General features: G+C 44.7%; 127 protein-coding genes across 135 annotated transcripts; 60 read left to right on the forward strand and 67 right to left on the reverse strand.

Annotated features, from left to right (window-relative positions):
- Positions 1-56,486: 56,486 nt before the first annotated feature.
- Positions 56,487-58,083, forward strand: DFL_006224 (uncharacterized protein; the record flags this gene model as incomplete). The annotated part of the gene is made up of 7 exons (XM_067635608.1): positions 56,487-56,644; positions 56,704-56,745; positions 56,803-56,901; positions 56,951-57,299; positions 57,352-57,860; positions 57,912-58,004; positions 58,065-58,083. The coding sequence occupies 7 exons, from the start codon at positions 56,487-56,489 to the stop codon at positions 58,081-58,083; spliced, it is 1,269 nt and encodes a 422-aa protein (XP_067490019.1).
- Positions 58,084-58,500: 417 nt separating this feature from the next.
- On the forward strand, positions 58,501-61,189 carry DFL_006225 (uncharacterized protein; the record flags this gene model as incomplete). Its single annotated transcript, XM_067635609.1, has 6 exons — positions 58,501-58,564; positions 58,630-59,008; positions 59,067-59,166; positions 59,227-60,155; positions 60,236-60,551; positions 60,605-61,189. The coding sequence occupies 6 exons, from the start codon at positions 58,501-58,503 to the stop codon at positions 61,187-61,189; spliced, it is 2,373 nt and encodes a 790-aa protein (XP_067490020.1).
- A 387-nt stretch (positions 61,190-61,576) lies between these two features.
- DFL_006226 (uncharacterized protein) lies at positions 61,577-62,199 on the reverse strand (the record flags this gene model as incomplete). The annotated part of the gene is made up of 4 exons (XM_067635610.1): positions 61,577-61,670; positions 61,745-61,912; positions 61,980-62,086; positions 62,149-62,199. The coding sequence occupies 4 exons, from the start codon at positions 62,197-62,199 to the stop codon at positions 61,577-61,579; spliced, it is 420 nt and encodes a 139-aa protein (XP_067490021.1).
- Positions 62,200-62,593: 394 nt separating this feature from the next.
- On the forward strand, positions 62,594-65,680 carry DFL_006227 (uncharacterized protein; the record flags this gene model as incomplete). The annotated part of the gene is made up of 2 exons (XM_067635611.1): positions 62,594-63,017; positions 63,174-65,680. 2 exons carry the CDS (start codon positions 62,594-62,596, stop codon positions 65,678-65,680), a joined length of 2,931 nt encoding a protein of 976 aa, XP_067490022.1.
- A 451-nt stretch (positions 65,681-66,131) lies between these two features.
- Positions 66,132-70,920, reverse strand: DFL_006228 (uncharacterized protein; the record flags this gene model as incomplete). Its single annotated transcript, XM_067635612.1, has 8 exons — positions 66,132-66,563; positions 66,615-66,827; positions 66,880-67,113; positions 67,179-68,120; positions 68,179-69,149; positions 69,209-69,773; positions 69,832-70,384; positions 70,445-70,920. 8 exons carry the CDS (start codon positions 70,918-70,920, stop codon positions 66,132-66,134), a joined length of 4,386 nt encoding a protein of 1,461 aa, XP_067490023.1.
- Positions 70,921-71,961: 1,041 nt separating this feature from the next.
- DFL_006229 (uncharacterized protein) lies at positions 71,962-74,855 on the forward strand (the record flags this gene model as incomplete). The annotated part of the gene is made up of 11 exons (XM_067635613.1): positions 71,962-72,285; positions 72,360-73,271; positions 73,324-73,391; positions 73,450-73,534; positions 73,600-73,641; positions 73,710-73,747; positions 73,803-74,015; positions 74,072-74,368; positions 74,423-74,635; positions 74,697-74,757; positions 74,823-74,855. The coding sequence occupies 11 exons, from the start codon at positions 71,962-71,964 to the stop codon at positions 74,853-74,855; spliced, it is 2,286 nt and encodes a 761-aa protein (XP_067490024.1).
- Positions 74,856-75,621: 766 nt separating this feature from the next.
- Positions 75,622-78,449, reverse strand: DFL_006230 (uncharacterized protein; the record flags this gene model as incomplete). The annotated part of the gene is made up of 6 exons (XM_067635615.1): positions 75,622-75,977; positions 76,029-77,272; positions 77,328-77,559; positions 77,617-77,822; positions 77,971-78,105; positions 78,436-78,449. The coding sequence occupies 6 exons, from the start codon at positions 78,447-78,449 to the stop codon at positions 75,622-75,624; spliced, it is 2,187 nt and encodes a 728-aa protein (XP_067490025.1).
- Positions 78,450-80,371: 1,922 nt separating this feature from the next.
- On the forward strand, positions 80,372-83,552 carry DFL_006231 (uncharacterized protein; the record flags this gene model as incomplete). Its single annotated transcript, XM_067635616.1, has 16 exons — positions 80,372-80,930; positions 80,997-81,282; positions 81,339-81,352; positions 81,415-81,553; positions 81,623-81,735; positions 81,790-81,917; positions 81,984-82,164; positions 82,246-82,287; positions 82,372-82,489; positions 82,549-82,596; positions 82,656-82,719; positions 82,774-82,869; positions 82,933-83,015; positions 83,072-83,151; positions 83,221-83,324; positions 83,388-83,552. 16 exons carry the CDS (start codon positions 80,372-80,374, stop codon positions 83,550-83,552), a joined length of 2,220 nt encoding a protein of 739 aa, XP_067490026.1.
- Positions 83,553-84,354: 802 nt separating this feature from the next.
- Positions 84,355-88,567, reverse strand: DFL_006232 (uncharacterized protein; the record flags this gene model as incomplete). The annotated part of the gene is made up of 9 exons (XM_067635617.1): positions 84,355-85,284; positions 85,334-85,487; positions 85,556-85,662; positions 85,734-86,498; positions 86,586-87,207; positions 87,300-87,349; positions 87,638-87,686; positions 87,744-87,813; positions 88,507-88,567. 9 exons carry the CDS (start codon positions 88,565-88,567, stop codon positions 84,355-84,357), a joined length of 2,808 nt encoding a protein of 935 aa, XP_067490027.1.
- Positions 88,568-88,927: 360 nt separating this feature from the next.
- DFL_006233 (uncharacterized protein) lies at positions 88,928-90,276 on the forward strand (the record flags this gene model as incomplete). Its single annotated transcript, XM_067635618.1, has 10 exons — positions 88,928-88,994; positions 89,064-89,083; positions 89,159-89,193; positions 89,306-89,319; positions 89,448-89,462; positions 89,550-89,813; positions 89,890-89,895; positions 89,969-90,013; positions 90,106-90,166; positions 90,219-90,276. 10 exons carry the CDS (start codon positions 88,928-88,930, stop codon positions 90,274-90,276), a joined length of 585 nt encoding a protein of 194 aa, XP_067490028.1.
- Positions 90,277-94,554: 4,278 nt separating this feature from the next.
- Positions 94,555-95,673, forward strand: DFL_006234 (uncharacterized protein; the record flags this gene model as incomplete). The annotated part of the gene is made up of 1 exon (XM_067635619.1): positions 94,555-95,673. The coding sequence occupies one exon, from the start codon at positions 94,555-94,557 to the stop codon at positions 95,671-95,673; it is 1,119 nt and encodes a 372-aa protein (XP_067490029.1).
- Positions 95,674-97,932: 2,259 nt separating this feature from the next.
- On the forward strand, positions 97,933-100,002 carry DFL_006235 (uncharacterized protein; the record flags this gene model as incomplete). The annotated part of the gene is made up of 4 exons (XM_067635620.1): positions 97,933-98,160; positions 98,233-98,702; positions 98,767-99,119; positions 99,176-100,002. The coding sequence occupies 4 exons, from the start codon at positions 97,933-97,935 to the stop codon at positions 100,000-100,002; spliced, it is 1,878 nt and encodes a 625-aa protein (XP_067490030.1).
- Positions 100,003-100,368: 366 nt separating this feature from the next.
- On the reverse strand, positions 100,369-100,727 carry DFL_006236 (uncharacterized protein; the record flags this gene model as incomplete). Its single annotated transcript, XM_067635621.1, has 2 exons — positions 100,369-100,484; positions 100,550-100,727. The coding sequence occupies 2 exons, from the start codon at positions 100,725-100,727 to the stop codon at positions 100,369-100,371; spliced, it is 294 nt and encodes a 97-aa protein (XP_067490031.1).
- A 384-nt stretch (positions 100,728-101,111) lies between these two features.
- On the reverse strand, positions 101,112-103,400 carry DFL_006237 (uncharacterized protein; the record flags this gene model as incomplete). Its single annotated transcript, XM_067635622.1, has 3 exons — positions 101,112-101,568; positions 101,629-103,066; positions 103,211-103,400. 3 exons carry the CDS (start codon positions 103,398-103,400, stop codon positions 101,112-101,114), a joined length of 2,085 nt encoding a protein of 694 aa, XP_067490032.1.
- Positions 103,401-103,956: 556 nt separating this feature from the next.
- Positions 103,957-105,572, forward strand: DFL_006238 (uncharacterized protein; the record flags this gene model as incomplete). Its single annotated transcript, XM_067635623.1, has 5 exons — positions 103,957-104,500; positions 104,561-104,729; positions 104,822-105,046; positions 105,120-105,369; positions 105,429-105,572. The coding sequence occupies 5 exons, from the start codon at positions 103,957-103,959 to the stop codon at positions 105,570-105,572; spliced, it is 1,332 nt and encodes a 443-aa protein (XP_067490033.1).
- A 382-nt stretch (positions 105,573-105,954) lies between these two features.
- DFL_006239 (uncharacterized protein) lies at positions 105,955-108,499 on the reverse strand (the record flags this gene model as incomplete). Its single annotated transcript, XM_067635624.1, has 4 exons — positions 105,955-106,077; positions 106,158-107,752; positions 107,812-107,915; positions 107,982-108,499. The coding sequence occupies 4 exons, from the start codon at positions 108,497-108,499 to the stop codon at positions 105,955-105,957; spliced, it is 2,340 nt and encodes a 779-aa protein (XP_067490034.1).
- Positions 108,500-109,381: 882 nt separating this feature from the next.
- On the reverse strand, positions 109,382-109,910 carry DFL_006240 (uncharacterized protein; the record flags this gene model as incomplete). Its single annotated transcript, XM_067635626.1, has 4 exons — positions 109,382-109,401; positions 109,464-109,505; positions 109,598-109,676; positions 109,746-109,910. 4 exons carry the CDS (start codon positions 109,908-109,910, stop codon positions 109,382-109,384), a joined length of 306 nt encoding a protein of 101 aa, XP_067490035.1.
- A 1,020-nt stretch (positions 109,911-110,930) lies between these two features.
- DFL_006241 (uncharacterized protein) lies at positions 110,931-112,772 on the forward strand (the record flags this gene model as incomplete). The annotated part of the gene is made up of 9 exons (XM_067635627.1): positions 110,931-111,076; positions 111,137-111,189; positions 111,264-111,338; positions 111,412-111,467; positions 111,522-111,839; positions 111,912-112,304; positions 112,369-112,492; positions 112,546-112,604; positions 112,656-112,772. 9 exons carry the CDS (start codon positions 110,931-110,933, stop codon positions 112,770-112,772), a joined length of 1,341 nt encoding a protein of 446 aa, XP_067490036.1.
- Positions 112,773-113,156: 384 nt separating this feature from the next.
- DFL_006242 (uncharacterized protein) lies at positions 113,157-114,881 on the reverse strand (the record flags this gene model as incomplete). The annotated part of the gene is made up of 6 exons (XM_067635628.1): positions 113,157-113,429; positions 113,503-113,944; positions 114,012-114,105; positions 114,175-114,572; positions 114,633-114,729; positions 114,803-114,881. 6 exons carry the CDS (start codon positions 114,879-114,881, stop codon positions 113,157-113,159), a joined length of 1,383 nt encoding a protein of 460 aa, XP_067490037.1.
- A 2,004-nt stretch (positions 114,882-116,885) lies between these two features.
- Positions 116,886-117,788, forward strand: DFL_006243 (uncharacterized protein; the record flags this gene model as incomplete). The annotated part of the gene is made up of 3 exons (XM_067635629.1): positions 116,886-116,985; positions 117,052-117,118; positions 117,179-117,788. The coding sequence occupies 3 exons, from the start codon at positions 116,886-116,888 to the stop codon at positions 117,786-117,788; spliced, it is 777 nt and encodes a 258-aa protein (XP_067490038.1).
- A 650-nt stretch (positions 117,789-118,438) lies between these two features.
- On the forward strand, positions 118,439-119,605 carry DFL_006244 (uncharacterized protein; the record flags this gene model as incomplete). The annotated part of the gene is made up of 1 exon (XM_067635630.1): positions 118,439-119,605. One exon carries the CDS (start codon positions 118,439-118,441, stop codon positions 119,603-119,605), a length of 1,167 nt encoding a protein of 388 aa, XP_067490039.1.
- A 47-nt stretch (positions 119,606-119,652) lies between these two features.
- DFL_006245 (uncharacterized protein) lies at positions 119,653-121,363 on the reverse strand (the record flags this gene model as incomplete). Its single annotated transcript, XM_067635631.1, has 4 exons — positions 119,653-120,069; positions 120,129-120,345; positions 120,450-121,091; positions 121,152-121,363. The coding sequence occupies 4 exons, from the start codon at positions 121,361-121,363 to the stop codon at positions 119,653-119,655; spliced, it is 1,488 nt and encodes a 495-aa protein (XP_067490040.1).
- Positions 121,364-121,705: 342 nt separating this feature from the next.
- On the forward strand, positions 121,706-123,293 carry DFL_006246 (uncharacterized protein; the record flags this gene model as incomplete). Its single annotated transcript, XM_067635632.1, has 3 exons — positions 121,706-121,856; positions 121,918-122,856; positions 122,911-123,293. The coding sequence occupies 3 exons, from the start codon at positions 121,706-121,708 to the stop codon at positions 123,291-123,293; spliced, it is 1,473 nt and encodes a 490-aa protein (XP_067490041.1).
- Positions 123,294-123,630: 337 nt separating this feature from the next.
- Positions 123,631-124,386, reverse strand: DFL_006247 (uncharacterized protein; the record flags this gene model as incomplete). The annotated part of the gene is made up of 5 exons (XM_067635633.1): positions 123,631-123,738; positions 123,799-123,830; positions 123,894-124,038; positions 124,120-124,202; positions 124,353-124,386. The coding sequence occupies 5 exons, from the start codon at positions 124,384-124,386 to the stop codon at positions 123,631-123,633; spliced, it is 402 nt and encodes a 133-aa protein (XP_067490042.1).
- A 681-nt stretch (positions 124,387-125,067) lies between these two features.
- DFL_006248 (uncharacterized protein) lies at positions 125,068-127,474 on the reverse strand (the record flags this gene model as incomplete). The annotated part of the gene is made up of 8 exons (XM_067635634.1): positions 125,068-125,260; positions 125,485-125,572; positions 125,677-125,857; positions 125,982-126,024; positions 126,154-126,405; positions 126,734-126,837; positions 127,038-127,044; positions 127,308-127,474. 8 exons carry the CDS (start codon positions 127,472-127,474, stop codon positions 125,068-125,070), a joined length of 1,035 nt encoding a protein of 344 aa, XP_067490043.1.
- A 1,181-nt stretch (positions 127,475-128,655) lies between these two features.
- DFL_006249 (uncharacterized protein) lies at positions 128,656-129,543 on the reverse strand (the record flags this gene model as incomplete). Its single annotated transcript, XM_067635635.1, has 3 exons — positions 128,656-129,181; positions 129,245-129,342; positions 129,451-129,543. 3 exons carry the CDS (start codon positions 129,541-129,543, stop codon positions 128,656-128,658), a joined length of 717 nt encoding a protein of 238 aa, XP_067490044.1.
- A 4,489-nt stretch (positions 129,544-134,032) lies between these two features.
- DFL_006250 (uncharacterized protein) lies at positions 134,033-135,532 on the forward strand (the record flags this gene model as incomplete). The annotated part of the gene is made up of 7 exons (XM_067635637.1): positions 134,033-134,120; positions 134,195-134,206; positions 134,327-134,451; positions 134,553-134,719; positions 134,866-135,311; positions 135,400-135,412; positions 135,502-135,532. 7 exons carry the CDS (start codon positions 134,033-134,035, stop codon positions 135,530-135,532), a joined length of 882 nt encoding a protein of 293 aa, XP_067490045.1.
- A 225-nt stretch (positions 135,533-135,757) lies between these two features.
- On the reverse strand, positions 135,758-137,262 carry DFL_006251 (uncharacterized protein; the record flags this gene model as incomplete). Its single annotated transcript, XM_067635638.1, has 4 exons — positions 135,758-136,004; positions 136,083-136,797; positions 136,920-137,162; positions 137,220-137,262. 4 exons carry the CDS (start codon positions 137,260-137,262, stop codon positions 135,758-135,760), a joined length of 1,248 nt encoding a protein of 415 aa, XP_067490046.1.
- Positions 137,263-137,847: 585 nt separating this feature from the next.
- On the reverse strand, positions 137,848-140,948 carry DFL_006252 (uncharacterized protein; the record flags this gene model as incomplete). The annotated part of the gene is made up of 6 exons (XM_067635639.1): positions 137,848-138,108; positions 138,173-139,500; positions 139,559-139,612; positions 139,688-140,072; positions 140,156-140,262; positions 140,333-140,948. 6 exons carry the CDS (start codon positions 140,946-140,948, stop codon positions 137,848-137,850), a joined length of 2,751 nt encoding a protein of 916 aa, XP_067490047.1.
- A 1,859-nt stretch (positions 140,949-142,807) lies between these two features.
- Positions 142,808-143,485, reverse strand: DFL_006253 (uncharacterized protein; the record flags this gene model as incomplete). The annotated part of the gene is made up of 1 exon (XM_067635640.1): positions 142,808-143,485. One exon carries the CDS (start codon positions 143,483-143,485, stop codon positions 142,808-142,810), a length of 678 nt encoding a protein of 225 aa, XP_067490048.1.
- An 808-nt stretch (positions 143,486-144,293) lies between these two features.
- On the reverse strand, positions 144,294-145,823 carry DFL_006254 (uncharacterized protein; the record flags this gene model as incomplete). Its single annotated transcript, XM_067635641.1, has 7 exons — positions 144,294-144,335; positions 144,400-144,659; positions 144,732-144,876; positions 144,990-145,034; positions 145,094-145,153; positions 145,228-145,453; positions 145,537-145,823. The coding sequence occupies 7 exons, from the start codon at positions 145,821-145,823 to the stop codon at positions 144,294-144,296; spliced, it is 1,065 nt and encodes a 354-aa protein (XP_067490049.1).
- A 3,023-nt stretch (positions 145,824-148,846) lies between these two features.
- Positions 148,847-151,246, reverse strand: DFL_006255 (uncharacterized protein; the record flags this gene model as incomplete). The annotated part of the gene is made up of 5 exons (XM_067635642.1): positions 148,847-148,948; positions 149,045-149,462; positions 149,530-150,648; positions 150,728-150,881; positions 150,946-151,246. 5 exons carry the CDS (start codon positions 151,244-151,246, stop codon positions 148,847-148,849), a joined length of 2,094 nt encoding a protein of 697 aa, XP_067490050.1.
- Positions 151,247-151,756: 510 nt separating this feature from the next.
- Positions 151,757-153,176, reverse strand: DFL_006256 (uncharacterized protein; the record flags this gene model as incomplete). Its single annotated transcript, XM_067635643.1, has 6 exons — positions 151,757-152,100; positions 152,155-152,306; positions 152,366-152,406; positions 152,469-152,758; positions 152,808-152,898; positions 152,970-153,176. The coding sequence occupies 6 exons, from the start codon at positions 153,174-153,176 to the stop codon at positions 151,757-151,759; spliced, it is 1,125 nt and encodes a 374-aa protein (XP_067490051.1).
- Positions 153,177-154,277: 1,101 nt separating this feature from the next.
- On the reverse strand, positions 154,278-156,946 carry DFL_006257 (uncharacterized protein; the record flags this gene model as incomplete). The annotated part of the gene is made up of 4 exons (XM_067635644.1): positions 154,278-154,877; positions 154,939-155,443; positions 155,499-156,010; positions 156,068-156,946. 4 exons carry the CDS (start codon positions 156,944-156,946, stop codon positions 154,278-154,280), a joined length of 2,496 nt encoding a protein of 831 aa, XP_067490052.1.
- Positions 156,947-158,374: 1,428 nt separating this feature from the next.
- On the forward strand, positions 158,375-160,054 carry DFL_006258 (uncharacterized protein; the record flags this gene model as incomplete). The annotated part of the gene is made up of 5 exons (XM_067635645.1): positions 158,375-158,653; positions 158,742-159,208; positions 159,286-159,403; positions 159,457-159,635; positions 159,703-160,054. 5 exons carry the CDS (start codon positions 158,375-158,377, stop codon positions 160,052-160,054), a joined length of 1,395 nt encoding a protein of 464 aa, XP_067490053.1.
- Positions 160,055-160,552: 498 nt separating this feature from the next.
- DFL_006259 (uncharacterized protein) lies at positions 160,553-162,433 on the forward strand (the record flags this gene model as incomplete). The annotated part of the gene is made up of 9 exons (XM_067635646.1): positions 160,553-160,762; positions 160,818-160,824; positions 160,884-160,982; positions 161,123-161,322; positions 161,374-161,568; positions 161,644-161,696; positions 161,762-161,883; positions 161,951-162,050; positions 162,109-162,433. 9 exons carry the CDS (start codon positions 160,553-160,555, stop codon positions 162,431-162,433), a joined length of 1,311 nt encoding a protein of 436 aa, XP_067490054.1.
- A 606-nt stretch (positions 162,434-163,039) lies between these two features.
- Positions 163,040-163,940, forward strand: DFL_006260 (uncharacterized protein; the record flags this gene model as incomplete). Its single annotated transcript, XM_067635648.1, has 4 exons — positions 163,040-163,216; positions 163,304-163,403; positions 163,464-163,786; positions 163,860-163,940. The coding sequence occupies 4 exons, from the start codon at positions 163,040-163,042 to the stop codon at positions 163,938-163,940; spliced, it is 681 nt and encodes a 226-aa protein (XP_067490055.1).
- Positions 163,941-164,528: 588 nt separating this feature from the next.
- Positions 164,529-164,974, reverse strand: DFL_006261 (uncharacterized protein; the record flags this gene model as incomplete). The annotated part of the gene is made up of 2 exons (XM_067635649.1): positions 164,529-164,779; positions 164,830-164,974. 2 exons carry the CDS (start codon positions 164,972-164,974, stop codon positions 164,529-164,531), a joined length of 396 nt encoding a protein of 131 aa, XP_067490056.1.
- A 2,129-nt stretch (positions 164,975-167,103) lies between these two features.
- DFL_006262 (uncharacterized protein) lies at positions 167,104-169,158 on the forward strand (the record flags this gene model as incomplete). Its single annotated transcript, XM_067635650.1, has 2 exons — positions 167,104-168,616; positions 168,677-169,158. The coding sequence occupies 2 exons, from the start codon at positions 167,104-167,106 to the stop codon at positions 169,156-169,158; spliced, it is 1,995 nt and encodes a 664-aa protein (XP_067490057.1).
- A 1,438-nt stretch (positions 169,159-170,596) lies between these two features.
- DFL_006263 (uncharacterized protein) lies at positions 170,597-173,307 on the reverse strand (the record flags this gene model as incomplete). The annotated part of the gene is made up of 7 exons (XM_067635651.1): positions 170,597-170,825; positions 170,885-171,561; positions 171,626-171,886; positions 171,958-172,545; positions 172,606-172,854; positions 172,918-173,051; positions 173,115-173,307. The coding sequence occupies 7 exons, from the start codon at positions 173,305-173,307 to the stop codon at positions 170,597-170,599; spliced, it is 2,331 nt and encodes a 776-aa protein (XP_067490058.1).
- A 6,461-nt stretch (positions 173,308-179,768) lies between these two features.
- On the reverse strand, positions 179,769-181,776 carry DFL_006264 (uncharacterized protein; the record flags this gene model as incomplete). Its single annotated transcript, XM_067635652.1, has 6 exons — positions 179,769-179,895; positions 179,974-180,096; positions 180,192-180,451; positions 180,535-181,096; positions 181,216-181,561; positions 181,656-181,776. 6 exons carry the CDS (start codon positions 181,774-181,776, stop codon positions 179,769-179,771), a joined length of 1,539 nt encoding a protein of 512 aa, XP_067490059.1.
- Positions 181,777-182,095: 319 nt separating this feature from the next.
- DFL_006265 (uncharacterized protein) lies at positions 182,096-182,369 on the reverse strand (the record flags this gene model as incomplete). Its single annotated transcript, XM_067635653.1, has 2 exons — positions 182,096-182,187; positions 182,243-182,369. The coding sequence occupies 2 exons, from the start codon at positions 182,367-182,369 to the stop codon at positions 182,096-182,098; spliced, it is 219 nt and encodes a 72-aa protein (XP_067490060.1).
- Positions 182,370-182,991: 622 nt separating this feature from the next.
- Positions 182,992-185,578, reverse strand: DFL_006266 (uncharacterized protein; the record flags this gene model as incomplete). Its single annotated transcript, XM_067635654.1, has 4 exons — positions 182,992-184,294; positions 184,356-184,546; positions 184,603-185,214; positions 185,282-185,578. 4 exons carry the CDS (start codon positions 185,576-185,578, stop codon positions 182,992-182,994), a joined length of 2,403 nt encoding a protein of 800 aa, XP_067490061.1.
- A 395-nt stretch (positions 185,579-185,973) lies between these two features.
- DFL_006267 (uncharacterized protein) lies at positions 185,974-186,607 on the forward strand (the record flags this gene model as incomplete). Its single annotated transcript, XM_067635655.1, has 4 exons — positions 185,974-186,052; positions 186,120-186,193; positions 186,269-186,341; positions 186,414-186,607. The coding sequence occupies 4 exons, from the start codon at positions 185,974-185,976 to the stop codon at positions 186,605-186,607; spliced, it is 420 nt and encodes a 139-aa protein (XP_067490062.1).
- A 618-nt stretch (positions 186,608-187,225) lies between these two features.
- On the forward strand, positions 187,226-188,280 carry DFL_006268 (uncharacterized protein; the record flags this gene model as incomplete). Its single annotated transcript, XM_067635656.1, has 5 exons — positions 187,226-187,280; positions 187,359-187,416; positions 187,540-187,577; positions 187,655-187,848; positions 187,912-188,280. The coding sequence occupies 5 exons, from the start codon at positions 187,226-187,228 to the stop codon at positions 188,278-188,280; spliced, it is 714 nt and encodes a 237-aa protein (XP_067490063.1).
- A 610-nt stretch (positions 188,281-188,890) lies between these two features.
- On the forward strand, positions 188,891-189,780 carry DFL_006269 (uncharacterized protein; the record flags this gene model as incomplete). The annotated part of the gene is made up of 3 exons (XM_067635657.1): positions 188,891-189,243; positions 189,322-189,384; positions 189,465-189,780. 3 exons carry the CDS (start codon positions 188,891-188,893, stop codon positions 189,778-189,780), a joined length of 732 nt encoding a protein of 243 aa, XP_067490064.1.
- A 1,163-nt stretch (positions 189,781-190,943) lies between these two features.
- DFL_006270 (uncharacterized protein) lies at positions 190,944-192,106 on the reverse strand (the record flags this gene model as incomplete). Its single annotated transcript, XM_067635659.1, has 7 exons — positions 190,944-191,137; positions 191,195-191,247; positions 191,305-191,556; positions 191,616-191,694; positions 191,763-191,779; positions 191,849-191,897; positions 192,055-192,106. The coding sequence occupies 7 exons, from the start codon at positions 192,104-192,106 to the stop codon at positions 190,944-190,946; spliced, it is 696 nt and encodes a 231-aa protein (XP_067490065.1).
- Positions 192,107-193,152: 1,046 nt separating this feature from the next.
- DFL_006271 (uncharacterized protein) lies at positions 193,153-194,369 on the reverse strand (the record flags this gene model as incomplete). Of its 2 annotated transcripts, none has more annotated exons than XM_067635660.1 (6): positions 193,153-193,205; positions 193,270-193,486; positions 193,540-193,654; positions 193,709-193,840; positions 193,909-194,218; positions 194,291-194,369. In XM_067635660.1, 6 exons carry the CDS (start codon positions 194,367-194,369, stop codon positions 193,153-193,155), a joined length of 906 nt encoding a protein of 301 aa, XP_067490066.1. The 2 variants fall into 2 exon arrangements, with proteins under 2 accessions (XP_067490066.1, XP_067490067.1); XM_067635661.1 differs by having other exon boundaries at positions 193,709-193,843.
- Positions 194,370-194,732: 363 nt separating this feature from the next.
- On the forward strand, positions 194,733-196,437 carry DFL_006272 (uncharacterized protein; the record flags this gene model as incomplete). Its single annotated transcript, XM_067635662.1, has 3 exons — positions 194,733-195,321; positions 195,393-196,221; positions 196,278-196,437. 3 exons carry the CDS (start codon positions 194,733-194,735, stop codon positions 196,435-196,437), a joined length of 1,578 nt encoding a protein of 525 aa, XP_067490068.1.
- Positions 196,438-196,935: 498 nt separating this feature from the next.
- DFL_006273 (uncharacterized protein) lies at positions 196,936-199,516 on the reverse strand (the record flags this gene model as incomplete). The annotated part of the gene is made up of 6 exons (XM_067635663.1): positions 196,936-197,102; positions 197,173-198,397; positions 198,449-198,713; positions 198,778-198,913; positions 198,984-199,284; positions 199,352-199,516. The coding sequence occupies 6 exons, from the start codon at positions 199,514-199,516 to the stop codon at positions 196,936-196,938; spliced, it is 2,259 nt and encodes a 752-aa protein (XP_067490069.1).
- An 811-nt stretch (positions 199,517-200,327) lies between these two features.
- Positions 200,328-201,558, forward strand: DFL_006274 (uncharacterized protein; the record flags this gene model as incomplete). Its single annotated transcript, XM_067635664.1, has 2 exons — positions 200,328-201,191; positions 201,247-201,558. 2 exons carry the CDS (start codon positions 200,328-200,330, stop codon positions 201,556-201,558), a joined length of 1,176 nt encoding a protein of 391 aa, XP_067490070.1.
- An 810-nt stretch (positions 201,559-202,368) lies between these two features.
- Positions 202,369-203,310, forward strand: DFL_006275 (uncharacterized protein; the record flags this gene model as incomplete). Its single annotated transcript, XM_067635665.1, has 5 exons — positions 202,369-202,456; positions 202,523-202,573; positions 202,646-202,746; positions 202,830-202,975; positions 203,046-203,310. 5 exons carry the CDS (start codon positions 202,369-202,371, stop codon positions 203,308-203,310), a joined length of 651 nt encoding a protein of 216 aa, XP_067490071.1.
- Positions 203,311-203,527: 217 nt separating this feature from the next.
- Positions 203,528-207,024, forward strand: DFL_006276 (uncharacterized protein; the record flags this gene model as incomplete). 2 transcript variants are annotated; one of them, XM_067635667.1, is made up of 11 exons in its annotated part: positions 203,528-203,635; positions 203,963-204,250; positions 204,316-204,333; positions 204,384-204,408; positions 204,464-204,678; positions 204,738-205,193; positions 205,250-205,538; positions 205,598-205,690; positions 205,734-206,509; positions 206,603-206,716; positions 206,896-207,024. In XM_067635667.1, 11 exons carry the CDS (start codon positions 203,528-203,530, stop codon positions 207,022-207,024), a joined length of 2,511 nt encoding a protein of 836 aa, XP_067490073.1. The 2 variants fall into 2 exon arrangements, with proteins under 2 accessions (XP_067490073.1, XP_067490072.1); XM_067635666.1 differs by having other exon boundaries at positions 205,593-206,509.
- A 2,137-nt stretch (positions 207,025-209,161) lies between these two features.
- DFL_006277 (uncharacterized protein) lies at positions 209,162-210,774 on the forward strand (the record flags this gene model as incomplete). The annotated part of the gene is made up of 5 exons (XM_067635668.1): positions 209,162-209,171; positions 209,369-209,530; positions 209,647-209,806; positions 210,388-210,417; positions 210,741-210,774. 5 exons carry the CDS (start codon positions 209,162-209,164, stop codon positions 210,772-210,774), a joined length of 396 nt encoding a protein of 131 aa, XP_067490074.1.
- Positions 210,775-210,876: 102 nt separating this feature from the next.
- Positions 210,877-211,807, forward strand: DFL_006278 (uncharacterized protein; the record flags this gene model as incomplete). Its single annotated transcript, XM_067635669.1, has 3 exons — positions 210,877-211,315; positions 211,382-211,722; positions 211,787-211,807. 3 exons carry the CDS (start codon positions 210,877-210,879, stop codon positions 211,805-211,807), a joined length of 801 nt encoding a protein of 266 aa, XP_067490075.1.
- Positions 211,808-213,782: 1,975 nt separating this feature from the next.
- On the forward strand, positions 213,783-216,278 carry DFL_006279 (uncharacterized protein; the record flags this gene model as incomplete). Its single annotated transcript, XM_067635670.1, has 11 exons — positions 213,783-213,819; positions 213,882-214,194; positions 214,333-214,727; positions 214,835-214,934; positions 215,030-215,123; positions 215,188-215,382; positions 215,446-215,561; positions 215,642-215,800; positions 215,861-215,955; positions 216,032-216,112; positions 216,187-216,278. 11 exons carry the CDS (start codon positions 213,783-213,785, stop codon positions 216,276-216,278), a joined length of 1,677 nt encoding a protein of 558 aa, XP_067490076.1.
- An 835-nt stretch (positions 216,279-217,113) lies between these two features.
- Positions 217,114-219,980, reverse strand: DFL_006280 (uncharacterized protein; the record flags this gene model as incomplete). The annotated part of the gene is made up of 5 exons (XM_067635672.1): positions 217,114-219,017; positions 219,072-219,573; positions 219,630-219,653; positions 219,720-219,744; positions 219,943-219,980. The coding sequence occupies 5 exons, from the start codon at positions 219,978-219,980 to the stop codon at positions 217,114-217,116; spliced, it is 2,493 nt and encodes an 830-aa protein (XP_067490077.1).
- Positions 219,981-222,218: 2,238 nt separating this feature from the next.
- Positions 222,219-222,739, forward strand: DFL_006281 (uncharacterized protein; the record flags this gene model as incomplete). Its single annotated transcript, XM_067635673.1, has 2 exons — positions 222,219-222,593; positions 222,656-222,739. The coding sequence occupies 2 exons, from the start codon at positions 222,219-222,221 to the stop codon at positions 222,737-222,739; spliced, it is 459 nt and encodes a 152-aa protein (XP_067490078.1).
- Positions 222,740-223,383: 644 nt separating this feature from the next.
- On the reverse strand, positions 223,384-224,749 carry DFL_006282 (uncharacterized protein; the record flags this gene model as incomplete). Its single annotated transcript, XM_067635674.1, has 2 exons — positions 223,384-224,595; positions 224,669-224,749. 2 exons carry the CDS (start codon positions 224,747-224,749, stop codon positions 223,384-223,386), a joined length of 1,293 nt encoding a protein of 430 aa, XP_067490079.1.
- Positions 224,750-225,564: 815 nt separating this feature from the next.
- On the forward strand, positions 225,565-229,265 carry DFL_006283 (uncharacterized protein; the record flags this gene model as incomplete). The annotated part of the gene is made up of 11 exons (XM_067635675.1): positions 225,565-225,597; positions 225,672-225,717; positions 225,927-226,003; positions 226,064-226,160; positions 226,220-226,552; positions 226,613-226,739; positions 226,871-226,909; positions 226,976-227,063; positions 227,123-227,168; positions 227,223-229,173; positions 229,253-229,265. 11 exons carry the CDS (start codon positions 225,565-225,567, stop codon positions 229,263-229,265), a joined length of 2,850 nt encoding a protein of 949 aa, XP_067490080.1.
- Positions 229,266-229,837: 572 nt separating this feature from the next.
- DFL_006284 (uncharacterized protein) lies at positions 229,838-230,343 on the reverse strand (the record flags this gene model as incomplete). The annotated part of the gene is made up of 2 exons (XM_067635676.1): positions 229,838-230,123; positions 230,189-230,343. The coding sequence occupies 2 exons, from the start codon at positions 230,341-230,343 to the stop codon at positions 229,838-229,840; spliced, it is 441 nt and encodes a 146-aa protein (XP_067490081.1).
- Positions 230,344-234,530: 4,187 nt separating this feature from the next.
- DFL_006285 (uncharacterized protein) lies at positions 234,531-236,879 on the reverse strand (the record flags this gene model as incomplete). Of its 2 annotated transcripts, XM_067635678.1 has the most annotated exons (8): positions 234,531-234,614; positions 234,677-234,802; positions 234,868-235,084; positions 235,179-235,301; positions 235,361-235,427; positions 235,487-236,436; positions 236,650-236,679; positions 236,742-236,851. In XM_067635678.1, 8 exons carry the CDS (start codon positions 236,849-236,851, stop codon positions 234,531-234,533), a joined length of 1,707 nt encoding a protein of 568 aa, XP_067490083.1. The 2 variants fall into 2 exon arrangements, with proteins under 2 accessions (XP_067490083.1, XP_067490082.1); XM_067635677.1 differs by lacking the exon at positions 236,650-236,679 and having other exon boundaries at positions 235,487-236,450; positions 236,742-236,879.
- Positions 236,880-237,620: 741 nt separating this feature from the next.
- Positions 237,621-238,811, forward strand: DFL_006286 (uncharacterized protein; the record flags this gene model as incomplete). The annotated part of the gene is made up of 3 exons (XM_067635679.1): positions 237,621-238,045; positions 238,102-238,554; positions 238,697-238,811. The coding sequence occupies 3 exons, from the start codon at positions 237,621-237,623 to the stop codon at positions 238,809-238,811; spliced, it is 993 nt and encodes a 330-aa protein (XP_067490084.1).
- Positions 238,812-240,225: 1,414 nt separating this feature from the next.
- On the reverse strand, positions 240,226-241,853 carry DFL_006287 (uncharacterized protein; the record flags this gene model as incomplete). The annotated part of the gene is made up of 3 exons (XM_067635680.1): positions 240,226-240,818; positions 240,889-241,181; positions 241,390-241,853. 3 exons carry the CDS (start codon positions 241,851-241,853, stop codon positions 240,226-240,228), a joined length of 1,350 nt encoding a protein of 449 aa, XP_067490085.1.
- A 5,322-nt stretch (positions 241,854-247,175) lies between these two features.
- On the reverse strand, positions 247,176-249,917 carry DFL_006288 (uncharacterized protein; the record flags this gene model as incomplete). Its single annotated transcript, XM_067635681.1, has 4 exons — positions 247,176-247,753; positions 247,817-248,467; positions 248,528-248,707; positions 248,777-249,917. The coding sequence occupies 4 exons, from the start codon at positions 249,915-249,917 to the stop codon at positions 247,176-247,178; spliced, it is 2,550 nt and encodes an 849-aa protein (XP_067490086.1).
- Positions 249,918-251,017: 1,100 nt separating this feature from the next.
- On the forward strand, positions 251,018-251,690 carry DFL_006289 (uncharacterized protein; the record flags this gene model as incomplete). Its single annotated transcript, XM_067635682.1, has 3 exons — positions 251,018-251,308; positions 251,370-251,539; positions 251,597-251,690. The coding sequence occupies 3 exons, from the start codon at positions 251,018-251,020 to the stop codon at positions 251,688-251,690; spliced, it is 555 nt and encodes a 184-aa protein (XP_067490087.1).
- Positions 251,691-251,897: 207 nt separating this feature from the next.
- DFL_006290 (uncharacterized protein) lies at positions 251,898-253,434 on the reverse strand (the record flags this gene model as incomplete). Its single annotated transcript, XM_067635684.1, has 4 exons — positions 251,898-252,850; positions 252,925-253,148; positions 253,215-253,315; positions 253,372-253,434. 4 exons carry the CDS (start codon positions 253,432-253,434, stop codon positions 251,898-251,900), a joined length of 1,341 nt encoding a protein of 446 aa, XP_067490088.1.
- A 1,852-nt stretch (positions 253,435-255,286) lies between these two features.
- DFL_006291 (uncharacterized protein) lies at positions 255,287-256,659 on the reverse strand (the record flags this gene model as incomplete). Its single annotated transcript, XM_067635685.1, has 3 exons — positions 255,287-255,386; positions 255,461-256,536; positions 256,612-256,659. 3 exons carry the CDS (start codon positions 256,657-256,659, stop codon positions 255,287-255,289), a joined length of 1,224 nt encoding a protein of 407 aa, XP_067490089.1.
- Positions 256,660-257,924: 1,265 nt separating this feature from the next.
- DFL_006292 (uncharacterized protein) lies at positions 257,925-259,585 on the reverse strand (the record flags this gene model as incomplete). Its single annotated transcript, XM_067635686.1, has 5 exons — positions 257,925-258,047; positions 258,111-258,248; positions 258,303-258,622; positions 258,672-259,279; positions 259,347-259,585. The coding sequence occupies 5 exons, from the start codon at positions 259,583-259,585 to the stop codon at positions 257,925-257,927; spliced, it is 1,428 nt and encodes a 475-aa protein (XP_067490090.1).
- A 429-nt stretch (positions 259,586-260,014) lies between these two features.
- On the reverse strand, positions 260,015-260,615 carry DFL_006293 (uncharacterized protein; the record flags this gene model as incomplete). The annotated part of the gene is made up of 3 exons (XM_067635687.1): positions 260,015-260,108; positions 260,183-260,310; positions 260,379-260,615. 3 exons carry the CDS (start codon positions 260,613-260,615, stop codon positions 260,015-260,017), a joined length of 459 nt encoding a protein of 152 aa, XP_067490091.1.
- A 469-nt stretch (positions 260,616-261,084) lies between these two features.
- On the reverse strand, positions 261,085-264,372 carry DFL_006294 (uncharacterized protein; the record flags this gene model as incomplete). Its single annotated transcript, XM_067635688.1, has 5 exons — positions 261,085-262,084; positions 262,158-262,699; positions 262,774-263,322; positions 263,388-264,097; positions 264,207-264,372. 5 exons carry the CDS (start codon positions 264,370-264,372, stop codon positions 261,085-261,087), a joined length of 2,967 nt encoding a protein of 988 aa, XP_067490092.1.
- Positions 264,373-266,800: 2,428 nt separating this feature from the next.
- DFL_006295 (uncharacterized protein) lies at positions 266,801-269,878 on the reverse strand (the record flags this gene model as incomplete). 2 transcript variants are annotated; one of them, XM_067635690.1, is made up of 2 exons in its annotated part: positions 268,564-268,572; positions 268,637-269,878. In XM_067635690.1, the coding sequence occupies 2 exons, from the start codon at positions 269,876-269,878 to the stop codon at positions 268,564-268,566; spliced, it is 1,251 nt and encodes a 416-aa protein (XP_067490094.1). The 2 variants fall into 2 exon arrangements, with proteins under 2 accessions (XP_067490093.1, XP_067490094.1); XM_067635689.1 differs by having other exon boundaries at positions 266,801-269,878.
- A 3,941-nt stretch (positions 269,879-273,819) lies between these two features.
- DFL_006296 (uncharacterized protein) lies at positions 273,820-274,278 on the forward strand (the record flags this gene model as incomplete). Its single annotated transcript, XM_067635691.1, has 1 exon — positions 273,820-274,278. The coding sequence occupies one exon, from the start codon at positions 273,820-273,822 to the stop codon at positions 274,276-274,278; it is 459 nt and encodes a 152-aa protein (XP_067490095.1).
- A 6,596-nt stretch (positions 274,279-280,874) lies between these two features.
- On the forward strand, positions 280,875-283,027 carry DFL_006297 (uncharacterized protein; the record flags this gene model as incomplete). The annotated part of the gene is made up of 4 exons (XM_067635692.1): positions 280,875-281,017; positions 281,085-282,603; positions 282,826-282,838; positions 282,903-283,027. 4 exons carry the CDS (start codon positions 280,875-280,877, stop codon positions 283,025-283,027), a joined length of 1,800 nt encoding a protein of 599 aa, XP_067490096.1.
- A 1,325-nt stretch (positions 283,028-284,352) lies between these two features.
- Positions 284,353-285,228, reverse strand: DFL_006298 (uncharacterized protein; the record flags this gene model as incomplete). Its single annotated transcript, XM_067635693.1, has 2 exons — positions 284,353-284,933; positions 285,003-285,228. The coding sequence occupies 2 exons, from the start codon at positions 285,226-285,228 to the stop codon at positions 284,353-284,355; spliced, it is 807 nt and encodes a 268-aa protein (XP_067490097.1).
- A 1,996-nt stretch (positions 285,229-287,224) lies between these two features.
- Positions 287,225-289,134, forward strand: DFL_006299 (uncharacterized protein; the record flags this gene model as incomplete). The annotated part of the gene is made up of 4 exons (XM_067635694.1): positions 287,225-287,510; positions 287,560-287,636; positions 287,705-288,436; positions 288,490-289,134. The coding sequence occupies 4 exons, from the start codon at positions 287,225-287,227 to the stop codon at positions 289,132-289,134; spliced, it is 1,740 nt and encodes a 579-aa protein (XP_067490098.1).
- A 203-nt stretch (positions 289,135-289,337) lies between these two features.
- On the reverse strand, positions 289,338-289,817 carry DFL_006300 (uncharacterized protein; the record flags this gene model as incomplete). Its single annotated transcript, XM_067635697.1, has 1 exon — positions 289,338-289,817. One exon carries the CDS (start codon positions 289,815-289,817, stop codon positions 289,338-289,340), a length of 480 nt encoding a protein of 159 aa, XP_067490099.1.
- Positions 289,818-292,097: 2,280 nt separating this feature from the next.
- Positions 292,098-293,036, forward strand: DFL_006301 (uncharacterized protein; the record flags this gene model as incomplete). Its single annotated transcript, XM_067635698.1, has 3 exons — positions 292,098-292,530; positions 292,595-292,682; positions 292,745-293,036. 3 exons carry the CDS (start codon positions 292,098-292,100, stop codon positions 293,034-293,036), a joined length of 813 nt encoding a protein of 270 aa, XP_067490100.1.
- A 1,454-nt stretch (positions 293,037-294,490) lies between these two features.
- On the reverse strand, positions 294,491-295,364 carry DFL_006302 (uncharacterized protein; the record flags this gene model as incomplete). The annotated part of the gene is made up of 3 exons (XM_067635699.1): positions 294,491-294,581; positions 294,650-295,048; positions 295,207-295,364. 3 exons carry the CDS (start codon positions 295,362-295,364, stop codon positions 294,491-294,493), a joined length of 648 nt encoding a protein of 215 aa, XP_067490101.1.
- A 2,127-nt stretch (positions 295,365-297,491) lies between these two features.
- Positions 297,492-302,652, reverse strand: DFL_006303 (uncharacterized protein; the record flags this gene model as incomplete). Of its 2 annotated transcripts, none has more annotated exons than XM_067635700.1 (2): positions 297,492-301,201; positions 302,319-302,652. In XM_067635700.1, 2 exons carry the CDS (start codon positions 302,650-302,652, stop codon positions 297,492-297,494), a joined length of 4,044 nt encoding a protein of 1,347 aa, XP_067490102.1. The 2 variants fall into 2 exon arrangements, with proteins under 2 accessions (XP_067490102.1, XP_067490103.1); XM_067635701.1 differs by having other exon boundaries at positions 297,492-301,204.
- A 6,311-nt stretch (positions 302,653-308,963) lies between these two features.
- On the reverse strand, positions 308,964-309,901 carry DFL_006304 (uncharacterized protein; the record flags this gene model as incomplete). 2 transcript variants are annotated; one of them, XM_067635703.1, is made up of 2 exons in its annotated part: positions 308,964-309,543; positions 309,654-309,901. In XM_067635703.1, 2 exons carry the CDS (start codon positions 309,899-309,901, stop codon positions 308,964-308,966), a joined length of 828 nt encoding a protein of 275 aa, XP_067490105.1. The 2 variants fall into 2 exon arrangements, with proteins under 2 accessions (XP_067490105.1, XP_067490104.1); XM_067635702.1 differs by having other exon boundaries at positions 309,365-309,901.
- Positions 309,902-310,599: 698 nt separating this feature from the next.
- Positions 310,600-314,564, reverse strand: DFL_006305 (uncharacterized protein; the record flags this gene model as incomplete). Its single annotated transcript, XM_067635704.1, has 2 exons — positions 310,600-314,265; positions 314,346-314,564. The coding sequence occupies 2 exons, from the start codon at positions 314,562-314,564 to the stop codon at positions 310,600-310,602; spliced, it is 3,885 nt and encodes a 1,294-aa protein (XP_067490106.1).
- A 1,543-nt stretch (positions 314,565-316,107) lies between these two features.
- On the forward strand, positions 316,108-321,197 carry DFL_006306 (uncharacterized protein; the record flags this gene model as incomplete). Its single annotated transcript, XM_067635705.1, has 6 exons — positions 316,108-318,054; positions 318,104-319,594; positions 319,655-320,115; positions 320,260-320,395; positions 320,518-321,033; positions 321,111-321,197. 6 exons carry the CDS (start codon positions 316,108-316,110, stop codon positions 321,195-321,197), a joined length of 4,638 nt encoding a protein of 1,545 aa, XP_067490107.1.
- A 1,180-nt stretch (positions 321,198-322,377) lies between these two features.
- DFL_006307 (uncharacterized protein) lies at positions 322,378-323,202 on the forward strand (the record flags this gene model as incomplete). The annotated part of the gene is made up of 3 exons (XM_067635706.1): positions 322,378-322,426; positions 322,514-322,618; positions 322,682-323,202. The coding sequence occupies 3 exons, from the start codon at positions 322,378-322,380 to the stop codon at positions 323,200-323,202; spliced, it is 675 nt and encodes a 224-aa protein (XP_067490108.1).
- A 2,955-nt stretch (positions 323,203-326,157) lies between these two features.
- DFL_006308 (uncharacterized protein) lies at positions 326,158-330,754 on the forward strand (the record flags this gene model as incomplete). The annotated part of the gene is made up of 3 exons (XM_067635707.1): positions 326,158-327,231; positions 327,326-327,439; positions 327,521-330,754. 3 exons carry the CDS (start codon positions 326,158-326,160, stop codon positions 330,752-330,754), a joined length of 4,422 nt encoding a protein of 1,473 aa, XP_067490109.1.
- A 417-nt stretch (positions 330,755-331,171) lies between these two features.
- On the forward strand, positions 331,172-331,606 carry DFL_006309 (uncharacterized protein; the record flags this gene model as incomplete). The annotated part of the gene is made up of 1 exon (XM_067635708.1): positions 331,172-331,606. One exon carries the CDS (start codon positions 331,172-331,174, stop codon positions 331,604-331,606), a length of 435 nt encoding a protein of 144 aa, XP_067490110.1.
- A 702-nt stretch (positions 331,607-332,308) lies between these two features.
- On the reverse strand, positions 332,309-333,459 carry DFL_006310 (uncharacterized protein; the record flags this gene model as incomplete). The annotated part of the gene is made up of 2 exons (XM_067635710.1): positions 332,309-333,126; positions 333,189-333,459. 2 exons carry the CDS (start codon positions 333,457-333,459, stop codon positions 332,309-332,311), a joined length of 1,089 nt encoding a protein of 362 aa, XP_067490111.1.
- Positions 333,460-334,364: 905 nt separating this feature from the next.
- On the reverse strand, positions 334,365-334,994 carry DFL_006311 (uncharacterized protein; the record flags this gene model as incomplete). Its single annotated transcript, XM_067635711.1, has 2 exons — positions 334,365-334,505; positions 334,560-334,994. The coding sequence occupies 2 exons, from the start codon at positions 334,992-334,994 to the stop codon at positions 334,365-334,367; spliced, it is 576 nt and encodes a 191-aa protein (XP_067490112.1).
- A 2,129-nt stretch (positions 334,995-337,123) lies between these two features.
- DFL_006312 (uncharacterized protein) lies at positions 337,124-338,131 on the reverse strand (the record flags this gene model as incomplete). The annotated part of the gene is made up of 3 exons (XM_067635712.1): positions 337,124-337,269; positions 337,336-337,846; positions 338,006-338,131. The coding sequence occupies 3 exons, from the start codon at positions 338,129-338,131 to the stop codon at positions 337,124-337,126; spliced, it is 783 nt and encodes a 260-aa protein (XP_067490113.1).
- A 916-nt stretch (positions 338,132-339,047) lies between these two features.
- On the reverse strand, positions 339,048-340,137 carry DFL_006313 (uncharacterized protein; the record flags this gene model as incomplete). Its single annotated transcript, XM_067635713.1, has 3 exons — positions 339,048-339,618; positions 339,689-339,827; positions 339,894-340,137. The coding sequence occupies 3 exons, from the start codon at positions 340,135-340,137 to the stop codon at positions 339,048-339,050; spliced, it is 954 nt and encodes a 317-aa protein (XP_067490114.1).
- A 1,448-nt stretch (positions 340,138-341,585) lies between these two features.
- DFL_006314 (uncharacterized protein) lies at positions 341,586-343,445 on the forward strand (the record flags this gene model as incomplete). The annotated part of the gene is made up of 2 exons (XM_067635714.1): positions 341,586-342,889; positions 342,956-343,445. 2 exons carry the CDS (start codon positions 341,586-341,588, stop codon positions 343,443-343,445), a joined length of 1,794 nt encoding a protein of 597 aa, XP_067490115.1.
- A 496-nt stretch (positions 343,446-343,941) lies between these two features.
- On the reverse strand, positions 343,942-346,101 carry DFL_006315 (uncharacterized protein; the record flags this gene model as incomplete). The annotated part of the gene is made up of 7 exons (XM_067635715.1): positions 343,942-344,167; positions 344,237-344,910; positions 344,985-345,052; positions 345,130-345,156; positions 345,200-345,211; positions 345,778-345,797; positions 346,082-346,101. 7 exons carry the CDS (start codon positions 346,099-346,101, stop codon positions 343,942-343,944), a joined length of 1,047 nt encoding a protein of 348 aa, XP_067490116.1.
- A 951-nt stretch (positions 346,102-347,052) lies between these two features.
- On the forward strand, positions 347,053-348,511 carry DFL_006316 (uncharacterized protein; the record flags this gene model as incomplete). Its single annotated transcript, XM_067635716.1, has 3 exons — positions 347,053-347,617; positions 347,738-347,814; positions 347,897-348,511. 3 exons carry the CDS (start codon positions 347,053-347,055, stop codon positions 348,509-348,511), a joined length of 1,257 nt encoding a protein of 418 aa, XP_067490117.1.
- Positions 348,512-349,179: 668 nt separating this feature from the next.
- Positions 349,180-351,798, forward strand: DFL_006317 (uncharacterized protein; the record flags this gene model as incomplete). Its single annotated transcript, XM_067635717.1, has 1 exon — positions 349,180-351,798. One exon carries the CDS (start codon positions 349,180-349,182, stop codon positions 351,796-351,798), a length of 2,619 nt encoding a protein of 872 aa, XP_067490118.1.
- Positions 351,799-352,216: 418 nt separating this feature from the next.
- On the forward strand, positions 352,217-353,699 carry DFL_006318 (uncharacterized protein; the record flags this gene model as incomplete). The annotated part of the gene is made up of 3 exons (XM_067635718.1): positions 352,217-352,334; positions 352,399-352,522; positions 352,586-353,699. 3 exons carry the CDS (start codon positions 352,217-352,219, stop codon positions 353,697-353,699), a joined length of 1,356 nt encoding a protein of 451 aa, XP_067490119.1.
- A 271-nt stretch (positions 353,700-353,970) lies between these two features.
- On the reverse strand, positions 353,971-355,712 carry DFL_006319 (uncharacterized protein; the record flags this gene model as incomplete). The annotated part of the gene is made up of 5 exons (XM_067635719.1): positions 353,971-354,439; positions 354,497-354,853; positions 354,919-355,060; positions 355,126-355,396; positions 355,491-355,712. The coding sequence occupies 5 exons, from the start codon at positions 355,710-355,712 to the stop codon at positions 353,971-353,973; spliced, it is 1,461 nt and encodes a 486-aa protein (XP_067490120.1).
- A 462-nt stretch (positions 355,713-356,174) lies between these two features.
- DFL_006320 (uncharacterized protein) lies at positions 356,175-356,707 on the forward strand (the record flags this gene model as incomplete). The annotated part of the gene is made up of 2 exons (XM_067635721.1): positions 356,175-356,260; positions 356,335-356,707. 2 exons carry the CDS (start codon positions 356,175-356,177, stop codon positions 356,705-356,707), a joined length of 459 nt encoding a protein of 152 aa, XP_067490121.1.
- A 538-nt stretch (positions 356,708-357,245) lies between these two features.
- DFL_006321 (uncharacterized protein) lies at positions 357,246-359,220 on the reverse strand (the record flags this gene model as incomplete). Its single annotated transcript, XM_067635722.1, has 7 exons — positions 357,246-357,354; positions 357,416-357,537; positions 357,659-357,673; positions 357,744-357,783; positions 357,945-357,981; positions 358,065-358,077; positions 359,095-359,220. The coding sequence occupies 7 exons, from the start codon at positions 359,218-359,220 to the stop codon at positions 357,246-357,248; spliced, it is 462 nt and encodes a 153-aa protein (XP_067490122.1).
- Positions 359,221-359,291: 71 nt separating this feature from the next.
- Positions 359,292-361,488, reverse strand: DFL_006322 (uncharacterized protein; the record flags this gene model as incomplete). The annotated part of the gene is made up of 7 exons (XM_067635723.1): positions 359,292-360,430; positions 360,499-360,786; positions 360,868-360,948; positions 361,019-361,027; positions 361,086-361,130; positions 361,198-361,251; positions 361,485-361,488. The coding sequence occupies 7 exons, from the start codon at positions 361,486-361,488 to the stop codon at positions 359,292-359,294; spliced, it is 1,620 nt and encodes a 539-aa protein (XP_067490123.1).
- Positions 361,489-363,253: 1,765 nt separating this feature from the next.
- Positions 363,254-374,155, forward strand: DFL_006323 (uncharacterized protein; the record flags this gene model as incomplete). 2 transcript variants are annotated; one of them, XM_067635725.1, is made up of 12 exons in its annotated part: positions 363,254-364,467; positions 364,525-368,011; positions 368,070-371,709; positions 371,768-372,198; positions 372,263-372,363; positions 372,422-372,472; positions 373,102-373,178; positions 373,256-373,330; positions 373,493-373,666; positions 373,785-373,866; positions 373,948-374,026; positions 374,126-374,155. In XM_067635725.1, the coding sequence occupies 12 exons, from the start codon at positions 363,254-363,256 to the stop codon at positions 374,153-374,155; spliced, it is 9,441 nt and encodes a 3,146-aa protein (XP_067490125.1). The 2 variants fall into 2 exon arrangements, with proteins under 2 accessions (XP_067490125.1, XP_067490124.1); XM_067635724.1 differs by having other exon boundaries at positions 372,266-372,363.
- A 1,434-nt stretch (positions 374,156-375,589) lies between these two features.
- DFL_006324 (uncharacterized protein) lies at positions 375,590-376,752 on the forward strand (the record flags this gene model as incomplete). The annotated part of the gene is made up of 3 exons (XM_067635726.1): positions 375,590-375,654; positions 375,756-375,835; positions 375,923-376,752. The coding sequence occupies 3 exons, from the start codon at positions 375,590-375,592 to the stop codon at positions 376,750-376,752; spliced, it is 975 nt and encodes a 324-aa protein (XP_067490126.1).
- Positions 376,753-377,612: 860 nt separating this feature from the next.
- Positions 377,613-379,088, forward strand: DFL_006325 (uncharacterized protein; the record flags this gene model as incomplete). 2 transcript variants are annotated; one of them, XM_067635727.1, is made up of 4 exons in its annotated part: positions 377,613-378,408; positions 378,483-378,847; positions 378,902-378,944; positions 379,006-379,088. In XM_067635727.1, 4 exons carry the CDS (start codon positions 377,613-377,615, stop codon positions 379,086-379,088), a joined length of 1,287 nt encoding a protein of 428 aa, XP_067490127.1. The 2 variants fall into 2 exon arrangements, with proteins under 2 accessions (XP_067490127.1, XP_067490128.1); XM_067635728.1 differs by having other exon boundaries at positions 379,019-379,041.
- A 1,764-nt stretch (positions 379,089-380,852) lies between these two features.
- Positions 380,853-382,363, forward strand: DFL_006326 (uncharacterized protein; the record flags this gene model as incomplete). The annotated part of the gene is made up of 5 exons (XM_067635729.1): positions 380,853-380,874; positions 380,981-381,199; positions 381,281-381,503; positions 381,570-382,127; positions 382,183-382,363. The coding sequence occupies 5 exons, from the start codon at positions 380,853-380,855 to the stop codon at positions 382,361-382,363; spliced, it is 1,203 nt and encodes a 400-aa protein (XP_067490129.1).
- A 275-nt stretch (positions 382,364-382,638) lies between these two features.
- On the forward strand, positions 382,639-383,461 carry DFL_006327 (uncharacterized protein; the record flags this gene model as incomplete). Its single annotated transcript, XM_067635730.1, has 2 exons — positions 382,639-383,135; positions 383,206-383,461. 2 exons carry the CDS (start codon positions 382,639-382,641, stop codon positions 383,459-383,461), a joined length of 753 nt encoding a protein of 250 aa, XP_067490130.1.
- A 396-nt stretch (positions 383,462-383,857) lies between these two features.
- On the reverse strand, positions 383,858-385,340 carry DFL_006328 (uncharacterized protein; the record flags this gene model as incomplete). The annotated part of the gene is made up of 3 exons (XM_067635731.1): positions 383,858-384,700; positions 384,768-384,844; positions 384,947-385,340. 3 exons carry the CDS (start codon positions 385,338-385,340, stop codon positions 383,858-383,860), a joined length of 1,314 nt encoding a protein of 437 aa, XP_067490131.1.
- A 364-nt stretch (positions 385,341-385,704) lies between these two features.
- Positions 385,705-386,772, reverse strand: DFL_006329 (uncharacterized protein; the record flags this gene model as incomplete). Its single annotated transcript, XM_067635732.1, has 1 exon — positions 385,705-386,772. One exon carries the CDS (start codon positions 386,770-386,772, stop codon positions 385,705-385,707), a length of 1,068 nt encoding a protein of 355 aa, XP_067490132.1.
- Positions 386,773-387,428: 656 nt separating this feature from the next.
- Positions 387,429-389,449, reverse strand: DFL_006330 (uncharacterized protein; the record flags this gene model as incomplete). Its single annotated transcript, XM_067635734.1, has 5 exons — positions 387,429-387,917; positions 387,979-388,256; positions 388,322-388,741; positions 388,830-389,038; positions 389,106-389,449. 5 exons carry the CDS (start codon positions 389,447-389,449, stop codon positions 387,429-387,431), a joined length of 1,740 nt encoding a protein of 579 aa, XP_067490133.1.
- Positions 389,450-391,084: 1,635 nt separating this feature from the next.
- Positions 391,085-392,785, reverse strand: DFL_006331 (uncharacterized protein; the record flags this gene model as incomplete). Its single annotated transcript, XM_067635735.1, has 2 exons — positions 391,085-392,131; positions 392,192-392,785. 2 exons carry the CDS (start codon positions 392,783-392,785, stop codon positions 391,085-391,087), a joined length of 1,641 nt encoding a protein of 546 aa, XP_067490134.1.
- A 958-nt stretch (positions 392,786-393,743) lies between these two features.
- DFL_006332 (uncharacterized protein) lies at positions 393,744-394,323 on the forward strand (the record flags this gene model as incomplete). The annotated part of the gene is made up of 2 exons (XM_067635736.1): positions 393,744-393,867; positions 394,031-394,323. The coding sequence occupies 2 exons, from the start codon at positions 393,744-393,746 to the stop codon at positions 394,321-394,323; spliced, it is 417 nt and encodes a 138-aa protein (XP_067490135.1).
- A 7,400-nt stretch (positions 394,324-401,723) lies between these two features.
- DFL_006333 (uncharacterized protein) lies at positions 401,724-403,895 on the forward strand (the record flags this gene model as incomplete). The annotated part of the gene is made up of 2 exons (XM_067635737.1): positions 401,724-401,735; positions 401,868-403,895. The coding sequence occupies 2 exons, from the start codon at positions 401,724-401,726 to the stop codon at positions 403,893-403,895; spliced, it is 2,040 nt and encodes a 679-aa protein (XP_067490136.1).
- Positions 403,896-404,834: 939 nt separating this feature from the next.
- Positions 404,835-405,245, forward strand: DFL_006334 (uncharacterized protein; the record flags this gene model as incomplete). Its single annotated transcript, XM_067635738.1, has 1 exon — positions 404,835-405,245. The coding sequence occupies one exon, from the start codon at positions 404,835-404,837 to the stop codon at positions 405,243-405,245; it is 411 nt and encodes a 136-aa protein (XP_067490137.1).
- A 900-nt stretch (positions 405,246-406,145) lies between these two features.
- On the reverse strand, positions 406,146-408,914 carry DFL_006335 (uncharacterized protein; the record flags this gene model as incomplete). Its single annotated transcript, XM_067635739.1, has 1 exon — positions 406,146-408,914. One exon carries the CDS (start codon positions 408,912-408,914, stop codon positions 406,146-406,148), a length of 2,769 nt encoding a protein of 922 aa, XP_067490138.1.
- Positions 408,915-409,594: 680 nt separating this feature from the next.
- Positions 409,595-409,871, forward strand: DFL_006336 (uncharacterized protein; the record flags this gene model as incomplete). The annotated part of the gene is made up of 2 exons (XM_067635740.1): positions 409,595-409,700; positions 409,762-409,871. The coding sequence occupies 2 exons, from the start codon at positions 409,595-409,597 to the stop codon at positions 409,869-409,871; spliced, it is 216 nt and encodes a 71-aa protein (XP_067490139.1).
- A 1,421-nt stretch (positions 409,872-411,292) lies between these two features.
- On the forward strand, positions 411,293-413,423 carry DFL_006337 (uncharacterized protein; the record flags this gene model as incomplete). Its single annotated transcript, XM_067635741.1, has 6 exons — positions 411,293-411,520; positions 411,589-411,638; positions 411,754-411,898; positions 411,966-412,023; positions 412,079-412,749; positions 412,821-413,423. The coding sequence occupies 6 exons, from the start codon at positions 411,293-411,295 to the stop codon at positions 413,421-413,423; spliced, it is 1,755 nt and encodes a 584-aa protein (XP_067490140.1).
- A 1,492-nt stretch (positions 413,424-414,915) lies between these two features.
- On the forward strand, positions 414,916-416,097 carry DFL_006338 (uncharacterized protein; the record flags this gene model as incomplete). The annotated part of the gene is made up of 2 exons (XM_067635742.1): positions 414,916-415,266; positions 415,330-416,097. 2 exons carry the CDS (start codon positions 414,916-414,918, stop codon positions 416,095-416,097), a joined length of 1,119 nt encoding a protein of 372 aa, XP_067490141.1.
- Positions 416,098-416,961: 864 nt separating this feature from the next.
- On the forward strand, positions 416,962-417,486 carry DFL_006339 (uncharacterized protein; the record flags this gene model as incomplete). Its single annotated transcript, XM_067635743.1, has 1 exon — positions 416,962-417,486. The coding sequence occupies one exon, from the start codon at positions 416,962-416,964 to the stop codon at positions 417,484-417,486; it is 525 nt and encodes a 174-aa protein (XP_067490142.1).
- A 5,135-nt stretch (positions 417,487-422,621) lies between these two features.
- Positions 422,622-424,310, reverse strand: DFL_006340 (uncharacterized protein; the record flags this gene model as incomplete). Its single annotated transcript, XM_067635745.1, has 4 exons — positions 422,622-423,266; positions 423,324-423,611; positions 423,674-423,993; positions 424,091-424,310. The coding sequence occupies 4 exons, from the start codon at positions 424,308-424,310 to the stop codon at positions 422,622-422,624; spliced, it is 1,473 nt and encodes a 490-aa protein (XP_067490143.1).
- A 2,110-nt stretch (positions 424,311-426,420) lies between these two features.
- Positions 426,421-428,129, reverse strand: DFL_006341 (uncharacterized protein; the record flags this gene model as incomplete). The annotated part of the gene is made up of 2 exons (XM_067635746.1): positions 426,421-427,274; positions 427,337-428,129. 2 exons carry the CDS (start codon positions 428,127-428,129, stop codon positions 426,421-426,423), a joined length of 1,647 nt encoding a protein of 548 aa, XP_067490144.1.
- Positions 428,130-428,702: 573 nt separating this feature from the next.
- On the forward strand, positions 428,703-430,997 carry DFL_006342 (uncharacterized protein; the record flags this gene model as incomplete). Its single annotated transcript, XM_067635747.1, has 5 exons — positions 428,703-428,829; positions 429,080-429,260; positions 429,485-429,498; positions 429,572-429,961; positions 430,387-430,997. 5 exons carry the CDS (start codon positions 428,703-428,705, stop codon positions 430,995-430,997), a joined length of 1,323 nt encoding a protein of 440 aa, XP_067490145.1.
- Positions 430,998-431,128: 131 nt separating this feature from the next.
- DFL_006343 (uncharacterized protein) lies at positions 431,129-431,995 on the reverse strand (the record flags this gene model as incomplete). Its single annotated transcript, XM_067635748.1, has 1 exon — positions 431,129-431,995. The coding sequence occupies one exon, from the start codon at positions 431,993-431,995 to the stop codon at positions 431,129-431,131; it is 867 nt and encodes a 288-aa protein (XP_067490146.1).
- A 3,145-nt stretch (positions 431,996-435,140) lies between these two features.
- On the forward strand, positions 435,141-436,315 carry DFL_006344 (uncharacterized protein; the record flags this gene model as incomplete). The annotated part of the gene is made up of 4 exons (XM_067635749.1): positions 435,141-435,352; positions 435,440-436,016; positions 436,086-436,215; positions 436,275-436,315. The coding sequence occupies 4 exons, from the start codon at positions 435,141-435,143 to the stop codon at positions 436,313-436,315; spliced, it is 960 nt and encodes a 319-aa protein (XP_067490147.1).
- A 284-nt stretch (positions 436,316-436,599) lies between these two features.
- DFL_006345 (uncharacterized protein) lies at positions 436,600-437,208 on the reverse strand (the record flags this gene model as incomplete). Its single annotated transcript, XM_067635750.1, has 5 exons — positions 436,600-436,722; positions 436,786-436,794; positions 436,864-436,897; positions 436,980-437,118; positions 437,184-437,208. The coding sequence occupies 5 exons, from the start codon at positions 437,206-437,208 to the stop codon at positions 436,600-436,602; spliced, it is 330 nt and encodes a 109-aa protein (XP_067490148.1).
- Positions 437,209-437,370: 162 nt separating this feature from the next.
- On the forward strand, positions 437,371-438,069 carry DFL_006346 (uncharacterized protein; the record flags this gene model as incomplete). Its single annotated transcript, XM_067635751.1, has 1 exon — positions 437,371-438,069. One exon carries the CDS (start codon positions 437,371-437,373, stop codon positions 438,067-438,069), a length of 699 nt encoding a protein of 232 aa, XP_067490149.1.
- A 704-nt stretch (positions 438,070-438,773) lies between these two features.
- Positions 438,774-440,626, reverse strand: DFL_006347 (uncharacterized protein; the record flags this gene model as incomplete). Its single annotated transcript, XM_067635752.1, has 6 exons — positions 438,774-439,339; positions 439,404-439,563; positions 439,633-439,861; positions 439,921-440,275; positions 440,337-440,422; positions 440,502-440,626. 6 exons carry the CDS (start codon positions 440,624-440,626, stop codon positions 438,774-438,776), a joined length of 1,521 nt encoding a protein of 506 aa, XP_067490150.1.
- Positions 440,627-442,578: 1,952 nt separating this feature from the next.
- On the reverse strand, positions 442,579-443,093 carry DFL_006348 (uncharacterized protein; the record flags this gene model as incomplete). Its single annotated transcript, XM_067635753.1, has 2 exons — positions 442,579-442,650; positions 442,716-443,093. 2 exons carry the CDS (start codon positions 443,091-443,093, stop codon positions 442,579-442,581), a joined length of 450 nt encoding a protein of 149 aa, XP_067490151.1.
- Positions 443,094-443,481: 388 nt separating this feature from the next.
- DFL_006349 (uncharacterized protein) lies at positions 443,482-443,901 on the reverse strand (the record flags this gene model as incomplete). Its single annotated transcript, XM_067635754.1, has 1 exon — positions 443,482-443,901. The coding sequence occupies one exon, from the start codon at positions 443,899-443,901 to the stop codon at positions 443,482-443,484; it is 420 nt and encodes a 139-aa protein (XP_067490152.1).
- Positions 443,902-445,584: 1,683 nt separating this feature from the next.
- On the reverse strand, positions 445,585-446,868 carry DFL_006350 (uncharacterized protein; the record flags this gene model as incomplete). The annotated part of the gene is made up of 5 exons (XM_067635756.1): positions 445,585-445,754; positions 445,813-446,425; positions 446,480-446,610; positions 446,728-446,746; positions 446,830-446,868. The coding sequence occupies 5 exons, from the start codon at positions 446,866-446,868 to the stop codon at positions 445,585-445,587; spliced, it is 972 nt and encodes a 323-aa protein (XP_067490153.1).
- Positions 446,869-449,416: the final 2,548 nt, after the last annotated feature.

A 449,416-nucleotide genomic window follows, 5' to 3' on the forward strand; every position in this document is an offset into this window, starting at 1 on the left:
GGGTGGTAATATTTATTGCAAAAAATACACTCTTTGAAATTACAAACAGAATAGATTTAATAGATGACGAAGACTGTCAAATAATTAATATAAAATCAAATAAATTTGAAGAAATCAGAATCTTTAACATCTACAATAAAAAGCAACAAAACACAAAAAATGATGAATATACAATAAAAAAATTATTTAATAAAATAAATCTTTATTGCACCAAAAAAACATTATTAATTGGAGATTTTAATGCTCATCACTCTTTATGGAATTCTGAAATTAAATATAATTTAAGATTAGACAAAATAATAGAGTTGATTAAAAATAATAATTTACAATTAATTAACCAAAATGGTATACCGACTTATTATTATACCAGAAAAGACAAGATGGGATTCTTAATTATAGATTTATTATTTGCAACGATTAATTTAAAAGAGTTAATTAAAAGTTGGAAAATTGATGAGGAAATGAATATAGGATTAGATTATAAAGTTATTTCAATTGAAATAAAATTCAATAATAATTTAGTTGACAATCCACTGTCAACTAATAGATTTAATTGGAATAAAATAGATTGAAATAAATTCGAAAAAGAATTATTAAATTTAGATAAAAATCTAGATGAAAATAATTTATGGATTAATCTTCTTTTCTCTAGCGATAATAGAGAAAGATTAAATTTAGAAAACAATTTAGAAAAGACAACATCTTTGTTTTAAAAAAATATAATTTTGGCAGTAGAGAAATCTACGCCATTATTAAATATTTTATTAAAATTCAAAAACTGGTGGAATGAAAAAATAAATAAAACAAGAAAAGAGATATTGCGACAAAAAAGAAAGTGGAAGCTAAATAAATCGTAAGAAAATTGGAATTTATTTAAAATAAAAAGAAATAAACATTTTAAAAAAATTAGACTTGTAAAAGAAAAATCTTGGGTCGACTTTCTAAAAAATGCAAAAGATAAAGAAATTTTCTTAGCGCTAAATTTTTCTAAACCAAAAAAAATTCAAAAAATGCCAAATTTAAAATTTGAGAATCAAATTGCATCAAATTTTTAAGAAAAGGTAGACTTGTTAAGAAAAGCGTTGTTTCCACCACCTCCAAATTATACAAAAAATGCAAAAACCCAATTTGCAGAAAAAATAATTAATAAAAAATTAATTATTTGGGAGAAAATCAAAAATAGAGAGATAAAAAATGTTATTTTTACATTAAACTCCAAAAAAGCGCTAGGCCCTGATGGAATTAATTTTCTATGCCTAAAAAGAGCCTATAAAATTATACTGGAAAGATTTAATGATTTATTTACAAAATTATTAAATAATGGTTACCACCTAATTTGTTTTAGGAAAGCAATTAGAGTAATTTTACTAAAATTAAACAAACCAGACTACGATATTCCAAAGGCTTACAGAATCATAAGTCTCTTAAATTGTTTAGGAAAAATCTCAGAGAAAATAATAGCAAAAAGAATAGCTTTTATATCAGAAACTAATAGACTCAGAATTCTAAATCTAGAACAAATTGGAGGCAAAAAACAAAGATCTGTAATTGATGCAGCTTTGTCTTTAGTTTATGATATAGAAATAGCAGATTCTACAAAATTAAAAACCTCTGTATTATTTCTAGACGTTAAGGGCGCTTTTGATAATGTTTTAAAAGAAAGATTAATAAATACTTTAAAAGATATGAAATTTCCAAAACAACTAATTTAGTAGATTAATAATTTCATATCAAAAAGATTAATTAAATTGTCTTTTGATGGGCGAATAGAAAAATTAAAATCAGTGGAAACAAGCATACCATAAGGTTCACCAATTTTATTAATTTTATTTTTATTATATTTAACACTATTATTTAATAAGTTGGAATAAAAAATGCCATCTATTAAGAAACCCTCTTATATAAACGATTTGGCGTTAATTTCAACAAATAAAATAATAAAACAAAATATAAAAGAATTAAAAAAAGCTGTAAAAATTGCGTTCGATTGGGCACAAAATAATGCAGTAGCTTTTGATAATATAAAATCAGAACTAATTCATTTCAAAACAAAAAATAATAAAAAAAATGGAGAAATAAATTTGATACTATTAAATGGTACAAAAATCAAACCCACCAAATAATTAAGGTAGCTAGGCATATTTTTTGATGTGGATTTAAATTTTAAAAACTACATAAAAATTAAAACTAGTGCAGCAAATAAAATATTCAATTTTATTAAAGCGCTAGCAAATTCAGAAAAAGGATTAAAAACAAAAGCATTAATATAATTATACAAAAGCTGCGTTTGTTCCGTTTCTGACTATGGATCTGAAATATAGTAGAAAAATCAAAAACAATAAAAAATTTTAAAAGAATTTAGATTAATTTAAAATAAAATATTAAGAAAAATAACAAATGCCTTTAAAACAATTCCAATACATTTATTAGAGGTTGAAGCATCTATTTTACTACCGGAAATAAGATTAAATAGCATATAAAGAAGATATGCTCTAAAATCTCTATATCTTAATAAAAATCATCTAATAAAAATAAGAATCTTAGAATCTTTTTCACCAGAAGCAATCTTTGAAAAAGAAGATGAAAATAAAAATAAAAAATATTTAAATTAATATAAAAATAAAAAAGATAAAGATAAAAAAGATTACATTTCCACATTAGACAATATTTTATCAAAAATTAATTTTTTGATAAACCCATATACTAAAATTGAAGAAATAAGTATTATTTTAGACCCACCATAGATAGAAAATAATATTAATTTTAATATTAATAATATACCTAAAAATTTAGAAGCAGAAAACTACAAAAATAAAAAAGAAAGCTTAAATTTTAAAGAAAATCTCTTAATTTATACAGATGGCTTAATGCTAGAAATAAAAAATAAAAAATCTACAGAAGCTGGAATTTATAGAGAAATAAATAATAAATCTATTTTTAAAATAAATTATAGCTTAGGCAAAAATATGGAAGTGTATGACGCAGAATTAATTGGTTTAAAAGAAGGTTTTATCAAATCTCTTAAATTAATTAATAAAAATAATATAGTAAAAAATATCTATTTTTTCACTGATAATTAAGTTGTAATAAAGAGGTTGGAATCTCTAAAAATTAAGGTAGAATAAGAAATAGCATTAGAAATCTGGGAAATGGCAAGAGAATTAATTTTTAAAAATATTAATTTATTTATAGAATAAATTCTTAAACATTTAAATATTACTAGAAACAAAAAAGTAAACTTTCTAGCAAAAAAAACTATAAAATAAAAACAAAAAAGTCCCTATAAATCTTTTGCCTTTTTAAAAAGGAAAATAAAAGAACAAGATTTAATAGAATAGAAAGAAAAATTTAAAAAACACAAAAATAAAGTTAATTATTATAATTAGCCTAGATTAAAGAGAAATAAAATTTTTACTAAATTTAGTAATAATTTTATTTCTTCTTTAACACAATTAAGAACCGGGCACAGTTATTTCAACAGTTATCTAATTAAAATATCAAAAGCTAGCATTTTAAGCAAAAACTGTGAGGTGGTGTGGTATAGTGGTGTAGTGCTGTACCTGGAAGCGCTGGGTTTTCGTCTTTTACCATGCGTGTAGGTTCGATTCCTGCCACCACCCCCTACAGTTCTGCCTGTTTGTCAGTTTTTATGATTTTTCTGACAAACAGAGCAAAACAGAAAAACAGTTGTCCTACTACACTAGAGCAACTGAATAAAGTGTGTTTAACATCTTTAGACTATTTAAACTTTGTTAAGAGTCGTGCCTTAATACTGTTTGTCTAATCAACACTTCCCTCTTTGAGAGTCGTACCTAGTTGACTTAGAACAATTTGTCAAATAATTCTCAAACAGTAGATCTACTACTATAAAATAAACAGTAGTCTTTGTAAAGGACGTGTGTGGATATATCACAATAATAACAGTACTAATAGTTTTATTACTATAAAATAGATAGTAGTCTCTGTAAAGGACATATATAGGTACATTACAATAATAATAGTATTAATAGTCTTATTATTACTTATATCAAAAAGAGTGCCTTATAATAACACTCTAATAATAGGACTTCTATCTATGGAAGTATAAACTAAATAGATTAATCTAAAAGAGATTTATTTATAGTACGGGGAAATCTAGAAATCTAGAAAATCTATTATAGATTAAGAGATTATAAGATTCTGAAAATAAATAAAAATTCTCTTCGGCATTATACTAAAATTAGTGGATAAAAACGGTCAGACTCACGACATTATTCTCTTATAAAAGAGTAGAAGCCGAGATTGCAAGAGATTAGAAGAAGTCTCAAATTACTATACAAAAATCAAAAAAATATTATAACAGTATTCTTGATGTCTTGTTTAATATGAGGTGCGAAAAATCATGTATTTAGAATAAGTATTCTTCAAACCGCCATAACCGAAAGGTTGCATGCGTGTATGATAAATAAATAAATAAAATAAATAAATTAAAGCGCTAGCAAATTCAGAAAAAGGATTAAAAACAAAAGCATTAATACAATTGTACAAAAGTTGCGTTTGTTCCGTTTCTGACTATGGATCTGAAATATGATGGAAAAATCAAAAACAACAAAAAATTTTAAAAAAATTTAGATTAATTCAAAATAAAATGTTAAGAAAAATAACAGGTGCCTTTAAATCAACTCTAATACATTTATTAGAGGTTGAAGCATCTATTTTACCACCGGAAATAAGATTAAATGGCATACAAAGAAGATATGCCCTAAGATCTTTATATCTTAATAAAAATCATCCAATAAAAATAAGAACCCCAGAATCTTTTCCACCAGAAATAATCTTTAGAAGAGAAAATGAAAATGAAAATAAGAAAAAATATTTAAATTGGTATGAAAATAAAAAAGATAAAGATAAAAAGGATTACATTTCCACATTAGACAATATTTTGTTAAAAATTAATTTTTTGATAAACCCATATACTAAAATTGAGGAAATAAGTATTGTTTTAGACCCACCATAGATAGAAAATAATATTAATTTTAATATTAATAATATACCTAAGGATTTGGAAGCAGAAAACCACAAAAATAAAAAAGAGAGCTTAAATTCTAAAGAAAATCTCTTAATTTATACAGATGGCTTAATGCTAGAAAAAAAAAAATAAAAAATCTACAGAAGCTGGAATTTATAGAGAAATAGATAATAAATCTGTTTTTGAAATAAATTATAGCTTGGGCAAAAATATGGAAGTGTATGACGCAGAATTAATTGACTTAAAGAAAGGTTTTACTAAATTTCTTGAATTAATTAATAAAAATAATATAGTGAAAAATATCTATTTTTTTACTGATAACTAAGCTGCAATAAAGAGGTTGGAATCTCTAAAAATTGGGGCAGGACAAGAAATAGCATCAGAAATCTGGGAAATGGCAGAAGAATTAATTTCTAAAAATATTAATTTATTTATAGAATAGGTTCCTGGACATTCAAATGTCACTGGAAACGAAAAAGCAGACTTTCTAACAAAAGAAGCTGCAAAACAAAAACAAAAAAGTCCCTATAAATCTTTTGCCTTTTTAAAAAGGAAAATAAAAGAAAAAGATTTAATAGAATAGGAAGAAAAATTTAAAAAACACAAAAATAGAATTAATTATTATAATTGGCCTAGATTAAAGAGAAATAAAATTTTTACTAAATTTAGTAATAATTTTATTTCTTCTTTAATACAATTAAGAACCGGGCACGGTTATTTCAACAGTTATCTAGTTAAAATACCAAAAGCTGGCATTTTAAGCAAAAACTGTTTATACAGAAATATATTATAAATACCAAAACATCTAATTATGGAATGTATATTTTATAATTTAGAAAGAAAGGTGTTAAAAAAAGAACTTAAAGACAAAAGACAATTTAATTATAACCATTTATTATTTAATAATAATGGTATTATTTTATTGGAAAAGTTCTTAAATAAAACAAAAATTGCACAAAGAAGCAATAAAAATCCAAAAAACAATTTATTTATAGGATGGGGAAACCTAAAAATCTAAAATAATTAAATATATTAAATATATTTAGTTAAGAGATTATAAAATTCTGGAAATAAATAAAAATAATCTTAGGCATTACACTAAAATTGGTGGATAAAAGCGATCAGATTCACGACATTATTCTTTTCATAAAAAGAAGAAATACGCAAGAGATAAGAAGAAAATCTCAAAATATATAATAAAAATAGAAAAAACAAAAAATAAGACGGTATTTTCCATACTTCATTTATTACATATTTTAGTTTTCAAATAAGGTGCGAAAATCATGTATTCTAATTGTTTCTTCAAACCGCCATAACCGAAAGGTTGCAAGCGTGTATGATTAATAATAATAATAATAATAATACGCCAGAGATAAGAAGAAAATCTCAAAACACATAATAAAAATAGAAAAAACAAAAAATAAGACGGTATTTTCCATACTTCATTTATTACATATTTTAGTTTTCAAATAAGGTGCGAAAATCATGTATTCTAATTGTTTCTTCAAACCGCCATAACCGAAAGGTTGCAAGCGTGTATGATTAATAATAATAATAATAATAATAAAAGAAAATAACACTATTTCACACCCGAGATTTCAACCAATTTTAGCAAATCCCAAAGAAAAACAAAAACAAAAAAATAGAATAAGGGTGTTAGCATTTATTGCAAAAAATATACCCTTTGAAATTACAAACAGAATGGATTTAATAGATGACGAAAACTGTCAAATAATTGATATAAAATCAAGTAAATTTGGAGAAATCAGAATCTTTAATATCTACAACGAAAAACAACAAAACACAAAAAATGGTGAATATACAATAAAAAGATTATTTAATGAAATAAATCTTTATTGCACCAAAAAAACACTATTAATTGGAGATTTTAATGCTCATTACTCTTTATGAAACCCTGAAATTAAATATAATTTAAGATCAGACAAAATAATAGAGTTGATTGAAAATAATAATTTATAATTAATCAACCAAAATGGCATACTGACTTATTATTATGCCAGAAAAGACAAGATGGGATTCTTAATCATAGATTTATCGTTTGCAACGATTAATTTAAAAGATTTAATTAAAAGTTGGAAAATTGACGAGGAAATGGACACAGGATCAGATTATGAAGTTATTTTAATTGAAATAAAATCCAACAATAATAATTTAGTTGATAATCCACTGTCAACTAATAGATTTAATTGGAATAAAATAGATTGGAATAAATTCGAAAAAGAATTATTAAATCTAAACAAAAATTTAGATGAAAATAATTTATGGATCAATCTTCTTTTCTCTAACAATAGAGAAAGATCAAATTTAGAGAATAATTTGGAGAAGGCAACATCTTTATTTCAAAAAAATATAATTTTGGCAGTAGAGAAATCTACGCCATTATTAAATATTTCACCAAAATCTAAAAATTGGTGGAATGAAAAAATAAATGAAACAAGAAAAAAAATGCTGCGATAAAAAAGAAGATGGAAACTAAATAGATCTTAAGAAAATTGGGATTTATTTAAAATAAAAAGAAATAAATATTTTAAAGAAATTAGATTTGCAAAAGAAAAATCTTGGGTCGACTTTCTAGAAAATGCAAAAGATAAAGAAATTTTCTTAGCGTTAAATTTTTCTAAATCAAGGAAAATTCAAAAAATGCTAAATTTAAAATTTGAGAATCAAATTGCATCAAATTTTTAAGAAAAGGTAGATTTGTTAAGAAAAGTGTTGTTTCTACTACTTCTAAATTATATAAAAAACGCAAAAACCCAATTTGCAGAAAAAATAATTAATAAAAAATTAATTATTTGGGAGAAAATTAAAAATAGAGAAATAAAAAACGCTATTTTTATATTAAACTTTAAAAAAGCGCTAGGCTTTGATGGAATTAATTTTCTATGTTTAAAAAGAGCCTATGAAATTATACTGGAAAGATTTAATGATTTATTTATAAAATTATTAAACAATGGTTACCACTCAATTTGTTTTAGAGAAGCAATTGGAGCAATTTTACTAAAACTAAATAAACCGGACTATGATATTCTAAAGGCTTATAGAATTATAAGCCTCTTAAATTGTCTAGGAAAAATCTTAGAGAAAATAATAGTAAAAAGAATAGCGTTCTTATTAGAAATTAATAAAATTCTAAATCCAGAACAAATTGGAGGCAGAAAATAAAGATCTGTAATTAATGCAGCTTTGTCTTTAGTTTATGATATAGAAATAATAAATTCTATAAAATTAAAAACCTCTGTATTATTTCTAGACGTTAAGGGCGCTTTTGATAATGTTTCAAAAGAAAGATTAATAAATACTTTAAAAGATATAAAATTTCCAAAACAACTAATTTGGTGGATTAATAATTTCATGTTAAAAAGATTAATTAAATTATTTTTTGATGGGCGAATAGAAAAATTAAAATCAGTGGAAACAGGTATACTACAAGGTTCACTAATTTCACTAATTTTATTTTTATTATATTTAATATTATTATTTAATGAGTTGGAATAAAAAATGCTATCTATTAAAAAACCCTCTTATATAGATGATTTGGCGTTAGTTTCAATAAATAAAATAATAGAATAAAATATAAAAGAATTAGAAGAAGCTGCAAAAATTGCGTTTGTTTGGGCACAAAATAATGCAGTAGCTTTTGATGATATAAAATCAGAACTAATTTATTTTAAAACAAAAAATAATAAAAATGGAGAAATAAATTTGGTGTTACTAAACGGTACAAAAATTAAACCCACCAAATAATTAAGGTGGCTGGGCATATTTTTTAATATAAATTTAAATTTTAAAAATTACATAAAAATTAAAACTAGTGTAGTAAATAAAATATTTAATTTTATTAAATCGCTAGCAAACTTAGAAAAAGGATTAAAAACAAAAGTATTAATATAATTGTATAAAAGCTGCGTTTATTCCGTTTCTGATTATGGATCTGAAATATGGTGGAAAAATTAAAAATAATAAAAAATTTTGAAAGAATTTAGATTAATTTAAAATAAAATGTTGAGGAAAATAATAGGTGTTTTTAAAATAACTCCAATACATTTATTAGAGGTTGAAGTATCTATTTTACTACTGGAAATAAGATTAAATGGTATATAAAGAAGATATACTTTAAGATCTCTATATCTTAATAAAAATTATCTAATAAAAATAAGAATTCTAGAATCTTTTCCACCAGAAGCAATCTTTGGAAGAGAAGATGAAAATGAAAATAAAAAATATTTAAATTGGTATGAAAATAAAAAAGATGGAGATAAAAAAGATAGAGATAAAAAAGATTATATTTCTACATTAGATAATATTTTGTTAAAAATTAATTTTTTGATAAACCTATATACTAAAATTGAAGAAATAAGTATTGTTTTAGACCTACTATGGGTAGAAAATAATATTAATTTTAATATTAATAGTATACCTAAGGATTTGGAAGCAGAAAACTATAAAAATAAAAAAGAGAGCTTAAATTCTAAAAAAAACTTTTTAATTTATATAGATGGCTTAATACTAGAAATAAAAAATAAAAAATCCACAGAAACTGGAATTTATAGAGAAATAGATAATAAATCTGTTTTTAAAATAAATTATAGCTTAGGTAAAAATATGGAAGTGTATAACGCAAAATTAATTAACTTAAGAGAAAGTTTTATCAAATCTCTTAAATTAATTAATAAAAATAATATAGTGAAAAATATCTATTTTTTTACTAACAACTAAGCTGCAATAAAGAGGTTGGAATCTCTAAAAATTAAGGCAGGACAAGAAATAGCATCAGAAATCTGGGAAATAGCGAAAGAATTAATTTCTAAAAATATTAATTTATTTATAGAATGGGTTTCTGGACATTCAAATGTTACTAGAAACGAAAAAGCAGACTTTCTAGCAAAAAAAGCTGTAAAATAAAAATAAAAAAGTCTCTATAAATCTTTTGCCTTTTTAAAAAGGAAAATAAAAGAACAAGATTTAATAGAATGGGAAGAAAAATTTAAAAAATACAAAAATAAGGTTAATTATTATAATTGACCTAAATTAAAGAGAAATAAAATTTTTACTAAATTTAGTAATAATTTTATTTCTTCTTTAACACAATTAAGAATCGGGCACGGTTATTTCAACAGTTATCTAGTTAAAATACCAAAAGCTAGCATTTTAAGCAAAAACTGTTTATGCAGAAACACACCACAAACACCAAAACATCTAATTATGGAATGTATATTTTATAATTTAGAAAGAAAGGTGTTAAAAAAAGAACTTAAAGACAAAAGACAATTTAATTATAACCATTTATTATTTAATAATAATGGTATTATTTTATTGGAAAAGTTCTTAAATAAAACAAAAATTGCACAAAGCAATAAAAATCCAAAAGACAATTTATTTATAGGATGGGGAAACCTAGAAATCTAAAATAATTAAATATATTTAATTAAGAGATTATAAGGTTCCGGAAATAAATAAAATAGTCTTAGGCATTACACCAAAATTGGTGGATAAAAGCGGTCAGATTCACGACATTGTTCTTTTCATAAAAAGGAGAAATACGCAAGAGATAAGAAGAAAATCTCAAAACACATAATAAAAATATCAAAACAAAAAATAAGACGGCATTTTCCATATTTCATTTATTACATACTTTAGTTTTCAAATAAGGTGCGAAAATCATGTATTCTAATTGTTTCTTCAAACCGCCATAACCGAAAGGTTGCAAGCGTGTATGATTAATAATAATAATAATAGGGACTTTTTTGTTTTTGTTTTGCAGCTTCTTTTGCTAGAAAGTCTGCTTTTTCGTTTCCAGTAACATTTGAATGTCCAGGAACCCATTCTATAAATAAATTAATATTTTTAGAAATTAATTCTCCCGCCATTTCCCAGATTTCTGATGCTATTTCTTGTCCTGCCCCAATTTTTAGAGATTCCAACCTCTTTATTGCAGCTTGGTTATCAGTGAAAAAATAGATATTTTTCACTATATTATTTTTATTAATTAATTCAAGAGATTTGATAAAACCTTCCCTTAAGCCAATTAATTTTGCGTCATACACTTCTATATTTTTGCCCAAGCTATAATTTATTTTAAAAACAGATTTATTATCTCCATAAATTCCAGCTTCTGTGGATTTTTTATTTTTTATTTCTAGTATTGAGCCATCTGTATAAATTAAGAGATTTTCTTTAGAATTTAAGCTCTTTTTTTTATTTTTATGGTTTTCTGCTTCCAAATCCTTAGGTATACTATTAATATTAAAATTAATATTATTTTCTACCCATGGTGGGTCTAAAACAATACTTATTTCCTCAATTTTAGTATATGGGTTTATCAAAAAATTAATTTTTGACAAAATATTGTCTAATGTGGAAATGTAATCTTTTTTATCTCCATCTTTTTTATCCTTTTTTGTAGTTGATGATTATAAAAATCTCGATATTTTTGATTTCTGATTTCTATTTATCGATTTCTGATATTGTTTGTATTTTTGAATATTGTATTTTCGTTTTTCTTGCTCTTTCGATTGATGTACTTTTATTTGGTTTTGGATGCTTCGTTCAAAAGTTATGAGGGGGTCGTTCTGTCCGAAGGTCATAATCTGATTTCATGTAATATCTTTTAACTTATAAATTTATATCTAATCTAAATTATTATACCTTTTTAGTAATAGAGGTAGATCCTTCTTATCGACTATTTTATTATTATAATAGAGTAACTATCTACAAGTAATAAATAGGTACTAATAAGCCTATATTACTACTTTTTAATATTCCTTTATAGGTATATGAGTATACTACCCTAACTTTACAACTGTATATACTAAGTCAGGTCGGCTATCTTATACAATATAATTTAACAAGCTAATTATACTTTAGTAAATTTCGTAATCTTTTTTATTAAATACAAGTTAGGAAGTATTCTTTAATAATCATACATTAAGATCTATAAAGATCTGTCTTAACTTGCTATTAAGCATATTAAAATAATTTAGAATACTTTTATAGTATTTTTCTTGATTTATTTGTAATATTTTAGAAATACGATTCCTTCGTATTTATAGGTTTAAAAATTATTTAGCTTTATCTATATCCTTAATTTCGTATATTTTTATTAAATACGTTTTTATCTGCTATATCATAGTTATATCTTTTAAGAAAATTAGGAAGTTATTAACATATATAACTATAATTATACTTTTATAAAAGTATAAGCATTTATCTACTTTACTTCTTGTCATTTTATATAGAAACTCTTTGTTTATAAGTGTATTATTCAAATCTTCGTTCTACAAGTATAAAACCTGTTTCAGACTATATAATACATCAGGAAAAAAACATGTTTCCATCCTGCCATCCTAGCAGGGGAGTTTCCATCGCGCTCCATCCTGTGCCATCTCAGTATTTTTAAACTATATAATTGGTTTAAAATTCGCTTATTTTTGTTGTGGTTTTTCTTGAACCAATCACATAGCAGAAAAAACCGCGATGGAAACCCCCCTGCTAGGATGGGCAGGATGGAAAAATGTTTTTTTCCTGATGTAACTTTAATAGAAGCAATGCTATAACTCTAGCTAGCGCTTTATAATCTACTAATAAAGTGATAGGTGTTTTTTTCTATAAAGGTAAAGAAGTATTTAGAAACATTATTTTAATATCTAGTTAGTAAATTTTTAAATTTAGAATTATAATAATTACTAGTAAAGCTCGTACGATACGTAAGTTAATAACTAGCGTATATATTTTTATATAATAAATACTATAACGCTATTCATAGCTTTTTATTATTAATTTAGTTTTATATAATATTTTTAAATCTATACGCTTCCTAGTGAAGATCTAGTATATATTTATTGATTTAGTATCGTGCAGTATTTTTAAAAGCGTAGTCTATATCTTGTTATTAGTAAACAATTTTATTTCTTTTTGAATTATAGTTAGCTAACTTTCTTTCTCTTTATTAGCTATAACTTTATTATAAGATTATAGTAAATTAAGATTAATTGAGGTATTTTCTGCGGTTATAAAAATAGTAACCTTAATAGTCTTTACATATTATAAATATCTAACTTTAGAAGATTGAGTAATTATAATATGTAATATATATATCTTCTCTATCTCTCTTAGTCTTTTACTATGTTATAGCGCGGTCTACTTTTCTATTTATTTAACCTTAGTAGTTTTATTGTTGATTATTTCGTTTATAATTATTAAGTTATTTGACTTTTCTTGCTATTAAGCAGGTAAAATATTAACTACTATTATAAAATTTAACTTTCTAGTAAGTTAGTAATATAATACTAATATGTCATTAATTATCATCGTATATTTTTTTAATATTAAGCTTATTCTGTAGCTCTATATTCTATGAATTAGGAAGTATAGGTATTAATAAAGTTGAAGTAACGTATAGCTTTTTCTAGTAGTTGGAATCTAGAAAGTATGCTTTATAACTTTCTTATACAAAAGCAGAGTTATTAACAAATACTATATTTTTAATTATAAAGACGTATTTCTTTAAAATATTCTAAACTTTATACTATTTTAAAGTATGAGTATATTTTAGAAATATGCCTTTTTATACTTTATATTAGTTAAAAATCTTTTTGCGTTTCTCCTTAGGTACTGTAACATATATTAAATAGCTAAATAGGTGTATACGAGTATAATCGATAGGGTTTTTATTAAGTTATTTTTCTGAAAATTTAGGTATTTATTCTTCTTTTTACTTGGGAAGTATTAGCTTGTTACTTATGAAGTAAGTTGTAGATAAAGCTTCTTGCTAGAATACTTTTGATAAGTTAGATTTTATTAGAATTATAATAGTAAGTTTTTATAGTATTTGTATTATTCTTTTAGCTGTATTATTCTACTTGTATATGTATAAGACGAAAGATTTAATTTTGATGTTATATTTTATATAAAAGATTTATACTTCTTCCTATATAAACTCCTTTATATTATTAAGGCGTATAGTTATTACTCTAGATTATTAATCGTATTTATACTTTATTATTGTTATAAATTAAATAAAATATACTCAGTATTCTGAACGACTCGTAAAGAACCTTATTTATTTATAGTAAGTAACCTCGTCTACGATTATAAACATATATCTTATTTGTTAATATAGCTTAGCTGTAGAATTTAAATAACATTTATGTAGTAAAGCTATTATAAATAGCCCTATTATGTTTATATATATATGCTCTAAAAAATGTAACTTCTTAGAAATAGTAAGATCTAAATTTAGACATATATTAGCTTTAAATAAAAGATATAGTTTGTAAGTTAAATTCCCCTATTTTTTAAAAGATATTTTAACTCTAGCTTGAGCTATATTTTTATAAACTGTTTTTTAATTGATATAACTTAGTTTTTTATACTATTTTAATAATTTTATAACTTCGGTTGGGAAGATATGATTTATAGTTATTCGATATATTAATAATGTTATAGCTTCTAAAATAAAAAATCTATTTTATGCCTTTTTAAGCATATAGTATTTACTACTACTTTTTAGTATATAGAGGCCTATTTCTTTATTAAAAATTAATTATACTATAATAAAACTGTTTTTCTTAAAGATATTATTTTAAGGTATAAAATATACGTCTATCTTTTTTTCCTACAGTTTCCTAATAAAATATAAGTTTAGAGTTATCTAAAGTACATATAATATATCGTATACTTTTAGGATAATAATATCAGTTTCTATAATAAAAATTCTATATCTTTAAATAAATATAATTAAATTATTTCTTAATCTTATCTTTCTTTTTATATTAAAAAAAACGTAAGTTTTAGATATAAATAAATCGTAATTTTTATAGATCTAATCGCTTACGCTTAAGTCTATATACTATAATTCTTTAGAAGTATCTTTACAGGCATTTCTTTTAATATTAGCTCTATATACTATTACTATATTACAAAGTTTAGGAATTATAGAATAAAAAGAAACATTCTTCTTAATTTTTTAATTTAAAAGTTTAAATTCTGAATACTTAATAAAGTAACGTTTTTTTAAATGGCTTATACCTCCACAGGTACTGCATAAAGGGTAGGTTATCTTATTCTTTTTCTAAAAAGTTATACCCCCAACATTAGAGCTAGAATCTATGTTTCTTTTAATATTAAAACGAACTTTTTTCTTTATATTACCTTTTTTAATTCTATTATCCTAACTAATCGTGCGTTTAAACTTCTATTTATTTCCCTTATATATTATTAAGCTAGTAGCGTCCGTAGCTAATAGTAGCGTAGACGTAGAAGAGACTTAAGATTTAGTACTCTTCTTTTTTAACTTTTTATATTTATAGGCATTACGCCTATAATAAAATAAAATTATTTACTTAAAAATATGATCTCTTAAATATTTAATTATATATACTGTTTTATTAGTAGTATTCGTCATATAAAACTATATAACTATATAGATGTTGAAGTACTGATTTCTGATTTCGTCTAATACCCCTCTAGTAGTATTAATAAGACTTAACTATAGAAAAGTAGAAGGTAAAATATCGCTTTTTTTTTTCTTATATCTATATAACTGCTTTGAAGTAATGTAAAATAGTTGTATATATGTCGTATTTCTCTAGTTATATAGTAAAAAAGAAAAGATAATTCTTAAGTACGTTTATAGTGTTTTTAATATTAAGCCTGTACCTCTCCTTAAGTAGATTTATTATAGCTTTAGGTGATAAGTTAATGAGGATATTATGTATGTCGTTATGAACCGATTCTTGTATAATACTGCTAGTGAATGATTTAGCTGCTTTGTCTAACAGTTTAGCGTCTGTAACGTTTACTATTTTAGTAGTAGGCCCCAGCTTGTTCCCTGGCATCTTGTGAGGGTCTTGAGGTACTGGCTAGTGGCGCTATAGGGGTATCAGTAATGAACTTTGACAGCTTATAGCCATACTTTATGTACGATTTTAGCATCTGCTTAATTTTATCGAGCCAGATTTGGTAGTTACGGCTATTTGCGGTTAAGGTAAATCTGCTTGAAAAGGTAACAGATGTAGATATTGCGTTTTAAGAGGTATATTATGCAGCGTTGTATTGAGAATTTGAAAAACAAAATAATCTTTGCGATTTTGAGATTACAATCAGTAAAAGTCTGCAGATACTATAGTAAAGTGTGAAAACAGCTGAAGTACGTTGTACTTAATTAGTAGATACTCTTCTTAGGATTAGGAAGTTGTGCTAATAACATATTAAAGGTTCTATAGCTTGTAAGTACGCTGGAAAATATGTAGGTCTGTGTATATATGATTGATGATCGATTGTCTAGATCCCAATACATCGTAGATCCGCCTGTATTTATAGAGCGGTACGTATAGACCCGGCACTACGCCTTATACGGTATACCGCAACAATCAGAAACCAATAAATAGAAATCAGAAATTAAAAATATCGAAATTTTTACAATCATCGACTACAAAAAAGAAGTTTTCTCACTAAAAATCAAATTAAACTAAAATTAATTTAACTTGATAATAGCGGACAATATACCCACCAGTTCATCTCTCAATAAACTAATAATGGTAACTCAGGATTATATCTCGATACTCAAAAACATTAATAAAAAACAACAAAAAAAACAAATCTCAATAGATTTGGATAAAAAAGAATTAAACAGAGAAAATTTAATTCTAAAACTAAAGAGATTAAACAATCTTTTAAAAAAAAGGACAGAAAAAGTAGAAAATAAAAAAATTAAAATAAAAAAACTCGAAAATTCCAAAAAATCCTACGCAAAAATAGCACAGAAATCACAAAATCAATCAATAAGACAAAAACAAAACGAAAACAATCAAAAATCGACAGCTCAACAACAACAACAACAAAAACAAACAATTCCAATTAATCAAAGAAGATTAATTATACCGAGAACGACAACAACCCCACCAATTCAAAAACCAAACGTTTTTAAAAAATAAATAAATCAAGTTCTCTGGTGGTGTGGTATAGTGGTGTAGTGCTGTACCTGGAAGCGCTGGGTTTTCGTCTTTTACCATGCGCGTAGGTTCGATTCCTGCCACCACCCCCTACAGTTCTGCCTGTTTTGTCAGTTTTTATGATTTTTCTGACAAACAGAGCAAAACAGAAAAACAGTTGTCCTACTACACTAGAGCAACTGAATAAGGTGTGTTTGACATCTTTAGACTATTTGAACTTTGTTAAGAGTCGTGCCTTAATACTGTTTGTCTAATCAACACTTCCCTCTTTGAGAGTCGTACCTAGTTGACTTAGAACAATTTGTCAAATAGTTCTCAAACAGTAGATCTACTACTATAAAATAGACAGTAGTCTCTGTAAAGGACGTGTGTGGGTACATCACAATAATAACAGTACTAGTAGTCTTATTACTACTTATATCAAAAAGAGTGCCTTATAATAACACTCTAATAATAGGACTTCTATCTATGGAAGTATAAACTAAATAGACCAATCTAAAAGAGAATTATTTATAGTACGAGGAAATCTAGAAATCTAGAAAATCTATTATAGATTAAGAGATTATAAGATTCCAGAAATAAGTAAAAATTCTCTTCGGCATTACACTAAAATTAGTGGATAAAAACGGTCAGACTCACGACATTATTCTCTCATAAAAGAGTAGAAGCCGAGATTGCAAGAGATTAGAAGAAGTCTCAAACTACTATACAAAAATCAAAAATATTATAACAGTATTCTTCATGTCTTGTTTAATATGAGGTGCGAAAATCATGTATTTAAAATAAGTATTCTTCAAACCGCCATAACCGAAAGGTTGCATGCGTGTATGATAAATAAATAAATAAATAAATCAAGTTCTCTATCAAAAATCTAAAAATCCAGAAATAATAATTTCTAGAATTTCTATAAATCCTAAAAGCAATTTAATACTAATTACACACGAAAACACACAAAAAGAAGAAATCCTCAAATATAAAAAAAATATTTTTAAAAAACTCATCAAAATTAATAAATATATTCAAAAACCAACCAATATTAAAACTTAAAGATTTTTAATTGTTCATAAAGTAAAAATTGAACAATACAAAAATATAAAAAAACTCAAAATAGAAATTAAGACAAACAATGCAATTAAAATTACAAATAAACCAAGATAATTAGTTAGAGAAGAAAAATTAATTAAAAAATTTTTTTTCTTCAATAGTCATTACAACGAAAACAAAAAAAAAAGCAATACACACTCAAAAAAGAAGATATATATTTTTAGGTAAAGAAAAATTGAAAACAGAAAGATATTTAAAACTTTTCAACAACAATAAATGCACAAATTGCCAAAAAACTGGACATTTCGCAATTAAATGCAGAAACAATTCAATTTGTGGCATTTGCGCAAAAAATCACAAAACAATCAATCACATTTGCAACAATTGTCAGGAAACAAAAAAGTCTTGCGAACATATCAAAGCAAAATAATCCAAAACCAAATAAAAGTACATCGATCGAAAGAGCAAGAAAAACGAAAATACAATATCCAAAAATACAAACAATATCAGAAACCGATAAATAAAAATCAGAGATCAAAAATATCGAGATTTTTACGATCTTTTTATTTATTTATTATCATACACGCATGCAACCTTTCGGTTATGGCGGTTTGAAGAATACTTATTCTAAATACATGATTTTTCGCACCTCATATTAAACAAGACATGAAGAATACTGTTATAATATTTTTGATTTTTGTATAATAATTTGAGACTTCTTCTAATCTCTTGCAATTTCGGCTTCTACTCTTTTATGAGAGAATAATGTTGTGAGTCTGACTGTTTTTATCCACTAATTTTAGTGTAATGTTGAAGAGAATTTTTATTTATTTCCGGAATTTTATAATCTTTTAATTTATAATAGATTTTTTAGATTTCTAGATTTCCTTGTATTATAAATAAATCTCTTTTAGATTGGTCTATTTAATTTATACTTCTATAGATAGAAGTCTTATTATTATTATTATTATTATTAATCATACACGCTTGCAACCTTTCGGTTATGGCGGTTTGAAGAAACAATTAGAATACATGATTTTCGCACCTTATTTGAAAACTAAAATATATAATAAATGAAGTATGGAAAATACCGTCTTATTTTTTGTTTTTTCTATTTTTATTATGTATTTTAAGATTTTTTTCTTATCTCTAGCGTATTTCTCCTTTTTATGAAAAAGACAATGTCATAAATCTGACCGTTTTTATCCACCAATTTTGGTATAATACCTAAGACTATTTTTATTTATTTCCGAAACCTTATAATCTCTTAACTAAATATATTTAATATATTTAATTATTTTAGATTTCTAGGTTTTTCTATTCTATAAATAAATTGTCTTTTGGATTTTTATTACTTCTTTGTGCAATTTTTATTTTATTTAAGAACTTTTCCAATAAAATAATACCATTATTATTAAATAATAAATAGTTATAATTAAATTGTTTTTTATCTTTAAGTTCTTTTTTTAACACCTTTCTTTCTAAATTATAAAATATATATTCTATAATTAGATGTTTTGGTGTTTGTGGTGTATTTCTGCATAAACAGTTTTTACTTAAAATACCAGCTTTTGATATTTTAACTAGATAACTATTGAAATAACCGGGTGGTGTGGTATAGTGGTGTAGTGCTGTACCTGGAAGCGCTGGGTTTTCGTCTTTTACCATGCGTGTAGGTTCGATTCCTGCCACCACCCCCTACAGTTCTGCCTGTTTGTCAGTTTTTATGATTTTTCTGACAAACAGAGCAAAACAGAAAAACAGTTGTCCTATTACACTAGAGCAACTAAATAAGGTGTATTTAACATCTTTAAATTATTTAAACTTTGTTAAGAGTCGTGCCTTAATACTGTTTGTCTAATTAACACTTCCCTTTTTGAGAGTCGTACCTAGTTGACTTAAAACAATTTGTCAAATAGTTCTCAAACAGTAGATCTACTACTATAAAATAAACAATAGTCTCTGTAAAGGACGTATATGGGTACATTATAATAATAATAGTATTAGTAGTTCTACTACTATAAAATAGACAGTAGTCTTTGTAAAGGACATGTGTGGGTATATCACAATAATAACAGTACTAGTAGTCTTATTACTACTTATATTAAAAAGAGTGCCTTATAATAATACTCTAATAATAGGACTTCTATCTATGGAAGTATAAACTAAATAGACCAATCTAAAAGAGATTTATTTATAGTATAGGGAAATCTAGAAATTTAGAAAATCTATTATAGATTAAGAGATTATAAGATTCTGGAAATAAATAAAAATTCTCTTCGGTATTATACTAAAATTAGTGGATAAAAATGATTAGACTTACGACATTATTCTCTCATAAAAGAGTAGAAGCCGAGATTGCAAGAGATTAGAAAAAGTCTCAAATTACTATACAAAAATCAAAAAATATTATAACAGTATTCTTCATGTCTTGTTTAATATGAGGTGCGAAAAATCATGTATTTAGAATAAGTATTCTTCAAAACCGCCATAACCGAAAGGTTGCATGCGTGTATGATAAATAAATAAATAAATATTGAAATAACCGTACCCGGTTCTTAATTATGTTAAAGAAGAAATAAAATTATTACTAAATTTAGTAAAAATTTTATTTCTCTTTAATCTAGGCCAATTATAATAATTAACCCTATTTTTGTGTTTTTTAAATTTTTCTTCCCATTCTATTAAATCTTGTTCTTTTATTTTCCTTTTTAAAAAGGCAAAAGATTTATAGGGACTTTTTTGTTTTTATTTTGCAATTTTTTTTACTAAAAAGTCTACTTTTTCGTTTCCAGTAACATTTGAATGTCCAAAAACCTATTCTATAAATAAATTAATATTTTTAGAAATTAATTCTCCCGCCATTTCCCAGATTTCTGATGCTATTTCTTATCCTGCCCCAATTTTTAGAGATTCCAACCTCTTTATTACAGCTTAGTTATCAATAAAAAAATAGATATTTTTCACTATATTATTTTTATTAATTAATTCAAGAGATTTAATAAAACCTTTTCTTAAGTTAATTAATTCTGCGTCATACACTTCTATATTTTTGCCCAAGCTATAATTTATTTCAAAAACAGATTTATTATCTATTTCTTTATAAATTCCAGCTCCTGTGGATTTTTTATTTTTTATTTCTAGCATTAAGCTATTTGTATAAATTAAAAGATTTTCTTTAAAATTTAAACTCTCTTTTTTATTTTTATGGTTTTCTGCTTCTAAATCCTTAGGTATACTATTAATATTAAAATTAATATTATTTTCTACCCATAGTAAGTCTAAAACAATACTTATTTCTTCAATTTTAGTATATGAATTTATCAAAAAATTAATTTTTAACAAAATATTGTCTAATGTAGAAATGTAATCTTTTTTATCTTTATTTTTTTTATTTTCATACCAATTTAAATATTTTTTATTTTCATTTTCATCTTCTCTTCTAAAGATTGCTTCTAGTGGAAAAGATTCTGGAGTTCTTATTTTTATTAGATAATTTTTATTAAGATATAGAGATCTTAGAGCATATCTTCTTTGTATGCCATTTAATCTTATTTCCAGTAATAAAATAGATGCTTCAACCTTTAATAAATGTATTAGAGTTGTTTTAAAGGCACCTATTATTTTTCTCAATATTTTATTTTAAATTAATCTAAATTCTTTCAAAATTTTTTGTTGTTTTTGATTTTTCCACCATATTTCAGATCTATAGTCAGAAACGGAACAAACGCAGCTTTTGTACAATTGTATTAATGCTTTTGTTTTTAATCCTTTTTCTGAATTTGCTAGCGCTTTAATAAAATTGAATATTTTATTTGCTGCACTAGTTTTAATTTTTATATAGTTTTTAAAATTTAAATCCACATCAAAAAATATGCCTAGCCACCTTAATTGTTTGATGGGTTTGATTTTTGTACCGTTTGGTAGTATCAAATTTATTTCTCCATTTTTTTTATTATTTTTTGTTTTGAAATGAATTAGTTCTGATTTTATATCATCAAAAGCTACTGCATTATTTTGTGCCCAATCGAACGCAATTTTTGCAGCTTCTTCTAATTCTTTTATATTTTGTTCTATTATTTTATTTGTTGAAACTAACGCCAAATCGTCTATATAAGAGAGTTTCTTAATAGATGGCATTTTTTATTCCAACTCATTAAATAATAGTGTTAAATATAATAAAAATAAAATTAATAAAATTGGTGAACCTTGTGATATGCCTGTTTCCACTGATTTTAATTTTTTTATTCGCCCATTAAAAGACAATTTAATTAATCTTTTTGATATAAAATTATCAATTCACCAAATTAGTTGTTTTAGAAATTTCATATCTTTTAAAATATTTATTAATCTTTCTTTTAAAACATTATCAAAAGCGCCCTTAACGTCTAGAAATAACACAGAGATTTTTAATTTTATAGAATCTGTTATTTCTATATCATGAATTAAAGACAAAGCTATATCAATTACAGATCTTTGTTTTCTATCTCTAATTTGTTCTGGATTTAGAATTCCGAGTCTATTAATTTTTGATATAAAAGCTATTCTTTTTGCTATTATTTTCTTTGAGATTTTTTCTAGACAATTTAGGAGACTTATGATTCTATAAACCTTTAGAATATCGTAGTCCGGTTTGTTTAATTTTGGTAAAATTATTCCAATTACTTCCCTAAAATAAATTGGGTGGTAACCATTGTTTAATAATTTTATAAATAAATTATTAAATCTTTCCAATATAATTTCATAGGTTCTTTTTAGGCATAGAAAATTAATTCCATCGGAACTTAACGCTTTTTTGGAGTTTAATATAAAAATAACGTTTTTTATCTCTCTATTTTTGATTTTCTCTTAAATAATTAATTTTTTATTAATTATTTTTTCTACAAATTGGGTTTTTGTATTTTTTGTATAATTTGGAGGTGGTGAAAACAGCGCTTTTCTTAATAAGTCTACCTTTTCTTGAAAATTTAATGCAATTTGATTCTCAAATTTTAAATTTGGCATTTTTTAAATTTTCCTTAGTTTAGAAAAATTTAGTGTTAAGAAAATTTCTTTATCTTTTGCATTTTCTAGAAAGTCGACCTAAAATTTTTCTTTTGCAAGTCTAATTTCTTTAAAATATTTATTTCTTTTTGTTTTAAATAAATCTCAATTTTCTTGCGATTTATTTAGCTTCTACCTTCTTTTTTATCGTAACATCTCTTTTCTTATTTCATTTATTTTTTCATTCCACCAGTTTTTAAATTTTAATAAAATATTTAATAATAGCGTAAATTTCTCTACTACCAAAATTATATTTTTTTGAAACAAAGATGTTGCCTTTTCCAAATTATTTTCTAAATTTAATCTTTCTCTGTTGTCGCTAGAGAAAAGAAGATTAATCCATAAATTATTTTCATCTAGATTTTTGTCTAAATTTAATAATTCTTTTTCGAATTTATTCCAATCTATTTTATTCCAATTAAATCTATTAGTTAACAGTAGATTGTCAACTAAATTATTATTAGATTTTATTTCAATTAAAATAACTTCATAATCTGATCCTGTATTCATTTCCTCATCAATTTTCCAACTTTTAATTAACTCTTTTAAATTAATCGTTGCAAATAATAAATCTATAATTAAGAATTCCATCTTGTCTTTTCTAACATAATAATAAGTCGGTATGCTATTTTAGTTAATTAATTATAAATTATTATTTTCAATTAACTCTATTATTTTATCTGATCTTAAATTATATTTAATTTCAGAATTCTATAAAGAGTGATGAGCATTAAAATCTCCAATTAATAATGTTTTTTTAATGCAATAAAGATTTATTTTATTAAATAATCTTTTTATTGTATATTCACCATTTTTTATGTTTTGTTGCTTTTTATTGTAGATGTTAAAGATTCTGATTTCTCTAAATTTATTTGATTTTATATTAATTATTTGACAGTCTTCGTCATCTATTAAATCTATTCTATTTATAATTTCAAAGGGTGTATTTTTTGCAATAAATGTTACCACCCTTATTCTATTTTTTTTATTTTTCTTTAGGATTTGTTAAAATTAATTGAAATTCAGAAAAAAAGGCGACCTTCGGACAGAACGACCCCCTCATAACTTTTGAACGAAGCATCCAAAACCAAATAAAAGTACATCAATCGAAAGAGCAAGAAAAACGAAAATACAATATCCAAAAATACAAACAATATCAGAAACTGATAAATAGAAATTAGAGATCAAAAATATCGAGATTTTTGCGATCGTCGACTATAAAAAAGGGGTTTTCTCGCTAAAAATTAAAACTAAACTAAATTAGTTTAGTTTAATAATAGCGGATAATATACCCACCAATTTATCTTTCGATGAACTAGTAATAGCAACTCAGGACTATATCCCGATACTCAAAAACACTAATAAAAAAAGACAGAAAAGACAAATCTCAATAGATTTAGACGAGGAAGAATTAAACAGAGAAGATTTAATTCTAGAACTAAAGAGATTAAACGATCTTCTGAAAGAAAAGACAGAAGAAGTAGAAAACCTGAAAATTAAAATAAGAGAACTCGAAAATTCCAAAAAATCCTACGCAGAAATAGCACAGAACTCACAAAATCAATCAACAAGACAAAAACAAAACGAAAACAATCAAAAATCGACAGCTCAATAACAAAAACAATAAAAACAAACAATTCTAATTAATCAAAGAAGATTAATTATACCGAGAACGACAACAACTCCACCAATTCAAAAATCAAACGTTTTTAGAGAAAAAATAAATCAAGTTCTCCACCAAAAATCTAAAAATCCAGAAACAATAATTTCTGGAATTTCTATAAATCCTAAAAACAATCTAATACTAATTACATACGAAAACACACAAAAAAAAAAAATTCTTAAATATAAAAAAGACATTTTTAAAGAACTTATTAAAATTAATAAATATATTCAAAAACCAACCAATATTAAAACTTGGGGATTTTTAATTATTCATAGAGTAGAAATTAAACAATATAAAAATATAGAAAAACTCAAAATAGAAATTGAAACAGACAATACAATTAAAATTGCAAATAAACCAAAATAATTAGTTAGAAAAAAAAAATTAATTAAAAAAAATTTTTCTTCAATAGTCATTGCAACTAAAACAAAAGAAGAAGCAATACACACTCAAAAAAGAAGATATATATTTTTAAGTAAAGAAAAATTAAAAACAGAAAGATATTTAAAACTTTTCAACAACAATAAATGCACAAATTACCAAAAAACTAGACATTTCGCAATTAAATACAGAAACAATTCAATTTGTAACATTTGCACAAAAAATCATAAAACAATCAATCACATTTGCAATAATTGCCAGGAAACAAAAAAGTCCTACGAACATATCAAAGCAAAATGTGCAAACTACAATAAAGAACATATAGCAAACGACCCAATATGTTTAAAAAACAAAAAACAACTTAATTCTCAAAATAAATAAAAACAACAAATTAAGAATCATACAGCATAATTGCAAAAGATCAACAAATATAATGCAATCAATGCTAAATTCTGCATTAAATAAAGCAGAATTAATTTTCTTGCAGGAACCATAAGTTTCAAAAGAAAACAACACCATTTCACATCCTAGATTTCAACCAATTTTAACAAATCCCAAAGAAAAACAAAAAAATAGAATAAGGGTAGTAGCATTTATTGCAAAAAATACACCCTTTAAAATTACAAACAGAATAGATTTAATAGATAACGAAAACTGCCAAATAATTAATATAAAATTAATTAAATTTGAAAAAATCAGAATCTTTAACATCTATAATAAAAAGCAACAAAACACAAAAAATGATAAATATACAATAAAAAGATTATTTAATAAAATAAATCTTTATTACACTAAAAAAATATTATTAATTGGAGATTTTAATGCTCATCACTCTTTATAAAACTCTGAAATTAAATATAATTTAAAATCAGACAAAATAATAGAGTTAATTAAAAATAATAATTTACAATTAATTAACTAAAATAGCATACCAACTTATTATTATGCTAGAAAAGACAAGATGAGATCCTTAATTATAGATTTATCATTTACAACGATTAATTTAAAAGATTTAATTAAAAATTAGAAAATTGATGAGGAAATGAATACAGAATCAGATCATAAAGTTATTTCAATTAAAATAAAATCCAATAATAATTTAATTAATAATCCACTGTCAACTAATAAATTTAATTGGAATAAAATAGATTAAAATAAATTCAAAAAAGAATTATTAAATCTAAATAAAAATCTAGATAAAAATAATTTATAAATCAATCTTCTTTTCTCTAGCGACAACAGAGAAAGATTAAATTTAAAAAACAATTTAAAAAAGGCAACATCTTTATTTCAAAAAAATTTAATTTTAATAATAGAGAAATCTACGTTATTATTAAATATTTTATTAAAATCCAAAAATTAATAGAATGAAAAAATAAATGAAACAAGAAAAGAGATGTTGCGACAAAAAAGAAGGTGGAAGCTAAATAAATCGCAAGAAAATTAAGATTTATTTAAAACAAAAAGAAATAAATATTTTAAAAAAATTAGATTTATAAAAGAAAAATCTTGAGTCGACTTTCTAGAAAATATAAAAGATAAAGAAATTTTTTTAGCGCTAAATTTTTCTAAACCAAAAAAAATTCAAAAAATGTTAAATTTAAAATTTGAGAATCAAATTACATTAAATTTTTAAGAAAAGGTAGACTTGTTAAGAAAAGCGCTGTTTCCACCACCTCTAAATTATACAAAAAATGCAAAAACACAATTTATAGAAAAAATAATTAATAAAAATTTAATTATTTGGGAAAAAATCAAAAATAGAGAGATAAAAAACGCTATTTTTACATCAAACTCCAAAAAAGCGCTAGACCCCGATGGAATTAATTTTCTATGCCTAAAAAGAGCCTATGAAATTATATTGGAAAGATTTAATGATTTATTTACAAAATTATTAAACAATGGTTACCACCTAATTTGTTTTAGGGAAGCAATTGGAGTAATTTTACCAAAATTAAACAAACCAGACTATGATATTCCAAAGGCTTATAGAATTATAAGTCTCCTAAATTGTCTAGAAAAAATCTCAGAGAAAATAATAGTAAAAAAAATAGCTTTTATATCAGAAATTAATAAAATTCTAAATTTAGAACAAATTGGAGGTAGAAAATAAAGATCTGTAATTAATGCAGCTTTATCTTTAGTTTATGATATAGAAATAGTAAATTTTATAAAATTAAAAATTTCTGTTTTATTTTTAGATGTTAAAGGGGCTTTTGATAATATTTCAAAAGAAAGATTAATAAATATTTTAAAAAATATAAAATTTCCAAAATAATTAATTTAGTGGATTAATAATTTCATGTTAAAAAGATTAATTAAATTGTCTTTTGATAAACGAATAGAAAAATTAAAACTAGTGGAAATAGGTATACCACAAGGTTTACTAATTTCACTAATTTTATTTTTATTATATTTAACATTATTATTTAATAAGTTGGAACAAAAAATGCCATTTATTAAGAAACCCTCTTATATAGACGATTTGGCGTTAGTTTCAATAAATAAAATAATAGAACAAAATATAAAAGAATTAGAAGAAGCTGCAAAAATTGCGTTTGTTTGGGTACAAAATAATATAGTAGCTTTTGATGATATAAAATCAGAACTAATTCATTTCAAAACAAAAAATAATAAAAATGGAGAAATAAATTTGGTGTTACTAAACGGTACAAAAATTAAACTTACCAAACAATTAAGGTAGTTAGGCATATTTTTTAATGTGGATTTAAATTTTAAAAGCTATATAAAAATTAAAACTAGTGCAGTAAATAAAATATTCAATTTTATTAAAGCGCTAGCAAACTCAGAAAAAGGATTAAAAACAAAAGTATTAATATAATTGTACAAAAGCTATATTTGTTCCGTTTCTGACTATGAATCTGAAATATGGTGGAAAAATCAAAAACAACAAAAAATTTTGAAAGAATTTAGATTAATTTAAAATAAAATGTTGAGGAAAATAACAGGTGCCTTTAAAATAACTCTAATATATTTATTAGAAGTTGAAGCATCTATTTTACTACCAGAAATAAGATTAAATGGTATATAAAGAAGATATACTCTAAGATCTCTATATTTTAATAAAAATCATTTAATAAAAATAAGAATCTCAGAATCTTTTCCACCAGAAGCAATCTTTAGAAGAGAAGATGAAAATAAAAATAAAAAATATTTAAATTAATATAAAAATAAAAAAATAAAGATAAAAAAGATAGAGATAAAAAAGATTACATTTCTATATTAGACAATATTTTGTTAAAAATTAATTTTTTAATAAACTTATATACTAAAATTGAAGAAATAAGTATTGTTTTAGACTTACCATGGGTAAAAAATAATATTAATTTTAATATTAATAATATATTTAAGGATTTGGAAGCAGAAAACTATAAAAATAAAAAAAAGAGCTTAAATTCTAAAGAAAATCTCTTAATTTATATAGATGGCTTAATGCTAGAAATAAAAAATAAAAAATCCACAGAAGCTGGAATTTATGGAGAAATAGATAATAAATCTATTTTTGAAATAAATTATAACTTAGGCAAAAATATGGAAGTGTATGACGCAGAATTAATTGGCTTAAAAGAAGGTTTTATTAAATCTCTTGAATTAATTAATAAAAATAATATAGTGAAAAATATCTATTTTTTTACTGATAACTAAGCTGCAATAAAAAGGTTGGAATCTCTAAAAATTGGGGTAGGATAAGAAATAGCATCAGAAATCTAGGAAATGGCGGGAGAATTAATTTCTAAAAATATTAATTTATTTATAGAATGGGTTCCTGGACATTCAAATGTTACTAGAAACGAAAAAGCAGACTTTCTAGCAAAAGAAGCTGCAAAACAAAAACAAAAAAGTCCCTATAAATCTTTTGCCTTTTTAAAAAGAAAAATAAAAGAAAAAGATTTAATAGAATGGGAAGAAAAATTTAAAAAACACAAAAATAGGGTTAATTATTATAATTGGCCTAGATTAAAGAGAAATAAAATCTTTACTAAATTTAGTAATAATTTTATTTCTTCTTTAATATAATTAAGAACTGGGCACGGTTATTTCAACAGTTATCTAGTTAAAATACCAAAAGCTGGCATTTTAAGCAAAAACTGTTTATGCAGAAACACACCACAAACACCAAAATATCTAATTATGGAATGTATATTTTATAATTTAGAAAGAAAGGTGTTAAAAAAAGAACTTAAAGATAAAAGACAATTTAATTATAACCATTTATTATTTAATAATAATGGTATTATTTTATTGGAAAAGTTCTTAAATAAAATAAAAATTGCACAAAGAAGCAATAAAAATCCAAAAGACAATTTATTTATAGGATGGGGAAACCTAGAAATCTAAAATAATTAAATATATTAAATATATTTGATGAATAGATTATAAGGTTCCGGAAATAAATAAAAATAGTCTTAGGCATTACATTAAAATTGGTGGATAAAAGCGGTCAGATTCACGACATTGTTCTTTTCATAAAAAGGAGAAATACGTAAGAGATAAGAAGAAAATCTCAAAAAATAAATAATAAAAATCTCAAAACAAAAAAATAAAAATGGTATTTTCCATATTTCATTTATTACATACTTTTAGTTTTCAAATGAGGTGCGAAAATCATGTATTCTAATTGTTTCTTCAAACCGCCATAACCGAAAGGTTGCAAGCGTGTATGATTAATAATAATAATAATAAAGCAGCATAACGTAGAACTAGCTTACTTTTATTTATTTATTTATTTATTTATCATACACGCATGCAACCTTTCGGTTATGGCGGTTTGAAGAATACTTATTCTAAATACATGATTTTTCGCACCTCATATTAAACAAGACATGAAGAATACTGTTATAATATTTTTGATTTTTGTATAGTAATTTGAGACTTCTTCTAATCTCTTACAATCTCGGCTTCTACTCTTTTATGAGAGAATAATGTCGTGAGTCTGACCGTTTTTATCCACTAATTTTAGTGTAATGCCGAAGAGAATTTTTACTTATTTCCGGAATCTTATAATCTATAATAGATTTTCTAGATTTCTAGATTTCCCCGTACTATAAATAAATCTCTTTTAGATTGGTCTATTTAGTTTATACTTCCATAGATAGAAGTCCTATTATTAGAGTGTTATTATAAGGCACTCTTTTTGATATAAATAGTAATAAGACTACTAGTACTGTTATTATTGTGATATACCCACACATGTCCTTTACAGAGACTACTGTCTATTTTATAGTAGTAGAACTACTAGTACTGTTATTATTGTGATGTACTCACACACGTCCTTTACAGAGACTACTGTCTATTTTATAGTAGTAGATCTACTGTTTGAGAACTATTTGACAAATTGTTCTAAGTCAACTAGGTACGACTCTCAAAGAGGGAAGTGTTAATTAGACAAACAGTATTAAAGCACGACTCTTAACAAAGTTCAAATAGTCTAAAGATGTCAAACACACCTTATTCAGTTGCTCTAGTGTAGTAGGACAACTGTTTTTCTGTTTTGCTCTGTTTGTCAGAAAAAATCATAAAAACTGACAAACAGGCAGAACTGTAGGGGGTGGTGGCAGGAATCGAACCTACACGCATGGTAAAAGACGAAAACCCAGCGCTTCCAGGTACAGCACTACACCACTATACCACACCACCTAGCTTACTTTTATATGACTCAAATTATATCTTTTTGAAATTATAAAAAAAAGATTGCCAAAGTTAATTTATTAAGCGATATATTACCTGAACCACTATTGCTTTTAGCAGAAGAGCTGTCAGTGGTAACTTTGAGACAACCCGTGTTAATATATAGAATTATCAAGTCGTTATTAAATTAAGCGAGTTTTAATTTTAATTCTTTAATTATTATTCGAGTTTAGAAAATTAGTTAATTAGCGTAACGTTTTATGAGCGAAAACATTATCTTAACAAAAACTACTGTTTAGCTTTGTTAAGTTAATAAAAAAGTGTCCACGATTCGACGCGAGAGACTACGACTTATATTTATTTATTTATTTATTTATCATACACGCATGCAACCTTTCGGTTATGGCGGTTTGAAGAATACTTATTCTAAATACATGATTTTCGCACCTCATATTAAACAAGACATGAAGAATACTGTTATAATATTTTTGATTTTTGTATAATAGTTTTTGAGACTTCTTCTAATCTCTTACAATCTCGGCTTCTACTCTTTTATGAGAGAATAATGTCGTAAGTCTGACTGTTTTTATCTACTAATTTTAGTGTAATGCTGAAGAGAATTTTTACTTATTTCCGGAATCTTATAATCTTTAATCTATAATAGATTTTTTAGATTTCTAGATTTCCCTGTATTATAAATAAATCTCTTTTAGATTGGTCTATTTAGTTTATACTTCTATAGATAGAAGTCCTATTATTAGAGTGTTATTGTAAGGCACTCTTTTTGATATAAGTAGTAATAAGACTACTAATACTGTTATTATTGTGATGTACCCACACATGTCTTTTATAGAGACTACTGTCTATTTTATAGTAGTAGAACTACTAGTACTATTATTATTATGATGTACCCACACACGTCCTTTACAGAGACTACTGTCTATTTTATAGTAGTAGATCTACTGTTTGAGAACTATTTGACAAATTATTCTAAGTCAATTAGGTACGACTCTCAAAGAGAGAAGTGTTGATTAGACAAATAGTATTAAGGTACGACTCTTAACAAAGTTCAAATAGTCTAAAGATGTCAAACACACTTTATTTAGTTGTTTTAGTGTAGTAGGACAACTGTTTTTCTGTTTTACTCTGTTTGTTAGAAAAATCATAAAAACTGACAAAATAGGCAGAACTGTAGGGGGTGGTGGCAGGAATCGAACCTACACGCATGGTAAAAGACGAAAACCCAGCGCTTCCAGGTACAGCACTACACCACTATACCACACCACCGACTACGACTTATAGAAACTCAAATATTAAACAATCAGGAAATTTAAGCAACATGATTTCAAAAAAATACAAAGTTAAATAATATAGAAAGCTCGATATCAAACAAAACAGCACGAGGCGGCACGAAAAGTAGAGGACGAAGACGAGGACAAGGCAAACTAAAAGGCAGTCGTAGTAAAGTAAGAGTTAGCAAGCAAAACGTAAATATTAATAGTAATAATATATAGCTATTTTACGGACGCAGAAGAAAACGAGATAGATTAAAAAGTAACGGTAGAGGTAAAGGAAACAAACTTAAAATTATTATTAATATTAATAACAACGTAAAGTCGAACAATAACGAGACGAGTAGTGACGAGGTAAACAATGTTGAGATAAAAGATATCGATAAAAATAACTCAGATTACATAAATACTTAATATTTTTTAATATAAATAATATTTTATTATTATTATATACTTCTATTATATCGTATCGTGTTATATCATGCTATTTCGTGCCGTTTCACGTCATGTTGTGCCATATCGTGTCTATGGGGGGTCCGGATTTTTGATGGGGTAAATAAAATATGTTGATTTTGCGCCATAACTGGGTGTGCGCGCACACTAGGTGAAATACGTTATACAATAAAAAGATTATTTAATAAAATAAATCTTTATTGCACCAAAAAAACACTATTAATTGGAGATTTTAATGCTCATCACTCTTTATAGAACCCTAAAATTAAATATAATTTAAGATTAGACAAAATAATAGAATTGATTGAAAATAATAATTTACAATTAATCAACTAAAATGGCATACCGATTATTATGCCAGAAAAAACAAGATGGGATCTTCAATTATAGATTTATCGTTTGCAACGATTAATTTAAAAGATTTAATTAAAAATTAGAAAATTGATGAGGAAATAAATACAGAATCAGATTATGAAGTTATTTCAATTAAAATAAAATCCAATAATAATTTAGTTGACAATTCACTGTCAACTAATAGATTTAATTAGAATAAAATAGATTGGAATAAATTCGAAAAAGAATTATTAAATCTAAACAAAAATCTAAATAAAAATAATTTATGGATCAATCTTCTTTTCTCTAACGACAACAGAGAAAGATTAAATTTAGAAAACAATTTGGAAAAGGCAACATCTTTGTTTCAAAAAAATATAATTTTGGTAGTAAAAAAATCTACGCCATTATTAAATATTTCATTAAAATCCAAAAATTGGTGGAATGAAAAAATAAATGAAACAAGAAAAGAGATGTTGCGACAAAAAAGAAGGTGGAAGCTAAATAGATCTCAAGAAAATTGGGATTTATTTAAAACAAAAAGAAATAAACAATCAGATTATGACCTTCGAACAGAACAACCCTCTCATAACTTTTGAACGAAACATCCAAAACCAAATAAAAGTACATCAATCGAAAGAGCAAGAAAAACAAAAATACAATATCCAAAAATACAAACAATATCAGAAATCGATAAATAAAAATCAGAGATCAAAAATATCGAGATTTTTGCGATCATCAACTATAAAAAAAGGGTTTTCTCGCTAAAAATTAAATTAAACTAAAATTAGTTTAGCTTAATAATAACAGATAATATACTCACCAGTTTATCTCTCAATGAACTAGTAATGGCAACTCAAAACTATATCCCGATGCTCAAAAACACCAACAAAAAAAGACAGAAAAGACAAATCTTAATAGATTTGAATAAGAAAGAATTAAACAGAAAAAATTTAATTCTAGAACTAAAGAGATTAAACAATCTTCTAAAAAAAAAGACAAAAGAAGTAAAAAATCTGAAAATTAAAATAAAAGAACTCGAAAATCCAAAAAAATCCTACGCAAAAATAGCACAGAAATCATAATCAATCAACAAAACAAAAATAAAACGAAAATAATCAAAAATCAACAGCTCAACAACAACAACAAAAACAAATAATTCCAATTAATTAAAGAAGATTAAAGAACGACAACAACCCCATTAATTCAAAAACTAAATGTTTTTAGAGAAAAAATAAATCAAGTTCTCTACCAAAAATCTAAAAATTTAGAAATAATAATTTCTGGAATTTCTATAAATCCTAAAAGCAATCTAATGCTAATTACACACGAAAACACACAAAAAGAAGAAATTCTTAAATATAAAGAAAATATTTTTAAAAAACTTATCAAAATTGATAAATATATTCAAAAACCAAAATTGTTTAGGAAAAATCTCAGAGAAAATAATAGCAAAAAGAATAGCTTTTATATCAGAAACTAAAAAAGGCGACCTTCGGACAGAACGACCCCCTCATAACTTTTGAACGAAGCATCCAAAACCAAATAAAAGTACATCAATCGAAAGAGCAAGAAAAACGAAAATACAATATCCAAAAATACAAACAATATCAGAAACCGATAAATAGAAATCAGAGATTAAAAATATCGAGATTTTTACGATCGTCGACTACAAAAAAGGGGTTTTCTTGTTAAAAATTAAAACTAAACTAAATTAGTTTAGTTTAATAATAACAGATAATATACCCACCAGTTCATCTCTCGATGAACTAGTAATAGCAACTCAGGACTATATCCCGATACTCAAAAACACCAACAAAAAAAGACAGAAAAGACAAATCTCAATAAATTTAGACGAGGAAGAATTAAACAGAGAAGATTTAATTCTAAAACTAAAGAGATTAAACGATCTTCTGAAAGAAAAGACAGAAGAAGTAGAAAACTTGAAAATTAAAATAAGAGAACTCGAAAATCCCAAAAAATCCTACGCAGAAATGGCACAGAACTCACAAAATCAATCAACAAGACAAAAACAAAACGAAAACAATCAAAAATCGACAGCTCAACAACAAAAACAACAAAAACAAACAATTCCAATTAATCAAAGAAGATTAATTATACCGAGAACGATAACAACTCCACCAATTCAAAAACCAAACGTTTTTAGAGAAAAAATAAATCAAGTTCTCCACCAAAAATCTAAAAATCCAGAAACAATAATTTCTGGAATTTCTATAAATCCTAAAGACAATCTAATGCTAATTGCACACGAAAACACACAAAAAGAAGAAATTCTCAAATACAAAGAGGACATTTTTGAAGAACTCATTAAAATTGATGAATATATTCAAAAACCAACCAATATTGAAACTTGGGGATTTTTAATTGTTCATAGAGTGGAAATTGAACAATACAAAAATATGGAAAAGCTCAAAATAAAAATTGAGACAGACAATGCAATTAAAAATTGCAAATAAACCAAGATGGTTGATTAGAGAAGAAAAATTAATTAAAAAAAATTTTTCTTCAATAGTCATTGCAACTAAAACAAAAGAAGAAGCAATACATACTCAAAAAAAAGGATATATATTTTTAGGTAGAGAAAAATTAAAAACGGAAAGATATTTAAAACTTTTCAACAACAATAAATACACAAATTGCCAAAAAACTGGATATTTCGCAATTAAATGCAGAAACAATTCAATTTGTGGTATTTACGCAAAAAATTATAAAACAATCAATCACATTTGCAATAATTGTCAGAAAACAAAAAAGTCCTGCGAACATATTAAAGCAAAATGTGCAAACTGCAGTAGAGAACATATAGCAAACGACCCAATATGTTTAAAAAATAAAAAATAACTTAATTCTCAAAATAAATAAAAACAACAAATTGAGAATCATACAGCATAATTGCAGAAGGTCAACAAATATAATATAATCAATGCTAAATTCTGCATTAAATAAAGCAGAATTAATTTTCTTGCAGGAATCATGGGTTTTAAAAGAAAATAACACCATTTCACATCCTGGATTTTAACTAATTTTAACAAATCCCAAAGAAAAACAAAAAAATAGAATAAGGGTGGTAGTATTTATTGCAAAAAATATACCCTTTGAAATTACAAACAGAATAGATTTAATAAATGACGAAGACTGCCAAATAATTGATATAAAATCAATTAAATTTGGAGAAATCAGAATCTTTAACATCTATAATGAAAAGCAACAAAACACAAAAAATGGTGAATATACAATAAAAAGATTATTTAATAAAATAAATCTTTATTGCATTAAAAAAACATTATTAATTGGAGATTTTAATGCTCATCACTCTTTATAAAACTCTGAAATTAAATATAATTTAAGATCAGACAAAATAATAGAGTTAATTGAAAATAATAATTTACAATTAATTAACCAAAATGGCATACCGACTTATTATTATGCTAGAAAAGACAAGATGGGATCCTTAATTATAGATTTATCATTTGCAACGATTAATTTAAAAGATTTAATTAAAAGTTGGAAAATTGATGAGGAAATGAATACAGAATCAGATCATGAAGTTATTTCAATTGAAATAAAATCCAATAATAATTTAGTTGACAATCCACTGTCAACTAATAGATTTAATTGGAATAAAATAGATTGGAATAAATTCGAAAAAGAATTATTAAATCTAGACAAAAATCTAGATGAAAATAATTTATAAATCAATCTTCTTTTCTCTAGCGACAACAGAGAAAGATTAAATTTAGAAAACAATTTGGAAAAGGCAACATCTTTGTTTCAAAAAAATTTAATTTTGGCAGTAGAGAAATCTACGCCATTATTAAATATTTCATCAAAATCCAAAAATTGGTGGAATGAAAAAATAAATGAAACAAGAAAAGAGATGTTGCGACAAAAAAGAAGGTGGAAGCTAAATAGATCGCAAGAAAATTGGGATTTATTTAAAACAAAAAGAAATAAACATTTTAAAGAAATTAGACTTGCAAAAGAAAAATCTTGGGTCGACTTTCTAGAAAATGCAAAAGATAAAGAAATTTTCTTAGCGCTAAATTTTTCTAAACCAAGGAAAATTCAAAAAATGCCAAATTTAAAATTTGAGAATCAAATTGCATCAAATTTTCAAGAAAAGGCAGACTTGTTAAGAAAAGCGCTGTTTCCACCACCTCCAAATTATACAAAAAATGCAAAAACACAATTTGCAGAAAAAATAATTAATAAAAATTTAATTATTTGGGAGAAAATCAAAAATAGAGAGATAAAAAACGCTATTTTTACATCAAACTCCAAAAAAGCGCCAGGCCCCGATGGAATTAATTTTCTATGCCTAAAAAGAGCCTATGAAATTATACCGGAAAGATTTAATGATTTATTTACAAAATTATTAAACAATGGTTACCACCCAATTTGTTTTAGGGAAGCAATTGGAGCAATTTTACCAAAACCAAACAAACCGGACTACGACATTCCAAAGGCTTACAGAATCATAAGTCTCCTAAATTGTCTAGGAAAAATCTCAGAGAAAATAATAGCAAAAAGAATAGCTTTTATATCAGAAACTAATAGAATTCTAAATCCAGAACAAATTGGAGGTAGAAAACAAAGATCTGCAATTGATGCAGCTTTATCTTTAGTTCATGATATAGAAATAGCAAATTCTACAAAATTAAAAACCTCTGTTTTATTTTTAGACGTTAAAGGGGCTTTTGATAATGTTTCAAAAGAAAGATTAATAAATACTTTAAAAGATATGAAATTTCCAAAACAACTAATTTGGTGGATTGATAATTTCATGTCAAAAAGATTAATCAAATTGTCTTTTGATGGGCGAATAGAAAAATTAAAACCAGTGGAAACAGGCATACCACAAGGTTCACCAATTTCACCAATTTTATTTTTATTATATTTAACACCATTATTTAATGAGTTGGAACAAAAAATGCCATCTATTAAGAAACCCTCTTATATAGACGATTTGGCGTTAGTTTCAACAAATAAAATAATAGAACAAAATATAAAAGAATTAGAAGAAGCTGCAAAAATTGCGTTTGTTTGGGCACAAAATAATGCAGTAGCTTTTGATGATATAAAATCAGAACTAATTCATTTCAAAACAAAAAATAATAAAAATGGAGAAATAAATTTGGTGTTACCAAACGGTACAAAAATTAAACCCACCAAACAATTAAGGTGGTTGGGCATATTTTTTGATGTGGATTTAAATTTTAAAAGCCACATAAAAATTAAAACTAGTGCAGCAAATAAAATATTCAATTTTATTAAAGCGCTAGCAAACTCAGAAAAAGGATTAAAAACAAAAGCATTAATACAATTGTACAAAAGCTGCGTTTGTTCCGTTTCTGACTATGGATCTGAAATATGGTGGAAAAATCAAAAACAACAAAAAATTTTGAAAGAATTTAGATTAATTCAAAATAAAATGTTGAGGAAAATAACAGGTGCCTTTAAAACAACTCCAATACATTTATTAGAGGTTGAAGCATCTATTTTACCACCGGAAATAAGATTAAATGGCATACAAAGAAGATATGCTCTATTATTTATTTATTTATTTATCATACACGCATGCAACCTTTCGGTTATGGCGGTTTGAAGAATACTTATTCTAAATACATGATTTTTCGCACCTCATATTAAACAAGACATGAAGAATACTGTTATAATATTTTTGATTTTTGTATAGTAATTTGAGACTTCTTCTAATCTCTTACAATCTCGGCTTTTACTCTTTTATGAGAGAATAATGTCGTGAGTCTGACTGTTTTTATTTACTAATTTTAGTGTAATGCCGAAGAGAATTTTTACTTATTTCCGGAATCTTATAATCTATAATAGATTTTCTAGATTTCTAAATTTCCCCGTATTATAAATAAATCTCTTTTAGATTGGTCTATTTAGTTTATACTTCCATAGATAGAAGTCCTATTATTAGAGTGTTATTATAAGGTATTCTTTTTGATATAAGTAGTAATAAGATTACTAGTATTGTTATTATTGTGATGTACCCACACATGTCCTTTACAGAGACTACTGTCTATTTTATAGTAGTAGAATTACTAGTACTGTTATTATTGTGATGTACTTACATACGTCCTTTACAGAGACTACTGTCTATTTTATAGTAGTAGATCTACTGTTTGAGAACTATTTGATAAATTGTTCTAAGTTAACTAGGTACGACTCTTAAAGAGGGAAGTGTTGATTAGACAAACAGTATTAAGGCATGACTTTTAATAAAGTTCAAATAGTCTAAAGATGTTAAACACATCTTATTTAGTTGTTTTAGTGTAGTAGGACAACTGTTTTTCTGTTTTGCTCTGTTTGTCAGAAAAATTATAAAAACTGATAAACAGGCAGAACTGTAGGGGGTGGTGGCAGGAATCGAACCTACACGCATGGTAAAAGACGAAAACCCAGCGCTTCCAGGTACAGCACTACACCACTATACCACACCACCTAGATATGCTCTAAGATCTCTATATCTTAATAAAAATCATCCAATAAAAATAAGAACCCCAGAATCTTTTCCACCAGAAGCAATCTTTGGAAGAGAAGATGAAAATAAAAATAAAAAATATTTAAATTAGTATGAAAATAAAAAAGATGGAGATAAAAAGATAAAGATAAAAAAGATTATATTTCTATATTAGATAATATTTTGTCAAAAATTAATTTTTTGATAAACCCATATACTAAAATTAAAGAAATAAGTATTGTTTTAGACTTACTATGGGTAGAAAATAATATTAATTTTAATATTAATAGTATACCTAAGGATTTGGAAGCAGAAAACTATAAAAATAAAAAAGAGAGCTTAAATTCTAAAGAAAATCTCTTAATTTATACAGATGGCTCAATGCTAGAAATAAAAAATAAAAAATCCACAGGAGCTGGAATTTATGGAGAAATAGATAATAAATCTGTTTTTGAAATAAATTATAGCTTGGGCAAAAATATGGAAGTGTATGACGCAGAATTAATTGGCTTAAGAGAAGGTTTTATCAAATCTCTTGAATTAATTAATAAAAATAATATAGTGAAAAATATCTATTTTTTTACTGACAACTAAGCTGCAATAAAGAGGTTGGAATCTCTAAAAATTGGGGCAGGATAAGAAATAGCATCAGAAATCTGGGAAATGGCGGGAGAATTAATTTCTAAAAATATTAATTTATTTATAGAATGGGTTCCTGGACATTCAAATGTTACTGGAAACGAAAAAGCAGACTTTCTAGCAAAAGAAGCTGCAAAACAAAAACAAAAAAGTCCCTATAAATCTTTTGCCTTTTTAAAAAGAAAAATAAAAGAAAAAGATTTAATAGAATGGGAAGAAAAATTTAAAAAACACAAAAATAGGGTTAATTATTATAATTGGCCTAGATTAAAGAGAAATAAAATCTTTACTAAATTTAGTAATAATTTTATTTCTTCTTTAACACAATTAAGAACCGGGCACGGTTATTTCAACAATTATCTAATTAAAATACCAAAAGCTGGCATTTTAAGCAAAAACTATTTATGCAGAAACACACCACAAACACCAAAACATCTAATTATGGAATATATATTTTATAATTTAGAAAGAAAAATATTAAAAAAGAACTTAAAGACAAAAGACAATTTAATTATAACCATTTATTATTTAATAATAATGGTATTATTTTATTAGAAAAGTTCTTAAATAAAACAAAAATTGCACAAAGAAGCAATAAAAATCCAAAAGACAATTTATTTATAGAATAGAGAAACCTAGAAATCTAAAATAATTAAATATATTAAATATATTTGATGAATAGATTATAAGGTTCCGGAAATAAATAAAAATAGTCTTAGGCATTACACTAAAATTGGTGGATAAAAGCGGTCAGATTCACGACATTGTTCTTTTCATAAAAAGGAGAAATACGCAAGAGATAAGAAGAAAATCTCAAAAAACAAATAATAAAAATCTCAAAACAAAAAAATAAAAACGGTATTTTCCATATTTCATTTATTACATACTTTTAGTTTTCAAATGAGGTGCGAAAATCATGTATTCTAATTGTTTCTTCAAACCGCCATAACCGAAAGGTTGCAAGCGTGTATGATTAATAATAATAATAATAATAATATTCAAAAACCAACCAATATTGAAACTTGAGAGTTTTTAATTGTTCATGAAGTAGAAATTGAACAATACAAAAATATAGAAAAGCTCAGAATGGAAATTGAGACAATATAATTAAAATTACAAATAAACTAAGATAGTTAGTTAAAGAAGAAAAATTAATTGAAAAAAATTTTTCTTTAATAGTCATTACAACTAAAACAAAAGAAGAAGCAATACACACTTAAAAAAAAAGATATATATTTTTGGGTGGAGAAAAATTGAAAATGGAAAGATATTTAAAACTTTTCGGCAACAATAAATGTATAAATTACCAAAAAACTGGATATTTCGCAATTAAATGCAAAAACAATTTAATTTGTGGCATTTGCGCAAAAAATCACAAAACAATCAATTACATTTGCAACAATTGCCAGGAAATAAAAAAGTCTTGCGAACATATCAAAGCAAAATGTGTAAACTGCAGTGGAGAATATATGGCAAACGACCTAATATGTTTAAAAAATAAAAAACAACTTAATTCTCAAAATGAATAAAAACAACAAATTAAGAATCATACAGCATAATTGCAGAAAGTCAACAAATATAATGTAATCAATACTAAATTCTGTATTAAATAAAGCAGAATTAATTTTCTTGCAGGAATCATAGGTTTTAAAAGAAAACAACATTATTTTACACCCTGGATTTCAATCAATTTTAATAAATCTTAAAGAAAAATAAAAAAATAGAATAAGGGTGGTAGCATTTATTGCGAAAAATATACCCTTTGAAATTATAAACAGAGTAGATTTAATAGATGACGAAGACTGTTAAATAATTGATATAAAATCAATTAAATTTGGGGAAATCAGAATTTTTAACATCTACAACGAAAAGCAATAAAACACAAAAAATGGTGAATATACAATAAAAAGATTATTTAATAAAATAAATCTTTATTGTACTAAAAAAATATTATTAATTGGAGATTTTAATGCTCATCACTTTTTATGGAACTTTGAAATTAAATATAATTTAAGATTAGATAAAATAATAGAGTTGATTGAAAATAATAATTTACAATTAATTAATCAAAATGGTATATCGACTTATTATTATGCTAGAAAAGACAAAATGAGATCTTTAATCATAGATTTATCGTTTACAACGATTAATTTAAAAGATTTAATTAAAAGTTGAAAAATTGATGAGGAAATGGACACAGAATCAAATCATGAAGTTATTTTAATTAAAATAAAATCTAATAATAATAATTTAGTTGATAATCCACTGTCAACTAATAGATTTAATTAGAATAAAATAGATTGGAATAAATTTAAAAAAGAATTATTAAATCTAGATAAAAATCTAGATAAAAATAATTTATAGATTAATCTTCTTTTCTCTAGCGACAATAGAGAAAGATTAAATTTGAAAAATAATTTAGAAAAGGTAACATCTTTATTTCAAAAAAATATAATTTTAATAACAGAGAAATCTATACTATTATTAAATATTTTACTAAAATCCAAAAATTAATAGAATAAAAAAATAAATAAAATAAGAAAAGAAATACTACGACAAAAAAGAAAATAGAAACTAAATAGATCTTAAAAAAATTGGGATTTATTTAAAACAAAAAGAAATAAACATTTTAAAGAAATTAGACTTGTAAAAGAAAAATCTTAGATCGACTTTCTAGAAAATATAAAAGATAAAGAAATTTTTTTAGCGCTAAATTTTTCTAAACCAAGAAAAATTCAAAAAATGCTAAATTTAAAATTTGAGAATTAAATTGTATTAAATTTTCAAAAAAAGGCAGACTTGTTAAGAAAAGCGCTATTTCCACCACCTCCAAATTATACAAAAAATGCAAAAACCTAATTTACAGAAAAATTAATTAATAAAAAATTAATTATTTAGGAGAAAATCAAAAATAAAGAGATAAAAAACGCTATTTTTACATCAAACTCCAAAAAAGTATCAGGCTCCGACGGAATTAATTTTCTATACCTAAAAAGAACCTATAAAATTATACCGAAAAGATTTAATAATTTATTTACAAAATTATTAAACAATAATTACCACCCAATTTGTTTTAGGGAAGCAATTGGAGTAATTTTACCAAAATCAAACAAACTAGACTCTAAAGACTTACAGAATCATAAGTCTCCTAAATTGTTTAGGAAAAATCTCAGAGAAAATAATAGCAAAAAGAATAACTTTTATATTAGAAACTAATAGAATTCTAAATCCAGAACAAATTGAAGGTAGAAAATAAAGATCTGCAATTAATGTAGCTTTATCTTTAGTTCATGTTATAGAAATAGTAAATTCTATAAAATTAAAAACCTCTGTTTTATTTCTAGACGTTAAAGGGGCTTTTGATAATGTTTCAAAAGAAAGATTAATAAATACTTTAAAAGATATGAAATTTCTAAAACAGCTAATTTGGTGGATTGATAATTTTATGTTAAAAAGATTAATTAAATTATCTTTTGATGGGCGAATAGAAAAATTAAAACTAGTGAAAATAGGCATACTATAAGGTTCACCAATTTCACTAATTTTATTTTTATTATATTTAACACTATTATTTAATGAGTTGGAATAAAAAATGCTATCTATTAAGAAACCCTCTTATATAGACGATTTGGCGTTAGTTTCAACAAATAAAATAATAGAACAAAATATAAAAGAATTAGAAAAAGCTGCAAAAATTGCGTTTGTTTGGGCACAAAATAATGCAGTAGCTTTTGATGATATAAAATCAGAACTAATTTATTTTAAAACAAAAAATAATAAAAATGGAGAAATAAATTTGATGCTACTAAATAGTATAAAAATCAAACTCATCAAATAATTAAGATGGCTGGGCATATTTTTTGATGTAGATTTAAATTTTAAAAACTACATAAAAATTAAGACTAGTGCAGCAAATAAAATATTCAATTTTATTAAAGCGCTAGCAAACTCAGAAAAAAGATTAAAAACAAAAGCATTAATACAATTATACAAAAGCTACGTTTGTTCCGTTTCTGACTATGAATCTGAAATATGATAGAAAAATCAAAAACAACAAAAAATTTTAAAAGAATTTAGATTAATTCAAAATAAAATATTGAGAAAAATAACAGGTGCCTTTAAAACAACTCCAATATATTTATTAGAGGTTGAAGCATCTATTTTACTACCGGAAATAAGATTAAATAGCATATAAAGAAGATATGCTCTAAGATCTCTATATCTTAATAAAAACCATCCAATAAAAATAAGAACCCCAGAATCTTTTCCACCAGAAGCAATCTTTAGAAAAGAAAATGAAAATAAAAATAAAAAATATTTAAATTAATATAAAAATAAAAAAGATAAAAATAAAAAAGATTATATTTCCACATTAGATAATATTTTGTTAAAATTAATTTTTTAATAAACCCATATACTAAAATTAAGGAAATAAATATTATTTTAGACCCACCATAGATAGAAAATAATATTAATATTAATATTAATAATATACCTAAAGATTTGGAAGCAGAAAACCATAAAAATAAAAAAAAGAGCTTAAATTCTAAAGAAAATCTCTTAATTTATACAGATGGCTCAATACTAGAAATAAAAATAAAAAATCCACAAAAACTGGAATTTATAAAGAAATAGATAATAAATCTATTTTTAAAATAAATTATAGCTTAAGCAAAAATATGGAAGTATATAACGCAGAATTAATTAGCTTAAAAGAAGATTTTATCAAATCTCTTAAATTAATTAATAAAAATAATATAGTAAAAAATATCTATTTTTTTACTGATAACCAAGCTGCAATAAAGAGATTGGAATCTCTAAAAATTAGGGCAGGACAAGAAATAGCATCAGAAATCTGGGAAATAGCGGGAGAATTAATTTTTAAAAATATTAATTTATTTATAGAATAAGTTCCTGGACATTTAAATATTATTAGAAACGAAAAAGCAGACTTTCTAGTAAAAAAAGCTGCAAAATAAAAACAAAAAAGTTTTTATAAATCTTTTACCTTTTTAAAAAGGAAAATAAAAAAAAGGATTTAATAGAATAGAAAGAAAAATTTAAAAAATATAAAAATAAAGTTAATTATTATAATTGGCCTAGATTAAAGAGAAATAAAATTTTTACTAAATTTAGTAATAATTTTATTTCTTCTTTAACACAATTAAGAACCGGGCACAGTTATTTTAACAGTTATCTAGTTAAAATACCAAAAGCTAGCATTTTAAGCAAAAACTGTTTATGCAGAAACACACCACAAACACCAAAACATCTAATTATGGAATATATATTTTATAATTTAGAAAGAAAAATGTTAAAAAAAGAACTTAAAGACAAAAGACAATTTAATTATAACCATTTATTATTTAATAATAATGGTATTATTTTATTGGAAAAGTTCTTAAATAAAACAAAAATTACACAAAGAAGCAATAAAAATCCAAAAGACAATTTATTTATAGGATGGGGAAACCTAGAAATCTAAAATAATTAAATATATTTAATTAAGAGATTATAAGGTTCCGGAAATAAATAAAAATAATCTTAGGCATTACACCAAAATTAGTAGATAAAAGCGGTCAGATTCACGACATTATTCTTTTCATAAAAAGGAGAAATACGCAAGAGATAAGAAGAAAATCTCAAAACACATAATAAAAATCTCAAAACAAAAAATAAGACGGTATTTTCCATATTTTTATTTATTTATCATACACACATGCAACCTTTCGGTTATGGCGGTTTGAAGAATACTTATTCTAAATACATGATTTTTCGCACCTCATATTAAACAAGACATGAAGAATACTGTTATAATATTTTTTGATTTTTGTATAGTAATTTGAGACTTCTTCTAATCTCTTGCAATCTCGGCTTCTACTCTTTTATAAGAGAATAATGTCGTGAGTCTGACCGTTTTTATCCACTAATTTTAGTGTAATGCCGAAGAGAATTTTTATTTATTTCCGGAATCTTATAATCTATAATAAATTTTCTAAATTTCTAGATTTCCCCGTACTATAAATAAATCTCTTTTAGATTGGTCTATTTAGTTTATACTTCCATAAATAGAAGTCCTATTATTAGAGTGTTATTATAAGGCACTCTTTTTAATATAAGTAGTAATAAGATTACTAATACTGTTATTATTATAATATACCCACACATGTCCTTTACAAAGACTACTGTCTATTTTATAGTAATAGAACTACTAGTACTGTTATTATTGTAATGTACTCACACACGTCCTTTACAGAGACTACTGTCTATTTTATAATAGTAAATCTACTGTTTGAGAACTATTTGACAAATTGTTCTAAGTCAACTAAGTACGACTCTCAAAGAGGGAAGTGTTGATTAGACAAACAGTATTAAGGCACGACTCTTAACAAAGTTCAAATAGTCTAAAGATATCAAACACACTTTATTCAGTTGCTCTAATGTAGTAGGACAACTGTTTTTCTGTTTTGCTCTGTTTGTCAGAAAAATCATAAAAACTGACAAACAAGCAGAACTGTAGGGGGTGGTGGCAGGAATCGAACCTACACGCATGGTAAAAGACGAAAACCCAGCGCTTCCAGGTACAGCACTACACCACTATACCACACCACCTATATATAATAGAAATATATAATAATAATAAAATATCATTTATATTAAAAAATATTAAGTATCTATGTAATCTGAGTTATTTTCATCGACATCTTCTATCTCAACATCGTCTACCTCGTCACCACTCGTCTCGTCACTGTTCGACTCTACATCGCTATTAATATTAACAATAATTTTAGATCTACCTCCTCTACCTCTATCATTACCTCTCGGTCTATCTCGTCCTCTTCCGCGTCCATAAGATAGCTATACATTATTACTATCAACATCTACATTTCGTTCACCAACTCTTATTCCACTATGACTATCTCTCAATCTGCCTCGTCCTCGTCCTCATCCTCTACCTCTCGTACCACCTCATACCATCTCATTCGATATCGAGCTTTCTACATTATTTAATTCTACATCCTTTTAAAACCATACTACTTAAACTTCCTAATCGTTTAATACCTAAGCTTTTATAAGTCGTAGTCTCCCACGTCGAATCGTAGACACTTTTTTATTAACTTAACGAAACTAAACAGTAGTTTTTATTAAAATAATATTTTCGTTTATAAAACGTTGCGCTAATTAACTAATTTTCTAAATTCAAGCAACAATTAAAAAATCAAAATTAGAACTTACTTAGTTTAATAATAATTCGATAATTCTATATACTGATACAAATCGTCTCAAAATTACCACTGACAGCTCTTTTGCTGAAAGCAATAATAGTTCAGGTAATATATCACTTAATAGATTAACTTCAGCAATCTTTTTTTACAGTTTCGAAAAGATATAATTTGGATTATATAAAAATAAACTAGTTCTACATTATACTATTTTAATTAAATCGACATTTATCATATTTTCTCAAGCTTCTGCGAATAACTTAATAAACAATTGCTTATTAAGATTAATTAGACCGTTTCGAAATATATCGTTAATAAATTTCCGATATTATTTAGCATAACGATTTCTATCGGGAAGCGGACCACATCGAGAAGAAGACCAACAAATTTTCATTTTTAAAAATTAATTATAAATTAAATATTACATAAAAAAATTTAAAAAAATTAAACAAGAAAAAAATTACTAAAACGAATAACATATTAAATTTTCAAAAATTTTCATGTAATATTCGAATTAATATTAATTTTTAAACCTCAAAACTGGGCGTTTTTATGAAATGTGTTGTTTACCACATCTCAGCGCCGCGCTGTAATTTAATCTAACCTCTCATCATCATTATCATCATCATCACTGCTATTCTTCTACATAATTACTACCCTCTGTACTATCTTCTACATTATCTTCTGTATTATCTTCTGCACTATCTTCTGCATTATCCTCTGTACTACCCTCCCCAGCGTCCTCCCCAGCATCTTATGTACTATCCCCCCCAGCACCCTTTCGAAGGTGACCTCGAAGATGCCCAGTTTTATTACGGCCCCTACCACACCCTTTACCACGGCCTCTATCATGGTTATTACCACTATTATGGGGACGACTACGGCCTCTTCTAGGCTCCATGCTATTAGATTCTGCACCCCTGGCATCTAATTTAATAGCCTTGTTCTGCTACAGTTTATTAATCTCCTGATTATTTAGAACACGGGCACCAGTAAGCCTCAGTTTACCACGTCTAATTTGTGAAGCTTTCTTGTTAGCAGTATGTAATTAAGTATTAGCCTCTTATAATATAATAGTTTCACTTATAACTCTCTCTGTCGCTCTGCCCAATTAGTGAATACTATTAATGGTTAGTGAACTAAATAAGTGGCCAAATCGTGTAAAAATTTCGGTAACGGCTTTATGAACGGCTTAAAAACGTGCTAATGTTTCTGTGACTAAGTTCAAAATTTTAGTTTAAGCAGCCTTATTATATTATAATTTAAATAGAATCTTCTCTGAATTATATGATACTAATCCCGCTTCTCGCCATGTTGCCTTGATTAAATTCTTCGAAACAGTATTCTCTCTAGTCTCTGCTAATAGCTTAATAAATAGCTGCTTATCGATTTCAGTAATGCCATTACGTAAAGCATTATCCGCAGTATTACTGTATTATTTACTATATACTGTATTGAATCCAACATCTAATAGTTGCAGACGATGTGTACTATGCGCTGATAAACACAAAGCAATAATATTCTTCTGAATATAATAGTTAATGAACTCTGCACTAATATGACTGTCGTGACTATCTAATAGCAGCATGCGCGTGTAGTTGTCGGAAGTTTTTGTCTTTAATTCAAATATCCGTTTTAGCTATTAAACGCCTAAGTCTCTGTCCGTCTACCCATTAAATAAGATTGCGAATAATCAATCCTTTATCGATTAATTAATATTATTAGTATACCAATTAAATTAATAATAGATACCTTTAAAAATAACGAATAGAGGAAAAATAATATCACGCGTGCTAATATATTCGATAATAGTAACTAATTCGCGATTACTATATTGTTTTGAAAACCGACTTTTAAATTTTAATAGAATTATTATTTTTGACAATTAAACGGTGTTTATAATAAATCCTTTTTCATCTATGTTATATAATGTATTTTTTGTAATATTGTACTTTCGTTTAATCTTCATAAATAGTTGATAGAATTTGTTAATAGAAGCTGAATCATCGACTCTTGCTCGAGCGTTATTTAACGCACGTAAGTAAGCAGAACATAGTTCTGCATGTCGTTGCATAAATCTTCTTATCTAACATTCTCTAAGATCTCGATCAGCAAGTTTAGTAGCTATATTGCGTATCATATCTAATCGCAGAGAGAATCCCCAGCTATATAATCAGATAACCTAATATACTAATGTTTTTTTACTCTCTATTGTTATTGCCATTTGTTGTTGATGTACCTTAATTCGATTACTATCTCTACCACTAACCCTCCCTCTTAATGTTGTATATGGTATGCTATGTGCGCGTGCTAATGCGCATATAAATGTAAAGTCTCCTTTTTTGTATGCACGTATTGCCATTCGTATGTTATTTTCAAAGATTGCCTGATCAATTCGGTAGAACGCGTGCCGGGTAGGCCGGTGATGATTTTGAGATCGTCGCGCCATACTGGTGATGCTGGTAGTGCTGGTGATGCTGGTGTCGTAATAGTCGTGTCGTGTCGAGTCGTGTCGTGTCGTGTCGTGTCGTGTTAGTTGTGTCGGTGGTTAAATTGCAGCGCGGCGCTGAGATGTGGTAAACAACACATTTCATAAAAACGCCCAGTTTTGAGGTTTAAAAATTAATATTAATTCGAATATTACATGAAAACTTTTGAAAATTTAATATGTTATTCGTTCTAGTAATTTCTTTCTTGTTTAATTTTTTCAATTTTTTTTATATAATATTTAATTTATAATTAATTTTTAAAAATGAAATTTTGTTGGTCCTCTTCCCGATGTGGTCCGCTTCCCGATAGAAATCGTTATATAGTATTAAACTTAATATCTAACGGCTAAAGACAATACGTATTATAAGATAAGAAATAAAATACTATAATCTGAAATTTTATATATTTATTAATAAATATATAAGAGATATAATTTTTATAACTAGTAGTAACATTTATTATTAATTTATACTAGATTATCTCGTACCGATAGTTATTAATTTAAATACCCGCGTTAGTTATTTTATTACTATATCACTATCTGTTTAGCCTACTAGTGATGTAGTAAATAGTTAGTTCTTGATCTTATCACTAGTTTTAATATATTAATTATATTAATAAAAGCGACCTCGAAAGATTATAAATAAAAATAATATAATACCTCTCGCGTTAATATATTTAATTGATGTTATCAACTCTTAATTATTAAACTGCTTAACAGTTCTATTTTTAATACAATACGATACAAGTACTTTCGACGTTTAAATAATTCTTATAATAAAGCCTTTTTTATCTATATTAAAAAGTCTATTCTTATTAATTTTATACTTTAATTTAATACTTAAAAACAAGTTATAGAACTTTAAAATCGAATCGGAATTATTCACTTTAACACAATTATTATCAAAAACTTATAAATAAGTACTTCGTAATTTTAGATATTATTTTAAAAATTTTGCAATCTAATTCTAACCGATTTTACAATTCGCGAGCTTGTTTGCTATATATTATATTATATCAAGTCGTGGCAAAAACTTCTAATTATAAAAACATAACATTTATTCGATAAGTAACTTCTCTCCTTCTATCGAAATCATCATTTAAAATTAATGCGTCTTTATTAGATTACTAGTATTACTATTATTAATATATTGTCTTAGTGTACTTTCTGTAATCCTGTAAGCAGCCGCAGAAATATGAATTAATTTGAAATAACTCTTTTTTAATACACAAATAGCCATTTAAATCATTTTAGCTCGAGATATATTATCGACTACATAATAGCTTTACTTAAAAGCAACTCATCGAGAATAAAAAACTATTATTAATATCGTAGGATATCAGGGTATATCATAAAATATCAGAACATATTATAAAACGTATCATGTTATATCGAAAGATATAATGTCGAAAAAGAAAGAGGTATTTGCAGTTTTAATAAAATGAAATTTTGATGGGGTAAGCGAGATATATTAATTTTGCGCCATAACTAGGTATGCGCGCACACTAGGTGAAATACGTTACATCACAATAATAACAGTACTAATAGTTCTACTACTATAAAATAGACAGTAGTCTCTGTAAAGGACATATATAAGTACATCACAATAATAACAATACTAATAGTCTTATTACTACTTATATCAAAAAAAGTGCCTTACAATAACATTCTAATAATAGGACTTCTATCTATGGAAGTATAAACTAAATAGACTAATCTAAAAGAGATTTATTTATAGTACGGGGAAATCTAAAAATCTAAAAAATCTATTATAAATTAAGAGATTATAAGATTCCGGAAATAAGTAAAAATTCTCTTCGGCATTACACTAAAATTAGTGGATAAAAACGGTCAGACTTACGATATTATTCTCTCATAAAAGAGTAGAAGCCGAGATTGCAAGAGATTAGAAGAAGTCTCAAACTACTATACAAAAAATCAAAAAATATTATAACAGTATTCTTCATGTCTTGTTTAATATGAGGTGCGAAAATCATGTATTTAGAATAAGTATTCTTCAAACCGCCATAACCGAAAGGTTGCATGCGTGTATGATAAATAAATAAATAAGTAAATTAATTTTGATAAATTCTTTAAAAATTTCTTCTTTTTGTGTATTTTCGTGTGTAATTAATATTAAATTATCTTTAGGATTTATAGAAATTCTAGAAATTATTATTTCTAAATTTTTAGATTTTTAATAAAGAACTTGATTTATTTTTTTTTAAAAAATGTTTGATTTTTGAATTGATAGAATTATTATCGTTTTTAATATAATTAATCTTCTTTGATTAATTAGAATTGTTTGTTTTTGTTGTTGTTGTTATTGTTAAACTGTCGATTTTTGATTGTTTTCGTTTTATTTTTGTCTTGTTAATTAATTTTGTGATTTTTGTGCCATTTCTGCGTAAAATTTTTTAGGATTTTCGAGTTCTCTTATTTTAATTTTCAAATTTTCTATTTCTTCTATTTTTTCTTTTAAAAGATCGTTTAATTTTTTTAGTTCTAGAATTAAATCTTCTCTGTTTAATTCTTCCTCATCTAAATTTATTGAGATTTGTCTTTTTTATCGTTTTTTGTTGATATTTTTGAGCATTAAGATATAATCCTGAGTTACCATTATTAGTTTATTAAAAGATGAACTAATAGGTATATTATCCGCTATTATCAAGCTAAATTAATTTTAGTTTAATTTGATTTTTAGCAAGAAAACCCCTTTTTTATAGTCGACAATTGTAAAAATCTCGATATTTTTAATCTCTGATTTCTATTTATCAGTTTCTGATATTGTTTATATTTTTAGATATTATATTTTCGTTTTTCTTGCTCTTTCGATCGATGTACTTTTATTTAGTTTTGAATATTTCGTTCAAAAGTTATGAGGGGGTCGTTCTGTCCGAAGGTTGTTTTATCCAAAAGTATTAATATAATTGTATAAAGCTATATTTGTTCCGTTTTTGACTATAGATCTGAAATATAGTAGAAAGATCAAAAATAATAAGTATTTTTACAATAACTCTAATATATTTATTAGAGGTTGAAGTATCTATTTTATTATTAAAAATAAGATTAAATAGTATATAAAAAAGATATGCCCTAAAATCTTTATATCTTAATAAAAATTATTTAATAAAAATAAGAATTTTAGAATCTTTTCTACTAGAAATAATCCTTAGAAGAGAAGATAAAAATAAAAATAAATATAAGAAATCGTATAGAGACTAGTCGAGGTATTAAGGTAATACACAAATGTCACAAGGCGAGAATGGTGTACTAGTATGAATATAGATTAATACTTAAATTATTGCTTGGTTTTTAAATACATAACAGCGAACATAACGGTTTAAATAGACAATTGACAAAAAAAATAACAAAGTGAACTGGATAAAAGTTAAGTCTAAACTAGACATTCAGATATACAGAGTATTAAACTGGATAGGAGTTAAGACTATATAGTTTGTTGAACTAAATAGAAGTTAAGTCTGAACTAAATATCCGGATATATAAAGTATTAAACTGGACAGAAGTTAAGTCTATATAAAGTGTTAAACTGGACAGGAATTATTTCTGCATAAGTCGGGAAGTTTATGTAGAGTAAGAATCTAAACAGACTCTATATTGCACTTATTAAAATAATAGCTGTAATCTTGGTTTGCGAGTTTCGAGATTTGAATCTAAATACTTCCTTATTTTAAATCTATAGTTTGTGTTACGTCGTGTAATTTTTCTTCTAACCACAGTATCGCTTGGATGTTTCCTATGATCATTCTGAGGGCTTCTCCGGCCGTCTGGATTTCTGCTTGGAGTTCATTATGCTGCGATTGCTTTGTTACAATAAAAATAAAATATTTAAATTAATATAAAAATAAAAAATATAGAGATAAAAAGGATTATATTTCTATATTAAATAATATTTTATTAAAAATTAATTTTTTGATAAACTTATAACTAATTAAATATTAAATTTAATTAAGAAAGTATAAGCGGAAATAAATAAAATAGTCTTAGGTATTACACTAAAATTAATAAATAAAAACGGTTAGATTTATGATATTGTTCTTTTTATAAAAAGAAAAAATATACAAGGGATAAGAAGAAAATAGAAAAACAACTAATAAAAATAGAAAAAAACAAAAAACAAGACGGTATTTTCCATATTTCATTTATTATATAATTTTAATTTTTAAATGAGGTGCGAAAATCATGCATCAGGAAAAAAACATTTTTCCATCCTGCCCATCCTAGCAGGGGGGTTTCCATCGCGGTTTTTTCTGTTATGTGATTGGTTCAAGAAAAACCACAACAAAAATAAGCGAATTTTAAACCAATTATATAGCTTAAAAATATTGAGATGGTACAGGATGGAGCGCGATAGAAACTCCTCTGCTAAAATAGCAGGATGGAAACATGTTTTTTTCCTGATGTATATTCTATTTGTTTCTTCAAGCCGCCATAACCGAAAGGTTGCAAGCCTGTATGATAAATAATAATAATAATAATAATAAATAGCTTTTCAGAATTATTTTTTATTTTTAGGTTAATTTTAAATTAAATATTAAAGGTTTAAATGCTTTTAAAAAATCCTGAGACGGCAACTCAAAACATCAGGAAAAAAACATATTTCCATCCTGCCATTTTAGCAGGGGAGTTTCCATCGCGCTCCATCCTGTACCATCTCAGTATTTTTAAGCTATATAATTAGTTTAAAATTCGCTTATTTTTATTATGGTTTTTCTTGAACCAATCACATAGCAGAAAAAACCGCGATGGAAACCCCCCTGCTAGGATGGGCAAGATGGAAAAATGTTTTTTTCCTGATGAATACAGGGGTCTGAGAAGGCATGGGACGGCAAAAAACGGCTGGGAAGCTCGCTAAGGCAACTCCATTTGTTTTTGCTGATGAAAATTAAATTAAATAAAAATATAATTTAGAATCTAAATTTAGATTTTAAACAGTTTTGAAGTAAAATTCAAAATTTAAAAAATCAAAAACTAAATGTGGTGCGCCATAACTTTAAACTGGGTGTGCGCGCACACTAGGTGAAATACGTTATATAAAATCTTATTATTGTAATATTATTTAGTTATTTATACAATCAACAGAACTAAATATTATACATTATAACTTATTAAAGACACAACTTAAAATATTATAAACTTGAATAACTTATAAAGAAAGACAATAACGTAATAACCAGCGTCACGGTTATTTGATATTAAGACAAGACAGTAGTCACCTAGTAACCGGTACAGACATACAACATGTATTGAAAGCAAACCTAAACGAAAAACGACAAGCAGCAGCAGCACAAAAACAACAGCCTAAGCGCCGTAGACGTCCACCGAAGCAACCTACATATTTTATACTTGCCACTATTCTTATTAACAATAGTGCGAGATAGAATATATCACCAACCCGTATTAACGACCAGACTGACGCTAGTATCAATTCCAACCCCTTCATAGCCAGTAACAGTGATTTGAGGGCGTCACCTGAAAGCCCTTTAGACAGTGATTAACCCAGTAATTCCCCCCAAAAACCCAGCGCGGCGCTGGGGTTTGGCATTAGTAGTATGTATGAGGTTGTCATAACTTACAACACACGAGTAATCCTTTTAATAATAGATTTAATTACTATAAACTTAGCACAAACACTTTAAATATTAAAATATATTATTAATATTAAAAATAAATATATATGATATCTTACTATTATAATATCACCTAGTTAATGTACTTATAAAATCGGCAGAACTAAACGTTATATATTCCTGCCATAAATCCATCTAGATGGGCCCAATGGAGCCTGATGGAGTTGTATTTTTTTTCTTGATGCTATTACAATAACTAAAATTTAAATAAAATAAAACAAGGCCGCTAAAGCCCTAGAACAAGAGAAAATTGCTCAAGAAGAAGTAAAACAGATTATAAAAAACAAAAAAAAGGCTTTAAAAAGAAAAAAGTTGAGAGCTGAAGAAACTGCAGAACATAAAGCTCAATAAATAGTTCTAACTGCAGAAAAAAAGACTGCAAAAGCTGCCCAGGCTACAGAAGTAAAGACTATAAAAGCTATAAAAGCTGCAGAAATAAAAAAGGCCAAATCTTCGAAATCTACAGCTTCTAAAGCTGTAAATATCAATAATAATCCTGCCCTAGCCCCAGTTTCGAAGCTTATTGTTAGGCAATTCGCCCGGGCTAGTGGCCGGAAGCCTGTCCATACGGCTGGGATCCCCCGGAAGGCCGCTAGTTGGGCCCAGATCGTGTTAAATTAATGCCAAGAATAACAATCTATTTACTTTACAAGCCTTTGTATAAACTTATTCATTCAAAAGAATTATAAGGTATGCTTATTATATTGCGTACCCCCTGGGTATCTACATAGGCTTCATCATAAGAACCTAGACAACACACATTTCCACGCCTATTACAGAACCCCTGCCTTACAGGTTTTAATTGTATGAATGATTCTGACACATTTTGGCCGCCATACCCCGACCCTACCCTTTCTGGCTCCGCCTTAAGAGCGCGAGGCTTGAAACGTGACTTGCATTCGTAAGCCTCAGTCCTGTACTTCGTAGCCTGCCATAATTTTCGTAAGCCCCATTATATGTGTTGTTGCCGAACAGGGCTGGCAATATCACGTTTCCTGACACGCTTATCCAAAGCATACTAAGCACCTGCTACACGACTAATCTCTAAAATCCTCAGCGGAATTTCCGACACAATCAATACCCTTTACTAAACTACCGAACTGCCACTTCTCAGAGCCGTTGACTTTTTGATAATGTCGAGCGCAGCAGTCGGATACCCGTCGAACTCCCATCTTCTAGGGAATAGGAAACAGAAACAGGCACCTTCTTCCTTTAGCGATGCATCAGTATTTGATACGCTTGCTGAAGATAACGAATATGCTACTTTGAAGAAGCTGCAGCGTCACCTGGAGTATGTTTTGATATTTGGCTATTGACGTGGTCCATCGAAACTCTAACTTTCTTTACTAGGTACATTCAACTCCAGGAGGAATACATCAAGGATGAGCAAAGGTACGTCATCCTTTTGATTGCAAGTAGATGCTATAATAACTAGATGGTACAATATAGGAGCCTAAAACGAGAGCTTGTCAGAGCTCAAGAGGAAATTAAGCGTATCCAATCGGTGCCTCTGGTGATAGGACAGTTTATGGAAGCGATAGATCAAAAGTCTGATACCCTTTTCCGTCTTCTCTTCCTCAGTGCTGACATGCCAAAGCACTGGTATTGTGCAAAGCTCCACCGGCTCCAATTATGTTGTCCGAATACTATCGACTCTCGATCGCGAGCTCCTGAAACCATCTTCATCCGTTGCCTTACACCGCCACTCGAATGCCTTGGTCGACATCCTCCCCCCGGAAGCTGACTCATCGATAGCGATGCTTGGGCAGGACGAAAAACCGGATGTCACATATGCGGATGTTGGCGGGTTGGATATGCAGAAACAAGAGATCAGAGAAGCGGTTGAGCTTCCCCTTACACACTTTGATCTTTATAAGCAAATCGGCATTGACCCCCCTCGCGGGGTTCTACTCTATGGCCCTCCAGGGACGGGGAAAACTATGCTTGTGAGTACATCCACATGCACCCCCCTTGGCTGTGGTCTAATATCTTGCATAGGTCAAGGCTGTTGCGAATAGTACAACCGCTAGTTTCATTCGTGTAGTCGGATCCGAATTCGTGCAGAAGTACCTGGGAGAAGGTCCACGCATGGTCCGTGATGTTTTCAGAATGGCAAGAGAGAACTCCCCAGCTATAATTTTCATTGACGAGATCGATGCTATCGCCACGAAACGATTTGATGCACAAACTGGAGCGGATAGAGAAGTCCAGCGTATTCTTCTAGAACTGCTAAACCAGATGGACGGCTTTGACCAAACCGCCAACGTCAAAGTCATAATGGCTACGAATCGCGCCGATACCCTGGATCCGGCTCTCTTGCGTCCCGGGCGTCTCGACAGAAAAATCGAATTTCCCAACCTGAAAGACCGACGTGAACGACGCCTCATCTTTACAACTATCGCGGCAAAAATGTCGCTATCTCCCGAATGCGACCTAGACTCCCTAATAGTGCGAAACGATCCACTCTCAGGCGCTGTAATTGCTGCTATCATGCAGGAGGCGGGACTGTAAGTAGTGTCCGCAACGTTCTACCGTACGGTGGCTAACGGAACTCTTAGCCGGGCGGTTCGCAAAAATCGATACAATATCATACAGGCAGATCTTGATGATGCTTACTCGAGTCAAGTTAAAGGCGGCACTGAAGCGGACAAGTACTATCCCTTTTAAGAGTTTTTGAGTTTTCGGGACACGCCTAGCTAATGTTGCAGTAGGTTCGAATTTTACCGGTAAAAGGCCGACATCCTAATTGCATTGCATCGCACTTTGTATAAGATGGCATTCTTTGGCTGCAACAAGTTTTATGCATCAAAAGATTTTGGTCAGCAGGGCATAGTATCTGGTTCATGCCTCCATGTCCCACGGGAATTTGGTTTATGGTCGAGAGCGTCAGCTGAGCTATAAAAGTTCCGCCTTTGAAGCTAGGACACTAAAATATCTATATTATTCTTGAAGTAGCTAAACAATAGTAAGAATTAAAAGCCATTATACTAGAGGAACTTGCTTCTACGTGCGTGTGGCTGGGTCTTGAATTATGTAAGGTTAGTTGGATGTAGGAGATATGATGAGTACCTAAGTATGTGCTCAGGTAGGTAGGTAGGTACCTAATTAAGTACTTAGTCACGTCTTAGGTACCTAAGTACCTAGATAATGACTGGTGTGTTGGACCTGCCAAGCCTGTGCCTGTGCCTATTGATTGTTCACGCGGTGTCTGGTAAGTACCTACCAAGTCTCGGGGACCAGCTCGAGAACCTCTTCGTTGTTCATAGTATGTACTAGTTCAAGTTATCGACTTCATCACCAACCGATACCCACATATATTGAACCGTTACCAATTTCCTCTTGGGCCGCAAAAACTTGCTGAACCGCCTGCTGCCATGCCTGCGAGTTTGGCTGTTGAAGGTACTAGATTCACCGACAAGCATGGGCGCGAGATCTTGCTTCGAGGCATAAATCTTGCCGCAGATACAAAATTCCCAGCAACGCCAGAGATACCTTCGCATGTTTCCGATAATTTCTTTGACGGTGATAACGTATCGTTCGTTGGTCGACCATTCCCGCTTGACGATGCCGACACACATTTTCGGCGCCTGAGGAACTGGGGATACAACACCCTGAGATACTTGTACACATGGGAAGCGTTGGAGGCGAGAGGGCCGTATGTTCTCCAATATATAATAAAACGATAGACTCAATTTTACTGATTCCTTCCGTAGTGGCATTTATGATGAAGAATACATCAATTTTACCGTTGAGGTTTTGCGGAAGGCCAAGCAGTATGGATTCTACGTGTTTTTAGACCCACACCAGGACGTGGTACGTCAGCCCTTATGGGCCTCGATGGCAGTAAATCATTGGATATTTATGATTCTCTAGTGGTCGCGCTTTTCCGGAGGTTCTGGAGCACCGATGTGGACACTATATGCCGCGGGATTCAACCCGAGATCATTCAATGTTACGGAAGCGGCACTTGTGCACAATACTTACAGAAATCCTGCTGAGTTTCCGAAGATGATATGGGCGACAAACTATACTCGGATGGTCTGCCAGGTTATGTTCACCCTATTCTTTGCGGGTCGTGATTTTGCCCCTAAGGCCATTATCAACGGCCAGAATATCCAGGACTACCTTCAATCCCACTACATCAACGCCACCGTCCATCTCGCTCGAAGAATCAAAGAGGCGGGCGATTTAGAGGATATAACCGTCATTGGGTGGGAGTCCTTTAACGAACCGAACCACGGACTCATCGGGTACCAGGATCTAACTAAGATCCCAGTTGACCAGCAACTGCAAAAGGGCACATCACCAACGGCGTGGCAGGCGATTTTAACGGCTAGCGGTAGGGCATGCGAAATTGAAACTTGGGAACTTGGCTCTATGGGCTCATACCGTACTGGAAAAATTCTCGTGGACCCCAAGGGAACATCAGCGTGGCTTGGTTCAGACTACCCGGATACAGAGTATGGCTGGAAAAGGGACCCGGGGTGGAAACTGGGCGAATGCATCTGGGCCCAGCATGGTGTTTGGGACCTAGCAACGGATGAGCTATTGCGCCCCGACTATTTTAGCAAAACACCAACTGGCCAAGTCATCGATGCTGGAGTGTTCTGTAATACGTACTTTATGGACCACTGGAAACGCTGGGCACATGGCGTTCGGAGCATGCACCAAAGCTCACTATTACTACTCCAACCTCCGGTCTGGGTAATCCCCCCGGTGCTGGACGAAGATACAAAGGGGCTCGGTCGAATAGTTTATGCACCTCATTACTATGATGGACTCACCCTGATGTCGAAAAAATGGTATTTTTTTATTTTTTATTTTTTATTTTTTGTTCTCCACTCCTCCGGGAGATACTTGGGCGATGGCTAACACGTTGCAGGAATAGATTTTTCAACGTCGATGTCCTCGGTGTATTACGGGGTCGGTATTTGTCTCCAGCCTTCGCAGTTAAACTCGGCGAGACGGCTATTAGGAACTCGATGAAGGAACAACTCACCGCGATGAAACAAGAAGGCCTTGATAATATAGGATCAACCCCCTGTTTATTTTCGGAGATTGGGATACCATACGATATGGACGATAAATATGCGTATAAAACTGGTGATTATACGTCACAAACCCGAGCTTCGGATGCCAATCATTTCGCACTAGAAGGGTCACTGGTATCGTATACCTGGTGGAACTATTGCGCTCTCGTGAGTTTTGTTTTCTCGTGATGGCGGTGCTTTTACTTATTGACTGGTGATAGAACAATCATGAATGGGGCGATCAATGGAATGGGGAAGATTTAAGTATCTACGGTAGAGATGATACGGCGCCAGAAAGGGACGATACTGGACGCCCAACCCTGGAACCTTATCATGATAGCCCAGGAGATACGCCCAATACCATCGATTCCAGTTCCATCAAAGGGACACTATCAAATACACCGATGTCAATTGAGCGCTCGTCAACCTCAATTGGCACATCCACAGGGACTAGAGCAGCAGATGCTTTCATCCGGCCAGCTCCTGTCAAGATATCCGGTGTCACCACTGCATACTCTTTCAACTTGGCACAGTCCGTATTCTCATTAACTGTCAATGCAAACGCAACAGCAGAGTTATCACCATCTGAGGTTTTCATCCCCTTATATCATTTCCCCAGGGACAAACTTGATGTGGAAATTTCGGATGGGAGGTGGGCATATGAGGACGAAACTCAGATCCTGAAATGGTGGCACTCAGGCGGCACCCAAACGCTTAAAGCGACTGGTGTCAAGCGTTTCCTACAAACATTTGAAGATGATACCTATTTCGATATGGTTAAAAACGTGGGTTGTGAAATTATGTAGCGTTGGCAGCGTGTTCTTCGGCGAATGCCTTGGCTTGTTTTCTATGAGGTTTGGCGTCGTTGGAATCGTTACCCTCTGAGTGTATTGGTGGCATGATTTCCCTTGTTCTTTCCTGCGTGGGCATTTTTTAGCATCGTTACTTGTCTCGAGGTTTGGACCTTTATTTGTGATTCTAGGAAAGCGGCATAATAAGATTAGTTCTGTTGTGTAGGCCTGGCGCTTGGCTCTATGATTTGGGTCTACTCCTTTGAATTAAAGATATATGTACAGTCCTATAGCGTCTTCGTCTTGAGCAAACGTGATTTTTTAATACTGAGAAGAAGAAGAAGCCAATGGATGTTGAAGCTATTTATTTTCGGAACCGATGGCTTGTGAATCAGGCAAACTTCATCCTTGATTCTCCTCGGCTTCCTTAACAACATGTGGAGGCCGGCCAGCAGTGATTTGAGAGGGAGTCGGTACGAAGGTAGGTCGTACGAATCTGGGGTTGGATAAGAGTACTGTTAAACCTAGGAAATGTGGATTGAGGTCAAGAGGTTCAAGGCGAGCTGGTACCTGTTAGAATTGTAGACACTGCCGAATTTCCAATCCTTCACATCTTGCATCAATAGCTCTTCTCGTCGCTCGCCTGCCCACACTCTTCGAACCATATCTCTATCCTCTTCCGCTTGCATAACGGGCGTTAGGTGAATGCGAGCCCACCGCTTCTCACGGAGCAATTCACTGTGAATAACGGCGTTCGTAAATTAGCCCACTAACACTCCCACTCCAGAGCGACGGAGTCACACACCGCTTCTCTTGATTGCCGTCAATGACTCGGTAGAAGCCCCAAGAGCATATCGCAAGGGTGGCGAAGATGTAAAAGGAGGGGCGAAACCCACGCGGGGGAAGGTTCCGCTGATTGAGCCATGGGTTAGTCAAAGTTCGGCAACCCGGGGAAGATGAGGGTCTGCTCATACCCGGTACTGGATGGGACCATACCCTCCGGTGGGAGGTAAATCTTGGGACATGGCTGGTTGTAATTCGTGAATTGACGATGTCGTTCTTTGTGGTGAGGTCGTCGGAGGAGGTTTGTTTGTTTAGTCGGTTCTCACACCCGAAACCTAGACCTCCCTTGTCGCCAGGACCGATGGACCAACCACATTTCACTTCACTCCCTCGTCGACAAGAATTGAACGTCTCGAATAGGCGCGAAAGAACAGTCCCGTTATTCTGCCTGTGTCACAACGATACTCTAGCGCAATCACATTATTTCTATCCGGCCACGAAGAACCGAAGGGGTCTTGCTGCTTAACAAAGCCTTTGCCTTGGGCGAAACGAACTATCAGACTTGGTCTACGCAAAATCTCCCCCGAAGGAGCCTCGGATCCAGACGCGTCACCCTCCATTGTGACGCCTGTCGACATGGACGCTTCTAATAACATGATGATGCCATCTTCGATGGACCCAATGCAATTCCAACAGAACCAGCAGAACCAGCATATGCAGAATTCTCCTGTCGCCCAACAGTCGCCCCACGCGTCGCTGATGCACAATGGGAATTCTCGACATCCATCGCCGGGATTCCAGGCTCCATCTTATCATGTCAATCCAGTTGTCCCCCTCAAGAGAGCGCGGCCGCGTGAGGATTCCGTCAATATATCGCCACGCCAGACTCCAGGTGTTTTACCAGGTTCTCGCTCTCAAACCCCACAGAGTGGCGTCGGACAGGTCCCCAGCAATCAGGTATATCATCTCTACGGAGCCGGAAACCCAAATGTACCTCAGAGGCCCCTTAGCGCAACCCCCTCTTTTATGCCACAGCTCAGCCAAGGTGCTCCGAATAACGGTACGCTATCACCCATTATGCAAAGCCAAGTTTATAAAACGCCAAATTCGAGTAGCGTTGCTGGTCCTGGCCAGCCCCCTCCGCCTAAGCGGATGGCTACTCAATCCCCGAGTCCGTTCTCACCAGCTAACCAACAGCACATGTTCATACAACAAGGATCACCAACCTCCGAGCACAGCGTTACTCGCAGCGTAACTCCTCATGGGTTCCCTACACAACCGCAACCAAATCCTGGCTTCGCGATGCAAGGCCAGCGTGCTTTCTCTCCTCCGAATGGGATGGGCCAGGCGATGAATATACCCCAGAATTTCCAACCGAATCCGGGGGCCCAGGCGATGTACAATCAGATGCAGAGACAACAGCAGCAAAAATTGATGCAACAATCAGTTCAAATCCAGGGTGGGCAGAATCCAATGATACAACACCATGGAAGGAACATCGCCGTATCGACGTTGCCAGGGTCTCACCCAAATCCGAATGCCAAAATCTCAGGACGGGGTGGCCCTAATCCGGACCAGTTCGCAAGATCCCTGCAAGATTTTATGCAGAAACGAGGCACGCCTATCACAAGCCTCACGGCCCTTCTAGGGGACCGGCAAATACACTTGTTTTCTCTATACCTACTTGTCCAACGATTTGGAGGTCACCGAAGCATCACAGCAACAAATCAATGGGCTTCCATCGCGCAGAGCTTGCAGTTAAGCGTAGAAGCGCATTCCAGTGTTATCGAACAATTGGCTCAAGTATACCAGAACAATTTAGCCCCGTTCGAGGATGCATATCGGAAAAGTACGCAGGCGCAGCATAATGTGCCAATGCATGCGCCAAACGCAAATACGGTCTCACATTTGGGAATGGGAAAACAGCCCCACGGAACATCTCAAAGCCCAACTAAGCAGTCCTCTCAGGAAGCTAACGCGGGCAACTTTCAAACGCCGTCGCCGGGAGCCTTTCAGAATCCAAACGCCCCGTTCCAGGGCGGTTTACCTGGAAGCAAGACTATCCCGTCCGCGGCCACCCACTCGTCATACCCTCCCGCTGTCGTATCGGGCACCGCTTCATTCAATCAAACTCAAACTTCAAACAAGAATCTACCACTCCAACCAGTCCCTGGGGGGCTACTACCCCAACCATCCGATATAGTTCAGTCCGTCGGAACCCCAACTCGGGAAAAACACAATCTCCATTTTAATCCAAAAGTACGCGGACTCGATACTCATGGCGGTGTTGATGTTGCGGTCTTGAGCGGAATTGGGGCAGAAATCGTGCATCTGCGCCCTACCGTCCCAACATTCAACGAATTGGGGATAATCGATGTTCACGCTCTGACTATGAGTTTAAAGTCGGGACTACAGGCAGAGATCAGGTTGGCATTAGATACACTTGTAACAGTGTCAGTTGAGTCGCAATGGTCCTTGTCCCTCAAGAGCTGTGAAGACCTGGTGGAGACTCTCGTAGATGTAGCGGAGTCAGAGGTCTCGCTATTGAGGGAGAATGTTGTGACATTAGACATCGAACCCTTTTTCCCACCATATGAAGAAGTTCTCCGGGGCTGCCGACAAGAAGCCAATACTCTGCTTGCAGTACCGAAAGTTGGGAGCCAGTCTTACGAGTTGGATAGAGCCGCCGATAGGCTCATTGCTATAACGACTATCTTCCGGAACCTGTCATTTTTTGAATCGAATCATGACCCTTTAGCAGAAAGCGGTGTCATAAAATTCGTCGCTAGCATCATTGATATAATATGCCGAACGAAAATGCTTCTCCGGTCGAACAACAATACGCTCGACTTCATGAAGGACATGATAATATTCCTCTCCAACCTTTCGCAATCCATTATTTTACCCGGAAAGCAGGAGGCTCTCGGGCTCTTGCGCTTTATCCTGTCGTTTGCACCTCAACCAGGCCCATATTCCTCGAGAAGAATTCTACCCATGTTCGCGTCTTATCATCCATCGATTCACCGGTATCTACCCCCTGCGGTTGATAGTTTGGCGAAGCTTCTGGTTCGGGATGATCCTAATCGCGGCTACTTTAAAGAGCTTTTTACTTCCGAGCCAGGCACGGAGCGGCCTTGGGATCTGTTAACGCGTTCGTTCGCCCTAGCTATATCGCCTATTCCTGTGGCCGACAACGTGCGTATGATGTTACCTCAGGCGGTTGAAGCCCGAAAACCTTATCTAGAACAGGGGATGCTTGCAGCAGAGATTCTATCTGGGATTGCCGCACAGGAGGATTCTCACCTTGCGCTCTCGTGGTTGTCATCGGAAGATGGCTTTTCTCATAGTCTTGTCCGCTTGGTGTATTTTTTGTGCACCCAACAACAGACCGTCAGACCTATGAATGGTCGAGGGGCGTCATATCAAGACGATGGGCAACCTTTCTCTCGCATCATCCAGCGGGGAGCGACTGTTCTCCGCAACCTTTCTTTGACTTCAACGAATGATTATAATTTCGATGGTTTATTGGGCTCGATTGAATCACTGAACCTCTTGGATACCGAAGCGGATAGCCTTAAGAGCATGTTTCTAGCCGGGATGGCATCCAAGAAGGAAATTTTATTTGGGGCTCTGATGAACCAGAGCGTCGACGCCAAAGCTCTTGGTTATATGTGTGAATTTAGCGGTTTCGCGGGGAACGCAGAGAGTGATGAAGTTTATTAGATGGCATTCCCCCAATAGGTCTGATTGCTCCCTCTTTTTCTTTTTGTTTTTTCGTCGACTTAAACGGACGGATAGGCGCGAGGCGATCCCGTTTCTTATGAAGCTATGTATATTTAAATCTTCGTTATATACTATAATCTATAGCATGAATAACCCCATACCGACAGAACAAGAGGATTCACGTAGACGCTGTCATGTAGCTCACTACTCACCCCTGCTTCGAGGGAAGAAATCCGAAGGAAATGATCAAGCGATACCATTAAACTTAATCCTCTTCCATTCGCACTTAAGTTTCGGCCTCGAAATTAGAATAATTATTTAGCTATGAAGTACTAGAAATATATATATTTGAACATTATGCAGAACGTGTCTTAGTAGGAATATTCCAAATACATCTGATCCCTCCTAGTCTTGTATTGTAGAAGCTTCACGTTGAATCCGATCCTATGCTCTATGTCTTCCTCCACTTTGGTACTCTGAACAACCAGTAAAACAGGATAGCAATAATGGTGTTGAAGACAACATAAACCCACACAATCCCGAAGTCCCTCCACCTCTCCGAAAAATCTGAATTGATACCTACCAAAAATGAGTTCGTTCCATTCATTTGGCAGTACTGGCAGCTCTCCAGACCCGAGGCGAGAGGATCTAAGATATACCCACCAGCCTCGGACAGGTACGGCTCCAAATATTCGCCACAAGTTAACCCTTCCGGTGCCTGGAATTTCTGGTATTCGTTTTCAGCACAATGAACGGGTGCATTTGCCAGCGTCGTGGCCATAAAGCTCGACGTAAAGTACGTGAGAGGATTGACACGATACATAAAAATCCAGAACCCAGGAAGGGTTTTCGGCCCTGACAGAATACCACAGAAGGCGTACATCTTCAGGAAGTTAGCATTGCCGCCATTTCCAAGTTCATAAAGGGTTCTTACCATTATAGACAATGCGTTCGCATTAGCGGAGGCTACTTCCGGATTTTCGATTCCGGAAATCATCATGATTGCAAAGGAGCTAGCGAACATAAATATCACCCAAATCAAAAGAACAACAAGTATTCCCCGTGAATGGACCATATCAGTATATTCCGCATTTCTGTAAAGCCCCATTGGGTAATACCAAACGAAAAAGCATAGTATTCCGATCGCCTGGATCTAGTAAGCATTTATTCGATGTAGTGACGACTTTAGGGTTACCTACGGAGTTCCATGCAAATTCAACTATCAGATTCGAAAGGATAAACGCTTGCCAGCTATAGGTTCTCGATTGTCGCTCTCGGGCTTCGTAGAGCGTTCTCTGGGTGACAAAAACGGGTATTATTTGCAGAACAACGGTAATGATGACGAATATAAAGGCAAAGACACCAAACATTTGATTATTCAGGCCTTGCATTGTATTTTCGCCCATGAAGAACGAAAACCCGATGAGCATAGACTATTGCACCATAAAGAATTAGCATATGTGTCCGAGGTTTTACGGAGAGCCAGAACTTTACGTACGCAACCAACAGCTAGTAATATCTTGGAATATATGTAGGATGGAGTTCTCCAGTACTGCTCAAACACTCTTTTTAGGACCTGAAAGAGCTGGACCATGAAAGGGGCGGCAAACTGTTGGTGACCAGAAACGACTTCATCTGCAACCATTGATGGGTTGTTAACGAGGCTTCTGAGTCTTCTCAGTTCTGCTCTGACCTCATCATATTCCGGGCTTTGCTTCCACACTGACGACCAATCGATCTCCGAATGTGTGCCAGGCGCTGCACCAATAACCTCCAGCATATACTCAGCAGGATTTGCATTGGTTGGGCAAGGCGCACCACCGTTGCGAGCGAAGTAGTCCAGGAGTGTACTCGAGTTCTTCCCTACCTCCCCAAAATACACCGTCTTGCCCCCTTTCGCTAGTAGTAATAGTCTGTCAAATCGTTGGAAAAGCATTGCAGAGGGCTGATGGATAGTGCATAAAATTGCTTGGCCGGATTTCGTTAGCTTTTCCATCAAGTTACAGATTGACCATGAGGTTTGGCTGTCCAATCCGGATGTCGGCTCGTCCAAAAACAACAGTAGTCTTGGTCGTGCAGCGAGTTCTACACCGATCGTCAAGCGTTTTCTCTCTTCGACGTTCAGCCCAGATCCCGGTACTCCAACAACTGCGTCGGCGTAGTGGCCCATGCCCAATAAATCAATAACGTAATCCACATAAGCCATTTTTTCCTCGTAGGAGTAATGCGGAGGTTGTCTTAATAAGGCGCTGAATTTTAGTGCCTCTCGAACTGTCGAGGAATGAAGATGGAGATCTTGCTGCTGTACATAACCTGTTTTTCGCTGAAAAGATTCATCGCGATCACGTCCATCTACGAACATATTTCCGGAAATGACACCGACTGTAGTTCTGCTGGCAAGAACATCCAACAATGTTGTTTTACCAGCTCCGGATACACCCTACATCCTTCAAAGTTAGTGTAAGATGCTCGTTCGATCATCGGGATATTTTCCATACCATCAAAGCCGTCAGCGTCCCGGGCTTGATCCATCCATCAACGTTATCCAGAATGACTCGGGGTTCTCCTTTGATTTGTACTTCATAGCAGACATCCTCCCAATGAAAAATTGAGCTCTGCGTGCTTAGAGGCTGGGCTGTGTCGCTGCTATCGTCATGTTCTTGGTAACGGGAGGGTACTGATTTGCCTGCCTCCTCATCCTCGCGTTCTCTTTTTGCCCTTGCCCTGTGTATTTTACCTCTTTTGAATACTTTAACCTCGCCTCTTGAACGTTCGGATGATACTAGTTCTGATGTAAGGAGGTGGCAAGCCATGAGTCCCACTGTGAAGACGATCAGGATCCCAAAATTACGCCACTTATGATTTTCCTGAAGCCCGAAGGTAGTTTGAATGTAGGCTGTCCCGCTGACGACGTCAAGCCCCGGCAATGAGCCTTTAGATGCACATGTCCTCTGTTCAAGGTTTACAGAATCATACCCTGGGCCGGACGGAATGTATCCAGAACATGAATAGTCCTGGCCGTGGAACTCATTTACCATGGCGCTTTCAAACCCATAACTGATTGGATTCACCCATCTGATCCAGGATGCCCACCCTTTCATGTACTGAACCGGGATCGCGAATCCGGTGTATAGAACGAGGGCGATGATGATAATTGATGACGGAGCCATCGCTTGATCGATAGTTTTCGTCACCGAAGCGAAGAAGCGGAAAAATGTGGATATTGTAAGTGTCATGGTAAAAGATATCAGGAAAAAAAAGAAGAACGCCCCCGCTTCGCGGCGTAGGCCTGTCGTAAAGTACAGAATAACATTTGTTATTAGACCATTAGTGATCTTATAGGGCAGATCCATAATAAAAGACGACAAAGCTTCCGCGCTCGGATGGTAAAGCGCATAACGATTATGTTTCTCGACAATTGTGCGTTTAGCGTACAACGAGATGATTTCGATCAGAGAAGAGAAAGCGTCTAATCTTTCGTCAGCCATCTAAGCATCCCGTATAATAAAGGTGTTAGTATTAGCTTACTTAAAAGGATCATCATGAATAACACTACACCCCGAGGGTAAAGCGAAGTCGTCGTTTGAGGTAAGTTTACGAAGATACTAGCGATTATTAAGGCTTCGAAGATATTTGTCGCCAGCATCGCAATTGGGATCGATGGGTCATTTTTCAATTTCCGGAGCTCCCTCCAGTTACAGAGTTTTACCTGCGATATGTATGATAGGGTATACGGCGAATTCTCGCGTTGATTGTTGGATTTTTCCGCCTTCCTTGATCCAGAAAATTTCAGGAGGTGTTCACCGTTGAAGGGATGTTCGTCATGATAATCGTCTATCTCCTGGATTAACCGTTTGTACTCGCTGCTCTCCCTCCAGCACCTCACAAAGTCATCCGGCGTTCGTGGGGCAGTTGTTTCAAAACCTAGCTTGATCAACCTTTCCGTAGGGCTGGTCATCGAAGTTAAAAAGTCAGGCGTCGTCTGCGACTCCGGGCAATCAAACCCGAGCTTTATGAAGTACGCTCTCGCTTCTGTTGCTTTCCCAAAATAAACTTGTCTGCCCTCATAAAGAACGGTGACTTTATCAAACAACTGAATCGAATGGTAGGCGTTAGTATGTAGAAGTTCACCTTTTGTGGGGAGTTCTTACTTCGTAAGCTGCCTGCGGGGATTGGTAGATAGCCACACAGGCTGTTGATCCGAATACGTCACTCTGAGTTCTCAGTGTTTTGCAAAACTCTACAGCATTAGCTGAGTCCAAGCCTCTCGTGCTATTGTCCCAGCATTGAAGAGGAGCGTAACTAAGGCTTGCCTCAGCAATCGTGACTCTCTTTCTCTCGCCCCCACTGACACCCCTGACAAAATCGTTACCAACCCGTGTATTGATAGTGTGACTGATGCCAAACATTGCCATAATGACATCCCGCAAATGCGTTGCGTATACACTCCGATCGACGCCGCCGGGAATTGTACTGGGGGCACGGGCTAGAGCGGCGAAGTAAAGGGTATCACCTACAGACAGCTGGGGGTAGTGTGCGTCGACTTCAGCTGTATAGATCGCTTCACCCTTAAAAGCCGTTGTCATCTTCTGGGGTGTGATCCCTTGATAGTTTAATAGCGACTCCGGGCTAACTTTAAGGCCATGGGTGTCCCCGGCTATTGTCTTGAGCAAGGTAGAGCACCCAGAACCTGGCGGGCCGAGGCTATATTCGATTAACTTGGTTAGCTATTGGCTTCTACGTATTTAACTGTGTAGGACATACACGCAAAGCATCTCACCAGGGAGCAAAAGTCCGTTCATATCCCGAAGAATATCGATTTTATTTTGACCGTAGCCGAGCAGAGATGGGAGCTTGAACACGGCGTTTCCGACACTGGACTGGTAATCTGTTACCGAACCCATCCCCCAAACATTCAGGTTCTTAAATGCCAAACCGGCAACTCTGGGAGGAACGCCATCGTCTGACTTGTATCTGATGTTGTAGAACGCCTTGGCCCACTCTCTGGCTTTGAAATTGGGACTTTTGGGATCCAGCGGGCCATCCGGGGTCGCAGTAAAAGGCGACTCATGAGAAGCTTGGATCGATCTAATGGTGAAATTTCGGGCAAGCTTGAGAACTTCATTTTCCTCTTGTTGGGTTATATCGTCGTTACTGGCTACGGCGATACCGGGCCCTTCATCGGCATTGCCGAATTGGACCTTTTCGTTGTCCTTCGCACCAGGAGGTGGATTATTCATTGTTGGCGGCTAGGCCTTAGCGGCTCCGCGGCTTGTGCTTGCAACTATCCAAAGATTGCTTCGTTCGATATATATACTTCTTAAGAAATATACAGGTACCTCCCAGTCAATGAAAGACTGGGGCTGAGGATTGGGGTTTATGTCAAATTTGTAATAAGTAAGCAAGTAGGTATTGATTACAGGACTTGTCTACCAGGCCGTTTTATACGAGTGCCATCTCGTTACCCGGAATTTCAAGGACCGAGATGTAGGAACGCGACAAGTTCCAAGATTCTTGGGATGTTTATATTACGGCAGTTGGTACGGATTAATTCTAGTATTTTGATCTGCGATTGGTTGTTTTTCCTGTGATATATTGCCGTGATCGTGTTTAGGTGTGGTAATCTTTAAAGTTTGCCGCGGAGTCCACGGGCAGCCGATTTGCATGGATGTCCGAAGCAGTTTTAGTGTTCCTCACCTGCATTTTCTCACCTAATCAAGAACTTTTCACCTAATTGAGTATTTACCTACTTAAGTAAGTGCTTACTCAATAAGCACTAGTTCTGGTGAGGCTGGCGCAATTGATACCCACATATACTGTGCAGGGGTGTGTATTACCCATGTTCAGCATGTCGACTTGGCTACGGAGTACAGAGGATAGTTACTAGGGATGCCATGCAATGCGCAATGTGTTGATGCAGCTCGACGTCATTCGCCATGACGACAGACTTCTTCTTCTTCTTCCTCTACCGCTTCCTGCGCTGCTACTCAAAATGCGTCGCCGCGTGTTGATAATACGCCATGCCACGGCCCACAGCGAGCATTGTTGACATAATCCCAATATTAAGTACCTGTGCCTAGATTTCTTTCGTGAAACGGACCTCCCCATCTCGATCTAACTCCGTTTCGCGCGTTACACGACCACCACCTTCGAATCGGATGTGCTCTCTGCAGCTCTGGACAAGAGCACCGGAATAGTCATCCTGCGGCTTCGTTGGCACAGGCACATGCGCCCGTGCAATCCCTCTTAGGCAACGCCTACTTAAAAACGGACCTGCCACCATGTTAAGCAAGCTCAAACTTACAAATCTTCGACGGCGGTCTCGCCAAAGCTTAAACGTCGCTTCAGAGATTCCCTTGGCACATTCTGGCGCTCGCGTGCCAGACCCTCATCAGTGGGGATCCGATGATGCTGCAAACGGAGTAACAATAACACCTGGTGGTTCTTCGCCGTCCGTTATGTCGGCTGGCACTGCCTGGAATGATTCAGCCCGGGCGTCGATATCGTCACAACAGTTCGTCCCGCCAGTCCCCCCGAAACCGAATTTGGAGGAACCACCCGGCGAAGATCTAGGGTCTCCGGCGTTAAGACGCCAATCCACATACGTATGTGTCCGAGGAATAGCCTTCAAGCATTCTATAGAGACCATCGTTTGCTAATTTTTCCGGTTGACGACTAGATAAACCCACATATCCCAATCACCCAACCAGCGCAGCCATTCTCACCGAGCGCACCCCGAATACTTTCTATTAGCGATGGCTCGTGGGCCTTCGCCTCCGTATTGTTGGTGTTTGGTCAATGTGGCCCACCCGATCGACCGCAGGACGGAACAGTCATCGTTCATCATCATCACGGGGGTTTCCCGCCCACGTCTTGGCCGGTATCCGATGGATTCTTTCGCGCACTGGTCTACCTCGAGCCCGGTCCCAACAAATTACAATTCGAGTATGCGTCTTCTAGGACAACGCCGTTATCTAAATCGCAAATGACCATCCACATGATGCCGCTAGCTGCCCCACCACTTCACTTGGTAATACTCCTTGGAAAAGACTCGCCGGCTACGTTTGATTGCCCCCCAGACAAAATTAAAACCCAAGGTAACGGGTTGGATACCGCTGTCAAGAAATTTCGTATGGCAGCATATCTTTGGCAAGCATATACCGCAGAAGAAATGGCAAAGAATAAATTCGGGAGACGAACGTTCAGATTTGAGGAAACATGGACTGCGGAGTCGATTTCTCACCGCGATAAAATGCCCAGGATGGTACCTAAGGTCCATGTGCTCCGTTCAGAGAGAACTGTCGCCGAAATTAGAGATCTCGATATTGCGCAGCAAAATTCGAGTGGGAAAAAGACGGGAGAATTGTGGAATATCGCCTATCAAGCTGTAGAAAAGCACTTCGCACCAAAAACTGCCTACGAAAGGAAACACGTTGCCGTTTTAATTCTCGATTCGAAATGGGACCCCGCGTCGAATGTCATTACTGGCCATGCCGCGCTTGGTGGTGGGTCCGGATTCATTCAAATGGGGATATTTGGCAGCCATTCACTTCATACCTGGCCAACATTCATAGAAGATGTTGTTCCTTCCGTAAGTTCACCCACTCGAATGTTCTGGAGGATGTGTAAGCTAATCTTCTAAGTTCACTGACTGCACAAGGACCGATACTAGAATTATTGCTAACGATGCAGGCCAATCTGGTTCCTACTGGTATGCTATTTTTATTTTTAGCGCTTACCGTTGAGGACCCCTGCTTATAGAAAAATAGGGAAGCATGTTGCATCGGTATTGGGGCCTTTCTTCACGAGGTTGGGCATGCTTTTGGATGTCCTCATCAGCCATCCGGTATCATGGTTGGTAAAAAAATATCCATCGAGCTTACAAAGAGGGGGCCGTGGCTCACATTCTTGATCTATAGGTTCGTGACTACATCAGGATCAATAGATCGTTTGTTACGAGGGTATGAGCACACCTACGATTTTCTGATTGTATGTATAATAATGTCTAAACGGGGTATTTATTTTGCAGGAGTCATATTCTACTAGAACCAAGTCTCCCGGGTTACGGTATGTATCAAGGACGAACTTCGATCTAACGCATAAAACTAATGGACAAATGAAGCCTCTGTATGCCTAAAGATGAGTGTCACTGGCACCGACTGGATATATTGAGATTTAGATTCCATCCGTGTTTCAAATCGGCTTCCGACCCCCCTTTCATATTCGAGGGCGACAATCCCCAGGTATATGGCGTAGGGGTCGCTGCCGTCATAGTTTCTTCGACCGGAGCCGCCTGGGTTGAAATATATGTTAATGGGACGTTGCAAAACTACTAGTATGTTGATTCCGCATTTTCTGGGAACGAACGAACGGACGCTGAAGATTTATTAGCGAAGTATTCCCGAAAGTGGAACGTAATCTCACTGTCTCGGTGTCCGACATTCTATCTAAAGTGCCACCCGCCGAAAAATCTAGAAAAATCAAGCTGAGCGTATTCACTATCGGTAACGGAAAATTGGACATCGACGACTTTCTGGAAACCGCACAAAGCTTCGTTAAGCTCTCCGGGGGTGAGAAAGCTTACCAGAGCATGAAACTGGGCCTGGGTGGAGGGGCCCCCAGCGAAGCAATTCTGCCGATTGGAACGAATAGAGTTCTGAATGGTATTCGTGTTTATTCTGGTTCAGCGTATGTTTTGTATCGTCTATAATCCACCGTGCCCCTAACTTACACTGATTTTAGTCTGAATGGTATTGAGTTTATTTTTGACGATAGCTCCTCGTCGATATTTGGAAACCGGGGAGGTTCGTGTTCTGAATTCTTTTTGGATACGAGGAGAGGCGAGTCCCTCCTTGGGTTCTCTGTTAGAAGCGGTTTTTGGGTGGATGGTTGCGATATTCTCACTACCCTTGGTCGCCGTTCGCCCTTTTTTGGAAACTCCAATGGTGGTTCACCGTATGTATAAATCTACTATGATGTATCTCTCGTTTCGTTGGCGGATGCTTACGTGTCGTAGGTATACAATGATACCCCCTAGGGGCTATAGAATCGTTGGCGTATCAGGTACCGTTGGGCAGGTAAGGCACCATTTCTTCCCCCCTCGGTTTGGTTTTGCTGACAATGCTTGGTTTGTCCGAATTAGTGGGTCGATTCATTTGCCATCCTATACATGTGAGTGGCACGGGCTGTTGGGAGTCCGGCAAGGCTACTTGTGCCAACACGATTTTGAGGATCGGTCGACGGAGGGGTTATATTATAGAGTCTCCTCTTTGTCTCTTTGTGTATTATCTGAAGCCTACGCTTCGTAGCAACTCTTCCAATTAGAACTCTGACGGTTTGGCGCGCCAAGGGACTTGCTTTGACTTTGAGAACTTGAAACGAATACCTTCCTCCTTGAACTTGGGAGTATTGTATTCCCGGTTCCGAACACTCTATCTTATCTATACCTTCTTATTCCCCCTTGACTCCACGGTTCTACGAGGGCCTCGCGGTTATGCCAAAGCGTGTCAGGTATTTGCGGGGACTGATTTACAAGGCTAGCATTGGTCGTTTTTCGCCGGAATGGTTCCTCCTAGATAGGCTATAGGCACCGAGCAAGCACCAGAAGGCTAGAATCCCAGGATGTTACATGTATGAGTGTTTAGGATATAGACGGTAACGCTAGCGCGAGTTGATTCCATGAATCGCTAATGAAACGCAGTTGGCACGTGGGGAAACACATAAAACGGGTCCTCGAAGACTTAAATGCGTGACAAAAAAAAATTAAATAAAAAGGAAAGGGGATTATTAGTTCGCCGACACCTTCCCATGAAGTGAACATGGGTACAACGATACCATTCGAATGCAACCTAGGATGGTACAGAAAATGGCGATAAAAAGAAAAGGAGAAAGGAAGGAAAAAAGAAAGAGGGAAAAAGGAAAAAAGGAAGGAGGGAAGGAAATCAGAAACAAAGTCGCATCTCCCAGCCTTTGTCAAACAAATCCTTCGATTCCTCATTCATTTCCGGGGCCCACTCCGTTTGTGGAGGAGAAAGCATGGCATTACTAATATCAAGAAACTGCACTTTCATGTCCTGTCCTTCTTTCATTTCTCGTACAACTTCGTCATCGACAATGCTGTGAAGGCCACGGGCGTCGACCCGGATTACACGACGTATGTGGGTGGGATCTAGCCCACACCTCACGGCTATTTGATTCGTTAAACAAGCTTCTGAACGTTCGCGGAGATACACGGCTTTGTAGTAATGTTGCTCTGCCCCAGAAGACGCCATGGTATTGAGGACATAAACGCACATGACTGCCGTCCGTTAGCTTATACTGCGAACGCGATACAGGAGAGGAGACTTACTAGGCTTCGGCTGGCGATCGGCCGGTGGAACGTAGCTTGAGTCGATGCCTATAGCCTCTATCCAACCGGCGAGTATGCCTGCATCGTTGCTTGTTTTTACTCTTGTTATTTCATTAGGTGCGAAACGTTGGCCGACAGAACGGAAATTTTCGGGATTGTTTTGATCCCCAGACTGGATATCGTGATGGCTTGGAAGAGATGCCGAACTTGGACTCGGAGAAACAAAAGACGAGGCACTAACGCTGCTCATCATACTGGCAGCCGACGGCCGCCTCATCCAGTTTTCATCCAGGCCGTCATGAGATTCACCTGCAAGATGGACCGGATACAGGTCTGGGTCATCTTGCTCTTCACCCCTTAGATATAAAACACTAACGGGGCGTGTACTTGTGAACATATCCTGCAAGGCATTGATTTTCTGATTTATATCATCATCACTAGCTTTGTTTCCGCTGGTGGAGCTCGCAGATGATATGGACCAAGTCCGCTTGTGCTTGACCGCTTTACCAGGTTTCCCACCCTCCAGGTTCGATGATTTGTTGCTGGCCATAGAATCCTTCCTCTTCTTACCACTACCAGGCTCTTCCGAAGCATCCGCCTGTTGCTTAAGCTTGTCCATTGTTTTTTTGACATGAAGTATGTCATTTGCTAGCTTACGCTCCGCCCCATGGTCGCGAAAGAGTTTGACCTTGCAGTAACAGACTTCCGCCTGCGCGTTCGAGGGCTGGGGTAGACCGGAAGCCAGCAATTCAGTTTTTGCACAGAGGCGAACGGGTATACCTTTAACACCTTTGGAATGGCTAAAGTCGGTGGAGAGAAAATTGAAACGGACGGAGACAACAGTTTCAAAGGCACCCGGAGCGGGAGTCCACACAACAGAAAACCCGTCAAAAGAAGCAGTATCAACTTCCATGCGACCACGTTTCTTTTCGTCCTCTCCATTTGTTGACGTACTGACATACTCTACGGCCTGTAGCTTCCCGCCTCGTTGGTGTGCTTCGTTAGTACCCCTTCCTTCCTTCCAAAGTTGCCAGCAGGTAGCTGCTCTTTGCCTTTGTCCCTCATCTTGGAAGGATATTCTAATGAAAGTACGGTATCGGACGCCACCGTTTATGGGGGAAGGGGGTGAGGTGTCAACTATGCTAATTGTATAAGCCTGGCCTTTGTTCAAGTAAGTGACGGGAATTTCGTCGTGATGCCGGATCATCGCGGTTGGGGCGTTCAATGTCACATGGAACCGGAATCTAGACATTCGTTAGTGGGTATATCTCAGCCTCGGGTGGTTTCGACGTAACTTACTGTTCCGCCCCAGGATGTAAGACGCCTTGTCTGGTTTCCAGCACCTGTGGAGCATTAAATACTTGCTTAAACTCGGCTATTTCTTCTTCCCGGCCCGATATCTCCATCGGACTACCCTTTGGCGATGCCGGAGCATCGAAGTTATGAAGTGCATAGTCTTGATGAAGAGATGGGGCTAAAAATGGGTGGTAATTATGAAACTGTTGTGGGTTGATTGCGTGAGAAGTATATGCTTGTGTCGTGTTTAGAAGAGTCCCGTTCGAAGCAGCGGTAATCGGAGGACCGATACCTATGCCTATACTGGGTGTTTGCAGGTCGACATTCGGTTCTGAGAATGGAGGCGGTTGTAGGTTTCCTGGAGTTGGTGTGTAATAACCTGGCGGTTGGTTTGCGAAGGCGGCGAAAGCAGCGGAAGTCGGATCGAGTAAGGACGGTGTGAATCGAAACGGCTCTGCCGCCGCACGTGGCGTAGGATCAAGATCTTCATGCCCGAATCTGCATATATTGACGAAAGTGGTGAGGATACAAGTTAGCACGTGTAAATGCGACTGGTGTTGGTTTTTTTTCTCTCTTGTCGGTGTATGGTTATTGGTTTATGATTATGATTTATTCGATTGTGATTATTATTTCTCATTGGACTAACCTAGCTGGGTTCATATCTAGGTCATGTATTCCATTGGCAGTGGACTGGAGCTGCTCACCAGCCGTACTTGTGACATCTGGAAAAGAGAGGCGAAATTTTTCGAAAAGCTCATCTGGAGGCTTTTGCGAGGATTGCCTATGGTAAATTTAGGGTTAGCATGTAGGCTAGAAGGTACCAAGTAAGAGATAGTTGTATGGGGAAATGGGCTGGATTCGGGTGGCCAAGCAGGTTTTTGGAAGATTCCTTACCCTCCCCTCCCCTCAGTTATGCAGAGGACAGAGGGCCTGGGAAGACTTCTCGGGTAGTTTCTTCCGAATGGGACAGAGAGGAAACGAATGGACGGACGGACGAACAATGCAATTTGACGGAATACAGGAAAATCAGGGCACAGAAAAAGAAAAAGGTGGACCAAACCAGGCGGGGCCGGGCCAGGCAAGGCAAGGCATTTGGAGGACGCTGACATACCTGTTTCGAAACATCACGGATTGAGGGTATTATTAAAGGCTAGGTCCAATCGATTGGGAGTGGCGGATGGAACGATGATTTCCTTGGAAGAGATGGGATCTTGAATCTGGTATCTCGCTTGGTTGTAGGTATGATATGATGTATGGTATGTATGATATGGATGGATGGATGGATGGATGGATGTAGCACCCCCGTCATCCACGACTACGACTTAAAATTGTTTGGGGGACAGGCAATTGTACCACACGGAGACATGCACACATACACACACTCTCATCCACAGGCAGGCGGCGGGGCGGGCAGCGGGTAGCAGGTAGGTAAATCAAGTAACTAGAGTGCTTAAAAGGCAAGTGGGAGGTAGGCACACTGGGGGGGAGGACACCCCACACCCGGCAGGCGGGTAGGTAGGTAGATACTTGATAGGTAAAGAAGTACTTAGGTACTTAAGCAGGGAGGTAGCTGTGCCTTGGAAGGGGGACGCAGGAAGCGGAGGCAGGAGGCAGGAGGGGGCAGGAGGCAGCAGGTGCGAAGTGGGGGGACGTCCCTTGGAAGGGGCACCAGAGGACGAGCGGCAGACAGACAGACGAGCGAGGGAGCGCGAGGGAGAGGGCGGAGAGAGAACAAGGCCGGTTGCACTGGGAAAGGGCCCCGCGTGAACGTGTTGCGCTGCGACGTCGTTCGAGTTCGAATTGGAGTTGGAGTTTGAGTCCCGTTCCTTGATTGTTGGCGTCGATCCCCAGCTAGCAGGCAGGCCAGGCTAAACAGGTTTCCACCGACAAGCTGCGGTTTTTATGCTCGGATCTTGCTTGCTTGCTTGCTTGCTTGCTTGCTTGCTTGCTTGCTTGCAGGTTAGCTTGAGGTCTATCATTCTGTGTGGAAGCTACCTAGGGAGTAGGTATTTATTGGACACCCACTCTTTGAATACTTCACTTCCTTTTTATTTTTTTATTTTTATTTTTATTTTCTTCTTAGATAAAAGCAAGTCAATTCCTTTAATTTATAATGGAATTAATCTTTCTGTATGAAGCATGAAGTAAGTAAGTATAATATGTATATGAGCGTGGGGGATGATCTGGTCAATCTCCCGAGCTAGCTATGATGAATATGGTGGTTTGTGATGATAACGATGGCGGTGATGGTGATGACGGTGATGATATAGGTAGGAGAATTATAAAAAAAAAAACTAGATGAAGTGTCGCGGAAAGGAGAGGGGCAAACGTGAGCTGGTGCTAGCCAGAGCCAATTCTGCTTGTTGGAAGCTATATCTATGGCTATTTTCAACAGCCCACGACAGGCCTAACAGTCCTAAACAACTGCTGTTGGAGTCTACTCTCATGTCCTTTGATTGGATTCGATTCAAGGTTTTCGGACAGGTTCTTGTGGTGACGTCTTCTCGCATGAGTATACCTTTTTTTGGGACCGGCCTTCCCAACTTGATCTTTTGACCATGGCTTGCTACCGATGAAGATGGAAATTAAAAAAAAAAAAAAAAAAGCAGGGAATGCGAACTGACGTCGTTGACCTCCTCATCCTCCCTGGTCTTTGGCCTTGGCCTTGCTAATGGCTTAGAGTGCTTAACCCTTACCCACATAGTCGTCAGCGCGATAGAGAGGACGGGGGATCGGACGGTAGGAGCCAATCGAGAGCCTGGCGCCATCGGCCAAGGTCACACGCCACGGAAATTGTCGATCAGCATCCCAATTTCCCCCCCCCAAAGCTAAAGAAACTCTGAAACCCCCGCTCTCGCTTAGCTTGACCCCCGTTGCTTGCAACACATTCACATCCTTTGATGACTAAACATCGTCTATTCCTCTTTGGGAAATTCATCTCCCCGTTTCAAACGTGATGCGTTTCCTTGATCTAAGTACTTATATCTACTCCAAGCTTCCTTCGAATCAATAGCGAGTACCTATCGGCCTCCTTCCCGTCCCCCACCATGGCTCCAGCTCTCGTCGACGACGCGCAGATGCATGATGCTCCTCCCTTGAACCTCCAACCTACTCCCAATGCAATCGCTGCTTCAGCTAGTCCAGAAGGCGAGCTCCGAGACCCCGCCAACCTACCCACTGACACCGGTGATGTCTTGTCAAATCGCATTGACCATCTAAATATCCAGCCACGATCAGGTTATGCAAAGCTTACCCCTGAACAGTTTCTTCGGCGGCGTGCCAATGCTATTCGCCCTAAAGCTTCAACAGATAGCTACAATCGAGCTCTGCCACGTTCCTCTCTACGCACCGGACTTTGTTACGATGTCCGAATGAGATTCCACGCCACCCTTGATGAAGAAGATGTCCATCCCGAAGACCCTCGCCGTATTCACGTGATATACCAAGCTCTCACATCAGCCGGCTTGACAAAGCTGCCGGAAGACGGAAGCAAACCCGAAAATGAAGATGACCTGATGTTACGAATAAAGGCAAGAGAGGTTACGGAAGAAGAAGTCCTTCTCGTCCATACTCCTGACCATTGGCGGTTCCTCACAACTCTTCCTGGTAAGTCAAGACCTCGAGTCGACATTTGTATCGAGTCTGGGAACTAACTAACAGGCCTCACCTCAGACCTCGATAAAGCATCTCTGCTTGACCTAACTCTGACCGGCGACTCTGTGTTCTATAACAACCAGTCTTTTACATGCGCCAAATTGTCCTGTGGGGGCACCATTGAAACCTGTAAAGCTGTATGGAATGGCCAAGTGAAAAATGCTATTGCGGTTGTCCGCCCTCCTGGTCATCATGCCGAACCCCACAAATCAATGGGGTTTTGCCTCTTTAATAATGTTGCCGTCGCGGCAAGGGTCATTCGGCAGAGCAACCCTGAGTGCAAAAAGATTATGATTCTTGATTGGTATGTGCATCCCAACTTACCGGCGACTACTTTACGCTTACAAGTTTAAATCCTAGGGATGTCCACCATGGTAAAATATATAACCAGGCTACAGGAGACTGCGTATTGTGACTGACCCGGCCCCGCTTCTAGGCAATGGTACGCAAACCGCATTTTACGAAGACAACTCTGTTCTATACGTGTCACTCCACCGATTCGAAGGGGGCACTTTCTACCCTCCCTACCCTGATGGGGATCTCACGTATTGCGGCGAAGGTGATGGGCTTGGCTAGTATGTCCCCAACGGCATACAAGGATGAAAAAAATGCTGGCCTATGATATTGATGAATAAAAACCATAGCAACGTGAATATACCCTGGGCAACTGGTGGTATTCGTGATGCCGACTATATTTATGCATTCCAACGCGTAGTGATGCCAATAGCCTACGAATACCAACCGGATCTGGTCATTAGTAGGTCATCCGTCCCCTATTTTGAAATATTTTCCATGCTAACTTCCTCCCGAGTTTCCGCTGGGTTTGATGCTGCCGCCGGTGATAAAATCGGAGAATGTTTTGTGACACCCGCGGGCTACGCGCATATGACACACATGCTCATGTCCCTCGCAAACGGAAGAATTGCTGTGTGTCTTGAAGTAATCTAATTTCCAGCCCCAGACGCTCATTTCTTCTCTTGCCTGAAGCTAACAACGGTGTTACAGGGTGGCTACAATCTCAGCTCAATCTCGAATTCTGCACTCGCAGTGGCGAGAACCTTGATGGGAGAACCACCCGAGCCATTGCACGATGTTCATGCAAGTCCCAAGGTCGTAGAAGTTGTCAACCAAGTTATTATCCAGCAATCCAAATACTGGAAATGCATGGAATACAAATCCATAAATAGTATGTATTCTACAGCTCCGTCATTTTTGGGATATTCTGGAAGCTCCTAAACGGTGTGGCCGACATGGCTGATAAGGCTAGACCGTCTCTCTGCGAATAAAATTAAGGCGAGGAGGCTTCACGGTAAGAACCTTTCGCTGCCAGATAGAAAGTAGGTTTGAGATGCAGGCTGAGACTAGGCTCACCCTAAAATGCCACCGTCTCTAGACATAATCCGCCAATATCAAGCCCGGGCACTGTTTGATACCCACGGAATGATCCCACTACTTGTAGTACGCCCTAGCCAACTTGTTTCTCCAACGTTCGAAGACCAGATTCTCGCCACGTAAGTTCACTTGGATTCCAATGGGTGGCTTCCTCCATTAATTAAGTATGTAAACGAAGTCCAAATTACGACAAGGCAGACACGTTAATTGTAATTGTCCATGATTCGTGAGTAAACAAGCTTGCTTCGCTCTATACTTACCTAGATTTGCTGAGTCATGCAACAGAGCCGATCTTCTTGGGGTACCAGAACCCGGGAAAGACACCGTCCAGACGCACAATTCCTTCGTGGTAAGTTGCCTGGTAGTTTAACATCCATTCCATTTCCCCTAACAGTTTCGATAGATGGACTCGGCGAAGGCCTTTATCGAGTGGGCAATTACTGAGAATTTCGGAGCAATCGACGTCAATGTTCCAAAATATGTGACACCGAGCGACGAAGTAAACCTATAGTAACCTGTCGGCTAGCCCAAAAGCATACCTTTTAACCTTCTAATCATATAGGAAGGCGGCCAACGAGTCGCGAACAATGGTGTAAACGACGACACAAATACATTAATGCTCCAGCTCTGGGACAACTATATTGAGTACGTACCTGGTGTCTACGTTCTGGTCAAAGATATCGAAGCTGATTATAATATAGTCTTTCCGACGCGGATAAGATCGTGTTCATCGGCATCGGAGAAGGTTGCAGGAATGTCTTGAATTTGATTAGTCTAAGAGGTATGCTGCCGTCTTTTAGCCCTTATTTTGCTTTATGCTTCCTGGCTGACACGGAAACCGGAGGACTAGACTGCGTGAACCGCGCTGTCGCATGCATAAGTTTTATCTCCAGAATGCCGCTCTGTGCTGTTAACGCTACTCGTGACGAGAACATTGGCTATTGGTACCATAAGGTAAACCCCCCTGCTGCGCGCATCCGTAGTTTTTAACGGGTAATTTGACTAATGGGATGACAGCATTCGCGAGTCTATGCTCCCGTGACCCATGATGCCTTCCAAGCCAGGAAGCTCAAATTGAAATACGGAGTCATCGAGGGGATCCCGGAGGATGACCTCGATAGCCTTGTACAAGCAGCCTATCCCCATGCTCTTGCATTTATCAAAAGCAAACTTTCTGGGTGAACATTAGTAGTAATGGGAGGGAATAGGGTGGAGGATTTATGAAAAAAAAGCATTATTTGATAAATTTATATCCACATGCCCCAACTGCTGTGTAGAGTTGCACCTCCGGCTCTGCGTACATTCAGATGATTAGATGGTAATGCTTCTGGACTATCAGTTTATTCTGTGGGTGGTTGGTAGGATCTTCCAATAGATACTCTCGAAACAATCTCTTTGGCCGGAATTTGGGTCACCGAGTCGAAGCCATATGATACAAGGAAGGGGTTGACATTGCATTTCTGTTTAGCCAAATCTGACTGGATAGAAATAAATTGCATGATTGCCGGAGAAAAAAAAAAGGGGGCTGTGAACATGACAAAAAAAAGGGAAATATAACGACCCGGAACAAGTTCATGGAACGCTGATTATTCATTCATTCATTTATTTTTGGACGCATCTACTACTTGTGTAGAGCACCCATAACAAAGGGTGGTCGATGGTCCTAAGCCGCATAGCCCAGCTTCAAAAACAATGGAGGGGGTGGGAGGACGATAATAATAACAAAGAATGATGATGATAAGCCAACAAATACGTGTACAGCTACCCGCTACGCCAGAGAAGTCAGAACTTTTGGAAGAAGGGGGAGGTGATATATGCAATGAAGAGTAATGTGATTAATAGCCTCCAATCTAGAAGCTGAAAACAATAGGTATTGTGAGGAGCGTGGAGTGCTGTGGCTGAGCGCAATATAGAGTGAAACGAACGGCTTTTTTCATGGAGGAAGGGAGAGAAGGAAAGAAGGAAGAGAAACATCAACCTTTCTTTATTGTAACTCGTAGAATAATAGATACGCCACCTTGTCATCCTTTGACGAATTGTTAGCTGCAGTCGTAGCTTTGCCACCGATTTTTGTCGAAAAGTTAACTTCTTTCCAGCCATTCTCTTCGCCGCCTGTTCTCTTGCGAGATTCTGGGTTGTATAGGCCTTCATTTACGACAACATCATTTCCGGCTATTCTCTTGACGACCGTATCATCGATACGGATCCACCCCTCTTGTCTTTTCACATCAACCGTGTAGTGTCCATTTGTGGCGCTCTTCCCGTGGTGGTAAACAACGCTGATGAGCTTGTATCGAGCAGGTTGCGGAGACGACCTACGGGTGGGGCTAAGGGCTTCGCTAGGTATCTCGAGCTCAAGGGGATAGCCTATGCTCTTCCAAATTTTCTGCGTTCCGCCCGTGTTGTTATATTGAAAACGCTTGAGGTGTAGAATGAGTACGGGCGGAAGGCTATCGATGAATGCCTGCTTGGTAGCGGACGCGCTTGCCCCGCGAGCAGATTTGAAATCACCACCCTGGAGCTGTTCGGGGATGCTGATTTGGCGAAGAGCGTCAACAATGCTGTGAACGTTACCACCCTGTATATCAAGTTGTAGAGATTGATATGGCTCTCGCACCACGCTGCTTCGTTGGCCAGAGACTCTTAATTCGTTTCGCATTTGCCCTCCGAAAATCTTCGTAACGGGGGATATTCCACTGATGTGCCCAATGTTGCGCGTGATAGCTGTTTTTTGCTTGTGGCCAACTTCTAGCCAACCGGAATCATCTTCCTGGGATGGTGTGTCGGTATTATTGGGGCGAATCGCGCTTCCCTGGCTCGTTCCCTCTCCATTTTTTACGGCAGCTACGCACTCTTCGTGCAGAACGTCAAGAAAGAAATTGAGAAACTCTTCTGCGTCTTGTTGATGACCACGCTTGAAAATTATTAGAAAGGTATTTCCATAGGGGACAGAACTGGCCTACCCTCATGGAACTAAACCGCTTGAGGCCCCTGACCGCTTCGTAAACGTATTCAGGAACGAACGGGTTTCCGGATAACGTCATATCCGAACCGGAGCTGTCACTCGACGGAAGAAGGCCAGGCGAAACCCGTCGGAACTCACGCAGAAACATGATCCTGTATATTGATATAGTTAGCTGTCTCATGCGGAGAGATCGTTCGATGGAAATAAAGCAAAAACATACATTGCATCGATCAAGGGTGTCTCATTTTTGAAATTGTGCACGACCTTCCTACTGATTGCATCGAGAAAGAGGAAGAAAGGCCCACAAAATAATAGTGCTTGTAATATCTAGCAACATAAGGAAGAGAAAATATTAGTTCCAGACTCAAAAAATGGTTTGGGCAAAATAAATAATTTACCGAGTTCATGAAACACATATTACCGGTGTTGATTAGCCCGCGGGGTTCTATTAAAGGCACGTTCCATCCTGAACCAGAGCTTCTTAGCTGAGGGATATCGAATGCTTGTAAAACTTCAGCTAGCGTGCGCGTCTGCGTATCTCCGAGGCTCCCGGGGGCGATCGATAAACCATTTTGGTTGGTAAGAGCCGAGGGGTTAGGAGTAGTGGACGCTGTCGTAGCTTTAGAACGAACAAGATCTGCCCAGGATTTAGGCGGCAGCGGCAGCGACGGTGGAGGCGGTGGCGGTGGCTGGCCGTCAGCGGTCATCTGTGTTTCATCTCCTTTGGAATCCTCGGGTCTTTCGGTTTCTATAGTAGATTCTAGAGTCCTTTCCAAGTCACTGGGTGCAACGGTGGCATCGGCGCTCTTTCGTGGCCTATGGATCGCTGGTATGAAAGGGATGACTGGAATCGCAGGAGCCGAGAGATTCGCCGATTTCGTGGTTTTATCTATGGAAGACGAGCTAGTGGTGGCAGCTTCCGATTCGGTCACCGTACTTTGTTCATGAGATTCTAATTCTGTAGACGAATTATCCGTTATTTCAGCCGTATAATGTGGTCCGTTGCCTGATGTAGTTTCTGAAGAACCAGGGGCGGCGGAGACGTTGTTCGAATCCGGGGGAATGTTTTGCTGAAGAACAGTATCTGAGAAACTTTTGGCTTTGGTGGCCTTAGGCTTCCTGGAAGGAAACGGTTTGTCGGGAGCTGAGTACCAGGGAAGTTGCTAAAAAAAGGCAAACGAAAAATACAGTCAGAATTTCACGTTGTATGATGGATGAAGAGATATATGGGGGGCCAATTGGGGGACTACCAGAGGATTAAGACAATTATCCGCTCGTTGCGGTAAGATAATCGGAATCATGGGTGAATGGGATACCGATGAAGAAGACGTGATGGGTGTTTCATATTTTGTCTCGCCAGGCTCTTCGATCGCCTCGGCAGACTGAGCCGGGCTCGAAGCTGGGTTCGAAACGACAGTGTCCCGAGGGAGAGAGGCAGGGGACGGGATATCAGGGGGGGGTTGGTGTATTTCCTGCGAAGGGTAATATGGCGGTACGTTTGGTTGCAGATGTGAAGGGCGGTAGAAGGTATTGGGCATGTGGTGAGGGATCATGGGGGGGTATTGGGGGATATAGGAAGCCGGAGTGGATACTATCAAAGGTCGATTAGGTTGGTGGAAATGGGGTGGGCGGTAATCCTGTGCCTGGGAGGGGTGCGGAGGTGGGTGCTGAGAGTACGGAAGAACATGCTGAGGATGTGGTGGATACGACGGTTGGTGCTGATGTTGATGTTGGTGTTGGTGTTGATGTTGATGCTGGTGAGCATGGTGATGATGTGGTGGGGGTCCCATCATCTGCTGTGGGATATAGGGCCCATGAGGGGGCATCTGGGAGTACTGGTGATGATTCATTTTTAAGAGGGGAGGAACGAACCTATAATGTAGATAAACAACGTTAGATTCGAACCGACTGCACCTGATGAAAATGGGTATAATTGGGGATTTGATGTAGACTTGATTGCTTACCTCGCGAAAAAGAGGTACGGAGATTGATATTCTTTTCGCTTCCCAGTTATCTATTCCGGAGAGAACTCGATAACGGACTTCATCACCGCTGCATAACCGTTCCAGGAGAGGATATTGGACTATTATGTGGAGGTCAACGGGAGAGCATTGCTTGCAGCGATGCTGCGGAGACTGGTTGATGATGATGTGGTAGGATGGCAGTGGTGATAACGCTGGTGCTCGAGAGCGCTATGTTGAGAAGACAAGTGAACCCTATAAAACGGAGGACCAAGCCCAAGTTATCCCGACGAATTGAGAGTTGATGAGGCTTCCGGGTATTACAGAAGCAATTGATGGACAATTGAAACGATGGGGTGGAAGGTAGGTAGGTGGTAGGATATGCGACAGCTGAGATGAAGCGATGTTAGACGGCACGTGGGGTAGGTGAGTACTTAGGTAATGTACTGAAGTATATACTTAGAACCTAAACCGGAGAAGGAGGGTGTTGAGTGGTATGATTGGTACTTGTTAGAGCCTGAAAAGTAGTTGATGATGAGGTTGAAGATGTTCGTGGAGATGATGGTGATAGTTACTTATAATAAGCAGGTGATGGTGATGGTTGTGGATGATGGTTGTAGTTAGCTGGAACTCGGTTGGTTTGTTGGTTGGTAACTAGGTAAGCGTTGCTTGCGGGGTGTGTCTTTTAGGTACCTTGGTACTTGGGTAAAAGGGGACCAAGTTAGGTTACTTGGGCTACTTGCTCAAGTACTCACATGGCGATTTATATTTATATTTTTCTTTATTTTTTATATATTTTTATAGTGCCAAGCCACAACACACTTTTCCCCCTCGATCTTGTTCTTTTATGAGGTAAATATAATATCTGGAGTATCGCTTGTATGTGTGTAGGAACTTGAGTATGTGCATATGTACCTGTACATGTGTATAAAAACAAGTACGGAATAGGTACATGTACATAAGAGCAAGCTAAGTAGGCGCAAGAAGTAGCTGGTGGTAGGGGTGCCGCCTGTTAACGAATTCTTCTCCGCAAAAACGAGCAACGCACACAAAAAAATCTCTGAGTTTGGTGGCCACTCCAAAATTCGAATTCAACCTAACTTCACTCAACTTCACTTCACCTCACCTCTTCTTTCTTACCATTATTATCCCTTCTAATCCAAATTGCTTGAACTCTCCATCTCCACTCATTCTCTGCTCTCCGACATACCTGCGACTACTCCCGGTGGGTCCTTCCTTCGATCTCTTTCAATTGCATTGTCCACCTTCATCTTCACCACCTTCACCACCTTCACCTCGCTATTCTCTCCCTCTCCCTCTCTCCTCCATCACCTCATCCCCTTCCTCCTCCTCCTCCACGTTTCCCTACCCCCTCTACCTACCCCTCGCTTTTGTCGAGTTTCTTCTCACTACTCCCCTCAATCTCTCCACAAACCACCCTAGGTATCATCTACAACCGTCCTTTCACCTACCCAACACGACCTCTTTCTAGCCCTCTCTTTTTTTTTTTTTTTTTTTTTTTACCACCGCTCGTCTGCTAACAATAACGATTATGTTCTTCCTCTCAGATCCCAAGTCAGCGTAATCCAACTTCCACCTATCATCTCTATCCCTCTCTTCACAGGCTCAAAATGGAAGGCGGAGGAAACTCTTATGGTGGCGGCGGAGGCTTTGGCGGCAACCGCTCCTGCTTCAATTGTCCGTTCCCCAACCCCTACCGTTCTATATACACCCATAGCCTCTAACTTGGATGTTTCTTTCTTTTAGGCGGTGGATCTGGTCATCAGGTATATGAGTATTGCTATATTCAAACAACACCACCTATGCATCTCCACTCACGTTACCTTTTAAAACCCATATAGGCTAAGGACTGCCCAAAGAGAGGCAACCCAGTTTGGTAAGTTACTCTGCTGCTTAGAAGGCGTTCTTGTCTTTAACCCCCTTCTCTCTCTTCACTGTGACTGCACCCTGAAAGTTGTCGAGGTTTGACGTAGCTGATGGTGAATTAGCTACAACTGTGGACGTATGTGGCGTAATGTTCTCCCTTGTGTTTGTGCGTCATCCGAAGGATAGCGTGCGGATTGGTATGTAAGGTGTATCAAAGGCTAACTCTCACCCTGGTTTTTCCTTATGCTTTCTCCCGAAATACAGAAGATGGCCACCTCAGTAAGTTGGCACCGAGCGGGGAGCCATACACTCTCTTGATCTGCCCCTTCATCTTATTCATACTTCGTTTTATTAACACATCTCCAGGTCGAGAATGCCAATCGCCCCCTAAGGAGAAATCCTGCTACCGATGCGGACAAACAGGTCACATAAGCCGTGAATGTACCAATGAGTCCTCCGGCAGCTCCTACCCCGGTGGCAACAGTGGCGCTGGTGGTTCTGGTGCCGAATGCTACAAGTGCGGAAAGGTCGGCCACATCGCCCGCAACTGCCAGTCCGGAGACAATGGAGGATACGGCGGAGGGAACAGATATCCCACCGGCCGCGGACAAACTTGCTACTCTTGCGGTGGTATGCTTTCACAATAACATGTCTCCTACCCCCGTTTTGTTGTTCCAACTAATCCCTTCACTCTTTCTGCCTTTAGGATTTGGTAAGCTTCCCGTCGCAGATTTCTGAAACTCAGAGTTGTCGTCAAATCTAACATTCTTGTCCTTAATCTCAAGGTCACATGTCTCGTGACTGCACACAAGGCCAGAAGTGCTACAACTGTAAGTTTGAGTGGAGCCAACAGTCTCCCCCTCCTCATCCTGTTATCTTAAAATATATGTGTGTGTCTAGACCTTGAACTAATTACTCTTAGGCGGCCAAATTGGGCATCTTTCCCGCGACTGTACTAGCGAGCAGGATCGTGTTTGTTACAAGTAAGTTCTCAATGTTTTGTCAAAATCTCCAATCTAAATTAACCCTTGGCAGGTGCAAGAAACCTGGTCATATCATGAGCAGCTGCCCTGAAGCCGATACCAGTGCTTAGATAGACGACGCCGCGACATCTCGAAAATTTTCTTGATTTCTCGAAAGGTTATCATCCTTTGGTCGGAAACAATTTTTCTTTTTTTCTTTACCACACATTACATTCCTTTTTTTTTTTTTTTTTTTTTTTTTGGCTTTGATCAGATATCTGGCTGTAGCGATGGAAGGAGGAGCTCGAGCACAACATGACAAAGCGGCAAATCTGCTTGACATCTTGCCAAAGTTGAGAACTTACTCGTTTCGCATTCCCTACCTTTTATTGGAATGGCGGTACACATACACATACTTCCTCTTCTAATAATCCTATCCACGAACTCTTCCATGGCTCGTACAGCTATGGCAAAATTGCTCGAAAGCAATATTTCATGATTGTTCATCTGATACTGTTAATCTCACATGTGCCCCCCACAAAAATTGTACTATATCTCGCGAAGTTGGAATCTCGATGTGGCACAGGTGATCCGGTACCTCTTTCTCGCAAAAGTTCTAGTGTCCCAAAAGTTGCGCCTTGACTACTTACCTAAGGGGTGGATACAATGACTCTTCACAAAGCACATCGTGATCATCGTATTGTAGAAATCTTGCTCCTGAAGCAGACAGCTTCGTACGTTCTCTGATTATACGTAGTACGGGTGCACTTGCATTATATTACTTGTTCGTGTGCCCGAAATTGCTAAACCAAATCTGTGCGTGTAATCCGAGGCGGCGGTGTGGTGTGTTGGCCTAGGGTTTGGTGTGTGGTATTTCCCGTCAGGTCACATTGGGCTGTTTCTTGGATGATGACCTGGCCCCATGATCCGGGACGCTAGCTCGCTTTGGATTGTGCGCTGTGGGGTAAGAATAGATGGAGCTTCTCAGCAGCAAGTACTTAAGCCTGTAGGTAAGGAGAAGGTTGGTTCCTAGTCCGACTTCGGCGATGTTCTGTCCTGATTATCATCTACTTGAATTCATGAACATAGGTGCGATTACCTGTTTATTGAGGCTGCTGGGCCGGGCGTCGACTGAAGCAGTTTTGGATGCGCATGCAACTTGATCGTGCAGCCCCATTGCAATTAGCCTTGGCCTGGTCGGAGAATATCTAATCTATTTGCTTTCTGTGTCCTCCCGCTGCATCAACCGGGATTGCAATTTCATAACTACCCCCCGAATTTGGAGTCAAGTTCCAAGAGTACAGTGATATCCTGCATCTGGATGCGCATGTATTCAAAGATCAATCAGCTGCACTTGCATTTGCTTCCCGTTGATGCTCCCGCTCCCTGTTCTGTCTCATCCGAGTGCAGGTAGTTGGCAGGGGAGGTATCGATAAGAACCCAAGCAACTAGAAGTGAGGGCCAATTGACACCACGATCACATGCGCATTGGACGGGTTAACCGTGAGGGGTCGAACAGGGGTGGTGAAGCTCCAAGCTGTCGGGGATCCATGTGATCGGACGGTGGTTTTGACCAATATCTAACCAGAGGGCGAGGTCAATGTTGGTGGGGCCCTTGCCATCCACACCTGCACATGTACGTAATTGTCCCACATAAGCCACGAGGCCGGTCAATCGACTTTGGTTCAGAATCCAAAGAGCCTCCAAAAATAGAGGATCCGGGAGGACAATCGTTCCGTTTAGTTTATGCTACATGGGGATACACATTTGCATCGATCGAGTGCGTATTCTGTAATAATATTACGATCTGTCTTAATATCATCCAACGCTTGATGTTTGCCGAAACAAGGCTAGGGTAGCTATTCGTAAGAAGGTATACGCTGACGGGGTTGGAATCTCATTGCTCCGGAGGTCTAGAAACGGACTTTATTTCATACCTAGCTCTCACATAGTACATACTTCCTACTCTCCCACACGGGAAAGGGCGGAATATGCAGACCTCGAATTATTAAGTGCTAAGGATGTTGAGTATGTACATACGTACGCACGCACGTACCTACATACAGGCGGAGAATCGGCACTTGCAGGGTGTGGGAGAACTTTTCATCCGATGTTTTAACTGGATTCCTGATCAGAGGATACTTACATATGTCTAGGTATCAGCGGGCCGACTCCAAACCGACATCCCTGTAAAGCAATTGCATTCCATTGCATTGATCAATTCAACTTCCAGCAGAGTTTGTGAAAACAGCTTGGGAACGATGGAAGAAAATGGTTATCTGATGCACCGCGCTAGACTGCCCGTTCCGTCAGCTGTGATCCGTCTCGACCCGGCAAAGCAGCTCAGCAGTCGAAGCGAAGTCGTTCCATATTCCCAGAGATCTTTCTGAGGATCAAGGCTCCAAGGAATTATGCGTCTGGTGACACACACCTCGTCTGGCCCGCCCCACCATCAGCGTGCATGTTTTTGCTTTTTGGCGCGCAGCTTCCCTGCTTCTGGAGACGGGCAGTGGTCAGGTTGACCACTCTTTCCAGCCCGTCCAGCCAATCAGCGGTCTAGGACATGACCAAAGATAGTAGTTGTCTGCGAATGCATAATATCACCTTTCGCAGCCGGCGGCGCAAACACCATACCCTTTCCTTTTATCTGCCTCCGCCTCCAGCAATTTGGATTTTGGAATCTTCATCTTCTTCCAATTACAAGTCAGGAAATTTACTTGGGTCCATCGGTGCCCTGCAATGGCAGAAGCCAGACCTTCGATTCAAAAAGAGCGACTGCACGGCTTGCAATTGTTGTGTTGAGGAGCAGGTTAACCTCTTCATTCCTCTCGAGTGACGATTGCGACGACCTACATAACGATATCGTCTTGGTGTATCATCATCATATTCTTATTCCTCCTCTATCTATTCCTCCTCACCGTCCTCCCCCTCTTCCTCCCCCTTCTCCTCTTCCCCCTCTGCTTCTTTTCAAGATCCCTCGAATTGAGAACAATAACGAACTGGATTGGATCGGGTGGGGCAAGGTCTCGATATCTTTCGAAAACATTCTCAAGCTGAGCATAGGCCAGACTTTTAAGATCCTGTTATCTGGTAAGTTAGAGTTGCAGAAGCAGTACTTACTTACTTCTGTACTTACTATCATGCGTGTTGGCCCCGCCCTTATCCCCTCCTTTGTTGAATTCATGGGTCCAGGTTGATTCCAACAAAAGGTCGGAGCCTTTCGTCGGATCCTTTGGATTGCATTGATTCTTCTGATAATTATCCTTCCCTTTCAACCTGCGACGGCTGTGGTTTTGCGCCTCATCTGGCTCAGACGTCACCCAGACACAACTTGCCTCGCATGTGACTTTTGTTCCTCACAGAACAGAACTGACTTTTTGGCTCTTTTCCCTAGAAAAAAAAAAGAGAGAGATCCTTTAGGATTGAATTGGCCAATTGAAATATCTCCCGTCGAAGAAAGCCTATCGGGGGCCAAAGTTGTTTGTCGGCATCGTCATCTTGAAACAAGGCTCACGTAGGCCGTGACTCTTAAGCCTAGCCTTCCGCCTGCTCTTTTGTCTATCCAATATCATCCATTCCATTGCATCCACACAATCGAAAGTGCCAGACAAAGAAATAAAAGTAATTAGGCACGCCCGGCATTCCTGAGCCTCTCCAACCTCAGGGTATAATTTTATCTTATTTCATCCTATCCTGTTCATTTTCATTTCTTCTTTCTCTCCTCTCTCTTCTCTCTCACTTTCCTCCCTCTTCTTCTCCACGTGACCCTTTGGAACCACCCGGAAAACGCTGACAAATCCCCTGTTCTTTGCCACACAACACAACACAACACAACGGCAACAAGCTCAACTCCAACAACACACTTCAAACAAGTACAGGGTAAGCGCCTGCTTCGTATCCCGCCTGGCCTGGTTTACGTTAGTGATTATAGTCATCCATTCCTTGTGACTCCATCGCCATCCCTTTCTCTTCTCTCACCCTTCCTCTTCTTCAAGTACTTCCCAGAAAGGAAGCACAAGAAGAAGTGGTTATGCTTACTTGATACTTCTCATTTTTTTGTTCATCTATCCATTATCTGCCTATTTCCTAACCCCGTCCATGGCTCCAGGATCTTCCATCACATAGCCACACTCCCTGTATGACGAATCCTTTCACGCTTCTTATATATCACCTGCTTCCATTACTCCCCTCCTTCTATTCTCCATTATTGCACTTTTACCAATCTGCTGTTTTTGAGAACCCACTTTTGACTCAACACAGGCCCGTGCTGACTCGATCCATTGTTCGCCCTTAGTATTAAAAAGGTCATCAAGTGGAACTTTCAATCAATTCCGTTCTCTCCTACCGCGTTTCGAACTTGTAGCCATTGGTGGGGCCCATACCTCGACGGGTCGTAGTGTTTCCTAGACATGGAATTGGATCCTCCAGCACAGCTTGTTCAAGACAATACAAATACAACCAACCAAATGCCGCAGACTCCGGAACCATCCCCATCCAAGCGACCTGCAATGAGCTTTTCTCCACGACCCGACAGTTCCTCAGGTTTTCCCGAGATAAGGCACAGCGATAAGAAGTCGCTATCTCAAAGCGGGATCCTCTCACCGCCACTTTCTCCACACATCAGCCGTCAGATATCTGAAGTTCCATCCGATCTTGGTCCTTCGATACTTAATAGAGATCCTGTCCTCTACGATGCACCTTCAAATGACGAAAATCAACGCCCATTGTTCGATCTTTCTGAACCTGATCGGGAATCATCGGCATTACCTTTGAAGCCAATTTCTATCAGGATTATAGATGCTTCCACGGCCGAACCCGCAAGGAAGGAACCCACCGTCCCGACATTCAAATCAACGGCATGGCAAGACTGTTTTAGGGACCCTGGGGAATACTTTCGACGTGAGAGGCTGTTTTTGAAGCAACAGATCAACGCTGCAAGGGCCGCGAGGGCCGCAAAGAGTATTAAGTCGGTTGTACATAACATGCCTCCCAAAGCAACCACCCCCGGGCCCAAGCGATCGCACCAGAGATCCCGAAGTTCGGGTTCGGAGATTATGGCTTCCCCGAAAGACAAGGTCCGAATCCACAGAAATGCCGATAACAAAGTGACCAAGCCAAAATTCAGCCGACAATCGAAACCGGTTACAACTACTAGGAAAGATATTCATTTTTCGACAGTCGAGGATGTCACACCCCTAGTAGAACTTCTGCCGGATAACCCGCGCTGTCTGCATGTCGATTGGTCTGGAGCTCCTCTGGATATTTCAAACGATCCAGATCGCCATCTTCTCCACAAGGCAGAACAACATCTTGCTTCGACTCTGAAGCTCTCTTGCGGCCAGTATCTGACACAGAAACGTCTCATATTTCTCGAAAGAGTTACACGACTTCGAGCTGGAAACCAAGTGTTTTCACGAACCCATGCACAACAAGTGTGCCACATTGATGTCAATAAGGCCTCACGTCTATTTGCGGCTTTCGAGAAAGTTGGCTGGCTTTCACCTCAAGCTTTGAAGCAGTATCTTTAGACCGTCTAGATGAGATCCGACCGAGGTTCTCGCTCTTTCCTTTATCTTACTTTTCTCTTTACACTGTTCTCGATATTTCACAGTTTGATGCCATTTACACTCTGATCTTCCTCTCTCCTCTGCTTTTTCGGTTTGATTTGGTCGTTGTTCCCCGAAACTGCCTGATGTTTTGCTTTATGAGCTAGAATGATGCGATAACATACCCTGATGACTAGCATTTTTGGTTACTGAAGTTTTCTGGAGTTTTTAAGGGCAATTTGGGGTCTTCTCTTTTCGTTTTTTATTTACCTGGTTTGTGCTTCGCCGTTTCTCTCCCTCTCCCCCCATTTTATTTTGAGTATTTGGTTTGCCTGTCACACATCGCACGTCTTTCCTGTCCTCTTCGGCGTTCATCTTGCTATCACGGAAGCATTTGGGACCGGTTTTGGATTGGTTTTTGAACCCGATTTTTTATGTTTTATTTTATGTTTTTATTATTTTTTTCCCTCCTTTTTTTCTGGATGTTGGTTTCAAGAATTTGGCGTTACTTCATATGATCTGTCCAGATGTTTCTCGATTTCCTTCCGGCGGCTTCAGGTGTTTCGATTCATACATCGCTCAATTCATGTCATGTTTTGTTTTTTCTATCATTGCTGGGGTTATCGCAGGTCCTTTGCGTTTGGTATTTGGCTGGTTACTGTCTATTTCTCTCTCATGTTCTCTCTAGCCTGGACCTGGCGTTTTAAACAAGTTTTTGGACCTGACCGGTGTCCTGTATGCCCTCCGGATTTGTATGGTTTATTATGGCGTTTTATCCTTCTTTCTCAATCACTCCGCCCTGTTCCGGATTGTTAGAATCATACTGCGTGTATGGTGCCCTGTCAAGTGGTACCTATAATTAATATTACTTTGGGTATAATGCATGAGTATCAATGTTAAATCTCAAGATCTTCCCCGTGTCACAATAATAGATCCAAAGGAGGGAACGCTTCCACGCAGTGTCCGTATCTAGAAGAGCCTGTCCTCCAAAAGCAAAGGACTCATGGTCTGCAACCTGCCTCGTGATAGGCCCAAGCTCGGGAAGTCAGCCGGGTGGTCTGGGTTGAATCGATCCACTGGCAGACAACACCAACACGTAGTCGGTGTATAAAGACCAAGTCAATGTCCCGCAGGACGGGTGTGGAGAGTCAACGTGGAGCCAACTATTGCACTGCACAACGTATCGTACGTATCGTAATCCGGGCAATTTCAAGGAAGGCGGTGATTTTTTTTATATCTTTTTATCTTTATTTTATTTTTCTTCCATCGTGAGCAGCCTCCCATTGTTTCCGCTGACAGCAGAGCAGCTGGCAGCATATCGCACAGCGCACTGTTTGTCTGACCACTCCCTTATAGAGCGGATGACAAGCTTGGCCTATCCTAGCGTATCAGCGATAGAGGGGTAGTTCCTTGCTCGCTACCACAATCCAGGACTGTCGTTTGCCGTTTGGCTGGTGTTTCTCCTCCATTTCGATCTCTCGGTCCACCTGCCATCTTCCTGTACAGCGTAGCCAACCCTCGAGGAACCAATATTATATCACCTACCTAGCATCACCAGAGCCACTTCATCCCCCAGTCATCGCTCAGAGCAGATAGGTTTCGCCGTGATGGCTTAGATGGCTTAGCTTCGAGGACCCCAGTGTACCTAGACCCTCGACTGCCCCAGGAATAAAAAACACCATTAGATGAGTAGATTTTCATATCCTGCCAATTTCCCGGGTTGGCAGCGGGGTATGTCAAGGAGGTCAGAATCCTTTTCACAGCATTACGAGGTGCGAATCGGACAAGCTCCAAGTTAAAAACTTCCTGGTGCATCTTTTCTTTCCTTTGTTAAAAGATCAATTTCAGGACTGACGAATTCCGTCTTGATCGAGGGACTTGCAGGACGTAGAAGAGAGCCAGGTAACCCGCTCTGATGACACGCGAGTCACAACTCCAGAGTCCAAGAGCTCGCGTCGATATCGATATATCGAAGAGCAAAATGGCGGCCTGCTCGTGGTCCCTGTCGAAAATAGGAACGAGTCCGCGCCGGCCGATTGGCCTCCTTTAGACATTCACACTTCATTTCTGACCAGAGATCAGGCCCGGAGATATATCTCCAATGGCGCTCCGGTGTTTGAGGGAACCTGTAGGGAGGTGCCATACCTCAAGGACCAGTTTCACTTTTATGTGGCTCCAACGAATGGATGGGATGACGAGGGCACGGATTGCTACCCTTTCCAAGAGGACTTTTTCAACGACATGAGCGACGCCAATCGTCCACAGGAGTCATTGGACAGGCCTTATATGCGGGATATTTTCGGGCTTTACCCAGGAACTATCACTCTTGCAGGATACGCTGCGGCTTACGGATGCCCGCACGACGGTGGGCCACCATTGAATGGGGGCCGAGTCAAAACCCGCAAACTCAACATGAACTATGTCGTGTCAAGGCTTCGTAAGCTGAAGCACGAGGGTATTGAGGACCGTGTAAGACTACGCAGAACCGAGCACGTGTTTTCCATTCTACGGGAAGTCAACGTTAACATCTGGCTCCGCTAGGACCCAACCCTTCTTTACCACGAATTGTACGCCAACCTCTTATATGACGGGATTACACATGCAGACGACCCTCATAGGTTCGAAATGGGCAGGCAGGTCTATGATCTTATCGACGTACTGGCCCGCCCAGAATGGGTAGATTTCAGCAAGCTCGAAAACCAGATTGTTCCAGAGTTCTTCTATCGGGACGATAGTGCTGGGAATAACAAATTCTTCCACCAACTTCTCTTATCACTTGAACTCTTTCTGCGGATAACATCACGCAGCCCCCTAAACAATTCACCTGGAAAACACCATAGCTGGCCCGTCAAGGTACGCTATGACTTAGTGTTAGCCCAACGGTGGCTTGAAAATGTGGAAATCGAGACTCCGGCATCATCCCATCCTGCCGCACAGTCGACGGTGACATTCCATTTTCAGAACAAGAATAGCCAAGTCGATATACTCAGAAATTTCGGATGGACCCTAAAGTAAGACATTATATTTCATCTCACCCATGAGTACCTGAAACCCCCACTAAATCTTTACGTTCAGATGGCCGAACATGCCTGAAGTCGAGTTCATTCTCTCCGAAGTAGATACGAAAGAAAAAGCGGTCGAAGATCGGAGTGTAAGCTGCATGTCATGGTTTACCGGGCTAATGCTACCCGGGAGAACTATGCCCTGGGTTATGATGAAGACTTTGATTGACTGCGACCCTGACGCGCCTCCATCGATAAAAACGCTCTCGCACCTAACCCCCAATGCAGGATTGCAATGGAGGGGTTCTACATATTGGTCCTGGGAATGTATTGTTGGAAAGGTTCTAGGGGCAGCAAAAGGAGTTAGACAAATATGTGGATGGCTCGGTCCTTTACCAACGAGCCCGGAACTTCACCGCTCTGAAGGTATGTGCTGTAACACACCAATTTACAGATTCGATTTGCTTACGCTACTCCAATAGTTGTTCTGATCAAGCAAGCACGGCCGCTTGGGCACTTAACACCCAGCGACATTCATAGCATGGCAGCTAATAGCGAGGCATTCCCGGAACATGAGCCGAGTATCCATGTCGATGATTTTGACATGCTGGAGCCCGACTTGGAAGATCCAACAGATAATATTAGAATAGAAAGGCTAAACTTCCAACCCGTTACATCCGACTCCCAAACAGTTATGAGAATACTCCCTCCTGGTTCTCAAAAGAACCCCCGACCGCCATCTAGTATCAGCGGTAGGAGTGCAAGCGGACGCAGTACTAGCAGTCGGAGTATAAGCGGCCGTTCGAACTTCAGCATGTACCCCGGTGAACCAACCCTATACGACGCATCGATAACGTTTGCAATCGCCTCCAAATCCTGGCGAGTGTATCTCCGCCACGACACCCCATTCATTGCTGCATATCCTTGCAAAAATGGGCCTCATGTCTTATACAATGCGTACGACTTTCGGGTGGTCCGCCCTGACAAACTTACCGAGATTAAGAATTGGGGAAACAACATTACCGATGATGCGGGGTCCGAAACAGGTAGCGAGATGTACTACAACAACGAAGTCGAAGAGGTGTTAATCATCGAGGCGTTCGGTGTGTGCGACAACGAGGTTTTCGCCCGCGCATGGTGCTCGTACTGGGGACTGGCTGCCATAGTAGCAGATGTGGATAAAACTTGTGTCGCGTGTGCGGTTAGGGAGGCATATGCAGCCTCTGTCAAGGTGGTTATTCTTAACTGCGCACGATCCAACGTCCATAATGAGGTTGAGGATGTCGATAGAACGATCTTGGAGGTATAGAGCCCTACAGAAAAGAAAAAAAGGAAGAAAAGGGGTAAAAAATAATTAAAAAAAACAGCAGCCCTTGAGGCATTACAAGTTCGGTGGGGTTATTGAATTTTTATTTATGTACATTGGGAGGGGTTTTGGTAGACGGCGATAATGCAGGGCGGCGGCGGCGGTTTTCTTATAACGCACCAGAGTTATGTGAAACCGGACAGTGCGACATAGCACATCGGGGCATCAATCGACAAAACTGTATCCTGGTTCCACTCTGTCATGATTTATTTCGTTTTTTTGTTTTGTGAGTTCTTTTAGCCAGCTTTCATAATACTGTCTTTTTAAGTTCTTATCAATAGCTATTCCGGACCCCCATTGAATCCGTGATCAGTTACCACCGAGTTCCTCTTTCTTCCTCAGTATTCGTGAATGCCTATCAAGTTCCTCGACCAAGTCCTTAATTGACAACTTTGAGGACTCCAATTCCATGACCTTGCCGTCCTCTGTAAGAAAGTCTCGTCAGATGTAACCATCTAGTTGAAACGGATATCGGGGTTAGGAGACATACTGAATGTTACTGCGATCTTGGGTAGCTCCTCTGAGGCTCGAGGTAGTAGCTTGGTTTGAATTTTCATTGTGGTTCTTGCATCAGGCGGCAGCATGGAGAGGAAGATCCTGGTGCTCTTTGAAAGCTTCGAGAATGGATTTAAGCTGACCGCTACATTGGAGAGGAACTTGGTGATCATGTTGCATATATGTTCCTGCAGCGGTCAGACTATGCCGTGCTGAGCCGTTTAGTACAGGTTCAGAATTCGACTGCCGCGGTGTCGTTGGGGTTTGAGAGAAATTTTGGTCGTTGGAAATTCCCGATTGGGCAACCTTGAAGACCACCAAATATGCGTTGCGATATGTCTTCCGCGAACGATAGGTGGTACCTGAATATGGTAGAATGTAGGTAGTATAATATAACAATATCGGTGGGTGCTAACAGCCCTGGCTTTCGATGGGGGAGAGCCCGAAATTAGTTACTACGATTACTAGCTATCGAATAAGCTGGCCAATATATACAGCTTCTGATATTGAGGTTTATAATATCCAATTGAGCCTTGCAAATATTCGGCTTTGGTACCTTATCCCAGCCCAGCCCTAGAGTTTTTGACGATAGCCTGGACGGGATCCAGAATTCCGGTTCCGTTGCTACCAAGTCCTGTTCCGGTAGTCCATCCCATTTTTGCAAGCATGTCATAGCCCTTATTCCCCTGGCTAAGCTCTGCTGCTCCTGTTCCTACGATCATTCCGTCTTTATTGTGGGTGGTCCGGTCGCCGCCACCTCCCCCACCTGTGAATTGGCGGCCAGCTTTGCCACGATTGTTTCCAAATTTCCCCCGTGAACCTCGACCACTTGGATTACTGAGAAGGATGTCTATTGCTTCTTCGTCTCCCTCGAAAAGCCTGCTTTGCTTGGTTTTGTAGAGAACGGGGAAACGGTCGTTACCTTTCCCTTGCGATTTACTTTGCATGGAGAAGCTATGAGCCAAGATGTGGATCTGTAGTCGATCTTGCTTCTGCATTGGCGGTAATGAGAGTCTGATAAACGGTCTGGATTAGCAAATGCGTCCCGAGTGCATCATTCGGGGTACAACCGACCTTTCTGCAATCCCACTCATCATGAACTGTTTAATGGATGCTTGAACCTTGCTCATCGTTACCCCACCAGGATAGCCTTTGATATCCATGGACCCAGACTCCGTGGGCATATAAGCACCCAACATGCCGGCCTGCCGCCGAAGATCTCTCTCTTGCTTGCGAATCCTTTTCTTTTCACGATCTGCGTGAATATACTGTTCGAGTTCAATCTGGGTTCGAGCTTCATTGTCATCCAGGTTCATGGTCATAAGTTTGTTTGAAGGTCGCCCGATGTTGGCTTTTCGGGACTTACGGTTGAAAGGGCTAGCTAAACTTGCCCTTTCACGATTCATGATATCGAAACCATCATAGGCATCAGCTAGCTTGGATGCACGTGGGAATTTGCCTTGTTTATTCGGTTTTCCGAGCATCATGTTGACGAGGTTCTCAGCATCAAAGTCCACTTCGTCGTCGTCGTCCACTTCGTCGTCGTCGTCCTCTTCGTCGTCGCCTTCTTCAAATTGCGGTGCCTTGGGGAGTCCTTGGTCGGCATCTTCCTGATCGTCAGATGCTTGGACATCAGAATCTTCGTCGTCCAATCCAGCCTCAAAGTGGTCTATTAGATGTTGAATATCGCGTGTCATATCTGTTCCTTCAAGCCAGAGAGCCTCTTCAAGTGTTGAACCTGCCGGTTTGAAGTGGTATTCTGGCCCAAACCTCCCGTTTCGTTTTCCAATCACGGCGGCGATATTGATATCTACGTGTATCTCGGGCTCATCGCTGTCTAGATCGGATTGTCTTGGGGTTCGCGTCTCTTGGCGGTGGGGCCTTTCGTTTCCTGTATCGATATCGTCTAGATGGTTTCCTAACGGCCGCAAGGAAAATACGTCTCCGATATCCTCACCATTCTCCTCAAGGTTTTGGATGTAGTCGGCGAGTATCTCATCATCATCATCATTCGATTGACGGAAACCTCTTGGTGTTTTCTTAGGGGTTTTCAAGTTTTTTGGTGTCAAGGCTGCTATCGGAGGTGGCTCGGCGGGAACGGTGGGTTGGGCTTTGCACTTTTGTGGCTCTGATTGAGCTCCATTCGGGCGTCGCTGATTCCGAGGGACGAAGACGACTTCTTCCTCGCTAGACGATGACTTATTCTGAGTTTTGGAGTGACTGCCTAAGTCATTTCCGGGAATTAGGTCAATCTTAGGGCTATCGACTGGCTCGAGATGAGATGTTTTGGTGGGGTGTTCGGATGCCGTCAGCGTGGTTTCCAATAGGGGAGGGGGTTGATTGGGGATTGTTGCAGGTAGAACTGTGCTGGATTCGCTGGCAGAGCCACCTGGTTGCTGAGGGCGTACGAATGTTATTCCCAATTGTCGAAGTTTCCTATCATCGTTTCTCCTGTAGTATCGATCCTCGGTGTTTCGAGCTTCTTGTTGCAATGTAAAACCACGATGGCCTCCTAGATTTCCCGCGAAAGGGTATTTCCGTCAATGATTGGTTGTTGGACTTTGAATTCTGGAATGGTGCAAGCGAAGGAGAAATAGGTTATTGTGGACCTGTATGTATAGGTAAGTATACAACGTAGACGGGACAGTTGGTTTACCTGAGGGCCCAGGACCATTGTAGGGATCTAGAGTAAAATCATCGCCTAGGAGGAGATGTCTTTGAGGCTTTCCACGTTTTCCATTGGTGGGTGTGGCTGAGTTTGCATGAGAATGGCGATTTGCGAAACGGTTGTTCGAACCGTGACCCTTGTGGGAAGGGGATGGCCGCGAGGATTTCCGGCGGGGCATGAGGAGGAAGAGGGGGGGGAGGATGAGATGTCGATAGCGTAGTGTAGTGTAGTGAAGAGTAGAAGAGTAGTGTAGATGAGATGGCCTCGAGGTTACAATTAGGTGTGGTGGAGGATACCTAAAGGACTGGTCATCAGCCCACTTCGTCATCCACCACTTCCCCAGACATCCTGACATACTACCTTCGCTGCTTCACCATCACCATCACCTCAACGTTCAACCTTTCCCACGCAACAGCTTGATAACCAAACAGATCTAGATTCAACTTCAACTTCAGCTTCAGATTCAACTGACAATAGGTACCCAGTGAGTGTATGGCTGTGTATGGCTTCAACTGAACTCTAGTTAAGGCTGCTTGGCCTCAGCGGTACCTAAGCTTAGATCTGAGCCGAGCTACCTGTAGCCATCACCGTATTCGCTCTTTATCTCCACCTCCGCCTCCAGGCAATTAATTACACAAGCTTCAAGCTCCCGCTCCAGCAGCCGTCAAACCTTAGCACCATCTTCATCTCAGTTGTCGTTAAGTGCCTCTGGAGAGAAAGAGCCCTTTCGCATGATGAACATCCGAATCGACAAGTTTCAGCGGGTCATACAGTACTTCTGGGATCCGCCCGTCAAGAATGATGAGCCTAAGAGCTCTATTTGGTGTTTAGGTGTCGAATACTCTTTTAGGCCGGGCGAACTCGAGGCCAAGTCTTCCGACGAGTACGATACCGTAAATGCATCGTCCACAGACTCCGTCCCAGTGCTCCTGACTTCACCATCATCTACATCCGCCGACACTATCACACAACATGAGTCAGACTCAGACTCCTCGGAAGCTGCCGTTGAGGTTCAAAAGGATACATCGACACAGATAGATGACGACGGATGGCCTCATTCATTCTTGGACGACTTTGATGCTAAGTTTTGGATGACCTATCGGAGCGCCTTCCCCCCGATTCCGTTATCCACGACCAGCCGGAACATGACACTTGCAACTCGGATCCGAAGTCTTGCCGACCAAGAAGGCTTTACTTCAGATACAGGGTGGGGTTGTATGATAAGGTCAGGCCAATGTATTCTCGCGAATGCCCTATCTCTTCTTAAACTTGGACGAGGTATGTTTCCCTCTACCTGGCTCCCCAACTCAGATCTTTGAGTACTAACACAGTGACAAGATTGGCGTCGTGGGAAATCTCCTCAAGAGGAACGGCGGATCCTGTCCTTGTTCGCGGACGATCCGCGAGCACCTTTCTCCCTACATAACTTCGTCAAATATGGAGAAGCGTCTTGTGGAGTTTATCCGGGGGAATGGTTCGGACCGTCGGCGACGGCACGATGTATACAGTATGTTTCTCACGATTTTTCCCACCACTTCTCTTTCTTTTTTACTTTCCCCTGTCATCGATGTTGATTATCTTGACTCTAACACTCTAAAGGGCACTAGCCGGGCAACATGATGAAGGCTTACACGTCTACATAACCGGCGACGGTGGGGATGTCTACGAGGACGCTTTCCGGAAAATTGCAGTATCGGAAGATGGAGTATTCCGTCCGACTCTTGTCCTCGTCGGGATCAGGTTAGGGATCGAGAGGGTTACTCCTGTGTACTGGGAGGCCCTTAAATCCTCCCTCATGATGTCACAGTCAGTCGGAATTGCTGGGTAGGTGACATGATCTCGCGGCCCCCGCAAGTCAAACCCCAGAGCAGCTAGCTAACCTCCATATGAACATCAGAGGGAGACCGTCGGCATCGCACTACTTTGTCGGAGTCCAAGGGCAATCGCTCTTCTATCTGGATCCTCACAATACCCGACCACTGCTTCCTTATCGAAAGGACTTGGACTATACCGCTGAAGAGGTAGAGCTTTGTCACACTAGAAAACTCCGGAGGCTTCATTTGAGAGAAATGGACCCTAGTATGCTACTGGCCTTTCTAATTAGGGACGATCAGGATTGGCAGGCTTGGAAACAGGGTGTTAAAGAAGTACAGTTGTCCCCCGTAGTTCCCTTTGGTGTATTCGGATTACTAACTTGCAAATACAGGTGCATGGAAAACGTGTTGTTCACGTATCGGACACAACGCCTGGATTAGGGAACCCCCCCGGAATGAGAGAGGATGCCGTTGATGATGTGGAATCATTTGACGATGATTCCGATGCCGAAGACGGGGGACCCGGAAACTCGTAGATGGAAACCTACACATTTAATTGTAATATGCATGCATTAACCATGCTTTGTATACCATCATTCACATTTGGGGCTTGTTCGGTTCGGGGTTCATGGGTCTCAAATTCAAGGATTATTCAGTACAAGATTTTTATTTTGGAGGGGGGAATATGGGCGTTTGGGGAAGCGAGTCAATTGCTGTTCACCACGTGATACGTGAATCGGAAGTCATAAACTTCTTATAGATAGACCGGCTCAGATACGGTTCAAAATACGAATTGCAATCTGTGAGGAAGAGCACTAGAGAAAGTACAAAACTCTCCAAATATGTGCCAACAACTGAAGGGTAAATGATATTCGCTCGAAACAAATGGCTAAACTAACGTTGAGAAATGGCCGGTAATTAACCAATTATATTATATGCCTGGCCTTGTACGACGAGCGGTGAGACGGTATTGCTCGATGGCAGAACCGGCTCTGTCAAATCCTCGATGTAAAAGGACGTTTCGGTGAAGGAAATTTTAAACTAGCCGCGAGCGGGGAGTGCTTGTTAGCAAAATGCCAAAGGCGAAAAACGGGGCAAAATCTAGAATGTTTGCTACTTACCTTGAATAGGAAATTCAATGTTAAGGCAATTATCATAGCGATACAGACAACAATAGGGCCGATCAAACTAATACTGGTGTCGAAGCCTTTCTCACTCCTATCGGTGATGAACTTACTCCGCCTGATATACATCCAATATCCCCACGCTCCAGCAAACACTGAAATCCCGGTGAAGAAGAAACCGATGCCTTGGGCGACGACATTCTTCCGACCAGCGGCATTGTAAAGTGCGAGGGAAAGGGTGGCCAGCAGCACACATATATGTTGCCATTTGATAAAGGTCCTTTGGTTGGCAAGCCAAACTTTAGCTTCGACTTGAAGTGGTCCAGAATCTTTGATATAGGAACTTGGTTTTGTCACACCAGGTGGTAGTTTAACTGAAGACCGGCGTCGGCGCTGCTTCGTGCTTCCCCATCCCAAGCCCCCGATACGAGAAGATGATGGGGAGCCGCTATCCTGTTCCTCGCGGTCTTCAGTAATAGCCGCTTGTTTTGAAGGCTGGGCTATCTCGAGGGTTGGTTTCTTGGGAATTCCTACCGACAGCCGTCGGGGTTTAGAAGACGCCGCGGGGCGCATTGATTCATGGGCAATAGATGCTCGGAAGGGGCTCCCACGGAGGGGCGAAAGGCCCATCGCAAAACTTCCGACGGCGAATTCCTCAGATTTCAGTCGGTTCTGCTCTTGCTGCCAAGCATCCTTGGGGTCTTTTCTGATATCCTTGTCGAGATCCCCTAGCCAGAATGGAAAGCTATTCACATTGTCTTCGAACAATACGGAAACACCATGGACGAACTTGGAAAACCGTGGTGCCTCGTACACCAGATGCGAGGTCATCAAATCGGAAACCCATTCCCTCGAGTGGTCGTTCAAAGAATCGTTGATTTTGATTTCGAGGAGCGCAAAAGGAAACTTTGAAATTTCATCCTTAGGGAGAGAACTGAAGGGATATTCCAACTTTCGGTCATCGATATCGTGTCGATGCCAGTCATCAGCGGGTCGAGTGGGTCTCTGAGAGTTAAGCGCATCCTCTTTGATGAAAACAAGATCAGTATCCAATGATATTCTGATCTCATCATCTCCGGGGATTTGAAAGGCGGCCCTCGTGTAGACTGCACGGAGGATGGGCTGCAAAGAGTTTTCCTTGACGAAAGAATACATATCCCTGGCCGTCTTTTCATATTTACGTGCCTCCTCTTCTGGTTTACGTTCCTTCGTCTTCCGGATTTTTTTCTCGAGTATTTCCTCATCGCCAGAAATGAAACGCTGGATTTCCTTTTCTTTGAGCGAAACCCTCTCTTCGGTTCCAGTCTCCTCGGCTTCTTCAATTGAAGGGACAACCTTCCTCTCTAATGTAACCTCTGGTCTATCCGCAAGCTGGCCATACCATCGTAAGCGGAGAGATGCGGCACTTTCATACCTATCAAGTTTGTGTGTATAAAGATCGAATTGAGAGTTATCGAAGTAGAGCGATGTCAAAGTAGGGTCCTTTCTGTCGGCTTTCGCTACCTTTGAGCTTTGAGGGTTATAGATGAGAACCGGAAGTCGGCGCAGGATGTATGTTTTAACCTCTAATAAATTATCAGGGTGTACCCAGACTACCCCAACTGTCAGATATTTCAAAGCAGTTGTCTCTGAGGGTTTGCTCACGGCTTACATTTATGAGATTCGTATGTTTTCGAGGAGGATTTCGAAGGAAGGGATTTCGATGGTTGTTTGGTTTGGTCATACTGGCCTACGAATGCATAAAGTGCAGAGATCCTGTCCAGGCGCACGTTAGTATACCTATCGGGCTAGGGAGGAGACTTGGATGGCGATACAACGTACCTATACAACAGAGGCGAGTAATCCTCGGAACTGAATGGCAGAGACGAAAGTCGCACCTGAACCAGAGGACGTATCTTATACTGCTTTAACCTGTCGTGCTTCTTGGCAGCCTTTAGACAAGCCGTGAAGTTCAATCGCGCGAATTTATAAAGATCCGCGATTTCCTTGGAGACAGTATCCAGTTCTTGGGTGACGGTGCTTAGGAGCTGTTTGGTGTCTTCATCGACAGCATCTTTGGCCGCGGGTTTCCCCTCAGCATTCTGAGCCAGAGGTTCGAGTTTAGCCTCACAGCTATTCACCCTATCCTTCAATTCGGCACCGAGTTTCGCATGAAAGGCGTTGACTTTTTCAATCTGCACGTTCACCAACTCCTCCACAAAGCTGGACTCATCCTGTTCGGTCCATTGCGTCGGTTCGGGGTCTTTTTCTCGCAACAGCTTTTTTAGTTTGCCATAGTCGATATAATTATCTTTCCATTCCTCCTTCAATGACTTTTTTAAAGTTTCGCCGAATTTCATACCGACTGTGTTTCGATTTTTATCTTATTCGTAATGTTTTGCAAAGTAATCGCGAGAGATGGTGGAAATATGAAAACGTTTGTGGTGGCTGGGGAACAGTGACGAAATAACCGACTCGGGGTGGGAACTGCCGTGGGGGCGTTTATGCACCACTATGTAGTTCTTAACTTGCTGCGTAGGTACTTCTTAAGTACTCCGCGTATGAGTTCACGAGCGTGACAGCCGCTGGTTCTATGATTGGTACAGTCACTGTTGGACGGGATGGCGGTATGAGGTAATGATTTCGAGTATATATTGGCAAAAGAGAGCGAGAATATGTATTACAATAGGAGACGGCTGAAAACCTGAAACTTAACTAGGCAGCGGCGAAGAGGAAGAAAAAAAAAAAAAAAAATCATCAGTTGAAGGGAATGGCTTCTTCATGAATCGGAAATTTTCAGAGCAAAGGCCAATAAAATGGAGACGCAGAGGCATGTGCAAGGTTGGAGCAGGTGGAAATGCAGGTGGTGACATGGTGCCGAACGCTTCGGGCCCCGCAAGTTGCTTTTCCTTGTGGCTGATGTCGCACGAGGCCGGTCCACGGCTACCCTTGCATGGAATATGTTTAACTGAGGAAACTTACAATCGAGGGCCATTCTGAAGAAAGAAAGAGAAAATTTTTTGCACGGCAAATTGCAAATATATCAAGACCGGAATAGAATGCTGTAATATCCAGGAGTATGGAGTATCTCACAGTACAGTTTACTTGAAGTACTTACACTTATTTAAGTACTCACGTAAAGTAGGTAATATAATGTAAGATGTGCCTTAGCTTAGCTTTGTATTTACATGAACGCTCACAGGGAAAAGGGCAGCCATTGATAAAAAGACCCTTGCGCGAGATCATTCCGAATATTGGGGCGCTTGGTTTCAAGTTAGTCAACCTCACTACAACGAAAACGACTGCGCGAAGTGCGAAACTTACGGGTTAACACAGGGCAGGGAAGATTTCTTTCCCACTTGGAGCCTATCAATTGATCGGGAAAGAAAGAATTAGAATCATTACGAAGGGATGATATCAAAAGGCTTCGAGAAGAGGAAAGAAGAAAAGAGACATACCGCCGGGGGCCGTAGGTGGCAGATATGGATCTGGGTGTTTCCACTTTTCCAACTCAGCCTCTGTTTCTGCAATGAGAGCCTGCCGAAATGATATCAGTCACGATACAAACGAGAATATGAAAATAAAATTTTCGGATAAAGGTACAACCTGCAACTGTTTGGGAGCCCTGACATCCTTATTGGCCTCGAAGAGTTGGCGGATAGCGAGTGCCTGCGGTCGCCAGATATCCCGTCTAACGGACCAGTCCAAGCTCGTTTTCAAGGCCCTCCTGTAGAGACTCGGGACTATCCTAATTGGCGTAGAACTAGCCATGGTTGATATGAAGGATGGAAGGGTGGTGGCGGTGGGAGTGGGTGTGTATCGGAGGAGTCGTCCTTGAAGCGGGAGCTATCGAATACGAGCGGTGAGACGGAACAATTTCTCTTACGGACAGTAGGAATGCGAGAGGATATATATAGATCTACACCCTGGTGAGGGTGTTATTGATGGTTGAACGAGCGGTCGCCAGGAATTCGTCGTCGTCGTTGTCGAATTGCGAGACGTCAATTGCTATCCATCGAGAAAGGCGGAAGTGCCTGCCAAGCCCAACACGCCTGACATCTTTTATATCAGGCCGCCTCGCATTGGCTGGTCTGAAAGTCTTTGGCATCAACGCCGAATAAACCTTGACTTTCCTTACTTACCAAAGTACTTACTTACTTGCTAAAGTACTTGCTACTTATGCACATCCCACAGCATGGGATCTCGAAGTAAAGGATCATAATATATATACACATGTAGGTAAGGAGGTATAAGTATACGTAGATACATTACTTACTTAGGTACTTCCTATACGGCATTATATCACGCACTCCCAACTTAATGCCTCAGGGAACGGCTCTTGTCGACAAGTAGTTACATACCTAAGTAAACTTGCTTCGAAGTAAGTATTGAAAAGGAAGTGCTTCCGTTCGGCCATTGTCCTTTGCCCGACTCGGATCGGTTACTCCGTTCAGGGAAAACCTTGGAAAAAACCCACCAACCTGTACCTGTATATAGTCGCACTGTAAAAGAAATCAATCCTCGGTACATACTTGATTACAGTATACTCTCCCAACCTGCGAGTTATTGTCTATCTTAAGGAGTACTTAACTAGGTACTTAGGAAGTCGGTAAGTGTTTGCATTTGCCCAAGCGTGGGCCGTTGCAACGCATTTCTTCGGCTTCAACGTTGCATATATCCTTCCAACTGACCTAACCAAGACGTCAACCCAGACAGACGCTCCTTCAGACGCCATCACATCATCATCACCATCATTATCACCACCACCACCACCTGCTCTCGACTACAGCCATGTCCTCCTCCTCCGCCCTTCGTTCAACCGCGCTGCGGTCAAATCGCCTAGCCTCCCTTTCACACCTACGGACCCCATCTTGTCGGCTGTTCCATGTCAAGGCCCCAGTCACCGGCCTTATCGCCAGACAAACCACCCCTCGCAGGTAAGTAGCTCTTGCCCCCAACGATACAATATTAAACTACCCTGCTAACCATCTAAACAGCTCTCATGTCACCGCCTCTTATCCTCCATCTCTTCAGCAATGGCGTTCTTACGGTACCTATCCGCGTTTTCCGACACACCTTCGTGATGTTCTTCGCCAGATATATCTAATCACCGAACTCCATTAGCCGACTCTATCGTTATCAAGGTCCCGGTCATGGCAGAATCTATATCGGAGGGAACCTTAAAACAATGGTTAAAAGGTTCGCGACATTTCTCAAGGCTTGAGTTACCCGAGGCCGACGGCATTCTAACTAAGGCTGCTTTACGGTATAGAGGTTGGCGACCAGGTCGAGCAGGATGAAGAGATTGCCACCATCGAAACGGACAAGGTACCGCTTCTGCCATGAGCTTACATTCGCCTTCCGATATTAACATTCATCTAGATCGACGTCGCCGTCAATGCCCCGCAAGCTGGTATTCTAAAGGAACTTTTTGTTGAAGCCGACACCACTGTTACCGTTGGTCAAGACCTCGCAAAGCTAGAGCCCGGAGAGGGTGCACCGAAGCCGGCCAAAGAAGAGACGAAGAAGGAAGAACCGACTTCTTCCCCACCTCCAAAAGCCGAGGAATCAAAGCCCGCCGAGAAGGCCCCCGAGCCTAAGAAGGTAGAAGAAAAACCAAAGAAGGCCGAGACACCTGCCCCACCGAGCACTCCCTCGGCCCCCGCCGCCGACGGCATCGGAAACAGAGGAGAACAGAGGGTCAGTATCCCATCCCGTCGCGCCCGCGCTCCCGGCCACCCCCGGGCTAACCCACCGCATTTCATCAAATAGGTCAAAATGAATCGCATGAGGCTCAGGACCGGCGAGAGATTAAAGCAATCCCAAAACACAGCGGCATCCCTGACTACATTCAACGAGGTAGACATGTCCGCCGTGATGGAAATGCGCTCCTTATATAAGAATGCAGTGTTAGAGAAAACAGGTGTCAAGCTAGGATTTGTAAGCTTCTTCACCAAGGCATGCATTCTTGCCATGAAGGATGTACCTGTTGTCAACGCTAGCATCGAGGGTCCAAACGGAGGCGACACCATCGTCTACCGTGACTATGTCGATGTCAGCATAGCCGTTGCGACAGAAAAGGGCCTCGTCACCCCTGTAATTCGGAATGCGGAAACCCTCGATCTCGTCGGCATCGACAAAGCCATCTCGGAACTCGGTGAAAAGGTAACGATCTACATGTTCGGATTCCGTTAATATCCTAGCCCGAGCTCACCCATAGAAATAATAGGCCCGAAGTGGAAAGATTACCCTCGAGGACCTCGCCGGGGGTACATTTACCATTTCGAACGGCGGAGTTTTCGGCAGTTTGATGGGAACTCCCATTATCAATCTGCCACAGAGCGCTGTTCTAGGTAGGCCGCTTCGTACTTTGGTCGTACAGGAAACCCTGCTAACCATACATCAGGTCTCCACGCAACCAAGCAACGCCCGGTTGTGGTTAATGGCAAGATTGAAATCCGACCGGTATGTATTTTTTTCACCCTAGAAAACAAAATAGTATCTAACAATATATAGATGATGTATCTTGCTCTCACATACGATCACCGCCTGCTCGACGGACGTGAAGCGGTTACCTTCCTTGTTAAGGTTAAAGAGTACATCGAGGACCCAAGAAGAATGTTGCTGCCGTAGATTTATGATCTCGATCGCTTGGCAACAAAACGGTCGACTCCGCCGTGAATAAGTCACACTTGAACCTTCCCCAGATAAAAAACTTAACCACTAATCTCCAACTTGCCTCCTGTATTCGTATACTATGAGAATCGTCATCGAGATAACGACGCACACGTCGGTCTCTACGGAAGAATACCGTCAGAAGATGTATCAAAATATCAACCTAGAGTAGCCGCCGTAACGGTGCTTGTTCGCATCGATTATAAGCTTTTACTCAAAGCGTGATGATCATATGAATTGCGTGTTCTATAGATTTGTAAAAAGGATAAGATATTTACACCCCAACCAATACAATAGATTATATACAAGATGTGATGGCCGAAACCCTGCCTATAGCTGAGATCAATTCAAGGTTGGGACGGACCAATCAACCCAGTCAGCCTGGTTGAAATTGAAGTTGCCGTCGGTTCGGAAGACGTTGGTTGTGACCGATTGGTCGAGCAAGAACTTGTTGATGAAAGAATTGAGCTCGGACCCTTGCTGGGCGGCGGGGAAACCACAGTGATCGCCGTGTCCGACCTGCGAGTAGCCCATGTTGCCGGATACGCCCAGGGCTTGGTAGACGAGAGATCCTGCTTTCATGCAGCCGTATGTGCTCAATGCGCCGAGCCATTCCTAGTAGGCGAGCAGCTTCGTTAGCAGACCGCGCAACAGACAGTCTTTCAAGAGCTACGGGATATTTATTTACCATCGAAGTATTCTCAATGACATAGAGTCCACGGGGTGCGACCAAGGCGGCCAAGCTGTGGTGGTCGAATGGAAGGCGGCTGACTTGGTTAACATTGGGATTGAACGCAGTTGAGAACCACACATTCTCCGTAATGATCTGGGAGGCAGTTTGGACATTTTCACCCCGGCTCTTCTGGTAGTCCGAAAGTCTCCAGCAGGCAGAGCCGCCGGATCCCGATTCTTGAGGAATAGTCAAGGCGACCCGGTCATCGAGAGCACCAGCAACGAAGGCCCCTTTGCCGTTTCTAGAGCATCCGGTAACGCCAATTCTTGCAGGGTTGATGTTGGTTGCTGGAGTGATTTCGATTGCGTCGATAATTCGGCTGACGCCCCATGCCCAAGCCGTAAGGGCGCCAGCTGAGTGGCCACTTCCGTAAAGGTTGTAGAACTTTCCTTGGCCCCTACCGTAGACGGTTTGGTTAGCATCCTGAGGTCCATCACTGGCGACTTTCTGCCGATCGACTTTACCTGGATCCGGTATTAACCTGGGCTGCAATATCAGAGATGCTGAAACTGATTTTAGCGACACCGGCAGGAATTGGGATCGAACCACCGTCGTATCCTTTCGTGAAAAATACCAATATTAGCCACGGAACCGAGACAGGTGAACATTAATCTTTGGTTCACTAACCGATGATGGCGGGATATGGTGCCCTTCCGCCAGAAGGTGCTGTAATGGTGACAGAGAAGGAGATCGACTTCCCCTGGTCGGACACGTTGATAGTAAGGGTATTCCCGCTCCACGAAGCTGTGAGAGATTGCGGCTTTCCGGGCTTTGTTCCCAATTCATATTGCTGCAGTGCCGCAGAAATCTCTGCCTGGCGGCACTTGAATTGCGCCTTTGTGGTGGCTTTCTGGCCATTGGCGAATGTAAATGGATCTGGAAGCTTAGAGTTCGACACCAAAGAGATGCTGCCTACTGAACAAGTAGGATTGGTGCCCCCGGGAGTAGTAGTAGAAGCTGTAGTTGTAGCAAAGGTCGTCGACGCCGTAGTCGCACGAGTAGTCGTCGACCTAGTGGTAGTTACTCTATTATAAAACAAGTTAGTTATCCAGCACACCTACTTATCGTTCAGCATCGTGACTTACTGCGAACTAGGTTGACATTGGCTATAGTAATCGTTCAGATACACGCAGGCGCTCCCGGAAGCACACGAACTGCTTCCAGTCCACCCAATACCCCCACCTTTAATTTGTATAAAATCGGTTAGAATTCCAGAAGTGGGTTATCGAGGTAGGTCTACGGATGTATGGCTTACATTGTCCCCATAGAGGAGATTGCGCAAGGGCGGAATTCGCACCAAGCAAGAGGAGCAAAGCTGTCAGCTTTCCAGCCATGGTTGAACCTAATCTATCGAATTTAGATGGGCTGCTAGTCGGATTTCTATGAAGAGGAAGCACGGTAAAGTTGGCCAATTTCTAAATATCTACAGCAGGACGACTGGAATTGCGGATCATTTTATAGTCGCGAATACGGTATCCAACTTCATGAACCAAGGGTTTTTGATAACCCACTATATGATTTCTATTCAATAATCATAAATCGAAATACCTCGTTTTGTGGCCCGGTTCGCCGTCGAATTCAACAGCAAAAACCACAGGATCCATGGCACCGTGTTTAACGACTTCCGCAGTTGTATGCTACGAGGAATTGATTCGACTCCAAATTTGAGATGCATTGTAGAATCGCGGGACGATGAGCCGAAAGCACGGATTCCGTACAATCAGAAATGCTATTCTCAGAGAGCGCGCTAACCCAAGGCCGTGCTCCTATAAGGAGACTTGCATATGCCAAGCAACACAGAATGGGGCAACCCTGTGTTGGATATTGAGAGGTTGAAAATAGCTGACTCGTGATTCCGACTATAGGACGACAAAACGTGTCAGCAGGATATTAGAATATCCCCACTTTGATACATAATACTTTCGATCTAAAGCTTAGATTCTCGAGCATCGGGATGTTACATGCCTGTTGCAATTTGGCTCCGGAGCACGCAGGCTAAATCTCGAATTTAGCCTACAGCATGTCATCCCCAAAAAAGAACACGCCGACATAGGACATGGATACGAGCACGTTTTTTGGCCGGCAGAAAGGGACGATCTTTCGGGGATGGCTATTGGAATTTCCGGATGTTTCCCTATGCGATGTTGCTAAGTTTGCAGTCTCCAGGGATTAGCCAGGCAATATTCAGAAAAGACCGCCTTCGGGTTATAATTATGTTGAGCTGTGTCATCGCCAAAGGCTAAAGTGTAACATTTAGGCATATAGCTCTGTGGATATATCACAGCCTAGAATTCTGGTTCAAAAGCACGGGTATAGCTTCGGACTCGGGTTCGAGGTTTCGCACGGAGGAGTATTAATACATCCTCCTCACACCTAGCCTTGGCGATGGATTATCAGCGGACGAATGGATATGGACGGCTTTCTTTCATTCCACCAATTACAAAGTATCCCCATAGGGCCGAAGGGAGGTTGGACACCCGCTGTTATTCTTCATTCGAAATCAAATTTGCAAAGGGCGGACCAGTAGTCGATATGCATCGCGACAGTATCTGGGCATGTGTTGCATTATCTTGGACAAATACATCAACCTGGATCTAGATCCTACAAATCGCGATAATAGGCCCACGCGGTCCCGGACCGACATTTACATGCCTTCTTACTTAAGTACTTGATATTAGGTATACTTTTATAGGTTGGAATTGAGAGAGCCATTCTTGCTTGCTTGAGGTTAGATCGTTTCTCGAATATCAAGCCGGATTCGATTCAAGATATATGTGTATATACCTAGGTACTTACTTAAATATAAATTTGCTCAAGTGGATACCCGATCGGCGACGCGACAAATACCCGATATCCTACCATTGTAAAAATAAACGAGAAGTAGCTAGTCGACACATATCGGATAGGTGCAGAATGCGGGGAGGCTTCGAAGCCGTGCACGGTGACATAAACCCCGGTCACGAAATGGCTTGGCTGCTTACCAAAGGGAGTAACGGCAAAACAACCAACATTCGTCGATAACATCCAACACCAATATCCCCACGCCACCTGTTGGCTCCTTTGTCTCTATGCGGTCCCAACTAAGATGGATAATTCTGTCACTTTTGGCGTTGGCCTGGATTGCGCTGGTGATTCGCAGCTTCCGACCTACAATCATTCGCGATGCAGGCTACATATTCCGGCCCATTTGGGATACAGCCCCTGAACCATTCGAAAAAATCGTCCATTACAGATTTGACCCGAACGATATACCCACTTCATGCTCCTTACACGGATGGAAGCAATATAAATCAAAATCCGATGACAGGCGGCGCAAGAGAAAAGTCATCGATGTTTTAATGTTCAGCGTCGAGATCGATCTTGCAATCATTCGTCTACGGGAACTTTGGGATATCGTAGACACATTTATCGTCATCGAAGGGAACCGAACATTTACTGGTAAGTTGAGCTTTCTTCGTTTTTGGTTGTTTTTGCCTCGGTGCATGAGGTTGATAAACGCCACAGGCGACTTCAAACCCCTGACATTTGCGGCCAATCGCCATCGATTCGATTTCGCGGAGAGCAAGATCCTGTACGAAGAGACTACAACCCTTCTTGAAAGTCCCCACGATCCATTTGACAATGAGAAAAGGTCCCGTGACCACGCCACCGAACTCATCAAGACGTTGAAGCTGGAGGAATCAGACTTAATCATAATATCTGATGTGGACGAGATTCCTAATCGCAATACTGTCGAATTACTTAAGGCATGTCAAGGATATCCGCAATACCTACATCTCGAAATGAAATCGTACATGTACTCTTTTGAGTTTCCGGCACCTAGACCACAATGGCGCGCCATGGCTGGCCAAATTGGAGCCGATGGAGACATTGAGTACGATCACCGGCGCATGGGCGATGTTTTGTTGGCAAATACCGGAGTGCACTGCAGTTGGTGTTTACGCAGCATCCAGGACTTTCAATTTAAGATGCGGGCTTACTCCCATGCTGATCGGGCAAGCAAATCCGTTCTCGACCCCAATAACATACAGAAGGCAATCTGTGAGGGTTCGAATGTAGAACAAATGCTTCCTGAAGTTTTCACGTTTAGCGACCTGGCAAAGGAGCTAGGCAAGTTGGAAAGGTCTTACGACATGACCACGATACCCAAGGCCGCCGTTGACGGGCGCCAGCAATGGCTGTACCTATTACCCGGGGGTTGCATAAGACAGGATTCGCCGGCAAAGCCCCTCACAGTTTAACCAGGCTTATTACTTTTAAAACCTGATCGGCCGTGTGGATGCAGGCTCTCCTGAACCACTGATGGTATAATAACGCCCCGGCCCACAGGGGTTCTCCTTTACTTGTTTATAAATTCATTTGCGGAGTTAGGTATTGGTGGTCTTGTTCCTAGGCCATTAGCTTATTGGCTAGCCGGTCTTCAAAAGTTTGTTTTAATACTTATTCTCTCTCTCTTTTTTTTTTTTCGTGCTATGATTGTAGTTATAGAACTGATTGCTAGATGTAACAGGAATATGTTTTTTTAATCATGACATACCTTGTGTAGCAATAACTTTTCGAGTAAGATCTCGAACGCCTGCGACAAGCTTAGGCGATTGTAAATCTGGTGACTTGAGAATTGTAACGGTCAGTCCCACGTTTGAATTTCCCCATAAATTTGGGAAATCAAAATAATAATCACATTGTAGGAAAGTGCTTAGTATATTCCGTCATCTCAAAACCTCGATGTAGAGACGAGGCTTGGTTACAAGATTCGATCGTTCGGAGAGAGTAGGTATTGAGTATGCGTTGTGGCTGTTGGGTTTTGTCAACCTAAGTTTCGGCCTCGCAGATCCAACCCGTCGCATAGTACCTTCATTACCGACAGTGAGTCCTTCTTTTTTTTCTCACCATGACGGCTGTCGAATCATCTACAGCGGACCCCATACGAGTAGAAGAGGCCGAGAATACAAACAATGATAGGAAGCGGAAGCGCTCCAACTCTCCGACTGCGGCGCCATCAACAAAACTGACCGAAGTGTCGAGGCAAACTGTGGAATCCCCCACTGCAACAGCAGGAGCTGACGATACGACCGCCCCTTTGTCTAAAAACCAACAGAAGAAACTTCTAAAAAAGCAGAAATGGGAAGAATCCCGGGAATCCCGAAGGGCCCTCCGCCGTGAAAAGATGGCAGCAAAAAGAATCCGTCAACGCGAAGAGCGTGACGCCGCGAAGGCCAACCCTCAGACTGAGAAAATCACGGATTGGCCGAAACTTGGGAAGAAACGCAAGAACAACCGAAAACTTGAACGTAAATCCAAACGGCTTGCCATAAAATGCATTGTGGATTGTTCTTTCGACGATTATATGATGGATAAGGAGGTCGCATCACTCGGGGCACAGGTTTCGAGATGTTATAGTGACAATAGAATCGCAAAATTTTCGATGGATTTATGCGTCACATGCGTCGACAAAAGGCTTCGTTCTCATCTCCATCTTATGCATGGTGATAAATGGAAATCCTGGCGCAAAATTCACGTCACAGACACGGACTATGAAATTACACAGGATGATATCCAGGCGAGAAACATAATTTACCTTTCATCAGATTCAGACGAGACGCTTGAGGCACTCGAAGAAGGGAAAACATATATTGTCGGTGGGATAGTCGATAAAAACAGATACAAGGGGCTTTGCTTCAACAAAGCTGTTAGCCAGGGACTTCGGACCGCAAAACTTCCGATAGGAGAATATATTAAGATGACAGGGCGAATTACGTTAACAACAAACCAGGTTGTGGAGATTATGCTGAGATGGCTGGAACTAAAGGATTGGAAAGCGGCCTTTGAAGCTGTTATTCCGATGAGGAAGAAGAAGAAAGATCCGACCGGAGGTCAGTCTCAAGATGGTGAAGAGGAAGCTGATGGATCTCTTCGCGGCGGTTCGTTCGCTGAAGAAGAAGATGATGACGATGATGACAATGTTGATCTAAATCAACTAGCGAGTCTGGACGATGATAGCGAGTCTAGCGATGATGGAGAAAATACAGACGACGAAGGGGTTTCCATTGACAACTGAACTAAGCGGTATTTAGACACATGCTCTAAATTAAGTCAGATCTCAATCTAAAAATCCATCCCTTCTGTTTTTATCTCCCCAGTTTTTTTGTTAACAGACTTTTCTGCATTCAACAACTTTTGCACGAATCTCGAAAAGAGATCGTGGTAAGGTTTCAAGCTTGTCTTGTCGATATCGGATACCCTAGATATAGAATTATCGCCATCCTCTTCCTTTTTCACCGGGTTCTTCCACTGATCAATCTCCTTCAAGAGTTGCGTTACCGTAGGAACATCATCTGGGTCGAACTCATCAAGTTTGGATATGTCGATTGGGACACATACTTTTCCAGTGCCAGGATGAACTACAAAAGGTGACTTGAGCAAATGGTTCAGGTGCTTAGAAACTTCCGCGTCAAGACGTGGGTACGTGTACTCAAGGATGATATCTTGTTTGTGCTCAAGCAGCACCTTTGGGATGATGGTCTGGGCGAAATAAAGTTAGTTAACGTACACTTCAGATGCTATCGAGGAACGTGGCTTACCTTAGAAGCGCCAGAACCAGCTAGCGCATCAATATCCTTCCATTTCTCACTACTTGGCCGTTCGATTGTCGAATCCCATTTCTCACGAAGCGCTTCGTTAAGCTGGCGGTCCGGCAGGAGCTGCAGAAGCCTTTCGGCCTGCTTTTCAGTTCGAAAAGGGTCTTGGTTTTCAAGAATATTCTGTCTAAAGTCATCTTTGAGGATGTCATGACTTCGTCTGTGTATGCATCGCGGATGATTGTTAGTTAATCGATTTCTTTTTTTGTTTTCTTTCTTTCTTTCGTTTCTAAAATAAAAACCGCTGTGCTAAGATTTCCGTACCTAATATGGGGGTGGAGGGGCCTGTCCAAGTTGACCTTCTTCCCACTTTGGCTGCCACCTTTGACAACCTCGAAGTAGGCGGTAATGGCTCTTCTTTTCCCATCATCTAATTTCCGAGCCTTCTTGTCGCAGACCCATGCGTGCGCACCTCTCCTTCCAGAGTATACCCACATAATGTGCTGAAATCCAAAATCATCACGCAAAGCAACATCAACCACTTTGATTGCCATTGTCACGAACTGCCAGCATTTAATGCAGATTTTAGTTTTGGAGCAACACGTTCGGATCTCATCGTAATCTGTCAAATCGATATCGAAAACTAACTCCTTCTCAATTGGTTTAAACGAGCCCTTCTGTACTTGCTTTCTATCCCTTGGCCTCGCAGAATAGACGGGACCGATTTCGAACCGCGAGGGGTTTAACTTGAGGACATCACGACGTAACGTCTCGAAAGTCGGATAGGACTGGTATCTTAAGTAAGCTTCATTGTGCAATGTGAATGCGAATTCTCGGTGGGCAAAGTCGGTGGAAGGGAGATCAGAATGATTGAGCCAACGGTAAAGCTGTCGCCAAGGGAACAGTCTTGAGTAGAATTGTAGCATGATCTGAGGGTCGGAAGGGTTCGTAGAGAGGATGTCGGAGCTTTGAGAAGAGGAAGGTTAGCTCCCAGAGAAATCTACAAGGCCCACCTCCTGCACATACATCGCCGTCGTATTAGCTTTTCCGCTATTATTCTTATATATATTGGAAGCGTCAACCATCGGTTCATCATCGAGGTCGTCGTCGAACATGTGTTCCAGCTCATCTTTGACGGCGGTCTTTTCATCAGCACCGACAGAATCAACCTGCATAGAGTCAACATCTTGCATAGCATCATCGCCATCATCATCTAGAGTGGTTTTATGGGGAGCCATTTTGTCGAATGTTGGAGGTTAGGTAGTGTCGTTTGATGCCCTATTTAGGGAGCGCGAGCTTGGCTTCGAAGAGTTGAGTTGAGGTTGCATGTTGTCGCGGGCACGCGTGAACAGCCCTGTAAGCCAGACAACCGCGAATTCAATCAGACTTCCGTTTTGGGAAATCACAAACAAAACATCGGCAACTCAAACTACTATGCCAGGCCCACGCGATCGTCGAATATCAACAATAATCCTAATCCAAACATACACAGAAGCATGAGTTCATAACCGCTTCCTCTCTACCACCATCCACCACCGCAACCCTTCACAGACTCACCCCTATTCAAGCGTTATATGACAATGCCAAACCATCCCGATACCGCTGCTAAGGCCGACTCAGATCGCCTGCGCCATTTGAAGCTCAAGATAAAAGCCTGGGAGAAAGATTTCGCAGTCCAGAATGATGGTAAACCCCCATCTAGGCAGGATATTAGTGCGAACCCAAAGATAGGTATGGACATCTCGACTCGAATGCGATTAGCAGAGGCCTGACAACTAACTTGGTGCTACAGCCGCTCGATATTCTGAATACCAGAAACTCAAGAAACAATTAGGACTTGATAATTCGCAAACTGCAAAGTCACAATCCCTTCCGCAGCCTGTCGATAAGCCAACAACTATCACACCCCGGAAACCCTCGTCACGCCCTTCTCAAACGCCCCTCAAGACCCCCTCCAATCCGTTCTTCTTTACCCCTGCAAACCGTCCAGAATTACAGGGCTCCCTTTGCTCACCTAGCGCTAGTGCTGTCCGTCAGTTGAAATGGATGGCAAAAGGATATGTTTCCCCCACACCTCAGAAAAACGGCAAAGTCCTTGGACTTTTCGATAAGCTACCGGGTATGACACCAACACCCCCAAAGCGACCCAGGGAAGCCGAAGATGATACCATCCTGGCGAAGTTGACGGATTCTGCGAAAAAGTCGAAGATCTTCAATAGCCGGAGCTTTGAAGATTCCGACGACGAGGACACTTATGTTCCTCTAGACCCGACGACACCTTCGCGTAAGCGTCGATACGAATTCCAAACGCCCCTGTCGAAAAAGAACAAGGGGAAGAAGTCCGGCGAACTGGACCCATTCTCCACGCCCGCAATTTTTCGCCAGCACAGTATGAACTTCGAGTTAAAGGAGAACGGGAGCCCTTTAACCCCGAAAGTGAAGCAGTTTCTCCCGAACCGGATGATCGGAAAAGTCAAGCCATTGAGTACTCTGGTTAGGGAGTTGAGAGAAATGCAAGAGGAAGAAGATCCCGGGATGGAAGTGCTAAGAGAACTCGAGCGAGGCGAGCTCAATACTACTAATATTACGGATTCGGATAAATCGCAACCTTTAACAATTGCCCCGTGCCCAGAATCAGAGGCACGAATCGGAGAAGGGAAGGCAGAGAACTCACCCAAGCAACCAGTTTACAAGAAGAAAGGTCTCAAGAGACAAACAAAGCGCGTCAAGAGTGAGTTATCGCAATCTTTCCCTCCCTGGTCACAGTGATTAATTTGATTGATAGTTCGTCCTGTACGTGCAACGAGAACCAAATCGAATGTCGAAGAATCATCAAGCTCCGACTCCGAACCCCAAGAACCTACCGACGAAAGCTCGGAACCCCTTGCCCAAACCGCAGGGCCTGAGGTAGAGGCTAGGGACTCGGGCTGTGGAAACTATGATGGAGAACTACAGACGGCTGAGATTTCCGAGGACGAGCTTGCGGCAATCGTCCCAAAGGCTACTTCAACAAAGCCACAAAGAAAGAACAAAGCACCGGTTTCAGAAAAGTCGGCTGCTGCAAACAAGAAGACAACCATTAAAGCGGATAAACATGCCAACTACACAAGAATGAAAATGCACCATAAAGGGAGAGGCTTCAAAGGCCGCGGGAGGGGCAGGAGATAATTATACCGAACCGTTCGAGATGTAGCCCTCAAATAGGAGTGTCCATCGTCTGGAGGGATCGTCCTACTGCCACTGGTGGATATCGTGGGAACATCATGGCCTTTATTGTTTCATTCTCTGGCAATTTAGCGTGGCGTTGCGGCTGTATGAATACACGATAGAGCATATGGTTTAGGAAAAGGTCGGATACCTTTTGTGCTTACCATCCTTTTGGTTAAAATGTAATATAGTTCCAAGGTATCTTTTTTACAACCCAATTCATCCATTTATTATTTATTTTCTTTTTTTTTTTTTAAGAAAAAAAAAAAAAAAAAACCGGAAACACCCATATCATTATTTACATTTTTGACTTGAGTTCCTCATAATAAGCCTTCAACTCTTCCATGTTGGTTTTCTGAGCAGGCCATCCGACCCCAAGCCCTTCAGCCTCATTAGGTTTTGGAATCTTTGTCAGAATGATTAGTGCAAGAGCTTCAGAACACGGGTGTATAGGTTAGAGTTTTACCATGTGCACATGTACATGATCGACTTCTTGATCTATTACGGGCGGGAAATATCAGGACTAGTCCGGGCTATTTATCGAGAGGGTTATAAACTTACGAGCGATCCTTCCGTTATTTTGAAGAATATTGAAATCCTTAACGCCGACTGCCAAAGCTAACTTCTTCGCAACTGGCAACATCTCCGCCAATTCATCATCAGGTACATCAACTAGCTTCTCTCCATGTGTTTTAGGGATGACAAGCTATTGGCCCAAGAAAAATATCGTCAGCAACATATTGAGCATCCGTTGTAGGACTGACAACTACGGCGGGATGACACCTACAGCATGTCCTTTGCTCAGCGGTTGGATGTCGAGAAATGCATAGACCTTCGGGGAGTCGTACAACTTGAACGAAGGAATTTCCCCTAATAGCATTGCGAGGTTTTAGTACCAAGTTTCTCATCCTGTCACATCGAATCGTCGCCCTCATATACTCTCTCTCCACTTTATCGACATCTGAGACCGATGCCGCTCCAACGACAAACCGCCCTAGGCCCTCCCGTAGCCGCACTCACCCTTGATGATCCTGCAGAAGATACACGCGGCCATTGCTTCTGATCTTGGTAGCACAATGAATTGAGGTTTGTGGTTTCAGGCGAAGAGGAAGTATTTCGAAAGGGTGGTGAGGGGACTCGAGGAGGGGTTGTGCAATCGTGGTCGGCTAACTAAGCGCGTAAGCGGACGAACGGGATAGGGGTCCATGACGTCAGTCCTGTCGGCCAATGCCCGACTTTGGTGTAACCATGCATCTGGAATCGTATTATCAGGTAAATGTACGTATACCAGTGACCGCAGTACTAAATATTGTACTTGAGCAAGTACTAGCTGACTAAGGGTAACTGGTATGTAAGCAAGTACTTGGATATCAAGTATACAGTAACGATAAAGCCAATTGATTTACATTTCTTTCGCTTAGTTCGCAGCATGTATCCAAGTAGGGAGCCGCAAACGAGATATATCCCATGTTGATCTTGATGCCTACAAGATAGCAATGTTCGAAACAAACTTTTTGAGTATACTAATCCAAAAACGGCAAGAAGTCGACCCAACCTCCGCTTGGGTTAGGTTTGCAAATATTTAAATCCGGGGAGCTAGGAGGGAGCTGAGATCAGACAGTTTCAATCAAGCATATGGAGTAAGTACTCAAGTATGTACATATATGCCTACAACATGTTAATACATATCTGACAATCAGTACCCAAGTCGGGATTGGTGGAAAGATAAAGAATTTCAGCTCTTCCAAGCCTTCCAGGTAGTCCTACTACCATACACCACTCCTTTCTTCAATAATACCATGTCTTTCCACTCCGGTACGTTCGCGGCGTTGGTGTACCTGGCCGGTTCAACACAAAATCCTGCTCGCTTGCCGTACGCGGGGGTGCCGTCATTCCTTGCTTCAGTTTCAACATACTTCCCAGTGTAACTATGAGTTATTCCGTAATGTTAGCGAGTGCGTTAGCCGCATAGAAACCAAAGTAAGGGGAAGAAGAAGAAGAAAGAAAGGGGATGTTCAAGATTTTCCATGTTTGCTGAAGTCGGGTCCTCAAAATAAGCAATACGAGCATTGCTTCGTTATCTCCCTCTCCACAAACCGGACATACAGAGGGAGGTCAGCAATTAGCAAAACGTTGCTAGGGTGGTTCTTACAATTGGAAGGCCGGCTCGGTACTTGATACGACCAAATTAATGCCGGTAGATGGGTGATACAATTTGATGCACAATTTTTCCTCGGAGCCTAATTATCCCAGCACCGAGGTTGCACATTAGTCCTCCGTTGTTATATTCGCAGGTGGCGACGTTTTCGTTCGAAGCCAAGAAGGGGGGTAAACAGAAGCTTACTTCGCGTATCAATTGGGACACTCGCCACATCAGTAGTCAGTGCGAAGCCATGGTCGATATCTGGCTCGTCGGCCCCAAGTTCAAATGGTACCCCAGACTCTATACCTGGAAACTCCTTGAACCTTCCAGTAGGAATGTCGACTTCGTCGGTTTCAATATTGGTGTTGTCCGGAATTGTCACCTATTTTGGCCGATTCGGACCCACGAAAGAAATACGAACCTAGAGCATCAGCAAACTAGAAATAACAGGGAGTGCAGGTACAAGCAAGGTGTCAGCAAGCCAGATTGATCCGTGGCATATGTACCTGGGTGCCTTCGATTGAACTCTTATCGCCAATGTTGAAGTAACTATCCCACCCGTTTATGTCAGCACTCACTCAGCAAACTAGTATTTGATTGGTTCTCGCATTTTCTTGTCTATTTTACCGATGTGCCAAAATAGACATTGTGAGAATTGATTTTTTAGCTGGCACTTACCTATGATTTGTCAACGAAAGGACAGCCCAGTCTACAGGACTGTCCGCTGCGATCCCGGCTTCATATTCAATCTCTAAGACAGAAACATCTGCCCCATCCTTTGCTTCATTCCTGATGGTATACCGAACCGTCACATCCAAGGACCCTGGAAATTGTTCATCGAGATGTGGGCTCTTGTAAGAATAGACTAGAGTCTCGGACCCATCTAAAGAAGTCTCTTTAACAGGCCCGGTCCAGTGCTTCTTATCCCACCTGAACAAGGGGGAGTGATCGCCTGTTAGTAAGCTCTATCTAAATCTGGGGGTACTGCTGACACTGCATAAAAATATGTATAGTGAAATATGCGTTGTGGGCCAGTAAATGCAACAAAACCGAGGTGTGCGTGCATATGCCTCGGGTCTCATGCAAGGAGGTTCAAGTTCGAGATTCGAGACGTCGAGGGGGTTAAACCCAGGTATCTAACCCGTATCTCCGACAAGAAAGCCAATGAACCCAGGCCGTTCGGGTTTGATGCTAGAGCCGACGGCTTGGCCGCACACGGGAGGGTGTCCTCTGAATATGACTAATATAATACACTTACCCAATGATTCCACCGTGGAGAGTGTTCGTCCCATTATTAACAGGGAGAGGATGCACATCGCCTTCATGAGGAATATCCTTAATTTGCCCGTTCGCCAGACGATTCTAAACTCCCATTGGTACAGTTAGTGACAGGATTTTTCAGACTTATTAATAATAAGATAAGCCAGGCCACAATTGGGCATGCATGTAAGCTTAGTTAAGCAGGATTTTGGCCGCTGTTAAGCCGGTTCAAAGTTTTCTGTCGGACGAGAGGAGTCCCTATCACCGAAAATCCATGCTGAATTCCTAATCAGGTGCCTTACCGCGACTCTGATGCCATCCACCTTTTTGTCAGCGAACCATAACTAGGCAAAGTTGTATGTATGTACTTAAAGTACATGTGATGCTGGGTATTTGGTATACTCCAAAGCCTCGAACATGCTGGGCAATGTAAAATATAAAAGCAAAAAAAAAAGACGGCTTGGGAGCTATAGTGGATAGCTAGAAGTTTCGATTGACAAGCACTTGGTATCTTAACACAATGCAGTGCGTGATGATAGCCGCAAGGGGTTTGAACGCGAGAGCGAGCGTACCTGCCAATAGTTGCTCCAAAGTATGCAGGATTGCTTTTGGCATACTCCGCGGGGTCGTGGAATCCGAGGACAATATTCTTCCCGCCGACCAGCCACTCCTGCACAATGGCACCCTGCGAGATGAATTTGAAGGGACCGCTTGACACGGTTTCGCTAACAGTCGTCATCTTCGAAGCTGTTGTAATATAAGAGGTTTAACAGTTAAATTAATTAACGATGCCGATGTATACCATGCAAGAGGTACTCGGTAAATCACAGATAAACATCAATGCAATGCCGTCCTTTGTTTTCTGAGGTATGAAGATTCTTCTCCTCAGTGTCAAAACTGTTGCTCTGTATTTTATACCCCACAGCAACCTCGACAGACGGGTAATTGAGGGGTATATTATTCCGGCTGGGTAAATCGATCTGTTAAAGGAAAACCTACAACGAGCCAGGTTGATGCTACGAATTACAACACAAAAGGTTTTTGTCCCAAGATCACCAAGGCTATCCATGGCAGGAATTGAGCCCGCTGCCAGCATGCATGAGGTATTCGGTTTGCGAATGCCTTCTATTATGGCCCGCGGGCACAGACTGCGAGGCTAGGGACATACGTATGCGTGTAGGCAGTGGCAGGCTGTGCTGCTTGGAAGCCTTTCGTCTCAGGCCCTCGAGGTCATGGTGGTACGAAATACGAATATCCCAATGCAAACCACTTGTAATTGCAAGGCCCGAAATTGTTAGCCAAATTCGAGGCCCGGAGACGAACAAACCTTCCCCTGCGGAGCATTCCGTATACCGTATACAATAGCATCGGGGAATTACAACCCCACTTGGTTTTCAAGTACCGGCGTGAGATGACAATTAATATTGCATACCCAGCATGCCATCCATTTGCAGAAGAAAGATTACCGTTGAAATTCAGAGTTGATAACTCCATTCCGCTCCATGCATTGCTCTATTATTTCCATTACATTAAGGAATAGAGAAATTTATGACGTTAGATACATTGAACATCCCGTCCATTCCTTGCGAGGAGGTTGAGGGCGAGATAACAAAAGAGAACCAAAATTACAATTCAACTTTGATAAATGTACATGTACAATTAAAGACCATAATCGTCATCTGCCTTGCACCATCCAAACAAGCTCAAAATCCCCCCGAGAACGCCGCTTTAATCCAGATTTTCTTTGCCACAAAACGCCTGCAATGTGAAAAATACAGTTAAAAAAAAAACACTCCATGACCCGCAGAGCCCTCAGGTAGCCGAAAAAGAAGAACGAATCTAACGGGCGCCGATACGATAAATAAGTGGAGATATCCTCATTGGAAGAGGTTAGAAGTTCTGTCCGGTCTGAGCGGTCGTTCAAAGCCAGTCGGTGTCCATCATCAGAGGATCGCTCATGGTGAAAGCCGTATCGAATGACATTGCCGCTTGCGAATATTGGAAATCCGGCATGAGTAAAGACGGTGAAATTGATAGCGGATGTGCACCAGTCTGATCGAAATATGGCAGTTTCGAAGGTTGAGAAAGGTATCGGCCGTCAAAAGTAAAATCTGGTGTCGCTGGGGAACCAGTTCCAATAGTAGAAAGATCCAAAGATGTTCGTGCAGAGGGGACGCTCGAACATTCCGAGGCCTGTCGTTCGCATCGAGGGCTCATGTGATGTTCCTCTTCGAAATGTTCTAAAGCGTCATCGACATACTTTGCTGGCTTAAATGATGATGGCAGTCCTTTAAACGAGTCCAGTCTTCCTAAAACTTCATTCAAAACTATCTTCCCGTCTCGAGGATATAGGCTTGTCGTGTCAATATTGTGTTGGTGGCAATACAGGACTTTGTGTAAAGCTTCGGCGAGGACCTGATTTCTACTCTCAAGAAGCTCGACGTATCTAAAGATTGTATATTAGAATATGGTAAAGTTTTATTCAGACTGAAGCCAGGGAACCACATACCCTTTTGGATAAGTCTTATCTTTCGATCTCTTGCGTTCACTGAATACACAAATTTGATCGTCTGCAATACACCTTTGACAGGGAAGGGCTCCGTCACACTAAATAATTATTTAGTTAAATTAAATTATTTTTTATTTTATTTTATTTTATTATCATTTTATTTTTTTTCAGGAAGCCAGAGAACTGATTGATATAAAGAGGCCTACCTTGGACTTCTTTAAGCGACATCTGTCACAGGCCTTGCCAACTCTCTTTCGGGACGAGGATAACTCAGGAGAATGTTGCCTTGTACTCGACATTATGGCGTATTTAAATATAATTTATAATTAAAAAAAAAAACTGGGTAATGATATATATGTTTAAAGATTCGAGGATGTCCTCGTTAAAATGTTGTTGAGATCAAGTAATTTGATTTGCCTGCTTTGATAAGAGAGTTGATAGCTATAGCAATGCACTGCAATTGCAATCAAGAAGCCGAAGGTATTTTAAGACGGAGTCGGACGAATAGAAAAATTCGGGATCGTAAAGGGGGGAAGGCAAAGTATATATATAAAAGTGGATAAAATATTGAGGGGAGACTGGAGAGGCATAGACTTTTCGGACACCGGATGGATGAGAGAAGCCGGCCACTAGGTTCCTTTTAAAAGCTGGAATCATACAAACTTCTCGCAGGCCTTTCGTTATTTCGTTATATTACATACATACGACTCCTTCATGCCCAAGGCTTACCCTTACACTTGCACACGATACTACCTGGCGCTAATCAAGCTTAGAACTCTGTGTGGGGTGGAAAAGCTGGACAGATGCAGCCAGGGCTGGGTTGTCTCAATCCAACATCTGCACACGAATAATAATCCACGCTACCACTGTGACGGTACAGTAACCTCGACCCGTTGGTCTTTAGCTCGGTCGCTTCTACATCATCGACAACATCATTATTATTCATGGCATCCCCATGTTCCGGCTCCCGAGTTATGACCCCCTGCAGTTGCCCGGTAGGCTTCGAGGGCCCGGGGAACTAAGCTGTCCTAAACCCAAACGATTCCCAGGCTCTTGTGGCCCAATAGTTTGGCTTACGTCCTTGAGAAAACAAACACGATCCCGATATCAACGACGGTGACAATCGGTGTGTCGGCCGGAGATTTTATTTTGCTAGTTTTGGGCGGGTTTGACGACAAGCCGTGGAAGCGCTCCGTTTATTCCCAGCTCAACCCGTAAACTCCGACCCATCCCAACGTCGGGGTGCTCAGGAAGCCCGCTTCCCGTTGGTGTGGACAGGAAAAAGAAACGTCGGAATGCTGATGTAAGTATCAAGGCGGGCTCGTGCGAGCCACAACCTGGGAGAAGAAGGTTTGAAAAAACAAAAACGGAAAATGATATCGAGAGGCTATTGCGACGATATCAATTTTTTTCATTGCAATGCGGGCCCGGCAGAGGAGCTCTACAGATACTTACCGCCATTTGCTCTCGAATAGTGCGCACAATTCTCCCGATATAATCGCTCTTAGCTTTTCAAATTGTCAGCAAACGACAGCCGTCGCTGACATCAATCGCATCCGACGAAGCAGCACCCAGCTCTGATTCTCAATCTCGGTCCAGCCGACAGTAAAATTAACGGTTCGTGACTGCCTGTCACGTCTACCGAATCCCAATCACGTTAATTAGGAACAAAGCTTTGACTCAGCCATGGGATGTTTCGTGTCCATAACGTTAAAGCCCGATCTATGATCGTACAAGCCGACGCCGCGAGGCTTAAAAGCTTGGAGCATAACACCAGCTGCGCATTCACTTGAATTCTTGGGTGTTCAAATTTCAACCCAGCCATCCCGTCGTAATATTATATATTCCGACGGGGACGGTAAATCTTTCTTTCCAGAGGTTATCAATTCCTGAAACGGTTCGTATTCTCATCCACTTCTGCGCCATAAAGAACACGAAAGATTCAGCATCTTATTTCCTCGCATTTTGTTTCCTCGCATTTTGTTTCCTCGCATCTTGTTTCCTCGCATCTTGTTTCCTCGCATCTTGTTTCCTCGCATCGCCATGTCTTCTGCTTACGTACGTATATCTAATTCTACGAGCGGTTGTTCATTAATATTATTTTTGTTATTTATTTTAGAGGGGTTCGCCTTGAATTTCTGGACCCGTGCCAAACAGGCCCATGTCCAGATGCAAAACGTCCCAGATCTGGCCGTGTAGAGACCTCTTCTGAGGCAAGTTTCAGTGAGTCTAGGCCAAATGTGCCGAGTGCCGTCATGGAGTTCAAGGGTTTTAGTTGTGCACCCAATTGCAAGGCCCTTTTATTTCGCTCACCAAAATGTGAACGAGAACGGGACCGAGTTTCCTCTAAAAGCGAACCCGAGAGGCTACCCATTAATCATCAGATGCACCTCGCCCTAGAAGCATTCGTCAGCAGCGTGGCCTGAGGAAGGAAAGGCTTCGGTGTGTTTGCATGTCCGGTCTGGAAGCAAGCTCGGATCTTTATTTACCGAGTCGTCTGGACGGAACATTTTCATTTCCGAGCACCGACATTCCTCCTGGTCTGTTTTCCCTTCTAGCCATCGGGCTTGAGCCTTCAGAAACGTTTTCACGAAGCGCCTTTGTGAAAATTAAGATTAATGATACCGTGGAATGTTTCTGAGCACTTTTCGTGAAAATCTGTGCAAACCTGGGCGAGCATAGGCTTCTTTGCGAGAGGGTGTGTCGACGGACCATTGCCGACTAGGATCAGTGTATCACAACTTCCACCATTGCATGTGCCTGCTTTCGAACTTTGAAGAACAAAGGAACAATCGAAACAGGTTTAAGCGAGCCGAGGGGTGTCTGCCTGCCTGGAAGGTGTCTTCCAGAGAAACATCGATAGAACATGCCATCGCATCGCTGGGATAGCCAGTATGTAAGAAGTATGTAATATTCCACCACCAACGGCCCTTTTAGGAGGGCTGGCCGAATTGATGAATAATCGTCCGAGCCCCAACATCGACTCGAGCTTGAACTCGGTGCATGAGCCTGACAAGCGCGCAGAAACGATCACTACCATTCTCGTGCAAAACGATGCAAGGCAGGGTATGGTGTACTCTGGCCCAGGTCGTTATCTTTCGTTCAGGATGCAGGATTGCGATATTGTCTAACCTCGGAATGCAGGGTGGTGTTAAAACTCTCATATTCTAAATTTGCACCCTCCACAGTTCGGCTCTCTCCGTTGCTGGAAAAATTGGCGCCGTTCTCAAGCTTTTTCAGTGGATAGCTTCGTACGGATATGTCGTCATAGTGCCTCTTAGGCCAGGATCCAAATGGTAGTTCCATTGGTCTAGCTGCCAGGGTCCCGCGCCAGCCGTTTATATCTTCCTCATCAAGCGTGCGAGTGCGAGACATTGTGCCGCCCGACTGCGATTGCCGGCGAGGCCTGAATACCCTTCACAAAACTTCCAGAAACGAGCAGATGCATACGGGCCGAAGGCTCGAGATACCGGTCAGGCGTGATCATGCCCTACCGTGAGCTCTTATGGATGAGATATTTAAGATTGAGCTCCTTGCATTGCTGTTTGACCTAAACCTGTTTCTTACGTAAGCATGTTACATTCTTCAATAACATGCAGACGTCCAGTATTTGAGAATGCTCCCTTTCATTCACGATATCATACATCGCCGGCATCGATGAGGTCTTAAGCCTTCGACAGTCCGAGCGGGGAACGAAAAATATCATGCATACCTAAGTACCTAAGCAGGTACTATAGTACTAAGGACCTGAGGGTGTGAGTCTTGCCTTATCCAAACTCATTTGCATTTAGTATTAATATTCGGCGAACGGGAGATCGAGCTTTGAGACTCGTCTGGAATCCTTCTAGAAGGACCCTGCCGATACACCCGTATGCTCGGTGAGGTCATCGTATGGCTCCTTTCCAACCTCCACCTCGCATTTCCGTCTGTTAGGCCACATGCCGACCGAATGGAGTTTCTTCGAGGTCGCTTGAGATCGTCCGTCTCGGGTGCCACGGAACAGAACCAAGAACTTGAACCCGTTGTGTGTAACCTGCTTCTGACGCTACTTTTGTCTTTCAACCTCGAGTTAAATATATATATATATATATATATTTTTTGGTTTCTTTTGTTGGAGGTAATTCGCTTCTAAACCGCTGTCGATAACCCGGTCCATCGTTCTCAAGGTGCCCCGCCGAGGCTGCCGCTGTGTCCCGAACAGGAACACCGGGCGCATCTGTTCGGTTCCTCTGGGTGGGTCGTGTGGCCCAGGGACTACTGGGTTTTCCTTCGGGGATTTATTTCTCACAAATCCATTGCATCGATGATCTAGGTCCTGATCTTATCACCGACTTTCCCCCAGCTTAGTTCTTTTATATATATATTTTTTAAAAAAAGGTTGGTTAAAACGTGCATATATACATATACAAAGTATGGAGTTGAGAGAATGTAAGTACTCAGGGATAATTTTAAGTTAAGCCAATGCGATATCGGGATTTGAGTGGAGTGTCTCGCCTAAACATTAACTAAGGCGCAAAATCACACAATAGCTTGTCGAGTAATTGAGTTCCTGCACCTGTGACTACTGATAACTCTCCATCTCGCCCTCGCCCTCTCGCCCTCTCCTGATGGTCGGTGCACGCAAGTTCGTACCGTTGACGGCCTAAAGCCCACCTCATTCAAAATCCCGTCATAGACATTGCAACGATATTACGTGTCCGACCTCAGATTATTTTTGATCGAGCTCTCGCCCAACCCGAGTTACCGGACTTCCAAGTCAGAACACAAGATATCGTTCCCAGAATCAAGATGGAGGTAGCACAGGAGGAAGGTTTGATGCGAACGGTGAAGGATCTGTTTGCTGGCGCGATGGGTGGAGTTGCTCAAGTCTTAATAGGTTGCATAAGCATTATTCACTCATCGGGGGGCTAGCTTGTATAACTAATCATTAAATCCACATCATTCGTGCAGGACAACCTTTCGGTACGAGATACACACCCTTTGACATCACACCTCGGTGTTTTACCATGGCATAAAACAGTTTAAAATCGATAAACGAACATGCAGGGCTTATGCGAAATACTCTCGTAGACATAATTAAAGTTCGTTTACAGACAACCTCGCAGTATTCTGGTGCCGTTGACGCCGCCGCCAGCATTTGGAAGAAGGAGGGTCCATTGGCTTTCTACAAGGGGACCCTAACTCCTTTAGTCGGTGTCGGTGCGTGCGTAAGTGATTTTTCCCATCGGAGCTCTAAAATGCCTGTACACACCGTGTGCGCTACCGACTATCCCGGACACCGAGCTCATGAATCTGCCGACCTATATAGGTTAGCATTCAATTCGGTGCCTTCTATCAAGCACAGCGAATTCTAGAACGATACAATAAAGAGAACAATACAGGCCGGAAAGAGCTTACCCTCGGCCAATATTTCCTAGCCGGGGCGTCTGCGGGAATTGCGAACAGCGTAATCTCGGGCCCCATTGAGCACATCAGGTTCGTCAGAGCTCTCTCTATCTCGATACGCCCTCCGTCCTTCATGTGCTGTCGTTGTTTCCAATTTACATAAAACAAAAAGGACGTCATAAGCATGCGCTTTGTTCGATAAGTGAAAGACTAATCCTATGGCGTGAGGTGGAAAGAATTCGTCTTCAAACCCAACCTCACGGAGCAGACCGACTGTACAATGGGCCTCTCGATTGCATACGAAAAATTGTCGCCCAAGACGGGGTTCTAAAGGGTATCTACAGGGGTGAAGCTGTCACTATACTTCGTGAAGCTCAAGCTTACGGCTTATGGTTTCTAACTTTCGAATATCTAATGAATCTTGAAACAAGGGACAAGAAACGCGAGGAGATATCACCCCTCAAGATTGCTATTTATGGTGGTATTGCAGGTGAGGTTCTTTGGCTGGGCAGCTATCCTTTGGACGTCGTAAAATCCAAGATGCAATCAGATAAATTTGGTGCGGAGCAGAAGTACTCTAGCATGCGAGATTGTTTTAAACAAACTTGGCGTGCGGAGGGCATGAGGGGTTTTTGGAAGGGTATCGGGCCCACGTTAGTGCGTGCGATGCCCGTGTCCGCAGGTGAGTTGGCTATCTTTGATATATTTCCTCGGACGTAGGTCCACAAGCGGTTGAAATTGGATTACTAATCCGATGTTTGTGAACATAGGAACATTTGCAGTGTAAGAACACCCTTAAAACCCGATGGCTCTGGCCTTTCAATTCGACGTGTCACAAATGGCTGGATTGCTGACTTATCACTATACCGTAGCGCGGAACTCACCATGCGACTGATCAACTGATACGTCCCGCGTTAGGTAACCTTCCCGCTTTGTGGGGTTCGCCAATTTGCGGTGTCGACATGTCAGGGAGCTCCTCGCAAGTCCATAAACGACGCTTTCCTTTGGATGTTACTCGAAAATATCTTGGCAGTGTCGACATTTCATGTAACCATCACATTTGAATTCAATACGATTCATATGTACATATACATAGTTTACTATTTACTACCTCGGACCATAGGTAGATCATCTGTATGAGATCAACGACTCCCGTTCTAGCTCGCGCTGCCTGGACTCGGAAGCTGCTTGTTCAGCATCCTTGTGGGCCTGGGCTGTCGTCGTAGCTTCCTCCTGGATCCTCTTGGACTCTTCCAGACGCTTCTGTCGTCTCTCGAGTTCCTCCGCACGATCTGCTTCTGCTTCGTACCGGGCTAACCTGCCTTCCTGACCTGCCTTTCCCAAAACTCCTACAATCAATTGGACACTCCGGAGACTAATCAAAGGAAAAGTAAGCGCTAGCTAGGCAGATAAGGAATTAACTTATATAACTCTTGGGTATTTCCAGACTTACCTATCATCATTGGCGGGAATCGGGTATGTCACGCAAGTGGGATCAACATCGGTATCGATGATACCGATAGTCGGAATTCTGTACTGAGCGCACTCTTGCAACATGGTTTTATTTTCCAACGGATTCAAGCAGACAACCAGGTCGGGTCTGACCGCACCGTACCCAAAGGGAAGCTGGACCGTATCCTCGACTTGGAGCTTGTCTATATCCTTCTTACCGGTGGCAGCAAGCTTTTTCTTCAATTGAAGCTTCTGCTGTTCGGTCAATCGAATCTCCTGGTCCAGATGATTGAGTACCCGTAACTTTTGATCGCCGAGAAGTTGGTCTTTATTCGTGATTGTGCCGGGAACCCATCGTTCGGTGACATGGTAACCTTTGGTTCTCTTTGCAGCCTCGACGACGGCTCTTTCCTGACCGTCCCTCGTACCCACAAAGATTATAATTCCTCCATTTTTTGATACACCATGCACGACTTTCGCGGCACGCCGTAGGTGGGCAGCAATCACATCCAATGAAATCAAATGTATGCCTTGGCGAATACCGAAGATGAATCGTTGATTACCAGGGTTCCATAGAGCTGTAGCATGTCCGAGATGTGCACCGGAGGCTAGGAGAAGTTCGAGTGTAATATCCCGAGGAGACGGGGGATTTGTGATCAGCTCGTGGGGTTTGTAGTGGTCTTCAAGGATCCCTCCAATTTGATCCGAAGCATGTTCTAAACCGAGTATATGTCGTATTAGTTATCTAGTGCCTGAAATCTGACAAAAGAGTTAAAGATTGCCCGATCAGAAATCACCGATTGGTCGTTTCGAGTTCTCTATCGAGGGATATCCGTACTTGCCGCCTTTAGGCGTTGGTATTCTTCGAGCTTTGTGAGAGGCCTTCCGGGTGTCTGTGTCTGAGTCTGAGCCTGGGGAATGATAGATGGCCGTGGTGATTCCGAGGCAGCGAGTTTGACTTGTTCCTCGAAGTCGACAATGAGGGGTCCTTTCGGTGTAGCTGGATTGCTGCTACCTGGCGAGATTTCCGTGGATATTGATCGATGCTGGCGCAGACATAATGTGTACCGCGATATAAGTTCTTTGAAGCAAAATGTTAGCAAGATTGTCTTGACAGGACTTACGGATGAGTACTTACTTGAAGATTGTGACGAGCGGGCTACGACCCGCCGTGGTATCATGGTTTCTTTGCCTTCGCCAGCCTTCAGCCACCCATTGAGTCGTTGTTTCTATGAAGTTCGCTTGAAGAAAAAACCAAAAATTCGACGAGCCAAACTCGGCATGCCGACCTCACCTCAACACATTCCGGGTCGGCCCGATCACAGGCTTCGGTAGCAGCTCAGTTCAGAAGGACTTCAGGACCGTCGCACGAGCGATTCTCCACACGAGTAAAGTAAGTTAATTGTCATTTCTATGATCACACCCAATTGAAGAATGAGATATGTACATATTCCCCGATATTTTTACACACTATTAATTTCCCTTCGGGACCCTCTCCGCGAATCGCGCCGCATGTCCTATAGTTATAGCAGGAGCGCCTCTGAAAGTAAAAAATAAAGAAAGAAGAAAGAAAACCATAGGAATGATAAGAATATGTCTGCAGACAGATGGCTGAGACTTTGGCAACCAAGGGAGCACACACATTAAAACAACTATGCTCATAAAAGCGAAGAAAAATAAATAAATAAATAAAACGCCTGACCCCACCGGAACAGCTTGAATTCAGCCCAAGGACCCTGATAAACTAGAAGTGAAATAATATCTCTTCAACGATCAATGAAGGTATCATCTCCTAGACGCTCCGGGGGGTATAACTGCGCCCTGATTTTGCCTTCCCCTGGTGTGGGATGCTCGGACGATGAAGTGTTTTCCTCAGCTGTACTTGTCTGTTCGGCCCCAGAATTGTTGCGGGATGCTGGCCCTTCTGTGGCGGGTGATGGTCCGTCGGGATTACTAGTGTCCATTGGCTGCGACTCCCCGAGATTCGAGTTTGATCCTTGAGTGTTCCTTGGGGAAACTCGCCCAACCTGTACGTATTTTTTTTTGTTAGCATGCTTCATTTTAGCCTGCTGCCTGTCCAGGAGAACATACAAGTTTGGCATATCGAAGGCCGCAGCTGTTGCAAAGATCACGTTTCCCCGACGGCCCCCTCCTCCATTCCGGGGTAGTTTTTGTATGACAATTAGCACAATCTTTTTCCAAGGCATCCGCTCCCTTCTTTCTCTTCCTCCGCTTTTTCATCTGTAAGAGGTCAGCACATTCTTCACTAAGTCGCTTGTTCGTCCTTTGCATTTGCCGTAACTCGAACTGCCAACTGCTGCTTCTCGTTGTTTTCAATTCATCGAATAAATTCTCATCCTCTTCCTTGGCATTCGGGTCATGTGGGGCGCTCGAGTCCTCGGTACTGGCCGATGGGTTCTCGGGTAGACCGGGGAGCGGGGTGCGATCAAGTGGAGACGGCGCCGACACGCCTGACCACGGTGTTGGATTTTGGGGTACGAGGCTTCCTGCGTCGCTGAGAGCCCCCCGTGTGTTACTGCTAGCGGAATGTCTAGAGTGCTTCACCAATTTTGTCTGTGCTATTAGGAAAGTCGGTTTCCTATGCCCTTCCTCGACATCTGGGAAAAAGGTTGTAACAGCTTGTAAGAACTGCCCCCTCCGATTCTGTAACTCGTGCTTCACTGTAACCTTCTTTCCGGTTCGGGTGGAATCCAGAGCCTTATTTACCTCCAGCCGCGAGTCTGGGCGCATCAGGTGCTGCAGGCTGGTACCGATGAGTTCTTCGGGATTTCGGTCGAGGAGCGGCTTTGCGTGACTCGGGACGAAGAGGAACATCCCACTGGTGGATAATTTTGTCCACATCTCATTTTCACCGATTCCGCCATTTGCTTGGACCTCTTTCCAGGGCAGTTTATAAACCGGCCTTTCTCTACCCACCAAGATGATACATTTACGGCCCTTCCCTTGTTCGATGTGCAGCGAACCATGGCTTTCAAACCAAACATAGCCGCTGTATTTCCGGCGGATTCTGAACACAATGTTCACCATAGATCCCGTCGAAGTGTCTTTTAAGTCTCTTGTGACCGGCACGATGTCGCTGGGATGGCAAACGGATGATAATGCGGTTCCAACTAATTCTGATGGCTCGTACTCTAGTACCGACTGTATGGAGGGAGAGCAGTACATGAAGAGCCCCTTGAGGGAGAGCACATGTACCACATCATCCGTGTTTTCCAACAGGATCTTATCCCACAGTCTCCTCGCCATATCCGTGTCGAAATTACCGAGAGATTGCAAGACTCGCGAAACATCCTCCTTACTGATCGTCGTTCCCGGAGCTTGCGCCCTCGACTCTGGTGGTGGTTGCAAGCAGTAACTCGGGGGCTCTCTATGTTGATAGTTGATTTGAATTGTACCATCTATTAAATTAATGATCAATACGGGGATATTCGAAGCTTTGAATAGTTTGATGCTGACCTCTGTTCTTGTTCATGATAGATCCAGGATGATCAACCAAGTCAACCTGAAAACCTAACCCAGCATATTAGTTCCGTAAATAGGAGCGGTTGTGGAAATACCCATCCAAGGCAGAGAAAGGCACCATACCAACGATATACACAATATCATCACTGTCCCAAGAAATCGGAATAGTTGTCAATAAATTCATAAAGGGTTGGCCTCCTTTCCGGTAGTTGATGAGGGAAACTTGAGCTTCGCTCAGGTCGTCACATTGTTGTTTGAGATATCTAACTGATTCCTCGTCGACGTACTTCCGCTTAGCACCTTTCTCGACATCACCAGTAGGAGACTGCAAAAATCGACAGTTTCTTCCGAGAATTTCATGCTTGGTGTATCCGGTAAGGCGCTCGAATGTTGCGCTACAGTAGACAATTGGCATGTCGTATTTTCTAGCGTCGCATACCACAAAAGCGCAAGACATATCGACGGCCCCGATGTTGATCTTCGGGTTTGGTCTTGTAGCGACTCGCATCTTGTGTTCACCAGTGACGTCTCAGCCTCGCTCTTGGGTCATTCGTAAAGTAGCGCCAAATGGCGAAGGATCACATTGCTTACAAGAACTCCGACCATGTCGAATCCACTCGAAGAGTAGACGTTTTCCATTTTTATGTTCATGGTGTTGAATGGTGCGGCTTGGCGGGTATTCTGAGTATTAGGGGGTACTAGAAATGAGGTCGTCAGAACTAGTTCCTTGCATCTGTATTCATTGAGGAAATTCCGCGGGGCACTAACAAGTCTGCACTGCCGGTTCCATACTGTCCGGTATTACTGCTTCGGGCTGTGCAGGTAAAGGCACGACTGCGCTTGTATCCATTGCGTCCACTATGGAGTTGTGTCGACTGGTTATCTGGGGAGGTAGGGCAGGGTCGAAAGCTTGTATTTGGGGAGGCAAGATCAATCCGTCGTTATAGGCGGTCATGTCTAACAGACCCCCAGCGGCATCCGCTTGGGGTGAAATAAACATGGGAGAGTCGAATGTGTTTCCGAGTGGGAGGCCCGTAGTATTTAAAGGTTGAAGGCTAAGATCGAGCCCTGGTTGGGCTTCGGTGAGTCTGGCGTAGTCGACGAAGCCGAGAGAAAACCCTGCCATACTCTGCCTTCGAAGCTCTTGCATTCTTTCCTCCATTATCGCATCTTCGACATCGCCGGGTTGAAGCAGACCAGCTGTCGGACCCAGGCCGTCATCCAAAACGGGACCGATTGTTCCTGCAAGGCCATCCATACTAGTTCCTGCTATGCTCGGATGATGGAGAGCCTGCTGCATGCCATCTGAGCTTTGCATGACCCCCCCTTGAAGATTCTGCGGGAGGAACCCATAAATATCGTCCAAATCGTGATGTTCCATCATGGTTAGTATTTCCCGGTCGAAAGGTTATCCCCACGCCGAAGGGACACAGGATACACGCCGAGAGAGGAGGGGGGACGTAAAAGCACTTGACACGCCGGCAGTTTGAAATATTAACGAGCGAATGGTGGCAGTCGGTTTACAACCTTGATAACATCCTCTCCTTGGGCTCTCCAGTTTCCAGCATGAAGTGAACTATCCGTGGTCTTGAAATTCGTATTACGATCTGGAGAAAACTAGGAAGGATATCCGCCGTGATATGAAGGGTCAAGATCAAGATATTGTAGCGGTCACCCGTAAGGCCCTGCGGTTGGGCCGAGTCGAGGAGCTTAAGATCCGAAGCTAAGAGTCGTCTACGGTTTTGGGTTTCTCTCGAAGTTTCCGATACGCCCTGGGGGAGGATGGTCAACGATTAGCACTTTCCGCTTGTTAATATTGCATGGACCGGTTCTGATTATTTGTGAAATCAGTGGATTTAGCAGTAGTCGATCGAAGCACAAAACTATACTTCCAAGGGAGGACTAGTCTTGGGTTTGAGATGGGAAAAAGGGCCGAGGAAAGGGCATAGCTTCCACGCACGGAGCAGGTTTATCGTGACGCGGTGCTCGATAAGTTGCGGAGGTGGATCAGTGGCAATAACTGGGAGGTATTAATGGGAAACCGTGCGAATTCCGGTGCTTGCTGGATGGGAGTTCTGGTAAATTCGATTGTTCTATTCAAGGGTGCAGCAGCCACCGATACAAACACCCAGGCGACTAACCTCCTTCCCCGCGACACTGGCCGTACGAGACTAAGTAATAGCAGTCGGTAGCAGCATTTCAGGTGGTGGGTGTGGTGACCGGTATATTTGGGCACAGGTGGTAGGTAGGTAAGCAGCTGGCGATGTGGTCAAAGGTTGAGCATGAGGCCGGGGTGAACGGCACAGAGCTGGAAAGGCCCAAAATGCACAGCTAATGTATCCTATTCTATTATGATACAAGGCGGCACAACCTACAAAATCAATCCTTTTTTTAAAGGGGTTCCGACGAAAGTTGATTTCGTTTTTAAGAATGGAGAGGTCGTTTTGAGTATGTAAGAAGTAGTATGTGCGTAGAATCTAAAAGGGTCGAAAGGGAGAGTATATTATTATCAAAACCTCGGCGCCTCAATTATAATTCTCATTCTCATCCGAGCATAACAAGTGAGTATTTTATTACTCTCTCCGTATAAAATAAAAAGTAGGTTCTTCTGATACCAGCCGTGGAGAGCGGTTGAAAAACAGGTTTTCCACAGCACCAGGCTGCGAACTAGCGCTCAACATGGTCAACAGCAAGGGTCACCACTATGATAGGTACTAGCCTAATTCAATGGTTCGACGAGGTAAAGTACATTTTGTTTCGACACGCATGTAAGTTAAGTAAGTACTTCCAAACACGATTTTGGAGGTTATCCCGGAGCCCAAAAAGTCATTTCTAGATGTACCTCGCTTTATTTTGGGACTCAACTTTTGAATTGGGATGTACTGGCTCGCCCAAAAACCCCGCAATAATATATTATGTTGTTCAATTGTAGCATTCAATTGGGAAGAGGTAGACCCTGCTTCATACTTTCCAGACTTTGTATCGAAAAAAGTGTATCAGGATGTGTATCTGATAGCACCTTTCGTCGTCCCTCGACAACCCTCTCCAGGGTATTGATGCCTGCCGTGACTTCGCCCATTTTGTATTTAAATCTAGCATATCTGGCCAGTACTCGGAGCGTGTTGGGATGATCATGACCGTACTTTAACTGCAGGCCGCTTATCGCTATATCGAAGAAGATACTCGCTTGTTCATGTTGACCTTCGACATCGCTATAACAACTCGCGAGGTTGCTTGCGGATTCTAAAGTCGATGGATGAAGATTGCCAAGCTTTTCCTTTTTACCTTCGTATGCCTGTAGGCCATAACGAATGGCGGAGTCGAAATATTATTGACGGTTGCCAGTACCGAAGGGTGTGATCTTTCGAAGGATTTCAGCTTGCCGTTTAGTGAATTTTGATACATTTCCAAAGCTTCATCGTATCTTCCTGTCTTCGTGAGATAGAATCCCATATCATGTTGTATGGCGCAGGTTGATAAGTGAAGGTCTCCGACGAGATGTCTGAACATATCTAGAGCCTGTGTTCCCCAATCTAAAGCTTTCTCGTACTGTCCCTGGGAAAAATATAACGTGGAGACTAGATGTTTAGACGCTGCGACGCTGATATGTGACTTTCCTAGTAGCTTCTCTCGTTCGGCGAACGACAACATTGCCCACTTGAGCGCTTCGTCGTATTTCCCCTGGTAACGATTTGCCCCCAGCTTCTCGAGCTGGAGTCTCAACGTCGTTTTAACGTACCCCTCCGCCTTCCGGTATTCACCTTGAAATACCAATATATCGGCTAGATCCGGCAGCATCGCAAGAGTACTCGAATGCTTTTCACCAAAGAGCCTCTTTTGTAATTCGAGCGCGGACTGTAACAGTCTCAACGCATCATCATAGTGGCCCAATTGAGAACAAGTCCTCCCGAGCTTCAGCATGATCGAACCGAAATGAGGACTTGTCCGAGCACTGTGATAATGTTCGATCTCATGATAGCACTCGAGGGCTTCGTTGTAGAATCCTCTTAGCACCAGCTCGTCGGCCAGAATTTCATTTTTTTCCAACGTAATTTTCTTTTCTTTCCATACGCTTTTGTCGCAGAATTGGCACCTACTTCGGCCAGATACCTAAAAACGGACGAGAAAAGCCTCCAATGCTGATGTACCCCATCGTAGTGCAACCCCTGCACGGCCCAATCTCTTAAAGAAGCCTCCAAAACCATCATATATCCCCCATCAAGATTGTAGATCTTTTTTAATCGATCATACCATCTCAGGCTTGTTGATGACATTAAAAAGGCCTCAACCTTGGATCCGAAAGTGTCGGGCAGCCCTTTGCATTGCGCAACGTGATCGATCCAATGGCAGCTGGCGTATCCCATAAGTGGAAATGTGGTGCCGACAGTAAGATCTTGTGGTTTACAAGCATTGCTTTCGAAGCTTTCGGTACTTTCCAAATCAAAGTAAATTACAAGTGCCGACGTGAGAATCTGATTGAATGATGCTGGATCGATGAAGAAGTCAGACAGAGATAATTTTCCATCGCTTGTCTTAGGTTCTGATTTGCGCAGGCCTTCGGGGCTGGAATGCAGAAACTCTCGTAAAGATATGTGAACTAATTGGACCGTTCCGTCTTTCGATGTTATGAGGAGAGCACCCGCATCCCGCAGGATCATTTCTATCATGGAGTCACCGTGTGCGTCGAGATCCTCCAGTTTTGCTAGTGTATCAACCCCTTGGCTGAGAGCTATCGCGTGGAGAAGCTCGGCTTTGTTGAGCGGTCGCCTAACTGTTGCAGTCCAGAATAAGGCCAACTGAAGTCGCCGGAGAGGGCGGTGATGCAAAGTACTTACACGTTTCTGCAGTGCTTGTCCATATACATCACGAAGATTGGGTGGCGGTTGGGAGAGGATATCAAGTATTTCGTAGGATGCGGCGTTCTCTAGCTCTTCGAGCATCAAATGAGCCCATAGAAAGACCCCGCGATGGTTTTCTTCTAGACTTGTAATGATTGCCGAGTTTTGTGATGACTTGTTCGAAGTGACTGATTTCGTCATCCTCCAGCGAATATAAGATGATATGTCTTGCTCGTTATCGGTAGGACATTTACCACCTAGAAGATTTTGAAGCGTATCGGTAAGACCTTGTCCTTATTAACTTGTAAGATCATACGGGCGAAACCCACCAGAAGCCTGAACCAACCAATGGTTGACAGAGGGAACGTCTCGTAGAAGCAGACGCTGCGGAGGTCGCCGTACGCTTGGCCGAAGTCTTCCTGTAATCGGATTGTCTGAAATGATCCTTCTTGCAGGATATTTAAGAGTTGAGCCCTAGAACCGTGGAATTGGTTGAAGGAACAATACATTCGTCCCATGAGGGATATTGAAGAGCCGTAATGGGGGGTTCCCAGAAAGATTATCCCAAGTGTCATCCTTGAAAATACTCCATAGTGTTCCTTGTTCTGAGGTTCATTTGCCAAAATAAGAGCCTGAGATGAGAATAGAAAATCAGAAAACTGCTGATATATGATCCTAGTGCCTGGCCTACCTGTTTGATCACCAAACCTCCAAAGCTGTGGCCGATGAAGATTATAGGGCGATCCGTCGTCTAAGAATTAACCATCAGTCAAATGATTCTCATCGACTCTGCGAGAAACGAGGGCTGTGCAAGCGGCCTCATACATCATCTTTCGCACGATACTTCTGTAACGACTGGAGTAATTGCAATCCATAGCTCTGGAACGTTTGGACAGGTGAATTGGCCTTCCATTGGGAGCTGTAGTGGAATGATAACACCCTTGAATTGGGGAAGTCGCAAGGCAGACTTTCTCTCAGCCATTCGTGGGATGTCTTTTTGCATTTCCACGCGGAACTGCCATCTGAAGCGAGGCAATTGACGGCGATTAAACTGCGGTAGAGATTGGTGATTAGGATCTTAGGATCGAAACGCTACCGCATCCAAAATATCAAAAGCTGAGGGTAGTTACGCACTCGACCTTTGATTCTGAACGGATGTCAGCCTTGTCGGTCCCGCACAGTGTGTCACGGTCCTGCTCAGTGTCATATAATACTTCGATGGTGGTTTTTAATGGAAGATTTTCCGGCTGCCATAGCAGTAGCTGGAGTAGTGATAATGTTGTTAAAATCAAGGCAATAACCGATATCAAAACTCGGCGCTCGACGATGATGGCGGGTAATCTAAGCCATGCAGCCACCCTCAGATCGAGAACCACATATCTCAAAAACAATCCAATCAACCCCAATTTATATAAGAACATCCTTTGTCGTGAATATAATAAGGGTGCCGGTGGAGATGTATATGGGTAGTAGGCATAGGCCATAGGGGTTTTTACTTAACCATTGGTTCAGGTATGAGTTCGATAGGGGGTTCGAGATGTCTTAATATCCCGCTTGTCCCTTTATCGAAATTCCAGCCTTTCAGGTGTATCTGGGTTTCATCAGTTTGTAGTTTGCGTATGCGTACATATGCATATCTGCGCTATCTCGCGTTGCGCGACTTCGAATATTCCCAGCCTCGAACTCGAGGCTTCCTGTCTGGCGTCTGACTTGGGCGCACGCCGTGAGGATATGTCTCATTCGGGCATCAGCTCTCCTAGGAACCAATGTATACAGTTATTCTCGAATGCCCGACTGCAAGTCGGGGCCTAATTAAATTTAGCATTTCCCCGAAAAACGTCTTCAAATATATTAATTTTGTTAAAAGTTTCCGTGATGTGGTCAGAGAGTGGAAGGAAGGTTTGGTGGGTGTTGATGGAGTTCACGTGTTCTGTTGCATTTTTGAGTTCTTAACGCATCTTGGCATTCTTGTTCCATAAATCGTTTTCCTACTGACATTCTTTTGGATCATCAACCAATTTCCTTTGTTCAACTATCATACACCTATTATATTGTATTATCCTTTCATTTTCTTCTAGTACGCATCGTTATCTTGTCATTTACATATATATATATACTATTCTCAGTCTCTCAGTCTCTTCCGCCTACAGGTTCTGTTCCCAGACATCCTCTCTACGTATGGCTGATGGGGAAGTAGTTTTGCTGCTTGGCTCCCAGAGCCTACCTCACATCCTCACAATAGTTGTAATAACTCGTATTGATTTTAACTTTTTAGCCCGCGTTTAAGTTTTGAAGGAGAGGCTCCCAAAGGGGGCTTGACTGAGAAGCGGGGTATCCTTGCAGTCGGGTTTTCGTGATGCCGAAGGCGCCCTCAAGTCATGAGTTCTCAGCCATGGAAGATAACAAACTGGGGACAAGAGCGGAGAAGTTTCGCTGATACAGAGGAAAGACTATTTGCAATCCCTTTCTATAATGCGATAACGCAAACAGCAGTTCTCGTAAGATGAGGCCCAAGAAGAGGCACGGTATTAGGCAGATTGATACTGCGGTGAGTATCATTATATAGACAGTCCCGCTATCCAACTCGCTATTCGAGGGTACAAATGCGACTAAGTAGCGCTATCTAGACTCTCGTGTGCTAGCAGCACTTGCAGCGCTGCCAAACTAACGGCGACAATAGTAATAACGAATACTAATGGAGAAATCTTGCTTGCGAAATACGCCCCGTATTGGCCATAAACCTTCTGGTGATGCAGACTCCTGAATGCTAACCGTGTCCATAAGTTCAAGCGAATCAACCGAAGTTCGCCATAGTGGTACCGTCGCGAAACAGCCTTGTCCTCGAACCCAGTAAAAATTTGCAAGAATCGTAGCAACTTTGTGTAGTCTTCGTAGGAACCCGAAAACCCTGGTACCCTGATGAGTTTTCTTTCGGATGCAATGTTGAAATCGGATTCGGATTGTATAAGAAAGGTCCAAGACCGCATGAAACCAAGTGCTGTATTGTGTATGTGGGATCGGGAGCCGTCAGAACACAGGTATTCCCTCCAAAATTCGTAACTGAAGAGGTATGCCGGAATCGGTTTTACATAGGTTCGATCGTAGTACCAGACAAGGTGTAACTCTGGATCCTCGGTGATCACAACTTCTCGCCCTTTAACATTCTGAAAATGTAATGGAGATATATGCGAGCCATTCTGCGTCCCAACGAGCCAGGGATATTTGTATAGAGAGTCTAGCTTGGGAGTTAAGAGCTCGCGATTTAGAAGATTATTGACCTCTTGGCGATGGCGAAAGTTTACCAAAGGATGACCAGGTAAGGGTTGAGGTTGATAGATTTGGCTGACGTGTTGAGGCCGACCAGGGTCGAGGCTGTCGTTGAGTTCAAGCCACTTATCAAAAGGCGGATATATACATGGAGATAGGGCATTGAAGTTTAGGATTGACATGGTTTGAATAGAGACAGGTTGCTATAACATTAGTCTTCTGTAGAGTTAATTACCGCAGATTGGAAAGCAATACTTGAAAGTCAAACGAGGCCTGAAGCGGTAGCAAAAACACGAATAGTAAAATCAGAATATGAGCAAACGGACAGCAAGCGTCGCAACGGGAAACTTAAATAATTGATGGTGCGGCTGGGTATACCTGCTGGGACAACGGATATGCATAAACGGTGGAACCGCGACCCTCTAGGCCTCTGCACAAATGTGCGTGTCTTCGAGCGCCTTTCAACAAGGCTAGGAAGGTTTATACCGCTTATGCATACCAGCCATCTACAACTTCCAAGGTTGTTTGGCACGCCTTCTTCATTTTTTTACCCAAGGGTTCTCGGTGACTGTTCTATGAGGCCTTGATATTTCATTCTGTGCGACTCAAAAGAACACGCTCCAACACATAGTCCAAGGAATCACAGGATATCAATATCCAGATATTACCATGGGGGCGGTTTGATTCATATTAACCCGGAACATTATCAGCGAAAAAGCCTAGTTACAGAACTAGTTTATTAGTTATTTCAGACAAGCTATTTCCAACACCAGAATCTTCACAGTTTATCATTGAATCTTCCGTAAAACGAGACAACCAAAACCAATCAATCAATCAAATCTACAAACAGTCAGTTCCCGAGGAGGCAGGTAGGCAGCAACGGTAGCTGTTACAGGCGGGAATTGACTGCCTGCAGGCTTCTTTGATATTGATATATACAAATTGAAATTGTTTATTGCTAAGCTGGTAGTCAGGTGAATGTGTGGCGCAAGACATCATCTCTAGTGTCCAGGCATGAATGCTTAAGTACTCACCTGGGTACTTCTTTCATAGTCCATTTATACACCGTCCGCCTCAACTCGAGTCTTTCATTAGGGGCCTTGACAATGTGTTGCCGCTGAGGTTGGCTGGTTGCGATCCAACGCGTCTATCCCGGCGATCTTCAACACTCAACGCTTCATTTCTCTGTCTCTGTCTGCTTGCGTTTCTTGGTCTTCTCCTTCTCCTTCTCCTTCTCCTCCTTTGCCTTCTTCGCTGCGGTGTGTCTCTCACTTGCCATCTATATAGTACACACACACACACACACACACACACACATTAGCCTCGAAACAATATGAATCTAATCGAATTCGTTGAGGGCCAATTTGATATTTACCTGAATTGCACTCTTCTTAACCTCTGTCGCCTCGGGCTGGCCTTCGCTGGATATCGAAGCACTCGTTATATTGTTCCAGTCATATCGCTTAGTCTTATACATATCCATCTTCCAATTTCTCCACACCGCTCGCCCATACAGGGAATCTCGTAACCTTCGTTCGGAGACTAGTAGTTCTTCTGCAATCCTTTGCCGTTGTAACTTGAGGCCGCTCAACGTGGCCTTAAACAACGTGTCGATTACGTGAGAGCCAACGGGATGCACAGCTAGATCCGCGATTGACCCGGAGAGAAGCCCCACGAACTTGCGCTTGTATGCAATATCTGTAGGATCGATGTCAATGCTCTTCTGAATAGCATGGGACGCCGTGTTGTGCTTGCAAAGTTGTCTGAGACTATCTTCGGGACACGACAGAATTCTAATTGCGGGGTTAGCCGTCATACGAGATCTCTCATGGCGGAATACGTATTGAGCCCTTTTCTTACCTCTCTTTCACCCGTTTCGAACATTCTCCGGGGACTGAAAGTAACGCTTGGACTAGTAGTGATGCATGTAGCTGAGCCGGATTCTTCTTCTGACTCTCTTTCGAATCATCCTCCTCCAGTTCTGGTTTTACTTCCAGCATTCTCAGTAACAGGTTCCGTTCTTCCCCAGAACCTGAACCCCACGTTTTAAACAGAGAATCACAGAAACCATCTGCGCTAAGCCCGCGTTTACTGCAGTTTTCGACCACTGACCGAATCATGGAAACCCGATGATTCTCGAGCAATGAGGGCAATGCCTTCTTGAGCTCTTCTTCAGCGGCTTTGAATTCCGACGTTTCCAACTTGTCCAAAACCTTGATCACCACATAACTGGCGCTTTCTCCCGCCGCCAGGTTTCCTAGTCCATCCTTGAAATACAAGCTGTAAAGTTGATTGAACGTCTTTTTGGGGACACACATCATAACTCTCTCTAACAGGTGAGAACCAATGGTGTCGGAGAGCAGCATTTTGACGAAAGACCTAGTAGCATCCGTGTCCCTCTCTTCGTCCTCGGGTAGTTGTAACAGAAGTTTCCCTACTAGCGACTCTTCGATCTTGGTTTTATATTTTCTCGATCGGCCCAAATCCAATTCTATCAACAACTGCAGGGTTGGGCTTCCCAGTGGGTCTGTCGCAAGATTCCGTATACTCTCGCGATTAATATCTACGGTGATTTTATTGATGATTTTGCTCAAGGCCTCCCTGAAAGACTCCGGCACCGGTCGTGCCTGACCTTCGTGGCCATCCGTCTTCTTCACCGAGGCCGCAATATTCTCCTTTCTTTTGCTGTGAACTATCGATTTATGAGATTGCGAGTCCAGCGGTGCTCCGGAAAGGACGAGGAATAGGGTTCTGAGGACATGTGCGCCGAATGGATCCATGAGCAGACCGTCAATCAGCGGCTCGAGCTCGGCAACAGTGTAGAGAAAGAGGCTTTCGGCAGACACGAATTCTTTATCGTCGCCAGTTGTATTCTCCTTCGCGAGGCTTGTGTATTCCGTCGCTGCAACCGAAGCCGCTACTGTGAAGAGGGCCTCGCAGCAGTGGGACGCAAATCGATGTTCCATGAGATGACCGAAACTATACAATGTTAGCTACTGTCTTGTCTCGTACCTAGACCTGCTCGTAAATGGATATCGGACAACCGGGCATCGCTTACTGTCCACGGAACTTCTGAAACACTACTTTCACACGATCTGGATTCGCCAGAAACAGTAGCTTCTCCAGCAATCGTGAACACCCCTGACTACAAGCCATCTTGAGCTCTTTGTTCTCAGTTTCCTTCATCACATTCTGAAGGAACATATCCCTTTCTAAACATCCAAGCTATCAGCCATCCAGGACGGCGCCCAGAGATCTCAGAACAACCCAACATACCTTCCTCGCTCTTGAAAAAGTTCGCCTCTAGCGTCTCATCTGCTTTCCTGAAATACTCTTGCTCCTGCTCGTCCAACAGACCGAAGAAGGTGGCGCCGGGCGCAATTGACGATTCAAATGGCAATTGATTGCCACCCGTGGACTCCGACTCCCCGGAGACGAATGCCTGCGTAGAAAGCGCAAGACCCTGTGCTGGCCGGCTGGCCCCGCTGCTGCTTGCTGCTTCCTGGCCGTTCGTATCATGATCGAGCTTTTGGCGTTTGGCCTCACGGCGGCCACGTTTTTTCAGTTCTTTCGGCATGGCAGAGGTGAGGCAGCTGTAGGAGAACGTAGGCCGGTGTTCGGAGGTATTATTTTTTGTTTGGTCGACCTAATATCAGTAGACGGTTTTAACAAAGTATAAACTTTTGCTGGATGAATTTCGCGAACTCTTTTTTTTTTTTTTTTCGCTGCTCGTGCTCTCTTTGCTTTTTCTTGGCGTTGTTCAAATACCACGCCGCTAGAGCCAGCAACTCATACTGCACACGCCTGTGATACTTGAGAATATATCGGAGGTTGTCCAATAGTGCGGCAAATCGCAAATTCTATAGGTAAGGGAACATCTCGATTGCGTAGAAATTACACGGTGGCATTCAGCAGAGGCTCAGCCTCCCATTCTCTCAAAAACATCATCATCGCGCGCATAATATCCGTCGGCGGTAATATAACTAGGCTAAGAAAACTCGCAAAATGTCTGACAAAAGAGAGACGTATCGTATATCCAAAGAGAAAAGAGAAAAGGATCGGCCAGAATACCAAATGCCATTTCGCTTTACGACTTCTGCCATAGGCCCTTAGTCGTGGCCGCCTGTGTGGAACTTCCGTGCCACAACCCTGCGGCGGGTTGGTTTACCGGTTTCTCCTTCTTCTGGTTTTCTGGCGCGGAGCTCAAAGCTCCATCCATCATACCGCCTTCACGGAGTTTGTTGATGGCTCTGATGGTGTCTATGGCGGCATGTAGGGTCCTCCTTGCGTTGAAATTCTTGCGGACGGTGGGCAGCAAGTCTGCCTCTTTCTCCGGCTGCTCTTCAATTATGAAGGGGTGCTCCAGAGCGGCATGAGCTGTGGGACGTGCCTTGGGATCAATTGTCAGGCAACGCCTGATAAAATCCTTGGCTAGAATCTGTCGTTAGTATTATATTTGCAGCACACTGCCTAGGAGCGTCATACCGTTGTCTGAGATGTCTTGCCAGTATTGTGCTGGCTCGAATTTGTAATCGGCCTTTAGGATGGCTTGCATCTCCTCCAAGTTCGAATCTCTATCGAACGGTGTGTAACCGCAGAGGAGGAAGTAGGTGATGACGCCAATGGCCCAGATGTCGCTGGTTTGATGATCAGTATGGATCTATCTTACAAGTCCTTCGAACATATTCCCACTCACACTGGTTTTCCATGTCCCGTCTTCTTGAATATTTCAGGTGCCTAGCACCGAGGTTAGCCTTTCGATGTCATCAAGCAGGAACCTAGCACAACAGCGAAAGTACCATATAACCAGGCGTCCCGCATGTCGTCGTCAACACGTGGAATCTTTCTTCATCCATGATTCTGGAAAGTCCAAAGTCCGCGATCAACAGGTCGGCATTATCTTCCGGTGTTCGGAACAGCAGATTCTCGGGTTTCAGATCACGATGGACGATTCCATGGTCGTGCAGGTACGCAACAGCGGAAAGGGTGGCTCGGATGAGGTCAGCAGCATCGGATTCGAAATAAGAACCTTTCCTACAGATCCTATCGAAGAGCTCGCCACCGAGGGCCAAGTCGGTTACCAGGTATACTAGCCCCACGGTTAGATCGGTAGCAGTAGTAGCAGCAGGGCAACGTACGGTTATTCATCGTCTCGAAGTAATCCACGAGAGTTAAGATGTTTTGGTGCCCCATGGACACTTTTTTCAGAACAGCGATCTCATTGCGGACCTGAAAGGTGGTAAAACTTGTAAGCTATGATGAGGCTTTGCTGATATGAACTGAATTCAAGGGGCCCCGACCATGTGCTCTCTCCCGGCCATCAGCTTCTTGTTGATGATCTTGGCCGCATAGTATCTCCCGGTTTCGATATGGACACACTCTCTAACAACAGAGTATGACCCGGATCCCAGTGTTTTCCCGGTCTTGTAGCGACATGCCTGGATAGCCGGTTGTGGTTGCTGTGGCGGTTTTGGGGATTGGGATGCAGATGTGCTTGGCGGCTCCATGACGATGAATATTAAGGTTGTGGCGATGGCGGGATGACTTCTCTAGGGAATGGGGTAGGGGCGCGCAAGCAGCTCTTCAAAAGGCAAGCACCTAGGTATACTAGCGTGACGTTGGGGTTCGGTCCAGGCCTGCAGTCTGCTGTGCGGTGCAGTCTGCGATTATGGTAATATTACCTGATTCGATTATCGCAGGGGCCGCCAGGAGCTTGGTCGTTGGTTGGTTGGTTGGCTGGCTGGCTGACTTCAGTTGGACAGCAAGTCGAGACTGAGGTGTTGGGGCCGGAAGCGCTGCTTAGTCGGAACAAACAATTCCCTCCAACTTTTGCATTTGCGGCTTCGAGCAGCTTGGATGCGAACGGACTCGAGCTACTCGAAGGGCTTTAACTGTTGCTTAAGTACTTGTACCCGAAGCTTAAGACGACATGAATGCATTGAGGTGAGATTGAGCGGGGACGATACATCCATGCATGCAGCCCTGCCGCTTCGAATCAGCGCTCTGCCCTCAGCTTTGCTTGGTACGAAAAGATATTCAGCCATGTGGACCGGTTCGATCCCGTCTTATTGGCCAGCTGCAACATTTTCACCCTCGCTCAGCTGGAGATGCAGTGATCTTTTAGCCACGGATACCTCCCGATTCACCAGTCGGGAGATGACATGGATGTACCAGTACGTACTTGGGTATATGCATACATTCACCGTTGCGTTGGGTTGAAACAGAAGTGATCCCGGTCAAGCGTCATATTCGCCGGACTTTAGTTTACAGATCTATGCCTTATACTCTTCGGAGTAGCCTACTTCAGATAACCGCAGGTTAAATCGTCAAAGCCAATATATATATATATATATATGTTTTCTCAAAGGAACGAAATACGCAGGTGTTCCAGGCCGAAAAACCAAAGGCGGTTGATTCATTTCGCATAATATCCTCATCATCGTGTAAAAGAACTCCACGGCTTATCGTCAATTGTTTTGTCTCGCTTCGGAGCAGGTTTCGAACATAAAAAGAGAGCTAATCAAGGAGAAATCCAACGCAAAAAGAACAGAAGTAAATAAGGGAGGAACGAACGGGCATCCCAAATCCTAACACGCTGTAATGTTCTACTATTTAGGGTATCCACCGGGGACATGGAAGTCGGATATTGTGAAGTTCGAGTTAGTGCGTTGGGTGGGGACGATCAAAGGTTCCCCGTCAGGAGTTTGAAGGTCGCCGTATGACTTTGTGGGCCGTTGCGGTGCCCCTGCCTCCGAGGGTACAAAGGCAGCATCTGTGAGTTTGGCGGGGTTTGTGACATTCGCAGAAGAAACCCCCCTCGGTACAGCTTCCTGTCCACTCGAACCCGGAGCAGATTGCGCAGCCCGATAAAGTTCGTACGCACCGGCACCCGCTACACCTGATGCAGCCTCGGCCTCATAGGCAGCAAGGTTGGGCTGTGCATTGTCCGAAGCAGGTCCTTGGCGGACCGTGGCATCTGCATGCTGGCTCGCGGATAGATCAGGCTGGCCTGTGACGGGGTCAAGTCCGTAAGTCGCGGTGGGCTTCCGCGAAGGGGTTCCCCGAGCCCATGAAGTCGTGCTGTCTCTGCGTTCGAGTATGTCGCTCGGGTCCGTTTGCCGGGACATCTTGCGTTCCACGTCGGGGGAGATGTGTGCTAAAACGGGCTGGAAATTTTCGTCGCCGCGTATGGTTGAAGTGGGTGGGTGCTGTTCGATGGCACCGTTTAGCTAGTGTTCGGAAGAGGTGGCGGGTGGGGGGTTTGGTTACCTGTGCATCATACGAAAATGCAGATGGATTGCGTTGGATTCCTGGCCGCCCAGCCGCGAAGGTATTGAACCGGTGCTCGTCAACCTCACCTCCTAGGCCGGCGGGATAGCTCTCCTGCGGCTGGACGATACCGGGTACGGAATTTAGTGACGGGTTGGAGGCACCACTGGTCGCGGATCTGAGTGAACGCCGGCGTTGAATGTCAATATCGGAAGGGAATCTTCCACCCTCTGGTCGAGGTTCATGAATAGAGGGCTCCGAACCAACTAGTGCACTGCGGTCTGCAGAGTATGGGATTTCATCAGCCTCGTCGTTCTCCAGTCCATTCTCGGAGCTCGAGGAGCCATTTTCTTTCGTTGCTGTGTCCGGAGGGGTATGGTGCTTTTGGTAGGATGCGACGAAGGCGTTTCGCTCGGGCCCGGAGAGTTCAATTAGCTTTTTGATGTTTTCGTAGAAACCCATCATATCTTCGTGCGTCTCCGCACGGAAGACCCAACTGTGGCCGCTGAATATCTCGTCAGCAAGATGTCATGTTAGAAGGAAGGTTCAAAATAACATACCGATGCAGAGCGCCGGTTTGTCGGCCTTTGACGACGAATTTGTGAGAATTCGCACCGGGTTGGGTGTGGCTACCCATGGTACAGTCGGGAAGGTAAAGTGACATCACCGGAGTCATATCGTGATCCCTATCTGGCGTTTTGAATTCGTGAAGATGTGACGGCGATAGAACATACCATCCCGGTGTGTAGGATTTGAGATACTTTGATTTTCGCTCCAGAAGGCCGGCCCTGACTTCAACCGCCGCCGGGTGGTTCCAACCGGGGTACTCCACACCGTCGAAATTTCTAACCGGAATCCGGGGGTCGACGAAATCGGGATCCCGTTCGACAAAGCACGACCACTCGTGGTCGGGTGGCAGATTGATGGTGCGAGTCTGTAGCCTTTCAGCCGTATCCGTAAGGTCCGCACCCTCCATCCTGATGATCTTCATGTAAGAGTCGAAGGCCTTCTGGATCTCCGAAACCACGATACTTTCCAGCTCACGGCCGCTACTCTCGAGGTTTAGATACGCCTGTCTTCAAGCGTTAGCCTCCCACGATCATACCAGGCTTAACAGTTTCCAACTTACGCGGTGGAGATAATTTTCTTCTGCTAATTGTCGTCGGAGTTGCTTGTCAACCGAAAGTTTCACGATGTATGGATCATTCTTGCCAGAGGCCAGGGAGGGATTGGAATCAACGGCAAGCAGGGCATCGGCTAGTTGCGTAACCGCCCTGCGTGTCCCCTCTCTCTCTTTATCCAATGTGTTTTTGAAATCGCCGGACAAACCCTTGATTTCTTTTATTTTCCCCGTCAGGTCGTTCCGTAGGCCGCTCAGCGAACCAATGATCTGGACCTGGATCTGCTTGGCTTGGTCGCTGGCCAGCATGGCAGATTTGTGATGTTCTTTCAGGACGACGTTGGTCTCTAGAATACCTCCGGACCGAAGAAACATTTCAGGTTCAATGGCACTGTTCAACGTGTGGAAAAGCCTACTGGTGGTCTTGGCTTGGGTTTCGTAAGCAACCTGGACATCCTTAAAGTATGCTATGTAGTCTTTCAAGATCCGGCGCCATCCCGAAAACCTGTTGGCCAAAACCTCCGTCGGGTTCCCATGGGAAGGGACAGGCGAGTGAAAGGCGGAATTTGGGTTTTCGCTATCCATTTCTCCAACGGTTGACCTGCGCGACCGAGATCCCGAGCGTTTAAGAGAACTGCTTCTCCTAAACGAATTCCTCTTTTTCAACGTCGAGGGTTGTCTAGAAGGTGGTTCGGAGGTACCGCCTCTTGTGCTGCCGTCCATGGACCTGGCATCGCCTTCGATCGATCTATGACTGTGGGCACCGCCTGTACCGGTAGTATCTGCCGTTCGTGGTCGGTGAGGGGCGTAACCGGATGCCCGTGCGACATCTTGAACGGGAGTTTGAGACCTCGAATGAGGTTGATTGCTCCCACCGTACGCCGACATGGCTGGCGATTGTGTTCCCTCCTAGTTTGGAGGTCCGAAACGGCTATAACCGTGGACTTCAATGGGGTCTGCGACGGAATCAGTCCTGATGGTTTTGGTTGGGGAGATGTGAGAAGGAAAGTTGTGTTGAAGGAGGGCTTTCAGGGAATATTGACCGGGGTGAAAGAAGAGAAACCGGAAATGGAAAAGGGAAAGGGAAGGGGAAAAAAAAAAAAGGGAGAGAGAAGGGGATTGGTGCTACAAATACTTGCTTGGAGAAAAAAGAGACAAGACACTAGTTTACTACCTGGAAGACCGGATCGAGGGAGGATGGAGATGCGGGTTTATGACGAAAGGGAACAGTCTTGATTTCTCCGCAGCCCAGAAGTCTGACACTGTACCCGAATTAGCGGCTGCCAAGACTGCGATTTGGCTGTCTTCTATTTTCCACGGCCGCCGATATGATATATCAGTATGTATTACACCAGCCAGGCCGGGGTTATAAAAGAAAGGAGAATTAGAATCAAGGAGAATGAGAAGACGACGACGACGGCGATGATGATGGCTTTCGTTCGTCCGAAGTACTCTTATCGTCGCTGGTTGGAAGTTAAGACCAAGACTGCTGGGTTACGTCATCCCTGCACTCTTCCCTGCTCGGAAAACCCACACAGCCACAGATGTCTATGCACAGGATGGATGGATGTGGCGTCCGTACTACCAGGATTCACCGCCAGGGTATCCGTGGCGCATGTAGCTGGCATCTGGATCAATTACATTACCGACAGTACGTACCTCATAAGTATACTTGAGTACCCGCCTAGGATCGATAATATAGGGCATACCTAAGTACTCAGCAGTACGTATATACCCATAAGTCTCGAAGGGAGGTTGGATGTGTTGTGATGTTGCACAGAAGACCCCGCCTGGTTCCCCACAACCCAAATAGCCCCCTCGAAGTATTCCAACGTCATCTCAACCCGCCTCCCCATCCTCGAAATCCGGACTTCGGGCTTCGGGCACTTCAGCTCGAGTTCTGCATGCAAGGGATAATGGGAGCTGCTTACTCCTTGGGTACCTAGTCCGATGAATTATTGGTGCTTGACCAGGCCATCCTGTACGTCACGCTCCTGCCACCGCCGCCCGCAGTCACCTGCTGCACCACGCTATAACCACGAGCGGAGATCTTGATTCCCTCGCAATCGCCAGTCCAAAAACTCCCAATTGTTTAACCTCCATACCTCGCAGATTCAAATATTCATCCCTTCGAGCAGTCTCTTTCTCTCTCAACCATCGAATACCGCACTTACGATAACAATCCAATCCACTTCACCTATCTTGAAATTCAAATCAAAACTTCTTTCATTCGTCCAAAATCAACATTAGAAATAATAAGAATAAAAACAGAAAGGAAAACAATAAGGATAAGAAGCTCTACAAGCAGTTTCCATCATGTCGGCTTCTCAACCATCATCCTCTCCCGAGTTCGGGGCCCAAAAGATGTCAAGATCCGCATCCTCCAGCCAAGCTTCTCTTCGTGCGACTCCTCGATCTCCCTCCCGCCAACCATCCCTCTCCCATGCCTCCCTCGTAGATTTACTCACAATCGCTCCCCGTCCGGATATTAACGTCCCGCAGCGAGACTGGCGGACCATCCCGTGCAAAGAACTAGTGGCCGACCAGAAGCTGCATTTCGTTGAGGAGAACAAGCCGATTGAAGAGGCATGTCAGGTACGACATACCGGAGTTTCCTCTCTTGTACCTTCTTTGGCTCTCTCCCAAGTCTTTACGAAACTTACCTGGGTATTTCTTCGGAAAGATGTTAGTTGACTTTGGCATATCCTCTCTGCCCATTAAATCCGAAAACGGAGCAGTCATTGGAACCTTTGATTACAGTGACCTCACCGCTTTCCTTCTGATGGTTCTCGGTGTGTGGAAAGGAGATCCCTCGGATACGGATGGGCATACATTCCAGGATCTCGCCACCAAAGGCCGTTCCGGGGGCGACATTCCCGTCAAGTTGGTCAAGGACCTGGGAAAGAAGGACCCTTTCATGACCGTGTCCGAGACTGAAGGTCTCTCCAAGGTCGTTGAGATCTTGGGTAGCGGTGTTCACAGGGTTGCGGTAGTAAAGGAAGGAACCGATAGCGTCATTGGGATGATCAGCCAGTTGAAGATTCTCGAGTTCTTTTGGTCCAACGCCAAAGCCTTCCCCCCGATCGATCAGGTATTGCCTCTGTCTCTCAGAGAGTTGGACTTTGGTTCTGCGCAGGTCATATCCATCAAGTACGTGCAATGCTTGTTCCCCTTCTCTTTGTTTTATTCGAGAGAGGACTGGGTCTAACGATGTTTCTTTCCGGCAGCGGTGACCAGCGAGTTCTGGAGGCTTTGGAGATGATGAATTCCGAAGGGATTTCCTCTCTGGCTGTCGTGGATTCCAACCATAATGTGGTTGGAAATATTTCCACGACAGACGTCAAGGTTTGTCCTACCACGAACTCCGACGAGTAAGCATCTAACGAGAAAGTCCACAGCACCTTACGAGAACAAGCTCCCTCCCGCTCCTTAAATCTTCCTGTCTCCATTTCCTCTCTGTAATTTTGACAGATAGAGGCTTAAACGACGGCAAGGACTCATATCCGGTGTTCTATGTAAGCCCTCACTCGACTCTGGCACACACCGTCGCGAAAATCATCGCTACGAGAGCCCACAGGTATATAATGACCACCCATTTTCTCTTCGACGATGACTCCGGGCGATTAAGCTCACCCCCGAGATAGGATGTGGCTAGTCGACGCACCAAGCGAAGGCAACAGCGCGCCATCGACACCGACGATACCAGTTGCAACCCCAGCGATACCTCCACCCTCCCTTGCCGCAGCGTCTCCTCTCGCAGCCAGCTTTCCGGCCGCGGCAAGTTTGAGTGTTGCATCCGTACCCGGTGCCCGCTCGGGTGGCCGCCTCATCGGCGTCGTATCCTTGACCGACATTTTGAATTTGATCGGCAGGTCCTCCGGCCTCACTAATTTGGACCCAGGCGAAGCTCGCCGACAGAGAAGGAGAAGCAGTTCTAGCAGCGTTCGAGCCTCTATTGACCTTGGGAGATCATCATTCGACTCGCGTCGTTCGTAGTTTGGTTAGGCAGGGAGGTCTGGTCTCCTTGCGTATTCCGGGCGAACGTTTCCTTGCAAGCGTGCCTTGATAAGTCCTTTTTTATATCTTATGCTTTATATTTGATTTCTTTCTCGTGTCCCTTCTTATGATGCGGTCATAACGGACCAAGCGACAACTGCGAATGTTCCAGCCTTTTCCTTTTGTCCTGCTTCCTTTTTTTTTGCAAATTTGCCCTTTATGGTACTCTTTTCGGGCCGATTCTGGGAAACCTGCGAGTTTGGTAATATTTCAGGAGATCGTCTTTTCTTATCCGGGCCGAGCTGTCTCCCAGTGCTAGGCCCAAGCATATGTAACACCGCACTGTGCGGCGAAAGCAATTGTATTTGTATGCAGATCTGATCTAGTAGCTAAGGAATGGTATATAGCATCTTATGCTTTCGAATTCGACTCCGGACAGCATGATGCAGCTCGGAGCTAGCTGGTGTGGCCGCGAGCACATGCTCGATTGGAGCAAACATGCGAGAGCCATTGGTTAAAAATGGATTCCGCAGGAGCCAGCCAAGCCTGAGAACCAAGCAGGCTCTCAACAACAAATTGGGCAAACATACGATAGACCTTGTCCGTGGCCATCTTGAATCGTCGTGTCTCAGAGCTGCAGTTATCAAACATTCGTGCTCAAGCGGTCGTCTCGAGAAAAGCCAGAGGACGAAGGAGGAAAAAAAAGGGGTGTTTCTGTTCTGTGCCGGGTCGCGGTAGCTAAGCAAAGTCAAGTGGAGTTCAGGTTGAAGGCAGGTCCGAGGACGCCACATATTTCTCTTCAGCTCGAGAACTTACTTAATCCCTCCAGCAGCTCCATCCACCCCATTACTTGTCATTCCCTGGTCCCCATCCCTTCTCTTTCATCATCATCATCACCACAACCGCTACTATTCCGAATCCTCATCTGGTGAGTCTCCAAGCTTGACATATTTCCCACCATCTCGACTTTTTTTTTCTTTTCTTTTCTGTTCATGTGTGAAGCCACCGTTCGAACCATCTCCCCACTTGAATCGAATCTTTTGCTCACAGCTCCATCGACCGATTTAGCACAAAACAAAACCCCCCAGACAGCCACCATGAGCAGCGAAAAGTACGACGACTACAACTTTCCACACACCCATCCCGAGGGCAAAGCACCGGAGGGACATCCCGGCAATGTCACCGAGATCCAGGGTGCCCAGGTCCATCAGCTGAGAGCAAAACTCGAGGCTCAGGGCTACACCGCAAGGCTCGATACGAACACCCTGGTACGCGTATCCTCCGAAAATTTATAAAAGCCATGCTAACGGTCTTTTCAGTTACGGTACCTACGAGCCCGAAAATTCGATGTCGGCTTGGCGGAGGCGATGTTTGTAAAGGCCGAGATCTGGAGGAAAGATAATGACATCTGGGGGAAGGAAACAAATCTTGACGAGATCGTGGCAACCTGGGACTACCCAGAGAAGCCAGAGATCTTCAAGTATTATCCACAATACTACCACAAAACCGACAAGGTATTCGACCTATTTCGCCCCCCCCCCCCAGAACGCCCGATAGAATCTGCGCCCATTGCTGACCGTATACCATAGGATGGACGGCCAGTATATATCGAACAGCTCGGGAAGATCAATTTGACTGCAATGTGTGTACTCCCCGGGTCCCAAGTTTACTCGGGAATAGTGTTGACGCTGCCTCGGCCAACGATAGGGGAAAGATCACCTCCCAAGAACGCATGTTGACCAACCTTGCCGTCGAGTATGAGAGGGTTGCGGATCCTCGTTTACCCGCCTGCTCCAGAAAGGTCGGCAGGCTGTTGGAGACTTGCTGCAGTATGTTACCATCCGTCGTTTTTAGGAATATACACCAGCGGTAGCTAACCACCGGTGCCCCGAATAGCAATCATGGACTTGAAGGGTGTTGGCGTAACAACTATTCCATCCGCGTACGGTTATCTGAAGAAGGCATCCGCTATTTCTCAGGACTGCTACCCTGAAAGGTATACAGACCTCGTCTCACCGATCGAATAACTAGGGAATGCTGAATTTCGATGATAGATTGGGAAAACTCTATATTATAAACGCACCGTGGGGGTTCTCAACCGTGTGGAGTATTATCAGCGGCTGGCTCGACCCCGTCACTGTGCAAAAGATCAAGGTGCTCGGCTCAGGCTACGCATCCAGCCTTCTCGAACAGATACCCGCGGAAAACCTGCCTGTGGAATTCGGAGGAACTTGCAAATGCGAAGGTGGTTGCCAGTTGAGCGACGCCGGGCCGTGGAACGAGCCCGAGCATTTGGGATCATTCTTCAAATCGGGTGCCAATGCCTCGGGTATCAAGCCTGCGGCGGCTGCTGAATCCGCCCTAGAAGTCACCGCTTAGAAGTTCTAGTCCTTTGGAATTTGCGACGAGGGAAGCGGGTTCTCTTGATGACAGAGTTCTAGTTTGTGGATTGATACGGAGTAGGATAATTATAATGTGGTTTAGCGGTTGATCGTTCTTTTTTCTCGGACTTTCCGGTCGCCGAAAAACCCCATTCGCTTTGCCTTTGGCCGTATAGTTCAAACGCATACACATTTTCCATAGTAGAGAGACACCTTAGATCCGTATTTGATATCGCAGGATTGGTGGCGGGGGGAGGCGGGCTTTGCGAGCTAGTATTTTCGATATGCTATCATATATACTACTAATGAATAACCCTCGAGGTCGTTTCCCAATCATCGTATCTACTCTCTTCGCCTGTGCGATGCATTGCATCAAAGATGACCGTGCGAACGAAGCCCAACTCATGGCCGTGTCCGGAATAGCAAGCTGGCTCCTCTGCAGCTTCGGGGGAAGCCAAGCAAAACAAAAACAACACCGGGAACGTTCGAAACCCACTCCAAACCCATCCGACATCTTTTCCCCCATCATCGAACTCTCGAATCTACGCTCTCGAACCGCCACCCTTCCGCGCAAGAAACAAACGGCTCCCCGCCCGTCTCGCAAATGGCAGATGCGGACCACCCGAAAGTCCGTCTCGACACCATTGCCGAGTACAAGACGATACTGAACCGTGTGGAACAACTCTCGCGCGACAAGCTCGCGCAGCATTTCCCGCCTTCTGCGAATTCCAGCGCCAAGGACGATGCTTACAGGAAACGGGTCGAGGAGTTGGTCGCCGAGGTGTGTTTTTCCTACCTAGACTTTGATTCGAACGAAAGGGGAGGGAGGGGAAGCTGACTGGAGATGTTTTTTTTATTCGGCTAGTAGTACGTCCGACGGTTGCTCGACCTTGCGAACCAGAATATTTCGATAAACGGGAACGATATCGGAGATGTCGATTCCGTACTCAGAGCGGAGGAGGAAGACCGTACGTTTCCCCTTCCGTCCGCCGAAACACCAATGGACCTGACGTGAAAATAAAAAATAGAATACGAACCGTACGATGATAAACTCCGAGTCCGCGTCAACGAGCTGATAGCAAAAGTCGGAACCGCTACGGGAGAAGTCGCAAAATTGCGACGAGAGGTACCGAAGAGGGCTGCGGCTGCTTACGAGAAGAAACTCAAAGCGGATATCGACAGGGAGGTCGCATTGGCCGAAGCAGCGTTGGAAGAGGACGAAGGTGCTATGGATATAGACGGGGAAGGAGATGCGGGTGCGATCGATTGGGGGGTCAGACCTCTGGCGAGGCAGGAGGAGGTTGAGAAGGCTTGGGAGGATGCGGTTGGGCTTCTGCTGGTTTTGAAGAAGGTACGAGAGGAGAGGACATTCATCTCCCGGGGGGGTCTGGCTTTATCCGTTTGCTAACACTTGGGATTTCCAGATGGACGGTCCTTTGACGAGAGCCCAGGGAAAAGTCGCCAAAGCCCAGCAGGTTCTGGAGCATATCCAGCAGACAAAGTAACAGCACGGTCTTTCGGTGGCATGGTTTTTCGCATCCAGTATTGTTCACACTCGGTCATCACTTTCTGCAGCGAAGGAGTTCATTCGGATCCTGGCGTCTTGGTCAATGGGTGTATTGTTTTCCAGCAGTATCCTCTTTTTTTTTTTTTTTTTTTTGTAAAATCAGCGTTCAACGGAGAGCAGAGAAAATAGTAGTTTTTAAAAAACGCTATCAGTGGAGTTTGATCAGAAACATTATCCAATCGAGAGGAAACAAAGAAATGAAAGACATCTACAACAATTCCAAAATGTCGCTAAATCGCTGCAAATGATGATGATGGAAGAATAGAAAGAGAGAAAGACCGTAAAGCCCCAGGCATGCTCCTCCTGATTTCCCGCATAAAAAACCCCAATCGTCGTTTAACCCAAAAAAAACCCCAATGCCAAAAACTAGAAGAGAAAAAAAAGACGCCTTGTATCCTCAAAGAAACTTCAAACATAACCCAGAACTCTGTTGATTGTTCCCATTCCTCTTGATTTGATTTCCGCCGTTTCCCAGTCATAATGCGCCGTTAATCCGTCCCACCAATCCGTCCAGCAACCAAATTATTTATCTTCGTCGCTTCTCGCGTTCCTCGTCGATATCCATGAAGCCGTCGTCCTCATCATCCAGGATGATCTCGTGGACGACATCGACACGCTCGCTAAGGGGAGGTATCGTGATATCGGAATGATGAGGCAGGAACATTTCTTGGTTCCAATCGAAACCCTGGCCGGCCTTGACGCAAGTAACGAGCCGGGCCGTTCCGTCACGGGTTCCGAGGTCGAAAACGGTGTGTTCTTGCTTCGACAGAGAGGAGCCTGCGTATTTGATTAGTCATCTTCTTTAGTAGAAGGTTTGGGAGACTTACTCAGAAGTGACTGACGCCGTCGGTGGCCGAAAATGGCAGCAGACGGCGAGTTGGACGAGGAGGACATCTCATCAGATGAACCGGGAGAAGGGGGAGAAGAAGCCTTCTTGGAGGCCTTTTTAGGAATTGGGATGGCAGACGACATTTTGGTAAAAAGGTGATGATATTAAATGTTTAATCCTGGTATTGGATGGGGGGGAGAGAGTGTGTGTATATGTATATATGGGTCGAATGAATGATCAACTGGAACAAGCTGGATCTGAAACGATATTGGAAGGGACACGGTGGAAAGGCGTGTATATAGAATAGTCAGGAATGAAACGAATTGACGTCAGGGTTCACGAGGCGATGTAGCGGAGGAATGGGGGTGGAAGTGGAAGTAGAAGTGGAAGTGGAAGTGGAAAGCGAAATCGTCACGGGGAAGTCACGGAGAATACGTATTATATGATTAGATGGTTGACCAGAGAAGGAGGAGGGGTATATGAAGTTGTGAGATAGTGATGGTGATGATGATGGAAGAGGAGGAAGATGACGAGAAGAGAAAGGAAGGGAAGGGAAGGAGGGGAGGAGGAGGAGGAGGAGGAGGAGGAGGAAGAAGGCACTCGGCGACTTTAAGGGCGAAGTCGGAAGCTTTTGGTTGGCACTGCGCTGTAGGTACTGTAGGTACTGGGACGAGAACAGGACGAGGATCCACCCCAGCGATCTGTGTCATCCATCCCAACAACACACACAGGCTGAGCCTGTCCAAGTCAGCCTGATACAGTAGAGAGTCATCATCATCGTCAACCTCACCGATCTGATAATACCCTTCCCATCTACATACCTGCTCAAGTATACACAAAGTACACTCTTGCTCTACTTACTACTAGACCTACAGGGGATGCTGCCATTGACTCAATCGATCGATCAATCGATGAATCAACCATCCATCCATCCGCCCATCGACCGATGCAAAGCAAGCACCATGAGTGTCGTTTTATAAAAGTACTAGACCAAAATCGAAGCTAAGAAAGCTACACAAAGTCACACCCGAAGCTGCTCAAGTACTCGCTTAGGTACTCACGAGGTATGGAGTACTTGGGTAACTTTAAGTGCACCGCCCTCGGTCACATCAAAACCATGGCGACAGTTTACTTGCCCCCTCCTCCTGACACCCTGCACTAGCATTCACATGCGACTGATGCCACCTACACCTTACCACTCCGCTCTTACCCTGTTAGGCTTCTATTAAGACCCTCTTTTGGGTTTTAAAAGCCATCCTAACCGTTAAAATCCCATAAGCGACAGGCGACGGGACCTCAGATTGGATGCCCAAAAGGCCCATCCGTACCAGGCAACGTCATTGATCGACGATATTGCCTATCGAAGCTTGCTCCCACTAGCCCGAATCTCATCTCGACATTCCAGGAAACTCACCATGCAGAATAATCAGCCGCCACATGGGTTGCATCTGTGAAAACAGCCTGCCAAATGTGGGGTAACAACCACCAACATTGTATTAACACACGACTCGACGTGTGCTTCATGAATGATATCGAATCCACCCTGGAACTGTTAGCTTCCGGGAGGATCGCCTGCCGCACCCAAGCTTTATCGTTACCCATGATATCTTATCTCCAATTGGAACATTCAGCCTCAAATATTTCCCTGTCCCGGGGCCGCCGGCGGAAGGTCGGAGTTGTGCATAGGTCGTATGTGTCTACTGCTCCCATGACCGACCAGTTTACCCTGTCGTGATTCTTCGGCTTCCAGAAGGGTAAGCGGAGGCGCCAGGGTCCACCACGTATATCATTGATCTAAGCTGTCAAGCTGTGCATGTACCATCCCGCACAAACCTCCCATGTCGGAAGGTCCACTCAAGCGCCAAGTCTGTTAAAATCCGGCAGCAAAGACCGCTACTCCGAACTGGCCAGCATCCTGCAACACGCTAGACGGCCGGCAGGAGGGCTCGAATACAGGGGAGCATCCCCTTATCCCTGCTGGTTTCGGTATCGTTGATAATCCCATTCGTCTCGGTTTGCCATCCAGGCAAGCCGGTATGCAACCACAGTGTCATGTTCCAAGCAGCCAGCTCAGCTCGGACGGCACAATGTTGTATATAGTCAGTGCCGCCGCCTCCTTTCCTGAGGGGGGTCGGGTTCAAATTTCCTCGCTTCCTCCAATCCCACCACTCTTTCCTACGTGCTCTGCGTGGCCGTAATCCGTTCGGACGCCTGAAGTACTTCTGCGGGTTACGATTGTTTCCTCGCAGCGAACCCGATGCAAACGGCGAAAATGAAGGGCAAGATGGCCAAGCCGCTGTCGCTCTTCTCGAGTCCTCCCCCTCCCAAAGAGGGGAGATACCATTCCCAGCAATATATGGAAAAGAGGAAAAATTTCGTCTTCAAGCTGATCGCTGGCGCTCTAGCTCTAGCGTTGACTTATGTTATCTACATCTCCACAACGGACCCGAAAACGGCGTCTCGTCACACCGAACGCGCGAAGGCCTTCCTAGGAAAACCTGGCCCCAATGCGATAACGACAGCAGATACGATCGTCCCGGCCGTAACAGTCGAATCGGGGTCCGTTGGCCCCAAGCCGGCCGGCCAAGTTGAGGCCGGCCCGGCTGAAGCCCCCCGTGCCGAAGTTGAAGAAGAGGCCATCGTGATTCAGAAGCCGAAGCAAACGACAACCTACGAAAAGCCAAAGGTTGATGTTGCTGATGACAATAAGCCTGCGGGGAAAGCCCAATATGGGAACAAGCCAAAGGATGAAGACGTGGCTTCCCAGAAATCTAGGAAGCCCCTTTCAAAACCCCGAAACGCTGAGTTCAAAAGAGCACTCGATCGTATCTTCGAACTGCTTCCCGACGAAATGCACGTCCGAGAACTTTTACGCCCAATCGACGGTACCGGAAAGGAAAAGCTTCGGGAAACCGGTCTTCGTGCGAGAGCATTTAAGACTTTCTTCGAGGCATGGGAGAGACTTCATGTGGTCATCGGAGACGACGAAGCATACGTTCGGGACGACATCGTCCAGGAACTTCGCAGGGACAAGTCGATCGAAAACATCGCGCAAACCATCCACCAGTATGAGGCCTATCGTGGCTTTTTGCAGCGATTGGCCACTCTTCTCTTCCCCTATTTCTCCCCATACTTCGCCGACCATATGAGTCTGCATGCCCAGATGTATAAAGGTGGCCGCGGCATCGTTCTCTCCGCGGGTGACGCCCAGGCTCCATTCCTTCTCACCTCCATTCCATCCTTCAGAAAGCTCGGGTGCAATCTACCAATCGAAATCATGTATCTCGGTGACAGCGACCTCAGCGAGGACTACCGGGCCGAACTTGAACAATTCGAAGGTGTCGTCACCCGAGATATCTCCGCCATGGTTAGCGACGATGGCTGGAGGCTTGCCGGGTGGGCAGCAAAGCCGTTTGCCATGCTACTTTCCAGCTTCCGCGAAGTCATGTTCATCGACGCGGATTCCTTGTTCTTCAAGAACCCAGAAATCCTCTTCGAGGACGAGGAGTATAAAAAGTACGGAGCTCTATTCTTCAAGGACAGGATCATCATGCCCGAGAATAAGAAGAGGTGGTTGCAACAAATCATTCCAAAGCCGATTTCTAAGAACGTTCGCCAGACCCGCCTCTGGACCGGCGAGAGCGGACATCAACAGGAATCCGGCGTCGTCGTTGTCGACAAATGGAAGCACTTTGTCGCCATGATGATGGTTACCAGGATGAACGGACCTGACCGTGACGGTAACGAGTCCAGGGGTATCGTCGGTGTCTACGATCTGGTTTATGGTATGTTATTATCGAATGCCCCGTCCGTCGCTTTTTACTGGATACTGATCAAGAAAATAGGTGACAAGGAAACCTTCTGGATAGGATGGGAGCTTGTGGGCGACACCGAATACGTCTTCCACTCGGGCGACGCCGGTATCATGGGAGAACTGAAGGAGCAGCCTCCCAGACCGACTGAAAGTACTAACCCTCCGGCGGAAGGGGAAACACCACTACCCGAAAAGTTCACAATCTGCGCCCCGCAACTCCTCCATCTCGATCGTGATGGCAAGCCCCTCTGGTTCAACGGCTGGATATTGAACAATAAGTTCGAGGAGAGGAAGAAGCAGCGGAAAGCGAACAACTTTCAATTCTATCTCCGAGAAAACCCCAAACCGGATCTGGACACCATCGGAGGGCTGGATCAATGGCAGCTACAGGAGAACAACATCTGCTGCTTGACAACCAATCAAAATTCTCAGTTCAGCTCCGAGGAAGCTAACACCTTGGCCATGATTCTGGATCTGGCATACAAAGCTGGTGCTTACGGTAAGGGTGCATAGAGTTGTCCGTTTTCAAAATGAATGTTTTCGGGATGGGTGATGTTATTTACGGGGACAACCAAAAATTATTACCAAAACGCAGAGCGATCTTGCCGGCGGGCTTCTTTTGTATATATCGTGAGGCTTTACCGCCGGGGTTTCACGCATTCCTGTTTGATCTGGAGTTTTTGGAGCATCGGGTTTGAATTTGGAGAGGCAAAAGAATACGTCCCCGGACCTATATTTATTACTACTATCTTATTCGGAGTATATATATGAAAATATATCCTTTAAACCTTATGCATCGTTTCCCAAACAGAGCGTTGTGTCTTCAGAGTAACATTTCCGGTTAGATGCGTGGTATTTTGGTAAACTTCGCGTTGCCGCCCTCATCTACTCGATGTCGGGGCTGGCACCCGCGAGGTCTTGGGGTATTTGCCGTTTCCCGATCAAAAATTCGTTCATCATCATCTTATTATAATAGGTACCTAGGTAAGTAGATACGCGCCTCCGGAGGTCCTATCGAAGCACAGGACACACGCACACCTCATCTCTCCAAAGCTATAGCTATACAATGCATGTAATGGAGCAATTCAAAGCGAGAACACAATATTATCAAATACCAACAGCAATAACACCGATGCAGCCAAGCCTCCCCCACTGATGCATACAGGGTACTGGACTTTCTAGCTGCCCTTCTCATGAAAAAAAAAAAGTTTTTTGTAAGTAATAAAAAAAAAAAAAAAAAAAGAATATAGGATAAAAAAAAAAGGAAAGTAGAAAACCGACTAAACGAAATGGAGACCCGGATCCTAGCAAATGACAAGAACCAAAAGCCGCACAAAGGAGAAAGAAAAGAAAAAGAAAAGAAAAAGAAAACGAAGACTCGAGCTATGAAGTAGAAGGGCTAATAGTTGCTCAAGTGCTTGATAATGCATAAGGAGGAAAGGCAAACAATGTACCACAAGAGATATTAAAGGTGCATATGGTAATAGCAACAGGGAAATGAAAAGGAACTAGAAAAGACGCGAGGAGAGCAGAGTGGGAGCGTAGGTAACTGCATAGCGAAAGCAATAAACCAAGTTTACAGCCGAGAGATAGTTAAGACGCCGATGGTCAGGAGAAAGGAGTCATGGATATAATCCGAGGTGAGCAATAGCGGTTATCCGCTGCAAGGTTTAGAAGCGTTAAGAGGCACGCTGTCAAACAGTGGGATGATCATCCTCCAGTAAAGAGCGGACCCGATCGATGAAGATGTCGTAGATGGTCGTCAACATTTGCGTTAGGTGGCGAAAACAAAAGAGCTGAAAGAGACAAAAGGGATTATGAAAGGTGTTTGACTGTTAGACGAAAAGTGCTAAATGGGTATCATGAGGGTTTCCCATCGAAGCGGGAACATCCTAGAGGTAAAGGTTTTCGGAAGGACAAAAAAGACAAAAGGAATCGTGATCATCATCGGCTACCACTTTTTCCGCGCAAATCTCTTGTTGAGAAGTGCGAGTACTTTGGGGACGTTGAATTGAACATATTCCAAATCTAGATCCTCTTGGTTGTTCTGTTGCATCTCAAGTAGATCGTCTAACTTGAGGTCTAGTTCGAGTAGTCCGCGGTTTCTTCCTTTGTAATGGAGAGAAATAACGAAAGTTCCAGGCATTGGCGAAGTGATGTTGAAGTAAATATTGGCCCGTCTAAAACGAAGTCAGCTCGTTGTCCACGAAAGTACGGAGAGTCTCGGGATATATCCTACCTATTATCGGGGACATTGCTCTTCTGGATCACACCTTCCTTCTCTAGCTGCTGGTGTGTGAACTTGTAGGGGCCTAGGACTTGCTGCTTCTGTTGTTTTCGGACCTTTCCTTCACTTTGACTTCGAACGTTGTGCAAGTAGGATTTGTAGGTTTCTAGCTGACCGACAAGGTAGGCGTTGTGATCTCGTATGGTTTTATAGACCTCTTCGAGCTTTCCGGTTTCCTGAACGACCTTATCCTTCAAGGAACCCAAATGTACCAACTCTTGTTCGACTTCGTCCCTAAGTAACGAATAATCTTCCTGCTTGCTGAGCACGCCCATCTCTTCAAGCTGGTTGAGAAGCTCCATAGCACGAATGCCCTTTCTAACCATTGCCGCATCCCTCGACGAGGTAGCCGCTAGATCTGCAATCTTATCCAATTTCAACGGCCGTCGGACCGCGAGGGCATTGGATGGGATCGTTCTCATGAGCTGCACGAAAATAGACTTTGCCTCCATAAAAAATACATCCTCATCGGTGATATCAAGGGCGGCTGTGAGGTCATCGATTGGTTGTTCCCATCTGCTGAAGAGAGGCAAAATGACGGCTCGGTTGTCTTTCCTCGGGACTTGATGAGGGGCTGGTCCAAGCTCGTTAAGAAGGATCTTGAGGTGAGGGTGTAGAACATCCTGGCACTGGTTGGTTCGCAGCAACGGTTAGCCCTACAGAATCCAAGAGGCGGTGCTGGATGTCACCTACCAGAGCAGCAGAATGCTTCTCCAACAACGCATGGGTCGCATAGATTTCGTTCAAGGAAATTGTGAGTTCCAAATCCTTCTTCGACAATGCAACATACTGATCCATCTCCAGAGATTCGTAGAAATCCCCAACCTCGCACAAGTCATTCAGGAACTTGTTTATCCTTGTCTTGTTGTGTTGAATAAATGGTGATAGGCTAGCCATGTAAGGCTCTTTCGAATATGATGGTTTGTTTGCAAGGTTTTGGAGCATTTTGGCAATCTAGAGCGAGAGTTAGTCGAATATTACTCTAAAAAGAAAAAAAAAGTACATTTACATCCGGGTATCCTTACGAGTGTCAGAGTTCGCCTTGGATTGTCCGCGGGGGTCCCATCGACCAGCATGTAGGAGCGCGGGGTGACGATCGCTGGGTTGATGAATCTCAAGAAAAAGAAACCACCGATCAAAGTACATATAACCGGGTCCTTAGCATCCGGGTATTTCCTTCGAGTAAGCGATCTAATCTGTTTACAAATCCACCTGATACCGTAAGGTGTCTCGTTGAGGTTGTTGATAATAGTTGTCAAGAATGAGTTTGCGATTTCCATCAACATCGTTAACCTGGGTTCGATGATCTGTTGAACCTGTTCGTTTTGGGCGGCCTCCTCGGCGGTTACACTTTTAGGAAGGTGGGTAGGTAGGGACCCCGTATCCTCCTCGATCTGCTTGATCATTTGCTCGTACACCTTTAGAGGGTTGATTTCCAAGTTCAGGTCCTTGTGTTCGATTAAGGAATTGATCCGATCGGCGAGAACTGTTTTGAGATAGCTTTGACCCGGTCCTCTCCGGGTATATGTTGTCATCATACGGGATACCGGGGTGTTAGCTCTTAATAGCGAGCTATATTCAGGGGTATTCTCAAACTGAGCTGAAAGGACAGACTATAGATAAAAAAATTTGGTTAGAAAGAACGGCAACCAGAATCCGACATTTCGACGTACTTGAAACATGGTAAGAAGCAAATGCTCCTCTCGGCTTTCGTATTGGTTACCGTAGATCGTGAACATGACAGTTTGGAGCAAGGAATCGATTTCAGCCATAGATACTAGTCGGCAGAGAGCTGCGATGTGCCTTGGTTCGGATTGAAGGAGGAACATGAGATTTCCATAATGTTGTGTCTTCTGGTCATTTGGGAACTGTCCTTCTTGAAGTTCTCCGCCTTCTTCGAGATGATTGGCGACTTCGTTTTGCTATCACCAAAAAGCAGTTAGACACCATGGACAGGAGCAAAAATTCGGTACGGGTCCATTTACCTCCTCCAATGCCATGCGATTTTGAATCAGTAAAGCGATCCTAGAATCCAAATATCTGACATCCTTCTCCAACACAAAGTTCTTTTTCGACTGCGAGGATATCTTGGCTTTAAGGTCCCTTAAAACTTTCTGGGCTATATACTCCAATGGTTAGCATTTATGACAAACAGCCGCTATAATTTCGTTTTGTTCCCAACCTTTCGCAAGCTCATCCTCGATTTCAATATCCTTCTCGGCCGCAGACATCGACATGTAAAGAGTTGTTATGGAATAGCGCTTCGACTGGCGGATGGATTTCGGAGGGCCATCGGTGGAAGACATTGTGTTCTGTCGGGTGACGGGTGCAAAGGAAGACGACGAGGACGTCGACGTCCTCGACGGTATAAGCATTGTCGCCATGATTATTGATGGGTAGTATATATCTATATATCCCTCCCCGGGGCTTTAAAAAAAAGGGCGGTTGCACAACTGCTGTGCAATTGAAGATGAAAGAAGCGAAACAGGAATCAAAAATGACGTGAATCAGAATCTATTTTGTGTCGGCTCGCGTCCAACCCAAGCTGCCGACAGGCCCTTGTTTGACGACGGGTGTTTTTTCTGGAGTTGGCCCTGCTGCCAAAGAGGATAAGCTTTCGAAAGGAAAAGGAAGCTCCCTCCCTTCGGGTGGAGCGATGGTGGTTGGAACAGGTAATTCCGTATCAGGAGTCCGATAAGATCTAAGACACAAGTTGAGGTCGTCCCTGAGAGAATTGCAGGCCGTCGCTTGGCTTCGAGGATGACAATGTTAATGCAACCCCGGATGTGTTGATAAGGATGGGGACCTTGGATTCGGAAGCAGGTTCCTTTTATATACTCCGAAAAAAGATTGGATGGAAGAAGCGACCTTTTAAAAGCCTGTTATGATTCCAAGATGGGAGAGAGAGAAGGGGCGTGAGTATATATTTATATTTATATTTATTTTATTTTCTTGCCGCTTCTTCTTCTGCTGCTTCTTCCGCTGCTTCTTCTTCTTCTTCTGCCGCTGCTTCTCGCTCTACGGTAGTGTAGTGCCGTCGCTAGGAAGGGAGTCCTAGTTCCTGTGCGTGTGTGTGCGTGTGTTTGCTGCAGGCTACGATCTAACCGGAGATAAATGACCCGTTGGTGGAGGAGAAAGCCGAGGGGCGAACCAACTAGGTGAAACGGAGAGAAGCCAGCGAGGAGAAGGAGAAGTGGGAGGAGTGGGAGGATGAAGATGATGGGATCTATGGAGGATGAGGAGGGCGTGTGGGAGGATGGCAGGAACGAAGCGAGATTGCTGGCTGGACCTGCTGTTTTCTCTGTGTGGGGCGGATGGTGCAGAGATTCTACCCGCAAGCAATGCCCCCTGCTGCTAGTGATAACTACTTCGGTATTGATAGAGCGACAGAAGGCGGAGAGGCCAGAACCTGTTCTGATGGAACGCTAGGCCGATGCCAGTATCGAGACGCAGGAATATGATCCTACGCTGGTCGGTTACTTATGCTTTATGGTTCAAGTAAGTAAATAAGAAGTAGGTAAATAAACTAGTAGTGGTTGTCCATGGCTTAGTTTCGTCAAGTCAAGTTAACATCTCGATCAAGACTTTTGCATCTGCATTTTGCATTCAAACGCACAGCATGGTCTGGGTCAGAGTTTAGGCTCAATCGCTGCTAGTGCGACTTCCCTCTGTACATACCTTTAGGGCGTCTCTCCGTCTGTCTGTTTATGAGGGGCCAGTAAAATGTCAGTAGGATATTTCGTATACCGAAAGATGGAAATCAAACTAATTGCGGATGGAGAAGAAAGAGACGAGTATATAGCAAGTAATTTCCAGCGAGGCGGTTATACATATATGAGCAAGTTTACACATAACAGCCCGCGTCGTAGGTGTAATGCTAAGGTGGAAGTAATAACAATAACAATAAATAATAAAATAACAAGCAAAATAAAATAATATCAGGGTCAAATACAATTGCAACTGCAATTGCTCGAAAGGTTGTGGTGTTTTTTTGTTGGTGTTCCTTGCAGCGCAGCGGGAATTGTGTTCCCGGATTGGTGAACGGGTTTGGTTTGTGTACCTGTGCCTGGCTTGTGCCTGCCGTATGTATGTCGGTACCCAAGTACTTAGGTACATGTACAGAGTACTTACGATGGAAATACCGTACAATACTTACTTACTGTACGTGCCTGGGCGGAGCAGCGCTGGTGATAAGAGGGAGAGGGAGAGAAAAAGAAAGGAAAGGGGAAGGTGTGCGTGTGAATTCGAAGGGAAAAGGGAAATCTACGGTGGAGAAAGAGGAAAGAAGAAAAACAGACAGTTGCACAATGAAGGAAGAGAGAAAGGGAATCGAAGGGGGGAGTACTTGAGTGCATATGTACACTTACTTTCTATATACCTCAGGATACTTCGGTATATAATATTCTAAGATAAAGCGGGCGCGGGAAAGGGAAAGAACGAGGAAGTCACACAGAAGACCGTCAACGGTCAGAATGGGAAATGGGAATCTTTTGTTTGTCTCCTGATTGAAAAACATGTATTTAATTCGGGCTCAGACTTTATAAATGCAAAGTACTATGTACATGTACCGTACCATCCCTCCCATCCCATCTATCTCATGGCGGTTGTGGTAGCCTTTTGAGCTAGGGGGAGGGTCAGGCCCAGGGTTGTTTTTCTGATTCGATCGCTGGCGACAGGAACGAGACGGATCCTGCTCCAGAATCACTACCCTTCCAACGCCCTTTGACAGTACGTGTAATAATAACAATCCCATCCATGCTAGGACCATTGCAATGTCCAAGCTCCGAAACGACGATATTGTCAATGCCAATTCTTAAAATGCTCTCGGGGGAAACTATTATTGTCACAGCGGGTGCCACAAAGCGAGGGTTGCAGAATCAAAAAAGGGAACGATGCCACAACCGGTCAACAAGCGTACATAGAAGCTAACACTAACTGTGACTAACGGCCAGGTTCTGGAGAGCATTTCCGAACACGTAAATCTCTCAAGATCGAGATCTCAGAACATCAGTGTTATCGACTAAAAGAGATAACTAGTTGGAGATGAGCAAAACATCAGACCACTCTTAATAAGATAGCGCTGGAAGCCTACCTGACTAGCACACTCGAACATGTCACTGCATTGCGCAACAATAGCGTTATAATATAACATGAATGCAAATGGGGATGCAGGAGTCGAGTTAACTCGACCCCAAATGCGAGCTCAGGAAAATACATCACGCTTGCATGGCACCGCACGATGCAAACCCTAATCCCACTGTGGGATAACTCTTTAGGCATTCCCCTCCCTACAAGGACTCGGCCAAGTCTTCGCGATGACTGTCGAACAGCTTCTGATGATGGTGCTCTCTCTATGTAATAGTCGTCGCCAAGTGCTTCCCGGGTTCCGAACATCGATACATCAATTTTCACAAATCCGGTTATACCCTGCTTCTTCTGCGCGAGCTCCAAACTAGTGTTCGATTCTCCAACCACTTTCCTCTCTTCAAATAAGTGACATCGTCCCTTGTCCCTCATGGCCAACGAACCGTCTGCAATTGGCGAAAGGATCCTTGCGAGTGAACGATAGCGTGCAAAAAAGCAGGAACGACGGGCAGACAGGAACGAGAGAAAAATCCAGTCATCTGGTTCGGGTGGGTACCTTGAGTTCTTGGAAACTTTTAAATCCCTCCATCGAGAGAAGGAAAAGGTACCTATACAGGTATCGTCGCGGAATTAATCTTTTCCCACGAGGTACTGGGTACTTTTTGAACACCTGCAGCCAACATCCCAAGCAGACTGGGGCTACCTTGTTCCTGGCTGCATTTGAGATGAGCAGCCCCCTCTTAACGAACGAACGAGCTCAAAACGAACAATTGTCCTGGAGCTGAGAAAAAATCATCGTATCGGAAGGGTCACGGGGGTAGCAAAAAAGCAGAGCTATCCCTGTACGAGGAAAAGCGACCTGAAATGATGTTGTGCAGGATGGTGCGGAGCTATCATGTGACCTTCAGCTCAAAATACAACTCGGTGCAATTTATGATGAGACAATTGGATTTCAGATTGTGTAACTCATTACCTAGATTGAGGGGTCCGAGGATGAGATGATCGGTTGCCCGATTAGTTTAGGGCAGATGCATGACTCCGAAAAGTGACCCATCAAGCCCGTCAATTCTAACCTCAAAATAAAAAAATTACACAACCAAGCATGTAAGGCAACAATGCATCTTCTTGGATATTTATTCCCGGCGTCTTCTTTCTATCCTTCTATCCCAAAGTATCCTAGGTAACCAGCTGATAAAGTCTACATATCCCGCGGGAAAATACCCCTCAGCTCCAGTGCTTTACTACGTCAGAAGCCTCCTACTCGGGCCCAATCTCCTCCTCCAAAATCTCGAACGTCCGACGAAAGACGGCCAATTGACCAGATAGGTAGCACCAAAAACGCCACCGTGGGCGAAAAGGCACCCATTAGCTCTAATTCCAAGGCAGGAAACGGGGACAAGAGATCTAGGTTTCCTTTTGTAGATCGGCTTGGGGGTACAATTGATCTTATTTTGCCGACAAACTGGAATCTGTCATTGCCCAGTTGAGCTCTCAATTAGTGATAGTTACAGGCCCCCAAAGCACCTTGACTATCTGTTGAAAGCTTAAAAATAAAGTCTTAGATCTCGATAATATAAAAATCTAACCATTCGGTTACCCGACATTGATGCTAAATAAGAAACGTCCACGAGAGCTCGCTCTCGGACTTTAAGCATATGGGATTTATTAGCGGTTATTTCATGTTGTAGCTGCAGGAGAGGCCGTGGCTTTTTGCAATTTTGTCCCGCCATTCACAATCCATTCGAGGGAGATATCCTCCTGATGCGATCTTGCCGATATGTTTTGCTATATGCATACTTCATCCTGACGGCTTGCTTTTCCAGATCTTAATTAAGTAACTACCCTCGAACGCCACTATCCGAAGGAAAGTCCATCTAACCAACCAGCTTTTTTTTGTCTTACGGGAAGGAGATGGTGAACTCACGAATATATGAACTGGCAGATGGCCATGAGTTTCATATTTAGCTCGCTACACATGCGATCTTTAAATAGAGCTTCAAGCTTTTATTAGCAACACCAGACTCCTACTATAAAACAACGGTATTAGTCCGTAACGAAGTCAATATGAATTGCTTCTTATCACCTACTTAGATAAGCAGATAGGTCCGAACTCCTTCCCTTTGATGCTCTCGGTTGCTCAAGTGCTACGTTAATCAGCCACCGCCACCGGTCATCCTTTAAACTTTCCTTACCTGCTTTTATATTCGTGCAACTGTGTAAAAGCCGATATGCTCAAAGCTACTACATAATGTCTCAAGCACCTACACCTTATGTTGCCAATACGATCCCCACCGGAAAGCATAAATATACCCCGCCACGCCGCGATAAGTATCCTTATTTGTGTGACCTCGATCCCAATAGAAAGGTACTATACAAAACAAACCAAGCAGCCGAATAAAGAGACGTAAGAAATATAACTATAGGCCAGTCGTTTTTTCGAAACACCTATTCACAGCTCAGTTCGCATGTTTGGTTCAGTCTTGAACTGGGCTGCTTGCTTGCCGCGCAATCCGCTTCGTAATAATAAACCTTTGAAGACCAACTCCAAAATCTCATCCTCGGGGTTATATTGCAGGATCAACAGTGTTGCGTGTTCACTACGTTGCAAGTTGGTTAGTATTTATTTCCAACAGGAAATTCCCAGAAATTCGGTCGGTGGGATGAATGCCTGATATCCAAGTCCCCACGAGTGTCTGGGTGCCTAGAAAAACAAACGGCAGGTACCCGTTAATTACTATACTCCAAATGCGCATGTAGCATGCGAGCGGCTGACACCGTCCGCTTTATTGAGGCTGACCCGAGGGAAGACCCATCTAATGTGTAAGTACTCACGTGCGGCTATACATAGAAGTCACCCGGGTGCCCAGAGATCCAGCCTACAGCGGCTACCATTTAAACCCATAACCACGTTTCCGGCGCACGGCCGGCCGTGGAAGGTATAAGAATTGGTGTAACATCAACGCATGATATAAATACACCTTTTGTGTCTTTTTTGGTCCGACCCATGCACATAGATATTCGCACTTTCCCGTCGGATTCGCTCGCGGCGCTCGAATAGATTATTATCTGACGAATATTTCCCCACCCTTGACGTAACCAGAGCCGTGTGGACCAACTTCCTGCCAAAGGTGGACCTCTTTTCTAGATCCTTTCCCGAACGAATTTAGGTCCCGTGGGGGACTATGCAAGTGCAGGGTGTCACATGTTGGTTCTCACTTTGTAACAAGACGTATGAAGTAGGTAAAGCACAAAATGTTGGTTTGGAGATTGTCGTCTGTTGGTGTTTCGATCCTCCCAAACTGTTTGTTCGAAAGGCCTGAATAATGATGATGATGATGTCATTGGTTTTTATTTCGTTATTAGATCGATACCAAATGATCCTACTAAACAGGATAGGTATCTAGGTACTTAGGTAGGTAGGTAGCCTCCTCCATCATGACAGATTATAAGAAATAAAAAAATACCAAAAAATGCTTTTGGGGGTCAGAATTTGCATGAAAAAAAAAAAAAAAAAAAAAAGGTAGCCGTGGGAATGAATAACACCCAAAACGAAAAGAGTCAATCCCATGCCGTAAGAAAAACATCCCGCTATGTTAGTCTATATGAAAAAAATGCACGCAAGCATGTATGTGCCAATGTCTAATGATAAAGTAAAACGGCCAGAGGCTTCAAACCTCGGAAATCTAAATAAGAAGGTACCGTAACCGCATATCCAACTCAATAACACAACGTCGTAGAGCGTTAATCTCCCCTACGGGAAATTGACCCAATCTGCTACGAATCCAGCGTCGATGTAAGGGGCACGGCACTTATCCATCAAAGTGCAGCGAATTGCATCGATCATTTTATTCCAGTTTGAGTTGCGGTTTCCGACGAACCTAGTGTTAAATAACCAGGGTTAGCTACACAGGCCGGATCCTGTCGTACCAGGGGAGGACAACCGGGGTTACACTTACGTATCACACTCAACCGCCATCCATAATTGCATCATATGCGTAAGCAGCGAGTCGGTTTTGTTATGTGCGAGTGCAAGATTGGCCTGGGGACCCCCATCTACACGTGGGATGTTCGAGTAGTACCTATTTTTTTCCCACGCCAGGTCGCATTGGTTAGGCTGTCGGAGTCATGCAGATGAGCTTCCCAAACGAGGGAGCTACCGAGATCGAATGCTTACCAGGTCCAATCTATGTTTGCAAAACTTCGAACAGGATTTATGAATGGCGTTCTTTTCGCCTCAGCGATTGCGTCTGGGTCTTCGGTGCTCATAAATGCTCGTTTCATGTAGCTCAATGGATTCCGAAGAATAAAACGCTCCGCTGCGACAATATAATCTCGTGTTGAAATTAGGCGTCCCTCTCCCGCTTTGTCGCCATGTCGGATGTGGATTGAGATTGTCGAAGGCGGTAACGGAAACGGAACTTCACGTTGATCGGGCTAGAGCGAACTTTAGTTATCGTTCCCTTTTCTTCTTCCACATTCCGTCCAAAGTATGTATGGGAAATTTGATAAAAACCTACTTTCTCGACATTGCCGCGGTTGGTTTCAACACCCCGATGAAGCGTCTTGTCCAGTCTCAACTCCGTCATCCGTTGTAATGCGGCACGGTTTGGTCGGAGAATATAGCCGTAGAGTTGCGCTCGCCACCAGTATCTCAGAACCGATCCTCCAGGTGACACGCCTGTCCCGTCGAAATACGAGCTGTAGGCCAATTCAACGAAGGGGACAGTATCCCTGACCTTCCCATCCTTAATTTCCGAAGGGTCGATTTCATACACTGAATTTTCTTTTGTCGCATAAGACGCGCAAGATGATAATTGTTCGATAACACACTCCAACGAGGCCTTCGCGCCTACATGTTCGCCACAGCTCTCTTCGACTAACGTGTTCCCAGGGGAGTCTTCTGGGTCTAAAACAAGAATTCTGTTGGTTTGAATTGCCGCGGACATCTCGATGAATACGCGACGAACTATGGCACCGAGTCCATGACGAGGCCATTTGTTCTTGAGAACGTAGAATTTCTTTCCTGTGCAATCCTCGGGATTCTGGTGGTCATAGATGTACCGTTGAACCCATTTTGTCCTGTGTAGATAGTCCAACGCGTTAGTGAGGTCGAGCAAGCTTGTTGGGCATCTCGAGAGATACAAAAAAAAAAAAAAAAAAAAAAAAAAAAAAAGACAGGGTAATTAATCGAAACATACAATGGGGAAAGACCATGGTCATCGAGCGAATCAATGTGATCCTGCCATGAACCAGTCCTATTGATTCCATAAAAGCTTTCGATTTTTTGTAGTCTTTCTGGCCAGTTTTGGGCAGCAGCTCGGAAACCAGGTAATAAGGCCAATTGGTCGTCGGCTAACAGGTTCATCAGGTCCTTTGCGTATGCTCTCGGCGAAGAAGGAGATTTGAACCACGGGTTCGGGTTTTTGTAGCCCAGGGGGAAGTCGGCTTCGATTTGTTCAACATCGAGCTGGTCGGGATCAATTGCTGTTGTGGTTGGTTTGGTAGTTGCTGTGACGGTGACTGTAGCTGTAACTGTGTGAATGTCTGCGTAGTCAGATCAAAATAAAGTTATGGCAGAAGCTGTTAGCTAGGAGTTTCTCGGAAGTGGAATTCGAAGATGGATCTGTAAAGAACGTACCGTTGGACGAATGGATGGGAATAATACCGGAGACTCGGTACGATGATAGAATGAAGAAGAGCAGAGAGAGCAAGACGACGGCGCCAAAGACGACCTTGATGTGGGGGGACTTGGGCCCCATCTTTTAATATATAATTTATATACGAGCCCCACGATGCTCAGTAATCTGGAAGAAGGGTAACGTTGTACCGGGCTTCCGACAAGTCTACGACGCTATGGGAAATATAAAGGATTTCCATATCCATGGCATGGACAGACAGTGAAGAGTGCCAAGTCTGGGACCGATCCGCTTTATGTACCCTGCAACGGTGGACGAAAGGAGAGGCCGGTGGTGGTGGCTACTATATATAACGGACTAGTGGTAGCAGGGCTGAACAGACAGGAGCACTCACTACGTATGGATTGGTACTTAGGTATCAAATGGCAAGTCTCCAACACTTTCAGGAGAATTCGAATAGCATCTGGTAAGTATAACTATAACTAACGGGATCCGGTTTGGATGTTCGCCTCTCCGCTGTCAGCCTGAATTCGCCTACCGATATGTCTGTCAGTAATGACTTCTTGGTCAAGTCGGGAAATATATGCACCTGTCGATGTGAGGCACTGCACAGGCCAGAACAGACCCTGGTCAGGGGTGGGTCCTCCGTTATACAATGACAGGGCCTCGACGGCGGGCCATGCATCTCGAATTCCAATGTAACCATCCCTTCCCATTCGTCAATATATGTAGATGACAGTATGGCCTCGTCGTAATGATGATCGGCATATCACACCGCTCTTGCCTCGGATTGTACATATTCACTCTCAAATTTAATTGTGGGCCATTCCAGTTGACGTCGATGTAAATATCAACATCAATATCTATACCTATACTATCGAATGTTTGTGTTTTAATGTTGATTCTTGTCCAACCTTTTACACGCAGTCCTTCCTTACACAGTACATATTAGGTATTCCCAAGACTTCGACGAAGCTTGGTGTCCACTCTAGAAGACGTCAACCCAATCATGCCTGGTGCTTGCTCAGTATAAGCTTCCTTCTTTCTGCAGGCGTTGGACCCACTTTTCTTCTTGTATTAACCCCCTTTTGGCAGCCATGGGGTTTTCGTGACAGATTTTTCTTTCCCGTTTTAAATTGCCCGAGGCAACTGCGACCGCCACTGCAATCTGTGGAGCTTGGTGCAGCTGTCACTCTTAACATGTATGTATGCATACCAAGCTACTATTATATGCGCGCGCTCTTTGGCTCAAAAAATGATAGGTGCTGGATATATTCTATCCGATGAAGAAATACGTTTTTTTTTTTTTTTTTTTTTTTTTTTCTCGTTATTTTACATTTAGGCTCTCATTGTTGAGCTTTTGCCTTCCTTTTCTCGCCTTCGGGCTCTCATCCCCTTTGGACCCCCATCGTATTTCTTGCTCCCGTCAAACGCTTTACTTTCGCTTTCCTTCTTAGCATTAATTATCGATGGTGCCGATGCGTAATCAAATGCCTGGAACTCCCCTTTCTTTTCGTCATCGTCTCCACCATCCTCCTGAAAATCATCTCCTTGTGCCGATCTGCGTTTCGCTTCTGCCTTCTTGCGCTTCCTTTCTGCTTTCCTAGCGGCTCGCTTGTCTAACTTTGAAAGCTGAACTGTTTCTAGCTCATCTTCCTTGTCAACATCTCCAGATATAACCCCTGCACTGGCACCAACTTGGGAACTTGGTGAGTCTGTATCGGCATCCGATTCATCATCATCATGCTGTGCATCTTCAGCAACATCTTCAAGTTTCCGTTTCCGCCCTCCGCCAAGCTTCTTGATAACAACGATATCCGCCGTCTCTGGCTTCACCCCCCTGTCTTTGATGTAATCTGCACGGCGGATCGGCGGTTGGGTTTCACAGCTGTCAGGGCCTTCGAGAACGGTAGCTGTAAGATCGGGTAGGGGTAGCGCGAGCGAAATGTCGTTCACGCCGGTGACGAGATCCTTAACCTCCCAACGACTGCCACCGAACGTGCCCGCCCAAAACTGTGATTCCTCTGTTTTTGCTCCCGCGTCTCCCGCGCCAAGCATTGGCATGATGCTCAATCCCTCCTCTCCCTCTTTCTTTGCATCTTTAGGCTGTGGGCTCCAATATTTTCCGGCGGTAACCAAGAGATGCTGTACCGAACTGAACGGAACAGGGTTCGCCTTGGCTTCCTTGATCGTGGAAACGAGGTCCGCTAGTTTGGATCTTAGTAACGGGTTATTACTAACCGATAACGCCGCGGCTGCATCGACGGGCATTTGCCTCGCAAAATTCAGCAGGTGATTTTTCGACATTACGAAATGCGGATTATCGTCTTCTTCCCGTGCAACCCTATCACGCCACGCATGCACGGCCTTGAACACGGCAAACTGCTCATCTGTGAAATTGACCGCATTATGTTTCAGAATCGATAGCCAACCGCGAGACCCGCTGCCGTTCACCGAGTCGTAGGGTTCTGCGTCGTAGGTTTTAAGGCATGTTTCCTTAGAGTTGTTTTGCACGGTTTCGATTTTATCTTCCTCCGCGGCGTTGTTTTTCCCTATCAATTCATTCCTCATATTGTCGTAGATGTATAACAAAAAGTGTGTGTCGGATCTCGCGTAGTCAAGCATTTCCTGGGGTAGAGGCCTTGAGGGTTTTCTTTAGTTTTTGGCTGTATTTCTTTCAAATGGATTGGTTAAACTCTGACCTGACTCTCCAATCCGCCAATTGATACGACTTGTCAGCGTCGAAGTTGATATATTTCTTGAGAAGGAAGGCGAGGCTGTGTCCGGTGAATCCCAAACTCCTCGCGGCATCATATGTATCGAAAAGGCCAACCACGTAGACATTTAGATCTCGCTGCAGCCAGATGATATCCATAAAGGCACCGTGGAAAACCTATCGAAATGTTAGAACCCAAGGTGATCGAAACCACCAACCAGAATTTTGCGTACCTTTACGATATTAGGGTTTGCAAAGACCTCGTTCAGGACCTCAAGCTCATCCCTTAACTTTAGTGTATCAATTATCCAGTCCTGGTTGCGCGTGCTAATTTGCATCAGACAGACCAGACCGATATACGACCTAAAATCGTGGTGCTCCAAATCCACTGCTATTTCCTCCGCCTTCAGTAGCTCCTGTACCATTTCTTGCAATAGTTCGGAAGAATCCACAAATATCGCCGAAGTCGACTCGAAAGGCTTGTATTGGATTGGCTCTGCTTCCTTTCGTACCCGATCTGGGAATTTATACTGAGATATTTCCTCCAGATACGGGTGTGGATACTTCTCCCTGCCGTCTACTATCGTCGGGACCAAACTGTCTTCGAGAGGTTTGATCGCATGTGGCTTCTTCTCCAATCGCGGTTTATGAGGACCGGAGTCGAGAGGTGACAATGGTTTTTTGAATTGGAGCTGAGGTTTCGCCATGTGCAAGCTCTTATTGAAAGCCTTTCTCCCTTCAGCCGCCCGCTTCTCCGTCCGGGCCGACTTGTAGTTACTCTGTGCCGCTGTAGTCTGCATGATCCCTCTCTTCACGGTTCCAGTATACTCGTCCATGCACATATCCTATTTCCGAAACAATCGTAAGCTCCTGTCATGGCAGACGACTCGTGCGAACACAGCAATTCCATACCGCTTTCTCTAACAGGAAGTCAACGACTTCTGAGATAACAGACCATCGCGTCTCCACGCTATCCGCATCTTCGAAGTTCTCAAATTTTATATCAGATCCGTCGGTAGCGTTTCGGACCAAATCATTGATCAAGCCTAAAACCTTGGTGTTGGTATTGTCGAGTACGGTGGAAAACTCTGCATCTAAGGACTTGTTGAAGGCGATATCTCCTGAAGATAGAGTCTTCGCCGTCTTGACGAGCTTGACCAAGCCGAGGGAAGCATCCTTTTGGAACGTTGCGAATTCCGTAGGCTCCATGTTTGGCAGTGACAAAGGATGTCGGTCGCAGGTTGTCGGTCAAATAAGTTATCTTTGTCGATTCAAAGGATCGCCGTGATGGGTAAAAGCGGTGGTATTCTCGGAAGGGCCTGTAGGATATGCGCTTGTGCCGTCCGGGAGCATATTTGGTTCGTCTGAGGCCGAATGGTTGGAGTTTGTCGTCGACAAATGACTAATCAGTCGCGAATCGAAGGATGGGTTTCGATGGAGAGGAAAAATTTCGGGGTTGGGTTGAGCCAAGTTTGGCTGCTGCAGCGGACCACCTTCTTGGCTCGGCCCATGTAGAGCAGGCCTGCAAGGCACAATTTCTCTCTTTCTAGCACCCGTTCCACTTAAATTCAACATCACGTCTACTGTATTTTGTCACAGGAAATATGTCTGCAAGTCTGCTGCCGGAGTGTTTGCCGGCGAAGGAGAAGTACGATGCTTGCTTTATAAGATGGTACACCGAGAGTAGGTCCCATCCCCGTACCTTCTATTTCGCTGCTATTTTCACCATACTAATGCAATATCATGATAGAGTTTCTTCGTGGCGAACGAACAGAAGATGAGACGTGCAAAAAGCTGTTCCTGGAGTACTCTCATTGCTTAAAGGTCGGTCGATACCTTTGCTACTGCTACTACTTGCGAATAGTAGGTCACCGACTAACGAGATCGTATACAATATAGAAAGCACTTGATAGCAAAGGGATCAGCAAAATGCTCGACGAGGCTAGGAAGAACGCAGAAGATGGTGATTTAGGTCGGCGAGAGTCATGATAACCCGGGACCCACCAAGAAACGAAGAAAAACCAACCGTCTCCACTCTGACCAGACTCTAAAGTTTCATCCGGGAAATCGACGGAAGCTAAAGATGGCGATGCCTGGGGATCCGGAATGCGACGAGTCAGATGCCTGTACAGTACTCATTGTGCGAGATACGCCGGGACAGAAAAAATAATAATAACTAAGGAGTCACCGGGTATAGGTATGGATGGGCTCGGTGGGGAAGCCCATATGCCCAGATGACACAGACAGAGGTTTATTGCTCCCAAATTGTACGTGTACATACATATATCTCGAGGTTGGTCCGAGGATGGTGGGGCTTATCCGCACATGAAACTGCCCACGATACCCAGCCGACATTCATGATTTGTGGGATGATTGCGGGCATACATACATCCGGCCCTCCGTTGAATTGTAGATAGATAGATACCCAAATACCTAATATATAAGTAGATACTTCATATTCAGATACTCGTTTTATATTATGCCAAAGAAGACTGAGTAAGTATATATATGGCGGTGAATTTGAATTTAAAGCGTGGGGCTGTCGAGGCTGGTATTGGTTGGGAGCGTTTGAATGGTCCTGTGACGTAGAGGCAGATCTGTTTTCTTGGTCCGCATCCACTGCCCTGTACTCATACTAGCCTTCTTGCTTCCTCTACTTCTCCAGATCTCGTCCCTCTTCCTCCTCACCCTCCCCCTCCGCGACTCGTCGAGCTCAGAGAACCTCTCTTATTCGCCGTAGGCACACGACACTATCTATTTTCACCGACTACGGCCTTTTTATCACCAATCTCCGACCCCTGTTCTGTGTACCTGGCCCGGAAAAAAAAAAAAAAAACACCAGCTCAATCTTTATCAATGTCGCGACAGCGTCCCACATCATCCTCATCCTCCGCTGTTACTAGCAACGGAGGTTCGTATATCTATCTCTTTAAAACCATATGTCCAGGGCAGGCGACACGATGCTAATGTTTTGAGTTGTACTTCTTAGGAGCCGACACCAAGATGAAGGAAATAACAAGCGATGACCGCCACTTTTCCATGCTCCGGTACCATCCCAGACTTCCTTGACGTCTCTCGTCCTGTCGCAATGTTACTCATGACGATTTGCTGCTGTTCCTGGATCGCCGAGAGTGGAGTCGCTGACCGTTGTTATGTTCCCGAGCTTATAGACAGCTTCATGCTGCAGACTTTATCACCGAACTAAATGGTATATTGGAACTCCTCGAGGGCAATTGGATGGTCCGCAAAATATGACGAAAATTGGCTGACACGGTGTCCCTGCAGGCTTCTGTGGCATCATGTCGGTCTTCTCCTCGCTGCGGTACTGTCTCGGCGAACCTTCCGACCTAACGAACGTCTGGATCGCTCTCATTTTCATGCCCTTCGGTCTCTTCTTCGACTTCATGGACGGAAGAATCGCTCGGTGGCAGAAGAAATCATCTATGCTTGGCCAAGAGCTCGACTCTCTTGCTGATTTGGTACATTGCAATGCTAGTCCCTTATGCTGAACGGTCAAATCTAACAATCATGCCCCGACTTAGATCTCGTTCGGTGTCGCACCTGCTTCGCTAGCCTTTGCCATCGGATTTCGGAGTTTCCTCGACACTGTTCTATTATCCTTCTTTGTGCTCTGTGGGCTCTCTCGCCTAGCTCGTTTCAATGTTTCCGTCCAATATCTCCCGAAGGATGCATCCGGAAAGTCAAAGTACTTCGAAGGAACACCCTCACCGACATCGCTGGGCTTGATGGCCGTAGCGGCATGGTGGGTTAAGAATGAATGGATTTTAGAGAATTTGCCATTGGGAGCCATTCTAAAAGATACAAATCTAGAATTCCACCCTGCAGTTCTTTTGTTTGTAGCTCACGGCTGCGCTATGGTGAGCAAGAGCCTGAAGGTTCCTAAACCCTAGACGATTTTACAGATCCAAGATCTCTGGTTTCCTACAATCCTTCCCCCCCCCCAACTCCTTTTTTTCTATTCCTTGGGCGACTTGTCAGCCGGTTGTTTCTTCTCTATTGGCCTGGTTTTCATTTTTGTTTTCATTTTTTTTTCCCCTACACCCCCGGATGCACGAGTTTAGCGTACAGGCTTGTATTTTTTGGGCCGACTCCTCTTCAACATGTGCTCTATAGGTGGTGGAATAGTTCTATACAGTCTCATGATTAAAGACTACAATGGGATCATTCGCTTGAAATTCCAACGGTCTGTCAGTGTATGTATGTATGTATGTATGTATGTATGCCGTATGCTATGAACTCATGCGATAAACGTGGTTAAGTATCGACTCTACATTAACGTGCCGATTATGTAATTGTTCAAATGCGAGCGGAATTTTAATTTATTTCGGAAAACGCAGACTTCTTTGGTTTCCCATTATTAATGGCGGTTATTAATCCGAATCCAAGTTGCTTAACCTTCTTCTCCTCATAACCCATCCCAACCTCTCTCCCCGCAACCCCACAACCCCCCAGTTAATTTACCCTCCCCGCTCACCAGATTACCAAACCTCCACGAAAACCATGGCCGAAAAATCCCACTGCCTTTACTGCTTCGACGTCCTCGCTTCTTCGTATTCCAAGAAAACACCCCTCACGCTCACAGAAGTCGAAGCAGCCTACCATGACCTCGAATCCCGTGGTTCATCACTCACAAATGGTAGCAGCAACGGCAGTGGCACGAACGGAGTAATCACTAACGGCGTCTCCGTCAACGGACACTCCTCCTCGTCCACAAATGGGGTATCGCATCCGGAACGGCCGTTATTCGTCACGTGGAATTTGGTAAAGTCTCGAGGGAAGCAACTGCGGGGTTGTATTGGGACTTTTGAGCCGCAGAATTTGGATGATGGGTTGGCTTCGTATGCTCTTACTTCGTATGTTTTAATTCCCTTTTCGATACCACCATCGCTAGGAAGATTCGGGGACTGAATCGCCGAGGTATCTTGTAACAGAGCATTCGATGATACCCGGTTTAACCCGATAGATATCAAGGAACTGTCGTCATTGGAATGCGGGTAACTACTTCCTAAACCACCACCGCTATCTTCATTGCTATTCCCATAAAATTACAAAGTATCCCTGACTATCGCCATAGGGTTTCAATCCTAACCGACTTCGAGCCCGCCTCCCATCCATTCGACTGGACCCTAGGCACCCACGGCCTTCGAATATCATTCACCTACCACGGCCGTCGTCACGGCGCCACTTATCTCCCCGATGTCCCCGTGGAACAAGGTTGGACGCAAGAAGAGACTTTGATCTCCTTGATGAGGAAAGCCGGGTGGGGTGGAAAGTCTTCGGAGTGGCAGAAAGTGAATCTACAAGTGACGAGGTATAAGGGGACAAAATCGAGTGCATCGTATGAAGAGTATAAGGAATTTAAAGAGTTTGTGGAAGCGCAGAGGAAGTAAAAGAAAAAAAACCGGAGATCTTTTAGGGTGCTTTGTTGGGGAGGCGTTAATCGAATGGTCTATTCTTTTTTGGTTTATTATTATTATTATTATTTGGAGGAAATGGCTCAGGAAATCAGGGGAGTGAATCTAGGCGTTTTTGTGAGGATTTAGGAGCAAGGCTTGCATCGGAGGGTATGTAAGAGGGAATCCGGAAAGGATCGGAGGAGCATAGGTAACAATTTCGATCTTGCGTCTACGGAATACCTTGTACAGGTAGGTAGAAACGTTTTTTTGGATATCTCAAATATATCTATCGATATCCTTATATTTTCCGTTCTTTTGTTTCTTCTCTTCCTTTATAGATCTAAGGGGCACATTGTGAGACAGCGTCTTGCAATACGGCTAGATCTAGGGTGAGCATACATTCTACATAAACGGCAATGTTGGGATCGATCTCTCAAGCCTTTATCATTTTTAATTTCGTTATGCTTATCCTTATGCATTTTAGAGGAACCTAGCCCACGCATAGGTTCTCGGATTTCTAGAAATGTACGAATACTCTGCATGTAGAACTCTTGGATTTCTCGAAGAAAAGACAATGCAATTAACACCGCCTTCTCCTAATGTACCGGACAAAAAATCGATATATAGCCTAACAAAAGTAAAAATAAAAAAAAGAGAAAGGAAGAAAAAAAGACCTCCATTCCTTTAAAACGACGACGGTGGTATCAAAAAGATATCAAAAAAAGAGGCAAACAAGATAAAAAAGAAAAGGAAGAGAGGAAAGACGACAAAGAAACGAGAAATGATATAAAAGACTGTAGGGGCTTGGACCTTTTTTGGGGACGGACAAATATACAATGAAAAAGGTAGGTAGATGAGCAACTGACTCGCTCGCAAAAGCGGAATGGTATGATAACGATGACAAGGCCGTTAATTTTTCGGGGTGGGACAAAAGGACTTCGAATGGCCGAGGAGAGGCTGGCAGTTGGCGGTTTGTAGAGAGTAATAAAAATAAGGAAATGATTGCGGGTGTGCGTGTGATGAGATATCCCGTGGATATTGTGATATGAAAGTAGTAAGATAGTGGCCTTGTTACGGGTCACATTGAATGCCGGGGACTTCAAAGTAATGGAGACAACCCGGTTGATAAAATACTGATATGCGGGGAGGGTATTCGTTCACATAATCGTGCAGCAAGAGAGCTTGCTGAAGAATCTTTTCTTCTTCTTGCCGTTTGCATCGCTGGCCTGGCCCTTTTCGTTTTCTTCGATGGTCGTGGGGTAGTTCTGTAAACCGCTTGTTGGAACGTTGGCTTGTCGGGTAGGTGGTGCTGCCTGGCCCTTCCTTGCGGCGACCACCCTGCGGACGATGACTGGGCAGTACATGTTAGTTTCCCGCAGGTCTTTTAGGTAAACCGATGGAAGCTTACGAGCAAACGTTTCTTCGATATTAACCATATTTCTGGCAGATGTCTCCATAAACCTAACCCCCCGGTCAGCAAACCCGTCCCTAGTATAACACACGCTATTTCCAACATACCCGCATCCGTGATCCCTTGCCCAGTTTAACCCTTCGGCACTAGCAACCTGCCTATCATGTGCCAAGTCGACCTTATTCCCTGCTACAAATTTGATCTGTGGTGGTTTATCCGGCGACCGTTCCTCGGATTCCATATCTATCAAGTCATTGAAATAATCGAGTGCGACAAGGGAGTCATGGCTGGTGATGTCGTAGACTAGGAGGAATGCGTCTGCATCTCGTGTATTTGCTGCCGACCATAGACCACGATATCTACAGGTATTAGAAGTTAGCGCTTGTGTATTTAATCTATGGTCCGGGAAGGTTCGCACTCTTCTTGGCCTGCTGTGTCGGTGAGGTGTAGGTGGTATGTCACGCCATCGATAACTCTGGTGACAGAATAGCTGTCCTCTACGCGGTAATGGTATAAAAATGAGCATCCACTATTCGAAATCATACTTTGAGTTCCGTAGTAATACCTATTGTTGGATCGTAGCTAGAAAAAATAATATGACCAATCAGATGATGATTCCCGTAAGCAATATCCCAGGAATAGGGGACCTACTCATGTGTCCATTTACTCCGCACCAACCGTAACGATATCGATGATTTACCTGCAATATAGAAATCAGGTTAGAAATTCCCCAAAACCGCATATGCAAGGCCCCCTTCTTGCCAAGGATTGTCGATAGCGTTCGGTGAACATGAGACATTAGTCACAGACAAGAGTAAGCGTGCAGTTCGGGTGCGTGCGACACTTCGGATCTGTACCTGTTCCACCATCTCCGCAAACGGTGATAGCTATCCTATTATCGTCCTCCATGTGCGGCCGCGCACTCAAGATTGGATGAATTTAGAGAAAATCTGAAGTTTGGTTTTCTAGTGTTCGGTCGTTGTCGCGCGAACGGAGTATTTCTTTGTTTGCGATCTCTGCTATCGCCGTTTTTGGCGACAGTTTTTGTTGGCCTTTGGGGTGGAGAAACGGATGGCGGTACCAAACAGACTGGGACCGGTGGGACGGGTCGAGAAGTTGACCCGCGGGAAGGGCTTGTGGTGGACGTATAAAATATGTACGATGATGAAATTAGGCCGGCGCAGGAAGGGGGAATTGGAATTTTACGGATTCATCTACAGAAACAGAAACAATGGGAAGAATAAGACGGATAGGAGAGTTCGAAGCACGAAAGGAAGAAGAGAGTCCCTGAATTGAAAGGAAAAAATCATGCGATGAAAAACGTTGCTTCCCGCTGATTCGCTACAGAAAACGGTGTCCTGTGCCCTGATTCGTTTCGTGCACTAATCAAAGATAAGATTTCCAGGTTCTTCTCGTCTTTTTTGTGGTGGCGCTTTGCGGCGAACTGGCAAAGGAATTTGTATGTATGGCCAATTTCCTCCCGGCTGCATGGTGGGAACGATGAAACCCGGCAGGAAGCCTCTTCCCTGTAACGGCCGCCTGCCCAAAGTCGTTAAGGGGCTTCCTTCGAAGACACGTTTATTGCCAAAGTATTTCTGCATCGACAAGGGGGTGGAAAATTGGGATTAACTGAAGGTGTGAGACCCCGCTCCAGGAGACGAAAGCCACCTAGCCAGGCGACGGGATCCGATATGTGCTCCGAGGCATGCGCATGCACCTGTACCGACGCTTCGGCTGGTGTGTGTGTGTGTGTGTGTGCGGGTTCGCAGTTAAGCGACGGAAAGACAAACCACGGTTTGATGCATTAGTGGTATTTATATCAACCCAACACTGTCTGCCGTGGTTGGATTCGATGCCCTGGTGAGAGCCTCGAGGCGAATCGCGTGGAAAGACATCGATTACATATGACGCAACGGATCATGGGTTCTCTCATGTTGCAATTGCCAAAGGGCGCTTCAGATATATGACCCCTTGATGATATCAAGACCGAAACCCAGTCGAGAGGAATCTGCCGATAATGGCGAGTTATAGTAATAATAATAATAATAATAATAATCAAGAACGTGCCATACCCTGGTATAGCTCTTCTCTTTGGGATTTCAATCTTCCAAGTTCTTCTTTGGCTTCCTCGATCTTGCGCTGGGCGGCCTTAGGGTCAGGCGGCAGGAGAGTATACGCTTTTACTTGGCCGTTCAGGCTTCGCACATGATCTTGGAGCTCGAGGACCTCGCTTTCCAGCTCAGCCAAATTCTCAACAGTATATCTGGGTGGGTTTCTCCGATATGCATTCTACGAGGTGACCGTTAGTTATCCGTATAAAATTTATATTGGAGGATCCCCACCTGCAGGGATGTTGCCCGGTCTTTATATTCAGCAGACTTCTGTTGCAGGATCTTGACGGTCCGTGTCCACTCTGCAAGTTTGGCTGGGAGATCTTTTGGAGTCTCGTATGCCTCACTATAATACATATTAGCCAGCATCGACAGGAAACCGGACTCCCACCAAGGCTACCTTTGGAACTTGCGAAGAGACTCCTCCGCTTCCTGGATATCGGCAACAAGTGTCTTGAGAGTCTGCTCCTCAGGAAGGATCGAATGCTCAATCTCACATTCTTCCTTTGTAAGATATAATAGGGCCTCCCGGCTTCTAACCCAACATACACTACATTAACTACGAGGAAATCTACATAGGAGGGAAGGATGACGACTCACTGAGATATGTTTCCAAAATCAGCACCGAGCTTGACACTGGCACCAGCTATGGAGTCCAAAGCTTTTCCAGCATCTCGATTCAGGCCTTCTTTAATACGAATGACCTTGTCATCCGGACGCTTTGGTCTGTAGCTACTCAAGATGTTCTGCTTAAACTCCAGCTGCGAGGCTCTTTCCTCGTCGGCAGCTTCATTCGCAGCAGCTAGGGCGGTGAGGGCCCTAAGAGTGTCCGTGTTCCTCTCGAACGGAGGGACCGGTCGCGGATGGTACTTTGCCTGGAGCCATTGGTCGACATAACTCCACTCCTTTGCTGCGGCCGTACGTTAGCAACTTTAATACATATACCGCTGGCTGGGTAGTTGATTGTGGTTTGCATGTATACCTTGATGCTGCTGCTGGCGGGCGAGGGAGGGCGAGAAGACGGCAGAAGTGGCCCAGCCGTCGTTTAGATGCAGGTCCATCGATATCTCACCAACGCGATGCGCATGTTATACTATAAATAGGATATCGAATGAACATATGCAATGAAGCCGATGATAACCTCCTCGATGCACCTAAAATGACGTGGGGCTAAGAATAAGTTAAGGTTGTTCGGGAACGGTTCCATCAGTTCGGTTGGCTCGGCCAGCCCGGCCAGGAACCAAACGGACAAACAGACCGCGGGCGAGCTAATTGCAACTTGGCCACAACCCACCCTTCGATGTGTATAAACTGGCCACTTCCCAAGCTGACCACAAAACCCGAACATCGACCATCGACATCGACATCGGCATCCCTAACATATCCATACCTCTCAAGTGTCCTGCCACCGGCCATCTGCGAAAATGCGCCTGGCACAGTCGAAGCGCACTTATTTGGCTACGGCCTTCGTATGCGTGCTGTACCTCTCTATCCCTGCAGCCGCTGGCGATGTCCCCAAGGACGTCCCTGTCAAGTCGCTCGTCGATTCCGCCAATGTTCTCCTAGCACAGGGCCAATCGAATGATGCCCTGCAGTTCTTTGATGCCGCCATCGAACGGGAACCTTCCAACTACCTTACCATCTTTAAACGAGGTACCGCCTACCTCTCGCTCGGTCGGACAGCTCAAGCCGCTGATGACTTCAACCGAGTTTTGGAGATGAAGCCGGACTTCGAGGCTGCCCTCTTGCAGCGCGCGAAGATGAAACTAAGAGCCGGAGACTGGGCCGGCGCCAGGACGGATTTCAAGTCCTGCCCGAGCGATCGGGAACAGGAATTGGGTGATGTCGATAAGGCGGAGTCCTTTGTCAAGTCTGCCCAATTTGCTTACCAGAAGAAAGATTACCATGCCTGCACAGAAGCAGCTACCGAAGCTATTTCAATTTCACCCGGAATCCTATCTTTGAGAGAGACCCGATACAAGTGTAGACTTGCGAAGGGTGAGGTCCGAGAAGGCAAGTATTACCACGATCCTTTGTTCGTCTGCTAGTTGGTACCGTTGCCCCTGCTAACACGATTATTCTAGCTATTGGCGACCTGGGCCAGATCTCCACCCTCTCCACCGCCCTTACCGAGCCTCACATCCACATTGCAAACCTCTTCTACTACTCCCTTAACGACTTCGACCGAGCTATGGCTCAGATCCGTAAATGCCTACACTTCGACCCGGAATCAAAGCCATGCAAGAAACCCTTCCGTCGACTGAAAGCTTACAACAAGTCCTTGAACAAAGCAATTGAGATGCGCGGTAAACGCCAATTTCTCGGCGCAGCCAAGTTTATTGTTGGAACCGCCGAAGACCCTGGCATCCTTCCCGAAATCAGAGACGACATCAAGACCCTCAGGGAAGAAGGCCTTCTGAACGACAACAGCCCGAACGATCTTATACTCCACCTTGTCGAACTTGTCTGTGAAATATACAGCGAAGGAAACTATGATAAGAAAGCACGGCCTTTCTGTGAGGAAACCCTACAGCTCAACCCTAACTCCATCCCGGCTATAATCAGCAAAGCCAAGCGACTTATCGACGAGGAATTGTTCGAAGAAGCCATTAGGGAGCTGAACCATGCCAAAGATGTGGACGGCCAAAACCAAAACGTTCAAGAGTACCTCCAGAAAGCGCATGTCCTGCTCAAGAGATCGAAGTCGAAGGACTACTACAAGATCCTCGGCGTGGAACGTGATGCGACAGCAAGGCAGATCAAGTCACAGTACAACAAGATGGTTCGACAGTACCATCCTGATAAACTGAAGCTGAGCGGATTGACAAAGGAACAGGCGGAGAGGAAGATGGAAGCGGTTAATGAAGCTTACGAGGTACTCAGAGACGATGAACTACGAGCCAGGTTTGACAAGTACGTATTCAAATATGAACTCACAATTAAAAAGATAAAAGTTAACATTTATACAGCGGCGACGATCCGAACGACCAAACCCAACGAAACCCTTTCCAACAAGGTGGCCCGTTCGGCGGCGGATTCCCCGGCGGACAACCATTCTTCTTCCCCGGTGGCGGTCACGGTTTCCCGGGCGGTGGCGGCGGTGGTTTCAAGTTCCAGTTCCAGCACTGAGAACCCACCGAGCAACCCCTTGTATTCTCTCTTGTGCAGCATTTATGTCTTTCCTAAGAGTCCGCAGTAGAACAAAGGAGGGTTGGCTCGTTGGGTTTCCGAAATGGGGTTTATTGGCGTCAATGCATTAATGCGTGCGGTTTCTTTCTCCGCTGGGGATTGGTTTTTCTTGATTGGCAGTTTAAGGGCGGGAATCGAGTACGGTGCTTTGATTTCCGTGTACATAGAAGCGCCTTGCTATTTTCTTTTTTCCTTTTGGGAAGTTGTATCAATAGAACCCGATGGTACTTTTTCAGAGCTGCGACTTTCCTAGAGGTCTTCCCGTGGGAGATCAATGCGGTTTAACACATTGATGAACACGAATGCAAGTTTACATCCCGAGTAAGACCGATGCGGGAGTTTACCGTACAGCACGAACCGGCGGGAAAGGGAAACGTGGTTGATCAACCAGGGTGATATAAAATCGAAACTTTCTATCTCAACAGGGTTTCTATGTTTCTAAACCTTCAGCGCGTTGGTTTGATCCAACTCCCTCGACTGCTTGAGCGCGGTCAAACGCTTGATCGCATCGTCGACAGGTAAAAGCGCCCCTCTATTCTGGCTTTCCTGGTTATCTCTATCTCTAGCATTGACGGATCTGTTCTTACACTCGTCCGCGCCGACGACTGTACGAGAAAAAAAAAATATATATTAGCCATGAAATCGATAACAAAACGGGATTGCGATTTTACGTACCGAAAGTAAAGTTGTACTGGTGCATCTGTGCCTGCAAGATCTTCTTCTTCATGGTGTTACCGCTGATATCGATATCAACGTAGAACCCAGCATCGTGGAAGATCTTTTGCAGTTCGATCACGTAGTCGTTATTCTGAGGGGTAACGGGCAAGATCAAGATCTGTCTGGGGCTCAGCCAGAATGGCCACTTGCCGGCAAAGTGCTCGGTGAGGATGGCAGTGAATCGCTCAAAGCTGCCGTAGATGGCACGGTGAACCATGACAGGGGTGTCATAAACACCGACATCCTCGCCGTTCTCGTCCTTGGTCGATGGCGCACCGGTGTTGTATCGGAGCTTGAATCTCTGCGGAAGCTGGAAGTCGAGCTGGATGGTAGCACACTGGAATTCACGGCGAAGGGCGTCGGAGATGGTGATATCGATCTTCGGACCGTAGAAGGCACCGTCGCCTGGGTTCAACTCCCACGCGCCACCGCCTTCCGCTGCGAACAGATCCAATGCCTCCTTCAGCTGGCCCTCGGCCTTATCCCAGGTCTCGATTTCTCCCAAATACTTGTCCGGCCTGGTGGACAGGTTCAACTTGAAGGTGAAGCCGAGTTTACCGTAGATGTGCTTCAAAAAGTCGAACAGTCCCATGATCTCATCCTTGACCTGGTCCTTGGTACAGAAGATATGAGTATCGTCCTGCTGGAATCGTCTGACTCTGGTCAAGCCGGTCAACGCACCGGAGGCCTCGTTTCGGTGCAGAACTCCGAAATCAGCCATCCTCCATGGCAGTTCACGGTAACTTCGCTCACGGTGGCCGAAGACGACGCAGTGGCCCGGGCAGTTCATGGGCTTCAATCCGAATTGTTCCTTGTCGACATCCAAGGTGAACATGTCGTCCTTGTAGTTTTCCCAATGTCCGGATGTCTTCCAGAGGCTCGAGTTGTACATGTTGGGGGTGATGACCTCGTCGTACCCACGTTTCCAGTATTCTTCTCGGAGGAAGGCCATGAGGGTATTGTATATCCTAGTCCCATGGGGGAGGAAGAAGGCCGATCCGGGACTGATAGGGTCGAAGAAGAAGAGTTCCTGCTCTTTTCCGATCTTGCGGTGGTCTCGCTTCGCGGCTTCTTCGAGGTACTTCTTGTGCTCATCCATCAACTTCTTGTCGGGGAAACTGACACCGTAGATACGCTGAAGGGTTTCATTGGCGGAATCACCGAGGAAATAGCAGGAGGAGTGCTGGTGTATTTCATCAGTACCGTTGCTTTGTGAGATATGGATTATTCTTACCTTCATAACGGAGAAAGCCTTTATCCTGCTGGTGTTCGGGATGTGAGGTCCGACGCAAAGATCGATCAACGGACCGCATCGGTAGACTGTAGAGCTGGTACCGTCCGGGATCTTGCTAGAGATGAGAACCTGCTTGAACTTGTTGTGCTTGAACATCTCTAGGAGATTCTCCTTGGAGACGACCAGACGTTCGAATGGTTGCTTCTCCTTGATGATCTTGCCTGCGATGGTCTCGAGGGGTTTTACGTCTTCCGGCTTGACGGCCCTATACAAATATCATAAGAACGGCTCTGGGGAATTTGTTCAGCACTGCGGACGTGGCGACTTACTGGCCATCTTCGGCCATGCCCATCTCGTAGAAGAAACCATCGTCGGTTGGAGGTCCCAAGCAAAGATGGCAGCCGAAGTGTCGCTCTGCAGCTTCACCGAGAACGTGCGCACTGGAGTGCCAGAACACCTTCTTGGCTATAAAATCAAAAGGTATCAGTGATCTGTTCGGGATAGCCTTCCGGTAGAAGTGACATGAGATCGTTACCCTCGATATTGTCAAAGTCGAGCAATTCGACAGTACAATCCTTCTCCAAAGGTCGTGGCAAATCCCACAGCACACCATCGACCTTTGAGATAACGGTTTTATCGGCGACGCCCTTGCCGGACTCGATGGCAATTTTTAACGGCGATGTGACCCATGATTCACCGACGAGGGTACGGCCCTCCGGTAGGATGGTGACGGTGATGGGTTCTCGCGGTTGAGCCGCGCATTCTGCATCGTATTCGGCCTTGAGCTTCTCGAATAATTGTATACGATGGTCGATGTAGACCGGAGGAGGGTCCAACTGTTGCGACCGAGTTAGCATGCCTTTATATTTTCCAGTACAATTACCAGTTGCTCGTTCGTATTACCTCCAACGGAACGGCAGGTGCGGCAGGGGCAGCAGGCTTCTTCTTCTGCTTCTCCTTCTTCTCGCCCTTTGGTTTCCCAGCAGCAGCAGGAGCAGAAGACCCTGCAGCGGAGTCACCGATGGTAACATCCTTGACCTTATCGACGACCTCCTTGACGGCGTCCATTGTCAATTGTGATGGTAACGATACTGTTATTCTCTTTGTGTCTTTCTAGCCGGTCGTCCCGGTGCAGATTAAAATATAATAGAATGGACGATGTATTGTAGTGTATGGCAGCGCAGTGAAACGAAAGATGAGTCTGTGGGAAGCCGTGAGTCAAAAGAGGTGTCGGCGCGGAGACCCCCAATAGAAAACGATAAAGATAAATCTGCTGTATTTGGTGGGGCTGCAGTTGAAACCAACGCTTTCTCGGGCCAGGTAACGTTGGATTCCCCGCACTGTAACCAAGAAATAGGCCCAGCAAAGCAAAAGAACATCCCGGCCAGCTGCTCGATGGATGCAAGGAAAACTTGATCCGGTCGCCACAAAGGAACACATTGACTTTGTACATAATAACAGCATCCGGGCATGTCCAAGCGCCAGTTGGGGCAATATTTCGGGTGTCGGGAACTGCGGATGAGGAGGAGCATCCAACGGTTTAGTTTCCATGATCCGGTCTGCAGTCCGCTCCAGTCCAGGCCGCCTGCCCGGATCAGATCAAGAAAACTAAAAACCATACTTGATAAACTACCAATATCTCTCACACACTCTCTCACACCTTTACTCCCTTGTTTCTTCGATATCCACCGTATATATTCCATCCTACTGTACATGCTTCTACTGCGACGAGGATGGGGCCGGTTGGATTCTCAATAAACTAGTACCAGCTATATCGTTACGAAGGACTCTACCAGACGGACGTCATCGATCTCGATATATCCCTACCTTCTACCTCATCCCGCATCAAATCTTCACATTCGCAGCCATCCTTTTTACCATGTCTGCCGACGGTTCAAGTATAAATACCGCCCACCGGACCCAGAGCTCCCCGGCTATCGAGAACGCCATCGATAGGTCCGCCCCAACCTTCACCGCTGCCATCGAAAAAGATGAAACCACCTACTTCGACACCAACCCTCCGCCCCCGGAACTCGAAGAATTCTCCCGAATAGCCGAAGAATTCGTCAACCTGCACTGTTCCCACCAGAGACGAGTTGTACTCGTGACGTCCGGCGGTACCACCGTGCCGTTGGAAAATCAGACCGTCAGATTCATCGACAACTTTTCCGCCGGTACGAGAGGTGCTACCAGCGCTGAGTATTTTCTAGAGGCTGGATATGCTGTTATATTTTTGCACCGGCAGTTCAGTCTGCTTCCATACAGCCGGCATTACAGCCACTCGACCAATTGTTTCCTGGACTTTTTGGCAGAAGCACCGACGGATGGAAGCAGCAGGAATACTATCGTGGCGAGGGATGAATACGCCGCCGAGATGATATCGGTTCTGAGAAAGTACAAGCACGCCAAGAGGGAAAAGCTGCTTCTTCTGCTTCCGTTTACGACCATAACATCTTATTTGTTCCTCTTGAGGGAACTGGCCATGAAGATGAGGCCGCTGGGTGGTAAAGCGTTGTTCTACTTGGCCGCTGCTGTCAGCGATTTCTTCGTTCCGAGGGAAAGGATGGCGGAGCACAAGATTCAAAGCGGCGAGTTTGCCGAAAAGGACGGCGAGATGGAATTTGTCAATCCAGCTGGCCCGGGCTCCGGGAAAAAGTTGATTATCGACTTGGACCCCGTACCGAAGTTCCTGAAGAGGCTGGTGGAGTCGTGGGCTCCGGAGGGCATGATCGTGTCTTTCAAGGTACGCATCGCGCATGATATAGAGGGAAATATTTTGATGCTAACTTTTCGAACAGCTGGAGACAGATCCCAAGCTTTTGATTACAAAGTGCAACATGGCGTTGAAGCGTTATTCTCATCACTTGGTGATAGGTAATCTGCTGCAAACCCGAAAGTACGAGGTAGTATTCGTAGATCAGGAATCCACCACCTGGCTCCGGCTACCGCAGAACACCAAAGGAGAAGCAAACAGTGGTGGGAAGTTCACAGCGAAACGCGATCCGGAAGTCGAGGCCTTGATCGTACCCGAGGTAGTCCGCCGGCATGGGGCCTTGATATGGCATGTTGTGGCGGCCACCCGATCCTCCATCGGAGGCCTGCCCGACTAGTTTTAAGCAAATGAGGTTCTATGATTATATCCCTTTGAGCAACAGCGACAATGATCTTTGGAGATCAAGAGCTTCGTTACGGCCTTAGTCTATTCGCATTTTCGCTGTATGGGTGGTATATAATTTAATTTCCTCGTCGTGTTGGTGTGTATAGATATCGATAGCTAGCTGGCGGAGATTGTATAGCATGTAATGATAATAGATTATCAACAAAAAAAAGAATATTCCCTCGTAATAGCCTAGATACCAAACCTTGTAATACCTTCGATTGGGCTATACAAAGTTTATACCCTTGTATACATGTAATGACTAGCTTGAGTCGCAGGGTCCGGACAGCTAGTGAGCCGATATCGAAATGCCACGTGATCGCATTTTCAAAACTCCAACCGTTCTCAAACTTGGCTCGCTATTCCGAAAGGTCTATCCGGCTGTTCTAAAATCAAGTCATTTGGCAAAGAATTGGTGTTACAATCACGATGAATAGCTTTTGCGATCAAGTTGGCAGTTGTGGGTTCTCAAGTTGTCTTTCTGATTTTGTGTTGAGGATCATGAGATGAGCAGCAAGTTTAGCCGCGATAATCGCTACGAATTGCTTGGCGCCAAATTTTTATTCCACGAATTTTTTTTTTTAGATTTCCAGAAAAACACCAAAGCGAAACCGTACTCTTCATCACGAACGAAAATCCCATTGGCGGGTTCCAAACACACGGATCATTAAAAACGCTCGGCAGTCTACGCTATTCCCGAGCTCGAATCGCAATTCTTGACACTCCGAATTATTAATTTTCTCACAAATCCGACACATCAATCATGAGTTTCAGAGGTGGCAGAGGCGGTCCTCCAAGAGGTGGTCGAGGTGGATTTGGAGGTGGTAGGGGCGGCGGCGGCGGATTCAGAGGTACCGTTGGCTCGATAGCGGACTAAAGATTACGGAACGAGAGCTGACTTTGGTGTCAATCGATAGGTGGGAGGGGTGGTGCTCCTCAATCGTTCGGTCCTCCGGACCAGGTCTTCGGTACGTTCCAACGAACCGCTGCATGTTCCTCAAAGATTGCTAGCAGCCACTGATCCGAGATGATTTATCCAGAGATGGGAACTTTTGTCCATGCTTCCGAGGGCGAGATGGTGTGCGAGTCTACAAATGCAAAGATCCCATTCTTCAATGCGCCAATTTACTTGGAGAACAAGGTACTTTTGTATTCCTGAACCCCCCCGGGTTCTCCGTGTTAGGACATGTGTGTGCGATATCTAACTCGAATTCTTTGGTGCAGTCTGCCGTCGGCAAGGTCGATGAGGTTCTCGGACCGATCAACCAGGTCTACTTTACCATAAAGCCACAAGAGGGAGTCGTCGCGACATCGTTCAAGAAGGGTGATAAGTTCTATATCGGCGGTGACAAGCTACTACCGTTAGACAAGTAAGTCTCGAGACTTCAGGGCATCCATGGACTCGGTAGAGGGGACTTGCTAACAACCAATCGCCGCTAGGTTCCTGCCCAAGCCGAAGCCACCACCAGGTACCGCGAAGCCGAAGGGTGTCTCCAAGAGGGGTGGTGCCGGTGGACGAGGTGGACGTGGTGCACCGAGAGGCGGCACCCGTGGGAGGGGGGCTCCAAGAGGCGGACGGGGTGGAGCCCCAGGAGGCCGTGGTGGATTCGGAGCTCCGAGAGGCGGTGCCGGTGGTCGAGGACGCGGTATCCCGAGAGGTAGAGGAAGTGCGCCAGCAAGAGGTGGCTTCAGAGGACGATTCTAAAGCATTCGATCGTACTGTTCCGCACCTGCGTTTCTTCCACCGGGTCGGCCTGAGGCGCAGCCCACCAGCGCATCACTTGGTCCCGACCTTGGAGGAATACGAGTTCTGCGCATGTTCTGGAGATTTTGGGGTTTTAATGTATGGCGTTCGGGGTCATATTTCCAGTTCTTCCGTCGTTCCTGTGGTTTTATGCAAATTCATTGTACAATACAGAACTATGCTGGTAGAATGTAAACTACAAAATAGTCCACCCATCCGCATCATCTACTCCCCGGAATCCGAATCGGTTTCCCGTGCGGGTCCAGACTTTACCTCTTACTCGAGTGTATGTATAATTCTGCAGAGCTTGACCGGCTGCCATTGGATGAGACCCAACGTCATTTTAATTGGCGTGCGTCAGGCACCTGTGCATCCACCACACCCAATTTTCCGCGGCTTACGCCTGGGAGCTCCCAAATCATAACACCTTTCCAGATACCTCTCCAGACTTCCAAACGCCAGCGTCATCTTCTCCTCCTGACCGACTTCCACTTCCAATTGTGTCCGACCGTATATATACTCCACATAATTTACAACCATCATTCAACCGACATCGCGCAATTATCACCCTATCGGTTCGAATCCGAATCGCCATCCCTTGTGACCCCTGTAGCATACGACAGCCTTCCGTACCCCGCGGCCCACCTCTGGAAATCCCAAACCATTCTTACTACGAAGCTTACTCGAGGCCGACAAGGACACTTTATACATCCGCACGACGGCCATTCGCTTAGCCTGCTCCGAAATCTCAAACCCTCACCCTCCGAATGCGTTCTTTTTGATGCACCCTTCTCTGACACTGACATTTATTGTCTTTGTCGCTGGATACATTACCGCACGGTTTTCACTCGTATCTCGGGCATTTGAATTCCTGGTTTTTGCTTGGGAGAGTGGAGTTTTCGTATGTTTTTTATCGACCTGTCGTGATGGTGATGGTGGATGGGATTATTGACATTCTTTTCATAGGGACGGGTGCTCAGGGGCGTAACCCTGTTAACCTTGTTGTTCATTATAATAATTATTCCTTTGGAAAGAATCGCTGCGAGGGAGACCAGGCTTGTATGTTTCCGATAGACGTATACGGGGAAACGATCGACTGATCAGTATTATTTAGCACTCACGAGCCAGCAGCGGTGGAATATCCGCGAGGGAGCAATTGAGGAGAAGGGGGAGCTTCTAGCGGCGTCGCCAATCATGGATCCCTCGCCGACTTTGATGCGGATATTCTGGCCATGCGGTCTACCGCGGAAGGAGAACTCGGGATTGTTGATCGGCTGGCGGAACTCGGAGTACGATATCTTTGTGGTTGCTCTGCTGAATGCCGATGATGTGAGGACTGTTTTCCCGATCCTCCGATGAATATAATTACTAAACTGGTGAATGGTTAGAGCAAAGCAATCGATCATGCTCTCCGGAACGGTGCCATCTTCAAAAAGCCTGTCGGATCCCTTACGAAGCTCTTCCAAATGAGCAAACGAACCAGACTCCATGTCCTAGGTACGCTAAACGGCCAGCAACCGAAGAGGTTCGAGGCACGCCACATTCACGCCACGCTTACCGAAAGTTGTCCGTATCCCACGATATACTGCCCAAGAGAAACGAATGTTACGGTGCAGGTCATTTTGTTCGATATGCCGTCCCCGTGGCGGATGCAATACATGTCTCTGAAACCTATCTCGCTAGCATTGGATGAAGAAACATCCACGGTTAAAGTGGAAGAGGAGAAGGAAGCTCAGTATGTGAAGCCGCTGCACGGCCGGCTTTCGGACAAGATTAAGCTGCATTCGGTACGCAAACATCGGTTGACGGTGAAGGAGGAGTCGCTGGATGCGATAATCGGACAGGTGGGTGTTATTACATGTCTCGAATTTCAAGCCAATGGGATGCTAACACGGTACAGATCAACTGTTCGTGGGAGATGTCCACCCTGCTTAATGATAATGTCAAGTACCGGATCGGGCGGTCGAGAGGCATGAGCGTTAGCGAACGGGTGGTCGAATCTGCGACGAACCTCGGGGAACGAGCCGTTAACAACCTTTGGGGTCTCGTGCTCCTGGCGTATCCGCTGCTGATACGATGTTTCGTTGCCTTGTTGACTGTCCAAAGGGCTGCCAATGAAGTCGTCCTTCGAATCGTGGAGTGGAGGCTGAAACCGGATTTCGCTGCTCTGAAGGACGTTTCCGCGACGGGTTAGTATGCCCATTGCCTATCGAAGCGCTCGGTTTAATTGCTGACGGGTATAGCGCAGCAGTTGGATATCAGGCTCCAGCAATTATGCTACTGGCCGACCCAGTACAGGAAACTGAGGAAACGGAAAGGAGATCTGGAGAGCGCCAACTCGGTTCATCCCGATTACATTCGGTTTTACAACAGCTTGTGGCTAGTTGCGAACGATGTGATCATCGGAATCGCGCTGGGAACTTTCCTCGTCGAAAACTCCACCGGTGTGGCTGATTGGCTGGACGCCCTTCTGAGAACGTATACGATCGATGGCTTGCACGAGACTATATCATGGCTGCGAGGGAAACCGGCCGGTTTGAAACTCAACAAAGAACTTGCGTTCTTCCTCGGTGACCTCTTCCTATGGGTTGTGGACTACTGGGCAGGGTCGATGGCAAACGTGCGGCCTCATCTGGCTAGGTTGATCTGGGTCATCGGGTTCTCGAGCTTTGCGGGCGCCACGATGCCGATCTCGATATTTTCGGATCTGCTATCGGTTTTGACCCTGCATATTTACTCGTTTTACATTGCCTCGGCGCGGATATATCATTGGCAGCTTACGACCATCATCTCACTGTTTCACCTGTTCCGCGGGAAGAAACGAAATGTGCTACGGAACCGTATCGATTCGTGCGACTACGACATCGACCAATTGCTCGTGGGCACCATTCTATTTACGCTCTTGTTCTTCCTCCTGCCTACCGTGTTAGTGTACTACCTCACATTCGCGGTAGCGAGAATGATCATAATCGGTATCAAGGCCGGATTGGAAACGCTCCTGGCATGCCTAAACCATTTCCCTCTGTTCGCACTGATGTTAAGGACAAAGGATTCGAAGAGGTTGCCTGGCGGGGTACAATTTGAGATGCTAGATGTCGATAAACTGCCTGACGAGGGGAGACCGAAAGGGTGCGAGCATATATCTTATGTTATGCTGAAAGTATGTATACATCCGCGCTGTTGCTCCTTTCGTCGGGGAGATAAAACTCCAACAGGTTTTCTTGCGACAATACTGACACGGATTTCGTAATAGTCGGTTCCTCTATCCTTTAGGGCAATGTTTCGGCAATATTTCCAGTTGGGAGGACGCCTACGGAAACATTATATTTCCCCACGGGTGCTACTGTGCCTTGTTACGGGTCGATTTGTGAGTCGAGCTGTTTTTTCCCTTCCCGATAACATCGTTTGATTTGGGTATCAGAGTGTTATGGCGAGCATGACATCTCTGTTGTGCAACCGTTTTGAAACGAAAGATCATTATGCAGCGCTGTTGGGATGATTTGGCATGGATGCGAGCTAACAAAAGTGTGGCTGGTGTTGACACAGGTTCCGCCTATTCATCGGAGGGATCTGTACTCGCTGCAATACAGCATGTTGCCTGCGGAAAGAGGTAGTATCATGGACGTGTGGGATAATCTGATAGGTCCCCAGCCGCAGAGTGCTCGTCAGCGATAGGCGAGGTTTTTCTCCTGTGGCCTGAGGAAATCCTGTTTTTCCATTCCTTTATGCTTGTACATTCTTTGGTACTTTTAGATGCCTTGCGGGCATAGCCACATCGGGGAGGGATGGGGTTTCAGATATGGTGGTACGTGGATGTACATATTCACCGGCTTTGGGTTAGAGCATGTGAGAAATGGAAAATCAAAAGCCATTGGACCCTTCTTTGGGAATTATTCGACGGCGCTCCTGTAGTGTTAGATGGGAAAGTGAATCGATTTCTTTATGATTAGCTTGGGTGAGAGATGTCTTAACGTTAGCGGCGAGGAGAGAAACGAGCGACCGTCGCTATCGATATCAATGAGGGCGCCGGAGAGCGGTGACGGTATTTGCGTTGGGTGGACGTTTCATAGCGGTTGGACAGGCGTTTAAAGAGCACCGCGGAACGCCTCGTCGGATATATATAAAGGCCTATCCAAAACAGCGGAGGGGGATCGACGGCATTGGCACGTTATGGTAGACGAGATTGAGCTGCTCAACATCGACGTTCGTTTCCGAACGGTTGGTCAACCGGTTGCAAAATGCAAATGCAAAAGGGAAGCAACAAAAGCCAATGCTATGCTCCTCCGTTATCAGAGAAAACAACGGCTTTCGCAGCCACAGATGCCTTGCTATATATCTGAAACCGGGAGCAAAAGTGGATCTGGCCGTTGGTGGAAGGAATAGCATGCCGCATTATTTGATGGGGCTCATCGCTATTGCCAATTCAAACACTCAATTGATCGTGAACATGGGAGTTCAAATCCCAATCCCCAATTTAACCAGGCCGGGCAAAGTTTTGTGTCACTCAGCAATTAATTCCAACGAAGAAATATCTGACAAGAAGCCTGGAAAGAGGGAAGCGCGAGAAGGAGAAGGAGCTGTTGAGGATGCTCCCCCACAGCGAAAGAAGGTAGGAAGGAAGGAAAAAGCACTCGAACCAGTAAAATATGCAGCCAAGGCGGAGCCGTGGCATGGACAAGGATTTGGGGGAAAAAAAGGGGGGGTCGCATCTCAAACACGCGAAATTAAGAGAAATCCTGTTCGAGAGTTCCTTTTAATTGCTTCTTTCTTTCTCAAGCTTGATTTTGTTCGTCCTTTTTTCCTTCCTGTTTTTGTGAGAGATTTTTTCTTCTCGTTAAAGGGCCTGGAACCAGTTGTCGGTGTCATCTCGGCGGGCTTTTTTTTTTTTGCCATAATACAGAGTAATGAGGCGACTGATGCCTCGTTTCCTTCTTTCTTTTTTGTAGCAAGAGATGAGATCGTAGACATCGACGGGTAACCCCTAGATCAATGCATGTTTGTGACGTCGGTGCGCCTATTCTGCGTCACTCGTCTGTGGGGTTCGACCCTCACTGCTTTCGATACACTCTAACAAAAAGGTCTATAGACAGACCCTTATGGTGCTGCGAACTGCGAATCAACTAGTTAATTCTGGTCAACTGATGGTTCTAAAGCATGGCCCTTTACGCATATTAGAAGAGAAACAAAAAAGGACAAGCCACCGTCAGCTTCCCGCCGTTTCCGTTCCATGCATTCGCAATCAGGGCACCGAAGCTTGGTGGGCCCGTGTTCGCTGGGTCGGTGGTTAGTCAGGGCCGGGCACCATAATGTGAAAATGCAATCGCTCATTTCGGTTCGTACGGAGGGCACGGGGCTTTTGAATATGATGCTATATATATGTACATACTCACATATTTAGCTTCGACTGGTCTTCAAGGAAGGAAAGAAGTCCATTAGAATCCGGGTTCTTTTTGACTTTGAGGCTGTGTTACGTTGGTTAGTTAATTAGCAATAACAACTTGGATGTGCTTTTAGGTCTGTAAAGGGTAGGGTGTATAACGTTGATCCATGAATAGAAACGGGGACTAGATGGATTGGATTGGGACCTTTTGTTGGTAAAAGTCAGGGCAGAACAGCATCGTGATCAGGTCACTCTGTTGTATCGACAGCTTGGACTTATGTAAAAAGTCGGCGGCTGCGAGGGGCCGACAATATCGAACTGCGGTGCTACTGTTACCACACACCACTACCGCCAGGTGCTTACAGTCGGTTGGTAGGAGGTAATGCAGGTGGCATATGTTCAAGAGCGAACAAGTCGTAGGAGCAGTACACAATGTGTATATGTAAGAACCAGCATGCAGCGTAGAGTGTTATGTGTATCAAATAGTTGACCTTGCATGCCTCCTGGTACAAAAAAAAAAAGCGGTCAGCAAAGAGGCCACTATCTCTGTAAACACAATCCACGTCGACTGATTGACCCGTATCGGTGCTCTTATCATGATGATAATAAAATAATGTCAGAGGATACTAAGCTTCGTAGTTACATACATAAGTACATATTTCAAAGCCAAATCTAAATCCAAAGCCAAAGCAAGTACGGAAGATATCTGGTCCGTGTATGACCGACCGATTAAGAACGACGTTGATGCTTCCTGTTTGAGCCAAATCAGTCAGAAGCCGGATCATTTCTGCGAGCAAGCAGGTTTGTGTGCCAGCCAATTTCATTTTCCCGGCAGTGGTGCAAGCGCAGTTTCTTTTTTTTCCCTCCTGGTCGTGGCCGACTCAGCAAGGAAGCGGTGGTGCATGGTGGTAAACTAGGGCAGTGGTGGTTAGCAGTTCTCCTTTCCTCTTTCCTTCCAAGCCTTCTCGTCCCGGTCCAAAACTCCCGCTCCTCCTCCAACCTGTCCCATCCTCTCTCGAATCTTCAACCATCACAACCCTCACCACCAGTCGCTCGCTCGAGTTCTTCAACCACAGGGTACAGCTGGCCTACTTCTCTGTTCTTTCCTTACAGACTATCCTTCGCCACATACGGTCCACCACTTTCTTTTGCGTTTGATTTCCCTGGTGTTTTCCTTTTTTTAAATTTTCCCGCTCGTCGTCAGCATATTTTCGGGCCACTCTCTCCTTTTGTCTCTTAACGGAGTTGTTTTTCTTTGTGAGAATTTTCTTAGAAGTAAAAAGAGAGAGAAGAGATTAAGGGTTCAAATCGACAGCCCTCTTCGACGACGATAATTCAAAAACATTGGGGTATTCTGCAAAAGGGGGTTTTAATTGTTTTTTTTTTTAATAACGACAAAAGGGACGAACGAAAATATCTTTGCTTGTAGAGAGGTTGACAGCGATAATTCCAAAGGGCGTTCGAAAACTTGGAGGCGCTCTTGGGAAAACCTATCCGGACGACAAAGATATCAATTCGATCGAGTTCTCGACTTGTAACCTCCGACCTTGAAACAAAGCCGAATCGTCTTTTGCTTCCATCCGACACTTCCGACATTGAATCCGTCGACATTTTTGGGTGGGGAACGTTGAAATTCACTTCACGTGGAGGTTCTTTAGGTTAAAGAACGAAGGGCTTTTGATTGAAAGGTATGCGTTGTCTGTTGGCTCAACTTTTGCTTTGCTGTGTTATTGCTATGCTGGCTGGTTGGCTCTGAGGGGGAGGGAGAGAGGAGCAGGAAGAGCGGGAGCGGGAATAGCACTGGGAGAACAGGCAGGAGGAGAGCATGAGATCGACGAGGGATTAAAGACGATCTCGTTGCGATCACTGCCCAGGTTTCTCGGCTTCAGCTCTTTCCCTCTCACCCTCTCACCCTATCATTCTCTTTCTTACTCAGTAGTTGGCCACAGCGAAACCACTTGTCGATCCAAAATATCGTGATACTAACATGCTCGTGTGAAAAAAACCATAGATCCTTCTTCCCTGCTCACCGTGTAGCATCCTAGTCGCCAATCACACCCCCCTAGCTCGACTCCTTCCTCGACAGCATAAACCGTCGAGGATATCTCCCTCTCGACAATCTCTAATCACATACCTACATATCAATAATGCCTTCACTACTAAGGACAACTCTAGCGACCTTTATGGTCTTCGGAGCCATTGCTCCTGTCTTCGCGGCTGATCCATCAATAGCCTGCTACGATAACCCTGGTGATACCAAGAATTACGGTATCGACACATACCAAACCGCAAACCTCTGTCTTACACAATGTAAGAATAAAAATAAGGCTGTCTATGGTGTCACCAGAGGCTCCACTTGCTACTGTGGTGACTTCTTCCCAGATGACGGGAAATTAGACATGAGCAAGTGTGACGTGTCCTGTCAAGGTTGGCCCGATGAAAAGTGCGGTGGTATTTCGGCTTGGTCATTTGGCATCACCGGAGTCGTTCCCCCAACTAGCTCGAAGACAACGAAATCGTCCTCCACTTCCTCTTCCGAGAGCACCTCTAGCGATGCCCCTTCTATTCAAACAGTTATCAAAACACGTAAGTTTTTTTACAATACAACTTGGTCACTTTAATGCACATCTAATAACTTGGTACTTTCGACAGCCACTGTTACTGCTACCGCTCCCGCCGAGACTGACGGGCAAACAAATAACGGAGGAGGAGAAGGAGGAGGAGGAGGCACAAGCAAGGCCGGTATTGCCGCAGGTGTTGTCGTCGGTGTAATTGCTGTCATCGCAATGGGTGTTGGTGGATTCCTCATTGTTCGACGAAACAGGAGACGACAGGCCGAGGAAGAATACAGAGCCGCCGTCGCAGCAAAGGAGTTCACCGCCTCCATCAGAAAACCACAGGCGGACACCAGACTAGACCCGGTCATGCTCCAGCGAAGAATGAGCGACGGCAGCATTGCGGACAACCAGGACTATTCAAGACGGATATTGAAGGTATGTCCGAACCGGCCCATCAACGATATGCTTCCATGATATATACTAATACTCTCTTCATCAGGTCACAAATCCCGACGCATGACGAACCCATGACGACACTAAAAACAGTTTGTGATTGACGTTCTCTGGTTTGCACATGTGCTACAAACCAAACCTTCTATCCATCCCAACCGGATTTCCTTGTCCGTAGCAACCGAAGGAATAAATGCGGTCAAATATCTGGATACTCTTTTGATGACACATCGGAGCAGTCTTTGTCTCCCGGCCTTTTTTGACACAGCTCGTTTGTTTTGTTGTTGTTTTTTTGTGCATGGCGTATACCCTTTTTTTCAATTCTTTACTTTGTTCACTGTTGGTTTTTTATTTATTTATTTCCTTTACTTTCATTCTACCATCTATTATAACCTTTTCATTCCCTTTGCGAAAATGGATTTGTTCATAAAGCCTTTTCCTTAAAACTACTACTTTAGTGCTTCTTATACATTAGCGGTCTATTTGTTCTCCCCCCAACACCCACACATACACCCCACCCCTTGCCCTCGAAAAACTCCATCGCTATTGTATAATTTCTCCTGTAAATTACCTCGGACTTTCAAAGGCGACTTTTGACATAAAACCAATACTCTTCGCTTCTGTACCCGTAACGATCTCGTCATCCATGTGATGCCTCACACAATGCCACACACTTCCCCGGCGAAGGTACCGATTGGTTCGACACATCTGTCATTATCACGGAGCCCTTATCACAATTTTCACGACCCGGTTTCATCGCTATCGGTATACTGCCTCCTGACCCGGTTTCATCGCTATCGGTATACTACCTCCTGACCCTGTTCGGGATTCGGTACCTCCTTTGGGGACGATAGGAGTGAATCCTTGATAAATTTAAATTATAGGCTTAGACCGTCAGAACCCACTATTATCGGATTCGACCCCAAGCTGATTCCTATACTTTTGAGATATAAACGTATCACTCTACCGAATAACTACCCCTGAACCATTATTGAAAATTTTAAATCTGCTAGCATCCTTCCCTTCAACTTAGCTTAGTTTTTTCGCTGTGGCTTTGAAATCGATCACAGTATCCAAGCCATTCGTTCTTTTGCAATGCATCGAACCAGATTCGGTAGATGCAGGCGCCACTACACCAAAGCGTCGCGTCCTTGCATATCCTCCGACCTGCAGGATACAGACGGGCGTCTCGCATTACATACAGAAGAAAAAGAAAAGAAAGAAAGAAAGAAAAGATCAGCACAGGTTTGATGCGTATGTGTGTGTTTTTTTTTGTTGCGTGGACATTTTCAATTGGTATCTCCGAGAGGCTAGTTTGCCCTCGGTCCCTCTTGCCTCTTTGCCCGTGCCTATCGAGTCCAGAGGATATCCCTAGGTTGGCAGTTCCAAGGTCTTTTGGCAAGAGGCTTTATTGCTGGCCGAGCTCGGGTGCTTTTGCGGGACTATTCCGGTTCAGTTTCTACACGCAGGTCTCGAACTGGTTGACCAAATATTGCGAATGCGGTTCACTTGATGTGGTATATACGAAGATACCACAACAGAATAGGAAACTCGTACAGGGTTCTTCGATTCCCAAGGCTTCCGTACTCGAAAACATCCCAGACCGATGAAATCCTATGCTGCCCTTCGGAAAACTTTCTGTCGTACCATGGTTTAGCCGTCATATCATGCCATGTAAATCTAAAATTTTATATCAATAAAAAAACGTGTACTAGATAAAAACCAGGACGCCATGAGCGTTTAACCGACGTACTTTTTCTTCTTCCTCTGCTTCTTTTACAATTGTTAGTATCGCTGTTACTATTTCTGAAACTGTTATCAGCAGATGAATTCTGCACGAATGGCTCCATTCGCATTCGGCCCCCGGCAAGCGCAAGCGCTTAGCCTTATCCCCGCTTTTGCGACCGTAATACTTCAACTATTTGCGACAACATCTATGGTTGAAGGCGCTTCGGTTACGTATACTTCGATGCTAGAGTACGGGGATATCAAGTACCTTGTTTCTAAAAACGTTGTCGGTACGATCGATGGTACATCGATAGTTTATGGTTCGAACTCCAGTTGGAGTTCCAATCTACAAATGTATGGGACCCCGGATACGGTCATTCCTATAACGATAATAAACCCGGATTTAAATATAACAGCTTCCAATATATCATCAGAATGGCTAAAGGATACAATCGCCTCCATGCTGTCTACGGATGATGTATTTGGGGCCTTCTTCCTAGAAACCGTATTGTTCAGGATACCTGTAAAAATACGTTTGCCGACAGTTCCTAAAGATGGGGTTGAAATGCTGGGAAGTCTCGGTGTAAAGGATCATTCCTTCGCAAGACTTGATGATTCGATACCCAGTGGACCGTATTTCCTTCGCCATGGGAGGATCTACCAGGCGATGAGATTATATCCTGATCCGTATGGTGCGTTCATGTACGGTGTCATACAATCCGAGGATGGGTAAGATATAACTTTCGACTGGCGGTCTACTTGAATACGTATTGCATTCTCCTCCCTCTTACGGATTAGATAGTATACGAGATACCTCACATTCAGCATTCGTGCTTATAGGCATTCGCTGATACTATAGAACTACAGCTTCACCCGCCCCCGAACAGAACTAATCCCCGTCCCCTCCCGACTCTACGCCAACTCCTCCCTACCCCTCTCGTCCAAACGAATAGCGGTAAAGGATATAATCAACCTCAAAAACCTCCCCACCAGTGCTTCGTCCAAAGCCTACGCGCAATACCATGGCCCCTCTGCATCCACAGCAAAGGCGATCCAACATTTAATATCCCTGGGAGCCGTTATCATCGGAAAAACCAAAACCACACAGTTCGCAAACGGTGAGACGGCAAGAGATTGGATTGATTTCCAATGCCCGTTTAACCCCCGCGCTGATGGGTATTTGGATCCTGCGGGGAGTAGCACTGGGAGTGCGGCGGCGATTGCGGGGTATGAGTGGGTCGATTTTGCGGTGGGGACCGATTGTAAGTCTCTCTTCCCCTTTCCCTTAAGTTCCTTTGAACCATATATAGATATACAGATGGATGTATAGAGTTAAATATATGGGCAGGGATGAGGCTGACTTCCATAGCTTGCGGGAGTATTATCTGGCCCGCGGCTTTACAAGGCGTCTTTGGATTGAGACCGACGTTGGGGGTGTCGGAGTTGGAAGGAGTTCTGCCTTATTCGAGGTACGTACGGTTGTGGTTGTTTACCTATACCGATATACGATTTACCTCTGAAAGGAATATCCGAATGGCGAAATATCTAATAATTTTGGGGGTAGTGTAATGGACACCATGGGATTCTTTACTCGGGATATTCGGAACTTTCAACTTTTACAGAAAGCCTGGTATGGCAAGAAGAGCCACCGTAGACAGGTAAATGACCCCGTTACTTCTGATACTACATGCTCGGCTTATCTAAATGGTCTGGTTTACATAGAACCCATCTAAGATAATAGTCCCTAGCGGCGTCCTCGACACCCTCCCTGATTCTAAAAAGTCAGTTATGGTGAAGTTTATAGAAGATGCAAAGACCTCAACCGGACTACCGCGAACCGAACTCGATGTTGATAGGCTATGGAAATCCTCCGGAGTTGCCCCGGGAAATATATCTTATACAGAATATCTATACTCCGTAAACCCCGTCGTGAAGAATATATACAACCGTACCGGATCAATGGATTCTAACGAAAAGTAGACGGTAGCCCACATCCAAATCCACGACTCCTACATCCACGAAAAAGCCTTCTACGACAACTACAAGAAGAAGTTCGGGAAGTATCCATACATCAACCCGATGGTGCTGCACAAATGGTATGGCCAAACATGAAGCCTTAAAACGGGAGATTCTTATACCCGAGCGCTAAAAGATATCGTGGATAAAAAATGTATAGGGAAATTCAGCGCCAAAATATTTCAACGGCGGACTTCGAAGAAGCGATACGCCGAATGGCTATTTTTAAGGGATTCCTCGAATCCCATGTTTTCAACGATGCGGCGGTTATGATGCTGCCAGCCGGTGGGGCGGAGGCAGCGTATAGAGATGAATTGATGTAAGCGGCAACTACGGCTCGACTGTAGTTAATCAAAACTGACAGATAATGAACCAATAGCTCTCCGGAAAACATCGATGCGTATCTCCAAAGCTTTGGGTTCGATAATACATTCTATAGTATCTTGGGAGGGTTACCGAGTGTGGTCGTCCCGGGTAAGAATTATTCCGATTTTATGATTTTACTGGTATACAAAAACATGAACTAATAAAAGATAACTCGAAAATAAAGTCGGCCAACGCCCAATAACATCAAGGGTAACAAAGGAAACAGTCTGGGAGCCCGTTTCTATGATGATCGTTGGACAAGCGGGTAATGATCTTCGTACATACTTACCAAGATCTTCGGAACCGCGAGCACTAATTTATTATTACACAAAACTCTAGGCAGCGAAGCCCAAATAATCGATCTCGTCAGAACGGTACTAAATAAATCTAGAAGGCCGATGGGCGTTCGGGTTGGCGAGAAAGCATTTTAGATGGTTCATATATATATATTTCATTTTCATTTTCATTTTCGGGTTTCGATGGATGCGTAGATCTAAAAGTTCACGGTTCTACACGGTTGACTACGTGTACGAGAGGAGGGTTTGAGATATAAAGCTTCGATTCATTCACCTTGTCGCGTTACTTGCTTGTATGTGTTGATGGGGGTGTTATAATATATGACATGAATGGTAATTGGGGAACATGATAAAAAATCAGTGGGATGGGGGTAAGGGTAGTAACTCGCGAGATATCGTGATCGTATGCGTGCATATACGTCTCAGGGAAATAGGAAAACAAATAAAAGAAACGATAAGGAAGTAAAAGGAAATAAAAGGAAATAAAAGGGAAATAGGAAAGGAAATAATAGAAAATTCGTGCATAAAGCAAATAGGGCGGGGGTTAGGTCATTAGTGTGGGATGTGATAAGTATGTCTGTTGCTAAAAGTTTGGCCCAAAATATTGTAGGAAATCCGAACTGAGAAATGATGATAGATGAGAGAAAAAGAGAAACCAAAACAAACCGTGTGCTTGCTCCAGGTCCCAAGATTCGATAAAATGTCAAAGAGCTTAAGAAATGCCCAAAGGAAATACCCACACAATATGCAGAAGGACTCCGGAAATATAGAAAAGAACCCCCAAGAATTATTTGACGCTTATTCTTCGACTTTTTTTTAACCGCCACACACCTCTCTTTTTTGTTGTCAATAACACTAAGCCATTATTACCCAAAAGGAAATTGTTGGAAAGGATTAAGCATTAAGCCAGTTGTGTTGTTTTTGTTGGATTTTTATATAAGCTTTTTAAGTTTCTGGAATTTAAGGGACGTCAATATTCGCCCTGTAGATTTTGCCAGAGTTGCATATCCAATACATCGCTTTCCTGTAATAATTCTGGCTTGATGAAATCAAACTCTTCGCCGGAAAGTCCAAGGTCGAAGTTACCGTTGAGGGTATTTAAGTTTGAGAGTGAGATATCGTTGTTGATTTCTTTGCTATTTCCGAGGAACGGAAAGGCGTCCGTTGATGCTGTCGCTGCGGCGGATGATGTTTCGAGATCTGGCAAGCCGAGTATTTCTCGGAGATCGACTTCATCGGCGGCAATGGCTGGGGCGGAAAGTCCTTCCCATTCTGGAGTGTTGAAAGCACTTGCATATTTTCTGTGGAGAATCTGGATGTCTGGCGACCCTTCTGGCGTAAAGCTGGTGTCTTTGTCGAATGAGTTCAGTAGCGGATCACAGAATCCAAGAGTATTATCTTGTTTCGGAGCCGTTGTTGTTGTCGGGGAAACTTCGTTTAGTACGTCTTCCGGGGTTGATGGCGCCGAGTATAGCGGAGACGCAGCCGATAGTCCGAAGTCCACGGGCGCAAATTCCGTGAAAGAGTCCATGGAAACGCTGTCGAGTTTCCCTCGCTTGTTGTCATCTTCATATTCCGGTTCTGATGAGGCTTCACGTTTCCGTTTCCCTGTAGCCGGAGGTTGATCTGACGCTATCTCTGGGACTGTTTCCAGTAATCTTAGTGCTGGAGATGTTGGAGTTTCCCATGTGTCGATGTCGTCGCACGCTGAGGGCGATGATGCACCAATGTCGGACCCTGATGATATCGATGCACTTGACCCCGAAGACATACCGCCTTCCGAGGGGCGTTTCATATTTCTTCTTCTCTTCTTCGGGGTTTCGGGTTCTCCTTCAGCACGAATTTTCTTTGGTCGTCCCCTCTTAACCACCTTTTTGACAATACCCTCGAAAGCGCCGATGCACATGCCACGTTGTCTGTGTCTGGTCAGTGCGTCATGTCGGGCGAAGCTGTTGCCGCACTTGCAGGGATAAGGCTTGATGCCGGTGTGGATCTTTGCATGTCGCTTCAAGTCATGTTGCCGAACAAAGCATTTCTTGCAGACCTCGCATCTGAACTGTCGGTCCCCTAGATGAGTTTGAACATGCGACTTGATGTTTTCTTTACGGCCGAACCGCTTTTGGCATTCGGGATATAGGCAAACCCATTTATTGTCGGCAGGCTCTGGCCCCGAGATGTAAGCTGAGATTTCATCGTTAGAAATTCCAGATGCTCGGACAAAGCCTCCTGGGACCCTAGTTTCATCATCCGGATCGTCGAGATATTCCTTTGACTGGGCTGAGTCACCCGAGTCGCCAGTCTGCCCGGATGCTACTGATTGCAAAGCCTGGTGTAACTTGTCGGATGCAAGAACGCTGTCAATAGAATGCATCTGAGGGCTCGATGGACATTCGGGGCTATGCCCGGCGCTTGAACCTGATGGCGAGAAGTAGCTTTCATCATCACCTTCGTCGTCAAAAATTTCTTCCTCTGGGACGGCAATATGTGAGATTGCAGTGGTCGCACGACCCGGCATCGGTGCCATATCAAATGCATTTGTTGTAACCAATGGCGCGGAGTTTGGCGGCGACGGCAAGCTGGAGGTGGAACCCATGTTTACAAAGTACGAGCCCATATTCCTCACGGCTGGGGTGGTATCTACTGAATGTCTTCTCATATGACTCTTGATCTTCTCCACCAGATCATGTGGAGGAGGTATAGATCGAATGTTAGTGGAGAGAGGTGGAAACGGCCTCTTTGCCGGTTTCACCGTAGAACCCGGAGACAAGACGAATTGATTACTGAGGGCTTGCTGAGAGACCTGTCGGGAGAAGGTGGGTGTCTGTTGGGGGAGGATTCCGACGAAAGGGCTTCCCGGGGTGATAGGCATGAAATCTAAGGATTGATTGTTAGTGATAGAATGATGAAGTACAAGTGAAATGGACGTACTCATCCCGTTCAATGCTCTGGGAGTCACGGGTTGATTCAATTGATGGTTGGAAAGATCTTGGGTGTTTGTGATGCCACCAGTTACGTCCTGCAAGAATCCTTGTTGTAAGTTTACCTCAGACATTGACCGTTGTCTAGCACCTAGGTTTTGTGTTACATTTCCCTCTGGTATTCTATTCTCTTGCAAGAAGTTTCCAAATTTTCTACCCATTATCGCAGAATTCGCTGCAGCAGTTGTGTATGACGGTCCGGTCGAGTTCATCAAAAGAGTCGGGTCATCTAGAAAGTTTACAGGTTGGGAGCGATGCTTTCTATGTCTGGAAATTAGGCCGGGTGTCACTGTCGGGTATGGCTGGAACTCTTGAGTATACTGGTGCTTTCTAGGACGAGCCTCGATATTCGATACCCGTCGTCGGTGGGTAAGTGCTGACGGCGGAATGCTAGCGCTGGCCGGACCGGGTTGGAATGTTGCGGTGGCCATTGTGTTCTGAGATTCTTGGTTCTGGGCGGGTAGCATCGTTTGTTTCAGATGAACTTGTTTAAATAGTAGTTAAATACTGTTTTGACATGTAGATTAGGGATCTATGTAAATAAGTGAGGCTTGGTTAGTTATGTTCATGATCCTTGAGGATATGTGTGATGTCTTACCAATGTCAGAACAGTATTCGATATTCTTGGGGAGAGGCAAGTTGAATTCAAAATGATGATAGAACAAAATAGCAAAGAAAGAAAAAAAAAGAGATATTTGGTTGACCAGTGAAGGCAACCAGAATTCTTTGCTAATCAAATTTAAAATATCGAGTATAACTCCGTGTCTTTTCGGGCAAATTCGACGTTCAATGAAGAAGTCGGGGACAATGGAAGGATATACTTGTGTTGGCGGACGTCGATATGTTGTTGGTATTTCATGTGGGATTGGAATTCCCTCAACAACCAGACAGCCAGAAAACTCGCAGTGACGGGAATACGACCAAGTAGCAATTAAGCACTCGGCAATAGACCGTGCAGCAGCGGAGTTTTTTTTTCTTTAATCTTATTTTTTTTTATGTTATTTTAGATTTTATATTAGTTTTTTTTGCTGCAAAAAAGTTTCGCGGGGTTTTGTTTTTTTTGTTGGAAAGTCAAATAGCTAAGGCCTGTTAGTCGATTTCCTGTTTAAAGTCGTCGTCGTCGTCGTCGTTGAATTGGTTAGTCGTCTAGGTCGTGTTGTCTGTGCGGCGGTCTATTAGCGGCTTTTGGATGCGATATCGCGATCTGGGATATGGGATCGAAAGCGCTGCGTGGAGAGGCCGTGGGGAATTGCAATTGGTAAGTTTGATATTGATTGTTTTGGCGACTTGTGAGAGCGAGCGAGAGAGATAATCAATCAATGCAAGGCTCTGTTGAGGATTCTCTCTTTTTCGGGTATCTTGTTTCTTCTAGCGCGCGAGGTGGTAATGTAATGTAATGCTAGGTAGTATCCTTGCGAGGGAAGCCGGTACTCGAAAGTAGTCAACGAAATTGATATCTCGGGGGGACTGTGCGCAGGAGCCGAAGGTCTTGTTTACTTGATCAAGACTCTTGTTTATGGTTGTACACAGTCGAGATAAGTCAAAGTCAAATACATTCGGGCACTTTTTTTTGTTTTTTCGTTTTCTAGGCAGCTCTGCAGGAACGACTGATACAATACACTGTATGTATGGTATGATACCAAGGATAGAAGGGTGATATGATATTGGAAAAAGAGGGAAACGTCAAGACGTCAAAGAGCGCTTGGTCATCTATTCGTAAACGTAAACGTAAATGGAAAGAGCGATTGAGGAAGAGGGAGAGGAGGAGGAGGAGTATTCCCTACTGGGAGGAGGGGTTAGGGAAGAGAAAGGGAATAGTGGGAAGAAGGGAAAAGGAAGGGAAGAGAAGGGAAAAGGAAGAGAAGAGGAAGGGATTGGGATGGGACGGATGCGTCAAGATAATAATAAAGCGAGGAAGCATGGAAGTTTAGTCTAGTTCGCTTTTTACATACATACATACATACATTACTTTGCTTTCTTTCTTTACTTTTACGCTTCTCAAACATGCCGCACTTTCTGAGGCCTCCCGGTCACAGCTGCCTCTATTCGATCGTTTCTTTTCTTTTCTTTTGACGATAATAGTATGATGGGATCTGAGATGTTTGATGTTTGGGTGTTGATACAGCCAAATACCGTGCGACAGGGTGGAACTTCCACCTTGTTGTTGTCGTCAGGGACACGGGGGCAATGCCAATGGCGAATGCGATCGCTTCCTCATCTGCGACTGCGACAACACAAATTATAAGGTATACATCGAAAGTGCAGACATAAATACATCATAATACATGAGGGCGGCACTGCATACTTGGTAACTATGCATGACATTGCAATGTACATTGTGTGTGTCTGTATCTGTATCTGTATCTGGGTCAGAAGTATCGGAAAGAGTGTCAGCGGGCGCCAGCGGAAATATGCACAGCGGTTACCCTGGGCAGTAACCACCACATAGCACTGGAATTCATCTCGCTTTCGCTCCTCACAACGCAGTGTCATCTGGCGAAATGAAACGAAATGAGCCCAGTCCGCCGCACAATGGAGCCTGCAGGTCCACTGGTGGGGCAACTGGCCCTGTCTCATGCCGTGCATACAAACAGACAGGGTGCGGGCGTTGTCATGGCACGCGCTTCCCCAATTTGGGTTCTTGACCATGCTAGTCCAAATCTGTAGTAGGGCTTCTGACAAACCCTCATCTAATCTAATCTAATCTATTTCATCAAAAAGATCTTATCTCCATATGCCCACACACAAATTTGGTTTTTCTGGCCAACACACACCTTTTTGCCAAGCTTAGAGAAATCTCCAAAGAAAAGCTACCCAGGTCAGCAGCCTCCATCAACCTTTCTCCCTTTCCTCTCCCCATCAACCAAAACATCGAAGGTAAGCTACCCCCCTTCACACCACCTCGTACCCCCTCATTTTACCCCTCATATCACATTGTAATATGAGTAGCTTCCATCAATCGTGTTCTTAACTGATCCTGTCCCTCCGTAGACGCAATCTGATTGCTGAGACCGCTTTTGGTTATCTGCTTTTTTCTCACGCCCTTTTTTCCCCCAACATAGATACTCCGCTCGGTGAAAGCGAAGTCCTATTCAAGATGCAAATCTTCGTCAAGACCCTCACGGGCAAGACCATCACCCTCGAGGTCGAATCCTCTGACACTATCGACAATGTCAAGGCCAAGATCCAGGACAAGGAGGGGATCCCCCCAGATCAACAACGTCTCATCTTCGCCGGCAAGCAGCTCGAGGATGGTCGCACTTTGAGCGACTACAACATCCAGAAGGAGTCCACCCTCCACCTGGTCCTCCGTCTGCGTGGTGGTGCCAAGAAGAGAAAGAAGAAGGTTTACACCACCCCAAAGAAGATCAAGCACAAGAGGAAGAAGACCAAGTTGGCCGTCCTCAAGTACTACAAGGTCGACAGCGACGGCAAGATTGAACGTTTGAGGAGAGAGTGCCCCAACGAGACCGTAAGTTTCTATATCAATGTTCGTCGTAATTCGAAAGAAGCAATTGCTAACTGGACCAAAAGTGCGGTGCCGGTGTCTTCATGGCTGCCATGTCCAACCGTCAATACTGCGGTCGTTGCCACCTTACCTACGTCTTCGACTCTTAAGCGTCGCAAACCGCTGCCTCCCTTTGATTCCTTTCCATTCCGACCAAACATTCCTTCCATTTTTTTTATATAACGATAATGCCTTAACGACACATCAAAAGTTTGTTCGACGCTCCTATCCCGACACCTTTCCTCCGACGTTTTCCGCGAATCTTGCTAGGCTAGTGGGGTTAATAGACGACGGCATGGAAAAGGGGTGGTTGTGACGGAAACTCATTGCATGAAGAGGACGTGAGGAGCTCGGGAGGATACAGTTACATATTTTCTCCATTCCTGTATCATATTTTTTCCCCGAGGGACATCAAATGGGAGCTGCCTTGTGATAAAAAAATTCCGCACGAATTCTTCAGTAGCGCCGTAACCTAAAATCGCAGGAATGTGGACATGTGAATATCGTCGACACGTTAGATGCACATGCGTATTTCAATATTTCCTCTCTCTTTTGTGGGAGCAGGCACCCGGGTAAATTTCCCTTCCAGAACTTGTAATTGACGTTCCTCGAAGCTACGAGGCGAGACTAAAATGCGACGTTGGAAATATGGGTATTTGTCAAATCATCACGCTTGGATTTTGCCCGAAAACTCCCCAAAAAAAAATCCACTATCTTACAGATCTTTACTATACATGGCCCAAAAACCGCTATTTTACAAGGCAAATTGAGCAATCTGGCTTGCATTCGCAAGTTCGACCTGGTCGTCTTGGCTCCATTTGATGACCCTTCCCAAGAACAGTCTTACAGCCTTCTCAAGGCTCTCGTCTAGTCCACCTTCCACAGAGCTGCCTTTGCTAAGAATGTCGCCTAGAATGCTCACAAACCCATCGTACACTGCTTTCTTATCTTCGGCTTTCGATCTTGCCTCCCCGAATCTCTTAAACGCGATCTTCAATGCCGCAGGGAATGCCGCATCTGTGACTTGAATTCCTGCTAATGACTCCCTCACATGGCAAAGCAAGGCACCAGCATCGGTCGGATAGGTGGCCATAAGGTGTACATCCACACACGCCAATAGCTTTTTCTGACACGCTAGGTTTCCGAATTTCTCGAAAAGCTTGAAGAATGCAATAGGTAGCGACGAGTCATTCGGTATTGCTTCGATTGCTTCCTCGAACACAATGATCGGAATGACACCTTCTAGCACGTCCTTGTTCGCTTGCTCTGCAAGCTTCTGTTTCAATTTTTCATCCTCTTGAGGAAGGTCGGTTTCCACGTTGAGCTCTGATTCCGTAATCGTCGGCAGGGTAATCTCATCGCCTTCTAGTGTTACGCTGGAATCTTCCTCGATGTCATCAAAATTTAACCCATTGGGATCAGGCGCGTCTCCATTTTCTAGCCCTAGTATCGTAGCAGTCTTCGCCGCTACTTTACCAATGAACACACACTCAAACTTCGCATACTCCACCCACAGTTCCTTCGAAGACCGTCTCGCAAACCGCAATCCCCTTTGCATGTAACTTCGAGCCTCTGCCATATTATCATTGTCATCAACCGCAACCATCGCCGCATAAATCCATAAATCCGGCTTCGTAGGATGTAATCTCAACATGCTATCCAGCACCTTTCGCAGTAACCCGTAAGACTTTTGCGACCTGCAGAATTCGGCGTATGTTTTCCAGAGCTGGACGTCGCCGTGGAATTTACGGGTAGCACGTTGGAAGATGAAGAATATGCGACGAGAACCAAGATGGTTTGAAGCACCCCTCATACGGATACTTAAGCGTTTCATGCGCTTCTGGCGAAGGGCGTCGAGGTTCATTTCGTAGGTTGCGTAGGCAAGGAAGTCGGCAGGTTTGCAGCGGGCGGCGGCAATGCGATGTTCATGGTGCGAACGTTTTCGGGAAATCGATTGGATTTCTTCCTATATATTTTCGGGATTATGTTAATACTTAGGAGCCGATGGCAATTGAAGATGAAAGAAGAAGCGTACAGACTTTGGTAAATATCTTCTTGCGCTCGAGTTCCTGAAGCTCAGGAAGACCCTGTTCAAGGTAGAATCGGGCCTTATCAGCCATGGTTTGTTAGATAGTAATGAATGGTCGCAAATCAAAAATTTGTTTAGTTAAGGTGGAGAGTAAAGAATAAAGTTCCAAAGATGTTTCTGTCGGTCATGTCGAATTCGAAGACCGGCGGTGATAGTGTATCAAGCTAAGAAGTTTTTGAAATTTTGTATGTTCCATGGGACTAGTCTAAAAGAGGAGTGGTCTTGGCATTCAACGGCAGGTCAACACAACAACACGTCGCGAGTGACAAACATGCTATTTCTGGGTCGGATACGGCTATACGAGAACACGAGAGCCAGAGCCTAATCACAAAGACCGAACATGGCGCCAGTATGTTCCATTTCTCACAAGACAAGATCGTATTTTCGGCGTTCTCGGTACGGTTAATATAAATGTCGGCATGTATCAAACAGTTTAGCAATAATATCTTATGTCAAGGCAGCCCTAATCCAATCAAATTGCCAATTTACAATCCATGTTGTTCGACTGTATATACTGTTGAGACCTTCAAGGAGGATATAAACCGGCTTGTTCGCGCTTCCGAGCAGCCAAGCCGCTGACATAAGATTGGTCTGTCTGCAGACCACAGGCAATTTTGTTACGCCAGTTCCGCTTTGTCCCTCGCTTGGTTTTCTCACTCACACTTGAGTACTTATCACGGCCTTCTCTTAAAGTGTAATTGTGGGATGACACCGTCTTCGTCCTAAGCTATTTTGCTCTTGTTTATGGTGTTTTTGTTGCTTTCTCTTCATTCCTGCAGGATTTTTTTTGTTTTCTCCACGTTCGCACACAACCACTTTCTTGGTTATCGGCTTTAGTTGCCTAGCATGAAGGATAAGGAGGGGAGTACACTTGTCTCCGTAAGTTGAAGAAGTCTTGTTTGCTTGGTATCCTGCGCCAGCGTTGCTGATGTCTCTCTTTGCGCGTGTGACAGCTTAACGGGAAATGGATATCATATACACACACTGTGCTCGCTTACTGTACGAAATACGATTCCTCTCAAGCATGACGCCCTGCAGGGTGTCTAGCGTCGTATTTGTTTATCCGGACGCGATTGGGCTAACGCGGCGTCGGTTTCTGCGTAGTGGGGTTTATCAGTGCTTTAATTGTGGGATTGTATGGGAACCCTTCGAGTCACCTCTCGAGCTTACCCGGGCCAGAACCAGCGATTGTTCTTATTATTGTTCAGGGATTGGTGTCGCTAACAGGAACTCGACTTCTGGCAGAAACCTGCACTTCTACAAAATCGTTAAAAACGAACATTATGTGGGTTCTCGCGTGCCATTGTCGTGGGATAAGCCAGATGGTTTAATATTCTATTCTTAGGGCTACCCGCAAGAGTGGTTTCCATCGGTATCGTCTACCATTGGCGATCGATATCCGGAGAGATCGGTATTTCAGATTTGCATCGCCTTGACGTCGGGTTAGTTAGCACTCTGGATAGCATCGGCAAAGGCGAAAACGCTGATATACTTCGAATAGGACCTCGATTCCTGCTAGTTGTGCTATGGTATTACCTCACCGCGAGGCCCGGTGCTTCCCTGCCAAAATTCGTCGCATTCACGGGTGTCGCGCGGACCTTCCTATGCGGAGGATGGGTTTATATCACTTCTACCGATGATCACGATTGGCACGATATTTTTATGATTTCTTACCTAGTCCTGACATTACCATGGACACTTGGGTGCCTCGCTACCTCGCCAGTCAATGCTAAAGCTATCAAGTACCGAAAGATACTTGCTAGTTTGTTTTTTGGTACTCTTGTGCCTTTGATCTACTTCTTCATCCAACATAAAGTCCACAAGGTCGCTGGCGGTATGTTGTTCCGAATTCTCAAGTCTAGTAACGGCACGAGTTCTAACAACGGCGCTTTAGCATACACAATCTATGCCTTCTTCGAATGGTCTTTAATCTTATATGACGTTGGATTTGATGCTGTTACTGCGCTTGACTTTGAAGGCTTTGAACTACGTCTCGTTGATACTAAGGGCCTCCACAAAGGGTATGTGATGTAGATACCTCTGTCCTATCCAGACACCCTATCTCTTTCACAAATATTATGACATTATCAAAGAAAATACATTTTACCAACAAAGAATATACTCTAAAAAGTGAGACGTTGGTGAGATATAGAACCACCCAGTTGGCTGATGTCTATGCCGACGATGCAAAGTAAGCAAGACACCTTTATTATATACTATGTCGATGTTTAGTGGGGTTGTTGACGATTTCGAGTAGGAAAGCAAGGCAGCCGCTCGCTCAAGAGTTTACTGGTGCCTTCTCATGGACAGCTTTGATTGATACTGCCAGTGATGTCTATCTGGGAGTATGTTCACACATTCTCGTACTATGTTTGCAAGGCTCATCCATGCTGACATCTAGCAGTTCGCCTTTTGGTCCATTCTAACCGCCCTCGGGGTTGTGGTTTGGTGTATGTTGCCCTTTAAACTACTCTCGAATGTCTCAGGCTAAGAGCTCTGCATAGACTTCCCGCTATGGCACATGGGTATCTCCGGATATGAGGTCGCTATTCTAGCAACTATATCTCCATACCTTCTCGTTAATAGATCGGTGCGAAGGTTCGTATTCACGAACCTTCACATTGTCTACTCCGCTTCTCTTTTAACCCTCGTTGCCTTCTTTTTCGTTACGCCGGAAATCCGTCTTTTCCTGACAACCACAGGATTATTCTTCGCCTGTCTGGCCTGGGCTGCGAATTTCAGTCTCGAAAGTACGACCAGCAGGATTGATATCAAGACATCGGCCTTTTCCCTCGGCCTTATCATGTCGAGCGTCGCGAAGTTTTCTAATCACACCAACAATCCGATCTGGCCGTTGATGAACTCTGTCAATGGTGGATGGAATAAGATTGGTTTAGCCCTTGCGGTACTTGCCATCATTAGGACTCATTTTAGACGGCCAATTGCGCCAGCTGTTGATACGACAATTTATTCGGGAAAAGATGGCTCCCAATATCTGGCTTCTATCGGGTTTGGTGGGCTCCTGTTCGGCCTCCACTCTCTGCTATCCGATTCTAGCACCATGATCACTTGGGTTTGGGACGGATATCCAGTCAAGGGACCATTGGCTGTTCCTCACGGCGCATACACTATTATCGCGATGGGTGGCGGCTTCCTAATTGGCATTCTTCGACAAGAGCTCGCAACTAGCCCCGCTTTCTATATCATAGGTTGCATTGGGGCCGCCTTTTTACAGTCGTTCCATGGATGGTGGGGTTACTACGGTGCCCTCGTTCTTGCGGTCTACTTGATGGCTATCACACCCTCCTTTATTCAAATGTGCGCTAGATACCCTCCAGGTGCCACTTTCGGCACCGGTTTCATGGTTTACAACCTCCTCGTCCTCGCTCACGTCTGGGTTGTCGCCTACGCTTTCGTTCCAGGCGGCTTCCTTCTTCGAGAAAGGACATGGCTTGTCATGACTATTATGATGGCACTCATCGGCGTTGGTCTCTCGGTAGTCATAGGCACCAAAGCGGGAGGACCGGCTTTTAAATCCCATAGCAGTATCCGAAGACCCTCTCGCTCATACTTCGTCTACTCGCTCGCTTTCCTCGAACTGCTAGCTGTTTCGATCGCCTACCTCCGTTTCCCACACTTGGACTATAAACCATACCACGAGAAAGATAAAGTGGTAACAGCGGGTATCTGGACCGTTCACTTTGCATTGGACAATGATATGTGGTCGTCCGAACGCCGTATGCGAGATTTAATCAAGGAAATGGAACTAGACGTCGTTGGTCTTCTAGAAAGTGATTTACAACGTATTATCATGGGGAACCGTGATATGACACAGTTCCTTGCTGAAGACTTGGGGATGTACGCCGACTTTGGACCAGGTCCGAATAAGCATACTTGGGGAGCTGCACTTCTATCCAAATTCCCGATCGTGAACTCGACGCATCATCTTCTGCCATCACCGGTTGGAGAGTTGGCTCCTGCTATCCTAGCGACGTTGGATATGTACGGTACTATGGTCGACGTCCTTGTTTTCCACAGCGGGCAGGAAGAAGATGTCGAAGATCGGAGATTGCAGAGTGAGGGAATCAGCAAGCTTATGGGTGGCAGCCCTCGACCCTTAATCCTTCTCAGCTACTTGGTTACCAAGCCAAAGGAGGGGAACTATAATACCTATGTAAGCAAGGAGAGCAGGATGAGGGATATCGATTCCACAGACTGGGATCGATGGTGTGAATATATCTTGTATAGAGATTTACACCGTGTAGGATACGCAAGAGTCAGCAGATCGTCGATTACAGATACGGAACTTCAGGTCGGGAAGTTTGTTATCGATGGGAAGCGGTCTTCGGAGATACGGGTTGATGAAGAGGACGTACCGGAGGGATGGAGGTTTCCGGCGCAGTTTAATGGAGATGGTGTTAGGGGCCATAAGTATCACGTTTTTGATGAGCCGAGGTGAGCTCTTCTTTTTTTTTCTTTACACGAAATATGCTACTAGTTTGTAGAGACGCTAACGATGAGGGTGTTCGAATAGATATTTCCGTTAAAATGATAGAAGAGAAGAGAAGTGAGGGATGGAGGCATTAATTCATGGATTCACTTTTTTTTTTTTCAAATAAATCTTAGCTTAGTCTTAATACACTTTATTGAAATTAAAGAAGCGAAAATGTGCGGGTCTCAGATGTTATATTTGTATGTATATTGAACATAAAGCACAAGCAATGGTAATTCGTGGAATTTTTTGGTATATGGATGGACTATAGGCTGGCGCGCGAGACAAATGGACTATGGTAGTCCAACCCCTCCAAGATATTGATATCAATAGCGCTATAATCATTACGATCATGAGCCCAAAGAATCCCTCACTTTCATATATGCTTAGAGTAGGCAACAGACTTCAACCGTCCCCGTTCCTGCATATTTTGCTTTAACCTCCCACTTCGAAAATCATCCCAAAAAGTACATTCTTCTGTATAGCCTTGGGGCTCATTGACAAAAAACCGAAACCGTGCCGGGGAGATATCCGACGCATGGCTTCTGGTAACGGCACAAGTAATCTCCTTCGGTCTCCATAAAGTATTTCTTGATTTCTTTCACCGCAAGGCAAGCCACATCCCGTCTACCACACATAGCCGTAGCCCCAAACGTAGCGTGCGAGAGACTTCACAATCCGATTCCGTGTCTGGAATCCCTGCAATTCGGAAGGGCGGATATCACTCAGCTCTTCCACCATGTCATAACTCTTCATCTTCCCCGCACCATTGAAGAGGACATCCCATCCCAAGTATAAATCGATATCGATATCGGCAACATGGTTTTTCTTGACGTGGGATGTAGTTAGCTCACGGAACTGAAGGAAGATGAGGTACGACAATCCTGCACTATTTGCAAAAGTTTGCACGGCCCTAGGCAACCAATGTCTGTACAATTTTGGTCGAGGGTTGAGTGCGGTTTTGCAAATAAAGCATACTTCTTCAAATACCTCGCGAGGTGTGGCCGGTGGCCCTTGACTCGATATATAGTCTTTGAAGTTTCCTTTCCCAGAATTGTATACCAGGCCCCTTCGCTGGTGGAAGCAGGAACGTAATTGCCAACGTGGCGACCAGTTAACTCGGCTGGCTGCATGACGATACGATAGACATACAGAATGGAACGAAATATCACGGCCTGGGGTTTATGAATCCCGTCTGACAAAAGTTTCGGTAGCAGTTTCCTGGCATCCTCTATTCTTCCGACGTGCCCCAAGCTGAAAATGATACTTCTCCAATCCCAGATCGATATCATTTGCGGATAATTCTCCATCCATTTCCAGATTCTGAAGAAGGAGTCTTGATAATCGGGGTGCCAATGACACGCCAAGTATTCCGGAATTCCGGAACAAATGATGAATGTGGTCTCGTTATCCCGGATATCGGACTCCATATGCTCGGCGAACAATTGAAGTACTCTAGCCGCATTATCGGCCTAGCGTATAGCTTGAGAATAAAAGATAGAGTGGCTGATACATGTCATGTTAATATCAGTTTTAGGGTCTAGTTTGTCAAACAAGGACGCCGCGAGTTCGTGCTTGTGCAAAAAGCTCAAGGCTCGACCGACTAACCCCCAATGGGCTTGTTAGTATGACAAATGACACTTTATCCATAGGGATTTGTTATGGACAGCTTAGGACCCTTTGACATCCATCCTGTGAATAAAGTACGTGTTTCTGAGACAAGATAGCCGTGGTACTCCCTGTTATTGCTTGCAGAAATTTCTTGCGCTGCACGACAGAGACAAGACAGCTTTTGGCTGAAGAAGCGGTCGGCAGGACGGATATTTTTCTGCATAATAGCCTTCATTAACCTGGCAACCTCTTCAAAAATTTCGAAATTAGGTGTCTTGGATATATGTTCCGGGAAATCGTCATCATTAGGGGGAATAGCTCTACGACAAGAGGCGGAGCTGCCGCGCCTCTCGCCCTATTGTAACTAGCTCTTAACTATATTTTTCTGGTGTTAGATCTCCGGCCAGAGGAAAGTTACATTTGTTTCACACCTTCTGAATCCGATATTTACGTGGAATTGTCTCGTCAGCCGTCAAACTAGCGGCATCTCCTAAACGTTCCACCCGGTCGTGTCAAACTAAGAAATGTTGCGCTGCGCTTTTGATAGTTGGGATTACGGCATCCGCATAGTTATGGGTACCTAGGTATATTCATTGGTCCGAAACAAACGTCTAAAGTTGAATAGGCGTGTGTAACACGAGGCTGCTGTGCCACCGGTTTCCGTTTATAGACCTTAGATTTCCAACAAAGCCGATGTGTTGGTGTTGTTACACCCCCCAAATTTCTTAGCACAGCTTCCAGCTACCTATCTAGATGAATAAGTAATTTAATAGATAGTCAAATAATACAGTTAAGAAATAAAATGTGCTGACTCAAAGCCTAACACTGATGATTATTCTAGACCAAAGTACTCGAGGTGCTCGATTTTAAAAAGAATAAAATGCTTCAAACATAGGATCGGCTACCGCCAGCCTTGCCATTATCCTGCGGAAAACCCAATTCTTCTCACACCCAGCAGCCTCTATCGCCTCAAGCTTCTCATGAACCTTTGACTGCAACTCGATCGGTACGTTTGCCGTATAGTCTAAACTCTTCGATCCCGTCATGATTTTCATAACAAGTGCTTTCTGCTCCGGCGACCACTCTCCTTCGGGTTGTCGAGATCTTAGTTAGATCAGACTTTGGAGTCGTTTATCTTTGCTGTGATTCAGAGCGTGGATGAACATAAAAGAATACTCACCCCCGTCAAGATCTGAGAAATCGCCTTTTGCAGTGGAGCACTGTGTATATCTGCTGTATTAGCACGCTAGCGAAAAAGTATCGTAATCCCAACCAACTTTCGCGGTTTTCCGCAACTAGTTCGACCTCAGAATCATTTGCGATACTAAGACGGGGCTCGAGCTTTAGGGAGTACCCTTCGAGAATTCCGAGTTCTTGTATGGTGCAAGAGTTGATACGAATTCCAAGCTGTTAGGGCCGGCACCCTTGAGTTGGTCCATCTCTACCATCGGTTTTAAGAATCTGGAGAATGGTATTCAAGCTGGGTATAGACTTGTGCGGCATGTGTAATTTCGACCTTCGAGCGCGCGATATATCAAGATCCACGAATACAAGGGTCCGCCGAGATAATCATCCTGAAATGAGAATGCCACCAACGCACATCTGCAGCTAGCTGGTTCGAAGATCCTAATTTCCACTTATCAATCGTCGAGATCGGTGGGGCACCACATCTTCCTTCGTGTATCGGTCCGAAGCATTCTTTCTTCCAGAGCATCCACTATAAGAATTTCGCACAGACTTAACCTAGGTTGGCCGTTCTGCCGAGGTCTTTTCTTGCAACATGCAATGTAATCGATATAACCCCAGCTGCAGGCTTATAAACTCCTTTGTTGCACTTTGGAGCAGCTCGCTATCGAAATCCTAAGATTCAAATCCTCTTGGAAGGCTAGTAAAGTAAACTATCGGTTGAGAAACATACCGCAGGTGATATAGTGTTTATACTTTAAGGGAAACACAGGTCTACAGCTTGAAGGCCACTACCGTTCCAAACGGACCGTAAATGGATTCTATTTAACCAAGTACTTGTGGATTCTATCATCGGCTCTGAGTACGAGGCCTATAAATTACATGGAATCTCCCAGGAAAACATTGTTATGCATCTTTTGACAGTTTCCAGTTCTAGCATAATTTAATGAGATCCCGACGTTTGGCCGGGTATGGTAGCAAAAGCCTTTGGTATCATCCTATACATCACCACCAACCACTACGGCCTTGTGTCTCGACTGCATGTTCACCACCACCACCACTATTAATTACTATCCAAAACCCACAAGGCCCCGGCAACGTATTAACCCCCCAAATCAAAATCCCAATAAAACTGAAATTCTGCCTTCCGAGCGGACAAATCCCGCCAACCTCCCCAAGCTGCCTCTCCATCACGATCAACAAAGAACACTGACCCGTCCCACTACTATAAACCGACGCCGCACAATTCATCCTCTTAAAACAACCAGTACAACATTCCAACGAATCCGTCGCAAAATCCGGGTAATCCGGGGAAATACCCCAGCGCTACCGATATCCCGAGGCGGGGTGTAGAAGTCTCGAGTACATTCTTCGGGGACTTTGGTCTAGAGTTGTGGTTTCGGCTCCAGGGAAGACTGTGAAGGCCCCTGAGGTTATATCGGTGAATTTTAGGGTGGCGGAAGCGGTGGCTGTGGTCGCGGTGCAGGGTTTTGTAATTGTGGGGAGAGGGGCGATTTCTAGACAGTCGGCGGGAATGATGATGCCGCGCGACGTGCGATTTCGGTTTCTTCAACCGCCCGTCGGTCGATTACTCGAGCTGGACCCCTACAGATAATAACGTTAGAATCTTCAATTGTTTATATACGTTACAGAAGAATATGAGCCTTACTTTACAATAACCACCGTCGAAGAATACTCTGTAATTGTAATAACCGGGAGGGTAGTTGTCACCGAGGCCTCGCCGTATCGGAAACATCAGTATACATAGTCACCAAAGTCCTAACCGCAGTCACACAGTTCGCTTTCACCTTCGTAGGAACCGTGACAGTATGCGCCGAAGCACCATGCGCGCGCAAATACGACGAACAATACGATTTAGACCGTACGTTCCGTTGAAAAATTGACTTGGCGCATTTTGGAGCTGCAGCGCGGGCCAACAATAGTCGTAACCTGAAAAGCAAGAAGGAAAGGAACGAAGGTCTAGGATTTAAGGCTTCAATGAACCCTTGGCCGTTTTAAATTTCAAGGACCCCATGGCGTGAAGTATGCAAAATGGGATTGGATTGGGAAGTAAGCCATAAAAAATACAACGCTACCCCGAAATGGAGATGCGGTTCGGTCACTCAGCCATTTTGCCACGGATCTTTGAGATCAGATTGGAGAGCAAGCGAGATGCTTGGGCGGCTTGTCAAAGCTTGTCTGCGGCAGGTCCCGCTCCAGATCGGATTTTGGGGATAAAGTCCAAGTGCGTGGGTGGCGTTCGTGCTGTTTTCTACAGAAATCAACAAAGGATTTTGACGGGATTCCGTTATCTACCGGACATACCTCACGTTTTAGAAGAAACTACGGCTTAGCGTGGAGAAGATCACCATAATACCATAATACCATCATGCCCTTCGCTATCGCGAACGAAAAGAAAGAAAAAAATTGAAAAGAAGGCCATGAAAACTTTTATGCTGCCTAGTCTATGTAAATGTAGGCAGCGAATTAATTATGCATCACTAGGAGTGGTCATTATGGAAATTCATTTTGCTCCCGCCTTTTCCTTCTCTTTCCTCTGTAAACTGATATTCCAATTGTACATGCGGCTGGTGTTGACTTCGAGAGTCTACAAGCATCGTTAGCCTTATACAGCCTATCTTTTGATTCAAACAAACGGGGTTAACTTACGGTTATCTGCTGCCTGAGGAAATCGATATCCTCTTCGCAATTGCGAAGGGACTCTTGAGCAGCGGACAGCTTTTGCTTGAGCATGGCGATGGCTTCTTCGTTAGGGTATGCTAACATCACGTTCGCCTGCAATATTATCATTGATTAATGTACTTCCAAACGGATGGTTATGAAAAGTGGAAGGCACGTACACCTAACCAGAGGTATACTTCCGAGGGAGGAGTCACGGAAGCTTTCGCATAGAGAGTGTCGGAGAGTTCGAACATAGTAGAGATTGGTTCTTCATCACCTTTTTTATTCTTGGTGTCTAAGAATTGCACCATTTGAAGAGTCTTTTTGATATCAGGGATCTTGTCCTTCAGGCCGGCCGCCCGGCGGGCATTAGATTCCATCATATATGTGTATTTTCTAAAAAAAAAAAAATCAAATACAATTAGTAAAGCTCTATTAGAAAGACTGAGGAGGAGGAGGAGGAGGAGGAGGAGGAGGAGGTTTCTCATACGCGATCATTTCGCTAAATTTTCGTATGGCAGGCTCGATTTCCTGCTTGCTGGTCACAAAGTCTTCGACGTTTTCGATAAAGGGAGCCTCAGGGATCCCCCTTGGGTTCGCTCTCGTCTCCGCCCTGTCATACTGTCAGTCTCTGGGTTTAAGGGCCTTTACATCTTATCAAGATACACATACATCTTTCCGATCCTTCTTATCTTTTTTTCTCTTGTTCTTCTTGCTACGTGAACTTGGTTCACCGTGGCTGGAGCCGGTAGCTTGCTCTTTATCCGTGCGAGTGCGGCGTTTGTAGCAGCTGCGAACCCGGATGGATTTTGGGGTGTTTGTCGCCTTCTTCGTGTTGGCGGGGCGGTAGTTCTTCGCCTCCAAAGTCGTCGAAGAGAGACCGGTATTGTGGTAATTGAGGGTTTTCCTTCCGGTTTGAGAAAGCTTGGACGCCTCCTTGATCGATGGCTTCGGATGGAGAGGCACCGGAATTATCGGGGTCGGGTGGACTAGAAGGAATCGAGTCGCGAGAGGGAAGGTGGTCGGAAAAATTACGCTTGGGTTTAGGTGATGGTCTACGTTCCGGGGTTGTACTTTCCGTGAGATATATCGGGTCGGACTCGAAGTAACCGTGGACGCGGCTCTTGTTATCGAAATTTACACTAGGCCTTTCTTTAAGAACGGCGTCGACAACGGTAGAAGGGATGCGAGAGATGGTATGGCGCCAGTTTCTTTCAGCTTCGGTGGGTCCCGGTAGTGGGAAATCGCATCTCCTCGGCGGACCGGTTTCCTTGAGAATACTGGGAGGCGTGGGGACTCTAGCAGCACGTTCGGATGCCCTTGGAACGGACTTAACACGCCTAGGGGGAGGCCGAACGTCCTTAGCAGCGTCGAATGCCAAATATTCGGGATCGCCGAATTCGTTGGCGGTATGAGGAGGGGCTGATCTGGAAACTCTTTTTTTTGATCTTGAATGAGCACGAGCACGTTGTCGCAAGGCAGGAACGGGGATAAAATTCCAGAGACTTTGTTGAGCAGGTTGGCGAGGACGAGGAGGGGCCCGTCGACTGTGAGAGTAGATGTCGATGTATTTGTTTAGAGCTCGAGTAGGATGGATGTTAGCGTTGGAGGCGGTGTTTGTGGCGGTGGTGGGGTCGTTCAGGTCAAAATCGTCCCGGTCAGAGTCCACGTCGGTTCCTTCGTCTCCCTCTTCTGGTTGACGGGGTCGGGGAGGAGGGGATCTTAGACGGGGTCTGGGATGACCTTCTCTAAGTTCACTACGCTATTAATCTCAATATCAATACTATGTATCAAATCGAAGGTATTATATTATTAATTGAAGAGGAATATAAGAATAATGAAATTGCCTGATTGGGAAAGGCATGGATCGCTTAAACTCGTTTGACAACTTCAAGACAACAAATTTCCATTTTCTGTAGACTTGTTCTTTCCTCTTTCCTTTCTTCATCATATAGACTTACCTATCCTCATCTGTTGCTGCAATTGGATGTCTAGGAAAGAAAAGTAGGGAAATTAGGGAATCGAGAGGAGAAAAGGAAAAAGGATAGCTTACTCTTGATCTCGACCCGAGGGAGGTCCACCAACGGACACGACCACGATCTTCATCTGCATCGCCATCACCACTTCGGTCGCTCTTCCGCTTCCTACTGCGAGACTTTTCATCTTTATCGTTCTTCTTACTGCCAGCCATCTTCGCAGGGGGTTCGTCGGAATCGGAATCGACTGAGTTGCGAGGGCTCTTTGATGAGTAGCAAGAAGAGGTGAATGAGGAATTGGATGAAGAGCAGGAGAAGGAAGGGCAACAAGAGAGAAGAGGATGTGTGTGTCTACCCATTTTGATCGAATTGGATTGATGATTATTATTTCTTTAATTGTCTATCGTCTGCCGTCTACGTCTTTGTGATTTTCGCCGTTGATGTTTGAACGTATAAGGTGCAGGTAAGGTAGAAGGACATCGAGAGAATTGGGAAATCAATCAGACGACAGCATCTCCTTATATCATCGTATGCATTGCTAAATATAATATTAAGATCCCTTGCTTCCTGCCATCCGAAAAGAGCTGCTTCAATTCATTCAAATTGGACTTTCACCTGCGGACAGGATGCGTCCAAACCCTCGTCGAAGTGCTCAGCATGCCTCAAAACCTAGACAGGACAATTAAGTGACCATTCCAACTTCCCAGAATACTATCCAATAGTAGGTCCTTACGTGACTTATCTCCAATTCATCCGCATCATCGGGTTCTGGTTTTGTGTTTTCCTCGTATGACATTGCACGCATCTTCTACATCACTCCCATATCAGGTGTTTGTTTGCTCGAATTCATTCCTTCCCCGTACCCATTATACACCCCTGCAGCCACGGGATCTCGCAGATAATATTTCTTCAACCGAGAATCTTCCTACGTCCAAACATCCAGATAGATGAACCAGATGACCTCCACCACGACAACGTTCGTGGCAGGGGCGGTGGCGGCTGCACGCGGGAGAACCGTTCGTCAAACTGCCGTTCGAGCATCTACCACCCGTCCGGGTCTTCTCCTCCTACAATCCAAGGCCTTCTACTCTTCTTCCTCGCAACCGGACCCTCGCTATGACAGCCCTATAAACGGTCCTCTATCGACCCTCCCGGCCCATCTGGACCTCCCACCGCCTCGCAAACCCGGTGAAAGCGTCCTTGGCTATTACTTCAAAATAGGGAAGGGCTATCTATCCTTCTACAAGACCGGTCTCAAAAATGCTGCCTGGGTGAATCCTCGTCTTGCCGGTCCCGTTATGGCCCGGTGGAGGGAAGATAGAGGGTATGCCGGCATGGTCCAGAATAAATGGATAACCAGAAGTGATCTCCAACTCCTCAAGTTAGTTTTATTTTTCCCCGTCTTAGTTTGGAGTAGTCAATTGACTGGATTATCAGACGAAACCAACACGACTTCCGCCGCATCCCCTTCTTCGCCGTCCTCTTCACCATCTGCGGCGAATTCACACCCTTCGTAGTAGCCCTGTTCTCCAACATCGTCCCCATAACCTGCCGGATCCCCACTCAAATCCAATCCGACCGTAAAAAACGAGAACAACGAATAAAAGCCTCCTTCGAAGCCTTTCTACCGTCGACGAGCATCAACAGACCCGTGGAAGGGTTGGATAAACTAACCTGGAAGGAAAAGGTTCATTGTTCGACCGTCGTAGGACGTCATTCGGGATTATGGCCTTCCCGGATTTTACCGCTCCCCTTCGGGTTCGTTCTGCATAAGAGGTTAAGTCGGTACGAGGTCTACCTCGCCACGGATGATATGTTGATCGCAAAAGGGGGAGGTGTGATGAAGCTCAGTCCGCCGGAGTTGGAGGTTGCTTGTGTGGATCGTGGCATGTAAGTCTACATTATCACCATCACCCCGTCACCTTTTCCCTCTCTCAATTAGCCGGCTGGCTGGCATGTAGCTGGCTGGCTTTTTAGGCTTCTATGGCTTGGAAGGTTTGCTGACGTATCCATTTTCAATCGATTTTTATAGAAGAGTGCTGGGTAAATCGGAACAACAGCTCAGGGCTGACCTGCAGCGGTGGCTCACAGATAGCAAGAAGGGTGTCACAATATGGGAGAGGTGGCTTGCCCTCCCAACATCATAAACCCCTTCCTTTCCCATAGAACACTCGGGGTGGCTGCATTGCATTGCATACCTGCCCACAGACACACAAATGCCATTGTATATAGACTGTAAATATCATTATAGACCACCTCGCATTGTGTATGTAGAATAGATGTCTTAGACCGCATTGTACAACAGCACATTCGCATCTTTCCTAGCTTCTCATTAAGCTTATAAGACCCGTCCGATCCGAAACAGGCACATACATATCATCACAGTCTTTGTTTCAAGATAGATATAATTTATTTCAACAGATCTCTTCCAATCCTTGTGTGGAAAGAGAATCTCGATTCCATTTCTCCTGTTATTACTTATTAATTACTAACGGGCTGTTAGCTCGGAAGGACCACGATGATGGTGAGCGAGCGAGGACATAAAAAAGGTGGCTAAACAGAATGAAAAAAAAGAGTCGCCCTTGAACGCTTCCCTTTCCTCTTTCCTCTCTCTCGTCTTGTCCCATCGTATGTCCTCCCCCAGCTGCCTCTTCGTATGTATACTACTATTATCTTCCTTCTCTCGCATCCTTCAGGTCCTTAGTTAAAAAATCCTCTTTTTTAACCAATCCCCCACAAACACCATCTAATTATTAGTGATTCACCAAGAATCCCCCAAAAGGTTTAGAGAGAAGCGATGAAAGACAAAGGGAAAAGAAGGAAAACACCAAGCCATTACAAAGGTTCAAGAGTTCAAAATAAACTCTTCTAATCCATCCGACAGAACATCGTCAAAAAAAAAAAAAAAAAGTTGGGTTTGAAAGAAAACACCGTTTCCCATGCATGAAAAGTGAAAGGGCTAAAAAGAACAAAGGGGTTGGGAAACAGGATTAAAGCATTAAAAAAGGTTGGGTCTTGTTTCCTTTCAGGAAAAAAAAAAAAGGTCTCGACTCGCTGCAAAAGGGAGACAACACAAGAAACTCCAATGATGATGAGCCAGAGGGAGCAAAAGGAAATTCGTAAACAGGCAGACGTTAAAAAATGGTGATAGTGGTGTGTTCATGACCCTGACAAGCGGAGACGCCGGAACAGAAACGGGTGTGTATGGTACAGAATAAGGTCGTAACGAGGTTGGTTGGTAGGTGTAAGATAAACGGATGTCATCCGGTGGTAGCTTCGACAGGCCAGTCGGAGACGGGGGAAGGAGGTCGTCATTAAAAGGGGTATCTCCCAACTCGTAAGTCGCGAGCGGTGGGATGGGTGTAACAAATCAAAAAAATGCCGGTTTTCTTTTGTACAAACGAGAGTGATGAATTTGGGTATCTTATAAAAAAAACCTTCGCAAAACAGAAAATGCACGAAGAGTCTAGAAGGGAAAAAAGGTTGTACGTATTAAGGCAACGGTATTGAGTGCTTCTGTAGACACCTTGATAACGTGCAGGGTTGGTGTGGCTGGTGTGATTACCGGAGTTCGAAGTCGGATTCACGATCGGCGAGGGTTTCGCCTTCCCAGAGGGACTGGTTTTCGCTAGCAGGAGACAAACTTCCAGAATTCGACATTCCACCGACAGTCCACTCGTCGCTATCGGAGTGGTACTTCTGGATGTTTGTATCGATGCTACCGAGGAAGTAAGAGTATTGGGACTCGCTCTCGCCGATTTCGACGTAGTCGTAATCCCAGCGCCATCTCTTGTCCATCTGGACACGGGGAAGGAACTTGGCCTTTGCGATATAGAAGAAAACGGCGGATAGGACGCTCCCGGCAATGAGGTCGACGGCATAGTGGTGAGAGAGATAGAGAGTAGCCCACCAGATCCAAACGATCCAGGTAATAAAGACTGGCTTGCCGCGCGGGAAGATGTGTCCAAGGAACAACGCATTCATTGTGGCGACGGCGGCGTGCAATGATGGGAAGGCTCCAAAGACCATAGGAGAGGCAGTGAAAGTGGAGGTATAGAGATCGACACCGAATAGCTTGTCAACTCGTTCCAAACCGGCTGGTGAGCCCTGGATGCCGTAGTTAGCAGGAGCAAGACCATACTTGTTCTCATACCCTACGAGGAAAAAATAAATAAAATTAGCATTTATGAAATGATTTTATGCATTCAAGGGTGGTAGACAAACATGGTGGAGCGTTGGGGAACACGAGCTGGGTCGCGACACCCAAAGCATTCATGTATCCGAATGTTCGCGAGTAAACCGGCAAACTTCCGGGGCCACCGAAAATGAACATGACGGCGGCGGTAATGAACGGGGTGGTAAAGTGCAAGATTCCGTATGGAATCCATGCGAGAATATCAAGGAAAGCATTCTGGTGCTTGGACAGGATATTGCTCAAATTTGCTCCGTATACGATGTTCTCGAGGGCAGGGAGCACGCGAACCCAAATATGGGGTCTCCATTCGGCTGGGATAAACCTGGACGGACGGAAAGGTCGGAGTTAGCAACACATCGCTGGCTTAGGAGAGGTCATATAGTTTTTAGAGTTTGGTAGACGGGTCGAGATCAGGATTTTTGATCCGGAGACCAGTCGATGAAAGGAGCACGGTTCGTCCGAAACAGCAAGACAGTTTGGCGTCATGATTGATTGCAGGAGAAGAAAAGAAAAGGAAAAAGTATACATACTTGCAGGAGTAGAACAAGATAAGATAGGTCAGGACCGGAAGGAGCGGCAAGAAGAACTGTCTCGTGAGAGGGATTGTGAGAGAAGATAGAAGGAGTGTAGCTATCAAAGTCTTCAGAAGAGGACCGGGAACTTCGATGACAGAGAAGCAGAAGAGTCCGACGACGATTATGATGAGGTACTGAGCATCGTAGAACGACCATTGATGCGACCGAAGAGCCTTCAGCGTGTCAGCAGGGTCAATGGAAGTCTGGAGCCGAGCCAAAGATGAAGCTGGTGAGGAGCCACTCCTGAGTGTCGACCTGATCTTTCTCCTGAACCTGTGTGGGATGACAGCACCCATGGGGACCGAAGGCCAGTGAATGGCGAATTTTGGAGAGAATAATGTCGGAGAGGAGGCAGCATCTTTGAAAGATGCAAAGTACTTGGTAGTACTGATAGTACTGCTGCTACTACTGCTGCTCATATTGTCTGGTTGCCCGTCTATTTGTCGTAACGATGTAATTGTGTGAAGCAGTCGTGAGAGAAGAATAGGTGGTGGAGGTGGTGGTTGAGGGTGGATCCGTCGGAAGTTGCGATGAAAAGGAAAAAAGAGACGGCTGTCTGTGATGTAATGCAAGCAGGCCAGCAAACGGCTCGTCGTCAACCACAGACCGATTCTTTCGGTCTTCCTCTTCTCTCTCTCTCTAGTAAGTCTTGTCCAAGCTATCGGTCGCGAGAAGGGAAAGACGAAGAAGGGCGGGTGTGGAGGTGGAGGTGGTGGAAGGAGAAAGGCGGATGGAAGTGAAGTGTGAATGTGAATGAATGGGTGAGTGGAAAGCGAAAGGGAAGGGGCAAGCCAGAAATTTATTTGGATCGGTTGGTTGGACGCCCGGGGTCAGCCAGACACCGCCAAACACCACGTCTTCCCGGGGGCCTTCAGGCGAGCACTCTTCCTCTCAACTCCCGCGCTAGCCCTATCAGATCAGCGACGAGAGCAATTTTGGATACCCTTCAGATCCGGATCCGACTGCTTGTCGATTCGACAATTTTAAATTTTCGATTTCTGAAAGCCCTGGCCGCTGGAAGCTTTTTAAACGAACGATGTGGGAATGTCTATAATATATATATGTGTGTGTTTGAACGTTTGGATGCAAGTAGGATGTATATAGGTATATATATGGTACCGTCTACTAAAAATATAACGGTAATCAGGATCAGTGGGATTTTAAATAACCACTGCTTCTTCCACGGCCAAGCTTCTTAAAAGTGTAAGAAAACATGTACCTATGTACCCAACATAACATCTCCCTCTCGCGCATAACATGACTACGAACGACAGACAATGTACGACGTACGAGGATGGGTCGGTTGGAAACCCAGACTCAAACCGTTTCAAGAAATCCAAATCCCGACCAGTTGGGTGCATTTTGTTCATACATCCATTCATACATGGAGACGGGCAGACGGCTAGTACACTAGTAACGAGCCGTCGACGTCGACGGTTGCATGCACTCCAGGCAAAAACTCTCTTTCAATTACAGAGGATCGAAATGAGGGGAAACATCTTGAATCGTTCTATCCAAGCCGAACGACATCGATGAGCACCTATCTCTTGCGTTGAGGGGAAACTTGAAGCGTCACCTCCTGGGGCTTTGCACGTCAAAGTAAAACCCGAGACCCGAAGCCTCACTAACACCGCTGAGCCCCGCCTTGTTCCCACGAAATGGTCAGAGCATCGGCTCCCGTTGGCTGCTTTTGACGCTGCGGTGCGGGAGAGTCGTAATGCCTGCCAGGTCCGACGCTTGGTACGGCCTGATTCTCTTATTTCTTGCTTCTTTGTAGCCCTGCTTCTCAAGCCGTTTAAGTGTTTGAGATCAATTTCCAGGGCGGCTCCAACTACTTTGACCTGTCAGATTGCTGTCGCGAGGAGAAAGAAAGGCTCACTGTGACGGGATACCTTTCGCAACGTCAGGCAGACTTTGGGAACGAAAAGAAAATACCAATATCTGATATCTGACACAAGAAGGAGTGCATATGGAAGTAGAGAGATGACCGGAGCCTCGCGGCAATGATCGATGCCAAGATATCACCACTGCAGCTAACGCCCAGCCCTCTCTGACCAAGCTTATGCACACGCACTCAACGGGCTAAGCGGCACCGGCTGAGAAACATCGTTTGCTGCTCCGTACTCATCGGCTGCAATGGTTTGAGGAATTTGGCCTTTGGGGAATTACTCAGATATCCTTCGTTCGAGTCCAATGGGTCATTAATATCGTCTGTTTTGCTGTCGTCTGTCTTCTGTTCGCACGACACTGTTCATCTAACGTGCTTCGTCCCGCAGCCAGCCAACCAGATCCCGTCGGCCAGCCTTACCTCCCACGGGTACCTACAAGCTCCCACCTACGCAGCCGCTGGGTGTGATTGGTTGATCATATGCAAGCTAACGACAATTCTCCATCATAAGCACACAAAAAGTACCAACTTCGACTTAAGTTTGCTATTAGCTCCTGGATTGCATATTCTGGTAGCCACGTCTTCTATCTCGGCGCGGGGACGATAGGATCCCAGCCTCGCTACTTTGGAAACTACCGAAATGTGCGTCGACGAATCATAGCCCTCTTACCAGCTGACCGACAATATATGTAGGTGTCCCCCCGGAGCTTAACGGCATATTTTCAACACCCCGGGGGCACTGACCAGCTTGGATGACAAAATGCTCACCCTAAGCATGAGTATTTTTGGAAGGGGGACTAAATAACTACCGTTCACCTCTGTAGTCGAGATACCGTAGCTTATGACATTCGAGCTCTTCGAAAAACTTTGGCTTCATGGGCATCTTTTGAATCGGCCACGACGAAGCGCCATCTCTGCCGCTGCGAAGGGATATATTGTTCCCTCAGCAACAAGCACTTGGCGGCTTCGAAAAAACAGTTTCTTACCCAAAAAGTGCATCGGATCTCGAAAGCTCCGAGACCTGCCTTTGCGTCAAGATGGACACCCCTGCGAGCTAATTTTTTTTTGAAATTTGAAGGGTTTTTGGTTTGCTTGGCCCGACATTATTGCTAAGCAGCCGGCGCCAATGAAGCCTCGAAAATGCGCAATCGAGGGAACTGCCCTCTTTGCTCACGTAACAACTAAAGAATGCGACTCCAAGCAAAAACCCTTACGCACTTCTGGTTCTTGGAATGCTTTACCACCTGTCAGCCCAGGTGGTTTTATTTGATTTGAACGAACTTCAGACCACATCCTGAACACAGGGTTCTCATGAGAAACATGGTGAGGAATTCTATCCCCGATTTGGGAAAGAATATTGTCTGTACGCTGCCAATATCTTGACCTGCGACTATATGTAATCTTGAGTGGGCCGCGCAACCTTCTACATAGCTCCCCAAGATTCAAAGAAAGAAAAATCCAGCAGCCTTTCACGGGCTCCTCCGTGGGAACCGTGGGGACTTTTGCACCTGAGTCGGACCACACTTGCTTTTGAATTTGAACCAGAATATCGTCATTGTTGCATGCCAACCGAGCAAAACCGGCAGGCTAGAGCCTTGGGGCACCAAAGCGTATGAATTGGAGCGATGGTCCGCAAGCTTCCCTGACACGTGCTGGTACGCCTTTGGATCCTCAGACTTTAAGCATCAAGCATCAAGCATCAAGCAAAACTGGGTGACCATCGATATGTACCAAGGCTGCATGCCGAAGATGACTTTGCATTGTTCTAGGTAGTCCCTTGCTAGTCAGCAGAGGGTTTTTGAGTCCGTGATGTCTCCAATTAACGGCCGCTTCAAGACTAGGATCGGACACTCGTAGATACTAAGCCCTGCATAAAACCTGATCAAGTGTTCCGTACGAAATGGCATCACAACGGCCGATAGAACCGACTGATTACCTCAGAACTCATTCAGAAGAATTCGAAACATCGGATGAAATTGAAAAAGAGGAGAAAAAACCTCAAAGGTAATGAAAAGAAATCGGAACCACAAAGTTTTTTTTTCCTTTCTTCTCCTTTTTTTTCGTCCCGCTCCTTCTCCCTTTGGACGCACGTACCAAGAAATCACCAAAGTTCCCTTGGTATCTTGGATCAATCAAGCGAGCTGACAGGCCATTCGGATGCAAACGGCTCCGAAGCATCCGTGACGCTTCCAACTTTGTGAACATTTTTATTCCCCCGAGCTCCGCGTCCGCCTCCGCGTCCGAGTCCGTTCCCTTTGACAATTTGTTACCAACTTTTAACCACGATCCGGGCGGCTTTTAGCGAATAAATCTCCCTTATCCCATGAACGCCATTCATATGGCCTGATCACACACATGGCCCCTTCCAAATCAAAAGAAAATTTTGACGAGAAGAACTTCCAACTAACCGTATACAAACCGTACATTCGTGACTTCAAAGGCCCACAATCTCCTCGGAAAACGTGTATGTAAGCCCGATTATGGATTCCGATCAATTATCCTCCTTGTCTTTAACCCCAAAGGCAATCTTAAAATGCCCCAAATCAGTCGGATACCATTTTATCCGTTCGCCAAGCCCACGTCCCGGAAGACGGCTTGCTTTTTAAGAGAAATTAAAAAACGGAAAAAGGGAATCCCCACTCCCTCTGCCGAAGATCCATCGGTATTTTCTCAGTCGCCTATTCTCACGACGACCGAGCTTCTTTTTTCTTCTTCTTATTGGTGTTTTATGTGGACTAAGCTTTTGGGAAGGGCCGGGAGACACTGTGTCCCTGCACCATGATTACAAATTTTTGAAAGATCAGTGCTCTGTATTACCCCTTCAACACAACTTTTGTACTCTTCACCCCTTTGATGTTGAATTTGTGAGACCTTAGGCTCACACGAGTAGCTTTCCCCAAATGTCGTGTGAGCACCTCATCGAATTTTTGGGCGGTTGTTCCTCAATTGTCGTGAGGGGCAAGACAATGCTGTGATATCAAAAAAAAACTTTCTTGACGGTGGTGTCTTGTGATACCTGCCCGAGAACTGTCACTGCACGTGCGTTGAAGAATTCGACCAAAAAGCTCGTGGATTTTTTTTACTTTATGAGAGCTGGAGCTCGCAAAGCAAGTTTGGAATATGCGCCTTCCCTGTACGTGCATATGCATTACCAAATCTGCAGCTAGGAAATCCAGAGGTCACACCAGGACATTTTAGCTAGCGAGCTCGTGCAGACGTCGAATCGACGGCTGCATTACTCGAATGTAAACTGTTTTTTTTCTCTTTGGCGCACTGTTAACCTACCAGTAGGTATTGTCTGATGAGATTGATAAGTCTTTTTTTTTTTTTTTTTTTTTTTTTTTCTATCGGGTCTGTTCTATGCTTGTGATCAAGGGCGGGGCTTGCCGCCGACAAAATTGAGCTCGTTATAAGTACATATTGTTATTGGACATCAAAGTATAGTGGATTTTGGGCACGAGATGCACCCCGCAAACCATCATCAAAAATAGCTGTAGCTGTGGATTACAAAGACGCACATGGATATCATTAAACAGAATAACGAAAACAAATAAGTTTTTGTATTTTTTTGTTCGGAAGAAAAAGTAGGTGAATCGACACCAGAGAATTTTTATTCTTTGGTTTATTCAGGTGGTCATATCCCATACGGTATAAAAGAAAAAAAACAATCCGAGGCCATTCCGTTGCTCCATCTATTGTATGCTATGTAAAACTGATCAAAACAACATTTGAAGAAAAAAAACTTTTTTTGTACTGGGGGTGGAGTATAGTGGGGCGAGGCTGTTTATAAACAGCGGGAAGATAAGATAAGAAAGAACAAGGACCTGTATGCCAGTCCCGGGGTAATGGGGAACTAACGCCCGGTAGGCCAGTGGCCAGTCAGCTGGTTCATAATATTTTGGACCTGCTGATTCGGCTGTGGCTGTTGCTGGACAGCTCCGTTGTTCCGTGGTGGGTGTGGGTTCAAGCTACCAAGGAGACCAACGAGAGCGGGATTCTGATAATCTATACCGGCAGCCAAGCTACCATATGTCTGCTGCTGCTGCTGCTGGAGCCCGGCGGCTGCCCCGAGCAGCGCCGAGAGATCAGCTGGCTTTTGCAGTTGCTGGGCCGCTTGCATGTAAGGGTTCGAGGGCTGTTGTTGTTGTTGGAGCTGTGCGAGGAGCGTTTGAAGTGTCGCGGGGTCAAGATTCTGCAAAATGCCTGTTAAGCCGGCTTGTGCTAGTTGGGCAGGTTGTGGGTTGTTTATCGGGTATATTGGCTGGTTGGTAGAAACGTAGGCAGAATGAGGCTGACCATGATATGCAGGAGGTTGCTGAGCAGGATAGCTATTCTGAGAGTGCCCATTGTATTGAGGTTGGGGCTGGGGCTGGCTTCCAACAGCTCGACGAACCAGCTCTGCGGCAGAATCGGCTGGTATCATGTCGTATTCTGTATGATGGGGTTAGCCGCGATATCTATACCTATGCAGGATTTATCTCGTCAAGGGCTTACCGTCATATTGGCCAGCGCTACCACTATTGCCTTTGAATATTTGGATGGAGACCTTGCTGGCTTGCTGCGTTGCTCGTGTCAAGAACACAAACGCCTTACAGCCTTGGACCACCTGTTCCTTAATATAACTCTCCAGATTAATACGAGGTGTTATGTGAAGAACGTCCGTCCGTAGTCTTCGGTCTCGAAACGTGCCGTCTACATATTTTATATAGGCAGGATCCAATTCATCAAAGACGACTATCAAGGCATCAATGACCTGGGAAGGTTGAGAAGGTTGAGGACGAGGGCGGTCGAATGAGCTCCTGTGGGGTGGAGACTGGCTTCTATACCGACCCCTCGGAGACCTGGAACGGTCTCGGTTGTAGTCCCGGCCATAATAATCGTCTCGCTCGCGAGCATATTGAGGTCGCGGAGAGGACATTCGGCGTTCACCGACTGGGCGGTACTCGTCACGGCCACGGGCTCCGTTATCTCGGGAATTGCGAGATTCACGGTCTCTGTCACCGTAACCCTGCCCGCGGTAGCTAGAGCCTCTGTTCCTTGGGGACATTGGCTCTTCGGGCGACCTCGACCTACGGTTGGTGCCAACTCTCGCATTGACCTGGTCGCCGCTCCTTGAACCGCGCTGTGGTTTCGAGATCTCAAGGTCTGGTAGACTGTTAGTTTCCAGGACCGGGCGTTAAAGAGGTTTCAGAATTGAAGACTTACGCATCTGACGCCCTCTAAGCGGAGTGCCCTGTTCCTGACGTAGGGCCTTCGTGCAAGAGGAAACATCGAAGAATTGTACAAAACCATACGCTTGCTTGATAGATATCTGCGCTAGCTTCCCATGCTTGGCGAAGATGTGATACACATCGCGCTTATTTACGCGATCAGCTGACAGGTTTCCTGGATACGATATTAGAGGATATTCCACAGATTCGACGCCATCTAAGCAAAAATGATGATGATATTTACCAATAAATAGTCGGGAGCCGACCGGAAACCGGCCCCACTCCCCTTTGGCAACATAGTCGCGCTCTACCGCAAGGAAGCTCTCGTACGCTCTCTCTTCCTCCGGGGAAAACGTGATCTCCCCTTCGTCTGTATCACTAAATGGGACATTCGTAGGATTCTCGGGTAGAGGATGCCTTAGGTTAGTTGGGTGGCTAATGGATACCACCCCTTGGGCGAGTGGGGTTGAATGATGGGAGGATTTTAAGGACTGCAGGGAAGAAGTGGGGGAGAACATCGGCGGAGATGCATTGGCTACGCTCGGTTGGCCGTTGGCCATTACGCCCGCAGACACGTCGATTCGCTGCGCGATATTGGCGTTTTCTACGACAGCTTTTGTTTGGCTAGCCATGCTGGCTAGCAAGGCCTGGAGATTGAGTGATTGAGTGGCTGACACCGGTTCAGACAAGGCATCGTTGTTTCTCATCTCGAGGGAGGAAGGAGGTTCTACGGCGAGTTGAGGAGGGATCGTAGTCATTCCGGTCATAGTCGTGTCAGCAGCATCCAAGCCTAAGCTTATCCCATCAGGGAGAGAGTTCTGCACATTTGTCGACACGGTTTGCTGGGAAGTTAACTCTGGCTGGTACACGGGCTGGCCATTTGAATCCACTCCATTGATAGCGGGGACGGCTGCCGTTGTGGCATCAAGCAAAGTAATGTCACCTGTTGTCTCATTACTGCCCTCCTCGGTAACCCCAGACCCAGCCAGCGATGGGTCGCTTAGAGCAGACCCTATATCGGAAGGGATTTGCTCCTCGTTTGGGATCGTTCGGCTCAGGGCCGGGTCAAGTAAGAGAGGGATTTTGGAAGGTTCGGGGACGTGGAGCGGAACCGGCGATACTGGTGAAAGTTCTTTAGGAACAGATGTAGTGACTGGCTGCTCATCCTCAGATCTGGCACCGGTTTCCGGGACAGGGTTGACGTCGACATTCGGCGTATATGAGGCTTCATCAGAAAGGCCTGTCGCCGGATCTTCAGGCAGGCTGGTCTCATATATTTCAACGGATTCATCTTGATTAGGATCGGTTACCGACTCCTGGGAAACGGGTGAAGCCGATGAGGATATGGGCTCCGTAGAACCTGGCCGTGGTGGTGTGACAGACATCAGGACTTTCAACAATATAGAGTATAATCGGGTGTGTTCAAAGATGAATGGAGGGCGGGAAGGTGGCGATGGCGATGGGGAGGTGGAGGACTGGGATTCAGGGATTAAGGAATCTAGTCCGTAGATTATTTTTACCTTCACGGCCAGAGCAGCAAAGCTAAGTCTCGGGCTGGGTTGTTTGTCTAGAGCTCTGGAAGGTGGGTGGTTTTGCCCTGCAGTGCGTGTATCATCAGAGCTTTGGTTGGTTATTATTGCGATTTTAGCTACAATTTAAGGATCGAAGGGAAGAGACAGCGAGGGAAGGGTATGATCGTGAAAACAGCAGTCGTCCGTTAGAATCGTGTCATAGAATCGTCGGTGAAGGTTGGAGTAGGTGATGTGGCTGAACGGTGTGAGGTTGGGATGTTGGTGAATTGATTGGCTGATCGGCTGATGTTGATGTTGATGTTGTGGCCGGCAGCGTGATTGAGCAGGTTAGGAAGCACTGGTGGAAAGATGGAACTCGCTCCAGCCAACCAGCTCCACACCACGAGCACAGCTCCAAGCGCACAGCTTCACAGGCGAGATTGACGGCGATGAGGCTGTTGAGGCTGTCGAGGAGAGGGAGGGATGCAATGATGTGCGATGAGATGGATGGTTGATGGTTGGTGGATGAGTGGATGTAGCGGTGGAGGCGGAGATGATATGATGTCGTTGTAGAAAAAGAAAAAGAATGGAATCGGCTAGTCCAAACGCATCCCAGCCCGTTCCAGTTCCAGCGCCCACCACACAAGCCGCAACCAGACCGAAGATTTTATATTTATTCGATATTGCATTAGACAATATAACATCGACTATCCTATACTACCGCTCGTGTCGGAGCGAGGCACGGGAACAGGCACAAGTACACGCACAGCTGCTGTGGAACCTCTGGGAAATGTAATCAAAGAAGACCCTCAAAACGATACCCACATCGCTTCGGTTGATTGTATTTCCGTGCCACACAGTCGATATACAGAAAGGGGGGAAAAAAATCCAACAAGATGATAGGGCGGCTAGCATTCCAATCCTTCCGGCCTCAGGTGCTCCAAAGACCATCTGTCCACCTTCAGCTGCTATCAATGAGGGGATTTTCTTCATCTTTCAACCTTCGTTCGTCTTCTCAGCAAGAAAAGGATGATAAATATGATGAAGAAGATCTCGACTGGGCTAGGAGCTGGATCTCGGAGGCTAATGTGAACAAAAAAATCGCTAAACTCCCTCCCAGTATTGGTGTAATAACCTTCTCAAGGTCCTCAGGACCAGGAGGCCAGAACGTCAATAAGGTTAACTCGAAAGCTACGCTTCGAGTGCCCCTTGATAAGTTAGGACTCCATATTCCTCGTGTGTTTTTCGAGGCACTGAAAAGCAAGGTAGGCATCAATCGTCGACGGCCCCTATATCATGGACATCACTAATAGTCTATACTCATAGGGGTCAAAATATCTAACGGACGGAGGGGATATGGTCATTTCCTCTGATTCCTGCCGCAGCCAGTTGACGAATACTAAAGACTGCTGGGCGAAACTCTACCAAGCTGTAATAAATTCAGTTCGAATACCCGGTAAAACAAGCCAAGGACAACGAAAACGTGTGAAGAGACTGTAAGCCATTCTGCGTTTCTATACATAAGGGAATTGATCAATATTGACGCTGGATAGAATGCAGATATCTGACGCAAAAACACGGGACTTGAAGTCCAAACTGTCCAAGAGAAAAGCGGATCGTAGAGGAGGACCCGTTGGGGAATGGTAGGGACAAAGCATTTAAGATCCATATCTCACTTTACAATTCCGCTTGTATGTATATAAATAATCATAGAACAGATGAGGTATCATTTAATAAATCAATATATAGAATACAAAGAAGAATGAAAATGAGGCAAAGGTGAAAGCGTGAAAATGATACTCAAACAGCTTGGCGCAATCGGACAAGATATTGAAGGTTGACAAGTCGTTTCAGTTAGTACAGAGGCTTCGGCACATATACCGGAACTTGGTATCTTCTCAAGATTGTCGTGTTCGTTCTAACAGTGTCATTGGGGAAAGTTGGGGGGTTGATGATTGTGGGAGTGTCCTCAGTAGGAGTGGTAGTGGTCGGAGTGACGTCCTCAATAGAAGTAGTCGTGGTGGTAGGGACATCAGCAGTTGTAGTAGCCACTGAGGTGAGTCTAGTCCTGGTCTTCCTTGTCCTAGTCTTCTTCGTCTTGGTTGTTCTGGTTTTGAAGGTAACGGGTCTGACAGTGGTAGGTCGCACTGGCCTTACAGTGGGCCTTACGGTAAAGCGGGTGCGGGCAGTGGTAGTGGGTCTAGGGTTTCCACCGTTCCCACCGTTGTTCCCACCGTTGTTTCCACCATTATTGCCACCGTTGTTCCCACCATTGTTTCCACCATTATTTCCACCGTTGTTCCCACCATTGTTTCCACCATTATTGCCACCGTTGTTCCCACCATTGTTCCCACCATTGTTGCCTCCGTTGTTTCCTCCGTTATTACCTCCATTGTTTCCACCGTTGTTTCCTCCGTTATTACCACCGGCATTGGGGTCATTGTCACTTGGTGTAGGATCAGGATCAGCGCTATTACCAGCGCCCTTAGCCTTGACCGTAAACCTCTGGCAATCATCCTGGGCACCCCTCTGCGCCACAGGCATGATCACAGGTTGATGGTTGCTTGCGGAAGACATGGTGCAAACACGATAGTTGCCAGCAGGAAGACCGCCGGCGACGTCAGCGGACAAAATATTATCGCCGTCCTGTGGGACGTTGATACCCTTGAAGAAGGCGAAGATTGCGGCTGGTGGTGGTTGGCCGGATGCATCATCGATGAGCTGGACGGTGACGTGAGTGTGGCCGATGATGATACCTAGCTCGGGATCTAATGTTTGGGGGGCAGCGTAGTATGTTTCTTGTGCGTCTGTTGGCAGGTAAATATATTAGTTGGATGCCTCTGTGATATCAAAGTAGATGCATAAAATATATAACACATACTTGTGAAGAACCCGGCCTTCAAGTTATTTGTCCTCAAGCTGATAGTAAAGTCCTCTCCCTCCTCAAGATCGGAATCCGGGTTTGGGAAAAGCAACAATGTAGAAATCATCTTATCAGCTGCTGGAATTTCACCCATGACGATTCCGTTACATGATCCGGTTCTGATTTGGAGACCGTTGGTCAAGACCTTTCCGGTACAAAAGTTGATGAAATTGGAATCGTCACTGCATTATGATTATATATTAGTACATGTGCATGTTTGTTTGATACAATTTCAGAGATTCACTTACGTCGCAGACTCCACTTGACCCGGTGTGATATCGCCGACTTGTCCGGTTTTCGAGCTAGCATCCTGAACATTCGCTGCAAGAAGGATCTTATCTCCAGCCGACTAATATTCGTTAGAATAGGGCCATCTAAAAGACACTATCGATTATAATAGCATACCTGAGCATCAACCCCCCTCAATGCAAGCGCCGAAGCAATAAGAAAGGAAGTAAAACCCTTCATCGTGAAGATAATCCAAATATCAAATCGACTTTACAACCAAAGAATGAAAATCCCCTCTATCAAAGAAGGTAATCTGTTCAAAGAATGAAAATTCCAAAAAAAAATATAAAAAAATAATGGAGATATCAAATCTTTAGAAAAGAACGACCAGCGGCGTGCAAGGGCAATCAATGCGCCTTGACAGGTAAATGATATAAAAACGCAAAGAAAAGAATGACAAGAAGACAAGCTTCAGTTGTTCAAGAATGAAACGATGGATTAGGAAAGGAATGAAAGAACTATTAGGAAGACTACATCGTTATATATTCCCTATTCTCCTGACCTTGATGCATTCGGACTAATCCGGATGCCACACTACTGGGTCCCCAATATCGAGCCCAATGACTTGAAACCAAGCGGTTCATGAGGGGATCGTCAGCGTAGCTTCAACAACAGGTGTGGCCCATGGGAAGGTCAAGTCCGAAGCATCCCTTTTAGAAAACCCAGTCCCTGGCCCTGAGCGGGAAACTTTCGGACGGCAGGTTTAAGAGCGAACGAGTCCGACACAATTGCGACTTCATAGAAAAAGCGTTTCTGTTTGTTTCGAGATCATCAACCCATGACATGAAAAGCTACTAGCTTGTGCAGATATGCCCAAGCTTCATGATAGTTGTGAGGGCATGACAATGGTGGGGCGCTGTTGTAAGGCATCATCGTAATACTCAAAATAGCCTCGTTTTCGGTAGTTCTTTCTCCTGTATGGTGAAATCTTGAAGAAGCCTATGTACACCGTCCGCCAAATTAACCTAGGGTAATCACAATACCAAGATCGATTATAACTCGTGGCTATGAGGGTGTCATCAGAAGTGGAGCGTTTTGCGGCACTCTCAAGGATGCATCCCATGCTTGTTTGCTCGCTAAAGCTACGGAGGAACACGAACTGTTGCGAATTTGTTTTCATGCCTAGAGCTAGAAGCATTCGGTGTCTGGGGTAAATTGAACATCTTAGTCCGGAAGGTCAGGAAAAGGGTGGATAAGGCGCACGTTTATCTGCCTGTCCCTGAGATAGCTGTTGAGGGGTGAAGGGGCTCATTCGGGTTGTGGAGCATGTTGTGTTTCGCTTCGTTTGGAGTTTCGTCTTGGCATTCAGCAACATTACCTAGCCTTGTGTTAGCACCACTGGGGTCTATAACCTAAACCCAACAGTTCCAGCGTCTAGGCAATATAGTTCTCGTGCGAATTACGAGATAGTGGATAGAGACCCTTGATTATAGATCCCAGAGTTCGGTATCCGGAACGTTTTATGTATTTCTAAAACTGTGTTGGATCATTTATTCGACTGGACAAGCCGGATTGAGCATCTTGTTCGTGAAGACTTGCTCCCTAAAGTCGATACCTTCAGTGGGATTTCTTATAATCATCGAGCTCGGACCAAATGCCGGATCAGCAGGAGGCTATTGTTACATATCTTTCTACCAGAGCTTGGTCTGTTGTCAAATAAATGATACTCGCTAAGCAGACTATCTTCGAAGGATCCACTATCGCGGAAATGCGGCACCTACACAGTCCCACATTGCCTTCGGAGTTAGTTCTTGGATGATATCATGGTAGTGTCGGATGAAGAGAATGCGACATTAAAACTAGTTATATTTTATCTAATGATATACTGGTGAATGTAAGATATATACAACGGCAGCTGGCCAATTCCCAAGCGGCCACTTCATGAATTCAAACCTTGCGAAATCAAAAAAAAAGCTTCCAAATCAAACTCCAAATAAAAACGCCAACATGTATGCTGCGAAAAGAACCAAGAAATTGTGCCTTCGAGTATAGTATATATCGCTATATGAATACTCTATTTATACACTAACTATTACTCTACCGTTTTCGAGATTGCGACGCATGTACACGAGGTCCCCGCTGGGTATGATTCTCCAGTCACTTTTGAGCATTGTTGTTGAAGACTAAAGGCTCTGTAAATCGGGAAAGGGGTCATTAGCTTTCAGTTCCAATCAAAATTTGTTGAGCGACAGTCATCAAAACTTACTCTCCAATAGCATAAATATTGTCCTCGACGCCGAACACATACTTCGTGACTCTGTTGGTTCCACAGGATCCACCTTGGGTGAAAGACACCTCGAAAACCCATCCGCTGCCGACTTCGTTAGGATCCGACGTCGTTGGTGGGATCCCGCGAATATTGCTGAAAGTGCTTCCTTGAACATCAACGCTAGAAAGGGTATAGCCGTTTGCGACGCTGCCGTCGATACGAACGACATATGTCGATTCCGCATAGCAGTCAATAACACCGGTACCGCCTAAGTGTTGAGGGTCATTGCATGATCCTCGGTTTTCAGAGTATTTCAATTCGAGTGTTCTTTGGCCAGTCGTAAGTGCGAATGGGGTGTAGGCGCCACCGTTCCCATCGTCGCCATTGCCACCTCTTGTGCCATTACCACGATCAGAACCAAGACTATCGTTATTGTCATTTTTGTCATTATCCTTGTTCTTGCTCGCGAGCACGCCTCCTACGGCGCCACCGATACCGGCCAATATTAAGATTATCAAAACTATTAAGACTATCCAAAATGTCTTCTTCTTCATTCCTAGAATTTTTTTCTCACCATCGCTAGATGGTGGATTATATGCAACAGGCGGTGGGAGAGTTGCACCCGCTCCCCCAACCTTGTCGTAAGGAGCTGTAGTATGTTGATCCGGGACAAGAGTATTTGCATTGCTATAAGGTGTCGGTGGTGGCAGTGGCTGGCTAACTCCATATGTCGGTTGATAATATGATTTTTCCGCCTCAGTGCCCATCGGTGCCTGTCCGTGTTGTGCATTTTGCATTAAGGGTTGATTTTGTCCGGCTGGGTTCGGAGATATGGCGTATCTATCGTAGGAGCCCCCTGGCTGAACTGGTGATATCGTCTGCGCGGATTGAGGGTACGCAGATGGTGGACCAAGTCCTTGTGGTGGCATGACTTCTGGATATGATTCATAGTGGTCTGGGACGGCGCCAGATCGAAAACTCATAGGAGGATTCGACGGGTCCACGATCTGAGGTGCTGAAGAAGGATCATGCTCCATTGCGTTCGAGGTTTCCGTAGGTCTTGCAGATGCAGGCTACGAAGTTTATTTTAGCTATAAGTAATCTGGGGAAATATTGATTAACTGTAACACAAAGAGAGAAGAACTCACAGTTATAGCGCTCCCCGCGTTATTCATTGCTTCGTGGTTTACTTCCATCTTTGGGGATTACTGTATTATTTCGAAACAAGTGCTAAAAAAAAAAAAACCGAGAGAAGTCACTGATGCCCCTTTAGTTAGCTCCTGTATTTATCAATAGGGTTTTGATAGGTGGCCCGCGAAGATGAAGAACCATGAATCAGCCAAGTAACTTACAATCACGGGTACTCTAAATAGGGACTTAGGTATCAAAATCCAAAAAATTATCGAGTAAATATGAACTCTAAAAACACAATACGAAGGGAAGAGCTTAAAACCTTTTCGCAGAAGGGATGTGAAAAGGGTGAACTTGAAGAATCCTCGAAGGGAAACCCGACCCTTTTTGTTTCTTCTGCAGAACAAGAGGCTGAACCTGCGCTAGATCGAAAGAACACCTGCAGCAGCGTTTCATCGCTGTTGTCCACGGGTAATGAGGTTACTTTTGGTTTAGGCAGGCTTAGACGCCCGCTGGCAATGAAAAGTTTCCTATGTTTGGAGCAAGAAAGGCCAGAATGGGTGCATTGGCAGCCAGGAGCTGGGAGCCGTGGAGTCGCAATTTCCTAATGCAGATAGCACTGGAAAAGTTGACTTGTTCGGGGAAAGCTTCTCTGCTGGAAAAGGATTCCAAATCCAACACTCATTTCCCTGCTGCAGTAACCAATCCCTCAGGATTTTGGCCAGCGTTAAAATGACTGCGACCTTTTTCTGATTGGTAGAACTTAACCAGAGTTTGGGGATTCGAATTGCCACAACTGATGCATCTAATATGTTGTCGCTAGGATCTCGAGGCTGCGAGGATTGGTTGGCTTTCACCGGACTGCAGCGGGTAATTCACGGAGGTATCAACACAATTGAAGTTATATTTGCTTTCGCTAAGCAAATTTATCGAATACTCTAGGGAGAAAGTGGGTTTTTTTAGCCCATCGATTTTGTGTAACGCGGGATGCTAGCTAATGCTAACTAAAGCTTAACATTTGTGGAGCAGATTCGAATTGCTTAAAACCAGGATCCGTACTCGTAGTGTAGATCCCCTTGCGTATCAAAGAAAAGAAATGTGTAGAAACTAACCGCCGAGCCAAGGATGGTTAGTTATAACGGGCCTATGGACTTAGGTCAAACGAAATAATTAAAAAGACAGAATAACGAAACCCACTACAAGAAATGATCCAATGCAAGGTAACAATGTGTACTTGTAAAAATATGACCTAAGTAAGGACATGCCTAAACCATTGAATGGTAGTCAGTTTAACTGTCCCATCTTGCAGAAAAAATGCACGCAGTGTGAATTAAACCCACCTATCAGGAAGAAACGTGAAGATAGCACGAGCAAAACCGTCTCTGGGTTTAAAAAAATGCAAAGCGGAGATGGCTCGTGAGACTGAGAGGAATTCGAGTTCGGCAACTTCAGACTACACCGAGTATATTAGCATGTGCACTTCCCTAGGATCAACTAAGGCTTAACAGAGACTTACATCTTGATCGTCTCGGTAGACGTGGCCATCATATATTTGGCTTCCCAGGCAATGGCGATAATGATCGAGGCTCCAAGTTAGATTAACCTCTCTAATGGTAATTGGGCTTCGGCCACGGATACACAGATAGCGGGTAGCCTAAAGACAGGATTAACACGAACCGCGGAAACGAATCGATCAGGGTAAACGTACCCCTTTATCAATATATCCACGAAGAGATTCGGGCTTAACAGGAACGTAGGCACCCCAAGGAAGAATTCTGGACCGCCATTCAACCATTCCGAGCTCTTCATCTTCATATGGGAAGGTAATGAACCCGGATTTCCGCTGGGATAGAAAATCCTGCGCCCCTGCCGGAGTGAGGAAGCCAAGCAGCGCGGCATATGCCTTAGTCAGTTTAATTTCGATGACACGCGTGTTTTTTGTAGGCTCTATGAGATCAAGAACTTGCTTGACCTTGAACCCATAAGGAAGCCCCGCGATAATAACGGAACGGGAAGGCGTGGTGCCACCTAATATCGTCAGCTTTTCTTCGCTGACTATTAGAAAGGCAATTCTTACCGTTATCCTCGGAAGAGCTAACAGCTACTGAGGCTGTGGGCGGTAGATCAGCTGCTTCGACAGCTGCTTCGGCTTTGGCAGTGGCTTCGGCAGACAGTTTTTGGACAACTTCTGGGAGTTGTTGATCCTCTTTTTCAAACTCCAGACTAGTCAGATCAATCGCAACATCCCTGGAAGTCGGAGGAAATGGTTTCCGGGCAGCGGCTAGCGTGGTTCCAGCTTCGGTGGGTTCACTTGGTTTCTTAGTTTCGATGCCGTCGATTACGACTACTAAGACTGGACTTTGACCTAGGCGCCCTTCGCCTTCGGCATTGAGACTAACAGTGGAACCATTCTCGAGAAACCCTCCCTTATTAGTAGTCATGAAGTCATGGTTTTTGCCCAAAACTAGGACCTTATCGAGCTCGATGGAAAGTTTAGCTGTAGCTCGGATTGTGGGAGCTTGTTGAGAGATGCCATCCTTGCTCTCGACAGTACCTCGAACTACACATTCAATGTCGCCTAAGTGGAGGATGAGCTTGGAGTCAGTTTCTTCAATGTGATGCCAATTCTGGCAGGTTCTAGGGGCGGTGTTCGCTTGGGATCCTCCTGTCGATTCTTCGACGGTACTAGAACTAGTAATGTTAGGTTGGTGTCGATATCGATCAAAACAACAGTGAAAATAACAGCTCTTACGTTGGGCCAGGCTGATGAGGCTTAGGGGGTTTGGTATCGAAAGTGTTAGTACTATTAGTACTATTAGCCGAAGGGCTACCGTTGGGCTCAGTTGCGGGGACTGCAGGAGCTGCAAGACGTAGAGCAGCAAGACGCGGGATTGCAGGACGTGGGGCAGACGGAGCAGGGCCAGGTGGTGCTGCCCAGCGTGAGGCACCTAACCCACCAGGAGGGGGCATCGATTCACTCCTAGGAGGCATCTTTACGGTTTCGATAGAGTACTTAAAGGAAGGTTCGTGATAGCGTTCGATTAGTAATGAGAGAAGCTTGGGATTTCCTGATTTGTGGAAGTTAACACGATGGTGAAGGTGGGAAGTTGAAGACAATACTCAAGAAGGGGGGTTGTAAGGAAGGTAAAACACAGTGTGCCTAGGTAGAAGCTCATTATAACACCTACACAATCTCTACCACTGGTCCACCACGGCAAGTCAGGAATCTCTTAACAAACGATCCCCAAACCAATACCGACTACAGATGGTAGGTACCTGATCCCTATGCCGGACTCCTGGGCCAAAACAGTTCACCTATGGACTTATTCTAACACTGACAATAGATATGCACGTCGACGTAGGCACGCAAAGTTGTAAATTACATCTGTTTCCACACAGAGTGAAGCCGTTTCTGATCCATCAATATTTAGCCATGAGGTTTCTGGCGCAGCTATATACACCAGTTTGGCTCAGTGTTGGGTCTGAGTGATAGCAGGCCTTCTCGGCTTCCTGGCTAGATTATGGACACCTTGGAGTCAGCAAGGAAGGATGTTCTGTTCCTAGCCAGGTTGTGCGAGGTTAACTTACGCAGAATGAGCACAATCCTCCAGTGCCTTTATCTGTTTTTTACACTTATAAACCCGCTTTTTATGTGAATACATAGGGAAGCAAATGTCCCAAGCATGAGCTTCTGGTCCGCATAGTTCGTTGACAATCTAGTATGTACATATCCATTGGTAAGCATTAAACAGCCCCGATGCCAGGTGGTGGAGAATTTCCATACTGGGAGATACCCCGCCCCATCGTGTGCATAAACTTGAACATGTCTACGGCTTTCCTGAACTGAGTCCCATTTCCTTAAAGCTGTTGTAACACCCGTCACACCCCACCATGCTATGACCATTCCAACGAAGATGACCCAAACGATAGGCCGTCGTAGCGCACGGAAGATATGGGCTCCGGTTTGGCCCGCGGTAGGGCCATCCGCGAATGGGGTGAAGTTATCAGCCCTCGTCCGCATTGTGGTCTTTGAATTAGAGTGAGAGATACTAAGAACTTTCGATGGAAGCCGAGAAGTGGTGCATGCACGCATGCGTGTCGTGGAACGTGGTCGTGTGGTCCTTGCGGAATCTGGCCAGTGTAACGCGAGACTAGCCAGTGTTGTATTTTGGAAAACAACACTGTTTAAGCTAATAGCAGTCTCGAGACCGGGCTAATAGCTGGTCTGCATGCTTGCTACGATAGAACTACAGTTAAGAATGCACGCTTAGGGTAAAGGGCTATCGATGGGTAGAGCGGCCCTGTTTCTTATGGTAAACGTACAACTTCAACCCTAGGGAAAAATTGCAGATGGCAGCTCATCGTAGTCTGGGGTTCATCAAAGGGTTGTCTTTAACATTTGCTACTGTACATAGGAGTTGAGGAAGAACTGAAGTATAGCTTCGCTAACTTTATATATTATTATATATTACGAAATACATTTACATGATTTACAAGATCTTACTCTCTGGTGGTCCCAAGTAGCTAGGAACCACACCACCCTGGTTAATAACGAACTTCTCAAGCACAACACCCGGCTCGAGAGCCCAGAATTTCAGAGTGTGCTTGCCTGGTGCCACAGTATGGGTGGTCTCGTAAGTCCAAATATTGTTTGCAACAGCAATAAGCCATTCTGGTGGAAGGTTTCCTGGGGAGCTCTCATCGGGGACATATTTAACAACCTTAGGAGTCTCATCGTCAATAGCGATAGCGTATTTAAGAGGTCGTCCGGGGTAGTTGTTCAATCCGGGACCGAAGTAGGCGGTAATATTGGTACCCTTGGCTGGTGAGCTAAAGGTGTAGATATCATACTCCAAAGCGGGGCCGCTTGGGGCACTCTGTGTGCTCGCTGTATTGTCCTTGAGTTGGACACCAGATTTCGTCCGGCCGAAACCCGGAATGACCTCATAGGCAGAATTCTTTCTGGTAGCATGTTCCGCTTCAATGGAGATGTATCCAGAAGATTCTGCGAATCCCTTGAATCCAGAGGAGACAGCAGTCTTGCTAATTGGCAAGTGGATGGATGGCGCGTTGAAGTCTCCGTATGGTGCGGAAGACTCAATATCGATGAAGGCGATATTGTATCCGGCTGGTGCGTTAGCCCAGTCAACGGAAAGCTCAACTCTGATGTCGGTGTTGCTTGTTTGGGATGGGAGAACAGTTCCGGTGGACTGAGAAACCTTGATCCATGGGTTATGTGGCTTGATAGTAAAGTTGAATGGCTCGTTTCCTTTGTTGAAAATTTCGATCCATCGAGACCCGACAGCATCATAAGTATCTAGGACAGGAAGAACGATGGTGTTATTGTTGAAGGCTCCAGCATTGTTGTTATCGTCTCCGGGAATGGAGCCGTTGCTGCCTTCTCCAGCTACACCGAGAGCGCCTGCAAGGGAGTTTTGTGGGAACTGAACGAAAGAGAGCCCGCCAATAGTATTTCGCATGGGCTGTTGCCTAAATTTTGATTGCATCGTAAATTAGGATAAGTTCTATTTAAACTTAGTATCGAAGGACTATGCGTGCTTACCAGTAGTTGTACCCGAAATGGGTCTGATCCAAAAAGTGAATCCACTTCCCGTCAAGAAGCTCATCCCATTCTTTCTGCAAATCGAAGTCTTCTTGGAACCTCTTCTGAACGTAGGAGGTAAGATAATTGGCAGAGTTTCTTCTTTGAGAAGCATATCTTTGGTTTCTAGCGATGTTGATATAAATATCATGGACTATATATCCAGCCTTGGCCTTATGCGAAACAAGTTGGAAAAAGGCTGGCTTATACTCTGCAGGGATCTTGCTGTACAAGGCTTCAGCTCTGTCGGAGAGATCCTTCCACTCGGCAAGGACGGTCTCAGCTTCTCTATAGTTGATAACACTATAGATGCCAGGTTCGAGCAACTCGTACTTTCTCCTGGCAGTCAGGAAGGAGTATCTCTCCAAAAGCCCCGCGATTTCTTTGGCGTATTGTGCTCCGAAGGTCTTGGTTGCGAATTGCTCAAGGTAACCGTTGATACCGATCGATGTGACGGATGTAACGTTATAAGCCAATGCGAACCAGAAGTCAATTGGTGTTTCCTAGTACCGGAAATAATTGTTTTAGTATATCCATCACCGAAGTAGTTCATAATGTTCCCACAGGGAATACTTACAAGAGTCTTCAAATCACCAACGTTGACAATCCAAATTCTATCGGCACCACGATCATAGGACAACTTCATTTGTTGGTAGGTTTGCGCAAGAGAGACAGTGTCGATCCACTTGTAGTCTCGCGGGTCGCCGACGTAGTCGAAGTGGTAGTAAACACCAGCACCACCCTTCCTGCTAGGTTCATCGCCAATTGGTAGGCGGCGAACGTTGCCCCAATTGTCATCGGCCCACAAGAACGTGATGTCTTCAGGGACAGACAATCCTTGTTCGGGGTATCCTTGGACTTCCTTATACAAACACCACATCTGGGGAACAGTATCGACTGGGACATCGAAGACTTCATCAATGATTTGTCGCTGTTCGGCGATAACTCTCTCAAGCAAAGCAATATGGTTAGGGTTGTCGAGAGCAGTGTCACCATTTCCGCGCATGGCCATTGTGATAAGGTTTTCCCAGGGCTTTGCGCGGCGAATAGTTTTATACCAGAAATCAACGATGTTCTTTTCATTGACGGAAAAATCCCAGGTACCGTTTCCGAGAGTGTTCCATTCCTGTAATGTATATATTGTCAGCCTCTTAACATCATAGCAGAGCCATATCCTCGTTTTGGGCTTACCTTAGTGGAGCTGGCCATGGGCTCGGTATGAGAAGCTCCCATAACGATACCGAAATAGTCAGCAGTATACTGGTTCTCCGGGTCATCCACAGCGAACATGGAATTCCAAGTAGTTGGCCAGAAATAGTTGGCTCTGAGTCTCAGCAAGAGCTCAAAGACCTTAGAGTGGAATTCCTTGTTAAATCCGGGTCCATATTTTCCTCGAGGGAACTTAGCATTGACCCAACCAGTCAAGGCAGGCTGCTCGTCGTTCAAGAACAGACCACGATACTTGACAGAAGGTGACTTTTGAACGCGGTCAACATCCAATGCATAGATGTTGGTGCGCTTAACGGTTGGGACATCTGCCCACCAGTACCATGGGGAAACACCGATTTGTTCAGAAATATCATAAGCACCAAAGATCGTACCCCGCTTGTCAGAACCGGCAATAATGAGAGCCTTGTGGATTCCTGGAGCAGTTGCGGGACGGAGGAGAAGTTTAGTAGTGTATGATTCCCATGTCCCGTTTATCTTAGAAACGTCTAGGTCTCCTTTGGCGATAAGACCGTCGATAAAGGCGGACTTGCCGATTGTTCCGATGATAATGGCAAACTGGGTCTTTGGAAGACCCTTTGTTGTATTTTGGACATGGTAGTCGAGGTCCGTTCCAGTCACTCTTCCAAAGTCTGCGGCAAGATCCTTTCCTGCTCTGATGACACCCGGCCAATCTAAATATTAGATATATGAGTTAGCAAAACATTTAGGTCGATTGATTGATCAATTATAACGAAGCCTGGAAGATTGTGGATCGCAGCAATAAATATTTAGTGTACGAACCTCGGCCGTCAAGCACAACGATAGCATTGTCATCGGGCCCAGCTAATTGGATACTTCCTCGAGCGGAAGTAAACCCTATAACTGGAGTCTGCCCAAGTGCATTGACAAGACTACTGCTAACCAAAGCAATGGTCGCCACGCGCACAATATCGAAAAAACGCCCCATGATTCAATTGGCGATTCGAAGAACCACAGTATCTGTCGCGATGTCGCTGAGGAACAGAAGAAACCCTTGCAGAGGGGTCCAGCGATCTCCCCATCTTTTATACTTCCACTGGAAGCTCTCAAAGTACTATGACAACCTATCCGTTGGCCATTCTTGTGTCCATCCTTGGGCCACAACCCTTTTTTCACAAGACCCTAAACCTTGTCAAAAGAATTTTTGTTATTAATTAACTTTTCTCTGTGAGGAGAGAGTTGTGATGTCTCTGCTGGGGTAATAGGATCCGGTTGAATGATGGTTTTTACCCCAGATCATGGAAATCCTGGAGCTAATTTCACAATTGGTGAGCGATCGATGGAGAGCATTGCCTAATCTAGAGAAACGTGCTGAAGCTATTACCATGGTGGACCATGTCAGCGAATGCATTTATCCAGGTTCCGATGATGGAAGTTGCTGCGGATCGAAGGTACGGCTGCTCAATAGCCGTAATTCGTGTATTTATGGGATCTGCGAGTTTATGTTCTCGAAGCTGGCGTGTGCGATTGGCCTACCTATAGCGACTAGGGTTTTCGGGGCTAAATGAAGTACCGGCAGAATTGAAATTCCAGCCGAAAACGCCATGCGGAGAAACTGTAGGCTGGGGGAAACATCAACTGCAAAGCTGCGCATTTTGCGACTTTAAATCTGGAGCCAATGTTCCTGCAGGTCTCGTCATTATCGGAAGGCGCCGCCTCATTGCGAGGAATGAGTTTAGGCACCTGTCAGTCAAGACGTCCAAGAAACTATATATCCAGACTGTGCTAGATTTTCAGGCAAAAAGACCTTTCCAAGATACTTGACTATAAACGCCACTGCAATTATCGACTCGGACAGTATGTAACCGAGCCTGCCTTAACGGCCCCGCGTAGGATTTTGTCATCGTGTTTGGATCGGTGTGTTTGTATTTAGCCGGATATATAACCTAAATTCATAAACCTCAAACGAGACCCGAAGCTTAGTAAAGTCAATGGGAATGTAAAATCTCAGTTGAAGAGAAAGAAGATGGATGGAAGTAGGCAAGTCTGTCGGTCGCTAGGAAATCGTGATTTTAAGGGTTATTCTTCTGTTGCTGCAGCCCCGGGCCCGGCAATTTTGCTAACAGGATTGGTCAATATAATTGGTAGGACTAAGTGAGATATAGGTAGATATGAGGATATATGAAAGGTATTAACACCAGCAAAATGGCAACAACAAGAAAGGGTTTCCCTGACGATGCATAAAGAAGATAGCGAAGGACCCCCAGACCTTCTGGTCGGCTAAAAGCGCGAACATAGTGGGTTTGTATAATGTGCATGGATATTCATCGGGTGCGCCGGATGCACGATGTGGGAATCCAGATTGCTGATCATGCTGCCAAGAGGAAACTTGGCTGAGAATCCGCCTGCGAAATCCCGGATATTATTCCGTCGGGAGATATAAGGTTGAAATCGATGACTGGGAGCTTTGATTTTCGCCAAGGGTAATATTAGGTGTAGACGAACTGGACCAGAACTATTATGCATCGAAGAGGGTAAACCTGCCCCTCTATAGATCTAGTATTCTGTATTATAACTGGTCATAACAAAGGGTACGCTTCATATTAAGTTACAGGATTGTAGTATGTAATGTGACATATAACGTCAAATTTCATGCTTCGCATGTTGCAATTTGATATCGACAAATATTAGGAAATAATAACTGGGCTGAACCTAACTCAATGGGGTCAGGCAAAGGTAAGAGGAAACCTGCAACATGTCAGAAGCCCGCAAGAGTAAAGGCGCAATATTAAACGGTAATAAGAAAAAACAGGACCAGCAAATTTTGGAAAGAAACGAAAAGAGAAGAAAAGCAGATAGGAGAGTGCAATCGGTATAGGGGTATACTGTGATCTACAAATATGTACAAGAGAAGAAGAAGAAAAAAAGATGGAAAAAGACGGGAAGATTACCGTTGCGCCTCCACAAAGACTAGATATAAACCATCGATGACAAGAATTTCGACTCCCTGAAAAAGCACAACGCTATCCCGACCTCCCCATCCGTGGTTAAGACCAAGGTGTATATATAAATATGAAATATCAAACCCAATAAGAAACGCAGTCAGTCCTTTCCCCAAGCCCCAAAGTCCCCGAAAAACAAAAAACATGAACTGACCCTTACCCAATAGAAGAAACAGGAAAATGAAACAAAAAAAGGATGGGCCCAGAACCATGGGTATTCAAAGAAATAGATCTGACGATATTGGGTATTTTGAGGGAATTCCTCTTTGTGATATTTAAAGCATCAATCGAAGAAACAAAAGTGTGGAGAAAGTAAGCCATTCAAACACCTGGTATGCAAACCTTTATCGCATAAAAGTAAAATCAAAAGCCGCTAAAACAAAATAAGAAAAATTAATATACTAGGTACCTTTGTTATTTGCGGAACACTCCGGAGAGCCATCCACCTCTTTCTTTGTGAGTATACGCTTCGTCATCGGAGAAGGACGTCCTGCGCTTGGGGATCTTCTTTTTGGAGATAGGTTTGAGTTCTGATTCATCTGCATAATTGCCAACGCCGAACCCAGCTCCAGTTCCGACTCGTCCTTTCGTTTCAACACCTTTCGCAGTGACCTTGATTTGCATGTTTTTGTGGAAATTCCGCATGTCGCGGCGGTGTTTATTGTACTCGTGTGGTGGCATCGAGTAGCCCCCAACCATAAGATCCTTCCAATAGGTCTTGTCCGGTGGGGGCTCAACTGGCGTCTGTGCCCCACGGAAGCTGATACTAGGTCGGGGAATTTTGAGAGCCAAAGTTGATGGTCGTGTTCGCGGCTGTTCTTGGGCGGATGAACGAAGCTCGCGTTCGAATCGTGGCTCTGGAGGCGGCGTAGGCGGAGATTTCGGGGATTTTGGTACTGGAGGCAACTGCGCGGAGGCGGATCTTGGTAGGGTCATACTCTTTCTCGTTGACTTGGTAGCTGATGGTATCTTAGAAGCAGTGGGAATCTTGGACACGGATGATTGCTTCGAGTGTGAGTGTTTCCGTGGAGTGGGCGTTTCCTTCGGAATCTCCATCCTATCTTCCCTATCCCTATCCCTCTCCTTCTCCTTCTCCTTCTCCTTCTCCTTCTCCTTCTCTCTCTCCTTCCTCCTTTCTCGTTTAGAATGATGTCGTTTATGTTTCCCGGAGCTAGATTTACGTCGTTTATGTTTCGTCGGGATCGGGACAGGTGGCGGGACGTCTGATTCTGAATCAGATACAAGTGCAAATTCGTCGTCGGACCTGTCTAGGGTATCATCCTCGAATTCTGATCTTGCGCTTGAAGAATCCTTAAGAGGAAACGTAAAAGGGGTCACATCGGCGGCTGAACGTTCATCCAGACCCTCTTGGGGAACTGGAGACGGGGTGGCTAACCGAATACGCATTTGAAGTTCCAGCTCCCTATTTCGTGCCCGGAGCTGCTCTATTTCTTCCATGAACTCACGTCTTTCACCAGCTTGAATTTGAAGCAATTCTCGAGTTCGATCCAGCTCATCCGCGAGATTTTCGACTTTGTAGTGGTTAATTTCAGCGTCGTCTTTCATATTGCGGTTGTCTCGAATAAGCTCATCCAGATGGCTTTCCAGCCTAACAACTTCAGCCCGTAGTAACGCATCCTTCTCCCTTAAATCTCGAGTTAAAACATCGATTTCTGATTTCAGCTTCAGATTATCAGCCAATCGGAGTTGCTCTTGCTCCCTGAGCGTGGCAATTTCAGCCTCTAAGGCTGCGGTAAAGTGGGTAACCGGCGGTTCCACAATTTCCGGCAATATAGGAGTCTCAACTGGGGCAAGGGCTTCGATGACCGTCATCGCCTCTTCTAGCTCTTCAGGAATTGTTTCTTCGGTCTCTTCAGTAACGTCTGCCACCTCTTCTTCAGGAATTTCAGGGACAACAGGCTCTAAAATCTCGCGAGTACCAGGGGTCGGGTCGGGCTCGTATGAATCAGTTTGGACACCAATTTCTTTGACCTCCTTGACCTCCTTGACCGCGGGGACCTCCACAATCTCCACAACGGGGGGCGGGGGCGGGAGGGCTTGTAATTCTGCTTTGGCCCGTAATTCTGCTTTGGCTAGTAGTTCTGCATTAGCTTGTAGTTCTGCTTTGGCTTGCTCTTTTGCGGTCTCCGCGGCAGCGAGCGCAACCTCGAGTGTCGTTATAGAATCTTCATGACGAGCATTAGCGACACTAAGCTCCGTGTTCAGCTTCTGAATCTCCAAAACGCAGACGTCCCGTTCTTCTCGTGCGGCGTTGACTTCTTGTTGCAGAATCTCGATTTCTCCTTGCAAATCCGTGCTAAGGGTCACGATATCGTTCTGTAGTTTGGCAACTTTGGCATCATGCTGACGTTCGATCTCGTGGAATACGGCGGTTGCTGTCACAGGAGGAGGCGGTATATCATCTAAATTTGATAATCGACTGTCGGGACGTATGCTTCGAGCAGACATTCGGGATCGAATAGATGCTGCAATTGATGGAGCACGGTGCGAGGCGGCGGATGGAGCTCGGGACCGCCCTCGATATGGACGACCAGATGTGTCTAATCTCAAGGCGAAATCTTTTAGGTTCCGCTTTGAGGAAGAGGCAGCTGAAGCGGTATCGTCGTCAGCTACTATTCGGGGAATTGCTGGAGTTTGTTCTGCTTCGGATTCGTTATCTGCCCGCTCCGTGGAGTCAGAGTCTCCAGAATCGTCGGAGTCGGCATCCGAGTCGTATTCCCCATTCCATTCCAAACCAAGTTCCTGGCCCAAAGATTGCTTGTTTGTCGGCGCATGCGAAGATGTGCTGCTTCGTCGGCTACTCGATCCATAACTGCGCGCACTCTCTGCTATAGAGCTCATGCTAGTCCGGGAGCGTAAATTCTTGATGCTAAAATTGCTATCTAGAGCATCTTTGGCATGAATGAATTTCTCCAGCTGCCCCTCTAGCCAATCTCGCTCTTGCTGGACGGCATCAAGCTCGTTTTCCGTTTCTCGCAGCTTCGCACTCAGATCCAGCCACGATGTCGGTCTTTTCTTGTCCGAATTACCTCCAGAGCTCCCTACTCTGTTACTCGACACGACGTGTAAATGAAGTGCCGAAGCTACCTGCTCCTCCAACTCCGCAACTTTGTCCATGAGCTTTCTCCTCTCATCCTGCTCTCGTATAACATCTCTCTGGACACTTTCATAATCCTTCTCTAAAACCTCTCTCTCTGTTCGTAATCTCGTTATCTCGGCGCCGCTTATTCGTAACTGTCGTCGCAAGGAGTTTATATCTTTCTCCTGGGTTTGCACATGTACCGCATTGTCGTCGAGCTGCGCTTCAAGTTTTTGGATACGATCGTTTAAACGGTTGTTTGTGCCTCGGAGCGTTCCAAGGTTCGACTGTGTCGTATCCAGCTGCGCCTGCAGCGAATCTATTTCCGCGTGCAAGTCATCTGTATTTGAGGAAGTCGACAACCTTCGTGAGCGATGCTGGACAACTGGCATCGCTTCCAACCGGAGTTCGCTCGACTTCACGCGTTGACGACCAATCGACACGCCCCCGCGGCTCCCGAGTTTCGTAATTTTGACGACGGTGAAGTCGGGGACTAGGAAAGCCCCCTAACAGTACTAGACAGAAGTTCGTGAGGACGCCGTCCTCGGAACTATTTACATAAAATAGATAGTCTCCTCTGGGCTTTTCTTTTCTTTTCTTTTTTTTTTGGTTCGTAAATCGCGGGTTTTCTAAAGGAAAGACAGTACCAGCACTCAAACAATAAAACAAAAAAGGAGCGTCTCGTCGTAATAAAAAAATATATCTCAAAAGAATGTTGGTGTTGAAAGTCGTGTTTAATGTTTAAGGGGGAGTATTCCGAGAAGCCCCGCAGAAACCTGGTTTAAATTTGTCGATGGCAACCGGTGACGACGGTTTGCCGAATCTGCACGGTCGTACGTAGTTGGGGCAAAACGTAGTCGGTCCTCAACAACGACTGCCCAACCGTTACTCTGGTGATGGTGATGATGATGGAAGCTGGTGAGGGAAAAGACTGAAGGAGTGGATGGAAAACAAAAGGAATGAGACGTTAGTCATTTGGCTATTTCCTGACACTGCCCATTTTTCTGATTGGGGAAGGAGTTTAGTATTTTTACCTTTCCTGGTTGAGGTGTCCATAAAAGGGTGGATGCGAGATGAAGCGATGCGTGTTTTCCCACTCTTCGGTTTTCCCAGCTGCGCTGCGCTGCACGCTTGATCCGAAAGAGGTTTGGAAAATGTTTATTGCGAGTAATAGGTCTGCTAGTGTCGGGCTTGGCTGCAATATCTTCAAAACGGGGTTAGGAAGTTCCTTTTGATCGAGTTGGCTTCAAGGGATATTGTCGAGGGTTATTCTTTTCCTGGGGATGAGATATTTGCGACTGGGCACGATTGATACTGCGAAATGCTCATATCGATGCCGACAGAAGAAATTTTTTTTTTTCCCGCCGCCGCTCGAATTTCGATGCGCAGGCCACGGGCAGCTCTTCGCTTGTGCGTGCCCTAACTCCAATCTTGATGATGGTCGCCTGACGTACTCTTCCGTCGTACCGTGCTTGTGTCTGTACATGCACTGTCCGCTGGTGGTACCTTCGATCGAACTTCCAAGCCCTTATGGGGCCCATATCCATCTTCCCGTCTGGAAAATGCGCCCGTTGCAGCTACGGTTATGGCCTGTCGACGACCACATTGTGTAATGCAGAGCACATAATTCTTATCGATCCCGCAGCATTGAAAAATTTCTTCCGTAGACAGCATAGCGCTGTTCGCTCCCCTGCTCCCAAGCCTGCTGCTGATTGATTCACGAGATCAATAACGCAGGTTTCTGAAGGTTGCTCGATTTCATTGGAAAACTTTCCCAAGTGACATTCTTGACTTATGCAAGAACATGCAAGAACAGCGAGGTTTGCAGCGATTTGGATCTCAAGAGCTCGACCGACTAAATCATCCCTCCTTCCGCTGTTCGACATATATGAGAATGAAAACCTTCATCTGATCTTGCCCCTCAGTTGTTTCGAGGCGTCGCAACCTCGATCGGTATTCTCAACGCTTTCGGTCGGTTACTGTTGTCATTTCCCGCGGAAATTGAACTGTTCGGATTTCGTGCGAAATGCAATCAATTTCGAATATTTCCCGGGCCGAATTAGGATGAAGGGGATACTCGGAATGAGATATTTTCGTTGTCGGGATATTTCGCAACAAAAGTTTTTCCTGTTCCTATCTCGCGAGCCAATCATCTGCGACTACTAGATCTCGTTTTCCTGCAGTACTGCCCAATTTATGCTTACATGCTGATGAAAGGGTGCGATGATGACCCTGCTGTATGCAGTTAGCCATCAAATTACGCCGGTTATTCGTTGAACAAAATGTATGACAGCTTTCTGGAAACCAATCGTAAGAAACCCTTGAGACCGGACAGGGACCGCTAGGGCCAGACTGCAGCATTCCACAGGGTCTTGCCTACCTTCATTACACAGCACTCCGGATGCTGATTCGGCTTGCTAATCCCGCCATTCGGCAAGCCGAGGATTCCAGAAGCCGACTCTAACAAAGGATCCGGACCACATTCACCAGCCTCATGTCAAGCCACTACCACCTGACTTGCTTTTGCTTGCCGTTGCATTTGTGCTGTGCAGGAAGTAAAAATATCTTCCTAGACATCACGCCAGATAGACGCTACCGAATATTCGAGAAAGTGAATCCGCTCGTCCTACCTACACGCTTGATGACGTCGGTCGCAGTCAGTAAAGGAAATTTTTGTTTTCTACAACGTTCGTTTCCCATAAGGCCGGTATTTGAAGTTAAACGTTTGCAAGACGTTGTGAATTCGAATACACGCCTGGTACACACAAGTCAACCTCTGATCATTGGAGGCATGTCAACAATACATTTGCAAACGGATATCGGATACCGACCATTTGCTTCAGTCTCGGTCTCAGTTTTTTTTTTTTTTTTTTCTACGCAATAGTCCGAGGATTTTTTTTTTACTTTTGCCCAGAATCTTGACTTCAATATTATATCGATATAGGACATGGAGGTATTCCCAAAAGGTTTGCAATCCGCGAGCTTGGCAACAACCAAGGCAAGATAACCTGGCGCAGCTGCATGTTAGATGCTGTATCCTTCCAACTCCGGATAGAATGCAAGCAAATATCTCGTGTCGGTGAATTGTTGGTAGAGTCTTGTGAACAGCGCGAAGAAACAACATAGAAATGTCAGAGCACCCATGCCAAACATGGTTAGACAAGGCCTTAAAAGGTTACAGCGCAGAAACCCTGAATTAAGGCATCTGCCCGTTTTCTCCTCGCGGGAAACATTAATGATAACCTAGCTTCCAAGGGTGTGGAGGGTTCCGACTAGGTGCTGCGACATGGCTTTATTGCTAAGTCGAGTGGAGAAATACATTCCTATGTTGGTGATCTTTTTGATGTTGGATATTGGGCTGACGATACGATATCGCCACATGCAAAGCAAATGCGCCAAAACTTATAGACATTGTCCCTAGCGTGCAGTAGGTTGCATTTGATATTAGTTCTTATGAAAAACAAAAAGAATGGTCTACAGTTACCTAGTGATGACGGAAAACCCGTATCAAGATGTTTGTCAGATTAGTGCCCAATAATTATCAGCCAGGTTAATTACCGTTAATCCACGTCGGTGGTATTCGGCATGGGGAAATGGCTTGATGGCGGGCTCTAGACCGACGGCTTAATGCCTGAAAGAAAGCAGATTGTTCTCACAATGCAATGAACAAGCAACCATAATGCATGCATGTTGTGAAGACTATATGTGAATATCACCGGAAATATCGAGCTCTGCCGCCCGTACGCCAGATATCACCTCACCAAGAAGCTTTGTTTTGGGCAACTAGGTCCATTTCTGATGTCACTTCTCATGATCTCGGGTTACATTCGTTAAAGCATTTCGCCGATTGAGTTCATAGGCTGGAGGCAATGAAAGGAAAACCAAAATGCACTAACCCCTAAATGGCTATAACGGGCTCCCCGCCAAAATTGTTTGTGAGGGTTTCCTCGCTTGTGACGCAAAGAGGAATACTGAACAACGAGAACTCTACTATTTTTATCTTACCCTAATCCTTGTTCGCTCGACAAACCTTGCCTCGAAGTAACCTCACGGATGAATATTCACAGAATCCCGTGAGCATCGCAGCATCGCGATGAAAAATGGTAATGATAGACTAGTTCAGCGTGGGTGCCATAGGGCTCCGAACTGTCTGCTCTCAAGTATATATACTCATTGAATCTGCCGTAAGTCATTTTTTTTTCATCATCATCATCATCATCAGCATTATCTTCTTCACACAACTTCAATACATTCGCTACCTTCAAAACACTCAATATAAAATTCATATTGTATAACTTTCGTTTTTAACGAACACTTCCAAACAATAATCAAAATGTTGTTCCGATTCTTCTACACTCTCCTCCTCTTGGTTGCCTGCGTTTCCGCCAGCCAGTTGAAATACGATGAAAACTACTCCTACGCCAGGAACCTTCCTCTTACCAGCTTTGCTTGCTCCGACGGTGCCAATGGCTTGATCACCAAGTTCCATGGTACCGTTCAAAACCTCAGCCAACTCAGGTCTAAGCTCAAGCCAGGTGTCCAAGTTGCTGCCCACAAGTTCGTTACTGGGTGGAACTCTCCTTCCTGCGGTGCATGCTTCCGCGCTCGCAACCCAAGGACCAACCTTTGGTTCAACTTCATTGCCATCGATGTCGCTAGTGACGGAGTTGAGACTGTTGTCGCTTCCCCAGAGGCCTTCAGCAGTGTCTCCCCAAGCGGTACCACCAGCGAGGGTGTTGTCGAGGTCTACATTACCTACTACCAGGACCAGCCACAGAACTGCTGGCTTTAAATACAACGGGATTCGATCTGAGAGCCCTTTGCTGTGGTGATCTCAAAATCTCAAAAAGCACAATCTTAAATGGTTTATCACGATTCAAAAAGAAACATTCGAACGACGAATACGAGATGGATTTCCTTTACGAGCATATTACTATAACACACACACACGCTCCTTAATCATTAATTTTAATTGATATTTATTAGTTTCCGGGTGTTGGTTGGTAATGGTTGGAAGTTGCATGGAATTGAACTTTTTTGTAGCATAGCACAGCATAAACTAGCATACTACGGCGTCAAATAATAAAACCCAGTCTTTCCTTAATGAACTCCAAAATTTCCCTGCTTTAACCTTCCAATTAGTATCATGAACGTGCTCTAAGAAATGATTATATTTTTGCTGACTGGAACTTTTACTAGGTTGTACTCCATGGGAAGAATCCCCGGCCCTCGAGTGGATATACGTCGAGACGAACGGGGTGCTCCACCTTCCGGAAGCAACCGATAAGCTGCAGCCAAGACTTTTACGTCCCGTTTAATCCACACCTGCCGGGGATCCTGTCGTCATGTCGGTAGATGCATCCGGACAAGATAACTTCAGGTGTTCAGATCGGGAAAGGCCGCGGCGAGACGAACTACTCCGCAATGCATCCCAGCCCTAGTTTTCCGAACTGCCGTGGAATCCGGCCTATATAAAGAAAATATTAAAATACAAGATTAAAATACAACATACCGTATGTTTATACCACTGCATCCCTGAAAAGCTGAAGACTCGCTCGCGAATCCAATCATATCGATAAACATCATAGACGGCTACTGCCGGCTCCCGCAACATACTTTCGAAGTCCCGCAACGTCTACTGGTCATATGCTACGATATTCAGATACGCATATAGTCAAATTGGTGTTCGGAGGGGCTATATACAAGGCAGTTGACGGTAGACAGGAGGGTTAACGAATGAGTTTAATTTGTTTTCATTCCGGAGTTAGGCCGTCCTTATTTTCTCCCACTACGGCTATTGCACCCAATTTAGAACGCGTCGATGTATCAATCTCGACATTCGATAAATTTCATGGCAATGTTGGATCATCTCGACTGGACTTCGGGTAACAGACATTTAAACTTAATTTAAACGTCTACGATCGACTGACGCATTAGAAAATATATTCCTAGAGTCCGTGGTATAGTTGTACTTGTAGCTGCCAGTGTCCAGCCGCGATGCCGGTATATATGTCTTTGGTGCCATGTAGCATTTGATACCTAGAAAAAATTATAAACTATTATTATGATCAAAAGGTTAAATTTGAAATTGCATTTGCCAAGCAGACAATTGCACGCATGCCGGAGTCGATATATAGGTGCTACAAAATCATCGGCCCAGGCTTTGTTTTAGCCATCAATTCAGCGGCGCGGTCGTTATTCCAATACCTCTACAACATCAGGCTCAAAAGGATATTCTGAAACAAAGCGCGATAGCCTTACGGCCCCACGGAAGAAAATATCCTGTAGAGCCTTCGAAAACCCAATTCTGTACGGAGCAAGTTTCCGTCGGCTTCGAGACATTAGAAAGGCGTCCGAGCCCAAGGAGACGAACTGCGTCCTATATAGGGCTGGGGCAGGCGACTCGGCAGAAGCTTGTGTTACACCGTGATATCATATGCCCTCCATGCATAGAGAAGGCATCAGGTGTAATATATGCGCTGACAAGAACCTATAATACTATCTTTGGAGTCCCTTTCTTATTTCACATGGTGCATTATTAATCTTCAGATACACTTTACGGAGTAATAACGTTAGAAAGTAAGCATTTATCGCGAACTAGTACACCACAGTGTTGTATTCTCAACTAATCATATATGCGGACAAATAAAATGGTCTTGTGTATCTGTGTAACAACGGCCTCCATAGTATGCTGGAGCCTAAACAGGGTATCCTGGATAGGGTATTGACTGGGGCATCGGCCACCGTGACCGAGCTCACCAATTCGAATTGTTCAGGTTTCCAAGGACCAATTGTATCAAACCCGGAACCCGACATGCGTGCTGTTGTGTTACAGGAATCCCGATTTGTACGCCATAGAAGTATCTATGTATGTATCTTAGTAAAGTCGCACTCCTTGACAAATTGGTACCGCAGCCTCGGGTCTGCCTAGAATATTGCAAGTTGCTATAGATATCCGACTCCAGGCTACTCGGAGCCTCAGAAGCCGCTACAAATCCCCATATGTCGACGGCGGTGGGTATTAAAACAAAAAGAAATATGGATATAGGACATGAACTGCAGAAATAGTACTCCCTTCGGCTTTCCATGCATTATTCCCCCCACCACGACGCCTAGCTAGAGATCCGATATCTCGGCTTTCGGATCATGCAAATGCAGAAAGCTTATCACTGAGACTGCATGGAAGATGCCTACGAGCATGCGTGTCCTGTGGGGGGCTAATTGATTCCGACACCCGGGTGAGTAGATACCAAACCAGGGTATGATACCTGGAGGTCGGGCTCAAAGGTAGCCAAAGGAAAGAGTTGGTTTTATGTCTCCATGGGCCCCCAGGGTTACTCGTGAAATATTTATCGATCCATGTTGAAGCCTTTAGTGATGGTGTTTATGTAAGATTTTCTAGGCAACAATTTGAGCTCTGAAGCTGATGTTTCGTTAAATATGAACTCTAGCTAAAACCGCTAGAAATGGTTAACATAACCATGGCGTTGGACGTTTAGTTCCATAACGTGAAGCCTCTACTAAAACTAGGCCCTTGGTATCGGTATCAATCAGATTTTGAGGGAAATTTGGGAATAGGCAACATTAAACATGACACCACGAATCAAAACTTGCTGTAGCTAACCTCGTAGTTTTTCTGACCCTAGACTCCAGAAGTAGATGAGTAGCAGAACTTGTACCTGAGAAAAGGTCCGAGTGCCGAATTTGTCCAAGAAATGGACTTGCATTATTTGTCAAGGTACTGTGACCACGTTACGCAAAGAGCTGGGCTACCCCGCACCAACTACTTGGTATCTAAAAAAAATATGGATCTAAACAACGAGACTAATCTAAGCTGGTCTCATCCAAGCCGGTGTCGACAAAACTATAACACAAATTCTGTGTTGGTTGCCACCCCTGCGGACCTAGACAGGGAACATTTTACTTGGCCGACGCCAAGTATGTTCACGAAAGACAAGCAATTGGCCCAGATATTGGCAGCGTGATATCCAGATTGGGATACATGACCGATGGTCGTTTTACAAAGATTAAAGAGGGAGGAAAAAAAAAAACGTGGTTGTGCATGTATCATGCAGATCTGCGGCCTCGGGAAGTCCGACAAAAAAGAGGCTGTCTCTTAACACCACTCTATCTGCATAAGCGTTTTATCAGCATATGAGACCCGAGTGTTCAATAATCATTAATAAATATGAGTTTGCCATATTCAAACAGGACTTAAGGGTGGCTGGCAAAAAAAATCCTGTTATGGGGTAGCAGACGATTTAATACAAGAAGAAAACCTGCTCTGATCATGGCACTACCTTGCAGCTGCACAGTTAAATTCGTCGAGGGGACGGAAAGCCGTATGGTCTTGCGTAGCTTTGCAGCAGGTGTGGGGCGTTCGCTTATCTTTGAGGTCTGAACATGAACACGAGAAGGTCTTTAGAAGGTATTGGCGTCAACAAATCGTCCCATCTTGGTAGTATCATCCGAGAGGATGCGTTCGAGCTGAGCATCTCGGGCCAATGGGGATTCGGGTATTGGTTGTGTCGCCGTTTACATAAAAACTCTATAGGTCAAATAATCTGGGGAAGGAGGCGTCGGCTGCCTAAATCCAAACCTGGTCGCGTGTTTAAGACCTAGCTCTTGTAGCGATACGTAAATCTAGTGAATAGATGATTTAAATGTCTGGGAGAACGATCTAGGTATTACGAGATGAGGCCGCATCTACTTGCCCGTGTGAGTTACAACGAAATCTATGTTGGGCTAGCTGAAGAAGTCATTTAATTTGAATATATCGTCGGTGTTGAGAATGCTATTAAATTGCTATCGACATATCGTGATACGCCTCACTTCACAAATGAGATTCGTTTAATGAGTATCCCGGTGTAGCTGCCGGGTTGCGAATACGAGCCGTATCATCTTACCCCCCACGTCTAGAGAATTCCAACTAGGGTTTAACGGGACCGCCTGGGATGAAGATGTGCATGTGGACCTAGCATATTGTAAACCACATGCAATGGAACCAAGCTGTCAGAAATGAAGGTTAAATAATATGGACCATATAATATAACTCAACCGGCAGTTACGATGGCGAATATTGAATTATAGTGCCAGCACATACGATAGGCTAGAATCGAGCGACTCATGCTGTAATAGCATAACGCCCCAGGACCACTATCACCTGCCAGATTGAGAGGAGGATGGCTAGTATATCAGGCCTGTCATGTTTCGGAAACGTCAAAATTCGGATAACATCACTATATCCCGAAAGATATCTCTCGGCCTTTCAACTTCGCAGCCAACAACAAAAAAGCAGGGAAAACAGGGCTCCTACGTCTGCGGTTGCATTAGCGCCAACTGGTGATTCGCTGTTGGAGAACAAGCTTTACAGCCGTATCCAAGCTCATGGTCAAGAGAATACAAGCAATGCAAAGAAATGTCTTCAGTATTCTTGGGCAACTCCAGGCAGCAGCCAGACCCAGGTTAGATACAAGTGGGTCTCTGAAAGACCAAGAGCCCTTGGCACTAGAAAGCAACAAACCGAAGATCGAGTCTTCCCTATCGTGAATGATAACGACCAAATCGATATATCATAAGAAATAGCATGTTCCCCCACTAAAGATATCCTTGATACATAGAAAGCCGCCGATAAGATTTAAGTTAGTTTAACTAGTATAGTAAGGAGGCAAAAGATATCTGTGGTTCGCGTGTATCTCAAGCTTAAAAACCTCTGCAACACCGATGGGGCAAAAATATCACCTTTGCGAGTGTGTGATGGCCCATCAGGCCAAGCTGAAAATACACCGATGAAATCCAGGCAACAAGCCTGGGTGGCGTAAGTTGGGGTGTCTTTCTTAGGTTGCTTTGCACCCCGTAGATAGCCGGTGTATTATGGGATTTGGATCTTTTGACAGGCGGGTGCTGGCAAATCTGGAAGCGTGGGAGCTAGGTATCGGAGATGCCATTCTAGGCATCATGATTCATTTCAGAAGACCTAAATCATGGTAATTTAGGGTCATCCTGGATCTAGAAACGAGGCTCTCTGGTGATAAGTGATCTGTGTTGGAGTATCTTTTGAATATTTTGAACCGAGGTTTTCAAACCATGGTTCCGCAACGCCGCAGACAAAATACTCTGCACCAAAATGAATTTCAAAGCTGCTGGCCATTCAACATCTGTCTAGACGGCTAGACCGATGCTTGCTTTTCGAAATAAGACAAGCAGACTTACGGAAGCCAAGTCATGCAGAACGAACAGAATTTAGCGATTTTTCGATCCCAAGCGGAGTTTTGTTTATGCCAATGCGGAGGCCAGCATATTGGCTTTTGCTTGTGTCCATGAAGCCTCGTCTAATCCCTGCGACTGTCGACGGTGGGCCGGAGCATGGGTTTGTGACGCATGTCTCTTTTTCCTTGACGCTGCTGCCTATCTGGGATCACTCCTGTGGGAATTCGAAGAGCAACGTTGAACCTGAACCTTCACCTTCACGTCAAATCCAATTTTCCCCGACGGAAGTGCCAAATATTCTTGCCCGAGATCTGGGAACCCGCAGTAGTTGCTGGTATTTGAAATGGCAGACGGACACGATGAGTGCGGGGGCGTTGCCTTGTAACAATCTCGACCGTTGAAGCATTCTGTTCACCGCAAAGATATAATCTTTAAGTCCTTGAGGTCGATGTCCGTGAACTATTTTGCAGCGCCATTGACCAAAAGAATTTGCATTCTGTATTCCAGACACTGTCGAACTTAAGATTGAGAAACCAACGGCAATTGGACGTTAGTGATAACAGACTTGGTCCTGATTCGATATAGCCACCTGGTGCCTGTCCTGATTCTCGCCTTTTCCGGTCGAGTCCAGGTTGGTAACACCTCCGGGGTGCAGCCTGCGTCCTGATATGGCACCTTCAGGCGCTAGCCTAACTCTTTAGCACGCTAGTGCTATTATCTGTTTCGCTATTTCCTACTTTTGCGACATGCATAAGACGCTTTGCGGATATGTTGCTTTTTCTTCTACCCGATAGAATCCTTTGCTTCTTCTCATTCTTAGACAACATGGATGGCATCGTGCAGCAGTTGAGGAGAAGTGCCCCAGCGGTTGTGGTAGTATCTCGGGGTGGTTGCTTGTACCTTTGTACCACCCGTTGCAATTGAGTCGGATCGCCACCTCTTCCAGATACCCAGGCAGTTTCCTGTTATCTCTACCATCTCGAGTTTACTTTATAAGAAGCTTCTTCTCGCCCTTCTAATTCCATCAATCTCCTCCATCACCCTTCCCATCCCACTCTTAGTGTTCTTCCTCTTCGCTTTTACTTATAAAAGCGAAACACAACATCAATCTCTCCACAAAAGAGGTGTTAGTCAAATCGTCCTCTTCATTGAGTAGACCGTCTTGGACTTTCGATCAACATGTCGGACGACGTCGAGAAAAATGAGCATCGCGCCAGCGAGGTTGGCGTCAAACCTGAACGATCTGAGGTTGCTAAGAATGAAGCAGCCAACATCTACCAAAACGCCGAGGACTTCGAGAAGTACGGCTATGTCGCTCGTGGGTAAGTAGTCTGGATAGCCTTAGTCTCAGACTCATCGAGAATGGCAGCTGACTGAATAAAAATATAGTCTGAAGTCCCGTCACATCCAGTTCATCGCCCTCGGTGGTACCATCGGAACGGGTCTCTTCTTGGGTGTCGGCAGGGCTCTTGCTGGCTCGGGTCCCCTCTCTGTCCTCCTTGGTTATTCATTTACAGGTATCGCAATCTACGCCATGATGCAGTGTCTTGGTGAAATGGCTACCTGGCTTCCTCTTCCCGGTGCTATCCCTCAACTAGCTGATCGTTATGTCGACGAGGCTCTTGGCTTCGCTGTCGGATGGAACCAATGGTATAATTCAGCTATCACACTCTGCGTCGAAATTTCTGCGGCTGCTCTTGTTATCGGATACTGGGACCGCAATGCAGACCATGCCTCCATTTATATCGCTGTCATCATTGTTCTTATCATCGGTCTCAACATCTGGGCGGTTTCGATATACGGTGAAGCTGAATTCTGGTTCGCAAGTATCAAAATCATAACAATCGTCGGGTTAATCATCCTTGCATTCATTCTCGACGTTGGCGGTGGTCCAGACAGACACAGATACGGCTTCCAGTACTGGAGAAATCCGGGTGCTATGAAGGAGTACATCGGTACTGGCGATACCGGTCGTTTCCTTGGTCTCTTCAACACACTCGTTAATGCCGCTTTCTCATACGGTGGTGTCGAGATGGTCGCCGTTGCCGCTGGTGAAGCCGAGAATCCTCGCAAGAACATCCCCAAGGCTGTCCGTCGTGTCTTCTGGCGTATCCTCTTCTTCTACGTCCTTGGAACATTAGCCATCGGTGTCCTCGTCCCATACAATGACTCCAAGCTCCTCCAAGCTCAAGCTGATGGTGCCCCTGGTGCTGCTCAGTCCCCATGGGTTATTGCTATTGACCGTGCCGGAATCAAGGGTCTCCCCCACATTATTAATGCGGTAATCTTGACATCCGCCTCGTCGTCTGGCAATGCCTTCCTCTACACTGGCTCTCGATACCTGTTTGCCATGGCCCAGATTGGACAAGCCCCACGATTCCTCCTCAAATGCAGCAAGCGTGGTGTCCCGGTCTGGTGTGTCGCAGTTACCGCTTCGGTTTCTCTCCTTACTTTCATGACTGTCTCCAGCGGATCTGGTAACGTCTTCAATTGGTTCTCCAACATCGTCACCATCGCCAACCTGTTCACCTGGGCTACAATTTGCGTAGCTTCAATCCAGTTCACCGCCGCCCTCAAGGCCCAAGGCGTCGATAGGTCTACCCTTCCATTCCGTGCCTGGGGGCAACCATATACCGCATGGGCCGGTCTGGTCTTCTTTTCGGTCATCATCCTCTTCAACGGGTTTTCCGTCTTCACTAAGGGCAATTGGAAGGTCGAGGACTTCATTATTGCATATATTGGTATCCCAATCTTCTTCGTCCTCTATGCATTCTGGAAGGTCCTGAAGCGTACAAAGATCCACAAGCCCGCCGAAGTCGACTTGTACACCGGAAAAGCCGCTATTGATGCTGAATACTGGCCTGAACAGATCCCCAAGAACCTACTTGAGAAGTTCTGGTACTGGTTGGTCTAGTTCGCTGTTTTGTTTGTCATCTGTTGCCGTTATTTCTTTCCACGGGAGGGTAGATTCGCCATGGTCTAAGGAACTGGCAAACCCTTCTCATTAGCTCTTATGAAATCCTTTTTTCCTTTATTTATGATGTATCAAACATTCATCACGGCGTTTGTTTTCTTTGGGAAAGATAATACTCACTTTGAATGGGGATACACTCCATTATTTCACTAACAGCATCTCTTCATTGGTACGTATCCACGAGGATCGGACAAGAACCCTGTATGACCTTAAGCTTATTAGGGCCTTACCAGAGAGGAGGCCTGAATTGAATCGAAAGGATTTGATGAATGATCTGAACTTCCATTCCACATTAGTACCGGAAACTCGTAGAGTAAACTGCAATGTTGCGCAGAAGCTTTGGAAGAGGGCAAAATAAGGAAAACCTGGTCTTAAAGGTCAAATGGTGGTCAAAAAATAGATCCAGCGTTCAATTTTATGAGCTTTATTTTACTTAAAGCGTCTTCCGTACAGCGGTACAACGTAACCACCGTGTTGAGTGAAGGATCCATATCCCTTCCGCTGGCTTGGCGTCCCATACCTTATTCCCACCCGTTCGGCTGCACAGCTTCCCAGGCCAGGCCATTACAATATATACTCTGTAGTCGAGACATCCTAGGAAAAATCCAAGAAGGTAAATGCCGTTCTCCCAAAATTCGATAGGATAGAAGGTTGCTGGGAACAAGAAACGAATATAAATATCGAGTTTTTCAGATCCAGGGTCTCGAATACTTTATATGCTCAATCTCGGATTGAGACGGCCCTGCCGGACAAGCAGTGGGTCCAATGACAACAGTCATACCAGCTTCAAACAAGCTTTCCGAGTTTCCAATATGCCTGAAGAACACACAAAATATCCAGAGTTATCGACCTAATAACTATAACGTTAGCAGAGCTCTGCATGAGGGAAACGCCACGCCAATCACGAATTCCGTGATATTATGTAATGCGTGCGAGGGTCCCATGAGGCGATAAAAGCAACGCCTTTTTGGTGCACCATCCAATAGAAAGATTTATATACAGCATGCATTCGAGGAAGCAACACGAATCTGTGTTGGTGGCCTTGGGGTGAGGATTTTGGGGGCCAGATGGGTGCATCCAATACCAGGGTACTGGCGCAGTTACCTACCAGCTGCCGATCATCGGCTCGTCAAAGCACGCCCTACAATGTCGAGTGACCAGTGGGCTTTTGTTTATTTCAACCACGATGTTGCCAAGATTACCAACGAAATGGCAGATAGCTCTTAGAAATGTTTTAATCTTTACGGCAATGGGGACCAATGTAACCTGGTGGTAGGCATCAGTTTATGCATATGGGTCTGCATAACTAAGTATGCACATGTACATGTACATACATAAGCATGGTGATCCTACTTGAAGGTCATTGATATCTACCGATATATAAGACTGTCGACTGCACACCAGGTCCCATTTATTGACGGTCAGGAACAATACGATTCGAAAGATACTTGTTATCTCGTATTTCTCATTGTAATTTCCCACAGTATATGTAAATGATTACTAAGAATAAGGGGTGATAAATCCGAACGGGACCGGATGTCGGCCCCAGGCCGCTCCGAGCGAATGAATTGAGAACAAAATACCCGCCTTAGTAGCCCATAACAAAACCAAACGATGACAAAGATTTGAATGGTGGGATAACGCCAAAAGATGATGAACTTGTTTCAAAAAGGACCAAAAACTTCAACTACATCCACAGCGGGCGGTACCTTCAGCTATCGAAGGCTCAAGTGCTCCATACCTTTCCATAGTCCCTGCCCTTACGACCCCTTCTTTAACCAGCGTTTCCTCATGTCCCTCACTTCTAAACTTCACAACATCCCATATTTCCTCAGCACTCATATGCCCTGCCGTATCCGGCATCCTGTGCCCCCATTCTAGTTTTCCATTCCTTATAAACCATTCCCCACCAACTTGACTCATATCACCTGCTTCCCATAATGCTCCACCATGCATGGCACTTTTCACGACATGTTTGAAGGCTTTCAATCCCATTTCCACTACAGTGGTCTTTACATAGGCTGGCTTCTTTGCCGGACCTTGTAATGTTCTACCCATACGGAAGGCTTTGAATATCGCCCTCGAATGGTCAGTGTATATGGAAAAGGATGTCTTGAGATCTTCGGCATATGGTTTGATCATGCTGTAGCCTCCGCATCCTATTATTATAAGTCGTGTTCTTTGTGATTTGAGAGTTTCTGGTGTGATGAGGGGTGACAGTGATTCGATGTAGTTCTTGCAAAGGCCACAGAAAAAATTACGGACTGTCGGAGGCAACGATTATTAGCATGTTATACGCTCAAAGCAGCCAACGTAAGAGTAATTAAACCTACTGAATATTACGAGAACGGTATCAATCTCATCATCCGGTCGGATAAGAGATTCGAACGAATGTATTTGACCATCTACGTCCACTATGGGTAATGATAGCGCCTTATCCCATTCAGATTGTGAAGGTAGTTCGGATGGAGAAGGCGGTAGTCCATTCAATGGACTCTGGACCATAGGCTTGGCTGGAGCCGCTTTCGATTTTGAGTTTGATGTTGCCGCCACGGCCATTCTGCTTATGTAACGACGCTATTTGAATTGTCCTTTTTTTGTTTCCTGAGATATGGGAAACGTGATCGTAGACTTGCAAGGGTGTCTTTGAAAATATTAGCGGAGATTGTATATGAGTGGATCCCTGGTAGGTGCGTCGATATATCGCTACCAAGATCTGATCAATCTCCAGGCGGGAAATAAAATTTTGGAAATATGTCAAAGAAAAAAAGTGTAAAGGAAAGGACCCTCTTGAAATGCTGTGAAGCTCTGTCGAAAGCCGCGTTTAATCTATTATTTGATGTATTTTGGGGGGGGTTTCAAGTATTTTGTGTGATGCTGAAACCGACCTCCTGGAAACGTTTATATAAACGAAACGGAACGACAACAGGAGGTGTTACAGAGTGTATTATATACTAACTTTCGTCAAAAGCTGCTCAGAAAGCGGATTGAACCGCAGAAGTCTCCTTCACTGAGCTTGTGGCCTTTCCGTGCCCCTCGAATATCTTTCCCTCAGACCACCTTGTCTATCTTCCTCCTTGCATTCGGTAATCTAATAGCGCTAAGAAGGCAGAACCCGCACGCAATCGAAGCAAAAGTCGGACCTCGAAGGTCTTGGGAGCAGCATGTGAGACATGGTTATCCCATTTTGGGGAGGGTTGTTGTCAAACCTTCGTCTCTTTTGGGAAATACCCCTGCTCAGCTTGTTCTCGTCATGGAAGTGATCATCTACTGGGCTTGCTAAAACGGAAACAGCCCCTGTTGGTTTGGCTACATCGGGGCCCAATATGTACCACAGCAATGTAGAGGTACGTGCGCATTTGAGGTTGAGATTGAGAAGTTGTCTCTATCAGGTGGGATTAAGAACCCGGCCAAGCGCTGGCTAGCTTACCTGCAGCTTTCGAAGAGGTAAATCGTAAGAGATGTAGTATATATCTGCATGTTGCCGGAGCTCCGTCGCCTTACATGTATACAGGTATTTGTGGCCGGTTGAATTATAAAATCCGTTGGGCCAAAGGCGGGTCGGTCTATGCTCGTGCCGTGAAACGAGGACCTCGGAAACTGGTGAAACCAATCCTCTATTATGAGGTCCCCAAATGGTCAGAGCCCTCTGTGGGCCTGGTTCTAAATTTCTTCTCGTTTAAGCTGTTAGCCGTCTCGGCGGACAGAAATGACACTGCAATGACACTACGATGACATCGTGACGAAGCAGTTATGCACATGCCCATGGCTCCAGAAGCAGTAATCCTATGCTCTTGCATTCAGAAAGCCTTGATATTGAGGTTATCTGGATTGAAGCTGTATATCTAGGTGTGAATAACTTAGTACTAGTATAGCTAGTGATCCTTCCACCGCCATGGCGCTACTTGATAAATTGAAATCGATCTATATAAACGGACCCAGGGCATCAAAATAAATGAACAAGTAAGCTCTTGCATACGTAACCGTCAATTTTCACATTGTGAATGCTATGCTTCATGATCCAGCAGAATTCAGAACCGCTCCTATGAAGGGAACTTGTAAGAATATTTTCAAGATGTGTCTTGATATCTTAGATTCGTAACCAGCATTCTGCAATTGAGCAAGTAGTGACTTAAGTGCCTACTTAGGGAGGCTTCCAGACTATAGATTATCAGAAATATTCAAACCGTGCAGTGAAGTGTCGGGACAGTTGAGAATAAGTCCGTTAAAGCTCACACACAGTACAATCTAGGAACTGTGTTGTGCCCACAATTCGGTTTGCGATGGCCCTTTCATCAACCTCACCCAATTATTTTCCAAACAGTTTAATTTTAGTAATCGAATGCTCAGACTATTCCCTACAAATAGTGGCTCAGGCTCGACAACATTTGGAGTTTTGGAAATCCAAAAGTCACGGGATCTAGTACTTCTTGTGTGGCGCCAAACCACGTTTGCGCCACATGTTGCAACACGACAGAGCGTGGAACTTTCGATTTTGCGCCTCAACTCACGAAGTCCCGTATTGACTCTACAGCTCTGGAAAGCTGGACATGCAATGCCACCCCCGACATCTGTATTAAGGGTCGGCAGGCCATTCGTAGTACCCCGGTACCCGAGCCAATGGGTATGCCCATCCTGCCTCACTCAATCCCGAAGACTACATGCCGAAACGGTCAAAACTCCCAATCAGTCCTCAACCTCCCCACCTCCAGATGGACAACCTCGGTCGGTGAAGTCTACAACGAAGGGTAACGGGAAAGAGTGTAAGAATTCAAAATGGGAGGTTACAGTTGGATTGGAGATCCATGCCCAGCTCAATGCCCCTCGAAAGCTATTCTCTTGTACGTTTGGACCCACCAGGTTATTTTATCGTATGCTAATCGACTATAGATGCTACTACATCTTTCAATGCACCTCCTAATAGTCGGGTAGCACCCTTTGATGCTTCAATACCCGGTATACAACCTGTCCGTTTCTATTCCCGTCCACCCTTCCCTCGTCGTATATCGGCTGACAAGTTTCTGAGGAATTATAGAAACTCAACATTCCCACAATAGTCCCCGCAATCCGCGCTGCTGTCGCCTTCGATTGTCGAATAAACCGCCGTAGCACATTTGACCGTAAACATTACTTTTACAAAGACCAACCCAATGGCTATCAAATAACCCAATTTTATCATCCCTTTGCGTCGGATGGAAAGATAGTATTAAACGAACTGGACGGGTTAGACCCGTCGGAGGTTGTTGAGATCGGGATAAAACAAGTGCAGATGGAGCAAGATACTGCAAAATCGATATTTCAACCTGCAACGGAGGATACTCCAGCGAGAACACTCGTGGACCTTAACAGGGCTGGTTCGGCCTTGGTTGAGATTATCACGACACCAAGCTTAAAATCCTCAAAGCATGCGGCAGCATGTCTAAAGAAAATTCAAAGTATCTTAAAAGCCTCTACAGCAGCTATCGATGGTATGGAAAAGGGAGGAGTACGATGCGACGTCAATGTTTCCATTCAAGAAAAGGGCTTGCCAGGGCTCGGAAGAAGAGTTGAGATCAAGAATTTGAACAGTGTCAAGGCGGTACAAGAGAGCATTGAAGCCGAAATAAAACGTCAGATAGCAGTACGTGAAAGTGGGGGTGAAATCGAAGGTGAAACTAGAGGTTGGGATGCTGTTAGGGGGGGATCAAGGAAACTGCGTAGTAAAGAAGGAGAAGTGGATTATCGATATAAGCCCGATGCCGAGTTACCTCCTCTAATTATCGAAGAAGTAAGTACACACGTATAATATGGAATTTAATAAAATTATGCTAACTTCGATAGTCGCTTGTGAACCACATCAAATCGACTTTGCCCCCGCTGCCTGACCAGATTCTTTTGGAGCTAATGAACGAGCCGTTCGCACTGACACTCAAAGACGCCCGCACCATGGTTGATCTTGACGATGGAGCCAGAGTGAATTACTATAGAGCCATCTATGATGACCTGTCGGCCCGTCCGGACTTTAAGCCGGGTTCGAAACATCTAGGTAAATTGATAGGAAATTGGACTCTCCATGAGCTAGGAGGGAGGCTTGCGGCTAGTTTTATCGCATGGTTGGACAATCCCGTTACCACAGCTCAAATGGCGGACCTACTTTTCAACCTCCAGAATGGAACTCTTACCGCCGGAAACGCCAAACGGGTCCTTGACCATCTCGTCACCTTTAATGATTCAAATATTCGTGTTGTAGAATTGATTGAGGAATACGATCTTGCGACACGGTCTACAGCAGGGGAAGATGACGAAGGACTTATCAAGATTGCAAACCATATTATTTCCGAATATCCCGAGAAAGCAGAGCAAGTGCGATCTGGGAAGAAGCCAAACCTCAAGAACTTCTTTATCGGAAACCTGATGAAAGCGACTGGCGGCAAAGTCGACGTTCAGGCTTGCAAGCAGGTCATTGAGAAAATATTTTCCGCATAGCATATGCTAAGCACAGGACCAATGTGTTACCGAGAAACGAGTTTAAAACCAATACTATACATACAAAGATACAAAAAAGATCGCAGACATGTTCGAGAACTCAATAATACTATGTCGGTTTACAAGCAAAACGCTACACACCGGCCACTTTGTCATCTCCCCGTTTCGTAATCATGTATTCCCACCCGAGGTGCCTGTTTTCTTTACTCTCCTGTTCTATCGCCTTCCCACAATTTCCTATCCCTTCGCGAAAGGGCTGCATCGGTGAGTGTTGAGCCTTTAGGGGGCGGTCTTGAATCCGGGATCACCGGCTCAAGGTGCCCAGTATACCTATGCCTTCCATGGTGCGAGTAATCCGTTTCATTTCCTTTATGATATTTATCATTTCCATTGTAAGCTCCTTGGTCATCGTCGTAATTTTCGTCCTCATCCTCACCACCACCCTTGGCCCCCATCAACTCATACAGCTTTTGCCGATACTGGATCTGTCCTTCTCTATATCCATTCATCCACCCGACAGCCCACATATGATCCCTATCTCCTCCTGACGATTCATTCAACCTAGCACCCATGGGAGTACGGCGCTTACGGGCTCCGCGAAATAAGTACGAAATTGAGAAGAAACACCAAGGCAAGGCGAAAAGGGAAAGATCCCAGGCGAACAATATGGCGAGCATGAGCATAGCTGAACTAAAGAGAGCGATAAAAAACCATATAAAGAAAGCCCAGGGTATACCCGCGCTTGGTTTACGTTCTTGGTAGGTGTATAGGCCGGCATCGATAACTTTCCCTGACTTTGGCACCATCTTTATCGTGGAGTTTAGTGGCCGAAGTAGTGAAGCTACCACCTACGGCGTTAGGAAGCTGATGGTGCATCTTTGGGTATTAAGGGTTGTGCTTACAATGTACCAGCAAATCAGCGGTTCGATAATGTGGGATTCCCAGACTTTGAAGTTGCTTTCGAACTCTCTGTGAAATGAATCAGCAAGGAGCGGGCTCAAGCTTCCAACCGCGATGAAGTTGAAGCTTGTAAATGGGAAAATTAGGACGACGATAAATATCGCCTTGGGGATGAGGTTAACCAACTGCAAGCAGAAATATGGAGCTTCTTTTATTAACCCCCACAGTACTGGGAGTAATACTAGGCCAAGCTTATATGCTGTGATCCAGTCGTCATAATACTGTAATGATTCGAATAGGCTGTGCCACCCTGGAAGTAGTTCGGGTCCGAATAAGAAGAAGAACCAGGATAAAGCCGCGTTACTGTTGATTATTGAAATTATCTGCGACTTGACGGCTGCTGCAAGTTCTGTGGATCCGAGTAAAAAGCTATATATTTGCGAAAGTGGCTGCGGAAGACTAATGTTATCAAATCGTTCGAAACCGTTGGACGAGAAAGAATATATGAGCCAGATCCAGAAGTAGATGTTTCTGAACGGGGATGTAAGGACTACTAGAGTATTCTGCAAGCTGCTAGGTGATGGAAGGCAGACTTCGACATTACTACTATTAAGAGGTAACTTGAATCTGATACAATTTTCTTTCCATTTCGGCATAGGGAAAGTGAGCGAGGAGATGGGGACGAGGAGAGGTTGGTTTAGCGATATCCTCCCAGAGGGTAGTAGCTTATGTAGGCGGTCCGCGCTCTGTATGGTGGTTTGTTTACAACACTGAATTCCTTTTCATGGAGGTCTTTGAAACGTTAGTTTGGATACTAACAATGAAAGTTCTACGCGGTGCTTGTGATGAATGTTCTAGGTCGGGATGGCCGTTATCAAAGACTTCCCTTTTGCGTTTTTCTTTGTTGGATTCTGTGACGCCCGACGTTTCTGGGTTCTTCCCAGCTCGAGGTAATTTTTAATTTTTACAAATTACGAGGCTACGGGTCTAGTTTAAAATGAATATGTAATACTTTTAGCTAATTATACCGAGTACATATCTTGAAGTTATTGTCCCAGATGTATTGAGTCTACTCTGTAAAGCTCGGGCGAGCAGTCTGGTCGAAGCTCAGAGAGTTGCCCAAAACTGCAATCATTACTAGTGCTGTTACACAACATCTCACGCTGGGCAGCCTCATCCCGCATACTTTGAATCAAATCCCAAATCGCCTTTGCAAACCAAACCTCTCTCCTACATTATTTTGACCTAGGCCAAAGGAATTATAAAAATGATGCCTACTCACTTTCTGATGCTAAGCACAAATTCTGCTCCACTTTCACGCTAAGCAGAAGGGCTTATACGTATGATCTCTGCTGCAGGACAGGGGTGGATACAGTCCTATGACGTAGCTTTGATGATATGCAAGACAGTATGCCTGTGTAAGGCCGTTACCTGATTCATCAACACAACTTTATTTCTGGTGTAGTTTTTCGGACTCACACCCCTCCAACAAGACATTGCATAGAGGAGATGGGGTTTGTTGTCTCTTGGTGCGGAATTAAGTTGGAAAGAAGGTGTCATTATCGGAGTGGCTAGCCTTGATTCCTAGCAAAGTTGCAGAGTTTCGGTCGGCCTAGGAGTGGTGGCCGACTATCATGTGTGTCGATTCGGGTACTAGATGCACGCAGCGTCATTATGTGAATATGAAGACGGGATATTTTGTACCTCGCTGGTCCTACGATTGAAGCGGGCTTTTTTAGTGTCCCCTCTCCCGCTTCCTCTGCGTCGTGTTTTTTAATGTCTTTTCTCCGATTCCTATCGTCGCTGAGGTTTTTTGAAAGTTCCCCCCAATTTCACTCTCGCCAAGTCCGCGACTTTTTTCTGGCGTTGGTGATATTGAGTCTTCGCGGTATACGTACCTTTTTTCGAAAGCATAGAAACATATTGCCTATTGCGTTATTGGTAATCATTCGGTACCTCATTTTTTTCCCAATCCGCCCGTCCCAGGAATCAATTTCACCCAGCGCTAGTTTCCAAGTAACAAGTTCACGGGTATCCATTGAGCCTCACATAAAATCGCAATAATGGAAGTCGCCCCAGGTTCCAAAGCTACCCTTTCGGACCCAGCCTACCCAGGTCCCGGGTACATCTTCTTCCGCCTCGTCAATATCGTAACCCTAATCGCCTGTTTCGCCGTCCTAGCACAAGTCATGACCATATTCTCGAATTCAAACTCAAGCACACCGCAATCTGTCGTTTATATGTTCGCAGTGGGGATAATAGGCACGGTATGGTCGATACTAATATTGATAACATTCCTACGGGCGAATAACGTTTCAATTACCATTGCTTTCTTTGATTTGGTGGGAATGATACTGTGTATTGTGGGTGTGGCGTTGTTGACGAAGCCGGCGATTGACGAATGTGCCGCGGCGAAGGCGGGGGACTTGAATGAAGTTTCGAGGACTAATGATGTAGGTTCGGTTTGTGGGTTGTTGAGGGCGGGGTGGGGGTTAGGTACGGTTTCGTTCTTGTCATTACCATTTTAGCATTGGTGGTACTGATTCGATTGATATAAAAGTGCTCGCGAATATCGTGTTCTTCTTCCTCTGTTGTATCGGGGGCATCCAGATTGCTATGATGGTAGCGGATGAATACCGACGAGTTGGGTAAGCTGTCTGGTCCTGATAAGTTTCATTATATATAAGTGTTCTAACATTTATAATCCTAGCGGACCCGTCGCCCGCCGTACCGTCATCGAAGAAGGATACCCGGTTCAACCTGCTGTCAGAAACGTTTCACAAACGACCACAGCAGCAGTGCCAGTTCAGCCCGGCGCCGTATTTGTCGAAAAGGGCAGGTCATCCAAGCGACACAGGACAAGCAGGAGCGGCGATCGTCACCGTCATTCTCATTCGTCGTCCAAGAGAAGAAGATCCCATGTTTCCGTCGGTACCAGAGATGATTATTATTACCCTGACAGAAGAGATTCGAGGAGGAGTTCAAGGAGGGATTATTATTAAACCTTTGCAGTTTCCCTGATAAGACCAATATTAATATATTTCGACATACGAGGTTAAATTATATAAGGGGCCTTGGTCGAGAAGAGGGTCGATCCGGCCTAGAAGAGACTATGGAGACGGGCTAAATATATGGGGAGGAGTCACAAGAGGGATGCGTAAGAGAATAGGCCGTCTGGGTTCGAATCCCCAGCGTATCTTGAGGTGGCATGCAAAACGTTTAAACTTATCGCTTGTGCTTTATAATGCTGGCAAAACTTTTCTAGGGGACCTATTCACTACCGATTCAACACTTTATAAGAGTGTACGTCTGGCTATTATTGTTTTTCCCTTTTGCATAATGCTTCCTGTATTTGATGTTGTACATCAATTGTTTTAATATGCTCGTTTGAAACGTATTTTTTTTTGAAATTTCGTCGCACTGCTACTGCCTTTTCTAATGGACTAATGCCTGTATGAGATAACGAACGAGAATCGATGCAAAACTTTGCGCGTTTTCGCCATTCTATAACCACTCGTTAAGTGCGATTAAGATCACAGGTACTGATAATCCAGTCACAGCCGTATACTATTGAATTTAACCTCAAGAGTTCAGTCTTCAACGTCGATAGGGCCGGGGGTCGATTAAGGCTGGGAAGTTATTTTTGCACGGGATATTCCGTATAACAACGACATACGTCAGAGCAGCTTTGACGCCGCGGCAAATTATATTGCACCCAAATAAGGAAATTGACCCATTTCGTAATTTGGCCGGAAGGGTGTGATCCGATTTGCTGCGGAGAACTTCTTTTGGTGATGCGGGGGATATGTGTTGATGTTGGAAAATATCTAGGCCGAAATACTACATTCAAGCATTACGATGTCTGGGTTACAAAAACCGTTATAGAGGGGATCGATAGAGTTTCTGAACAGAATACAAGTTTTCGTCTACTGGCGCATTATCGTGGTTTCCTCTCGTAGATTTAGGCACAAATTTGATCTTTACGACGGAGAAGTCAGGGTGTAAAATATACTCTTAATGATTCATGATATCGTTTAGAGCTTTCGTCAGCCATAAGGATATCATATGTATACATGAAGTGACCGCAAGAGTGTAGTCGATCCCAATCCGAATAATAATGATAATAATAATAACTGGTAAAGTCTCGTAAAGTAGAAAACGCCGTTTTCGAACAAAATGACATCGCAAGTCAAAGATGCAAAAACTCAAGACATAACGAGGGGTATGGGGATCAGGAGGTATGTATGTACATTCGGGACGGTCATAAGGATTTGTGACTCAAATCGAGCGCTGGGAAAAACTTTATAATTGTAGTAACATTGCAGAATAAGGAAAGAGTGGGTATCGCGGAAAAACAGCAAATCTTTCTAGGTAGGAGGCAACTGGGTCGAAATTTTCGAGCGTATATATGGGTGAGTTTTGGAAGGTGGGCTGATAATTTTGATGTTGTGGGGTTCTAGGCCTCAACATCGACAATATCCGCAACTTCCTTCTTATCTGCCGATAAGACATCAAAAGAAAGGTAGATCATGTAAATAAACATTAGACTGTAACCGATAGTTAGCATCTCATCAAAACAGTTGAAAAATTGTCTACCAAGGAATGAAAGACTCACAGTGTGAACAGTTGGAATACAAACGCCGCCTTCCAAGCTCCACAAAGTTGGTCCCACAAAAACGTGGACAGCTGGCTCTGCGCCGCATAGATGAGCACAGATGCTGTGACTGTCCCTGAACCCTCATAACCAGTATATCCCGGTCCACTCGTGGTCACCACAGTCTGCGGCGGCGCCCATAGAATGCCAGTGTCGTGACAGTAATCATTCGCATCGTTATTCTGATTAGAGAATAGTGCGAGCGAGCTACCAATTAGTGCGACAAGCCAAAGGACGAATCCTACAAGTGAGAAAGCGAGCATAAAAAGCGGGGTGACCATGCGCAGTTGGAATAACATTACGACGGCGCCGATGAGGAAGAGGGTGATAACTGCTACTGCGAGGGACATTTGGAAGTACCTACGATCTTTGGATTAGTTTTCTTTTCTCTTTTGCTTTTTCCCATTAAAATACTAGGCGATTTCGACAAAATACCCACGAGGGTATCTCGTGGTCGAAACACAGATTTGGGGAAATATGGCGCAAGGAACAATTTTGGGGGTTGTACTGGTACTCACCATGGCTGTGGTCTGTCTAGGGCATTCTGAACAGCGGTGAACTGGGCATAAATCGAGAGTACGATAATGGAAAATATTCCCAGAAAAACAAGCCAGTACGTAAAGATATCCCTAGGCCAACGGTAGGACCTGTACTCGACTTCTACTTCTTCTGCCATGATAACTTCAAGCTTAAGCTAAGCTATATGCAGGGCCGGGGTAAATTATGATGGTGGTGTGAAGGTTGGTCGCCTGACGTGTTGTGTCAGTAGACGAGGGAATCCGATTCGGCTGGTTCGCTTTGGCTAAAGAGGGTGTGCTTCTGTTCGCACTTAGTGAGAAATGCGATTTGCCGATAGGTGCTTTTGGCTGGAAAAGCCCGGGCTCAACGGTTAGGTGCAGCAAATACGCTCGATTTGCAGAGTAATGCAGCTGTAGGATCCCGAACACTAGATGCGCTTATCCGCGTATTTCTATCTGAGTTTTATTCCAGTGTTTTAAAACCGTACAATGCTCGCCGGCGGGAGTAACGCCAGGAAAAGAAGCGGAAGGGGCGAGTATGGATAGGTAAGACGAGGCCACAAGCTCGCAAGCCAGTGAGGAAGAGAGGAAGAGAAGGGAGAGCACAGAAAAGTGCACCGTCAGGGAGTAGATATGTATGACTGCGGATTTCACAACCGACAGGGTCTACCGTCGTTGATAAAAGGGAAAAGACGGGAACTTAGACTGCTCAGCTGGACAGAAAGAAAAAATCAACATCGGTGCAACCATCCAAGACGCGGGACAGGAATCTATCTAAGTTTTTATACGAGCTACTATTAACAGCGATAATGGGAGGTTGGAATAAGTCAGAGCCGTATTAGCGGTTCCTGCAGGCTCCGGCCTGGGTAATCTTCCCGTAGGATCGAAGCTAGCAGGCTGAGCTGCAAACCATGGCCAGCAAGCTGCCAGCACGTCGAATGCAGGGAAAAACGAAAAAGGAGAGCATAGCGTGGGGCTAGCAGCAAATGGCGTGTTGAAGTGTTGGGCTGTGGTTGGCTGGTTACATGCGCCTTTCCCAAATAGGAAATATAAGTGCCCCACGCCACGCAACCCGTAAACCACAGAAAATGGGGAGGCGGCGAAACCTCTCACCAGGGAAAGCGAAGGAGTATTCCAGCCTCAGGAATTCGGTGACGTGAAACGGAGAGAATAGCGGCGGTGACGAAATTTTCTAGTAGAAAGGGGTATAGCTGATCTATAATTCGAAATATCTAGTCAAGTTAATGATGCAGGGACCAATGCTTTGCATGACATTCGGAATTCGGGCGGCTTTTTGTGATGTTTCTGGGACTGGGGACCTTGCACTGTATGTAGCGAGAGAACAGATGGAGCTAGGCGTGTTTTAGTACTTCGGACATATAGGGCTAAAAACTTCTTTCGGAAAACTTTTGGGAAAACTTTTGTTCACATCAGAACTTTTAGTCTAGTATCAAGTACGAAAGCGCGTGCAGTATGTGATGCTTTTCACGGTCGCGGGCAATAAATATTTCCATTAACAGCTTGGTGAGATCAAATAGGCAAAGCATCGCGATGTTAACCAAAGTAAAAATCAGATAAATTATCATGAAGAAAGGCGCCAAATATCGCTATCGTACAGGATATCACAGCAAAAGCGGATGAAGCGAAAAAGCAAAAGCAATTGCGAGGAGATAAAAGGAAATGCTGGTATCTTGGTTCAGAAAACATTAACTCCGAGACCCTTCCCATATACATTAAATATACCCAGAAAAGCGAAATAATGGTTCCCAAACGGGGAGCCCATGGATAAAAATGATGCAAAACCAAGATAAGCAAAGCAGATAGCGTAGAGTAAATGGTATCAGATCGATAAATAGCAGATATGGCGCCGAAATCAAAACTTCAATAAACGATGATATCAAAAAAAGAAAAAGAAAAGAAAAAACAGCAACATCGAAATATTAGGTTAAAGACTTTTCTGTAAAAATATCTTTTATCTTTCCCTAGTCTTTTTTGTTTTTGAGAAACCATTTTTTTTCCCGGCGAGAGAAAACAACGATAATTTGTACATGACCATATCGGATGGGAAAATATATGCACGGATCCTTCTTAAGAAATATAAAGGTATCACTGATGAATGAAAGATCCGCATCGGCGGATTATAGAGAAGAAAGATAATCAAAAGCGGTCATCGTGGAAGGTGTCGAAGTGTCGAGTGAAGAAAGACGAAGTCCCGCTATCGTCGAAAGTTGTTATAGCGCGGAGTTGTGAGTTATTTGTTCATAGATAGGAAAAAGTTGATGTCATTACGCTTTCATTCCAACAGGCGTATTATTCGTGGTCGTGGCGTCAGATTTTCCGTCCACAGGCTTTGAGGCTTTACCCTTGAGGGCATCACCCAACAAGTCCTTAGCGCAGTAGGCGAAACCTGCAGTGCAGGCAGTCATAACCATAAACATTCCAAACCAGGTAGAGACACACAGGAAGAGTAGAAGAGGCATGAGGAAGAAGATACCGGCAAGAATGCCCAGTTGGACTGGTGTTTCTTGCTTCATAATCCAGGTGATGAGAGTGTCAAGGACGCTAAGGACGCCCTCGACAGGGAGATTAGGTTTTTGAGCGGAGGCGAAAGATGGAGAACGAGAAGAGCGAGCGGATGGGATATGAACTCGCATGGGAGTAGAGGTTGGTTCATCATTGATGAGATTGGAGAAGTCGTTTGCCTTGAAGATAAAGTCCATTTCCTCAGGGACAACTGGTTGATGGAGAGTCATCCATTCACGGTACTCTCTCACGCTCTCGTTAGTTGCTCCAGGGAGTTCGTTGAGGATCTTTGAGTAACCAGCCAATGCGTTGTTATATTGCTGAAGTTTGACGAAGATGGCTCCCATGAGCTCCAAGCGGCGAGCAGATCGCTCATCAAGAGGGCCGGGTGCTCTGTGGCCAGTCTGACTAAGACCTCGGCGGGTTCGCAGCCCAGCACCTCCGCCACTACTTTGCTCTGCATTATCAAGGCTTTCAAGAATAGACTCGAGTTCACAAATCTCATCTTGAAGATGAAGCAAGATGCGGTGGTTAAGGTTGTCAAAACGGCGATACATGGCAGAGTTTGGAGTAGTAGCCAAGTGGTTAGACAGGTGAGGGTATCCAAGGGCGACCGGGATAGTAGTCAAAGCAGCATTCTTAGACAGAAAAGAACCGGCCACAGAAGAGTGTTGAGTAGGAGGACGAGATTGGGCACGGCATGGTTTAATTGCTGGAGGACTGTCTTCGGGCGTTGGAAGGCCATGTTTCTGTTTGTTAGGAAGGCTAGTGTTGATAGATGGTGGTTGACGGGGATGGTTTTGTTCCACGCTGGCTTCGGACTTGATATCTGCTTCAGAAAGTGGTTGCATACGACTGCTAGCAGCGCTAGTGAGTTTGGCCGACGAGGTATCAGAAAAGTTGGAACTGAACATTGTTTGCTTGTTGGGAGTGATAGTGTTGCGCCTCCGAGTCTTTGCAGGCTTGGCCCAACTTTGGTCGTCATTGCCATCTTTTCCAAGCTCAAACTCCTCGCGTGGAGGTCCTTCTGGGATTCTGTCAATTGGTGGTCGGGAACCGCCTTTGACGCTATCTGTGTCGGCCCACTCTGCGGTCCATTGACTATGGATGCTGTTTCTCTTGTTGGGCGTTCCGAATTCACCAGAGTTTGGTCGACGCTTAGAGTACTGTGGGCTCGCGGATGGGATGCTGTGTGGTTCCTCGTATTCCGGTTCTTCTTGATGATATTGGCCCTGGTCGTAGTACCCTTCGTAACCTCCATAGTAATCATCGTACCCAGGTTGATTGTAGGCCATGCTAAGGTTGCTAGGGGCATATTGTCTGGCGTTCATATGGTTCCATCGTCCACCAAGGACAGTTGTGGCCATTTCAGAGACATTCGAGTTAAGCATGGACCCAAAATTAGGAGAGTAGCTGCTGACTTGGCTACCACTAAAGCCCCTCCCATAGCCACCATTAAGGCTAGAAGTGGGTGGTGGGCGCTGGCCTCGCATGGTGTACTGGGGTCCGGGACCATACATTGGGTTTCTTTGTTGTTGTTGTTGATGTTGTTGATGTTGTTGTTGTGATGGTGGTGGTGGTGGTGGTGGTGCTTGTTGTTGTCTGTAAGGCTGGTGTGGGTGTGGGTGTGGGTGTGGTGGATATGCTTCTTGGAAGGCTCTTTGAGGTTGAGGTGGAGGTGGGTGTGGAGGGTATCCAGCATACATGTCGTGTGCGGCTTGTGGGGGAGGTGGGGGAGGAGCACGTTGATTGGGTGGCATGCGAGGGCGACCGCGATATGATGGTGGTGCTCGCGGCGAAACGTACGAAGAGTAAGCAGGGTAGTCGTCCTCGTGGTATTCCTCAATCTCGGTTGCCTCGACGGTTGCCTGCGCTTCCGCCGCAGCTGCAGCTGCCCGACGAGCATGCACGGACTCCTTGAAATTGGATTTTTGCGGTGTGTGAACCATAGCATTGTCTGGAGCTTCGTTGGGAAGATTCTTGTAAGGATCGGCCATAGGAGGGATAGGTGGAGCGGGTTGAAGAGTTGGATCTACAGGTGCGGCCTCTGTTGACATGTACGGATCGTAGTGCATTGGGTAACCACCATATGCGCCGTAAGCCTGTGGAGAAGAGAAGTAAGGATCTTGAGGATGAGCAGGAGTAGCCCGTGGAGGAGGCGCGGATGTCGGAGTGGCTTTCTTGGGGCTGGGTGGCTTTACTGGAGTCTTCGGTCGAGGTTCTGGGGCTGGAGTCTGTCGAGGAGGTGCCGGAGCCTGTCGAGGAGGGACTGGAGACGGTTCAGGAATTGGCGCCGATACATCAGAAGCGGCCTGGTGTTCTTCCTCATGAGCAGCTTCGTCCTCTTCGCCCTCGTCGAGAAACTCGAAAACACTGGCGTCAAGTCCTAGACCAGCTGGAGCGCCTTGAGCGACACCAGCGATAGCAGTTTGCCGACTACCACTGCTCGAGAAGGAATTCTTCTTGCGGTTAAGTGGCGGATATGGGTAAGCACCGTATGCATCTTGGCCGTATGCATCTTGATCATATTCAGGACCAGTCACTGTAGCATTAGAGTAAGTGCGGCTATGGGCTGGCGGTCGAGCATTAACATTATTCTTTGTCGGTGGGACTGCAGACTTTGGGGTTGGAACAGTGTTTGGTGGAGCGAAGCCTTGCTTTTGTTCGCCAGACTTCATGTCCTCTGAGCTCGAGGCTTCAGAAGTAGCTGCGGAACCTCTCGATGGTGGGGCCGGGGCTTCTGGCATCGGAGATTGGACCTCGTCGCTTACGGAAGCGAAGTATCCATTATTTTGGGTTTGGAGGCCGGATAACTTTCTAAAACTTGCTAGTCTGGAAGAGTCTTGTTCAAGAGAGGAACCTGAGGATCCAGACGATACTGAGGGGGAAGATGAACCGGATGAAGCAGAGACTACGGATGAGGGGGCCAGCGGAACTTGCTGGCCCGCCTTCTGCGGCTTTTTTAATGCAGGCATGGCTAGGTGGTGTGGGCTTTTGTTTTTGCTTTCGCTTTCGCTTTCGCCTTCGTCGTCCTCGGATATGGAGACGGGCGTAGGGGGTTTATGGAGACCAGATATAAAAGATTCAGAGGGATGCGAAGCACTAGAGGGGTATGCAGAATAAGATCGCGGGCGCGTGCGATTAAGATTAGGGCTGCCTGTGGTCGACGTCCCCGATGCCACAGCTGTGGAAGACGAAGAGATGTTCTTGGATTGCTGTGCAGCTGCAGCGGAAAACTTTGCAGCGGAAAACTTTGCAGCAAGGTTAGCAACGTTACCGTTATGAGAGCTAGCAGATGCTGACGTAGAGATGCTGCTGCTAATGGACCCAATCTTAGTATCGATTGGGGGCGTGGTGGATGATGGGCTGGCAGCCGGAGTGGGCAGCGAATGGTTGTTCGAGTTCTTGCTGGAGTCCTTGGAGGACGACGAAGGAGGAAGACTCGTCAGGATGTGAGTTGGCTTTTCACTGGCTGCTAATAACAAAACACAACGATAATAAGAATTAGTTCCGGCGGGACAGCTTGTAACTTTACTATCAGACCTTAAAGCACCAACGTGGGTCTATACTAGGCATAGGCATGAAAAAGGAGGCTAGGGAAAGGAAGCTAGGAGAAAAAGAGGCAACGGGCAGGAATAAGGATAAGGATAGTTAGGGAAAGGGCTTGTGGCAGTTGACGCTTTGCCCTATTCCCTTTCCAAAACTGCTAGAAGAACTGGTAAATGCGGGGCGCACAACCTGGGAAAGTGCAAGTTCGGGACGGCAGTCTAAACCCCACGAGCACCGAAGAATGAAGGCGAATCTTCCAGCGACGATACTCAATACGAAATGATATATCGATATGAAAGGACAGAAATGCGTTTACTCGACACAGTTTCCCTTGAACCCGGAAAAACTCCCTTCATTCTCACCAAGTGGTTTTGGTACCCTCCGCGACCGAACGAAGAACGATTGGAACCGGGACTCCCTTCGCGTCGCTTGCAGCTAGGCAAATGCGGATGGGCGAAAATATTTTTCACAAGAGGGAAAGCCCAGCCTGGTCCAAAAGTGGCCTGGCGAATGGGAAAACTTTTGGGAAAACCTCTTGGAAAGCTTTTGGCCAATGAAAGCTTGAGCAAGCGCTTGAACAGGACAAGGGCAGGCCTCAAAACCAGAACGACTGACCACGAAAATCTCTTGCCCTTTTTTTTTTTTTCTTCGTCCTCTTTCTCGTTTTTTCTGTGGGAAAAAGGCGAGAAGGAAAAAAATCGACCAAAAAGAATAACGGGTATGGGCGAGGGTCCCAAACACCCATTAAGCTAAATAATAGTCATGCAGCATGCATATCTGCAGCTCGACAGCAAAAAGTGGATCGTGGAAGAATGCAACATGACAAACAACCATGCCTGCTAAGACCGCTTGCATGGTCCGTCACAAGCTGATAGGAAAGAAAAAACCACAGACTCAAATCCAAAAACAGAAACCAGTAAGGTAAACATGCGATAGCCACACCATTGGACGACGTTGACGTCTGCAAACAAACCAGAAGCAGAGACGTGGTTATATGTAAATATGACAATAACTTCAAAGAAATGCGTATGCTTGCTTACCGAATCCCTGTCTCGTAGCCTCAGACATTGACATAGTCCTAATCCTTCCCTGCGGTTGTTGGCGCTTCTCAGAAGTATTCACCGTCAACGGTGGGACTCCCAAGCTCCATCTCTTGTTCCTGTCCTTGCCCGTACGACCGTTACCATTATTCTTCTCGTCGCTTTTGTTCCTCTTATGCGCTGGCTTGTTGACCCATGTATCTATTCCACCTTTGTTAGGTTTGTGATTTCCAACTGTAATTCTTTCGTCAAGGTTATCCAGTTCATCCTCAGAGTCGATAACTGTTTCTGCCGTAGGATATGGCGGTCGTTGAACATTTAATGTTGGACCCATTTTGAAATATATGTCGTTTGAAGAAAGCCGGGATGATTGTAAAACGAGAGAGCTGTTGAACCACGAGCTATATCATTTGATAGATATCCGGTTCAAAAAGTGAAAACAGTGATATAATGTTGGCTGGAAGTGTGAAAACGGTCATAGACCACCCAGATGATATCAGATAATAATGTTGAAATATTGTGTATCTTCTCGGATTTTCCCGTGCTCTTTTTTATCCTCGTTGATCTACTCTTTCCGGTACAACCGCTGGTACTATTTGATGTCGACGGCGATAAGGTTATGGAGCACGACGACTGAAAGGTGGAAAGTGGGAGACAAAAACGATCTTGAGCCTTCTGGAGGTTAGAGAATTAAAAAAAGATCTAGAAGTATAAAAGGAAACAAGAAAAGCAAGGGAGGGGGGTACGAAAAGATATTAACCTTGTGCTTCCAACCAAAGGGGTACAGACACTTTTCAAGGTATGTATGGAGTTTGTTTTTCAAATAGGGTAAATTTCACGTCTATGAGCGGCCGATTAATCAGTTCGTGGAGCGCAGATGAAAATAAGAAAATTGTATTTTGAAAGGTGTGTGTGTGTGTTCACCGGCCGTGGGGCTTGGGCGCAAAAAAGCACGGAGCGGTGTGGTTGAAGAACGGATCACAGATTAAAGATCCTTGACTCGAGGCCAAAAGGCCTTCAAGGTCAGCCCACCACCGTTCACAGCTCCTTTCTTTCCCTTGTGCTTTTTGACCTCTAGGGAAATTTTGTTTTTCTGGGCCACACTTCGTCTGATATTCTGAAAATAAACGACTTCTCTTCCGCTCCTTCTTCGGGTAGGTGCCTGCTTGTGGTGTTCAAGACTCCACACTTAATCCACGAGAACGGCTTTTAGACCTATATTCTCGGTTCGTTTGCCAATAAAGTATCGCGACCTATGGGGAAGTATTTTCGTTGACAAACACTGACATGTGGTTGAGGAAGGCGATAACTGGACGTTAGTGTATTAAGATCTCTAAGATCTTAAGAGTTAATATCGATAAAGAAGGACATCCGGGTCACAAACACAATTAGCCTAGGAGCCCCGTGATTCTTGACGGCCGTGGTTTTGAATGAACCTTCGAACGGCAGGAAACACTTTCACATATTACCGGCCGCTTACACCCCTTAACCGTACACACGGTACATGAACAGAACATTGCGAACGGCCGACATACATTACATAGATCCCATAATATTCCTGTATCATAATCCCCTGGGCCGAGGCCTCCGTGTTGCGAGATAAATCGTAAGGATGCGATAGGAGGCCTCAGTTGCCCCTCCCCCTCCACTATAGTGCCTGATAACTAGGGTTTCCTTCTACTCGCGTAAAAAGTGGCTTGTCCAAGGCCCCTCTATATTAATATTTATCGCAAATAAGGCGGCCTGGTAATATATTCAGGTCAAAAACGAACCTGAAGAACCCTTCAATTCTCCTGAATATCCATGTCTATGTCGCAGTCGCAAAGTGGAGTGCGCTTCATGAGCCGTCGCAGTATCGTGATATAATCACAAGCTGTCAAAACATGACAGTTACAACTCCCCGGTTCTAGCAATAGAATACGCAAGATCTAACAGACTCACATACATTTGCGCATCCATAACATAATCTCGGAGAGCCTTCCTTCGATCATGCTCGATCAATATGCAACTACGCGCAGCTGCCTTAGTACCCTTCCAGTACTGGTACATGCGCAATGGCAAACATTCAATTAATAGCGTCTTCTTTATGAACTCGCAAAAGTCCTCGATACTTCGCCGCTGAAGCCTCCGTCATGGGACGCCGATTTCGACTGCATTTGCTTGCGGCCTTTAGGTGTCATGGGGTGGCTAATCCACAAGCCGTGTGAGTGGGGCCCAAAGAACATTTGAAGGGAAGTTCGTTCTTGCCCGTCGACGGTCAACCGTTGGAAGTTCTCACGTCGTCTAACTTTTATGTGATTCGTCAACAAAAGCAGAAGCTGCATGAAAACATGGATTTGCCGAAACACAAGTGACCGGTGCCCATTGGCCAGAGCAGGGATTGCAGCAGTCCCAGGCCAATTTCCGATCCTAGGACATGCTGAGGAAAAAGAAAAAGCAACATCTTAACGACAGACTTCTCAAAAAATAGAACCCAAGGCTACCCTCACAGACCAGTTAGGTCAACGCATTCACCTGTGGGTCGGGAACATGATATCATTCAGCCGCCGTTCCGTTCTGATTATGCCTGCCGTCTCTGGCGAACGGTTTTACAATCGCAAGAGCGAAATAAGATCCGTAACCGACCCGTGCGCTCGTTCCCAAGTTTATGCGAACGGGGGATCTGTGACAATGGTGAGGAAGAATAATTCGAAACCTGTCTGAAAACAGAAGTTCTACCGGAAACACACTTGAAAATCGGGTTCATGGTTTACGTTTGAGAATTATCCAGGCTCAAAGAATGCCTGGACCAAACTGTTGGATTCTGGCTGTGCCAGACTCGAGCCGACACAAAATACACTTCCTTTCCCAAAAAAGTTCCTTTCGCGGTATGAAAGGAGAAACCCAGCCCGTATTTTAACTTGATCGATAAGGAAAGTGAAAAACAAAATGGTGGCACGGATCTTTTAGTTGGGCGGTTAACATTAGCCTAGATCCACTGGAATGTGGATCTTTGAAGTCCTCTTCAATCGGCGCCTTCCAACAGGAGGTTAGGATTTGAGTACTCTTTCTTTTCCTTTGTGGCGCTGTAATCACACTTCCTTTTCTGGTCAGCAAATCTGGAGTAACGGCTCGAATATCCGATCCGACACTCTCGTTAGGATCTGGCATAGATAACCTTCTTCATGGAGGGGCGGATGGTGGGTGGTGTGGGGTGAGCAAACCATCTATCAGAATTTCATCAGCCTGCAGCTGCCCGAATGGGCAAGCTTTGACCTCTCTTCAAAGACCGAGACCTTCGAGCCTCGTAAGCCTCGAGGATGGTCTTCGAAAATAGAAAAGAAGAATGAAAAAAAATGTCGCTACCCATTCCTCGGGTATTCGATTCCACAAGGGCCCCGTCGTTCATGCATAAACCCTCTCAAGAACGAAAAACATCCTAACCGTTATTCGAGCTCGGGTAAAATCTCAACAGGAAGTTGAGACTACAATAATTCTCTTGGAAGAGCTCACATATGGAAGCTGTGAATTCATGCCTCATGTACCTCATAAGGCCGCCTATTACCAACCTCTTGTTATCGTGATAGAACGGCAAGCTCTATGATAGGTAGGTATGCAAGATCTTTGATGCATCTGCATATCCTTAGCCTGATAAGTCTATATAAAATTTTCAAAGACAATGCTATTTGAGAAATTCGCTCGAGAGTAACGTAAATTTAACAGGCAACATTGGAAACCCCCGGGGTCTTCTCCGTTGCACATACAGAATAAATTACGAACGCTGTCTCGGGACAAAAAATTGTGATTGGGAATTTAAGACAAACCATTATATCATATCGGTCTATATCGACGACTATCAAAAGAAAACCCACGCCCAGTGCTGTTTTCAGCTCTTATCCTCCACACGCCAAGCTTCATACCAAAGAAAAACACCTCTTAGCGCCACCAAATTGGAAACTGTAAGCCTATCCGTTACAATCCTCAGCCCACCGTCTTGGATGAAGCGAAATTAAACATCGTCGGTAGATGATATTTAACCGAGACGAACCACGGTCCTTCGATAACCCCACGAAAATACACCACACAACCCTGCCCAACAAAAAAGAAAGCTAACAATATAATCCCACAAAAGGAAATTCGATACCGTAAAACCAACCCCAGAATCACACACCGATTCCGGACTTTGGCTTAAATCCCACATGGCAGTAGGCCTGGAATCTCGCTCACCATTTTCTTTTGTTTCGTCACGAAGGACCTAGCCCACACATCTAGAAAAAAATCAAAAGCAAGGGAATCCTTAGTTATTATGATCCCGGGATTCACAGACGGTCCTTGTCGATAACCGGCCCCATCCATGCCCGTCCTGCCTCTTCCTAAAACCACATCGCGTATAATTGTCATCTATCGTTAGTACAACACCTCGGCGAATGGCGAGATGCTGTCAGATGATAGATAAAGGCAAGGAGCCTATCGATCGATGGCGTAAGTTGTAATTTGGATGGCATTCTATGAGGGCCCATTTCGAAAAGAAGTATCTTAGCGTGATAGACATTACATCGGAAGGATCGGATCGGTATATACCCGGTGCATTACATTACATTACATTACATTATAATCTGCGCTAGAAGTTCTACAAAAACTTTCTCTCTCGGCCGCCTATTCGAAACTTGTTTGCTGTTGGTAGGTTTATGCGAAAGGTTTACAAGGTTTCAACGTCATTAGCACCTTTTCAGGCTTGATTCTAGGCTGAGAGGTTTGTTATACGTACATAACAGGCAACAAACAACCTGTTGGGTAGTGGGTATAACAAACAGATTTTGCAGCTTGTGATATAGTCAGCAGGCATCCTTTTCTCGCAACAGGTATGATGTAGGCATGAAAAATGCGGCACAGAGAAGCTTTTCAAGGGTTGTACATGTACAATGGTAAGTAAAGCTGAATAATCAAAGCAGGATATTCCTGTTGAATATTCGGGTCAAAATCCGGTAGAGCTCAGCCCGGCAGGCCGTTGGATCATGATGCTACGGTGAGGCTGAGGTATTTGATATCAAAGCAAAATGATTGAATATGGCTTATGCAAGCGACTGCGATGGGGCGACAAGGGCAAGGGGATGGGTTTTTTGTGACAAATCCGGGAGGGTATCTTGTGTATCTTTGATCTGCCTTTGGTTGCAATTCATGAATGAATTACATTATGCATTGTGATTTCCTGTACCGATGAGCTCAGTGACGAGATCTGCTTGTGATGAGCCGTAATTTTGGGAAACCGTGCCGGTGTGATCTTGAAGTGTCTCTAGAAACTGTGATCTAGCTCTCTCAATCGACGCACGAAAACGGATGGAGGCAAGAAATCGAGGTCTGTGCCACGAGCTAGCCGGGTTGATCAACAGCATTGTCCTTGATCCGGAGCTCAAGGTCTAGGTTGATCACAACCCCCCCCCAAAATATGATGATTCGCGGAAGTACATGCTACTGGGTAGTTGGACGTCTAGATGTAAGCCCAACAGACTTGCGAGGTCTCGGTCTGAATCAATCCGGACTCTCTTATTCCTGGCTTCATGGTTATTGAAACCAAATCTCGACGTTAGTTTCTCACAATAAAGTTATATACTTAAACCGGCGAAATAGCTCGATGTTTCATATGATGCTATACGCTCGCCTCGAAGGCCATAAGCTTTAATACCTTGCAATATATCGCCTACATAGAAACCAACATTCGAATACCTATTCGTATCAATACATTGCATTAAAGTGAAATGTTGGAAAAAGCCAAGTTAGTTAGTTGCAAGCTAAAAATCCCTAGCCTATAAGGATTCCTTTGAGGCCTTATGAAATGTATGTAACATGAGAATCATGCCCTATAGCGTATATAGGAGGCTATGCAAAAATATCAGACTCTAGCATGTCATATTGGAAAAAAAAAAAGGTAATGATCGTAAGCAGACCCCGTCTGTCGTTCCCTTCGAAACCTTGTGTCACCTCAAAATGTGTTGTTACCAATTCCAGCTACTAGCCGAATTTGGAAATACAACGATGTGGAAACCTCAACCCGATTTTCAGCACATGGTTACCGCTTGTATAAGTATAAGTGGGTTTATGGCTGTATTCTTTCCGATATAACTGGTCTTAGAACTACAATAATTGTAATACTTCTAAGGGCTAGATACTCTCCGTGCAACAGAGAAGTTATTGTCATATATTAGGAATCTTAAATTAATTGCCTATTTTACATAGCGCGAGGAGCTCGAGATCATCGAGAAAATACCGGATAGCTAGAGTGTATCCGCTCCTACGACTATTGAACAAGCTTTTGTAGTTCAATGGATACGGGACAGGTCTACGCCACTATATGAAATCGACCGCTGTCGGAAAAACGGGAATATCGTGGGATGTTTCTTTCTACAGCTGCCTGACCCCCGGCTATTGGCGCAGCTATACGCGGTCTTGTTGAAGAACGGATACTACTGTGAGCTAAAATACTCAGAATACCACACCAATTAGCCATATAAACACACCAATTTCGGTAGACCGTCCGCCACATATCGATCACAGAACGACAGCCACAAAGCCTTGAATATCTATCGTGAATGTGTAATTGCAAGTCCCGCTAAATACAAACCCTTCCGCATGCACAATCTATCACACACGCCCCCACACACTAGCAATCTACTTCTCAAGCATGAGAACATACTCCCTAGTACTATGCCCAAACATTACAACATCCTTCTCCTTCAACTCAAAATACCTCTTCTCGGGCACAGTATCCCCATTGACCGTCGTCCCATTCGCACTCCCCAAATCAATAATATAAGGCTTAACACCCCCCTCCCGTTCTCCATAATCATTAACCCTAGTCACGAACCTGAACTGAATAACAGCATGTTGTTTCGAAGCACTAGGATGATCGATGGGTACATCGGCAACCAATCTATCCCGTCCGAATAACCATGCGGTGCGGGTTGATAATATTATTGTTTCTAGGATTTCGGAGGCTTTGAAGACGTAGAGACGGTAGAGTGGGGATGCGGGGGGGAGGCGGGATTCGGATGGTTCGACGTATTTTAGGACTACGCCGTTGAGGGTGTTGGTTTCGGAGACGAGGTGGGTTGTGCGGTTGAAGTTTGGGGCTTCTTTGGGAGGTGCTTCGGGTTCTTGGGAAGGGTTTCGGGATTTAGAACGGCTGCGGGGTTGTCGGCGTTCATCGTTGCGGGCTTTTCGATCGCGGTCTCTATCGCGGCTTCGGTCTCTACCACCACGATCACGGTCACGGTCTCTATCCCTTCTCGAACTCCCACCATCATCCCGTCTCTGCCTCTCCCTATCTTTATCCCCCCCCCCTCTCTACCCTCATCAAACCCTCTCCTCCCCTTATCCCCCCGATCACGATAATCCCTATCCCTATCCCTATCCCTCCCACTCTCTCTACCCCCCCTCTTCCCATCATCCCTACTCTCATCATCTTCCCATCTACTCCGTTTCCTTTGAGTATCTCTATCCTGATCTCGTTTCTCATCTCGTTTACCATCCCTCCTCTTGCTGCTGCTGCTGTCGCGTGGAGACCGCGAGCGCGCTCGTGTGGGTGAGGGGGAGTCCCAGCGGCCCATTTCTGTGTGTTTTGGTTTTGATTGGTTTGAATTCGGTGTCGCGTGTATGCGAGGCGTAGATGCGGGGATGCAATATGGTATGATAGTGTTGGTAGTATTTGATGGAAGGGAATGGATTCGTCTGTGGCAGAGCTTTCTGCTCAAGAAGTTGTAATGAAATTCACCTGCCCAGAGGCGCAAAAGGGTTCTTTAAATTCTCTTGGCACTTCTTTCCTTTGAGGCTTAGCCATCTGTTGCATTTTAATATACGAAAACACAATTTATTTTTGATTTTCTTGGACATGATACTGAGAAATAAAAAAATCCAAAGAGCTTGCTTGCTAAAGAAAATAAACCCAACATGATTGATAATCCTTCATTCCTTTCCGTTCCATTTCCTTTCCTTCAATTTTGTTTAAAAAGAATGTCACCATCATACTCCCACAGCGAGTTAACTCCGCTTCCAAATGCTAAGAAAGTGATAAAGAGTACACGAGTGAAGAACCAAATTCAAAAGTCTGAGGGAGTGAGAGAGATAGGGAGAAACCAATCCATCGCATAAACACCATGGTAGATAAGTAATAGTAGATAATAGTAGTGTCACCCAGAATCACATGTATCCGGGGGGAAAAAAAAATAATCAAAATCAAGTCCAAAGTCTCCAGACAGCATATAGTGGAAGCTGCCTCGCTGGCTGAGGACCTGTCTTCTACCATTCTCTAGGAAGCAGTAAATGATTGCCAGATCCCTTTTTCTTCTTCGACCATTTCGACAGCACCTTCAACTGCTCCGCCGCTCAGCTCAGCGAAGACTCTGAGCCTATCTGTACCTAGCTCTGTGTACCCTAACTCGATCAAAGTCCTAACACATTTCTCGACAGGATCCTCCTCATTAAACGAAACGGTCCTAGTACTATCACCTGTCTCAAAAGTAGTCCAACCTGCCGCAAATCGATTGTTAGCCGCATTGATTCGCTGTTGCTCTTCGAGCTCTTCGCTGCTGCGTCGGACGGTCTCCTCGACTTCGTCGATCAGGCGCATGCGTTCACGCTCGCGGGCCAGGGCGTCATCAATAGCGGTTTGACTAGTTTGTTCCACTAGCTGTGGTGGGCGTGGAGGAAGTGCTGGGTTTTCCTCTGGGAAACCGCCAGGCATGGATGTAAAGCCGGTTAGCCTGTTGTTTCTTCTGGAGGGATTGAGAACAGTTTGGGCGCGACGTGGCAACAGTGGCTCGGCGAATCTGACGGTCGATGTTGAAGACTGTCGGCTGCGAGTGCTCGCGTTGCTCATAGATGTGGCACGGTGAAGGTTCCCTGGGAGTGGAGGGAAATCATAATTGGTGCGTGGGGTGAAGCTCGTGTCAACTTGGGAAAGGAAGGGGTTGCGAGAGTTGCGGCGTGGTTGAACCGGTGTAACATCAGATGTATCCACCAGCGGGGCAGCTGGGTTTGATGGGAAAGGCCAAGCGCCCGGGAGTCTGGTATTTGGGGCAGCTGATGAGGATGAGCCAGCGAACGGATTAGGGGATTCGTTATCAGCCTTGATGGGGGGCAACGCAGCCGACAAAGTCGAGAGATCGTCAAATGGGCTAGTGGTGGGGGGTTGCGGTTGTGGTCGTGGAGTCGGGGTCGAAGAAGCCGATGGCATGGACCACTCCCTTTGGAGCTCAGAGAGAGACGGGAATCTCTTCATTGCCTCGGACCTTTCTCTATCGGTTGGATCAGCAGCACGGCACTGCTGCCAGGGCGATAGCCATGGCTGGTTCTTCCCGAACGAATCCGTCGTTGTGCGAGACCTTCTTAGCCCTGGATAATGGAACTGGGGTACGGTTTCCTGAGGTTCCGGGATGGGGGATCTTCCGGCCGATGAGACGCTGGAGGCAAGGTCTACAAGAACTACTCGTTCGTGGGCGGAGGCTGGAACCTCTGGAGCTTCATTGGATTCCTGGAACTCATCCTCGCTGTCGCTCTCGCTAATAGCGGATGTTGTGCCAAGGGGAATGTAGCTACTGTGTCTCCTGTTCAGAGGGTCCGGAGCAGACCTTGCGCCAGCACCGAAGCCTGGAACTACAGTCGAGATTGGCGGAAGCGAGTTTTCAACCTCTGGTACCGGAGATGCTGGCAACGGTGGGAAAAACTGAGGTGGTGGCGGTGGGAACTCATGAGGAAAGCCGTAGAAAGGCTTTGGCGGCGCAACCGGTTTGAAGTCCTTGGGAACGGCAAAGGTGCCGTTGTAGTTTGTCGGCCTAGAGTTTACCCACGGATTCTCGAATGGAGAAGTGGTGGTCTTTGGAGGGGACTTTCGATATGGCCTCCTCCATGGTTTATCGCCGCCCGCAGAGCCGTCGCTGGTATGTCCACTTCCTTGAGAACGACGACGACGGTACATGGACCTGTCGGCACCTTTACAATTGGTTCGGGAGCGGAACACGCCCTTTCGGGTCTTATAGTCGCGCTCGGAGTCGGACGAGGAAGAACCATCTGAGCTTTGGACCTCTACGAAGCAGGGTCCGGCTTTGATATCAAGACCCGCCATTGCTTCCTGGAGCCCGGAAATCGGAACCGCACGTTCTGCTCCGCTTGCAGAGCTTTGTCCATTGTTTCTGCCAAATCCAGACCATGCTCCGCCCAGGCGAGAGGTCGTAGGTTGCTGCCGACCAGGGCTATGGCTGGGAGGGTGCGCATGGGAATATTGGAAGTGTAGATCAATGGGGTGGTATGGGATTGGGAGAGGGGGAGGAGGTGGAGGGCTGTAATGATGGTGGGGCGGAGGGGGCGGAGAGGGGAAACAGCCACCGTGGTGGAACATTGGGGGAATACCGTGGTGAGGTGGAGGAGGCATGTGCTTACCAGGAATTGGAGGCGGTGGAAACGGTCCGGGGGGTCCTGGAGGAGGAGGCATATGGAAGCCTGGGACATGAGGCGGCGGCGGCGGCGGCGGAGTGGGCATATAGCCATGAGGGGGAGGTGGCGGAGGCATGTATTCTCCGGAGTGAGGTGGAAGTGGAGGTGGAGGTGGAAGAGCAGGTAGCTGACACCCAGGAGGGTTTGAGAAGATGGGGAGAGAGTGTGGGGATACAGGGAACGATCCGGGAACGGATTGTTCTGAAGTAGACTCAGGCTCAGTTGTTACTTTGGTATCCGCTGGGACGCCGCTTCCAGTGTCCTGGACGACCTCGGGTGCATCTTCTGGACGAGAGGCGGATTGTGGAAGGGGTAGAGGAGGAGGAGGAGGAGGAGGAGGAGGAGGAGGAGCTTGGGATTGACCACTCAAGTTACGAACAAGCCCACCAGCGAAGCCAGACACGATACCTGCACCGTCGCTAAAGACCTTTCCGACTTCTCGCGTGGCTCCAATGGCTCCTTTGCTGATTGCTGATCCCCTCCTCCCGACTTCTTGTGTCACGATCTGCGTGGCCTTTTTAATTTCTTCGGCTGCGCGCCGGGCCTCAGCACCAGCATCAGAACCAACATCCCTGAGTTCTTCTCTGATACGCCCGGCATTCTGGACAGCAGCATGGCCGACGGTTTCGGCAAAAGTTCTAAGAACGGCAGCTGGATGCTGTGGGTTGGCCTCAGGATTGCTTGCTGACGTAACCGCTTCGGTTGCAAGAGTGTGCAGCTGTTCAGTAAAGTTCTTGAGCAATTGCTGGACGGCGATATTAAATGCGTCTAAGGCTTCAGCTGGCGATGATCGTCCATCGGCCGTGGGAGTAGGTGGGAACGCTCTAGCTGCCTGAGTGGTGGCTTCCTGGGCTACCCTCTGGATTCCTTGAATGACAGATGTGAAGACATCGGAGATGAGTTCTACAGGGGTCTTGGGAAACTCTTCTACGGGTGGTTGAGAGGAAGCAGATGCTTCTGCCGGAGCAGTGTTCAAGTCGAGGGATGGGACAGGTCTCGGGCTGATCGGCCTGGGTGATAGACAACGTGGCGAGCCACCTGCTTGGCTAACGACCTCATCATAGATGCGGTTGACCTCGGCCTCAAATGAAGCAATGAATGGAGCTTCGGCGAATCCCAAGGGAATACGGGGTGGAAGCTCCGGTACGTTGATGTTAAGGGTAGGTTTCGAGGACTCGGCGACGGTCTGCTTCGGTGGAACTACAGGGGTAGCAGCCTTTGGAGGGGCAGCGTAGAGGTCTTCTTCGGATTCTTCGGAGACAGAGGCCGCACGGAGAGTAGGATACTCCACAACAGGAGAAAGCTGCTGTTCTGGCTGCTGTTCTGGCTGCTTTGGAGGCTTAGGGAGAGATTTTTGGTGGATGTCCTGCCAATGTTGGAGACCCGGTAGGCCGCCTTCGACGTTGAAGATGATTGGAGGTGGTGGGGGTGGAAAGGACATAACCTCAAGCCATCTTGATCGTAACTCGGTTCCGGAGCCGACCTATTCACAAATACAAATATTAATACACGTTTTCTCCTTTCAATTTTGTTTTGAAATCTGGTTGATTGGAGAGGACGTACTCGGATGACTTCTTCATCATCCTCGTCAATGTAGCACAACACGGCCTCCGGATGCAGCTGAATTAGCTCATCGTATTCAGAACTGGAGATGGTGACGGAACCAGCCTCGTGAGATGGATTCGACGAGGGAAGGCCTCTGATCTGGAAGGTGCTTGTGGTCGGACTCCTGGGGCGAGGTGGCGACCGGGGCCGGGATGGCGATGAGGTTCTGGATGCCATGTCGGTGGTAATATTAAAGGTAGGAACGGTGATCTGTTTGTTCGTTTACCAGGCGGATGTCAAGACTGACAGGAATCGCTCGCCTCCGAACGAGGCAAGTCGGTTAGAATATTGGAAAAAACGATGCGAGGATCTGACAGAGCACAAAAAATGAGGCGGAGGAAAAGTGAAGTCTGGAGACAGAGATTGGTGATAATGGTCGGTGGAGGTTGGTGTACTAGGATAGATGTAGGTAGATGTTGGAGATGGAGTTGTGGAGAGGGATTGGATTCAAGGAAGAAGACGCGGGGCACGACTGCTTAAATATCACGGAAACAGGTCCAGCTACGTGTAAAACATGTAAAACGGATGCATACGAGAGATCTTACCCAAGAACAAAAGACAAAAGTGCAGAGAAAACTCAGGATGTATGCAAGGTGGCGTGCAGACGAACGGTGACTTACGCAAAGAGCCTCCGTTCTTTCCTCTAGTCGGATAGGCAGTAATCCCTTTTAAATGAATGAAAGAGAGAATGGTCGAGGAAGGAAAAGATGGGGAAGAGAGAAAATTTAAGGAAGTTGGAGATCGAGACCAGGCAATCCAGGTTATTACGAATCTCACCGTCGTAAGCCTCGGTGTCTACTGTGGAAGTTTCAGATCTGATGTTCTGGCCGGAATGGTTACGGCCGCGCGTACCTCTCTTTGCTTATAACGACACCGCAGGTACAGCCGCCACCTGCTGCGCCATAATCATAACTCAGTATTTCACGGATTGGATTGGATATAAATTTTGAACCCATATGTTCTTTCTTTAATTATAAAAGAATCCGGGGTAGCGGAAGGCTCTAGGATGGGCTGCTAACCGTTATATGCTTAGGTCTACGTATGGTCAGCATGGATCCTTTCTCCGGCTACCTAAATAAGTAGCTTAGGTACTCAGCTAGCTCTGCATGGTATCTATATCCTTGCTACCGATCAATCTTTTTAAACAACTTTGAATTTGAACTACAGCGGATAGTACCGTGCATAGCATAACATGGCATCTGGCGTGGCATCAGTGTCTATATCAATTGCGGGCTGGGCAAGCGGGTCACCTAGTCTGAAACTGGAGTGGAAAGAGGGCGCCAGGTGGCCGGTTAGTTACTCCAAGCATACTCCGTAGCTCTGTGCGATATCTTATAACGCTAAGACCGCACGCACACAATCTCTCCCTCATTCGAGAAAATATTCCATTGTTCTGCTCCTGTATCCATCTGTTCGTCTACATATCAATTATTCATCGCCTGCTATCTGCCTATCGGAGTAAGTGTTGCTAGCATCAATTGTGTGAAGTCTGAGTGGGTCTGGATCTGGTCTCTGGGGTTTTGAGGTTTTGAGGTCTGAGGTCCAGGTTTGCAGGGCAACCAACAAAACAAACGAGAGACAGCTGGATCTAACTACTCCCTAACCTGACCTGTGACCTCCTCGTCAACAACATCTTTGTTAATTAACAACATCACCGCTTGATTACTCGGCTTCGATTCGATCCAGGTAACCCAGCTTGATGAAGGAGTGACCGATAAAAATGGCGAGCACAATCAGCGACGACGACGGGGACCTGTCGCCCATATCCCCTGTCATGTCCCCCGTCTACCCGTCCTCTCCTCCTCTCCGTAAATCCCACCCGTCGCAACCTCAACCTCAACCTCAGTCTCAATCCCAATCTCGCCTTCAACAGACCCAATCCTCCCAACGACCCTCTTCCTCATCCTCATACCCTTCGAAGGTCTCCAAACCAACAATCACAATCGAAGGCTCTGACGGCGACGACCAATTGAGCGCCCTTTCCTCCAACGACGACCTCAACGACGATGACCCGTTCTCCGACGAAGAAATTCCTGGAAATCATTCCAACCTCTCCCTCCCCATCGACCAGCAGAAGGAACTCGCCCAGGTCGAAAGCTCCTTCAGAGGTAGCACCCCGGATCCGTTCCTTCAGCCTAACAACGGTGACGGGGATGATGCCGATTTATCGATAGTGGGCGGTATCCGCCCCTCCGATCCAAAGCCCAAACCGAGGCTTGCTACCACAGACCGACCTCCTTCTGCCGGCTCCACTTCCAGTCAGAGGCAGCAGAGCCAACAGCAGAGTCAACAGCAGCGGCAGCGGCAGCGCAGCAGTAGTAAGGCCTCGGGTATGCCTCCACAAGCTGCTGCTCCTGTTTCTGCTCGGCCTTCATCGTCATCATACAAATCCAAAGACGACGACTATAAACCCGTCTCAAAATCGAAACCGAGTAGAACGTCCATTGCATCATCTACAAAATCAACAAGAAAAGCTCCTTCGGTAGCTCCTTCGGATACACCAGAACTACCCACAGGCGACGACTCGTTCTCAAACAGATCTGTCCCCGCATCCGACACCCTCGAGTCCTTCTCCAGTCCTAGTACGATGGCAAAAGCCAGAGCGATTAGCAGCCAGTACACTCCTAAACCGGAGAGGAAATCCGGCTTAAGGAACGAAGTCACGACCTCGGATAATCGAGATCCCGTCCGAAGACCCCGTCTCAGAACCCAACGGAGTCGCAGTAGTATCAGCTCCATCGGTAGCGAACGAATCTCAGACGTGGAAGATCACGACATCAAACCACCAAAACGGGGAGACCGTGAACGGGAGAGGGAGAGGGAGAGGGAGAGGGAGCGGGAGAGGGAAAGGGAAAGAGAACCCGACTTCGACTTCGGGTTCGATGAAACCCGCAGCAGCAGATCTAATCGTCTCTCCAGTGAACGCTCCATGCGCCGTAACCCTTCAACCAACAGCGTCGCCAGCTCTGTCAACATGAACGCCGCCGTGGAAAAGGTTCTCGAAGACCTAGACGAAGAAGGCCGCTCTGACTCCGGCGAAGACGACTCAGCTCACGATTCCGCCCCGGAAACACCTCGTGCCCGTCCAAATTCCGAACCGATACCCCCGGAAACCCAACTGAAAGCTCAAATCCGCAATATCAAAGTCCCCGATACCATCGCCCGTGATTTCCGTAAACGTGAAGCCTCGAACGGTTCATTCTCGCCTTCTAAAAAACCCGGTGGTGGCCGTGGCATGACTCTCAAAGAACAGAGCGGCACGATCGACAAGTTGCAAAAGGAGAACTGGGATTTAAGGATAAAAGTGTTTCATCTCAACAATCGCCTTGATAAAACTTCGGAAGAAAGTGTCAAAACTTTACAAAATGAAAACGGGATCCTGGCTGTGGAAAATACACAGTTGAAGAGCCACGTGAAGACTTTGAAAAAACGTATCAAGCAGCTAGAGAAGTCAGGGGATGCAAGCAGCACTCGTAACGGTAGTGACGATGCGGATGAGAAGGCTGATATCACAACTTTGGAAACTGAGGTTATCTACTGGAAAGAGCAAACGGAAAAGGTCGAAGTAGAAGTAGAAGAGCTACGGAACAAAATGAAGGACAAGGAAAGCCAGTGTGAGCGACTTAGTGCGATAGTCCGCGGAATGGCCGGTGGGGGAGAGGAAGTAGTATGTATCATTTTTCTTTTATATGGTGATTCTGGGCTGACTTGACCAGGAAACCCTCCGAGATTTCCTTGAAAGCGAAAGCGCTCGTCGAAAACAGGCTGAAGACGACAATGCCAATCTACGACGCGAGGTATGGGACCTTAAGGCCGCAGCTCAGACCAATGCTAGCGACCCGGCTCCGCGATCTCGGGGCGCTGCATCCATGACCTCAGAGAACACACTAGTCTCACAACTACGCATGGAGAACGAGGATCTACGGCGGGAAGTCAGCGCTCAGTTGTCGATGCTTACGTCTCGTAACAGAGAGAAGGAACGGTTGTATCAAGAAATCGAGGAGCTTAAACTGGGCCTGCCGCGGGATAATACTCAAATCGTTCAAGTCGAAAACTACGACCGTGCGATGAGCCGTGTTAGCAGCAACCCGCAGCAGAACCAGATGGGCGATGCCGAACGTGAGGACTACGAGAATGCCAACGGTGCACTTCGCGACAAGATCTCTGAGCACAAGCTTAAGATCCAGGATTTGGAGGTCGAGTTGGAAACCAAGCTCCGCGAGTTCGACAAGGTTATTATCCAGCGACAGGAGTTTGGCGACCTCGCTGCGGAGTACGAAGACGAACTGGAGGTTCTCAATGCCGACTTGCAAGTCGTCCTAGCCGAACGCAACGAACAGGCCCGCCTCCGCGAGGAACTCGAACAGGACTTTGATAATCTCAAAGAAGAAGCTGAAGAAGAGATCCAGCGTTTAGAGGAGGAGATCGACATCCGCGCCAACGAGATGGAGAAGCTCGAGGAAGAACTCCGTAATAAGGATGAAAACTTCGGGGCACTCCAGGAGGAGATGCGGAACTTGAGTACTGTCGTTGTGCGGATGGAGGATGCGCAAGCTGCCGAGCAAACCAGGATTGCAGGCCTTGAAGCGGAGTTGGAGAAGAGCCAGAGGGTTATTAATGATAACGAGGTGGAGATGACTTCGCTTGAGAAGCAGATTCATGATTTGACGACGAAGAATGAGAGGCTGAGCGTGCAGCAGGAAAGTGCCCAAGGTGAAATTGCGTTCTTGAGGGAGGAACAAGATAGCGATAAGATTAAGATTGGACAGTTGGAGAGTGCCATGAAGTCCCTGGAGGAGACCTTGAAGGATGAGAAGGAGCGGTCGAGGAGCTTGAGTGATCGGTTGTTGGAGGAGAGGAAGTTAATGGACGAAACAAGGAACTTGAATAAGGCGGAGATGGAGAAGTTGGTCAGCGATAAGAACCAAGAAATCCTTAACATGAAGGAAGCCGCCAGGCAACTTAAGAAGAGCCTGGCTCGTCGCGAAGCTGAAGTTAGGGATTGGAAGGAAAAGCTTAGTCAACTCGAGGATTCGATTCGGGAAGCAGTTGGTGATCTTGCTGCCAATAAAGTTGACGTTCTTAAGGCCGTTGTTGCCCTCCACCAGGAACTTGAGAAGCGAATGGAAGAAATCGGGAGAATTAAGGCTGACCTTGCGGACAAAGACCGGACTCTCAAGGATCGCGAATCTCTCATGGAAAACACGGTACGTCCCGTCTACGCGCCACTTTTGAACTGCGAATATTTACACAATGTCATTCTATAGGCCCTCGAAGTCCGTAGGCTCACGGATCTCCTTGAAAAGGAAAAGCAAGGCCGCAAAGCTGACAAGGCCGTTGCCGACGACCTTCAAGCCAACCACGAGAAGTCCCGACGACTCGTCGACCAGCACCGAACTCAACTTGCAGATCTGGAGAAGTCTCGCACCAAGGACTCGCGGGCCCTGTCGCAGCTCGAATTGCAGTACAAGGAACAGCTCGCCGAAAGGAACTCGCTTCTTGTCCAGTTGTGGATACGCCTTTCTGCTATCTGTGGAGCCGAGTGGGCTGACAGGAATAAACTGGTGGGCAAGGGGGGTGCTGTTCTCTCTGCTGACGCTAGTGTCAACACTCATATTTCCGGATTTTCGAAGTCGATTCTTGCGGCTGCGAAGAACTTGGAGACTGTATTGACGGGATTCAAGACTAGAATACGCAATATTGAACGGGATTTGTGGAAGGAATATGCGTAAGTTTTCCCTGCATGTTGGCTTCGGACTAATGATTCGACAATTTTGCGCCTTCGGTTGTGGCTTTTTGGAACTCGATTCCTTTTCTGGCAATTGATGATGGCTTTTACAAGGGTGAACGCTGACCAACATGAAACGTGCAGCGTTGTGGAAAATACACTAGAAACCCGGACCCGCAGGCTCGAACGGCTGGAAGCTATGGTCCGAGATGGAGTCGGCGAACAATCATCGATGCGGAACGAAATCACCAAGCTGAAGACTGAAAATCGGTTGCTGAAGGTATGGACTTCTCTCCTATCTGTAATTCCTGATTGGATCAATTTCGTATATTATGGGATTGTTTTTAGCAGCTGAAGATAGCGTTTTTATATGCTAACTACTATATGTAAATCTTTGTATAGGCGGAACTTAATGTGGTTCGACTACAACCATCCAAGTTACCGGTCCGAAGTGGTATTAGCACTGCTGCGTCACGGGATAGTTTGTCTGCGGCGGATAATTCTGTAGTACACCGGGGCTCGCCGGATCCACCAGGGGACACTAGTCTTGCCCTGAGCAATACGATAGCTTCACTTGACGATGTTACAGACGAGAACGAGAGACGATGGATACTACGCCTACGAGAGTTGGAGAAACGACTTAAAGCCGAACGGGAGGCTCGACTACTCGATCGAACTGGGGCAAAAGCGCGATTCGAAGAAGTAAGGAGCGAAAGAGAAGCCTTGAAAAAGGAGTTGGAACGAGAACGAACGATTTCCAGACTCGACAGACACGACGAAGAAGAGGACAGGACTACAAAGCGAATGTCGATGATTCCGAAACCGAAGGCTAGTGGGAGCGGGACCAAGAGCTCATCGAGGGATATGGGCGATGACTTAGGCGGGAATGGGCTACTAGCACCGCCGGATGACGAAGATGTACGTTCGTTGATCGTGCGCGTTGAACGTGAGCGTCGAGGGGATCATAGAGCTAAGAGCCGCGATCGACATAAAAGCCGCGAAAGGCGAAGCAACAGGGATACGCCCGACGAGCCGTCGCCGTCGTCCTCGGGGCAGCATCGAGATCGAAGTCGAAACCGTGATGGGGGAGTATCTAGATCTGATTCTAGGGTTAGAGAACGCGGGGATAGAGAACGGTTGAAAGAGAGGAGTGTGAGCGAGCGGATGAGTTCGAATAAGAGTTCCATGAAGCGGCTTGGCGATCCGGCCACCACGTCGCAGAATAAAATGGTTACTATTATTTCGAGTATTGACGAGTTAAATGCTCGGATGGAGAGGGGGAAGAGTCCGGCGGCGTCGAAGAAGGAGAATGCGCTTTCGCCGCGGAAATTTTTGGGAGGGTTTTTTGGAGGGAAGAAGGATGAGTAGTTGTTTTCTTTTCTTCTGGTGATATAATTTCTCTGTTTAAAGTGTGAAGACTTTTTTTTCTAGCCTGGCCTTTCTGTCTTTCGACTTCTTTAATTGGGGGATACTTTTGGATTGATCCCGTTTTCTTTGGTCGGTGTGGCCACCCTTTTTTTTCCCTTTTCTGAAAGGCTTGGGCGACTTTCTTCAGTTTCTTTCTCTTCTCTTCATCTTTTTTCGTCTTTTTTTTTTTTTTTTTCAATGAAAGGGCATAATGATTATTTGCCTTCATGAATGAATATTGAAGATATCACTTTTCTCTCTTGGGTTTCCCGCTTTGCGGTTCTTTTTTATTTGATGCCAAATGCAAAAAGATATCCACTCTTCTGTTGCTCTTATCGTATTTTGTACTTTTTTTGTAATAATCTTTTTTAGCCATCATATATTATCGATGGTGAGGGTAATATACTTTTTGTTTGGGGATGTATATATATTTCGTGTATACATTCGGGATATTTATATTCTACTTTTGCTTTTACTTCTTGGATAGTGATATTATGAAGCTACGTGCCAAGGCAGTTTACCAATATGATGTCAATATATGAAATCCGGACTAAACAGGATTGACAGTTAGCTTCTCCGGCCTCGGGAATACTGGCTGCTAATGGTACTCGAAAATATTCCTTCCTAGCATGTGGCCCAGTAGGTACTTCAGGCATAAACGAAACTGACATCATGCAACCAACCCCGCAGTTGCTGTCGGTAGACACAGATCCGCGGACGACAATTTGTTCAATAAAACGAACTCAGAGTGGTAGGGGATACTCACACGGAAAGAGTCTAATCCTACCGTTGACACGAAGGCACTCCTCAGTATAATATCATAAGAAGGGTTGGGAACCGTTTTTGCACAACGCCATGGCCAGGCCGGTGGACGGGTATAGTACGGATGAGATGTCGGAGGAGTGTATGTTGTTTCCTTCGGTCTCTATGTACCGTCCGATATATTTTTTAAGAGGTCGAGAATAATCAGAGACTGAAGTTTAGTTTATAGACGTAGACCTCGTACCGGCGCCCTCCGCTTCGACCCTCGGGGACCCAGAGCGGTCGAGACCATTGAAGGAAGTTGGGGAGGATTATTCTTCAAATGCATCCATAGGTGTGCTCGCGATCAGTGTCTTTAATTTAATCATTATTGCTAATGGACCTTCGGGCATTATAGGTTCTCAGAACTTCATAATTGCCCTCAGTCATTCTCATTATCAATATGGTCATTACTATTGTTACCATTACTTCCCAATTTCTCTAAAATCTTCGTTTATCCGGTCTGCCCGTGTCAGGGTAAACATCTACGACTCACTTTCAATTGCTGGTTCACTCAAGATTCTATCCGTTCCTCTGACCTTTGAGGCGCCGCGGAAGGGGTTTGGCAGTAAAGAGTTTACTGCGCTCCACTCTCTTTTTGATTGCTCGAATATCCAGAGTGAGGTATATGATGAGGATTCTAATAAGATGTTAGTTGTTATGAACGGCAATGTTGCTCCTGATGTTACTTGCCTTCATGTGCTACCATTAACGAGTAAGATTTCCGATAGGGGTTGTAATTGCGAGGGTTCGGAAGATATTGGTTACGATGTTCCTTCTGACCGTTGCATTATTGTTTTGTTCACGTTGTTTATACACAGATACCAGCATCAACGTTCTGGTTGGACGAATATTCACATTTTTGTCAATTTGAGGTAGGTTTGTTTTATCATGTAGCTCTTAAACTTATATATAAGACTTCGGAACAACGTGTATGGATCCGGATTCAACGCTGGGTTTGAACGTTTTGAGTACTATAGTAAATATATTTATCTAAGGAACTCGATTATAGTTTTAACCCGTGTGCTACTACAACGAAGAAATTAGATGGAGTTCATAGAATACTAACGAAAGATGGAGGGACATGGATGTTATAAAACTGTATTTTGACGACATGGGGTAATGTATGGCGGTATCTACAGAGAAGTCTTGAGGATTGCAGTACTGTTTCGGACACTATATTGTAAATTAGTTGCGAGATATTAACATGGCTAAGTGCTTTTCTCGTATCGGTATGGATGTATCCCCTGCCTCTTAGTTTTACTACTTTACACCCGCTTGCCAGGCGAAGTATATCCTTGAACCGATAGAATAAATCTGATATGCACGTACGTGTGCTGCCGTGATTATTCTTACCTCGCACTACATGGGCATTCGCGTGATCTATCATGTTTCTATCGGTAGGGTAGAATACCAGGATATATGACGGAGCATTTTCTTCTTCTCCCATTGGAGTCACCATTAAAGATAATTGTATGTTAAGCAAGATGCTTAGGCAAGGGATGGCACCTGTTCTGACACACCAGCCTTGGAAGGTATTGTAAACACACCGAAGAAGCCTTAATATAATCTGTAAGTGAGAGTATAGACGCCGAGGATGGAATAACCTTTTTTCGGGTGGAAAGAGACGTTTTACAAGGCTCGTAAGGCCTTTTCAGCCCTAGGCTGGGATTTCGATTAGAATGTGCCTTGGAATGTACACGGACACGTATATGGTGACTACGAAAGCCGCAAGAAAGCTATTGAAGAACTTCTTAGCTGTGGCCCGCAATTCACTCACGGTGCCACTATCACAGTGGTACAGAGTATTTGACTCTTTGCATGTCAAGCCACTGTAGCATGTATATATAGCTGTAGCTAATGTGATAGGAGAGTTTATTTGTGTTAAACGGTCCAGCCTCCGGATGCAAGATACAAAGATTGATACTCCCCCCGCGGTTGCATATATGGTACATATGCCCGTTCAGGAACATTTTGGATTATCGATTCTTTAGGAAATCAGGCACCAGTGATTTTAGATCCCGTTAAGCTGCACTATGACACAAGAATAGAAACTAAATAAAGGAATAAATAGTAAAACGGGGAGGTGAGAGAGGGAAAAAAAGGAAGAAGCCACAATAGCATGTTATTTTTGTAGTTAAACGGGGAATAGGAGTTATGTGTACTATGTACTATAGACAGACGTTGCAGTTGTGATAATTGTTCATCCCTGTTTTGGTGTTGGCGCAGCTGCAGGACGTTGAATCGGCGAAACGAAGATCAATGTCGGACCCACATACCCACATTCAACTGCATGCTCCTTTCTATGTAACTGAGAAAGAAGGCTCCTGGAAGGCCCGGAAGCATTCGAATCAACTTGTTGCACTTTGTACGTGGTTTTTTTTTAACGCCCTCGATTAGCCTCGTCCGACATGGTCTGTTGCTTTCAGGCACCCAGCTTTTGGGGCAGCGGCTGCAGCAGTTCGGTTATGGCGATATTTTGGAAGTGACGCGAGATCCGGTTCGATCCAACAAGGACCTTGGAGGTGGACGGGTTGGATGGGCGTATTGTTTTGTAATACTATTGGTTGTAAGGCTCAGGAAGGATATCGGGAGTACCTAGTTGGAGGTATGTCGAGTATTTTTTTTCCTTTTCCCTATCCGTTCTCTTCTCTTCCTCCGAGTGGATACGAATATGATATGTATCTTGTGTCCCACTGTCGTGTGTTAAACGATTAATGTTCTTTGACTTTTTAATTTTGATATTACGAGTCACTATCAATTATCAATAGCGAACAGGAATCCAATCCAGGCACCGTTTTTCTTATCTGAACCCAAGCAGCCGCAGAGGCTTGGGTTTGGGGGTCAGCACTAATCGAACCCTGGTGCAAACCCATATCCACATCCGTCCCATCGACTCTTAAGCTCTTTCGGGCAGGTTTTCGACGAAGTCTCCAATTGAAAGTGGATCTGAGATATATTGTGGCGACGAGCTAGAGCGTTGTTTGCGATTCAAAACGGCTGTTAGAATTATTGAGCAAGACGAAATATTCAAAGTCGGGTTATCATTCGAAATACCCTATTGCACATTGTTCGTGCATATGGTGCACGGGACTCAGCTCTTAAGTCCGCATCATATATTATTCCGATCCCAGATCTCCCTACCCTCGCAGCCTTGCGCTCATCAGCCGTATTAATACGTTTTTTCACGAGCTTGTATTCAGCACATTCCCTTTCAGGAGACCGAGCCAATCGCCAACAGTGGATAAGAGAAAGCCACCTCTTTTTAACCCACGTTCTGCAATCTTGAGGCTGCATAAGTTGGGGATGCAGGCGTGTCTGTGACCCACCCCATTAAAATTCGACGAAAGAAGGCCGTAGAACACGGGACCTCCTGTGAACTGGACGATACACATATAGCTAGATTGAAAGAGGACCCCTTCCAGACTTCGACGGAGCAATCTTTTTTTTTTTTTTAAAAGAAAATAAATTTTTTAAAAAGAATCCACGAAGGCCGATCCGCTGCGGGAACTCTTCTTGTCTCTTTTCTTTTCTTTTCGTTTCGATCTCCGTCCTTTCCGTTTGGTATCTAATTTCGATTATATCCAGACATCTCGTTACAGCACATCTCGACGACCAAATTTTTTCGAAACTTATTGGATAATAAAAGCGAATACTTCCAGACATTCCCCCGTTTTTGTCTTATGAATCTCGGATACTAGATCATTATTTCGATCTGATATCGATATCTTTAATGTTCCTCGGCCCCTGTGAAACTCGCCTTGACGTCCCGGATCCGACGGCCGCGATAACAAACCATCCTTCGCTCTCCCCGGACTAACTGGCGTTTTCAGGATGCCATGGCCTTGGAATAGGCCAAAGTCGCCCTTTGGATCCCAAGACTCCGAGGATGCGATATCACCTGGGTCGACGACAACAACATCGACATCGACGCAGGGAACATCTATATCCGCAAGCTTGAATGAGGTCGTGAGCTCAAACACCGGAAATAGTAATAGAGCTGGTCGCAATTGTGTTTCTATGACTAATAGAAATATCGCTGGAAGCCGCCAGATTACCGCGACAGCTTCAAGGGCGACAACGCCAACGCCTACGCCGAATGTATGGGCTTCCTCGTCGAAGATAGTAGGAAATGGAATTACTCGGGCTAGTTCTTCTTTGGGGTTTACTCATGATGTGGTTCCACAGAGTAGAGCCCAAAACGCTAGAAGGAATTCACGCGATACTGCAAATACCATAAATATCCGTCGTACCGCGTCGGTTATTCCCGAAGACCACACTGTACAGCCGGGAACTAGCGTCGACCGAAGCCCTCCGTCGAGTTCATCTGGTACGCCGAATTCAAGATCTGTTAGAAGACCTCCATCTTCTCGAGATTCAGAATTTAGAAATACACATTCGTCAGAAAATATACTATCAAAACCCCAACCTTCTGTCGAATCGCTATCTTCAATTTCTTCTTCTTTGCACTCGGATGTAAATAACCTCACGCATCATCACCACCACGCAAAGCGTTCATTATCCGCTAGTTCTAATTCTCAATTAAACATTTTCCACGGCCCTGTATCGCCTAGTTTCCCCAACGGGCGAGCCTTCTCGCCAACCCCTTCAGTCGGGTCGATAACCCACCAGACGTCAATTACACGGTCTCAAAAAGCTATAATTCCACCAGGGTCACGACAATCAAATGCGAGCGAGGAACAAGTGTTTATACATGAGCTACCAGAAAGTTATGAACAAGTCAATGGGTTGAATTCGCATGAAATCGAGGAAAGGGATTTGAGACATAAAGCTGTGGTGGAACTTAATCCTGCGCCCGGCGTTGGTGGGAATGGACACGGGAGGACAAGATCGAATGTTCAGGGCAGGGAGACGATTTTGGAGGCAGAAGTTGCCAGGTTGAGGAAGGTTTGTTGTTCCCCTCCCTCCCTCACCAAATGGTTGAGAATTGTAGTTGTGGGAGGTAGTGGAAGCTAACGAGATCTGATATTTTCTACTCTAGCTTTGTGAAAGGTATAAACGAAATTCGATTAACAATACTTCGTCGAGTTCGATCGGGTCCATGGATCATTTGGTTATTCCGGATGTTGCAGCGGCGGCAGCGGGTTCTTCTGAGGTAGTTATGCTCCCCATTTTTGATAGCAATTCTACTTAGCTTCGGAAAGCATAATGGTTATATGCTAATTAACATTTAAAGGCCCACCGAGTCGTCAAAGTAATGAAAGTCGCAAACGAGCACCTTCAGAAGAAAATCGACGCCCGTGATGCCCTGCTCGCTGACCGCCTTGCAGAATTGGAACAGATTCAAAATCGTCATGCCATCGAACTGGAACAACAGAAGCAAGTGTACCAGGTACAAATGCGGCAGCTTACAGATCGACATAGACGAGAATTAGAGGGCGCCGCTCAGAGAAATGTCGAAGAAGTCGTCGCATTGAAGAAGGATATGACGGACACCGCTCTCGTATTTGAAGGCCAAAAGCGAGACGCGGAAAGGATCGCAGCGCTACAGGCGGAAGTTGAAGGACTGAAAGCAATGGAGAAGGTGAAAAGCGATGGTCATAATGCTGCTCTTGAGGAAGTGAAGTTAAAAGCAGCAAAGGACTTGGAATCAGCAAAAAAGGCATTTGAAGAAGCAGAGGAAAGATGGGAAATCAAAACCGAGGAGATGCGGCGGGAATTGTTTGAAGAAAAGAAGTTTGTGGACTGTACCTGCAATTCCAAAGCCAGTTCTGATACCATCGAGGAATTGAAGCGGGAACATGATACCGAGATCGCGGCTCTCAAAACTTCGATCCGCATCTTGGAAGGATCCAGAGGTACAACAGTTGAACAACTCGAGGAAGATCAAAGGATATACCGAAAAGTCTCGGAGCTCGAATCGTCTCTTGCTAGCAAAGTTAGGGCTTTAACAGCTGAGCGCAAAACCTCTGAACGATTAAGGGCGTCTCTGAGTGCTGCAGAAGAGGCGAAGTCAGAACTACAGCTCCAGAAGGAAGCCGTAGATGCCAAATTACTAGAGGCGGGCACTGGCTCTACCTCTCTGACCGAACAGGGACGCCGGGCTATTGAAGAAGAGATCCGACATGAAGCCCAAAACGAATACGCTCGCCTGAAAGAGAAATATGAGTCTGCTCTCGAAGTTGAAAGGGCAACGACTCTGCAGCTGGCGGAACAACATGAATCAGATAAACGAGCATTCGACGATCGAATTACAGAACTTCTTCAGGAACACGCCAGGGAGAAGGGACAAATAGACGCGGCCCATGCCTTAGCCCTCAACAGTCTCGAGGAAGTCATAAAAGCACAGAACAACGCCGAGATTACAAGTCTTAAGGAGGAATTAGTGACTAGGGCACGATCCTTAGGAGATTTAGAGGCAGAGCTCGTGATCACTAAAAATGCAATCGATGCGGCCTTAAAGCAACAGCAAGAAACCCTGGAGAAGGAGAGAGAGGCGTTGATCGCAGAGTACCAAGTTGTTATCAACGCTAGTGACAGGCTCCGAGATCAGGAGAAAGCTACTTTCCAGTCAGAGAAACAACGTCTAGAACAATTACTCACCGAGACTAAAGCTCAGTACGAGGACTTCAGGGCACGATCGGACGCCGCACTAGATGAAAAGATCAAGTCCGCCACTACGGAACTCGAGACTCGACTTTTGGAAGTCCAACGTGAGCACTTGGTTGAAAAACGGGCTTTGTGCAAGGCTGTTGAAGAAGCTAAAGCTCAGTTGGTGGCCCAACAAAGTGCCCTTGAGCTGAAGCTTCAAACACAATTACAAGAGGCCGAACAGCAGTTCCTTCTCAGGCGTGAATCGGAGAGGCTTATCGAGGCCGCAAAATTGGAAGACCTAAAGGCAGAGATAGAGAAGAGCCGTAGCGAGCACGAAGGGGAAGTCCAACAACTCAAAGCGGAAAATAAAGCGACGAAAGATCGGGCTGCAGAAGTAGTGGCTGAACTTCAGCAGCAATTAAAAGATGACGAAGAAAACAAGCAGCAACTTCTTGATCGAGTCGCAAAAGCCGAGTCGGAGAAAGATACTACCGAATCAGAGCTAGCCAGCTTGAAGACTCGCTTTGAAAAGTCCAATGATGCGGTGAAGAGAGCAGAGGTACAGGTCGCATCTCTCACCGAGGAAAAGCAAGCTCTTAAGTCAATGATCGAAGACGAGAAACGGACCTCCAATGATTCCATCGCCGACCTTCGAACTCAGCTACAAGCTCGCGAAAACCTTATGAATAAAATGCACACAAAACATCAGCAGGAAACCGAGGATCTCCAGTTTCAGATACGAACAGCCCAAACCAAGCTCGACATCGATAGCGTTGAAATCGAATCGCTTAAGGAAACAATCCGAGAAAAGGAAAACACATTCAACGCCCTGCGAGATGAGAAGAATAACTCCGGATCTTTGTGGGTGGAGGAAAAGCGTACACTGGTGACGAAGCATAGCCAAGTTATCGAAGGCCATCTGAATACTATCGCAAAACTCGAAGATACAATCAACAAGATGCTGGCCCGGACAACTGAAGATGCAAAGGCTTCTGAAATAAAATTGGCTGAACAGCAAGGACTCGTAGCTCAGTGGATGTCTAACTCAAATCGAAAGACAGACGAAGTCCAACGCCTCGAACGTGCTTTGAAAGACGCCAATGGCAAGACGGAAAGTTTTAAACTCGACATCAAAGCCCTCATAAATGACATGAAGCAATACGAGAAAGAATTGAAGGATCAAAAGGCTGAGATCAAATCCTTGTCAAAAGAGCTAAAGAATTCCCAGGAGGAGAACGTTTCTCTGAAGTCTCAAATTGAATCATCATATCGCTATGCACGACAAATATCCGATTTGGAGTCGAAAATACATGCCCTTGCTAAAGAAATCCAGGACTCTCGAACCGAGATATCTGCTCAGAAGCGAGTGGTCGCGAAGCGTGATTCTACTATCAAACAGCTGGAGGACACCCTTCAACAGAGAGGTGGTATCCGGAATGGACGAGCATCTCCTAGTCCTAGCTCTGCCTTGACAGCCATGGAGAACGGAATAGTACCCTCCACTACCAGCGTCTCATCTCTACAACGTGACCTTCGAGACTCCCGCGCAGAAATCATTCGATTAAATGAGAAACTAGAGATGTATGAAACAGAATACCGGCATTTCTTCGAAGAGTATGAGAAGCTGAAGGCAGAGCACGAAGAAGGACAGAAGAGTATGAAGGCGAAACTTGACGCGTATATTCCAGAGCTGGAACAGTTGAGAAAGGGGAAGAGGGATCTGGAATTAAGATTACAGAGTGCCGAGTTAAGGCTAGCAACTTCAGGAGGGTTGGTTAGAAGGGGACTGGGGGATGAAGCACCAACAATGAGGTCACAGAGCAGTATGAGTTATCTGAGGCACGGAGAAATTAGCATTGGGGGTTTGGATGGTTGATTTATTTTTGGTTTTGTTAGTTTTCGGACATTCCTGTCCCGTTCTGATAGCTCATCTTTCGGTGTGCATACATGATTGCATTTGGCGTATTTGTTTAGCATTTTTATGGGATGCATCCTATAGTACGGCTTCTGGCTGTGATTAGCATTGGATACCGACGTATTTTGCTTATGCCCGAAGCTTCTTGACCCCTGCCTGGGCGTGGAGAAGATTCTTTATTTCCAATATCTTCGAAATAGAAATATTATTGTAGGCGAAGAAGCTACCCATGGATCCCTACCATACCAATAACTACGATACCACTCTTCTCCAAAAACATTGACCTCAACATCCGTATTCTGTGATAAATATCCCATCAAACCTTTTAACCCAGTGTCAGAAGATCATTAAGACAAACTATCATAAAATATAAAGAACATGGATACTATGGATCCAACTTCACGAGACCAAAACGAGCAAGAAGAAGTCCCTGAAGTCGCACAAATAGCTGAAGAGGAAGAAGAAGAAAACACCATGGGAGAAGAACAACAAGAGAGCTCCGAGCCTGCCCAAGAAGAAGAAAACGAGGCAGCTTCAGCACAAACATCTGCTAAAGAGTCAGATAAACCAAAAGAGAAAAAGGAAAAGGGCTTGGGAGACCCAAAAGGTCGTCTGGAAAATCTACAGAGCCACCTTCGAAGAAACGAAAGAGATCTGAAGATAAAGAAGATAAAGAAAATCAGAGCATCGATCAAATTAAAAAAGAAAATACTCCTGAAGACGGTGGGGTCAAGACCGGGAAAGGGAGCGGACGAGGCCGCAAGAAAGGAGAAAGTGCAGAGGCCTGGACTGAGGATATTGACAAAGCTCTAATCGATATCATCAAACGACACACTGGTGGTACTGCGGAGGGAATACCCTGGAAGGAAACCAAGGCGGATTTTCAAGAAGCATACCCGGAATCGCAAAAGACCTTGAAAGCTTTGCAAATGCGTTGGTAGAATCATTTAAAGCCATTCTTCGTTGAGTTGACCGAAGAACAAGTATGTTGGTCCTGTGTACAAGTTTCTCGAAATATGCCCGCTGATTGACTTTGCTGTAGACCAATCTTTTCAAGCAAGCTGTAAAGGAGATTAGTGGAAGTGAGAAGAATGCTGCTATTGCTTGGAGATACAAACTGCTCTCGAACCACGAATTGAATAAGGGAACTGTTGCAAAGTTATTGAAGTCTCTGAATCTCAATTAAATAGGGATCTTATTGACGAGGTGGCATGCTACGTTGATGGTTATGGTGGATCTTTAGTGATAGGATGAGAGCCGGGGATTTGATCAATTGACTGGAGGGTTTACATTTTAAAAAAAAAAAATTGGAACAAACATGCGATGTCAAGTTTATTCGTTATCCTTGTTTTATTTCTAAATTAGGGAAAATAGTTGTTTAGTCAGAGGTATTGAAAGTCATTCTGATTTTAGGTATTTGTCAAATATCCTTCCGATTCAAATTGCCATGTCCTGATTGTTTGATGCTAAATTCGATGCGATCTCTTATCTCTTATATCCCAAACGGATCAGAATCTACGCAGTCGCCTTCCAAGCCTTCCTCATACCCACCGCGCTGCTTATACAACCCGCAAACCCCATAATACCATCGTTAAGGGCACTAAACCCGTTAACTTTCAAAGCAGCAAGTGGGAAAATAATGTCTGCTGCATTTCCAACAATGTTGAGCCCAATAATGAATCGTTGTTCTTCTAAACTCTTAACCACAGAAAGGGCGGCATCATTAACAGATACCTGGGTAGCAGGTATTGGCGAATCTGGTGGTGTTGGTGGTAGGTCTTGCATTAACTGCAACGCTTGTGATTTCTCTTTCTCATTTTCCTTCGCCGGTTCGATTTGATGGCTCGTAGATTCGATAGCGGCCTGCGATACAGTTGGGAAAATCGTCCTATATTTCTCCAGCCTTTGTCGAAGCCCAATAACTTTCACCAGACCCCCCAATATCGATGCCGCCAACGCATATAACCAAAAGTGAAATGCCAGTTTATCCACTATACCCTTGTACGGAATACCCATAATCCCTGCCTCTGGTAAATACCCCAAAGAATCGGCGATACCAAATCCAGTATATCCCAGCCCTTCTATCAATTCTAGTATATATCCCAAAAAGTCGTTACTGATTCTCTGTCTGCCTTCGCGAATGAGGTTTATTGTGACGTTCATTTGGCCGATATTGTTGAAACAACGCAGAAGACGTCTTGTCAGCCCGAACTGGCGACGGATGCCAGCTGCTGCGGTAGAAGTGGTCGGGGTGTGTAGGTTTTTCAGGAGCATGATGTGCGCGACGAGACGGGAGGTGTATTGTATTGTGCGAATAATTTTGTCGAGGCCATCTAAGTTGTTGTTTAGAATATTTCCAATAGCTATGCGTATATGCATACTGAATCGTACATACTTGCGCTTTGAAGGAGCTTTATGACCCTGTTTATCGTCCTCCCATATAAAACCGCCTTTGGAAAGAGCAGTTGGCCAGCCGAGGCCATCACTGCAGCCTCGGAGTTGACGACTGCCTTTATAGACGTCGATAATTCCAGGCTGGACGGCGCAAGAATATGTCCAATTATACCCAACCCATTAACGGGAAGGGCATCTTGGTGTTTCTTTATTTCATCGTCCGGAGTGCTGCTTTCCAACACTGGGGTTCTTGGAGGTGTCTGTTGGTCCATTTTTGGTCGCACGACTCGAATAATTTTGTGTTGAAAGCCTAAAATACAACCTGTCGCAATCAAAACCAAGTGTGATATCAGATTGGAGTGGATACGAAGACCAAGAGTAAAAGAATTCTAGAGAAAAACAATAGGAAGCAAAGAGAGTCAAGTGGCCATCACCGCTCTTCCGGTCGCCTGTCGTTGAACGACAAGGACAGACGACCAAAAAGAGAAACAGGAGCTTTCACAAAAAAGCCGGGCCATCCGAGGCACGTTATATATCAGAGCCGTAGTACGGATGAATTTTCTCGTTTTCAGCGGTGCAAGACACTAGCACCAGTTCAACATTTGATCATTTCGGCCGCTAGAAAAAAAGGACCTATTTGGCCACTCTGGGTACCTCGGTATACACGATGCCGGGCCGTGAGTTATGGAGTCTTAGACAACGGGACCTCTCAAACCGACCAAATTTTCCGTGGAGAAAAAAGTCAATATTGTATGTTGTATGTTGTAAAATGGTCATGGATTGAGTGGCTACCACGCCGGTACCAAAGTTGACATGTCCATGGTCTCTTTTCTTGATATGCGCGAAAAAAATTCAGAAAATTTGCGTCACATCTGCGGCCTGGTGGAGAAAGAAAGCCAACCCCGTGGGCGATTCGATACCGTTTCACTGGTAGATGACTTCAAGAGATGCTACTGTTGCCACCATTCTGGATGCGCCCGATCTGGCCGCTTGCTCGATTCGGCAGGGCGGATACGACGGTTACACCAACACATCTTTTTACAACACTGCGAAAGAGTGGAGACGAGAGAAGGGAACCTTGATAGGATGGGATTACATAAGTTTATATTGCATATGCAGTCTAGTCGCTATAGTGGTAAAATGGGGAGGTGTATGCGTATATATGCGGCGAGCAAATTTACAACCATTGTTTGGGTGAGCTGTCGAATACCTCATCCTTGACTGGCTCCGCAGAGCTCAAGGTCTCGGGTTTCTTGCCCTTGATACCCTTCTTAACGATAACAAGCCCTGCAAGGGAAGATGATAAGGACTTGGACAACTAGGATCACGACCAAGGTAACCAAGGCTCCAACGGCTCCCGCAACCGGGTCACTGAGTCCATGGTGGGTGGGGTGAACAAGTGGGTGGGGTCATTGGAAGCGGTGGCACAAAAGTCACCTTTGTTTCCGCAGGTGCGGCACCATTGCTCCGTAGTGATTGAGAAGGCTCGCATTTCTTTTGCGAAAGCCTCCCAGCTTAATTCGGTTTCCTCTTGTCCAAGCAATGGGTAGGCGGCTAATCCGCCACCGTTGGTAGTAGATCCGTTATGGAACAGGAACCGAACATTGATATCCTTTGCATCTGGGAAAGACCTAATAGGCTCATTGGTAAAGAGCTCGAAAGCTATAGAAGAGCCATAATCAGGAAGTCCGTAGAAATATGTATTGGCAGCCGGAAGTTGAGCCAATCCGAGGAACGAAAGGAAGGTACCATATTCGTTGAGTTGGACCCTTGGAATTGACAATGCTTTCCAAATACGAGAAGACATCTGCAGCAAAGGTTGCGCCCTCAATAGCACGGACAGGCTCGGAAGTATTGAAGGCAAAGTTCCATTGTTGCTTATTGTCAAGGGTGCACAGTTGAAGGAAAGCTTCATCAGTAAGGAGCTCATGAGACGGGATAGTTTGGTTGTGGAGTAGTTGATGACATCGTATACTTTAGGCTGGTTAGAATTGTGCACGGGCTAGAATTGAAGAGAAGAAAATGTAAAACTTACTGGCATAAGCGTTAGTAATATCCGACTGTTCGGGAGTAAAAGTACTACCCCAAACTTCTTCTAGTAACTGATAAAACCCTTTGCTCTCTTTCTTCAATTGCTCTTAATCGCAGCACCACAACCGGAGGTTCCTTGTAACCAGGTGGCATCCTCCTTATTAACACCGTTATTCATAGTATGGATTGGGATCGACTGATATCCGCTGTTAACTCCAGAAACGACGCTACCGTTCCTCAGAATCTCCGTCGAAAGCGCTCCAACAGCCCCAGAGAGGTGATAGTCAGGATGGTATCTCGAAATGCCAGCCCGATTGCAACTGCGAGACACCGCCGATGACAACATGTCTCGCCTTACCTGAGATTTTAGGGCTTGCCATGATAAAATTCCGGTTCTGGTGTCTTAAATGTTGAATAAGGTTTTTACTTTACACCTTTCATTACGTTTCCTGGTCTTTACTGTAGAATGAATTAAAGGTTTTTCTAGGACGGGAAATCCGCTTCATATACGCTTCATAAAACGTCTTGTAAGTATTCAGTCTAAGCCGGTCCTAAAGTCTCCTGAAATCCCTATCTGGTACTTCGCAGTAGCATTTATTTTACGAGATAAATCTGGTAGAGACTATGAGAAATATATAAGTCCTCTTAAATTTATATCGTTGCCGTTGCCACGAGACCATCGATACCCAACTGCCAGCTAAAAATCCAACAGGAACTGTGCACTCTCAACAATATTGCGGACCAAATGACCCCGTCCGCATCCATCAGCTTTAGAAGCGTCGACACAGTAACTAAGCATGTAATGATAATATTAAGCCAAAATCATGTATATTAAACTTAAATATATCTTGATATTATATGGCATCAGATATCCCTTAATTAACTTCATCATACGATAGCTCCCGATACAACCCTACTAAAAACATTCCCTTTTGTTGAACTTCGGATCTCAATGCCCGCATGTGGCTATGGAGAAAGTGGTAGGAGAATTATGACATGTCATCGTGCGACACAGATATGACATGTTATTGTCTAACATAGATATGACATGTCATCGTTTAATATAGATATGACATGTCGCCGTGTAACATGAATGTCATTAAATAGAACTTCGGAAGAAAGAAGTAAATTCTCTTTCTTCTTCATCGAATCCCTTATCATTCTGCGCTTTGTACAATTGAAACCTTACTAGTAACATCTTTATCTCATCAGCTAGACCATCAATGATGACTCCCACGGAAGAGATTATCAAAGCAGCAGCGGAGCTCTCTGCCATTCTGGGGAGAGCTGGTATAACCCACGCTGTCATAGACGGTGCTGCTGTCAATATATCGGGTTCAGAAAGAGTCACAAAAGTTAGGATTTCTATTGCAAACCAATATCGTCTAGTATATATGAACAACATAATAATAGGATCGAAATAAGGATATAGATGTCTTAGCCGAACCTCCCGCTAACCAACATCGCGAAGCCATCCTTCAAAACAGTAAGAGATTCACCATCTCCAACTTAAAACTCATATATACCAGTGTAAGCCATGCCTAGTCAATCCATGTTGATAATTATTGACTGGCTAAACATTTAATTAACCCGTCTGTATTACATACATATAGGAAAGTGGTATTGTTATCCCAATCGAAATCCTTGAAGACGGACCAAGATCCTTTCTCCGCATGCCAAAACTCTCTTCTACTCCTGCTCTGACGATTAACCAAAGTAAGCAATTGATAACTACCTTATAAGTCACATGGGAAGATACTAATTGTAAAAGTTCCCGTGGTCCACCCTTCAATGTTGATTTGTATGAAACTCACTAGGTGGAGCTGGATGTCTGAATCGACCCGAGTGCAGTCTCAAGCTAAGGCGGATAGTGACCTAGATGACGTTATATCTATGCTAGAGTGGCTAGTCGAAAGGGGTGAGAGGATTGAATTCAAAGGAGTTGAAGAAGATCGTCGTGAAAGTCATATGGAAGTTTTTCGCAAGCTTAGATCCAGACACAGCCGGGCGGATGAACTGCTGGAAATTGTTCTTGACTGAACAGATTTCTGCTACTTTCTAGGATATGGAGTTATATTGCAAAAATTTGATCATCTTTGATCGATAGGGTTCATTACTCTCAAGCAATTCCCAAGCCTCAATTTCCTGGATTGCCTTTTTCTGCCTGACCTTGAAATCCTCTTCGGACTCGGTCTCTTCTTCCGGAATATATATCTTCCCGCCAACATTAGGCTCCTTGTAGATAGCTGTTGCGATTAGGATGTGAAGGAAACGCCGTGCTGGACATCTATCTATAGCCTTTTCAGGGTAGTCTTCCATACACCGGATCAATGAGATGCAATGTTCTGGGAGTTTTGGGATATACAATTCTCGAGTCGAATCGAATGGTGAACGGACAAGATCAGCCTGGTGACTTGAGAGGTGGACCAGCGACTCTGGCATCAGATGTAGACGAGTAGGGAAGCTTTTCTGATCCACTTGATGAACAAAATGGTAACCTTTTTTCCCTAAAGCACCTTTCGCTCTCACAGAGAACGGCGGATCGACGAGCTTAAAGCCTGTGTCTTTTTTTTCAAGGAGGCTCACAGCTTCACTTAGACGTGAGTCTTCGACAGCAAAGTCAAATACCTATATTCGAATTAGCTCTTTTCTTTTCTTTTCTTTTCTTTTCTTTTCTTTTCTTTTCTTTTCTTTTCTTTTCTTTTCTTTTCTTTTCTTTTCTTTTAATTTAATTAATTTTTTTTCGGGGGAGGAGGAAGAGGGGGGCCGGGAAGGGCAGTAACCCACACAAACCACCGCCGGATAACCCCAATACCAGTGAACTTGTTCCCCCCATTGTATAAGGCTCATACCGTGATCAAGGAGAAGATTTGTGCCCCGGGCGAAGGCTTTTATTATTTCGTTGGCACCCATGGATTCTGTCGTAGTTCGCACAGTGGGGAAAAAGAATGTTAATGTGTGGTTGATGAACATATGACGGTCCTAAAATATCTGAAGGACTGGACCCTGAGGAGGTAATTTATATCTCCCGGAATGTATCACGTACGCCACACTTCTTTGGGGCGATCGCTAAAATACAACAGAGGATGGAAATTTGCATTTTGAAGGTATAGGAGGTAAGAGATGTTTTCTTGGAAATAAGATAAGCTTTTTGCTCTTGAAGGTGATGTATTGATTGCTTCGAAGGCTCGGTGACGGTGTTCTGGATTTTGTAAGAATAGCTTGGTCGAATTATTCCAACCGGGAAATTTTTTCACAATGACTACTATACATAACCAGGAAAATGATGGACTTCAGGGTTCCGAGGCTATTGCAGTTCTCACGATTCAAAGGTGTGGCGGTGTGGCGGTGCCAACACAAATGCGCCATCGCAACTTTTCATTCGCGATGGTCAAACTTTTCATCGTGATTGTGCCCAATTATTTACCTAGCAGGTTAATTTTAGGTTCAATCGAACGGCCAGATCGGGTTATACGTTTAGTGGACCAGGCTTGAAAGTCGTCCAATTTTGATGCTAGAAATAATCACGTGGGTTGGGCATCTGATGTGAGCAGAGATTCATTGTAGTGTACGAGACTACAACTTAGTTAACAGTCTTACTTTTCAAGGAGATCTTGAAAAACTAGAACAATGTTACCAAGCAAAAGAATTGATATCTTAAAAAATAAATCATCACTCATCAATTCCTCTTTCTAAGCTTTTCGCAATCCATTCAATCCGTCGACACCAAAATGCCACAGCGTCAACGCATTACTACCTGGACGAAATCCCCAGCGTTGTCTTCATCTCGCACCTCTTTGAATATTATCGATTCATTCAACATCAAAACTTAAAATATGAAGAAAGCAAACGCGACACTCATCAAAGCAACGATCAAATTCACTGCCGATGTTCGACCGGAGCTGTTAGGCGTCGGTAGCGGCGTCAGAGTTACGCTCGAGGATTGAGTTGGAGAAGGGGTATCCGTCGGAAGCTCGGTAGTCTCAACTACGGTCGATGATGGCGGTTCTTCCGTCGTGGTAGTTTCTTCTGGGATTTCATCCGTAGTGGTAAAAGCGGTTGGTTCCTCGACGGTTGTGGTCTCCTCGGTAGTCTCAACCACGGTCGATGATGGCGGTTCTTCCGTGGTAGTTTCTTCTGGGATTTCACCCGTAGTGGTAAAAGTGGTCGGTTCCTCGACGGTTGTGGTCTCCTCGGTTGTTGTCGGTTCCGGCTCCGGCTCTTCTGCGGTGGTGGGTTCCGGTTCCTCGGTGGTCTCGGTTTCAACTTCAGAAGTGGTAGTGATTGAAATAGTGTTCGTAGGAGTAATGACAAATGACCTAGTGTTCGTTCGGGTCACATCGCCGGAGCAGAGAGGTGCACCGCGATCGTTGACCGTACAGATCGGGTGGTCCGCGGGACTACGGATCGTATAATGTCAGTGCTAACGGTCTTTTATGTGAAGGGTATTATGGGATAGTAACGACATACCAAGCCGTAGTTGGAGATGGGGCGGCCTCGCCATTATCGGCACACGGAGGAGGACCACCTGTGCAGATTCGACCTACAGGGCAGCATCCTGCATTGGCACCAGATCCGGCGCAGTAGTATCCGATATCGCAACCATACGCTGAGAAAAGGGAAACCAATGTTAGTCTGAGTTAAGACGCGAACGAGGGGTCAGAGAGAGACATACAGAACTCTCCGTTTTCAAAGCAACATACGCCAGCGCAGAAGATTCCAGTCGAAATTCTTGCACATTGTCTTGAGCCGATCGGACAAGTGGCTGTTTGTCTCTTCAAAAGACCGTCTGGGATCGAGTAACCGACCACTACTCCATCCTGGAGTGGTTCGACGGCGCGAAGGCGCTGAATGTTCAATCCGAGGACCCCGTCAAGAGCGACGAGGAGAGATCCAAGAAGTATTATCTTTGGCGACATTGTCACGTAAATATCTGACCTGGCTATTTTGTATATTGAGATTGGAGGATGAACAGCCAATTCGAAAGTAGATACCACCGAAAGGAAGGTAGGATCTGTAAGTACTAGCGGAGAAATACAAAAAGGTAATACTGGATTTCTAGTATGATAAAGCTACACGGATCTCGAAATCATTCCTCTGGGTTCAGCCCATCTGCGACGATGCATCCTTATATACTTCCTTCTACAAGAACACCGAATCCAATTTTGGCCATAGAAAACAACAAGAGGGATGACACAGAGCCGGGGAATACCCGCACGCAAGCTAAAAAAACTGCTAGAGCCTCAACTGCAAGCTCGACGTGTTGAATCGTGGGCTTCACATACCGTCGGCCTCACAGCCTCACAGGCTGCAGCAAATGTTGGACAGGTTTTCGGGCCCTCTTTCTCCACAAACCAAATTTATTGGCAGATTCTGCCGAATTCTGCGGGACTCAAACCACACGCAGCCAATGATCGCTGGGGCCGAGGCCTTATCTTTTACTTCATAAATTCAGCATTCCGTGTTATATTTGCGGCTAGCTGGCTACTTGCAGGTTGCACAAACGTTTGGTGACCTCCGTGTGATTTAGGACGATAAATTCAAGGAAAAGGGGACAAAAGTGACCGTACAGGTGGGTCCTGCATGGCCTATTCCCCTAACGTTAGTACTTGCCAGGTACCCAGGCTGGCATCCGGTACCGTAGCCTTGTCGAAGATCGAACAACGTTACGTTGTGACGACAATCAGGGAATATACAAAGTGCGATCAGGAAGCAGCTGCGATTTCCAAGGCTGCGATTCCAAATGTTCAGCCTGTACCGTCTCTGACGAATGGTAATCGAGGTTGGTCGGTGGGAAAAAAGATGCCAGCCGCAAACCTGTTGGATACAATCCGGGCCCGAACATGGATTGTGGAAACCAAAATATATGGAGAAGCTTGACGGATTTTTCGACCGAAGCATGTCGGCAAATTCCGTTGCTGCCGGAACCTCTACATCTGTACCTCGAACGGGCATAAATTAATGGAGAATACCCGGAGTTCCCATTGTTCTGTTGCAGCCTCGCGATGGACGTCTGTCGTTCTTCCAACCGTGCGGTGCATTTTGTGTTGTTTTGGTGTTGGAGATCCGCATTCATTACCAACTGAAGCTGTTCGACGGTAGACTCAATTCTATATTTTACTTTGGATATGCCATGTCGGACGGAGTAATTTGGATATACTTACTTGAGTACCTGCTAGTTGTCTACCTGTACCTGTTACAAACTTTTGATTCGAATAGAATTCGTTGTTCGTAATTGAGAGAGTTGAATCGGATAAAGAAAAAAGTTTCTTCGTACGGAAACCTCTATCAGAAGTATCTTCAACTTCTTAAACCAGCATCGCCAATTACCTACTTCCATTTGTCAACAGACTAATATGGCGCCGCAATGTCCGCCCTCAGAGCCACCAGACGTCTTCTAACCGCGGCACCCAGCAGGACAGCCCACTTCGCCCGTTCTCGCCTTCGAACCCCCATCGGACCATCATCGCTGGCCATTCCTCACCGTCTCCTCCACCTCCAAGACCAAACCTCCCTCAGAACCTTCAACTCAACCGCCTCCCGCCAAAAAGCCATAAAACGGGAGGAAACAAACGAAGGAAAAGACGGCCAACCGCCAATCTCATCCCAATTCGAGAAGAAAGCAAATACCCGATCCACAGCTGCAAAATCTCGTCTCCGTCAAGCCGCCAATGCCGGTGATCGTAATAAAAACTCCACCGTGGGGTCTGACGGCGACGGCAGGCTTCCAGCACAAATCTGTACGGCGTACTGTACCGCTGAAAAGTACGACCTTCTACAATGTAACTCTTTACTCGAATCCGGAGGTTACGTTCCAGATCCCCTGTCAACCGGTCTAGGTGAAGAAGTCATTCATCTACGGTTACCGTTACCACCACAAGCGTACAGGCAGTTTCCAAAACTAGGTGCTGATAGTTACGGTGATATCTTTGTGTTCCCGTCCGGGAATATCGTGTCTTGGGGGATTCCCGAGGCGGTTATTACCGCGGTTGCAGCGTTGATCAGGCCCGCGGCGGAGAATCCGCATTCGACCACGGAGACGGAGTCGTTGGAATTCGTGGAGGATCCCAGCCGGCATACCAGTTTCCTACGCGGGGATGTTATAATAGTCGGTACGGGGATCAATAAAAAGTTGGAAGAGGAACACCATCCGCTTCTTAACATCAGCAATATCGATTCCCTCGGAACACCGTTAGGTGAGCGAAAAGTTGTCAGGCAGGAAGACGAAGAAGAAGGTTCACGGCATCAAAACACGCCCACGGTTCTGGCAAAGATTGCATTTTCATCCGGAATGGCAAGGTCGACGAAATTGGCGGTTTTGGAGGAGATGTTGGAAAATTACATCGAGTCGACTTCGATGATACCTCAGCTGTTAAGCCAAGGATCACGGCTACCGTTCACGAGAAGCTTCATCCTTCGGAAGACGGGAGAATTGTTGAGTTTCAGGGCCAGGTTGAATCTCTACTCCGAGTTAACCGATAACCTGCCGGATATATTCTGGGATTCGAGGAAGGAGTTGGGGTTGGAAGGTTATTGCGAAAGTATTGGGAGAGAATTGGACGTTGGGGTTAGGATTCGCAAGTTGAACGAGAGGCTGGATTATGCGAGCGAGATGGCGGCGGTGCTGAGAGAAAGGTTGAGCGAACGGCACGGTTTGGTTTTGGAGTGGATGTGAGTTGTCCCGTCCGAGAGGGCTGGTTTACATGAAGGTTGACACTGATTTTCTTCGGCTTGAAGGATCATAATCCTCATCACGATCGAAGTTGGCTTCGAGATTCTGCATTTATGGAAAGATAGCAAGGCAGAACAGCGGTGGGAGGAGGAGACGGCCCAAGAATATCCTCCCCTTCCCCCTCAGGGACAAAGCTCTCCTCCACCCCAACCTCACTCGGAATATCCAGGATACCCTCGGTACGACCATCGTCTACACGGACACTCCCCATATCAGTATCACCCAGGGTACCATGTACCCTACCCTCCACCGTCACCATCACAAACGCCATATCAGTATCACCCAGGGTACCATGTACCCTACCCTCCACCGTCACCATCACAAACGCCATATCAGCAACAGCTCGGTTATCTGAACGAACCCGGGAGGGAAATGGACGATATCGATACGGCAATAGCATTGCTGGACGGTATAATCTCAAAGATCACATCCGACGAGCGGGAGAGAAGAAAGAATGAAAGGCAAAGGAAACGGGAAGACGACGAGTCGAATTAACTTGCTCCGCACTATTCAAACTCCTCATGTCATGTAAGGATGGATTTTGGAAGATACGATGGTAGTATCGAATATCAATTGGCAAAAACTCTCAAAATATTATCGAAATGTCCCCGTCCGGTTCGAACGTTCAGCCTTCAAAGTTACACCGAAAGCAAGGGTTTGTCACAAGTTCGGGGGAAAGAAGCAAATTCTTGACCACGCATGGAGTTTATGAAACAGTAACGCAAGGCTGGGTTGAACACACTGACAAAGGGCATGTGTAACATTAAAAGAGCCCGTGGGGGTTAAGCAGATACGAATACATCACGTAATATATAATAAGAGCCTAGCCTGTATCGTACATGTGATTCTCCGAGGAGAAGGGACGAAACCAAAGATAAACGAACGGACGGACCGGTGCGTCCAGAATCAATCGTACATACCGAACAGCATCAAGCGTATTGGTAGGTTGGGCCGTTGGGGGACTCATTACAAAGTGTTTTCTTCATCCTCCTCACAGCAAACTCTCACCGAGTGCGCATCTGACCAAGCTACATCCGGTCCTTACCGTCTCCGCGACCTCCCAATTGTCCGGTCCATCATCGTGTGCCAGAATACTGGGGTTGACTTCTACAAGATCCATGGCTACCAGTCTGCCTGTCTGGTGAACAGCCTCGCAGATAAAGTCGCCCTCACGGAGTGTCAGACCGCCTCTAACGGGCGTGCCGGTGGATGGAGCGCTAAAAAAAGATCACACTCGTTAGCACGGAGTCGCAGGTAAAATTCAAGATGACGGGAGAGTGACATACTGTGCAGGATCGCAAGCATCGACATCAAAGCTCAAATGAATGGGAATATCGTCTCCGATATACTCCAAAGCCATATCAACCACCCGTCCGATCCCATGACGATCAATATCGTGCATCGAGAAGGCTTTGATCTTGTTCTCTCTCAAAATCTTCTTCTCGCCCGAATCCACGTCTCGGAGACCGATGTATACCAGTTTGTCAATTGGAATGCGGTCTTCCTCTTTAAGCCAGCCGAATATATCGTGCGAGCAGAGACCGGTGAGGAAAGCAACGGGCATGCCGTGAATATTTCCCGATGGAGAGGTCTGGTGGGTGTTAATATCAGCATGGGCGTCAACCCAGATCACAGCGAGAGGCTTGTTGAGTCTCTCCCTGATCGCCTTGGAAACACCGGAGATACTGCCGATAGCGATCGAGTGATCACCACCGAGGGTCAAGACGAGCCTTCCCTGGGAAGCATGTTCGTATGTTTGGGTGTGAAGTTTATGGTTGACGTTGGAGCAGCTCTGAGGACGCTTCATGTTGTCGACCGTGGGGTCTTCTGCGAGGATTTCGGTTTCATAGTTGTGGATTGTGTTATCGTGGTGGATTGTGTATCCTAGCTCCGATTTGACATCATCGAGGAGACCGGCTTCGATCATGGCCTTCGGGCCACCGTCGACGCCGGCTTTGGGCTATTTCGATGAGGGTTCACGGTCAGTATCATGCTGAGCTTTTCGCGGCCGGTCAGAGGAGCGGCTTGATTTACCTGACCACCACTGAAGGCGACAGCGACAACACCGAGGTCATTTTCCGAAGTGAGGAATCTGGAGGGCACTGGGGTAGAAGACATATTCGTAATGAGTAACAGCGCAATTGGTTTTTTATTTCTGCGAAGGAGAGGTGAGATGTACTAGCTAAAGTATAGAAGAGAAATGGCACTGGCAATTGGCAATCGGCGGTGAATTATATATTCTCGGAGACGGACGTCAGGACCTGGAAACAGAATTCGCATCAGCACCCACACGGTCACCATGCATTGCAGAGTCTGACCTCGAACACAGCGTTGCATTTACAAAAAAGGAAAGCTGCCATGCGCATGTACCCCGATCTGCAGCGCTCTTTACATAAGATCTGATAAAATTTTTATCAGGGGCCAGCAAGGGGTCAGATCTAATCTGAAGAGAAAGAGCAAGAAAAAAAAAAAAAAACATGATCCGCATGTAGCCATTCGGGGTGTCAATTACGCTTTTCGCAGAATTGGTGACATCTTTGATTCTCGGTGAAGTGACAAACCAAAGTCTAGCTGCCATTGTTGGCTTAGGCACCCCGGAAATGGCCTGGCATGCAGGCTGCAGAAGCGGGTCGCAGGAATCACCGCATGCAGCGGAGAATAGCTATCACTGGGCAGCATCATAGATCACGATGTGATCTCGTGGGGGGAGTGTTGGATTTGTCACATTTCTCGGAACGTGCAGAATTGCCATTGCGGTTGCGGTTGCAGTTGCAGCTTTCGTGATACCGATCAGACAGATGATTACACTCAAGAGATTAGAACTTACGGCTTGTGATCGGTACGAGGCTGGGTTTGGGGCCGTTTGTGGGGGAAAAGGTAGATTATAAGGCTCTTAAAGTCGGACTGGATGGGTAAAGGGCTAGATTGCTCGCAAAGTACACCGGATTTTCAAGGCGGATTTCGGTCGGGATATGAGATGTTCGAATTTAAAGAAGACGTGAACTCCGTCCAGCTTCGAAGGGAAACCCGTCGAGCTTAAATAGTAGCTCCCGTCCTGCCAACATTCTTCGTGGCCGCGAATCTGACCGGAGTCCTCTTATCTGTTACCCGTCACTATCCATCCGTAGTACGAAAAGAAAAGAGCTCGCATTGTCCTTCTCCCAAGCCCCTTTCGAGAAAGGCCGCAGGCATCGATTCGGAGTGTGGTGGAAAAGGTTTCAAAGGTATTCGGTTGAAGTTGTTTTTAGGGGAAGAGCGAGTACTTGTATCCCACATATACGAAGTAAGAATCGCGTACACCTGAACTTAGGGGAAATGGAGGCCGGGAGCTTTATAACAAGTGGCCGACTAGGACAGATATTGTGTGTCAACGATTGAGTTAGTACGTAAGAGCTCCGGCCGACCGGGGGGTCAGACGACCGATGATAGGGCCTTTACCAGTCCGAGGAAGCTACTCGAGAGGTTTTTTTCGTCTTTTCTTCTGGGTTCAGCGAGAAAAGACAGGATATGCATTTCGCTATCAGGATCCCTGGCGGCTACTTGGTTAGGCCCAGTAGTTTCACACAGGTACCATGCGTGAGCTGCCGCAGATACAGCCGCCGAAAGGGAAGGTCGATGCCGTGTATCTTGCGATGGAGAGATGGAGCTAGTGCTTCGAGCGGTTAGCAGGTAGCTCAGCCAGACCCCATGAGATGAGACGAGATGCGAGTTCTAACATCTCGATGTTCGATCAAGATGGCGTCCCATCGTTAGTTTCTATAGTGTCCGATACCATGAAAGCTAAGAGAGCGGCGTATTCGACACCCCGTCAAGGTATAGATGAATGGGTACCAGTCTGAACGATGGATTGGAGGGGCAGCAGGTATCCTGTACCACAGCCTTCCGGTTGGGACAGCTCGACAACACATTTTCGACCACAGTCCAACCCAGGCCGCCTCATATGCTCAAGCTTATGAATGGGAGGCGAGGAGCAATATCGGGCACATTAGCTTCTTTACCTCGAATAAAGTTACCTGAGAACATCTCCATTTTTTTACATTCCATGCCATCTCTCTTTAACATTGAATTCTTTTTTTTACCGGTCTATACACCATTATGAACTATGGAGGACGGCGCCCCCCAGCCAGGGACACCAGCAGTCGAGATTCTCCGTCCCGGGTTACCAACCGGCGACAATCAGGAACATCACGTCTTTAATACAAATCCGGTCCTCTCTCTAGCTGATATTTTCCGTTACATAGCCGCCAAAGCTGCAGGGATAGATATCAATCATTCCGATCCAGACGCCTTACCCGATGGCTGGTTACATGCACCGTCCACGAACTTCAAAGTTAGCGTTGAGAACAATTACCTCGAGCCGTTTGAATACTCCGGCCACAGGGTATCAGTGCTACATCTTGTGTACGCCCTGCTAACCTATGGGCTACAACCAAACATTTTGGCTCTGGAGCTATTGAAGAAGATGTTGAAGAGTCGAAAGGTTGGAGAGTTGATGAGGGCGTATTTTAGGATGAAGGGAAAGCCGGTGAATGGTCAGGATCTACGACTTCAGTTGAAGATAAATCGCACTTGGGAAGAAGTTGTGGATGGTCTGTTCGGAGTGGTTGCATTTGGACATGAGATGAGAAGATGGGCGATGAGATATTTCGCTGGACTGCTTGTGCCGAGTAAGGTACCCTTTTCACCTGTTCCTAAGCTTACGGGATTGATTTTTCGGATATTCGATCCTTGCTCTTTCCGTGGGTATGGAATATTCACAAGTGGTATACTAACGTTCATGGTTTCAGTGGTGGCAGCGAAGGGCACACCGTCGAGCAGCGGGACCGCAGCTGGGAATAAGACACAAGCGGCGTTACGGGAGCTGGTAACTCACCCAATTTCTCTACAAAGAAACATACCAAACAGGGAAGGAGAAGGATCGTAGACTGATATGATATGGTGTCCAGTGTTTGAAACGGGACGGCCATATGACGGTCATCGGACGGGTCTGGAACCGATCCTGGCCAAAAGACGTCGTCCCGCCACCTCGGACCGAGTTATGGGACTACGGAGCCTTAAAAGCTTGTCACATCATACCCCACGGCTCGCCAGATAGTCCGAACTTACGAGAACTACTGATAAACTTCTCGGGAGATTCGTTCGTAGTGGATATGATTGATCACACGAGCAACGCACTCATGCTGACGACGCAGTTCCACAGCTCGTTTCGAAGATTCGAGTGGTCGATCGAAGCCAAGCTTCCGGATGAAACGAAAAATGATAACGACAATTGGATTTATGTTTTTAGAAAGTTCAATCCTTGTTTACCAAAAGCTTTGGACCGGCACGCTGATGGGGAGGAGGTGTTCTTCGGAGGGAAAGATGGGAACATACCGAGTCCAAACCCGGAACTGCTGAATGTTTATACGGCACTGGCGAAAGTAGCGAATGCATCCGGGGCGGCGGAAGCGATAGATTTGATATTACGGGACGAGGAGGAGATGGGGGGGAGGGGTCTGACGGGGAGGAAAGTCGGACGGAACTATATTGTGCGGCAGCCAGAGCGACCATCGACGGAGTGAATTTATAGAAAATACAAACCCTTACGATTTTACCATACCATACCATGCTTACAGTCCGGGATCTGTATTTTGTTAGCACTATTCGAGTTAGTCGGTCTGATACTAATATAAGATTAATTGGCGGTGGATGTTTTGTATTTGCATTGCACAGCCTCAGAGACAGCCGCCGTTACATTCGAAACCCGCGACGCCCCTGCTGCACCATTCGAGTCAGGAACATACTCTGTAATTAAGCACAGACGAGGTTGTCAATACCAGATACTTAGCCTGGCGATTGATAATTAAGCGGGTCGGGTGAAGTGTTAAAGATCCTTCAGCAGCCGGGCCATATTATTACGGTGACAGATCTGACACCTCGTTCCTGACCTGTCCGCCCCGGCCGGTGTCACTTCGCTACCTCTTTCCCCCCTTACTTCTTCCTTTCTTCTTTCTTCGTATCAACCTCGACCTCGACCTCGACCTTCTTCGATCTTCGCATCTTACATATACCCTTCCCGATCGCCTGGTAGGACGGCAGCTGCACCAAACATGTCAAACATGCAATGCTCCGTCGTACAGCTCTAACATCAGCTTCAAGTACTGGTACTTCCTGTCCGATGGTCCCCGCTAACTACGCTACCACCTGTAATACAACGACTACTACTTCCCACTAACCTAAAATCGCCTCGATGACGAGCACAACCTACGCTGCCAACGGCTTTCACGAGCCCTTCAACACTCCTCAGAAACAAAAACGCTACAGTACTTCTACCACTGCTTCCGTTGGCACGAATACCGAAAAACCCGACGCCGCTCTTCGTGCTGCCACCTTGAGCTTCTCTCCTCCCTTCAGCCGTCAACCATCCGATGAAGCATCGTCATCAGCTTCTCCCTCCAAGGCAAACGGTACCGCCTTGATCGCTGCGCGAGTCATCGGTACCGGCAATTCCTCGCCAAGGGCGGTAGCGCAGAACCCCTCCGACCATCGAAGAAGTCTGTCCAGGAACTCGAGTTTTGACCTGCTGGCCCCTTCTAATGTCCACGGCGGATCGCTGAAAGCCGCCCAGCTGAGCGTCAGCAGGCCTCCTTCTACTGGATCGGGCGCCGTGTCGCGTGCGAAATCTTACAACGAACTTAGCCCTCCATCTTACAAACCCGAGCGGTCCAATTCCGAAGATGTGTCTTCCGGGTATACACCCGTCGATGGTTCCTTGATTGCTGCGAAGCTGAGCGCTGCGAGAAAGGATGGTACGAAGGGATTGCCGGCTCCCGCCGCCATCGCTTCGAATCGAACCGATACATCACCCCCGAGCCTACTCGCTGCTGGACTCGCCGTTTCAAGGTCTACCACACCAGGTGCTATGGCGAATGCAACCCAACCGGAGCGCGATCAGGAACCGGATATCCTGCCTCCCGCGGGATCCGTCAACGAGGCGAAGAAGAGATTTCTACAACAAGTGGATGCGGCTGAGGGTGGACTCGACAATCCCGTTCGTGGGCGGAGGAGCCTGGAAGGGCCTATGCGGTCGAAAAATTCGGGGACTTTCTTTGATACGCCTCCTACGAGCACGGTCAACATATCACCGCTTTCTGCGGCAAAGCTAGCTGTTCAGCATTCCGGAAGAAATGCCGGCTCTGCCGGGCCAGGACCCAAAATATCAAAACCTCGACAGCCTTCTCCCATAAAAAAGGAAATCAAGCGTGATATCACACCGACAACCTCTCCGGTATCCGCCCAAGCTCCCACTCCAGTCGCTCCGCCACCGAAGCCTGCGATCTTGAAGAAACCGACAATACAAAACATTAAAATCACACAGACACCTCTCCCATCGACGGTTCCTACATCTCCCAAACCTGGCCCCAAACCTGTAGCTCTTAAGAAGCTCACCACTCAAGAAACAGGCACACCTCCCCCGCAGCCGATAAAACCGCTGCCGAGAAAGACACGACCTCCCAACAGGAACAGGTCATCGATTCCCGATGCTGCTTCCCCAACATCAATCAGTCCGAAGGCGACCGCTCCGGTCGAAGCGACGTCGACATCCAAAGTAGAAGAACCCACGGAGAAAGCGGCGGCACCTCCCCCGCCCCTTCCTCGAAATACAAAACCTTCCGCCGAAGCTCCCAAGCCGGTTGAGCCGGTGCCTACCCGGCGGGACCCTCGCTTGATGGGTTTCAATACTGTCAAGTTACCTCCTCCGACTGCTAGCCAGCCAATCGTCGAACCCATCAAACAATCGCCCACTAAAACAAAACCCGCACCGAAATCACCCGTAAGACAAGTCGCACCCCTCCCTCCCAAGCCGACGTCGCCTACCAAAGCAGTCGAACATACCAGAGCAGCAGAGGTACCCATCAGGAAGCCAAAGCCCGAATTACCCGCACAAAAGACATTCGTAGATTCGATCGTTTCACGACAGCCACAATCCTTGTATAACGTGAAAGAGAAGAACGTATCCTCCTCGACTGTTTCGTCACTCCCACCACCTCCTGCGACGACGACTTGCAAAATCCCATCGACATCAAAATCCACGCAACAACTACGACCGAACCTCACCGGCCCGGATTCGACGCGCGCTTCGGTACGCCCGACACCTAGTTGGCGGGATGATACGTACGATGTCGTGCCGGCGGAAGGTGTCATCAGACCTTCCCACACCGGCGACTCGCTCCACCATGCCATCCTCGCATCCTCGCTGGCATCTTCCCGCGCCGGATCCCCCGTGAAATCCAACCCTATTCCGCTACCACCCCGCCCCAGTGCCGTATTACGCACTACGATGCGAAGCCCGGACAAATCACAAGACCGCGACAACTCCCCGCAGAAAAAGAGCCACAACCTCCTCAGCAAGAAACACCCGAACAAACATAACGAAGGCGCCCGAAAACGATGGCGAGAGTTCGTTACCGAGAAGGAAAGGAAGCGGTACGAAGGCCTTTGGGCTGCAAACCGCGGGTTATACCTTACCGAAAAAATGTTCGAGGGAAGACCGGATGCTCAGGGGAAGAAACTACATCAGGACGCCGTATGTGCTGTGGTAGTGAAGGACCTGTGGAGTCGCAGTCGGCTGCCTGTTGATATCTTGGAACAGGTATGGGAATTGGTGGATAGGGGTCCCGAACCGAAGTGGTGGCTGACGAGAGACGAATTCATCATGGGACTCTGGTTGATCGATCAGAGTTTGAAGGGGAGGAAGCTACCCGGAAAGGTTCAAGACGGGACGTGGGAGAGCGTAAGGAGGGTGGGGATTGTGCTTAAGCCGTACGAGGAATTGGGCTTGAAGGAAAAGAAAATGAAGAAACGGTAGTACCGTTTCTTTGTAAAATTCCTTTTTGTGCAGAATATACCCGTCTCGAGGGGGTCGGTCTGCCTTTGAGCATGGATTTTGGCGGGCGGGTTTGTTATCTGATAGACAGCGAGCTTTGTGATTCTTTGGATATACTTTCCGGGTAATATTTTGTTACAATAGAATAATAATAATAATAATAATAATAATATATATTTCTTCACAATTAAAACTCTTCTCCAAGTTGCATCTCGAGATCCATATTTCTTACCTACGAAGGAAGTTCGGAGGGTATGATGTTGCCGCATTGGAATTTCAAGGTGCGGATGCCGCAATGGGGCACGTCGACAAGCGAGCCCAAATTTATTTTTTTGCGACAGCCAAACCTTCAAATTCTCCACAGAACTACAACCTGCACGCACCCCTCCACCTACCCACCATGGCCACGGATTTCGCCTCCCTCGGAGTCAAACCATGGCTCGTCACATCCCTCGGAGCCATGGCGATAAAGCGCCCGACACCCATCCAAGCTGCCTGCATTCCCGAAATCCTCAAAGGTACTTTGCAAACATCTCCGACGGCTCGGATGCACGCATCATCAGCTGATTGACACTTCGACAGGTAAAAACTGCATCGGTGGATCGCGTACGGGTTCCGGGAAAACGGTAGCCTTCGCGGCTCCGATCCTTCAGATGTGGGCCCAAGACCCGTTCGGTGTCTTCGCACTCATCCTCACGCCGACGAGGTACGTTTCCAGTCCGCTCCCTCCAGCGAAAAAAAAGGTCTCCAGCTGATATACGGTACGTAGGGAACTGGCCCTCCAGCTGGCCGAACAATTCACCGCCCTCGGTTCCCCCCAAAACCTCAAACTAAGCCTCGTGATCGGCGGCGTAGACATGCGCACCCAAGCCATCTCCCTTTCCCAAAAGCCACATGTCGTAATCGCCACCCCGGGCCGACTGGCAGACCACATCCGTTCCTCGGGCGCCGACACGATCGCCGGGTTACGTCGCGTGAGAGTCGTCGTGCTCGATGAAGCGGACCGACTTCTCGACGAAGGATTCGCGGAAGAATTGGTGGAATGTTTAAGCGTCGTTCCCGACCAGTACGGTGACAAAACCAAGGGGATTCCGGCCCGACAGACGCTGTTGTTCACGGCTACGGTAACGGAGAGCGTCAGGGCGTTGAAGGAAGGCGAAGGACGTGCTCGCGAAAAAGGTGGGAGGGAGGTATTCGTCAGCGAAATCGGTACCGATGCGTTAGCCGTCCCGCCGACGTTACACCAAAGCTACATTTTCAAACCGTCGATGGTTCATTTGGCTTTCTTGCACACTTTGCTTTCCACGCCCGGGAACGTTAAGAAATCGACGATAATATTTACGAATAAAAAGGCCACAGCGCGGTTACTTTCTCATACTCTGAAGCCGCTGGGGCATAGGGTCACGCCCTTGCATTCCGACTTGTCGCAACGGGAACGGACGGATTCGTTGGGGCGGTTCAGAGCCGGTGCTGCGAGGATACTCATCGCTACGGATGTGGCGGGTAGGGGACTCGATATTCCCGAAGTCGAATTGGTGATAAATTTCGATGTTCCCCGGGATCCCGATGATTACATCCACAGGATCGGAAGAACGGCCAGAGCTGGGAAGAAAGGTGAAAGTTTGACGTTCGTGGATGAGAGGGATGTACTGCTGATCAAGGCTATCGAGGAAAGGGTCGGGAGGGAGATGGTGGAGTATAAGGAAGAGGAAGGGGTTAGTCTGGAGGGGAGGGTGGTGAGGGAGGAGTTGAAGAAGGTCAGCGAGGCGAAGAGGGTGGCGATGTTGAATATCGAAGAAGGGAGGGATGAGAAAGGGAGGAAGAAGGGAGGGAAGAGACGGTTGGAGAGTGGTGAGGAGGGGACGGGGAAGAGGGTGCGGTAGACCGATCATAAGTCTCGAGACTACCGTGCGTGAGGACTTGTACATTTTGGATTGGAGTTTTTTTTTTTTTTAGCGCGTGTATAACAGTTGGGCTCGTTTCTATATAATTTTAGGGTAGATGCTGGCGTTTTGGGGTATATCTACATCGTCTCGTATCCGCACCCGTTTAGAATCTACCCGTGACGATCGATTGCCTGCTTCTACACAAGCGGTGACCTTTTACATTCAGACGCTGGTGATATGCAAAACACGATTCCTCGACGAGAGCTATCTATTTGTCTTTCGAACCATCTACTACCTTCTCCGTCACGATATCCTTTTCATCGTCGCTCTCACCCCCAATCTGCAATATCTCCAACTCCTGCGGCGTAATCTCTTTCGGCACCACAGCTTCCTTCTTGGCTTCCGCTCCCTCTTCGGTTTCCCCTTCCTTCTCCTTCTCGGTATCATTGCCATCCAAACTGGTCTTAACCTCTTCCCCCGCACTCCCCTCCTTTAACACCAAGGGAATATCCACGCTCTCCAAAACTAACACCTCGCTAACCACATCACCCTCCTTCGGCAACGCCCAATCCGGCAGAGGTGTCTCATACGACCACTTCCCTTCTACGCAATTATACTTTTTCGCATGCAAGTATATCCCCAATTCGTGCGCTCCGGGGTCGGTGTACAGCGGCGTATCGCATATACCGCACGTTTCACCGGACATTCTCTCCGCTTTTCGTTTTTCATAGTCCGCTCTAATCATCAGAGTCAGCCAATCCTACCCACATATAGCAGAGGACGGGAGGGCGTACACCAACTCATCATGATAAGCCACCGCCTCCGCAACCTCCTCCTTCCCCATCCTCGACAACCTAGTAATGATATCCTCATCATCGCCTTCCCCGCCGGCCCCCAAATTCGGACCGAACACTTTTCTATTACAATAAATCGGATCGTTCGCAATCGGATGACCCAGGAACTGTAAATGTACTCTGATTTGATGCGTTCTCCCGGTGAATGGTAGGCATTGTACCACGCTGTAATCCTTCGTCGGGTTGTACGATCGTCGACGGAAGAGGGTTTTGGCATGTTTGCCGTTGGCTTTTACACGGTTCAGACCGAGTTTTGGGGAGATCGCTAGGATGGGTTGTTCGACTACCACGTCACCTCTGGATTTATCCGGTTGATTTGTTAGTTTCGTACGATAAGGTGGGAGGGGTGTTCGGGGACGTACTCTGGGAATTTGCCTTTAACCATGGCTACGTACTCCTTCTTTATCGTCCGAGTTTGTAGCTGTAACATCATACTCTTTGACGCTTCTTTGGTCTTTGCGATGAACATCAGTCCGGACGTGAGCCTATCCAAGCGATTGCACGCTATTCCTCGTCAGCCTTTTTCTTACCGCTAACGCCGACAAAATATATATCGAGGAAAACCATACGCATGGGATTCCACCCCCCCCTTTCGAACCTCATAATCTCCACGACACTGTTGTAATGATACCTCCCGGCAGGATGAACGGGCATCCCCGCAGGTTTGTTAATAACAATCATATCGTCTGTTTCACAGACTATCGTTACCGGTTTATCGGTGACGGGAGGTTCGTGGCGGTGAAGGGTATGGGTTACCACATCCCCGTTTCGAATGATCTGGTCGAGCGAATGGGTGGGGATCCCATTGATCGATATCATTCCTGTCAAAACGGCGTTTTTCTATATTTTCTCACCCATCTGGATAAGGTTAGCGATCGGTCCTTTCTTAAATTCAAACTCACATATTTAAATACTTTGACAGGAACTCACGGACGTAATACTCTTGAGGACGGTCTCTGAACTCTGTCCCGTAGATTTCAAAAATCGTTTTATTCCGCCATCGTTCTTTACAGTAGGTGTTATACGTGTAGTGGTAGGGTTTTACACGCCGCATGCCGCCTTCGAAGTACCATGGTGGGATCGATGGGTTTGCGGGGGTTATCGCTACAGCCGGTGGCTGCGGTACGGACTCTGACTCCGGCAGGGCGGTGGCCATTTTGTATAGCTGCAGAGCGAGCGCAGGGGGGTGTCGGACGAGTAGCGACAGGGTGGGGTTGCGGGTGAAGGTTAACAGTTTGAGTAGAGTGAAACCGGCGGTGATAGCAGACCGGAGGGTCTGTATCTTTTTCTCGAAACCGTCGCCTCGATCCGTATTCGTATAAATGCGAGTTTGATGTTGTGGATATCGATATCGAGGTCGTAAGAAAAATTATATCGATATGAAATGACTCCCAAGCGGAAGGGTTTTTTTGTTGTTGCGCCGACAAAAATGCAACATTTCTTTTTTCTTTTTTTTTGCGATGCCTTTCTTGGGGAAACGACAGCCGAGGTTCAATTTCCATGCCTGGGGTATCGATATTGTTATATAAGTTCCTCTCTTTCACCCCTCGAGGAGAGATATCATGTAGAAGGCATCGTACGGAAGTTCGACTTGTATTCCACACATCCAAACCTCATCATGGCGTTAAAAGCGCGCTTGCGCCAGCACTACAAGTACTTCCTGAACGACTTCCAAACACGATGGTCCGATAACGATCAATATGGGTATTAGATACCTTCCTCCTTCGTATTTCTAAAAAATGATAGCATACATGTGCTGAATATCATTTCATACTTAGCCACGTAAACAATGCAATCTACTACCACTACTACGACACGATCATAAACCAATACCTCACCACGAAATGCTCCCTGATCCCCACCAAATCCGCATCGATAGGACTCTGCGTCCATTCTTCAAGCGATTACTTCAAGCCCGTCGAGTTCCCAAACACGCTAGACTTGGCGCTTGCGGTCACAAAACTGGGGAAATCGAGTGTTACGTACGAAGTTGGAGTATTCGAATCCGGGAAGGAAGAAGTTTGCGCGGTTGGGAAGTTTGTGCATGTGTTTGTTGATAGCGAGGGGAGGAGGCCTATGGGGATTCAAGGGGAGATCAGAAGTGGATTGGAAAAGTTGGTTGTTGAGAGGGGGGATGGGGCGAAGTTATAGTTCTTTACTCTCTTCAGGACGATCTAGTTTACTGTCTTCACGAGGGTAGTTTCTTTTCTTGTATTAATATGGGAGGATTTTTTGATCTCATTTCGAACATTGGAATAGTCTTCTATTAGCGGGTAGTATAGGATAAACGTCTAAGGGTTCGCCTTTTTCGAGGAATACAGAGGTATGTGTGCGTGGTGACAGTAGTAAGACTTCCCATCCGGACGAAAAAGAGAAAAAAAAAAAAGGGTAAAAAAAGTGAACCCTTGGAGGAATGTGTAAGTGCGTGTGTGTCAATCCGAATCCTCGAGCCTCGAGACCGGGAAATGTGTGCCGGAGTTCCCAATTATATAAGAAAATGCGTAATAGTAAAAAGGAAAAAAGCCGAACAAGATGGGGAACGATACAAAGCCGTGACAAAGACACCGTGGGAAAAATGTACACGAGAGAGGTTTTAGGAGGGAGGGAAAAGGCGTAATGGTATTTCGTAAAATAAAGGTCGGGTACATGAGAAAAAGAGGAAACGCCGAAATTAAGCAAAGCGATATGCTTATACGTCGGTGGTGACCCTGCCCTTTGGATTTGTGACCTTGACACCGAGAGCCTTGGCCTTGGCGATGATGTCGATCCTCTTTCTCGAGCTGACGGCATGGGAGATCCTGCAGCGATATTAGTATGGATATGAACGATTATATTATAATGTCGGTGAGAGGAACGTACTCGGCAGCGAAGGTGTGGTTGTGCATGAGGAGGAGGTCAACGTCGTTGACGTTGTGGACGAGGAAAGCCTTGTGGCCGGAAGGCGTCAAGTGTCTGGTCTTCTTGTTGGATCCGTAACCGATCTATCCATCCAAAGATTCCGCATATTAGCGTCCCATCCCCATCATCTCGGATCGTTCCATCGCAATGGAGGATCCCGGATCGAGCTCGTAGTCTCCGGAATAGAATCAGTAGGTAATGTACCTTTGGCATGGCGGCCTGTCCCTTGAACCGTCTTCGGACGCGGTTATCGATACCCTTTGGTTTCCTCCATGAAGCATCGACGCACTTGAAGCGGTCCGACTGGTGTCGGTTGAACCTCTTCTTGTCTGTATGATCCCCAATTTCAACCCGTCAGCATTTCTGTTCTCCTTTCATTATATTCCCATTCTCCGTGTTTCCATTTCAAATCTCCAGGTTGATCTCTTTCCCTTTCGTTTTCCGCCTCTTTACCGGCTTCCATCGGTTCTGTCGGGAATGTACTACATACGCTTCTTGACGATTGGGACGTGCTTGACGGAAGTCATCTTTGCAAAAGTAGCGTCGTTAGCTTTCGTTTCAATTCGTTTTTCTTTCAAAAGTCGATGCCGGTCGAGAGGTACGGTAATACCTTGGATTATATTCTATTTCTTCTGGTCGGAGAAGGGTTATCGATGATGTTACTGGGCGGGATTTGTCGTGATATGTTGGGAGTCGATTTGGGAGGGCGAAAATAGAATTTCGTTGTGGACCAGGCACTTTCTGGGGCCACCACACGCAAATTTTGGGTCTTGGCGCGGATGAGGGTTTTGAGCCCTCGCCTGGGAAGACGTCTACATCCGGAAGGTTGGGTTCGGACAAACGCTGTCGCTTCAACGTCAGGACAACACAGAACCCTTCAAACTTTAACACACTTGCGATATCCGATTTCTAGGATTTTACTTGATAGCTTGGGCCATGAAGGAGATAAAAGTGGAGATGAATAGTGTACTAAATTACTACTACATGCACTATCAAGGTATCATAATAATAATGAAAAGGAAGGAAAAAACTTTTTATAACAGGACAGGAAGAATGAGGAGCCGCACCGAAGGGACCCTTTGAAAGCAGGAAATCATGCAACTATGCACCGTTCATGCCCTCCCTCCCTTCTCAAATGCGCAAATTGGAACTACGAAACCCAGAACGATAAAGACGACCCAGGAATGGGTCATTAACAAGGGAGGAATAGTAGCGATGTTAGGGAATAGTTGTTTTTCACCAGGAAACCGTCGTCATACTGGGGTGGATCAAAGACAGCGAGGAGGGAGACGAAACGGCAAGAACGGAGAAAAACAAAACAAACAAGCACGGAAAGAATGCTTTTCTAGTACTACGAATTTCGAATAATAGATGATAATATCACACAATGAATAGGAAGGGGAATAAGGGAAACACAAGATGCATTTCGAAGGACATGACACTGGGCGTTAAAAACAGGATCAAAGTTCTTTTTTTTATCCTGCATCCAACATAAAATATCATTCATACCGAGGAAAAAAAAAAAAGAGAACAGACAACCCCTGATTCGCCTTTTGTGTAGTAAATGTGACTAAACAAAAAGATAAAAGGAAGAAAGAGATGTAGACGAATGATGGGAGGAAGGCGATACGAAAGCGTACACTGTCACGACAATGTACGAGAGAAGTGCGGCGGTGCCTTCGCATCCCGGTAGAAGGGATCATGGACAGGGGGGTTGGCGAGTCGTCAGCTGTAGAAGTAGGAGGGTGCGCTTTCAAGGTTATCATTATGCGAAAAAAGATGCAAATTCAGAAAGGTATTGCGGGGGACGATAGAAGACAAAGGCGTATCCAGACGTCTAAGCCTTTCCATTAGCACCGCGACCCCTCTTGACTGTGGACCACCCCTCATCTTCAAGCTGCTTGGTAGTTTGGTCGCTGGGGAGCGAGACCTTGGGGGTAGCCTTGGCTGGTTGCTTTAGCTCTTCCTTGGTTTCGGTGGGTTCTTCAGGGTCAAGCTCAGCTGGGTTGACGTCATCAATGTTATTGGCAGCCGAGGCTCGTCGGAGAAGATCGAAGTTGCGTGTAGCATTTGGAGTTTCGGGTTCGCCCTCTCCCTTAGCTTTCTTCTCAGCCTTCTCAGCCTTAGCGGCTTGAGCGGCTTTCCTTTCCTCCTTAGTTTTCTCTTCCCTTGCCTTTCGTTCGGCGGCCTGCTTAGCTTTCTTCTCCTCTATCTCTTTCTCTCGGGCGCTGGTATCAATAGGACGAGCGGCGCCGAAGGGGTTTGACTTGGATTCAGAATGAGATGCTGGCTGATTGGCGTCAACCGGTAGAGCCTCACTTCTCTTCTTCAACTCGAGCTTTGGTCGAGTGAGAGGTGCGCCAGGGCTCGGAGGTGGGACGTAGCTTCCCTTCGGGCCGGAAGGTGGATGAGCCCCCTTTGGTGGGTGGGCAGGAGAGGGTGGAGGGAGGGAGGGTGTCTGCGGTTGTTGCTTGTATTGCTCCTTGAGTTGGTCTTCCGGGATATCAGGTTTAGCTCCTCGGCGCCATTGGTTATCCTTCTCGGCAGCACTGAGAACACGCTCGGGTGGTGGAGGTCGGTTATACTCGCGTCGAGGTCGCTCAGGTCTCTCCGAACGCTCCTCGCCTTGGAGAGATGGCTGCCTCTCCCTGTCGAAGGGATTGACGGCGGGAGACTGTCTCCTGTCTCTTCGATCGTGTCGCGGTGGGCGTCCTGATTCGGATTGTGTGTCTGTTGGTGTTGGTGGTGGAAGAGGTCCCTTTCGCTCCCAGTTGTTGTAATCTCTGAACTTGCCATCGCCTTCATTGTGATGGCCGTATCCGCTGCCACGGCGGGAGAAGTTGTCACCGCCAGACTCGCTAGCGTTATCGTTGTATCTACTATTGTTACGTCTCATAGGGGGGGCCTCGGCTGGCGGAAGAGGTCCAGCGCGGCGCCAGGTATCAACATTTGTGCGATCATCCGCTCTATCTTTCGCTATATGTTTAAATGTTGCAGATTAGCATCCGTTACAGGCTAATGATTCGAAGGTTTCAGCAACTTACGAGGATCGGCAACGCTGATTCTAACATTACGTTGACGGATTATTCCGTTGTTGAGGTCGAGGGCTTTCTTGAGGCCGTCCAGGGTATGGAATTCGACATAGCCAAAACCCTTAGGACGGTCGCCAATTCTGTCACGAACAAGTCTTACATTTGAAATATCGCATTGGGCGAAATAATCGGAGATATCATCCTCGGTGGCATCGAAAGAGAGGTTCCCGACATGAGCTGTGAATGGTGGCTTGGTCGGAAGAGGGAGGTCGGGGCGACGAGAGTACCGTTCTTCGCGGTCTTTGAAGTTTATAAAAATTAACAATTGGTCTCAAATGTTATGTTGCGTGGTTGGAGAAAGGAGGACCGTTGGATGCTTACCACCTCCGAATCCACCGAAAGAGCCGGTACGACCGGAATTCCCATAGTCACGAGAACGGTTGCCGTAACCGGTTCGCTCCCCTGTAGAATTGTTAGGGATATGTTGGCTGGAACGTGGTGTCAATGTCGGCACTGGGCTAAAATCACTCACCGCTAGAGGCTGTAGAGGTCGGTTAGCAGCCGAAGAAACAACGAGATCTGATCGAATGGATACTTACGAATGGTTGGTATGTCTTCCATCTCATCGGCCCAAGACCCATATTCTTTAGATTCCTCGTCGGTCAGCATCATCCCTACCAAATTGATATTCCAGATGAAGGTTGATCTTACGGTCGTTGTTCAGGAAGTCACCCAAACTCATCTTCTTTTGATCTTTCTTTGGCCCTGCATAGCAAGATATATTATTAGGCTAGATTCTCTGAAAATACAATGTCGCATCGATCGGTCCGGGAAGGAGCATCTAGAAGCTGTCCAAGAAGGGAAATAGAAGGCTATGATGACAATGTACGACCCTCGGGAATCGAGGGGGATCCCGACGATCTCGTGGCTACTATTTTTTCCTTTTTGAAAGGACACCTAAAGGCGACGGTGGAGAGCTGGGAATGGAACTATCCTACCCATAATTGCGGTTTAAGATTGAATATCGTCTACGGGAATATGTAGTCGCAAGCGATCGAGAGTCAATTGGAATTGTTCTGCGAAAACAGTCCCGGATGGGATGGGCGGTTAGCAGGAGCTGAGGAAGCTGTTGGGGGTGTGGCCAGGCGATGGGAGCTTCGGAACTAACAGGTGAGAAGGTACGGTGACAGCTACGGGAAGCTTCCTGCAGGTGTCGGAAGGTGAAGAGACAGGAAGGGGAGAAGGAGGATGAGACGAAGCCGAAGGGTCGAAGCGACTGTACGGTGTCTCTAGAGGGTGGTGATGACGATAGTGATGATGATGGTGGTGGTTAGATGCAGTCCTGGTCGTGGTGTGGTGTGGTTGTAGGCAGGCTATTTGCAGGCAAAATTTTCTGGGTTTGTTCTTTTGGTGCCCCGTCTGTTTTTTTATTTTTTATTTTCGTCCTGTGAAGGGATGCTCTCTCTTTTTTTGCGTTGGATTTGGGTTTGGTGGGGCAAACGCATGTCCGATCACGGTGCCCGGTATCCCCGGTATCCCCGAGTCTTCCCGGTACATCCCGGGGTTTACTCTATTATTCAGTCCTGTGTACGCAGCACGGAGTACGGAGGGCGTTATATAGTAGTACTCGTTCTCTATACGGATAACTACCACCGGTGTCAACAGAGAGTGTCAGAGAGGGTTGATACCGGGGAAGGACTGGACATTGCACTGCCATACAAAATCCTCTATTGGTGGTCAGCGAGTGTCGCAGCCGTCGGGCTGCGGGATGAGATAAGACAAGCATATAAGCGTGTCCCTCCCCCCGGCTCGATGTCATTCAGGGGATTCCAATAAGAAGAACCTCTCACTTATATTAACAGACCGGGGTGTTCGCAGCTAGCAATTCTCCGTGCTGACAAAGGACACTTCCTCTTTTATATACTTAATCTATCGATTTCATTATCCCTATTCTTCTTCCACTACTCTTAACTAAGTACCAAGTACCTATGTCTAAGGTACACCCCCCCTTACGACTACTACGACCACTACTACCACTGCTGCTGCTAATACTACTCCCTTAGGTATTTGGAGTGGTTGTCGACGGTGTGTGCGGCAATGCGTGGAGACTAGTGATCTGTCGAGTAGAGTTGCTAGTCCGAGACCGTCCCACCCTTTAACCAGATCCAGATGACCATGTTAACGTTCCTGGTGCTATACTACTTTACTACTGGACCTGGCGGGACCTTCTTCTGAATCCCTCTCATTTTCTTAGCCATTTCAGTCATCTTTATCCTTTGTCCGGTTCGAATTCGAGTTTCTTGTGGTCTGCACGTATAAATACATGTATCGACCAGACCAGTACTGCTATAGGGCTGTGCTTGACATATATCAGAGCACTGTATACTAAAACTATCCTTTCCCTATCGCCACGATTTCCAGAAAAACAAAAAAAATACAAAACCCCCCCCCATCAACCTCGACTCGATCTTGATCCCGATTCGATGACCAGGTCCAATCGACTCCGTAGATTTGGTGGCACAACGCGAGCTATTTCGCAGGTCGGCACCCTCATTTGGCACCCTGACTCAGGTCCTAGTCCAATCCGATCCGATCCGTATTCAGTTCGGTCTGGTCCAACCCGTACACTCGATCTTACTGTACTTTCGAATCGCGATACCCTCCAGTCCTCTGACGGCCCGTGCCGTTGCCTTTCGACGGGGACCGGAGTGGGTGCTTATCACACGACCTCCAGATAACGTATAGTCACCAACACAACCTTTAAACTATGATGGAACGGGCCGCCATGTTTACTTCATCCCTGACGTTATCCTCTCTGCTCGGCGTGGTAGTCGTATTCTACCTATGTTCCTTCCTATTCTTCGCCGTACTACGTATCATAACCGGCGTTTCGATACAGCGATTCGGATACCTGTCCATTCGAGGAATACAGTTCTCCAGCGGTGGTATCGACTTCAACATTGTTAGGGCCGGTATCCTGCTCCACAGACCCACTTTTGCGCAGCCGACATGGATCAGCCTTGTTATAAGAGATTCGACGATATCTTTCAATCCGAAGCCGAAACTCGATATACCTCCAAAACATGGAAATCTAGCGAACGGTAAACCCCACGAGGAGGAAGAGAGCATCGACCCTAAGGCCAAACCCGTCCGAAGCTCCGAGGATCTGCTGGAATTCTTGAAAGATGGTGGGGACGATATGTTCAAACGACGGACGAAGAGACAGGTGGAAGAAACGAAAAGGCTAGTGGAACGCTGCCGGAAGATATTACACCTATTCCGACGGTTCGTAGGCTGGATCAGAATGGTCGACGTCATCTTCAACAATACCACATTCGAAGTTCGCCAGGCCGGGAAGATCCAAATTGGAGCTGTCGGGGCATCGATAATCGCTCGGAAGGACTCTAGATCGCACGGCAACTACAATTCTTGCGACGGAACCGAAGGAGCGGATCCTGGACGGCATCCTTTCGAATGTGTGATTGCTTGCCGAAGCATCCTTCTGACCCCTCATGGCGGGAAGCCGGTTCTGCTTAGCGATACTATCAACTTAAATATTGGCGGCGTGCTGGAGGAAAATGACCAAGTTCTCAAAGATGTGTCCGTCGATATGAAGGTAGGAAAACTACGGATACCCTTGGATGAGATAGCCAGCTTCCGGGAAAATATTCAGAATCAGAGGAAACCTCAGCGGCCGCTCCATCATAAACGGAATCTCTCGCTCGGCTCCATTATGGGTGAGATGTCAATGCCGGGGAGCCGGACGGAGCGATTGGTCGAGATCGTCACCGAATCCAAAGAAATCTTTTCTTCTATCATAAGCGGTTTGCATGAAGTCCAAGCGACCGTGGCGATTCTGGAGGTATCGAAAGTTGCCAATGATATCAAGCCCTCTGGGAAGCCTCTTATTGCGACAATGTCGCTCAAGGAGTTGGGCTTAGATCTCCACAAGCTAGAACAAGACAGCCCAGCACATCGAATGTAAGGATTTTAACTCTGCCTGGTTGCTGAATACATTTTGCTAATAACGTTTAACAGGGACTTCTCTCCAAATGATATTGCACACCAAGCGCTGCTTGCTGCCATCTCTCTGGCATTCAAGATTGACGACCAAACGGGGAGGGTGGACCAGCTACTCTACGTCCCTATGGTCACTATGACCTCAAAAATGACTCTCCCTTCAAAAATCATCGAGCTTGCTGAGTGCCCTGAGGCAGACCGTAACTCGAACGTTGTGAACGCGAGCATCGTCATAACGTCTCCGTCAGTTGACCTCGAGCCCAAACATCTTCCCACAGTTGTTAATCTCTTCAAGCAAAGGAAGAGTAAACCCCGAAATCACACCTTCGGTGGCCCACAACAGTTGATATCTCGCCTGCTACCTAAGACGAACATCAAGTTCTCCGTCCACGAACCGGTTGTCAGAGTTTTGCTACCAGCCTTCGACAAATCTAACCCTAAGAATCCTCCACTCACCGACATGTTGATATTCAGCATCTCCTCGTCATCCCACGAAATTGAATCTTCCCATGTAACGACAAGTCAGAACCATTACGTTTTGACCACTTCGCTACGTATTGCAAGCTCGCTTCTCTTCTATCGTGCTGCGGGAGGTGAAAGACACGACCTTTTCCAACTCGAAACTCTTGAGGTCAAGGCGCAGCTCGACGCGTCGCCCGAGGTTCGCCTTGCGGGTACCTGCGAGATCGCATCATGTACGACCCGAATGGTTCGTACGGAGATCGTTCAAGGTATCAAGCAGATGGTGAAACAGTTCCAACGAGATTTTGTCCCCGAAAAGCCGTCGCCGAATCCCTTCGGCGAACGACCATCGTTTTTAAGAAGTGTTCCAGAATGGCTCGTTCAATTCAAGGTCGATGGCAAAGACTTCAGCTTCGAAGTAGCTGGGAAGGACGAGCAAATATCGGAAGACGTACGCGGTGCAGCGGTTCAGGTGGACTCCTGGTCCCTAGAATACAAGTCCCAGGTCATCAGCAAATCTCGAGAAAAGAGTCATCCTAAGCGGAGGACGTCTAGGGCTATTGGTATGGATGAAAAAATACCACTTCAAGGGCCTCGGCCGTCGAAAAACCCAACAGACGGCCGGAGACTATCATTCCATATCCATGGACTTGAGGGATTTGCCGTTGACTCGGCGGAAACTTGGGATGCAGACCCGATGTGCGCTTTACCGCACTTCGAAGTAGCACTCTCGTCCGTCACAGACCAGGATGGCCCGACCCTTCTCGTCACATCGCATACTAAAACCTTTTTCCTGCACTACTCGCTACTCCGTCATTATTCCGTCTTGATTGCGGCTCAAGTATTGAAAGATGCCTTTGGGGATTTCCGTGCCGTCAAGAGTACGAAGCGTTTCAATTCACCTACAGAACAATTCCTCCCAAGCCCAACGTTCGGTGGGCTAGATATAGTAGAGAGCCCGATGAAGCAGGAGGAATTTGTCAGTGTGGACATTCGAATCCGACACGTCAAGATCAAAGGAGACTTTGCGAAGAATCCCAAGGTGATGTTGGATATCTACCATCTCGATGCCGGAAGACAACGCTGGGGATTCCCCTACCTCAAAGCACGTAACATCAGGTTCTATGTTACTAGCCCTAAACTTGGTAACTGCTGGGCGAGGGTCATTAGTGCCAAGCATTTCCGAGGTGATATGCGAGAAGGTCGATACGAAAATCATAAAGTGTTTGCGAAGCGCAAGTCGCTTGACCTGACGATGGAGGCGATACGGATTGCGATTCCCCACCAACTTGTTCTTTATACGGTCACGGATAATCTAGTAAACGCCGTCAAAGCATCCCAGCAGCTCTTTCGCCGGTTCAAATCCGGGACAAACGAATTTCCCCTGGAGAAGAAACCCGAGGAAGCGAAGATTCTCCCGAGGATATCGATCAAAGCGAAAGCGCTTCAATTTGAATTAGAAGATGACCTCTTCGAGAGCAAGCTGTCAATGATATACAGGATTGGTCTTAGCGAGCAGAAGAATCGGATTGCTCGAGAAGAGGCATATGATGCTAAAGTTGCCAAGGTTATTGAGTCCAAAAATCGACGGCATTCGACTCGGACGACACACCTAGCCAAGCCTACACCCAACGGAGTCAATGCTTCTGACGCTAGTAGCGTATTGACCGACAAGGATGGAGCTGAAGGCGATCAAGGGTCTCCTACCACAGACTCAAGAGGCCGTCGGAAAATGCGGTACAATCTTGAACATGCGCAAGGACCCACGTGCGAAGCCAGCATATCTATCAACAAGGCATGGTGGAAGTTGCAAGAACACAATTCGCAAGTTTGGATCCGAAAGATGAAGATGGCGGTCCCTAAAACTCGTTCGAGAATTCAGGCCATGCGGCGGAAGTTTCTGGGCGAGGACGATTTACCACCGGATGTTGAGGAGACGGAGAGGATATTGGAAGTCCCGGCTCGACCGGCTCTTGCGATTGCCTCCATCGTTGACTTCGATCTGACCTTGGATAAGCCGTCATTCCCGCTAGAACATCTTCCGAAATTCTTGCATAAAGTCGGGAAGGGTTTGCCAGAAGATACGAAGTTCTCATTGCTTGTCCCAATGCATATTAAACTCAACATGGGAGAGGCGCGAATCAACTTGAGAGACTACCCTCTACCCCTCCTACATATTCCTCAGATGAAATCCGGGCTGTCGCCCCGAATACCTGCCTGGTCACTCGAAACGGACTTTGTGATAGCAGAAGAGTTACGGGATAAGAACTCGATGCTACACGTCAAGGTGGATATTGTTCCGCCCGAGGATAGAGAGGGTAAGAAACAAAAGGGTTTTGCGGTTGATGTCCACCGAACCGTATCACCCGTCAAGACCTATTCCGACATCGATATCACTATAAATACCCCATATACTACACGGGCTACTTGGGGAACATCATACCAACCTGCTATTCAAGACATGATGATGGTGTTCGAAACGTTCACAAAGCCACATGTAGACCCGTCTGAAAAGATCGGGTTCTGGGATAAACTCCGACTTTCAATCCACTCGCGCATCCGATGGGCGTGGGAGGGCGACGGAGATGTCCAAGTTACCCTGAAGGGCTCAAGAGACCCCTACGTTATCACCGGCAACGGCGCCGGTTTCGTGAAGTGCTGGCGAGGAGATGTCAGGTGCTACATTGCTAACGACGATAAACCGTTAAACTTCCTTATCGTCGAAAGTAAAGAGTATTTCCTCGCAATACCAGACTTTAGCCAGCAGGCTCTTCAGATCTTCGAAGACACCTCGACAACGACAGAAGATGATCAGAGTTTCATGAGTAACGATAGCTATAACAAGACAATAGCTATCTTTAAGAAGGTCATATTAAAGGCTACCGGCGGAGTGAGATGGCAACTAGGCCTAGTATTCGAGCAGGAGACCAGTCAAGAGGCGGATTGGATTGTCCGGCAGAGATCGTTTGCCTTCTTACCACATTATAAGATCACTCTACGGACGCCAGAGGCTGCGAAGGCTTTGCAGCAGAATTCGGATCAGGTAAGTCTCTACTGGGACCCTCTCATGATAGAACCCTGCACTAACTACGTGGTATAAGGTATACGATGCGTTCAGGGGATTCCGGAGCCACCATATACATCTTTCAATATCAATGGTGGCGCCAATAAATCATGATTGGGCGAGCAATAAAATGGCATCCGCTTACAATACCATTCATCTAACGCCCAGAGTGTTCACGCATTTCTACGACTGGGTGGGATTGTTCTCTGGTGTTATGTCGCTCCCTATTCGACAAGGCCGCCTCTTCCCAGGAATAGAAAAATCGACAAAGAAGTTCGGCAGGCATCTTGCAACTATCAAGTATAAGCTTCTCCTATCGCCCTTATACTTGAGCCATATATATAGACATAAGGATGCGGAAGAATATAAAGCCGAAGCCGGTGGCGGAGCACCCTCGGATACGATTACAGCTACTGGTCTCAAGGTCAAGCTGCATCGTTTCACTCTCGACGCTCATCAAAGGAAGGAAGAGAGTGTGATGAAGATCAAGGGTTTCAATGTTGATCGGAGAAGCACCAACATGAGTATCAACCAAGCCGAGCTAGACTTTACTACCGCTGATATCAGAGCCGTATCTGCCACTATTGCGAGCTCAACTTCAGACGACGTGAAGGATTGGGCCGGTTTCGATATGCCCATCAATGACGATGCAGCACCCTTGGGCGACTCTTCGAACTTTTCGATCTCGGATGGAGACACAGATTGGATTGATGTCGACGACTTTGTGGAGCTGGATTGGGTTCTTCCGACGAGGTATAGTCCTTCGACAAAGATTATGCCGCTGGCATCTACGCCACGGTTTACATACTTCAGACAGACGGATCATTCTAGCGGTGAAGGCTCGACGGGTAGAAAGGGCAGGAGTCCGTTCGGACACGAAGCCACGCACGATTGTATGATGAACCAAAACAACGACCCTAGAGAGATCCAGTGCGAGTTTATCCAATCGCGTATGGAGAAGGTCCATTCCCAGCTCCGCATGAACAAAGAACTCCTCGATACCCTCGCCGAAAGCATAAAGCAAGACAAAGACAATCAAAAACTTATGAAAGAGTCAGAGCGTCTCATCCAGCAAAGTTCGGTTCTCATGGACAAGATCAAATTCCTGCAAAACATGCTCCGCAATATGTCTAAATACCTCGACGAATCCGCTATCGATGACGATTGTTCCAGTATTGACAGCAAGTCGGAGGACAACGTGCCAATGATGGATGCAGCGGAGCCGTATACGAAGTGGGATGATGACTTTAATAACCGCTTCATCGTTCACAACATGCAGGCGAAATGGAGCAATGATTTGAGGAATGTGATATTAAGATATATACATCAAGTTAATCAGCGAAGGGGCTTTGTGTACTACATGTCCAGACGGGCGGTGAAGTTTATACTTGACCTGGTTGATGAACAGCAGATGGATAGGGAGAAGAAACAGAGTCAGGAGCTAGATCCAGATAGGGCGAGTCTCAGGGGCGTTTGGGAGAATGGGACTCAGGATACGGAGGAGAGTGTGGTTGTGCAGTCGCGGATTGAGGCACTGCTGAACGACAAAGCAAAGGTTGTGGCGGCGGATGACGATTCGCGACCACGCAGCCGAAGGATGTCGATGGGAGGTGCGCCGGCAGACCCTACGGATCTCAAGAAGGGTATTTCAGAGGAATACATACCTCTCAATTCCTATCATGTGCGTCTGATATCGCCGCAGATTCAGATGCAGAGCGACAAGAACAAGAGCTCAGCCCTTCTCGTCACCTCGCAGAGCATGCAGCTTACCGTTATCTCGGTTATGGACAAAGAGAGGATCAGTGACCCGGTTTCTGGTCTCGTTCAACGACGTTTCGCTTTGGAGCTGGAGAATGCGCAGGCATTTGTGGCTCGACATAAGGACTTTACTTCGCCTCTTCATAATCTGCACTCAAACAATCAGTACGGATGCGTCAATAATACGTCTTGGCCGCCATGGGTGCCTATGGAGAACATGTTGTTGTTTGATATTAACCCTCATGGGTTCTCGCGTGTGGTTAAGAAGACTTCGACGACATTGCGCGCGGATAAGCATAACTCTTTGCGATTGAAGTTGATGGACGAGGGTTTGGACACTGGAGAGCACAACGCTAGTTTGGTGGAGAACGAACCCAGGGTGGATCATGTTTGGGCGACGTTCGACAGAATGGAGGTGTCCACGAATTCGGCGGAGTATTACACGCTCTATATTATTGTTCTAGATCTATTGCTATACTCTGAGCCGTTGGAGAAGAGCAGGAATGAGCGCTTGGAAAAGATTATCTTGGCTTCGGATTTCAGTGATCTTAAGGGTGCGGAGAATATCATCACCGCACTTCAAGGTCGGATTCAACAGTTGGAGGAAATCAAGACACATTTCCAGATCAATGCCAGGAACCTCGACAAGCAAGGATGGATCGACCGATTGTGCCTGGAGAAAGACCTCGCTACTTGTGAAGACGAGCTATTCTTCACGATGAAATCTATCATGTCCGTGCAGCGCAAGTACGACGAACGTCAGCAAACAACCGGGTTGATCAGATGGTACCTCAGTGCCGGCGAGATTATTGCAAACCTCTTGCTTAACAAGGATCAACCGTTCGTGGACCTCAAGCTGACGAATGCCTGCTACGAACGAACGGATAACAGCGACGGGTCAAACTTCAACACTGTGGAGGTTGAGATGTTGCAGGGTGTCAACCGGTTGCCAGATGCGACCTACCCTGCGATGATTTCCCCGTACCTTGAGGGCACACTCGAGGCAAACAAGGCACACCAGAACAAAATTCTTCGGGTGTATTGGTATATGCTTGAAGCTATCGCTGGTATTCCTGTGATGGACCACTTCGAAGTCAATTTGTTCCCGTTACTGGTGCAGCTGGATTACGACGCTGGTCAGAAGCTGTTCGAGTTCATATTCCCCGGAGTGAATTCAAATTCGTCAGAAGGGTTCTCGCCGTTTATGATGAAGCCTTCGTTGTCTAATATTCCAGATGGTAGTGACTCTGAGTCTGATTCTGACAACGCGATACGGGCACAACTCGAGCAGAAACTGCCATCGGAGTCGCCACAGCCACAGCCAGACGCCGGAATGCTAGGTGATCGATTGCTACCCACCATGACCTCGGAGAAGAGGCCACATACTTCTAGTGGATTGAAACGGCCCACTACTGCCCATGTGGATTCGGATAAATGGTCGCTGAAGCCGCGGTTTACGATGAAACGGCAACAATCGTTCGAGTCCTTACCTTCACTGGCAAAGAAAGCAACCGATGATAGTGCGCCGAGGACCTCTTCTGAGGGCAGCGCTCCCAATGGCAGACCGCCCTCGCCGGTGTTCATCCGTGTCAATAGCGTTGGCAATTCGGAACACGCATCGACGACTGCGGGAGCCAAGAAGACGGGCGTCTGGGGCCGCAATAACAGCATCACGGCTCAAGCGGATGGAAAGGGGCAAAAGGAGAAGACGGATGAGATTTCGCAGATGATCAGCCGTGCGTCGAATTATATGACACTAGCGTATATCAAGATTCCTAGCGTGGTGCTTTGCCTGAGCTATAAGGGCAAAGGGGACAGAAATATCGAGGATATTCATCAGTTTGTGTTCCGGATGCCGACGCTGGAGTATAGGAATAAGACGTGGAGTAACTTGGATTTGTTGGTGAGGTTGAAGAAAGGTATGTTGCGCTTTTATACTCCTCTTGGAAAGATGTGTGGACTAATTATGGCCGGTAGATGTCATTCGTGCTTTAATTTCCCACACTGGCGCAATTATCGAGCACAAGGTGTTCCATCGACGACCAAACCTACTCAAAGGTGCCAATCTGCGGAATCTAGTCGCCAGCTCTATGAGTGCTGCCACGACTCCATTAGTCAGCGACAGCGACGTTTCATCGTACTTGCCAAGCTCTTACGAAGAATCTGTACGATCAGGAAATGTGAGCAGCAGCAATCAGACAGCGGGGCCGTCGAAGAGGGACAGAAGTAACTCATCAGGATTACCACTTTCTCATCGAGCTTCCACACAATCTGGCTCTGGGACCAGAGCGGGTAGCGTTCGCTCGGATCGGTCTTACAGTTCCGCTAGTGCCCATAGGAACTCGAGTGAGCAGAGTACTGATGATGGGAGCGGCTCGGCGCCTGGGTCCAGAGAGGGGGATGGAGGGGTACGTCTTTATGTTCCGAACGGCGGGATAATGAGAGGATGCTAATATTCGCACGTGGTGCTAGCAGCAACACGGAATATTCCACAATACGCTTGGAAGACATCTGTCTATCTTGACCAATGATAGGAGGACGAGGGATGGGATTGCGGGAGAGTCCGAAGAAAGGTGAGGCATGAGATACACATGCGCTTTTAAATCAAGTACTAATCATGAATAATAATAGCATTCGGAAAAAGAGCAGACTATTACTCGGGAAGAAACTCTTAGGATCGGGGTAAAAAAGGATCACCCGTAATCCATAGGCTCAGGCGCTTCTCAGGTTTTTTGGGAGTTTTTTTTTTTTTTTTTTAAAAAAAAAAAAAAACCAAAAAACCATACGCTTCATATGTACATGTTCGATTGGTGTTTCACCATATATACATACTTCCTACTGTTGGATTTTAGCGTTGCTACGACTACTGTTTGGGGGTGCATACGTGTTTTCTGTTCGGGAATCGCAAAAAAAAAAGTCGTTAGAGGTTTTCAAGGATTTCGGTATCGTGGGTGATTGATATGTTTTTCTTTGTTGGGGTGTGCAATTGATTTATTTCCTAGTCTTTATCGTCCTTTTGTCCTTTTCCCTGCCATTTGCTTTGATTTCAAGGGTGGTTTTATTGTTACCTACGGTTTTCCTTTGTATTATCTTACCAGACTACCTTCTAGGTTCTATCTTAATATTATACCATTAACGGCCGTTTCACAAGATTCATATTTTATATTCCGAAAATTTTGTACTACAAAAACGGAGGGGAAAGGTTTCCGATTGAAAATCTGGGGTAAAGTGGTGTGACTGTCGAACCGTCGACGTCATGCGGGGATCTTCACGAATGCCGCACACTAACGAGGCCCAACTTGTCCAACTAGGAAATTGCTCGGATGGGGAGGCGGATGTAGACTAGATGTAATTCTGCCGCATTCGTTTTATTCAAAGATACATTTTTGTTAGTGATTTTATACCTGTTATCATAAGTAATGGAGGGTTGGTCGATCTTTTGCTGAAATCGCTAACTATGTGTAGACGTTTATGACGAGGGATGGCATCATATGTTTATTATCATGTTGGAGAAAGAGGGGTTCAATGTTCGACCTTTTGGTTAGTATAAGAAGGGAGTGAAGTCCTTTTTGTCCGGGGGTCAGTTGAACCTTCTGTTTTATTCGATATTTTGGTTTATACTATTCGGGTCTCCGGTAAACAGACTATATCGAGCCGATACATCATACTTACTTCTATAACCAACCACTATCTTGACAAAAGAAAAGATGCAAAGAAGAAGAAGTTCCTGCGGTGACGACGAAACGATCGCTAGCTCAAAGATCGAACCCTTGGCTTCGCCAACAAAGTATCATACACCTACGGTGCATGATGGCGGATGTGTGGGTGACGATTATGTTTTGGATAGCAGTCGGGTTGGGGCTTTGAAGAAGGATAGTATGCATTTATAACCCTTTTATTCCGTTCTTATGTATATATAAGATTGAACATACAGGGGAGAAATGGCTAGGTGGGTTAGTATACTAATGTGGGAGATTTATCCCATCCATGCTAGAGAAATATCAACACCCAGCCGCACAAGTCCATACCGGCGGGTCGACGGGAACGGATGAGACTATCGGGTCGACGAATGTGGAGTATGCCTTATACATATTATCTCGCTAACACCATTCCAATATACGTAATAGTATAATAAGTTGATCTCTGTTTTATTTTAGACCGTTATTCGCGAAAGGAAAGAATACGAAGAGGAAGGACTCGTTAGATGATAGCAAGATTGATGGGGCAAGAATTGCGGTAGGTGTTTTTTTATAAAATGTTGGGGTCGGCGTTGCATCCATGTGAGAGGGCCAAGGCTAACGGAGGGTTCTGCGGTGGTGGGGGTGGTGGTACTAGCCGATGGGGAGCGTGAGGGATGAGTATTGATTTAGTAAAACGAATATATCAGAATGGAGCGGCGTTTCGTAAGAATTGAAGGTAGTAGTGACAAACGGAAAAGGTATCTTGAGTAATTGGATTTGGATTTCGGACCATGCAGCGAGCGCCGCAGTGGATATTTGTTTTGACAAAAATGGGTTTCTTGGATTAACCGTCAAAAGCGAAGCTTGCGGTTGGATGTTTAAATTGGTGACCGTCGCACTGGTCATTCATCTTGTATTTTATAATTATTTTGAGAGATTAATCATGTAGGATGCTCAGACCGCTTTTCGTCTGTTAGTAACTTCAATTCAACAATGTTTCAACGTTTCAACGGATACCGATATATCTCGCACAGTTGAGGTGCCTGGTGACGAGACAAAAGATCTCATATCTTTCAAAATCGACCCCGCCGGATCCGCGGAGGCCGCTGCATATGCCAATTGCAAAATCGAAACCCGGTTGAAAGCGATATCGATTCGAAGTCTCGCGCACTGCCCGATATCGGTGTGAAATTGAACCGTTAGAAGCTATCAACATAACACGAATTTCTTTTCCCCTCGGGATTAATCTCCAAGAAATTTAGACCTGAAAATTTTTAGGGTCCATATCTTCTAGGGGGTTATTCCGTGCCAGAGCTCTTTCAGTTTTCCGGTCTTTTTGTTTTCGTGATATGGTCTTTTCGTTTTGTTCCCCCATGCCCGCCATGCAAGCCTGCAAGCCCCCATGCTCGGAATCCTTGCTAAACTCCTCATCAGCGGATCTGATAAAGCATGATAAAATCACACCCTGGAACCAGGCTTGAACTGGACCAAAGCTAGTTTGGGAGCTAGTTTGAGAGGGGGGCGATTTACTGTTGATCCTTCGAACGTTGCGGCCGTTTTTTTTCCCATGAGACTCAAGGGGATCAATCTTTTGCAGATTCGATTTTTTCGACCGCATCGTGAAGTTTTATCCAGTATCGGGTATCAAAGGAGGGTATCCTTTCGGATTCGAAATAACCACTCAGAGGTCAGAATCCAAAAGGGCAGTTGGAGGCCAACCAGCCTTCTGGTCTTCCTCGTGGGCTCGGTACATGAAAGACCCACCCGGTGCACCACCTAGCCGTACCAAGAACACTAACAATCAGTCACAGGCCCGCATGGCGTGGCGTCTTCGAGTCCTCCACCTTGTGCCGCCTCCCCAGCTTGGCTTTATATTAGCTGTTAATATGGCTGTTGCTTGCTAGTATGGCTCAGCAGGTTATTCCGTCAAAGAAAGAAGTGGAAGAGGTGGAAGAAGCTTAAATCCCCCTCCTTCACTCCCTCGAATTATACTTCTAGTTATCTTCGAAGCTTCACAGCCCTCTCTCTTTTTGTGTCGCTTTTGTTATAACATCGGTATTTTATATATAAGAAGCATCCATACATAGTAGAGGGTAGATTCAAGTGAAGTGTGGCGACGATGTTTTCCAGCAGCGGGAACACAAAGAAGCTGTCGCTGGGCGATGAGATCAACTACATCACAGCGTACGTTACACTACATTCTCTACCCTCGTTCGCAGTACCACAATCTGGACTTCACAGATCTAGATAATACATATTTGTGAGGCATACTAACAGCCAAGCAGGTCGCTGCACCATGAGCTCAATATGATCATTATGAGCCGGCTGCCGCTGGGCTTGAAGAATCCCAAGGCTTTCCACGAAGGTAATCCGTAGATCCAGATCCTCCTCCTAACCCCTCATAGTATGTGTACTATACCGACCTTGATATTGACTCGACATGATATAACAGGCCTCACGTCCTTCTCCGTTCTTTATTCAAGCTTCGAGGCTGCCCTTGACTCTCACATCCGCAACCCTTCGACACCTTCTCGTACCCGAGCCATCCTTGAGCATGTCTACATCCCAGCCGTCCACCGTGCATCAACCTTCGAGGCCGACCTGAAGAAGTACTCTCCTTCATCCGAAAAGGACGAGTTGACGAAGGGTACTCCCGCTCGCGCCTACGTTCTCAACCACATCCGTCGTGCCACAAACGAGACCCCTCATGTCCTTCTCGCCTACTGCCACTGCCTCTACATGGCCCTCTTCGCCGGCGGCCAACACATCAAAGCAGCCATAGCTCGTTCCGCCGTTCGGAAACTCGACTTGGCGCAACATCAGACCGTCCCCGAAGAAGCCAAGAAGTCGGCGCCGGGTATCGCGTTGTTCACGTTTGACGGTCGGTCAACAAAGGAAGAGCAGGAGTTACGCCAGAAACTCCGAGATGGAATCCGTCAGGCCGAGGAACTTTTGACGCCGAAGGAACGTGCTGAGGTACTCGCCGAGTCGTGTGAGGTTTTCAAGCTGACAAGACGGTTGGTGGACGAGCTCGACGGGATCTGTGGAACCGCACCGACGGTGTTAGTGGCCACGAAGCAGTATACCGAGAGCGAGTCGACCGTGCCATCGGTCGAAAGTCAAGCTTCGGGGAGATCATGGATTAAGAGATTGGATAGGAAGAGGGTTGAGACCATGGTGAAAGGATTCGTTTGTGTTTCTTTCATGGTGGGGTATCTGGTGTATTTGAATCTTTCGTCCCCGTCAGCCGCGACTGAAGGGCTGGAAGGGAATGGGAACTAGTGCTTTTCGGGACGATCTGCATGCATCGACATTGCACCCTTGCTGGCCGACTTGGCTGGCCTTCGAGCGATTTTCTTCTTCTTCTTCTTCTTCTTCTCCTTCTTTGATACTTTGCTCCAATTCCTTTTGTCGATACCCCTTTGATTTTTATTTTTTTTTAATTTTTGGTTTTTTAATACGCAGCATTCGGCGTTATTTGTTTTGAGGTTCTTTGGGCCTGTCAGCATCAATATCAGTCTCCTGATATCTTTTTCTTAGCTTCACTCTTTATTAAAGCTTTGGAGTATCTTTTTCCTCTCGGCTATTGATTAACCAATACTTAGGTACATATCATCCGTCTTTTTAGTAAGCACTTGTACAAAGCCCACCGCCTCATTTGTAATGTAATTGTAATTGGATATCTTCCCCGAATGTGGAAGTAATTCAAAGACTCGGCAACCCGGCCCGCCAGGCAGCTGACATAACGTCAATCGCGTTGAAGGCTGTACGGTGTTAGCGAATGAGAGATTGACTAATCTGCCTAGTGCACGTAAACTTAGGCGGGTCCGGAACTCTCGTGCATGGCTCGATCTCGAATGAGCTTGGACGACGTAGCCGATTGTCGCACAAAGTTACTGCCGATGTGTAGCCATGGAATGCATCTGCCATATCCGACTGGGGAAACACCCGTCGATCGGGTCATTTCATTCGAACCGCCGTAGGGTCTGCCGGTTTATATATTAGCTGATTGTAATATCGAGCAATGGACCGAGTCGATTTCCACCTGAATTACACCTAAAACTATAGAGGCCCCTACCTTGTATGCATATACTGCTGTTTTACACCTGTCTTCAAGCCTCGATCCGATATCAATATCAAAAATGCAACTGATCATCACGACCCTCCCCATCGAACTCCGCATCAAAATCCTCCACCATCTCCCTTCATCCTCTTCCTTACTCTCCGCAATCATTTCTACTCGTTCACTTCATGCGGCATACTGTGAAGCCCGTACTTCCATTCTCACTTCCATTCTTCAGAATTCAACCTCTGAATCCTCAGCCTACTGCAACTTCCTAACTTACGCCCTTATCGTCTTCCACCGAAAGCATTATATTACCTTGGACAGGTTGCACAAATTCCTCCGATCTTACCTATCATTCGCCAATCCTGGTTGCATTATTGGAGGGCGAGGAGAAGATGTAGTCCCCTGGGAAATTTGCCCACCTCCCGATTTCTACAATTTAAGAACAAAAGTGCACCGCAGTATCATCCTCTGGGCCACCGAATTCTGCACTTCGAAACTCCAGGAAAGTCCCCAAATCCACCCGATGACTAGAAATCTCATACCGCCCACGCCGCCTACCCCTCTAGAAATCGCTAGAACAGCAAGGGCGTTTTATCAATACTTTATCTACACCATCATATCAACGGATATATTCTTCCAAAGCAGTGATGTGGATAGCATGGGAAGGCCCATAACCGGAAAACCGGGTATTGAATCTATGGGCGCATTTATAGAGAGTGTAGGGTACAGAGATCGAAAGGTTGTCGATTGGTTTTTGAAGGAGTGGATGGTGAAGATTGTTGGCAAGGTTGTGCGAAAGTGTGTGGAGGATGAGAAGAACCCGGTTAGAAGGGAAACAGGGGTTTGGGATGTTAATTTTTTGACTCTGGGTGGGTAGATATTGAATTCAATATGACCGATCAACGTCGGATGATGGGACGCTAATTGCGAGTGTTTTGAGTAGAACATAAAGTGGACGAAGCGACACAGGCACTGATTACTAGACTAGGCCTCATCCAACTATGGAAGTTTGTGTTTGATTCGACGTATGAGGAGCAGTTTAAGGTGTATTGCCAGGCTCCTGCGGCTTTGGACAGAGATTCGTTTTCGCCGTGGGAAACGTTACAGACGGAGAGGAGGGAGGTTGAGTGTTATGATCCTAAACTGAGGATTTGTACCGGTTCGATAGAAATTGGAGGGGATGGGGTATTTGAGTGGTGGGGTGAGAAGGAAGGTGTCATGAAAGAAGGGATTCTGTGGGACGAGAGGAGATTGGAGAGGATGGGGCTGCAGTGGCCGATGGTGAGGGAAGGTGTGGAGGTTCAGTGGGTATGTTTATTCATTTTAGTTTTTATGTAAGAGCTACACTGACAAATGATACAGTACAAGAAGGATGCGAAGTGGAAGGATAGAGAGCTCGCAACGGGTGAGTGCGACTGCTATTGGTAGGCCGCACGGGAGACAGTGCTGACTCGTAATCACTGGAGTTATGAGAGGAAGGTCCGAGTACTTGTATTGGGTGATATTGTTTTTAGTTTTTGGAGTTTACTCGCCGTTGTTTTATAGATAAATGAAATTCGAAGCCCGTTTCCTACCTAAGACCGATTTTGCAGATACTGGGGCTGGTTTCGAATCGAATCTCGATTCTTGCGAGCATGCCACCCTTACTTTCAAGTCCTCGGGTTCTATTCAACTAAGTTCTGACGTATGTACATGGGTGAGTTACACATGTTTCAATTGCTAAAGTATTGCACACAGCTGCTATCTCGCCTCATATGGTCTCGGTAGAACTATTTATTTCAACCCCGCACATCCCAGCCGGTGAGAGGATTTTGGAACAAATCCTAGCCAAACAATAGCCAATTGGACGGAAACATTTTTATCTTTCCCGGGATCTTATTGTGTCAAAGTCGAGGTTTCCGAGTAGATAAAATACCACAAAACCAACTTGATCCTGTGTTGCCGGTCCTGACTTCATACACCGTTCTCTAAAGTAACGTAGGTACTATTATCTTTCGAATCACCTCGTAGAGGTCGTATCGGTGTTATTTTGTATATCTTCACGGTGATCCGAGCGATTTGTCAGTATAAAGCCGTGAATTGCCGCGTTCGGCTGCATCGACATCGTGAGATTGTATCTCCCATCGCTCCAATTAATCAGTATATACCCCCGGGAGACAAACCTGCAAGACGTTGAGACACCACCCCCGAAGGGAAAAGGCATATTCAAAGCCCTACGACAAAAACTCGAAAGCTACGATTTAATCCCTCATCGGAGAATATAAACTATGAGAAAACGCCACGATGACACAACCGCAAGAACTCGAAGAAACCATGAAAACACTGGGTCCGACTTGCCTAAAGGACCAACTCCTAAAAAGGTAAAAGGAAGCAGAAGATGCCCTGCGATCGGAATTGCTCAAAAGACAAAATGAAAACTCGACGAAATCGACTAGTCCTTGAACGACAGGAGGTGAAAGACAAATATGAGAACATTTTCAAGTTGGTGGTTGGAAGATCTGTAGAACAGCTCGCTGGGAAGACCTACCTGCTCCACATCAAACCATCGGAGCTAAAACGCTTGTCATGACTACAAGACGACCTAAAATTTTACAAAAAAAAGCAAAAGCTAGCCACAACCGAGAACACACCGCCTACACGGTTATCCGGGCACAGCTAGGCAAGGACCGATATCTTTGAGGGTTGCCGCCGAATTTCAGGTCGGTGCCTAAAAGTGGTAGGCGCCAAAACCTCACTTTTGTTATTGATTATTTTGCAGTGGGTGCTATATCGAAGAAGCCAATTTTTCCGCTCATTGCTTTGGAATTTTGGCAGGATAGTTTCGGGAGTCGATAGCCGATGGTCCTGAATGATCAATACCTAGGTAATTGATAATTCTTTTGTAGATATATCGACATGCATACTTTATATGTGCATTTAATGGTTAATGTTAGTGTCAATTCATCTCTATGCACGTTTTAGTATCAATGTTTCGATCTATTGTTTTTCTCACGGTCACTACGATTTTCCTTTGTAGTTAGATAGTAATATAAATCTTCTATTCTTCGCATGGCATTCCAAGTTAGAACCCGGATCAAATCCTTTATGATATAAAGTTCCCTTTGTTCGTATATAAAAATAAACCCAACAGCTAAGATTTGTTGCGTAGACGATCGATCACGTGATGCAGAAATACCTTTCCTGCTCTTTCTGCGACGCAACCTCTCATTCGAGACGGATCGACTCATTCTGAACCAATCCGTTTTTCTTCCCTGTACGTCAACCTCCAACCCTCCGAACCCCGCCGTCGCCAATGCAGAAATTATTCAAAAGCATGGTGACCGACGGTATCATAGGTATCTCTTCTTCCTCAATTGTTTCTCTTTTCCCTACATCTCGTCGAACTATATAATATTGTCATCAGATGCAATAGCTAATCAATATGCAATCCAACTTGTACAGCGGTCAACAAGCCCGCCGGCCGTACTTCCGCCCAAGTCCTACGTAACCTCCAAGTTACCTTCGGCAAATCCGAATTCTTCGCCGACCACCTCGAAGCACAGAAGGCATATGCAGCCCATCAAGATAAACGGCATTCTTATACCCGACGATCGAGGAAGAACAGGAAGGGCGATACTCAGGTTAAATTGGGACACGGGGGGACATTAGATCCTATGGCTAGTACGATTTTGTCCAGATTTTGCGGTTGGATTCGGTGAACGAGGGAAGGGAATTGATGGCTGATATGTTGGCGGAGTCTAGCTGGTGTGTTGATTGTGGGAGTCGGAAATGGTACAAAGCGGTTATCAAGCTATCTCGACTGTACCAAGGAATACGAAGCGGTTGCGATATTCGGCATAAGTACAGACACCTACGACAAGGAGGGCCAGATCACGGCAAGAAAACCCTACGGACATATCACAAAGGAAGCGGTGGAGGGTGTGCTGGATAAATTCAGAGGGGACATTTGCCAACGACCGCCAATGTAAGCGAGTCTATATACTCTCCAGGTTGTGATCGATGGAGCTAATTTTGTGAAACCGATGGGCAGGTTCTCAGCGTTAAACCTCAACGGAAAACGACTGTACGAATACGCTCGCGAAGGAATACCTATCCCCGTCGAAATCAAGAAGCGACCGTGTACGATATCTTCCCTAGAAATCACGAAATTCGAGGCTGGAGACTCAGGACACGAATGGGAGTATCCGACGAGAGAAGCATCAGAGGTGGATAAGGCTGCTGCGAAGGCATACCAGGAGTTAGGAATGGGTGTGGATAAAGAGGAAGATCTAAAAAGCGGCATCGACCTTGGCCCCAACGCTGTGAGTGACCAGGAATTCGAGGCAGCTGAGAAGAGGAAAGCGACAGCGCACGCGGTTAGAACCGAAAGATTGGCGAAAAGATCGAAGAAGTATTATGATCAGAAGAACGGAATCGAAACTCCACAGGAAGAGAAGAAAGAAGGTGAAGGAGAAGGTGAGGCAGAAAGTGAGAGGGAACCGACGCCACCACCGCCGCCACCGGTATATCACGAAGAAGGCAAACCACCGGTTGTGCATCTGAAGATGACGGTGTCGCGTGGAACATACGTCCGATCCATCGCCCATGAGTAAGTTCATACACGTCCAATGTGAGAATTCACGAGCTGACCCGCGTGATAACAGCATCGGAGAAGCATTGGGTTCTGCGGCGACGTTGGTCGCATTGACAAGATCGCGACAGGGCGAGTACGAGCTGGGGAAGAACGTGATTGCATGGGAAGACTTCAAGCCCGGGAATGACGCCTGGGTCGAGCAAGTCAAAGAATCGCTGGCAAAGTCGCAGGAAGATGCCGACCAGTTCTAAGATACTCTGTATCCTTACTTACACGCTACATTCTACATGTATAATATTATTTGGCCGAGTGTACGATACGAGAAATCGAAGCCCGTGGAAGCCTGAATCCGAATATTGGCGGTGACATTTTACCGAAATTTGGGGAATTATGACATTCTGGCCTCAGTCGTGTTGCCAAAACCAAACTCAACTTCGTCCTCATCCTCTGCTTCAACTCCATTCCCTTCCCACTTTACTCCCACCGGCAACCACTCAATTGGCACTCTACCGTCCCGTCCTCCACAATGCGCTTCCTCTCCGCCCTCCCGTTCATCGCCCTGCTCACCGGCTCCGTCCTGGCTGCCGACCCTCCAGCGGGCGACGCCCCACCGGCCGCTGAGCCTTACAACTTGAATGCCAAAGTTTCCGTGACCTTCCCAGACAACGACTCTCCCCTGGGGATCACTGTCGTAAACGGCAAAGTCGCCCGTATCAATGTCGAAATTACCAACCACGAGGCTCACCCGATTGTGGTTCAAGCCGTGGGCGGTCAGCTTCGAAAGCACGATCGTTCCGTAATCCTTCGTAACTTGACGGTCTCCAAGCAAGGCACCGAGATTCCTTCCTCGGGTACCACCAACGTTCCGTACTCTTTCGTGCCGAACATGCATGCTCAGGATGTCGTCTTGGAGCTCGGTGTGCTGTTTTCGGTTGAGAAGCACGGAAAGGCCGTGCAGTATACCGCTTTCAACAGCACCATCTCTGTTGCGGAACCGCCAACTAGCTTGTTGGATCCTCAGATGTGAGTTATTATCTACTTTGTCGTACGGAACCGATCGTTGGTAGATGAGGAGTTGCTAATACGCACGCAGCCTTTTCCTCTACGTCTTCATCCTCGGCCTCGTCTCCGCCGGTGGATACGTCGCCTACCAAACCTGGGTTGTCCCCATGCTCCCCAAGCCGAAGCGTGTCCGTCCGGCTGCTCCGGTCGAAGTCAAGACCACTTCCGCAGATGTCAAGACCGGATTCGACGAGAGCTGGATCCCGGAACATCATTTGAAACGACCGGTTGCCCAGAAGGTCCGAAGCGGTGGCACTCCGAAGCCAAAGTCAAAGAAGTCCGAGTAGAATGCAAATTTTCCATGACTGCCTCGGCTGGGAGGGCCGTATGAACACGGCCGCTGCGGATGCTTCTTAGTATGTATAATTTTTAGTTTTCTATCATGTTTTTCTACCTTTGCTTTCGGCTGTTTGGATTACGGGATACAAAAAAATGAATCGATACGAAGATTTTATGACGACGGAGGCGGATTGCATGTTGGTATATTAGCATACGGTATCACCTAATAATGGTGTTTTTCGTGACCAAGATGGCTCCGAGTTGTATAATAAACCGCAGGACGAGACGAAATGAAACATCTGAAGAAACGCTCCGAACCTAAATTCCCTATACTTCTTTCTAAATATCGTACTACCAAAGTTTATACGAGTACCTATGCATCCTTCAAATACTTGAGAAATATACTAACCCCGAGGCGAAGCGTAGGGTACTTTCTCTCCGCCCGCCTTGTACAAAATGCTCAGACCCTCCGTGAACTCCGCGACCTCCCTCAAATCCCCAACGACCATGGTTTTATAGCCCACTCCCTCTTCCGTCCCCTCCACAATCGTCTCCGTTTCTCCAATCTCCTTGTTCCTGTCCAATAATATTCCCACCCCTCCGGCTTCGTACGCACCCACCACATCCTCCCTTCGATTATCCCCCACATGGTACCACTCCCACCCTTTCTCCGCCTCCTCCTCCCCAAACCTCATCGCGATCAACCTCGCCGCCGCCTTTTTCGCCGTCTCAAAAATCTCCCTCTGCGGTTTCGCAACCCCCAACCCGCAACTCGTAGCCACGAAATCCACAACCTGATCGTTCCCCAAAACCTCATTCTTCGTCTCCGAAATCTTCCTTATCGCCCTCCTGGACGCTCTGGACGCAACCCCGGCTCCCTTCAACGATTTATAAAGCTCCTTCCCTTTCTTCGAGAAAGACTTTGGCGGGAGATGGTCCAACCCACCATCTAGCGAAATAGCCCGGTGGGTGGCATGAATGCCCATCGAGGTTAGGACGTCGATTATCCTGTCGTCGGAGTTGGAGATTATACCGATTGTTATGGTGCGGAATTTCCAGCCCGCTTGGCCTTTACGGGTTCTCGTGGCCAGGCCTTTGAGGTCTTTGATGTTCCAGAGGAACGGCATCGTGCCCGGGAAGATCGAGTAGGCGGCGTTGGAGGAGAAGTGGGTCCAGAGGGATTCGGCGAGGTTTGGAGGGAAGGGGACGGGGAATGGGATCAGTGGTTTGAAGGTCTTTATTGTGACCTTTTTTTTTTTTTTTTTTTTATCAATATATACATTAGACTTTGAGATGAAGATGTTGAGATCGTACCTGCTCCCACCATTCCTTGGGCTTCATACCCGTGGCATATCCGTAATTTGGATGCGAGGCTGAAAGTTCCTTGAATGCTACATATCTCGTCAGAAACCCCTTTTATATTTCCGCACACGTCTCTCGTACAATACGAAAGCACCAAAGGAGTTCATTTTTATATGATATAAAATACATACCCTCTTTAAAACTCTTGGCGACATCACCGGCCAACAACCCCTTCACTCCGCACTCTTTCGCAACCTGCGTATACTCCTGTCCCAAATCTCCATTCTTAATCTCATACAACGTCCCCAAAGCATCAAGCGTGATCAACAAATTCGTCGGTTCCTCATCCCCCCCTTCCTTAACTTCCTCGACTCCCCTTTGGATATAAGAAAACGACTTGTTTCCCAGTGTGGTCTGCTGGATTATATTACGCAACACGGCATCGTGATCAGACTCCTCTTCGTTTCCTTTGGATGAAAAAGATTGGGAGATGTGGATCCTGCGGACGAATAGAGGCGTATGGACTGTCAATGGACGACGGGTGGATGATGAGAGGGGGGTTAGGAGGGTTCGCGGGAGGTGCATTGTTGTTGCATTGTTTTGGAGGGATCGGATTTCCAAAGTTGGATTTTGGAGGTTGAAACTGCGTTGTTTGAGCGATCGAGACTTTGTGAAACGCTTTCCTCCTCGGGCGAAGTAACCAGCAGACCTTTTGGATATTTCTAATTTGCTTATGGGATTCTCTACGAAGGAGAACTTTTGAAATTTATGCGATATCTTTTTCCCTTTTCTTTTTCAGAAAATGGATGGTATTTTTGTTTTTCATTTCATTCAAATTCAAAATAAAATAAAGAAAACTCGTATCATATTATTATTACACCGCTAAAAAATCATGAGAGAAGAAAAAAGGAAATCCAAAATATCCTCCCAAAAACACATATCCCATCAATTACAACGTAGATCCGAGCCCGGGAATCCCAGCCGGCGCCGATGCAACCGGAAGGGTCCCCGCAGGCGCGGAAGCCACCGGCTGATCAGGAAGTACCGCCGCAGGCGCAGTACCTACCGGCGCATCAGGATCAGCTGGCAAAACCGGCGCGGTAACCGGTGTCGACGGAACCGCAGAGCTAACAGGTGCGACGGGGAGCACCGGGTTCGCGATGGTAGACCCGCTCGGGGTAGTAGGAGTGGTAGGAGTGGTTGGGTTCGTAGGAAGGGTGGGAGTCCCACCGAGGTCCAAACCGGGGATACCGGTGAATTTTCCTTCCTTGAAGTCCTTGAGAAGTTTATCGAGTTGGTTCGCATCCAGGTTTCCGAGTTGTTCGATCGCGCCCGGTGTGGCTTTCAGGATGTCAACGACGAGGGATGGGAGTCCGAGAGACGGTAGGAATTGAAGAATCATATCGGCTTTATCGACACCCGGGATCGTTGGGATTTTTCCGGCTTTTAATTCTTTGATCGTTGAGGATAATTGACCACCCGGTAGATCCGTGATCTTGGAGATAAAGCTGTCCGGTGCGGCTTTGATCAAGTTTACCATGTTATCGGGAACGCCCAAGTTTGGAAGAACCTGAAGGATCAACTCCTTCGGAGCGACACCGGGGAGATTCGGGATTTTTCCAGCTTTAAGAGAGTCAAGGCTGGACTTCAATTGACCGAGTGGCTGTTTGATCATCTTCTTCAGCATATCATCGGGAACGGCGCCGATAAGCTCAAGCATGTCCTTCGGAACACCGAGGGTTCCCATGAGGTTTAGACCGATCTTCTTGATCAAGGATCCACCGGCGTGAGCGGTGAACGTCCCGGATTTGACCTTGATGATGTCATCCATGCCAGCTTCGTGGGCGGCCAGTCTGATCTCTTCGTCAGTACCCGAAGCAAGTTGCTGGAGAGCGTTCAGCTGTTCGACTTCATGGGTCCAGCGGACGGCTTGTCGACTGTACAGTCGAGAACCATACGGGGCGGCGAGAGCTGTGGCCGTGAGCAGGAAGGAGGTGAAGAGGATTGATACTCTCATTTTTGATATATTAAAGGGCCTGCCTTAAAAAAGAAGATAAAATATTAAAATGGGAGATAGACGGAAGAACTAAAAATCGATAAAAGATATATCGACCTGGACCAGCCAGTATAGCAAAAAGAAGTGAAGATGAAAGGAATGCTGTGGCGGAGGAAGGATTCTCTGACCTGTCGACTATTACCTCACCGGAGGAACCATACTCTTTATATATATCCCCCCCCCCACAAGCACAGAAATGTATATTTATCATTTCTCCAATTCTGTCTCTTTCTAATACTGCGGAGTGTCACGGTGTGACAATGTCTGGCGTTGTGGATGAAACGGCCCGCCAAGCACTGTCATCTAGCCGCAAGGAGACGCACCAAACCGTTTTAGCGGTTCCTCCCAAGGAACCGTTGCACCTTTGTGTTTTAGCGGGCTGCAGGAAAGATACTGGTAAAACCGGTGCCTTAGAGATCCGTGGTGGCTGTGGTTAACGCTTAGAATAAATCCCATCGAGGGAGAAAACAAAGTACAGCTTGAAGCCATACGGGTATGGGAGATGTCATGGACAAGTTCATTAATATAGAGCTCATATGTCTATCATACCACCCTCCTACTGTGGTGGTATCGCATAGTTATCTTACATTGACGATATTTGTCCTACGACGGTAAAATCAGACCAACTTACTGATATCGGGTGTCGCGACGAACTTTCCCTTCAGCTGTCCCATTCCCCATGCTCTCCCCTTCGGTTTCCCTCTCTCATCTAACGCTCCACTCTCCTTCTGTAGGACCACGATGTCTTGCAAGAATTCGCACTCAACACCTCTCTGAACCTCGAACTCTATCCCGCCAAATACCATTGTGACTCTGCCCGATCGGTGAACATTTAATTTTCCAGCCGTGCCTGGCGGTAATCGTGCCTTCTGAACTTCCGCAAGGGTGGTGTATTTTGGTCTGGTTCCTTCTTCCTTCTTGACGGTGGTCTGATGGGATGAGCTGGCGGCGGCCGGTGCCGTGGAATCTTCTTCCTTAACCTGGGCCTCTGCGTCTTCAACATCCTCGGCCGGTTCCATAAGTGGTAAGACGGGCGGGAATTGGAACAAGTATAATTTGTTCTGCTTCTCGTCCGGTCGGGGTTCGGGAGGCGCGGCGGCATCATCCTATCGATCCGCTGGTCAGCAAGGCTCTCTTCGAAAATCTCGAGAGCTCGATAGGACGTACCATATCGTGATCTCCTTCGGCATCCACGCCTCTTTCCGGTAGTGTTGGACCCAGCTCCCTCAACATGGAAAATCGGTCCACTTCGTATCGATCGATTTCTTCGAAATCTTCCTGCGACTGAGGAACGATTATATCCTTCTTTCGGTTCTCAGATCTCGACCTCGCAATTTGCTTCCGTCTTCTATCTTCGGGCGAACTCGACTGCTTCTTTTTAATCTGTTCCGGAGACCTTGTGGTTCTTCTGGTGGCTTTTGGGGACTGTGACGGTTCGATTTTAACTAAATCCCAGGTGGGTTGGTCAAATCTCCTCCGAGCCTTCCTAAGACTAGGATCGAATGCTCACCTCGCGGCCCTGTCCCCGAGTCTCTCCTCTCGGATCTCGCTTTCCTCTCTTCCAAAATTTCGAGATCAACCTCCTTCCCCTTCCCCTTGACATCCTTCTTTCCCTTCTCTTCTTTACCTCCACCGCCACCCTGCTGCGCCAGTTTATCAACATGCTCCCTCCTCTCGATCCTGACCGGTGCGAACCCCCTAACCGATGAATATTTCCTCTCCCCTTCCCCATCCTCCTCGTCATCACTACTGATCAACTCGATCATCTCCACATCGACCTTCGGTCCACCCTCCGAGTCTGATGATGAATAGAGTTCATCTTTGATCTGTCCGTCCTCTCCGACTTCGCGTTTAAGCTTCGACCCACCCGCTTTGTTAGTTCGGAAAGATCGTGAAATGCGTTCTATCGAAACTTTCTGTTTTCCGCCCACTGTAGTAGTTCATATGAGTCATTAGTTCTGCCGTTCCGCATAAAGCTCGTAGCAGATTGATGATAATTATGAGGGAAGGCTCCTTACTAGTGATGACACTCCCCATAGAAAACGGCCCCGAGGCAACAGCGACCTCATCCCGCTTCGGACCACCATCACCTCTCCCAAACTCACCCCTCCCCCGTCCTCTACCCCTCGCACCACGCCCGGAAGGTCCACCGCGTGTAACTCCAAACGCATTAAGTGAATCATCTTGCGGTGGAGGATCATATTTCCTATTCAACTGCTCTCGTTCCCTACACGATCAACCATCATCACCCGTCAGCTACTCATCACGTCCAGAAACGGCAAAAAAGGACGTACTCTTTGGTTTTCCTTATCGTATTCTTCGGTGCAAATTTTAATTTCGGCTTCGGTCGTTCTCCTAGTGCGAGAACGGGCGGTTGGACGGTTGTTGATCCGGAAGCTTCAGCTGTAGCGGCGGCGGCGGTACCCCTTGCCGAACGGAGATTTGGAGCAGCGGGGTTATTCAGACCTTCGAGACGACCGGACGGAGGTGGGATGGCGAGAGGAGTGGATTCGATGGGTTCCGATGTCGACGGTGGTTCCGATTCCTGAACTTCCTTATTAGAATCTTCCGCAGCGTTAGAAGAAGAAGCAGCACCCCCACGTGGCCTCGCAGGCCGTGCCCGAGGTTTTGGTGGCATCCTCGAAAATCGGTGAAGGGGAGCGGTGGGGGTGGTGGTCGTAGCAGCCGTGGGTGGGACGCGAAGTTGAAAAAGGACCCGAATGACTGGTTCCTTGCAAAAACAAAAGCTCGGGAAAATTTATTATATCGGAAGAAGCAATTATGCATGAAAACAGGCCAAGCTTTTGGTAGCGTGGGCTCGCTTACGCCGCCAAGCGAGGTGCTATATTTAGACGTCAACCACAACGCATAACGGCCTACAGGGCTGTTTCGGCCTCGTTCGCCGTCAACTACTGTTAAGCAATAGGCGCTTAGGTACGTACGTATTGGATTAGACGCAGGGGCGGCGAGTCAAGGCGATTAAGATCTTGCCTCTTGCTGCTGAATAATTACTGGGCTGTTACGTGGAGACGTTTGACCCACATGCAGAACATCGGTGGCAATCGATTCGATTCCGATACGACTGTTTCCAATTGCGATCTCAGATCCGATCAGATGCATCTGTGATTGGTGGGCAAGTATTTACCACAGGTTACTCTTTTTCTACATCACATCGGAGATACCAGCTGAAGTAATTGTTTTTATATTCTTATTTGTATTCTTTCCATCCCCCTTACACGGAAGTAGCATAGTGAGTACTTTGAGGTATTCTTCCGCCCCATCGTGGAGGGATAGAAAATGGGCAAACTAAAAAAAAAAAAAAAAAAAGCATATCAAGTAGCAGCAGCAGTCAACAGAGAGGAAGAATATCGCTGCGTATGTAGTACAGTTTCTGAATGGAAAAAGCGCTTCGATAGAGCGAACTATCATGCAGGATGGCCTTTATCTCTGACTGTTATTTGTGCGTAGGGAGATGGACAAGGAAATTGTGATCGAATCAGCAAAGACAAAAGGGACGCAGAAAAACCTAGCAGTGAAATCAAATAACTCCGAAGCCATATTTTCAAACGAAGGATAAGGAAAGGCCGGACCGGAAATGAAATGGAGAGATAGGAAATACAATCAAAACCGATGACCGAAAGGGAATGGAATAGGAAAAGAGGAGCCCCAGACAAAGGAAAGTTATAATTGAGGAACCTATAGGAAATGAAGAGGAAAACACCGGAGGGAATACAGACACTAGAGTTAATACATGGATATATCCCAGGTTAAAGCGGAGGGAAGCGGAAGCAGAAAGAAAAAAAACCAATCTCGCAATCATGAATATTTTGCCGACTGAACCTGATATGCACCGACGCGATGAACTCAACAGTAAACAAAAAAAAAAAAAAGAGGATAATACAGGGTTAGGACTACAGGGTTTGCAAAGCAAAGTTCAAGAGGAAAGATATCGGAACGAGGAGCGAGTTTCGTGACGGCCGTCGTGTTTATAAGTCTATATGTTTGTGTTGGAGGATCGTAAAAGAAGAATGGGGTGAGTGTTTGCAAACGTTGGCGTCGTAGGTCGGATCGATATTCGATTCCGAGGAAGGAAAGCTGAATAGTGGCGAACTATAGGAACTAGGTGTACAAGATATACAAAGCGAAAGGAAACTTTAAAAACCATTCCAGGTGCTTTTGTTGAGAAAAGATATCCGAATCAGATGTTGGATGGGAGGAAGAACCGAACGGCGGCGGGGAGGGAAGGGTATATGGTCTACAACGGAGCGTCCGTTTAGATTTGCTCGGGTGTGAGCTTGCGTTTCTTTGGCTTGGGGGCCTTTGGTTTCACGATCCCGTTGGCGGCGGCGGCCTTTGCGGCATTCATGCGACCACGGCGAGTACCAGCTTCGTCCTCGCTAATACACTGATCGGCCGGGATGCCAGCATCCTTGCAGCGTTGGCAAGGACGTTGACGGTCGCATCCCTTCTTCGACTTGCGGCATCGCTGGCATCGCGGCTTTTGGTTTTCCTGGGGTTCGGGAGGGAGCATAACACCCTGTTGGACATACTTCCCTTCAGGGTTTGCGAGATTGGCAAGGGAGGTGGCTGCCTCCAAACCGTTGAAGCTTGTATCCGCTGCTGGGTATCCCGGGAAAGCGTTGAGTTGCGGAGCAGGGATGAGATTGTTGGCAGGCTTCTTAACCTTCTTAGGTTTGGGGGGTGCCTTCTTCCTAACACCGTTGGGAGGCGGAGGGGCCTGACGATTGGGAGCAAATTGCGACCTCTTGTGGAGCAGTGGGATCTCATCGTCTTCATCCTGATACTCGTCGGATGCGATATAATTGCTATCGCGGACATCGTCCTCTACTTCGTCGTAAGTAAGAAGTCTGCCATATCCGACTCTTACGGGGCTGGTGTGTTGGCTGTAGCCGTGAGAAACAGGGCTTGGGAGCAAGCCGCTGTGCGTCGGTTGGCCGTTGTAGTCAACATCAGGAGAGTACTGATGACGGATTTGGTGGTGGTGATGGTGTGAGTGGCCATTATTGGTCGGCTTCTCTCCCAAGCGCATCAATTGGATGGCAGCGTCTTCATCAGAAATGCAGGATGCGATCGTGGGAGCGGGAGTTGGCAATGCGACTCTAGAATTTGTGGTCGCGCTCGGAGGAGGAGTCGGTTCGGTACCAAGAGAGTAAAGATAGGCGGATTGGGGGTGAGGATATGTGGTTTGATGACCAGGCTGGGAGTAAGGGGTCAATTGAGGAGTCGGCCGTGATGGACTCGCGGACGACGAAGACGGAGGACCGAATCTATTCGTCATCTCCGGGAAGAGAGGGAGTTCCTGTGTTGCCTATTAGAGAAGTGTGAAAAAAATATTTTTTTGCGAGATAGAGGAACATACCGAGCTCTCGAACTTTAGTCGCTTCCTCCTAGATCCTTCGAGGATGTTCTCGACGGAGATTTCGGCGCTGGCGACTGGTTCGATTTGCTTCCTCGAATCTACATCAGGAGTTGGAGTGCTTGATGCATGCCTCTTGTTGCTCCTCGACCTTGACATAGCTGTAGAAGCGCCACGGGGTTTGTTAGGGCTGCTTCCTCGGCTATCGCGGGTGATGTGCAGAGCCTCTCCCAAGAGCCTGACGAAAATATTTTGGTTTTCTCGGACATTGTTATAGGAGAGGATGATGCGGTTTTCGTTCTCATCCTCAAATGAAACACGATGGGACGACACGGCAGTTGGGCCATTGGAGAATAAGCCGAAGAAAGACGTGATTGCGGTTGTGATGGATGCGGTTGTATCGTGAGTATTGATGGTGAATTTAACGTTAGGGAGGTTGCTCAGGTCGCTTGTGAGCTCAGCGGGGTCGGTGATGAGGGTGAAGTTGACGTGTTTCGGCATATTGGGCGGATGAGGAGGAGTCACCAGGGGTTCTCCGGTGGGAACAATAGGGGTTGAATTGGAAATTTGATCGGTCAAGATGGCTTGGAGATTCATGATGTCCACCGGAATATGATTAAGGGATTACAGATGCGATCGGTAGAGTGGCTATCTAAGCAAGAATAGGATTCGTTAGATATATATAACGGAAGATATAAGGGGGATTGGAAAAATAGGAATCAGAATTAAAAGTACCTTGAAATGTATCCCAGAGAAGATACCGGGACCCGGATTAAGACGGAAGAGAAGCTGGAGAAACCGGAGGATCACGCTAATGGTGACCTTTGAGGGTCGGGAAGGCTGTTATGATGAACTGCATCCGCGATGAGCAAAGAGGACAAAAAAAATCAAGACAAAAAAAAAAAACCAGGCAGGCCGAGAGGACACGGAGAAATGGAGAGAGAGAGAGAGAGAGAGAGAGAGAGAGAGAGAAGCGAAATAAATGCAGGATGAAATGTACTGAAGATGGATGGATTATTCTGATGAGTGTTGGATTGAATGGGACATACCAGCCAGGTCGGGTGTTTTGCTGTCCAAGGAATGGAGAGAAGATGAGTAGTCGACGCTCAGAACAGGGAGCGAGAGCCGACAGTGGAGAATCGGGGATGAAGAACGGCAAGAAAAAAGGGCTCGATGCCAGCGCGAGCGAATATGAAGGCAGGATGAGCAGTAGGTTGTGCCGGACGCGATAGGATGGAAGGGGGGATGGATGAGTGCGCTGTTGGTTGGTTATATCCTCAAGCCAACAGAAGCAATAGCGACAAGCGCAACAGCCTCGAAAAAGTGACGAATATTGGAATCGGATGGACGGGATACGGACAGATCCCCGATAAAATGTGGGAAAGTAGATATAGACCGTCTGCGAGAGCAGGTAGATGGCGTGTCAGTGCCTCAGAATTGAGGAGTTTAGATGGGAGATCGGTGGATGAGATGGGAGGATGGGTGAGGTTGAGTTGGAAGTGTGTGCGAGAATAAGAGGGCAAAGAAGAGTATGTGCAGAAACAGCAAGTTTGAAATGGAAGGATCGGACGACGTTAACGTTGGATCGATGGATTTCAATCGAACGGAATCGAATCAAATAATAATTCTCAAAGACGATGAGACCAACAAGAAGAGAATAATGGACAGCGACAGCGACGGTAATAGCGGCGATAGGAATAAGGACAGAGAGCAAGTTGGAGAAGAAGTATATAGATAAAAATGCTCACTCACAAAAAGGTATGATTATGATGAAAAGGACAGACAATATATAGTATCCTTCTACTCTTTAACTCAGTTCGTGAAGAACAAGATATTAAAAAGATGAAGATGAAGATGAAGATGAAGATGAAGAGGAGAAGAAGGCCTGGATCCGGAAGGGGAGGGAAAGGGAAAGGGAATCTCAGAAGTGGACCGAGAGCGAGGCGAGAGAGGGAGAGGGAGAGGGGACCGCCAACAAGCACAAGCACAAGATCCGAATCGAATCAATCGGTTACCAAAGAAAAGCGACGTTTTTGTGCGGCAAGCCTACTTACAATTGGAAGATCCCGGCGACGAAGGGAAAGAAGAAGAAGGAGAAGAAGGAGAAGAAGAGATACGATACGATCGATGCCTGACCGGAGATGAATTTACTTGGACGGTTATTGGCGACGACAATGATAGATGGTGATGAAAGAGGAGAGATAGATAGAGCGTTAGTTAGTGTGTGTGGAGTAAGTTGGCTCGAAGATTGCGAATCGAAGTAATCGACAGTGGGCGAAACGACTAGTTTGCAACCCAATTCCACTCCATGTGTCTGTCTGTCTGTCTGTCTATACCTGTACCGTCGACACGATGACATTCAGCTATTGTATAAAATATATAACTTTCGCCCTCGAATCGCAACCTGCGCATGTGTTCATACCCGGTCGCCGTGCTCTTGGGAGTCTGATCGTGCTCCTATATAAGACTCACGGTCATCCGCTGACCTCGCAGCTTGCTTTGTATCTGGCGATATCATATCATTTATCCGATCAAAAGACTGAAGCTGAAGCTCCGCATTTGCCGGGTACATGCTCGCACAGTCCCAAGATGGTTAATCCAACCCTCGGTCTCCTGTTTATATTGAGCCTACTTTTGCTTCCACTCTTCGACGGGCATTGGCTCTGTCGAAGATGTGTGTGTTCTCCTCCTGCGTTCAGATATCGCCCGGGCGTCGGTCTCATCCTAGCCCTGATTGGCCGCTTCGACGCTGCATCCACAGCTTGCTTCAGTCGCAGTCATGCATGAGAGTACATAAACAAAACCGAAGGCCCCGGTCGTTCTCTCCACTAGTCGGACACTCTTTGTTACCTTACTTGACTTGGTACTTTTACTTTTCTCTTACTTGAGTAATTAGAAGTAAACATTTCATTATTTATTGCCGCTCTTTACCGTCCACCTTTAACTGCGCCTTCGAAGGAAATGGGTATTAATGTTAATGCGCAATTCCATGACGAAGCCCGAGGGCCTGGGCTGATACACTTCGCATCCCTCGAACAGCCGGTGTTATCAAGTCATGTTATAACGTCAACGTTGACCACTAACTACTGTGGATCCCCACCGCTTAGTTGACTACTAAGAGGTTATTATGTATTCACTAACTGTCACTTTTCCGACGGCGGTACTTTGTATGTACACACTCCTTATTGTGCGCATCATCACCATGAACCCTAGCCTTTTTTTTCCCTCGTCCACATTCATATTCCTACTTCCATTCTTTTTTTTTTGTCGCCTTCGATTTTGAAATGCGCTCTCCAGGTTTCTAGGGCCTGATATGATCGCACAAACCTACTAATAGACAGTTATACTAAACCTATGACGAAAAAAAAAAACAGCTCAGTTCCCGCCTGTCGCAAAAACTCTCACCCAATTTTCGCCGCCGCCGGTTCCAATTCGTCGTTCGCCGGCCGAAAGGCGATTGTGTTATGATCAAAACTGTAATTTTTAATTGATTTTAATCTGTTGGGCCTTTTCTCCACTTCAGCTGCTTGCGCTTGTGTATGTATGTATGTATGTATGTATGTATGTATGTATGTATTGTACAGCACTAGCTCCGAAGCCTGGACCTTGGGCTACCTGTCCAACTGGCCAACCTCCAGATATCTATCACCTGCAGATGTGCGATTTGCAAAACCATCGAACGTTGTACATGTCTATACGGTAATGCATATATACGCTCGCAGCAGCAGTCCTAGGAGGTGGTGTCGCATGGCTTTGGTGCTGACAGGCGTCATCAAGCGCTCGTTTTTTCTCCTTCCACACCCTATCTTCGGAAAGAGAAGTAAAAAAAAAAAAAAAAAAAGGAAATCCAAAAAGAAAATATAAACCTGAAGCAAAGGAATCTGGCGGTATCTCCAGGCGTGACTTTATCATCTGCGCCTTGCCGCCTATATATAAACTTTCTCATGAGAGCTCGAACCTAAGAAAGAAAATCGCTCTCACGATCTTGCGATCTTTAAGGGCAATAACATTTCACATACATCCACCGTCACCTCCTCCTTCCCGTCTACAAGCCAGGCCTTTCGAACATTTCCCCCTTCTATTCCCTTTTTTTGTGTGTGCGAACCTTGCGCCGCCTAGCTAGCATATTTTCATCCTTTCGGTCGCATTCGATGCATGTGCGCATTCCTCGAAGAAAACACTGCTGAACAGAGTAGGTGCACCACCATCACCCATGCTTTCTTTTTAGCGGCGGTATGTACAATACACAAAACAATAATAATAATAAAATCGTCTACATGCAAAATCCTGCTGTTCCCATATCCAAGGGTGATAACGCCAATTGCCAATTGGCGGTGTCGGCAAAGGCCAGGACGTCACCCGAGGTCTCAGGTCGTTTCCTTTCCACCACAACCAAGGCCTCGCCTGGCTCAAGCGTTATCGTTTACGGATATTTCTCGCAAAACTCTCTTTCCTTCAGACCTTGAGGAATTTCTTGGAACAAGGAATGGAAGGGAAGAAGAAAAGAAAAATACCGAGCTCTTGATCCCGCGCCCTCCGCCGTCGCACTGTGGCTTCTTGATCAATGGAATAAACGTCCATCGATGCTGGGCCATGGTCCAGCTCTTGTACACCCCCCTGTTCGGTCCGCTTCCGTTGTATACCAAGTCCACCATACCTAAGCCTTTTGGCATACTCAATACTAAAGCCGATTACTAAAGCTATACTACCCGCTTAGCCCAAAACTACTTCTAAAAGCAGAGGCAATACGACACAGGAGTACGTTTTGCCTCCCCTTCTTCAAATTCCCACCCTTTCCGTTCAAAAAGCAAGGCTCAGAGACATTGCCATGCAATTGCAATACGGGAGAAGCATGATGGGCGGCGGAGGAGGAACCACCGTCTGCTGTTACTTCTCTCTCCCCTATCATCCATCGGGTCCGCCTGCAGAACGCAATCATGCAAGTCTTGCCTAAGAACGGTCGCCTTTTTCTTTATTCCTCCCTTACGAAGAAGGCCGAGAAAAGCAATGGGATCCGACTCCTCTGCTCAGCTCCCTCTATCGATCTTACCGCTTGATTGCTTGCTGGGCTTGGTTGATTGTCCGTTCGATTCCCTCTGGATCGAGTTCGGGAAACCTTTAATTGTAGCGGCCGGATTTTAAAGCTGTTTAGTTATGCGCAAATCGACGACAGTTGTTCTGGGCGTGCGCTCCGCTTCACTACAACATTTTTGGTATACCGCAGTTACAGATGGGAACTAACCACTGCGAGTCAGACCCAACCAACCATGGCCTATTCTGACACTTTCACGGCCAAAAGAAAGGAATCCAATCATATCGGACCTCCGTCCGCCATCCGAAAGAAAACCCAACATAACCTGCCTCATGATTTTAGGTTTCGCAACATTTGAAACTTACCACATAAAGAAAAAGTGATCAAAAGAGCGCCGCCACCACCGCTTTTTATAACACTCCTGGATCCCTCGGAGTCAAAGAACATGAACATGAAATACAAAAGAAACCGACGTTCCGGTATTATGATGATCATATCTGAACTGTTGAATGAAACCTTGCTCGGTTCTTTCGATGCCGACGGACGTTCTCCTCCCAAGAATTCTGCGACGACAGATCGCAACTAAAACATTTTTTCTTAGCTTGTTATATCAGGGTTCGAGGACCGGCTGCGACTTGAACGGATTTTATCCCCGAGAGTATCATCGGTAGTTATGCCGCATTACATATATGCACAATCGCCTCATTCCAGTCTCGCATCGATCACCACCCACTGTCGATTCCAAAAATGGTCCGCCTACCGATCATTCGACTCGCCATTGAGATTCACTATCTACGCCGTAACAAAGTCACTAATCCAACAGCTACATACGAACCCTCCAGTATAGCCTTTCTTACAATACTAACCAGGATGTCTAACCGCACGCAAAGAAACCATCCTTCCCCAGCCAAGCAATTTTCGTCAACGGAAAAATATCCCTCTTGCTGAACTTCGGAAGACCTAGCTGATACTGGGGAGGGAAGGGAGGGGTTAGAATCCAGTCTAACCCTTTCCCTTACTCTCTCCCCTTTCCATGACCTCAGAAGCAAAAAGAGGGGGGTAAAGCAACAGCTCGAAACCCCATTCTGCCTTGCCTGATGGAGTTTTTCCTCCTCGTAAGACGAAACACAGCTCCCATCGACGGCATCCCAAGCGGAAAATCATCCGCTATCGTCCGGAATGAATAACAAAACCGAAAAAGTAAAAGTATAAATGACCTGATTACAACTTCAATCCGCGCTGAGAAAATGTGGGGATACGAAAAGAAAGCGCAAGGTGAGGCCAAAAAAACGTATTGGCGTGCAGCGACCTTGTCTGATCCCATTATCAATCCACGACACTTTCCCGCTTCCTCCTCCCTATTTCGATACTTTGAACGGTCGAGAAGACAATGGGGTTCCCGGGTTGCCTTTTTGTAGTTTACCGCTTGAGTTTAGTGTGATGAGACTTTTCATGAATTCAACTTGGGTTGGTTTTTTATAGAATAGACCTCCCGTATGATATGCCCCATTTTTGCCGCTGGAAAAATTACCATTGTCGGTATTCAACTTGCCGCTGAGGGTTTATCATATGATACGATACAAAGAAAAATATGGCTTGGTTAGGCTAAATCTTTCTTTCTCGCAACCTATACTGTCCGGCGGCGTCAGATGTTGCAAAATGTCGTTGTTTTCCACAGGTCGTCGACGAACACCCATTTTTTTCCCCACACACATGCACCCAACCACACGGCTCACAAGGATTCCCGGGATAGACGACGGCAGGGCCAACTCACCTACAAGGTAAGTAAACATTTCGAAGTGAGGGGTGAAAATAAAAAGCCAGGAAGTGTACACAGTGAAGAAGAAGTTCCGAATATCTGAAACGTATGTATTCCTTTAACGTATATTTGTTTTTTTCCCCTTGACTTGCATCGAACCGCTCTTCTTTCTTTCTTTTTGCCTTTTACTTTTCACACGACAAGGGTATGGAGCATATGTATGCAGAATGCACACAGAAAGGTGAGAAGGAGGATTGTTACTCAAGTTGTATCTTTTGTGTGTATTGGTGAGCTCAAAAGTACACTTTTATATTGAAGTTTTTAGAGGAACCCTGTATTCTTTTTTTTTGTTGGCCTCTTTTTTTTTTGGTTTCGCCTCGTCTCACCGGTCTAATAAATCAGGTTCATCGGCGCTGCATGCATGCATGCAATAACAGCGAGGCTACATTTCTTTTCTTTTCTCTTCATCCTTTTTTCGCAGCCACAGATATAATTCTCATTTACCGAAAAAAAAAAAAAAAATAATAATTACACAAAACGTTTACAATTTAACGAATTCTAACTGGAAGTCAACAAAAAGCCGGGGGTAGTAAGTAGCTAGGGTGGTGAAGAAACTTTATGTTGTGAAAGAAAAAAAAAAATGAAAGAAAGGACTTCCCTGCTCGACATGTTTGTGTCAACTTTTTGTGCTGGTTCCGCAGGCGTGGCAGACGTTTCAGAATGAGATCTCTTCGGCGGCGAGGCAAGGGAGGTTGGACGGAGTGGACGGCCTAGACTCTAACATTAACGAATGATAACTGAGAAATTAAAAAGAGATCTAAAATCTGTCTCGCGAAAAGGAGCAATCTTTGGAAAGGAGGGAGGGTGGAAACGTACGGACGGGCTGAGGAAAGGTCTGAGAGTCATGGTTTCGTACCCGCTTTGCTTAGCCAGCTATCCAAGGTCCTATCGATTACGATACCCTACACTGGCTTTGCCGATGAGGGGATGTTCCAGTTTCTTGTGTTTGAGGTCTTTTACCGTTTCCGGCAATGTTATTGTTTTCCTTTTCACAAAGTGAGCACGGACTTATCATGGGGTAGGTACATAGAGGAGGAGTCAGCGAGCGATAAGCTTTTTCACCGTCGTAATCGTCTGGAAGTGGAAATGCCGATTTTTGTTTACTTAACGATCGCACACTTCCTGCTCCGTCGACTTACATGTACATGAGAAGATGAGGGGTAGTTCAAGGTAGCTTTTTCGAATTCGACATGGGCGCATGTGATGCTCACCGTTCTGTGTCATTCGCTGTTTACATATTGCCTTTCTACGGGACATCACATTGTGCATTACATTAGCTTCTTCATGAGATATTAGAATTAACAATTTTGTAAAAAAAAATAAAAAGGTGCGTATCGCCGTCATATTTTCTCCCCCGCAAAAAGAGTAAAAATATGTTGGAAAAGCTGGCGTCGTCGGTTGTAGGTCTGGAACCCTTCGGGCGAAAAACCACCAAAAAACAGGGAACTTCCCACAGAAAGTGAGTCATGTGATACCGCGATGGACCAAAATTGTAAAGCGACGTGGAAAGTGAGTTTTTGGTGCTGGGAAGACGCGACGGGTGCCAAGACTTATTTTTTTTTTTTTGTCGACGTCATGGATGGGCAAGCTTGGTGCTTGGCAACTCATGCAAAGGTACCTGCGCACGTGAGGGAAAAGCATCGGGTCGGGTGCTGCCATCCCATCCGGCATCCCGACAGTGTCAAGCTGACGAGATGAGAAGGGATGCGAAATTCACCATGCTGTTTGAGATTTTGAGAAGTTTTTCATGTCCGTTTGGGCTCTGGGGAATGCAGCGGATGCGACATTAAATTGTTCCGGATGCTGTGTATTAGGTAGACCGCATGCAATGACCTGTAATTATCAAGATACCTTTGCCTAAAACTTTGGCTGTTATGTTTATTCGCAGGCTGGTCAGGACGGGTAAAGATGCTTGTTTCTGGTGCAGTGAACCGTCCACCCGCGGGTGTTGACTCTCACGGAGTGGTTGGTTGTGGCTAATGGCGTTGGAGTTGCTGTGGGAACACCATCCACCAGCCACACCTTGGAGGAGTTGTGTTGTGGCCATTTGACTGGTGGATCGTTTGACAGCACGTGATAATCGCAGCTTTTGTGTTGCCTCGCTTAGGGATCGATTGTCCCGCAGCTTGGCCATTTTTGGTAGCATATTTTGATTTGTTTTGCGATTGGGCAACAGACCTCAACACCACGTCGCTTTCTCTCTGTCGCACACACACACTTTTCGACTTTCTGTCTAGAAAATCTTCTGTCTGTTCTCTTTCTCTTAATCTCCTCTTCCTCTCCCCACCACTCTCCCCCAACACACTTCTCTTCACTCCGACAGCAAACCACCAAGTGAAACCTCTCATCGTCTCCAATCACATCACCAAGATTGTTCTTTATCCTTATTCTTCTCTCTGTCATCAAGCTCATCATAAATTTGCCTCGGGTGGTCGAAGAAAACAAACCATCACGGACTTCTTCCCTGATTGTTCCTCCGGTGCTTTTTTGCTCTGCTGCACAATCACCTCCCTTCTCCATTCCTACTTCTCATCAATTGGTCCTTCCCACACCCGATTGATTCCTTTCGTTTGACCTTCATCCTTCTCACGATTCGATTCCATCGACTGGACCTCGTCTCGGCCTCTTGATATCCTCTCTTCTGCTTCTCCGGTATCTTCTTTTGTACCGAACAACTTCACATCATGGAGTCTCAGGTATGTCGTCATCCCGTCCTTCCCGTCCTGAAACAACCTGGTGCTCTCCTGATGCACCTACCCGGCTGGTTTCTTTGTAACGAGGGGAGCAAGCAACCAAAAAAAAAAAAAAAAAAGCTAACAACACTCCAGACCCAGCGTAAGACGCGTATCTTCGATGAGAACGATCCGGCCGTCATGGCTGCAGCCGGCCGTCAAAGGAAAGGAGCCTCTACTGCTAGCATCAAGTCCGCCGCCAGTACCCGGCAACGAACAAGTCAAACAGCTAAGCGCGTTGCACTTGTCGATTCCACAAGGTACGAGGCATCCGTCACTAGCAATGGTACTAGCCGCACTTCAAAGGGAAGTTTGAGCCAGCCAGCCGCTCGTGGCAAGCCTCTTGCTGCTAAGAGCAACGCTTCGCTTGCAACCGGTGCTAAGTCCACCAAGCAACCCAGCAGTCAGCAATCTGCAACAGCTTCGATCAAGTCGACTATCTATCGTGATCCTCAACAGACCAAGGCTAAGGGCCCCGTTGGGAGCGGCCAACCCCACACCAGCATTGGTGCCGAGTCTCATACTCGAGCCCCACGCCAAAAGACTGCCGTTTTCAGAGATGAACCGGTCACTCGTCCAACTGCAGACAATGTTTCTTCTTCCGTCTCTGAGGATCGTGCCCGCGTTGGACCTCTCTCCACCAAGCTGTCTAACAAATCTGTTAAGACAGACTCCAAGGGAAAGAAACCGGCTCTTAAGGTTAAAGAGACGGAAGCCGTCCCGGAGCGACGAGAGCGTGTTGATGTTATCGAGGAGAATGAAACCGAGAACCGAGGAACCGGTTGGGATGATGACGACGATGGGATCGTTCGCTTTCACAGAGTCATCCTTACTTTCGCAGATAAGCCTTGTCTTGCGAACCTTCCCGAAGAGGATGAGGATGAAGACACACTGGTCTATAACCCGATGAGACAGCTTGTTAGGTCGAAAGGGAACGAGAAATGGAAGTGCTTTCCGGCTAGCGGTTGGAGCTCTCATGAGAAGGATACTCGGCATTTTGGCTTCGATAATAAAGAGGACGCGGCGGTTGGGGAATATGTTGGACTCGTGGAGGACTATCTCTTCCAAGGACTGGAGGAAGAGTATTTGGCCAGGACCCGAACGAATGGAGAGGGTGACCGCAACAGGGTTTATCCCCGCTATACCAGCGCCACCGATCGAGAGGTTGTCCAAGGCATCATGGAATATGCTAAGAACCCTCGTTGTCTATATCTGGACGAATTTAAAAGCCCCAACTTCGCTCCGGAGTATACCCCGGACATCGTGAGACACATGTGGGCCGTTGATACTAAGACCCAACCGGATCCTCATTACATGGACACTCAGCCGTATCTGGGTTGGCACATGCGAGGCATCCTGGTTGACTGGTTGATCGAAGTTCACGACCGATTTCAGATGGGCATCGAAACTATGTTTAACACCGTCAACATCATTGACCGATTCCTTTCCGTCAAGGTTGTCCCCGTCCACCAATTGCAATTGGTTGGCCTCGCTGCGTTATTAATCGCCGCTAAGTACGACGAGATCACGCCTCCTGGGATCGACATGCTGGTCTATATGGCAGACCACGCATTCACCGCCCGGGAGATCCGTAGTTGCGAGTACGAGATATTGGTCGCCTTGGAGTGGAAGATTTCTGCGCCAGGCCCGATATCCTTCCTCAATTGTCTGTCTCCGGCAGACAATTGGGATGCGGATGTCAGAGACCTGGCGCAGTACTTCCTGGAAGCTGCGTTGACCGAACTGCGCTTCGTTGGGACCCCCTGGTCGTTCATTGCAGCAGCCTCTTACTACCTGTCCATGATCATCTTGGACACCGGGCGCGGGGAGTGGACCCCGGCCCATATCTATCTCAGCGGGCATTGCGCTTCCCAGCTGGCTCCCGGGGTTCAAGTCCTCATCGAGATGATGGACACCCCTGAAGAACACCACAAGGCGGTGTTCACCAAATACAATAGGAGGAACTACCGCAGGATCGCGGGGTTCGTTGAACGATGGATGGTCGCACAGTTTGCCCATCCCGAAGAGCCTGCCGAGGGACGGGAGCGGGAGAAGGAGATCCAGATCCGGAGGGGAGTGGATCGGGATCGTAGGCGGAGGATGAGGGACGAAGCTGACCGATAGGATCGGCGACGGACTCCCTCGTCTAATGCCTGCGGTCCCGACGGGGGGCTGACGGCGGAGGAGGTGGAGGAGCTCGAGGACGAAGACAGCTTCGCGTTCACCACCAACACGGAAGAGGTGGAGAGGCTCGGCCAACTCATCGAGTTGGCCGCCTCGGGGCCGGCGCCGCGAGCCGAGGACATGGGAGCCGAGCACGTTCACCATCACGGTGAACAGTGCGTTTATTGCTCGTGGGGGCTCCCGGAGGGGTTTTATCACCTTTGAGCGCAAGCTCAACCCTTCTTCCTCTTCCTCTCCTCTATTTCTCCCTCTCTCCCCGATGGCCGATCCGTTTCCTGCTGTTTTTGTTTTACGTTTAACAACATCTCTGCCACGGACGAAGAACAACGGAGACAAGTGTTAATGCTCCAATCTTTGTCATCACAATGGTCACGTTTACATATCACGACTATTCGATTTACGGTGTTTCGGGGGTGGGTCCATGGCGTTAATGGTGTTTTCTACATTTCTCTTTCTGCTGCCGTCCCTTCTCAGGTTTTGTTCGAATGTTTCCGCGAATAACCTCTAGTTTAGCATATCTTCGTTAGCGATAGATGCATATTTTAGCGGTGAACGAATGAACATGATCTTTAAGATTTTATCGACCCGTCTGGTCATCCATTGTAGTATTGTAGAGTGTAGCCGCTGTAGATGTATAATTGTAATTTACCCCGGGTTTAGCTGATTGGCTTGCTTCTCGGGTTAACGGTTAGCTTACATACTCTTCGATATAAGAAAGTACACGGTTGAGGGGTCTGGCGACGAGACAAAATAAAGTACCGGTGGGAGAATAAGTTGCTTGTGAATGTGGTTGCTCCGTAAAATCCACCTCGGACCCTGAATACGCCGTCTTCGCGGACTTGCTCGAGTCGGACTTCACCAAGATCGAAAACTTCCAAGATGATACCGACTGGCGGCCGCAAGTCTGGGAACTGGTACCAATTTCATTATATATATATAGTTACGAACCACCAAAACAATCTACATGATCCCAAGAAAGCCCTCGGCCCCTACGGCCGCGCAACCCGTCCCGAAGCCATCGTCCCAAACCCAGCTGTCAATAATTTTAAGGGAATATACGGTGGACATGCTGGTTTAAAGCTCCTCGTTCCAAAGAGTTACACCGTCATCAGGGGCGAGAAGTACCTTGTCGGCGCTGAATCGGATTCTACTAGGAACGACATGTTTTACGGGACGTTCGGACTGCGAAGTAGGCGGGTGCGTGTTTTGGATTCTATTGGTATTCGATCGTGGACATTTGTTTCCCTCATTCCGCATCATCCGGTTCTCCCACCATCCAACCAGCGCTAGATTTTATCTTTGTCTAAGATCTCGATCTGATATATATACTTCAGTATCTAAACATTGCTAACATGAAATAAAAAATATAAAATAAAAAAGGTACCACGACGGCAACCAAGAAATCGACATCGAACTCCTCTCCCGCGAAATAAACACGACTCACACCACGATGGTGAGCAAGTATGGACGATTTCGAATATTACTTTGTTTCCGCAAGAAGTGGGGCATTTGGTTATTACGCATTGGTCGAATGGGGATTTACCGTATTTTTTCAGCGATGACGTTTCGAGGAATGCGACGTTTAATCGGACGGTTTGTGAGGATGTGAAAAAGAGCGAGGGGGTGTCGGGAAGTGTTTGGGGACCTGCGGCTCCGTGTTCTGTTGTTCTGTGTACTGATGCCTATGGTTAGTGGGAGTGATACACACACTCTCTCTCTTCCTCTTCCTCTTCTCCTTTCCATCTTCTTTCCTTCCTTATCCCTTTTGGATTGTTCATTCTTGTGGTCTCTTTGATGAGCGCTGTAGAGGCCTTGCTTTTTTATAGGTGTTACTAGGGCGGACTGGCATTATGGCGTTCACTGTCCCTCCCATTTCTTCCTTGTTGTCATTATAAACCGTCTCGGAGGGAATACATGGATCATGCTTAATAGATATGTCGTTTTCAATCATATGGAAACCAGTCTTCGATAGAATCTGACGGCGGAGGAATAACCCGTTCTTCCTCACAGCATTATTACAACATCTACGAACTCTTCTCGCTGAGATATCCCATGCTGCGAATATCCCTACGACCTCTTTATCTCGAATTAATTAGATAACCCTCTTCATTTTTGTTATCTACAAGTACTTTTCATGGTAGTACTTGTATACAGGGTATCAAAAACATGCACAAACCAATTCTTTTAATCCTACGCCTCCTCGAGCGTTGCCCCTTCTGTCGAAGGCTGGCCATCTTGAAAAGGTTCATCAACATTCACCTCCTTGTGCTTCTGTACCCTTTCGGGTATCTTAAGATCCTCTAACTTGTCACCTTTCCCCAACAGTTCTAGAATGAACTCACTGTTCCTCTCCTTCACTCCTCTCTTCCGTTCCACCATCGCCTCACATCGCTTCAAACTCTCCGCCAATAACGTCTTCTCATTATCCCCCCAATCCAACGCAAACGCCGCCAAAGGCACCTTCTTCTCCTCCTTCAAGACTTTCATAAACTCTGTATCAACATCCATATCCCTTCCTATCACATGTTCAGTAATCCATCGTACACCCCTCTCATCGCGTAGTGACATGTATGCTTTTAATAAGATCGTAAGGGCCACTATATCAAATTTTGTCTGTTTACCCCATTCTGATGATGCCACTGCTCGCATTATGTCTACGATCATTTGGTATTGTTTTCGGTTGTATAGTACCGAGATGCTGACCATGAGCGGATAGTGTGGGTTCTTTAGATCGTATTTATGATAGAATTGGTAGATTTCTGCTAGGAGTTTCTCGGTGGGTGGGGTTAAGAGTATTGAGTTGATTTTTGATTTAGTCTTTGAGGCCCGATAGCCGTACACGGCCGATAAAAAGGACCATGCGGGTTCTGAAAGGGCGGTGTGGATTTCTAGCCCGTGCTTGGCGGATAATTCGAGGATTTGATTGAGAGTTTGGGATTTTGCTTGGTTGTGGTTGAATTTTAGTTGGGTCCTTTCGGCTTGTGTGGCTTTTCGAGGATAATTCGGACGGGCTGGGAGTAGGAGGACGGATTTGAGGGCTAGGACGAGAAGATGCTGGGTTGGTCGGAGGGATTGAGATATATGGGCTTGGAAGATTTTGAGCGATTCGAGAGGTTGAAGTTCACGGATGTGAGCGATCATGCGCAGGGATGTTGTGTCTTTTGTATATGTGTCTGCGCCCTTGCGGATTACCTTCGTAGTTGTTTTGGAGGATGTATTGGCGAGCATGTTAGAGACGATGAGTTCGTGGGTGTTGGCTGTATTTGGGGTGGTGGAGTCTTTGATGGTAGAGAGGAGACGGCGGAGAACGGGTGGACAGGCGTCTCCGCTATTGTCGATTTTGGAGATTAGGGTGTTGATAAAGACTTCGGAGGGTGGGTGGTTGGATTCTTCCATCTGTTTGAGAAGGTTCTCGAGTTCGGATTCGAGGGAGTCGAAGGGGGATTTGTCTAGGATGGATTTGAGGAGGATACACCAGGTTGCTGCGTCCGCTGGTGCTTGTAATCTGTCTCTTAACTTGTGTATTTCGTCTAGACTAATTCCAGGATGGTTGGAAGCACCATCGAGGAGAGCGTTCGCGGTGAATCTTGTGATGGCTAGTCCCTTTTCTCGGCAGACTTGGAGCAAAGGCTCGATGCTTTCCCATTGACCGTACTTGGCAGTGGCGGAGAGAATGCCGTTGTAGGTTTCTGCGTCGGGCGTGTGTCCAGCGTCCTGCATTTTGAAGACCCATTCTGATGCTAGATCCAACCTTCCATTGTCGACACATCCTTTTATAAATATCGAAAAATGTATACTTTGAGAAGAAGGGAAGAAGCTTTCCACCAGTTCAAATACTTTCTTAAGAACGCTAAGTTCTACCCTTAACCGACGAATGCCTTCAAGGAGGGTTTGAGTTAACCGGGCACCGAATCCGGTGGCAGTGTCCTTTGCCATCTGGACGAAGTATATGGCTGCTTCCACTTTGTTCCTGGCGAGAAGTAGTTTGAGCTGCGTGACCATCATATCTTCGGAAGGTTTGCGTCCAGTTTTGTATTTTTCTGTTAGAGCCTGGGCTGTTGCTACTCTTCCGAGCTTTCGATAGGCTGTAGCTGACGACTGTATGGTTTTCATGTCCAACTTTGGGTCATGCGCTTTAGAATATAGAGAAGATGCAATTTTTCGGTATTGATTTTCCTTCGTTCCATTTTGAGGAGTGCCTTCGACTGGAGATCCCTTAGATTTCAATGGGCGAGGGTTAGGACGTTTTAGGAAGTCGCAGATACGGTACTCTAGGTTTCGGTTGTCTTCGTCTATAGTTGTTGTGAAATGCTTAGCTTGAAGCTGTTCGGGAAATGGCGTGGTATTATTTCTCCTAGCCTCAGCTTGACGGCGGCCAGCATTCGCCAGTTGGACTTGCCAATTATGCTTCCCTATTTTCGGTTTCCAGGTTCCTTTGGGAGCTGGAAGAGGTTGTGACAGCAGCGTTGAAGATTGTGATTGGCTAACACTTGTATGCATTGCCCTTGTCTCTGCTCTTGCATCCGTATGTATCCCTCTGCTGCTAGAGGCCTGGTGGATAGTGTTTTGGGGAAGAGATGCAGATGCTACTGGCCGTCGACGATTCCGCCCTATAATGCTTGTATCCTCGTAGTCTAGTCTCAGCTCTGGCTGCCGGCCTTGTAACCCATGCACCACTCTATTCGCTGCTTTCTCTTCCCTCTGTGATATCCCACAGACATCTGATTCGTCTCTTTCCCTCCATCTGGCGTTTCGGGCACCATTGCAGGTCTGAAGGGGCCACAGACCCATCTGCCGTAGCTCCTCGAGCTCCATAAGATCGGCATTGCAAGCCGGGAGCGCAGTATATGGCCGGTTATCGACAATGGATCTCAGATACCGGAGGGCCCTGTGGGAAGGGGCTTTGAGGTTCGAGGCATGCTCCCGAAGAGCACGGGTCGTTTGGGTTTCCCGGGCCATCTCGAAGTAGTGGCCGCGGGGAAGACTATGGAAGTATCATTTGATGGAGTTTTAAGGCGCCCGGATAGCCCTCATCCGACAATGGAGTCGGATCGTCGATTGGCGATAGTTCTTGGGACCGGTTTTCGGAGTCGTTAATTGTGGTCTGATACATCAGTTCTCGGTTGTGTTGACTTTGACGTTTCGATGCCGTTCACGTGACATCCAGGCATCTTATTTCGCACCACGCGATGCTCTCTTCCCTTTCTTCTCCATCGCGTTTCCACCTCAGGTAAGTACCCTCCCCCCAAATATATTTAGAGTTCCGAAACCTCGCAGCTTCGGAACTTGAATGCTAATATTATATCTATAGATAATGAAATCCGAATTCCTTGAACAGCCCTCCTTTTCCATGACGATATTTAGAGAGCACATGACTCTTGGCCCTCCTTTACACGAGGCGTCAATTGCGGCCTCTTTGTCAGGCTTCGCATACAACCAAAATGGGTGAACAATAGAACGGAAATCGTAGAAATAGTGCCCGGGTTTTTCCTTCTTGGAATGGATGGGTGGAATTTGTCTATCTGGGCTCGCGTGTCGGCGTTTATGAATGGGAGATATCGTTGGTTTGAAGGGTATCTTGTTAGGTGGAGTTTGGTGCTCGAGATTGGTCTTGATAAAGGGCTTCGAGGACGATAATCATGGCTCGAGTCGAAGACGCGCCGGCGGTTCTTACCGTGCCAGTGCTGCTTGTCTATGCCGACTTTATATTTCTTTTTACAGTTTTCAATCGGATGAAGCTTCAAGGTATGTATCTTCTTCTTCTTTACAGAAGAGGCCTAAATTCCAATGCTAACAGGTGATTTAGACATTCTACAATCTCGAGTATTTAACGTTTGCACATCCGTGTTAAGATACATCTTATCGCCATCTTTATACTCCCGAGTAGTATCCGTCATTCTACCTATATGGACCTAGTGATGAAGACAAGCCAATATTGAAAGACTTTATCGACTTTCCACTTGGTGGAATAAAGATAAGGACGAGGCCAACCTGGATGTATACATATCCGTGTGTTCGCCATGACGACCATTAGAGAGCTAATCTGAAGGTCTTTTTTCGTTTTCCCCCTTCTCACAAAGATAAATAACATAACCCTCTTTTTTTTTTAAATTCTTTGAGGTTTCTTTTTTATCGAGAGAAATTTCGTTGGATTTGGCCTGGTGATGATTTCAAGTCCAAAACTTGGCTAAGTTCGAGATGGCTTGGGGTAAGATATTGGATTCGGTGAATGCTGGTCCGGATCTTACTTCAGTCCGCTATGAAAATAAAACGAGAGCTATGGTCTGAAGGTCACCTCTATCTTTACAATTATCCCTTTCACTGTCCTTTCTATGAAGGTCTTTATCCATGTCATCTGCAGCGCTTATTTCCTCAGTTGTGTGCAATGGAAAATTTTTTTATTTTATTTCTCGCCCATGCCAGATGTCAGAATTATAAAAATAATATTTCCGACTAAACGTCCGAGCGAACGGGTGTTCGGAGCTTATTTCTGATCCGTCCCTTACTTCAACTTTCATACTTCGTGAATTCATGTATTTCCAACCACGCTATCGGGTCCATTTTGAGCCGACAGTTTTACAACCAATCGACTTCGATACCAAACAACCGGCACGGCAACAGCCGATATTTTCTTGCATAGGCATTTTAGGTCTGTCTTAAGAGATGATGTAGTTGGTTCAAACTGCCCCCACATCTTCGTTCAAGTTGGCCAAGCCTAAAGCTAAACCATCGACTCGACTGTTGGCGCACTACTTTGCCGGCCGAAAACCGTTAAGTCTCGTGCGGATTTCTAAGCCGGCTTAAGCTTGGTATTCAACGAAGGCCTAGCATAGTCCCTAGTTCGAAGCGGGCGCTTTCCTGTTTTCTTCCACGTTCCCAACATCTTCTCTTACCTTACCTTTATAATTATAAGATTGTCCCTACCTCATACGGCTGTATACAGGTCTGCATTCGAGGCGCCGCCGGTGGGAGCTCGCAATGATAAGGATAGTATAGGACTGTGTCGCACTGCAGGTGAAACAGGCACAGCTGCACAGGGTCCGATCCCGCCTCGCCAGTTAAATCGAATCTGGACTTATAATTAATTCCACCATATTTTTGTTATCTATTCATATCGGACATTCTACTGCATGCTGCCAGTATTGATATCACATTCGTACCCAAACCCCATCGCTTGGTTTATAGCTTATACCGACCTCAACTTCATACTCCGACCTACCTAACTGCACGCACTGCACTATCGATTCTCAACCTTGGGGGAGTCGCAGCTTGGAGTCCGAACCCCTGTCAATATCCCGGGCAATACAACAAGCTACTGACAGATCCAACATTGCAATATGGATTCTCAGGCTGAAGGGTCTAAAGGACGCTTATTGCGGCAGGGCCAAAACGAGGAGGAAGGGGAAGAGGTCCGGAGGGAAAGAGAAAGTGAAGATGTGGACGTTATCGAATCACAATCAAGGCCGTTGCTTGCACCTGTGGAAACACATGCAACGATCGATTCCGACGATGGAAACGGCGAGGAACTACCAAAGGATGGTCTTAAATGGTGGAAGCAGCCGAGTGTATGGTCTTCTCACCATGAATGTGATTTTGACAAGAGTATCAATGGCTAATGGTATGGGCCGAACAGATACTAATGTTATTACCGCCATTCATATTATATGCGACTGCTCTCGGAGCGTAAGTTACAGCTCTATGGGGTTCATGGTGCTCTCTCTGTATACAGTTATAGTGCACAGCAGAGCAACGCGCGTCCTGATGCGTTCCAAGGCTGACCATTATTGTGGTTACACAGGGCTTCGGTTCCCCGAGTTAATATGGTATTAACTTTGGTATGTCAAGACTACCTCAACCGGAAGGAGAGGGAGGCAACACATGGGGATTTTACACCCATAAGGCTGGTACTTGGAGCGGATAATCCGGAGTGCGAGATTCCTGAGGTATGCTCGATAGAAGTACCCATTCGAACTACAATGATTGAACGAAAACTTACATTGTTCAATAAAGATTGGTGCTAAAGCTGCCACGTTTTCATTATACACGAACATAATCACAGGAATATTAAGTTAGTCCCTCTTGACTTCATAAAAAATTCCTGGAAATAACTAATTGGTATTTAGGTGCAATAACATCCCCTCGCCTTGGTCAGTACTCTGACCGTGTCGGACGTCGGAAGCTCTTAATGCTTGGATCCTTCGGTGCTTGCTTGTGCGAGGTAACTTTGATACTTTGCCTCAAGTTTCCCGACCACGTTAGCTACTGGTGGATTCTTCTCGCCAGTGCTTTTGAGGGAGTGGTTGGAGCCTTCACACTTATTCTGGCATTGGTACATTCCTATGCTTCGGATTGTACGACATTTGCGAAGCGTTCTTCGGCATTCTCGCTCTTCCACGGATTTTTGTTCCTCGGGATAGCAATCGGGCCTGCGATTGGTGGTTTTGTGATAGACAAAACAGACGATATAGCTGTCGTTTTCTACGGCGTTATAGGCGTCCATGTTATATTCATCTCGTATATGCTATTCGTCTTGCCCGAGTCATTGTCGAAAGAGAAGATGAAGCTAGCAAATGAGAAATTTGCAGAAGAGAGCAGGAAATCGGCAGACTCGGCTGGGTGGGTAAGTAATGTTATGGGAGTGGTGAACATCTTTAAGCCACTCGATGTGCTATGGCCGGAGAAAGGGGGTAATTTAACGAAGTTAAGGGCGAATATGGTTTTGCTTGCGGCAATCGACTTTATTATGTTTGGTGTCGGGTTTGGTTCTATTACAGTCATACTTTTGTATTCGAAGGTTTGTCCAGCATTATTCTTTCGCAGAATACTTGTGGAACTTACTAACTTTCTTTCTTATGTTTCGAAAAGGTTGAGTTCCATTGGACCACAAAATTCGCTTCCTACTACACCAGCTTTGTCAATGCTTCGCGAGTGATCGGTCTATTTGTCATTCTTCCATTACTTGCTCGGTTCTTCCGCAAGAAGCCACAGCCGGGTGATCCGGTCGGTGGATGTGACAATCTCGACACCCTAATAATTCGAGGTGCTTTAACAACAGAGGTTGTTGGAACCCTCTTCTTCGTCGTCGCCCGCGACACACCATTGTTTATGGCTGGTGGCATTGTTGCTTCGTTCGGAGGCTTAGGATCCCCAACTATTCAAAGTTCCTTAACGAAGCATTCGCCGTCTGATAAAACCGGTCAACTGCTGGGAGTTATCGCCTTACTGCATTCATTAGCTAGAGTTATCGGACCGACAGCGTTTAATGGGATTTACTCGAAGACGGCGAAGACGTATCCGCAAGCGGTGTTTATAGTACTCGTGGTGTTGTTCATGGTTGCTTGGTTGGGTGCGTGGTTTATTACGCCGTATATTGCGGTGGATGGGGTGGGTGATGAAGCCATCGAGAGGTTGTTTGCGGAGGAAAGAGGGGAGTTGGATGAGAGTGAGCCTCTTGTAGGGAGGAATTAGACGACGTTCCTTGCGTGGGAGTACTGGGATTGTATGAATGACAGTACCTGTCCAAATTCCCGAGCTAGTATAATAGTTGGTTTATACATAGGGCTCTAATTACGAGAGTCGATGTGATAGCACAATAGCATTAGAGAACAAAGCATGTAGCACATGGGAGGCTCGAGAGCTCGAGTGATAGAAGACAATGAAGACAATACATTAACAGGCTGTTGATATATCGCCCTTTGCAAATAAAAGCAGGTAAACAACATTACCTAGGATTATAGGATTCTATTAAGATGGAAGATGGGGTCAGAGAATATTCTTGATTGGTCAAGTTGACGGAATTCAACATATTAAATCCCAATTGCCGACTTGCCGTGGACCTAATCGGCCGAATAGACCGTGTCGACCTTCCTTGTGTGATACAGCTCTCCAAAGAGCTATGAAACCCGTGATGTTTCCGCCAACCCACGGAACCAAGTGCCACACTTGAAACGCCGAATCGATATCGATCAGCTTGGCCGGATGGCGCATGTTAACCACCGCCTCTTCCTCAGCCTCTTTAGTGCCGGCCGCGCAAGCTCGCATATACTTGGCGATGTCTATAGACGGACATAGCCTCGAGACTCGAACATAAAATTATTTTTGATTTTTGATTTTGATTTTTCGGCTCCGAGCAGAATATTATGTAACCGACCAGCGCCGAATGCGCTGAAACTTGTTGAAACTCGGGCTCTGGGCGGGATGACCAAGCTCTGCTTATCCTTGAAACCGTCGCTGCTTGAAAACTTGCCCTGTGAAACGGGACAAACGTCAACTATACAAGCTGCCTTGGAAAACCCACAAAGTCCACTTGTTTGCAGCCAAGCTTCCATTGGATGAGGGAACCGGTCTCCTTGGCCGCCTGTATCACAGCTGCCAGGTACCACAAGGACTCGATCGAAACATTCGACAGCGGGCATTGCCCTCGCCTATTCGATCCCAGAGCCTGCAGGTTCGAGTCCACCAGCATCCAGAAAGGGGCCGGTGAGCGGGTATCAAATGATCTCAAGTGCAAGCGATCCCAGAATTATCGGAATTTCAGAAAGGGGATACCGAAATCCTGGTTCATCAAGTAGGCAGGGTAATATTTGGCGAATTATATGGCGAACAACATTAGCGTTAGTATCTCGAGATGCCCTCACGCTATATAACCACAAGGCTCCCGCCCAGTTCGATTCGTTTTCTCTCCCCACGATCAGGTCAATCGGTCCCCGCAATACAAACTTTCAAAGTTTACTTTCTTTTTTACAACCTCCGTGAGGTTTTTACTTTCATTTTTTTACATTTATTTATTTTATATTTTTTTCTTACGAAAATACAAAAAAGTAATCTTCCAATTGCTTACCGGACTGGATCCCTCCTTCTTCGTTCATCCCGGGATTGAACAAATTTTACGCTATCTCTCGTGAGAATTTACGCAGTATAATTGTCTTTTGATAAGATAACCCCAGCAGTTATATAAAAGATGCATTCCAAGTCGCTTTATCTCCTCGCCCTTACCGCAGGCGCCAGCCTCACATCCGCTTTCCCCCAGCACTTTCCCGTTCTCCGTCGTGTAGTCGATGAATTAAACGAGGAAGCCACCCGGGAAGCCCATCAGCGAGACGATACTGCCACCCGTGCCTTCTCCAGCGTCACAATTAACACCGGTGACGGAAAATGCCTGTTCGTTGACCCTCTATCCGGCGACTTCAGAGCCAACCTTTTGCCCGTTCAGATTAAGGCCTGTGATGGAAGCGATGGTCAGAAGTGGGATATTATTACTGCTGGAAAGCATAATGATCAGGCGGGAACAATGTTGGTTGTTAGTGCTTTGGTAAGTTTATTGTCGATTCAAAAGAGTTTTCTGGGTTTGTACTAATAGAATGGATTTATTTAGACTCAAGGCTGTCTTAACTACGACCCCCGCCGAAAACCAGGAGATCAAGTCAACATCTTCTCCTGCGGTGGCCGCGCAGCCGGCGAAGGCACTGTGACCAACTCCCAGCTATTCTCCTTCACCGAAGTCACCGACGGCCCACTTTCCTTACAACCCTTAAACGAAGCGGGCACCTGCTTCACATCTTCCGGTGACCGTCTAGACAAGATCGACTGCGACACCGCTGACGAACTGCAGTCCTTCACCTTCGGCGGCGCAGCCGATGGTACCGAAACAGAGGACCCAGAACCGGAACCAACTGTAACTGCAACTGTTCCGAATAACGATACCATCCCAACATTCGCCCCTTTCCCCACTGATGGCTTCAAGACTATCCCAGCACCGGCTACTACTACCGTTCCTGGTGGCGCTGGTGGTAGTGAACCAATTGTCGAGCCAACACCTACAGATGATGGGGAGACTACACCTGAACCTACTGAGACCGAAGCTCCTACTGAGACCGAAGCCCCCACCGTGACTGAGCCACCTACTGAAACTGAGACTCCTTCGCCTACTACTGGTGACGATGAAGTCGTTGAGCCTACTCCTACCGATGGCAATGGTAACGGCCGCGGCCGCGGCAACGGACGAAACCGTGGAAACAACCGCGGGAACAATCGAAAAGGAACTGGACGTCGAACCGGTCGCAATCGTGGAACTGCTAACGGCCGTTCTAGACAGTCGGCTAAGGATTGTAAGGATAAGAATGCGGCTGCTGCTGGAGTGTAAAAAGGCTTTTAAGCTGCGATATTATCAAAAGTTTGAGAGCTGACGTTTGTAAAAAGTTTTGAATGAGTGGGATGGAGACTTTTGTATTTTTATTTTTATCTTTTTATTTTTCTTTTTCCCTTTCGATTCTTGGGGGCTTGATATCTTTTTTATTGCATTATCGGTGGGGGTTTCGGAGGATTCTCTTCTTTTGTATATATGATTTAATCATTACCATGGTCGATTTAATACCATGGCTTCTTTGCATGATATGAAAGCAATTCTTCGAGTTCTTCATAGGCATCTCAGCAATCCATTATAATTTTTCGAATCTATTTATATGGCCAACGGGCGTCTGGTTACGGGACTGATTGATTTTGAATATTTCTGGTAAACACAATTTGACTATAGATAGATAGACTATTTTATAGGCCGCACACCTAGAGATTACACAGAGAAATAAATATAGATAATCGACTAGTCTCGAGGCTAGAAAATCGATGTCGTCGACATGCATGGTGATGAAGATCTTGCCCTTATTGGGAAGGGTTGACAAATTAGGCAAGGCTGACAAGATCCAACACTTCGTTTTGTGTTGGATCGCTGAGAAATCTTGAAGGCGGCGACAGTATTGGAGGACTCTTTTTAACTTGACAGCGGAATCTTTCGACATCTTCTTCTTCTCCACTCACCTCGCCGTACGTGTCTCTACCGTCACCAAAACACGGACAATCACCGAGATCACCACCTACGCTCCTCACCTATCGCCTGTTCTCGAGGCTTAAGAAAGCTTCTTACGATACCTCGGCAAGTCAAACCGTAGAATGCTACTAGTCTTATATTGTGCTTCACCAAAGGGGTTTTGCGTTGGAATGCTACCTCAAAATGGCTGAGAATCAAGATGCTGCTTCCGCTTCTGAACCCGCTGGTCCAATCCCAATGGCTCTAAGGGGGTTGTATCCTGAGATCTCTCGTGGTATCCATGTGAACCATCCGATGTCAAAAAGCGGAACTTTCGATTACAGTACCCCCTTGGCTATCGTTACTGCTGCTCTAGTAGAGACGAATAATACGGAAACACGGGTTAACACTAGTTTATGCGACCTCTTTGCAAATATAGCAAAGCATCCAACCGTACCCACATCATCATCATCATCATCATCATCATCATCATCATCATCTTACCTATCAGTTCCCAATAACCTTCCCACTACAGCCATGGCTTCAACATCGGTTCTTTTCCACAAACGAAAGGAGATATCTCCTCTAACCGGACCACTCGCCGAAACTGAAGAGCACCGCGGAGAAATTAGCAACACCGAACATATCCGCAAGAAGCTCAAGGCGATGAAACCCCAGAACATAACCAGATGCCAATCGTCGTTGTCATCGACGACAACCGTGTTCTAAAAAAGCTGACCCTAGAGGAAGAAAACTCAGAACACCGACGATTCTTCGGACCACTGATCCTCCCTCTTCATACCCAACGCGAGATCTTCTCAATCACCGGAGATATCCTTAAGGAAGCTTGTTGGACCTTTCTCCGGAAGTGGGTTCCAGGATATGTTTCTAGTCCAATATTTGCCCATTATTACGACGGTTTTGAAGTATCGTCATGGTTCGGCTTCCTCGAGGGCCAGCTTTTAAATACCCCTGGACGGTAAGCCAAACGCGGACGGAGGCGGTGGGCCTGGGGGCCTGGATACCAATACCAACGACGGGGTAATCTTCCCCACGTCCGTCCGGACAGACTGGCAAATTTTGCCTGTGGTATGGATATCGATATTGACCCATAGGACTATCCGGTTTGACAATTCAGCAGCGTCGGACGATCGACTTGCACCATTACTATCATATTACTCAAACTGTTTTTCTTTTGGAGTTTTTTACCTCCAGGAATGTATTGTGACTGCTAGTCTAGGAGGCATGCAACTATCATCCGAGCTTAGCTAGTTCGGGAGACGCCCTTTACGATGCTTATGCCTTTATTGGGGCACATCCACTGGTGAATCCATGTTGTCCCCCAAGATTTTCCATAAGCATATACTTTTTTTGTAAACAGTCAACGATTAATACATTTTGGATTCAAATTTCTTTCATCCCCCTAGTCAAGGCTTCCAAATCACGACACTCAATTCCTCTGGGTAAATACCCCGAAAATTTGCATCTAGTTACATGCACTGCCAAGTTGCGGAGAATACACTCTCGAGTTAAGCTCCTGGTTAAAATAGCCCGAGTTCCGGATCCACAGGTGCGGAAGTGCTGTCCTTAGATTTGCCCCAAAGAATATATGACTGACGATCGGGTTGGCCATTTGTCGAAGATGCTTCTAATTTAAGCATGGGAGTGCGAATGACGCGAGAATCGGCTGTAATGGTTGAGAGTTTCGAGCGGGGGCGCTCCATTTGGGCACGGCGAGGGCAGCCGGCGATATATGCTTTAATGTATCCTTTGCATTCTCCATTGTCTCTTTGATTGTAAATCCGATGATTTCACTATCCATGGTTGGGTGCTCGTACGTATGATAGAGTTCTATACTATCGCCGTCGACATTTGTCTCGTCCTACACTATCGCAACTTATGATCAAGTAGTCGCAGTTAGCGCGGCCGCGCAGCTGGATCTAGACGGATTCAAGAAAAATTAATAAATCTTCCCGACTTATAAAATTGGACTATCGCACGTGGCTTTAACCGTAGCTTCTATATATAGAGCCTCGTAAGCACAAGCCTACGTACTTATTTTGGCAGTGAAAAAGGGAATACGTACTCTGAGTCAGAGTAATTTAGTAGCTACTTATTGGACTGCTGTGTATATAATCCTGTAGGACGTACTCTGTTATATATCAGTGCCACAACAGACGAGACTTTGTTGGTTGGATCTCGATCTCGCCCAGCTGCATGCCCAGGATTTTAACTGAAGGCTGTTGCAAATGCAAGTTCCTAGCTCTCGATATCAGTTCCAACCTTAACGTTAATTTACAGAAATTGATCGGGATTTCGATTAAAACTTCTCCAATCGCAGCCTCGGTCAAGATACATAGATATCCAAGTCTTCAAGATGGAAGAAGGACATATCCACCCTCCTCCTCCTCGACATCGAATCACTCTCCAAATCACGATATCAGGTTCGCTTAGACACATACCCCGAAAACTTGGGTTTACATGCACTCCTAAATCGCGGAGAATATACCCTTAAGCTACTGGTTAAAGACCATGTTATCATCCGTAATACCGTTCACCGAATAGACACCCGATTCCAGATTCGGAAACGGCAGCGGAGCTTATACGGTTGTTTACCGACGAAGAACGGGAACATGGGGTACGGGAAGACTATTTCGATGTCACCGGCTCGCCGTTTTTGAATGAAACTGCGGGTACACCGTTTGCATACGATTCATATGATGTGAAGCCGAAGAGGAAGTTTTATTCGGAACGATGCAGGATATAGATGAAGGTGAGGTGTATTATCAACTGAAGTTTTTGATTTTTGTTCCAAGGGATATTGGGAATGGGATTGTGGAGATTATTGATATGGATGAGGATGTATACATATCTTGGTACGGGGACACTGTCGGTTAGGGAGGTTACTGAAATCTTCGAACCTCACTTTGAAGAAATAACCAGCTGCAACGGTAAAAACTCCATGGGTATCGAAGACCTTTGGGCCTTCTTGGAACTTGCAGCCTGGGTATCTCCCCTGTCGGAGCATTTGCGACCTTGACAAAAGCCTCTGCCAGGATTTAGAGGTTTTCACAGCCCCGAAACTTGGTCATATATGCCGAGTTAGCCCAGGATTTCCACTTGGATATATCTACCTCCCCGATCTCCACGAGCCACCCAAACACTGATACCCCTGCACAACAAGCCACTATTTCCGGAAAGTTATGAGATGGAGATTTCGTTTATAGGAGGTATAATAGAGGGTTGAAGTGCGGGTGTTATGGTTATGTTGATTTGGAGTTGGGGTTTTGTGGTACTCCTGAAGCTGAAGCGGTGGAGGGTAGTTCAGACGTATAGACATTTTCAGATCCCCGAGTCGATAATATAGGTAATTATTGCATATAGTCTAGAGAGTATAATCTCAGGCTTATGCTTATTCTACGTAACCCCCATGTGCCTCGATGAAGCACTCACAGACCGTGTATGCAAAATACAACAAAGAAACGTGTTGCACGTCGACGTCGAGTGAGGCCTTTCACTTTAAGAATAAGTTCATCTCCAAAATTGTAACAGATAATCGATGGAAATACCTTTAGATTGGTATGTATACCTAAAAAAAAAAAAAGCTGTATACTTCCCTTTCTTCCTTCCTTTAAGAGTCCTCAGCTTCATCATCGCGTGTTCTAGCTTTCTGCCACCCACGCCCCTTCCATAGTTATACAACTTTTCATCAAAACTATCAACGTCATAGATCTAGATGGTGACGCACACCGTCCGGCCTCTCGCCTGCTCCGAGAACTTAAAAATAAACATGAACCCATCAATCCTGGATTTCTTGTGTTAGGAAATCTGGGAAATGGGAAACTTCGAAAAGCTCCTCTCCCTCCCCACAGGTATCCAGATCCAAATCCTCTCCTACCTCGACTTGGAATCTCAAATCGCCGCCGTCACAGTACAACTACCCTCAAGATTTCCCGAACTCCACTTACGAACCGGATTCCACAACATCTCTGCCTTCCTCGACAACGGCCGAAACAATTGGTATGTTAAAACCACCTACTTCTACATCAAATCCCGAAAACGAGCATTAGACTTCAACGAAAAAAGCTACCTAACCATTCCCGACATCTCAGAAGGGAAAGGCATCTCCCCCTCCCCCTTACTGAACGACCTAATCTTCCCACCCCGAGAATTCACATTCCCCCAACCCCCAAGAACCACCATCACCCCTTCCGGAGAAATAAAAACTCATAACCCCATAGAACGGGTGAAACGCAAACCGTTAATACCGTTTTTTATATTATTCGATAGATCGGTGGAGCTACCGCTGCAGGAGTATAGATATCGTCATAGACTTAGAGATCCTGGAGCGATCGATTGGAGGGGAAAGAGTTTTTAAGTTTTCGGTTTATAGGAAGGCTACGGTGGCGGATTTGATATGTCGTGGGATTTGAATCGGACGGGGGGTTACCGAGGAAGGATGGAGTTTATGCGGAGATACAAGGGTCATGCTTCTTGGTTGGCAATATTTGGACGATGGGATTTCGAGATTAAGAAATGTGAGAAGCCGGCCGTGCGGATCCGCGGTATCCGTGGAATGCAATGTGCGGTGGATCGAATTTGAAGATCGAGGAATGAACTTCCTTTATATTATTTTTTACAATCAGAGCAATGTATGTAAATATTATACCATGTAAGTACGAATAACACTCCTATCAATCGATTTCGAGTCCTATCTCCCAAGCACATCTGACCGGTGTTGGCAATACCCTGACTAATCATCCCCATGCGTGGTAAATTCCCACCGTCACCGGATATCTCCATGTTCCGAATTCCGAGCGAAGCCCGAGCTTACCAGGACAACGAGCACCGTGGTCGAAAAAACCGCTAGATAACGTTAAAGTAATCTAGATAAAGCATAGACCGTCCCCGGGGCCTTAAAAAAAGGTGATTTGCTGGCTGGGGAAAGGCTGTGATGTGAGCTGGAACACCCCGCTCCCGGAACGGAGCGGAAAGGGCATGGTTGGTCCACCCCAACTTTTTTCCCTTAAGGTGAATTACACCCGTTTAAAATACCCTTCGGGGTTTTATTGCTGAGTAACGTAATTGACAGGGTGGCTTGTATGTTTCGGGCCTTGAGCTGAGAGGGTTTTGTGTAACAGGTGAACGACATGTCCAACTAGTTGTACTTTCGGATGAGGTTTGTGTATACCGGTGGCCATGAAGTTCGATTTCTTAATCAATTGATTCCCGGGAGTTTAGTTGATATCAAGGTCCTGGTAGGATTGATAAGGGTCAGGAGTAAACATAAATAATTCGGTAAAAAGAGGATACCATTCGTATGCTTCTAATCTTCCGAGTAGTATCTTCTAGCTATGGATCCGTAGAACCCAGCATCTCAATAATAATAAAAAGAACGAAATACCAATTGAAAAGGAATGAAAAACCCCTATCGTAACACTGTCCACACGTCCGGGTCGATGGAAGAAAAAAAGCAGCGATGTGTATCATAGGAGTGAAGACAAAGAGCCAGGAAACAATCACCGAGATATCGTTCAAAAGACAGCATGCAGCGCAGGACGGATGAAAAATAAAAAACCAAAGGCACTTGCAGCAAAACTGAGGCTGCAGAGAGTTTGTAACGAATAAAAAAGGGAGAACAATGGATGCGATACATTGTGGAAAACCATCTAGACATAATGAGCCAAAAAAGGACTATGAAATTCGTCACCAATGCTCTGCATATCAATCAAAGCAGAGCACAAACAAAACTTGATCGTTCTCATCGATATACTTTCGTAAAACGAAAACCCATGGAGGAGGAATAGAAAGAAAAAAAAAGACTTTTCAGTTTTCGCACCAAGTTTGGTTATGGAGTATATAATTTAACGATCATCACCGCCGCAGCCAATCTTGCTTTCTGCGAGCTTCTGGGCTGCCATAAACTGACTTTGTCCAGCCATTCCAGCGTTGAAAACATCTCTCAACGGTGTTCCATTGACCAGTTCCCTTCTCCTCCTAGCTGCAGCGCTACCATTGACTGCGCTTCCACTGGCCTCTGCATAGACATCATGTGGTAACTTCAAATCTCCGTTCAAGATATCAACGTCGACGCTGACCTCATCAATCTCCTCCTCGACTTCGTCGTCACTTCTGTTATCTTCTGCACCCATACCGGTGACGACTTTCACTGCCACTCTCATGATCAAATAGAACCACATGCATGTAAGTGCCTGTAGACCCCAGAGCAGTGTCACAAAGCCCATCAAGATAGCCTTTGTGAAACAGATAGTTGGTTGCGGGTTGGTAAACATGCTCCATGCGGTTAGAGAGGAATCGTCGATTGGGACGGGGCTGGAGGCGCCGGGTTCGAAGCAACCAGCAGGGATGAGCTCGAGCGGGTCTTTTTGGGCGGAAAGGATGACGCTGACGAAAAGATAGTGACGAGTGTATACCCAAGATAGAAGGAAGAGGCCGAACGCGGCGTCGCAAGCTGTACTGAATTTCAGGTACTTGAGAATTTTGGCGGCCTGAGAGGAATTAGATTAGGTCTTTCGTCGCAAGATAGGGGGAGAGGCAAAACTTACTGGCAACAAAATATCGCCAAAGTCAAAGAGGCAGAGAATAACGTGTCCGACACGGGTCATATAATAGATATAGCTGCAGTAAACCAAAGTGCAGGTGATAATGTGATGCGCAAACATTTGATAGTGGTCTTTTCGTCGTTCTTCAACGTGCAGGACGTAGATTTGATGGATCCAGGAGGCGGATTGGACGAGGTAGTACCATTTGAGCGAGCCTGTCATTTCTCTGAGAGGCCAGCCGACCCATAATTCGGTCCAGTTGAAGAAATATTTGGTGTCGGCCAGTAGTTTCTGGGTTCAAAGTTGTTAGCGACGCAATTTTAATTTATATTTTGACGATTATTCAGACATACAATCCCGATGCTGAACGAAATGGTATAATAGAGCATGCTCCATAATTGTTCCGAAAACCTCATGCACCCCTTCTTAGATATCCCCTGCGACCTGGCCCACGGTTTGGCGACATAGTCGACCAAACAGGCGCGTAGCATGGTAAGCATGACGACCCAGAAGAAGACCAAATATGCGTCATCGAGGCCCTTGCCGTACAGGCCAGTTTGGGGATTGTAGTAGCTCGGAGTCCAGAACTTGGAGGTCCATCTGTGAATGTTAGAATCAACAGGAGATGAGAAATGGAGCGTTAGAAGGATGGCGATAGGGATAGCACTGAGGCCTAGAGTGGTTTCGCAGAGATATCAAGTCAGCATGTGATACCTGGTAAAAGCCCGACAAACGGCAATATTTTGGTGAAGAACGGTGAAAAAACATACTGATCTGATGCTCCACCATGTACTGAGCGATGGAAGCCATAGTCAAGGGTTGCGAGACCGGTTCTGGCTGTGGAGTCTTCCGTCTGAGACCCCTAGGGCGTCTTGGAGCACCGTTTGGAGGTTGAAGGGAAGCTCTGCTGGTGGAGCCATTGGGCGGCGATTTCCGAGCCATTGGCACGGTTCCGCCCCCGACGGCAGCCGTCGAAGATGCTGAACTCATTCTCTGACTGTCAGTGCTTCGTCTTATCGTCGTCTTCTGCGCTGGTAGACTTTTTTCTCCGGGGTTTCCAAGCTGAATTTTTGTTGAGGCGGAGAGGTTCAGGATCCTTCGCTCACACTATTTTTGTGAGGAGAGGGTATTTATTGGCGAGCGAGCGAGCGAGCAGGACAAAAATGGCAGTCTCCAAAACCAACGTTTTCTTTTGTTTTTCCCCTCGACTTCGGCTTTGATCTCGACTTCGATTTTCTTGACGACGATAACTTCTTCTTCTTCTTCTTCTTCTTCTTCTTCTTGTCCTTATAGTAACTTTCAAGGTTTCGAGCAGAGAAACAAAAGGGAGAGCTGCTACTGCTGGACGGCGTATTTAAAGAATGAAGACCACCTGGAAGATATCAAAATAATCAGGGTCAAATCTCTTTTCTTTGCAATTGGAAGCGATAGCGAGATGCTGGGCCGGGGAAAGGGGAGGGCCTCCTCACCAGAACAGGCAGAGTGCTCTTGCTATTATAATTAATTGTGATAGCAAGGTGTTAATATCAATCAATACCGGTGCCCTCTTACTTAGTCAGTGCAGTGCCGGGCAGCCACAATTGTTATTATTTCTCGGTCAATCAACATCAACCTCTCGATATAATATAATGCAAGCAAGAGAGGAAGGAATCTCGAAGGGATGAGATCAGATCAGAGCTAGCTTCTTCCACAACCTCGTAAAGCTGGCTTTGGTTTGCTCCGCCAGTACGAAGCAACAGGGTGGTCAAGTTGGCCGTACAGCAAAACCCCGGTCCGGATTCCTTCGCGCCACGGTGCTAGCAAGCCGGTCTAGTTCCTACCTCAACGACAAGGTTGATCCGATAGTGAGAAAGCGACGCAGTATGGACAAGCGACTGAGGGAAGTCACAGGATGGACAAGAAGTCACATTCAATTCAATTGGCAATGACAATTGCTCCTTTCTTCGATTCGATTTGATGACAAGATGACAAGATGACAAGATGACAAAAGCTCGGAATGCGATTTGCAGAACTCGTTGGGCTGGGAATGCGGGGAATCGCACCACCACTACTACCACAAGCTTAGCACAAGCTCGCTCGTGCTATCGATCGGTCCGGCTCGCAAGAAAAAGAGGAGAAAAGGCAGGCAAGTGGACAAAGGGAAAGATCAGTGTTAGTAGGGAATCCGGAAGGTGGATTTATCTGATTTACATTCTGCATCTCGGCGGCAAGACCGTGACAGCCGGCCAGTGGAGCATCTCCAAGACCGACTGCGAAACGCCAAAATGTATGTTGCAGTCCTGTCGAATATGCAGGCTTCTATCACATACAGATGCGCCCGTCGACGGTTTAAAGTCGGAATTGCAGTGTGTGCATGCGCTGGTGCTTTTTTTTTTTTTTTTTTTTTGGCAATTCCGCTTCGGGCGCACGGGGCCACGGTTCCAGAAAGTGGACAGGCCTGACCTCGGAGAGAGCCCTGAGATGCCTGGAAAAGTGGATCTTGGAGCTGTTTCACGTTGGCACTCTGATTGGCGAGCGATAAAGCCAGCTCGTTGGCAACAAGTCAAGCTCCTCTTAGCCTTTTCGGAAATACAATTTGCGATTTATCTGGTTGGCTGGGAGCTCTATCGATATCGGTTGTTTGTGTCTGGTTACCAGTTCACAAAACAGGTCCAGGGTCTTAACTTAAGCCGTAATCGAATGGATCCAGCCTGTATTCAATCGGTTGCGCAGCATGCAGGGTAAAACGCATTAGACACCATCATAGGAAACAATGGCATCGACGATGGAAGGCCTAGAAGTTCTAGAATGAAAAGAAGTAGTATACATGCAAGAGCAGAGCCTCTCGAACGCCGGAAAGCAGCTTCGCGAACGCCGTTGAAGAGGGGGAAAAAACCACATGACTTTTGGACGGCAATGTGTAAAGAAAACGGGGCTCGGAAAAGTGCAGAGAGAAATGATGAAGAAAGGAAGAACCGGTGAAGTAGTAAGAATGTATCCGACCATAGCAAATATCCACCAGCGCTCCATTTACATCCCCTATGAGCTCTCTAGAGGGACAAAAACGCCACTACTCCTGACGCGAAAAGAAATAGGAAACATGCCCTTCGATCGCGGCCACCTAAGAATACCACCCGCTGGCATTGATAGCCTCAACTTCCTTCGGTCTCGTTGGAATCATGCTCGTCCGGATATCGAATACCTCAATAAGCTCTCTCCAAATGTGCTTTTCCATCGGCATCACAAGCTGCTTTTTAACAATCCCTTCCTCTTTGATTTCTTTGGAAGTTGCCGGGTCTGAAGCAGCCAGATATAACATGTCATCTTCACTCTCTAAGATGGCCACTTTCCCCTCCTTTACCAAGAAAGCCAAATAGAACATATTTTCGATAGTCTGACCGTAACTCTCCGGGTTAATGACGAACTCGAAGTAGCCAACAATCTTTTCATCAACCGTGTCCAAGTAATCGCGAAGACAAGTATGAATATCAACGACATTTTTTGTCGTACTGTTCTCGTTCTGAGCGATTTGTTTTTCGTCTAGGTCGATGGGACGGATGAACTCCTCAGGGCGGCGACGGACTGCCTTTTTCCGTTCTTTGACCAACCTCTGGCGTTTCTGGACTCCCAGAGGTCCGTACATGAAGTCCGAGGTCTTTGCTGTTCTCATAGATGGCGTGGCGACCTCACGACCGAGATAGGCCCAATCGTGTCCATCGCCTGCATCGCCTGGTTTCGACTTTGCCATGAATTGGATGCATTTCGCGATAAACTCATCAACGTCAAGACCGGTGTTTGTGCTACTGTTTCCCACTCTTTTGGCCTTTTCGGCAGCAATTCTTCCGATTTCAACTTGGACCTTGCCATCGACCATTGCATCAGATGTCTGTTTGACATTACTGAAGAGCTCATTGGTTTTTTCGATGTACTCGAGGAGGCCCACATTGCCTGGTTGCACGAGTGTATTCTTGTTATCTAGTAGTAAACAGCAGAGGTTAGTAAATCGAGCTTCCTCAGTAAACGTATTGGCTACATACCAGCCAAGTCCTGCTGGAGCGTATTATATGCCCCTTTAACCTTACGTCGTTCGGCCATAGACTGATTGGGATCATAGAATTGAGAGCCAGGTCTCTGAGAACTCGGAAATTGCGAGGCGGTCGGAATTTGGGACGGAGCAGGTGTTCGTCTAGACGGCCCGGAAGGTGCTGGAGTCTCGGAGACCCTGGATTGTTGTGTGGGCTCAGGTGCTTCCTCCTCTTCCTCCTCCTCTTCTTCCTCGTCGTTTTCTTCTTCTCCCTCTGCTTCTTCTTCTTCTCCATCTTCAGCAGCCGGTGATTCTGGAACAACGGAAGGTGGTCTGGATAATGTTATAGACGAAGCATCCGATGTCGCTCGTAGCGACGGTCTCGACGCTGACCTTTTACTAACATCAGTAACGTTTGATCTTTCAGTCAACGGCTTTGACGAAGCCGACGGTTTCGACCTCCTCGGAGACATTGATTCGCGTGCAATTGTGTATGGAGCCGAACGGGCAGGTTTAGCAATCAATCCCTTCTCTTTCTTGACAAGAGGTGAAGTATTGCTGCCACGTTGTCGCGGAGGTTCTGGAGCGTTTTCCTTATCAGAGAAAGGACCGGAGCTAGGAGGTGAAAATTGACCGCTTGGAGGGTACGATTGCTGTGATTTGTGAGGAGAAGATGATGATGATGATGATGATGCTGCTCTGATGGAGTCTCGATGAGGGTCTGTGTAGAGGGAATCCTCTTGGCCATCTTCAAAGAGTGGATATGAGGCCGCCTCGAAGGGCCGAGAAACAACCTTTCCCGTCATTGTAATGACTGCACCTGCTCTCCTCAGCTCGCAGGGTCAGCAGCTAAGCTTCCAACGAATTTCTTGACTTTCGTGCTTTTTTTCTGCTTTTGTTTCTTTGTACTTGTCGATGAATAGGTACCGAATTGGCTTTAAATGGGTATTTCTTTGTTTTCCAGATAGCGCTGGGTAGGCGTCGGTGGCGATGTTGGGTGGTGAAGGATGGCCAAAAATAAACACCGGCGGCACAGCAGATCCTGCACCGAATTACTCACTCTGGCTGCTTGAAACAGCACCCAGCTTCTCGAAGGCCCGGATGACCAAGGGCAAAAAATAACGACAGGGGATGATTCTCGAGGGAGGATATAGGTCTCTCATGCAATGACTTATGCCGAACGATATGGACGATGGTAGACGGTGCCAAATCCCAGTTCGACAGGAATATTCAGGGGAGCGAGCGATGATGATGACAATGTCCCTCTCGGTTCCCCTCCAAATTGCAATTTGTTTTCCATCACATCGCCCGACATCATAGCAACTTTTAGCGTGTTCGTTTGTGTACGCGTTCCCTGTTCTCTCCTGTTATTGGCTGCTATGGAGGCAACACTAACACCGATTAGATTAGATTACTTGATTCCAGGCCTCGCAGGCCTTAGCTTCTATGCATTCCGGCTGACAGCTTCGAGATTCGGGGTGAAACTACGGAGCAATAGCTCTTTACGTTGCCTTCAAACTCGTATCAGACTGTACCAGTACCGGAACTGGTAGTAGGGCAACCTGAGAACAGGCACTACGAAATGGCGTCCGAGTCCAGGCAAGCAGGCTCAAAAGTCCTCTTTGACGAATCCCTTGCAGAATGCGAAATATTTTGCCGGTTTTATATCTATATATCCAAATCATTCGGCCTTTCTATCTTCCGCAACGATGTACCAGCTGTTCGGGCAGCTGAACTAACTAAACAATATGTCCAGTGAGCAAACTCACCCACGTGAAATCAGTTCGAATTCCCGAAGTTCCAGCATCCGAATTGGAGGAAACCCATAAGTATATCCTGAAATGGTCGGAGAAGTTCCTAGACCTCCAACTACAGGATCGATTCGACCACCAATTTAAAACTACCAGTTTCGTTCCACCTACGAATTCTGAAATCACGTGAGTTGCAAAGGCCCTTTATCAACTCTTTCTCTGTCTTATTTTTTGCCAGTTTAATATCGTCGATCCTGAGCACGAACGATGGAATCTCTGACGAGGGCCGAGCTCGAAAATGTATACGATTGTCGAGACTCTTAATTACTTGGATCTTACTATCACCCACCAATCACTTCTAGGCTTCATAGGTAGTGTAACCAGGCCGGTCATATCAACGATCAAAATAGGGTCTTACCGGATGGTATTTTAACCTTCCAATCCATGATTCGATTCACCAATAGCCGATTGTTAACACCGTGTCTATTTATATCCAGACCCCCCATCAAGCCTGATTTCACATGTTTATAATGCGGAATGGTACATGGTAGCAGCTCTTGGGCCTCAAGGACTGTGGAAATTTTTGTTCGAATCCTCGTTAGAAGAACAGAGGGCGAATTTTGCCAACAACGTCGTGAATGGATATGTGAACCCTCGTTCTTTCATTAGAGGAACTCGAAGGCCGAATCAATTCGAAGGTACATACCCGCCGTTTATTCAGATATGTAGAGACGAGCTCGTGGTTGGGAAGGGCGATCGCGATTGGTGGAACGACTGCAGCACCCGGACTCCTCTTATTGATAAAACGGCGGTGATCTGGGATGATTGGAGACTGAAAGAGTGGGGGTATCTCTTTCCTACGATCAAACTGCCATTATATCTGCCCGGTCAGACTCCGTTCCATCGCTTTGATTGTGAACTATCGACCTCGATAGTTCCTTATCGAGAGGCTAGAAGCTCATGTATACACTATCCTACCTGGCTCGCTGACGTTTAAATTAAAAGTGCCCCAAAAACCACTTGCATATACGGAATCATTGTTTTCTGAAATAACGAATTTCGAATGGGTCGCTCGAAGGCTTGATAATCCGACCTCACGCGAGCCTCTCCAAGTCGGTTATGTCTTGGAGAAAAGTACTCCAACCCTTTCCACATTAACCCACCCGATTAAAAAACTTCTTCCAGTCGAAATAGAGTTTCTCATTCTTGAACTCGCCGATTATTTCCAATACTCAACTTTGCGAGCAGTTTGCAAACTCTGGAAGAGAGAGACATGGAGGATACTAAAAAGCAGATATACGGTGCCATATAGACGACCGTTCGGTGGTCCCTGGAGTCTTTGTCCCACCGTCTCCATCGGAATGCCCGTTCCTTATCCACTCTGCCTTGCTTGATTTCACCGGTTACGTTCGCGGAAGGCTTGATCATTCCCGTTACCCCCCAGCTCTCGATTCTGGAAGAATTTACTCGAAGCCAGATCCGGATGACCCCCTGGTGCTGTCGAATACGGAACATCTTCGCATAGCAGCCCATTACCCCATCTTCGTTCCTAACACAGAGAACCCACAACCCCTCGTTTATTCAGTGTGTGCGGTATTTAGCATACGTGGGCATAGTCTCGAGGCCAGACGCAGCCATATTTACAACAGCCGGTATTCAAGCCGTCTAGCCAGCGACGGCAGGACTCTCAAACTTTCTAAAATTAAGACAGTCGGTGTGTTCCTGGAGGCATACTTTGAGAAGTTTCAGAACCTACCGAAGTTGAGGTCGCTGCCGGATGATGACAAGCCACTCAAGCGGTTCCGAGTTCGGGTTGCTAAGATTATCCCGTCGATGTATGAGGACGTAAATGCACGCGAATACATTGAAATTGATTTTCAGGACACAAAAACCGATGAAAACGATGAGGCTCCGAGTCCATAACCGTCATATGTCTATTCGATTTGCCAGTTTACGAGAGATGAACAAGCTTACTCTAATATCACTTCGACATGCCAACTCCCAAACAATGCAGGTAAAATACACGATTCATCAACCAATCGATTTCTATTTAATTAGCCACTAAGAACCGCCTTCAGTACTTTTTTGCCAATCTCATCACCTGCCTTTTTGTCGACCAAAATCACAATGGTTATCAATACCGCCGCAATCCAATCTTCTCCGCCTATAAGCTGCATCTCCAATTTCCCAAGTTTACTCATACTCGAACTCGACTTATCCGGATCGAACGTCGCAACCACCTCTCCGCTCTCCACGTCCACCAATCTAAACGCAAACTTCTCATCGCCCTTTCCCCATCCATATTCCCTCCCATTATGCGGACTCACAAACCCCATTTTAGTCCCAATACTCGAACTCTTCAATTTCTGAAACTGTGCGCCGTTCTTGGGTTCACCAATGCACATACTCGGTTTTCCCGTTATCTCGGAGTTCTTCCATCCGCCAAGGATTTGTCCTTTTTTGTCACCGACGTGGAGTTCCCGGTCGAGTCCAGACTTGGGTTTTCCGGTCCAACCGTCGTATTTTGGATATGTTGCTATGTAGAGCTGTTGGTTCGTGTCGGGGTCTTTGGCAGAGGTTGCTGTTCCAACGGATGAGTATGAGAGCAAAAGTGATTTTGTGGCTGGTCTGTGATGTTGCTGTTGTTGATGCTGTTGTTGTGCTGCATAAGATGGGGACGGTGTGTACTGTGTGGGGTTGTAGGTGGGCTGGTTATAATAATTTGAGGGAGCGGGTTGGTTTCCTCCATTGGGAAACTGGTTTTGGTTGTAGGCGGGGCCTTGGTAGGATTGGAAGGGGGGCTGGGATTGGGGGTAGGCATCATATTGTGGGTCTGGTGGGGGGTATTGTTGAGGTTGCGGGTGGGAGGAGGATCCGGATGCTTTTTGCTCGAGTTTTGAAAAGAATGAAGAGAATGACATTTTCGAGGGGTCCCTTTTTCGATAAGGGAATCTAGCGTCCAGTAGGCCTTTGGTATGTATATCTGTATCTCGACGCTACTAATATCGATTAATATTGATGTTGTGGTAATTCGATGGTGATATCTTTAATATCGATTTCTATCTGATTTCGGATTTGAATCGCAAAGGTAAGCTAATGATGTTATCAAAGCGCACATGCGTAGTATGTGGGTATCCCGCAGTCTTTATATCTTCACTCCCAAGAGGCTAGGATCCCTGAGATCATCCCTTAAGCTTATTCCTTGGTAACACAATCACAAAGGTGGCTGTAATCATACCTCAATTGCCGGTCCAATCAAAGATCCATTTTTTAGAAGACATTACATATAAAACGCCTAGCAGAATGGCCCAAGTCTTGGGTTTTATTGGCTTCCAGCCTAGGTTACGAGACTATGGCTTCCCGCTGAGTAACCATGCTTTCCGCCGGTTGGCGCCGACCTTGGCCAAGCATTAATCAGCCTAATAGTAATAATCTATGTTTGATTTCGTAAAGGCTGACATGTGCATGGGCTAATCTGCGTTAGATGAGCAATACATTTTTCCCGTTTAGTACTTCAAACATAAGCTGCTTATGAGCTGCTGGAATACCACACGACAACGCGCGCGCACGAGCTTTTAGCTTGAGAGTAATGCAGCCACTACAGGAGCGAAAAAGGCGGGTAAATTAAGTACTTGATAACATGCGATTTGGTCCGATATAAATGTGGATTACGTGCCAAGTTCATCGGTAAGCCTGTGCTCACGGGCGCAGGCGCCAAGGCGGAAAACAAGTGCCGTAGGATGTACGTGTTCACGGAATCGCTCCAACTCGCCAATTAAATGTGCAATACATATCAAAAATTCATGCCCGAAAATACTTCCTTCCTCAGATGTTCACCGATCCCTAAATGGGAATTATTAAATCTTCATTTGGCCTCAGTGCCTGTTAACGATGTATCAGTGGAGACGCGAGGATTCGAGAGCCATGGCGCGGAGCCCATTTCCGCCCACACATGAATATCCACAGTCGGTGGGATGTGAAATGCAAGAAACGTCGACGCCACACCCGCTGATAGCGTGAAACTTTCGTTCGAGGTGTACTGAGACGAGAATGTTAGCCTGGAGCCCGGAGAACATCGGTAGTTACTTAATGGGCGCGTTCCTTCAAAAACGAAGCCCCGCTTTAACCTACGAAGCGATGAGATTCTCGGCAGTCGGTTTTGGTACTGATTCGGTGTTATCAACCAATTTATGACGGGATCGATATTTTAATTAAATCATCTGATTTGGGGACGGCGAATGAACGGTCGGTTTCGGCTTATATATTTAAAAGGAGCTACATAGATACAGGAAAATGCAAACAAAATAATCTGAGGGTCAAATGCTGTATCAGCATATCAATTGTAAATTGAAACACAGTCGAAAGCTGTAGCGCTATATATATTGATCGAATAGAGCCCTAAAAGTGACCTCGCAGACTGTAGGTTTATGCATATCAACATTCTGGGTTTTCGTATTGCAATGCGATATATATCCTTTAACCTCAAATTAATTCATCAGCTGCGAAATTACAATATATATCCCTTGGGGAGTTGTATAGCTTCCGAGTGGTTTCTCAGACCGATCTCGTTTCTTCTAGGGAGGCATGCGGACTACATAGATTTACATGGACATAAAGCGACTCGTTATATTTATAGAAATATATCGCAAAATAAAGTACCCTTAGACTATAGTACCAGGCTGAGGATCCTTGATAACTCCTATACGATTAGTTATATACGTTATGGCTGATACCCTCTCGATCCAAACACCCTTATCGACTAGCCCATTTCTTCCTCCTGATCGAGAGGTTGAATAATTTTAAATCCAAAGTATCGCGCATATCAGCCGAGTTTCAAACGGACTGGATAGGAACCAGCTATTACGGCGGTAGAATATAGATATCTTTGGGAAATTTCAGTTACTTGCATGTATGCCATTAATTCGACTTTTCTTTTGGCAGAAGTTCCTGGTTTCCTTTGAGGATAAGAAGGCAGATCGCAGAGTCTTCTCGTGTGCTTGTTCAATTGATCAATTCTCCGGAGGATAAATCCTTAGTAACTTAAGTATTCTAAGATTCGATTTTGCTTTAATATTTATACTATCATATATACTTAATCACTTTTGAAATTTCCCTCGGAGTCTTCATAACTCTCAATCCAAAATATAAACAAACAAAAGGAAATAAAACATAACGACAATATCAGCCACCGGCTCCGGCGTCCTAACCAACGCCGATGGTCTCATGATCCTAACTCGGCCTGGTTCCAAACTCAAGTGAGGAATGTTTTTAGGCTTTTACCGAGTGAGCTTCTTGGTACAAGCAAAGTCTTGATTGGACTCGTATAGAACTTAGCTAGATATCCAATCCATACTCCATCACCGACTACTCGTTGGTAGACCCGAGCCTCACAACTTTGTTGCATTTTCAGCGTTGACTACAATCCTCGCGTAAAGGCACACCTTATTTATCCGGTGGCAGACAGCCATCCATGGTCTCGTCTCGAGCCCACTTTTTCTCCACAAAATTTAAAGTAACGATTCACGATTGTCGACGCCATATTCTGTACCGGCACGACTCCGCGCCTGCAGTTCATTTCCTCACCGGAGTAACTGCGGGGAGATCGTGCACGCACACCGGTGTGATCAATTGATCTTTCTTATCTGCGGAATAACATCGGCAGCTCGCCAGTAATTATTAAAAGAGCTCCAGACCCTCGTGCCGGAAACCTTTGTATATCGTTTTAGAAGCTTAACAAACTCCATAATATCCCAACCGATTATCTCAAATTGAAGAGAAATAGGAAGAATAAGAAACTAGAATCCCCAGATCCAATATCAGATCATTTCCCCAAATCCGACGGCCACTCCCCGCTTCTTAAGCTCCTTTCTGACCGTTGCACCGTAAATCTCAATGTCATTAGCTCAAATTCGAACTTCTCTCCCACGCCGCTTAAGCTCCCTCATAAAACCCCGTCTCCCCTCCCCAGTAACCCTCCCCGTATCCTACAAATATACCAATCCCCCTCATACTCCTACTGTCCCAATATTAATAGCATTTACATACGCAACCACCTCTCCATCCAAAATGTCAGACCTAATCACACCCTCCTCGACATCCTCCGCACCCCCCAGCGACGTCGCAGGAGCGGCCACCCGTATCGATCCAGGTATCACACATCGTCATCCCGCACGGGTTCCCGAGGATGCCCCGGCGCAGGTATCCACGCATCATAAACGTACACTCCCAATTTTCAGCCTGGAGGGGAAGACGTGTGTGGTCACCGGTGGGGCTAGAGGGTATTCTTTCCCTCCCTTCCCCAAAACTATATAATCCATATCCGTAAAATTTGTAATAGTTAACTTGGAATTATGGTACGGTAATAGACTAGGCTACGTGATGTCCCAAGCCTTCATCGAATCCGGCGCCAACGTCGCAATCGTCGACCTCAACGGCCTTGAAGCCCAAAAATCCGCCGAAACCCTCGTCTCAACTTACACCTCCTCCAACCCAACCTCCCCACCTCCCAAAGTAACGGCCCACACCTGCGACGTCTCAAACCCCACCTCCGTCTCCACAACCTTCCGATCGATCCTAGCATCCCACCCTTCGGGAATAGACGTCCTAGTGACCTCCGCGGGCTTCACCGAAAACTTCAAAGCGGAAGAATACCCACACGATAGAATGCAGAAGTTATGGGGGGTTAACGTAGATGGAACTTATATATGTGCTGTTGAGGTTGCTAAAGAGTGGATTAGAACTGAGAAGAAAGGGGGGAGTATAATTATGGTGGGGAGTATGAGTGGATCCGCTGTAAATGTTCCGCAGCCCCAGGCGCCGTATAATGCTAGCAAGGCGGCGGTTAGGCAGTTAGCCGCGAGTTTTGCGATTGAGTGGGCGGGACATGGGATCAGGGTTAATTGTATCAGTCCGGGGTATATGATGACCGCTTTGACGAAGAAGGTAAGGGACATTCCGTTGATCTTGAATATCGGAGTGTCTTTTTTGGCTAATGTTGGTGTTGGGAGTAAGATTATTGATGAGCAACCGGAGTTGTATAATAATTGGGTATCAAGGATCCCGGCGGGTAGAATGGGGAATCCGGTGGATTTGATGGGGGCGGTGGTGTATTTGGCGAGCGATGCGAGTAGCTATGTGACTGGTAAGTATCGTTTAAACCTTTCCCGCAACATCTTCGAAAAACTAACGACCGTATTATAGGTGCCGATCTTAGAATCGACGGTGGGTATACCGTAATCTAGATGTGCCGTAGAAGGAAAAAGTTGGATAGATCTAGATATCTTGAGCGTAGGAAACCGAAAAAATTGGTAATTCGTACAGCTGCAGATATGTACATTCTCGCATTCGAAGCACGAGCGTCTTGTGATAAGTATATATAATACATAATTTTTGATCAAAAGCTATATTCCTTCGTAGTCATTAGCTTCTTATATCACCAATCCTGCGGATCAAGTATACTTACGAGAACGCCCATATGGCCAAACCCCTGCTAAAATAACATCCCCCTTCGCTAGAAGGTAAGAATTTATTCTTTCTTCTGATCGTCGTTTCCATCCGTTCCCGGCATGGGCGGTAATGCCGGTCTTCCACCGTATAGCTGTGGTACGCTTTCCTGGCTTTGGTGTAGTTCTTGGGCGGTTCCGAGAGGCTGTACATCATTAACATCCGACCGACCTTTAGAACATCATATCGTCGGTAAGACCGGGCTTACATTATTCCCCTATCGAATAAAACCGATTAGCATCATACCCCCTATCAACATCCGCATCAGCAGAATATAAAAACATACCCTAAACCGATACCTCATATCGATATTCCGTCTCCTACCCAAAACCGTCAGCACTTCCCACTCCCCCCATCGACTCTTAAAGGCCCCAGCCCGAGTAGTAGTAATTAAAACTCAACTTGCATTCTCCGTAAGCATGCAGCAGGTTCTGACACTGCACGGGTAACTCCTTCTTCAACGGCATCCGGATGCATTCTGCGGGCGAGTAGCCGTTTTTGACGCAGTCGGACTCGCGGAGACACTCGACTACGGCGTTGTCTACACATAAATACACATTTATCAGTAGGGGTAATGGTTAATTGACGGAGGTGGAGAGGACATACAAAGTTCTTTGCAGGAGGACGGCATTGTCGGAGTTGTTCAGTTTGGAGTTTAGAAGAAGTTGAAAGTCCAAAATGGCGTCGAAGCGGCTATCATGCTAAACTTCCAACACAAACATCAGACCACTTCCCGAGCTGTCCGAATTGCAGCTTGAAGCTATCACCACCACCGATTGAGGCAGTCTCGAAAATGCAATCCCTCCAAACCCCCGAATCCCTCGCCCTCCAAACCCTCTCCTCCCTTTCCCTCCGCCTCTCCCGCATCGAGCACGCATTGGTCGGCACCTCCCTCCTCAACCCCCAAAACACCTCAACCCCTCTCTCCCTCCACGCCGCCAAAATCAACCACAGGGACCACTCCATCCGCGCCCGTCTCTCCGCCCTCGAAGCCGCATTAGCCCGTCTGGCAAACCACTCCAAACCCGTCCACGACCTTCTCTCCCTCCACGCTTTATACCCCGAGATCTTTATCGACATCTTACCTTCCTCTCAATCACCTCCGTCCGGTGGGTTAACCGTTGAGGAGAAGGCCAGTATAGTGCTTTCGGCAGCTCCACAGGTACAGGGTGTTACATCGCAATTGGTGTCTTTGCGGGATATTTCGGTCCCTGAGGTGGATGTTTCGATAAAGCTTATCGAGTTACAACCCAGGATTGACAAGTTGGTGGTTATGCAGGAGGTTCAGGGGAGGGAGATGGCGGAATTGAGGAGGAGGAGTTTGAAGGTGCTGGAAAGGTGGTATGAGGTCGGTGTGGAGGGTGTTAACGAGTGTTTTGCGGAGTGGGATGAGAGGGTTGGGAAGTGCGATAGGGTGGTTAGGAGGAGGGAGGTGGAGATGAAGGGTGATGGGAATGAGAGTGGGAGTGGAAGTGGGGAGGAGGAGGGGTGAATTGTGAGAGGGAGGTATCGGAGGAGGAAGATGAAGAATAAGAAGAATACTATGGTGGTGATTATTTTGGACGTCATATATTAGACGATACAGAACGACCATATATCTTCAGAGCCTTGCTATCAGGCCGGCTGGTACCGGAACATGCAATTGCCACCAGCCATCCTTCCCGTCTACATGGCATCTTGCTGGACCACTGGATGTTATTCGAATATGGCCACTAACGCCATATCTAACATACGATCATACATCGGCCGATGTACGACCACCTAAGAAGAGATGAAGAGAAGAATGATCAAATGAGAGGTCATTAACATTTTGCATTATCAATCTTTCTTTCCCTCGTGCCAGAAAAGTAAAACCCAATAAAATGTATAATACACAATAATATAAAAGAAAAGGACGGGGGTTGCATGCTCGCAAAGAGCAAAACGATCGCAAAGACCGCCAAAGAAACTTGAAAGAAGGAAAGAAGAAAGAAAGAAAGAAAGAAAGAAAGAAAGAAACTCCTGCTAAAAAAGCATTCATGGTTTAAAAGGTGTTAGTATGAACAAAACAGGGAAAGCAAAGAAACGAAGTCGCAATCGCGGGTGTAGTAGTAGTAGTAGTAGTAGTATAGTCGTAGTAGTAAAATATGCATGCTGAATGGCCTCACCATCTAACCTTTCCAATATATCCCACCCATCTACCATCTATAAAGAAATCTACCCCGCCGCACTAAAAAAAATATTCATCGTCAAACAAATCGCCATAACCACAAACCCATACCCCATCAACGTCGCCGCCCCCCTCCTCAACCACCGTCTAACCCTCACACTCTCCCTCTCAACCCCAGGCGGCAACAGCATCCCATCCTCATCATCCTCATCGCTCTCATCATCACTCCCATCCCCCACATGATTGATCTTATTCGCCCCCGGCCCCGGCCTCGCAATCCTCCAATAAAACAATCCGGGAAGGATAAACGAAATAGAAGTCGACCCCGTTGATCCAACGTAGGCCAGTACCCTTTCTAAACTGTTTACCGTCATGGCGGTGGCGTAGGTGGTGACGATTAGGACGGTGGTGATGATTGCGAATCGGAGGTCGGACATGGGGTCGTGTGCTGGGGCAACGTTTCGCGCCGAGACGGGGAGGGTGCCGCGCGAGGGTCGCCATTTTAGGATGTTGTTGATTGAGGCGCGGCAAGGGTGGATTTGGAGGGGGTAGGAGAACATGACCAGGACCACTATGGCGGCGCGGCCGATTGTTGAGGCGATGGATTCTTTGTCTGTATATATATTAACTTATATTAGTTTGAGTGGTTTAAGGGGTATAAGAGGGTGGAGACGTACACATGGCAATGATGTTCCCGCCGACAACATCGCCGAAGGAGATGTATCCGGTGATGGCGACGAGAACGTAGATGCTAGCTGCGATACCGATGGAAGCGAATACCACTCCGGTGGTTTGTTTCCTCGAATTATTCTGGATTTCGTTCAAGATCGAAAACATCTGCATTCCACCCGCTTTGGTTAATTCCATAGCTCCGAATAATACTTAATATCAAGATATGCAACTTACGTTCTGATGACATGTATACGCAAACACCATAATCGGGAAACTCGAAAAGAACGCCACCGAGCCCGCCCAGTGAACATATCTAATCTCTCCACGCTGGTCAATCGTATCCCCCTTGAGGAAATGCGCCAGAACAATGATGACGAGATATCCAATCGAGACCAAGGCAATAAAAGACGTATACTTCAGCGAGTCCAATCGTCTCAGGAAAGATATCGGGATCATAAAAAGCCTATCCCCACAGTCAGCATAACCCGCCCACAAACCCTCAAAAAGAAATCAAACCCCTACATAAACCCCGTGATCCAAAAATGGCGATCGATAAGATACGAAATCTCATCAGCCCCCTCCCAAAGCCCAATCGCAACCTGCGGCATCAAATCCCCAATGATAATCAAATAACTAATCGCCACCCCGAAACACTTGATCGCAATCGCTGCATCAAATACCACCGCCGCACCGGGGTACGTAAGCCGACTTAATGTGAAGAAACTCGCCGTCCCACGGTCTACGTATCGAGCACATCGGGTTTGGAGATAGAGACCGAAACCGGCAGCAAGGCCGGAGAAGACGATGGTGAATATACCGAGCATCATTCCCATGTTCGACATCGCGAGGGGCATAGCTAGGACTCCGGCACCGACAACTGTAGTTACTCATTAGCACCTCGTCCTTTCCAATAGTAGAATTGTAAGATATGAACATACTAGTATTCAGCAAATTTATCACCGAACTCGCAAACGACGCCTCGCCCCTATGCGGATTACTCATCGATTTCCGCCGTCTAGCAGGTCTAACATAATGTATACACCAACGTCAGCCTTTCGCTCTCCCATATCCACCAACTTGACTGAAACGCAGCGAGTAAATACCTCCGGCTGTTACTCCGACTCCCTAGCGTACTGCTAATATTCGACGCCCGACTGACGGGCCTAGATCCCACATCGCTACTACTACTCGGGATGGCAGCATAATCGGCAGATAACTGTGCCATCATTCCTGATGTTCTATCGACCTAAAAAGGCCGTTTTTCTTTTTTTTTTTTTTTTTTTTTTTTGTTTTCCCGGGGGTGTGAGTTTCTGTCGGACGACACTGGACACGCCCACGCACGCCGTTATGGTCGTTTATCCTCCAAGATGGTTGGTGTGCCCCTCCGAACTAATTTATATTCTTTGAGGAACTTTTCCAACCCTTTTTGTAGGTTTGCTTCTAAGCTTTTTATGATTCCGAAGCGTGGTTTCTTCTGAATCTAGGGAGTCTCGTGGTGGTGAATGAGTTGTTGTCAGTAAAAACGTGGTTAAGCTTTGTGCCGACGACAAACGGGAGTGTCTCTGTCCTCTCTCTTCCTTACGCGCTGGTTTACGGTAGTATTGTAAAGTCGTCTTCGTTGTTATATAAGAGATGTCGGAATATGGCGAATGCGAAGAACAAAAAGTGGAGAAAAAAAAAACGAGTGTCGAGAATTAGGGATGAATGATGGGATGATGGTAAGGTCAGGTATGTAATAAGGCAGCTTGGTTACGTTTGTGGAGTTATTAATATCCCAATCCCCAGAACCAGATTGAAAGAAGAACAAGGTTTCCGTTGGAATTGGAAAAACCTTTTTCAGGGGTCCCTTCGAAGGAAGCTTTCCGGTATGAATGGTGGCCGAATGAGGTAAACCGCTGGAACCAAGTGTATTGGTAAGCTTCGTAGGCTTTCCTTGTCGATGTATCAGTTCTTTAGTCCAAATCGATGTCTAATGTCTCTGCGCAGATAGCTAAAAAGTGAATGCCAAAATCTCAAGATCTCTCAAAAGCGATGGTCAGAAATCCGGAAATTTATTTTATTCTCTGGGGAAAAACTGGCCCCATTTAAACCTAATTTAAAACCGCCCCCTTCAGGAACCACCCGAAGAAAAACGAAAAAAAAAAAAAAAAAAAAAAAAAAAAGCCGAGTCTGCTGTAGGTTACATAGCATGTAACTCGCACAGCCAGCGACCGGTTGTGTAATTACAGGGGTTACCGAACTAATTAGCTAACGCAAGTTTCGAATCCTTCTGTGTAGTCTCGAACAGGGCTGCTATTGCCACAGACGGCTAGGCCCGTTTGTCATACTTGAGGTGCTAAGGCATAGGTATCGTTAAACCCCAGGATCGTAGAAATTGGGATCGGTTAGGGAAAGAGTTGGGAATCGTCGAGGGTACAGGTCCGCAGACCTGTCTGTCCAAGATTCTCTCCTAGTTATCGAATACAGTTCAAAGGAATACCGAACGGCAAAGCCTAGATCTGTCGGTTCCCAACATTCTTCAAACAAGAAAGATAGGCTCTGTAGAATGCCGGCATTCTATAATCCCTGCCATCTCTCGGCTCAAATTCCAACAATTACAACAAAATTTCAAGCCAGACAGCGATGCTTCGCAGATGCATTAATAAATACAAGACTACACCCGCAAATAGCATCTACAACCCCTCGCCGATCTCATGGCGAGAAGAGATAATTATATAAATTAAATTAAATAAAGTAATCGATGACTCCCAGGTACCAAAATTAGCCACAAACCAAACAATCTTTCAAAAGAAATGTCCATCCGTAACCCGATATCAGTTTCCCTCGAGACTCCGTTACACCACTCCTACACCTCACCCCCGGCTTAATATTAATACTAATTACTAATACTTAATTATTAATGAATTTCCACAACCCAACATGGCGGCCCCTCCACCCCGCCAAGACAAAGTGCAATACATTTAATAACCAAACAAACATGTCTTCAACGTCGCGCTGGAAGATTTGATAGCAGCGAGGACTTGTGAGTGGCAACAAACAATGTTGTAAGTGGTCCTGGTGCCCAGGCTTGGTATGGAGACTGTTGGAACTCGAGATTAATCTTTCTGGAATATAAGAACTGGATTCATACAGAACTCGGGAAACACCAAAATATAGAGCTGCAGAGAGGCCAAAGAGAGGCTAGGAGAATCCTACTAGGTTACCATTATTTGCGCGGGGATGAGCCGCCCATGAAGCGTGTTGCGAGTTCCTCTTATGAAAATCAGGTCAGCGGAGAGTCAAGACCGCACAGTACGGACAGGGCTAGAAGTACATACCGGAATTTCGTCCCAGGTTGGCCCCTTGGAAGGGTCAAAATCGACGAGACGGATCGACTTTCCTCCTCGATAAAACTCTGCGGTAGTTCTGTCTCGTCGTAGGTCGTCGATGACGGCCTGAATATTTTCAATTTGTCCCTCGTTCTCCTTTAAGTCCTTGAGTGCTTCGAGGGTAGCAATGCGATCCTCTAGGTCAGACATTCTACCTTCCATTGCGACAAGTGGCGCGAACCCTGGTTCGCCAGGGCTCGGTCTGATTGGTGGCGGGCACCCTTCGGATACAAAGCACGACGGGTTGAAGTCAAGCGGCGGAAGTTCGACCTTTGGTATGGATTCTGGTTCCGCTGGCTTAGCGGGGCGGTGCTGATAACTATCCATTGTCGTTCGCTGTGTAAGATAGGGTAGGCTCTTAATTTAGGCGTGGGGATGAATGAGGCTGGTCTTGAGAGTCTAGTATGACACTGACAATCTATCGATCCTGTAATATATTTTACTGTGTAGGTCGCAGAGTATGCTCCGGGAACGGTTAAGCTACCGCATATTTTTGGTCTTCATTTAGCGTACCAGCAAATAACTACACAGTGTATAAACGTTATGCATTTTATGTAAAATCTACATTATATACCTATAACACTAGGGCCATACCAGCCTTAGCCTCGAACCCAGGCGCTAGTGCTATCCCAGGTCCTCGTCGCTATACAGCCTATAAGAAAATGAAGATAAGAAGGTAAAAATGGAGCGGCTAAAACGGTGTACGACGATTGCCTTAAAGGGTACTGTACGCTAGTTTGACACGATCTGTTCTGTATCGTGAACAGTAGAGTGCGATACGGTACAGGGGCTCGCAGAAGGCGAAGTTGCCAAATTTAGCACTTTCTGAATACATGGTGAGGTCACCAACAATGATGGTCTTCTTCCTTCCGCGAGAAAATGCAACGTTGAGTCGCCTTTCATCGCTGAGAAAGCCGAGATTTCTCTGCGGGTTAGACCTCATGAGATCCACAATTACGTAGTCCCTCTCGGAGCCTTGAAACCCGTCCACGGTTCCAATCTTGATACCACCAAGGCGATTGAGGCGGGTCTTACCGAGTTCTTCGAGAAGTTTAACTTGCGCATTATACATAAAGGTAACCGCTAGGTCTTCGATTCGTAATTCGGGGGTACCGCCCTCTGCGGCCCGCAGCATGTCCAAAATTGTGTGAGCCGACGCCTCGTTAATTGCTCCCGTCGATTCTGGATCCTTGATATCAGAGTTCGGTACTACATCGCACCATAGTACACCCGGCACAGGTCCCGTAATTTTGGAGCAATGTAGAAATTGAACCAATCTGGGGTTGGAAAAGGAGGAACAACCGACCTGCGACGTCTATTAGTATGTTTCTCCCCTCTTAAGATCTTTTTCAACTTACTATAGCTGCCCTTCATAGAAGTTTTTGCTGATAATATCAGCAATATCTTTCACTGAGCGGTGGTTACGTTTGAGGATCAACTATTGGATACCAAATCCAGTCGGATCCTTGATTTTTCCTTCATCATCAGCCTCCCCGATGTTGGAGTTAGCATCGTCAACTTCTTCGTCTGCCTTAATCCGAAAAGGCAGGCCATGGTCATAACGATCGCTGTCTTCACCATCGTCCTCAGATTCCTCATACTCGTACTCATCTTCCCAGGGCTGGGAGTTAAATCCTGTCTCCGACAACACATTTAGGTGTGCGATGTTGAAAACTTCCTATTTCGGATGTGTTGCACCTCAAAAGCCGTTGCCAAGGTATATAGGTTAAAATTAACGCGTCGAATATTATTCTATTTATCGAGATGTATCAATTTTTCCAATCTCCCGCCTTTCGGCGATGTTGGACTGGCGTAGTGATGGATCCAAGATCCAGTTGCTAGTTGATGAAGCTGGAGGCACTAAAGTGAAAATAAAAGATGGAGATCCGTGTTGCTGAGGCTACCTATCTTATACCAGTCTGGGAATCTTACACTAGCTCGCGCCCCAACCTATGCTGCAAGCTATCGGAACGACCATGGCATGCATCACAGTCTCGGCACTATATAGTACGTACCCAGGCTCGAAGGCGAGATTACTGATCGAAATATAAAAGTAACGTCAGCACCCCAAAGATTTCCAAGCTATAGTCATGGGACCCTTCTTCTGTTAACAAATCCTTGGGTCGACATCTATTTCCTACACAGCCCTTCGTTGATTCGGGTATGGGACTCTGAAATTAAACAAATCCTACAAAATATAATAAACATTATAAATAGTGCTCCTACTGAAGGCGACTGCGAACACTCCGACCTGGATGTACCTGCACTCGAAATCGGGTATTTGACGCAATTATACTCGGAGAGTAGAGGCTACAAGAGTAAGTACTTAGTATCTTGCTGGCCTTAAGTCTAGATGCTTCGCAAAGTCAAATAGGAAGGTCCCCGGACTACGCAAAGTCTAGCCATCTACATCTACAGATCACCTCCAATATCTGAGCATCTTACGTAATACCTCATCTGGATACGTATACCACAACCTCAATCTGATTACCAAAAAAATCTTCAATTCGCTTTTCAACCTGTTTCCTCGCAAAGGAAAATAATAGCAATAAAAAAAAAACCACGAAAGTAACGTAAACTATTCCGTACAACCGTAGCGTATCCCAAATAAGGTAGTCAAAAAAAAAAAAAAAAAGAACGGTTTTCCCAAGAAGTTAAGGCCGGTAATTGCAAAATCGTTCAAAAGAGAGGCCCACCAACTAAAAAGAAAAAACGCTTTCCAATGCGAGAGAAAGAGGTGAGAAAAAACGAAGGCGTTGGGGTTTTCTTGTTTTGGTTTTTACACTTCCTGTTTTGATGGCAACATAGTGTCATAGATTTAAGCAGACAACTTGCTCTTCAAGATTCCCTTCAAGGTAACGGCATCGGCGGCGAACTTCCTGATACCGTCGCTCAACTTCTCAACGGCCATTTGGTCTTCGTTGAAGTCGTAGCGGAAAGCGGCTTCGTTGTTGAGGTAGGACTTCTTCTCGATGTCGAGGGTGGTGGCTAAAGGACATTGTTAGCAAATATAATTTTGAAAGTTATAGAAAATTCATAAGCATACCATCAGCAGCATTCAACTTTTGTGGAACAGCGTCTGCGCTGTTGTAAAGCTCCTCCAACAAGCTGGGGGAGATTGTCAAGTAATCACAACCAGCCAATTCAACGATCTCTCCGATATTTCTGAAGCTAGCGCCCATGACAATGGTGTTATATCCGTACTTCTTGTAGTAGTTGAAGATGCCCTGAACGCTCTTGACACCGGGATCCTCAGCGCCAGTGTAAGTTTTTCCTGTAGCAGCCTTGAACCAATCCAAGATTCTGCCAACGAATGGAGAGATAAGGAAAGCGCCAGCTTCAGCAGCAGCAATAGCCTGTGGCAAGCTAAACAACAATGTCAAGTTACAATTGATACCCTGAGCCTGCAATTCCCTTGCGGCTTGGATACCCTCCCAGGTACTAGCGATCTTGATGAGGATACGGTCCTTGGAGATACCAACGGACTCGTAGAGCTTGATGATGGTCAAGGCCTTGTTGATGGAGGCTTGCTTGTCGAAGGAGAAGCTGGCGTCGACTTCGGTGGAGACACGACCTGGGACGATCTTGAGGATTTCTTTGCCGAATTCGACGAGGAGACGATCGAGGGAGGCATCCACTTGTTCGTCGATGGTGGTGCCCTGTAAAGTAAGCTTAGTATATCGTGGAATACGCGTGGGCTACGGGGAACATACGTTCTGCTTGCCGTATTCGACGGCGGCATCAATCAACTTGGCGTACTCGGGCTTCTTAGCAGCGGCCAAGATGAGGGATGGGTTTGTGGTGGCATCCTGTGGCTTGTACTTCTCAATGGTAGCGAAGTCGCCTGGCGGTCAAAATATATCCACGTCAGTAATCCGAAGCCCTCCGAACAGGAACTAGTATTAAATTCCTAATCTTCCGGATCTATCGAGAGGGTAAATAGTAGTGGGTAATAGCATACCGGAGTCACAGACGACAGTCTACAATAAAATATCGCGGTCAGCAATCATCCGTTGACTACGCTACGACCAGGAGCGTCATGGCGGGGTAGCCCGGAACCTACCGTGCCAGTGGCCTTAAGTTGATCTAATGAAGAAACCATTGTGAATTGTGATATGAAATTTTGTCGAACTGGTAAAAAAAAGGCGCGATTGTAAGTTAACTATCAGGATAGAAGTTCTGGTGAAGGTTTAAATCGAAAAGGTAGGTTAATGGCAGGGGCTTTTTATGTCCGGTCTCGCTGGGAAAGCTAAGCTTCGAGTTTTTGGATGGCAGCCAGACAGCTAAGCTATGATATAATAAGGAGGGGCAACTGCAACCATACAACACCACAAGATAATCAGCGGGACCTCTGTATTTCTCACCTTTTTATATACCGTCCAGATGCTATGCAATTGTAATCGGCGAATTCGTACTCTCACGGGAGAATTTTTCCGAGCAAAAAAAAGTGGAAGTTATTGGAATCTTTACGCAATGGGAAGAACTACTTAAAAAGACGCGGCGGCCAGAGTGCGGTGGTGCCCCTCCACGTCCTTTTATAAACTTCTCCTACTGTTGTCCCTCCAATTCCGTTGGGGTCCGGGAATCCTCATCCATTACATGATCCAACGGGGGAAAAAAATTATCACAAGTGGGGGAGCTCGAGATCCTCTTCTTAGCATTACTGTCTCCGTGGATATCCCACAGTGTGGTCGCACGTTCATGGGAAATCGAGGCCAAGGACCAGGCTAGTTCCGGCGGCGGGGGCCGAAAGGCTAGTTTAACAAAGTAATTTGCATTGTAAGCACTTTGCAGCGTGATAACTAAGCCAAAATTATTTCAATGACAAGTACACGTTCCTAAGAGTTAAGAGGCATTTTACAAGGCAATTTTTTTGGCTGGGTTTGAATCCTATGCTTGGTTGGAGGGCAGCTAGGTACTTGTGCTTTTTCACATCCGGCCAAAAGCCGCGACCCTAGACTAACCTATGTATGTCTTGGTATTTTGGTATTACTAACGTTAACTAGCTAGAATTCCAATCGATCAAATTCGATTACTTCAGCTTACTCATGGCGATTCTTATCGCCTTCATTTGCTTTGAAGCTTCAGAAAATTGCGAAAAGCTGTGGGTTTTCTTCGATTGACGTCATTTCCCGCCTCTGACGGTATGAAGACGAGATATTTGCGCTCTGGCCGATGCAGCTCTGTTGGACCCGAGTTTTGGTCGGAGTGCTGGCCGGATTTAGCCTAAATTTGCAATTGTGACGCAAAATGCCACACAGCAGCTTAGGGATCTCGATAGACCATAGAGCGAATGGTATTAATACGAACTCATAACCATTTGGCTGGGAATTTTTTCAATCAAAATTTCCCTCTCTCATACGATTTTATTCCGAATTACCCCCACTAATTTACGAATTCTAAAATTTCGTACTAAGGCTTACTTGATTAGAAACCGCCGTCTATAAACTACAGCCCTGGCAGGGCCTTATCAGTATACCAATGGCAAGTGAGATATTCTCGGAACCCCCCCGGGTGTATTATATCAACGGAACGAAATCTTTACTTTTGACGCCTATAGCAGTTAATTGCCCGTATTGCATACACGGAATCTACATTCTAACCTTTAAATTAAATTATTTGAGCTAGAAACATGATGGACGCGACTGGGATAGAACATACCGTTGTAATATATCCCACGACGTGTGTGCGTGCATGCAAGTTTATTTAATTTTAGTACCGTAGCTATGGTCCGACTGGACGTGCTACGGGTTGAAACCAATCTTGTATAACTGCAACCCTGGTACTGCGGATGAGAAATCCTTAAATCCACAATACCGATTTCCCAATGTTCTCAGTGTTACCTTGAGAATATTTCCATGACACACAATTACTTTCACGGCCCCGTTTACCGGGCGGTGATATGAATAAATTATAAAAAAAAAACCCTTAGAAATTGACACCTCAGAGTCCGATAGCACCGCTAACCGGCCCCACGGTATCGTGCTCCCAAACGTACCATATTTCTATTGTTAAGATCATATCCTCGATGATTTAAATAAAGCTTTCAACTAGTCTCAAGATGTGTAGCTGACTAGTATTCTAGCATAGTCCGCTCATGTTTGGCATGGTTGGATAGATCGGGTTACGAGATTACCGGCGTATTATAAATTTTTATCTTAATTCCGGGTAGAAAAAAGGTGGTGATGACACAAGTTGAGGTGTCTGGAGAACACACAAGGTGACGGGGCACGGTATCGTGATAAGAATTTTTACCACATGTAGGCCGACCTTGTCTCGTCGAGGTACTTAAGTTACTACTTACCTAAGTACGCAAGCAAGTAGGCAAGCAGGCACGTAATTGTAGAAAGAAGCCCGAGATAGCTTAATCCTACGACCCAGTTATCGTAATGCTAGCCCATAATATATCTCTAGTAGGTAGACTTTGGGATTTAACCTCTTGCGATAAATAAATGTTAAATGAAATGGAAATAATGTAGCCAGAAGCCTAGTCAACCGGTCTTGATTAATGGTCGGATGTTAGTTAAAGGCCTTGCAGGCTGACGAGACGATTGCTGCAGACCGAAGAGACTCGACTATTGTAACGGATCAAATGCGTTGACACCAAAATACCACAAATCCCCTCTCAACCGCATGACATCCTAGCCTCA

This window comes from Arthrobotrys flagrans (genome assembly GCF_004000055.1).
Source record: "Arthrobotrys flagrans strain CBS H-5679 chromosome Unknown unitig_9, whole genome shotgun sequence".
Classification (NCBI taxonomy): Eukaryota; Fungi; Ascomycota; class Orbiliomycetes; order Orbiliales; family Orbiliaceae; genus Arthrobotrys; species Arthrobotrys flagrans.